Below are 511980 nucleotides of genomic sequence, written 5' to 3'. Positions count from 1 at the left end.
GTATCCTGTGAGACAGGTGTGATTTCTGCCATTGAAAGAATTCAGTCCAGGGTAGAAATGGTTTATTTAGGCAATGCTTTAGCAGCATGAAGTGATGTTTTAGTTTTGCATATACATTTCAGAAACAATATAGATTATTGAAGATTTGAAGTGATTTACAAGAGAATGCATCAGGCACTAATAGCCATTTATACTCATTTCAGAGTGAATTATTTGAAACACACAATTCTCCTAGTGATCAAATATTAATTCCAGTGTGTTTTAGAACATTTCCACAATATTTCTCAGCTGTTGAGCTGAAGAAAATCTATTGCCACTTTTACTCAGCCTTATGCACAGATTCTTGCATTAGGAGACCTCGGCATATCTGTAAGCTGCTACAGTGATGTGCCAGTGAGGGAGAGAAAGAAAATCTCTCATTAGGACAGATTCCTGCATGCATTTCTAATGGAAAGCACATTAAAGTTTACAGTTATTTCCATAGCTCTTTTGTGTTGTCAACGACCTCTTGTTAATGGTGCTTGTGGAGGCAGTGACCTCTGAATATTGCCACACAACCCTGTCAGAAGTGACGTATCTTGGGGAGGCACAGAAACGCCATAACAAAAGGAAAAGCTGAACTACAGCCAGCAACAGGATGCACATGCATGGCCTGCTGTTTTATGGTTTAACAGAGGTCAAAAACACCAGAAACAAATGCTTTAGAGTTTTCTGGGGAGGTTTGTTCCAAAGATTTGGCAACAGTCCCACCTCTTGCGTGAGCAGGAGAGAGCAAGGACAACAAAGAGGATCTGGGGAGAAAAGAGGATGGTATGGCCAGAAAAAAAAAAAAAAAAAGAGAGATTCAAAGGATGACAAAGGGAGTGTTTGCTGAGTTCATCGTATTGCATGGGGGCTTTTTTAAAAGCAGATTTCACTAGGGAAAAGGCACTTTCACCCCAAGCTGGAGAAGAAAACTCCTTATCTACTTTGGGAGGGCATCCTCTGCCATGACTTTGAATTATAAGGATAACTTCATTAAAAAGATGAGGGTGGCGGTGGGAAATGCAGTGAAGTCCATTCTGCGTGTGCAGCTGCTCCTGTTGAGGGGCTGGGGAAAAACTGAATTAGAATAGCACCCTTAAGGGATACATTATTTTTAATTTTAAATTTGCAACACACACACTTCCAAGAAGTAAGTGCTGCAAGTATTATTTAGCAGGAAATGAGTGTGCGGAAGGACAATTTTATGCTCATTTGACCATAAAAAAGAAGGAGTTTTTGTAAATCTCTCAAACGACTTCATAATAGCCTGAAGAGCCACATTTTCATGCGAGAATCACCCTTAATTGTACAGCAAGATGCTGCTGCTCCAGAGCATGTCTGGGGAGTCCAGACCCACTATAGACTTCGATTTATACGGCAATTTTGAGCTTACCTGTGTGCTTTGCACACTGAATTACTTGTTTTCCTCCCCAAAAGCCTGTCTTATCTCATCCCGCAGAACTTTCTTCCAAAGGCAAGTGTCCAGATCTTGCTCTTTTCAAACCTGTGGAGGCCAACGGGCCAGGTCTGCCTCACTCACACCCCTATAAGGTGAATGTATACCTCCTAGAGGGGTTTTTTATGTGCTCTTTGCAGAGGTTTACTGGGAGCAATGGCCTTAAACTGGCATAAATCAGACTGAAACAAGAAGGGTATCAGGCTACTTGTGTTAAAGACACACCAGTAAGGCTCCTCCTGCATATTCTTTGTGCACGGATATCCCTTTCTGGCTGAGTAAGTTTCAGATATGAAATGTAAACGTTTTACAGAAATACGGCTCAGCGAATATAACCCTTAACATTGTATCTATACATGCCTTTTGTCAGAGTTGGTTCTGAAAAATTAAATAAATAACAAAACAAAAAAAAAAAAAAAAGGAGAGACATCCTTGGACTGAACAGATTATATTATGGGGTAATTATATCAGGGGTAAAAGATAGAGGGAGAGAAAAGGAGGAGGAAGAGGATGAGGATGAGAAGGATGAGGAGGAGAAGGAGGAGGACAAAGAGGAGAAGAAGAGAAGGGAGGAAGAGGAGAAGGAAAATGAGGAGGAGAAACAACTCTTCATGCAAACAACAAACCCAGCAGAAGTGGGGGTCCTGATGCTGTGCCAGGACCTTTCCATGGGGGGTTTGCAGGGCAGAAAGGGGTCAGCCCTGTGTTGGTGGAGGAGGCATCGCTCCAAGCGATTGTTCCACATAGAAGAGCTGGGGGAAAGAAAATTGGGCAAGGAAAAGACTGAGGTCCTCCGACAGAGCCTGGTCTTCACATGTACATCCCTCCCACATCGCATACATCTGTGGAAGCAGCGTCAGTACTGTGCCTTTAAATCATACCTAGAAAAATACTCTTGCCGCTCCGTTAATTACAACAGCAAACTAAACAAATGCACTTACAGCTCAGTTGCTGTCGCCATTTCTGCATCGGCGTAATTCATGCTTGCAACCCATGATAGGATTTTTAATGTCATTACACAGTAGGGCAAAGTCTTCATTTTTAATAAAAATACAAATGCTAAAATGAAATGGATTAATATCTAATTTTACATCTTCATTTACATGATGTGCGAAATTATCTTAAATATTTGTTATGGATGGAGTGGCTTTCCACCAATTTAGGTTTTTTTCGAACTGGAGAATGTTAACATAAATTGTAGCATAAATCATTGCCTTGTAGAGTACCAGAAGGCGCATATAAAAACCCATATCTTTACTGCACATATTTCCCATTAACCATAATCTATTAGTAATTGAAGTTCATTACAAATTCTTGTAGACTTTATTGCTATCATGCTGCATGACATAGTGAACCTGGCTTGCATAACAAGAAGTCCTTGCTGGGAAATATCCTATTAACAATGACAGTGCATTTGTCATTGCGATAATAAATCCAAGAGCTGCCTGTAGATTATAAATTATTGCGGCGCCATTTCCACTGTTGTAGTTTAAAAGTTTTGTCAGCACTTCCATTTTAAACCCCTGCTTTTCAGGGAGTTATAAGTTGACCATAAAAATCTGCAGTGAGCTGAAACTCAGCTTACAAGGTCTCAGCCCGAGAGCACGTTTCGTCCCTCAGCACCATTCCTATTTCATCCACGTGAAAATCTTAAAAGCCGGAGCCGTGTTTCTGGAAGATTTTGTCTACTGCATTTGCTCAGCTTCTAATTGGAAAAACAGGCAATCTGACAAGCAATTTGTCCATAATCTTTCTTAAGATTTTGGTGTAATTTAAAAATATAGCGAGACAAAAAGATGGGAGCTCACTGAGTTTAGCGGCTGAAAAAGCCTCAGACTTTCTCTGCAGGACTTTGGGGGGACACTGGGCAAGCCTTGCTTCTCTTCAAAGGAGAAACTGAAGAGGAATGATGTTACCCATATGCCTTGCAAAGGGGTTTTAAGGATTAATTACTAAAGTTGAAGTTCTGGCATCCACTCAAGCCATCCTTCATCATGTCTATGCAATTCTTTGAGCTCTATATAGGTTTTAAGTGTTATTAAAAGAAAATTGCCATAGAGTTGAACTTCAAGTGTTAATTATGACTCAAGATATAAATGACATCAGGTCAAACCTTTCCCAATTTAACTCCGTAATTGACTTCAGCTCGCTACACCAAGGGAGATCTAGCTAGCTGAATGCATCTGTCTATCATATTTCTCTAGTGCCTATAGCAATACATCTAATTAGCTGGACGTAACCATTATGCCTCAATGGCTCCAAAATAGAGTAGGATTAAGCCTTTGCCTCCCTGAAAACACCAGGAAAACCTTCCCTCCCACCAACAGGGCCAGGTTTTCACATCAACCTTCAATTCATGCTCTATCTTGCAGTACTGCTTGTGTTTTCATGGGGTTGATAACAGATTTTGCAGAAAATATAGTGATCACCTTTCCACATCCATAGCATCTTTCACCTCAAAATGCCCCAGATTGCTTTAAAATCTTGATATGCAAACCCAATTCACTTACTACTGAGGTGCAGCAGCCTCCTGGGTGAGATTCAGCAGCTGTTGACTGGATCACGGCCCCATTTCACAGCAGTTTACAGCAGGATGAGGAAGAGGCAGCTGTCAGCAGGGGAAGCAGCAGATCCAAGGAGCAGAAAGCAACTGCTGGGGCTGGCACCCCACCAGGGCGTGGGCATTAACACATCTCCTCCAGACAACATTGCTGTCAGCTTGATGCTCTTCCTTGGAGGTGGAGCAGAGGGATGTGGGGCTGGTCCACAGGGACTTCTCAGGATGACCCAGCAGGTTTCACAGATCACACCAGGTATTAGAACAAGGTCTTGAGACCAGCTTTAGAGGTGCAGTCTTACCTGTGTCCTAGTGCCCCATCATGCTGGGTAGTGCCCCATCATGCTGGGTAGTTCTGCAACCCATAAAGTCAGCCTTCATTGGTTTGTATCTCCCAAGACCTCATGTTCAAGTCTTCAGAATGTCTTTGCACATCAAAAGACACTTCACCACAGGCCTTCACTACCCACCAGTCTGTATGACAGGCAGATCTGATGGGTGAAAGGGAAAAGAAGGTATCTTCCTTCTTTGCTTTCATGCCTCTTTCCACTCCCAGGTGAATGAGGATGGTGGCTAATGGAGATGCACGGATCTGTTGCTCCAGGGTGGTCCTGGTGTGACTCAGGATGGTGCTGTTGTTCAAGAGTGGAGGACTGCTGTAAATGAGCATGGCGAGTCATAGATTTCTTAGTTGGGTGTATTCTGCCTGAATTATCAAGCCTCTAGCCAAAAAAAAAAACAAACACCAAACAAATGCAAAAATAATCAAATAATGACTTGTTGAATTCCCTAAACCATATCATCCTTTGGTGATGTCATTCCTGTGTTGAAATCCCTAAACCTCAATTGTATCATGATTTCCCTCTCTAATAGAATAAGACCTAATATTTGAGACTCTTAATGCCGTAAATACTTTTTGATGTTTTATACCAGAGTGATTTTGCAAAAGTGTCAGCGAGATATTTCTTTTGGTGAAGATAAATAGAATATTTTCCAACAGATATAATTTCTTTGTTCTCTTAAAGAAAATTAAATGACGTTTTTTGGAGGCTGTTCTAAGGATCTGGTATGTTACTGTGGATCCTGGCAGAGATGAATTAGTGGCTGGAGTATAGGTGATCTTGCCAAAAATGAATAGCAATGCAATTTATCATATGCTTCTGTAATTTATCTCATGACTATATATTAGATTAGATAAAGACAGAAAGACACATGAACTGGATGGACTGGACTAACACTGAAAGCTTACAACTGCTTTTATTAAGGCTGACAGGAAGATTTCTGTTGCCCACATTGCAATCAGCGTTTGGCCTCACATTTTTAATTTGCTTTGATGTCTGATCTTGTCCAGCAACAGGAAAAAGCTAACTCATCATTAAAGAGTTTGCTAACCACGTCTGCTAGTTCATATCCAATACAAATGTGTTCAACATATATTTTGTATTTGTTTAAAAATTGTAAATATATATTAAAAATTGTAGAAGCTTAAAAAATAACTGCAATAAGCAGCCGTGAAACAGCTACACTCATTACATGCTACACCATTTTCAACGTAACAAAACAACGGTTTATTTTGTCCCTTTCCAACAAAATCCGTGTTTCAAAATCCACTTTTCATACCCAATCAGTCTGTCTGTAAGACAAACAGTCTGCAGCCCAGAGTATTTACCTACACACAGCAAAAAGATGTGCTACACTGCCTACAAATTCTGTAATACCACCAGCTACCTTCTTTGGGCTCGTTGCAAACCAGTGATTGATATCTGTTCTTTTGCATTGCTTCCCTCTCATATCTCTTTGTCCTGCTGCTATAATCGATCACAGATTTTTCCATCAGGCTTCATGTCAGATTAGGACAGTGAACATGACTTGCTTAGAACAAACTGCTTCAAAGCACACCAAGCCAAGCTCAAGAGCCGAACTGCTTTAAAAGTTTTTGGGGCATGTCCATGAGTACCATGCACTGTCAGGAAGTCAGTAGCACCCTTTGATGGTAGGTGTTTGGGATCGCTCCTCTATGAGCCTGCTGCAGTCATCTCTGCCACCCCAGAATTGGTATTGTAAATAATGAGCCTTGCCCAGGTCGTCATTTTCCTGATTCAGAAAGAAATGACTGCTCAGGAGTCGATGTCTGGATGTGGCAGGATTTGCACGCATATTCTGTCTGGGATAAAGTTACACAGTCACGCCCAGCTTTTGTGTTTGGCACTTTGTGCTCGCTATCAGGAACAAAGAGGAATGAAAGCAGGAACAACTTTCTCTGCTCTGCATAGAAAATCTGTATTTGAAAGATTCACTGTGCCTAGTCTTCATAGGATATCAATTTCTGACTTTAAAAACTCTTTGGGGGTTGCTGCTTGTTTTCATATTACCTTGCACAATTGAGTCCTCAGCTTGGTTGGTGGTTTTTGGGTGCACTTGTAGTAAAAATAGCAAATAATAATAAGCTGGAGTCTGCTGGGAGGTGAAGATCCATGGCCAAAGAAATCTGAGGTTTCTTGTCTTGCAGGTGGGCCTCACCTCCCCTAGCTGAACAGTTGTTTTAAAGCTTGGTGAGCTGGCCCAAATGGTAGAAGAGGGTAACCCAAATTACTCAGGGAAACCTCATTCTGGCTTGATTTATTGGAGAGGGTACAACTGCCCTGTAGCAAGACAAGGGGCACAGATGTCCTGGTGTACCGTTCAAACGGTTTATTGATGTGTAGGGTCATCCATCACACGTTGCTGTAGGTCCCAGGCCAACACGTATAAAAGGCTGCCTCACAGCAAGCGCAGCCTCCTCAGCTCCCATCTGCCCAATCCAGCCCTTCTAACATTGCTAATTACATCCCTGCTCATTACCAGCTTGGCTACAGCTCACCTCAGAGCTGTGCCCATATGATGTGCCCAGGGGTGGCTTGTGCTAACGAACAAAAGAGACACGGGGTCTCTGTCTCAGAGCCTGTTTCAAAGCCCGGGAGTTATTGCTGGCTAAGCTCAACCTCTGGACGATTGCACTTCCATTTGGAAGGCAGACATGCTCTACGACTGTGTTACTTGTTTCTATTTTTATGTATTTTTTAGTTAAAATGAGAGGTGCTGCAGTTCAGTTTCTCGTGTCTATATGGCTACAGGCGAGCATTGTTCTGGTTATCCCCCTGCAACACACAGCTCTGCATCCCTCGGAGGAGCCCCAGGGCTGCAGCTCAGGGCAGGAAGGTGGCCTGGGCCATGCCAGGAGGCCGAGGACATCAGGATGAACTGCTCACATCTGTGTGTGGCTAGGGTTGAGCAGGGGAGTTGAACCCTGATGGTTTTAGGACCTAGGTGTGTGTTTGATCCTTAGGCATCTTCACGCTCAGGGGACTTACAAGACTTCTGCTGGAAGTGGGTGAGCAGGGCAGGGCAGTGTGGTCTGATATTCACTCAGAGAGTGCAGGAGGGGATGGACTGGAGGGAGAATTCGCCTTCCCTGGGGGAAACACAGTCCTCAGAGGAGGCTTGGGAGGCCAAACCTCCCACAGCAATGTCCCCTCTGCCGACATGGGTGGTTTGTACAAAACACAGCTGTGCTTAGGAAACATGTAGCAAGAGACGCACAGTGCCAGTCTCACCAGTATCTCCATGCCAAGCAGCCTGATTTTAAATTACTTTTTGGGAAGAAATGGGCAATTCCAGTTTTAGATATAAGATGTCAATGGTGTAATGCCTTTCAGTTGTGAACCTCACACTGAGAGCAGCACTGTGGGAGCTCTGGCAATGCACGCTCACTTGCAAAGCAGAGAAAATAGATGTGGTGTCATCGTGTGGCTTTTGGAGAGAGCTGGCGCTGGTCACCATTGTGGTTTAATGGAAATAGCAGGTAAGTCAGTGGGCAAGGAGTGTGCATAGGAGGGAAGGGGGAGAAGTCTCAGTGTTTTGGTCTGTTGGACCATGACACCTGGCCAGTGGCGTGTAGTGACACTCATCCAAACCCTCCAAAAAGGAAGGCAAAACCACCAAAGGCAATCCTAACCTTAGAGCAGCTGGTAGATATAAAGCGATGGCTGTGATTTGTATAAGAAATAGCAGCTTTTGCCTACCAACTGCCACGCCAATGCTGAAGGCTTCGGAGGCTCACAGCCATGGTGAATACTGGGGATGGGGATGAAGGACAGGAAGGTGACAAATGTTCAAAACTCAGTTTAGGACACCTGATAAAAAGCCTTTGTGAGTGCTCTTTTAAAAATAACAGTGTGTTTCTGGTTGTATCAACATAAATGGAGTAACTGTGTAACAGAGTTTTAATTGTGATTCCTCTTTTACTTTCCTAGAAACCATTAAAAATTCATGATGTGATCAAATGACTCAAGCTTACAAAATACTTTCAATTTTATTTTTATACTCATTGTGTCTCTTTCTTAATTTATAGCTACTGAGATAATAGACAAAGCCAATCTTATCATTTACCTCCATCTGATATTATGAAAGTGCTAATTTAAAAAAGGTTACCTAGAATCAGTAGGAAACTTTGATTTCTGTCATTAGCATATTGAAGTCGAGCTTAGAAAAGGTTTCTTCCCTGAAACGCGCATTTTCTTAAAAGCTGCTCAGTGCCCATAACCATTCTGCTGATCTCGAAATATGGTCCCCTCACAGGCCGGAGCTAACCTGTGCATATGAAATGAGCTCAGCTTAATGTTGTGTTAAAAGAGTTTGGTCTCTGGAGCAGTTGCTCTTCTTAATAACATGTAATCATATGCCATCTATTTAGTTTTCATTTAACTTGCCCCATGCAAGCAATGAATCCAGTTTAATTAAATGTTCTTTTAAACAGTGAAATGACACTGGTTTGTAGTTTAAAAAATCTATACGCCACAGGGCACCCTCAAGACACAAAATCCTAATAAAGAGGATGTAAGACGTACAGCTAATAATACAGAGCAAGTTTGACATTTGCAGGGTAATTTAGTGAAACAAGTGCTTCCTTACAGGCTTTGTGCAGGATCGTGGTGACTGCAGGACCATTTAATAGAAGATGAAGAGCCATGTTTGTAATAACGCTAATAAACTAGTCCGAAAATTAGCCTACCATGCAGTAAAGGGATGCTGTGCGTGTATGAAAATACTGTTTGGTAACAGCATGAAAGGTTGTCAAGAAGTGCAAGAAGTGGAGAAATGCACATGAAAAGTAAGGGATGGCAAATGGGGTGCAGGAAATGGGCACCGTGGGCACCTCAAGAGAGCTTAGAGTAGCCCTGAGCTCCTGACAACCAGGGGAATGGTTTTTAGCTCAGTGAGTGCTTAGCTGGGTATCCCAGCAAGGGGGGAGGACAGGCAATGAGCCCCTTGCCTGCAGCCCATTGCAGTGTTGCCTTTCTCAGTTAAGCTGAATCTGGTCTAACCCTGGCCAGGAATTCAGCTCTTCTTATTTCAAGAGCAGCATAAGGTGGAAGAAAAAAATGAGGCAGAAATGAGTGAGAAGCGTTCGTTTTTCTCCTTTAGAAGAATTAGGACCTTCAATAAAGTAAGTATTAGGGCAATGAAGAAATAAACACTAAAAGCATCTCACTCGGTAAAACAAAAGTGCTTGCTAATATATGCAGTGCACCTGGAAATGCCCATTCGAATAATTACAAAAGGGAAAAACACCGGGGAAACAAGCAAGCATGAAGACAATAGCCATTAGAAACAATATTAAATTAAGCACGCCTTTTGAGATCCACAAATTCACTGATTAAATTGTGCATTACAAACCCTGCCTTGACTTCACTTAGCTGGAGTCCTGGAGCGAACCTGCAAAAACGTGAAAGCAGCCGCTTGATTTGTGTTGAGCAGCAGGAAGGGCTGCTCCCAACTTTGCTCAGTTATAGGCTTTTTCAAGATGTAAAAACAAACAAACAACAACAAAAACCACACTTGTCTGTTTATTTATTTATTTATTCATCGGATTACAGCTGGCAGAAGGTACCACGCTCCAAACAAGGGCGGAATAAGGGCACTTCATGCCACACAGCGTTAAGCTTGGCATGTGGCACGCAGCCTCCCAAAATCAGCAGGCGTGTTCTCATTGACCGAGCAGCCTGGGAGCGTGGCCTGGCACCAGCTTCTTACCCTGCATTTATCAAAAAGCAAAGAATTTTTTGCTATAGGACTTTTTTTTTTTTCTTTAGTCTATAGGAAAGGGAATTACCTGCTGTGATTTCTGCCCCTCGGATGTTCCCACCCCACGGACAGCAGCCAGGAGCTGTGCTCCAGGGCTGGCTCTATGAAAGCAATCCAAAGCACACACACGTCTGTGTGTCTGTTCAAAGGAAGGGCGGAACAGAGATCGAGAGATACCCTTACTGTGACAGAACAGCATCCTCTCAGAGACATGAGAAATGAGTGGCAACAGGGTTATTGTTATTAAGTGTTTATTGGATTGCAGGGCTGTTTATAACCATTTTCCTATCTTTGATGAGGTTTCCAGGGATTATGGAAACTCTCCCGGTTTCTCCCGTTCTCTCAGAGATCTTCTTAGGTTGACCGTGGGAGCCAGCAGGCTCTTCCAACTGCTTTTGTGTCATTACAGACTGAGAGCAGCACGCAGCCTCCACACACTTCTCCATCCTAGGAAGGGGCTCTCATTCACCAGAGAGCCCAGGTAGATGCTGAGAGGTGAAAGTGTCGGAGAGCTCTTTTCTAGCTAAGACCCTCTTGTAGCAGCCCACCCTGCTCACAGCCTGTGCCCCTTGCTCTCCCCAAACCTGGGAGATGCTGCATGCGCTGCCCAGGGTCACTGCCATTTGAGGCAGCTTTATTTCAGCTTTTATCTTCATTTAGTGGGAAGAGAAGACCTGAATCATGATCACTCATCACTGCTTCTGTCCTCTCAGCCCCTCTCTGCTAGGTAGAGTGAGGAAATTCCTGTGCTGTGCTTGCTGCTAGGGAACTGCCTGACATCCTTCCTCCCCAGAGCACTGGCAGGCTGCATGGTTCGGTGACAAAAAAGGAACAAACACCTCAAAAAGAGAAGAGCATCAGCTGCTTTGCTCAGATGTCCTGGATGCCACTGGAAACATGCTCTGAGTGAGGGACACAGCCTCCTGCTCCTGCAGGGAGCGCATTCAATAGGACAGCTTCTGTGCTCCACGTCAGGCTTCGTAATTAAGACTGGCATAGCCCATAAAGTGACACATAACATATTAAACACCTTCTGCGCCTTCAGAAGAGCAGGCTGGGTTTATGGATGGAGACTCGTGTGGCCCAGCTGCCCCAGGCCATATGGTCACTGCGCTCCTCGCTGTGCTGCCGCGGGTTGGGTAGCGCAGCAGGGTGGTGGCTGGGACATTGGTATAGGCAGGGAGCAGAAGCACATGGGAGGGAGAAAACGATGCTGGCCGGACAGAGCGACGTGCTTTCCCTGGCAGCGGTGATGGACTTGGTTCAGCTCCTCAATTTGTGACAGGCAGAGCAGCCAAAATAACTCTATGCAAAATAAACAGCTGAGAGCAGATGAAAATAGAGCTAATAATATAGTCATTAGGAAGAGAGCCAAAGCACAAATAGCAGTGCCTAGTGTGAAAGGAGAAGTCAGAGAAGGGAAATGACTGCATTCACCCTGTGCTGCAGGAGGGACACCAACACTGCCCTGTACAGCATCGCCCTGCCTACAGAGGCTACAGCCCTGCAAGCACAACTTAACCTTGGTGCAACCAAGGAGGGGGTTAGCAACAGCAGAGAGGTCGGGGATGTTTTCTTGCTTGGTAGCCAGTGTTTCTGCTCCATCTGAGGTCAGGCAGCATATTGCTTTTTACCCTCAGGTGGGAGCTAAGAGTAATGCAGCTTCTCAGCTTGCCATTCCCAGCACCTATTTGAGCTGTGCTCGTGCACACCCTTAGAGAGAAACCTCCACGTGCCTTTTTGTGCGGACTGCTCCTGTGTCTGCACCAACTGGAAATGGGAGGAAAGGCCATCCAGAGAGCCAGTGCTGTACACTTGTTTATACAATAGCCTCCCATCCGAAACAGTGAAAGCTGTTCTCATTTACAGGAGCATTTCTGCTGGGGTAAAAAAGCTGTAGAGCAAACAATGCACACTCACAGAGGTATCAATGGGGATGGTTTCTCCCCACTCCTCTGGCCTTTGGGTGGTCAAATCCTGTCTGCTGCATCCTTAAAATGAACCAAAGTATATATCTTGATTCCTTAATCACATGTTATGGAATGATTGTGATTTCCCTCAATATCCCCCTGTGCCTCTAGGGAAATATAGTCTAGGCCGATTTCTGGCATCTGTCTTTCCTAATCTCTTGTGCACAGCAAGGCAGAGGGTTTATTTAATGGTGTGGGAATGTCCACCTCTTCGGTGTTTTTTCACCAGCTTTTTTCTCTCTTTGCTGGAGGAAAAATGTTAGAGGATTTTTTTTTTTTCTTTTTTAAGTAACACCATGAACCTTAAAATCAAGCTTTGTGATGAACAATTTTTATTTACAATAAGAGCTAAAATTAAAGGACCAAAGGAATATGAAACATGCTTACTGCTTTTATTTGTCCCCTTAAAGTTATCAGAATTTCAATGTATATAATTAATTTTCTTATTTAGCTGAGGCACTTTTATGGTCTCTGTCAGAAGTTTGTTAGCTCCTCAGAAAAGGTCACACCAAAGAAATAATTTTCTCTCCATGATATAAGTGGGCAACCAAGATGCAGAGGCTCAAACAAGATTTTACAAATTGCTATGGTGTCTGAAGCTGAGTGTAAAAACTAAATGGCAATTTCAGGAGCTCTCATTGTGTGAAACCAAGAGGAGTTAACAGCCATTTTTTTCATCTTTCAACCCCTGAATGTCTTCAAGCTCTGTCCCTCACCAATGTGCCTGGGTTCACCCATAGAGCTTGTGCAAGTTGAGCCTGCACTTCCAGCTCCAGCCCAAAGTGCCAACGGAGCCCTCATCAATGGCAGACTTGGTTAAACAGAGAGAAATAATTGCCAGAAAAGCACAAAGCAGTGATGAGTGTAATTAAATCAATTTTGCAAGGATGGTGTCATGGTGCTAGCTGGTGCCTGCCCATCCTGATGTGAACAGTTCACCTCTGCCAAGGCGGTGAGAGTGGCTCCTCTAGACAATGCTCTGAGAGAGCTGAATCAAGGAGAAAGATTTCCCCCTTTCCTCTTCACTCTTTGCGTGGTGCAAAGCAGAAGATACCCATGCCAAAGCGTTTCATTTCTTCCTGCTTTATTGCCAGCCTTCGGGCTGTCTCATTCTGGACCTGCTGCAATCCAATCTGCTCTTGCTAATACTTCTAATATAATATTTATAACTGCCCAGGTTGAACCAAAGGCTACTCGCACTGACAGATGCCACAAGCTATATCTTTCCTTTCCATTTTATTGGCTGGTAGCTTCTGGCAAAGAGGCAGAGGATCTGGTAATGAAATGCTCCTCTGCTTTGTACACACAGGAACATTTTGCCCATTATTCATGGGGGAGTTATCAAGGGACTGTTGGTTGGATGATAATGCCTCATGGAAGAGCAGAATACGTACTGTGATAAGATATGTTTCTGGTTTAATTATCAAGCTGCAAAGACATACCAGCTTTCAAACTTGGGGCTGCAGGGTCGTGTTGCTTGACAAACTTGGCTGCAGCACTGTGGATGGAGAGACCTTATTCTGTAACAAGGCTGTGAAGTCATTTCCCCATAACTAAATGTCCACAATGAATTCTGCAGGACTATAAATAGGTATGGAGCTGTGCTGCAGATAAAGCATCTCTTTACTACTTTGTGCCAGCAGAGCACTGGGGAAAATCCTACAGGGAACAATCTTCTCCTGGCAGATGGTTGGACCAGGAGACCAGCCTGACATTTTCCATGTCTACTTTTCATGATTTATACAGCATCACCCCTTGGAAAAGCAATTCTGAGAGGACATTATGATTCTATAATAATCCAGTGTACTTGGAAGAGACAAAAAAAAAAAAAAAAAAAAGGCACATATAAATATGAGTAGCTGTGTGGTTGGAGCTGACCAACTTCTTCAGCTCCAGCCCTTTCTCAGTTTTTTGACTTACTTGGACAGATTTTTTTGTTATTATCATTTTCATTTATTTATTTATTTATTTATATATAGAGGATTAAGCAAAATAACAAACTTCCACAGGTACACTAGTGATCTGGGGGGTGAGGTGAGAATAGTCTAAAGGAAAGAAGAAGGGAGATGGAGGCAAACAGGCACCCTGGTTTCACACTGCAGGGCTGTTCTGTCCTCTGCAAGAGATGGGGTATTTTTTATCTGGACACTGGGCTATTTATTACCTCTCTCTAGGGCAGAAGGAAATCTGTTTCCCACCAAATCTTGTTTTCATCCAATCCTAGAGCAAGAAAAATGATGAAATATCAAAAACAATTACTGGAAGTAAAACTGCTTCCCCCCAAGTTCTTTTCAAAGGCTCTAGGGGAAATTCCCCCTTTTGGTCTTCATTAGCAAGAGAAAGGTGAATCAAGGGGAATATAAGACTTAAGGAGAGTAAAAGGCTCCAGAAAAATCTTATTTTTACCCCATAGAACCCAGCGTAATGTCACTGACAACTGGACTCTATTACAGGCCTTTGCTCCCCGTGGCAAAGCTGTCGGCACCACTGCTGCCATAGAGCAGAGTTCTCCAGGAGTAAAGGCTGAGACTTCTGAATTCATAAGCATGACAAAGACCAGAATCAATAATATTTCAAACCAGGAGAATATCAATTGGCCAAACTGGGTGGATAAAAAAATTGTACAGACCAAAGACAGCATGATGGGAAGTGGTTGGAGACTGGTGGTTTTGACATTAGTAACTAGTTTTAAATTAAACTAGAAGTCCATTTAAAGCCAGTCTAAACAGAGGAGGACAAGTCCATAAATACAGAAAAGCTGTGGGAAAAAAAAAATTGTGTTTACAGCAGTACACTGTCCCCCATCCTTGATATCTCTATATAAACACAGCATGGAAAAAGGGCTCAGAGCTCTTCAAGTGCTGTGTAAAAACTGAGTGCAGAAATTTGGCAATTTGTTGTTTTTAGCCTCTCTTAATTTATGTGTGTGGCTATGGTACAGCATCCATTGATAGCTCCTACTTTGTGCTGTTCCTCTTTCTTGTAAATGAGCTATGCTCTTCTGAACACAGAGTTGCCCTTAAGACAAACACCACCCAGAGAACTGGATGCCTCCACTTTGTGCAGATTTAATCTAGAACCAGAGAAAAATATGTATATTTTGAATGTAAAGCAAATAGTGATTGCGCTGACATTTCTTTACTTCAGAAGTGAGCTGCAACTGTATTTGCTCTTGGGCAGGGGAACTGTTTTCCCTTAAACTATGGGGAGCAGAGGCAATGAAGTTCAGAATTTCGCTGCCTGGAGGAATCCCCACCTTTGGGTGTGAATTGTTCGAGTCCTCTACAGGGAAGAACCCTCACCTTACTCTTGCTGCTCTTGGACACAGCCATCCAGGACATTTCACATTGCCTGGAAAACAGGAAACCAAGCTTGCATCCAACTGATTTTGCTCAATTATTATTTTTGAAAAGACCCAGTCTCAGCAGTCCCAGTGAGGTCTCTTTCACTCCTTTCATTTCTTAATACGTGTAAAATCAAAAGGAAGAAAAACAGGGCAGAAGGTTCATGCAGTTAAGCTCTAGATTGACTTCATCCAACTTAATACTTTTTAATCACTCTTTGAACAAAAGATTTAGTCTTCATAATCCTCCTTTTGCTCAATTTGCTGTTCCTTACTTTACAAAATCTACCATTTGTTTAGTTTCACTGATTCCCACCCCCGAGCAAGTTTGCTTGCAAAAACGGCTAATATCAAAAGGAAAATGACTTTTGGGAGTAAAATAAATTCCAAATTACAGTGCCAGCTTTTCTTTTATTGGCTCTTCCTTGAAAAGGCACACCCAAAACCAAATAATGTCCTTTTCACTGGGTAATGGGCTGAGCTACTAACAAAAACTCCTTGTGTATCTCCAGGAACAAGAATGCCATTAGACCTGCTGATTTCAAGGCTGGTGCAGCACTATTTTTGGAAGACTAAGATTTTTTTTAGTATTAGAGATGTTTTCAAAGAAATTCCTGATTCAGTCTCTGCATCTTGTTACCAAACCCAGCCAGGATGGTGGGCTGGGCATTGCCACACTCTGTGTCAGCTGCTGTGACACAGAGCTATGAGGCTCCGGGCTCTGTACCCCCACTGGTATCGGGAGAGCCAGACCCAAAGATCACTGTTTCCCATTGCCCAAATCCTGCTCTACCCTTGATTTCAATTAGTGTGTTGTGAATATAATCCTCTAGCCCTGTTTGCAATTCGCAAACCTATCCAGGCTCACACCTCTCCTCACTTTCACAGTATATGTCTCATATGCTCTGGAGACCTTGTTATATGAGAACATTTGCAAAATAAAATAAAATAAAAAGCACTTTATCCTTCTTAATGGTCTGTAAAGCTAAAAATATATCTCATCTTCCATTAGCTCCTCACTTAAAATAAATCAAATCAATTAAATTTCACTTTTAAGATATTAAAAACTATTATATACTTGAAAGCATATTTATTCTCCAAGTTGGTCATAAATAAATATAAGTATATATTCATCTGAAGTACTCTGAAATTTTATCCTGCAATTAAACAATTTCACTGAAGGTCCTTAAGAAAACTTATTACTATGCTTCCTCCTGTTCCATAAGGTCAGACAGATGTGATCAAACATATGTAACATGTCAGAAAAATGCAAAATCCTCTAGCAATCATTTTTCTTTATGAAAAGCAAAGAATATGCCCTTAAACCATGTGAAGGAGAAAAGCCCATACACCTAGATTCAAACCACATCTAGATTCATTTGGAAAACTGGAACATGGTTTTCTCTGAATAACAGACACAAAGCCCCAGGCACTTTGTATGTTCAAAAATTAAACTTACAACTGGCATACATCTGGCAGTGATCCTGTACACTAAATCCATTTGGTTGGCCAGATGGCCTGAGACTTGCAGCTTTTTAATCTCACACACAAAGCACTTTAGGCTGGAAAAATAATAAATACAACATAATACAGCATCATGACGAAATGCCTCTTTTATTGGTTTTGGAGCTATAGGTAGAGGAAAATATGGTCCAAGCAAGTATTGTTTTCACAGCTTACTTCCCAAAATGTGTCAGTTTTGCAACTCCATCTTCTTTTCCTCTGTTTCTCTTACCTTTTTCATCAGCCTCAACTCCTCTCTGGTCAGGAAGAGCAGGACTGTGAGATTTAAGACCTCTTATTTATTCTCTCTTCATGACAACCATCCCACAGTGCCTTTCTGTATTCAAAATAGAGGCAACTTTAAAATGTGAATTTTTCTACTGTCAATATTGTTATAGCCAAGGGCTATAAAAAAAAAAAAGAACACTTCATTAGCTTTACTCTGAATGTGTTTCTTTTTCTGAAATTCTTTTCTGTATGTTATTAGTGAAGTCTCTTCCACTGATGTGAGCAGGAGCTGCAGTGTTTTTCCTATGTGCTACTGAGCAGTTCCTGTGCCTATACCTGTTTTTGCTTTGTTTGTTTGTGACGGAGGCAGAAATTCAACCTTCCAGCTTTATACCCCTCTTCTGCTACTAAAAAAGGCTCCATGCTACCTCCAGCTCACTGCTTGCCACATATATCCCTTTCCTGCTCTCTTTCTGGAAAGGTTAATGGAGCATCTCTTTGGCTTAGGCTTCTGTTATACACCGTGCAAATAATTCAGCCAGAACTGTGGGGTTTAGGGCAAGCAGATGACTTTACTCACTGGCTTGTTTCATCTTTCCAGTGATGCCTTTTTTTGCTGGCAGCTTCAAAGGCATCTTAGTGGATAAACTGTCTGACCTACAAAAAGAAGTACAAAGAGAATCCCCTTCTCAATTAATTCTTGTGCTCCAAATTCATACTCAGATTTGTTTCTGAGCAGCTTTCATTTCTGTTAATCAGCTAAGACAGTTTTAGTTCCCTTGAGTTGCTGCTTGGCTGCAGATCTCCTCCCAAACTGTGTTTCTTCCTGTCATTTTAGGAAGCGTTGCTGCCGAAAAGGCAGAGGCCCGGACTTCAGCTGAACTGAATCAATATACCTCCACCAAAGGAAATTATTTCAAATTCCAGTTAAGGCAAATTTGTGCCACCCAAAACTCTTGTTCCTCAATGTTGCAGAGACAGCAAGCATGTACATTACTGCCTAAAGACCTGGTCCAAATGCTGTTTCACTCTCTTAAATTCCTCAGCATTTTACAATTACGACTACACCGAGGAAGAAAACTTCTCTATGCCTTCATACCAAAGATCCTATGGTAAGTTTGTGCTTCGGGGAAAGTAGCTGAATGTAATCAGCGATGTTCACAGCATGTGTGGAAGATAAGCATCGCTGCTGCTGTCTTACAGATGAGAAAGCAGAGGCTGAGAGAAGTTTCACCCAAGGCCATGAGGGGAGTTGAAAGCAGAGCTGGGAGAAGATCTGTATCTGCTCAGAGCACTGGGCTGTGTCTGTATTTCTGATGGGTGAAAAGGAAGGTGTGGGGTTCACAGACAAGATCTGTGTATGTGTTAGAAAAAACACCAATGCTCAAAACTACAATCATTGGACCACAACCTGCAGTGCTTACCCAGAGCATCTGAAACCAGTAGATAGAGATTTGAACCGAGAAGCAAAGCCATGAAACAAACTCTTCCCTTTGTGCTGGGACCCCCAGAACCCCCATGCCTTTGGGTCACTCCCTGGGGCTTCTTCAGCCGCAACAGCAGCTGCAGCACATCTGGAGGCAAAAGACTTCAATTTGGAGGCCCAATTTATGAGTCTAACTTTAGCCAAGCAGTCTTGACAGACCTGGCCTCTGCCTTTAATGTTATTAGTATTCTGGAGGGTCTATTGACGATTTCATGCCAAATCAATTTTGGCACATTACAGTGATTTGTCTGAAATCCAGCAAAAGAGCTCTCCTAATAATTCAGCTCTCAGACTATGCGATGCTGCTGGGAAGGTAATGTGTGTCTGCATAGGTGCCCTCAATCTGCTCTAAAACATTTCAGAAAGATTTTACTGGAATTTAAAGCATTTTAACACTTACACTTTCTTTTAAGGCTTTGACATTCATTTTAACTCTGAGTACTTTGTAGTTTGCTTCAAGGTAATTTTTAAAATAAATTAATTAATTAAATTTAAAAAAAAAAAAGAAAAAAGGAAAATTACCTATAAGAAAAAGGTGTTTCATCTTGAACTTAAAATTTTCAAGCTATGTCCTTTAGATGTAGCTCTAGTTGTGTGTACAACACAACAAATGCACATTACACTGTCAAAAAGTACATTAGCAAAGTAGACTTGAACCATTTGGTGTTAGCAAGGCAAAACATTTATCTTTCCACCAGAGCAATGATGGTGCACAGATAAGACAGGGATGATGTAGCTTATCTACATAGTTACATGTAACTCTTTTGTGGAGTATGTATCATCTCCTTCCAAAATATTCTAACCTTTTACCCTAAATCTGGATTTATATGTGACAACCCAAACCTCTTTCATTAGTAAATTATACATCTCTGAGATGAAGGATAATATTAACCTTTTTCAAGGCTGTGAAAAGAAGAAATATAGTTTCTCCCACCTTTGTGCTTTGGGTGAGGTGGGTTCACAGGTCTAGTAAAAACTGACAGTTGGGAATACTAAAAAGCATAAAGTTTAGCTGCTGTCTGGGTTTGATGCATATATTCTTAGCAGTCACTGATTTTATTTGTTGAAGGATATCAGATACTTCAGTTAGCAAAGAAACAGCCAGTGATGCTAAATAGCTCGAAACAGGAACCAACCATCACCCGAACTGCCAGCTCATTTAAATGAGCATAAATTGCAGTGTGGGGACAGAGCTGTCCAGGGTCCATCCAAAACAGTGCCACCCAAAGCTAGCCATAAAGCAAAAAGGGAAATAAGCATTTCTGCCTCTTTGCATGATTCATCCCCACCATGGGGTTTACCATCCATCCCTCTCTACAGGTGTGAGGGCCCCAGGTCCAGCTGATGGCCTTGGGTCTGTCAAACCCCAGCCAGCTGCACAAGATATCCACCAGGTGCAGGGGAAGCCACCTGCCTCCCTCGCCTCGCTGGGTGCTGGGCATGCACCAGGCAGCAGAAACACCTCACCAAGGAACATAGAATTTAACCCCCAGAGCCTCCAGCACGGTGTGAGGCTCTTCTGGTAACAGATCCTGAATGTAAACGTGTGTTACAGAAATAAATGCTGTATAGGGGTAAAAATAAATATCTTTCACCCAGCTTTATGTTATGCAGGATGGTCAAGGAGACCTTTGCAAGAGGACTAAAGATAATGTCCCAGAAATGAAAAACACATTTTTCTTGCCCTAGGTAAATATTACTGATATGCATGGTCGACTTTTACACTTCTGGCATATTGCTTCGATCTTTTCTTTCCCACCATGTGAACAAATGTTTGTTTGCTTCAAGTTCAGGACAGGCTTTCCAGGGCAAAATCCATCCAGATGGTCACCAGACAAAAGGAGGACTTGCAGATTTCTCCAAACACTTTTTTTTAAACCAAATAAATTGTTTTCTACAGTGCTCTTCACTGATGATGCCTTCTCTGCTTTTGCTCACGACGTTGATGGAATAAGCTGCTTTTGTTGATTAAAGCTCTTGAATCCTATAGGCAGTTTAAATCCTATCAAAAGGTTCATCTTTTCAGATGTTCTTTTTAAGTTCTTTAACTATATTTTCTGAATTCTCCTTACTATTTCAATCCCCATAGCTAAGCCTTTCACACTATCTTTATTAGTTCCTGGAAATGACACAAGCGCCATACACAGTACATATTCAAATTAATATCTGTTATTGTTATACATGTATCGCACATGGTTACCCAAAATCACACTCTTTATGTACTGCACTTGTACTAGATGTGTAGATAGATGTTTGATGAATGTTACATAAATTATTCCCAGTTTTATTTCTTAAAAAAAAAAAAAATCACCCAAGCCTTTAACCCCAAAATTTCAGCTTCCATGCTCTATATTGTTTAAAATACTGCATTTTTGTCAAGCCTGATGTTATTTCCTCTTGTTACACAAAGAATCACTTCCATGGATACTGGTGATGCTCAATTTGCTGCAGGCTTACTTCTCTTGGAAACTACACACTGCTTTTATTCAGAAGCAAAACATACAGGTGAGATCTACCACGCAGTGCACGAGCAAAGTATTGATCCCTCTAAAAAAGGGAAATTCTCAGCTGTTATTAGCCCAAATTTACTGTTTAAAAAAGGAGGGTCTTCATCACAACCCACTTCTGTGTTCTCAATCGTTATGCACAGCACCCTGTTGTAGGGAGCTTTGTAACCCACACCAGGGTGTTGCAGAGCAGAGGATGGGCTGAGGGATGATGGAGGAGTTTTGCCTTCTGTAGCATCCCCATAGTATCTTCCATAGCTGTTTGTACAGGGATGGAGCTGTGAACGTGCCCAGGAGGGCAAACAGCAAGCACAGCATCCCACAAATGGCAGAGCATCATGGATGGGACAAGTGTGAGGGTGGAGGTGGGCTGTCAGTGTACAAGAGTTGATGTATGCTGAAATGTGCAGAAAGAGAAACTCCATCCCTGGGGACATCCTTGGAGAAAACAAGAGCAAGCCAGCACAGCAATGTGGTAGGTGGATCAAAGAAGCTGAAGCTGATGGATGTGGTGTGCTTGTGGCAGTGAAACAGGGGCAGGAAATATCAGATAGATGTTCTTAAAGTTCTGCTGCTAATTATTGCATGGGTCATGTTATTTATGACTAGAAAAGCCTCTTTGACAATGGTTTTCTCTTCACACCCTATTCAGTAATTAGCATGCATTACTATATCAAACATCAAGCACGGCATCGCTAGTTGGTCAAGGGAAGTGATTGTCCTGCTCTACTCTGCACTGGTGCAGCCTCACCTCGAGTACTGTGTGCAGTTCTGGGCACCACAATACAAAAAGGATGTAAAACTGTTGGAGAGTGTCCAGAGGAGGGCTACAAAGATGGTGAAGGGCCTAGAAGGGAAGACACACAAGGAGTGGCTGAGGGCACTGGGCTGGTTCAGCCTGGAAAAAAGAAGACTGAGGGGAGACCTCTTCGTGGTCTACAGCTTCCTCATGAACCTCTGTGGTGCCAGGAGTTGGACTCAATGATCCTTATGGGACCCTTCCAACTCAGGATATTCTATGATTCTCTAATATCATACCTATAGTCTGCTGCAGGCTCAAAAGTATCCTATGCCTCAGGTGCTGTTTTCTGCCTTTGCTTTTGTTACTACACCCTTGTAAGTCTTCAAAAGGGAAACGAAGTTATCCTATTCAGAAAAAAACACCATCCAGAAGAAACTTTGGTTGTTTTTAGGGCCTGAATTCTCATTGAAACCAAAGGTGGGTATAGAATCATAGATTATCCTGAGTTGGAATGGTCCCCTAAGGATCACTGAGTCCAACTCCTGGCACCACACAGGTCTACCCAAAAATTCAGACCTTGTACACATGTGTACAGAAGCTCCCCCAGCCAGCCAATCTTCTTCCCATGACCTGCCAGGAAACAGCAACGTGGGCATGTAACCAAATCACAGCCCAGACCTTCAGCCCAGTCCTTGACCTGAATCGTGAGTGAGGATCCGGATCCTGGCATTTATACGTGATAGCTTATATGCAGTGGAAGTAAATAGTGTGGTCAGAGGTCGTGGGACCAGATTTTGAAAAGTCCTACATAAGGAAGACATCTCAGAAAAGCAGATTTAAATAACATTAATGCCAAGAAAAGTAATTCTGATTGCTATATTCTTTATCTGTCGTGACTAGACAGATGAAAATCTATGATAGCAATTTTGCCTTTAAGGTCATTTTCTTTTCTTTCATTTATTTATCTATCTATTTATTTATTTATTTTAACAGGCTCTGTACTAACTTTCCTCACAGAATGACTAACAGAAATATGACCCTTGTGCACCTTTTGTAGTTAATTCATTAGGTCAACTCTAACCACTAAGCCCCTTGTCAGGTTATTTCTAGTAGTGATAAGGAGCAATTGACCTTAAAATACCAAAGCCAGGTAGAGGAGCTATTTCCACAAGGTCTCTTGGCTCCACCATTGTTAAGTGAAATCTGCCAGGTGTGGATCATTTGATCTTTGCTATATAGGAAGCTTTGCTATGAGGAGTTAGGGGGAGTTTGCTCCCTAGGGGAGTCTGAGTCTTGGATTATCTAGGATTTTTTTAATTATTATTATTTTTTTTAAGTCTACCTCTTCCTCACAAAGGGGAGTAGAGGGGAAAGCACTGATCTGTTCTATTTAGTCATCAGCGGTAGGACCCAGGGGAATGGTGTCAGCCTGAGGCAGGGGAGGCTTAGGCTAGACATCAAGAAGAGGTTCTTCACTGAGAGGGTTGTCATACACTGGAACAGAGCTGAGGTGGGGGAGGTTTAGGCTAGGTTTAAATTGCTGAAGTTTAAGAGGTGGTTGGGCTGTGCACTTAGTCACATGGTATGAATTTTTGGGTAGACCTGTGTGATGCCAGGAGTTGGTCTCAATGATCCTTATGGGTCCCTTCCAACTTGGGATATTCTATGATTCTATGGTTTTTTTTAGTTAGCTATAGAAAAATCACGTTTCTTTTGGTATGATTAATACTGTCTTTGTAATTTCTTGAGATTATCTTCCTCAGAGCCAGACTTTAATGTGCTGAAAAATGTGAAATATTTACATAGCTATTATATTTCACTTGGCTGACATGCTTGGTACAATATGCTACATATGGCTTATATGTAAGTAAGAAGCAGCAGGTGCCCATGAGGATGAGCTGGATCCAGAACCCATTCAGCTGGGGACTGGTCAGCATCAAGGCAACTAAAGTACTTGAAACACACAGCTTCAAATTCCTGCTCCATCACTGCGTGTAACCTTGAGGAGCAAAAAAAGCCTTTCTCTGCTACAATTAAATGGGGCAAATATGCTTTCCCACTTTATGTAGTCCTGAGAAGGGATTCCTGAAAGCTGCTGAGGTGCTCAGATCCTATGGTAACAGAGGCAGTATAGGTACAAAAGATTGATAGTCTTTCCATTAACTTTGGATGAGACCTTATAGGCATTGTGCATTTTTTGCGATGTTCAAAGTAAGCAATTATCATTACTTCCATCTGTTCTTCCTCTGCCTGTGTCCTTTAAGAGTTATGGCAAAGGCTGACAAGGCAGAAAGGCTGTATGACTCCGAAATAAAGAAAATGAACCCTCCTACCAAAGTATGTCTGGAAGAGTATAACATGTTCCCAGAACTGTGTTACCCGGTGAGCAAAAAATATATATAGATAGTATCCAGCCTGAATTTTCTTGCATATTATTTTGTGAACCATCATGATGAGTATATTTGGGACTTAATGGCACCTCCCTACTAGAATGTTTAGCCAGCAGCATGAATAATTTTTAAAAAAATTAAACTACTATTGACTAGTGGCATGTTTTAGTTTGCAAAACTTTTATTTTACAGTCTTCCAGGCCTCGGTCAGAAACAGACAGTGTCATTGTCTGTTTGGGAAGAATTATACAAAAGACTTGCTACAGTATATATACTGTATACAGTATAGAAAGCTAATATACATGTATACTGTTGTATATACAGTATATATAACTATAGAAAGTTATATATATGTGTATATATATGTATATACAGAATCACAGAATTTCTAGGTTGGAAGATATATGTATATACATATGTATATATATATGTATATACAGTATAGAAAGTTAATCTCACAGAACGATCATTTCTGACTAGAGAAATATTGCAATGCCTGGAGATGTGGTAAAGAGCTTATGGACTCACCTGAGAGTGGACGCCTAGCTGTGGGCTTTGTATGAGCTCAGCTGCAGCAGAACCTGGAGTAGCATCCTTACATGAGAAGAGGTAAGGCGGATTGATAATAAGATACTGGCATAATCTCTGAAAAGATTAAAAAAAAAATTGATAACTTTAAAATTTGTCTTAATCATCAGAATTCACATAAACATTGCCCCTTCCTTAAATTCTGTTTAGTTGGTGCCAAATATCCTGCTAAACCTTCTTCCTAAATCTATAGTCATAAGTGCTGAAGAAAATAAAGGTTGTTGCCTATATTAGTTGTTCTGCTTGCAAGAAGGTTTATAAAATGTTTTGGCATGTTTTAAATGCAGACCCATTGGTAACACTACAGTCAGAGTCTTGGAAATATGGTTGATACTTAGAAATAAATTCACATTCACTGCTTATGAACCTAGACAATGATTATCTTTATACTGCATTCTCAGCAAGCTTTGGGATCACTTGGGTTTCAGAGGAAAACACCTCCAGAAAGTGTCCTGGGAAGGCTGTCAAAGCAGCACTTGCAGCTGGTGCAAAGGAGGTAGTGAGATGATGACAGAGGAGTTACTCATTCTTTGTCAGAGGTTCCATGGCTCCTTTTGGGAAGTGGACAGCTGCTTTTCCAGATCTACACAGCAGAAAATCATTGCTGGTGTAAAGGCAGGTGAGAGGCAGGGGCCTCAGGAGAGCTTTGTAAACCTGGAGCAGCACTGGTTGGGCACTTCAGTGGTCTTCTGTTGTGAAAGCAGGTGAGATCAGAGAGAAATGGTTCATATTGCTTCCAGAGCAATATAAATTCAGTGAATTCAGGGGTCTGTGAGATGGTCCTTCCTGTTCTTAACCTGGCAGTGAGGAGGAACAAGGTCAGGCACCCAATGCTTCCAAAGGACCAGGTACCCCCATGGTTGGCTTTCAAATTGTTTTCAGTCTTGCAGGCCCTAGCCTTTGAGGGACAGTGCTGCTGGCTGCCTGGATCATTATCAGGAGAGAAACAAATAGAAATTTGCACCTGATCATGTAAGGCTGCTCTTAAGTCCCTGGTGCTCTCTTTGCTCAACAAGTGTGTGCACAACACACTGGTGCTCATGGGAGGACAGATTTCTTGGGGGAGACCTTTATTTCTGTTGCAAATGTTCAGTTTTAGCTTCCCAATGCACCCGTTGGCAGCCAAAGTGTTAAAACTCTATATTCAGTACTAGCAAATGTGGTTAAGAGAGAAATGTCCATTTGAAAATGTATTTCCACTATGTGGGATAGGGCCGTGTGTCTAGAATGTTATTGAGGTTAATTAGAAAAATTATCTCATCAGAACAAAAAAATCAGGTGAGCGGAGTCTTTCTGCCTGAGACACTCTAATCTCTCCCAGCTCAGTTTCAAGAGCAACCATGATCCATCAAAGTCATTCCCCCATGCAGTCCCTTGAGGATATCTGAAGTTTAGCCAAGTGTGGCAGGACTTGCATCGCACCTGCAGTATTCATGAGAAGGGGTGTATAAACAGCTTCCTCCAGTGGTGTGCAACAGAAAACATAAATCCGTGTGCTTACATACTGTTGTCCCTATTTGAGAAGATCCTTATATATTCTTTTTCTCTGTTTGTGAACACCTCCCCTGAGTTAAAAAGAAGTAATGGCCATTCTCTGTCTCATTTGCCATTCGATTGTTCACGCTCAATATTTGCTTGCATTCTTTTTAAATATTTTTCCTCTAATAAAATAAGACCCATAGACAGGCAATACAGTCGATAACAGGTGCATGTCTGTCAGAGTGGCTTTCAAAAGGAAAGCATAATGATAGCACGGCATCTCTTGCCTGTGTTTCACCCCACCAGATTTTGTTTGCTTTTCTCAAGGTGGTGGTCACTGACACACACACATTGCCAGTTGTTCTGGCCATTGATTTTGAAATGTTTATCATCTCTTTCAGCAATTTTTTTTTTTTTTTTTTTTGTCAAAAAGCATGATTCATTGCTCAGCTCTCATGCAAATAGGGTGCTATTCAGGAAAGGCTGTAACAGAAGCCAGATGCTGCTGTTTCCATCTATAATGATATTTCTCACATTTTCCTTCAGGGGGACTTTGCTGTCTCCAGTTCCCAGTCCTCTCTCTCACCATTCACAGGGCTCGTCCCTTTGACTTCAGCATTAGGAGGGAGAGCAAGATTTAGCTCAAGGCTTCTCCTCCACTAGAAATAAGCTGTAAATTGTTGGCTGTTTTGTTCTCACCTTTGCTTTCTTGAGAGTTGCCCTGTGCAGCAGGTCCAGCCCTGCGCCCACCCCTGTGTTTGGGGTGCATGTACAGCTCCCCGTGCCAGCCTAGCAGTGAGAAGCAACAAAGCTGTCAGCTCTGAGATCTATTTTTATATGTATCACCATAAATAAAATGGAAAATCACTGCTGCAGCTCTCTCTCTTCCTCCCTTTATCAGTCGTTGTCCTTTCTGCTGCTGCAATACAAAACAAGCAGGAAAGAAAACAAATTAAATTACTCTGCGGTGCGTGGAAAGAAAATGCCATTTAGCCCAGAATCCCCACTGGAGCTGCCAGGCTGCAACAGGGAGAAGAAAAGTCTCATGTTGCCACTGCTGTTAGGTGGTTGCTGCCTCTCCTGGTCAGGCAGGGTGGGAGGCATGACCTCGGCCCACTGCTCTAGGGCATGAGCTGCTAGTGCAGGGAGCTGCATTTTTTCAGTACATCCCTGCAAATCACTGCACTCATCCGCCTGTGGCTAGGAAGAATCACCCACGGCTCCATTGAAGGGTTGGGCTCTGCCCCAGGTGTAGGGAGAGAGGACCTAGGGACCTCTCAGAGGGGGTGAAGTGTTGGGTGTCTGCGTGCTATGTCACTGCTGGCTTCCGCCCTCAGCACTGCTACCTCTGTAAGGCAGGCACTTTATATATTAGATATAAACACTGCATGTAGAGGAGGAATATTTACATGCAGCTTTGCAGCGGAGTCTTCATCACTAGGACAAGGATATTGCACGGCTTAACCTGAACTCTTATCCACATGTAAACCAGAGCAGTCAGAGGTCCATATAAATTGACCAAGAAATTCACTGGAGTAATACATCAATTACTTCAATCAATAAGCTTGCATACCTGTCTAAGATTACTTTCCTGTGTGTGTGCATGCTTCTTGCTCTTCAGATCACCAGCTGGACACAACACACGGGCTGGAACCCATCAGGGCTGGGGCAGCAGCACAGGCAGCTGCAGGTGCTCTCGGGCAGCACTTCACCAAGTTCTTTGGCATCTTACCTCACACGCTGCACAGATTGACTCCTGAAATATGTTTTAAAACCCCATTTTCTTCCCAGTTCACAATTAGAAGCCCTCTTCTCTGTTGTAATGTGTTTATTTGGTTCTGTGCTGATTTGCAGCGTCCCTAATGAGCAGTTAATAAGATGTCAATTAATCATACAAATGGGGAGAAGTAGATATTCTGCTGATTGCGCTACCTGGAGCTAAGATTTGAGACTTCACACAGTTAGCAGTCTCTTATTTGGTTATTTTTTCTTTTCTAATGATTTCCATGAGTTTCTGCTTATGGTATTAAAGATAAATGGATGCTCAGGCTCTTCACTGCATCATAGTCCTACCGGTCCCAAAGCGACTCATGTCTGACAAGAAGTATTTCACATTAGGTACAAAGAAATATGCCCATGTGTAATGGGTTCATTTCCCTTAGAAATTAGGAGCCCATCTGCACAAATGCTGCCCAGATGGCTGCATGTGTCTGCAAACCCAGCTTTCCTAAGAAACACCGGGCTTCGTGGGGCTGCACAAAATGGTTCAAAAGGGATCATTTTGGGTCAGATATTACGCTGACAGACACGAGGTTTTTGCAGAGTCCATCCCCCAGGTACAGTCCTGCTTAGCCAAGCCATGAAGTTAGTTTAGGAACATGTTTAAGATTTCTGGACAAGACTCCCAGACTCAATACTCACATGGCCAATGGTGCTTGGCAAGAAATGAGCCTAGGCTAGGAGCAGTGCTGTGGTTTCTGTTCAGGTCATCACCAAATAATCACAAGAAATATTATGCCTGTTAAACCCCAGTATTCCTTCATCCTCAGGCAGAGGGGATGTCTGTAATGAGGAGGTCCCTGGGCAGGCACCGGGCAGGGCTCCTGCACCACCGGATCCCTCAGCATGGGGACCATGCAGCCTGTGTACGTCCTTTCCCTTCTTCTCCATTGGGAACTTCCCCTCACCTAATTTGATTTTGCTGTTCTGTGTTTTCATGAATATACTCATTGATTTTTTATTTTACTTTTTTTTTTCCTGGCAAATAAAACCCAGTGATTATTTGAAAGGCTGCAAAGGCATCTGGGGAGTTTCTCTTGCGCTGTTATGATTTAGGCTTGAAATTGCTTAATTGCTGTTTCCTGTACTACTCATTTTCAGCTCCCTAATGACTGTAACAATTCGTTGCCTATTATTCCCAATGACAGGGCAGTGTTTTGTGTGCAAGCTTCAACAAGACATTTTAAAATCTCTTTCCTATAAGCGGCAGAGGGATCCAGCCTTTCGTCCTGCCTCACTCCTTGGTCCTGCTGTCCATGAACAATTCCCACTTAGGATGTGAACGGTCCCTGGCATGAATTCATTTGGATAACATCCAAATACCACTAAGGATGCTCAAAGTTTTCCTGTCACGTATTTCTTTTAATTTAAATGATTAATTATTGATGGAATTTTATTGGCTTTCTGAGAGGAATTATAGCAATTATAATATCATAGAATATCTTGAGTTGGAAGGGACACGTAAGGATCATCAAGTCCAACTCCTGGCACCACACATATAACTAATATATAACAATCTTGAGTTAAAAATGTATAGATAGCAAAACAAGGACAACAGATATGGAAATGCAGTGTATTATTGATGTGAATAAGTGAGAGCAGAGGAAAAATATAACAGGCATGAATTAACTCATGCTTACTCTGGGCTAAATTAGAAGGTAGTCCCCAGAAGTTAATGCTGACTGAGCTGAAGAACCAAATCCAGGCTGTGTTCTTACCTTTTAAGCAGTACTTAACCTTGGGACAAATGCCCTCCCACATGATACAGATAAAGCAAGGTCTGTCTTCAAGTCCAATTAGTGCTGCAGATTTGGGAGTATTTATTAGTGTAATGAGAAAGTAACTCATGGATCACCTAAATATTAAATAATTTTAATAAGCATTAAATAATTTTCCTAGTGGAGGCAAACATATGTTTTCTCCATCCATTTTCTTCTGCCTTAGCTTTCAAATACCCAGTTCTGTATTTTAACATTGAAAGATGAGGAAAAATAGCCTGTTGTGGACCCCTCTTTGCTATCTTGAGTTTCCAAATGCATAAATGTTGATCTACTACACACAAACTAGTTTTATTTTAGGAAGGATTCAAAGCTATCTCTTCTGGCTATGGAGCTTCTAGAGTTGGTTGGGATTCCTCATGATTCTTAGCTCTTTTGTATTGGTAGGCACTTTAAAATAACATCAATCAAATGCAAGTTAAACTTTTACAATCAAGTCGGTTTGATGAATTTATTTGCAAATGTGAATAATAATAATTTTTAACTGAATTTCTAATACTGGTTATTTGGGAGAAGCAGCATTTGAAAGAAGTTATTATTACAACAAACCAAGCTTATGAATGGAGTGATGCTTGATGTGGTATGAGCTCTCTGGAAGCATATGGCACCCTTTCTGTAAGACGACAGGCGGTAGTCAGTGTTGAGGAGGAGACTCCTCTCAGTTGCAAGTGCTAACGGAGGGCTCTCGGCATATGTTCCTGCAAGGAATTTGCATGTCGTTTAAAAAGCCAAATGCTAATGATGCCTTCATAAATTCTCTTTTTTCCTGCCTCTAATGGAGTCATTTCAAGCTTCTGACACCTGAGATTATTGCTTGATCACAGTACCTTCCAGGAGCTGATGACAGTAATGGTCACTGATGTTTCTTCATCATATGAAGACAAAGCAGGGTTTGATATATCTGGTGTGCAACAAGCACAGCTTCAGTGAGGATTCAAGGCTTCCTTCAGAGGTCTGACCTCTGGCTGATTTTCAATGAGCAACAAATATTCTGTTATTTAGTACTTCATTTACTATGTTTATTAATTTTGCCTATTTAAACTCATTTTTGAAAATCATCTGCATGATCCTGCTTTTCAGGACTAAAAGTCTGAATCTACTGGGCAAAGTCCCAGTGACTTGAACCCAGAGGGCTCTGAGCTTGTTCATAGTAGGTGCGTGGTCTCAAAGGTCCCATCCCATGTAGGTGATCCCATATCAGCTCTCCTGAAAGCCTATGGGCTATCTGAGAGGGTCAGGTACTAGTTCCAGCCCTCATCTCAGATCTGAGGGTATGCCTCTGGGGCACTGCTGTAAATTTTACCCCTTACCTATGACTTGAGCACCCAGCTGTTGTACAGGTTGCTCAGCATTTTGCTCTGCATTCATGCAAAGGTGGTGATTAAACCTTGAACAACTAATGGTAAAAACATGGCTGGGAAAAATGCCTATTTTTGTCCAAGTTTATTCGGAACATTTACAGTTTACTCACTTACTTTGATGTAGTGCATTTGGTCAAAATACCCACCAAGCACTTTTTGTTGTGTTTGAGGCATGTTTTTAGAATTAGCTTAGACAAGGTGCATTACCCTTGAATTATCTGTGTGAGCTAAAGCAAAGCAGATGCAGGAAGAATGTGATTATCTTGGTAATGTTTGTGAAACAGATGCGAGCGCTAGCAGTAGAATAAAGCACCCTTCTATGTTATTAATGTTGTTGCCACTAGGTTAATAATACACTGCACATCCACCACCTCTGTACTCAGTCTACTGGGCAGATATATGAAAAAATACTGTTAGGAAAAGGTCATATCAGAAATGTCTGTTTAAAATAAGGTTTACCCCTTGAAACACTGAACAGATTTTGCTTTCTGACTCCTAAAGCATCACATCACACAGGTGGGAAAAAATTGACAATCACATTTCTGATCACCTCCCCTTCTTTTTCTATTTATTTTCCCTCAATGTGACATATTCTAAATGGACAAAAATAAGCATGCACTGCATGACAAGACCAGAAATGATATAGGCTCCTTTTTCTACAAGACTTTAGCTATTTTTCACAAGTTCCCCACAGTTTTGGTGATGGTTGTGCCCACATGAAGGGAGAGGAGGCACATGGATGCTCACACTTGCCTGGGGGCAGCTGGGATGGATGAGAGTGGCTAAATTGTCTCTGTGGTGGGTAACTTGTTCTGCCTGAGGGTGGTGAGGAGGTAGGTGCTTTCTAATGCCAATTGAAACCCACACATTTTTCTGCAAAGGGTCTGGAAGTGGCCAGTGGATGCTCTAGGCTGGTGTTAGCACATCCTTCTTCCTCTCCTCAACAGGGATAGCTCACTCTGTCCAGCTCAGGGACTGTTGCTCCATCACAAGTAGCCTATAGGAGAAAACCCCCAAATAACCTGCTGCAGTACATCATCTGCCCCAGGATTTGGCTCATTCAGATAGGGCCAAATCTCCTCTTAGCAGCCCTTGCTTTTGTCCTTCATTATGGTGCCATGCTATGGAGCACTGCCACCGTCATTTGTGAATATGTAAGTGAAGGAAAAAAACCTTCTTCCTTTTCTGCCACTGGAAATAATCAAAATGGATGGGGAATCCATAGCTGTGCAAGACACTCAGTCATATCTGACACAAAGTTACGTGAGATGAACCAGGAAAGTAAGGACTCAGGCACCTTCACACTTGGCCCTAAATAGGCTGGCATCTGTGGGTGTCATTTTCTAGGCATGACTCCTTCACAGATTTAAATCCCTGGTTAAAAAAAAAAAAAAAAAGAATCCATAAAGACGTCACGCATTTGCCTACTAAAGAAAACTGGCAAAGGAAAGATAAAAAGCATATATATTCCTTTCACTAGGCTTCTAGGGAATAAGTACAGAACTCTATCTTCCTCTTCAGCACTGCGTAAAAAACAGAATGCAAAATTTTCTCCTTGAAATACTTTGGCACAAACAACTAGTCTGCACTATTTGTTTAGAAATCCAGTGGGGCTTCACAAAATAAAAGCTAGTATCTTCTTACTGGTAGTTGAAATACGAACTAATTTCATGCACAATTGGCATCGCATAAGGAACTTCCTTGATATCCAAAGAGCAAAAGATTTTATGAGGCTGCATATGTATTTATGATTATTTAAGATTCTTGTTATAATGAGGATCCTTTAAGGAGAGGAATTTTGTATTTTAATTTGCATAAAGACAATAAAAACTCTTTGAGAAGCAATTTCTCTCCATATAAAAAGTGAGAACATAGCACCTTAGTGGCACAGACATCTGTTACTTAAGCAGATGCCACCATGTAAACCCCATCAAGCAACACTATTCGCCAATCCGAAACCACCCAAACGATATCCAGAGCCAAAATTCGGTGGGTGGCTGGGAGCCTCCAAACAGGTTGAGAAATGATGGGCTTTTCTTCAATGTCCTCATTAAGCATGCGGTGACATTTATTTGTTCATCGTTACCAAACACTGCTGTATCATGTGGCTCTGTGTCTGCTCTTCGGTGTGAAGTTAAACCCCGTGATCTACAACCTGCAATTCTCCCTCGTGAGATTCATATCAAAGGAGGCTAGCCCTTCGACACGTGAGATGAATAACCTCTTCTTTGTTTCTCATTATGACTGCAGTTTAATGTCCTCATTCTGGAGCTGATGTATCAATATCTCTGAAGGAGATTAAATATTGCTTGCTCAAGTGCTACATGCAGCGATACAAACTCAAGGGACTGTGCTCCACGGCGGAGCAGCGCTGACGAAGTCTGGGGCTGATAAGCCCTTTCTGAAGTTCGCTTACACTTTAAATCAGCAGTTCATGAAAGGCACTAAGAAAAACTATTATATTACTAGAATGGATGGCAGTAGAGTTTATATGTTACACCTTGAAGTAAGCAGTAGGATTTTCAATCACTTGATAACCTTGAAACTGCTAAGGTATCAAATTGCTATCATGAATATTGTGCAAGAACAGAAATAACTCAGAAAGCTGCCTTTGTGAATAATAATGTGGGAGAGAGCAATGTTCTTCTGGGCTGGACTTACAATAGCACCAACAAGCAAATATACATGAAGGCAAGGCATGTACTTAAACAAGCGTATTTGCATTTGACTATACATCAATCAGTCACCAGCACTGCTACGTCTTACCTGCTTCACAGAGAAAATGAAAAGCCTGCTAGATATTTTTGCCACGGAGGAAAAGGAAACTGAAAGAAACTCATTTTTATCTATACAACCAAAACTATTAGGATAAAACACCTTATGCATTGATAAGAATTACATCTTGAACAGAGTATTTTAATAAATGCACACAGTACGGGTTCTTCCATGCAGGAATTTAATTTAAAAGCCTAAACAACACATCCTCACATTTTGCATGCAAGACATTTTAATAAATCTTGTGATTTCCTTCACACCGGAAAAAAACAGAGATCTCCTGAATAAGAGGAACCCAAGCCAGCCCTCCAGACTCCCCTGTTTATGTCCTGAATCAGTGGAGTTTGTCCCAAACTCTGGTTTTGTTCTGAAGCACAGCACAATTTGAGTCTTGTGGCATTTTCAGGTGACGCAGCCTACTGAGATCCTCTGACAGCCGAGTGAAAACTCAATGTCGGGAGTGATTCATCATTGTGTCAGATCGTCCTGCACTTTGTCACAATGACTGACAATAGGGGAAACTTGGAAATAATACAAAGATTCGACGCTCACTGATAATGCCTGCATTGTGATTAGAGAAGGCGGCAGGCATGTGAGGAGAATGCTAATTCTGGCCCTCCGCCCCCCGTTTCATACTGCTTTCGCTTCCAACAGCTGGGAGCCTGTATTTACTTGCTTCATCTTCACTCCTGTGGCATTTTTAAGTGCAGAACCTTTTTTTCCAGTGTGTTGCAGTGCCATACTATTGCAAATGCCAGAAGACACAATGTCAGGCAGAAAGTTAAATTCTGTCGGTGACACGAGGCACTGCATGGTCATGAGCATCTGGGTGGACGAGCCCTTCCCTCCTAAGCACTGAAGTTATCAGGGTATCTCCCCAGCACCTGAAATACCACTAAAAACGTTATGTGTAGTAATTCCAGGAATGCCATAAAACCCAGCAAGCACACGTGAATTTGCATGTGGAGCGGGGATGTTGTGGAAGGGTCTTATAAAAAATGATTACTGAGAAATTTCTCCTTTCTTTTGCACTGCCTTGCAATAAGGGTTTAGGATAATTGCTGACTCGATATTGGCACACAAACAACAAGAAAAACTGTCTGCGGCAACTTCCATGCTCTAAAGCTCCTCAAGTTTTATCAGTGTTCACAGCAGCCACATCAAAGACCAGGGACTCAGCCGCGTAATTAACTGGGGGGGAAGGAGAGGCCCTTTCTGAGCACTCCAGCTATCTGAGCTGTTTTGCTGGGTAAGGAGTACCAGCACAGCAAGAACCAGCAAACCCAACGTCATAGCCTCTGCCCAGGGCAATATGAGGGCAGCAGAGCCGATGACCCTGGGTGCATCGCTGGGTGCAAGATGTGTGGGGCAGGAGGTGGACATGGCAAGTTGGTGGACCAGCACTTTTGCTTTGTCTCTCTTTCAATTCTGTTTTTATTTTATTTTATTTTATTTTATTTTATTTTATTTTATTTTATTTTATTTTATTTTATTTTATTTTATTTTTTATTTATTTTTATTTTATTTTAATTATTTATTTTTTCCTGCTTCTCCCTGGAAAAAGCTCAGGCAATTCTGCAAAAAGCAGGTTTAGAAGAGGAAGGGCAGAATAGGCTCTGAGCTTGGCAGATGAAAGAAAACCCATTTTGTCTCCACTTTAGAGATGGAGGAGCGCAAATTTCTCTGAAGAAAATTCCTTGCCTACAGAATCAGAGGGTATTTATAATTTCAGAGCTCAGTCTAGCAAATAGCCTACTTTATTCGATATGCACTATTATGCACATAGCTGGGCCGTTAGAAGCGAAAATAAAAGAAAAAGAAATTTCAAATGGAACAAAAAGAATGACCCAGTTGTTTAATTGGCACAAGCAATATGCTCTTCCTTATTCAAATACCAGGCTTAAATACATTCTGAAGAAAAGATGGGAATACCTCCCGCAGCTTGGTAGACTCCCGTGAGCCCCAACCACAGATGCTCAGACTGGTTCAGGGCACTGGGAGAAACCAGGGCCTGATTCTGGTCTCACTTGTACTGACATGTCGGCTGAATATGAGCCAGCAGTGTGCTCAGGTGGCCAAGAAGGCCAACGGCATCCTGGCTTGTATCAGAAACACTGTGACCAGCAGGGCTAGGGAGGTGATCGTCCCCCTGTACTCGGCTCTGGTGAGGCCGCACCTCGAGTACTGTGTTCAGTTTTGGGCCCCTCGCTACAAGAAGGACATCGAGGTGCTTGAGCGGGTCCAAAGAAGGGCGACGAAGCTGGTGAGGGGCCTGGAGAGCAAGTCCTATGAGGAGCGGCTGAAGGAGCTGGGCTTGTTCAGCCTGGAGAAGAGGAGGCTCAGGGGTGACCTTATTGCTCTGTATAAGTACATTAAAGGAGGCTGTAGCGAGGTGGGGGTTGGCCTGTTCTCCCATGTGCCTGGTGACAGGACGAGGGGGAATGGGCTAAAGTTACGCCAGGGGAGTTTTAGGTTAGATGTTAGGAAGAATTTCTTTACTGAAAGGGTTGTGAGGCACTGGAACGGGCTGCCCAGGGAGGTGGTGGAGTCACCATCCCTGGAAGTCTTCAAAAGACGTTTAGATGTAGAGCTTAGGGATATGGTTTAGTGGGGACTGTTAGTGTTAGGTTAGAGGTTGGACTCGATGATCTTGAGGTCTCTTCCAACCTAGAAATTCTGTGATTCTGTGATTCTGTGACATAAAGCTGGAAAACCACAGACCTAGTGGAGTGACTCTGAGCTGGTCCTGGTGCACCTGGGAGGAGAAACGTGGTGGGGTAATAGGCATGTCCTGCCACGGGGTATACGTGTATGGAGGGAGGTCCCCTTGGGAAAATGTTTCATCCCAAACACCTTTTCTAACAGCTCCCATTTCTTCTCCTTGCTCCTGTAAATCCTTCAGACAGGGCAAGCTGGAACCTGAGGTGGCTTAGATGTGCTTATATGGGAACATAAAAGGCTTTGTACTGCAATCAGTTACCATTTTGTTTCCAACAAATACAGGCACATAGCTTGAAAACGTCTAATGGATTGGTGCATTAATTTAAGCTCAATAACACATTTCCATCCCTAACTGCAATATTGTTCTGTGAACAAGTATATGGTTTATTTGCTGAACATGGTTTATTTCAGGATAGCGAGTGAGGATACTGGATGTTAAAATACATCTACAAAATAAATGATCCATACATTAGAAAGATGTCAGAAGTTATCCACTAAATAAAGCACCACAAACATTGTAAGCTGAGGGAAAGAATGACTTTATTGACATTGAAAAATCTCATCATTCACTTCATTTTCTTTAAAATGACCAGTACAAATAACAGATATATTTTTTCACTCTGTTGCTTTGGCAAAATGAGTTTGAACCATCAGCTTAAGGTCTCTGAACCTTTAGCTTGTGACAATGCTGATAGAAAGAGTGTTTCCCAAAATGTCTTAACAACCACAGCAGCATCTCTCCATGTAGATATTAAAGATATAGTCAGTAAATGCAATAGAAATCCACAATGGGATTGCTATCTAAACAGCTGAAAAACAATTGCTATGTTCAATCATTCGAGTTAAATCATTGCTGGCCTTTGGACTACCCATTACTTTTTTTTTTTTTTTTTTTTTTTTTTTTCTTCCTAGTTGTTTCTTTTTGATAATTAACATGTAGTATTGAGTAAAAACTTTTTTTTTTTTTTTTAAAAAAGCACCTTCCATGTGGATTGCAATTATCTTTGAAATATTTTATATTAAGAAAACAGCATAAAATAAAAAGCAGTTTCATTTTTAGTGTTCCAGTTTAATTAAGAAAGTGTTCAAGTAATTTAAAAATGTAGGCATTAAAATACCAATTAAGCTTAAGGCAAGTTTTCCTATTAATTTTGATGACACCAATACAGGGGTGTCACATAGAGGTGACCCCTTAGAAACAGGTTATTTCAAGTATTACATTTGGTTGTACTAATACTGAGAGAAAATTAATTAATTTATATTAAAAAAAAAACAGCACTTCACCTATTTGGCAAATCCCAAAAGGCTGAGCCCTGAGAACTATGATGCAGTTCTCATAACAAATAATGTAGCGAACATAACATCCTTTCAAGGTTTTAATTACAATTTTTATTTCTCAGCCCTCGACTTTGGCTGGCCATCTTGTTGAAAATTGAAAATATTTTAACAGTTTTAATTGTGCACTAGAAACACCATTGAAATCTACAGTTTGAAATAAAGGCTATTCTAATCCACACTAATTATTTTAGAAATGTGTTTATTGTTCTAATTCTCTGTTGGTGACTAATTGTTAAAAGTAGCATTTCAATACATTAAAATTGAATTAATGCCTGAATCTATAACGCAGGAAGACTGCAAGTTGTCATGGGTGCCAGTAACATTCACAAAGCAGAAGTCCATATATCTGATTTGAGTATTTATAATTAAAATTTTGTGGCTAGCTGGGCCCATTATAAAAAAGATCTCAGAATAGATTACTTTCCAGGAACAGCTACAGGAAGTATCCTTATGGACACGGAGTAGCTAATTCTTACAGCCAGCCCGGTTATGATGGATTTAGGTTAAATTTATCTCATTTCATTTTAGCTCTTAAATTGGTTAATGAGGCTGAAATATGCTTTATTTCAGGGAAGTCGCGCTGCTCTGCACGAGGAGCAGAATTTATGCCGACGTTCGAGTCAAGTGCAAATACCACCATCGCTCCTTCATTACCGCTTTAACTGGTGAGATCTGTTCTGCTCGGCAGAACTCGCACAAAATGTCAGGTTCCTAAATGAAGAAGCTCCTGTCTTTGTGTGAGAAACCGGCGGATTGGCTAAAAGTACTTCAACCTTTATTTAATTCATGCCTTATGAGTGCTCTTTGGCAGAAGCTCTTGGGATCTGATCTTATGTCACACTTACTGAAACTCATTTAATTATTTGCAGCTGAGGAGGGCAGAAGGATGGTTATCTCACAGTGAAAATCTCATCTGCTTCTTTTTCAGCTTAAACCCCAAACCGGGGAGGTCAGTTAGGATTTTACTTCTATCCACCCCATGGTGACTTGTCTTTTGGTGCACAACCCTGTCCTTGTGGCCGCTTTTTGGAGGTCTGGTTTATTCCAGAGGTTTAGAGGGTTTTGCAAACACGTGGTTTTGATGGAAAGTACATGCAGAATATGGGATTCAGCCTAAGGCTAAAGACAGAGAATTGGTGATTTTTATGGCTTTAAAAATCAGCTTTATGACTATCATTAAATTAAAGTATCTCTGCTCATGGGGGACTTCTGTTTCATGAGGGGTTGCATATCCCTTAGCAGTTAGTCACCTCCAAAGCACTGTCATCACAAAACTTTTTATTTTAAATATGAAAATCAGAATGAAATCCTTCTGAATGAGGATGTTCTGTGCTTTAGGCCAGGCTGGTTAGATTTACGATAAATTCTTACGTATGTGATTTTCTTTTCATAAATTCCAACCTGAACAACATATAAAATATATGGTATAAATGTTTCCTTTGGAAACTTCTGTATGCTTCACGATTACATAGCTTAAGAAGTTTAGAAGCCTTGGGCAAGCAACCGAAAGTACAAGAGGAATGCTTAAGAATTGTTTGTATGCTTGATTTGTTTTACAGTGCATTTGGTCTTTAGTTTTGATTGGATTGTCTTACTGAAACATGAAGGGCATTTAGAAAGTAAGAAAGTGAATAGGATACATTTGCAACTATATGCCCAAAAGCAAGATCTTAATGTCAGAAGTAAATTATAACAACTTACATTACTGATGACATACATTATAATTCAAAGCTTGGCAAACCACATCAAGGTTGTTCTTACCATGATCTGACAAATATGTCTTTAAAGCCTTGTGGTTTTTAGGTTTACAGTAACCAGACTTTATTTATGCTAGGAATTTTATAAATAAAGAGCAAGCTTTATCAAAAATAAAACATTCTTTTTCTAAATGATGCTGAATCTTTCTTTTTTTTAAAAAAAAAAAATATTTATGCCAATAATCGTAAAAGTAGGATGGTCTCAGTGGGTAAGAGATGTCAGCTGTCATCTACTATGGCACATTGGGGTGACCTTGAAGAGTTTCCTAGTTCTGGATGCAGGAAAGGATCTAAGTAGTCAAGGCTCAACTTGTCCCCTCTCGATGAAGGTTTCCCAGGTTTGTAAACACTTCTGCTGTTGTTATGGACTCCTGCTCTGCTAAATACTCTACCACGTTAGTCTGATTATTCAGAGGCTCGGGCACTTTTCACTACGATGAACGAGAGCCTGGTTTAGCTGCTGGGTGAATGATGATGAGCAGCAAGGTGATTGCTCCCTGTATACTCTGGTGCAAATGGTACCACTTTGGAATCAGGCCCACTGAAAAAAAAAAAGAGAGAAAATAATAATAAAATAAAAATATTCACATCCCTTAAACATAATAAGCCTGATTTTCTGCCATTCAGCTGCAATCAGTGAGAAACAGCCCCACTGAAGTAAGCCTGAATGAAACATGAGGTTGTATATTTAGGCGAACAATGGCTGAATTTAGGTTTAGATTCTAGTGCAGGGTTTTAGTAAAAAGGGATGCACACTGTCAATGCGTCAAGACGCTCAAACTGTGAGCTCCTGACACAAGTGCCGTAACATCATCACACCAACCCCAATCAGAGAGCTGCCACAGAATGGGTGCTGGGACTGGGGCTCCCCAGCCAGGGTCCAGGCTGCAGCTTGCTCTGATCATCAGCTGCCAGGGCTGATGTAGTTTTTTGTTTTGTGTTGTTGTTGTTTTTCTTTTTCTTTTTACAAGTGTACAATATTTTTATCGGTTATTTTCTGGAAGCCCTAGACGTGCCTGAGGAAAGCCCACTAAACATAAATAAGTAACTAAAATCCATTAGAGAAACACACTATCTACCTTTAAAACTGATATCATTTTTTGTATGGCATTGTCTGCCCACTATGTTAACTGTGATGTAGAGCTCAGTTTCCTCCCTATGAATGTATGGAGTGAGTTATATGTTTGCAGAGCCTGCCCATGGCATGTACACAACACCTCTGCACCAGGCTCTGCTGGTGTGAATGAGAAATTAAAAGAGAGTTGTCATATGGAAAATTAAAAAGTGGCTACTGTTACAAAAATCTATGCTTCAATTCATGCTGCTTATAACCCCCTGAAAAGAAAGTAATGAAAATGCTTGAGAAATCTTACGATGGCTCAGAACACCCATTGGCACCATAATGATTTGCTGTGTGATTTACATGTGCTTAAACATCTAGAAGCAAAGCCTGGACACAATATTTCAAGGCACTGAGCTCTTAGTGACTAATGCAAAATGTCCTTATCACTCACTATCTGCTTTTTTTTTTTTCCTTTTTTCTTTCTTTTTTTTTTTTTTTCTTAATTATTTTTTACTGCTTCCCTTTCTATGAGGTGGCCACCCATCAGTCCTCTGTTTATCGGAATTATCAGAATTGTACCCATTTTTTAAGATTGAGATGTCCTGTCCCTCTTCTCTTCTTTGTTAAGGTGTTAAGGTGTTTAAGGTAGTGTTTTACTCATGTATTTATTTAATTTATTGATCAGCAACAACCAGTTTCTGTGCTCCATCATTCTTTCTGCACTCAGAAATGTATGCTGAAAGAAGACAGTTTCCTATTCATACCATTTCATCTGAAACAACTGAAAAAAATCAGCCACTCTTAGAGTATCCATCTCTGAGATCCACAGAGGCAATAACAAGGTAATGGGAACAGCTGCAAGGAGGACAAGAAACTCTGTAAATATGTAGCTTGAAAATCCTAACTTCTTTTCTGCCACTGCATCTGAATATATCAAGTGTATGTTTCTTAATCTAGACTGTGTCTTCACATGTCTTGTGAGGCTGCACTTGACCTTTTATTGGAGAAAAGTCTTAATACATAACTTAATGGAAGAGCTACGCTTCCTTCAGGGAAATGTACTGAAAAACACCTCAAACTCACTTTTTCCAAGGAACCTAGGCAGTCTATCAGCCTACTTTTTACATTCTAAAATGTTTGCTCAAACAACCAAATACGTCTGCACATTTCTTTTTATTATTTTTTTTCTTTTAAATCAGTCCCAGAGAAATGTTCACAGAGTTCAAGCAACGGGCAGATGGAGCCTCCCTCAGTTCTCCAAGCTCCATGAAAATGGTACTGCAGAGAGAAGGAGCATGCACCTAGCGAGGTGGATACCACCACCTGCTCTCCTAGAAGGTGGAAATTCGGTAAATTGGCTTCAGCTTGTCTTGTCCAAGACCTCCAGCAGCAATTGCTAACAGGAAGGAAATAATGTCTGGTGCTGCTATATAATTATATATATTATCAGTGATTTACTACTATATGATAGTTCTAATAAATGTAAATTAGGCATTGCTGGTAGTAACTTTGATTATTATTGATGTTATTAGAACAAGAATTTTCTGGTAAAATCTTCTTTTTTAGTATCCATTCTAGCAGGGAAATAAGAGCAGACAAATATTCCAATGTATTATCAAGCAGCTGAACAACTCCCGAAACACAGTTATCCTAACGATGTGACAAGCATCAACTATCCTCTCAAGAAGGTTCCCATAAATCAAAGAAGTAACCTGTGTGACATGTGACAAGTTTGTGATTAGGAGAAAATTAACGTATTCAAACTCTGTTGTGCAGGCATGACCTGGCTCCAAAATACCTAGGGCTCCCTCTTTCATAGTGAGCCAAAATGGATCCGAGCGCTTCCCTAGCTTAAGGGCTCCAAATTTCAGAGAAATTTACACTGATAACAGAGACTACCTACCAGCCTTGAGAGCCAAAGCATGGCAGTTCAGCACACTAGGATTTTTATCCCTTGTGACGTGTTTCAGTTAACAGAAGAAAACATCTGTCCCACGGAGACTATGTTTACTTTTCCATATTGGGAAGGAGTTTGATAAAAAGCACAGACATCTGCAAAAATCTAGTAATGACAAGAAGGTCCATTTGTAAGACATTATGTCCATATCCTTTCTGTCCAGTATGGCATTTTCCTCAGGATCCTGAACATCTCTGTCACTGCCACACAAGAAACTCACTTGCAAAGCACTCAGTTCCCAAATTACTTTACACAAACATTGAATTCTTAGGACAAGAGCATATCTTAGCTATGCCAATTTAAAACAGAAACCATGGAAGTCAGTGGGTTTGAAACTGAATGAAATTGTTATGAGATCTGAGCTTGGCCAACTGGGATCTGCGAGCATTTCTGCAATATCACCTGACTGCTGCAAGAGATAATAATTCCAGTTCCAACTGGAGCAAGTCTGAGAACCCCTTGGAGCCTTGTCACTTTTATTTCTATAAACGTTTTCAATCTATCACTAGTATGGATATGTTTAATAAGTGCATTGAAGGCACTTATCAGATCAAAACTACACATAGTTTATTTCCCCCAGTCACAGTCTGCCGCAAAACAACTGAAAACTATGACATTTCTCTGGATTTAAGCAAAACCAACTGAAAGCAGACTCAAGTCTTCTGCAGAGGATCAAAATCCATTGATCAAATTTTCCAGGAATCCAAAACATAACACATGCTTACTGAATCAGACTTATCAGTCACTTACTAAGTTGTATATTTATTATATTATAAACCTCAGGGTTCACTGATTCAACATTTAAGAGACACTCAGAGTAGGTGCTACTTCCACGTTAATGCAAGTAAACAGAATTATGGACAGGGAGATGCCAGACAGAAATAGGTAACTCAGCATGTGCCCTTCCTAACAGAACTTGGGCCAGCCCAAACTTTCTTCCACAGGGTTTGATGTCTGCCTTAACTGACAAAGTTGTGAAGGCTTCCTAATCCCAGGACTTGAAATTCAAAACATTCTTTATAGCAGTTATTGAAAGTACATCATCTTCTCTATTCCAAACAGCAAAGGTTATCCTACAAAAACTAAGTTTTCCAAAGTACCGTATGTTGATATCTGAGGAAACAATGGTCATTTCCCTCTTCCAAATACTCAGAAATACTGCAGTGTTTCAGAAACCCAAATGCAAAACCAAGGGCAACTACAGGTATTTAAGCACTACTGCAGTATCCAATGCACAGCTAATGGCATTTATTATCAGACAATGGGGAAAAAGTAAAATGAAGTTTTGAGGCTACGGTAAAACACCAAAATTCAAAAAAAAAAAGATACTTTTATTTGCATATTTTGTTAAATCTAAAATACATTTCTACTTGTTCTGTGAAAGCAGAAAATCAAATGGAAGGAAACTAATCTGGGTATCTTACTATGGGAAAACCTGCAGTGTGAACTCAACCAAGCTATTAGACACTAGAGAAACCACATGGGAGGGAGCTGCAGGAAGCGAAGCTTCATAAGTTCCACTGGTCACAGAATGACTTGTTTCTTAGTTAGGATTAGCCTTTATTCGAGTGAATGGAAAAGCTGTGAGAAACTCCAGCAGGTAACTAATTACACAATGCAAAATTAAACACAGCCCATCAGATATGTTATCTACCTCTCTTTGAGTGGGAAAGTGTACTCCAGTGCCACAAACAAACAAACAAATAAATAAATAAATATCTTCATGTTTCCTTTTTTTTTTTTTGAAAATACTCCTTTTAAGATAATGTGGCAAAACCAGACATTTTTGCAACTACATTAATTTCTTTTACTGAACTGCAAATTCCACTTGCACAGGGAGGAAAGAAAGCATGAGCCAGATGCAGAAAATTGCTCCATTTGCTGGTAGCATAGCTATTTGTATGTTGACAAACAGTTGTGCCAAGAGCAGATGGATATTTTCTAGTATTAAAGAACTGCTAATTGTTTGCTGCTGTTCCTCTCAAGTTCATGGGGGAAAACCATTGGTGTTCTGCAGAGCAAGGCATGAAGAAACCCGTTCAAACCGTGCAGTTGGCAAAGTGGCCAGCACCTCCTATGACGGCATGGAGGATGCCCTGAAGCAAGAAGATGCTCAGCCAGATGTCAGCTTAGCAACTCTCAGTAAAGCATGACCACAAGGAGTAGTACTTTCCAAATCTTCTGCAAGTCCTTCAGAAAGCTGTACATCTCAGGCAGAAGAAGTATTCAGTGCAGAGTGTGATAAACCGCATGTGTCTATAAAGATTTTACAAAGCCATTTTGGCTACTCATGTCTCACCCATATTTTAATTATGTGAAAATATAAATGTGCTTATCCTAACATACTGGAATGATATATAATTAATCTGACAAGGCAAAGGCATCTTTAAATAAATCTGTAGAAGTTATCTTACCACTGCTTGTTTATGAGGCTTGAGGCATGCACTGTATGCTCATGACATATTCAATCACATTAGAGACAAGTGTAAAACGAGTGAAGGCAGATAAAGAGCAGGAACTGCTTTTCACTGACTGAATTGCTTTTATCCAGCTTTTGCAAAACAGAAAGAAAGAGAGACAGAGCAAAAGAAGAAAAAAAAAAAAGGAGAAAGAAATTAAAAGGGGGAAAGAAAAACAGAGAGAGAAAGAGGAAAAGAAAATTCAGTAGCCCGTGTCTTGATATCCTTATACATATCACTACTAAAGTACAATTTAGTTAGCTTAAAAAAGTCTCAAATCTGATTTATCTATGAGACACACTTCACAACACAAACCAATTTTGCTGTAGTAATACCATGTCAATATTTCCTGACAGAAGACAAATGTTGTTATTATTTTGCCATTTCTTACCTTTGTAAAAGTTTAGAATTTTACAAAATGACTCTTCTTTACATGTCAAAATGGTAAGTTGTTGGAAACAAAAAAAAAGAATTGAAAGCATTCTTGTATCTATTGACAGTGATGGATTCTACAGTGAGGTTAAAAATGATTCTGGCACAATATCGACATTTAAAAAAATAAAAAGAAAACCATTTTTTTAATGGATATGTGCATTTTTCCTATATAAACTGAGGAAGATAAAAAAGGGAAAAAAAATAACAGAACTAGTTTTTGTTGTATCCTGTGGTATTAAAAATGATTTATGTATATGCTGTCTGCTGGAGCTATTTGTGCAAATCTGTGCAGACACACATTCCTCTCCATAGTGGTGATCTTCAGAAAAAGCAGTCTTTCTTACCTTTGTATTCAACCTCTCCCTTTCCCTCCACTATGTTACAAGGAGAAATATAATATATGATCTCTGCTTTACATTCAGTTTAAGAGAAGACTTTTAAAACTAAACTTCCCAAAATAAAATCTTTTACAATTTTTGCTCTGTCACATTTGTGGTGTAAATGCCTGAAGTAACTAGGAAAATAAAACTAACATTCACACTTTTAAGGAAAAGGTACAGCATTGAAGAGGCTTTCAGGGTAGGGCATAACTGCATTATCTGAGCATTCCCTAGGCTCCCAACCTTAGATGCTATCGCGCTGGGGAAACTTGGTGTGCTAGCTCTAAGGAACACCACGGAGCGTGGAGTGGAGTGGAGACACCACGGCTAGGCTCTGTAATCAGGTGGGGCCTCGATTGTTCTTGTGCACAAAGCTGCACTTTTTGCCACCCTAAGCCAAAGACCTGTCATGTTTTGACAAATGCTGTACCCTAGTGTACTTTTTGCTCATTATAATATCATTATAATACCAAAACACACCTCCATCCCAAAAGCTACCCGCCTCCAAGGTGCGACCACCCCTCACTGAGCATGCGCTCTGAATTTCTCGGAGCCTATTACTTTAAACGGAGACGGGAAAACTTTACACCAATCATAACTAAGATATGCTTGACTAGAGCCACTCAAGCTCCACCTAAAAGATAGAAAATAATATAAATTGCCCCAAGAGAGAGGGGATGTTAGGGAAGATACCATCGTCAGGGGAGATACCATCCCGAGGACATACAGCATCCTTAGGACCTCCTGACTCCTGGGATCAGTCGACGGGCTGAGCCTCTCTTCCCCCCCCATTGGGACGCCTTTGGGTGAGATCTGAATATTTGCTTATAAATCTCTATATAGAGTCTTTGATCCTTTCAACGCATTTATTTCTAGGCTGTGCACCCATAACACCTATAACACCTATAACACCTGTAACATCTATAACATCTATAACATCTGTAACACCTATAACACCTATAACATCTGCAACACCTATAACACCTGTCACATCTATAACACCTATAACGCCTGTGTATTTCATGCATATTAGCTTGCTTTTGCAGACAGTCACTATCGCCGGCAATCCAAAAGAACCTGATTATCTGTTGCTGTAATAAACCATACTTGATTGCATTGTGATAGCTTTCATTAATGCGACTTGGGTGAGGGTGATTATCCGTGATAATTCAGTGTTCTGAATCTAACCAGACCCCCAGACGGTTAATGCATTGTTGGTGAATGTCTGAACGGACCCCCAGGTGGTTAATACGTTTTTGGTGAATGTCTGAGTGGACCCCCAGGCGGTTATTACGTTTTTGGTGAATGTCCGAACGGACCCCCAGTTTTGGTGAATGTCCGACTGGTTCAGTACTCTGAATCCAAACGGGCCTGTGACGGTTAATCAGCTACACCCCTTTAACGCGACAGTAAAATTGGCGTAGTCGGCAGGATTGCTATGGATAAACTACTGCAAAAATATAAATGTGCCCCTTCCCAGGCAGGGAAGGAGTTTTCCCAAAAGTTTTGGAAAGATGAGGAGAAAGTGGTAGAGCACATTGAGCCGTGTCAGGCTTCACGAAAGATTGGTCAAAGAAAGGGTAAAGGTGCGATTTATGCTGTGTTAGGAGATTGTTTGTCTTGTGCTCGGCAAAAAGCTAAGGAAACTCCTGCTCCCAAATTGATCTCTGATGCGGAACATACAGCTTTGAAATCAGAGAATGAAATATTGAAGTCATCATTGGCCTTTGAAAGGGAGACGGGAAAAACATTAGGAATCAGAGTGGATAAACTTTTGGATGAAAATAATAAACTTTCCATTGAGAATGACAAACTTGTGACTGAAAATGATAAACTTGTGAGTGAGAATAATCATCTTAAACAAATGCTGGAGAGGGTTAGTCATCTGTTAAATAAAGTACAGCCTTGTGCTCCGGTCAAGCAGATTCGTGGAGTGCTGCATAGTGCAGAACCTGAAAGCTGGGACAGTGATTTCTGGTCTGACAGTGATGATGGCGTTGAAGAGATTTCTGATTCTGAACCCCAATCCATTTCCTTGAGACCTTTGGTTAAGACTGAGACTACTGTTGATGATAATGATGAAATTCGCACTACTGTGCGAACGATTCCATTGCCACCAGCAGAGTTGGTTAAAATACAGGAGAAGTTCTCAAGGCGATCAGGGGAATCAGAAGTTGAGTATGTGTGTCGAGTTTCTCTTAAAGGAGGAGATCGAATGATGTTGAGTGAGGAAGAGGTAGGAGGCTTTTGGAGACCTGGAGTATCTTTAACCACCACACCAGGAGCTGACCTGGCTGTAGCAGTACAGAAAGCAGCCTGCATTCAGGCGATATATGAAAGAGATGAATTTAGGAAATCCCCGATGTTAGCTCCTATTGATTCAATTCGGTTAACCCCTCTCATCCGTGGACTCCCTGATTGTCTTAAGATGTTTGTAGCAAACACCCAAGATCATATACTAGCTGCTTGTAGGGATGATGATAGTGGTTGTAGGCAAAATCCTAACTCCCCTATTCCCACCTGGAGTGAATTGGTACAAGACATAGATAAGTACGGACACCGAATGGGCTGGATTAATTCATCCAGTATTAAATCCCAAGACCACTCTCGGCGAGTCCGCCAAATCCACACTAAAAATCCCAGATATCCCAAATTCAAAGAGAGATTGAAACCTAATAGGGAACGAGGCGAGTTGTGTCAGCAAAAAAACTCTTATCCCCGGGGAGGGCAATGAGCCACCCTGCTCGGCAGGTATTAGCAATTCAATGGCTCTCTAATGAACATATTGACCCTATCATTGCCATTCCTGTTGAACCCCCAAAAATATTGGTAAATTTTCTTATTGAAACCAGGACCCAAATGTCAGTAATTACACATGCAACAGCACAAACCCTGAGCATAACACCTGGTCAACGCAGGGTTAAATTCACGGGAATCAATGGTGTGGAAAAACAATGCCCCACTGCAAAAATTTCACTCTGGTTGCCAGAGGAACAAAAATTAACCAGGGTAGAAGTATTAGTTGGTGCTGCATATACTAATATTTTAGGATTTGACATACTGCATGGTTGTATGTGGAAACTCCCTGATGGAACAGTGTGGAGTTTCGCGACATATCAAAGGGATTCGGACACAGTAAAATTGAGCCTGCTACAAACATCTATACCCTTACCTCCCTCTAAAATTACTAATGTTCGGCAATATCCGTTGCCAGCAGCAGCACTTATGGGGATTGACGGGGTGGTAACAGAATTGGAAAAAAGAGACATTATTAAAAGGACCAATTCACCTTACAATTCACCAGTGTGGCCGGTAAAGAAACCAACCAGGCAATGGCATTTTACAGTGGATTACAGACAGCTGAACGCTAACACTACACCTTTGACTGCCGCAGTTCCAAACATGGCAGAGATAGTGAAAGCCCTCTGTGTTTCTAACAGTAGCAATAGTGCTAACTACTCCCAAATATTTCTACGCATGGGAAATCAAAGATTGCTATTTCACCCTCTTTCTAACCCTGCCGGTTGAATACAACCGAGCATATTTTATTTTCTTTTGTGTTCACAGGAACCCTGAGCGAACTGTATATGGACAGCTGGAAGATGACGAATCAACAGTTTGGATTAATGATGCTATGCTTTACCCTGACCTTGATGCAATTACAGACCTTAAAGGAAACTTAGCTACTGTGGCTGTGCATGGAGCTGAGGTGTTTCACCGTGGCATTTAACCATGTATTGTCACAGTATAGCACAGTCACTGGAACATCTCAAAACAGAAAGGACCTAAATCTCTCTACTTTAGTTCTACATGGAAACAAAATATTTTCAAAAGATGAATGGAGTTGTAATGATTCTCTAAGAATGGCTGAACTTTAAGCCATGTCTGGACAAACAATACAAATTGGTTGCCAAATAACTAAAATAACTGAACCAAATTTTGATTGCTGGTACAATTTTACTTTCACCAAACTTATAATTGTGTGCTGTCTTTGGGGTTACAGAGGCACAGAATTACTATTTGAATTCATGGTCAAAGGATAAGAAGCCTCTGCCCCTGCAGATATTTGAAAATGAACCGACTCAGCCTCCCATTGGTCTAACTCCTTCCATCTTCAACACAGGTCCTTACATAATTAAAATTGTGGGACAACAACAAATTCTCTTTAACCCTAGTTGGTCCCTAAAAAAGGGCCACAGGATGCAACTAGGTTATTGGGAACAGGATTAGGTATATTAAAAAACATTGATGCTGAGGTCTTAATGAGTAGAATAACTGCTACTACAGATGACCTAAGGAAATTGGAACAACCAATAAAATTATCCTTATTGGCTTTAGGAGCAAATCAATGGCTTCTATCAGATGTTTTGCCCCATTGGGAACAAATTGAGGAAAATGATCATCAATTAATTGTAAATGCCCTTGGAAAAGCCCAAGGCAATACCTCCCTTGCCTTGAGCTGTATCCAAGCACAGTTATGGATACAATCTGTAGCAGCAGCTATTATTAGAGAGGGAGAAGGAAAAACTTTGCCCACTGAAATTCGAAAACTGATTTGGGATAATGCTTCAGAATTTGAAAAAGAATTTCAAGCTTGGTGGCAATTAGTCAACTTTACCCATTATGCAGAAAATGATAAAATTGTTGCCTTTATACTTACTATAAGTAATGCCACCGTATACAATGTATATCCAATCATTGCATTAGGACTCAATCATAATGGAACTATACTTTATCCTAAAGAGCATAAAGTATGGGCCCATCAAGAGGGAGGAAAGTGGCAAACAATTGATGTAAATGCATGCATTGTGCGTGAACAAAAAGGTTTCATCTGTGAAAGTAACACGCTGGAATCTCAAGACATTTGTCTTGACACTGAGCAAAATATTTGCCACTTTGAGATACATCCTAATGAAACCCTTAAAACTGTACTTGTATATATTGGGAAAGGTTGTGTTTGTATGAGAACTCATTGTGATTCTATAGTTGTAGATACCAGTAATCACTCTAATGTTTGTGTTTGCAATTTTACCAAAATTCTAGGATGTGATTTTAAATACTCAGTTCCAGTCACTTCTTATCAACTTATTGCATCTAATTATATTCTGCTTCATGAACTGCTGCCTACTCCTATTGGAATGAACCTCACCTTGGTGAAGAAATTGCTGGTACATGAGGACCTGAAGCAGCTGATGACACAAGTCTGAGAAAATGGACAAAAGACTCTGATTACTGTCCATCATGATGCACAAGAAATACATCGAGTGATGGAAAGAGTGCAGAGAGATGAGAGACACCGTTGGTGGGACACTTTGTTTGGATGATCGCCAGCTGCCAAGGGAATCTTCAACAAGATGCTTCACCCTGTTATTGTTCTGCTAATACTGTATTATGTTTTATACTGACAATTAGTTTGTATGCTAAACTCTGGTTTATGATGAAACGTTTAGCATCACTACACAATGTACATACACTCGGTAAACCTCAATCCGAGAATGTATGTGATGTCCCTGACATATTCCAACTGTCGTGAAGCTTGAGTGACTATAGTCACGGGGTGGATTATGTGGTGTAAATGCCTGAAGTAACTAGGAAAATAAAACTAACATTCACACTTTTAAGGAAAAGGTACAGCATTGAAGAGGCTTTCAGGGTAGGGCATAACTGCATTATCTGAGCATTCCCTAGGCTCCCAACCTTAGATGCTATCGCGCTGGGGAAACTTGGTGTGCTAGCTCTAAGGAACACCACGGAGCGTGGAGTGGAGTGGAGACACCACGGCTAGGCTCTGTAATCAGGTGGGGCCTCGATTGTTCTTGTGCACAAAGCTGCACTTTTTGCCACCCTAAGCCAAAGACCTGTCATGTTTTGACAAATGCTGTACCCTAGTGTACTTTTTGCTCATTATAATATCATTATAATACCAAAACACACCTCCATCCCAAAAGCTACCCGCCTCCAAGGTGCGACCACCCCTCACTGAGCATGCGCTCTGAATTTCTCGGAGCCTATTACTTTAAACGGAGACGGGAAAACTTTACACCAATCATAACTAAGATATGCTTGACTAGAGCCACTCAAGCTCCACCTAAAAGATAGAAAATAATATAAATTGCCCCAAGAGAGAGGGGATGTTAGGGAAGATACCATCGTCAGGGGAGATACCATCCCGAGGACATACAGCATCCTTAGGACCTCCTGACTCCTGGGATCAGTCGACGGGCTGAGCCTCTCTTCCCCCCCCATTGGGACGCCTTTGGGTGAGATCTGAATATTTGCTTATAAATCTCTATATAGAGTCTTTGATCCTTTCAACGCATTTATTTCTAGGCTGTGCACCCATAACACCTATAACACCTATAACACCTGTAACACCTATAACACCTGTCACATCTATAACACCTATAACGCCTGTGTATTTCATGCATATTAGCTTGCTTTTGCAGACAGTCACTATCGCCGGCAATCCAAAAGAACCTGATTATCTGTTGCTGTAATAAACCATACTTGATTGCATTGTGATAGCTTTCATTAATGCGACTTGGGTGAGGGTGATTATCCGTGATAATTCAGTGTTCTGAATCTAACCAGACCCCCAGACGGTTAATGCATTGTTGGTGAATGTCTGAACGGACCCCCAGGTGGTTAATACGTTTTTGGTGAATGTCTGAGTGGACCCCCAGGCGGTTATTACGTTTTTGGTGAATGTCCGAACGGACCCCCAGTTTTGGTGAATGTCCGACTGGTTCAGTACTCTGAATCCAAACGGGCCTGTGACGGTTAATCAGCTACACCCCTTTAACGCGACAACATTTTTTAAATCCGTTCCGCCATGCTTACCAAATATCATTTTGAGGAACTATGTCTCGCACTTTCATACAGATCTCACACTTGTGCTAATGTATTCTTAATGTATTCTTGTTTCTGTCTACAGTTACATCTTGTGCTAACATATAAGCACAAAAAGACACGAAACAACTTCTTATCTCTGCTTTAAGTTGAGAAAGAAAAGGAGGTTGTCTTCAGCAACCACAGAGATTGTTGAGGTGTAATCTACCATAAAATATTACAAGAAACACATTTTATAGTTAGTCCTGGCTTGCCAAAGGATGAAAAGAAGAAGGTAAAGTATAGAGTATTTGTGGAGAGAAAACCACATGACTTATTTCACCAAGTTAGTCCCAATAGTCAATCAGTACTTTCCTCTAGAATAAAACATGGGCAATTTTGGCCTTTACAGAAAACATATGAGTCATTCCAACTACTTTTCTATCTAGCCAGTTTTCAAAAATATTCATTGCAATATCAGAAATGAGTAAGTAGCAGTTTATAGATTTCCTATGTAAAATCTGACACTGGAGTTCAGTATTTAAGCCTCAACAGTTACTAGTGAGCTGAATGCAAGGACATAACTTCAAAAATATATGCTGAATAAAAAATATAAATATCCAGCTATATGGTATCTATATTTGACTGAATTATGCAGACCAGCTTCAAAAAGCTTTCAGTTTGTGAAACAGAAAGACCTCAAAGGCCTTTATGATCAAATTTAACAAAAGTTACATTATTTATATAAACATTCACACTCTTTTTTCTTTAGCACTCTACTGACTTATTTTTAACTACAAAAAAAAAAATCAAAGGCCAGAAAAACACTGTGTATTTTATTTCAAACTAAAGACCTCAGATCAGAAGCCTAAACATTTTCACTTATCTAAGAACCAGCTGCACTAAAATCAGTGAAATTTTCTTTGTTTTTATTTGTATAACAATAGCTATATTAGCCTAAAACTGACATAAAGGAAGAATTAGGTCATATGTTTAAGTCCAATATATTCTACAGTTCACTTTCATGCTGATTGTTTTAATATGTTTCCCAAATCCATGCTGTGCAAATAATTGTGGATTATTATTTTACATCGCAGCAGTTATACAAATGATCTACCAACTCTTGTATAAAAGTAAATGTAATCTGTCTTCTGAACTGTAAGGTTTTCTTCATTTTACCTTAATACTATGCATTCTATAAGCTGAACACAAAAGCAGCTACATTAAAAAAATAAATTACCTGAAACTTAATCTGAAAATTGTACAATAACCCAAAATTACAGTATTTCAAAGAATTTAGAATTATTATTTTTTTGTTTCTCTTCTTTGTTTCATTCCTTGTATTGTCAAAATGTCCCACAGAGTATATTGCATACTTTCTCAGGTAGGAGCAGGGGATACAGCAGGGTCAGTGAAAAGCAGTGCATTCTTCAGTGCATATTCCTGTAAAATTACTGTGTTTCTTTCCTTCTTCATTTTCCACCAGAGACGCTAAGCAGATGATTTTGCAAAGACTTATGGATCCATTTAGTCTGAACCATGCCACATGTTCCTCCAGCTTCAACAAAATTGGTCACATGAAGTTAAGCGCATGCATAACTGTTTTCTCTGTTAACCCTCTGAATTCTGTGTTGAATTCATTGGCAATTTTTCTTGCATTCACTTGGTTTTAAAAACAACCAGGTAGAACTGAAATACTCATTTTTATATAAAACAAAATAAAATCAGGAAAAAAAGACTCATGCTGCTGTAATATATAAGACCTTTCTCTTTTGCTGAAGAGAATTTGATTAGATTTCAAGGAGTGAGGGGGTGTGCATTGAACCTCTAAGACTTTTCTGTATTATAATTACTTTCACATACAATTTTGAAGTACATAGAACCACACTACAAGAGAATTTTTGTTATTTCCTTGGGACTTTTAAAGGATGTCTAACATTTAAAAAAATAGCATTAATTTATAGTGCATCTAAATATGAAAATGTTGCCTTTTCCATGCACAGATTCCTGGAAATCAATGCAGTGTGACTGATTCCTTTCTCAGACATATAAAAAATTAGGTAGAGAAATTAATTTATATTGCAACCTGCTTAACTGAATGCAAAATCAGATTTGTGCACAGAAAATTATATAGAAATTAGACAATAATACCCAACAATTCTGAGTCATTTTTGATATGTGATGAGCATATGTCATGTACGATCATTTTCTTATTGTTAAGGTTCCTACCAATTACACTTTATAAAACATCTGGGATTTTTTCCATGTTTTATTTACTTGAAAATGTTTCTTTAAAAGCTATCTGAGAAAAAAAGGGGCTTAAATTCACATCTTCAGGTCAGAAATATGGTTGTGCTCCACGTTTGTTTTCCTAACAATCACAAACCCACACAATCAGATTATTAAATGTTTTCTAGAGTTTGATCTCCACATATACAAAATACCAATTTATTCCTCAACATCAGAATTCCATACAATACAAACCTTCCTGTATACTTGTAATTTTAGTAAACTAATAAGTATTTCTAAAGCCTTCAAGTTAATGTTCTTCACTCCCCACCAATCTTAGCCTATTGCTACATAGAAACCATTTCTCTCTGACACATGGAGCAATTAATTCACACTGCTAAACACAAGAGGGATGTAATGCTTTTTTCAAATATCAAATCAGTCCAATTTCATTTAGACTTAAATGATTTTTCTGGTCCCTCTTCATGTAGATACCTCTGCAGTCAATTAGCATTGTCACTTTTAATCTGTAGTGCTCAGATACTGGTCATTTCCCATTAGAGTCTTATTAAATAGATTCTCATGGTCAGATAGAGCCTTCTGCAGTGTAATATCTGACGAGAAAAAACTGACAGTCATTATGCAGCTGGCATTTACTAAAAGGTTAGATATTGCAGATAACCTTAATCACAAATTACACTGCATGTCAGTGAATTAGCTCACAACTTTACAATTCCAAATAAACAGTTATGTTTTCCATCCAAACAGTCTTAAGACTATTACTCAGTTGAACTTAATCATAAAAATATTTCCTAATTAAAATGTTTTTTAAGCTTTAAAGCAGCAGACTTTGCCTCAGTCTTTCATGTCACATGCTAAACAGGAAAACCTGTCTCAGAGCTTTGGCTTCTGCTCCTTGTAAAACCAAATTCCCTTCTGCTGCAGACACATCCTCTACTAAACCCAACTGTGCTCCCCCACCTGCTTGATGAGAATCCATTATTATTTAAGCTGCCCACACTAAGTGATTCATTTGGAGAAATCTCACAAGCAGCTCAGCCAGCAGGCTGATGGGGAGAGAACTTCTGGCAAGCAGAGGCACTACAAGCAGCTGGCTGGTGACTTGCTACTTTTCATGGTACAAAGCTCAGAAGGAACTACTGTTTCTCAGAGGTGTCTTTTCTATATGTGAAAACAACAGAGCTGAGAAGTCCAGTTTCATGGGATTCCTCCCTGTCATCTTGAAAGGAGAGGAGCAAACTCACTGACTTAATTATTTATTTTACAGTGTTGCTCCTACTAACTTCAGACTGCATGGGGTCATTGACACACTGAGGATTCAGCCTTCCCACTACTGCCAATGCAATACATTTTAACCTGAGTAGAGGACAATGATATTTTTTTTGAGAAAACTTGAATTTTGGTGAGATTTTTTTGTGGCAAATGATATTAAAAAAAGGGTTCTGTAAGGCAGCTGAGAACTCATATGAGCATAAATAAATCCAAGGAAACCATGTGATGGACAAGATGTAGTTAAACACAGAAAATAACATATCTCAACCTGTGGCTTTAAACAATGACATTTAAACCAAGACACAGCAAAACAAGAGCATGCCAACTTTGTGATCAAATGTCCATTTCAGTGTCCTTCAGAGACAATAAAATTTCATTGACTTAACAACAGAGCAGGTCTGAGTGACCAAAGGGTCTGAATCACTACTGGATTAATGGTATGAGATCATGACAGATAAGGACACCCTAGCCCACAGGAGGTGTACCTTGCAAGATAGGGAGAAGTTACAGGGTTAGTGGGGTACGGCCTGTGCCTGGTGAAGTGTTCAGGATTTGCTTTCAGACCTAGATTGTGCTTTTAAAGAGATATCAGTAGTGTCTTGAGGCCAAGACAAGCACTTTTTTAGCAACTGGGGTAAAATATATTACTACCACAACTCTACTATTATTGTTTCTCATGGGCAGTACTACATCTGTAGACTTTTGTAACCTTATGTCATTTTATTTATTATGAGGGCCCCAACAACCATAGTACTTAAAAAGTACTTTCTAAATGGAGTTACATTCAAAGTATCCCAACATTTCAGGATGAAGTTGTTTTGCACCTTTTTTTTTTTTTTTTGTTGTTGTTGTTGTTCTGAAATGGGTAGTGGGGATGCTAGAGGGAGGAGAAACTAAATGACTGAAGGCCAAATTTGTTGCAAAATGGGGGAGCTGACCATGGATCCCAATGTTCTGATCCCTAGGCTTGCCTCCTCTAGAAAATTATTTTTTAATGCAAAAATAACTCTCTATTAATTTAGTGACTGGTAGTACCAGTCACTATATTCATACATCACACATTTTCATTATATAACTTTATCAAAATATCTATTTCATCTTCAGCAGTGTATGTGTATATTTTTTTTCTACTCAGATTTGTTTAACTGATTGCCTGCCTGATCAATCCTACTGATTGTTTATCTCTGGTGGCATACAGCATCCACAGAGCTATGCTACAAGCTGACAGGCATCTCACTTTATGGAATAATTCAATGCCTCATTATAAAATAGAATTAGATGTGGCTTCAGAGATTAGTGCCAAGAGAGTTTTGCAATTTTACATTCCTGTTGATGCAAACTGTAGAGACATATAGCATTGATCAGCAGGACACCAATGAAGACACCACAGAGGTCAATGTAAACTAGCCTATGTAGGCTTTCTCATGGGTCACAAAAATATGTGTGGGTTTGTTAAGTGCTGAAATTCCTTCCAAAACACTCATGTTTATACAGCATTAGGGCCAAGGAATCAGCCACTCAGGAGAGAAAAAGTGGAATGAAAGTTGAAAGTTCATCGTTAATTCTGGTTCTCATGCTTACACATCAGAATAATTTCTGTTAATCTCTATCATTCAAAAATTATACCAATTATTTATTATAAATTATTATATATTATTTATTATAAAATTATACAAAAAATGAATGCAATTTGATATAGTCTTATTTCAGTACACTCTGCAGCTAAGTATAATACACGTGAAATCTGGCTAGATTTTATGTTCAAAGGGGATATACAAAATAAATCAAGGGGAAAAAGTCAAGAGAGCTGGATTTTATTTACGTTACCCTAAGTAAATTGCTGAATGACTTTAGGCAACCTCCAGTTATCTTCTGTCATGTGTTTTTCTCGTAGCTTCCTTTCAGGGATGAGTAATAGTAGCTCATTTGCACTATGAAGAAGTTATTGAATTAGCTCATTCATATTTTGAGGCTATAAGATGGAAAATGTTATAGTACAATGTCTTCCCTGAATCCTTACAAAATCTCCAGACCTAGAATTGAAAGACAGCAAAATGCCTAATATCCTGCCAGCTTTCCTTTTTGGGTACACCTGAGGATGGGGAAGGGAACAGAAAATCACCCTGTGCAATAAACCAGGACTTCCACTGTATTATCGTGTAGAAAAAAGACAAATCTCTGCCTGACTCCCTGCAGCCCACACGATAACCAGAATGCATCTCTTTGTGTACAAGTCATACAAATATTACAGAGCTCACTATTGGGAATGAGAATAAGAGACTAAGCTCCAATACCCATTAACAAATAACCACTGTTTCATTAAGTTGTGCGGCAAGGACTGTGCAGAACAGAAAATTGTGGTAATTTAATATAGATTTCTACTTGGAACGTTATGATACCTGTAGAATATTTTAGTAAATTACTGATGTCAGTTGTATTTCTCTTTGAGACTAGGGAAATAGGTTATTGGCACAATAAAACATCTAGAGGCATTTAAAATGTCAGTCTAATAGCAAGAACCAGTAAGGCTTTTAATTACCTTCTGTGCAATTTTTTTAATTGCTTCAGTGGCTGCAGTGCTTAGTGAATTCCTGACAGAGCAGCTGCAACTGACTTAATTTAAAACGCTTTTGAAGCTCTAGGAGGAAGTGTTAAGGAATATAACAGAGATCCAGGGAACTATGTGGGATATTTTATGTGATACATGTGAGGAAATCTTGAGCTTACTCTGCAACACGGATAAAGATGTTTTAGATAGTTTGAATGGGTATCCATGTTGGCATTCTCCTGGTCTGAGAAGAAGGAGCTGTCGGCTGCCTTCTGTAGGAGTCACACTACGGCACTTCACTTCAAAGAAAGCAAAACCCATCCCTGATGGCCTTGGCAGCTGTGGGGAAAACAGCAGAGGCTCATGGAAAGACTGAATGCTAGGAGTAATCCCTGGACTCTGACAGATCAACCAAAACTTAATTTTATCTTGCAGATTCACTTGCAGCTCTTGAGATCAAATTCTGTCAGCTTTTTTGTTGTCTTTTCCTTTCAAGAGAGAAATCGGTTTTATTAATGGGGAAGAAAGCACGTTAAAATATCCCCTTATAAAATTTAATTTACAAATAACTGGCACATCCCACCCAAGGACTATCCACAGTAACCCCAGAGAGGGTCCTGAAGAAGGGGAGCTTACTGCCCTTCATCCTGCAAAGATACAAGCCCACAAAAAAACATGTGGCACCACCTCTGAAGCTCTTCCACTCTCATCCTCTCCAGCCTTGGATAAAGAGCTTGGCTCAGACACTCTGGCACCACTGTTCCATCCAGTTCACTGCCACTTCTGTAACCTCAAAAAATCAGGAGCATTGAGGTCCAGCTGTTAGCCCAATGCTGCTGAGTCTTGGCAGAGGGAAGCTGGGAGTGGGAAAAATCACAAGAACATCAACCTATGGTTCTCTGGCAGGGCAAAACCATATGCTTTCAGGTTTATTTCATACTACACTGCACTCTGTTAATAAAATGGACTTTAAAACCATTTGAAAAACCACACGGGGCACAGATCCATCTCACAAACCTCTCCTTCCCTCCTGGGGTTTATCTTGATTAGGCTGTAAAAATGCATCACTGAAAAGGATTAGCTAATACATTCTAACATTTTTTCCAGAGGTTGTTTCTACCCTACAAAAGCACGGCACTATCATATTCTGACTAACATATGGTTAAAGAAAACTTTTTTCCTAATAAAATCACAGGGAAGGTTTTCTACTCTACAAGGAAGTGTAGACCTCAATCACACAATGGGTACACACACCAGCAGTATTTAGTTAACTCTAACAAACACAGTCAGGACAAATTTTCACACACATAATTATTATGAGGACACATCATGGAAATGAGAAAGAATAAAATAGTGCCTAATCCAATGCACTGGATCATATCATCATTTAAATCACAAAATAGGACTATTCATTTTAAAATTATTGGAATTCCCATTGCCAACTCTAAGTAGAAAAGGTGTATTCCTTACATATTAATTTTTGTCTTTTGTTGAAACTGTGAGGAAAACAACAGGTAGAAACGTGCTAGGCAACCTTTCAAAACTGAAGTTTTAGTTAAATATACAGAGAAGTCCTTAGAGTGAATATTTAATAGCAAATTTGAAGGTCAGATACAGTCAGTAAACAGTTCTATAAATTATGTTGAAAAATTCTTTTGATGATCCTTGCGATAAATCCTTTTTGTGTAAACTACAACATATTCTACCGGGTCCTCTCTGATTTCATTTATATTCACATAAATCAACAGAAAACCCATGGAAGTCAATGGTGTTACACAAAACAGAAACTTTCAGTTTGATTTTTCTAGGAAGCATAAATTCATTGCATCAGTTTTTCAGGACTAGTACAGATTTAGAAGAACATGTGTTGGTGATAAAATCTACCAGAAAATCTTAAGCTCCAGTAGTCTAAAAATCCATCTTTAGCAAATGTTTTTCATAATTCAAAATCATCTACTTAAGGGACAAGTGTGTGTGATTTTAAAGATGTTAAAGAAACTGGAGCAATATCTTTACTTTAAATCGAAGTGAGATCGTGTGAGGTAAAGAGGGGTTTGTTGTTATTTTTATTTCAGAACTTGGAAAATAAATTTTAGATGACTGTTTTACAGGACAGAATTTATCTTGCCTAGCATGCCACTAAGATTGCATATTTTTAGATATGCGTACAAATAAATGCAAAACAAACAAACAAACAAAACAGTACAATACTTTATATAAATGAAATACATCATCATAATCAGAACTAAGAAGTCTGTCTGTGTGTGGATTTTCATTTCATATTTATTCAGAAACTCTTCTTATACCTGGAACATTATATGATCCCACATAAGCATTTCAATATCCCACAGACAAATGCCTTTTCAGACTGGAAATGCCTTTCCTTTACTTCACCACTTATTTTAAGTAAAACATCTAGGACTAATCACTGATTCCTTTGTCAAATTTGGTTGGCCAATGTGTTTAAAAGCTGTTTTTGATTTGCACAGGAACAGTATGACTGCATATGCCTTGTTTCCAGAAGATCAGATGACAATATTATTGTCTAATAGAGGGATACATGGAAACTCACCTAGATCAAAGTCTAAGGACACACGCATACAATTCTTAGCATATTAACATCAAAGTCTGTTCCACAGCTTGAGAAAATGCAGTTGGCTTGAAAGTTTTTCTGGAAAACAAACACCAATCTGAAAGTAGTTTTATGTGTTTTCAAACAGAAACATTCTTGTTTCTTGTTGCAATTCCCTTTTCATTAAAATTTAAAGCACTTTTTAAATTGGGCAAACAAAAAATTGCTAGATGTTCCCCCCAAAAAAACCTCCAGCTAACAGTATGTCAGTTTATATGAAATGAAAATACCCAAGGAGAATAGGCATAAAAATAAATAAATAAATAAATAAAAAGAGGTACATGAGAAGAAGTAGTAGTGGACAGTAAAACCAATGAGAAATAACATTTAAGATAATAATTTGGGTTATGTTGTACTGCAAAAAATAAAACCTTTAAGAACTGTAGGAAAGAATTCACATACTTCTGGCAGATGTATGGTCCATTATTTTAATTAGGAGTTCCCTCTCATGTCAGAAAACAAAGGTATAGATCCATTCAATTTTTAAGTACTGTGTTATAAATTTATATCATAAAATCTCAGGGGACTCTTAAAATAAGATAACAAGAGTAATTTTTCATACTTAAATTCTGAAACCCATCCAAATTCCATAAGCAGTGTATTGGAAGGCTATGTTTTTTATGTTATCACAGTTTTCATTCATCTATCATTTTTTGCTTATTACTGTCTTCATATTATCCAATCTTATTGGATCATTGAATAATGTTTTCAGTTTTCCTCCTTCTGATTAATGTGTTTATTGATGCAAAAAACAACAGATATTAGTGTTGGGAATACAAAGCACTACGCTGAATTGAGCTTTAACTTTGTAGGTGTTTTTTTTTTTTTTTTTTTTTTTGTTTGATGTTTGGTTGGTTGGTTTGATTTGGTTGTTTTCATTTCTTTGTTTATTTGTTTTTACCAAAGTGTCTACAAATAAGGAATAAAAATATTTACTTCCATTTTTCATTTCACCTTCAGAAGTTCCAGCGTCCTATAGGACACTGTAATAGGTCTCATGCAATAGGTTTCATGCTTTAAACAGAAGTTTAATTATCAGGTCACTGATATAACTGTAATATGTGCTCAGGTAGCTACATTACCCATGATCTCCTAGCAGCATTCCAATGTTTTAATTTTAGCCAACAAGAAGACACTTTATTTTCCATCACCAGAACATTGTTAAATATGCTGAAGAACAACAATTTTTAATTGAATTTAATGGAGGTGTTTGATGTTAATTTCTTTTCACTCCTACATCCTCCTTCATTTATTTTATTCCATGCAGTCTTTAGTCTAGCATAGAACTATACAGTTCAAGTCTCTAATAAGTTTAATTATGCTCAGCAGAAACATGTTTAATATTCCTTCTAGCTCTAACAGACTTGTGTAAGCCAAGTGCTTCTATAGGAGAGAAAACTCAGTATCTGGAAACTCCATACATTTCAATTCGCTCCATGTAGTGGAAAGGGAAGGTAATCTCTTTCCCATCTACATACTTTGATGAGCTATTTCAGTGCACGAGTTCCTAAATCTGTGGCTATAACTTTAAAATAGGCAAACTCAGCAATCCTGAGGCAGTTGCAATCAGCAAACTATATCAGCAAGCCCTCCCTAGGGCACAAAGGCAAAGCAGGACAAACCGAAACAGTGGATGCCTGATGAGTTTTTAAAGGAAGAAGCCAAGCAGCAGTTTAAAAGTGGAAAGGTGAATGGGACTTAAAGTGCTCTGTAACATTTACTGCGTGACCCCAGCACAAAGACAACAGTGGTGCCTACAAAGATAGGTGTACCAAAGCACGCAGCAGAACAATCATGCTGCAAGGCCTTATAAATCAGTCTGTAGCCTTAATCTTATTCCTTTTCAGCTTCATCTGATCTCACAGGCCAGCACCTTTCTACCAAGAGGACTTGGGATAATGAGACCTGATGGTGGTACTGACAGGGTCTCTGCATACCTGGCTGACCTTGCGAGGGAGCACCAGTTCCCTTTCTGCTGCTTCTTTGTTGACTCTGTAAGGTCTTTAACCAGCTCAACAGCTGCAATTAACCTCTCCAGCAGCTACGCCGGTCTGTCCCTACCCTATGATATTTAGCAGAATGACTTGGTCCTTAAACCTTTCTGTATTGGCCTCTTCTTCTATTTACTGAGTTGCTTCTTTTTTTTTGCTAGAGGCCCAGTGACCTCCAGAGTTATGATCAAGCAAACTTGCAGAAGGGAACAGATCCAGCTCAAGATCCACTGGTCTTCTGGGCAGAATCAAGCTCAATCACTCAATCACCTCCAATTTCTAGGACTGTGCAAGTGTATGGTGTGAAGTTATGTAAGGCTATGGGGAAATCCAAGAAGTAGAAGACGAATTTCATATTAAAGACATAATCAGCATTATGTTCAAAAATTACCCTGTCCAAATTTCATTTATTCATACCTCTTGCAGTAGAACCATTGGTGTTTGAAATTTAAAGAGTATTAGCTCTTTAAAAACAGTCATGTTGGAGACAAAGCTGTATTCATGCACTGGTGCCTTGCATCCGGCTCACAAGTTCATTCGGCCAGTATGCCCATCTCTGGTATGCTTCAGGCATGTGTGAGAACTGCAGGTAATGCCACCTCCCTTTGCTTACCACTGTCTGGAACAACACATATAAGTAAATGTGTAATTTGTTTCAATATGAAGCTTTGTTGAAACTTTCTCTTGCTTTTCCATTTTCTTTGTCTGTGTTCAACTTTAATTATTTTTTCTACTCACCAGAAGATCCAGATTGATAAATTCAATTATTTCTTTTCTCTTTCCCTGTAGGTAACTTGAATGGTCATTCTATTTTTCTCTGTTAATGAAGATTAGATTAACACTTTTCTTGTTCTGGGTTGTTTTGTAATTTGCCTTGTCTAGCAATTATAACTTTTCTACTTTGATGTGAGTAGTATTATAAACAGTACTCTAGATAATGGCTAACTCTACCATATGCTGCAATAAAAATGCCTGGATCTCCTTTTGATTTATACTGCAGAGGACAAGTAATTCAATTCACTCCACTACTTGATTTGTTTTTCATTGCCAGTACACATTGGGATGAATACTTTGGGGATTATTTTAATGCAGAAATACCCAGATTGCTTTATTTGTCTAGATATCAGCACATTTTCCAGTTTATGAATAGCTTTTGTTTTCATTGTTTATTCATTTACCTGGACTGAATTTCATTTGTCACTGGTAGGTCCCATAATCTAGATGTCTTCCCAAATGAGCTATACTGTACACAAGGGATTTTTTTTTCTTTATGCACTCAGTTGATGTTAGCATTACTACTTGGAGATTCAGTCTATAATTAAGGGGCATATTCTGCTGATGCCAACTACAACCTACCTCTGCACAGGTCTATTATTTCAATCTGTCACAATCTGACACTAACGTAACATTTGTGCTTCAGCATAAGCCTCTCCCCAATGTTTTTATAAAGACTGAATTTGTGACACTAAAGCTGAATTTGTGACATGTAAGCAGTAAAACTACTTCAGATGACTTTAGTTTTTACCTTTGACTTCAAAATCCCTTTTGGACTATTATGAAATGTCTTCTAAGAATCTAAATATGATTACCTCTATGCCTCCCTTAATGACCAGGAAGCAACAGTTTACTTTTCTTATTGAATTACTAGACCAGCAGTCAGTTATCCCCAGGTGTTTGGACTTACTGAGAGACCCTCACAAGTATTTCATGGACAAGTATATGTACAAAATTGTTTCTAACCATACTTCATTTTTTGTCAGTACATTACAGTAAGTGAACCTGTAACAGCCATCCAATTTCCTTCGAACAAATAAAAATAGAACTGAATACTTTAAAAAATACTTCCAACCAAATAATACAGTAAGCCTGAACAATAAACTACTTTTTTAACATGATCTAGAATTCTTATTACCTATGCTGGAAATACTGATTCCTCAGATTAAATGTATGGTCTTTGTCGCTTACCATCCTTTCATTTTGGCCTTGCCCTGAGTCACTGGAAATGAGAACTTGCCCCAAGTGAGGTGCATTACGTTTTAAGACCCTCATATTTTCCAAAAGGGCTTATGGGAAGAGTTATAACATCAAAGTCAAGCCTAGCAGATTTAGAATATAAGTAATTCTGTGGCCTTCTAAACCAAAATTTAAGGAAATTACTAACAACTAGTAAAAAAAAAAAAAAAAAAGCTGAGGTATAAAAAGGGGGAAAAAAAATAATGTCACACATGCACACATGAACACTGAGATCTAGTAACACGTTATTGTTTAGTATAAATATTTCTATTTGTTTTCATACTGTTCAAAGGATACATTTAGGTAACAGTCAGGTTTTCACAGACTTCTGAACAAAGCTTTAGAAAAAAAAATGACAAAGTTTTGATACTTCTTCCCTAATTTTATGCTAAGCAACCAAAAACATTGATAAATTGTAAGGATAATACAAATAACAAACCTCCAAAATAACCTCAGAATTTCGGGGTATTCAGGGTATTCTTCTACCGTTCATGCATTTCTCTACTGTTGGAAGGCAACAACAGTTTTTACTGCTTGGGTTGTGCCTTTTAATGGCTTTGTCTGTGTTTTGCTACTATCTGAATCATTTCACACATGAGGTACTTATGCTCATTTAACAATGCATCTGCTAGTGTTGTGAGCAGCAATGTTTGCTAAGGCAACTGTGTCCACACAGGAAAGAAAGTGATTTTCACATCCCTTGACATGTTAAAGTGAGTAAATAATATTTGTCTCATGGAATGGTGTTATATATAAGAGGATTGTTGAAGAAGAATATAGGGTTGTGTTAAATAAATATGTGAAATAATACATGCAAGCAAACTCATACAAGTAATTCCACAGACCCGAAGCAAGACGTGTCTACCTAAATTGGATTTAGCTTTCAGGTTCACAAGCCTCATAAAACAAGAAGAACCAGAGCACAGGATACAAAAAAAAAAAAAAAAAAGTTTCTGCCACCAGTTTCTGAACCAAATATGCAACATGAAAAGCTAGGGGATGTAATATTTAAAATATGCAAAGAAACGCAAATGGAAAATGGTAAACAGGACAGATCACAGTAAGCTGTGTTGCTTATTTTTGACACTTTTTTTTTTTTAAATAGCCACTCTCCTTTATGTCTTCCCTCCATTCCTACCTTCTGTACATTTTTATGCTTTTTATTATTATTTCCAACACAATTTGCAGCTTCTAGGAGCTGAGCTTGGAATAGCCACTGATGCTTTTTTGGTGCAAAACAAACTACATGAAGAATCAGCACTGTATTATCTCTGCAAACATGTACTCTTCCTCAGTCATTTTGCAGTTCTCAATCTAGTGGATGTCAGGGTATTTAATATGGCCCATTCTTCATGGAGAATAGTCGTCCCATTTGCTGCTGTGAGATTGATAGTGCTGCGTGCTATCAATCCCAAAAGCTCTGATGCAGGCCATGGACCTCAACCAAAAGATTCCTTTCTGTGCTATCAATCTCACAGCTCTGTACTCTCTCCAAGTCTTAAATCAGGCTGGTTGATATCTTTCCAGTTTCTGTATTCCTGCATCAGCAGTCTGGCTAAACATGGTCATCACTCACTACCTCTGTTTCAGCAGTGGTTACAAACACACTATCACTTTCTGCAGCGTTACACTATTACTGTTGCAATTACTATTTATTTATATTACAGGAGCACCCATGATGTGATCAGTGCTTTCTAAACCTAGACAAAGCCACAGGCTCCAACCCCTAAAATGAACGAGCCGTATGGGGACTTTTTGTAATAGTAAGACTTTCAATCTTAGATTGCACTGATAAATATCAAACACATCAGTTTTGTGTTGAACAATAGCAATGTTTGCTCTGTTATGGATGTTGCCGTCTTTAACACAGTGAGCTCTGAGGCACCTCAAAGAGTCTCTGTATGTCAGAGTGGAAAGGCAGAGGGTCTCCCTTTCAAGCCCCCTAGCCTGTAGGTAGATGCTCTTTCCTGCTCTGATGGGATTATTGCTGCTTACTTTGCCTAATGGCCATTTAGTGGCCTCCTTAAATACTCTCAAAACCCTTAAATGTCATATGTTCCTGGAAGACATATTGTGTAAACGTGAACATTAAAAAAAAAGAAAAAAAACTTAAACTGGGATTTTCACCTTCTTTTTACATGGCTAGGTTCAGTTGTTTTTTGTTGGTTGTGACTTGGTTTTGTTGTTGTTGTTTGTAGACTAAGTGCATCTATAAGGTGTATTTTTTACAAGCAGCAGGCACCCAATAAAAAGACATCTAGAATTTGTATCTTTGGAGGTAGGCAAATCTTCAGTCAAAGGCTTATGGCTCACATAAAGAAGAGTGGAAATGCCCCTTGTGTATTCAAGTCTTAATATAAGCTGATAATTAAACTCTCTACCATTATTGTTGAATTTGGATTTTAAATCCTTAAAATATGGGAATGTCAAGTCACCTTTCCCACTGAGACAATTTAACAATTGAAATTTATGAGCCATACCCTTCATTATGACTTCCATTATGTAAGGGGATCTTAATTTTAAGCCCATTCCATCTTTCAGTAGAAGGCTGATGAAGTAGTACAAACCATAGCTTTTATAGAGCTTCTTCTGCAAGAATGATCAGATAATATCCTACATGAGTATCTGGGTCTGCACAGTGTCACTTCTGTGAATCAATGCGTGAAGTCAAAACTAGGTACTTACTAACTCACTCTGTACCCTGTTCCCCGCCTTGGTAGTAGAGGAAATAAGAGTACAAGGACTCAGCGTAAAGCCAAGAAAACTGCCAAAAATGTACAAGTGGCAGTAAGAACAGATGTAACAACACTATTCCTTCCTCTGTGTCTCAGCCAGCTGAAGTGAGAAGCCAGCTGTGCACACCCCGTTTTAGGGGTCAGAATACAGAAACAACAGAGCTGTCAGTTCATCCAGCTCAACCAAGCCAGATAATAGGTAAGATAAAAAGAAGTACTGAAGTGAAGGATCTTTCAGTTTTCATTTTCATTCAGCCTTTCCTAATTAATATGCACAATAAATATTTCTGGATAAGCACCCTGCTTGGAGTGCCAAGATGAGAATCTGTAATGAGAATCTATAATTTAGTGAAGTCTATTTACTATTCTATTTTTGTTACCTATAAACACTGTCTCAAAGACTGAAACCCCACCATGCCAACACACTGGGCAAAACACCTCCATCTGAAAGGTTTAGTGTCTGCAAATACAGCAGACTATGAACAGAAAAGGAAACAGCAGAAAAGGAAAATAATGCAGATGACCAACTCAGTGAAGAGCTGGAAATGATACTCAGAACTCCTAAAAAGTAATCCACTTATTTGACTGGGAGATATGCTCTGCAATATTGGGATTACAGAGTTATTTGAAAATATGTACAATTTTGCTTTTAAAAAATCTAGGGTGTATCCAAGGCAAAGCAAAGCAGCAGTCTGATAACGTAAAAGGAGAAAAGACATAAGCAAGACAAGTGAAACAGTGAAACCCAAGAAAAACTTCTATCTGAGAAAGTTTTGAGAAGGTTTTACATGAATTTATCAGTTTTGATGAAAACACACGTATGAAATTAAAATGCAATATTTCAATTTCCCCAAGGAGTTGGGCCTAATAGCCTAAGACAGAGATATTTTTAATTACTAACAAAAGGTCGCTTTTTAGATTCTAAATTATGTTTTTATTTTCTCTGATTAAATAATGCAAAATCTATGGTCTACTTACAATGCAAAAGATTGTAGGCTTTATCTGCTGCAAATACTCATTTATATTTCAAGGGCAGACTTCTTTATTTTAAACTAAATTTCTTCTCATTCTTGAAAAGATCTCTTCTAGTCTCAACTTCAGTTTATAATGAATGTACTTAGCGAACTAATTTATTCCTTTATCAAAAGTATAATTACTTATTTTTTATACCGACAAACAATGTTTTATGCAAAAAGAACTGATTTAACTTTCACTGCTTATAGTAAGACTATAAAGACTCTTGTACGAATCTTACAGTAATATCTTTACAGAGGACAGAAATGAGGATATAAAAACTTGAAATACAGTTCACTTAGATTGCAGTTTAGTAGAAGTGCATGACACTTTATCAGTTGTATAAGTCCTTCTAACTAAATTATGTTACAATGATGATGCTATTAATCATACCTACAGTATTCTCCCCATCTTAGATCTTTCAAATCTATTCAGTCTCTACTAAAGAAAAACACCAAATGCTCATTTATCCTCTATTAAAGAAAAAAAAATTGGATGCAAAGTAATTGCTAGTAACAGTGATGTGAAATGCAAAACATGAACATATGCCAAAAACAATTGGGAAAAAAATGAACAGTAAATTCTACCAGTAAAACTGTTCTGTTTTTCAGCAATAAAGCAAACCATAAAGTAACTCTATAAACCTGTTAATGTAATGTAAATCAAGGCCTCTAGAACCAAGGTCATGCAAAATTGGAACTTTCTTAAGACAGGAAAGCAAAGTAAGGAAAAAAGTCATTCTATATAGTATACGCTATGCTATCTATTGAATAATGGTGGTCAAGATGAGGGGAGAGAGCATATAAAACACCATACCATATTTGAATGGAGTAGACCACTCATCAATATGCAAAAAATAAAAGTCTATTTAAGGGAGGGATAATTTAAAGGTTATTTCAACAAAAGCAAATTAACTGCACAGAGTTCAATGTCAGCTTCAGCATTACAATCCAGGCTAAATATTAAGATATGCAGAGGGCAAATAGCCAGTATTTCTTCCCCCTTTATAATATGTGATGCCGGATCACAGAGAGAAGAGTCATCTAAAATGAGTTACTAAACACACTCTGAAAGAAAAATATTTATTGTTGCTTATTGGCTTCATTTTAGGGGGATGGTAGTTCTGCTGCATTGAAAAGAACAACCTCAATGTGATATTTTAGACCTGAGTCCCCACAGCTATCAATAAACCTTCATTTATTATAAAACTCTGACTTTGCAGTGACTCAAACATCTCTACATAAAAATTGAAATCACTGAGGCATCGCTCCTGGAAGCCGGTACACGTGCTCTGGAGAGATGGAAGCTCTGGATGTATAGCTCTGGATGTGTATGCATAGTGTTGAGCAGGCCAAGGGAGTGCACATCAGCCCCGCACAGCACAACACGGCACGCTGCGTATTGCGGTGTCCTGCCTTCCCAGGGGACCCCAGGCTCCTGCCCACAGCCATGTGAGCTTACTGCCTGTGGAAAGCATTACAGTGGTGCCATCTGCAACTGAACCACTCTACATGTAAGCCAGAGGTGGGATGCTCTATCAGGAAAGAAATCCTGCTTCCCTCTGCTTTCTTGTATGCTTTTCTCCCTTTTTGGCTACCACTCCTTACACTGCTTTAGACTGTTAGACATCTCAGAGGCTCTCTAACTAGCTTAATTCATTGCAGAATTTGTTCATATTTAACATATTTGCTGTATGTTAACATATTATATGCCTAAAATATTTACAGAAGCCAACACTGTTGTAACAGGAAGCTAAGGAGAAGCCAAATGAAAGCATATGCCACACCAGTTTATAGTCAATTTACATTCCTTCGGCATTTGCCTAAAATCACCTTTGAAATGAATCCCTTTTTCATTGATTTAAACTGTTTGAGTAGAAGAAATGTTCATCATGTGTCTACAGTTTCTGTTAACATGTGACAGTGTTTTTATACACTGTCGCACAGAGCGGCTGAAATTATTTCAGTAAACAAAATTATTTATTTTCCCATATATCATCACTACATTAGGCTGAAAGCTCATCATGTTTTTCAAAGCAAAAGAAATGCCAAGAAAGGCACACAGAGGCTTCATTTTCCAAGCCTGCAATTGTCAAAGGAAATATATATTTTTGGCTTTTACACAATTTACCCTGCTGCACACACTTAAACATCAGTGCCTGATAACTGCTTCTGTGTATGTGCTGAAATACTTGCACGCAGAAGCTAGATATGTGAAGGAAGAAATGCATCATTAGCTTCTGCATGCACATTACTGAAAATTGGAACAAAATGCCTAAGGAAAGGATCTCATGAATTTACAGTTGAAATGGTCAAAGACCAATGGCTTAAGAGCACCATTTAACCATTTAGCAGCATATTGTGGCTGTTGTTTGCTTTAGGCTTCTTTTGCATGGAATTTGACATATGTGTGGGTGTATGCATCTTCTGAACAGAATGCGAATTAGATCAGATAAAATATATATCAGCTCAACAGGGTGCCCCAAAATATCCACCAACCGACCCATCTATTGCTGCATTTGCCATCTTAAGCAAATTCAATTTCTTTCTTTGTGATAAAATAAGCCAGTTCAAAGTGGATAACATCTCACAATAATGAGTCCCAAAGCTGTAATTTAACACAAACCTAGCAATTCCATTATACAACACATCCAGTTCATTAAAAACAACAAGCCAGCTTGTATATGATCTCTATCACCACAAATCAAATATCAGCAAACTAAGCTGCAGGGAAATGCATGGTCCAGCTGAAGAAAAAAAAAAAAAAAAGTAGAAATCTAAGCAACATAATCACCTCAGAAGACAGTTAATTTAGATCAAATGTTCAGATAAAAATATGTTTGAGTCATTAATACTGAGATAAAAGCATTTCTTATCTAGCAAACTTAAAAAGATCTTAAGTCTATCCTATATAAATTATAGCATATTCATAGTAAATATAGTCATATTTAATGTATTATTCAAAGTATTTTTGAGTTTATTCAGGCAAATGGCTGATAGTGTCAGTGGTCTGGTTAACAAGTATTAGAAGTATTAGTTTATTTACTGAAAATCTGTGTAAAAGACAACACAAATCCATTTACAAGATATAACTGAAATAATTTGGACTCAGTCCTTCATTTCATGAGCTGCTGGGCACTGGCAACTCTCATTATCTTTAATGAGAAGCTTCAAAACATTTTCAGATTATGAATACCTGGCACAATGGGACCCCAGCTGAAACACCTTCTATATTTTAGCATCTACAGCACTGCAATGCTACTAGCTGTGTGGCATTATACTTGCTTCGCTTTGCTTAATGGAAAGAATCTATCAGGTTTAATGCTAATGAAATATTTTTTAAATTCCTCTAGGCTCAATAAAAGGCAAGAGATGTGGCCAACACACACTGTTCCAAGTGGTCAATTCTATTTTAAAAGCAACAATGCATAACTCTTCTCCTAAAGGTTTACCCTTTTAAATGCTCTCTCCAAGCTCATTTTACATCTAATAGGCCATTCAGAATGCTTTGAAAATAGTATATATATATATATTACTGCAGCTATCTGGTTACTGCTTTGCCATTCACCTACTGAGGTACAATGTGTTTACTGCAACAGCAACTGAATAACTTGCAGGACAAGGCAGAGGGAACAGGGTGGTGTAGCATGGCTAGGGTCTGAGTTCAGATCCATTTTGGGATTCACATAAACCACACTGAGAGCAGCAGAAACACATATGGAGGCACAAAATGAGGTGGATTAGGAAGGGAATGCCCCATCAACACCAACCAAGTTCTGTGCCTCTATAGTAAACGTGTGCAAAAAACAGGTTTCTGGCTACTGAGATGTGCAGTCTCCATGGCCATTCTTCAATTTATGCAAATAAAAAGCAATAGCTGAGTTATTTTGCTTTTATCCCATAGGAAACCCAGGTTCCAATTCAATTCTCTTAATGCTATGGGCTGTAGGTTTGCATGGAACCATTACATCACAGAAAGTGCAAAGCATGAGTAGTACAAATCATTGCCAGTGACAGAAAAGGCCTTTTCCCACCCCAAAATGAATCTTGGTCTTAACTGCACCATCAAAAAATAAGATATTTCTTGCATCAAGCAAGGCCATGTTACACCAGCTTAATAGAGAAGCGAAGGGGACAGTATTACAGTGACCACAACAAACTGCTGGCACACCAAATGGAGCAAAGCTGTGCATATTACAAATTTAGTTCATCCTTACAAGCAAAGCTACTTTAAATGACCCTCTCATGTTTCTGTAATGACTGAAGAGGGACCGGTGCTCCTTCTGGGCATCGGGATGTTTGTAACACTCTGTCTATCCCATGTGACTTTTGCTGTTGTGTGGCAATATTTGAGAGCAAATCAGGAGAGTTATGTGTCCTGCTGACAGCACAAAGCTCACCAAAGGAGACCATAAGAGCTACCAAAATCCTGGGAGACGGAGCCAAGTCATTTCTAAGTAGCTAAAGACACCCTGCCACAGACATAGAATAAATAAGTGTTCATTAAGCAGTTTTCATAATGAGATCTATGGTATTTCTAAAGCTGAAACCACTAAGCAATAGGTTACTTCAAAGATCTGTTCCCTTTTCATGAAAAAATAAAAAAATAAAAATAAAGTTTATATTCATACCCATCTACACCCGGAAGAGAGATAGCATTAAGGCAAAAATTATTTGATAAAGGCAAGGCTTAAGACATGGTTTCCAAGTTCATGTCTCTCAGTTTTAATGGCTCTTAATGACTCTGTCCTCTTTCAGCAATGACTACAGCACAGAAAGCCATATTTTTTTATTTTTTTTAATGTACAATTTTTCATATCTGAGCTTGAACAACCGCTTCAAAGCGTTAAAGGTATAATGATACAAGTTAACTTATCTACATAAAACAAGTAGAGGAACAATCACAGTAAAGACTAAAGATAGCCAGAGAATGCAAATGTTGAGTAGTACTTTTGATTTGAACTTGGAAAAAAATATACAAGAAATAAAAATCCTGAAATTTCATTTTGCAACCATGAAAGCCTCACTCTGTTTTAGTGTTTCCAAATGCCTTCAAATTCTCTGAAACCCCAGCAGCGAACCAGAAATTTGAGGCTTCCTAAAATACTCCAGGGTCAGGGAACATTTTTGTCCTAGGTCAATCCCCAGGGCCCTGGTAACAAAACATTTGCCTGACAGACTGTGATGATGCCAAGAAGTCAGGAAGGCTACATGTGTGGCAGTCCAACATGGAGGATGGGTAGGGAGCAAACTCCATTACATTTTCAGACGGGATATTTTAATTTTATGCATGTGAATCTTCCCCTTGAAAATGATTGTGATGGCAAGTTCCCAGACCTCAGTCCTGCTCTTATCCAAAATGTGTCCTTGAACAGGATGAACAATATGCAAAACCCTGGGGGCTTGGATCACTCAGGCTCATAAGGTCACATTCTGCAGTAAGAGCTGGGTTTCTATATATGTATATATATATATTATTTATTTTTTCTGGAAAAGAGTAAGTCACAGCTCCTTTGGCAAACCTACAAAACAAGGTGGCCAGGAACTACACAATTATTTTGGAAATATAATGATATAATGTATTTGCCTCACTTGAGAGAAGAGGACATAGAAGCAGGACAAGCTTTTAGATATGAAGGCTTCCCACTTCCCACCTTCAAGAGAAGTTGACAGCACTATTCCTTCAGCATAGTAAATTATGCTGGAAAAAAAAAAAAGAGAGAAATAACTAGTTTTCCAGATTCTATACATTGAGTAGTGATATACAGTATGAAATACTGCTCCTCAGGTAAAGTAGCAGCCCTCACCTCCAACTCTATACTGCAACAGTCACCAATGAAATATAATTGCTGGCAAGAGAGGACTAAAAAAAATGAAGGAGAGGATTAAGCAGGAAACTGCCAGTAGGCAAGCTGGCAGGAACCAAGGGGAAGCAGTTTTTTCATGTGGATTAGCTTGTTTCTCTCTGCTAACTTACCACAATTAACAAGATATACACCAAAAACCTGTAATGTAATAAAGAGAAGTCAAATTGTTTTGGTAGACCACTGGCTTTAATTGCAGCAAGATGTGTTATATCAATGCCAGGATCATATACTGTAATTCAAGTAAACACTGAGTTCCTTATATTCATTATGTTTGTAATATATATATATATATATTTTTTTTTATTATTATTATTTTTTTTTTTCATAACTTCTGTTTCTGAAAAAGGTCATAGCATTAGAAGACAACACTCAATTATTTTATATTTTCACTGTGAATTCACAGAATATGATTAGTTCTGTTTCCTGAGGAGTTCCTTTGTGCTTTCTTGGTTTTGAGACACCAATAGCTTAGAAATTCTGGCAGATATCTGTGGCTGCAAACAGGTGACACTGCCGCACTGCCGTGGCCAGCCTGGACTCGTGCCAACACAAAGCTTTTGCCCTCCTCACCCATTCAGGGCTGTAATTTCCACTTTCCCTCCCTACCCTGCTCTGGGACAGGAAAGCTAAATGCCAGTTGCAAATCTGGTCAAGATAAGAAGACGAGATGACACTGTCCATCTCAGGTCATTTCTCTCAGCATCCCAGACTGCTCCACAGAATTACCCTGTACCTTGTGGGGGGTTGTGTATGGCTTGGGATAGGCTTGACCAGGAGACGTTGGTTAGAATTTATATTTTTTTAAGTAAGAAATACGTTTATCAAATATTTTCCTGAAAAAGTATTAAGCCCAATTAAGATATGTTTTGTTGTTGTTGTTATTGTTTTAATGAAATCAGCCGCTCTCCTCCTATCTCTTCAATGCAATGGTACTGCTAGAGAGAGAGGTAATTATTGAAGAGAGTCAAAATGTTTCCAAAGTGTTTTCTCTTCACTATATAATCATGATTATATTAATGTAGTGTTTTATTAAATGAAAATCAAGCCAACCTAGGCCTGTAAATATTACTTCACAGGCAAAGAAACCCTTATTAGCATTCTCTAGCTGCTGCTGCAATTCTTTCAGAGAAGTTTTATTGCTGCAATATATATTCTCTGCCTGCTACTAGATTTCTGTCTTGTTTATGGAATTTAAATGGTGTATTAAACTAAATTCTTCACCCTGTCTGTTTGCAGAAAGAGAGATCCTAGACAGATGAGTTGATGAAAGGAAAACCAAATAGAAACAAAACCCCTTACACCTTCCAATTAGAATTCAGCAAACAGCCATGTTTCTATCAGATATCAAATTCTCTGCTGACCTCTGCTGAAGCTGTCATGGAAGCAAGAGCAAAGAAGAAGCAGTCTGCAGTTGCAAGAACCGCTTGTTATCCTGGGTCCTGGGCTGCACCACCTTTATGCTGTGAAGATGAAACGCCAGAAGTTCAGCTCTGCAGACTTAGTTTGGGCACCTTTCCCCCTGCCATGTGAGGGATGAGCCCTGAACCTTCATGCACCCCAGGGCAGGTGCTGCAGTTTGCATTCCCCTGGCCACCACGTAAGGTGCCCTCCACAGGCAGTGTAACCTCACTCAAACACAAGACCACGTATGAAACAGGGAAAAATATGTTTAACAGATGAGGAAAAATCTGCTCTGGCAGACATAGTAAAACTACATCTATATGAATAAAAATCAGTGCTTTAAGGAGCATGTTAGCCACATGCTGACCTCTTAAACTGGCAATATCCAGTGGGTGACCATCCTTTCCTCCTCCCTCCCTCCCTCGTCTGCTGACTCCCAGGGCAGGGGCCGGTGCACCTCTCAGACTCTGCTCCCTAATGAAGCTGAAATCTCAAACGATTTCAATGTATGGGTAGCTAAGGGCAGGGCCTAATGCTGCTGGTTCTCTTTCCATCAAGTCCTAGTGAAGAAGGGTCCTCAACGCAGAGCCAGCAGTGCATGGCTGCACTGAGTAAAAGCCATGTCGAGTGGGTTTGGTCCATCTGGTCTGAAATACCATTCTCCTCTTAGGCAGTTTAGTCCCACTAAGCAAGTCTGAAATGCATATAGTGACTCCTAGGGTGCCGCAGGAAGAAATTAGGTAGTCACTTTGATCAGACGGAGCCTTCTCCCAAACCCTGAATATCAGGAGGGATGGGGGCAGGGAGTGCCTGCCTTTCCCCAGGGTTTCCTTCCATCTGGTAGACAGTTTATGTAAACAAAGTCATGCTGTGGCCTTCCTCTTGTTGAAATGGGAGCAGACAGCTTCTTTCCCTGTAGCATTTTGGACCCCAGGGCTTACGTTTAAAGCCAGAAAAACTCTACTGAGCTCAGCGAAGTCACAGCTACCTTAAAATGGAGAAGTCAGAATCTTTGACTCCTTAGCACTCCAGCCTTGCCGGCATTATTTTATTTATTCAGCTTGTCTTTCCAGAAAACATCCAATTTAGATAATAGCAAGTGGGAGAAGCAAACCCCTTTAGGGATCAGCAGTGGTTGTTATATGATTTCTTAACAACTATTTTCTCAGCAGCAAACAAGTCTGCTACTGAAATGGTACCTTTGTAGCACGTGAGAGCACAGCTTGCAGAATTACTTGGGTCTATTGGAACTGAGAAAACAAAACAAAATGGGAACAAAAATTTGTAAAGCAAGATTAAATCATTTATAGCAAACACATAGTTTATCAGGCCTCTTTTTCTCTTGGTTAGATTGTGCTTTTTGGTCACAAAAGGCCAGGAGATGTAGTGCACAAACCCACAAACCTACCCCCATATCCAAAGAGGGGCTGAACAAAGCTTTGTATGTAATACATATATTATTACACTTTTTTTTTTTTTTTTTTTTTTTTTTGGTGGGCCTAAATTGAAGCTTAATTTTTGTCAGCAATCAGGAAAGCTTAGAAAGGTGCAAGGAATCTGTAGACCCAGCTGTCCAGCCACACAAGAACAGTTTGGAGGGTCCACCTGGAGGCTAGCCACCCTTACAGACACAACACTTACCCAGAACCTCATCTGAAGACCAGCTCTGGCTGCTCCCCACATTTCACTCCACAACAAAAACATTTCAAGCAAAGAAGTAATGAATCATAGTTTTGACTCAGCATTTAAACAAGAACCTTAAGCTTGGAGGCTGCCAAGTGCAGATAATAAATCTATTTCCCCACATCTATTCGTTCTGTTTGTTGTGTACAGTATCGATGGCCTCCCCTTTTTAGGAGTCTGTTTTAAATCACTGTCAAATACTCCTTAAGAGTCTTCATTGTGTTTTATTTTCTGATTTCACAAACAAAACAATTTTTTACAGACAGCTAATAAAATTTCCACCCGCCTTAGCTGCTCATACCAGTGCTGCATATCACAACTCTTGACCCAGTTGCACAGGACAGCAGCAATGATATGTTGTAATTGACAGCAAGGGAAGCGGGTTCCTCTGTGTATTGTAGTCATTGCTACACAGATGAGAACAAAAAATATCTTCTGCAGATTACTCTCAGAACTCCCTAGTTGTTCAGCTCTTACGGAGCAAAGGAAATTTACCCTTTACAGTTAGTACTTGGCTATTTATTCTCTCCCTTGTCCTAAAGTCACACTGTCATTTCTTATCCTTAAAACTGGCATAGCCCACACAGACTAGGACACACTGTCTAACAAATTCTAATACAAAGAAGGCTTTTCTCCTGAAGAGCGTATAGTCCAAAAGAAGGAGGTTATTTTTAATTAAAAATAAATCTGTTGTTCAAAAAGTGCTACATTACATTGGATTTTCTGTTGTCTTTTTTAGGTTTGTGGAAGAGATAAAGGTAGCTATGCCTGCATTACTCCAACTTAATTTTTTCAGATTTTCCTGAAGCACGTTGTTAAAGAGTGCCTATTGCTCCTGAATCAACTTATTGTATCTCCTACTCTACCACAGGTTTCATATAGCTGAAAGTTTGGATCAGAATTACTCCAGTGCCAAACAAAGATAAGGATGGGACTTCAGACCTCTTAAACCTCATACAATTTTAGTTAGCCCATCTGTAAAATGGAAATAATAGCACTTTCCTCTCTTATACAAATACTCTGAGATGTTGCAGAGATAAGATCCAAACAGCTACTCTTGTAATAGGGAAGCCACATAATTACCTTGGCCAAGATTAAGGTATTTTGCTCTCAGGATATTTATGCCTACATGAGCACAAGTGGAAGAAATGTTCAGAGTTTGCAAAATGTTAATTAGATTGCATGAGGGAAATTTTAAGGGTAAAAAGCAACAACAGTGTAGCCACCCTACTCCTGCAATTAACTTCTCTCTTCAGAAGGCATGAAAGTATGGCTGGAATTTAGCAGTAACCTGGAATTACAGCTCATGTACACAGTCTCTAAAATGCTCTAAAAGTAAACATAACTGAGCACACTGGTCTAACCCCAGAGCTGACCTTGCTCTGAGCAGGAGTTTGGAATGGAGACCTCTTGAGGTGCCTTCCAACTTGAATTACTCTGAATTACTCTTGTGAAATGCAGAAACAAAGAAAACCTAGCCAGCAACTTGTTATCTATTCATAGAGTCTCCTTGGCCTGGCACAATACCATCGAACCCATAACCGCTGGAGGATATCAACCTGGGGAATGTCTCAGAGCCCGCTGATAATTCAAGCCATCACACTGAATGTATATGCAATAGAGTCAGGGTACCTTATACCTTCAGTTACACATTAACTCATGCATATCACGTCCGTATCTGCAGTATCATGAAAGTAACAATGGTTTTATAAACACCTTTGGACTCACAGGGATACTATTAGCAATCTTATCAAATTCCTTGGCATTAACACAGCCCAACCTTACAACTATCTTGACTTGCCTGCTAGTAAAACCTCCTCAGGCATTAGTCCAGGTGCCTTCTCTGAAAAACTTTAAAAACAACTGCAGGAACTTTGTGCAGATTTTAAATTTTTCAAATTACTGGAATAGTATCAGCAGAGAGTTGTTTCTGAGCAATAGCAGACACATGGGGGTCATCCTTATGCTCCAGAACTTTAGGATAAAGCTGACTTTAGGGAAAAATTGATAACTTACACTGACTTGTTCCACTGTCTTGCAGTTGGGGGGCATATACAGCCTCACAGGAGACTTGTGTAGGTGAAGGGCAGCATTCTCTGTGCTGCTACTCTGATTGCAGAAGAAGTAGTTACCATTTTAGTGTTTTTCTTAGTAGGAAAGGTTGAGCTAATTTGAAGAGAGGGCAGGTTTGTTGCTATTCAACAGACAGAACCTTTTTTCCCTTGCATCTACGCAATATTTGTCCCAATCACACTCTCAATAAGAAAGACCTATGCTGTCACAGAAGTCACCATTAAACATCGAGCAACTCTACCTTGTTCAGTTGTAGCATCAGATACACACAAAAAAATCAAATGCTATTTGCATGATATCCTTCATTAGCAAAGGTTAGTTTCACCTCTTGCACTTCTAAGGTTCCTGGCTCTTATCTCTAATTATGTGCTAGCTTGCCCAGCTGCACAGGGAAATTGCACTGATAAAATCTTTAGAACTCACTTAAACCTGCAAGAACAGGTTTGATTTAAATTACACAGATATCACTGACTCTACCTCAGGAACTCTGAGATCAGAATTTGCTGTCTATTATTAATAATAGAAGGATTCAGAATGGATTTGTCATGGAATGTGAAGCAGGGCAAACTTTGCCCCTTGGGATGTGATCTCTGAGTAACAGATTTACTCCAGCATATTATCTGAATAAAGGCCTCAAATGAAACCCACAGAAGTCAATGGAAAGATGCACAGGGGAGCAGGCTGGCAGATCCAGAGTTAGAGTGCTACATATAGCTTTAGCTCCCATACAGCTGCACCTTTCCTGGAGCACAGCTCCCAAGCAAGAAATTTGTAGAGCTTAGGCAAATGGCTGAGAGCAGAGAGCTCCCGAGGCTTTGGGGCTAGACTGGGGAAATAAATGGACACAAATTAGAGCCAGATACCTCACTTATTATTCTGAGGGGTCCTAAAAATAGGTAGCAGTGCGGCTCGTAGACATAGCAAGGTGTACATAGAGCAACTACTAGTAGCCACTAGTACATACAACTAGTCACAGCTAGGTGCAGCATGGAAGTTGGTGTCATGGAGCTGCAGGTTGAGCAGGCAGGAGGATGGTGAGTTGAGGTGATAGGAACATCACTTGCTTCTTGGGGCACCGCTCCCCCCTGGAGCTGGGACCCTTCTGAGGGCAGTAATCAAGCTCTCCTTCACCTTTACTGGGCAAGGCTCTGGTGAAGGAATTGGGGCACGTGAGAAGAATATCAAAATGCTTCTCCAACTTCTCTAACCACCACCTGCCAGGCCATCTGCTGCTGCTTCCAGGGCCACCTGGGCAAATCACTGCTTGGATGGAGCAGCAGGAATAGCAACCATGGGAAGGGCAAAAATGACATCCCATCAGCCTGAAGCCACAGTGGCCTCTAGAAACTGCATGCAGAGCTGTTCCCACTCTGACCAGGTGTACTGCAGCCAACACACCGCAGTCACCAGAGAAGAGGGACATTTGACAGAGTTGACATATGTTATATCTCTGTATAATTTTATTTTTAATATGCCAGGTGAGGTGGTATGAATTCACATATTGACTTTGATTCTCTGGCTATTGAAAAATGTATTTTCATGTAGCTGTTATAGTTCATGTAACTGTCTGAATACTGGGAATACTTTTAATTCATCAAAAAATACTGAATACCAAAGTTCTCTGAACTGATTGGCTCTTCTACACTTCTTCTTCACTTACACCAAAGATTTCACCAATTTCAATGTTAAGTCTACCATAAAAATATGTTATTAACCACAAACAACTGTTAATCATCTGTATTTCCAAATAAGTTTAGATTACATTTCAAAATTAATGTAATTAATAGATTGTTCAATATTATCTGACATTTATAGAATCAACTTGGGTCATCTCACAGGGAAATTGACATGTCTTTCGCCCTTAACCTGGACACAATTTGACTTTGCAGAAGCACAAAATGAAATTATACCACTTCCTAATATCCAAATGTGTTAGTGGAAACTAGAAAACGGTTGGTTGAGTGCTTTGCAGCAGAACAGCCAGACCTTAAATTTAGCAGATTTAGCTGTGGCTAGATGTTTGTACTCTTTGTATGTATGCAGCAGATGAGATAAAAGTGCAACCTCACTTCAAGATGCTGTTTTGATTTACAGTACACGCAGCTTGGATGACTCCAGCAATAATGTAGCTTGGTTATCACGTGTATTGTCAAGTTGCAGTGGTTCTCAGTAAAGTACCCTGAACTTTAAAGTACCCTGAACTTGTAGAGGGGGGAAGAGTCTCTGAGGTAGCTCTATAAAGCCTGAGGAGCTCAATCTCACAGCAGAAATATACTACGAGGCCCAGCTATCCCTTGTTTCCAGACAACTCACTCAAAGTGAGATACCTTCTGCCATATTATGATTTATGGTCTGGTAAAAGAGTAAAAAATGTTTTGGCTTCATATATGTCAAGAGATCTGATTTGTAAACAGGAACTAAAAACTTCAAGTTGCTCTAAAAGATAAAATAAAAATGGCCTAAATGCTTTCAGTACTGTTGGTGAAAAGTCAAAGTTTTGGAATAAGAAAAATTGTAGACGCTAACCTCAGTAAGAGCAAGGTTGTTCTTAGCAGTATTAAATATTAACAGTCAAAAACAACAATGACAACAACAAAAACCCCTTACAATTACCTAAGTGTTATCGTGGCTTTTTGAACAGGGCTGTGTAACAATCCCTCCCTGAAAAACAGACAGAGCCTTTTGGTTTCCTGCAGGCTCAACACTTGCAGATTTGCCAGGTTACAACATGAAAAAACAGTTAATTAAACCTAAAACTGAAAAGAAACCAAGCCAAATGCCATATGGACAAACTGCCAGTTCAAATGCTTTTGCAAGTTTTGGTGTCCCTTTGAATGTCTGGGTTGAGTGAATTCTTCCTGACCAAATAATATGTCAGGTATCTACAAGGTCAAACCTTGGAAATGCTTCTTAAGTTAGAGAGAATGTCTTTGACCCTAATTCCTTATTTATTTTATTTTATTAGTATAACAGTCCAGTGATTATTGGAATTACATCAGGCATACTCCACTATTAAATTTTTGTGATACAGTAGCCCCGAGGGAAACAAGGAAAAGGTAAATAATGTAAGAGATGTCATGCAATGAAAACACATTGGCCTACAAGACTAGAAGCATGGTGACTTACATAGCTTGATACCAAGAGGTACTTCTGGGCACCCTTCCAAAAGGCAATATTAATTAACAAGTACATCTAGGTCCCAATTTCACAGTCCTCCAGTAATCTTCAGACTTTCAAGAGATTGCAGCATCCCTGGCAGCTATTGTGAAAGATTCGTATTTCACAAAGAAAGCTATCTGTCATGTTTCCCAGCTGAAATAAATAGTAAACTAAAAGAACTTCCTCTTCCTGTCTTATTTCATTAGTTTTGACTTTCAGTGATCACTCCCACAAGATTTCACTATGCACCGAACAATGGCGGCATGGACTCTCTAGCCAGTATTGAGTAATACATATCTGGCAGAGAGTCCAGATTAGAAGGCATTGTATGTATCAACGTTTCTGTATTAATAGTAATTTAATAATAATCTAATAGTAATTTAATCCAACTGTTTCTTTTTTCTCTTTCGTACCTTATTAAACAGATCTAATACTGTATATCTTGAAAATGCTCTGTTCCATTGTGGGTTCTTTACAAATATGTTTCTATTTCAGTGAGGTTACAGAGCACATAAAATTTTCATATAACTGAAATGAGCTGTGTAGGGTAAAAGTAAATGCCAGCAGGCATCTAAATATTGTAGCATCTGTTATATTTTACACTCTGTGATCACAAACCTTATAAAGCTTCACTGCATTTTAGCAGTATTCTTCACAAACTATTGAAGATTGATGGGTAGTGTAATTGCCGTATCTGATATGCTATCATTTTTAATATACTGAACTACAGCAACTGCCCCTTTCTTTGTACTATCAACCTATGTCTGCTTTATGTTTCCATAAAGCACATATTGTACCAATGACCAGTTATACTACTACCAACTAATATTTTTACACATTATAGTGCTATCTTATTTTTTCACTGTGATACATTCTGTTATATGTAAGTACAGAGAAGACATGATTACATAATATGCAGCAAGATAAAGTATGACACATGGGTTAATTTTACATATTTTAAGGGTATTAAATATACTTTCTCTTTCTTGTTGGTTATTGTCTGTACTTGCAAGATAAAAGTGTGTCAAAGTGGGTAAAACTGATGAAAACAGACTTTTGAATTTCATATACATTTTCATTTTAAATTAAACAGCAAGAATAGCACTATCTATGAATAAACAAATTTCTAACCAGACTGGAAGTGGCTAAAGTAAAAAACACAAACTGGAGTTAGGAGATCAAGAATCCCCAAAAAGTACAGCTACATGCATAATGAATACCTACTTAGAAGCACAAACAACTACCTCACCACCTTTCCATTTATCCTGTTGACTAACGATGTGCATGATTTGAAGAAGAAATTAGTCTTAATGAGTAACACTAGCACCTTGTTGATCAATTCAGCAGAAAGCACTCCAAAGAGAAGCAGATAAGGCACGTTTCCCTGGCTAATCTATTGGAGTACTCTGTCATCCCCAGCCAGGCCCATTACTCCAAACTGCACTTCAAGTAAGTACAACTGTCTTTGCTTTCATTTCTAAATAAATACAGCATTTCTGCTAGTGATGAGAGCACAGTGACAGTAAGAAACTGTTGACTTCAGTACTAAGAGACAGATTTCCATTTACAACAGCATCTCGTTTGCCATTCAGTTAGGAGTTCTGCCTCAAAGATACCAGAGGTTTAAACCAAAAAACATAGCCTGCCCTTTCATTACTTGTCTGCAGATACATGGTATGCTAACTTTGGTAAACACCTACAGTAATTTAAGTTAAAAGCTGGCAGAGGGAGCCCGCATGTGAACCCTTCTTCACACAAAAAGTACAGCTGGCTACGGCTGAATTCCCCATGGGACTAATGATTTCTTGGTTTGCAAGAACATGCTCACAGGGCTCTCCTGAGAGCAGAAATTTCTATAGATTGTTTCAGCTCACTCATCTTTCTCTTGGAGGGCTTGTAAATGTGAATTAGCACTTATGGGTATAATATATTCAGAGGAAAGGTGTCAGTCTTTTGAGTAACAAGACTGCCTCCTTTGCATCTTTAATAAATGACACTGTGAACAGTATACAGTCACACATTCCTCATTAGCTGAAAAAATGAGAACGCTTCAAAAGAGCTAAAGAAACATTTAAACACTGAACATCTGCAGAGATATGGTTTAATGAACAAAGACTATTGAAGGCACTCACTGTCCTAATTTCCACTAAGTTGACAGACAATGCCCCAAAACTGCCTTTCAGATCCAACATTAACTAATAAGCTAATCAGAGCAGAACAAACCATTTGTGTATGACTTTAAAATAAAGAATGGTAAGTATAGTTCTGCAACATATGTAGTGTTTTGTTTTTGTTTTTAAACAAAAGAATTATTTGTTTTGCTAAAAATGCACACACATGCTGAATAGTCTGTTCAGCATAAAAATGCCCATATTTGTCTAAAATTACTGTACATTTTTTATGAGCTGCAATAAACTCCACAGTTGTGAACTCTGGCCAAAATTCCTTTCAAAGCTCATAAGATGCAGCTTGGGCCATATAGCTCTGCCATTTGGCCACTGAGCTTATTTTGTATGGTGAACCTCAGCACACCCACCAGTCTAACATCAATAGGTGCCTTGTAAAAATGCCCTTTTAAAATGCTCCACAGGCCTATTCAGTACATTTTCTGTAGTGGCTAGGTTTTACTTGATAGAAAATTTCTGTATCAGGTTAAAATGCCTATTGCATGGCTCGGTAGAAATATTTTATGAGAATCAGATGGCCATAATAGAGAAGTAAGAAAGAAGGTTTACTCTGAGCTTATTTTTACCCAGGATGGAATTGGCAGATGTGACATTTCATGCCCTGTATGGCTTATAAGTTGTAAAGTGATCTGAAAATGTGTTTGAAGAGAAATTTTGAAGTTTCTTTTCTGTGGTCATTTGCTTGAAGACTTTTTAGTTCCCATCTCTTTCAAAATACCAGCTACCTGGGGCAAAGGCTGTCATCTTCTTGGTGCTGCATAGATCTTGCACTATGAATCCCAATGATCTATATAGATTTGGTACTTCATTGATAGCATGATTTAGTACAAATTATACACTTACAATTTAAACAGAAACAAATTTAAATTATAACAATTATTTCAGTAATTAATTTTTAGTAAGAACCATCCATGAAGATGGTATGCACGAGTACGCCTTTAACTTTTATGTGAAATCACCACGTTTTTTTTCTAGGCACTGAAATTATAGAAGGATAAAGATAAAGAATTCAAGATTAGTTTGATGGCAACTGAAATGTACCCAGATATATTAAAATAGAACTTGTATAATACTAATAATAGCAATATTAACAATAAAGCTAAAGCATTGAACATTCCAGACAAACACGTTTTTAAACATAGAGCTGAATCATGTATTCCGAGGTAAGCAGGCTACAGGACTTTTGAATCAAATACACTGGATTCTCCTAAATGATCTGGGTTGCCCAGACTGATAACATACTGGGAAAGTGAACCATGACCATTTACCTCACAGAAAAACTGCCGTTTATCATAAGAAATATAGTTTAATCAGGAAGTTCTGCTTAACGATAAGGTGACCATTAGACACTGAAATAAATTATTGTGGATCTCTAGAAAGTGGCTGGGATTATGAATAATTTATGCAGAGATCTTGGTGGCTTTTTTGTTCTTTATTTTTTCTTGTTGTTTTTATAAAAATTTCCCAATCCAGTTCACTGTGGAGCTGCAAAAACCAGCCATGCTGAACCAGGGGAAGGGCTATATTTGTTTTAGCAGCAATACTGGTTTACTTGTGAAACTACTACTCTGGACAAAAAAGCCAAATTTACCCCAGAAGGAAAGATACTGAGGTGAACAAGTTAACCTCTGAGATAAATTTAAATAATGGTGCCACCTCTTAACAGCTGGTTCAGAGGCCCAGAGATGTAAACATGATGGCTAATCTTATCAAGCTGTGGCATTTATGGGAGAAACTGAAAAATTTGTATTTGCATTGCTGACTCCATAGTTATAAAGTAAGCATAAATGCTGATCTTTGTACTGTTTGTTTTATGCAGTGGAGATGGAAATACACTACTGTTCCAGTGAAAAGGAAGTCGGTTGTGCAGATAAAAAAAAATATATTGTACAACTTATGGCCCATCATTTGTTGTTGTTTGAACAGGTCGAAGCAAGTCTGCTGATCAGTGAGAAGACAGATGAAAAAATGTCCCTCTGGCCACTGAAGGATAACACCCCACAGTGGAGGAAGGGAGCACAAGGGGCTAAACACAAACCTTGTGTTCCTGATGTATTCCTGAGTCAACACGGACACAAATTCCATTGAAACATGAATGTAGCATCCCAGCATGCCAGTACATAGAAAGACCTGAGGTCTCAGGCCAGACACTTAAATTCACTCTGGTCTCTCTCTATATTTCCTCTCCTATATCATGGAATGAATAATGTCATTAGCTTTCTCCAGAATGGAATGACAAGAATTATTGAATTAGTGTTTGCAAGGTGTTTCAACAACAGGAAGCACTGTGTGAGCACTTGCGGTGCTCTTGCAGTTATTGTAAGCCTCCAAATCTGCACAGATGGTAGGCTCAGCATCTCAAGAGCTGGGAGTGTTTTTAAAAAGACATAGATCTTGTTAGGGTTTATTGGGAAAACAAAGCAGTGCATGTAAAGGTCTTATCTGCACTTTATGTCATGAAGACTTTATTTACACAATCCCAACATCCTGCTGACTGATTCAGCAGCTGCAGTAGCTTAATGAAAGACTAATATGATCCTTCACGTATTTATCAGCAATGACACTCCATGACCTTGGAGACCAAAGCAGGAAGAGTGCTAAGAAACCATGTTAAAAAGAAAAAAACGTGGAGAGAAAAAGTGGAGGTGGAGGTTCTTCATAAGACAGGAGGAGAGGCACTGTAATTGTCCCATTGGGAACAGTGTGCATCTGACCACTTGATGTCAGACTTGACCCACATTTCAGTCAGCTTCTAGGGCAATGGAAGCTCCAGGTGAATTTGATACAAATGCTACTCTGCTCAAAAGATGTAGTTTGAAGAACATTTCCTTGGAAAAAAAAAAAAAAGTATAAGGTCAAATATATGAACTAACATGAAAAGCTGTATTTAAATCTTGACCTACTCAAACAAATTGAACAAACCTTCTCACAGAAAGAAAGGTCACATGGTGCTCAGATCATGATTACATTAAGATCCCTAGATCCAAACACATCTTCTGTTTGTAGGAAAGCTTTCAAAGGCCACATCTCAGGCCTGTGGCCATCACAGCTCTCTGGAAATAACCAGACACAAATCTGTGATCCAGCAGTCCTCTGAACACTTGGAAATGCAAAATATAGATCCACTTTCAGTTCCAAAAATACTGTCCATCACTATCAGTCAATATTAAAGCATTTTATTACTTTTTGCAAGGCAGAGCACTCTGAGGTTATGATACCCTCCCCAAGGTGCAATGCTGCTTACAGTCACCTCCCTGTCAGAGGTAGTCACCTTCCAAGCTTCTTGCTTGAAGATGAACATGAATGACATGTTCAAGCAATGAACACCTATGCTGTTGCAGAAACACAGTTAAAAACACACACACACACACACACACAAACAAAACAAAACAAACAAACAAACAAAAAAAGACAAAAACAAACAAACAAACAAACAAACAAAAAAACAGAAGAGAACTATCAGCTTCTAATTTGGGCAATGTAAACCAATTTCTCATTACAAATACATTTAACCATTTTAAAAGGTTTTCCTGCCTTAATTTCAACCAAAGCATGTGAATTAATTCAAGCTGTCTAATAAAATCATGTTCCTTGGACTTAAACTAGGTCTAGGAAATGCCCACACACATTCACCTGAAGGGTGGTAGTAAACAGCAGCAGAGGGGATGGTAGGCTGCCTGGCACCAGAAGTGGTAAGTGAAGAAAAGAACTCCCAGAAGACATGTACTCATAACCTAGACCTCCAGTTAAAAAAAGTATGAACCAAAATTACTTAATTTGTTGGCTTAAAGTTGCACTGAGTTCAATCAGATGGAAGCACTTGATAAAAATTACCCTAAATTTAAATGATTGTTGAAAGAATAAACTAAAACCTGTGTCAAAATACCTCCCTGAATGTTGTCTAGGTCTTCACAGAGGCTTAGATATCAAGAAATTTAGAGGAGGTCACGTGAAGAACTAATAATAGCATAGAATGTGTAAGACAGCAAGATGAAAATGTACATCATCAAGTGTAAATTTAAGCATCTTCTGTTGTCTTCTGTCATACTTTATTCACAAACTCTGAGGAAATATTTATGTCCCTAAGTTATGCATGTGTTTATATTTCAGTGGCTTTAATAGAGTTTAAAGCCTTTGTTTTAATGGTGTCAAGATTTTAGACATCTAAAGCAACATTGCTTTTAAGTTTGGGAATATCTCTACTTTTCTAAACAAAAGAGAAAGAGGGAGAGGAAGGATAGGGAGAGAGTGAAAGAGAAGAGTGTCTGCTGTATTTCTGCCACTACATGGGAATACGTGATGATGTGTGTATCCTGGAGAAGTGATACTATCTTTATCAGAGCATTCAAATCTCCAACTTTCATTACCATAGCCTCAGTGACTAAAATTACTGTTTTGAAATATGCAGTGCCATTTTCTACTCTGTATACCGATTTTCAGCAATCATAAAAGACAGACCTTTCTAGAATCCAATGAAGCAATTTAATAATCTATATTCCCTGTACAGAGGTAGAAAACAAACAAACAAACAAACAAGAAAAGAACCACAATTGAAACAATATAGTATCAGCACAGTGTAACACAGCATGCATTAAAAATAGAGTGAATGATAGATAACTAATAACAACTGTGGGATCACTAATGTCTAAACAATTCAATTTCAAACTTAAATGATTTTTTAAAAAACAAGCATAGGAACAGGTGGCTGAGAAGGTAAAAACTGGAGTGAAGTGATTTTTGAATTATTAATTGCTATCTGTATTTTTTTTCAAAGCAATCTTTTATCTTGTTAGAAATAACAGGGGAAGATAAATATGTCATTAACCAGCTTCCTCATTTCCTCATGAAATTTATCGAGGCAGAAAGCATTATTTTTTCAAATCTCCTAAAAAGGACTCATCACATCTCTCTGAATTTAGATGACCAGTTTATACTGAAACTGTATTTATCCTTGCATCTCTCAGCCCTGCTTTCAACCATATTTCCTTTACATTTTAAAGGAAGATGTAAAACTATTATACAGTTTTTAGTGCCTTATTAAACATTAAATAATCAGTGGAAGCAAAAGTATGTTTTTCCCCCTAACTCCTCTCATGAGCCAGGTTTTACTTTGAAGGATGAAGATGAAAAAGATCCACGCTAGAACTGCAGTCCTCCTAAGGTACTTATTCTGGTAAGTAACAGCCTTTGGAAATTCATGATGGAAACCAATTGGTGGTAGCAGTGGCTACATAAGACATGCAAATTCTTCTCATTCCCTTGCAAGTATATTCCTTACAGACTCCGACAGATTTCTTAATAATCAGGACCCATGCTGGCGGATCTGCAGATGTCATTGCAAACCCATAACCATCTGCAAGCAACAGGAAAAGATACTTCCTGAATAGCTTTCCAGGTGAACCTTACACAGATGTATTGTCTAAGAACTGCCTTATTTCTCAGTCTGCACATTGGCTGGAACGAATTTCCTGCCTACAAGCCTTCAGCCTGGCAGAACTAAATCAGAGTCTGGCTGCAGGAGTTCATTTTGGCACATGGCTCCACTGCCACACTGCTCAGTCTGACCTTGCCTGCACCCAGGGCCTGTGCATAAAGTCATTTCTCCAAAACTTCAACTTGAGATGTACTCGGCTCTTGCTTAACTGTGGTAAAACAGTGTGCATTTACTTCCGAACTAAAAGAAAAAGCATGAAAGAGGGCCCACAGTAACTGGTTGGACCGCTGCTAACCAATGCAGGCATTCTCCAAAAGCTGTTGACAGCAGGCCTGTTTCTTTTGACTGCAGATGTTTGACTTTAGGTAAAGACAATTTAGTAACTGCTACACTAGCATGATTCAGAGTGATCATGTAGCTATCCGTACAGCACAGGAATTAATTAGTGTTGGTACGCTAGTTTCTAACAGAGCAGTTTGCTGCCAGAAGGCTGAAGGTATTCCCCTTCACTGTGTGGGAGGCTGAGCTATTTTATTTTTTTTTCACAATTGATACCTCATGTAAGGATTTTCATACTGGATAGTACAAGCTTCTCTCTTGAATGTCCAATGTGTAGATGTCAGATGGTGCATTTTGGCCATGGAAGTAAAAATTATACTTGATCCGAGCTACTGCCAGACATGCTTGGAATGGTTTTCCATATGAGACAATGGAAAATCTCACAGTGTGTGAGGCCAATAATCAAAAATGCGTGCAGAATCTGGATCAGTGGAAATATTTTCTTAGCAGGGCTGAAGTATTTTTGTCTGGGATCAGCTTATGACTCTTTGGTGCATGAGGCACTACTGATGCATTTCATGATTCCTCATAGTTTTCAAATTCATTCTTGTGCCTGAGTGGAAAAAGTACTGAACAGACCAGAGAGTGATCAGGTCATAATTTGTTTTGCTTAGATTTGTTTCTCAGAGTTTCTGACAATAAATGAAGTGCAGGCTTGCATGAAGGTGGCCTGGGGTCAGTGGGATGGGGAGGGAGGAGATTCTTTCAGGAATACTAATAAATGTTACTGACTGGAACAATGAATCATTTGTAGGTTGTGTGGGCTCTATGAGGTTGAATTCATAGCTCTTTTATACAGGTGGCTGAACAGATTAGAAGCAAGATAACTCATTCCTTGAGAAGGTCAGAATAATCACAAAACTTAATCCCTTCACAGCAAAACATAAACCCATTTTTTCAGCCAAGTTTTCCCATACTGAAAGGAGGGCAAGTATCTATCCACATAGGAGTAAGAATCTGAGGGAGTTACTAGCATGTTTAGAGTTTGGCATATGCTAAAAACCCTTTTTTGAATTAAAATAGAGAACTGAGTCACCTTTGCAGTCAGTAGGATTAGGAGCATAAACCCAGTGTGAAAAAAGAGAGTTAGACCCACCAGGTTCTGCTCCAGAAGAAAGGAGACAAAAACAGGGCAGTTCCAACTGAGAAAGGAATGGCTGTTGTGTGTGTCCTCCAGTGCAAGATATCAGTAGGCATCAGACTGAGACAACCAAAGATGCTGCCAAAGTCAGACACCAAAGTCACTGTAGCTGATTTATTGTCTAACTGACTTCTTTTCTTGGGATAACAGTTAACATGGTGTAACCAATCAGAAGACTTCAAATACATAATTTTGGAAGCACAAGGATCTGTGCTGAAAATCTGAGAACCTGAGGATGAAGTAACATGAGGATGAAGTAACATATTTTGGGTCTTGGTGTAAACTGTTCTAACATTTGCCTACACTGTGTTCATGTGCACCGATGAACAGCAAATCCAGAAGGCATACAAACTGGTTCTTCTTTCCAATTAAAATAAGTTAAAACAACTATCCTTTGCAGAATCTTTTATGTAAATGATAATTTAGATCAAGAACGCAAGTGGTATACTAGCTATTTTTAACAGCATGAAATTTTTTGTAACCTTTGACTCAGAACCTCCTACTCAAAGCCTCCTTTCAAAAGCATGAAATACCTGAAGATCTGTCTATCTTATTTAAACCAGCAATTAGTAGCAGATGTTACTGCAATTTATATTTAGACACCAAATTTCAATATCTTAAACAGAAAGAACACTCTTGAAGGACAGAGGGAATAATTTCCAAATGTAATTACAGCATATTGTTTTGATTCTCTCTCATTAATTTACCTGATTGCAAAGTAAAATTAAATGAAGTTATATTTAAATTTAAAATTGGACCTGTGAGTAATGTAACAACTTATTACTTTACTGTGTGGGAAAAAATAGTTTTAGAGTATATTTCACGTTTCTTTAGGCAACCCCCATTCTGCATAAAGCTGCTAGAAGACATGAAAGTATAAAAATGTTTTAATGTTAAGAGTACAACATATATCACAGGTATTTTGTAACAGAATCCTCCAGAACATCAAATATTTTTAATATAAATCTCTGAACAAAAAAATGTGCTTAAGAAAAAGCATGTAAGTAGTTGTCACTACATGCATTTGGTAGATAATCACACTGAAAAGTTCCCTTAACTTGCCCTATGACACAAAGACTATATTCAGATCCCAACCCAAGAAGAAAGCAAAGAGCAATGGTCTAGTCCGTGTAAGCCTCAGGAACAATGTCCCCATTGTTTCCCATTCAGGGAATGCCTGATTCAGTGGTAGGTCTTTGGGGACACAGAGGATGTGTGGTGTGCACTTCGAAGCTACCTCCAGACAAAACGCCTGCCAAAGAGGTAAGGAAGCTTGACTAAATAGCAGGAGTCTAACTTGTTTGCTTGTTGGCTGGGAATAGAACCACTTCAAGCAAACAAAAGCATCAGTGTAAATGGTCCAATTCTTGGCAGTGTCAGCAAAGAAGAGAAGATAAGAAGGCAGCCCTTCAGGGCTGAGTGGAAGCTAAATGCTAGAGTACCGTATTTCACCTGAAAATAAGCATTTGCAAAAGACTTTAGTCTCCACAGCCACCAACAGCAGTACAGGGGGTTTATAGCTTTAAGTACATACATATATATATGTATATATGTATATATTTATGTTGGTGTTTCCATACATTAGAATATATGCTACAAAAATATTTGGATATCTGTATTTTCAAATTCACATTTTGTGGATATGATTAGAGAATTCCCTCTTGGTAGGTCATCTATTCTTTTTCTGTGGATGTTACTATTCAAATCCAGACAAACAGACCAAAAACAATAGTGTTTTTTTTTTTTTTTTTCCTCTTCATCTGCCCTCAGTAGGACATCTCAATATCACTTTTAAACTTTAACAACCCACCCCTTTTTCAGGACAAATTGTCTTTCATAATGCCAGCAAAATAAATGGCAACACATGTACAAATGTATGAGACTGCTGTAAAGACATTTTCTGTGCAAATTTATCATCGCTGTATATCTGTAAAAATGCTGACTGTATGTGGTACTGTCCAATGTTTTAATGACCATGGTCTGAATAATAATAGCGCATTTCACCGTGATTCTAATACAAGTGCAAAAATCTGTTTCTTTAGTTGCATCTAAACTAATAGGCTAAATATTGTCATCAGTAATTCAAACAGAGTGTTCAGCAACTTGAGAGAAAAAGCTTGAGAGAAAAAACACATCACCACCTCTACCATTCTTACCATTCTTCTATACTTTTTCATACCATCTTCTTCTTTCCACCACTAAATTCACATAATTAGGAGAAAATAAAAAATAAAAAAGCTTGGAGTTGGACCAGGATAAGAGGTAGAGCAGAGATACTGATGGAGCTACATCGTTCTCATCATTCTATGGAAGAGGTGCCCAGATTCCCTCCTTTTGTTGTTGTGGGAAGGTACACAGACTTACTGTAAATCACCAGAAAAGGTAAACTGAGCAAAGTACAGGTCTGGAGACAAAGAAAATCCAATAGTCCAAAAAAACAGTCCTCTAGTAAGCTGAAGGTATTTGTACAAGCGCAGTATCAGCTGAGGGACTAAACTGAAGAAATGTCATCTGGGTGATAGAAGTGCCATGTATATTTAAATTGATTTTGGTTTTCAGATTCAGTATTGTGGACAGGTTTCCCTATTACCTCTTAGAATAAAAGCTCCAGGCTGGTTTATTTTTAAAAGATTACTCCACACAAGGAAGTCCAGCTGCTTATACTGGGAATCCTCATAGCTGTCAGGTATTTAGAACCTGAAAATTTGTTATAGATTATATATATATATATATATATATATATATATATACATATTATTGTCTCCTTTGAAAGACAGACCAAATTCTCTTTCAGGTAGCTCCAGGCAGTTACAGTCTTAAGCGTTCAGCTAATGGAGATCTTCAGCCTGGAGAAGAGGAGGCTGAGGGGAGACCTCATCGCAGTCTACAACTTCCTCGTAAGGGGGTGTCAAGAGGCAGGAGACCTCTTCTCCATTAACACCAGTGACAGGACCCGCGGGAACGGGGTTAAGCTGAGGCAGGGGAAGTTTAGGCTTGACATCAGGAGGGGGTTCTTCACAGAGAGAGTGGTTGCACACTGGAACAGGCTCCCCAGGGAAGTGGTCACTGCACCGAGCCTGACTGAATTTAAGAAGAGATTGGACTGTGCGCTTAGTCACATGGTCTGAACTTTTGGGTAGACCTGTGCGGTGTCAAGAGTTGGACTTGATGATCCTTAAGGGTCCCTTCCAACTCAGGATATTCTATGATTCTATGATCTGTTTGTATTTGTCTGTCGCGTGGGGACTTCTTTATCAATATGTAGCAGATTTAATAACTAAAACTTGGTTCATGATTTATTCCTTTAAAAAATAAAACAAAGAATTTTATTAATCTCTTCTGCACATTTATAGTTAGTTCTTTGACAATTTCTAGTTCCCAGGTGAGCTCATACAAAGTTATTTCCATTTCCAACATCAGTATAAATTTGTCCTCTCTTGCTTGAAAAACTGCATAAATTTTCTTCCTTAACATTAATTCAAAATCGCTCATTTTAACTTTTCACATGACATAACAATTGTATTTTAACATTGATCCTTTCCCATTTGTTCAGGATCTTGCATGTTTGCATAAGAATACTCTTTTAATCTCCGTTTCCTTAGCTATAGAGGAAACTTTCTTCATAAATCATGTCTAGGTTACTAAAACATCTTGGGCAGCCCCCTGCTGCACCTTCTCAGTGTCTTCCTGTAATGAAGTGGCTGAACCTGAGTGCTGTTTTCTAGAGACTAGTAGCATACCAGAATAATTTCTGCAGCTTTATATGCCACGCTGCCAGAGCTATATTTCAGAAACTTGTTTGCTCTTTTTCATTTTTGTTATTGTTACCAGGAATAGTGCTAATGGTCTACTCTATTATCTGCAGTCCCTTCTAGGTTCTTTTCTTAATATGAATTCCATGTTGTGTTCCTATTTAGACTGTAATCTTCATGCTTATTCTTTTAGTAATTGGCTACATTATTTCACATTATGCTGCACTGAATTTTATGAACCACTTATCTACCCAAAGGCCAATATGCTTGTGTTATAAATACTACATTTCTGCTTATTCCAATCAATGCTGCTATCACCTGTGTTTAAATCCTTAATCTATTCCACTCTCAAAACACCTCAGAAGGGTGAGCAGCTGCAGTTAAAGGGACTAGCTGATATGTAGTCTCTCATAAATAAATAAAATTAGAAAGAGAGAGAGAAAAAGAGAACTCACAGAGAATAAAAGACAACAAAAAATAACACACAACATCTGTGCCAGACCAAGTTCTCAGGTTCTCCCAGTGGAGCCATTTAACCATTAAGGGAGTATATTGACTTCTGCAAGGTAAGTTACCACATTTCATGAAATCTTGTCCTCCAACAACACCCGTCACTGTCTTCTGTTCACCTAGTGTGTCCTTTAAAGGGTCCTTCTTCTCAGGCCTTCAGCTTCTTCAAAAGGTTTCCCTAACAACTGGCCTTGGTCATGTTTTCCTTTTCTCTGTGTGATTGTATTTGTGATCAAAATTCATCACGAATAATCACAAATTCATTGTGATCTCTTTACATGGACTGCCATCCAAGTAGCATAGAAATCTTTGTCCGTTACACAACAAATATTGTATTTTCTCTCTGTCATTTCCTCACAAATGTTTAGCTATTATGTTACACTAAACATGACTAAAATCCTGCTGATAGCCTCCTTCATCCAATAGATGTAACCCTGCTACTCCTTTTCTTGACCTTTGTGGTGTTTTTTCTCTGTCACTCAAAGCAAGAAAGGAGAGCCTTGGATTTGTTAAAACCTTGCTGATTCTTTCTATACAAAAAATGAAACTGTATTTCTAATAACATGCTAAAACTCATTCAGATTTTTAGCTTTCAGCAGGTATTTCAATATATTTTGTCTTGAAAGTGTGAGTCTTACCTCATTTATATCTACACAGTAAGTCTTCATGCTTCTTGCACTGACCCTTATCATCCCTTCACAGATCCCACTTCTTGGCAAGATTAAATATAACTTACCTGTTCTCATTTTCATGCTTTCACAGCCTGTCTCTCACTGGAAATGACAACTCCTGCCTCCACTGGATGTTAGCAGACTTTTGAGATAAGCCATTCCCTGCTGCCATCACCGCTTGGGACAGCTTTTCCCTAAGCATCCACAGAGCTATCCCATTATCCTTCAAAACTATTCTTACACCATTCCTTGGCTTGACACCTATAAAGGACAAATGTTAGGCAGCTGGTGAGCTGATACCATTTGCCTTCACGCTTATCAACTATTTAGTAGTTTCTTTGCACTTCACCATCTGTCCATCTCCATCTGTTGTCTCCTGCCTTACACTTTGGATGTAGGCTCTGGTAGCAATGACCGTCTTCTAAACATTTTTCCTTTTGTTAACAGAGCAGAAAGCACAGAGTGTTCTGGTCCATGAGTGCTGTTTGCTAGGTACTGTGTAAAGCAAATTATTTGGTCAGCACGTCGGTGGATTATTTCCTCTACAAGGAGCAAGTATGCAACTGAGAGTGTTCATAGACATCACATCTCAAAACTGTAGCTAACAGTCATTCCCTTCCCTTGTCACTTCTTATTTCTCTGTTAGTGTGCAAGAAGATGAAGAGGATAAAACACAGACAAAGCCTCCCAATATTTATCAGTTGGCTTACTCCTTTCCTTCCTCTGCTTTCTAAAGAATCTCTAGGAAAGCAAGCTCAGAAATTATTTCTTCAATTCCTTGTGAAAGAAATGGGAGGAGAGGAATTTGAACCGAGCAAGAGCAATGACCTCAAAAACTGTCCCTAAGAAAATATTCTTGGTACCGATGAGGGATAGGCAGTTTTGGAAGACATGAAATGATTATCACTAGCACAATGGTCAGATCATTGTGATAAGAGGCATCCAGATATGAAAGTACAGGAAGAAGGGCAGTGAAGAAGTATGGTGTTCAAAATTAGAAGCATGATTGCAAGAACCAGTGGTCTGTGCAGCACAGAAGGTAGTGGCCTCAGGTACACGGGCAAAAGACCAAAGTGAAGAAGGTCTAAGTAGGCCAGGAGTACGAAGACAACACTTCAAGTTATGAGAGCACAGAAAGAAACATTTTCCTTCCTAGACCTCTGAAATTCTTCAAGAACAACATTACTGTTTTGCAGTAAAAATCTTCCATATATCCTCAACATCTTCTTCAAATTCATATCACAAACAAATAGAATAATAATAATAATAAAAAAATGCTTATGACTGTGAACACAGTTATACTTTTATTCATACAGTGTAAAGAACCTGAGAAATGGCAAGCATCTGCTTTGAGGTACCAGGCATTCTATAACACCTCTAAAAGAGGTCACAATTTTACTTAGCTCCTCTGATAAAGGGTTCAGTTCCCTGCAGAATGGGCCCTTCATTGCCTTCTTTTAAGCCGGGAGGTAGGAAAGAATCCTAAAAACAATACCAGATGTGATTCTAGCAAGTCAGTTTTACCCTCCGATAACTTTAGACACTTCAGATAGTGTATTTGTTTTATTTATTTATTTATTTTTAGACAAACAAGCAACAAAATGAAAAATGGTATCATCCTACCTTTTTAATGAAGTGTTTATCTAAGTTTGTCTTTTCAAATACTATTTATTTTCCCACAATTTATGAGCTTGTATGAAAAGTTAAAGAAGATTCAAGATGAATGTATTTTAAGCCAATACAGGAAATTCAGCTGAATGGTGTTTAGGAAAGATTTATGATATACCTCATATATTGATCATCACTGATAATTTAAATGCATTCTGTCTGATGGCTTAGTATTTTAAAAGACAGATCAAAAGCTACCACTTAAAATAGCAGATGCTGGAAGGCTTGGGGACAGTCCTCAGCCTGTATAAATCATCACAGTTCTGCCAATTTGAATGTATCTACCCTGATTTACGCTGCAGAGAATCTAGGGCTCTACTTTCACAGAAGCCTTTAAAATGCATGCAGTAGATTGACCATGGCTTAATACTGCTAATCCAGCTGCCCTTGGTCTCTCTATTTTCTCTACTTAGACTTTGGAGATACTGTGTATGTAGGTAAGCAGCATTAAACTAAGAGTTCTTCAAAGAAACGGACAGTATTGATTGGCAGATGTTTTAATGCCATTCCTCTAAGCACTGTGCTCTGTTAGCAATCATTTCAGTGTAATACACTAGCCCAAACTCAGCACAGTGATCCTGACACTAGTGAAATTGTGGGGCTGTACAGCAGGAGGAGGCTGGCTATCTTCCTGTAAGCATTGGAGCTACATTTCCGGAATCAAGGCCCACCTTTTTTTCAGTCTGTTTCTCATGAGGTAGTTCACAAGAGGCAACATAGCAAATAAAAACTTCCAGAATTATTTTGTTTTGTGGGATTCACTGGAGGCAGATGTCAGATCTTGTTCATAATTTAGTACCAAAACTCATATCCATACAATGAAAAGCTGTCAGTTCCAGGCTATATTAAAAGCAGAACCTAATGTGTTTTTTTTTGTTTGTTTGCTGTTTTTTTTTTTTTTTCTTTTTCTTCTTTTTTTCTCCCCCCCCCCCCCCCCAACATTCTGCCTCTGCTACCATTATACATGAAAATAAAAGATACAGAGTCTTGCAAAGTAGGCTCTCAGGGGCAGGGATTGCTGCTTCCTGAACTATCACCTAGCACAACGGGACTTTCCAAAGACTAAAATAATTCCTAAGGATTTTTGCTTTTTTAAAGTCAGAGATCTTGGTGGACGGCATTGAGAATTTTTCCCCCTCTGCCCCCAATGTGATAAATTGTGATTTTTTATCTGAGACTAAAGCCCCTGAGAAACCAGGAGTACCAAAAGAACAAGACATACGGAAACAAACACACTTCAAAATCATTCTGTTTTCCTTCAAAGACCTTTCTTGCCCCTGCTGATATCTGTGGGGTAGTGAGTATGGAAGGAGACCTGAGAAGTGTCTTACTGTTTGAGAATGTTCCAAGCATGCCTCTTTTCACCATGTGATGCAGAAGGTTTCCTAAGGAGCAACATATATATGTTAAAAAAAAAGTGTACTGTGGCATGTGGGGGAGTGATCACAGCATCCTACTGCTGGCTTAGCTCTAAGTCCTGGAAAAGTAATGGTTCTCTTCTGGAGAAAAACGACCTATTGCGTTAAGAATATTAGAGCTTGCTACTTGTCTCAGCTCTTGATTAGGAAATTAGTGCTGCCCCCTCCCTTCTCCTTCCCAAATTACAGCAATTGTACCTGTGAACAGGTGCTATAAGAAACCAGCATCCATTAGTGTATTTTCTGGTTTCGTGATTAGCTGATACAAAACTGAGATGTAATCAAGTAAGGATTCATTCGTTTGATTAGCCATTGAAATTATTCTGTGCCTAATCAGATGCCTGGCTAGTTTGTCAGCCTTCTTTGTGGAGTCTTTTTCTCTAATGGATGGTCCAAATCTACTCACAACAGTGGATCTGATTTAAGTGTATGTGTGGGTGTCCTCTGACTCATCTTTAAGAGTCAAAACAGACAGATGAAAGAACAGCTTTGATGTGAGCTTATTACATTTCTCACCTGAAAAAAAAAAAAAAAAAAAAAAAAGGAAAAAAGATTCTGAAGACTTCTACAACAGAACAAGTCTAGAGACGGTAATAGAGAGAAATGATCTATTGGAACAAGTTGTCTGTGCAAGCCTAGCTGTACAAGTTACAATATGCAACAAAACAGATCCAGACTAGAAATCCTTATCCTAAATCATTGCAGATAGACTTCTCAGCCATATATACCAAGATTTTTGCATTCTCAAAACTCATGTTGCTTAACTTCACTAAGTTTTTCACATGGGATGACGGAAGAGATTCCTTAAGACTGAACAATAGTTAAAAGGGGCATTTCTTTCATGCATTTCTTACTAGAACAGATGCTCTGACTATTAAGTGACAAGAAAGGAGGTACAGTATGAAGTTTGTTTTGGAAAAAGACTGAGTTCCCCGGTTTGTAACTTCTCTAAGTCAGTGTACTATGGGTAGGTTCAAAATCAATCAACAAGATAGTCTTTGGGAGGTATTTACTCTCTGCAATTCCTAGAAGAGTAGGTGGAAATGAATGACTGCTCCTGCTCCAGGGTTCCTTCCTTTCCCAGCCTTCCTTCAGGAGGAGACTACTGCAGAGAGATTTAGTCGTGGTAGCACATTGACTGATTTGGAGACCAAAGAGATTATTCATTTTTGGTATCCAGAGCTAGTTAGGAGGGAATAAAAACAGAGGACCAGCACCATTGTTGATTCAATCCAAATCAAGCCTACAGCAAAAACCATTTCCTCAGCTTAAAGCAAGAGATTTTCTGCCCAGAAAATCTCTTTTCTGTCTACTTTATCTATGTGCTATCTACTTTATCTGTCCCATAGGCAGGGACACCTCCCACCAGACCAGGTTGCTCAAAGCCCCATCCAACCTGTCCTTGAACACTTCCAGGGATGGGGTATCCAGAAGTGACAGACTTTTTTTTGCTCTTCTGATTGTTGATATTTTCTCAACAGTTGTTGCTACCTAAAGCTAAGAAAAAGCAAAATGCCACTACAATATCTCAAATAATTTCTGAACTATTTGGGCTTTCAAATTCATAAATAGATAAATGTTATAAATATAACAAATATCAATTCTAGATATTGGAATATACTGAATACTTCTGAATGCAAAAATATAAAAAATATAAGTATATAAAATATTCTTATGCAAGGATATGACAATATATAATAGTATAAAATTCAGCCTTTTAAACAGACACTCGGCTTAAAAATTAAACTTGAATACCATACGCATTAAAGTCAAAATGCTAGAGGAAGAGTACATGTATATCAACTATTTCAGCAGTCACTCTGTTTATAAAAAGGAGTGGTTTTCCAGCCTCTGGTAGTTAAACAGGTTCTCCACCAGGTGTAAAACTGTTATCACAATCTCAGCGTGGAAGGAAAGAATACATGTACAGGAGTACTCTCAGGCTAAGAAAGCCTGTCAATGAAAAATTTATAACTAGATCTGCTTTTAGAGTGTGATCTATTCAACTCCAATTCTTTCACTCAAACAGCAGTTTGTTTTAAGAACAAGTCCTCACAAGTGGCAGCTCTCCCTCCTACGCCCCAACAAAATCCAGCTGACTTGAGTAGTAGTTTAGAAAGGATTATATGGCTTCTATTTTAAATTAAGCAGGAATCAGTGTTAAGATATTTCTTAAAAAAGAATGCATTATCCAAGATGGACAGAATAAAAGTTAGGTTTGGTGTAGTAGATCTTTTACTACTTAATCAGTTTAACTTTGCAGGAAGTTAGCAATTAGCATTGCAAGAAGTTCTCAATGCCACAAGCCTCTCATTTGCACTTCACTCATTGTGGAAGGTTTCAGCCCTCCATGTTTAGAACAGTCCCATGCAAACACTGTCAGAAGGGACCTTCTGAAATAGATCTGAAGGAAAAGAAGCTTGGCAGAAACAGATAAACCACAGGAATTTCCCACCATTATCACTTAGCTCTCTTCAATTCTTCCATTTGTGTCAACTCATATGGCCACCTTTAATTGAGAAGAATAGGAAAAGAGTCAACAGCATCAAAAGAGTCAAGAATCTTTCTCTGGAATCAATCATTAATGCAATATAAAACAAGGGATCCTGCTTAGAATGCCAATTAACACTATGTGTATGAAGGCTGAGTTAGCTTTTTCACCTCCGCAAGCTAAATACCAACCACATTGATTCAATAACTCTAAAATGAATGAATGAATGATCTGTTACTGATATCAGTAGCCTCATTCTTAACCTTAGAGACTGATTACATGATATTAGTTACTGAATGAGTAATAACCATCCTCAAACACTGCTTAAGGAGTTCTTATATTGAGTCTGAGATCCAGTGTAGGTGATGCACTGTTAAATAAGAAGGTGGAGGCCTTCTGTGTTTTTCTAAAGGGAGCTAGAACTTCCTCTGCTGCTATATGGTACTTGTAGGTTGTCTCTCATGTATTGCTGCCTCAGTTAAGCACAGGGTGAACATTTAGGTGTAACTATGGATGTAATGGGAGAAAAAGAAGTACATGATTGCTGAATTAGGGTAGAATAAGATAATAGGTTCACAAAAGTCATGTCAAGCCCAGAGGAACAGTCTCTGGAAAGCAAGTGGAAACCTAAAGGTCATAAGAAAAAGCTATAGATCACTTGCATGACCATGACATATTTCGGCAGAGGAAAGTGAAACATCTGAATGCAACATCTGCTTTAGAAATTCTTTGGCATGACTTGTCAAACGTGGGCTGCAGAGTTACTTCCTTTTGGACCCCTTTGCCTTCCATTTAAGCACATCAGTTATTCTGGAGTGGAAAGCTCCCATGCAGTCATGGGTACTGAGAACTATGCAACTGCCCACCCTCTACCAGATGATTATAAGGAGTGCAGAGACAACCTGAAGGAGTACAGAGACCTCATCCTGCTCCCTTATGCAAACTCTGACGCCGTATCCATGAGGACAGGGGGAGTAAAAGTAATGATCACGTGATCATTTCTGAAGTCATTCATAAGTTACTGATCACATACAACATAATCCAACACGTTCAGTCATTTATTTCAATAGCCTACCTTATAATATCCCAAACTACTACAGGATTTCTCTGCCTTGGAGGAGTGATAGGAGGATAGCCCTTCAATCTTTATGTGGAAGATTATAAGCTATACAGAAATACTAAATGAATAAAGAGACACAGAGAGAAAGGTAGCTGTCAAGATACTTAAAAAAAAAAAAAAGGCAAAACAAAACAGCAACAACAAAAACCTGAAATGAAGTCAGTGACATTTAAAAAGAAAACTAGAGAATCTACTCAGCTTGGCTTTGCAGACCAGCAGCTTGGAAATGACGGCTCGTGAGATGTTCCGTAACATAAACAAATGTACCCTCTGGGCACCATATGCATTATTGATCCTCAAATATAAAGAGAGAACACACACAAAAAAAACACATTAGAAAAAAAAAATCTAAGAAAACCTCAATTTCGAGTGTTATAGTAAATGCAATTTCAGATTTATGCTTGGGAGAAATGTTTCGGATCTTCTGTCACGGCACCTTCAGGATTGTTGCAGTTCAACAGGATGTTGTAATTCACAGACAACTCTTACCAGCGCCAGCTGATGTGGACACTAATTGGAAATTTCAGTGAACAACGGAAAGTATAGAAGTTTCTTTCATATAACTAAGAAGTTATTCTTCAACACGCAAAATAGTGTTCTCAGAAAAAAAAAAAAACATCTCCTGTAGAACTGTACAATGCAAAGACTTCAACATTCCTACTACCCTGCAAGGAAACTGCAGGGAATTCATGTACAATGTTAAGCAGACATTACTGGTTTGAGGTCTGAAACAAAATGAATCTAACAGTATAGCTACCAAAGCCGCTGCTGGCCTCTCAGTAATTAGCAAAAGCCAGAAGACAGCAAAAAACTTAAGGAAACAAATTCTGAAATTATTATTACAAGACTGAAAAAAAAAAAAAAAATAATTACAAAATCTCCACACACACCATTTCCCCTCCCCCCAAACAAACCCACAGCTTTGATAATTCATCTCTAGCTTAGTATTGCTCTCAGAAAATACTGGTTAGGTTAGAAAATATTAAAAACAAATAGTTTAGGCATGTAAACATCCATGTTTTTTCAATACTAAATTGCTTAACTCTTCCACCAACTTCATTCTATGTATTTGAAATTACATCCTATGTAATTTAGAAATTAAAAAACAAAATCTCAATTTTTTAATCAAATGTTAGAATTTGCCATGAAATTCTTGTCTTACCTGGATATTCACTGCCCCTTTAATATATCTCTGCTGTAGAAATCCCTGCCTAGGATCTAGGACCTATTCTCCAAAACAAACCATTTTATTTTTTATGCATGTCTTCTGTGGTTGTGGGGAACAGAAACTAAAAATAGCCTTCTACTCACAATTAATAGCATTCATGACTTTTCATTGTCTTTCTATTAATGATTTCAGAGGTAGTCTAAATGGAGTTACATTTAAATTAAAAATTAAACGTACTTAACACACATTATGTAAATTCATTATGATTGCTTAGTTACAGAATTGTTTATTTAAGAACCTTTTAAACAATATTGTTACAATAGGCTATCAAGTTGCAAATGCTAAAGCTATGAATAATTATCGTCAAACTGCACAGTGAATTACCACTTATTACACGTCTTACACCATAGAGACATTGGTTCTGGAAATACTGCCAGAATAGATGCTAACCAGAAAATTGATGAGATTTCAGAAAACAGAGTAATAAACAAGGTAACCAAACAGACATTTTAAATAATTGTATGGATTAAGTCCAATTTTTCAAACATGAATACAACTACAATTAGAGCTCTGCATTCACATTTGGGAACCTAATTAGAAGTCAGCTGACCTGAATAGATACTGGCAATGTACTGGTAGGAAATGATATTTTCCAGTATTATCAAAACCCCGTCCTGCTTTGTTTATAAGCTTACCATTAACATTCCCCTTTTGCAAAGTCTGAAAGCCTGCCTACAGGTTCTTTTTCAGCACCTTCTAGTGAACTTCATTGCCTCTTTATGGAACCTGATAATGTTTGCCATTTTGTTTTTCAAAGCTTCCTTTCTTTATAAGTTTTTAGATTGAAGATATTTCCTGCTTCAAGAAATTTTCATCTTGTATTTTCTACACTGACAGCACAGTGACTGGGCTCTAGCAATCAGCTGTATTATTAAATGATTATTTATGTATGAGGTCATGATAATTACCATTTCTAATGCCTTGCATACCCTAATACCTTCAGGCTGCTAATCTTTAGCATGTCTTCTTCCAGCAAATGTTAAGAAGCTTATGCTTGAGAGTTTCAAACAACTTGGAGTACAAGACACAATCCTGTTGCATTTTCAGCCTCCCTTTAAACCCGTGTGCCTTTCAGCTTCAGTTCTCACATGTTATCATTCTTTCATATATATCCAGTCTTTATAGTGAGTCTGCAGGGTTCCATCAATTCTCAGACACCATCTTTCCATACTGAGTAATTCACTTGTTTAAATTCCAAAAAGACCCTACCAACCTACCATTTCCATTCTCCCAGCCCTATTTGTTTATTCGTCTCAGCAAGATCAACTGAAAAGCACAAGCATCCTCTTCTGAAGCCAGATACACTTTCCTGCAGCTTGTAAGAGCTGTAAGAGTACCCAGGAGGCATATTGAATAGATTAATGCTCTTTGAATACATACACAGATTTCTGCTCCCCTTTTTGAGCAGCAAGAGAATTGCTACTACTTCACTTGTCTCTCCTTGTTATAGGTACATTTGATTTGTCTATGTTACTTATCGGCATTATATTAAGTAATGCCACTTCATATACCTCCATACATATGATTTTAACTAATATTTATCACTTTTTTTCACTTATTCTCTGTAGTTCCACACCATTCTTAGCCTCATACTCTCCTAGAATAGTTCTTTTTAGCTTATTATCAAAACCTAATGGTTTCAGTCTATCTGCCACAAAACCCCCTTCAGCCCCAAACCAAATCTGGACCCTTTCGCAGGTTTCCAGCTCACCTCAGTAACTTGCCATTCTAAACCAAGGGTTTTCAGCATTCGCTCACCCTTCTCAGTCCTGAAAAATCACACTGAGCTATGCAAGCAAGTCATTCACAGAAGCATTGCTTCCAGCCCAACAACCAAGAAAAATACAGCTTCTTTCAGGGAGACCTTTTTACTCTGAAATTATATCAATTCCTGAAGGCACCTAAATATCAAGGCAAACAGATAAGGGTCAGGAAGCTTTGCACACGCTTCCTGCTACAAGCACAACACCTCCAACACACCCTCCCCTCCTGAACATCACTACCAGCAGCTGTGATTACAGGGAAGTTGACAGCAAGCATTTTTAATCTTTCTGAGCCATGCAAACTGCATTTTTAAGCAGACAGTTTGTAACTGCGGATTGCAACGTGTTTATGCAGTGATTGCCCAGCCATGGCCTCATGCTGCATCTGCACCTGTCTGCAGCCGAGCAATGCCCCTGGCACTTGCAGCCTGCCAGGAGAAGCCCCTGGGCAAAGCAAGACAAACAGTGCCCGTGCAGGTAAGCACAGCAGCTGCTCCTTCTGCTGGTGTGTGCTGCATCTCCACCAGGAGGCTCTGCTGACACAGCTATGGAGGAAGAGGCTTTGTGCCATGCAAACAGCAGTTCGTGCCTTTATTAATGATAAATTAGCACCAGCTCGGTGTCCTCCCTCATTATCCACCAGGACGAGGCCACTCTGGACCATGCGTAGGCACATTGGTCTACTTCTGCCCGACTGATACGTGTCAGAGTTTGTTAGCTTTCACGCCAGCTTCATACAGTGTCAGGGAAGAGAGATGACATCTGATCTAGCCTGAAGCCTGCCAGTAGAGAGTTGACTGGTCAACATTTTCTTTAAGTAATTTGTAAGAGCAGAGCAAGTTCACACTGGAGCAGTGATTGAGAATATATGAGGTGTGAGAATGGGGCAATTTGGATCCAAGGAAATGGTCCACCGATTTTTTCATCAGACTGCAGTTTCAGCAGTATCAACAGTGTTTTGAGCAAACAAGTTTGCTCAGTGCATACTTACGTGCTAATAAAGCAGCATATCCATCACACCTTAACCTCTTTTTTGCCATAAGAAATTTTGGAAGAATCAGCTTCCCATGCATCACTGCTGGCACAAAGTGGCAAGAATAAACAGGTGAGAGAGCATGTCCTGGGACCAACAAATTCAAGTTGATGTGGATCGGCATCCTTACTGTTTCTCTGTAGCCAATTAAAGGATGTTTCTAATCTCCCCCACCCCAATTCCTTCTTTCACTTTTTGTTGTTACAACTGTGTAGGTTCAGTCTCAGAAGGAAATTAGAGAGGACAAGGAGCCTAAGTATGCCCTAAACCAGTTTTGCCTCCAAAGAATGCATTTTCTTTAAGTATGCATTCAAAATGCTTTGCAAAAACAAATAGAGCATGGTGTTAAGTATAGGGCTTTGACAACTGCACATCTCACCTCTAATTCTAATTTCCAATCTAAACGTGGAAAACCTAGCCTGACAGTGCGGAATATTTTCAATGCTCAAGATTCATGGTCAGCAAACATTACATACAAATATTTTTTTATTGCCCCAAAGACTATCAGCATTTCCTATACTCTTCAGCCTCAGTCTTCCTTAGCAAAAGATTAGCCTTATCTGACTAAGTTTTGTAAAATTGTTAGCATTTCCATCTTACTTCAGATTTCTCTAGAAGCCTGCCTCTACTCCTATTAAATCTCAGTATTAAAAACTCATTTACTTCAGTGGGATTAAGTACAAATCTATCCTCCACAATTGTAATCCCTTTATTTGCAGTGTCGCAGGAAAAGTGGGTTGTGTGATCAAACAGTTACTATTCTCAAACAAAAACAAACAAACAAACCGACCCAAGAAATTGTTTTTTTTTTTTTATTTGTTTGTTCGTTTTTTTTGTTTGTTTGTTTGTTTGTCAGCCTACCATCATTGTCTGTTCAGGTTCAAGCCCCCAGCCAGAAGAGGCTCTTCAGCTGTTCTGAAACAGAAGGTGGGAGTTTCCCCTGTAAAAGTAGCTACGCACATGTACTTCACCCTTTCAGGACAACTGGGAGCACATCCTCACATGAAGTATGGGCTTGTTCGGTTCTCTTCTCTCAGTCAGGTCTCAGCACCACGTTTTCACGAGGTCCAGCACCTTACTCCCAAGGAGGGAAGGGTGCATTAGTTGAATGGCAAGAGTTTACCCCCTCAAGGGCCAAAGTGCCAATGCAAACTAATCATTCAATAGCTACAACAACCTGCTGACAGAAGGGCTGGAGATGGCACTGAGAGCCTTGGACACTTTGTTCCTCCAGCTTTTGGTCCCACCCTTTCTGCAGAAGATGTCACTGGGGTTGTGTTGCAGACCCAGACACCTGAATAGGCCTGTCTGACAACTCGCCCACGGGAAGGCTGATACCCTCCTCCTCCTTCTTCCTCTGCCTCTCACTTGCTCTCCAGCCACTGAACTCATTGGTGGTTTGGCAGAAACACTGGTAATTTCCTTCCTGGTAAATGTCAGATGTGTTCCCAAAGGCTGGTGGAAGGAAGAAACCAATGATGAAACCAAGAGGCGGGGCAGGAGTAGGACTTCCCCTCTGAGATCAGCAGGTTCTCAGAGCTGCAGCATCACCCAACAGGTCACGTCCATGCTTGTGCCTCAATGCCAGGTCTAGATACAAGTTACAACCTAAAGGCAACACAGAGGAAGGAAGGAAGGAAGGAAGGAAGGAAGGAAGGAAGGAAGGAAGGAAGGAAGGAAGGAAGGAAGGAAGGAAGGAAGGAAGGAAGGAAGGAAGGAAGGAAGGAAGGAAGGAAGGAAGGAAGGAAGGAAGGAAGGAAGGAAGGAAGGAAGGAAGGAAGGGGAAGAAAGAGAAAGAAAGAAAAGAGAGAAAGAGAAAGAGAGAAAGAAAGATAGAGAAGAAAGAAAGAAAGATAGAGAAGAAAAGAAAGAAAGAGAAAGAAAGAAAGAAAGAAAGAAAGAAAGAAAGAAAGAAAGAAAGAAAGAAAGAAAGAAAGAAAGAAAGAAAGAAAGAAAGAAAGAAAGAAAGAAAGAAAGAAAGAAAGAAAGAAAGAAAGAAAGAAAGAAAGAAAGAAAGAAAGAAAGAAAGAAAGAAAGAAAGAGAAAGAAAGTCTTTCTTGGTACTGAGGCCAGTTTTTCTGCTGCCAGCAGGAGCTGTAGCCTCCACCAGATGGGCAAAATGAGCAACTAGAGGAAAAAGTGACAACATATTTTGAAATGCCATGAGTAGATGAGCTTGAACTCATTTCATCATGCTGCCAGGACACTCAGAGCACTCTTCTGGTCTTACTTCATGAAGAGCACAACAAATTACACTACTGAATCTGTCAGCTGAAACCAACCACATCAATCATATCTCCATAAAACCACCCAAGAAATCAGAACAATGCATTTCTATGGGGATGACAGCTAAAGCTTCACTTGGACCAATTTCACTATGTCAGCATTGTACTGTTCTGAAGTTACTATGAACACATGGGTGTCTGGATTTGTAAGCGGAGAGGACCCCACACTGCAGATGTGTGTGCAGTTTACAGCCTCCTTATCTTACGGTAACCCAAAATTGGTGCCAAGCTCCTGCTACCTCGTCAGCCTACATCTTCATCTTCATCTTCAGCTGTGACATCTTCAGCTGTGACTTCTTCTGGAGGTGTCCCTGCCAAGCTGCCCCTGTATGGGACAGCAAAACAACCATCCCGGTGCAATTCTGTAATTCCACACGTAATTTTGGGTACCGTAGGCTGATGCAGTCTCCATATTCTCCAAATTTTTAGCTTTCCATTTTTGCTTTGCATTGCCATCTGTCCTGGGGGTCACAGTGTGAAGCAGAGGAGGAACTGAAAAAAAACTTTTAAATTTGGCTGCAGAGAATCTGTTTTTTGACAAACAACTGCACAGATGCTTGTGCTGTCACTACTTTCTCCCTTAAAGAAGCTGATAGAACTACTCAGCAAATATCCCTGGTCATGTATTAACAGCCTGCAGGTTACTTGCAACCTGGGGTTTAATGTCTGTAATAAACAATAGGGCAGTTCATACATTTACTAGGTTACTTCAGAAACTTGTTTGGGAATTTAAAACAAGGAGCCCAGTTTAAGTTTCAAAGAAATGAGGCAAATTTTATTTGCTTTGGCATTCCTTCCTGAAGGTTTCCCCATGCCTCTCCAGCTCACAGTTGTATTAAAAGTTATTTTTAGACTAAAGAGTCACACTCCTAGTCAGATGAAAAACTGTCTTTCAATGTTCAAAAAGGCTAAATATTCATTCATTTTAAATAAAAAAGGGCATTTTAGGCATTTATAATCCCTATAGGTATTTATAATCCTTGATGTTAACATGCAACTCTACACAATATGTAATTTTGTAATTCTGTGACTATATTTTCATATTTATGCAAATGAGCTCTTCAGTGTACTGCAGCTGTTTCCTCAACCACATAAAGTGTTTGCTTGTTGCAGGAAAACATACATAATTACATTAGGTTGGCTGCCAAGAAATAATAGTCCTAGAAGTAAAACCTATCGATCAGACAACTGGTACATCACTCTGTGTCGCAGCACAGCTGCTGTTGCTAGAAGCTGTAGGATCATTCCTTTGTAAACTTCCCAGTTTCCAATAGATTCGTGCCATGTTTCTTTCCCTCCTTAGAGCGGGATAGCTTAATGTTGTAAAATCAGCACCCCTCAATTTTTCCTGAATAATGGGAACTGTTTTTAAAAAGGCAAATCTTAGAACTTTCTCTCTAAATAATAAAAGTCTTTCAGGTGCACACATGCACATCCATATGTATGTAAGCACACTTTGCAGTATCAATTGTGTTTTTTTGTGTGGTTTTTTTTTTTTTTTTTTTTTTTTTTTTTTTCTGGAGGTTGTGCAGCAGAGAGTCTCTGTGTTCAATTTTGGACTCTGGAAATCACCATAGATATTTAAGTGTAGGGACAGACAGGTTTCAGACATTGCAAGCTTGGCTGTTCGTCTGGGGAGAGAAGCTGATCTATCTTCTCTGGGACAATCTTGCACAGTCAGCCACCGAAAATTTCAGACACCAGCAGCTCAATGGAATATGCAGCCAGGTGAACAGATCTACCTGCTTCTTGCTGAAAATCATGCTCCACTGTGACAGCTTATGAATGAGTTAAATGTGGTTTCTTAAACTGTGAGCGGTGGTATGTTTAAAGCTTTACTGTATTATTGCAATCTCCTCTTAATGCCATCAGGTTAAAAAGCAGAGCCAGATAACAACTTACACTGGTCACTTTGCATCACTAGAACAATTCTGGAGTGGAGTGACAAGCAAAAAAACTTTGTGCTTTTGCCAACTGTGAGATCGTGAGGTTGATGTTTTTGGCAAGGACAAGCAGAGACTGCAAATCAAAGATGAGGGAGAAGATAACAACCCATTAGGAACTACAGCTCTGTGTCATCTGGAAAGCTTTGAGACACGCTTCTAGCGGTTCCACACCAACAGCCCTCTTCTTTCTCATACAAAATGTCCAGGCGAGCATGTAAGGATTGTCAGAATGAGAAAAAAACTCATTACTGCTACCATCAGCCATACCTTTTATGTACATATGTTTCCATGACCTGCACTGCAGCTTCTACTTGCTCTTTTATGCACTTTGAATGTTTTTTGTTTGTTTGTTTGTTTGTTTGTTTTTAATCTGCTACACTGTCTTATGATCTTTGAATTAAGGAAAGGAAAATGTTCTTGCAGAAACAAAACTCAGCTGTGAATTATTTACCTGCACTCGCAACACACTACCCTTGCTAACCTCCTGCTGGCTTCTGCTTTTGTGTGACCATGATGGCTCAGGATGTCATTGCCTTTGGCCAGTATCCCAAAATCATAGCCAAACTGTAACATAGCAATTTAAAGAATCAATACACAAACCCCATTATGTTTCTCTAGGTAATTTAGAATGCCTCACTGCCACTGTGAGATCTAAGTTTTATCCATTGCTCCATAGAAATGAACAATATCTTTATTATCCCATCAATTTTTGGGGAAAAAAAAAAAAAAAAAAAAGGAAAAAGGAAAAAGAAAACCAATTAATATGCACCAAGCCAATGACAAACAACAACAATAACAAAAAACACTGGATCTGACTCTGTGGACTTACATGGCCAAGTTTTAGCAGCTGCAGTGACCCATTCTCATGTTAATTTTGGTATGTTACAGATTGAACATGAGTTTATTTTTATAAGTTGAAATAAAAAGCTTTGTCAACAACAGCATCTATTTAGTAAAAATACTATCTATTTGTATGCCCATCTCTGAATTTCTTCTTATAGGAAAGATCACAAATGAAGAGCAGTGAAGAGCAACACTTGTTACAATGAAATACATTTTGCCTTCTATTTTCAATTACTGTACCTCAAAACCTGTCTCCCCTGCCCCTCTCAAAAAAAAAAAAAAAGGATTCCTCTTTTTTTTTTTTTTTTCTCACAGCCTTGGACTTCCCCTTTCATCACATCCCACAAAGCTCTCAGACTGAATCATCAACCCAGTCACGGGAAGTAGGATGCACCTCACAACGAAGAACAGCTGAGATACGGTGAAAAGAGACACGTTTTGCACCAGCTGAATATGTTGCCTTATCAGCACTCCTCACCCCTGCCAGCCTGAAAATGAAAGATCGAACTTGAATTGGTGATTCATTTCAGTGCAGCTGAGCCACCGGCTCTCTTCCCACATTGTATTCATATTTCCTCTGCGGGCTCTGTTGTCAAAGCTTTGCCACCCACTCATGAGCATGGGCTGCAGGCGCCTGGCTTGGATGCGTACAGCAGCGTGCAGCCCGTGGAACAAACGCAGCCGGCTCAGATCTGCCGAGTGATCTGTGCTGCCCGACAGCCATGGGATAGCTTTGGCAATCGGCAAGTCAAAGCCTGCATGCCTCTGCTGAGATGCTCACAGGCGCACCGCGACGAAATGCATCAAGCTGAGACTTGCTGCGGTTGCTCTGGTCACAAAGGGCCTTGGCCCACGCTCTGCCCCATTTCAGTACGGTTCCTGTCATCAGAACACATTCAGCTTTAATTAATTGCAATTGTCTGCATCTAAGTAGCTAAAACACAGTCTTCCAGGAAATGCCATTTCTTATGAAAAACAAGTCAGAAATCACACATAAAAAAAGAGCACTTTGGATTACTAAAAGAAAGGTAACTGCACAGGCACCAATTTCATCTTTTAAAGAGTATCTAATACACAAGTTTAACATGAACACCAGGATTGTGGCAAAGAGCTTGACGGGGAGCAGAGGATCAGCTGAATTTATCCCAAGCATTTCACAACCCCAGAGAGGCGTCCCACAGCGCACTGTAAGCGAACTCCCACTCAACCCCTGTACAGGAGGAAACAAAACAGTTGTTTACAACCCTGCATGACATCTGCAGGTAGAACCAGTCTTAGTGAGGACTCTCTGAACCAAAAGCAGATGAGTTACAGAAGATCTTTTAGAAGCTCTTATGCAAGAGTGTTACCAGCTGAAGCCACCCAGTTCAGGCTAGGCCTAAGGTAATGGCAGTAACATAGAGGGGAATGGTAACACAAACTAGTCCCTAAGATATTGGTCATTATCAGTAGTCCTTGCCTATTTCAGAATAAATAGACTGAGGAGAAGTTGGCAATTAATATTCTCTAATTAAGACAAATCATGACTACTGTCATCCGAGTAAAGCTATAGACCTACTAACTTGCCACTTAACAACAGCAACATATTCTTTTGATGGAGCCTGGACTGGATGTGTCCTATCAAGCTTAGCAAATGTATACAACATTACTTTAAGTTGGAGATCAATTTACTTTAATCTGAACAAAAAAGCCAGCTAATGCATGCTGAGAGCTGATTTCTCTCCTATATGCAATGGGAAGCCAAGGGGAGATATGTTGTAATCATCAGCTTTACCCCAAAGACCTTCTTGCTACCTCTTTACTCCTATTCTAGCCCTAATGTGGAAATTTCATCAACTTCACTGGAAATTATCTTGAGTCTTGAGTCAAATTTGTTCATTTTTCATTGCATTCCAAATAATCCATTCCAAATAAAAGCTAAGCACATGCCGAATTATTTCCTTATGTGGAATCTGTCCCCAAACCAGCCCCAAGCAGCTTACCAATATGCACTGTTACTGCACTTGAAAGTTTTTCACATTTGACTTCAGCCACCTTTTCCTAGTAAGAGAACTGTCCCTTCAAAAACAAAGTTATTTAACAAGAAGAGAGATGATTGCTAATAGAGAAAGATGTGTTAATCCTATACATATCCACATAAATAAGAAAGAGGAAGTAAGAGCCCAAATATATCAATTTTACTTTCAAGGACTTACTGAAAACCATAAATTAAAGCAGCTTATTTTCTTGGAGAAGATTTTTGGTACAGCATTATCTGACATCGATGTAAGGCCATCTAAACTTCCTCAGTATGCAATGGAGGGCCTAAGGTACTGTACTAATGACATGTTTGGCAGTAGGTAAACTCCTCTGCATTTGTGAACAGCCTGTTAATCACTGCGTAAAATGTAAAGGGCACAGATCAATAAGCAAGCTCAAATAACACATGAAAAATAGGAAGAAGAAAAAAAAAAAGGAAAAAAAAAATAAAAGAAGGAAGGAAGGAGTCTCTATAGTATCAATGGCAGAGTGATCTGATCCCTCTGCATGTGGTAGAATAAAATCTGCGCAAGAGCCAAATCCCTTCTCTAAACTCTCATCTATCTTGAAGCCCTGAATACACTGTTAATGTAAATTTTGTCAGGCACCCGACCATTATTTAAAAAAAGAAACATTTCTCTAAGAAGCACCTTCCGCAGGTCTCCCAGCACAGTTTGTGCTGTCTATTGTTAGACTGTACACTCCTTGGGCCAGGAAGTGTCACTCTTACCGCCTCTTACACTGCTAAGCACATTATTACAGCTTAGCATCCATAACTATGAGAAGCACAGCCAAGAAAAATCCCACAAGTTTACTTTGATGTGGGTTGCAGATCTCAGTCCTGTTTTGACATCAGGAAACTGGACTCATGAAGTATTTGTCAAAGCTGTTAGAAAAAATAAAAAGTGAAAATATCTAGGGCTCACCTACAGGGAGACAAATGGAAAAATTAATGTGGTTTATTCAGATTTATTTAACTTCATGAAACTCTCCAGAAACAGACATTCATACTTACAGTGGCTTTAACTGAGTAGAGTAGGGTCTGTCTACTTTAGGAAGCTAGTGTACAATAAGCTGGGCAAATATTTCTGTATCTCTGGCTGCTCTCCACTCACTCCCCTTGCAGCGATGATAGCCAAGACCGTATACGCACATATACATAAACACACACGCAAATCATGCCCACGCAAGGAGTTAGCATAAGAAGGAGTAAACAGCATGTCACAGATTCACACTCTGCTGCACAGCACTCTGAAGTGCCAGATGACAGCGATACGAGTCAGATCTTCAGGGCATGTATGTGTACCTTTGTCATGAAACTTTAATTCCAGCATCCTCTGTTCCTTCTGTGCCCTCAGTTACTTCAGATAGCTTTTCCTCCATGCAGCGTGGGGAATACAGGCCGACACAGACTTTTTAATCTCTGGTTTCTACAGGGTTACAGTGCTGTACCACCTAGGAACAGAGGTAAAATCACCATGCCTAGTGAATCTATAATGCCATTGTGAGAAAGTCTGTCTCATCCTCTGCTGCTGAATATTTATACTGAGGGAGTGACCAGATTCCCCAGTGAAGTTGGGGGATCCATTGGGTTTGTAACTTTGTGCATGTCTGCAATAAGTCAGTCCCAGCCCTAGCACGTTTATCTGATCCAGAGGTGACAAAACTCCAGGGAATACTTACTTCTCGTGAGACAAAACCCAGGTGCCAGCACTCTTAGAAAGACTGGGTATTTCTCTTATATACAAGTTTTACAACAAGCCATGATTTTCATTTCAACTTTAACTCTTCCCAGAATACCTAAACTGCACTCCTTTCTGTCTGTATACATTTTCAGTGCAGTTGGAAATGTTATTATTGGAAGAGCTAGGACTTAAAAGACAACAAACCATCATCAATCATCAACAAAACATTGGTACCAAGGTATAACTGGTGATATGGACTCTGGCTCTGGCCATCAGATTAGGACTTAGTATTCACCTTCCTGAACAGGACATGATGAACGAAGTTTGTTCAGTTTGGGCAAGAGGAAACATAGACGATCTTTTTATCTGGACTAAATTCACGGAAGTCCTATTAAAAAGCAAAGAGACCAAACACTTTTATCACATTACATTACATATTCAAGCCATCTATTAGAAGACTGATTGGATGTACTCTGCCAATTCAATCCAATTCTCCAGCAATACTCTCCTTCCTTGCTATTAAGCATCTCAGCCTCCCAATCTATAATAACTGGAATTGGAATCCTCTGTCTTTTACCACAGCATTTCCCACTGATTTAATCATTCTATTCATATTTCTTGCTGACCTGATTTTTCTCCCCTTTCACTTTTAAATCCTCTATTGACTTGAATTAATCTTGCAGAGGGCTTGTACGACTGGGAACTCACTGAGTTTTGAAAGCAAGCTCTGCTAGCTCAGAAAAGGTCTTCTCACACATCTATTTTCAAAAAAGGTTAAATGCCTAGTGACAGATGTAGCCAAGTGTCATTAAAAAGAAATGCAGCCCACCACATACACAAGAACAGAATGAAAGTGATGGTTAGAGCAAATCTGTACCTGAGAAACCCTTTCAAGTTTAAACTCATTTGGGGGAACCTGCACGTTCTTGCATAGGAAAAGTTATGACAAAATTGCTACTGAAATAAAGGATGAGACAGTTTCTTGTGTATAATACTTAGATCCTGCAATAAGTTCTCTTACTTAAGGCTGTGCCACACACAAAATACAAATTATGCATTCTGTCCATCAAAATATATAACTAGCTACATTCCTGATGGCTTAAATAGCAGCAGGGAGCCATTTAACATGATTTGATCCTTGGTTTATACTTTTCTCCCTGATTTGACACCAAAGAGTATTTACACAACAGCTATCTTTACTAACAAGGGGTCTCCAGCATGATTCATTCTGTGCAGCCAGTACAACCTTTGGAGCTAACTGAATTAAAATACACTTTTGTTATGAGGTTGTGAACAGAGGGCATTTCAGGCTGCTGCAGTTCCTTGTGAAACTCACATTTATTTCCTCATCTTAATTGCTTCTTTTTAGCTGCATTAAAGTGAGGAGAGAAAGAGGCTGAGATTTCATGACACATACTGAACCTCAGTCAGGAACATAAAGTCAAAGATATTTTGTTATAATCAGATACAAGCTCGTATGTTGTAGGAAATAATCATTTCCCTGCAGTGAAAAGTATGGAAAGTAACATCCAATGGTGCTCAGAAAAATAAGAAATAGCTTTTCTCAATATATAGAAATAGTTTTTCTCAGTTTAACAGTCATGGTGTGGAGTAAAATACTAATTTCAGATACAGTGGATTACTCACTGTTTCAACCATTATTTTACAGATAAGTAAATTCTTTTAATTTGGGATACAGAAACAGCATGATACTACACTATTGAACAATTTAATACAGTTGAAATAGAAATTCCTACTAAATATGTTTACATTTGATACAGTTTTATGGTTTCAGGTAGTTGTTCGTGAAGTGTAGTTTATGGATCTCTGATAGTCAGGTAAGTCATATTATTAGACCTACTGAACACACTCTATAGACTTACTGACCACAACTCTTTTTTTTCAGTAAAGAGTTTGATAGAAGTGAACGTAACCCTGAGAAATGTAGGGGCCTAATACTGATCCACAATTACACATTCAACAATCAACTCCCCCATCTCAATTACAGGGGAATATTAACAGAAAGCAGAATTCTCCATGTAGAGAACAAGGATTCATATATCAGCTGAAAATAGAAAGTTATAAATGGCCACAAGCTAAACTTTCAACCAGGGGAAGATACTCTTATCCAATTACACGAAAACTTCTTTTCCCTTCCTGAGATTAAACCATTTGGCTGCACTATTAATACAACCATAGCAGTATTTTCTAGCTAGAAAGAAGAGGCAAAGGCAAGCGCATGCAAACAGAGCAGTCATTTGGCAAGGAAAATAGTGCCAGTTGAAAGGCACAGAAGGCATCACATCATAGCAAAAACATTATTAACAGGTTTTTATCCCATGCTTTTTGCTGAATTTTCCTCTCTTTGGACAGAGTTCCTGTTTTGTTGTTGTTTGTTTGTTTTTTAATAAATTACTAAGAACCTTGGGAGTTTTTGACATGAAAAATATTGTGCAGCTATTGTGCTAAGACAGAAACAAACAAACAAAAAATCATTTTTTCTAAGCTGCTTAGATATATAAGGTAGATAAAAGAGAAAATCATTTCAGCTGGAGTAACTATTACACTTAACAAATGTGCATGTAAAAATATTTATGAAGCTTGATTTCAGATAACAAAAAATGGCACAATCTTTTTGCCTATTTTGACAATTCTCCTTATCATAAATGCAGAACTGTTCATAGCAGTCTTAAGAAATTAGGTATTACAGAAACTAAGTACATTACCTCTCATTTTCCTTTTTTTTTTTTTTTTTTTTTTATGCTAGTACATGCACCTTTGAAAACTCATATAGATTCCTGAAGTGATTTTACAGCTGTTTGCAAGTTTAAGCCCAGTATTTGCAAATTTTAAATAAATTATTTCCACCTTTAATTGCAGTAGCAAACTATTCTTACTACTATTCTTACTCACCATGAAACTGCAAAGATTTTGTGGGCAAATTATCCCTCTTGCTGCTAGATAAAAAACTGAGAATGAAGATGCTGAAATAATCTTGAAGTATGGGCATTTAAAAAGAAGAACTAAAACGTTATTCAGAGGTTCAGAGGAGGAGCAATAACGAACACTTAGTGGTTTTACAGCTACCTGGTGATTTAGCTCATGCAATTTCTTCTACAAAACTATCCCATTGTTTTAAACAGCTCTCAGAGTTCATTGCCACTAGTTGTGAACTTGGCAAAACGAAATGGTGTTTTCCATCAATATGTGCATTAAACCCAGTACATATTTTCCTTTAAGAAGTTTGTGTCAATCAATATGGGATCTGTACATTTCCCACTATTTTCTCTACTGTACCAAATTGAAATGAAACATTTCACAATCAGAACAAGACATGAATACTTTGTTTGCAAGGACTCAACAAAGAACCATCAGCTGCATGTTGTCCCAGTTTTCACAAATTTGGGATTACAGGAGTAAGGAGAACAAGAAGTTAAGGACAACAGCAATAAGGAGAGGAAAAATGTATGCTAGATTTAAGATTTAACAAGGCATAAGAGCTCTTAGACACTAATACCTCCAGCAAACTATCCTTCAAAAGTATGAGTACAAACTCCTGGACCAGAGTGGGAATGGCTCTAAGCTAGGAGGATCTCTTTGCAGTCACCACTTTCTTAAATTTTATAGCAATGTAAATAATATTGATAATCTAACATGACAATTCCAGTTTCTGGTACAGCTTTGTTCCACGTCTTATCCACCTGTCTGTCATGCAATGCCTTGCCCTTGAGATAGAGAAAAAACCATAAGGTCAGAACCATTAGTTGACCTGCTGGCCAGAGGCAAAATCTGGCTAGACATAGAGTGTTAGGACCTAGTCCTGTGAGAAAAGGGAGTGAAGAGGAGTCGTAATTTCTGGTCAAGCAGGTTTGCCACATCACATGCCTATAATTATTTTAAAGTTAGCCCAATGTGGTCTAAACAGAAGTGATAGTTAGAAAAAGCTGGAAATTGAATCTAAAAGTGCAAGGACGAGACCACCTTTTGAACAATGATATTTTCATTGTACTAAACTGGTTGATTTATTGTTTGTATTAAATTACAGCAGTTGTAGTTAAATGAAGGGAAGGGCTCTTGGTTTCTGAAGATACAAGTTCGGTTCAGATAAAAAGGATATAATTAATTCTCCCATTCATTTAGTACCAAATTGTCAAAAACTCTTCTATCTTAAAAGAAAAAGGAAAAAAATAATAATAATAATAATAAAAATGTATGATTCCTCCAATTTCTGTTTCTGTTTGAAATGTCTAACCTGTTTGGTCCATACTCTGTGTCAAGTCAAAACAAAGATTCAGAAGAACAAGAGATAATAAACTTGCTAAGTACTCAGATATTATAATTCTTCCTGTTCAGTTTGGCCTGTATTAAAAAAAAAAAAAAAAAGTACTAAGCCTGCGGCCACAAAGGTCTCAGGTCCTTCAGGTTTTTAATCACCATCACAATTTAATGCAGACCACAGACATGACACCAGGAAAAATCAAACAGCTTAGTCTCCTTATAAGTAGCACAGAATTATATACTCAGGGATGCAGTTTCAGTATTACATTTACTTGGTACTGCCGAAGTATATCAATTTACAGTCCCATGTGATTAAAATCCCTTAGGAGCACTTTAATACAACGTTCCAAGAGTCTGCGCAAGAGTCCTGACCACTGCAGTGATGCTACAAGAAAGCAATACTTGCTGTTGTAATTATAATCTCTGGAGAACTCGTCTTGCTAAAATGTAAAGATCGCATTATGAGAATTTTGCTTGACACCTGTGTTTCAAAGTGAAAACTGAGCTACTGGTATATTGAAAAAAAGGAAAGAACCTTGGCTATTTTTCAGTTTTAGATCCCCATAAGCATTCAGACATAATTCACTTTCATATGTTAAATTGGAAAGGAGAAGATTTGAAGTTTCAAAGGCCTATTTATCTTCGTCCTAACCTAGCAGGCTCGTTCCCTTTGCAATGGAACTTTTCCTGTTATCTGCTCCTGTCTATCATCACATCATCCAGCTCCTCTCCGGTGCTTCTGACCTTCACCTGCACTTGCTGCTTCTCTCATTCCAGGCTCCATCAGGGGATCCCAGCTCTGGGCTGAAACATATGGTTGCTTTTCCGCAAAATCCTTTCTAAAAACCCACATCTACTGTGACACGTGCAAGCTAGGAAGTGACTAATAACGGGTCTACCAAAGGGAATTTGGGGTATATTGTACAGTAAAAATAGTGATGGCTTCTTTTAAGTTTTATTCTTCTTTTCTGCACTTTATTGATTAGTTTCTTAGGGCACACCTGCACTGTACAATACTACCTGCCACAGAGATACCTGAGCTACTACTGAATGAGTGAGCTCTGCAGGACAGAGCTAATTAGCCCAAGCACAGTGCCTTGCTAACAGCACTGCATTGCTTTAAAGAAAGAAGGCAGTGCATCTTCACAGTGCCACACTCTACCCTAGCACTGTATCAGCTTGCTCAGTGGTAGCTTGATGATTTCTGGGTCTATCAGAGTAGAGACTTTCACTAGCAATTGTGCAAATGCTACTCCATTAAAGTTAGCAAAACTCATATGAAGACTTTTTTGTAGTTCTTTGTAGTTCTTTTTTTTTTTTTTATTTTCTTAAGGTGTCTGTTGTGTGCAAATGTATTCTTTATCTTGTAAAAAAATAAAATAAAATAAAATAAAATAAAATAAAATAAAATAAAATAAAATAAAATAAAATAAAATAAATAATAAAATAAAATTCAATTTCCAACCATTATATACACACACATATAAAAAAAAAAAAAAAAAGGTTTGCTTGTATATGAAAAGAAAATATATTCAATGCTGAAGAAAATCAGAAAATCAAGGGCATAAGTCACCCAGAAGTGTGTGACTTCCAGTGCTTGCATATTACCCAGCCACTTAGCAGACATGCAAAATGATTTCTTAAAATTTCTTGAAACAGCTTCTACAATGCAAACTATTCTCTTTTTATTCTCATTAAACACTAAAGAAATCTTTATAACTACAAAGTCTCATCTACATTAAAAACAAATAGCAAAAAAAGTATTTCTATACCCTGCAGGATTACTCTACCCTATGAAAACTTTGCTTTACACTCATAAATGGGATTCCGCATTATGGCTTTGTACAAATATAATGTAGACAAATCCACAGAAATCATCTTAGGAACACATATCTTAGCCAGTAAGTATTGCTGGTCAGAATCTTAAATTAGAAAATGATCCTCAAAAAGCAGAATAAAACAGCAGAAGAAATACACATAATAAGATGAAGGCAGACATTAAAACTTCCAAAATGCAGGAGGTGAATAAGGTTTTTAGGCCCATCTTAGAGACCACTATAATTGACTAATTAGAAGTATCTACAGTCCAGAAAGGAAACAAGTAAACTAGACTAAAACAATATGATTAGTAAGGTCTGTATTAAAAGTGATTTGAAAATAGGTATTCTTCAGAATATAGAAATCTCCACCATGATCAAGTCAGCCATATAGGACACACTACAGCTGGTAAAGTTGGACCTGGGAAACCTAAAAATCTGAAGTCAAAATGGCAAGACTTCTGAATAACAGTGTTTTGAAGTAGGTCTTTCCTTCTTTCAAGGAAGGAATAATGATCTATGCGTGACCAACTTCCAGCCCTGTCACTGAGGTCACTAGCACAGGCCCCTCTGTAGAGCTCTGCAGTATCACTATTTTAGAAAATGAAAACCTCTTAAAGTAAAGGGTTTTTCTGTAATGCAGTATAGTGAAAATCAAAAAAAAAATGAATTCTGATTAACAATGTCTTGAATTTTTTTTCCAGGCTAGCCAGTTCCGTAAAATACATTTTTATGCTGTGCTCATCCTTGACATTTTGGGCTTCTATTTTTCCCAGTGTGTGTTGCTTAAGAACCAATTTTCCACATGCTCCGAAGTGACTCAGGCATCATTCCGCACTTGTGTGATGGCCCTGTCACAAGTTCTCGCTCACACATCTCTACACCTGCCTCCTGTATCAGACTGGGAGCCATACACATGAACAGCAAGAAAGCATTAACAGTAATTACAGAAATGTTTTTCCTCTGCTCTAATTACAGTGACATCAGCATTCTATTAACCTTTAAATTACCGGTATTTTTCCAGAAGAGAACTGTAATGAATAGCAGTTACGAGAAAGCTCCCCGATTTCTGTGCAGAGAAAATGAACAAGAAACAACGCAGAGGCAGTGGAGCTGGTACCAGTACAAATGACTCCTGACAGTGCTCTTGTATTGATGGACACCATTGCCTCTTTCAGACCAGACCCTTACCCAGTATCTATAAAGCACAGTTTTTATTTTCAGTCTTTGGGTCTCTACAGAAAAAAAAAAAAAAAAAAAAAAGACTGGGAACTCAAACTGCTAATAGTGAGAAACTGATGCAGTGCATATGCTGCTTGACAGGCAGCAATAAGCACTGCTCAGGGTTCACCTTAATCACAGTATACAACAAAACGTTGAAGAACATGAAAGAGAATTTATTTTCTTCCTTTTGTGATAGCCTATTTTCATCTGTTACAAAGCTGATTATTTTTATTCCATCGATGGGGTTCCTTGCTTTTTCTGTATCTGACCTCACAGTGTAAATACGTTTTTCAGAGAAGCTAAAGGAAGAACTGGTTGGCAGAAACAATACTTTATGGAATGAGTCAAATGAAGTAGTGGGCATTTTCGCGCATTCTGAAAATGGTGTTTAATCATTTAGGGATGCTTAGTCAGAGGAAGTTGTTTCTGTCCCTCCAGGTTGACCAAGCACTTCATTCCTTTCAAGGAAGTCTACAAAAATACTTCCCATGAGAAAAAGAATATCCAGGAAAAATACAGACCCATTTAAGCTGATGAATATTTTTCACTTTGTTGTTTCTGGCAAATGTGCCTGTTCCCCAAACACACCTAAGTAAGATATACAATCAGTGCAAACACTCTACAATGATGTCTCTAAAAAAAATATGTTTACAGTGACATATGCAGAGGGTTGGCATGGCAAGAGCACAGGGGAACCCATGATAGAATAAAAGAACCTTATTTTCCTTATTTACTTTATATCCACAGCTCAAATGAACATATTCTAGATGATTTTTCATGAAAACAGAATTATTTTCTACTTCCAATGCCAAGAATGGCCTTTCTAGTTTGTGTAATTTGTAATTATAAAAGAAAGTGGACCACCAGGTGAAGTGAATGCTATGACAAGAGTCTCAACTGAGACTCAAATCTTTGAACCACGGAGAGAATGAACTTGAACCAGCTTTCTGCCCTCACTGTGTGGCAGAGCCACCATGCCAGGGACAATACTGGATTGATTTTCTCTGTCTGGGTTTGAAATTTCAGCTGGGATTTCAGGTTAACCAAGCACAACTGAAACTGCCTTGCCCAAATGAAAAGTTTCAGCATTTCCTCAAAACAGTTTTGCCAAGGGAACAAAATATCATGACCACCTGAACAGTACCATTTTCTAAAACAGCCGAGAGGCTGCAGAAGCCTTTAGAAGCCTTAATCTCACTTAATTTTCTTGAGAGTGAGAAGAGTCAGTACGCATTTACCACAGGTCAGATGAAGATTATATGAAGCCAAAGGCATCCTGGAGCACGTCACAGCAGTATAACTCCGGTGGCATTAGGAACATCGGGCTTTCTGAGCCTTGGCAGAGGTGAGTGGCTCCAATACAGGAGCTCTTAAATCAGCATGCACATTTATTGAAAACGCACCTACATAGAATTCAGTTCTAATGAAGCAAGTAAAAGGAACTGAAATTGCTTAGTTTGTACCTTTAGAAAATCTTATTCATCTTAATATATCGACACTGCTACAATTAATAGTCTATTTGAATTTCCCTTACAGTTTCTATTACGGGAGGTTTATAATTCATGCATAAAAATCTAACTCTGGGCTGAAACTTGTTATTTAATGTCTTAGCTCATTTCAAGCAGCTTTTCTGTACAACCCAGCTCACCTCCCTCCCCCAAACACTAACAGAGACTGCTGCGTGGGGTTCATCAACCTAACACGCTGATAAGGGGTCGGCAAGCTCTGCATGATAAGGATGTGAAGACTGCAGGAGCATATTTCTAAAAGAAACACCTAGACCTGCCCAGGAGCAGATGGGGTAAAAGCTCTTCTAATTAAAACTTTAAACACACTCAGAGAACATCCCCAGCAATTTTACTGGCTTCTTATTTGCCTGTTTCCAGTATGAGGTTCTTCTTATCATCTTGAATAAGGATCCTCCTACTGGCCTACAGATTTGGAGATGAAATGATCTTATGACAGAAAGAACAAGTACAGCACATCCATTGAGAGTGAGATTGAGAACAGAGGAGCAAGAACAGACCAACAACCGGGAAGAGTCCAAGTGTCAGCCACCTAGGCAGGCTAAGAGAGAACCTAGGGACATACTCAAAAAACTGCTCAGAGATGGGTCAAAGGAATGAGCCAGAAAAGGTATGGAAGCAGAACCATGTCTGGATGACACTTGAGCCATGACTCCACAAGCATTAACACCCTAGCTGTACACTAGCAAAACATTTTGCCATGTGTTTGGTCTAGATCAGTCATGGATGCAAACTGCACTTCTGCTGAATTATCCAGAGCCATGATAATGTTTATGGTGGCTTTCTACTGGCTACGTGCAGACCAACAGCATCTTAACTAGCATATTCAGTTTATGCAAGACTGATAGCTTGCAGCTGGAACAAAAGTCTTTTTCTGATCTGGTGTTAGGAGATCAAAATCCTAATTGACCACACTTTCAAATTATGAACCCAAAGGAAGAGCGTTGTGTTACATACCTTCATAACAACTCCACCACACATTTCCTTTCCCTCAGGTCCCATCAAGTCTCTCCCCTCTCACTTCACTAAAAATGTAATATTTTTGATAATCTGATGAATTATATATATGTCAATTTTTTGTAGATTCTTGTAACTGGAAAATACTAAAGAAACTGCACTAAGATGTATACTTCTAAATTTTCTCCAAAACACTTCTGAAGTATTATCTTCTACTATTTTGCCATAAAGTTACAAGAACATACTGTAAGTGACTCAATGTATTGCCTGTTGTACTATCTGTTCAAAACCACAAGGATAGTGATTTGAAAATAAAACTCAGTAAGTTACTGAAAAACAAGGAAAGGTAGGGAAAGGTTTTGACCCTGCGTCAGCAAGAGCTTGTAAACAAATCTATTTGGATGTTCTACAGCTAGTCTGAATGGGCTGTAGCTCTTTGGGATAAGATAGGCTCTTGCAGCTGAACTGGAATCGGGCAGTGATACACAACTTTGTGCCTGTGCAAAAAGAAGGTGCTCTACACTGACTAGGGTTGGGGTAAAAACAGAGTGGTTGGAAAGATACAGATCACCTATAGACTGAAACTGGAAGTTACATAAGCATCCTTCGTTTGTCATTTCATCTTTTAATGCCCGATTTTGGTCTGCTGAGGTTGTTGTTATGTAGGTCTGTGTAGGGACGTGTTCCCCCCATGGAACAGCAGTCTCCATCAGCTACAGTGGAACTGGCAGTAATGACCTTAGGTTTCTATTCCCAGCCCTGCCACTGACCGTGCCACTTACTCTCACAGTCACTTTCCTTCACCATTCTTCAGCTTCCACATTTATAGAACACGAGTGTCATTATTCACTTACATCATGAAAAGCCTTAGTGATTCAGTTAATCAAAATGCTTAACTGAAAATAATATAAACTGTCCTCAAGGAAAGAGAAAATAAAAACTGCAGTTAGTACTGTTCCTGATGAGAAATTACAATGAGAATAAAATGAGTGGTAAAATAATTGCTTTTAAGAACTTTGCCAAACTTCAAAGGCTGTCACCTGTGAGATTATGTTAGAACAGATTTCATACGAAAATACAGCCCTACCCTACAGATAATCACAGATGAGTACTGAATAAGCATCCACCAAAGAAGTTATGTTTGTGCTGCATCATTAGATCAGAAAACATTATGCTCTTTCAGAAGTTTCTGTGCATCATGCCAGAGCGTGACTAGATTCTATCATCCTTGTGCACTGAGGCAGATTTCTCCTAAGCAGAGAAAACTTTAAGGTTAAATTCACATATTTCAAGTCAGTGGTCAGCAGCGTTTTCATAAATCTTCAAACTAACCTATTGTGTAGGGTCTTATACATATTCTTTCTTCTGAAGAGAGAGACAATGACCTCTCAACTGTACTTTAGTTTTATACTGTAATGACTTTGGCTGGGATAATAGAGTTAATTTTCTTTGTAGAGTCTCGTGCAATGCTGTGTTCTGGATTTTTGATGAAAATAGCAGTGATAACGCAGCAATGTTTCAGTTGCTACAGAACAGGGCTCACCCAGAGCCAAGGACTGCTCAGCTCCTCGTGCTGCCCTCGTGCTGCTGTGCTGCCCTGCAGGGGGGACACAGCCAGGACAGCTGGCCCAGGCTGCCCAAAGGGACATCCCACACCATGGGGCGTCATGCTCAGCAATAACACTGGGGTAAAGAAGGGGGGACATTCAGAGTGATGGCATCTGTCTTCCCAAAAAACTGTTCCACATGATGAGCCCTGCCTTCCTGGATGCAGCTGAACACCTGCCTGCTAACGGGAAGCAGCAAATGGATTCCTTGCTTTGCTTTGCTTGTGCGCACAGCTTTTGCTTTAACTGGTAAGCTGTCCTTATCTCACCCCATGAGTTCTTGCACTTTTGCCTTTCTGATTCTCTTCCCCTTTCCATCTGGGGAGAGTGAGCAAGTGGCTGGGTGGTGCTCAGCTGCCTGCCTGGGCTAAGCCACAACAGAAGCTAGCGAGATCCACTGAGCCTGGACTCCAGCTCCACAAAGGCCATCATGTTCCCATCCTGGTGTTCCCATTAAAGAATAGATGCTTCTTCCCTTTGCTCTATCATGACATTTTAATTCTGAAGGGAGAGCTAGGATAAGAGCATATATAAAATTCAATGAATGGAATGCTCCAACACTTGGTTTGGATTTGTATGGCTGTTTTGGTAGCATGTACTGGATTAGAGCTGGATGGTGTGTTTCTGATATTCAAAGAGAGAAAAAAAAGCTAACTGAAAGAGAAAGGTTTATAAATTCTCACATAAAATGATATATGATTCATTTGAAAGCATCTACAGCTCAGAAGCTGTCCTCTACTGTGACAGATTGAAAAACCCCAGTACAATTTGTCTTCTCAAGCTGTCCGTGAAAGAAGATTCTGGGGGAAGTTTTTCAAGTGCAGAAACATGTGCCATCCTCTTTGCTTCTAGTTTATATCCAAGCTACAGAACTGAGAACACTTTATATCCTGTCAGTTTTAATGTTTGTCAGTGTACTTTTATAATTGTGCCACTTGTGAGATTTTGTTAGCACAGAGACTGAGGTTTGTAAGACTGTGAGGTGTGAAAGTAGCACATTAATTCAGAGCTTTGTTTTCATAAACATTGACAAGCAGAGGACTTGCAAACTCCCTGGTTCTCTTAGACAGCCTTGACAACACAAGCTTTGTGCTGTCTCTCTCATGTGGAAATCTTTTCCTTACTCCAGAGCAGTCATTTCTGCCCACTACTCACTATCAAGGCATGTTTTTTTTTTTTTTTTCATTATTGTGGCACATTTCCTGATTCTCTTGGCCAAACACTCACGTATCTACCAAAATGTTGAACAGATTTAAAAATTATTTGTGATTTCAAGTCAAATTTTGTCTAGGCATGTCTAAAAAATGTCAGGTAATGTCAGAAGTCAACACATTTTGGAATAGTGTAAGCATCCTGCTTCTATGTTATACAATTGTTTTGGTTTGGCTTTTCATTAAGAAACATTTTAGAACTAACTTTAAAATAAATAAATAAATAAATAGAAGAAAATGAAATCATATTATTTTATTTAGAAAAAAAAAAAAAGTGAAACACTTCTATTGAGGGTCAACCTGAGATTGTTTACTCAGCTGTTTAGGGAGTTGTTAAAAAAAAAAAATCAAGCAACCATACATCTTCTTGGAAAGAATTTTTTTAATAGTCAGTAATTATCCACTGACCTCAAAATGGTAAATTTCTCTTCTCATAGTCACATATCTCCTTTCTAAAACAGTTGCTTATCAGTGTTGCTAGAATAAAATCGCAGCTCTGCCAGCTAGCCAGAACCAAGCTGGTCACTGGTTTAAGAGCAGAGTGGCGAAAAAAAAGCAGACAGCTTCTTCTAGAAAATAAAAGTGGAGACAAAACACTGGAGAGGTTCTTATCACACAACATCAGTTCTTTTTTCATTTATAGCCTCTCTACATGTTCACATGTGCTTCAACTTTCATCTCCTTTAGGGAACAAGCAGTGGGATACTTTCTTTGTCCAAGCAACTCTCAATAATATTTTCAGGCTAAATATTGTTCTTCCTGGTTTCTCTTGCAGACACATTGAACCACAATGTCTGCTTTCTCTTATGGTGTCAGCCTGTTCTGCTTCCCTGTTCCTTTACCTTGAACATTTGTATTTGTTCTGCACTAATGGCTATTAATGTTTTGATCCTTTCCACTCCACAGCCTCAGGCAGAAGTCTCAGATCATAGTTCTCATCAGACACTTATTACTCATTCCAGTATTTCAGGAGTTATTCCTAGTAATAGTGTCAATCATTTTGTTTCCTTGCTTCCCAATGGGAAAGTACAGAAAAATAAAAGAATATTACGACTTCATCTTCATTTTCTCATCATAGTTTTCATGATCAGGCCAGTTTATTGTAAGATTTAATTCTTATTTTTTATATTGTGCAAGTTCTTTTTGGTCTGGATATCCAATTGAGCAGATGCCCTACCTGTAGGTGCTGCATTATTGTCTTGTTAATCACTTTTTTTTTCCTCCCATGTTGTAGGTATTATGATTCTACTCACCGACATCAAAGTTCAGCTAGGAGCGCCGAATAGTAACAGCTCAAGCTTTATAATCAAACTGTTCTTTATCTGTTACTTACAAGAATCCTACAACTCCGGCAAATGGCTGAGTCCTACACATATACATTTGTGGCATTTCATCTACATACTTCTCTCTTGCAGCTTGTGCTTCTCATCCAAGTTCTACCCTACTTGGTACTTCCTTGAAAGACTCGTTTCAAATTTCAAAAGCCACAAGTGTTGAAGCTCTTCAGTTATTATTACTGCTCAGCCCAAGCCTCGTCTTCACTGCGAGCATTAATGTCATTCTTAATTTCCTTTATTTCAGGTAAGTCACAAAGATCTGCAATAGCACACAAAATGGCACACAGTACACTTCTAAGATTGCCCTGGGTCTAAGATGAGGTAATTGAGGCCTTATTAACCAGCATGCCATATCATGTAATTGCCATTTTGGTTATGAACTGAAATGTTGTACTAACAGGAGCACAGAATTTTTGCTTTCAGCATGGTCCCTAACTGCTCCCAGAAACCATTCTGGCAGCTCTGTACTCTGAAGCTCTGGGGCCAAGTCCTCTGGGGCATCCCTTATCTGTACAAATGTGTTTGCTCAAACCTCTGCTCTTGTGTACTTTTTCTGACGGTCTTGTAGTATATCTGTACTCCATTACTCAGGGCAGATAGAAGAACAAGTAGTAATGACCATTAAATAATTGAAATACTCTGATAAAGAGACTAATTGAATGCAAAACACTTGTCAATATTTATTTCAAAGAAAAACATTGATAGCCTTATCTTTTAAATAAGCCAACAGAAACACCTCTCAGCTGTCACAAGTAAATATATTTGACACTGATGAGGAGCTCTCATGAATTAGTTGCTTTTTAAGTTCCTCTTGTGATTGTTCATTTAAGTGGAGAAAAGCCAAATTCCCAAGCTCCGGTAAAAGCATTTGAGACAAGGTGCACCTAGTTATGAGATAAGGCCTATTCACCTCTAAGTAGATGAGCAGTAGAGGAATTATGGGATGCAAGTGAAAGGCAATATTAACTGAGATAAACAGCTGGCACTTACAAGGGAATTATTTCCCTTTACTGGAAAAGAGATCACATTGTTAATAGCTAGGATTAGCTAATGAAGACTAGTCTTGGAAAGGATAATTGTCTAAAGTTTGCCTAGAATGAGCTTTCAAGTTAGATATTTCAAAAGTCAATTTACCAGAAGCAGACAGCACCAATGGAGTAAAAGCACAGTTAACTCTCTGTTAACTTCAGGGCAGAGGAAGGAAGGCAGTTCCGAGCTCACAAGGGTAAAAGCTAATGATGCCATACCATGAGTTTAGAAATTACCTCATGTCTTGAAAACCAGTAGTTAGAACTATTCAGAAGTGATGTTTCATGTTAGATTGTAAACTGTTTTCATCATAGCTGACTAGCATGTTTGCTTTAAAATTGCAGATATCAAGCTTTTATCCAGCGTTTTGACTTTTTTTTTTTTTTTTCCCTGTTGATGCAAACTAACTACTTACATGCAGGTGTTCAAAAGAGATTTCAGAGAAGCTAGACTGATGATAATATGTAGCAAAAATTAATCTCAGTAATGGTTGATAAAGCGTACTTTGTCAACACAGACTGATCAAAGTACTAAAACTAATCATTCTCTATCCAGACATGGAACTGATAGACTCCTTCATAGAGTACTGGATGAAAAATTAAAACAAATTTCAAGAACAACAGAATACCAAAGCTACAAATCAAAAGTATTTCAAAAGGCATTTTGATTAACTGAGCTCGAGTTATGTATTGTGCCAATTGATCTCTGTTTCTTTCTTGCCAGGTATTGCTTCTGATTTATTTCCTGCCTCTCAAAATAAACTGATCATATTCAGCAGTGACCTTAAAATTATCATTAGGGAAATATGACTCAGAGAACCCTGGATAGCCTCAAGCTATTCTATATTTATGAGATCATGGCTTCCTTTGTATCTCTTCAGTGTGAGGAGATGATGCTGTCATCTTCTGTTACCTTAAAACTCACAGGACCGAACAGATGTTTTAGATGACAAATCCAATCTTTGACTGTGTTCTTAGAAGATATTTTTTAGAATTTCGTTTATGATTGTCAGTGACTTTGAGGTAATATACTTCATCTTCAAGTCTGGGTTGGCACTCAAAGGCAATTCAAGGTAGTCATCCAGGAAGAACATCTCTCCTGCTTTTTTATTTTTATTTTTTTTAGCTACTTTGTATGCTTGTAAAAACACCTTGAAATACTGAAACTCAAAAGATACATAACATGCTGTTTAACATCTTTGTTGGTGACACGGACAGTGAAATTGAGTGCACTCTCAGCAGGTTTGCTGATGAGACCGAGCTTTGTGGTGCAGTCAACACACTAGAGGGAAGGGATGGCATCCAGAGGGACCTGGGCAGGCTGAGAGCTGGGCCTGTGTGAACCTCTTGAGGTTCAACAAGGCCAAGTGCGAGGTCCTGCATCTGGGCTGGGGCAATCCTAAGCACAAACACAGGCTGGGCAGAGAATGGACTGAGAGCAGCCCTGAGGAGAAGCCCTGAGGCCCTTATGAGGCCCCACTTGGAGCCCTTCATTCAGCTCTGGGGACCCCAGCACCAGGCATAGGAAAAGCTCAGACTTTAAGCTTCAAGTATTTCGGATAAAATGGTGAAGGTATAAAACAAGAAGGAGTCAAAAGAAAATAAGCAACTTAACCCTGAGTTGCAAGAAAATTGGACTTTTAATATACACAGGGGAATACTCTTTAAAATTGTTTTTATTTAATACAAATAGACATAGAATGACATCTGCATGCAAATATACTGTCATGATGAGTAATTACTGAAAATCTCACATTTTCCAAATCAATGGTGTCAACAGACTGTTTTTAAAAAAATGCAACTCACCTTTTGATAAAAAAGTGGAATTTTGAACTTCTCTGAACATAATGTGAATGAGAGCTTACTGTATAATTTTCTTCACCAATTAGCATTTGTGCTATGGAAATTTGGCAAAGCAGTTGAAAGCTAAAATCTTAAATGAAGGTTGTGTCCAATTACAGTACTGCAAAATGATTCCAACGCTGTTTTATCACTATATATTTCTTATGCCAGACAAAATCTGACTCAGAAGACCATTATCTGCCTTAATCTACCTTTTTCTGACTAGCACTTTTAAGCTATCTGCACTAACAGAGTATCTCCCTCTCTGACTGATACACTCTACTCATTCTACATTATTCATCTGAGCTTTTGCTGTAGGAATAGGATGCTCCTGAGCTGGTCTATCAAATCCCAGAGCAAAAGGAGGCTATTCAGCTTATGAATCATGACATGTCTTGAGACACAAAATGCTTGTCAGCAAGGAGGACTGAACTAGATAAAATCACCAACAGTGCAAAATCTGTGCTAATGAGAACTACAGAACTTAAAGTGACCACTGACATGTAAAAAGGTGTTAAATTTAAACAGCCACAAAGACAAATAAAAATGGATAACAAAACTATGTATTGTCTTAATATGAAAAAGGTTGCTACTTCTAAAATTCACATATCAAGTAAAACTATTAGAAATCACAATGTTTTGTTTTTTCAACTTTACGTTTAGCATTTGTATTGGTATCTTTCAGATAATCCTGAAAGGTGTGTGATTTTTTTTTTTTTTTTTTTTTGTATTCAGGATAGGCTATATAGCCCTACTTTTATCCATAATGAAGTGATTCACTTATTGTACAAATCTTCAGTATTTCTGGCAGATGCAGATACCTGTCCTGTATGTTTGGCAGGCATAGAAATAGATATTTACCAAAATGGCAGTCCAGGTTTATTTTAGTCATTATTAAAAGTTAGATTTTTACTGCTCGAAACTCCACACTAAAAATGTTTGTTTTGCAAAATATGACAGAATAGATCAACCCTATAAAATGCTAAATTAAAAGAAGGATCAGGCTTTTATGACAAGAGACAAATGAGCCAAGCCATGGCATGAAGCATGAAGCTTTGGGGAATACTGATGTTTAAAAGTACTCTTGTGAGCACTACAATTAAGGATTTTGTTTATCAGTTTGGAAGCAAGAGGCCATTTCAAGAGGCAACACCATAGAAATCTCAAAAACAAAAAGGGTAAGAGAGTTCAAAACAACTTGTCTTCCTTACATTCTGAATTCAGGTGTGGTTTTTCCCCTCTAAATGTGACTTAGCAATGTGATCTTTCAGTGAAGAATGTATTGACTCTTCTGTGAATCTATTTGTACTCTCTCAGAGCCAACTGAATTCTTTTCAGATGTTGGTTTTATATGAATTTATAAATGAAAAAGTTTGGGCCCATATAAAATTCAGAACTTTATGCTTCTGCTTCTCTCTTTGAAAGTGACTTTTAAAGGCATTTTAATAGTTGGTATTGAAATGAAGACAAAGACTACACATTTGGATTCATTATCAAATACATGACTATAAGCCACAAAGCAAAATGTACTCTTTATGATTGTTTTCTGGTATAAAAAGAAGCTCCATACTCAATGAAACAGAAAGTGTGTAGAAACTTATGCCTCTTTTGTTTGTTTATTGGAGAGCAGAAGAGAGTAGAGGAGGAAGGATTCAGTATTACATTTCAAAATACAGGTTTCAATTGTACTTTTCTTTGGGAGAGGAGAGGAATGCTGATCTGAAAAAAAATAATAACAAAAATAAAAAGGCTTTCTCATCCTTTAACAAGTCTTCTATAAAATTCACAAAAAAATCACCATCATCTTTCCCACTTGGGAATATTGTAAAAAATCTATGACATCCAGGGATGTATTTAGTTTCCAAGATACAGCCTGGGAAACTGTATTTCTAAAGAAAACTAAACAAAGCAAAAGGGCTTTAGGAGTTCTTAATTGCATATGCAGCTAACAGTAATTATTCCTGTATTTAGACTGCCTATCAGTTCTCATTATGAAAAAAGGTCTCATTGTACATGTGTGTGGGGGAAAAGGCTTGCTTATTGCAAAAAGAGCTGCAAATATTTCATGCTTCGCAGCAGGGAACGTGAACTTGGAAGCAAAAGTGTCTGCAAGGGATGTGTCTTATCGAGCATATAAAATAATACCACAGGTTTGCCATCTTATTTGTGATCACCTCAGTGACACTGCAATAGCCCTGAGAGACTGCAGTGATGAGAGATTAAAGTAGAAAGAACCTGGGACACAGCACACAGTTATACAAACACAGCTGCGGAGTTCTAGCAAATATGAATGAATTCAATGGTGTGTATGTATATGAAGGAAAGATAAGGAAAAGGTAGATTTGTAGGGGCGGATGACTGAAAAGAATATGAGATTTTTTTTTGGACAAGAAAATGGTGATAATGTGTTAGAGAATTCTGAGGAGGAACTAACCAAAGGTGGTCAGTGATTTGCAGTAGGCTATTCTGCAGAAAAAATAATGGCACTTAAAAAATAATGGTACTGCTGCAACCACTTTTCAATGAGTTCTCTTCCACAATGCATTAAGTAAATATCCATAGAAAGATATGATACCTGCTTTGAAGTCCTTACTATTTAGTTTAAGATGTTCTAGTGAATACAGCGAACACAAAAAGAGAAACTGAGGATGAAGAGCATGACAATATAAAGCAGATTCTAAATAACTTCCCGTTTTAACACATCAGGCTTCTGCTGAGGGAGAGTAAGTACAGCTGCTATTAACATATAAGCTTCCCTTGAAAAAAATGTGTTGTAAAGCTGACTAAAACTTTGTGGGAAACATTTGTCCATCTTGTGGAAGTTAGAAAACTCAAATGTTTTCCTAATTCACCTTTTGGATGAAATTTTTGATGTGTTTCTTTGTTTTTAATGAAAGAAGAAGGGGAAGCTCAGACAGAACAGCTGCAGAGCTCAGGAAAAAAGTGGAAATCCCAAGTTCAAGTCTCTGCTAATATCAAAGCTTATTTATACAAAGTATAAGCAGAGAAGAACAGAGAATATTCCTATTGCATATCAGCCAGTAGCTTGGTGGCTCAGGTCTTATCTGTAATGTAAAAGACAGGAGATCAAAATTCTCACCTAAATGGTGAAAAACAGAGATTGAATCTGACCCACCCAGCCCTAGTAGGCTCTTCATGATAGCCACTGGAATAGTAGCGGTTTATTCACAATCTCCTTTGGAATAAACTGAATGCTTGCTAAAGCCTTTCTGCCAAACCTAGCATATATTTTCCAGTGAAGAGTGCTGGTTTCAATACACAGACTTTTCAAGTGAAGAACCATTCTCTTGAAACATTACTGATTAATTTAAAACTGTATCACTAACTTGTAAGAAATTATTAGTTTATTGCAGCTTACCAGGTTTTGGTATTTTTCTTTTAAGGAAGAAAACGTAAAAGCAATATACATATATATATATATATGTATATATATATATATGTATATATATAAAATAAATTAAGGTGGCAAGTCAATCTAAGTTGGGCAATGCATTAATACCCTAGAATTTCATATTCCAAAAAGCAATTGAATTTTGTAAGCCACTACATTATAAAAAGACTAAAAAACTTATTTGATGAAAATTTATACACTGTCCATAAAACTTAAAACTGTCCATAATACAGGACTCATATCAACTAAATCAGGCCTTGAATTTACTTAATGTAAAATCAACCATACAACTTGGCAGCATGTTTGAAACGTTGCTCTTTTACAACTAAATAGGGTAGGAAAAAACAAAAACAAAAAAAAAAACAAAAAAAAAAACAGTTATTACAGATTTATCATGATTCTTTCAGAAGGTACTCTCATTTGGATGTGGGAGGAAAGGAAAACAGAAAGCATGTGACACTAACAGTCTTGGCTTGTTTGCCATTGATTTTTCTAGCATCAGTTATAAAAGTGATTAACTTGCTTAAGAAATGAGTTGAAATTACTATTCAAGTCTGGGCTTTCATTCGAAAAGATTATCTTAATCTAGTTTTCAGTCTCAGAAACGTATCGCAGCAATGCATTTGCATGTGTGTAAAATGCTTCCTTACACCAAAAAGATCTCAAAGAGGTTTATAATGAATCAGAAATTAGGATATATAATTTCACAACTGAGATGTGGTTACCTATTGGGTAGAGAATTACTTTCACTTGTAACTTCCACTTGCAAATCATGTAAGTGTGTGTTTACATATGCTACTCTTTCCCTTAAATCTGTGGGACTGCTCAGACACCTAATACTGAAACCAATCTACTTTAAACATTCTGAGAGTTAACATCAACGTGTGCAGAAGCTGAATTCATAACGTCCACCTCTTATCACACAAGGGTGAGGAAATCCGGTCAGTAACCTGGATTACTTTCTCTGTTTCAAATAGTAGCACAGGAAATCTGACGTTTAATATAGGGCAGACGAGTTTTATGCTGAAGGATTTATCTAAGGTGAAAATCCTGACAGCCTGAAACTTGATCACCCTGGAAAAACAAAAGCTTGTATTGTCTACCCAGATTAGAGCACTCCAAATACTAATCCTTTTATAACCGTGTGTTCTTATGCTTTCAATGAGCATTCTTTAATGAATTTATTCTATAAAGAAACCCCTAATAATTGTTAGTTATGCTGATAAAAAAAGTCTACCCTCAAGAAGGTATCCCTAGAGGAATATGAGGACTTCCAGGGAAGGAAGGCAGCGCTGCAGTGCAGTGGAACCATTGCTCTATCCCAGTGGAAGATGAGAAGAAAGAACATCTACAGAGGCATTTTTTTGGCTTGGACCTCTTTATAGGCAGCAATGTAACATGTCACCTTTCCCTAAAAAGCTTTCAAGAATATGATAGTAGTTAAAAAACAAAACAAAACAAACAAAAAAACTGCCATAAAGAAGCTTAAATTGTATATGCATATTCCTGTGGGCCCTCTGCCCGAGTACAGAAAGTATGACCTTGGGCATTCACTCTGGATTCAGGAAAGCTTGGTTCCCTGCTCTCTGCTACAATCTTTGCGCTGTAAGCATAGTTAAATCATTTCACTCTTGTTTTTCTCTACCATCTTCTGTCTTTTCTAATTAGATTACAAACTCTTTGGGTTTTTTTTGCATGCTTTGTAAAACGTCTGGTATAAAAGGTCACTTATCTCAGTTGACCTGCTAAGTGCTGCTATAATGCAAACAATATTGATGCATCCTGACTTGATAGTATTTCACCTTCATGTGATGCAAGAGGCTGGTGCTGTGTGGCACGCTGTAATTTGGCACCGAGAGGAGAAACAAACTCAGGATATGAAAATGGGAATAGCAGAGAATGAGACTGAGCAGTTGTTGAAAAAAGTACAGGAAAATATATTCAGTTTCTGCGAAAACCAGCTGGAGTCCCAGATCTGGAAAGTGCTTGTTGCTTTACTTGGCAACCATTTGCACGCCCGTCTGTGGCATTTGCCCACACATCAGAATATTACATCTCTGAGGGAAAGCAAAAGATCTGAAACCAAGAAATGCATGCATTGGTGGCAGCCTAAAAACTTCTGAGCTGTACTCTCTCTCACCTTTTGTCTGTTGACAAATATGCATGTGTTTTTCACAGCTGCTGTTAATGACCCATCATTGCAGACTTCCTCTAAAGTGGGATTTAAAGGAGGTGGTAGTTACTGTATGAAATGATCTTAGCCTACTGCTTTCCCTATGTGCTAAATTACTCCGTTTAAATCATAAGATTCCCATATGGCCTTTTCAGTTAGAAGCAGGAACGCACCCTTGATTTCTAGTAAGGGAGAGTTAGTTCTGTCTTGTGAAAGAGGGGACCTTTTTAACTTCCTTCCCCTTTGTTAACAGCTACTCCAAGCACCAGAACTGTTCAGCTCACAATACCAAAATTCCTGACAGTCTGTCCTACTTGTGTCTCACAGAAACAACAAAGGTACAATGTATTTTCTTCTAAGTAGCCGGCTTTACAAAAGGCAATGGCCTAGTCCTCCTCCAAGTGTTCTCTTCAGCTAAATGGCATAAACACTTGCTGTGGCTCTCAAGCTATTTCCTTCAAGGGCTGGTACGAAGCGAAATAAACCAACCAAACAAAAAATGCTGAGCCGTCCAAAAGCACAGAGCCACGTTGGACAAGTACCTGAAATAATCCTGAGTGAACAAGTACTACCCAAAGCAGCACGGCCCCATCAGTGCACTTTTTCTCTGCAGGATGAATGATCCAGGGCAACGTGCCTCCCTAATGCAGCTGTATTGATTTTGAGACCTTGCCTGGGTATCCTTACCTAGCACAGTGCTGTGTGTATGGATTATTAGTGCTTGTTCTCGAGGGAAGGAATTGAAGTGTCAGTGAGCCCTTAATTGTGTCTCAGTGAGTCTTAATTGTGCCCATAGCTAATATTGTCCATACGGTTATAGCTCTCAGAAAAAAAAAAAATGAAAGAAAAAAAAGCATTTTACACAAGTTTTATTTACAATCCTCCACAAAGAAGACTGCAGTATTGTATGTGGAATTTAGAATTGCAATTTCCTTTATTTTTACAAGCAGTATGTCAATTCTGAGCCATTTATTCCACTTGGACTATAGGAAACCGATGAGTCCAGCTATTCTCACACCTGCTGGGTGCTGCGCGTTACGTGGGAGGCAATGGAAGCGGGCCGGTTCTCCTCAGGTCCCAGGAGAAACACTCTGCAGCCAGTAACACAGGCTCAGGCGAGGATCTCAGCGAAGCAGTTTTGTGACTGAAACGGTGGCTGTTCTGCAAGCAGGAGTGCCCAGCGAAAGCGTATCATAACCTTACATCCCCTATTACCCGACGCCTGATTCCTCCCCGGTTTCCTCATTGGCGGAGGTTCGCGTTACCACATTCACCTCATTACCACAGGTTCACAAACCACGCAGTGCTTGCTACTATACCATATGCATACAGTTTTATTTGGCTGTCAATTTCCTTGTTTTTCCCTTCTCTCCTGATTAGAGGGTTTTTACTTATTTCTCACTGTTTCTCTCAGCTATTCCCCTTATTTCGGGACAGCGGGACCTGCCCCTTATCTACTTAACATGCTGTGCCTGCACAAGCACTGGTGAATGTGTGAGGTTAGAGAAATTTTCCACACAACTTTTATTCCTCACAGTCCTAACAAGCGCCTGGCGGGAGACGGAGTGGGTGAGGGACAATTTTCAGGTTAAACCGTCTGAAAACAGACAAAAAAAAATAATAAACAAATAATAAAATAAAAAGGTGAGAGAAGCTCTGAGAGGACCCTGAAGCAGTCGATAATAAAGGGGGGGGGGGGGGGGCACAATGAGGAACCTTTGGGTTCCAACACCCCGGGGGCTCCTCAACCGCCACCACCTCAGCGCCAACGGCCGCCCTCGCCCCGCCCCGCGCGGTGTGGGCGCGGCCCCGCGGAGTGCCCGGATGGGCTCTGCCCGGCGCGGCGCGGCGCTCTCCGCCCCCTCCGTGCCCGGAAGTGTCGGCGGCGGCTCTCGGCGGCGGCTCCTCCGGCGGGGCCGTACGGGAGCCGCGAGGGGCCGCGATCGCGATGCGGCTCCGCCACCGCCCGGCCTCGCCGCTTCCGCCTCCCGCCGCTGCCCGCCGGCCGCCCGCCCCCGGCCCGGCGCTATGAGAGCCGCCGCGCCCCGGTACGTAGAGCACGGACTGGGGAGGGGGGGTGCTCCGAGGGACCGGGGAGGCGGGAGGGCTTTGTCGTGCCCCCCTCCGGTGTCCTCGGGGCTTTTCTGGAGGGCCCGGCCCGCTGCGAGCCCCTCCCCCCGTGTGTGTGTGTGGTTTGGGGACGCCGCGGGGGCTGTGGGTGGCCCCGCGAGGCCGCGGCCGGGCTCCATTTTGTGGCTGGGCTGACGCTGTTTTTCAGCCGGTGATGTCATCGGCAGGTATTGCGTCACGGGAGACGTCATCGGGGGAGGCGGAGGAGGCGAAGCCGTCCCGAAATCCCAGCGGGGCCGCCCCGGTGCGGGGTTACCCCCTCCTCCCCCCCCCCCCCTCCAGGGCCGCCAGGTCAACCCAGCAGGTAGCGCCGCGCCGGGAAGGCGCTGCGGGAGGCAGCGGCCGGGCCCCGGACACAAAGGGAGGAAGCTCCGAGCTCGGCAGCCGGGCCCGGCCCTCCCTCGGCCTCCCCAGCGCTGCTCTGATGGGGATCGCAGGCGCTGGTGCCGCGGGGGGGCCGCAGCCGAGCCCTGCGTGCGGCTGCCGAGGTGTGTGTGTGTGTGTTTGGTGTGTTTGTTTCGCTGCTCCGGGAGAAAAATAAAAAGTTTTGGTCCTTCTCCGTTTTTTACGGGACTCTTTGTTATTTCTGGAAGCAAAAATTTGTTTTTAATTGGATACGGTTACCTTAGCAGGCCTTAAGTATTTCTTCTGTGCTTCTAGCATAAAGATTTTGGAGAAACACCGATGCTTGTGTGTGCCTACTCCTTAGTATTCCCCCTGCAATCCTTGTAAGCAGGTATTCTATCACCAAAAATCACTTTTAAGCAATATATCTTTTGTACGTAAAGCTACAAACACGGCAGGGTTTGATACATCACCAGAAGCTACTTTTAACTCTCTTCTGGAAACCTGAGATTTTAAATATCCAGAAATATCCTCGGTGTTGTATTGCCCTGAAACAGCTTTCTGCCAGACTTTTAAATTCGGCTTGCTTTTAGACTGTCAGTGAAAATAAGAGTTATGGTTTGAACTGTAAACTACTTGTTGCTGTCAAAAACTTGTAGATACTGTAGAACAAATATAAAAGGGATTTTTAAAAACACATTTTTTTTCTGTCACCTGGACAAATCATCTTGGGCAGTCAGTTGAAATTACATATTATAAAAACTACTTTTCTCCTTTTCCCAATACATTGTGTTTCTCTGTTAATCTTTATGTATTTGAAAACACTTAATAAGCATAGAGGAGAGAAAAAACGGTTGTTATTAACAGCACAAGTTAAAGTAGAAAGGAATTGGCTGTGGGTAGTAATAGATAATCTAGTTAAGACTTGCACATAGATCTCATCGACTTCCTTTTTCATTTATTCTTTATTCGTTTTGTGTCTGCATTTGTGGTTTTCCCACTCTGTCATGTGCACACTCTTCACCATCTACCATAACTGTTTTCTTTGTCTTGTGCCCCTGTAGAGGAGGTGACCGTAATTAGAAATTTCAAGATTGTTTACAGGTCGTGGGGCATGCTCAGAAGGAGATTTCCATGTGTCTTGTTTTACAAACCCACCCCATCTCATTCTCTTTCTGTCTGCTGGTGATAAGTAGATGTTTGTGTTGTTTTTTCTCTGGCAATATTTTGTAGCAGGCTCATTTGTTTATTACAGGCATTTCTGTCACTTTGAAAAAAGTCTACAACATGCCCCTTTTGCATTTTGTGTACTTGACAAAATGTGGTTAAGAGTAAGGAAATCTTCATGAGGTTGTTACTCTAATTGAGAGCAAGAACTTGATACTTGTAATCGTAAAATCCTGTGATCTTCACAATACTCTGCCCTGATCAAAGCACGAGTGCTTTGAAAAGCGTTGGTGTCGTGTCACTTCTCTTCCTGCCTTTTTTTTTTTAGGTCCTCCCTCACTGCTTATGCTAAAGCACTTTGGCTTCTTCGGAGTCACACAGATGGTGCTTCCTTAACTGTCTACCATCAAATCAGCTCAGAAGCTACACAGTCAAGTAATGATAGGGTAGCAAAGCAATGCACCGGGGATGCGTTAACCTGTGCGAATTACCTGGTTTCAGAAGCCTATTAGCATAGCAAACATGGAGGGACATGCAGCCTTCTCCCAGCTCTGTGGAGCTCATTGGACTGGAGAGGAAGAAAAACCCAATAACTCAATGCTCTGTTTCATCACAGGGGCATTTCTGGGATGAAATAGGAGATGCTCTTGCATCAGTGGTTGCCTAATGTGGTGCGTGTGAGGCCGTGATGAAGCTCAGCTCCATCGCTTTGGAGATGGCCTCCTTGAGGCGTTCATAGCTCTGCTCTTCATACTTCAAAATTCCTGCATATTCACAGCAGATTTCTTTCCTGCTTTCATTCCTTGAGAAACTTCCCTGTTTATTTCTTTACAGCAGCTTATTTCTATTTTTCCTTGTCCTACCTATACCAAAAGCATGCTTACCGGCATCCTTGCCTCAAACAAAAGGAGGAGGCCTCTCCTTTAGTTTGTGCTTAATTAAATGAGAGACCTGGTGCAACTGTGTGAGGGGTGGAGGTATGGTCGTAATGACAATTTTGTAGTAGTAGTTGTTACTGAGAGAGGATGGCCACATGCCATAGCTCCGTGGCTTTCTTAAGTAGTGTATATACTGCATTAGATAGCGTGTGTGTTGTGCTGTTCAACGTGCGTGGTGTGGTTGAATTTTGGCAGGAGGGTGATCAGTATTGGAGTAAACTTAAACAGAAATCCCCTCAACTTTCACAATTCCGCTTTACCCAAGTTAATAGTTTTCTTGCGTGGCTTTTCGTAACCTGGTTTAAAACCATTCTTTGTGGGCTATAAAGTTGTTTGTTTTTTTTTAATGGTCTTTGCCTGTGTGCTCGCAAAACGGTTCATTGTGTCTGCCAACCTTCTTGTGATCAGTGTTTGCATTTAGTGTTTAGGAAATGTAGTGCAAAGCGAGATGCTCCTTCTGCTGATTCAGAAACTCATTGACATGGAATGATTTGGAGAGGTAACACCTTCAAATTCCCTGAATTAGATCACTCACCCATGATGCTACCTTGTATCACCTTAAAGCCCTTTAATTTTTGTGGCAAATGTTACACTTGCCAATTTTCATTGGTTACCAGTCTTTTTTGGGGGGAAATCATAAACCAATTGTAATATATTGTCCCACTTCATGGTGTGAGAATTGGACAGTTTCTTTAGTGGAAAATAATCTAGCTTCTTTTCCATGCTGTTTGCTCAGAGATTAAAGACGGGCAAAACAATTTCAAGTGAACTTCATGTCAAGTTGAATGCTAGGTGAACAGAGAAAAGTATTTGTGTTCAGTTCTTACCTCTATTATAGTAGCTCCTTGTGTGTACTTCGCTTTTAACCACTTCTTTTTAGCATTAGAAATGTCTTAATGTGCTCTTGATTTCATTGCTAAATTTATGGAGTGAAGCAGGCAGGTTTTATGAGCACTTACAAAATGGTAATTTACATCTTGTGTGTGTGTGAATATTTCGTAAAGGAAATTATATCTCTTAAAAAAAACCCAACAACTTGAGCTCACTTAGCAGCTTAGCAGTATTTGAAGCTCTAGTTTGCTCTGTGCTCATGCTATATGATTGCTTTAGGATGGACAGCTGCTTAGGTTTTAATTAGTACCTAATCGAATACTGAACAGTGTCAGTCCCATCCACCTTCATGCGTGCAATGTTTGCTCTTTGCCCTATATTGGGACTTAATTTCTGTAGTTCAAAGGTGAATTAACACTTGACATGTAATTTAGCTTGGGGCTTTAGAGAAAGACCAAGTAATGGTGTGCCAGGGAGAATGCCACCGAGTAGCTCTTGGCCAGGGCCTGGTTGGTGTTGGGGTGCGTGTCTGCAGCAGCTGCCCAAGTTCTTGGGCTGGGAAGGATTTGCTGCTGTACCTGCTTATGCCATGCTGTGGGGAGGATTGATGGGTGAAACTTGGGAGCCAGGCTTTCCCTTGTCCTTCTTCCTGCTTGCTGTTTTAATGCTCATCCCCTCTCAGGTGCCTGCTCACGCTTGGTCGAGTCACTTGCAAAATCAATCCCGAAGCAGGGCTACAAATGGAGGTGAAGGGAAGGAGGGGGAGCGATGACTCGCACTTGATTTATTTGCAATGCCGTGTTTTGTTGTGTATTAAATGCTTGGGAAATTAATTAGGCTTGGGTGTCAGTAAAAAGGTTTGAGGTTATTTGCATCAGCTGTTCCTTCCTGAACAACTGAAATTGCGTGTAGATGCAGAGCTCCTTCTGGCTGGAGGAGCAGCTGGTGTAACTTTCTCCTCTGGTGTCATACTTTCTAGTTCTCTGTTCCATGTTGACTTTTTCTTTGGAAAACTCCTTTCCCCAAAGTTTTAATTTTCCTGGCTTTCTTTATTCAGTTTCTAATTGATGAATCTGTTTTCTCCATTAGCATTGCCTGTAGCCTGTGAAGCATAACCATCTTCAATGTTTAAGTCAAAACAAACAGAATAAAACAAACACCCACCCACTACCTGAACTTGAAATGAATTCGAAGTAGAAGTCACTTTTTGCTTTGAGCGCTTAGTGCAGGGGTATAATGATTTGTGTTAGTTAGCTAATAATTTCTTAAAATGCTTTGGTGCAGGGACTTGTTGACTGTCTACAGAATTTAACACAATAGGGCTCTGAATTACCTAATCTGTAGACATTACCTCAGCAACACAACAAGTAGTCTTTGATGATTTTTTTAATTTTAAAACAGATGGATTCTTTGCTAACCGGGTTTATTTTCAGAATCATTTGTTTGTAATCAAAACTCTTGAAGATAAAATCAGTAGAACAGTTTTGTAATGAATTTAGCAAGCAAGTGCTTAATATAGTTTCAGCTTCTGGGATGGAGCAACATTTTATGATAACATTAAGCTTCTTTAACTGCTTTTAATGAGCCTTGTATTCGCTGGTCACACTGATATTTACGTATTAAATTGAATAACTGTTGTTGTGAAAGATGACAGAATACCGTCCTTTCAACTCGTGTCATGTCTCTGCTGTGTGTGAAGATAAATGCAGCAGTTATTTGTGTACAACCAGATTTGTACCTATTTTTAGGTGTTTTTTTCCATGCCTTCAGTTCTTCTTACACTCTGCATGAACTCGCTTACAGACTTGAGTCATACTACTTCAGTTCTGGAAATGTTGTACTAGAAACCAAATGGTCTGAAATCTCTAGTTAGCTTCTTTGGGTAATTGTAGGTTGATGTACGGCACGTTGCTGAGCCAGCCACTGAAGTTGACGTGAGCTTGCAGTTAGGGCTGGTGTGTGTGGTTTCAGAGGAGCAGAAGGGATGCGATCTTGTTTTGATGCTTTTCATCTCTGTACAGAATCTGCTGAGCTAGATTTTGCTTGTTACTTCTGTGCATGTAGGAAACGAATTTTAAAATCAAAAATGGAAAAATATTTGTGTTGAAGTGAAGATGTCATTTGCGTAATTGTACTTTAAACATTTTTGGAAAACAAACACTTGACATGTGGTTGGCCTGAGAAAAGAGATGCAGCCAGTGTTTGGAAGAATGGATTTGCCCTGTTATGTCCCATGAGAGGCTTCTGCATCTGGGGGCACCTGTGATTCCTCTCCAAAAAATAAACAAAAATCATAATATATGTAGAAATAGGAGAATAGAAATAGGAGAAAAGCTTCCATAGATGATAGTCTTCTTAAGTTTTGAATGTGGCATGCTTTCTACAGTTAGCTGCTGTGGTTAGTTGCAGTAATAATCTTATCAAGCCAGATCACATTTTATTCAGTAGTCAGTAGTTTTGAATATTTCTTACAGATACCATTTTTAAGAATGTGAAGATACCATCTTTAAGAATTTAAATATTAGTTGGTTTTGGAAATATGCTGTACCCTCTGACAGTTGAGACCTCTCCCCGAGTGGGGAGAGGAAAAATACACGGCAATACCATCATCAGCTGTGTTTTATCTGTGTATCAGATAAATTTTAGCCTCACACCCTTCACAGAAACGTTGTGTTGCTTGCAAAGATGGGCTTGCTGCTTGGCGTGAGCTGGCTTCTTCCTTTCCTGATAGTAGATTGTATTTTTTTTTTTTTTTCCCCCTCCTGTTTCTTTTCTGTGAAGGCAACTTGGTAGAGTGGCACTGCAGGCGTTGCGCTGCTCCTCAGTGTAGGGGTGAATCACATTGGGTCTGCCCCTGATGTGGCGGAGGCGAGAAGCAGCAGGCCAGCTCCGGCTTTCTGCCTGCCTCCCTGACATCAGGGAAGATGAAGCAAACCTCCAGCTGTAGCTCATGGAGACCTTCACAGGCCCGGCAGCACCGGGAGGGATTTGATTTACCTATGCAAGCAGTGAGGGCAGCAGCAGGTGCTCTGGAGGCATGGCTTGTGATGGAGGGCAGCTGGCTGTCGTGGTGGCTGTGTGCGGTGGTTTGTGGGGTGTACTGCCAGCAACAGCCTCCGAAAGGCAGCTGAAGAAGTGTCCTACAAACGAGCAAGCTCTATCTGATTAAATCAGCAGCCTTTTATCAGCCCCAGTTGCTTTAGTCAAGCTGTGATCTGTTTAACCATGCTCGGATTAGCCAGGCTGCCCCAAGGGGCCTATGCCTGCCCCCTCGTGCTGTTTGCCTTACTGCTGCGTTTAAACTTCAGTAAAGCAGCCTACACATAGAGGAACAAACTGGTGGTGTAAGTAGGTGAAAAAAGTGAGCAAGCATCCTGCATAACAAGATGTAAGATTTCAGGTATTCACACCTCGGTAGCTAGTGCTTTTTGCAAGACACCATTTTTTCTTGTTGCTTAGAATGTACTCCTAGGCTTCAGTTCCAATCCTCAAAAACTTGCACAGATTTTTGTTGCATGAATAGATGTTAGCCTTTTGGGGGAGTTCCCCAGCAGGGCATCCTGAGGTGGACCATCCCCTCTTCCTTGCTCTCGCAGCCCCAGGTGAGCAGCCTGGAGCTGAAAGCAAGAGCAGCGAGGTCTGACCTCCCCAGCTGGAGAAGCAGTGGGGCTTAGTGCCTAAAGCCAGAGTGCTCATTGCTAAGCAGTCTCTTGTGAGGTGCTCATCACCATGGTCCAATGGAAAGTGAAAGCCATAGGAGTCTTTTAGCAATTGTTTCTTTAAAAAGAGTTTAACCTTTGTGAGGAAAACAATTTTAATATTACTTTTGTACTATTTTTTTAATGTTACTTATGCTCAGCCCTTACTCTGCTTTAATCTATAGTTTTAAAAGTTTATTGCTGCTGAGTTAGTTTAACCTGTCTATAAACAGGTAAGACATGCTTTGAAAATTTCTTGTCTTGAGCAAAAAAGACTGCTGGAAGTAGGAGAAATAGTAGGAAACAGCAAAGGTTTGAATGGCTTTTGTTGTGGAAAAATGCACCTTAAGCAGATTAGTTTTGAGTTGTTCTGAAATCTAAAAGTAGAAGTAAACTAATATCTGGTTGGTTTTGAAACAACAGAGTAGGAAAAATTGTGTACCTGTATTGGAGCTTTAGAAACCAGTTTCTGTAGGATAAGAACGTTATTTAGTTTTTTTAACCCTGTGCACGTGTGTGAACTTGATGTCTTTCTAGGACTGTTTCTGCTTGTCTTGATGACTTTTATGAGGTGTTCATATTATAACACTTCCAGAGATTTCTACTTCATATTCAGCAAAGGGAGTGAATGTGCAGCTCTACCTCTTCACCTGCCTGCCTTTCCTAGGATGCTGCTGTGGGTGACCTTTAATACCCAGTTCACTGAAATTAATTGTTCCGAGACTGTTCAGGTGAACTAGCATCAAGTGCAGTCTGGTTCTCTAACAGAGTTTGCTTTGGTGTTTTTGCTTAGTTTCCTAGCATATAAACGTAAGCTGCTTTTTGCACAGGATGTAGTATTTTTTGTGACTGTTTTGCTACGAGTCACTGACTAGGTGTGAGATGAGCTGTACCTCTTACAAAATTTCCACGAAGATGCAGCTGTGTATGCAAATTTGTTCACTGTTTGCCATGATAGGTAACAGGGAAGTGAATGATCAAAAAAAAACATCTGATAACATTTGTGAGTATAAGCTTTTGGCTGCTGAAAGCAATTGTTATCGCTTCAGTATGAATTTTCCAGGTAATAACAATCTGCAAAGGTTAGTAAGCAGAACATTATGCTGCTGTTGCTCTGTACAACTTCTCTGTAGCAAATAAGCACCTGTCTCTAGGGCATGTGGTCCAATGCTTTACACTAATCCCATGATTTTTTTTAAAAAGACCCCCACCCAACTAACTAAATCTTTCAAAGAAGTTTTTTATGCAAAAAGAATAACAAGGTTCTTATTTTCAATTTGGTAAACTTCTGATTGTGTGTAACTGAAGTATTTGGAAAAAATAATTCTTCATTTGTTATACTTCCACATGCCAGTGATTTGTTTGAGTGAGAGTAATGGAGTGAAACTAAGGAGAGAGAAAGATCACTTTGGCTGTATAGCATGGGAAAAAAAGAAGACAGCAGTTGACTATTAAAACAGAATAGCTTCCCAAGAGGAATAGTGGTGGAAATGCCCATCTTTTGGGTCCCATAAAGCTAGACTAAAATGAAATTGAAATGCTCTAAGAAATAATTTTGCATTTCTTCTCTGGGGAAATGGATAGATGACTCCTGTAGGGAATAGTCTAGGTTATCTACTGTGGAGTTTCCTATATTATAGCACAATAATGCAAGGCTAAAGCTGAGGCATTTTTATTAACAAGCTTGGCTGATGTAGACTAGACAGTTGCAGTTCAGACTCTGCTAGAAACTGGGTTTTCTCTTGTCTGAGGTAAAAATCAGCTTTTTTTTTTTTTTGAGGGTTAAGATGGGAAAGAAAATTCAGAGAAAAGCACAAAAAATGGCGTACTTGATTGTAGTTCTTACAATGAATAGTATAATCTTGCTAATTTTGAGCTGCTGACTTCAGTGTTATTGGTTACAGCTGCTACCCCATCCCCTTGAGGAGCTGTGCATTTTGCATGTGCCTGGTTTTGCCTTGCTGGGGTCTTCTGCTGGAGCACCTCAGGATGTGCTTATAAACTCCGTGTCCTAGCTGCAGCTATTTTAAGCTGTGCCTGCCCCAGCTGTCTGCCCCATCTCTTCCCTGGAGTTCACTGTCCCTGGAGCAGGGGTGACAGGGGGATGTAAACTCAGCTGTCACAGTCCAGGGTAGTATTTTTTTTGTCTCTGGAGTTAGGATTTGGCTTGCAGTGTGGGTGCTGAGGGGTGTTTGTGCCTGCTGGTGGGTGGCATGGGTGAGACCTTGTGCTGAAGCAGCTAAGAGCGCCTAGATCTTGTGATCTAAGCCTCAAAACTGGTGTAGGTTTGTGCGTTTCCAGTGAAACGTATGCTTAAGTAAGCATTTTTGGTATGATGTTCAAAAAACCCTTCCTTTTACCTATTATGGGCCTTGCACTTCTCCAATAAGTCTTTATAGGGTATTTTCTGTGTGTAACTCAACTGCCGTTCCCTTCTACTTGCCCTGAAAAGGAAACTTGCACATTAGAAGTGCTGCAAATGAAGTTAGATGTAGTATGTGCTCAGTCTACAGTTTTTCTAACTTTGGGGTGGCAGAGGTGTGGAAAAACTGTGTATGTGTGTGTACATAAAAAAAAAAAAAAAAAAAAACCACCTGCAATTAAGTATTAGTAATTCTGTGCACTCAAATGTTGCAGTGTTAGGTAGGGATTAAATTCAATAAATATTGAGCACAGTATTTAAATAATTCTTTGGGTATACCCCGAGTCCGTTCTCAGAGAAGATGCTGCTGCTGAATAAATTGGAAAGCTGCCTAAGCTTAATAGACCTTTCACATGTCTGTTATTGCGCTGTGTATCATCCAGCAGAAAATTTGGTTTAATACAGTTAGCTAATAGGAAATGTGCAGCAATTCTTTCATAAAGATCAATTGTGGAGAGATGCAAATCCTGCCAATTAAGAAACAATTCTATCTTTTACAAAGTTTTCTTTCTACTAGTAATGTCTTATGAATTTTTGTAAGCGTAATCGGCTTAAAAGACCAACTCTTAAACAGGAAAAAAAAAAAAAAAACGTGGTAAACTTCTCTCTTCAGCTGGATGATATTTTTTAAGTCTCTAGGGTTTGGAGAGAAAGATAATGTGCCTTGTGTGGATTTGAGCAGCATTGAAGCCTGTTTAATCAGCTGCAGGAGTTCCGTGCTGGTGGATAAGCCGGACCTGGCTGGCAGGAGGTGTTGTGCAAAAACTGCTACCAAGCAGAAAGGAGCGTGGCTTTCATGGGGTTTAACCCTGAAATACCTGGTGGGTGGCCGCCTGCTTTGGCCTTTATAAGTTGATGTTATGTAAAACTGTGAGTATGAACGGGAGGGTCATGTCAGGAGGGATGCAGATGTGACCAGATGTGTGCAGATGTGGGATCTGTTGGCATGGCCATTTATTAGGCTTTCTTTAGACACTACTAAACGATGTTAGTGTCGGTCACTCTGGGTAAGTTGCTCTAGTTCTTGTTAGCTGATGAATGCCTGAAGTAATTTGGTTAGAGACATGTGATGTTTGAGGCAGGGCAGGTTCCCTGGACTCTTTCTGGGGTGTTTTGGAAGCTCGGTCCAGTAATGGTTTGGGAGCACACTGGACTTCCCTGTTAAGTGTTGCGTTGCTCCTCGGATGCTGGACAGGTCTTGAGTCAGCCCACACCGTGCCTCTTGTTCAGTTATATCATGTGGTGAGTGCTGAAGTCCTGTGGTGTGCCAAAACACATCCTGGGAGGGGATGCTCACGCCTGTGCAAGAAGGGTCAGCAGGGACTGGCCTTCCAGTTCCCAACGTGCTTCATCCTCACTCTTGAGGGAGCGGGATGGGGTCACTGACTTGGTGAATCGATCCATGGCTAGGTTCTGGCAGGCTGGGTTGAACTTTCAGGGTCTCTTGGATACTGTACAGAAGGCAGTTTGTCCAATTCTGCCAGTAATTTGCTGACTGTTACACCATACTGAAATAGAGGAGGCATTGCAGTGGTCACTTCTTAGTATGCATGCATGCACCTCTTACATTACTGCTGCTCTGATGAAAAAAATACTAGGTTATAGGAGTTGTACTGAGCTTCCACTCTTCCCTGTGAGAGCTCACAAAAGATGATGCTATCGCTTAAGGAAATTCTTGAAATAAGTTTTGAAGTGTTTTGCAGGTTTATTATTGAGGGATTAGAGGATTTCTCTCTGTGGTATTTTCTTTGTGCATACAAGTGCATTGATTCCAGCACAGCATGTAAGACTCAATGTGTTTTTCTATAGCTATGAGGTTGAAAAGTAACTTTTTCTAGAATAATCTTGATAAATATTCAATTTATGGGAATAATTTCTGTGAAGGGAAACGAGATAATGTTTGGAACTCAATATAAAACTGGTGTATAAAGTACTTTTGAAGATCTCTTTTAAAAAGTAACAGGAAAAAAGTTAGAGCTTATACAGCTTTTGATAAAATTTAGTGTATATAAATGTTATGGATGATAGTCTATTTTCTTTACGCTCCTTTTGTGAGTAATTAGAGGGAATTAACTTCAGATAGCTTGAAGCTTAATACAAGTAATTCTTTGAACAGGAAACTACTTCAACTGCTAAAGAAAATGGGCTTTGAGAAGCTGCATTTCATTTTATTTCTCTTCCCACTACTGCTCTGCCAGTAGTGCTGAGCTCTGCAAAGATGCTGATTTTAGAGACCGGTCTGTTGGGCATGATGGTTAGCAGGTGCCATCGATACCTTACGAGACCAGAAGTGGTAAGCCCGTCACGTTGGGGATCTGAAAGTACAGGTTAAGTAACATAGTTTGGGGCTTTTCCCCTCTTTTGAAGTATGACAATGAAAGTGGATTCTCAGAGTAAGTCATCGATGATTGCATTGCAGTATTGGGTACAGCACTTTGCTAAGGAAAAAATCAGGTTACTTGACACACTTTAAAGATATCTGTAATTTCCGTTTTGTAAAGCTGGAAATTACTTCTCATTCACTAAAACTTCTTTTAGTGTTCCCAAGTGAGTGGAGACGTGCAAGTTCCCTCCAGCAGTCGGACGTCTTCCCAGGGAAATGTTTGCACAGGCTGCTTTGTTGAGCCCTGTCCAGGCAGGCGTGGCGTTGCCTGAAAAATCATCGGTGCTGTGACATGATAATGTCCCGTCACCTCCGATGCTTTGTGTGCAATAGCGGGCAGAGGAGTAAGTGCAGGTTCTAGCATGAAAATTGTCCCTGTGAGTAAGTAGCTTCATCCTGCTGATAACAAGCCCTCCTTCCTGCACTTTGTTGGTTTAATTCCACCCCGTCCTTCTCTAACAGGGGTCGTCAGCTGTAGCTCCATCTGCTCCTGGCCGCTTCACCTAATAGGCTCTGAGGAGGGTTTGGTACTTGAAGACCTTTTTTTTTGTGCGAGCTGATGACAGTGGCTAATCAATGATTCACAAACACTTTCTTCAAAGTAGTATTTAGCCTTTTCCCCACGCAAAGCTCAGAACAAGGGGTAAATGTGTAGGTGCATCCTTCTGCCTGCTTGCAGTCTGTCCCCTCAAGGCCCGCTTGGTGCTGGCAACCCTCAAATTATTGAATCCATGCCCAAAAATACAGTAAGATACAAATCTGTTCCTCAAAGACATGTCAGGAGCTCTGGAAAGTCAGTTTTCCGCTCCTAATGCGGCAATTGGAAACTTTACCAAAAGTTGAAGCCACTCTGAAGGATGTGAAAAGCGTGCTTGGTCACAGCTCCTGCCAGCAACTAGTAAATAATAAAAGCCACGCAGCAGGTTGAAGCAGTCTCTGAAGCACAGATGCCTTGGGTAGAACCAGGTACAGAGACAGACTGACGGGGAAATAATGGAGGGGCAGGTAGTAACCACCTTCACTTAGACCCAGTCTCGTTTGTCGGGCTCGTTTAGCTGTGAGACAGGAGGGAGCAGGTAGCTGCCAGTAGCTGGCCTCAGGTCACGGGGTGCTTCGTAAAGGGGATGCTGTACAGAGCTTACTTTAAGCCTCTTTCAGTTTGGTGACCCCTTCGGGGCAACCTTGTCTCTTCTGTAATTACTGGACTTCTAGGAGCTGGCTGGTCTAAGGTACTGAAAGAGCTCAGGAACATGACAGAAAACAATAAAATGGGGCAAGCGAGTTCCACTTTCTGAATTTAACACTTGACTGTCCCCAGTTACCATCTACAGAAAATCCTAATTAAATACTGAAGACTTCCAGAAGTAAACATAAGTTTTATGTGGAAGGAAAAGCTTTATTTCTTATGGGAAGCAGCTGAATTGTATTTTTGATTAAACTTGAATTGTCTCAGTGATCCACATCTTGCATGAGACTTATCCAATGATTTTTTTTTTTTTTTTTTTGCCTTGTAGTTGATACCTTTGCAGAGAACTTTAGCTGATGGTGTAGCATCTTCTTTATTTGACAACAACTGGGAATGGTTTTTCTCCCCAAGGCTTTACACATTCATCATCCAGAGTGTTTTCCATGTCAACAGGCTTTAATGTACAAGGGCTAATTAATATTGCAAGTGGGTGAGAAGAGGTCCCAGAAGGGCATGAAGGAAAGCATCCAGGGAGGATCATTGTGATTCACAGAGAAGTTTTCTCCCCCATAGAAAGGGAATTATTCTCCATTCATTGTGACTGAATTGTGCATATTCTTTCAGGGTGTTCTTACCTACATTTATATAAAACCTTGCTTCTAAGTGTATTGCCCATCTCTGAAAAGTTCCAGCATGATTAGTGATGTGCAACCACCTCTTTCCAGTAATGCAAATAACACATTTTTGCAAGTAAAACGATGAAGCTAGCGTTCCAGGAAGGTTGTAGGCTTCTGATCTTCTTTAATGGTAGCAGGATACGATTTAAAAAAACTTACTGTACTGAGGGAAAATGTTTAATTGTGACTTTCATCCAGCTTGACCAGGGTTTGCTTCACTTCTCTTTAGCAACTTCTTGGAGCTGCTTAAGTGAGAAACAACACGTCTGGCAGGTATCTGTTGAAAGATGACAGCAAAGCCTCTAAAGGAGGGTCACCAGTAACCCTGAGCCACTCTAACATGTCTATATTCTTTTATTAATTATGTAAAAGGCTAGTGCAAGTAGACTGACTAATTACATGTCTAGTTAGATGTCATGAATCTGGGCATGTGACTCAATTTCTGATGGGAAGGAGAAATTGCAGTGCTTGGTGGTAACCTGTAACAAGATCGCTCTGTTATTGGAAAATTCTTCAGATTTGGCAAGTTAGCTTCAAATGTTTCAGTTCAGTGCTTCAGCAGGCAGCCAGCAAGTGGTTGTGATTATTATTGTGATTATTTCCAATAAAATCTATTGGCATTAAAGATACAAGGCAACTGTGAAAGATGTGAATAAAATACTTTAAAAGTAACTTTATTTTCTCACCTTCCCTTGAAAAATAAGAGAATTATTTGAATCTATTCCACTCCCAGAAGGCTTAGGTGCTGTTCCAAAGCCATGTCTGTGGAAAGCTAATGCAGCGCTACTGATAACTAATGCTCCCAAGGCCCTAGGTAGCCTCCAAATCAAAGGAAAAGATCCCGAGGAAAGTTATAACATGACTGGAGTGACCAACGTGTAATAATTTTGAAAGGAGATGTTGAAGCAAAGTTGTTAGTGGCACTGTATACTGCATAGACACTTGTTTTTATAAAGTACAGCATGAGGGTTCAGCTTGCAGATTTGGCGTACAAGTGGTCATCAATGAATATTTGACACCTAGTTTGTCTAAATAGCAAAACAATTTTAACATTCAGGTTTTATTTTCAGTTACATCATTCCGTAAACACAGGAATATGGATATTGAAACATAGATTCTTCCATGCTTACAGAGGGTGACCAAAGAAAAATATATGAATTTCTTCAATTTTCAATTACTTTTTTTTAGGAGAATTACTGAAGTCTGGATTGCTATTTTGATACTATAACCTGCAATAAGTGGCAATGTCAAGGGTTCCCACCCCACCTCCTCCTGGGGAGATGTCCAGTGGACCTGTGGCTGAAAGCTGGTGTTACACACAGGTAAAATTGCATGAATTCCAATGGCTTTATTTTCCTTTATTTTCTAGTCATAATAACCATATAAAAACAATTCGTAAAAATATTGAGTTGTGCTGATAATCTTAATTCTCATAATTAATGCTTGATATACAAACTAAATTTTATTGAAAATTTTCTACATCTTTTGTTCAGGTTAAAGTAGTAAAATTTTCCTACATGTGGACCATTAATAACTTCAGTTTCTGCCGAGAAGAAATGGGTGAAGTTTTAAAGAGTTCTACCTTTTCATCAGGGCCAAATGACAAAATGAAGTGGTAAGGTCGTTATTCTTGCAACTGCTTTTTTTCCTATTTTTTCTCCCACTAGCAAAAGTTGCAAAATCCAGTTGTGAATAAATAATAAAATTAACATGTTTCTTGAAGTTTCGTTGTAGGTACAGATTGCTGCTGGTTTCGTAGTCTCAATAATCATGAGGGAAACACTTGTTTTAGTAGCACATGTAGTATCTTAAATTAATACAGATTTGAATTTATTCTGTGTATGACTTTAAAAATGTGAATTTTCTGTATTTCTTTCAGGTGCCTGAGAGTGAATCCAAAGGGATTAGATGATGAAAGCAAAGACTACCTGTCATTATATTTGCTTTTAGTCAGTTGTCCAAAAAGTGAAGTCAGAGCAAAATTCAAGTTTTCCCTGCTGAATGCTAAAAGAGAAGAAACTAAAGCAATGGGTAAGGGAGTCTTAATGTAGTGCCTGCAGATCTATAAGAGCATTCCAAAGAAAGTTAGCTTTGTACTTTTTTCAATTAAAACAGAGTTTAACACTGAGAGAAACTTGAAAATATCTTTTTAAATATCCTTTTAGAAAGTTAATTAAAAATCTTTTCACACATTTCTGATCACTGAGCTATGTTAATTTCTCCTGAGCAGTATAAATTACAATGCACTGCTAAGTGCCATCGCTTCAGATTCTTGTCACCTAACTTTTCTAGCAGATCACTCTTGCTTCCTGTCAGTAGAGTTGTTTGCTTGTTTCTAACTTCAGTGAAAGTGTTTGATTTCCATAGTTAATTAGGCTAAACAAGCAGTGTTTTTTGTTTTTACACACACTTTTATGATGTTTTCATCTACTTCATCTGATTTACACTGTAATCAGTTTAAAGACATGAGTCATGTACCCATGGAACTAGAAGACTTTGAAGTAATTTATTGGATTTAATTGCCTCTTGATATGAAAAATGTTTGGCTCTTTTTTCAAACTTGAAAGCACAACTTTGACTGGAAACACTTTTTGGGAAACTTTGGGACAGCTGGAATTCTCATGAAAACATGTGCTTTCAAGAGCTGGACTCTTTTTTTTTTACACTAAATACGGAAAGGTATCTGAAGAAGTGAAACATGCTAGAAGGATTTAGTCTAAGATTCAAATGAAATATGTTAATACATGTTTAGAAAAAGTATATACCTGTATGGTAGCGTGACTTCTGTAGGGTTCAGACAAATATGAAAAAGGTTCAGCATTCACTGTTTTATTCCTTTTTCCATAGAATTAAGTTATTTAAATGTACTTTTTTTATTGAGCCCTTATGAAATGAAAGTATAAATCCCTAGTCACCTTTCAGTTGTTTGTGTATCTCTGGGAAAATAGTTTAAATGCCTGTTTCCCAAAGCACAATCATGTCATTACCTGAAACTAGCAGAATGTATGCTGTTGGGGCATTAACTAGTAGCTGAAAGTAGAAGTGTCTTTTAGTCTGCTTGCCAAAATACAAGGTAATGCTCTGTGTAATACTAAACTCTACCATCTCCAGTCTGACCTATGAATCTGATTTAGCACAACAGTCAAATGCTGGCTTAATGCAAGCAGGTTTGTGCTGTTGCTAATCCTGTGTGTGAAAAATCAGTCTGCTTTTTTTTTCCCCTTTCCTACTTCAGATGCTGCAAGGTCTCTTAAGTCCTGTTATGTTGCAAGTTCTGATTTTTTTTTTTTTTTTTGGAAAATCTGTAGTTCTCCAGTACTTATGTTCAAAGTCTTCTGGAGGGTTTGCTTTGTTCTTTGAATAGCTCTGTAGTTTCTTCATCCACTAGTTTACCTTTTCTCTCTCTGCAAACTGGGTCTTAACATTTTGGTTCAAGGTAGCAATTCCATGCCACTTTTTCCTTATATGACTGGACCCACTTGTAATATCTAATGTAAATCCACAAAGCTGAGTGCAAATCCAAAAACATAAAATAGTTGGATTCTTTGGAGTTAAGTATGTACATTTATTTCTTTTCCATATTCATCCTCTTCCAAAATGCTGCCCTAAATGAGGGCCATACAATGTAGGGCGGGAGGGATCTGAAGATATTTGTCAGGCGGTCCTTGAAATGCTAAAAATCACAAGGTGTTAGAAAAGAACCTAAAGAATATGTCTTAAGTTTCTTCAATAGTAGCTGTCCTGTATTTGCACTGCAGGAATTAAACATCTTTTCATTTTGGGAAATTACCAACAGAAATCTTATTTCTTGGACTTTGCAGCCATTTACCATCTGCTCCTGGAGAGGCTCTGTTTTTATTTATACCGTGTAATGATGCCCAACTTTTGATGTCCTTTGTTAATTGATAATTCATGCACAGACTGCCACTTCAAGTGATGATGCTTGTCAGTTCTTGAGTTGTTCTTCCTTTTTTTTTTTTAATGTAAGCCGCCAGTAAGACATTTTCATCTACTTTTGGTGAAAGAGCTGTTGTGAATCTTATTTATCCAGCTGTTGAAAGTGAGAACAATCAGCTTGATATGTTTGTTCTTTAACACAAACTTGACCATCTAACATACTATGTATTTCAGTGATGCTATTAAGTTAACTGTCGAGAAGCTAGACTTTCCTCATGTCTTTATTTTGGAATTTGTAGAAGTGCTTTTTTAACTTGATTCTGTCTTGAAAGATACTTTATGTCCATAACAAGCTTCAGACTTCAGTCTTCCGTGAAGAACTTATAAATTTAAATATCTGTTCATAAAGCAGATGAAATGATTAAATGATTCTTGTCCAGCATTTTTTGGAATTAAAGAAAAATCCCTCTTTATGGAGAAGTGGGGGTGATTGTGTTTTTTTTTTTTTTTTTTTTTAATTCTTTGGTATTATTTCAGAAATGCTCTTTTTCTTTTCTGTTTCAACAGTCTTTCTAAATATAACTTGCCGTGCTTTACTTGCAAATAAAAGTATTCTGCGTTCTTTCCTGTAATTCATTTAGTGGAACAAGTGAGCAACTTAGGGCAGACAAGCAGTACAGAATAAGTTTACTCAGTGCATGTATTCGCATTAATATGACCCTAGGGACCATTTTATAGACTGCGGACATTAGAACTGGATAAAAAAAAAGGTGATCACAGCAACCTGATAGATTAAAAAAATATATCTCACAGCATATGGCTAAAATGTATATTTTCACGACCAGAGAAATAGTTGGTTGGAAGCTTTTATTTCTGTTTTGCTTATTTTATGCTTTTGCTGTATTCCAAAATAATATGAACTTGTGAAACAGGATTTTCCATTTCAGGAAGAAGTCTGTTTTGACTTAAAACAAATGCAGAAGTGTTGTCAGAATGCATTTGTGATGACAAGCTCATTGTAATTGTACTTCTCCATGAACTGTTTGTTTTGATGTGTTGGCTTTTATAAACTTCAACTAAAAACTCTCTTGTTGGATGACGCGTCAGGAGGAGATGCTATGGTTTGAATTGCAGATCATGCTCTTCTAAGAGATGCTCTTCTAAGAGCTATCAAATTTTTGATATCATAACACCCCACAAAAAAACAAAACCAAAAACTTTAATCAGTTGTTTCCTAAAAATGTGACAGACACGATCCAAATGTGTTAAATTATTTTTTGTCTTAAGACTTACCCTTCGTATAGACTTTTTAGGTGTTACTGTTTTTTTTTTATATTGTTAACTTGCTTTATTTGTACATAACTTTATTTTATCAGAAAGCCAAAGAGCGTATCGGTTTGTGCAAGGCAAGGACTGGGGTTTTAAGAAATTTATCCGAAGAGATTTTTTACTAGATGAAGCTAATGGTCTTTTACCAGATGACAAGCTTACGTTATTTTGTGAGGTAGGTATAAGCTTTTAAGTTATTAGTTTTTAAAAAGGAAAGAAAATGCTGTTTTGTATGTTTTTATGTTCATTTTAACACTAATGTAAATGTTTTGTTCCAAAAATAAGTATGGTAAGAAACGCATTAGTTGCATTGTCTGCATTGTATTGTTTCATTTTTTGATACGTTTTGAAATGTAGGTTCAGGCAATCAGTTCAGACTTACTCTGCAACTCCCAAGAATTTGCCAGGATTATGTTAAAGTCAGCTGTAAAATTACTTATAAAAAGGTGGCCGATAAGTGATGTGTAAAGACTCATTTAACTGACGTCACCTTCAAATAGGTTGTGTTTGAAATTACAGGATTGTTCTTCACTAGTTAAGCAAAAAGGAAATGTCTGCTGGTTTGCATTATTAAAAAAAACAAAAGCATAGCTAATAGTTGGAATCTATATTACTGTAATATTATTCATGGCTATAGCCAGTTAGGAGTTTTTTCATGTAAATTAAATACTTTATTTTTATAGTAACTGTTATATGTTGTTTTTGAACAAATACAAGTATCCTGCAGAAAGATGTTCCTTAGTGTACTGATAATTAATATTGAGAGCTATGGTATAAGTTCATGGTATATTATAGGTCACTTTTATGATATTGTTTTTTGTTGGTAACCTATGTTGATGTATTAATATTGAGTAAAATGCTTATTATATGTTAAAAATGGAAGCTAGAGAAAGTCGTAATGTAAGTACTGTGTGTTAAATATACATTGGCTGGCTATCTCTGCTGCCATGAAGTGATTAGTGGCTTAGGAGGATGATGGATGTTTTAACTGCTAATAAGTTTGCTTTGATCTGTGTATTTACAGGAAATGTGTAAAATTGTCTTGGCAAGATTACAATTTAATTATATGTCATTATGCTATGTAGGAAGAATAATTGAAATGTGGCCCCTGAGACTAGATATTGCAAATATAGTGCATCTTATTTTCACTTAGACAAGTTAAATTAGCTGCATGATAAATTTGTTATGAATACAATTATTTGGGTGATAAAAGCAGATGTAACAAGTGTTTTATGGTTCTGCAAAGATACTCTTGAGTATTTTGTCATTTTAAGTTTTCCTTGTTGTAAGTGGTTTGTAAATAAACAGCTCTTACTGTTTGTTTTTGGAATTAGGTCACTACATAATTTTAGAGAGAGCTTGTTTTATAACAAATTATAAAACAATAAATTATCTGCAGAGATGTTTTTCCTACAGAGTGCTTAGATAATGAGGTCTTAGACTGCTTCCTTAACTTGTTTCCTAAAGTATCACACCTTATTTACTGTTGGACCACCACAGATTCAAAACCACAAAAGATGTGCATTTTCCATGTCTGTCACCTCACACACTAAACTTGTTCAAGTCATAATTTGTACATTCTTGTACACCCTCATACAGGAGGGTATGCAATGTAAAAAAGAAACATTAATCCTAATCCGTAGATGCGGTGCAAACGCTGCATCTTGCATAGCTTCCTAAGAAGTAAAGTGAATTTGATCTTGTGGAGGAAGAACTTGGATGTCCTGCCCAGATTCCAGGACCCAGAAGATTGGCTGTTCACTATTTGTTTTTAGCATTTCCTCATCATTTTGGAGTTTAGGGGATAAATACCTTTGTTCTTGTGAGTGGTCTCGCAAACACAACTCTGAAATCTCTGGAGTAAGGATCATGTGTTTGAAAAAAGGACATGTTTTATGATTGGTAGCTTAAGATGAGTTTTCAAAAGTTCTGTGGCTTTAATGAGATTGGATTTCAGCTCAATCTAAAGTGATTCATTTAAAAACAAAACAATGCTTTGATTCTAAGCCTACTGTCTGGATGGGTGATATATGAAATACTAGATCACCAGAGACCAGCTTGAGTAAATATAAAGATGTAGCCAGCCTTTCTAGGCAGTGTCTGTAGCTAACAGGGAAAAGTTCCTGCATGGACAACTTGGAGCAGGCACTTAAAGTGAGGTCTCTGGAGAAGCAAAACTTTCCTTTTAAAACAAAGGACAAGTGTTGCTAGGCTGAAACTCCCTTTTGTGCATACGTGTACTTCCTGAAATTGTGCTGTGAAAACTGAAGTAGAGTACACCATAGACCTACAGAGCTTTGAATGCTGGAAACGTATAGTCTTAGTGTGAAAGTGAAGGTTTTGAGTACTTTGGGATACTTTTCTTTTTAAAAAGTGGAAGAATATAAGGGAATTTCTTCTCACAAGGGGATATAGGATGAGAGAGGGAATTAGTCAATGATTCAAATCCTCAAACTGCTGTTTTAATTGGATCATCATCCTCTTCTGATCTGGTATTTCTTTTGCACTCCTATGACTTTCTGTGAAGCTTAGCTATGCTATTTTTGCTTTATGCCAGATTTATTCCAGATGCTGTGCCTCTGGATATCAAACATAGCACTGATCTTAACAGTGTCACCATTTTCTTAATATATTATCCTAATTTTCTGTATTTTGAGAGATGCAGTGATTGAGATTCTGTAGTATGGCTCTATCCTTTAGGAAGGTTTTATTCTCAGGCGTGTGCTCTCAGACAACAGAAGTAAGACCTGCTGAGCTCTTCTATTTTCCCAACAGACTGATTAAAAGGACTTATGTAATTTTTTTCCAAAAAAAAAAAAAAAACAAGTAAGAATGCTACTGTCCTGTTAATTTACTATGTGAAAGATTTAAACCTGGAGGATAATGACAATGTATTCACTTCAGATGCACATTTTTAAATTTAACCAGTTCTGTACAAGCATTACAACCTGTGAGTATTCATTTATTATTTTAGTTATTTCCTCCTAGATCTTATATTCTGTTGACTTCTAAAATAATGGCTTTTAATCTTGTTCGGAAAAACAATCGCCTGCAACAAAGCAAAACAGGATAATGAAGGAGCTATGTTATTTGCACTCAGATTGTGTTATCAGTTTGCAAGTTAGGTATGAACTCACTAATTAGGATATCATACTGTTGAGAATTTCTGTGGATTGTTTTTACAGAACTTTTGTGCTCTTGTGATCTTAATGACCTGTTTACAATTTTATTTTGTATATATTTACTTAAATGTGTGAGGAGTGAACAGTTAATTTATCTCTGAAATAGTATTAACATTTACTTATGGTGTCATGTGTCTTCTTGACTCACTGTTGCTAATTTTATTACATGATATTTTGTTTTGGTTGGATAAATGCACAATGTTAGTCTAAGTAAAACTGTATTTGTTTTATGTTACTTAAACTGTAGAACGGTTTTGGCCTAATGCCAAAAACACCACTGTTTTGTGCTTTGCTTTGGAATTGCTGAACTTGTAGCAATAGGTGCTGTAACTTAATTATTATTGGCATTCAGTTATGAAAGAGTTGTCTTGCTGTGATTTTCTGTTAGGTAAGCGTGGTCCAAGACTCAGTAAATATATCAGGACAGTCTAATACAAACACTTTGAAGGTACCTGAATGTCGACTAGCAGAAGATTTAGGGAATCTCTGGGAAACAACAAGATTTACAGATTGCAGTTTTTATGTAGGAGGACAAGAATTCAAAGCTCATAAATCTGTCCTTGCAGGTACTTTCTACTTTTGTATTGCTATTATTTTGCTATTAAAATTGCTAAAAGCTTAAAAACTGATTAATATCATACGTCTCTTGCTATAGCACGATCTCCAGTTTTTAATGCAATGTTTGAACATGAAATGGAGGAAAGCAAAAAGGTAAGCCTTACTGAAGACTTTGCACATAAATATTTGTACGTTGTAAAAAAGGGAAAATGTGCAGAACATTTGACTGAGGAAGGTGAGTACTGCGTGATAGTGCGTGAGTGGAGGGGGGGGGTACTACTCCTGAATGCTTTTGCAATGAGTTCTGGGGGAATTTCTCTGTGTAGAAAGATTCTGATGGATTTGTTCTTATTTACATCTGCACTAGGCTGTTTTGTTTTGCTTTTTAATGTTAGCTACTAATGCAATTGATCTAGCAGTGTCTGCCCTATTTTTTTTCTTTAGCTTCTACTTCACGTAAGCCAATTGACTTGATTAATACATTATGGCAAAACTTGGAAGTTTTGTGTGGTCACTAGGGACGTGAAGGAACAACAAGTGAATTATAACTCGCGTTAAGCCCTGAAGCAGTGAAGTGCTTTTCATTCACAGTTTCTGCAAGCACTTGACCTCCATGAGTGTTTTGGATGGATAGTTATTTAATCAGCACAGAGAGCTGCTTCTGCTTTTATGCTCTTGATATCTCCTACAGCAAAGAGTTGTTCATCTCTTTCATGAAAAACGAATATCTAAAAGGGGTTGGTTATAGGTAGAATACATGAAGAGGCAAGGAGAACTGATCAACTCACTAAAGGCTTATAACAAATGATTTCATATTGCAGGCTGCAACAGTAGCACTTGCATATGAATCCATCAGGTGACTGTGGTGCTGCAATACAACTAAGTTTTCACGAATGTGACTTTTTTTCCTCCCTGCAGTTCACCAGCATGGAAACTTTCTCAGGCAGAATTAGAATATTGGAAGCATTTGCTTAGGATTTAAAGATTTCTAGATTTTTTTTTCTAGACTTAAAGAAATTCAGACTTGAGCAGAAAGTGGCTCTTTGTTCTGTCTGCTACTCTGATTTTTAATGTTCCAAACATACCGCTGTCAGGCTGGAAACTCAGCAATAGTTGTAAATGTTCCTGAAACTGCCACAGGTACAGCCTGTGCAATAGAGTCTACACAGACATTTCTAGAAGGAAAATGCAATTACTTCTTTTTGTAAGCTTTCCCAATTGATTTCTGCTCAACTAAGAGCTACTGTTTATTTACTTTCTGCTTAATATTGTAGAATAATTAGTTTAAAATTGTAAGGTTCTTGTATGATGGAAATGAATGAAATGAAAATATAGCCTGCAACAGGTATTTGACATGTTTGTTTTAAATATGTTGTTGAATTCCAGTGGTTTTTGATGATAATTCTTCTTTACCATTTACCAGAACCGTGTAGAAATAAATGATGTAGACCCTGAAGTTTTTAAAGAAATGATGAGATTCATTTACACAGGAAAAGCACCAAACCTTGAAAAAATGGCTGACAATTTGTTGGCAGCTGCAGACAAAGTAAGTAACCCTAAGGTCTCAAAACTAATGTTTGTCTGTGGAATGTTCCTCTTAAATATTTTTTTTAATTTGATATTCATCTCACTTTTTTAAATACCATAAGAAGGATCTCATCAGAAATGCAGAAAGATGGAAGGGTAGACTTTTTTTAATCAGTATAAGGCTTAGAAACTGTTCGGTAAATCTTTGCTGTTCAGAAGAGTTTCAGATGTTAATTGTATTTACTCTCTGTTAAAATAAATAAATAAAAAATCAGGGACTATTAATATGATTTGGAAAAATCAGTCTTGAATAAAATTTATCCTCGATCTTTATATTCCTTAAGAGGATTTATACAAGTGTTTGAACAAATTCAAGTGTTTGAATTGTTTCCTAAAGTTACTGTTGTTTCAGAGCTTTCATCTTTTTGTCTTTCCTACAAACTTTATAGTTCTAATCTTTCATCTCTTCTGTATTGGGATTTCGTCTATTCTTTAAATTGTCACTCAGCAAAATGCTTTTTCTCCTGTGTTTTTTGAGATTAGAGGACTTAAAACAGCACAACAATTAAAGTGAGGTTATTCACTTTCATGTTATTTAATTTTCTAACTATTTTAAACTTGACCCAATACCTTGTTTATTCTTTTCACTGCTTTACAGCTTGGGTTGAGATTTTAGGTAGCTGTCCTCAGACAACATGCAGTTGTTTTTCCCTGAGGAGTTTTAAGTAGCTCAGAACTCAGAAAATGCTCCTTTCATTTGTGTAATCTGAAACTCTCGGCTGAGATTGTGGCAATTTATTAAACTACCTAGGTGATTTCTAAATTAGTTGTGTAATTACGTCATTAGTGGTGAAGCTGCCTGTTCTCATAGTCAACCTTATCACAACAATGTAAGTCAGCCCAGTAGTAAATTTCAAGGAACAATTACAGCGTTGTTTTTGGCAATTTGTTTTCAATTTTCTTCAAGAACTGTTGAATGGGCACTGCCCTGGATTTGGTGACTTACCAGTTGCATTGACTTCAAATCTCATTGCCAGCATCTCATCTCTGTTTTTAAGCTCATTGTGTTTTGTCAAGGTCTAGTACACCCAAGTGGGAAGGTGAAATGGTGTTTTTTATCAATGCCAGCTTGTATTGAAGACATTGATAAACGTAGAGAATGTTTTAAGATGCAGTTATATAATTGTCTGTGATAGCAGGGCATAAAGATAGTGAGCTAGAAGGTCCCTTTAGCTTTTTATAGCAGTCTAAAATTTGCTATAAACTTTTCTATTCTTTCTGAATGTGGAATAATCTAAAAATGAGTATTCTGCATATTCCCTGTTATAGTACCTATTAGGTATAGTCTTGTCATAATTGTTATTTATGCACTCTAAATAGAAGTATTCTAAAGAGTAGTATAATGATAAAATGGATGTAAAAATGCATAGGTCTAGAAACAGAAGCTAGCCCAAGAATTTGACATTTCTTCAATGGTATTTCTTTGTTGCATGGTACAGTTGCTAATACAAAGGTATGAGTGGCAACTTGACTTATATATACACACATACATATATATGTGCCACTTAAGCATCTAAAATTCCTTTCATACTTGAAAACTGAGTGCTAAATTAAATGGGATGGAGAAGATTTCAGTAGAAGTGTATACAGCTGACTGAAAACCGTTCGATGTATGACATCCTTCAAAATCAAAGCACAGTTCGTTCATGCAGAATGTAATAAGGGAATGTAATTATTTTGCATCAATTTTCTGGTAGGCTTTGTCAAAGTTATGAGAAGCTTAAAAAAAAAAAGAGGGGAGTGGGAAACCTCAGAACAAGCCAGTTTCAAGCAGCCCAATGTATTTTTGCTTTGATCAGTTTCATGAAACTTTCCATTGTATAATTTCTTGCTGTCTGCTTTGAGATGTAAACCTATCTGATGATGATTTTGATAAAGTGCCTTCGTATCTTCCTTGCTCTTCCTCCCACACTAAACTGAAGGAAAACAAACTTCTAAATGACTTACTTTTGTAGTTTTAATAAAAAGTTCTTCCAGTAAAGCATTTATCAATTTGTGTCTAATGTCTTATAATTTGAGGACTCTTAATTACTGCATATTGAATTCTAAATTACCTGTTTGGAAGCAGTGTGATCTTAAGCTTGAGAGGCAGTAAACGTATTCGTGGTGGCTGAACCTGTATTAAACTGTCTGTAGAAATAATGGTAGAAAGAATAAGTTTGAAGAATGATTAGTGTAGTTTTTTCTTTTATCAGTATGCACTGGAACGGCTGAAGGTCATGTGTGAGGAAGCACTCTGTAGTAACCTCTCGGTAGAAAATGTTGCTGACATTCTTATCCTCGCAGATTTGCACAGCGCTGAACAGTTAAAAGCACAAGCAATAGACTTTATTAACAGGCAAGTAATATTTATGAAACTCCAAATATATTAGTACTTATGTTTTGTGTACCCTCTCAATATTAGCACCGTTCTCTCTTCCAGGTGCAGTGTTCTTAGACAACTTGGGTGTAAAGATGGGAAAAACTGGAATAGCAAGTAAGTTTCCCTTCCCGATCTTCTGTACAAACACTGCCAAATAGACTGCAGATCTAAGGACTCTTACTTCATTTCCATGCTATTGAGGCCAGTCATGCACCGTAGGTAAAGTAGGATTCAGTAGATTTTATCACAGTTAGGAATGTGACTTCCACTTCAGATGATAAGAGGAGTTAACTGCCCTCCAGTGTGAGGTCACAACAGCAGTTAGTTTTGATTCCTCTCCTAGGGATGTATCAGCTTTGTGGGGAAAGTGGCAGCAGCCTTCAAGTGGCAACCTGGGTGTGATTCCAAGGCTTAGATCAATCTGAGCCTCCAGCATTGTCAAAGCCAGAAGAGTAGTCACTCTTCTTGCCTTCAGCAACATGTTTGTGCACCTTCCCACGTGCCAGCACTAGTGCACTTGAGGTCAAGACAATTGGTCAGCCAGGTCCCTCTCATATGGCTGAGTCTGTAAGTCCTCATGCCTGCTCAAGAAATAGGTTGAAACTAGATGGCTCAGACTGTAGCACCGATTGCAGTATGTGCTTAGACCAGCTCAAGTGAATCATGGAATAGAAGATAGCTTCAAAATGGCCAGTAGTGGGCTTAAGCATAGTGAAACAGCAGCAGGGGATTTAGTTATTGCCATCAGAATCTCTAGAACAGTTAAAGGCTTGTGCTATACCATTTACTTTAAATCTAGTGTTTTTCCTGAAGAACTTGAGCTCTTCACAGATGTCATGAATGAGTGTGATATGAAAGAGAAGTGAATGGTAGAAGGAAAACCATTAAATACTAGTAAAAAAAAAACAAAAACAAAAAACAATAACAACAAAAAATAAACACTATTAAACACTAATAAATGTAAATCAATTATATAGGCAGTGTAGATTAGTTGATGTGTTCGTCTTTGTGTGACTTGGAGCTTTCTAGTTTACTTCTGTCTTGGTAATTGCTAGTAAAGATGCTGGTCATCTTTATTTCCCCGACTTATGGATGCTTTAGGTGAAGTAATTTTAGAGGGCCTGGCTTAACTGACCCTGAGTGCTAGGGAATCTAAACTTTTGGTGTTGTTGCTCAAGGCACTTACCTTTACTGACTTGCAGCAGAAGATTAAAGTCTTGCATTATAATCTGCAAAAGCTTTTTTGAGAGTTTGTACTGTGCAGAGGTCAAATGCTAACTTTATTTCAGGAACCCTGTCAGGCATAATATGAAGGTGCTTATGGAAACGCAGGGCAACAGAAACTTGGGATCAATGCACAAACTGTTCATTCCAAATTACAAATGTGTCTGTGGTCAATGTGTCATGCCTCAATCAGTGTAGTATTCTCCATGTACAGAATAAAATCTTATATCTTATATTATTTCAAAATACTGCATTTACCTTTTAAATGTAATATATATATATATATATATATATTTATATATATATAAAATGTTTTTTTATTTCCTGGATAGCAATGTGATACTGGCTGATACCTGTTGTTGCTGTTGTGTCAGTTAAAAATTGGCAATAACTATTGAAAGCCATTCTGAATGTAGCCTGTAATATTGTACCGAAGCAAGAGTGAATATCCAAGTATCATCTGCTGGTACTCAGACTGCGATCTCCCAGTGAAGGGTTCTGCAGTCAGCCAGCTAATCTGTCTCCATGACTTCTCTAGTACATGAACTATATCATTCTTGCTGCAGTTTAAACTGATGCATCTTGTCATCCTTCCCTCTCCTACAAATTGATCATTTCTTCTATGTAATGAGATTATCATGTCTTTCCCTGGTTTTCTCTTCTATATGCTAAACCTCATTTTTCCTACCTATCCTCTTATCATTTTTATTGTTTTTTCATGGGCAATTTCAAGGTGATTGTCTTACACTCTGCTCTGTATAGGACACAATTCTCTGTCTGAGGTCTAGCTGATATTGACTAGAGCAGGATAAGTAGCCCGTGTCCTACCCATGGTGATATTAGTATACCCAAATTTGGTGCTCCTTCCCAAAGGCATTGTTATTGGCATTTGTAAACTTTGTCTGTCATGTTCAGTTGCTCTTCTGCAGTAATCCTGCCTTCCCTGCTCTTCTCCACTGTGTGTTTGTGCATTTGCTTTGTAAAATTGTGTGACTATTCTTAATACTTCTGTTTTCAGCCAAGCAACAGACATAATGGAAACAGCAGGCTGGAAGTCCATGATCCACTCCCACCCTCACTTAGTAGCAGAGGCCTTTCGCGCACTAGCATCTGCACAGTGTCCACAGTTTGGCATTCCACGCAAACGGCTAAAACAGTCATGAAATCTTCCATGAACTTAAAGAAATTGAATTGACTCTACTCCTCCATGTCCAGAGGTGTTTTCACAAACCATAACAAGAGTTTTTGTTATCCTTGTACACAGAACAGAAGCTGAAAAAGCCTATTGTTTGCTTTTCAGATGGATAATTTATGGTTTAATCCTCAGCTTTAAATTAGACTGATTACTCTAATTCACTGAAAGGCCTTAAATTATCTTCAATGACTCTAGTCCATATAGTTTAATGTATCTTGATTTTTTTATTATTATTATTTTTTAATGTGCCTTGTCTTTTTGACTAGGCTCTGCAGGATTGCACTAGCTCCATAATGCAGTAAAGTTGATAACTGAAGATTAATTTTTGAAAGGGATCTTCCATTATTTTCAGAAGAAAAGATTATTATAGTTTGGTCCTGTGCTAACTGGAAGGTTTTAACTAGCCTCTCATTGAAAGCACTTGAACCAGAGGTGCGTAATGTACCCTAGGCAAGTGCTAAGTATAGGGAGAGCCTGTTTACCTTCAGCGAATGCCTACAGGCTATTTATGGCAATATACTGCTTTGAACATAATTTATTTTTCATTGTGGGGCAAATATGCAATGGTTTGGCCCAAAAATGTATTTTCATTACAGTTTGTAATGCTTATTGTGTGTGTGTCAAAGCTGTCCAGACGGTGAAAAGAAACACAGAATAAACCTCTTACTTGTGTTTCTTTACGGTCCATCACTAGTTTACATTTAATGCAGAACTGAATGAGAGGCAAGGAGTTCAATGTGAAAACGGAATAGTATTGTGTATGGAAAAATATATCCCACATGTACGGTTACATAGCAAAGTAAAGGATGCATAGAATGACCAAATGTAAATTGAAGAAATGGGCCAAATGGATTATATGCACTTTTAACGTGTAACTTTTGTATGTTGTGTGGTACATATATATTTTGCTTTTGATGAATTAATGAGGTACAGGTAATTGTGGCTTAACTTTTTAGATACATTTTCAGATGCCCACAGCCACATGGGATTTAGTTTTGTTAGAAGAGAAAGGCATGTCTTTTTGAGACTCGGTTGAAGGTGACTATTGCAAGCTTTTGTATTTAAGTAACAGAATATTTTTCTCTTATTTGAAAAAGGCATGTGAAAGATAAAATTCTGGAGGAGGGATTTTTCCCATCTCGATGTGTGTGCACAGTTTCTGCTGACACCTGGAGAGGCTGCATACACATCACGAGGAATATTTCCCTGAAATGTCAGATGGTGTTTGCAAGCAGAGACTTGCTCAGTCTTGCATTTCAGTTATTGTGCTAGCATTGTGGATGATACTGAAATTCTGCATAATGTGAAAAAGAAGAAGCATTTGTAAACTGCTTGTCATGGGCCAGTTCTTTATTATATGAACCTTAGCTTTAATACCAACATCCTCAGTGTTTGATAGCTTTGTTTACAATTGGGAGGAAAAGTCTGCAGTAGTGCACACTCTAAATGTTTCCTGAGTTATTACATTAAGTTTACTGTAATAGTGATAATGCATTGTATTTTTTCTTTGGGAAGACTTTGGTTTAGTGGTGGAGAATGGGAGGAGATCTCACCTAATTTATAATCGTGTTCAGATAAAGGTTTTACTTTGCCTAGTTTAAAAAAAAAAAAAAGTTATGCAGGGAGGAGAGAGGAGGAATTTCACATTGTTTACTATCTTAAAATCTATCTGCATCCTCATTTCATTAAGATTCATCTGAATTGCTCTAAATGAAATTTTTAGAGGAAAGAGTATATAGTTTTATACTTTGGTGTCTAGTGAACCATTAGCAAAGACAAATTGGAAAAAATGCCCGGGCCAATTTCTAAATAAAATAACCTCTAAACATGCGTTTTCTTACCTTCTAACTAAATCTTTATGATGGATAAAGTGTAAAATCAAAAACTTTAATAGTACATAAGGCATCAAATTATATATTTACAGAGATTTATCCTTTTATCAATTTTTAAATATTTATCTAAGGTCTCATAAGCATTCTTCACAATAAGACGTAAAGGTAATTGTTCCCTCCAAAAAGTGATGTTTTTGCTGCACTGTGTAATGTGTTAGAACTAAATATCCTCATACCCATCACTGGTAAAACTTGCAGCTCTAACGTACCAAGTGACTTGAATATTTAATACTGTAATGATTGTCCAGTTCAGCTTGTTCTAAAGTAACAGCATACAGTAATTTAATGGAACGCTTAAGGATTTTATGAAGACTTTTTTCAGAAGCTTAATAGCACACTTTGTACCAAAAAGTCAGACACTGTGCTGTGATATTATCTACGTTGTGAAGTGTCCACTTTTCAAGTTAGGCAGTGTATACCATACGTTACACTAACAGGGAGAAAAAAACACAAAAATCATGGTTGATCTGTTTGAGATTTGGTTTTATTTATTATGTATATTAAGTTTTATCAGCTCTTAAGGAAAAGGTAAAACAGTTGCTGTATTCTTAAGTGAGTGCACTAACTATTCACCCCTTTTATTCTCTAACTACATGCAGTGTTCTCACTGGAGCAGGACAGCTGATAACTGCAGCGTTCGTCAGATTCAGTAGCTTGTTTTCATTCCCCGCATCTCAAGAGCTTGCCCTTCAAAACCTCAGTTGTCAGTTCTAAGTGCAGCAGATGTAAAACTATCTATTAAAACGGACAGGTTTTTTTCAGGCTGAAGTCTTTAGGGTTTTTTCTTAGTTTTGTATACAGATTAGGAATATATTGTATGAAGGTGCCATGTTTTGGCTTGCCAACACTACTCCCTTGGATATATGTGAACCACCGCTTCCATACTTTTCTGGGGAGAACCCTGCATGTGTCCTGTGTGTGTGTGCGTGTGTGTGTGTATGACTGTGCGGTGTTTTTTGTCAAGAATGACTTTCTAAAAATAAGGACTCAATTTGCTGTTAAAATGCTATTATGTATTATATATTTTTTTTCCATTTGGACCTCTCCTAAGGAGATGCTTTGGGTGGAAGAGGCTTCAATAAACAATCCTTATTTTCTAGTCCATTTACTGCATGCAGAAGTATAAACACATTGTGCCTTTTTTAGGAAACTGTTGCAATGAAGGGAAGATTTAACAGGATACAAGATCTTTTAAAATGGTATTTTTAAAGGTGAAGGAGAATATTTGACAGGTGGTTGAGTAAAAGTTACAGATTATACCTTTGAACTCTGTTGCATGTTGACTCTTGCTTCCACAATTAAGTTTCCCTGAGAAACTACGCTAGTTTCACTGTGGAAACGGCAAAAATGTGGAATTACAGATACAAGTTGAGTAATGGTATATTTTGTGAAAATGTGAACATATTTGCTGTTACAAGCTGAGTGTATGTCAAAATATGGTAATCATGGATACAGAGTTAGTTTTACAAGTTACTCTAGTTTTGATGTTTTTCTAAACATTGAGTGTTTAGCGTAAAATTCACCTTTGCACAGGTCAGTAGAAGACCTACATGGAGATGATGTTCCTTTTAAATCCTCATGGTAAGGTTTCTCCCTTGGGAGATTAAAATAATGTGCAGTACTTGAAACTGTGTTTCATAAGACAGTGAATTGCAAATGTGAGGTATTGCTGCCTGAAGTTGTTGAATTACGTTGACTTTTGCAGTTGGTTAAAATTCCTTATCTTAATTGATTTTTTTGTATTTGACAAATGGAATGTTCTTTATCTGGTGTTGATAGCATATTTAGTACAGAGCTTAGCTCATCAGCTAGCAAGACACTGACTTAGTCTCATAACTTGGCTTCTGCTTACAGTAAATGGACTGTTTGTAAAGGGAATTCACTATTTCAAGTGTTTTGCAAGGAACTTCGCTGTATTTGTAACCTGGTTTTTGAAGGCTTGAGATACATGAGTCCTATTTTAGAAATTAAGCCAGTGAAATGACTTAGACCTGTTTTGGGGTGGAAATGACTAAGAATTCAGATATGTAAACAGTTGTATCAAACCATCCAGCCTTTTTTTATCAGCTGATGTTAATGGTGAAATACTTTTTGTACCTTGTTGCTGAAAATATTTTTGCGTTTCAGCACATCAAGTTACAATAAAGTTGTTACTTATACAGAACGTGTCTGTGTGGCTTGTATTTTTTTTCTCCTGTATATGATCATAGTGTCTCCTGTTGTTTCTGTGCTTTGAGAAAAATATTTTACCAGCACTGTAAAACAGTTTGGTGTAAAATATACTGCTGTCCTTCTGGAAATCTTTTTGGGGTAGGTTTGTATTGTAGTCTTGCTCTGATCTCCACTATATTTCAAGTTTGATACTTTAACATAATTAAAATAACAGAGCTCTGAATAGCTTATGGGTTGCTTTCCTGAGAAACAACTGCCTTTGCATGGACTGTGTAAGAATAGGTGCTCAGTGGGAAGGAGAATTGCTCCTCGGGTAATGAAGGATGTGGAGATGAAGATGAGTTTCATGGTTTCTAAGAGGTTGGCTTTTTTTTTTTTTTTTTTAAATCACCTACCATGGCAAACAGTCCCTTTTTCCTGCCAGTGACTATAGGTTTATAATGACCATGTGTAACAGAAGACTACTACCATTTCAATGGGAAGAGTAGTGCATAAAAGTAATCCTTAGGGATAGGTCATGGGTTTTCATCGTTTTATAGGTTTTTGCAAAAATATGTGGAATGGTTGGTATGCTGCTCTACAGATTTGAATTTGGACACTGAGCTGAGGGAGCAGGTAATGTGAAGGTAAGTTACTTTTTGTACAGTTACAGGCCATTTGAACTCAGTTACCTGACTTGTTACCTAGACTGCTCTATGAGTTAGCACAGCTGGCAATATATTGCTATAAAACTATGCTACTACAGGAATTCCTAAAATTATAGCTTAAAGTATAGCTATGGGGATGTTTTTGGGGGTCTCAGCATAGAACGCCATGTTTGTCTGTAGGTACATGTAAAATTCTCCACATCTGCCTGAAATTAACATCCTTTAGTGGTTGTTCCACAATGATTCAGCTTAAAGTTCCTCTTGGGGTTTATAGCAAAAGAGTGGCATAACTTACACGGTTACAGGCAGTTTCAGTAATAGCCGTAGTAAACTTGACTGGTTAGCACAGTGAATCGTAATCAAATTTAACTGTGCAAGTTCCAGTTTATAAATGAGCTCCTACATTTAGGTAAAGGACGTTAAAGCGTTTAAGAAAGCTTAAGAGGCTTTTTAAAGGCAGCTGTATTTTTATCCTTAGTCTTTATTTAGTTCAGTATTCACTAAGGTTTAGTTTATTATTCACCAATCATTTTTTTAAAAATGCACCTATTTGCCTTCTAGGCTCAATTCTAATAGTCCTTTGTGTGGAAACTGTGTACAAGAGTACTTCACACTGCCAATCTTGATTTAATTTAAATATTAGTAAGTTTTTCTTTAGCAGCTTTCTTAGAATTCTCATTTGAAGTCTTATGTGTCATCTTTCTTTAAAACAGAAATGAAGGTTGATGGGAATTGATAAGATGTATAGTGAGATGCTTTTTATTCTAATAGCACAAAATTGCCAGCTCTGCCATATGCTGAAGGCATAGTTTGTCCTGAGGAGTGCCAGCTTCAGCAGTCCCTGTTACTGACATGAAAGTATTTCAAAGTGCAGCTTAAGCAGTCGCAGGTGAGAAATGGCAGTTAGTGTCTGCCACTTCTCCAAACTTTATTTGTAAATTGTCAAATTATTCAATTTAATTTTACTGTAAGAAATTCAGTAAAATTTATTCTAGGATCTTGCCTGTTTGACTTAGCTAAACTAATGAATGCTTTATTACATTCTATATGGAAGAATATAACCCTTAATATCAGTGTTTTTTCCATGTTTTAAATGAATCCTGTTACTGTATTGTAATAGAAGAAATAGTAGTAATTGCTGTTGAAACTACAGCATTTCTGAACAGTTTTTCTGCAAATATTTTGCTAATTTTCCACTAGAGTAATACTTTTCTTCTTGCATCATCTATTGTGAAGATTCCATGTTTGTTCTCTCAGACAAAAATGGAAGAAATGCAAATGCAGAAGTCGAGTGTAGTATTTCAGATCTGTGATGATGTCCTGCTAGAACCACAGAATCTAGGCAAAACAAAAACAAAGAAGACAACCCCCCCAAAACTAAACAAAAAAGCAGCTGTGAGAAATCATGAATGCTTGGGAATAGAGATGGCATTCCAGTGTTTTTTCAGATAATGTGTGTTTTAAATAGTACGAGATTGTTTTAAGTGTAAAATTGGGTTTCCTGTAGGTCAGCTATAAACGTCAGAAATGAACTTGTGATTCCAGACGCAGATAAGGAGGGAGAAATCATTTTGCAGAGTTTGCTTGGTCATGGCTTATAGAGAAAACAAGTGCTCTGAGTTCTCAGTTAAAGTATTTTGAAGGAGCCTTATACCAGTAGCAACATGTGGTAATCATCTTGTAAAGCAGAGAGAGGATTTGCCTTGCTTTGAAAGCATGACTTGACGTTAACACTTCTGTCCTGCATTCTTAGAGTTTGGAGTGTAGCAACATTTTCGTGCAGGTACTGTATTTCAATCAAGGGCATGTATATAATGAGTGTAAATCTGTGCTTTGCCAAACTTATGCATGTTTCATGTATTGGCAGTGATAGTCATGTAGAAAATAAATTGCGCTACGTCAGACTTTGTGCCGCTGATCAGAGCAGAGGCAATTTGTGCTGAATTTTAAGCAGTTATGGGTTTTGACTTCCCAGATTTCACTGCATAGTTGACTAAACCTTTTCCTTTAATAAAGGTAAACTTTGAAGTATATGCAAAAAATTCTAATAGCATGACTTCTTAAATGATAGAAGTTTTAATTGCAGGCAAATGTCCTATTTTAACCTTAATTGCCGAGTAAACTATTAAAACTTTTTTGTTTTTAAGTTGATAACTTTCTGTAAGCTTTAAAATTAATTGCATGCATTATGTACACATAATTTCAAAACCAGCTTTGTTAAGTTTATCAAGTCTTGAAATTTTAAAGCAAACCACCTACCTGCTACTGAAGCATGCAACTGAAATGTCTGCCCACTGTGCTCAGCAAAGACTTGGTGGGGTGCTTGTGCCACCCTCAAATTAAGAGCTGTGATGTTCTCCATAGAGCCCACACCATATGTTGTAAAAGAAACAAAGTCTAATAAGTTTTGCATCTTGTCCCTGTCAGATCTTGCAGATGTCTTTTAGACACATATGTGGGAATTCTCACAGCACTAAGACTTCATTTCCCCCCTATAACAGGACTGTTTTATTATGCTGGATTAATAGATTGCATACTAGCACAACTTGAGGAGGATTATCTAAAGGCAACAAATGGATAGATATAAAATTTCATTGCCCTTTTTCTCTGTAACTGTTGGGCTAAGGCACAGTTTGAATACTAAAAAGTGCAGCTGAAGTTAACGAGAGCTGTTTGATATTGATTGTTGGTGCAGTGATGTCTTTCTAGATGCAGACAAGCTTCTAAGCTACTTCTTTGCCTTCATAAATATCCAAATGCTTTTGGCTGTTAGTGTTATGACAACTAATGCCCAGAACATCTTGCATATTTTTATATTTTCTGGCTAATGTGAGTTTATGAAGGCTCGATATGGAAGCATATGGATACCCTTTTATGAAAGTACCTGTCTATTCAAAAGTCTTGTTGTTTTTTGCTGTCTTTTTTCCTTTTTTTTTTTTTCCAGAATGGGGGCTGTCACCTTTGAAATAATACAAATAAAATACCTCATCTAAGGACCCTGAAAATGCTTTGCAAGAATTTCAGCAAGTTCATTTTCCTCAGTTGAAAGACACAGAGATAAGTTTTATCACATTTTGACAGTGCCTTTCATAGTAAATGTATCATGTCAAATCTGGTTGATCTCAGAGCAAACTACAAGAAGGGTTAAATTGTATACAAGGTTAGGAAAACAGTGTTTTGCCAGTAATGCCTAAATAGCAGACATCTACTTCTGACAAGCTGACAGACCAGAGAATTGAAACTTAATGAATCTTAATGCTTTCTGTCATGTACTTCAATTTTCTCAAATTATTTCTCCAATTAGTTCTAGTCTTTGTGAAGGAATGACTAATGATAATTAATACATTCTTATAATTTGCATATTCAGGCTCCAGTGTTTCTAAAAAATGTAGATTTGTGTGTGAGGGTAAGCCATGTTAGTACGTTATCTCTTTGAGATGTTGAGGTTTTTCAGGTGTATATTTTCAACTGAGCAGGGAGAATATGGTAGATGCATCAAATAGTTTAATGTGCTTTTGCCATAATAAATAATTTGGGCATAACCCAGGTTTCAAATCTAGAAAACAAGTTCTTCTCAGCTACTCTTTAAGGGGTAGGTAGGTAGGGAATGTAGTGATGCTGAGCTCTCAGGAGGCTCAACTCATGAGTCTAAATCTGCTTTGGGAAACTTTTACATCTGCAAGATGACAAAAGATAAGCCCTGATGTTGGGCATCTCTTCAGATTTTTTTTCAGAATATTTAGGATATCTGTACCTCTTTGTCATTCAGTTTTGTCCTACTCAATGCGCTGACATTGAGAGATTTCTCTTAAGTCCATCATATGTATTCTGCATTTAAAATCAGTAGCATATTTTAGCTATTTCTTTTACTTTATTTTGCCTGCATGGGAGCTCAAGATTTCCATGCTGCTCTGCAGGTACTTAGCCTTTGACTCTCAAAAAACAACTTTGGTTTCTGCTTAATTAATCTTGCCTCTTCTGATGCAAAAGCTCATTCAAAGGAAAGAACCGCGATCAAACAAGTATTTTCTCATTAAAAAGGGCAGCAGGATAAAAAATTGTAATAGATTGGCAGGATATAAAGAATCAGCTTGAAGAAATAGAATGCAGTATTTGGCAGAATAATCATCTGAAACTGGATTTCTGCAATGGAGATGCTTTCAAATTGCTAATGCAGAAAAATAACTCAAGACTATAATGAACGCCATGCAAGCTGGGAACTTGCAAAACCAAGCAAGACAGCAAGGAGATAGTTCACCATAAACTTTGGGCAGTCTGCTCCTTTGCTTGGTGCTGCCCCATCATCACAAGTTGAGGCTAAAACTGCAAAAAAATGCATTTCCTTCTCATAAGAGGCTTGCCCCTTCTCCACAGCTTTCAGGCCTGCAGCCTGGAGAGCAGCAGGTATTGCAGGTGTTTATTAGGATGACTTGTGGCTGGTAGGCCCTCTGACAGCTTTCAGGTGTATACAAGGCCTGGTTCTGCCTGTACCTGGCTCACAACTCTTAAACTGGTGATTTCAGTGCTGCTGATTAAAGTTACCACAGGAACTGGCAGGAACAGAGGAATGAGATTGTAACAGCTCTGGAGGTCTGCAAGAGCTGCAGAGTCTGCGTGCCTGAAATTAGTGTCTCTGGATAGCCACAAAAAGGCTATTTATTCAGATGTACTTCATCAAAGAAACGGAGTGCTTGCATTCTGAGCTGCTTTATTGACAAATATTTCATACTAGTCTTGTCACTTGTTTAGTTAAATATGCGATGTTTACTGGGGCAGTGTGCCCTGGTCACATTCATCTCTGTGAATATCCTGTACGAATTTTAATCAAAGTACTCAAGCAGAATACTGGCTTTCAAAAAGAATTATCCTGAAAAAAAAATGCTAGTATGGATGTTCAGGAAGCTTTTTCTTATGATTTCCCTTTGCATTAGAAGCTATTTAAAATGTCTTGGGATAAAAATATCCTTTAGTCTTAAATAGCATAGTCAATGTGAGAACTGAAAGTATAGTTCCAGGTAAGGTCTCTGATACGTAGCTTAATCCGATTCTTCTAAGACACTGACTGTCCTGGGCTGGCTGCTACGTGTTATTCTGGACAGTTAGAGGAAAAAAAAAAAAAAGAGCTAAAAATTAAGAGGATTTTGACAGGTTTATGTTAAGTTGAGGTTACTATTTAATGTTGAGGAATGTTAAGTCTGTTTTTTTAAATATAACACTCAAATCAGCTGTTGAGAATACTCCATTTGGTATAAAACCCAAGTGCATTTTGTCGTTGGGCTTCTGTGTAAATCAAAAAAACAAAAAATAATCTCTGCACTCTTAGCCATTCTATGAACAGTCGTTGTGTTTATAGTCTTTAAGTCAGTGCTATCAGCAAATCCATAACCTTCCCTCTTTGCTTGTTTACAGAGAGCAAACTCAATATTTGTTCCTGGTTCTTCCAAATAAAGGCACGTAGAGGTAGGGAGGCTGCTGTTGCACTGAGATGGTCTTTAACAATAATCTGTGTTTGTATTTTAACACGAAGCACAAAGACAGGAAGAAATTTTTCCTGACGCGAATGTTTTTCCTCATTTCATCCTTTAAAAACAAACACAAAACATGGGGCTGGCTCAGCAGCACTGAGCGGTGCTGAGGTCGATGAGTGGTAAAACATAAGCAGCTTGTACAGCTGTGTGTGGAGATTCCTGTCAGAACCATCAATACTGCTGGCATCATTTAGTAACTTTTATTTGGCTCTTACAAGTCTACAAGTGTCAGAATTGGCTTCTTTTCCTGCTGATAAAAAGGATTTAAGTGCTTGTAATGGAGATGCCAATTTCCCCAGAGCTGCCTGCAACATGCTGCCTTGGAGGAAAGGAAAAAGGAAAGGCCATGGCTGGCTTGGTAGGGCTGAGGCTTCAGTTACTTACACCTGCTTACAGTTAGTGTCTTTGTAAGTGCTTGTCAAAGCCATTTGGTCACCAATTTATGCCAAAAGAGTGAGGTTGAGGGTGAAGGAGGACGTTCATGTATTGTCCACACCAGGGCTCTCCCACAGGGTGGAAGGGTTGTTGGTGAGGCAGTAAAACTTGTACTGAAGCCCTGATCACTGTCTGCCTTCATGGTGAGTGTCTTACATCTAGCCTTCAGCTTCTTCAGCTGTCGCATCAACACCTTTCTCCACCAGTTGAAATACCTGTGGTTTTTTTCCTAGCCAGTTCTCTAAATGTGTAATATTCTTTGAGCATGATACATTATTAGAGTTTGCAGCTGAACTTGCTCCTGGTTTGATCACGACCTCCCTGTATTTAGGATTAATTTCCCTGTAGTACGCTTAGCTCTGCATGCATGTGTGCACAGACATGCACAGAGCAAAAATGCCTGGCTAGGATTTGCTAAGAAGTTGTTTGCTTAATTCTTGTGCATGAGCAGTCATAGGAATGTCTTTTGCAAACCAGAATGAGAAAGGTACCATTGCAGATTTCTTAAACTGTGGATTTTTCTTCTGTGCCTTAAGTAAATACCACCTACTGTTATCAAGTAAATGATAAGCAGAATGTGCACAGGGGATGAGGGCTTTTATTTCCAGTGAGTTTGAGCTGGAAGGACTTGACACCTTCACACTGCAGGCCAAGTACTCATCCTTCCCATTTGCACCTAGCAAAATTTTTTTTGCTCCCACTCTCCTGGGTTGACAGCTGCTTGGGGAATAGGTGAGGAGAAATGACACTGAAAAATAGATCCTGGCTCTGTTGTGAGCACTGTGCTCAATAGCCTGTTTCTGAGTAGGTGGATGGCAGAGTTATCATAACTGCGCTTGGAAGATCTGCAGGAAGAATAACTCAGAGGGGAACGGTGATCTTTCTTTGGTCCTTGCCCAGGAACTGCGTTAGCGCGATGCGTGTCCTTCTGGGGCCCTGTAATGGGATTTGAACAAAAACGTGTGCCAGAGCCTGCAGGTTGTAAATGATACTTGTCAGGCTGGCTGGGAAATGCTTTTTCGATTGGTTAAAGAGAGATTACCTCTTGTTCTTTAGATGTGCTGCTACATTAACATGCCAGGCATGAATATTACTGTCTTAATAGCCTTCAAAAGTGACAAAGTTATAGGATCTGTTCATTAGCTTTGCCTTTGCTTGAAAAATCATTAAAAAAAGAAGCGTTTTTCCTTAAAAATATGTAGTACATATTTGAAAATGTCCCTACAAGTGAGGGAAATTCTAAAAATCAATGAGCTGGAGGGTTTTATATTTAATAACACAAGTAGGTATGTGCAAAATGAAGAAAAACAGCGCTTAAAGCAGATCTTGGTACTTCCCTCTTACAGCTGTTGTTACCAATTCTTCATTTGTCACACCCATTAAAGCTTTGCCAAACACTTCATTCCATTCTCTTGCATGTAAGCAAATGTTAGTTTGAACTAAGTCAAGTTTTGAGGGTATGACCAATTTAAGGTGCATCAAACTGGTCAGGCTTCCAAAGAATGGCTACTTTGAGGGTGTTTCAACAGTTTTGAAAGGCCAGTTGTAGTTTTTAGCAATTGTAGTCCTTCAGAAAATGTTATATTATGTATCATTAAATACGTATATTGAAGTGTACAGAGCAGAGGTTTTTTAGACAACACATTAACTTTGGTATCTGCAGTTCTAAAGGGTCTCCATGCTTCTTGTAGGTTTTTGAATATTGCTGCAATGGAAAGGTAAAGAACTTCAGATTTTGCAGATTGCAGTGCTTGAAGTGTTTCCCTATCATAAAGTACATATTTGAGTCCTGGCATACAAAATGTATTCATTATATTGTTTTTAATTTGACCACAAAACTCAAGGCAATCCTGTGTTCTGTAAGAGCAAGCTAACCTACAAGCTCCGATATTTGCAATGTGAAGTCAGGGAAGCCATGGGAAGTCAGAGCTAAAGAAAAGTATTGCAGATCTGAAACTTTATCCATTGAGGTCTCATTGTATGAATCAAAACATTGCAGTGAAATCCCATCAGTGTTGACAAAACTGCCCCAGGATCTCTCTTTACCACCCATCCCCTATTATCTGCTGCCTTCCATCAAAAGTTAGACTGACAGCCAAAATTACTGATGTAATTTCAACCCTATCCCTTTTGGCCTTTGTCTGCCTGTTTTTGTAGGTAGTGCAGAATATATTCCTGTGAGCTATATATCCCTGTCATCAGGAGTCATCTTGTAACCTGTGATCATCTAAAGATCCCCCTTTTTTTTTTTTTTTTTTTTGTAGAGAACTCTACAGATTTATAGGGAATCATCTCAAAATTGATAGTTACAAAGGTTTTAAACAGTTAAAATAAGGCACTGCGGGTCCGATGTACTGAATTATCGCTGTGTACATAAGTCAGGATTCAGGGAGAAAAGGCAGACGTGATGACGGTACAATTTGTTTTCTGAAATGTTAGTTGAGTGGAATATTTCCCTTATTACAAAAATGCATTAACCAAATACACATGCATATTTTGAGCATCAATATTATGTTTTCATATCCTGCGCTAGATTAAAATGTCAATCATAGTATCCATATTTCATGGTCCTCGAGAAGCCTCGGGGAAGGTGCACATGTCTGGTGTTACTCGTGTTCCGCCAATAAAACAACACTCGAGAAGGAAATCTGTACAGGCCATATCGCAAGATGTCAAATTAATTGTACCAAAATAATGAGTTAGCACCAAATGCTAATTAAATATTGATGGAAGTCATACTTTCAATTATCTTCATTATGGTGCAATGTTTTATGTAGACATGAAAAGCTTGGAATGTGGGCATATATTTTAATTAGTCTTGTCATATAAAAACACTCGAGTTATTTCTCTTCTGTAAAATCCATTTTTAATGCGCTGGAGGTCCACAATCAACTATCTTTTTGATACAGTGGAATTCATTAAGTGTTTGTGTTCATCCCCTTTTCTTCCTTCTTCCTTTACAAAAACTCAGAGAAACAACCATCCTTAACAGGGATGCTCTGTAAATATGGGCTCTGTTGCTGCTAGCCTCGTTGGACATGCTCTGCCTCCATGCCTTTTCTCCCGATCAGGGCACTAAAACTTGGGACTCTGCTTTGAGCCTTCATAGGATTTCTAGTGATGGTATGAACTTGCTACCTGAAGTCCTTTGGTTCTCCTGGAAGTAGGGATCAGTTTCACTTTTCTGAGACATTTCTGAGCATTTGCTCTAATTTACGCTCCTCCTGTCTCCTCTCCTCCTTCACAAGGCTTTCTTTGCTCGGCTGAACTGAGATGGTGGCAGGTAATTGCTGCAGTTAGGCCACAGGAGCAGAAGAGGAAGGGTCAACAGCAGCATCTCAGTGTCAAACAGGATGGCAGCTCTAGAGGGGCTTAGCAGAAAGAAATCCAAAAGCAGGAGTGTTGCAGCAGAAAGCTGAGCTGACGTAGAGAGGTGTAAAGTAAGCAAGGTGTAAACCAGGAGAACCTCTGCAGTGAGGAAAAGGCTTTTAAGCTGAAAAAGAACTAAACAACAGCTTTTCGGGAAGGGCTTAATTACTCAAAAAAGATGCGGGACTGTGTTGCTAGGACTTCATTCCCTAGAGGCTAATAAGATGGCAAGAATCTTGCCATGATATTTCCGTATGTGAAATTCTCGTTGAGAAAAATGGGCAAATTTACCCCAAAATTGACATTTCAAATGCATGTAGTGTGCAACCTAGTTGCACTTAAGATCCTTGAGCTCTCATAGAAACACACACAAAAAGACTTCCAAGGTTAAAAGTCCTGTAAAGTGCTGTCCTAGAACTTTAAGGAGGGAAAAAAGTAAACATTTATCTTTAATAAACAGAGGGTGGAAATAAATGGGTGAAAATTGATCCTATCTTCAGACTTTGTGGAAAAGAAAATTTCATGTTGACCTACTGCTTGGATGGACCTTCCCAAGCTGGGCTGGATAAGAGGTGTGCTGGCTGTCTGGGAATAAGGCAACATTGAGGTTGTGCTGCTATGGGGAGAGGGTACGAGGTGGGGAATAATGCTCTTCTTCTGTCTCTTGGCCCTAATTAGCTGTCTTTGTGGTGAATGCTTACAGCAAAGCCTGTGTTCTGCACTGGTGTGTCTGCGCCTCCATCTGCAGGATGGGTGAAAGAAGCCCAGACCCCACGAGCATTGATACTGTCATTTCTGAGAGCACTGAAAACTTGAGTAGGTGCTGGTAGGTGAGATATAATTAGAAAGGGGGACGTAGGGTTTTTCCTTGTGGAAGGTGCAACCTTAGTGTTGTTATCTGAGCATAAATTGTTCCTAAAAGGTGAGCCTGATATTATTCACTGTGGAATACACATGAACCCTGTGAGAGGCATCTGAAAATTACCAGCGGTGAAGCATGGCAGAGCAAAAGAAGCACTTCAGCTGAAGAATAGATAATGCCCAGCAGAGCATAACTGCGGTACCAGCTGCTGAGAGGGTAATTCAATGCTCATAATGATTTTCAACTTCATTCTAAAACTATCACTTTGGAAGTATTCCTCATCTAAAGTACAAAGTTTCCCCAGACCATCAGAATAGAATCTCTCCACATCCTCAACATGTGAAATTAATGACTGGATATTATGCTGAGAGCCATTTAATTAAAAACACTTCCATTAATAATGCAGTTGGAGACTGTATGTGTATTATGTAATTAAAGATAGTACATCAGTAAATGATACTATGCAAAACCAATTCAAAAAATTCAAATGAAGCAGTGTAACATAAGGAACTTAATTCAACTGGGAATAAAAGTCAATGTGAAATAAGCTCAGTTTTTCCTGGAAGCTGCAATTAATCTGCTTCTGGCAATGCTATTCAATACTTATGTTTTAAATACGGGGTTCTGCTTGTTTTAAAGGTAACTGGTGTAATGTATCAAATACGTTTCCCTCTCCACTTCCTTTACCAAATAAAATTACAACCAGTCCTTCTATCTCAATGCACTGAGTGTGGATGATTTAATGGGTCTGGACTACCTTGCATGCTATTCATCCATGGTACCATTTTACTTTGAGCAGTGAGGTTGTGCTTGGCTGTCACAAAATGCTGTGGGTCTCGTAAATATAAATACTTTACAACTGGCATAAGAAAGTTGGAAGAGAGGGTGCTCCCTTGGGACAGAGCATTGCCTCCAGGAAGCTTGGGTTCCTTGGTTTCCCAAGATTTCTTTGGCTAATCCAGATCTTCAGTGATTGAAGCCAGAAATGCTGCAGTTAAATACAATTGACATAAGGCTACTTAATTCCAATCCACTTCTCAAGTACTAGATAATGTTAAATAGGCTTGCTTTATCATCTTAAATGTGGCATCTTGAAGTATTTTTAATCCTTTGGTTTACCTCCCCAGAAATCTGTGTTAAGTATTCTGCACTGGGCTGCCAGGTTTGTGGTGTAAGTCAGCTCAGCATCACCTGCCATTGTGGTGTGTGCTTCAAAAACACCTAAAAATGTGGAAGAGCCTAAGTAGTATTGACATAAAATAGACTCAGGGTTCCTTAATACTCAGTTCTCTTACCAAGCTGAAATGCAAATGCTCAAATTTTGAAGTCCTTCAGTTAAAATTGGCTTGACAAATTTTGAAACCTGGACTTTTTTAGAGCAGTCCACACAAAAATAGATGTGAATTGTTACACAAGTGGCTGCAGTTAGTAATGCTGGTGTTGCCATGTCCCCAGGAACACACCCAGAGCTTGGCGCTATGGAGCTGATGCTGCCCCCGGGGTGGGACCATGGGGTCCCTGTGTCCTGCTGCCACCTTCTCCAGGTCCCTGTGAGATGCAGCTGCCCAGCATCCATCCTGCCAGGTGGGCAGCGGTGTTGTGTCTGGGCTGGAGAGCCCCATGTCCTCCCTCACCCAAGAGCTAAAAGAGCTCAGTGTGAGTTGTTTCATCAGGGACTTCCAAAAATATGGGTAGGGGAGGGATGCAATCACTGCCCATCCCTCTGGAAAGCTCACAGCTGGGACATTTATCAGAACTTCGCTCTCAGGGCTGCTGAGGTGTTTATCACCTTCATCAGGAATATCTGTGTGATGTTCTGAGTCCCAGCTGGAAGGAATTGAGTTACCTGCTTTGAGCTTGCCTGCAACTGTACAAGCTGTAGGCTGGAACGTGGTTAAGGTTTTACAGGTACACTCAGAGTTTGGGCAGCTGAAGCGTGCTGTGCCAGCCTTGTGTAACCTTCACCCTTTCCCCAATGTGGCTTGGTGCTGGTGAGTGCAGCGGATCTATCCCATGGCATGCATGTGGGTGCTGGCAGCATCAGTGCTACCTACAGGACCTGTAGACCAAAAGATCCCAAGTCTTGTTTCTTGGGAAGTAATGTTGGCTGTAGCAGATAATATAAATTTGACCAGTGCTATGAGATCCAGGCAAACACACTGATAACTTCAGTTGCTTTATTTTATTTTATTTTATTTTATTTTATTTTATTTTATTTTATTATTTTATTTTTTCCATTTTAAACTTTAGGGCTAATTCATATAGCCTCACTGTCTCATATTCCACTCTTCACTTTCTTGCCAATTTGGAACCAATTATAATGTATCACCTTTCAGGAAGATCACCAGCGTATTTGGAGCTGTTAAGATAAGGTAGCCAAAGCTTAATTGACTGCATAATGATAGCTGAGCCACATACTGTCTGGGAATGAGGCAAGAGACTAGGGAACCTGAATTTGCATCTGAAGTGGCTAAAATGTAAAGCAGCCAAGGGCAGGTGTACAGAATAATTGGAACGTGAGATGCTAGGATCAGGGTGACAATAAAACTGTTTTCTTTACTAACGATAGTCAAAGGAAGAGGTGCAAGGTGAGTAGTGGGACATCAGAGGAAACATTGCAGAAGCAGCTTTTGCTTCTCTCCTGGGACTGTGCCCACTGCTATGGCCAGGCTGTGTTCTGCAGGGTCCTGTGTGCTGCTCCCATGACCCAGGTCTGGATGAAATCCCAAACCTGGCCTGGAGATCCTGCAGCTGGAAGCTGCCTTCTGGCTGAAAACCTACGGGTGCTCCGGGCTGGTGAGCTGAGCAATTTGGTGGGCAGCGGCAGTCTGCAGGGTGATGTTGCTGCACCATGAGGCTGGCAACACACAGTGGATTTCATCCAAGTTGCATCACTACTAAACGTAGATCTGAGCAGGCTGTGCTGCTGGCATGTGGCTTAACTTCTTTTTTCTAGCTTTTGAGACCTGAACCCACCTGGGACATGATATCGACTTGTGACCCTGATTCTGGAAACCTGTGAGGGGGTTATGCTAATTCCTAGTTTTTAGTCAGTGACCGATACAGTACAGGTAAAATTCTCTGTATACACTTCAATTTGAGTTGCCCATGTGTTAGAAACTTCATTTTATTTTATTCATTTTAAAATACAAGAAGTAAACTGCTTCTGGTGGATGCATCTAAGAGATGTTCACAAGAGGCAGAGATGGGAATGGCATAGTCTAGCTTTTCAAATGAGACAGCCTACAGCTAAAAATGTATTTGATTGATGTGTGTTTCCTTGAGCTGCTTAGTTTGCGACTTGTTATTGTCTTTTCTACTGTGCATATTTGAATAGGAACAGTGGTAATGACGAATCATTATTATACTATAAATAAAACATTATCCAGATTATGCTGGTCAACGGAGCATAAAACAAATAGCAAATTCTAATGTCCTTGAATTACCCATGATTTTGGGGGAGGGAGGTAGCAGCTCAGGATTTGCACCGAACACCTTCATATCCGAGTGATGGGGAGAACAGCAGCCAGCATATTTAGTGAGGAGTTTAAATTCTTATTTGCATTGATATAAATACATGCAAAACTCCACTGTTGAGATTTGGATTGATTTATAACTCAATATATTAAACTTTTTTGAATTAGATGAGAAACATTGGTTCTTCAGTCATAAGTCATTCCTGCTCACTTGGGACATTTTCTAAAAAATGGTGTATTTTCTTTGCTTCCAAGCAATTATTTTAAGGTGCATGACATTTAATCTACTAAATTCTTATTTCAAAATTCTCTGGATAAGGGTCATGAGTGACAATTATTGAAATTTGAAACTTGTATAAAAAGTCATCTGTTTATACAGAAAATTCTTTTTAAAGTAGTGCCTGTTCTGTGTAAAATTAAATTTTGTTCTGTTTACACAGGTAGTGAAACTCCAGTTAATAAAGTCTGTCACTGTTAGGTTCATTGGAGCATATTTTGCTTAACTTGCTAGGCTGAAACACTTTCTTTTTAATCTGATTTTTGACTGCAAGTCCTTTCTTGGAGTGATTTTCTCAAAAATGATATTAAAAAGTGCGCTGTAATCATTTGGGGCTGATTTTTAAGGTACTGATCAGAAACAACGCAGTGGGTAGGGGTGAGTTTTGTGACATAATGAATTTTGGTACCAGGGCTCCATCCCTCACAGGGTCGAGCACAGAGCCAGGCTGCCCCAGTGCACTGGGGCTGGAGGAGGAGGAAGAGGAGGGTGGTGGTATAGGGCTGCCATTGCTAAGCAGGCCAGAGCTCCACATGGGTGATCCTCTCCCTCAGCCAATGTTTGGCCTGCTGTAAGGCAAACCCTGAGCCTTCAGGGGCAGCTTCTCCTAGGTGTGTGGGGCCCTCTGGGCCAGGGCCTTTAACTTGGTGGAAAATGTTCAGCTCTCCCTGGCATATGTTGTGTTCACTGGTGCGGCAGGAGAGGAGCAGGGCTGGCAGTGGTCACTCCTCAGCCCTTAAGGGGAAGGAAAGCTCCTTGGGGGGATTTATGGGTGGGCCTGAGACTTGATTCAAGTCATCTGCTGCTGCCTGGGCACCTGTCTTCTAGGTGTGTGAGCTCATTTTGCTACCTGGCGCTTGGCTCACAACAAATGGAGGCTTGAGGCCTTTCCCTAGCCCTGCTTGCCTGCCACAGGCCCTGGACCCTGTGGTGTGGGATGCCCAGCACAGGCCTTGGCTCTGCAGCTGCAGGTGGAGAACCAAGCTCCTACCCCAGAAACTCCCCGAGCACGGACGGATCAAGCAGCAGGCCCTGCATCTCCACAGAGCCTCTGCTGGACAGGAACCCAGCAGACATGAGCCCAACCCCTCTACTTTTAATGCCCTGGTTCAGGGGCCTTATGTAATAATTAAGCAGTCCATGACCATGTTCATCAAACCATCCACTTCTCAGCTGCCATAAACACTATCAAACCTATTCAGCCCAGGCTTCTAGCGCAGTCAGGTGCAGGCCAGACTTAAATATCTCATCAAAGAACAAATTCCAGCTGGGAAAAATACTCAGTGATGTGTAGCAATATCTGAGTTTTTGTGCATAAGGACACAAAGTGATATTGGGGGAAAAAAATCCAATTTACCACAAGTGAGTGACAGATTTAGCAAACTCTCTTTATTTACATACAAATACATGTACACATATATTCTGTATATGTACACATATTCAAGTGTATATACATATATGGTTTCCACGTACTCTACAATAAATAGCATGTAGGGTTTTCTTTTAATTGCCTACAGTGCTGAGTAAAAATACATGGCAATAAAATCATGGCTTACAGCTAAGTTACAAAAGCACCAAACACCGAACCCATAGCAATAAATCCAAGCTTATATACAGCTAGAACGAGGACACGCTATACAGAATACAAAGTAGAACATCTTGTAGGAATCAACAATAATTGACAAACTAAAAACATCATTTAGAACAGGAGAGACTCTATAAAATGGAGGAAAACATTCAGATTTGTGATGAAACAAAACCACACACTTAAGTTTGTCACCTAAAGAGAAAAGCAAATTAACCATTACCTTTATTTTTTTGACAGAATAAATTCATGTGTGTGACTTTACCATGGAAATCAGAATTAATCTCATGAGTGAGTCCTTCTGAGCTGCCAGTCATTTGTCTGGGTGCATAAAACTTGAGCAAAGTATTTTAACAGTACTTCATTTAAGCTGCGTGTAGCTTCTTGGGCCCTGCGTGTTAGTTTGATTATAGGTAATGAAAAACACTTCCTCAGCCAGCTTTTTGCACGGGACCTGTAATATCAGGCTGTCACAGGGGTCTGCGATAGCAAACCAGCAGCAGTGGTAAAATCAATACTGAAAGAAAGCCTGGGGAATTTGTGCTTGGCGCCGCACCGCTGGAGCTAGCTGCTACTGACTTCAGAGGGAGCAACAGCTTTGCTTCTGAAGCAAATTCCTAGCCAGACCCTTGGGTTTTACAACTACAAGATGTTTTCTGTACAAGGTGTGAGTCTGGCTGAGTGTTTTCATATCGATAGCAATTGTTTGAAATCTGCTTTATGAGGTGAAGATGCATAGATTTTTGTTGTCCTCTGTTTTTCATTGCCTATGTACTGACCTTCAATATGCAATGCAATGCTAAGGAAGACAACTGGGTGCTGTTAAGCAGAAAGCTCGTGTTACTCAGGCATCATCCTTACACTGTGATACATTTTCTTTGCCACAGTATAGTGGTAGCAAGACAATTGCTTCCTTTGAGGGGAAACCAGCCCCTGTTACCATTTTCAGACTTAAACAGAGATTATCTTTTTCCAGGGTATGTATACTCTCACCATGAAACTAGTACAAGTGTGCAAACACTTAAGAATGATCAAAACCAGTGATGACCACAGAAGGAAGAAATGTACACCAAACCTGCACACCTGGTGGGTCTAATAAACTAAAACTCATCAGTGTTTAAGTACATCATTGCATATCCATGGGTAAAAGTCTGAAGGAAGAACTACTCACTCTTCACTTCAACGAATACGTACAACTACTACAACTCATAGAAATGCAGCTTCCTTTTCTTTTTCCTAGAAATAACACTTTCAATATTTAGACTTGATCCTTTGAGCCCTGTGTGTATAACATTCTTTGTGAAATTAGTGGGAGAGCTGTTTATTTGGGTTTCCATATAAGCAGCTGAGAATCACTTGTTCTTTATATTGTCACCTCCTAAAGTTCCCAATGAGAAACAGGATCGTTTCCTGCTAAGTGTTGTCCAATTCAAGTAAAAGATAACCTCTCTGCTGTTGAGTCTTCTTTAAAAAAGAATTATTTTCATGATCGATGCTCATTACAGACAAAATTTGCTTTGATTTCTTTTTTTTTTTTTCATCATGTGTCTGCCTGGTGGTTCCCTTGTGAATGATGAGAGCGCTAAAGTGCAATGGTCTCAAATGAAAATGATTGTTACATGAACAGTTTGATTATTTACGATACAGCACAAACACAGCTACAGTTTTAAAAGACTTTTTAACCTGCTAGGAAAACATATTTCTCCAGAAGGTTAATGGGAATGCTGATTTGTATGACTGATGCTGGATCTTTACCGTTACTGGCGGCTGTCTCAGCCAGAGGACAGGTACGGAGTCTCGCTATGGTAGTTGTAATCAGGACAGACCTTCTGCACCAGTTTGTAATCTACGCTGTAAAAAGCAATGTAAATGCAGATAACTTTAAAGGGTTTAGAACACAACCAGGAGACATGGCTTTGAGTCTGCTCTTGATAGCAGATCTTGGAGGGGTCGAAATTGCACAAGGCAGTTTTTTTAGCGCGATCTGTTTTTTCGTACTCGATCCGGCAATTGAAGGACTTGGATTCCTTGGTCTCCAGCGTTGACTGCGGAGACGACTCAAACTCAACCACCTTGGAAGGTGGCACCAGGCTTACAGAAACGTTCCCGAGACCTGTGGAGTTATGTCGGAAATAAACGCTGAAGGTGCCGTTGCCATGATCAACGATTTTCCCTGTGATCAGGAGGTTCAGTTTAACAGTTTTGATGTTAGAGTGGAAGTCGCCCCATCCAAACATCTTCTTGAATTTCCCAGTTTTTACTATAGGTCTGCGTTTAGTTCGTGCGAGAGATTCCTGAACCTCCGTGATGTTGGACAACCAATCCCAAAAGTTTTCTGTGCTGTCTGAGTAGGACACCTGGCCGTGTTTCAGTACTGGAGATGGCTTAACAAACAGGCGTAAGGGATTGATGATCCTGGAGTGGACCACGTTGTCGACCAATGTCTCTGCAGCATCCTTGTCTTCCCAGTCCAGCACGTCCGTGGCTTGTACGACTTGATTAGCATCACAAAATACCTGTTTCAAAACAGAAAAAGAATGGCATGAAGTATGAATATAAAAACGTCAAGATCCGAAAGGAGCTATTAATATTTCTTTTTATATCAGTGGGGACTGAACCACATCTGTGCCAGTCCAGTCACGCGGACTTCTGTAATGAGTAATTTCTACTGCCCCATGAAAGCTCAAGGATTTTATTCACAATAGCTTACGGCAGATGCAAAAAGCTCAATGGGAGCCATCCAGGGGAACAAATGCATAAATCTCTGGACAGGTCGAGGACTGTCACGTGTCAAGCAAGGCAAGCACACACTGCTCTCAGATGTGTTAGATAAAACCATGCCTAAGGACACAAGAAAACCCGAACAGCAAAGCAGTACCTCTGCTAAAAGATGGGGTGACAGACAAAAGCAGATTTTTTTTCCCATTCTGTTTTCTTTTTCTGCTTAGTTAACCTGCCAAATGCTTAAAATCCTCCTATCTGCACAATAAAATGTTTATTATACATTTGTATTTTTGGTCTTGTCTCTTCCATAGGCATACCTAACTTGGTATGCCCACTCGTGCTCTCAGTTTGAGTCAGACTGTGAACACAATCATAGCTTTTGGTGCGTTGATTGCAGGTGCTAAGCTGCCTGTATTTTGCAAGGCCTAACCTGCATGAGGAGCTGAGCAACTCCACTTGTAGAGCACGTCTCATCATTTTTCAGTAACATGACTAGGCCAAGCTAAGTCTAATGCAAAATAGTTTGAAGTCAGAGAGCAAATAACAATTCGTAGCAGTGACAGTGTTAGCTTTCTGACCCACGTGTCTCAGTAAATATCAGGTTCCCAATTCAGTGCACATAGATACTGCCCAGGTACATTCTTCCTGCACACCCTGAGAGGGGAGTCCTGTTGAAAAGACAGAAGTTGAGCATATAGTCAGGAAGTCAGAGGTAGGACCTGTGTTTTGACAGGCTAGAAGTGGACATTTGACTTGTTTTAAGGCCCTTGAAGTCTTAAACATAAAATTTGTAAAACGTATTTGCAAGGTAGTCCTCCTCAGGGCTATCCTACATCAGCATCCTCACGTACAAAGAGAAGCTTTTCAGCTGCATTATCATTCACCAACACGCTACCCATTGCATGAACGGCATGAAAAGCAGCTAAATAGGGAAAGAACTGAATTGTAGCGTGTTCCACCCCCAAAGAAAAGCTCCTTCCTCCTCCTCCTGGCAAAATGCTGCCCCGAATTTGTCATGGATCTTGCAGGGCTAGGCACTGGATGGTGGGCTGGGGAGGAAGGAGCACCCCTCCATAGGAAAATTATTTTCTTCTTTAGATTGGAAAGGGGGGAAAAAGACACCAGCGATCATTCTCAGCCTGAGACCTTGTATGTCAAGTCTCTGCCTCCATGCTACGTTTTTTATGGCTGAGCTACGAACTCGGGAAAATAGGAGATCCTAATGGAAGCAGAGACGGATGCTTATCTGCACCACCACGAATACTGCTGTCATAGCGATGCTGGGGGAAGCTGTCACGGTGATGGAAAGCTCCCGGTGCAGCACCGCATGTTTATGCATGGGTCCTCAGCCACTGCTAAGCCAGCCCAAGGGCTGAAGGTGAGCCAGGTGGCACTGGGAGCAGCTGGGAGCTCCCTGCTGCAGGCTGGGGCTGGCACCAAGGATGCAGAGGTGATGAAGGTGGGATGCCATCCTGTGGCAGCCCCAGGCTCCAGTGGGGATAGGGCTGAAAGTCCAGAAGCTTTTTTTCCTATTCGAAGTGCTAACACCCACTTGGAGGCACAGGCACCCAGAGCTGGTACCCGGCTGAGGACTGCAGGGGGTGAGGTGAAGGAGCTCTGCTGGCCCCAAAGCCTCTTGGTGCGCAGGAGGACCTGGCTTTGTGTCCACACACAGCTCTGCCTGTCCTTTGGCAAGGGCACAGGGACGCACACAGCCGTCCTTCTGGGCTGCTTTCCTTCCGCAGTGCTTATTGGTATGTGTGCAGCGGCTCTTTGGCTTTCCTCCCCTTCCTTTTAGGAAGAGATCTAGAGGGCATTGAGCCATGTGTTAGCGGTAATGCTCGGCGTATGGCTCTTCTGGGGGCGCTCACTCCAAATGAGATAGCAGAGCATTGCTTTCGGAAGTGCTTCTTTCCGCAGGCTCCGCCATAAAAAGAAGAAATATGTAGGATAAGGTTCGGGGGAGCTAAGGAATGGGAAACATTACCGCATGATAAAACAAGTCAGGATTGTCACATCGGGAAGTTATTAGGGCACAGTTATTTCACAGCCATGGTGGTGGAATTGCGGAGTTGTGCCATGCCAAGGCACTGCCACGACGTTTAATTGTGTATGTGTTGCAGTGAAGGAGCAGCTGGTACGCTCACAGTGAGACCTGCCGCTGGAGATGCAGTGACATGGGCTGGTTCATGTGGCAATGAACTGGCTTTCATAACACAGGAATACAAAACCATTCATGTGTTGAATCATGAGGATGCAATATTCCTGTTTAGGGCACTTACAGCACCCAGTAAGCGCTGCTGCTTCCTTAAAATGAGTATTTTTTTCCTCCTCTCTCAAACAGGTTGAAGACTACAGGACTTGGGCAGCCTTAACTCTTGACTCTGCCTCCTCCTGCTGCTGCCCTCTTCCCTCATCTTGCTGTAGGAATGAGGCTCGGGGGCTGAAAAAGTCATCGGCTCATTCAGTCACAGGAAAGGGGACTTTGCAAGCCCTGGATGGTACATTTGTGGTGTTCTGCAAACGTTCAATAAACAGTGCCTAACAAAGAACAGCCTGGTTCTGCTCGGTGCCCAGCGCAGGAGCACTCGTGAGGGCACCTTGTTCAGAAACATGGATAATATTTGTACAAAACCCTTTGTGTGTGTGCACAGACTTTGCTATTTTAAATAAAGCTTTCTGCAACACGAGAGAACCAAACCCTAACCCATCATTTGCTGCTACGCATTGCACAGACCCCTCACGTGATGACAGCCTTTTGCTATTAGCAGGGATGGGCCGATGCGTTTTGTTCAGCCGGTTATTCACTTTGGTTAGCAATTTCCAGGAAATAAAAAAATCCGTATTAAAAGAATGCAGAGCGTGCTGGAAAAAATGACCTCCTCAGCATCTTCCCATCTCACTACGATGCTTCTCTATAGTGGAAAATATTGCTAGGAAGGTATTTGAAAAAAATACTAGCTTAGGGAAGTTTGTATATACATTTAAATAGATGGCTGTGGCTGTAGTTCTCCTCTGCTGCACCTGCATTTTCCCATTCCCTCCAACCCATCAATTCCCAAGCAGAGGAAATCGCCTCATCTATTTTCTGTATTACAGAGGCTGTAAACTGTCACCTGGTTACCCCCAAATTTCCATCAGACCACAGATACTTTCCTGTACCGGGCATTATCTTGGACCTGTCACGCTGTGCAGAACCCACAACACGCCTCGCTCTTTTGGTGGGGTACGCTACCCACAGAAGCAGTTCAAACCAAAACATAACATCGTGTTTATTTGTGTGGTTTTCACTCAAACCACTGGCTCTTCCTGCATGCTTCTTTGAACGATTGTGATTTCTCTTCAAGGCCTTTCCCTTCCATGAATGATTCAGACCATGGCAGAGAGGCACGGGGTTGAATGAGGTCCCTGTGAACTATTTTTAAGAAATTAGTCTGTGCTGAAGCAACGCCAGTATCGGTAAATGCTGTATTTTTTGTATTTGCCCCGTTAAATTTGTGCTCGCTCACCTGGAACCTGCTCCCACACCTTCCTCCATGGGCAAGGCACTAAATAAAGGAGGAGCAGCCATGCAAGAGTTAACAGTCCTGATGCTTTGGGGACTTGATCCAGGTTAGTCATCAATCACCAGCAATCATTTCTGTAGCTTCTGCCCTGCCAGGAATCATTTAAAAACCGCCGGCAATTAGCTGAAATAAATAGGTCTGGTGGGATAAACTGCTCTGAAGCACCAGTCTGCCACTCGCCGGTGCTGCGGTGAGCGTTTTTATCCCGCAGACAAGAGAAAAACTCATCCTGGGGGAGCTTCCAGTGGGCTCCGAGCTCTCTTCTGGTCCCAGCCCTGCCGCTGCATCGCGAGGGTTTGTATTCATCTCACTGCTGTAGCTGCAGAGGATGCTGCCCTGGCTGCCTCGTGCTAATCTCAGCATCTTGCAAGCCACGCGCTGCAAGAATAAAGCAGAATCATTGAGCGGCCTCACGAAAACCTTGCTGTGAATGGGGGGGGTAGAAGGAAGAGAAATAGCTCTGCTTTATCTGTTTGAAAATTCAATGATTTCAACACATTTATCAAATTTTAAATAATTTATGTCTTGACAGGCCTTATCAATTTTGCAAAGCACACACATTAACCAGATACAATGATCTCATATTAGCTTTTTCAGCATCTTACACCAGAGCCCAGGAAGATTAATAAAAACTCAGACCGTCATCAATTAAATGGAAAAACATAAAATTGTGTTCCATTATAACCTTTTTTTTTTGCAAGAAAATGATGACGGCTCCTAATAATTCATCACAACAAGCTGAGTTTGAACTTTACCGATTATTAAATACGTTTTTCTCAAAGGCAGAGGCTGCGATGGGTTTTATGGCAGCAGATGCGACTGCTGTCAGGAATGCTTCAAGGAATTTAGGAATTAAGCTACGTCTTTTAGCAGGACTGTTGAAGAACCACATTTGTCTCACCCAGTCACAGCCTCATTTTGCAGGATGTTATAAGCACATGAGCTGCAATTGTAAGGTGGTTTAACTCTCATTTACTGCTGCAGCTTCTGCTAGGAATGAAAGCTTTGAATTAACAACTGGGGTTGTTAAAGGCAAAATTCTTTTGGATACTCGGATCTTCAGCAGCCCAAACTTATGTTCAGGTTTTTGCTTCAAAAACTTTGATTTTGCTTCCCTTCTCCCAGAAATGCTGCTGGGAGATGTTTGGATTTCCCTTGAGAAGACAAAATAAGAGATCGTGCAGGTCAGCCTGCACCAAGGAACGAGTCGCTGCTGGCTCAGAGTTGAAGAGGTTTCAGTGCCAGGCAGGTCCAAGGTTTTGCACCGATTCCTCCTCCACTGGACTTTGCAGTCAGCTGAGGGCCCTGGTCCTGATGCGCCGAGCCACGGACACGCGGCTGCAGCTACAGCAGGTGGGGGCTGAGCTCATTGCAGGAAGCACTGAGCATCCTGCCGTGATCTGGGGCTTGTGTCTTTTCCCAGGAGCTGTTTTAAATCAGATAGAGGAGTTGAGATAAGCTACTTTATTAGAAATTATTAAGTTCAAAAGTGTCTGTAAATACCTGAGGGCCTGGCAGCAGGGAATGTGGCTCACATACCGGGAAAATATCGAGAGCTGCAAAGGAGCGCAGCTAACTTCTGCCTTTCGCTTCAGCTGTGAGGAAAGTACAAAATGACTTGGAGATGAAGCGAAGCTAACACAAGGCTCTGTATTGGACTGCTGGCTTTACTTCCCGAGCTGAATTCTTCTGCTGTGGTGACGGAGGAGGTGCTGGGTGACCTGAGGGTGCTTGGGGTGGCCGCGGCGTGCCCTAGCCAGAGCCGGGGGTGTCCCTGGACCAGCCCCACAGCGTGGCAGCCCTTAAGCTGGTGGACAGGAGCAGACTGAGGAAGGAAGTACATTTTTCACAACTTCCAAAAATTAAAGGAATGACAGAAGGCATCGCAAGTGGAGGCAAAGATCAGGCACAACTGAACCTTACAGCCCATTAAACTTCCTGCCTGTAAAGGAATCCTGCAAGAAGATGCCTCTCACAGAGGGACGCTGTGCTTGGGGCCGTGCTGCGTGCTGCTGCCAGCCATGGGCAGTGAGATGCCCTCCTGCACTGAACCCCCCCAGCAGCTGTGGGAAAGTGTCAGAGCAGTGAAATGGGGATGTCACAGGAAGAAAATGAGGAATGAATCAATGGGACTCTGTATATTAATTGTGAATATTTGTATTTTCTGACACTGCATAACATTGCCTGAAATTCAACGAATCCTGATAAACATGAATATAAACTTAAATACCTGAAGGAGACACGACAGTAACAGCCAGCCCGAAGCTTTCTTTAACTGCTTAGCCTTTTGCCTTTCAGGAGTTTCAGACTGTCACGGAAGGTAAGGCAGAAAACATAAATTGGAAACATAAAAGCAAATGTGCAGACTCAGCACCATTTCCCCCACTACAATACGGCAAGTTCCTCTTTTATTCTCACGGCAGAAATACGGGAATTGAATAAAGTGGGTTCGCTGAGAGCCACTGAAAGGCGCTTTGCCATTTTTCTGCTAAAGATCTGAGAGAGAAAACCTCTATCTACATCTATGTACCCCTGAAGGCTAGGGAAGGTAACAGGTAGAAATCTTTGCTTTAACGAGAATATAGCTAACATTCAAATAACCTACAGACAAACATATCAGTCTAAAACAAATGGGCATGCTGAGAGAAGTTCCAATTCAGACCATGATTTCATTGCATATTTTTCAACAAAATGTATCCTTGATATCATATTTTAGAGAAAAATAAATAAAATAAAATTATCCACTTTTTGTGAGAAAGCAAAATAGTACTTTACTAAAACAGCACTTCAGTAAGGAAAGAAATCTGGGGGGGAGAAAGAAGCAAAAGAATAGAGAGGGAAAATTAAAAAAAAAAATAAAAGCCTGTAATTAATTCTTTTTCCAGAAAGGTATCTGTGGAAAGCATTTGCCATTTTACCCATAACCCCTACTAGTAGTTTCAGCTTAACTGTTCCCTCCAGCTTCAATTGGATAAATTGCATAGATGGCTTTTAAATGATATCCGTGTATTGCATTGATCTACCTTTTTGCTGAAACAACAGAAAATTCACTCTGAGAAATGCTACTTGCCAAAAAAAAATGCACACAACTCGGCTGTTGAAGACTTCACCTTATTCTACTTGAATCCATTAAAGATTCCCTTAAAGCTAAAATAGAGTCTTTGAGATAAAAAATAGGTATCTTATTTGTTTATAGAAAAAAAAAAAAAAGGTTCCTAATTTTGTCTGACATAGATTAGATATAAATATTGGTATTACTAAGTAGTTTTTCTCTTTGCCACTTGTGAGGCATCCGGCTCTTTTTGAAGGGTGGAGAAGTAATAGAGATGTAAACTATTCCGTGACTGATCTGAAAAGCAGTGTCATAACAGAACACCTAGATCAGTCACGATAGATAAAGAAATCTTAGTTGGGATCTGTACTTATGCAAGTACCTAAAATATTCGAGAAGCGTGTGTAGTTGATGAGAGGCCAGGAAAGGGAATGCTGCGGTGGGGGGGCTCAGCGGGGCAGCGTCTCTGGTAGAGATGAGCTGCCCTTCAGCAAGTGAAATAAAAAGGTCATCAAGTCTATGAAATACTAATGGCATAATCTGCCTAGATGGGACTTCTGAAGGACTTCCAAAGTCAGATGGCTAAAAGCTGAAAATCTGACTTTAAAAGTGGGAGTGCGCTTTTCTCAAGGCCAGTTTCTGGTCCTGGTAAGGGAAGGGGGAAGCTGAAACCTGACCTGAGCGTGCAGGTTCCTTGCTGCAGTGGGCTGGGGGCTCTGGCCATTTGCCTGGGCACCCAGGATGTTGCTTCTGGTGGGTGCCTTCTGGCCCCATTTGCTCCTGCCCTCCTCACAGCCTCTCCGTGACCACCCTGCTTGTTGCCAGCGGGGCCAGGGCACCAGTCCAGCTTTCAGAAGGAAACACCTCAACAACTGGGAAGGCTGCACCGAGCCCCCTGAGGTCTCTGGCCGTGCTCCCTGGGCACCTGCAAAGAGCTTCAGGTGCTCTTTGAATCACCGTGTTCAGCTGCTGGAAGTTCAAGCTGTGCTCATGAAACCTATTTTGTATGGAGCTTAGCTGGTGCTATGGACATGTATCAGCTCATGGGACTGAGACTTGTCCTTTAAGATGAATCTGGCCTCCCAACCAATATTTAAGTATTTTTAGAAGACATTTCTTTTGCCCGGTAAGCCTGTGAGATGTCCCAGGTGCTTTCAACCTCCACCATGCCACTTGCAGATGCTGCTCAGCGGCTTGCAGGACTAATACCTAAAAAAGCTTCCTCCGAGAGCAAATTGAAATGGAACCACTTCAAGTCCTTTGCCAAGACAGCACCTGCTGACCTGCTGTCTGTTGAACTTTACAGTTAATAATTCTCCCTCCTGCTTATTTCTTTAATGCCTGGGAGACTTCGCTTTACATTTGTGGAGATCAGTTCATTAAAATACTAATTTCAAAGTGTAATTATCTGTTGGTGAGCACTGCTGTTTGAACCAGCAGTAGCACTGATAGGCTCTGAACAGCAGGAGAGTTCATGGCTGCCCCAGTCCCACAAAGCTCCGAGCAGGAGTCACCAGGGCACTCGGACGGAGGTGGGCATGAAAAGATTTAGGGGGAGAGAGGTTTTAAGAGCCACAGTAAACCATTAAGATGATTTTATGTGTCAGGGAAACCGCATTAATGTAAAACTGCTGTACCTGTTAGAAATCAACTTGATTTTACTCAAGTTGTCATCTAGGTTTTGTATGCCTTATAAATTTTAAATTAAAAATCAATTACAGAACAGCCCTTAATCTCGTCTTTGGAGTTGATTCATATTTGGATGAGAACTCCGAGACCCAGCTGACCTCCCTCCATGCTAAGCACGACACAGAAAAAGGTGATTTTCTATCTTACCACTCACGTGCCATTATTCAATACTTTAACAGCATTATGAGATAGAGTTTTAATAATCTAGCCAGATTAAATGAATAAAAGTATGCTTCTGACAAGTTAGAAACAGAGAGAAGCTGTACGTTTCTAGCAGATTTCAAACTCTGAATTATTACAGCACGTAAGAGATGATTAACAAAGAAAAATATTACAGTTATCTACTCCCTTTGAGAGTCTAACTAATGAACCTCTAACAGCTGCTGTTGAAAAATCAGTAACACTATCACTATCAATTTCAAGACAAAGCACAGCTGACAGATGTTTGAAGTGATAAATCAGGCTGCACAAGGATTAAAATAACAAGCCCCAAATGGCCTTTAAAAGACAAAGGTGCTGCAGCAAACTATTTTCAGCCACTTTGGATACTGTCAAAAGTTAGATCACTGATACAATTATCTTGCAAAACAGTAATGGCCAAAGTAATATGTTACGCAAAATCTAACAATGGCAATACTGGAGCCAAGTTTTTGAAAAGAACAGGTTTTATATTCATTTGCGCTTTTAATGGCAGGACTGAGAATGCCGTGCTGCCCTGAATATTACTTCTGGGAACGAGTTATGAAAAAAAGCGTGCGCTGGGCTGAAGCATAAAATGTAACTGAATTGCATTCTTGTACATTTTAATTAATCCTATTTTAAAGCGAGGAGTTACATTTTAATAGGCAATGAACACACTTAGTTAAATACAGCATCAGATTTTTCTGTTGCTTCACTGCAGGCTTCATTTCCTAACAACCTGAAGAGATGGAGATAGTTAAATGGGTCCATCCCAGGAAGGCCGTGTGTGTGTGCTTGCGGACTGCTGCCTTCCGAGGGACATGGAGGGGAAAGAGAGACAAAGTCAATGTATCTGGACTTGATTTCAGCTTTCACTGTTGTGTGCCTCTTGCCAGAGGGTGTGTAACTCTGTCGTGTTAGGAAATATCCTGTTTGAGGAATGAAAAGCACAGATATTGTCCTGACACTGGTTTTGGGCTTGCCAGGCCAGGCACGCCACGCAGTGAGGGGCCTGAAAGCAGGGCTTGGTGATCCCTTGTCAGTCTTCCACCCCACCATCTGAAGAGGATGTGTCCAAGAGCTGGGCGAGGATATGGGAAACAATTATAATCACAAGATCAATGCTGGCCTCCAAAAAAACCCATTTCACTGCTTGCTTTCCGCATGGTGACCCTGGAAATCTGACTTCCAGGCTCTGCAGGAGGGTAGGCCGAGGCAGAGAAGGAAGGTGGCTTATGGCTCTGGAAGAGCTGCTGCTTGCAGGGCTGAGCAGCACGGGGCTCCTGAAGGCTGGCAGCAAGCATGAGGGGAGAAAACCAGAGAGAAACCCCCTGCCCGTGGCCTTGGGGTGCCATGGGACCTGGGGTGACAGCCCCCTGCTGTGAGCACAGCCTGGCCCCTTCTCGCTGCCCACCCCAGCGTGGGTGTGATGCGGGGGAGCCCACGTCAGTTTGCTAAATTAAATTTAAAAGTCTTTTTCCTTTTGAAGCCACCTAGCATGAGGGAGCACACGGGGCCACTTCCAGATATTTCATTGCTGCCTACACACAAGCCTGCATGCTGCTTTCTGAAATGAATTACTCTCTTAAAGAGGAGAAAATCATGAACTGATGCTGCCTTATTATTAAGTTTGAAGGCGAAACAATATTACCCTTTGACCAGCAGCAGTCAGCCATGCGTGTAGCTGCTGTGCACTGCTTTGTGGTGTAGTACTGACTTACACTGTAAGGTCCTGTTTAAACTCAAATTTAATCCCTTTTAATTTAGTCAGTCATCTTTTGTGTCCCCAAGAAGAGGAAAAACAGAATTCCTTACAGCTTGAATTTGGTTGTTCTTTGAAGATTTGGGGAGCAGTTAGAGATTAGTTGGTCAAATCCTTTCTAAATTAAAAGCTTCCTAAAATAGAAATATTTTCCTTAGCCATTTTTTAGCTGCTTATCAATCTAAGAACTCAACTTTCTGGATTAATTTTAAAAACAAAGAAAGAATACACAATTACTCCCATTCAAGAGCCCTGCTAGATACACAAGATGTTAATTCTGAAATGAAATGGCAGTTTTGAGATGCTTAAGAATTGATGAGGTCCAAATTTGAAATCCAGTCACCATGTGATTTTTAACAGGGTTTAACTAGAAGTTGTTTAGTCATCTGGCCTGTACCTGGGTGTACTAAAATAATGACTTGGCTTTCAAAAACAGAGAAGGGATGACTGATATCCAGTTCGCCTGGAAGACTGTCACAATACGTTTCTGGCTTGTTCCCGTTCGGTAATTCACAGAGGTGTTTAGTGTCTAGGATCTTTAAACATGCACTCTAAGAACACAGAAAGGATCTGAAGAAAGAAAGGCTTACATCAGACATCAATGTTACATTCTAGCACAATAGGAGTTAATACAAATTGCTGTCATTTGCATATAAAAATATAATTTCAAACCTATTTGCTCTACATATGCTGTATCTGTATCAAACAAAAAGGGAATACATTCAGTGCATCTTTACATCTTTCAATCTTTCTTTTACTGTAAATTACTGTGCACATCACCCCAAGTATTAATTTGATCTCATCACAGGATGCATTTGATGCATTTCAATTAGCATATACAGAATAACGTTTCCAGGTTGTATAAAAGAATGATACTGGCAGGGTGCTTGCAGTTGGTGAAACAAGCACTAAAGGCAGATAAATCACCTGCTGGCAGACCAGGGCTGGGGGAGATGGGACTCTAGCACAGCGCTTTCAAGGCACACACATCTAAAATGTGTAGCCTAGAAAATGTACAACCCTAGAAAAGAGACAGCAGGAAGCATTCTCTTCATATGCATATTAAAGGTGTTTTAGAGGAAAGGCTATGAAAATGCATGACCTTAAAAAGTCTTCCCTGGGTTACCATGAATAATGCAAATAGGAATCCAGATTTCGGTGGATACATGTGTCCTAACAGCCAATGTTTCTGTCTACTCTGTTTCCCAAACCTTTGACTACAAAAACCTCAGAAGGCCTAAATATGATGTCAGTTTGGATAACCATTCAATGAGAAATCTCTGCCCTGTTGGCTTTGTTGACTTAACTCACAGCAGACATTTTTTTCCCAAAAGTTTAGATAATGTCTGTGTTATTCACAGTTCTTTGTCAACAACCCCTGTGATTCTCTTCACTGGCCCCAGCCTTGACCATGCACAATAACAAAAAAGTGCCTCTTCTGTAAATCAGCATTCGTTTAAATTTCTTTTTGAGTTTTGTTTTTCAGTTGATCACAGTCTTGAGCTCTTGTGCAGATAATGAATGTGTTTCCAATCTGCTTTCCAGAATCCATAACAGCAAACAAGCCTTACAGGTCACTGCTTAATTCACTTACTGTCTAAAAGGGTTTAACATGAAATCAAGTCTTTCTCATTAAGTAGCCAAATTCTGAGTCTGTACACAAAACCTAAGCAAAATATACAAGTGGGTTTGGGACTGAGATTAATCATGCTGCTTGTTAACACTCAAAAACTGAACAAACTGGGGTTGGGAGGAACAGCTTTTTAAGCAAGAGAAATGAGATGTGATCTGATAAGCAGAAGGTACAAGAGCTGATGACGTGTAAGTAAAGTCAGGCTTGAAAAGGCACACATTCCTTCTTGTTTTTAATGCGTGTTTTCATGCAGATTGTAGAGATCAAAGGAGACAAATCTAGCTGTAACTGCTGCCTAGGCCAAAGCTGGTAATAAGCATAAGACAGCCAAAAAAGCAACTCCGTTGTAAATGTTTTAAACTGCCTCCTCTGCATACCAATGGTGGTTCTACAGGGACTGCAAGTAATCCCTTGTATTAAAATTGAATGTGCTGCCCTACTCGATCAATTACAAAGATTTTTAAAAGTCTATAAATATGTATGTGCATGACTGAATCAGTAATAAAAATGTGATTTTATAAATCTCCAAGTCTCCGTGCTCGGGTCAATAGACTGTGCTAGATCAAACAACGTTACGAGTCCCGATACCTGAGAAGTGCCGGCTGGTCGTGATGATGAAGACTTCCAGGAATGGCTGGCTTGTCTGTGCCACCTGCCTGCACTGCTGCAGGGGAAGGATGGAGGGAACACAGCGCTGGCACCGGGTGGCACTGGCACAGGACACGTCCAAAGCCTGGGGAGATGTCAGCAGCAGGAGGCAAGCATTAAGTGCAACAAAATTAGCCCAGCCGTTTTTCTGCTGTTGCATTAGTGAGATAACCAGGGAGGCCTTTGCTTCCTTCTTTTCTCTGCCCTTTCTCCAGCAGTCAAAGAAACACAGACTGGGTTTTTGGTGCCCTGAGGCTGTGGCACATTCACCAGTGCCAGTTCCCTGTGTGCCAGGCTCACCCATTGCTACAAACTTAATCTGAATCAGGCTTAACCATCAAATTAGCCAGAATATATGCATGGTTTGGGATTAAAAATTTCTAAATAAATCTGTTTCACCTGTTCCTCCTGTCTGGGGTGGAAGCAGATAACCTTTCAGCTGCTGTTTGAGGTGTAGCAGCTCCTCACTGTCCACCAGTCACGCACCAAGGAGAGCAGGACTGCTGGCCTGGCAGTGAGATACATGTGTTGCTATCACCCATGATAACAAGAGCTTGAATATGTTATTTCACTAAACAGAGACTTCGTATTTCCAAATCATGCTCCAGAAAAAATCTTGGCAGATCTCCTTCCAGTCAGCAAAGGGCGACACCTCATTAGTGTAGATAAGATGTTTGTGGCTTGCGTCTGAGTTTGTTTACAGCTCAGCTGAATTTCAGCCAAAATTCTGATAGCTGAATATGGATCGAAATGTCTAAACAATTTTGATGTGCACTTCATTGCTGCTCAATACCCGGAAGGGGATATTTTCTCCAGGGTGCCAGCAGCATGCTTCGCTTAGCTGCTTTTTCTCCCCTTGTCCTCATGGTCACTACGCATGGCAAACCCAGCCCAGCTGGATGGGGCTGCTGCAGTCCCGGCCTCCAGCTTCTCCCACTGCTGTCCCTGCTCTCAAGGTACAAGAGCTCCTCCTGCTGAAGTTGGGATTGAGGAATGAGCGTCTGCCATGCACCAACAGCTTCCCTGCTCCTTGTGCTCCTGCCCGGTGCCATCCTGCCTGGTGCTGTAGGCTGGCAGCGGCCACCACCAGTGGTCCTCACACTGCTGAGGGTCCTCTTCTGTGTCCTGGAGTGCCCCTGGAGCCCCTCATTCCAGACTGCCGCTGAAAGGGTGTTCAGCCACGTACACAAGAAACTGAGAAAAGTGATTAATTTGGAAGGATGTAGGTACTAAAAAATCAGACAAAATTCACAGCTTTGCATGTAGAGATATATTTCTTTTCCTGTAGATTAAGCCCACGTGTGCTACACCCGGGTCATTTTGTAATAAAAGTCATGCATTTTGCTTGTCTGCATAAAGAAAACATAAGAAGAATATGACCCCTAAGAAGATACAACCTGTGCAGCCATCGATGAGTTTCAGTAAGAAGTGTCTCAAAAGCACGTTGGCTGCAGATTTGCCTTCTTGTGTCTGATAGCTACAGGCTGGTCTCATGCAAATAGCTGATATGTGTGATCGTTTCAGAAGTGAATTATAACATCAGGTAGTGCCGAGAGAACATATTCTGTTGCAGAAGGTCAAGAATGGCTAACCACTGCCCTTGTTTTTAATTATTTATATTATATGATAAATGACTGAACAAGATATATGTGCTTTTATTGCTACACTCACGACTTCAGCCGAGCAGATCTTATTTTTTGCTATGTGGCTAATATTGTAATTAAACCTTGGTATACACTTTGGGAATTATTAAAAAGCCTTCAGAGCTGTGCTGCATAAAACACTTCTTACAGAACCATTCCTTTTCTGATTTCATTCATGTTTATATTATTTATATAACCGAGAGAGGGAATCAAATCACACAACCTACAAAAAAAAAAGAGTGAAAAACAGGGCCTTACTTGCTCCCAGTAGTAAAGAAATGTAGCGTTAAGACTTGAAACTCATTTCCAATTTTCTGTGTTCGTAACGCAGTCTCTAAACAGTGCATTATCTCACATACCAGATGTGCAGCAGTATCTAGGTACAACAGGGTGCGATAAGTATGGAATTTCAGCCTTATTTCTTCTTTTATGCTTTAAGTCAAATCCTTACTCTGATTTTAATTTAGGTTTCTGCCTTGTTTTGGTGTGTTTTAGAGGGTGGGAGAATGGTGGGGAGTTTGGCATTCAATTACAGGCATGGAAAAAGAAATCATTTGGGATTCAGAGTATCTTAAGTTAACAGCACAAGAGAAATCAACATCCAAACCTCTAATTTTATTTAAATTGGTGTAAAACTAGACTATAGAAACAACTTATGCTGATGTGATTAACTCCACTCAAGTGGAATTTGGCCCCAAGACAACAGTCTCTTGGCTGATTGCAGCAAGCTGCATTTGGAACTAAAATAAAGTGGAGGGATCTTGAAAGTTACTTGAATCACTGTCAAATGCTATTCAGAAAATACTATTTGCCTATTAAGTAATTTGAACACATTTAAATAAATAACCCATTTATTTTTGTGTTACTAAGAGGTACACCAATAAAAAATAATAAAAAAAAAACAATTAGTGTTCTCTCTCAGCTGAGATGTGGTAACCTCATAAAGCAATCAAACGGTGTTGCAAGAGCATGTTTTTCATGTATAAGTAGTCACTCTGGAAATAGAGGAAATAAAACTTTGCACCAGGCTGAATATAAAAACTTGGATGCAGCATGCTAATTTTCTGGTATGCTAATAGCATTTGGGAGTTGGAAGGTGGGAGTTTCAGCTCAAGGGAAAAGAGAGACCACAGTGGGGGAAAACCAGCTTTATTCTTCAAGGCACTTTTCGTCCTGCTGTTTCTCAAGGAAGGTTCCTTTGTCTGCAAGGAGTCTTCGAGAGCTCTTTGGATTCAAAGGAAACTTCTTGCTGGTTTCTGTGGGCTTTGACTGGGGCCCGGAGTCTGAACATCAGCATGGTGCTGAGCAACCCCATAAAACACGAAAGTTTCTGTGAACATTGAAAAGGTTCAGTTCCTTGCAGGATCAAACAGCTGCACACCTTTAAAGAAGCTGAACATGATATACAGTGCTTCCAGTCAGCCACAAATGGATGAGCTAATTAAATTATTTTTTTTTTCCTCTGGTATAGTCCAATTAAGTTGCTAAGCCAATCACATTGAAATAAATCAACCATATTGTTACATAATTCTTTTTAATAAACAGAGATATCATTACATGCACTAGGTTCTAAGGGTGCCAGATGCTCCTAAACAGGGAGTCTAATTTATATCATTGATTTCAAGAAGCAACCCATTCATGTGTGATAGGCGTTATCTCAGATTAAAGTATCTCATATATAAATGAGAGCACAGATGAGCGAAATGTGGACCTTACTGAATTCCCCATCACACAATCACACAAAACTGTTGTCCAAAACACTGAATAAATGGCTTTGCTGAGACTGTTCTGCTTAACGCAGTTAATAGGACTGCAACAAAACAGAGAGGCAAAAATACCCTATCGTAATTATTGCACCAAACTTGATGAAAAAACACTTGATCTTCAAAATACCATGCATTTTGCTGAAGTGAGAACCCAAGCTGGAAGGTTGTCTCTCTGTAATGTGAAGGGGGGTTCATGGCCTTGCCCACGGCTGCCAGCCCGCAGTGCTCCCTGGAGCAGAGTGCTCCTTGGCAGCGGGGACTGCCACGGACTTAATGCCTCAGAGAGGGCAGGAAAACCAGTCTCCCCCTGAAAAAAAAAAAAAAAAAAAAAAAAGAGATTATGTGCTTTAGTTTTGATTAAGGCTTCAAGGATACTATTAGAGGAGAGGGGAAGCAGAGGCGTTGCCCTCAAATACTGTCAGTGATGTAGGCTCCCTCAAAGAAGGGCGTAATACGCAGATCTAACCCAGTAATCAAAGGTTGTTTTTATCTTTCATGCCCTTGGTTTAGGCTTTTTTCTCTCTTGGAGGAGATTATGCAAAACAAAAACCGTCTTGGTTTGTTTTTTTTGTCGGCTTCATTGGAGGACTGAGTGAGTCACACAGAAGCCAACGTAGGCCGAGGAAGGTTAGCTGACCCTGCTAGGCCCTCAGCAAGCTTTTCCTGGAGAAACTGCCTCTGAGCAGTAATAACCTGCACCCCTCCGAGATGGATGCCACCAGGACATCATTGAGAGGGAAGAAATGGTGATTACTGAACATTTTTGCTGCTCCCATGCCTACCACCCGAGTTTGTTCCTGTTTATTTTGGACCTCAACAAAACAGCCTCAGCTTTGTGTGTTTACTCGGACAGCGATGATTGAGAGCTACTTCTCTGGAAAAAAGCTGAAGGAAAAACCCCTGTGGTTTCCATTTGGACATTAGAGGCTTGATGTGTTTTGCTGTCACATTCTATTTTTAAATGCATGACACTGCACAGGTGTTCAGACTCTAAATCCTTGGCTAAATCTGTCATCTCTCAGCAGCTTGTCACTATATCAGCTAACAAACTAAGGGAGAACCAAGTTCCCGTATGGTAAAAAACTGCAAGTGCTTGACAACGGTTGACCATAATTTCTTTCCGTCACTGAATTGATCAATTTTCAGGTGTTACATTTGCTTTGAGGTTCATTTGTCTACCTAGAAGTACCCAATTTAGTAATTTATCTACAAGCCCTTAATTTGTAGGACACAAGCTAACAGACAATTAAAAATGCAAATCATTTTTGCAGGAGCAAAAGTTGTTAGTCTGACTCAAAGCACAGGCTGGCAGTTTCACCTCCGAGCTTGCTATCCATAATACACCGGTTGAATTCATAAAGACACGATTTATGGCGAATTGCAAATCATCTTCCTGCTTCTGCCTTAAGCAGACATTATTTCTGTACCTGTGGGTACGGCTGAATGTAATACAGCTAAGAATCTAATAATCAGTACTTTAGGCAAGCTGGTCTTGAGATTCTACTCCAGAAGTTGGTTAACCCACACTAACGTTGTTCTGGAACTTTTTGTTCAATCTTTTGCATTGCTGATGAGGACTTTAGGGAAAAATGTACCATGTTCAAGCTACATAGAAGGAAGGTTGAAGCGGTTCGTACAGGACTACTGCTCTAGGGTGACCAAGAGAGAGCATGTTGCTGCTTCCCCTGGAGCACCCTCATCCTACAGAAACGTTTCCAATGCCCAGAAGCTTATTTGCTTCTGAATCCACATAGCTATTTGCTGCTGCAGCATTGGAAGACCAAACTCAAGACCCACACTTGCAAGTTTTAGATCTCCCTAGAGAGACTTGTAGCAGATCATCATGCCCACCTAGCTCATTTAGAAGGAAAAAAAAAAAAAAAAAAAAAGTGAATGGCAACTATTCCTTTGCAGGAGATTCTTTAAAATTTGGCTTGATGATCGTTTAGCATTCATCACTAAACAAGAACATTGCTGCCTGTTTCAGTGACATACTATTGATTATGTAGTGTGGATTCATTGCAATAGATTAATTTGTACGCCTAAGTGCAACTAATTCAAGTCCTCTGAGATGTTGATTCTATTCCCTATGCAATATTTACTATCAGTAGAAAAGAACTGAGTTGGGGATCCCCTGAGCAATCCCAACACAGACTATGAGAGCGATGGGTATCAACCAAGCATGCTGAGCAAGCTGGCTGATGTTTCTGTAAGGCCATTCTCTATCAGATTTGAAAGGTTTTGTAGACAGGGAGAAGTCCCTGATGACTGGAGAAAAGCAAACGTAGTGACCATTCTCAAAAAAAAAAAAAAAAAGCTAAGAACAATCTGGGGGATTACCAGCTGCTCATATTTCCTTCAGCCCCTTGGGGAAATTATGGAACAAATCCTCTCTGAAGTCACGTCTGGACACATGAAGGGGAAGATGATGACTGGGAATAGACAGTCAGATTTACCATGGATTTACTAAATTTGCCATGCTTGACTAAACCGATTGTCAAACATTTATCAAAAGACTAGATCTGGGGGTTGGGAGATAACAGAAGAATGTCATCTACTTTGGTTAGCCATACTTAACATGGGTTGTTACAGCCTGGATGAGCAGACTACTAGTTGGGTGTAAAAGTGGTGGGACCCCTGCTGAGAGTCAGTAACAGAGTCCCACTCTTCTGCAAGAGTGCAGGCAGAATTCACTAAGGGATTTTCTAGGGTTAAGTTTTCATAATCGTGAGTGTTACTGAAAGGTTTTGAGGTAGTTTGCTATAAAACACAGTGTAAACAAACAAAAAAATCAGAACTACTGCATAAAATGTTTTATACAATGTTGTTTACTTCATATTTCTTTATAAAATTAGTTTCAGAATATTATAACTGAAGTTGTTACTATCAAGACTGAAGAATCTGAAGATCTGACTTAATGCCCACAAACACTGACAGGTGCAAGTATTTAAGTTAACTTCTTCCTCTTCATATTTGCAGTGTGCTTTCATCTCTCAAGGTCCAGAGTTATGCCAGAGGTGCAATAAAACGTGACAGAAGTCCAGCCTTCCACAGGTTAAGCAAGCAAGGCCAGGAGGACAGGTACTGCCACCCCGTCCTCCCACTCGTAGTCTTTCCTTCATCGGAGAAATGCTTGTGCCAAGATGCTGGAAATGATCCATTTAAAAAAATATTTTACTAACAGCTTTATTTTTTAAACATGGTGACTAACAGTTGATTATAAGCTTAGAATGGCAGCATATAAATTAATTTTCACATCCCTTGAAACAAAAAATGTATGTACTCTGTGGTAGACCCAAAGGATAGCTTTTGTCTGCTAACTTCCAAGGACATTGCTTTACATATGTATACACTCTGTGATAGGATGAGATGTTCTTCCTGGCTTGGTAATATAACTAGACACAGATTGCTTCATACTTAAGTTGTCTGGAAGAAAGTGCACTTCTTGAATTATGGTTAGAACCAGTGTTCAAAAGCATTTCGAAGAGAACAGAAGTTGTAGGTGTGTTTTTTTTCTAGCTGATGGATTTCAAAATATCCCAGCACAGACATGATTAGCACTGTGTGGCATAAGGATTTATCTCAAAAGCTAACTTTTGAGAAATGCATTTATATTTCACAAGGCTGGAAAGCGATTAATTGTGATCTACTGGCATAATCTATCATCCTATATATCGAGGCTGCATTGCAGACCCCATCACTTCTAGCATTGGGACACTCTGCAGAGAGGACTCAACCAATTGGTCCTAGAATTGGGACTGCAACCAGAAAGTGAACAACCATATTGGAAAAATAGACATATCTACACACTTAGTAACTCACATCAATCAGTTTGACTTATTTATACTGTTTTTCAGAACAGTAAATTTAGGAAATGCACAAACGATTAATACATTATTATAGTACTGTAATTTATAAGAAGAACAACATTCAGGAAAAGCTATATTGCATCTACTGCTAAACCTTTGCTGAGGGGGAAGAGACTGCTAAAATACCCACCTTGCAAACACTACTTAAACTTGACAAAGTACAGCCTGGAAAGGTTATTCTGTATCTTATCCTCCAGGGTCAATAATTCTATACTTGGAGCCTTCTCTGTACTGATTTGTGTTTCCATGCAGTCTATATTTCAGATAGACATGCACCTTGATGTTCTAACAAAATTGATGAATTTCTCCCACACATTTATTGTTCTTATTTCTGACTACTGCAAGAAAAAATAGCACCTTGTCTAGTTCTTAATGGAAAGTTTATCTATTAAAGATGATCACTTGTATGAGAAACAGGTTGTGGTGCCAGGTAAGAGGACTATTTTACAGACTTCTCCAAACACATTTCTTTCAGGAATAGGAAATGTGAAGTAATGTCGGGTTTATATCAACAACACATCTGATGATTTTCTACAGCCTCTTTCAGCAGAAGCTTTTCTCACATATTGACAGCTACGAAGGTTGCCATTGCTTGCAAAGAAACATGTCCCTCAGGAGTTTGTGGTGTGTTTCTTTAGCCAGAAATTAAGAGACTGAGCAAAATATTCAGGTATACAATCTGTTTACGTGTAACTCCTGCTGTTACTTTTCTTTTCAGCCACCACTGTATTTTCTCTGAGCATTGATGGGTGTTGAGCCCTGTACATGAAGCAGAAGGCACTTTTCAAGAGCTTGCGATGGAAGCAATATGTTAGGGAGATTGGTAAGGATGTTTCTGGTTAGATAGGAGAACATTCTCCCTGAGTGCTAAACTGATCAAAACTGCATAACTGTACTCATCCTACCTTTCAGTGTAGTGCTCATTAGCTTGTAAATAGTGCCAATACAGTCACGTAGCTCACACCTTCAGGATATATGCCTGGTGTACACAGCGTGCCATTCTCACGGGCAGACTGCTGGTGTCCAGAGTAAAGCTGCCTAGATAGAGTGTCCAGAGACGGATAAAAACATACAGTAGTGAACACTTTGCAGTTTGAAGTAGGATAAATACACCATCAATAGAACAGGATTTTTTGACAGTGGGATAAAAGTACAAGGTATTTTATTTCACTGGCTTCAGATGCGCATTTGTGATTTTATTCAAAAGAAGAGTTGGTCAAGAGTATCACTCAGAATATACTGCTTCCTCCTGAATCTAACCCATTTTCTTCATCTGCAAAATTACTGGATTCTCTAACACTTGGATAGTTTCTTGTAACATTAACAAGCTGTCTTACTACTGACTGGGTCAGCCCTGCAGATATCTTTACATTAAGAGGCTCTGGGGGAGTTAATGGGAGTAAGAAACAAAAAAAGTGACAAAAGGCACTCCAAACACACATGGTCAGTAACAGAGATCAACAGAGAGCCAAAACTTGATTTAACTCACAATGCTACTGCTGTGGTTCTTCAAGAAAAAGGTCCCCAGGAACAGGCAAATAATGCAGCCTACAGCAAAGCACATCAATAGTGATAGAAAGAAGAAAGGTAAGCGTAACAGGAAGGAATTAAGAAAACTTTGTGCGTAATATCAGGAAAAGCTTACTAAATAACACAATGCTGTCAGCTCTGAAGCTTCCTAGGGACTACTGTGAGACCTAAAACAAGCTGAGGAAGAGTACTGGGAAGCTTAGGGCAGCAGCAATCCTACATTACAGGAGGATATTGGATACCTTTGCCTGGTGTCTGTCTTCAGAAGTGAAACACAAGAATAGGGAGAGCTCAAGAGACAGCAAACATGTTTTTTCACAGGTTCATAAGGGATGCCTAAGTCCTAAATCTGTAACTTTTAAAATCGCCCTGTAAGACATACAACCCAAGTAGTCCTTATGTTTTAAGGATGAGAACTGCCTTTAGTTGTTTTGGAGCACATCTCGCCAAGGACATCAGCGCTAATCCACCTATGGGCTCTGTTGGGACACGAGTCCAGGTATTCCTGCATCGATTTCTGCTGAAGGATCCAATTCAGGCCATGGTTTTCACACACCTTATACTAAGGTCGAAGGAGAAGGAAAAATAGTTGCAATCCTCCACCACTTTGTGTTCTGCGCATCGCCTGGTAGGTGTGAGAGGAAAGCCACCTTCCTGACCTCACTGAATTTCAGCTCGCATATCCCACTTCTAAATTTGTGTTTGTTCTCTCTTCCTCCAAAAAGTGAATCTAAATAGCTTTGAGGGAAGGGACTGAGCACCCTCATGAAATATACTGTCTACCTTGGTAAATATGATACTGTCTTGAGAGACACGGACTCCCTTTCTCTTCCAGTACTGTAAACTAGGATAACCGCTAATTTATTTGCACATAGGGAATTTATTCATCAGTCCTTAAAAGCTGTTGTATGTTAAGCTAAACAGCTTAATGTAGCAAGGCTGCTGGACTCAAGTGAAAAAGCTCTCCTTGCAACCTAGGGGAAGGCTCTGCAGCTTCTAAAAGGGATGCATTTAAGTCACTGCTCCTTCCTGCCTGGGATCTTACCAGGTACAGCACGTCCTTCTGTGCAGCGAGCTCTCCTGAATCCCCTCTCAGGCACAATATGCAAACTGCAGGTGTTTAATTCAAAGCTGCCATAGGGGTGACTTCTGTGCTATCTTTTCAGAACTTGAAATTTTCCAGAACTGTAGAAAAACGCCTGACTGCTTTTAGTTAAGATGTTATTCTTAAACTGAGGAAGTGAGCAGAACCTCCATATTAGCATAGGTTTTCTTGCCTGACTAAAATTGATTACTTCTTTTCCAGTTGAGCATTTTGAAGAGGAACCCGAACCAGATGAATTATGCAGTAGCCCACGTTTTCATCAAAGCCAAGGAAAGATTAAAATGTCTTGCGGCCTCTACATGCCTGTACAATAACAAGCAAATCCCTGAAATGTGTCTGTCCCAGGATGTCCTAAAGAACTTCTGATCAGGACTCGGGTTTCTTCAATTTTCAGACTTGTTTCTGTTTAGAATACTGTTTTAGCCCATTTCCTATGAAAAAAAAAAACAAACTTCCTATGATGCCGTTACTGCAGCTATACATGTATGTCAGTCCCTCTCTGACAACTGTTCAACCATTCTGTGCACTTCAACTAGATCTAAAAGACCTAGAGATCTCAAAGATAATTACATTTCTACTAAATAATGGTACTAGGAAGACAGAAGTCAGGGTACAGGGCCTGTATTCAAAGTACAGCAGGCTTATTAATGCCTGCTCACAGCCCAGTTTATCTCAGTGCTAACATCCTTCTGTGTCTTCAGAGAATATCACTGGTACAGGACAAATCAGGTACAGTGACTACTGGTTTGCATTATCAGCACTACAGTTCTAATATCTAAATAGGACAACATTGAATTTCCGTTACATTTATCTGCTTTATTGACATGAATTAAAAATAAAGTCTAGTCGTTGATCTGAACAAGACAATGCAATCCATCAAACCCAAAGAAAGATACAAGAACTACTATATTTTAATTTTTTGCCATATTAAGCTTGTTATTCCACCAAAAATAAAGTTTGTTGTTCATTGAAAGAACATTGAAAACCTCACCAGAAAGCAAATTTCTGCAGAATGGTATTCTTGGTCACTGTAACACAAAGTTAGGTATTTTATATTCCTTCCTTCCCCAGTTGTTCAACATTAAGTATTAAAAAACACTGAAACCTTGACTCTAGAGAAAGCAGAGTAACAGATCCCATCCAATATTCACAGAAGTGTTTTGTTAAATAAAATGTGGAGTTTAATTCCCTGGTCCCAGAGTTAACAACTGAGTTGAAAACCACTTAGTTTTAAGTGGAAACATTCTAGAAGTGCATTACACAATCTAAGATTCAAATTGATAAAGCCTTTGGATTGTCCTGCTACCAGGGATTTCAGACAGACAGCTCTCAGCACAGTGTGAACTGATGACCACTAGGAGATCCTGGAAAGGCAGCTGCAACTCCTTAGTTTCCTGTACAGATAGAGTATGTTTTGCTTTAAAAAAAGACAAACAAACAAAAAAGTGCAGTTGGGCAGCAGAAAGGAAGGCACTTTGGATCACGTGGACATCTCCAGGAGGCAGAGAAAGCCTGGTGGGACTTGGTGGCTGGGCTGATGGCTGGACTTCACCATCATGAAGGTCTTTTCCAGCCTAACTGATCCTATGATTTTAACAGAGAAGACTTAAGGGGGATTCAAAACTAAGTCAAATTTCGATGTTTCCATGACGGGAAGACTAATTCCATAGCTATACAACTACAGCCAATTCCAAGCTACACAAGGGATCAGCTTGATCCCTTGTGGAGGGATGAACTTGAGTCTGGCATCCATCTCCAGCAGTACCACAGCACCCATCCCAACCCAACAAGGAGTTTAATGCCAGTCTTTTCCTTGCCTTGAGCGATCATAACATTGAGATTAACCAATGGACAAAACCTCATTCATTTTAAAAGAAAGAAAGGTGCAATTTAGCTAGTGATTGCTGTATATAACTGTTTCAATCATCTAAATTAAAGGGGACCGGGCTAACACACCAGATAACCCTTCAGCGGTGTCACAGCAACAAAGGTAACATTATCTGCTATGAATCTTTCCACAAAGCTGATTAGCATTTTGTTATCTTAATGAGTGGAAAACAGCCTAAGCTTTCGGCTTCTCCCTCACATGCTGTTTGCTCAAGAAACTGAAGGACTGGGTTTCGCTCGTCCCTTGCTTCCCACTGTGTTGCTCTAAAAATGCCCCTGTCTCCAGCCTAAGAGTTAGATTCAGCACCACTCTTCATCTGCTACTGTATTTTCCTCAAAAAACAACCAAACAAATAAGAACACACCACACCTTTTTCTTTCCTCTTTTTTTTTTTTTTACCCTAAGCAGTAAGTCATATGAATCAACACATGGCGATACACTACAGATGCAAACAGACAGGAGACGTCAGCTTCTCCTCTGACAAAGTTCATCCTTGCCCCTGCCGTTGTATTGAGGCAGGCCAGTGGGAGGAGGGACAGCAGTGTGGAACATTTTCCTGGTGCACTGGAGGCAAAAAAAAGTGAGAAACACACCGTGAGGATCTGGTTTACGTTCAGCCAGCCTTTGTTCCTTGGTTTCACAAAAAAGTGAGTGCACACTTCTTGACTATAAAGTGCCATGAAGTCCTGCTAGTGAGTGCTATAAAGCTACCATCACGTACCTGTTCCTGCACTACAATCTCTGAGGACTGCAGTAACCAGCCCGTGGGAACTACAAGAACCCAACTGCTTGAGGTAAGGAGAAAATTTGGGCTGGGAATCCCACGGGTGGTTAAGCTGGCAGTGCTGGAGGAAGACACTCAGCAGTAGCAGCTGCAGCTGGAGGTTGGAGGGAAATCACTGGCCATGAGAACCTCCAGGGGAACAGCAACTCCAACTTTCCAGACCCACGTAATGAACAACAGAAGCAGCCAGCAGATGCTTGCAGGGAGAGAAATAAACAAGAAAAAAAAAAAAAAAAAAAAAAGCTGAGCAGCCAGCTTTAAAGGAAAAAACTTCACGGTCCATGTCTTACCATCCTGGGATGCTCAACTTTGGGGTTCCCACTCCCTTTTCAAGGCAGAAAAACCAGCAACAGTGCCAAAAACTGCTGATGGAAACCACCTGGTTCTTGCACTTGTGCAAGCAAAGACTCAGAACAGGTCAGGGAAACAGACCTTGCTCCTCTTGGTCCCTCTGTCCCTCTCCTCCTGCAGTGACTGCTCAAGTTCACTCCACCTGCCCATCTGGCTTTTTAATTTCCATCATCTTCCTCCCTCTGATATTCACCTCCTACCCCCACAAACAAGTCCCAGTGTTCCTCTTCCTCAGGTCAGCCTCAAGCACAGCCAGCTCCTTCGCCAAAGCCCTTAAATCCACACAATGACAGAACAAATACAGCAGCACATCTATGCACAGTGCTTTGTTTTCCTAGATACTGGCTACAGCACGATGAAATTCAGGTTGAGTTTATACTGGTGATTCATGGTTCTAGAAATACCCGGTCATCACCAAAACCAAGTTCTCTAAAGTCAGGAAATTCTCAAATGGTTATTCATCACAAACATAAGCCAAACATGCTGGATTTGGGGAAGCAGAACTAAAGTGCTCTAAATAACCTTAACTCTTCATTGTAATGGCACAATAACCATAATTGGTCCCAGCGCACACAAAAACTGCTTTTAGAGACACTGGATTTTTAGGTTTGTTTTTTTATTTCTCCCTATTCTTACATTTTCACTTGCCTGCTATTAGTAACTTATATTGCTACCAGCCAGTTGGAACAAATAGAAAACCTGAGCTCGAGAACTCCAGCTCTTAAAGCTCTTTACAAATAATTCCACCTTAAGTTATAGTCAAGTTGCTCAGATTGGGTATTTAGAGCAAGTGCTGCAACCCAGGGAGCCCAGAGCACTGTACCAGCACCAAACTCTGCCTCTAGGACACAACTGTTTGGTCTTCTGTGGACCCATCTTCATAGCTCTTCATGTCCTCTTCCCATCTTAAGATGTTTCTTTTTCCTTCCAGCCCTGAAATAAGCTTTAGCTGCAGCTGAACCGATGGCTGGCCACAACAGCAGCCACAAGAGATCCTCTACAGCAAAGGAGCTACAGTGTTTTCCACGCCCTGACCTGTGAACCTCAGCCTTGGTGAGACATCCATCTCCAAATTCATCCAGCCACCCCTTCCACCTCTTGCTCACCCAGCAGTGTGAGAGCCACAGCGCAACGGCTGATGGATGGGCTGAATTTACAGAGCATCAGGGAAAGCCTGCAAGTGTGGGAAGGGCTAAATTGCAGAAGAGAGGTTCTAAGAGGGTGAAACGTGACTGACGGGGACTTAACACTACTGATGCTCTGCTTCTGTACAGGTCCTCCCATTTTTAACTTTAACTCTGACTGATTCTTCACCTACCCAAGGAAACCTCAAACTACAGCCATAAACAGGGGAGAAAAGGAAGAGAATGAAAATGGGATGGGAACAAGGGATGGGGCGAGGGGAAACATACACAAAGGTATTCAGGCTATTCTGGTGAAAGGTCCAAACCAGAACATTTGGAAATCGAGGTCAGGGTGAATGCATCAGAGTCACGTAAATGGGAACCTCCCCTGTGATGTGGTAAAAATGTCACAGCCAATAGCTCTGCTTTATAACTGGGAATAGCTACGTGGTGAGCTACAGATAGGCAAAAATCAAGACTAGAGACGGACTGACAGAGAAAATGCACTGTCCTCTGAAGTACACCTGCTTTTAGATGCATTCTTCTTTAGATGTGTTTTTAGATGTGTTTTCCTTTTGACACACAACTCTGAGTTCCCTCCTTGCAGAAACCAAGGCTCAGGAAGCAAGCAGAAGGATGTGACTGACCCACTGCATCCCAATTCACCAACTTAGCATTCGGGCTCCACTCACTTCTCAGTTTCACTTCCCTGGCAGTTACACTACGATACAGGTAACAAAAGTGCTTACAGCACATCTCTGGTAGGCAGATCCCAAAGCTCTTTACAGTGGCAGACAAATGCTCTCCATGTCCCAAGTGGATAGATTGAGGCTTGGATTTTGAGTGTCCTGTGCTTGGGAAGCCCGGGGTTTCTTGTGGTCTCACAGACATCACTCAAATTGACTTGCTCAACAGTTTTTAAATAGGATCCACAACCTTTCTGTGCCCCAGTCAAACTGCAAATAAACCATGAAAAACGTCAGGCACCAGCTCCACAGAACCGGGCTAAAAGATGTGATGCTGCTGCAAGCTGAGTTTCGCGTGGCATCTTAACACCCCTCCTAAACTAAACCTGGCCCATCCACCTTGATGCATGCTCCTCATTTGGGATGATGAAAATCCCAAAGTGCTGAAACCAGCATTTCCTGGGCTGTCTTAACTTCACTGCCTTCACTCCTTAGATTACTTCTAGTACCTTATTACACCAGAATAAGATGCAGGTGTACAATGCTTACAGCACCGAGAACACCAAAACAAACCAAAAGGAAAGCTGGGCTGAATGTATTTCATGGCAAATATCTCAGTGAAATTAAAAGGGATGGAATTTCATCCCTGTGCTTCCCAATGACCAGAGGGTAGCATTTACCTTTCACAAACAGAGTTTGGAGTTTTACGTGGTGGCTATTTCTGATTCTCACTGCACTGACTCGTTACACGCTGCAAGTCTGCAAGGTGACGGTGACAAAATTAAAGAAGCCAAGAGAAACACACTTCTGGTTCTACGCCCCACATAATATAAATATTTTAAATGGAAATGCAGCTTTATCTCACTTTTCAAGCTATTTCTGCTGACGAAGCATTGTCTTGTACTACAGCATGTTATGAAATGTTCTTTCCTACTTAAGTTGTTAAGACCTTTTAACTCTGTTTTAAACTCATGCTGTAAAAAATTTGGCTTAACTGTCAGGCAAAATTATATTCATTGTAGGTAAAAATGTCATCCTTTAAAAAGGCCAAAACAAAGCGTCACTGAAATTCACAGCAATGGATGCTATATTCAGCCTAGGTGGAGAAAAAATCTTGAAACAATAACCTTTGTCACTCTATTTTTTTCTCATCTATCCAAACACTATTGGGAAAAACAAAACAAAAACAAAAACGCGGTTTTAAGTGTTTGTAAAATAACTAACTCCCTCGGTTTATAAATGGTGACAGCTCTGCCCACTGCTAACACTAGAAGCGAGTTCCTTGGGAGGACTGCTGACACAACTTTAGCTATGGGCGCTGGAAAACGCTGCTGCAATCCCTTTTTAATTCCAGCCGGCTGAGATCAGGAGCAACCCAACAGCTGAGCTGAATACCCTATGGAACCACGGGTCCCACCTGCGAGTGCTGCTCTGTCCCTGCCCCTCGCCAAAGCAAAGTACTGCTTACACCACCTACCTACAGCAAAAACAGACCTGAGCTGATTCAAACCCTACGTACAGCCCCCTGCTCCCTCCCTTGTAAAGCAAAGGGTGAGTCTTGTACATTTTAAAGACCCCATAAAGTATGTTAAAGAAGGGTATTAAATGTGGCATTTTAACAGTGCAAATTAGGAACATGAAAACACCAAATATATTACAGTATGTACTTTAATAAGATCTCCTTAAAATGAAAATTCCCAATACCTTAGTCTTTTCAATTTCCAATATGTAGAACTCCATTATTCATACAGAGATAATTATGAAGGCATTCAGGAACTATGTGAAAATTAAAAAGCTTACTGATGACTAACGGTAAAGGAAAAGCATCTCCTAGTGACAATACAGCGTATCAATTATTGGGCTTCTTATCAATAACAGCCTGGACATCACTGACCGAGCACTGCAAATTATTTTTTGATCTATACTGACAGCACGAACCAAAATTCACTTTCGAACTGAACGCATTTATCCAGACGCCAGTTAGCACCTCAACCTGACACAGCTGCATGTTCCAGCCTTGCTGCTTTCCATACCCAAATAATGCAAAGTAGTTTAAGAGATGCAGCCGTGCTCACACTGCAGGCATTATTGGCACGCCATCCACTAGTTAAAAATAATAATCCAGGAAAGTGTTACAAAAACGTATCCACACTCCACTGAGAAAATACCAAACATGAACTTCTGATTGAACGGTATTGCATATAACACCATCCCCGAACTAACGCTGTTCAAAAACGCAGTGAGATTTTCTGCCAGCATCTCCTCAAATTTGTGAAGTTTTACCCCATATCTGCACATCTTTATAAAGTGGGCAAACAGATGACACCCTTCTGTGTTCGAAAGCCAAGCAAGAGTTTGAGGTCTAATGAAAAAGTATTTCTGGCTTCATTAAAATGTAGACTGTAGATGCAAAGATGTTTTGCAACCTAACAAGTCTGTTTGCATTTAAAAATTAAGATTGTGCCATCAATAAGGGTTTGATGGCAGCACTTCTGGGTTACTAGAGTGCTGTATTACAAAACTGCAAGCCACATTTTTTTTCTTCATTTGGCTGTAGTGCTGAGCATTCTGCGTTTTATTAATATTAACCGTACTCATTGTTGGTTAAGAAACAGTTGAGAATTAGCATCACCGATGCCTGCCTGCTGAAACTGCTAATTAGATTCCAGGAAGCCACCAGGCACTCCAAGTATTGCACAGAGAGAAGAGGATAGCACAGAGACTTGTATTCTGTGCATCACCACCAGCACCAAACGTATTTGCCTGCAACGTATAATAAGGTGTAGCTTTAACCAGATGTTTACCAGAAATTAACCAGATGTTCTGGAAACGCATGCCAAAGCGTTTTCATATGTATTTTTAGTAATAGCTGGGCTTTAAACGACAAATCTAAAGCACCTCTAAAATCTCAAACATTCTCCCTTTGCGTTAAATTATTACTTACACTAACTTGTGTATGCAATAAAACTAATCGACAACAAAACTTTGCTGGTTTGTACGTGAGGAAAACAGAAAACTGAGCACTCCTGCGTGAGTTCGGTGCCACATCCACCTGGAAACCTGCACCGGCTGCGTGCCAGGCAGCAACTTTGCTTCTTCCAAGCAGGCAGCCTCCCTGCAAAGCCATTTCAGCACCACAGCAAGCAACCTCACGATGCTGTCTGAAACACTATCCACACAACCGAGGGATACAATGAATCCCTCTGCTTTCTGCCTAATAAATAAAGCGGGGCATGTGTGCGAGGGCTCGGAGGTGCGAGGAAGGAGCCTTGTTGTTTAGTCCCCTTCTGCTCAGCAGCTTGGCCGTCCATTTACTGCTCCCCATCCGCACCTCTCACCCCTGCAGAGGTGCTCTCACCCCTGCCTTGCTCAGCTGGGAGCTGCCGTGTGAGTGAAGGATGCCAACAGCCTTTGGTCGTCCGAAAAGGGTGGCGGTGCCTTATCGCAGGGCTGCAGCTCGGGCGCCTCGCTGCTATACGACAAAGTGCGGGAGCGAGAAACGTTACACGACAAGCACAAGCCGGAGAACGGATTAGGATTTGACATAAGCTTCCCCCGAAAACTAATCAATCAATTCACGCTGCAACATTAGGAGCCGGCTCTCGGGGAGGGTGGTTAATCCCTTCAGGGTTTATTACACGCTCCCTGTTGGCTACGGTGACAAACTTTGGAGGTGCGAGGCAGCCGGGGAAGGGAGGCAGAAGTTTGGCAGCACGAAGCGGAGGTGACAGGGGAGCACGCCGGCAGAAATTCCCGAAATAATCATCATAATAATAGTGATGGAAAGGGGGAAAAAAAAAATATAAAGTCTTGAAAATCGCGTTTGGTTCGGCTGCGGCCGCTGGCCCCTAAGGGAAACGTCCCGCTGGAGGCCACCCCGCTCCCCTAGCGCAGGATTTATATTAAAAAAAAAGGGGGAAAAAGGGATAAAAAGGCAGAAGGAAGCCCCTCGGCAGCCAGCGGTCGCTCCGGGGGCCGGCGGCAAACTTCAGGAGAGCGCTGCCGGGCCTCGCCCCCGCGCTCCCCCGGCCCGGAGGGGTGCAATTAATAAAGGCAGATAATTAATAAACAAACAAAGCAGGGTTGGGGGGAGGACGGAAAGGGGTCCGGAGCCTGTAGGGGGGGGAACTTACGAGCTGCAGCAGGACGCCCTGGAGCACGACGAGGGGCCGCAGGGGCACCATGGCGGCTGCCGGTCTAGGCGGCGGCTCCCTCGGCGGGGCCGTGGCGCATCCCCGCGGCGGAGGGGGGGCGGCCGGGGCTCGGGGAGGCGCCGTGCCCCCCTCACAGGGCGCTGCGGGCCGGCGGCGAGCCCCCGGCGCTGCCCCCGGCTCTGCCCCGCCGCTCGGCTCCGCGGGCGGCCATGGCGGGCGGGGGGCGGGCAGGGGGCGGGAGCGCTGCCGGCCCGGAGGGGTCCCCTCGTAGCCCGCTGGTGATGATGATGATGATGATGATGATGGTGGTGGTGGTGGCGGCGGCGGTGGTTGTGGTTGTGGTGGCGTCCCCCGCTGGGGGAGAGCCGTGGTGGGGCTCCCGCTCCCGACGCCCCGGCTTTTGCCGGCAAGTTTAAAGCCGCGCCGCAGCGGCCGCCCCCTCCTCCTCCGCCCGCCCGCCCGCCGCTGCCGGGGCGGGCTCCGTGAGGCCGGCGTGGTGCCGAAGGGGAGGCGGGCGGAGGGCTGCTGCCGCTCGCAGGGAGCCGGACGGGTCCCCTCCTCGTCCCCAGCCCACCCTCAGGGGGGGAGCGGAGCCCTCCGGGGGAATTAAGCCTGCCCACGGGTCGGCCACCGCGGTCTCCGCGCTCCCGTCTGCCCGGCTGAGGCGGGATGCTGTGCCCGGCCGGTCCCTGTGGGTGCTGAGGGGCTCGGCAGGTTCCTCACATGAGTCTGGGCAATGGCATTTGGGCATGAGGGACGTGAGGGGAGGCAGGGAGGGCTGCAGCACTCACCTCCCGCCTGAGGTGCTGTCCTTTTAATGATCAAAGGCAGTGAATCTTAGAGTCTCAGAATCATTAAGGTTGGAAAAGCTGTCCAAGATCATCTGGTCCAACCATCCCACTACCACCAATGTCCCCACTAAGCCATTTCCCTAAGCATCACGTCCAACCTTTCCTTGAACAACCAACCCCAGGGATGGGGCAACCCGTCCCAGTGCCGGACTGCTTTTTCTGAGAAGAAATGTCTCCTCATTTCCAACCTCCCCTGGCATAGCTCTCAGTGAGTGCTCTCTGCACCCACTTTTCAGATATGTGGCCTTAGCAGCAGTGGTAAAACTGTTGTTCCTGGGCTTTCAAGCCGCAACCTCAAAAGGAGAATGAAGTTTGGGGCTTGCTGGCCTGCTGTGGAGGCTGGGGTGCTTGGGGCTGGCAGAAGACCTGGCCATGTTCAGCATGCAAGGCTGTGGTGGGAGTGCTGTTATCCCCCTGAGCATCGCCCTGAGTTTTGCAGTTTGCATGGGGTTCAGCTTCTAAAATATTTGCCACTGGAAGGCGCTTTGGAAGCCCTTTTACTGCGCAGAGTTTACCAGATGGCGGCTGTAGTTATGTGTGTGCTGTGTCCCGTTTGGTCCTTTCCTAGACCTGCTGCTGGGTGTCAAGGCACGTCACGCAGCTGTGAATGAGCCACCGACCGCATTCCTTCATTTGGGTCCAGAAAATATGCTCAGGTGTAGAGAAAGAGACTACATCTAAGCCGAACAAGTCCAAACTGGGTTCACATGCATCAGACTTAAGATTCAGAGAAGTACCCACTGAGGCAATGTATGATAATCCATGTAGTTTGTAGCACTACTTAATATATATACTTCATATAAAATGTTTATTTTATATGTTTATTTTAGTGGTCTTTTACTATAGAATAATCATTGCAAGCTATGTTAGGGCTTCCCTGCCAGAACATAACCCCAAAAACTGTTTTCCCACCCTGACTGTCCAACAAATAAACACCTCCGGATTTAAGAGGTTTTATCCAAAAAGGGTGTTTTCTGTGATGCCGATCCTCTCCCCCTGCACGTGTCGATGCAGGAATTACCTCCTCGGAAGGGGCAGAAGGACGCGGAGCGGGGCAGGCAGCAGCGGTGCCGATCCGTCGCGGCTCCAGCCCGGCCGTCGCGACCCGAAGTGGCTCCGGCGACATTTGGACATGTCGCCAGCGCCCTCTGCTGCCCGACAGCAGCGCCTGCGAGCCCCCCGAGGAGGGTTTCGGTCCCCGCGAGCCGTAATGCCATTATGCAGCGGGGCGAGAAGCCTCATGCAATTAGCCGCAGTTATGAGGGCCGAAGCCGGATGAGGTATTTAGATGGATCTCTCTTAAAATGAAAAGCCGCGCTCTATAAATTCAAGGAGAGCTGAATTTCTGTAATTGGCTTTTAATGGAACAATAGTGGTTAAACTAAAGCGCTGTAGTTCTATCCTATTAAATGCGAGCAGACTCAATTTAAATGACATTAACTTTGTCACACAAGCTATCAGAAGCTGCCCCTAAATCATACTATTTCCAGATTAACTACCCATAAATGTTTGTAAAGCGCTTTGAAGATGAAAAGTATCATGCACAGTAAGTGATAAGTGGCATTGTTATTTGTATTACTTCCCAGAAAAGTCACGGTAGCGGTGGTTAAGAACAGAACGTAAGGCTGAGCTTTGCACCCCCTGGCTTTGGTTGTTAGCATGATCTTCAAATGTCATTTGAATGGGGAAGTGAAAATTTTCTGGCCTAATTTTAAGGCACAGTAACAAATAGTTGGTTCAACTCGGGAAATAAGAGTTGCAGGAAGTAATCCCGCTCTCTCTTTAGAAGTGGATTGGTGATCCAGTTGTGGAAAAACTAAAGTAACATCTTAAGGTCCTATTGAACCATCCCAGCTGTTATGAGATGGTGAAAAATGCCTGATTATCACATGTTTTCTAGTGGTTGTGCACAAAGTCAAGAGTGATTTTTATTCATTTATCAAGTCATTTACAAGCACAAACAATATCTGTAGTTAGGATCAAAGTCATCTGTTGTTCAACCCCAATTAAATTTCCAAGTCCTCCAGGTTAATTTAAAGCACCAGCTCCAACCTTTGCTCTTCTTGGCCCTCCTCACTCCGTTTCTGATATTAGGAATTCTGGACTGGAGAGAGCAGCCCGTGCCATTCGGTCCATCTCCCTGGGCTGCAGACAGTGGGTGTGGGTCCTTTTGGAAAGTGCTTCAAGCTCCATCTTTAAAGTAGTCAGCCAGAAGTGGGGAGAGCCCCGTACTGCATTAGGAAGCGGTTCCAAAAATTCACTCCTCTGGCATTCAAAAACCTGCTTTTTGCTTCTAGTTTCCAGATTCACTGTGCTTGATACCCACTTTTATACATGCTTATCTCTTTGCGGCCATGGGGCTTGTTTTTAACATGTTCTTCTTCATCCCTCTAGTAAGATCTGCCTGCCAAAACCGATAGTGGACAAATTTCCTCTAAAATGCTACTAATTATGTGAGCCAGGCAGTGTCTCTCAGACAACAGCACTCAATTTCCAGTATAATTCTAGTAAACCTTTCCTTCTGTTTCCATTGGAACAAGTTTTTCTTGAAGATGGGTGATCATCCAAATTTAGATGGTAGTAGTCATGTGGAACATCATTAATGCTTAATGTATCACTGTTGGAAATACATTCTGTGATACATGGTGTGAGCGTATTTTCATTTTCAAGAATGTTTCACATAAGTGACGGAAGTCTGTCTCCTCTGCTTTCTTGTAACTAATATATTCAACCCTCCACCAGAATTTTAGTTATTTCATCCTAGACATTGAACATACCCTGTTAAGCCATACCTTACCCTCTCCACAACTTTTTCCCTAATCACCTTCTCCAGCATATCTATTTTTTCCCATCCGACATCCAAAGACATTTTGATTGAGGTCCTGATAGATGACTCTATTTCATTTGTCTAGAAAATTAGCAACCTAATCAAAGACAGGTAATGAAACATTCATCATCCTCTATGATCTACTTTTTGGGAAAAAATAAAATAAAATAAAATAAAATAAAATAAAATAAAATAAAATAAAATAAAATAAAATAAAATAAAAACATCACAATGCAACAAATTGATCCCATTTTCTATTTACCTATGCTTTTATTTATTTATTTTTTTCCCTCCTTCAGTCTGTGTGCGTTTCTAAGCTCATGTTTGCTGTTATTGTATTTCTCTTTTTTTCTGTATTCTCATGCAGAATTACATTTGCTCTTCTACATATTCACCTTCCTGACTGTACAGACCCATTACAGATCTTTCCTACTGACTTGCAGTTTCTCAAGTCTGTTGGTTCAGAATTTCGGGCTGAAGATTGCCTGACACCACTTCTGCATCTCTGCTTGTCTGACCATATTCACTGTGGGACTTTAGTCTTGCTGTTAGAACTTCCATTTCCACTTTTTCCTTTCCTGTCCTTTATTAGTTATATTTGTCTAATAGCCAGAATCTTCATTTGTATTTAAAACTGAAGCAGAAGGCACATCTAGACATTTTAGGGCTCATCTAGACTATCTTCAGTTCTTCATCCTAAAGAAATAGTGCCTTGGGTTTTTTCTTTCCATATACACTTTTATGAGGCTGAAGAATCTTATCTACTTTTTCATTTGAATATACGTTTCTCACTCTATTACACTTTCTGACCCCTAATGAACACATTAGCTTTGATTATCAATCCTTTTTACCATTTTTATGTGCTCTGTGCTTATATTTTATTTTTTGTCCAGTTGGACCCAGCACATTTGACGATGAGACATTAAGAAATTTAATTGCCAGACTATTTTCTTGTTTCTATTCATTTAATTTGAACAATGTGAAGATTCTTTTTTAAACCTTTACAAGTTGATTTTCTCTAAATGTCTTAACTATACACTAAGAAAATAAGCCTGTCAGCAAGCTGACCAGCTCTGCATCTCTGCTTCTGGGTGCAGTATTCATGCATTGTCACCAGAGTGTTTTAGTTCATTCTCTCACCCTATATAGTGTCTTTTGTATAATTTCTAAATCTTAATTTTGTCAGTTTTTCCTTTATGCCTGCATTACCAGCAGCACTTCTTGTCCCCTTGCTTTCCATCCTCATGCCTTCTGTTTTTCTGCATTCATTGTTTCCTCATTTATCTGAGGTGCTCAGTTGTCATTAAGCTGAGCTGTAAGCTTTGCTTGAGACAGAGATTGCCTCTCCACTGGAATTTTGTATCACATCAGTTAACTCTTTTTCTCAGTGCAGCCAGCGTACTGCCTTTCTCTGTTGTGAGTAGTCTAAATAGAGAATAACAGCCTGCTACCGCTCTTTACTAGTGCTGCTTTAACTCAGGTGATGGATCTGTGCTGTAGCACGGACAAATTCTAGCCCAGCTCCTCAGAGGGGGTTGTTACACATTTGGATTTAAAGCTTGGTTTCAGAAGGCTATGAGTGACCACTGTATTAAGCTGTTTTTCCGCTGTGTGCTTAAACATGATTTTTGACCTTGAAAACCATTTGGAAGAAAGCGAGGTGACTCACCAGTGCTCACTGATGTTCTGAATTCCTATAGCTTACATATATTCAAACAATAAAAAGAATTAAGCAAGCGAAGTATCACACACTTTATCACACACATTACCAATGAGGGCATAAATAAAGGGGTGCATCCAGATCAAATGGACAAATGAAACCTTTTAGTAGACATGCTGGCACTCCTGGAAGAGCATTGGTGAGAGCAGATCACTAATTAAAACTGAGAGGCAGGTGGCAACGGTAATCAATACATTTTAAACCTTTTTACGAACATGAAAGAATGAATAAAAAGGGACATCCAGGAAATTAGTAATTGTTACTTAAAGTCAAATGCCCAGCAAAATACCTGAGCAGATATTAAAGGAATTAATACAAATGGACCTAGAAGATGAATCAGTAAGATAGTTAAATTTCCAGAGTTTATAAACTATGGCTAGATGTGTATAAAGCAGGATCATGGGAAATATTTTATGAGATGTCATAATGGGAAAAAGTAATGGTAAAAATTCCATTTTAAAGGAAAGCAAGTTGCCTGTAACTGGATCAGAAGAGCTATTCAATATAATTTGTCTTAGAAGTTATACTATCTGGAGTTGTTGTATAGTACATATACACATACAGCAATGGTAGTGTTTGAGGGCAGAGCATCCCTGCATTAATACTCTCAGATTTTTTTCCACCTTCAGAATTAATACATTTTCCTCATTAGAAATGGATGTATTCTTTCATCAGTTAATTTCTTGCAAAGGAATATTTTATAATTTAGATGGGACACTCACGTGAGATTCATTTATGTTGCAGCTGCTCAATTTCCTTTAGTTATAAGTTATGAAAAGCTTTATTTTTGAATATTATTTTTTTACCATGTTAGAGTTTTAATTTTTTAACTATTGTTTTTTTTTTTCATAGAATATGAATAAACAGTATCATTACAAATGTACCGTGTTGCTTATATTCAAACCAAGAGACAAAACAAGCAAATCTGCATTATGACAAAAATATACGCTGTGTAATTCTGCTAAAAAAAAAAAAAAATCCTGCTTAACATTATGAAAAAAACATCACAGAGCTGTACTAAAATGAAGGCTGTGACTTGAGATTAGAATTTGCTATTGCATTCATCTAGTATTGAAAATATAATGTGATCTTTGGTTCAGTGAACGTTTCCAAATCCACTTCACTTTCACCTTTATTACACTTCTAAGTCATAATCTCTTACATAAAAAGAAGCAATTTTTTTTACTGTCAACTTTCATATGGGGAGTGATTAAAAAAACCTGCACTGAGCACGTGTGATTACTCAGTATCAAGGTGAATCTGGGTAGCTCTGGAAGACAACTGAAATGTAATGTTTTCAGTGTTTTTTAGAGTTTTAGCTGGTCAGAAACATACAAGTATGATAACATGCCCAAGTGAAGTTTTTGAAAGATAGAGAAAAATGTTTCTTTTTGGTTATAAAGAGGCCACACATGGACTTTTAGATCATCATTTTTCTGGCCTATTTGACCAACATGGGTCTTTGTCTATATCATTTCCAATATAAGCAATTATTTTAATCAGTTATTAAGACGTTGTGGTTTACATCTCCTTACATATTATTTACCAGCTATTGTCATGTTTTATCGCCCTGTTCATCCCCTGTATGAGACTCACTGGTAAACTCTACCCAAGCTATATATGAAGTATACATCCAGTGCACATCGCATTGGTACCTGGTGAGATAAATGCCACTTAAAACATCCAGAAGATGCATTACGTTATCAGAATAGTTACAGCAGGCTGATAGATAATGAAGCTACCAAGCTAAGTTCATAATTGGTTGCTTCTGTACATTGGTGCAAATTCTTTATTTTCTTCATCATTTCTTCCACAATGCCAAAGCGATTATTCACAAGACATTTTCATTTCTGAGGTATACCTGGAATCTTTTGGGCTTTCCTCGCATCGTTCCTGGCAGTACGCTATGGGAGGGGTTGTGTTTCCCAGACCCCGGCTCTAAGCTTGCCATTAGGCAGCTGAAGCGACGAGTAAGCACAATACATGTTACTGATTTCCTATACTCAGTGCCACAGCGATGAGATCAAAGAGTTAGAGCCTGTAATGCAAGTCCTGCTGCTGCTAAATTTGGGATAGGTGTCACAGGGCACTGCAGCCTGGAGTTAGTTACTTAGTCAGCTGTGAGCTGAGACTTATAAATGTGTGTTTTTTTTTTCTGCTTCATAACTCAGAAGTTTTCTTTGATGTTCAATATAAAATGTTGCACTTTGAATGATAATGATAATAATAATAATAAAAAACTTCAACTATTTACCCTTAACTTCTAACAACGAAATATTTTTTAATCATAAAGCTGATTGTGATCTTTGGCATCTTACTTTGGGCAGTGGAAACAGCCTCCCTCTCCCTCCCTCATGGTCTCTTTCCCTATGTTACTTTACACATCAACTCCTTTTCCTGTTCTTTCTCAGTTTTGTCATTCTCAGCCCTTTAGCACAAGGCACAGGTGCCCCAGGAACAGGCATCAGCCTCCTGCATCTACTTTTAAATTGCGGCCCAGGTGGGTGTGAAGCTGCTGGGGGAGGAGGGAAATACTTTGTGAGGGTCAGGGCTGGGGAAATAACACAAGCCTCTTGGTTTTGTTTAGAATCCAGACCAAAATTACTGAAGAAATTTGGGTAGAGCAATGCTTTGGCCCTCTGGAAATGTAGTTTCCCTCTGGGTGAAGAGAGGCAGACTTTGTCTTCCAGGACAGTTATTTGGGAGGTCTGGTAAAGCCTGCTGCTGATGTGCCTGGTTCATGCTGAGCAGGAACAGCTTTGGAATGAATCAGAGGGACTAAGGAATCTTCCCTGAAACAAGGTAGGGTTTGCTGTTGCTTTTTATTTTGTATTTACTGGGATTTTATTTGAAAAAAACTGTGACTGCTGGAAATTGAGTGCTTGAAATTTAAGGAAATATGGGAAAGGAAAAAAAAAAAAGCCTGGTTTGGAAAAATTGTTTGTTGAAAAAGATGCCCAGGAGTACAGGCATGGATTTGTAATTAAGTTTGCCATGTATTCCAGTCAATGCTATTTAGTTTTGCCCCTTGTGCTAGAAAACATGCCTCAGCAAGGGCAAGCTTTGCCAGCTGCCTGAAACTGGCATATTGAGGGCAGCTGGCTTAGCTGAGGAGAGCAGCACTTACTGATGGGTGGCCTGCTGCCACTTCCTATGTAGGGCCAGTCTGTGGTTTGCTCTGTGTTGACCTCAGATCTTACTCCTCCATAAAGCTGGTGTGTGAAAAATTGAAGTACAGCGGTGATGGTGTGCTAGCTTTGAAAGGTCTGGAGCAGGCCAGGTAGTAAGTAGCACTTTTCTGCTTGGAAAGTGAAGTAGCACTTAGTCTGTAGTGGCCTTGAGGTTATAGGACTTTAAGATTTCAGCCTGTTTTATACTGTTGGCCTTAATGGGAGATGTGGTCTCTGGTGGTTGGGACTCCATCCCATGAAGTTGGGCTGACTGGGAGCTGAGAAAGAAGCATTGCAGCTGGTGAGTCTAGAGAGGTTTCCTGCCTCTTACAGTGGGAAGAGGCATATGTATATCTTGTTGCTTTCATTTCCATGTGCTGGGTCTTTGAGAAATGTCGCTCATTTTTCTTGCTGGCTGAGTTCTGTCAGCTTTATTTGTAAGACTAAGCTGAAAAGGCCCGTGGAAGCCTCTGCCATCTTTAAAAGTCTCAGAATTAGAGAAAGAAAAACTTGACATTAATTTTTATTCTTTTTTGAGTGAGCAATTGAGAGGGAGGCAGAAAAGCAAGAGTTTGCCCAAGTGGATTAGGAAAGTTAGTTTTCTTGAATCAGAAAAAAATTCCTCAAAATCATTACGTAACATTAAAAATCTTACCAGGCTTCTTTGATCTGATGATTAGTGGAAGCAAGTACTAACTTTTCAATCAGCAAATATCATCAATAAAGTAATGAATCAAGGGAAATATCCTTTGTAGGACTAAATAAATCATGAGAGACAGCCTGGGACTCGGTGCAGCCATGCGGTTCTGTCCTTATTAATCAGATCACATCCGGCATGTTGCAGCCCGAGTGTGAACGGGGAGTGTAGCAAGCAGAAACCTTCCACAATGAGACTGAAGTGTGTGATATTTAAAGGCCTATAGGTCAAAATTCATTTTAGAAGTCAAAACCATTGCTGTAAACAGATAATGCTCCTTGCCCTGCCATTAGTGGTATGCTTCCAGTCATTTCAAAGCAGCAGTGGACATTAATTTGGGATGTACTTTGCAGGTCTCACGCTCCAGAGGAGTTTGATAGGTAAACTCTACACTTTACATCTCGTGCTACAATAACAACACATTCAGGATCAAATTTTATGGCCAGTGATGTGTGTTTTTTTTTTTTTTATTCTAATAACAGAAAAACATATAACTATCAATTTACCAGAGGGACAAAAGGTATTTACACTTGCCTTTCAAGAAGAAACATTTAATCTGACATAGGGACTCCTACAAAGTTACTCCTCAAAGCTCACCAGAAATGTTTGTTTAGCAACTGCAGTTTCCACAGTCCCACAACATTTATAACAGTTTTCTGGAAAATAGTTACCACTATTAATTTTCTAGGACAAGCAATGTACCAGATGAAATCTGTTGATACCAGTGCTCAATGCAATGTGTGTGGCAACACAGACCTTGCTGAAAGGAGCAGAAAGAGGCAGGGACATTCAAAAAAAGAAAAACCATTATAGTGAGGTGGCCTCTCTTTGCTTTGTCACTTGTCCTTCTTTTCACAGCGGTTGAAAGGGCTTTGAAAAACCTCATCTACTTTTACTGGAAGGTGATTTTAGTGGCCATGTGTGAATGCACCAACAGGGAACAGTCCAAGTGCGGAGCTCTGCCTATGCTGAATGGCCTCGAGCTGTGGCTGTTGACCCTTTGTCTTCAGGTCAACATATTTTTATTAAAGGATTGAGGAGAATAACTACAAAATAACATGCTACTTGTAAGTAGGTTGACAATTATGGTATATAAATCTGCTTTTCCACTGGAACATTTTTAAGGGCCTGTCAGCAAAGAGAAGGTGGAAATCATGGATTTATCTCTTCAGTTTAACAAAGCAGTGGTTTTATGCAGTTGGATGTGATTACGCAGTGAGATACAGAAATTATTTCTTCCTTTCAGAAGCAAGACAGTGCCACTTGTATGACTTATATCCATGGTGCCTTTTGGTTCTTTCCTGTGCTTTTCCTGCAGTGCCACATCTGGCAGATGTTGCATAGAGGGGCTGCACACACCACCTTTCCTGTGCTGATGCCTTCTCAGACCGTGCAGGTTCTTATCCACCAGGGCTGGCTGTGTGTTGTCCTGCAGTTATTCCTCAGGGCAGAGACAGCTACTTAGTGCCTCTCCTCCTTCCATTCCTGACTGTCTAATGAGACTCAAAACACGATAAGTCGCTCTGTAGCGTGCATTTTGTATCAAAAGGAAATTGCTGGCTGCAGGCAGGAGGTCATTCAATGTTGCCAGGAACAGCTTCAGGTATTTCTGCATTAAAACCCAAACTGAACATTACAGGCACTGAACCATCTGTGGGCACAAGTAGGCTTATTGTTGCTTAACTTAGCACAAATGAAGAGGTTTGTTATGTACTTCTACCTGCTTTTGTGTTATCCTTGCTCCTAAACAGCAAGAGTCTGCTGCCTGCTGCTCTCACTGTTGTGTCAGAGTTGAAGGAGATGCAAAGAGGTCCTTTTACTTTATTAAGTGTGTGTTGTTGCTCTCTGCTCCCTCCCAGCAATGTGACTTGACAATAACAGAGACAGGTCTTCATAACGTGATGTCAATAGGTTTTTCTTCCCCAGAACAGCCTGACATACCTGTAACCCTACTCCTTGGGGTTCATCTCTCTGTGATCCCAGACCCAGCTTGCGCACAGCATGCCTGTGTAACCGTGGCTCAGACTTCTGAGAAATCTGCCAAACTGATAGCAAAAAGCTGTAATAAAGCACAGGGAGCATAGCCATGCAAAACAGGAGAGGTGAAACTACAGAGATAAGGCAGGTGAGAAGTGCATAGAAGGCAGCTCAAGGACTTCAAGGGAGAATAAACATAAAGCGTTGCACAATCCTATGGAGAGTACAGGGTCGGGGGTGTATATATAGGTGTATATCAGACAACAGCTAATTGGTTTATACTTCTACACGTGTGTCTCCAGCTTCCAGATCTCTTTGTCACTTGAGGTAACATCTAGGGATACAGGGAGAACCAAGAATTTGCCTGCAGAGGGAATCACAGGGAACTGTGCCTTCAGTTTGCCTGAGGGTGGCTTTTATCCTCAGCTGATTATGTGCCCACAAACTTTCTCCTTTCTAATAGCTCCTCCTTTAGGAGTAAGCCAGGTTCTTAAAATCATCTTCAGACCTTTTGTGCTTAAACTCTTGGAAGGACTGAAGTCCAGGTGTAGCCTTATCGGTCATCAGAGCTTCACTCACAGGTCCCAGCTGGCTTCCACAGCTGCACTACCTCTTTGGACTCCTGACCTCTTTTGTTTCAGCTTCATGTCCAAAACATTTGATACATACAAGGAAAGAATGTTGAGGAAAAAATTCTAACACTAATAAAATGCCAACTTATTTAAGAATTTCAGAGAACTCTTCTACAATGTAAGATTGTTTTTGCTGAAGGTCTGAAGCAATGCAGGTGCAGCAGGCCTCCAGAGATTGTTTTGTCCGGATGGGTAGCCAAGATGAGACATAAATCCTTTTCAGATACAGAGTCAATGAAGAAAAGTGGTATGTGTAACAGCCTGGAAAAGCCAAAAGCAAGGGCTTAGAGGGTGCATGTTTTGATGTAGACAGCCAAAATCAAGTATCTAAACCAGATTCTTTGAAACCATACACTTAGTACATTCTCATTTTCATTTGTAGGCCCCATTCTTGATCCCTAATAATGGGGCAGGAAGCAAGAAGTTGGCTCCTCATAAATTTTGATCTGTTTATCTTCTAACTGCACTCAGGTACCAGTTAACCTAAGCAATCTGAAACTGTCAAGATCAGACTGTTAGCTGCAACTCAATGGCTGTTCTATTAGGTGGACACAGCACAGTTGTCTCTTGCCTCTGCTAAGCTGTGGCTTAATTTCTTGTATATTTCTACATCCTAAACTATTTCCCATGTATGACTCAAAGTTAAGCAAGTGTATTTTTTATTTTTTTTGTGATATCATCCGTATATAAAATGTTATTCTCTCTATATATACACATGTATAAAATCAGCTCTGAAGAATCTTGTTATGCAAACCAATCCACTCTTCTTTAACAAACACTATCAAACTTCTGCTGTATTTATCTGTAACACCCCATGTAATCTTTATATTCCAAATGACAGAACAACACTCGTTTCTGTAAGCAGATAAATTAGAGCTCCAGTTCTAATGAAGCAGATTCCATATTTTCTGCCCTAAAATACATTACAACAGTGGTTAAACTGGGCTGTAATGTGAGGAGACAGAAAGCTGGCTTGTACCTTTAGGAACAGCTGGTGGGTTCTGGCATGTCTGCTCATGCAGTATTATCTGTATTTTAAATATAATTACATTAGATCCTGTTGCCCCTGTTTTAACCTCATCTTTGTTAAATACTAATTCAGAGAAGTATTAAGATATGTCAAGCTTACTAGGACATGAAGAAATAGGGGAGGAAATACTAGAAAAGTGAAATCATGGAGGAAATAGAAATTAATGGCAAAGTAAAAAGGAAACAAAGAAAAGAGGATAAGAAGAGTATCAAAGTGAAGAAGAATTGTCATTGGTGGCATTGTTGAATATAAGCTGTGTTCAGGATCTGAGAAGCAGTATTTAAAATTAGGATGTATTAGGGAGAGCTAGAAGCCAGAGAAGTGGAAGTTTGCCTGTGTTTATAGTTGATGCAGACCTTTGGCTGCTGTTCATCGCTGTAACTGTTGCTATTTAAATTGTCATTACCTTGGGGGTCTTTAAATCATTTTACTCCATTAATACTGCTTAGCAGTACAATGTATTTGAGCATCTTTCTTTACAGTTCATCTGTTTCAACTCAAAGCATGCTGAATTTCAAAGGCATGTTGAAATTGGGATTCTTTGAGATAGTCTGTGGCGATAATTGCCTAGTAGTGCTCTCTGCAAGCGAGCAGCTGGTTTCAACTTTTGCTCCTTGGCAGATGGACTCCCAGACTCAATAACTCAAGGAGCAGCAAGGAGGAGCCTTGGGGAGTGGGTACCTGTCCTGGCAGGCACTGGGGAGCAGGAGGCAGGGAGAAGCCCCAGGTCGGGCACCCAGACCTGGCAAGACCTCATGGCACTGGCAAGGGAGTTTGCTCTGGTGTGGGAGCCATACAAACTACCATTACAAGCCCAAACCAAAGGGATTTGCAGTCTTTTATTTATTTGTGAAGTCCTTATGCTTTTACATGTTGGAGGGACCTCTTGAGGCTTTGCTTTATTATGATCTTGTCTGTATGTGGTCTGTTGTAATATTAAAAAAAGGCACTGTATTTGACAGAAGTTCTCCCTCATTACAGTGCTGAAGCAGCTGCTACTTGCTGTGTGGTAAATGTGGAATTCCAGCCGCTTCTGGGGGATAGGAGAAGGCTAAAATGGCCACTTCAAGTGAGAAAGCATGAAGCCTCTGAAAAAAATCCTTTGCTCCTTAACATGTATCTTGAAGTGGCCAAGTCATTCTGGCAACAGCATTGGCATGACATAGGGGATGCCTGAGCTGGTCACTCGATTTTTTTTTTTTTTTTTTTTGTGCTTTTATCAAATGGCCAGCCACATATATATCTATTCTCCTTTACTAGGGTACAAGAGGACATGTTAGAAGGCTGCCAATGCACTGTGAAAACTGTTAAAGATAATCCCTAAACTTCCTAACCTGAAAGATCCATGCCCTACAAATTGCAATAAACCTTGTGTATGATGGAGTGAAAAATGCACTTTTGTTCTACTGGCCACAGCATTTAACACAAATTCTTACTCATAGGAGCAAACTGTAGATTGAAAGCGCAGCTAGCAATGCTCATTCTGTCAGCACATCTTGGTTCTGAGAATGCAGTGAGTTAGGAATTTAGTGATTAAAGTCTGTACTTTTGGTTTTGTTTTTATTAAAATTATCATATGGAAAATATATAACAATAGCAAAATTTTGGAGCCTGTTATTTTAAATTTTTAGGTATATGCTCACAGATATCCTGCTGCTGCCTGTTATACCAGTAGGAAAGGAGGAAAATTGTTATATATGTCTGCATATTGTTTGATAACAGGAAAATATATTGTGTCGTCAAGAATTTTGAAGAGGCAAGGATACAAAAGCTGTTTTTGTTGCTAGAAATGACGTCCAGAACTGCGGATACAGGGCTGAAATTCCCCATTTACAAACCTTCCTGAGTGTCTGTACCAACAGACTTTGTCCAGCTTATCTCTGCTTTCCAGAAATCTTAATTTCTCTGAAACATTATAAACTGATGTTTCAAGAAAAAAAATCAAGGAAAACTTTACTCTTTGCCTCAGCCCCAGAAGGGTTGCAAGCGACACAATGGAAATATTTTGCTGTGAGAGAACGTATAGGAATGTGGATTTGAAAAAATAAAACAAACAAAAACCTTACACAATAGTTTCTGTTAGAAAGTTTCTGCTTTAGGGATTTTACGCAGAGCCTTCACGACTAAGCAGCAGCATGCTGCCATCTACTGGCAAAATGCACAACAGGCACTCACCAGCAAGTACTATCGCATTTATTAAATAACTTTTTATTTAAATTGGAACGCGGTATAAAAACACACAGTTAAAAAAAAAAAAAAGAGAGCAAAAAGCATATTTGATCAGAATAAAAAATTACAATGAAACGGAGTGAAGCAAGTGTTATAAATCACAGCATTACAGAAGTCATCAATATGCAGTATGTAAAAATTGTATTTCGCATTAGGGAGGAAATGTAGGAGGAAATAAACCATTTATTTATGATTTTTTCATCCCTTTGCCAATGTTCTGAAAAGAGGAGAAATATGCAGCGTTTCCCTCCAGGAAGGTACTTGAGATGGAAACGGTCCTACACCTACAAACCTGAAAGGTAACGATTGTGTGAACACATGCACTGAGTGCTACTCAGTGTGGAGGAGATTCAGTGGCAAAAAGACACTTGTAATCCCCTCTGAAGCTGTCTGACTTCACACACCTGAATGAGTAACAGGTCTTGGTGCTTTTAACTCTCTCGTGCAGTCTCTTAGGAGTAGGTCTGTAAGGAATGGGGTCCTGTGTGCACACAGCCAGTGCATCAGCTGGCGGAAAAATGTATAAGCAAAAATCATTCTTCAGTGCTCCTAATGAATCATTCCGGTCCTGTTTTTTCAATGCATGATCTGCTTTGGTTTCCCAGATTGTTATACAACAATGGAAGAAGGGGAAAGAAAAGAAAAATAAATGTTTTCACTGAATTTTGCTGAAAGTTCCCAGCTAAAGATCACTAAATATTCTGTATATGAATGAAGAAATTCATTAATTATTCCTTCATTCACACAAGATAGGAAGCTATATAAAAATCCCAACTACTTGATATGTCTGTAAACTGACCAGAAAATAAAATCATTCTCTTTATGACCCAGCTTACCACCTGCCACTAGTAATCTGATGTATTTTCAAAGAGGTATCCCTCCCAAAGCTGCAGAAATGTCCAAGAGCTTCTTAGCTTTTGGAGACAAGTACTGACTCTCAAGGAGTCAAAAAGAGTAAATCACATGTCTCATGTGAGCCCTCGTTCCCCCTGCTGGCAGTGTTTCTGGCTGAGGGTGCAAACTGTGCCTCTGCTTGTCCCTTCATGTCCCCCAAACACCTCATCCTCTTGCTCCCGAAGTCACCTTCTTCCATTTCTCAGCTTTTCCCAATCCACCTACTTTGTTGTTTCTGGCTGACAAATGGCTCTTAGCAGAAGAAAATGCTTTGTTCACATTCATCCAAAGCAGTTTAAAATCTGCGTTCAGTTAAAACTTTGTCATTGTGAAGTCCACGTTTTTGATCTGTTCCTTGTTGACAGGACATTTGTCTTTAGGGTCTTCTCTTCGCACATCTGTGTGTGTGTTGCATGTTTTTCAGAGAATGCATGTAATGCTGGGATGGGTTTTCTTATTATTTGATATATATATATATGTGTGTGTGTGTGTGTATTTGCTAATACTTAGAGTTCTGACCATAAATGAAGAAAATGCCCACAAGCACTTTCATGCATAATTTCCAGTGTTTATTCCAACTCATACAAAATAATACTAGAGACAATATTTATCTATTAGAAAACAAATAGTTAACATTTGCATTTGGAGAAGAAGTTGTTATTCTGTGATGGAGATAAAAGATTGGCGATGAGGACTTGCAGGCTGACTTTTCTGTGATGTAGTGTTGGCTCCCTATGATTTTTTTGTCTTATTTTACTATGCTGGTAACTGTACGTTTTGATGTTAACCTACAGACGTTAACCAGGTGAAAGCTCAAATGCCTCAAAGCTTATAAGTGCTCAAATGGTGGCTGAGGAAAGGCTGAGCGGGACAAGGAGTAGCATCTATCTCTTTCCCAGGACACATACTGATGGTGTCCTCAGTTTGTTACCATGCTGTCACCCAAATGGTTGAAATTTCAAGTAGCAGCACTGATCTGGGAAAGGTGCTGTTGGTTACAGGGTTGTTTGTCCTCTCCCAGCTCCCTTTGTGCTTTTTTTCCTCTTCCGTACCTCATTGGCTGAAGGACCACAACAACTCCTAAATGCTATTCAGCTACTTAACGCACGCTTCTGTAGAAACTCAAGCCTACTATGATGGGTCAGTCATCCAAGGTTGTGTCTTGGAGGAGTAAAAAGGCACAGGACACATGCAATGGTCAGCTAACTCACCTGGCTACCATCCCTATGGATTTCTTCCTACAGATCTCTGTTTGAAGGTTAAAAAACTTGGCTCAGGTCTGTCCCAATAGTTGTGATGTGCTGTCTTCAGGCAGCACGGATGCTTGGACTTCTGCAGCATAAAAAGACCAAGTAACCAACAGGCACTTTTCCTTGCCTGGCTGCCACTTCAGCTCCTTGCTTTTCATCCTGCTAGAACTTGTTTACTGTTGGTGTGCAGTGTATAAAGCTCCTCTCTTTATTTGGCCCTTTGGGGGAGGGGTGAGTATCGTATGAGGGCGTATGAGTATCTATCCCTCCTGTCTTTATTTTGGGTGAAGTCCAAAACTGGAAGGCACCTGTCTTCTGGCTCTGGAGGGGCAGCAATCCAAGCTGGTGGAAATGTCACGAACAGCTGATCTTGAAGCAAGGGCTGTCAAAACACTTGTGTTTTACAGCCCTAATCCCATTTTAGCACCAAACAAATAATAATGTTCTGGCATAGTGACCTGCGGAAAACCTCCTGTTTTCTTTCTGTTGCTTGCTTTTGAAATCTTGTTGAAACCTTATCAAACATCACTGCTTTCAGAGTCCAGATTTATGTTCTTGTACAGTCATGAAGTCAAGTCTTTGCCCTGAATGTGCCCTACGCCAACATCTAGGTCTGATAGCCTCCTAAGGCTACCTGTAATGAGTAAAAATGGTAGGAGGTGGGATGTGGAAAAAGATAAAAACTTGTACCAAAATAATCTCTAACTGAAGAACATTATGAAAGAATTTAAATACAAAACTTATAAGGATACATGAACATTTTGAGTCTTCTAGAAGCCTTGATCAGCCAGCTATAGAAACACAGATGGTTTCAATGTTGTCCCCGGCCCTAAATAATTTCAACACAACTTTGCCCTGTATTAGAACCTGTGTGCTCTCTCATGCTAAACGTTTCATGAGTTCTTGTATATGGCCTCATGGAAAAATAGAGGAGATTCAGTGATGGTGGAAGCTTTTTTCTAAAAATGTCTCTATCCTGACTGATTTTTATAAGCAGTCTCTTTGCATGCTGGCGTGGTGGGATCTCTCTGGTAACAAAACAAGTTCCTTCTAGCTTTTAATCAGGTTTTAAGCTGAAGGTTTGGCTAAATTTATGTGGCAGAGTATTTTATTGATAGAAGAGCTTGCCAGACCTCTTTGGCAGTGCTCTCTTTTCACTTAAAGACCTTGGTGTAAATCTTTTTAATGGTTCAGCTACAAAAAATTTCAAAGAATCTTTCCCCGCTTCTTTCCATTGCACTATCATCTGTGTAAATCATCTTGCTTACTCATTCTCTTAGCTACTTTAGATTGTTAGTCTTAATGACAGTACTGCAGTAAAAGTGGGGAAAAAAGTATTTTAAACTGTCATTAGTCCATAAAACTTTGATCATTTATAGTAAGTGGGAATTCATCGTGGACTTTTAAGAGAAGGGAGAGGTCAGTCATACCATCCTTACTTAGTTGTGCACCTATATGATAAAGCACACCTCAGGGGAAAAATAGAAGGTGGAAATGTAAGGATTAAATGCGATAAAACTTTGATGTAGCTACTCTTTGAGTTATAAAATATGATGTAATAAGTACCTGGACTCTTCTTTGAACTTTTCTTGTGTTTTACTCTAAAATATGCAACGCTAAGAGTTATTTTAGTGGTGCAAAGTTTGATTGCAGTAAATCATCTGACAGTTATCACTACCATCGTTCAGCAGTTTTTGAAATGTGAATTCCATGCTAATTGTACTGAAAAGGTACTTTTTGTTGTATATAGTGTTGTATATAATGTATATCATATAATGTATATAATGCTTTTATTCATTTTCATTACCTGTAACAACATGCAGGAAATTCTTCCAGGGTAAATGTGGGCCCAGTGCAGAGAAATCTAACGATATCACTAGCATTTTTCTGGTTAAATCTTCAACAAAACTTTTAGTGAATCAGGAGGTCTTCTTCGGGACCTAATGCTGTATTAATATGAACTTCAACCACAGACCCTGTTTGCCAAGCTTCATTAATATTGATACACTGGAAAACATTGACAGATCTTAAATATTCTAAAAACAGACTTTTGCCATGGTCTGTTGGTTGGTTGTTGGTGTTTGTTTCTTTTTAAGATATATTGTTTGGCAGATCGATTCAGTCATCTGAAATGTCAATATATTGAAATATAATTTCTTAATGTCTGAATATTCAGAACGTAGAACTTGGAACTTAAAGGTGAATCTTTGATTACCTGACAAAATGATTGCTTAAGTTTCCAGGTGTCATCCAGAACAATTCCATTCAAAAACATTATGGAATTCAAAGCACTGGATAAGTACTTAGGAACATACCTCGTAAAACAGAGATAGATATGCTGTCCTCATTAATAAAAATAAGTTTTATGTGAGTAAGTATTGGAGTAGCAGTATGTGTGGTTTACATATGTGTAATACACAGACATCTGAAGATTCCTTCCTGCTATCCAGGTAAATGACATCTTAATTCATTCAGAGTCTTCCCCCATCCTCACTGTTCGTAAACTTCCACGAATCTCATTTAGGCTTTTTTTTTGTTGTGCTTAATTTCAATATAAACAGGTAATTGCAGTAATAATTTGATGAAAATCTGACCATTCCTTTGAAATAAGTGGAATATGAAAAATACACTGTATTAAGCTTGCTATGTAGAATAGTCTGATTTTTGGCTGATTTTGGACTATTCTCACACCTTGCTTAATTGTTGGTGTGTTTGCATACTACTTTTTTATGTGAACTTATGCTTTTGGTTTGCTGTACTGCTTGCATAAAAATCAACTGACTTTAGCAGGGGTAACCATCTAGTCAAACAGAGCAGAATAACACATGGATTACCTTGCTGAAAAGTGTACGTCTTTTGACGTGAATGCAAAAATTGTTTTAAGCAGAATCCACGTGGTATGTACTATGCTGTAGAAGTTTGCCATTTTTCTCTTTCTGTAGTAATTTATATAAACACAGGTTGCATAAAAAGAGGTAAACACTGGGCAAATATCTTTATTGAATTTCAACCTGGATTATGAATAATGATTTTTGAAGTCTTCAAACCCAGAAAACAATATATGCATTTCAAAAGGCTCTACTCCTAGCTGGCTTTATTTAGCATTCTTGTGAATAGTTTTTTATTATTGATTGTTGTTGTTTTTTCCTACAAGGTTTACTAGATGTACTGGAGTTGTCCTTTGTACAATTTCATTTTCTTTTATTGGTTCCCTTAGGACATCGTTATCCTTTAAATAAGAATAGAAAACTGTGTTCTCCTTCTCCTGTTTGGTTTTCTCCCATACTCTTTATTTCCATTTGAACAACAAGGTTGGTCAGGGAATTCAGAATTAAGACTCCATTTCACATCCTCTTCCTTACCTATCTGTGTTGCAGCTAATACTGTCCTCAGGGTATTTAATACAGTGAGTCAAGAATGCATCCTGACAAAACAGTAGGGCCGTGTGTAGGGAGATGCAATGCGTAAGGTAGTACTCTTTGAAAATATTCTTAAAATTAAAAGAGCTGGTACAAAAACATTTGTGGACAAAATGACTCTGTGAGTAGGAAGTATGTCAAAATTAGAATATGATATCCGTAAGGTAGTAGAGAAGTCTTCTGAAGTTTATTCTTCTTGTGTTTCTTGTTCTCTTTTTTCTCTGCCCCATCTCTTTCTATAGTCTGACTCCCACTTTTCACTTATTAAGAAAACTACTTTAAAATGAAGTTATAATCCAGTGATGCAAGCAATTTCTCTTCAGTTGTGGCACAGAGAACAAAAGAGTTTTATCTCAGCTTGTTTATCCCAGAAGGATGGATGGTTTCTGCTATGGTTTCAGGAGAAAGAGATACTTAAGTTGCATGTTTTCTACTGACTGTAAGATTTCAAGGATTTTAAAGAAAGAAAGAAAATGGGAGCCAAATGAGAGCATAAATATCTTTAAACTAAAAAGCTAAAGAGTTTTTCATCCTTGTTTTATTTGTTCTCTAAAGCTTTGCTGGAAAGGGGGAAGGGGTGTCCAAATTTCAGCTGGAGTAGGAATGAAAGAGAGAAGTGACAAGTCTTTCCAAAAAAAAAAAAAAACCAAAAAACACCCCAAAGCAAGCTAAAAGGCATCCTTGTACTGCAGGATATAATGGATAAGTTCTGCCTTAATTGCAAGGATCCAAAAACTCAGAAAACTGCAGAGCTGCTTGAAGTTGATGCATTACATAAAAGCAGTCAGACTGTCTTTTACTTGGTTTTCTTCTTATTTTATTATTTCTATCTTAAGTGTAAGCTGGATTTACTTAGACTCAATTTTATGCTGCTACTCCTGGTTCAAACCGTGAATTCTTCACTTTATTGGAAGTGCCCCCAAAAAGGTTTAAGTGAGAAGCACTTTTAGTAAAACCATTCCTGTTCCTCTGCTTTGGTGTCGTGTCAACCCCTTAATGTGTATTTCTTTATTATGTATTTGTGTTTGAACAAGCAGCTTAGCGAGGCTCCATCTGCTTGGTTCTGGTGGAGTCCAGGAGGCTGTGTAGGATTCAATTACGGTGCTTGAAGTGCAGCAGCTAACTCCAGTCCCGTGGCCAACACTCCATTCTCTCACTTCATAGCTCTGCAGATTAACTGGCATTAATGCAAGCATTCACAGCTACAAACGGAGTATTATAGAGAACAGGGTGCCTCCACGTTTGCCTTGCAGATGCTCATTAGCCTACAAATAGGTGTAGTGTCTTGTTTGGGTTCTCTTCATCTCCTTTAGCATCTCCCTTTCTTGTAGAAGTGTACAAGCATGGCAAAATCTATTCTGGTTGCTGTATGGGACCATTACTTTTGTTTCCATTTATTTGTATTAAAATCCTTCAGTGTGTTCTAAAGACTTGAGTATTATTGAGGTCAGATGAATGAATCTATAATTCCCCAGTTATTCTGTCCAACCGTCCAACAAACAGTATATTTTCTTCTTTCAAGCCTTAATTTGATGGAACAATTTGTCCAAAAAAACCCAAACTATCAGGCCTTCCTTATTCAAGAAAGGTGATTGCTGGATGTATTCACTTTGAGAACATCAAGCTTTACTTGGTTTTAGTAACATCCATTCCTCAACCTTATTGCCTTTAGCCATCTCATCCTCACTGCAAGTTTTGAGTACTCCTCTCACTGAGTATTCACAGGGACTTGCATGTCACCTTCTAGAAGGTTTAAACTTGAATCACGGTGTATAATTTAGAGGCAGAAACTAAAAGATTCCCTCTTGAGCTATGTAGGTTGAACACCTAAAACTGGACACTCTAAATATCATCTCTGCAAATTTTAGTCACAGCTAGATCAGCTTTAATTTATTCCTCACCACAGTTTATAGCATCCCTGCTGCTTATTTCCTTGTTCTCTTACACATCACTGAAGAATATTTCTGTTCTAAATTTTGCTGCAGATTCCCATTCTATGTGGTTTTTGATAGTTTTCACCTTTTTCTTTTGGATCTGGAGATGGCATTTGATCCTGAAGAGAAAAGAAAGGAGCTTTCTTTGCTGAACTCTTTTTTCCCCCCTGTTTTTACTCCCTGTAGCCTCTGCATATTTATAACACCATTCTGGTGTGGATTTAGCTCAGTGTGAAACTTTTTTACTAGCTTTTAATCTTTATTTGAAACATAAGCACCAGGTATGTTTAGAATTTAAAGACCTTCTAAACCTAAAAGATGCTTTTGGCCCAGTAATAGCTACTATTTTCAAAAGGTTAAGCTGCATGGAAAATGTGCCAAAATGTATTTATAAAATTAATCAGTAATGATTTGAGTCTGTATATTTTTTTTAATGTACATTTTTAAATATCCAAATCATAGGATTTTAAATTTAAATCAGCCTTCTTTGGCATCTCTGACTGGCACAGATAACGGGCAGCTGCTGAGTCCAGATCTTGTTTGTGGCTCTGCAGCCTTTACAGAAATGTCATGGTTGGGTAGGGTGTTTGGTTGTAGTTACATCGATGTAAAATTTTCAGGGAACCCTTCTTCCACTGAAAGGAGACATAACTATCTTGAAATAGATCTGATTTTACTACTTTGGACTAGATCCAGGTGCTGTGACATCTGCCTAACCTCGGAGTGGTTGGAACAACTATGCAGCATTGTGACCTGTGGTACTGTGGTGTCCTGGCTCCTACCAACCCTACAGTTTGTGCTACTTTTCTCCTATCATTTCAACTCATTTCTTCCTGGATGAGGCAGAATGCAGCCCTCTTTTCTCCCTGGGCGCCCCTGAAGGACAAGGCCAGCAGGCTGGCTGTCAGCAGGGATGAGTGCCCGTGCCCAGACCGTGGGCTTGTCCATAAAGCACTGTGGGTATGTGAACATTGGCTTTAAGGGAGAAGTAGGAACACAAGCTACACTTACCTGATTTCACCCCCTGGGTGTTGTGGCTTTCCCTGATAATACAGGGAGAGCCAGCAAAGTGTAGTTTTGCAGTACGTTGGGGCTCTATCTAATTTTGGATGGGTTCTGTGTGCTGCTGCAGGGAGCTGCTGAATTGTTGTGCTACCACAAGCCCTGTTACTGTGCTTGGGGATGTGCTCATGTTCTCTTTAATCAGTAATTAAATTTCATTTATAAGGGATGACTTAATGTCTGGGAAGACAGACAAAACAATCAAGGAACCCAATTATTCACAAAATCAATGGAAGTTCTAATAATCTTGTAAAGTACCACTTAATTTCTTTCATAAAACTGCTGGCTTCTTCATATTTCATGGTTTCTTCATGCATAGGTCAGTTTAATTTTAGGTAATAAATACACTTGTATTGGCCTTAGAAGGCAACTGTACATCACCTATTTATATAAACTACACTTGCACAGTCTATTTTAAACTTTCCATGCTTCAACAAATTGTCTGGCTGTTGACCTCTGCTGGGTCACACCTGTGTGTGTGACTGAGCAATAGCCAATTTGTTGTTCTAATCTGCTCAGTGCTCTAAATTTTTGACCTACAACCCACATAATTTAAGTTTATTTTATTTAAAGATATAGAAGTATGCTTGCTGGAAGACTAGGGAGGTTTGTGTTGAGAAATTATGAATTTTTGCAATGCCTCACAAGTGCCAGGCAAACTTTAGAGTAAATATTACTGCTCTAATCTTTTGGGCCTTTTTAACATTACACATCATTTCAGACTTGTAAAGCCTCTATCTATATGAAAACCTAAACCAGAGAAGCTCTTAAAGTAGAGATGTTAAACCTCTTAACTTTAATTGTAGTGGAACAGATAAATATTTATCTTTATGCATGTGCTAATGACACCTAATGATCAAATACCTGCTGATATTGTCTTCAATCACTCAGAATGGATGTCTAAATGGATTATATAATATATAGATACTTTCAGGTCATCTGTTCGTCTATGAATGCATTTCTTTCCACAGATTCACTTGCTAGATGGAAACAGAGACAAAAAAAAAAGTTATTTCTACACTTTAATTATGCATTCTTTTATAAAATTCAGCTTTAAACAAGGATGAACATTTACAAATAGATGTACATTTTAAATGAATTATTAACCAGCAGATTATTTAATGAAATGTTAGGGTATGAAGACAAGCAAAACACATACTCTGAATGAGAGGGAAAACTGTAGCACTGCTGTCACTGTCAGTCACAAGTTTAAAATACTCCTGACCACAAGTCTTTCTGTCAGCAACCTTGAATTAAATTCAGCAAAGCTCCTAATTAACACTGAAATGTACAGTAACCTCACGGAATTGGAGGTTTGTTACTGTACAAAGGACTTCTGCTAAATCTTGCATTAATTTCACTTAGAGATGAACACGGAATAATAGCTGAAAGTTAATGCCCACATTATTATTACTCACATTATATAATTAAAACTATTTCTGTTGCCAGTGTTAATAAAAAATAAAAACTAAAAATATGAAGAAGCCCACAAGAAAACCCACAAAAATCAACAGAACTGGAGGCACTTTCTTTTGGGGCTAGATTAATAGCAAGTATCCAAGAGCCATCTGCAGAGGGCTCAGGCACCTCAGAATATTGAATGTTTCAATTTCTTCTCAGTTACTGCATCACAGTGCTCAAGGCCACTTCAGTGCCTATTTGTCATGCTCGTAAGCACCTGAAATCTGATTTTTTTTTTTTTTTTCTTACCCACTGTGCAGCATACACAACACCAATATGGAAAGATCCATAATAGGATTCTAAAGTTTTAGTGAATACAACACTTTATCAGTGCCATGAGATTTGTTTTAGCCATATTTTCACATACAATCAGAACAAGAGCTACTATTTTAATTTTCTAAGGTGATGCACAGTTATTAGAGGCTGAAAGCAATCCTTAAATGTTGAGGCAGAGGGAGCTGTGGGCCTCCTTGCTGCCTGAACAGAGAGCATACTGGAGCACCAACCCAGAAATTAGGACTTGGATGTTTTCTGATGCAATGCTCCAAGTCCGCATGGCAGAATGACTTGTCTGGGATTCACAACAAAGCCCACACCATGTACCATATGCCATCAAGCAGCCATGCAGAAGGGGGTTTTGAGCTCTCGGTTTTTCTTCCAGGCCTGCGTGTCACTCAGCTGCTGACATTTGGTTGTGGAACAGCAGTTGTGTATTCAGGGATCCTCTCATGCTGCCTTTTTTTTTTTTTTTTTTTAAGTTGAATTATTCAAATGTGTGTTTCTATTGTATGTTTTTGGACTCTAAAATGGAGCAAACATCTTGTTTCACCACTCCTGTCTGTGACCCTGGTCAGCGGGGTGGAGTATGCCTCCATCAGTATCTTTCTGGAACTGAGCTGGTAGCAACCGTGCAGAGGTCACTGTTCTTCACTTCTTTGCTGGTGCTCACCCTTATAAGTTACTCTACGTTAACTTTGATTACTTTCTCAGTTTGAAATACGCAGAGACGGTCTCTTGTGCTCCTGTTCATTTCAACGTTCATCAATTTTAGTGCAGTTCAGGTAACCCTGGGTCTACAAATACACACAGGAGTGTGAGTGTGTTCAGATGCATGTAGATGCTGTATGTATGCATTGTAATTTTTATTCAGAAATATACTGGCAGAAATATTCTGCATACTGGCAATTAAAAGACACACAAAACCCCAAAACACCAACAACTTTAAAAATAAATCATTGAAGATATAAGTCTTGTTGAAATTCAAATAGATTTGGGTACTGATGGATGAGTTCTGGTTTTTGAAGCTATTGTCTCAACAATACGTACATGTATGTCCTTTTCCTATGGTAGAGTTTAGTAAGTTGGTAGATAGGAAAAAGTAATTGAATCTTTACCACCACAACTAGCAGTCTCACGTGTCCTTTGAAACCACCGTTGATCTGATATAACATAACTTACTAGTCCAGAAGCAGTGGTACCTCCAAGATTTATCTATTTCTGCTGGTACACACAGGAACTCTCAGCAGAGGGAGGTGGTGAGCAACATTTTTGAAATCACTGTTCTCTTTTTCTTCTTTTAGTCTGTTTTTGAAGAAGACCAGATCTGGAGGGTAATGCAGTGAAACTATTAGCCTTTTAGAACCAGATGATAATTTAAGCCAATGTGACAAGATAAGTAACTGTAAATAACACCACTGAAAATAGCGTTGGTAATTCTTATTTACATTATGGCTACTTTTGGACCCCTTTATACTCTTTGAGGCCATAAGACCTTTAACGTCCATAACATAAATGAGAATGTGCTTTTAAAATAGTTTTAATTAATTAAGAAATTTAACCAGCTTAATTAAAGCATTTCATAAATAGTGCAGTTTTCCTAACAGTACAGATTTGTTAAGTCATGTCTGGTATATGTTTTCCATGTTGGGGAAAACCAGGCCACCGGTAGATGCAAACACACTGAGAAGGCAGTGAGAAATACAGTTTTCTCACAGAAGAGGATTTACCCATTTGTAATACACTACTGACAGCTGAAATATGCCAATCAATGGATTGTCTCATGTAATGAAGCACATTGCAATGTTACAGCATTTGCTGGGATGTAAAGGCACGCCATAACATGCATTTTATTTCTGCTTTGTCTTGTTACAGATGCTCAAATAAGCAGTAACATGTTTTATGTAGCAGAAAAGTAGTCTTTGATTTTCAGCCTGACTCAGCTGCACTCAGCTATATTTTGCACAGCACAAGAATGTTGTGCTTGTTTTTGTTGGTTGTTTTTCTCTCTTACTGGCCTCTACTGGTCCTTCAGTGATCCTAACCTACGCTTGGCTAGTCCACAGAATCACAGAATTTCTAGGTTGGAAGAGACCTCAAGATCATCGAGTCCAACCTCTAACCTAACACTAACAGTCCTCACTAAACCATATCCCTAAGCTCTACATCTAAATGTCTTTTGAAGACTTCCAGGGATGGTGACTCCACCACCTCCCTGGGCAGCCCGTTCCAGTGCCTAACAACCCTTTCAGTAAAGAAGTTCTTCCTAACATCTAACCTAAAACTCCCCTGGTGCAACTTTAGCCCATTCCCCCTCGTCCTGTCACCAGGCACGTGGGAGAACAGGCCAACCCCCACCTCTCTACAGCCTCCTTTAAGGTATCTGTAGAGAGCAATAAGGTCGCCCCTGAGCCTCCTCTTCTCCAGGCTGAACAAGCCCAGCTCCTTCAGCCGCTCCTCGTAGGACTTGTTCTCCAGGCCCCTCACCAGCTTCGTCGTCCAGGGCTGGTGTGTTGCTGGTACAGATATTGAGTGCTCCAGACACTGCTTCTCCCACCAGCCAGAAACTCTTGCTCACTGTTATCTTTCTCCACACCTTTTATTAAAGGCTGTCTTTTCTACTCAGATTTTCCTCGAGCAGTATGGCAAATAAAAATAATCAGTTGCAGTGGTAAGAGAACAGCACACAGTAGGACCTGACTCGCCTGCAGCCTGTATCCTGTTTCTCATGTCTACGTCTTGAATTGAGTTGTTATATCTCTTATCATGATGCTGAAACTTCTGTCATGCATTTCAGATATGGTAATTACTGTATCCATGCATTTAGCACACTCGGTCACTAGCAGCAAGACACGTTCTCTAAGTATCAGACTTGAAAATTTCAGGGCCTCGTAACTTCTTTTTATACTACTCCAGGTGCCTTCAGTAGTCCTTTGTTAGTTAATAACTTACAGATACCCTGTGATTCTGTGTCACTGTGATCTAATTTGGCACTGACCATCACAAGTCCCCCTCCATTGTTTCATTTGCATAGTCACAGTAGCTAAGACTATACATTTCTCTACATGTAGCATTCTTTTAAGTTACTTTTTTTTTTTTTAAACAGATTTTCCACCCAGCCAGACATTTCAGGTAGATCTTGTCAAAATTCTAATAATCATAGAAAATAGCACCCAAAGGGGGCTTCATGAAATATGCATCCACTTTCCTTGGAAAGGTTTGTCATGTTGTTTGTGATATGCAACACCTCAAAAATAATTTTCTGCTTGTCATCCTTCATCATTTATTTGTGCAGTTGATTATCCCTAGTCATGTGAAGCATGGTGTATATTTCCTTATTGAATTGCATCTTTTTAAAAACATTTCTCCTTTATTTTTCCTTTTCAGTTCATCTTGAATTCTAATCCTACTCTCCCAAGTTATCACCTTGAAGTTAAATCTTAACCCATCATCGAAACAAATCATTATTATTTTTTTTGTTAATTCAAGCCCAGAATCGTTCTGAGAGGCCCTACTAATAGAAACAGAGACCTACCTCTTACTGGAAGTCCCTTTTGGAGGCACATTCAGTTCTTTCTTTCTCCAGGAATCTTATTTGCTTTCCTGTTGACATGCATTCCTGGATGCCCCTCATTTTCACTGCCAATCCTGGCACTGCCGAGATGCATAGGAGATTTTTTCCCATGAAGTTATTGCATTTATGAAGTTTCTCTTATGATTCTGGTCTACAGCTCTCCTTCCCAGTAAACCATAAGCTTATCATTCCATAGGATCATACAAAAACGATCTTAAGAGGACTTCTTGAGGTATTCAGTACTTATTCCATTTTCAGAGTGAGGCTGACTCAGGTCAAGTTCTGAAAATCCCCCAGGGGGAGGCTTCCCCGGCTTCCCATTCCAGTGCTTAACCACGCTCACGGTGAGGAACGTTCTTCCATCAGTCAAACCCAAGCTTCCCTCAATTTTGTGATTATTGTTACTGGCCCTTTCACTGCCCACCTCTTGGAACAGCCTGGCTCCACCTTCCCCTTTAGCTGTTTCGCAACACTGACTGGATTTCTGCCTGGCTTGCTTCCTTGTCTCCGTTGTAGCCACCCTGTTGCCAATCCTAAGAGTTGTGTGTCCCAGCGCTCTTCTTATCCTAGCAGCCTGTTGTTATTGTTGCTGAAGTCGCCTCTTGACTTTGTTTTTACTCTAAAGGATTAATTTGATTGAGAATATGAAGTGAGATGATCTTCCTGCTCCATATTATTCACTGTGGTTCAGATGTTATCCTCCTCTCATTCTATTTTTTTTTTCTCCCAATATAGTGTTGGTATTTTAGATAAAAATGAGCTCTGAGACTTCCTGTTTTCTCAATTTATTTGCTTGGAGACTTCATTACATTTTGCTGCTTTTCATACCAAAGACATTATTTCCCTAGGAAAACTTAGCTTCACAATACCCTTTCAGGATAGAGCACAGCTGTCTGATCTTATCTGGGCCTGACAGATGCCTACCCTTTCCACCAAGCACAATTCTCTTCTTAAAAGAATTACCTTTTTCTGTAATCTCTGCGTTTAAAAATGATCTGCATACATATGTTTGGAAAGTAGACTTTATTTTAATAATATGAAGGAAAGACAATCAGATGTTAGAGTTTCTGTAACAAATAGAATTACTTCTGTCACTTACTTATTTCATCACCCATTTTAGTGTAATTGTCTTATTTATACTGGCTTCTCTCTTGGAAGAATCCATAGCAATTTCCAAATGTTTAATTAAAACCTGACAATACTAGTGTAGTGTGAACACACTACACAAATGAGAAGATAAGGCCCTTTTATGGTAATTGGTATCTGTGTTTTGTTACAGGAAAGTTTCATCTGGCACCAAAGCAGGGGACACTTCCTCTTTGTTGCATTATGTTTCACATTCATTGGGATGTCAAATTCTTCTGAGATCTAGATTAGTTATTTCTTTAGGACATAAGTTATGATTTATCTCATTTGGTTTTTAGACAGGGTCTGCAAAAAGTTCCAGTTGATGCAACTGAGGGGTCAGGAAAGTGAAGCTGGAAGAACAACTGCCTTAAATTGGCCTTTTTGCTGGGGGAAAAAAACTGCACACATCCATCTGAATTTTCAAATAGGCATAACTGAGGTACCTCAAAGGAGCACAAGCACCTCTTCTACTTGCTTAAATGACCACAAACATCTAAATTTCCATTAGAACCACCACCACCACTACAAAAACCCTCTGACTAGCTCATACCCAGTTGCACAACAGCCCTTGCAGAGCCCAATATCTAGATACCTGCCTCTCACCGGGGGCTGCCTGGGAGCCTCAAAATAGACACCAAATTTGCCTCGTATGCACTCCTGGCAGGAGAATGAGGGGGAGGTGCAACCCTGCGATGATTAGAGCATTTGTTAGGGTAGCTGTTGACCTGGACTGGAGCTGGGATTTCTCTGGGCACCACGGAGAATATCCTACTCAGCAGGCAACTCTTCATCTATGCCCTCTTTTTCTCCTCCTCCTTCCTCTCCTGAGGAAGCCTGTATTCATTACTGTGCAACTTCAAAAATGGTAAGAATCTTCAAGGTGCTGAAACTCTGTATTATAACCGTTAAAGGATTTCTTTTGAAATAAGATACCTGGCTGTCTGGCTACGTACGTATACCCAAATTTTGAAAAAGTCTTTTTGAAGAAATAGGTTCAGAGCAGCCAGTTTGGTGCTTGTCAGCATTAAGTCATGTTTTTTTGTTAGCTTTCACAAAACTCAATGGTATTCTTTTCCCCCACTAATAACTTTCTCTTCCTCCCCCACAATCCCCATGCTGATTCTTCAGAAATACATACCAGGAATCTTTTGAAGGTTAACGAAATAATATATCCTCCACATCTTTTGCCTTGGCAGCATGCTGTCTGTTTTAGCTAATTTTGTATAAATTCTTTCTCTTAGCCTTCTATTAACCACTAGCTCAAACTCCCAATGAAGACCTTACTCCTCTCTTTCAAAAAGTGGTATTTAGATAGCTGGCTTAGGTTTTGTCTCTTTTTGCAACATTCTCTCAACATATTACATCGTGTCTCAGAGCACAGTAGACTAAGCCCACAGAAACCTTTTTTTTTTTTTTTTGGAGGCAGGAAGCTAAGGGCCTATCTTGAAAGCATCGCCTACCTTCCTATGAATCTGGGAGATCTGGAAGCCTGTAACATCAAAGTTTTTGTGTCCCATATTTGCAGTGGACGCTTCTTTGCAGTTTTCTTCTGTGAAATGGCTCATACAGGCTCATGTGGTATATACAGAAAGAGGGAATATGTGATGACATAAGATTAAGTATGACAATTAAAGATTTACTATTTGGATATCAGAAAGGGCCACAGAAGTTCATGGCTGTGTTTGTGAGAATAATTTTGACTAGTTTCAAAGGGTAAACTTGGCAGAGTTTTAATACTGTCACTTGACTGAGAAGCCTTACCACTTGCAATGATGTCCTATGGGTCCCTCAATAACCACAAATCCTTTTGGTTACCAACATGTAACATTCAAAGAGAACTGCTTGTGGCAACACGGCCTTCAGTACATCCCAGGTGCTCACACTATGGGCTCTTTAGCTTAAATGCTGACTGTTGCTTAGCCTAAAGCTGGATACTTTACTGAATTCCATGGGCGAATCAACCTCTTCCCCTCTCAGCTCCTTCTGTCCTTCCTCCAGTACTTTCCCTCCTTCCTCTCCCTCCCTCAAACTCCCCCAGTGTCTGGCACTTACAATGTTGTGCAGTCCCTGAGCTTTTTCGTTTTTCCAAACTTTCTACCTGCCTTCCTTCTCTACTGCCAGCAAGCCTGGAAGGAAAGATGCAGTGTTGCAGATCAATCCCTACAATTCAACGAAAGCACTGAGGATGCATCTTTAATGCCATGTTAGGAATCTGAGGCACAATGTGTTGAGCTTTTGTAGGGGGAGTAGATACAGAAGGGTAAGTGGCTTGTGTGTTAGGGGGATAGCTCAGCCTTAAGTATCAGCATAGACGCTCTGTTTGGCCTCCTTTGTGCTAAACAAGCAGATAACAGCATCAGAATGCTGTCTCCAACTAATAGCTGGTACATGGTTAATGGTTTAAAAGCAGCCTTGCTAGAAGTTTTAGTAGCCTGTTTGTATGTACACATACATGCACGCACATAGATATATGTTTCTGAAATATCCTACAGATAAATTTGAAAAAGGTAAAGAAAATAAATACTTGTACCTTTTACTGGATGATTATAAAAGAGAGCTACTGCTCAAGTATTACAGCAACGTTCATAGTTTATTGTTTAAATCAGTAACAAAAATATTGTTTATTTTAGCAAACATAAGAAGCACATCTTGCAAACCAATATAGATTTTGTTTTGTAAAGAAGCTGATTTTCCAAGAAGATATTAAAAAGGAAACTTCAGTTTTGAACAAGACTGAAAACAGTAGCAAACATAACTTTGACTTACATCATGATTAATCCATAAGTAACCAAGTATTAGGTTCAAATACTTCTTTAAACTTAGCCAGTAAAATCAAACAAAATGATTTATTTGTTTTGCTTGATGCTGCTGTTACATTGTGATGCAGCTGGCTAAGTACAAGGATTTATACAAAGCACTATACTTGGAATATTTTAACAGTCTTTTAATAGGATCTAAGATCAAATGATGTATATCTCACCGCTTCTGCTTTACTCATGCATCACATAAATTGAACAGCCAAGTGTATACAGGAAAACAGAGATGGGATTGACATTAGGCATGCTTCTGTTCATACATATAGATCAGAATGCACTTACAAATACATGGAAAAAACAATCTCTTTAGTAAAACAAGAGGGTGCTCAGCACCTCTGGAATAGTTCTTATCATTCCAGTGCCTGACCATTTGGTAAAATACTCCTTTATAGACACCCAAGTTTCAAAATTTTGGCTTATAAATACATATTTGTGCATGCTGTGCACAATGTCTCTCTAGCAAATGATTAAAAGAATAGAATTGAAAAGATACACAAACTCATATAGTAAAAACTCAATATGAAATTTAATGATGAGTGAGCTAGTGTTTGCACTCTTTAGAGGTGAAATCTGAGCGCTCAATTCATTTAAGAATCTAGAAATTAAATTCTTTTTCCCTAGCTTTATAGAAAAACCATTACACATAACAGCTCACTCCTGTATCTCCTCTTGCTCCTGGGGGCAGAGAAGTTTTAAATTATAAATAAATTTCAGCAAAAGTAAGGATCTGTCCCCATTTATGTTCAAATACATAATGTTACATCTGTATATATGCAGGCTTGGGGTCTGCTCCTCAGAGAAATTACAATCATAATTGTTTTGGATAGATATTATCTGTCTATACCATGAATATTTGGGCCATAGTGCTCTGGGGCCCAATTTCTGCCACACTCAATCAGTGTTACTGAAATTCCAATATTATTTAGTAATTGAAACCCTGAGCATAATACTGAAATCTTCAAGCTCAGTTGAATTCAACAGTTTATCCTGAGTAAAGATAGAAGAATTTAATGCTACGCTGATCTGCATTAAGCAGGAGATATGGCCAAGTCATACCAGCCTGCTCCTGCTTTTGTTATTGAAAAACATTTTGTATAAATCTTATACAAAACTAGGGAGATGAAATCCCATTTACAGTGAGAAAGCCAAGTTCCTGTAGAATTGTGCAAATTATTCATGAGAGTTTCAAGTAATGAGCTTCCAGCAAATACTATGGTAAAAAAAAAAAAAAGTAGACCCCACTTTTTTATGCTCATTTCTTTTAATAGCTAATTATAGAGACAGCGTACTAAGTCCAAATACATTGCATTTGCCAAGAACTACTCTTAAAACTGCAGTGATGTCACAACGTTTCAAAATTCAGAGCATATTCAATAAAAAAAAATTACCCCAAATTGATCGAAACTGCATTACTTCTTTCATTTCAGTGTATCATATTGAATGATACAGCTAAATGAATATATTAGTACTAATTGTCTGTAAACCAGCTCAGATGCTTTGGTTTAATGGGTGTAGAAATCACTGTAAGATCAGCTTCAATTATAAACTGAATAAGTTTTTAAAAGACAAACTTTTTTTAAAGCTATAAAAAAAGCCATCTTTGGAAGGCACGTTTGCAGAAATCCATACCCCCCACACACTGACACAATACAAAAATGAGAAAGCACTCTGTATAAATGGTGAAGAGTTCTAGTTTAAAGAATCAATGCCAAAACAAAACAAAGATCATAATCTGGCAGCAATTTAAAATTCCCTATTGAAAGAAAACTAATGACAGAAACCTGAAAACAAACAAAGCCCCTTTTCTGAATCCAGGAAAATACAGCATGTAGCCTTCAATAAGTGAGTAGGATGCGGGAGCACTGGAACTTTGCTTCGGTATTTTTCTTGAGTAGGATGTTAAAGGAGAAGGTTATTGCAGGTGCAATGCATTTTTTCTCAATGTGATAAAGGTAAGACGAGATGGAAAACCAAAAACTGTAAAGTTCCATGTGCAATAAACTGAGCTGTCATTCTTGCTAAGTAAAAGTTCTTCCTAATAAATGCATAATAATAACTTAGTGCTGATTTAGGGGAGGAGGAGGAAAACTCTGTACACCAGGTAGGGTGACGAGCACAGCAGCACTTCTTCAGCCCTCGTGTTTGGCCAAGGCAAGGCTGGACAGGGGAACTGCACAGATGGCAGAAGGGGTGGAGAGCCAGGCAAGCACTCCGCAGCACTACTCACAGCAGTGTACTTAGCAAGCTTTTAAAGAACACAGAGTGCCTCATAAAGCAAAAAGTTAAGGATTATTAAGGACTAATTAAATATATGTATCATGTATATAACCACAAAAGACACAGTAAAATTCAAGTAGCTATATATATATATTTAAACCCACCATTACTGGGGTTTTAAGAGTCTAGCCTGCTGCCTCATTAATGTCCAAAACAGGAACCATCACATGCATGTTTGATCTTTAGACTTACTTCCAAAAAAACCAACCCCAAACAACTATGTAAGTTAACAAACTCCAGGGAGGTAAGTGACATCAGTGATGTACAGGCACAACGTGGGAAAGGCCTGGATGATGGCTAAATTTAGAGATCCCTGGGGAAATCCCCTCTACTCCCGGTTTGCTGACAGACCTAGGAATACCCCATGCTATTTAGAGGACTGGCACAACTCGTCCTCGTAAGAAGAAAAAAGCAGCTTTTGCACAGCACATCCCCACTTTCCTCTGCTGCCTACGTCCCTTGGCAAAGTGCTGCAGTGCCAGTGCCTACTGGCTTCCTGCACGCATCGAAACACCCTTGCAGAACCATGCACACCAAAGCACCCTCACAGCACCATGCTCACCAAAATGCCCTCACAGCACTGCATGCACATCCCGAACACGGCGGGCAGCGGGTGGCATCACCATGTGGCCGTGGCCCAGACCTGGGCCCAGCAGCTTTTCCACATCTTCATCTCCCCTGGGGAAGAGCCGATGATGCCTTGTAGAAGCTCAAGTTCCATCATGTGGTGCAGGGTCGGGAGGCCACAGGGTCAGGCCTCGGCCGCTCAGGTTTAGCAGTCCTGGAGCTAAAACAGCTGCTGCACCAGGTGCAGCTGTCTGCGCAGGGTTCGGTTTCATCCACGAGACGCCCCGAGCAGACCTGGCATGACCACAGCACCCAGCCTTCGGATGCGATGCTCTCAGGGCGCCGTCACCTCGCAGCGGCGGAGCTCCCTGGGCACCAGCGGCTTCTCTGCTCCCCGGCGCTGCTGGAGGGAGAGGAGCAGGGCTCAGGGCTGGATGAAGCCATGAGGTGACCCCCATGCTGGAGCAGCGGAGAACGGCTCCCTTCTGGCTCCTCACCGCCCATTCCCTCCCCTCTCCCACCGCCCTTCACCCGCTTGCGCTGCTCGCTGAGGCAGAAGGTGCAGATGGGCCGCGGCGAGGTGGCGGCGGGGTGCTGCAGGCAGGGTGTCGTGGTGGGGGTCCCCTCATCCCGTGCCTGCTGCAGCAGCAGCACGTTGGCCAGGTGCGAGATGTAGCTGGAGGCCAGGCGCAGCGTCTCCACCTTGGACAGCTTGCGGTCGGCCGGCTGGGTAGGGATGAGGGTGCGCAGGGCGCTGAAGGCCGTGTTGACGCTCTGCGTGCGGTCCCGCTCCCGGGCGTTGGCTGCCGCCCGCTGCCGCCCTCCGCCACCCGCAGCCACCCTCCGACGCCTCCTCTGCCTGCTGCCTGCTGCAGGGGGCTGCCCGGAGCCCACCGCCGCTGCCCCCCCGTCGGCCTTCATGGAGCCTCCCCCTGCCCTGCTGCACCATGACTTTTATGCGCGCTCCCTGCTCGCCGCAGCCCTCAGCCGGGGGCCGCTGCACCTGTTGCTGCCGGGGGCCTCGGCTCGGCTCCCAAGGAGGGAACCCGTGCCTCTGTCCTGCCCTGGGGAAAGGGAGACCCTGGTCTCACCCGGACCGGCACCAGGACCCCACCACTGGGACCTGGCCACTGGGATGCAGCCGGCTCTGACCCTGACAGGACTGTGAGCATTTGGCTCTGGGTCTGCCCTCAGGGCACTGCTCCAGCACTTGCAGTCAGATAGTAGCAATAATAGTAGTAGTAGTAATAATAATAATAATAATAATATAAGCAGCAGGGTGGATCTCATCACCTTCCCCAGCAAGCACCCAGGCATACATACAAATCCAATTTCTTGCTCTGTTCAAAATGCACGCCTACCTCAACCATTTACTTATTAAAAGGTCATTGTCAGCACTGGTTTATTACACCTCTCTTTTTCCACACAACTTGGACAGGCTGTCTGTGCTCAGAAACTCGGGAAAGGTCATGGTGCAGGTTTTTTCGAATGTATAATCTCTGCCTGATTAAGCATCCTCACCACACGGTTTAACACAGTCCACAAAGCTTATTTGTGGTGGTGGTGTCTAAATATGAATCCTTCCTCCCAAATCGGGGGTGGATTAGCAGAGTTGTACCTCTTCAGTCATGTGTCTTACACTTAGGCTGGACAGCTGGTGTGACATACTTGGCGGGGAGTCATGCCCTCTCAAAATACAGCCATGTCCCAGCATCGGGAGACCACGTGTATGTACTGGGATGCCACAGGGCCAGGTCACATTTGTTGTACCTTCCTTGTGGGCAGAGGTTGCAGGCAAAAACACACGAGCAATGCCATCGATCTGAAGGAATTCCTTTGGGGTGCAGAGCAGGATGAAGCCCTTCACCATCAGGTGCTGGGCAAAGCTGTGCTCAAAATCAAAAAGTGGCAGTTTTCCTTTGAGTACGTGAATATTATATCACACCACCATAGGACTAAAATTTCTATCATAGCCTTTTGCAAAGTAAATGATCTAGAATATTCTGAAGTTGAATTTCAGTACTTACAAGCACCATTTTTACTTTCCTCAGAAAATATGTTCCTGTGTAAGCCTGCATTGCCTTCCATGTGAGTTTCTCCAGTTTAGTCACATACAATATTTCTAGAGTGAAATTCCAGCTCCGTTCAAGTCAATGACAAAACTCCCATTGATTTTAATGGAGGCAGGATTTCACCCTTGATATGTTCTAGTCGCTGAGCTGTGTAGATAATTGATTGTTTGTCAGACTCAGACATTTGCTTACCAGTGTTTTCCTGTCCTTACCATTTTTGTTTCTTCTTCTTTTTGATTTTTTTATTACTGAAAGTAAAACAAAACAAAGCAGAAATCCCTCAACAAAAAATCCCCAGCAGTTTCAGAACCCTGAGACAAAGCTACTGTTGGTATTAACACAACCAGAATTTATGGCTTATTGATAAACTGGCAGAATGGGAATGTAATAAGCAGTGCTCAGAAAGAAAATGCTGCTACATCTGCAGACAGACACAAAATGATTTTCACTGATGTCAAAGCAGGAGCTAACTCAGGGGTTAAGGACTAAGGGGTGGCTGAGTGACTCCTGTTCTGTTTCCAAGGCAGTTTGGAAAAGTAAAGCAAGATGTTTTTTTTTTTTTTTTTTTTTTTTTTAATATATATAATTTATTTTTTTGTTTGTTTTCCCCTCCTTATAAAGAGACTTGTAAAAGGACCAAAATGTTGGTGACTTTAATTGCTAGGTTATTGATTGGGATAACATTTATGCAAGTGCTAGGGGGAGCATGTTCCTCAAGGAAGGAGCAGAGATGCAGGGTTGCTGTTATTTTACAATTTGCTGGGTTGCTACTAACAAGTAAGAATGGTGCTGTAGGAAGCAAAGTGGGCGGTATTTTATGTGCAGTGATAGAATTTTGTCTGCAATCTGCATGAATGTTACACAGAGAAAGATATCTGAGGGTCATTGTAAGGAAGTATTTAACAGTATTCAAAAGACTGGAAATACGAAATAGCTGGTTGATATAATAGTTGTCTAGTGTCTGGTGTTTCATTGATTTGCCTTTACTTTTTTGAACAACAGTGTTAATAGAAAGTACATAAAAGAAAGAATTTGGAAAAAGAGAATTTGGCTTACCTGTGAGAGAATTAAACTTTATCTATGAAGAAAGCAAGTTAATTAGAGGATAACTAAAGAAACAAATCTGAATTAGTGACTAAGAATGTTTGTGGTCACAGTCAAGAAGCCTTCAAAATATATCTCCATTCAACAGAAACTACAGCCCAGAGATGTTACAGTTCTGAAAAAAAAAAAAAAAAGAGAGATAAATTATCTTATTTGTCACGTTTATCTCATTTAGAGATAAAAATGCCTTTAAAAAATAGTACTTGAATATTTTTGGCATCATTCTGCACCTTCAAATCCAACTGAGTTCAGTTAGAGTTCTCTGTTTATTCAAGAGCAGACATACACTATAATTGTATAGAAAAAATCATATTTTGTGGAACAGTGTTTATAATCTTTCACCTAGCACATGGTGGCCCATGGCTCTCCTGTGTTTTTGGAGTAGTATTTACACTTAGAATCATTCAGGTTGACAAAGACTTCTAAGACCATCTAGTCCGACCTTCAACCTAGTACTGATAAGTCCACCACTAAACTATGTTACTAAGTTCTACATCTTGCAAAACTTGCAAACAGCATCACTTATTGGCTCGGCTTTGGCCAGCAGTGGGTCCCATTGGAGCAGGCTGAAACTGGCCATTATTTAACGTGGGGCAGCTGCTGGGCTCTGCTCACAGAGGCCACTCCTGAAGCTCTCAGCTACCAAACCCTTGCCACATAAACCCAATACAAAGACCTACCAGTCTGTATGGCAGCTGTGGCAAGTATGGCCAGAGCAAGCTCTCAGGTCAGCCATCCGTGCATGGGAATGCTTTGAGCGGCTGCTGGCAGAGGGGCTGGCAGGGAAGTTTTGCTGCCACGGGCTTTGGACAGGCTGCATTGCTGTGGGTCCTGGCTCAGCTTTGCTGTGGGACAGCAGGACTGGTGCTACCATCATGTGCGCTCTCCTGGAGCTCCATCAGCTGCTGGCTTTCTTGGGTAAGTGGCATGTGCCCTGTGGGCCTCGGTAGCGCAAGTTGGGCTGGGAGAGGCTCCCAGGGGAGGAACATTGACCAGCCCAGCAATTTGGTAATGCTGTGAGTGCCTGCATAAGCCTTTAGTGGCAGCTGCTTAATTAAACTGCTCTCCCACCTGAAAAAACACTGGCATGTGAGCTCGTATGGAGTAATCCGTGACATTCCTGTCTGCATGAGAATGTCCCGGATATTTTTTACGTGGTACTTGGTAAAACAGGTATGTGAGGTGTTTCAGTTACATTTGACAGATTCAAGGAAGGGTCCAGAGAAATCTAGCAAAGAGAAACAAATAAAGGACACTGATTGCTGGCAGTGTCCACACAGTTGAGAATAACCCGTTTGACAAAACACTATTCATTACATGTCTGCCTCTGTGTGACTTTGGCTGGCTGTGACAACTACTTCGGTCCTTTGCAACAAGCCTGGTTGATTGAGTTGTCATTTCCAGTGCAGTTCTTAATAAATGTGACTTCCAGAAAATTCATGTTGATTGAAGAGTCTTTTAAATGGCATTTCACCCTGCAAAGGTTCTGTAAGAGAATGATTTTAAGGAGAAAAGATAGCAGAGGAGTATAAATACGGAATGGTACATGACATTTTGGGGGGAACGAGGCCTCCTGCAGAGCATGTTAAACGACGCAAGGTTAAACATGAGGTGGATTGGAGTCTTCTAGAGTTTCAGTCATGTCAGGTGGACTGGTGAACTTTGCAAAGCTGGATTTTAATAACTATCCTCTCTACATTTTGTACTATCAGAGGCAGCAGCTTGCTGCCGCAATGTAATTTCCCAGGCAGGGGAGGAGCGGCCCCAGCTTTGCCCTGGATTGCTGGTAGTTGATTAATGTGGGATCTAACCAGTCCCTTCTTGATATTCCATCCAGTCAGGTTTAGCATGACACTTATCTCTTCACTTGCAATCTCTTCACTTACAATCTCTGTTCTTCATCTGAATTGATCGGTGCCGTGATTCTCTGGTGTGTTAATGAGTTTTCTGTGTGGTACTGTGCTAGGGGCCTTGTTAAACTCCAGAGACATTCTGCCTACTGCATTTTATTTATACGCCCACTCTGTTACTCTTGACAAAGAGGAGCTGAGTTGTTTATCTTGAGTTTTTGTCAAAAAATTTGTCTTGCAGTAATTTTCTCTGCTCTGGCTGCCCACGGAGGCAAATCCGAATGTATTATTCACCTGTTATTTCAAAACCATTTAAACTTGCCAAATGTAAGTGGTGTTTTACACGATTCTGCTGATACTCTCAAAGTTGTTATTAACTGCCTCAGAAGTAATTTTTGATTGTGGCTGCATGCAGTGGAACGATGACAAGGCATATTCTTTCTTCTGTCAAACTGAAACAATGTAAGGACGGTATACTTGCCCTCGGAAACAAAATGTTTTGCAAGCAATGTTTGTGCAGACACTTTTTGTTCATTAAAGCTGAATACAGCTGGTGCTGTCCCCAGCTACTCCCTTCTTTCAGTGCAAATTAAATCCACTCTCACCCATCCTGACGGGTGGTCAGGAAGATGATGTCTCTATCTGGGTGTCAAGATCCTTTGCCAATACAGATGAAAAACCAAATGTTGGTCAGAATCTGTATTCTTTGACATTCAAAACATTTTCCAATGTTTTGTAAGATGGAGAATCCAGATTTTTTAGCTTCCTGGAGTTTTCTAAGTCACTGGGAGCTGTAGAAGTAGAATGCATATTATTGAATAAGCATGAAGTTGTAGGGTGTTTTGTGTTGTTGTTGTTCTGTCCTCTCCCCGTGATTGCTAGATCTTAGAAAGAAAGCTTTTTCTTCATACTTTAGGTTTTACAATCTCCTTTTATAAAGAACACTATATTGCACAAGAATTTGTAGATACTTTAATGAATGTATTTTCAACATTTTCTTTCAAGTACTTAGAGCTGACAAATACAGAGATAGCCAAAAAAAAAAGCCGTGAAAGAATATAATTTAGTGTATAATTACTGGAGCTTCTGTAATATAACCGCAACTGAAGTTGTTTGTACGGTTTCTTTCCCTCCTCTTAGCTTCTTGAGTGTCCTCCTAAGAAGATACTCAAAATCTGACATTCTTTAGATACTTCACTTTTTCTCCTTAGTGCTTCAATTGAACACTTATGCTTCTGTTAACGAAGAAGCCTGTGATCATGATTCCATAGTTCAAATTAGATTAGAGGACAAATTCAATTTTAGTCACTCAGGTTCGAGTCAGAGCTGACTTCATTGTCGCCAGTTGAGTTAATCTGTCTCTGCACAAGTGTAACTGATAGCATAAACAGAATGATAATCAACTGCTGAACTGTAGGCACAATTTCAAAGTTATTCCATAATTGCTCAGTGTTACAAAGCAGGCTACAACCAGTGCGTTGGTCCTCACTGGTTAGTAATCACTTTGGTTCTGAATTGGCGTCCCTGGGAGCCTGCTGTTGGAAATATTACAGTGATATTAGAGAGGGCATGAAGGTAAATGCCTTGACATTCTCCATTCTTGTAACAGAAGTTGAAGCAGAGTATGTGTGTGTTTTTTTTGTGTGAAGCTATTTCTATTTTGAACGTGTTTTGTAAAGAAAAGAGTCCAGCATTTCTGTGCCAAGCAGAGAAATGAGAGAGAAATGCCGGGCATGGCACCGCTGACCAAGCAGCAGCGTCAGCATCCCGCAATGCCAGTCCTGCCTCTGGCCTCTCTCCTCTGCTCTGGTGAAAGCAGTAGCCATGGATGTGCTGGAAGTCTTCTGTGGAGTGGCTTCTGATTACTGGGCACCCTTCGGTTAAGACAAGAGCACCCTGATGTGAAAGTGCTGTGTCAGATTCAAACTGAACTTCTGAGACCTACTTAAATCCAGCTCAAGGTCTGTAAAAAGCCTAAAAATTTTAAAAGAGATTTAAACAGGTGTTTGCAAGCTGTGTCAGTAATGATGAGGATGCAGGAGGTGTTTTGTAGCATCTGGCAAGACAGAGTGTTCACCTGTCTTTGGCTGGAGAGGACCATTATGGGGCTATTTCACTTTGAACAAATTAAGTCAGCCCCTAAGTATCTCTGAGGTGTTTTAGGATCTCCTTTGGTCCTGGCAGCAGAAGTGTGGGAAAGGCAGTTTAGAATAAATTCATCTCATCCCTAAGCTTCTACGCACGTTTGAGGAAGTGGGACTTTCAGATGTACACTACTTTTATCTTTCTTGAGATAGGGATATAGAGAGTTTTCTAAAAAGTTCTTTCCTCAGTTGCTAATTAAACCTAAACAGGAAGGCAGAAAAAAATCACAAATTGGAAAAAAAATAAATGAAAAACAAACAAACAGTGATCTACTTAAAATACAGCTTTCTGTAAAAACCATGTCCTTCAATTCAAAAGAGTGTTTCAGGATCCTGAAGTCACAGCTGTTGATGAATGCATCTGTTTGGTGGCTCTCTGGAGCTAAAATAATACAGTTTATTGAATAACATGTGAATGATGACAAACTAAGAGCTTACTGTCTGAAAGCTTTCAAGAGTATGCTACAATGCCAAAACAAGCATGGAATGATGCCAGCATTATGCTTTTGGTATGAACTTTTCACTTTATCAGGGCAGATAACATCATGTAAAATAAATCTGACTAAGCTATCCAGACAGGGGTCTGCGCAGAGTGGAACGATCCCAGGGACACTTACAAGTGTAAGGATGAGTGACAGGTTTTGTGGGTTTATACCGATAGATGTTTCTCCTTTATTCTGTTACGCGGTAAGTCTTTCACACGTGTTACAGACTGCACACCAAAGATCAAGCTTTCAGTCACAGAGAGCCCTCTGCAAAGATTATTTGACCTTCCATTGGGTGCCTGTGGGGATATCACTCCGAAAGAAGTCGTTCTCATTAAGGTTCCTGCTGACAGTTGGCAGACCAGGTGGTCCTGCATAACACGAGTGCAGGGTCTCACATCTGAGTCTTTAAAGATTGTGCAGGTAGGAAGAGTGGCTTGCTGGTGCTCCGAGTTAAGCCAAACTGGTTGGTGTTAGCTTAAAAACGCGCTGTTTATCTTGTGTTTTCTCAATATACCCTGCAAGATCGGTGTCTTTGTTGTGTACTTGGTGTCATGCTTGAAGAAACCAACACTGCTATGAAATGTTTCGGGATGGTATATTTTGGGAACTCACTGTCACAATATTTTACAGCGCACCGGTTGCTACATGAGTTGGTCTGAACAGGGCAATAAATTCAGCAACTTGAGCAGTGGTTTGTATTTCCTTCTTTTCTGGCTTTTCTACAACTTGCAGCTATCGCTGTTTCCCTCCCCAAATGTGCCCAATATCTATATGTCTATCTTAGAGCACACTTTGGAGGCCTTTGGAGCTCCTCTTTCCTGCTTCTCTTTCTTTTAAAATGCCTACGGCTTCCAAGCTGCCTCATATCTCAGGGTGGATGCTGCTGAATGTTTCCTAGAGAGATACAACCTTTTTTTAAAAAAAAAAAATTAAAAAAAAGACAACTGCTGATTAGTGTGACAGCTTTTTTGTTCTTGCTTCAGACTGTTGCTCACCAGTCTCTGTCCAAGATTTCTAGTTCATTTTGGGCCAGCATACGCTATCATGGCATTCCAGACACCAGTCCAGAGCTACCAGTTCGTGCCCAACCTCAGCTTTCATGTAAGAAGTGAACGTGCAGATAGTGCTGTAATGAAGAAAACCTGAAATCCTGAACTGAGCATACCTGAGGGAGAGCTGTTGGAATCAAAAATACATTGAAACCATGCCTCTCTTATATACAAAGTAAGCTCTTCATCTTTATTAAAAAGCAGTCTAGTCAAGTGATTAAAGTTATGGTTTTGCTGAAGTCCTTGCTGACTGGAGATTTTAAAAATTTTAAATCCTTTTAATATGAATGATATTTAAAGTTCATTTCATTGCTTTTGCCAATTCTATCTAAGCCTCCCTTGCAGATATTGCTGCTAGTTACATCGGTGTGAGGGAAAACAGTGTGCCAACACCCGTGTTTATATGGATAGAGTACATCGAGTTTCTTCATATGCCTCCTGTCAGCTTTCCTTTTTCCAGTTGTACCTGACTGTTCTTTTGCTCTCTGTAGTAACCTGCTGCCAAATTTTATAAAACAACATTTCCTTTTATATTAAGAATACTACCAGACCCTTGTAAAGAGGAATTCTGCTCTTGTATCTGGTATTAAGAATGTGTCGTTAAAGAAACAGCAGCCTGCCACATCCAGCAACCGTACTGGAAATGATTTCTTGCAGGAAATAATGGCTTTCTGCTGAAATCATTAAAATGAAATTCTTAACTTGTCTCGAGATCTTTGAAGGCACGGGGAGGCAGGCTTGCACAGTTCGGTGCCTGTTAGGCACATCTGCATGCTGACCTGCCTTCTAGGCAGACCTCAGTAAGCTGCCTGCCTGAAAGGTGCTGTACAAAGGCTTGTAACTCACTTTCCAGGCAGACAAGAACCGGTACCTGTCTAGGAGACATCCCCTTGCTGATGACCTGCCTCCAAGGCAGATCTCTCTAGTTATCTTTTCCGTCTTTGAAGCAGCTCCATGCAGAGTTGTGTCCTTAGCTGACTGAACTGCTGCTTGCCTGGGAGGTGCTTGGGTTGATAAGCTTCCTTCTAGAAAATCCCAAGCAATTATTTACCCAAAACATCATATTTCTGAAAGGAACATGTAGAATTTGAATCCATAAAATATGTTTTTAGTTCTGACTGATTACTGTGTCTGATATTCACTGTTAACTGCAGGTGTGTAGGAAATATAACAAGCATCCCTCTCCCACGTTAAGAAAAATAAAGAAGCCTGTCAAAAAATTTTGCTAATATGGCACAGAGCACGCATATGCTCATGCTCACGTCTGTGGCAGTAATTTAGCTGCCAAACTTGCTGTATAGGAGGGAGGGAAGTAGGATGACTTTTTATGAAATCCAAAATTACTATTCTGTGGAGAACTAGGAGGAAGGCAGACACTGGATGTTTCAGTATACAGTCTTAAAAATTGCGCATGATTACCGTGAGTCAGGCAACCAGTTTACTCATACAACCTTGTAAGCACCAGTTGCTCATTTTTATACAAAAAAAAAAAGTTTTAATTTTACTTGAACAAAACCAAACAAGACCAAAACAAAATTCCATTTACTAGTTAATGGAAAAATACAATTTAGTTCCTCTTGCTTTCCTAGAGAAATTCAGATTGCAGATCAGACATTAGACTTGAAAAAAAAGTGGCATATACATCCTCAAGGCCATAAACCTGCAGCAGTGAAGTCACCAGATAAAGGATAGATCTGCTATCAAGTATTCTTATGCTCAGGGCAATATTATCGTGCAAGTGTATTGGTGTGATTCTGCAGCAGCCTGCTGGCAGTCAGCGTAGAGTCACTCTGATGGACATGGAATGAGTGCAGAATTTGGTCTTATTAGCTCTGCTTGTGTTTCGCAGAAGCAGCAAGAGTCTCCGTTAGGTGCGTTTGTACTTGATACAGTCTGACATGTCCCACGTGTTTGGACAAACATTACACTAACACAATACTCAGCAGTTAACAGTAGGTATTGCAGAATCTGTTGGTCCTCCTCTGTTTCTTCCCGTTGGCTGACCCACTCCACTGGTGACTAGTATCTCCTGTCACGGATAATTTTCCCTTGTTTCAGTGACATTAAAGCTGGGGCACTGTGGATGGAGAGCTCTGAGGGTGGAAGACTCCATCTGGGTGAAGCTGTGAGCATCTCCAGGCCAGGACATGGGTGTGCCTTGCTACAGCACAGCTGGATGTCTGCTGTGAGCTGCTCCCAGCTCGTGGCTGCCCCAGGACACCTTCACATCTGCATCACATGCTGGGATGCTGCAGGGGCAGGTGGGCACCCAGGACCTCATGTGAGCATGGGGTAGGAGCATGTATAGGTGGTGTGGTTTTCTCTGGAGCATTCTGTATCTGGAACAGGTGCTGAGAGGGACCTTCCACCTCTCCTTACAGGTACTCTGGTCCCTCTGTATGATATAAAAACGTAATTAAGGAAGACAAATTTGTGCTTGGAATGGAAGGTGCTCAGATATATAAAAGTTTTCAGTTCTGATCTAAGCTAGTTTCAGAGTCTGGAAAAACCTTTTCTCTCTCTTCTGTCTAAATTAATTTCATCCACTGGATGTGAGAAATAGCAATTAGGAACACAAAATCATGCTATGTGATCCAGAAATGCAGGTAGGATCCCTGTTCTTTTTTGACTCTTCTTTCTCCCTCTCAACCTCTTCCACCCTATCTTTACTCTAGCATATTTTGACTAATGATTATGGTTGAAGAAATTGAAATCTGCTCACGGGTATTTCTCAAGCAGACTAAGTTTGTCAGCTAAATTATTCATTGTGAATTAGCTTCTGGGAGGCAGTGCCTGTACTTAGTGTGATGGTGACCGGGCTGCACCTCTGGGTATCGCTGTGACACTCGGATGTAGTGTTGACAAAATTCACAGCTTCCAATGGCCACAAATGACAAAGTAGGTTTCTCCTGCATACGTTAGCTGCTTGAAGCTATAAGGCATGACCTGCTCAACAGAGGGGAGTTGGGTGCTGACAGAGAGCAAACGTACACTTACAAATAAAAGGTTGCATATGCTAAAACGTAGCAAAGCTTCATATAATATTTTGGTGTAAGAGATTCATTAAAATAACAAATTTTGGGGAAATAGTTGAGTCCACCCACTTCCCAAGCATGTGCAGACAGGTTAGGTTGCTGTTCATAAACTAGTCCGAGACTCCTGCAAGTCACCAGATGGCCCGGTTCTATGAATCACTAGCCGGGCTAGCTTTTGATCTGCAGAGCTGAAGCCATGCTTATTTGAATCCAAGTTTTACTTTCTGCAAACCCTGGAAATGTTTTTAATAAGATGATGTGCTGTTACATATGTATCAGTTGATAATATGTGGAAAGTTATTACTTCAAATATGTTGAAATCATTTCTGAGAAGTGATTGGAATAGTGCATTTGAAAAATCAAAGTATATTGAAGGAAATGCGCTAACCTCATGTTTTCATCAAAGGCTTTATAAGGATTTTGTTTTTCATTGGTGTAGTGTCCTTTTCTAATCTCAGCATTGTAGAGCTTACCAAACGTGTTGCAGAAAAATCCTCTGATGCTCATCCATGTGTATTTTGAGGAACAGCGGGCACCAAAGAGAAGACTTTAATGGATATGAACAGAAGAAAAGAGTTACTGAAATCCAGTGATTGTGTTAGAGAACTGAATCTGTAGCAAGCATGGGCAAAACTGCTCTGCTTCTGAACCCTTCCAGCTTTAGTGAATTTGATAAAGAGCAACACAGATCTCAGCTCACCATAACTTTTGAGTTTTGTGACACTAAAGCCCCTGCCAAGCTTTTGCCAGTATTGCCTAAGTTTTTCATCTCTATCCTGTGTAACAAAATACATCCTCATGCAGAATGCTGTGGTCTCCTATGTACGCTAAGAGTAATGAATGCAATTAGCATCTGGGAGCAAGGTGGAAAATCCTTTGCTCCTTTCAGAACCCTTCACTGGATGGCATCCCACACTTGTGCCTGCATTGTGCCTGGGCTCTGGTTCATGCTGCAGCTTTCTTCTTGCTGGGGGTGCCAAGAGGATCATTGCATGGGGTTTTTCAGCTTGCTGCCCCTCTGCCAGACCTGGTTAAACCACCTGAAAGATGAAAAAGTTGGCGTGGACTGACAGACACGTGCACTCAAACAGGATGCTCGTATGCACTTGTTGCCCTGAAAATTCACACAAAAGCCTAATGAATCGTATCCCACCTGAACTGCGTGGTCCTGACACTATAGAGAGGCGTTTGCTTCATCTTCTCCCTGTCTGGATCTGCTTCTGAGCCCTCACGATGCCTTTCCCCCACACAGAGCAGCCCAGCGCCTTCTGGCCGTGACCCCCAGCCCTCAGGCAGCCCCAGATATCCCGGTCCCGGCTCACAGGACCCGCTGAAGAAGCCACAGCAGAGCGGAGCCCCCGAGCGGGCAGGGCCCGATCCCCCCCCTCCGCCACCCGCCCGGCGCTGCTGGCCCGGGGCCGCCAGGTGGCGGCGTCAGCCCGCGGAGCTGCGCTCACGGCTCGGGGCCGGCCGCGCCCGCGGGGGGAGACAGCGTTTACCCGTGCCTCTCACCCTTTTCCCTTCCACTTTTCCCTTTCTTTTCCCCTTCCCTTTTTCCCTTTCCTTTTTCCCTTCTCCATTTCTTGCCCCTTTTCCTTTTTCCTTTTTGCTTTTTAATTACTCTTCCCTTTCCCTTATCCCTTCCCTTCCATTTCTTGTTCCCTCCTTCCCTTTCCCTTTCCCTTTCCCTTTCCCTTTCCCTTTCCCTTTCCCTTTCCCTTTCCCTTTCCCTTTCCCTTTCCCTTTCCCTTTCCCTTTCCCTTTCCCTTTCCCTTTCCCTTTCCCTTTCCCTTTCCCTTTCCCTTTTTTTTCCCTTGCCTTTCCCCTTCCCCCTCTCTTTCTTTCCTACTTTATTTTAAATATGTTTACCTCTTATTTTATTTATATTTATATTATTATTTATGTCTCTCTCTCTATTATTTTATCTTTTTTATCTTTTATTATTTTCATTTTTATTTCCAGTTCGGAAATCCCCAGGTGACATAGTGAAGCCACTGATTGAGACCGGGGAGGACTGGGGGGCATAACAGAGTCAATTTTTCTCTTGTGCTATCAGCTGAAGAACACCTTGGAAAGTCTGCAGTTAGATTGTTTTATAAATATTGTATTACAAGACCATAAACACTAAGAAATCACTTTGCAAATACTTGTTTGTAAGAACTGCACTTTTAATTCCTTCAGCTGAGAGACTCTGAGGATGATGCAAGAGTGAATTTGGAGGAGGATAAACTACCTATGCCATCAGTTTCCTCCGGTAGTTAATATTGCATTTAAACCGATAATGATTGAAATGATTTTTGAATAACTCGCCATCTGAGATATTTGTAATGTTAAAAAATCGCATTTTAATGTAATCTCTGCTGCCTTAAATGAGCTTACATTATGCATGTTGTTATGCAAAGAAAAATGAGAGAGGAGAAAAAAACTCCTTGCAAACACTTTGTGTGAGGCTGACAAGTAGGTAAAAACTTAATTTCCTTTGCAAGCATTGCTCGGGACTCAGAGGGGAATAGCCACATGACGGCAGCCACGCAGTGCAGGGCAGGGCTGCAGATAGCTGTGACTTTCAGTCCTTGCTGCCTTGATTCTGTACACAACTGCGTAGGAAATGCTTCTTTATTTCCAAACTGAATTCAAGTCAGAGATAGGCTAAAAGCACCATTCATTTAGATTAAAGATCCTGAAACTATCATGTTTGCAACCATTTGTCACAGTTTAAGTAGCAGTGCATAAATGTCGTGCTGTTGGTACACAATTTAATCTCTGCTGACAACAGCTCCATTTCCAAAGTTTCTGCAGCATTTTTTTTTAATGTTTACATTTTTTACAAGCAGACTCTTCTGCTCGTGCAGAAGTGGGATGGTTCTTTAGGTGAGCAGGCCTGAATGCCCTCAGCACTGGGAAAAAATGATAAAGCATGGAGATTAGTGTGTATGTGAGCACCGATCAAACAGTGTTTGCACTTGACAGCATTTACATCTAGCTGAATGTGTGGATTTTGTTGTTGCTTCAGGTCAGAATAAAGTGGGTAGGCTTTGTTCTGGCTGAGGGTGAAAGACACACTGCTAACTTTTGACCTCCCCTTGTCCTTACTCCCTCTCCTGTTACCTCCACCACCAAAAGCAGGGGAAAAACTAATCATATGATGAGATTTTTTTGTTATCTTTCCAATTGTTCTGTTGAAATATACAAGCAATGATTACCAGTTTATCAAACATGAATGCTTAGCTTCTAGTGGATGTCAGTCTTTTGGTATTCTTGGCACAATGTTCATAGCTTTAGGCCTTTCCTTGTAATAAAGCATTGGCTCAGAGTGTATAGATTATAAATCACCATGTCTCTTTCCAGTGATAATGCCCTTTATAGACCTCATTGCTTTGTCTTCTGAATCTGTCTGTGTTTGAGCATATGCCCAACCTGGAGCAGGTGGAGGAAAAAATGGTGAATTTCCTGCCACAAGGAACTTTTCCAAACTGTTTCGTTGCAGCTACCAGGAGAAAAAAGTCTTTGTGGTAATTCTTCTAAACCAGAGAAAATAAAGATGTTGCCACATGGAAGACTGCACTGATCCTGAGTTGCAGAAACCTCATTGCTTCACTCTATGAAACAGAGGTAGAGCGATGTCTACAGTCCTCTAAGTGTATTTTTTCCTAACCCCAAATGAGAAGAGTGTACATCTGGGTTGAGGATGTCCTGGAGGAACTGGAGGTCTGTTGCAGTGGGATGCTTTTGATGTAGCTGAACATGGTTTCTGAAGCTTGGGGTTAATGTGCTGCTTACAGAGTTACTCATGAGAGTGGTTCAGAGCAGTGCTTCAGGAAACCTCTCCAGTCAGTGCTGCCAGGTCTTTGTAGTTCTCATCCTTAGCTTCTAAAATACCTGCAGTTGTTTACACAGGACAAAACAGATGTGCTTGGCTAACCCACAGAACAAAAGCTGAAGAAAGTGGGAACAGGATCAGTCCCAGCTGACATGTTTTAGCCATAGCAGCGCTAAAAAACATTGCAGCCTCCCGAGTCCACCCAAAAGTGCCATCTCTTGAGCAAAGATCAGTTTAACTGAAATAACCTATGAATAAGTAGTGGCATCAGATTCAGATAAAGGAAGAGGACTGACACATACAGATTGAGACGGGCGTTTGGTGGTAGGAACGAGGAACCAGGCAGCAAGAAAAAGCAGAGATCAGAAGTTATTCTGTGCAAATACCTTATCCACAATGCGATGAACTTTAATTTCCAGAAGCAAATATTATATGTAAGTCTTGATAATGGAAACATTATCATATCTGAATCCAGCTTGCCACTTTCTAAAATACACTTCATGCAAGACAGCTGTCTGTCCTGTCAGATTATAAGAAGTCTGTGTTTTGCTCTGGTGGTTTGAATTCTTTCTGGCTCGTTTGGCTATTCAGCTTACTTTACAGTGCTCGTTTTCATGGTATTACAATTCTTATCCTACACTGTCTCTGCCACATGACTAGAAGTGCTGAAGCTTCTCAAGACCCATGGCATAAATAGAATTTCTGTTTTCCTGTCTTCATTCCCATCGTAGATCTTCTTTGCTGGGCACCAAAGTCCTCTTTGCACTTGCCTTTGTGCAGCTGAGAGCCACACCGTCCCTCTTCCCCTCCTCAACCTTCTGGGCAAGCTTCCACTGCCTCCTCAGCTCCACCAGTGCTGGGACAAGTCCTGTTCTACCTCTCACCATGCCCAAACAGGTCTTGCAGTCCTCCTCGCCTTTCTGATCCCCTTTGCCACAGCCTGATGGGGTCACTCCCTTCACTGGAAGCCAGTGCCTGAATTTTTTTTTTTTCTTACTGCAAATGAAGTAAGAATCCAGAATGAAGCCAGAACCCTCTTTCTGTAAAGGGTTTGGGAGCAATGAGACAAGACAGGTGTTGATGGGAGATGTTAAAATCACACAAATTGGAAGTACTTTGAAAGAAAATGGCTAGAGAACATCCTGGGCCCAAATGTTCTGGATTTCAGATACAGATAGAGCAAACTAAGTGGGAAGAGCTAAAATGTTATGTAGAGCCCATAGTGAACACACTGTGAAACTCAGTATACTTTAATTTTCCCTTCAAAAACTTATCCTTTCTAAAATTTGAAACTTTGCTTCTTCCAAGGTCACTTTAGATTTAATTTACCAATATGATATATGCAAAGAGTTAATTTAATAATCTAATATGGAATTTTTTTAAATTGCCTGACAAATACATTGTAAGTATGATCACATCTCTCTGAAATGAAAATCAAGACCACTCAGTGTCCTTTTGTCAAACTGATTGCATCTAATTAAAACAGAAAGAAATCCCTGTGATGCAGCGTTTCTTCCCATTAACATGCGCTGCACAGGTTACTACCTAATTTAATACAGAATGTTGTCTTGCATTTCTCTATCCCTGATAAAACTGCTCTGGGTAGATGAAGTTAAGTGAACTTCTGAGTTATATAAGGAAATAGCAATCCCCACCCTCATGCATGGTGATATATAATTTATTTCCTTTCCTTAGGGCTTGTTTCCAGCTATGGAAGCAGAAGTGCTAGCCCTTGGCCTCACACTGCTGCTAGCTTGATACTGTGATTTCTTGGTAAATAGATAAACACGTCTATAAGATTAGGGGACAAATTTGCTTCAGCACCCAAAGCTCCCTGATCGATACTACTAATCCATTAAAGATTACAACAAATAATCTTATGTTTCTGTCCCTTCATTCTGGTGTTAAATATGAACTGAAAAATAACAGACTAAAATATTTCTAAAATTAAATGAAACAGGGAAATTACCCTTCACACATTTTAAAGATAAAGAATCCTCATTAGTGCATCTGCTGGCCTGGACAGACTTCCTTTGAAAGCAATTTAAGTATAACAAAGTCATTTTCAAATTAAAAAGGAGCAGCAGCTGTATGGAATGAGAATGCAAGAGCAGCAGCCACACAGCCAGCTCCCAAACCCCAGCACCTGAATTGGACAAGAGTTAATTTGACCAAATGGCCACTGCACCTGAAGGTGAGGGGTGATGGCTACATTAAGCCAAGGCAAAGGGCTGGTGGGAACATGGTGGAAGGTTCAAAGCCCATTGAAGCTGGGGGGTATTTTGGCTTTGGAGGAGGCCAAACGCAGCCTTTGTTGTTCTGAATAAATGAGTTTATGATTCAGTTTAGCCTCAGTCCCGGTGGAAGGAGCCCCTGTGAGAAGTTCCATCAGAGTGACTGAATTACAAGCTGATGGGACTTTGCTGTAATTTATTTAAAGTTATTTACATGCACAGGAGTACATTTGTGGAGCCAGGTTCTGTGCTGATGAAATTGGAAAGGACACTTACTAACCTAGTGCTGAGGTGACCCAAGTAAGTGTCCCCAGCTCTCTGTGACCTGTTAAATACTTTGGAAAACCTTCCTGATTGTTGAAAGAGATTTGCTTATTGCTTTTCATTCACTTTTTCCGGGCTTTCCCCAGCTTTATTTTCCTAGTCTGGTCTGTTTTAGTCTTTTGCCTGTAATAATTGAAAGCTGGTAAGAGAAACACAACTTTCTAAGCATTCTCTGTGAAATGCTTTTGAAAATGGAGTACTTGACGAGCCTTTGAGCCAACTACTGGGGTTATTAGATCAAGGTCATAACAAGCCGGTACATTTGCTTACTACAATATATGGGAGTCTAATGGCAACTGCAATCATTTACTTCCCCTCCCTGACTCTTTGCGAGCTATTTGCTTGCTTACACGAGGTGTCAACAATACTGCCAACAGGGATGAAGTCTGAAGAAATTAACATAAATAGTGTCAACGCGCTGTCTTCTGATTTAGTGCCAGTTTCTTCAGGATTTCATTTTATTGCTATCAATATTTTCTCTGATCATCACTACTGTAACATAATCTCGACACTGCAAATTAATTTCGTGTACAGGCTCTGTTCTGTCCCATCAGCGGTGATGGGCTCACCCAGCCACTGCCTCCTCCCCACTTTCCCCCTGCTATTATGCTCTCTGCAGTTTACGGCTTGTTCTCTGCGCTTTCACACCCCCAGCGTTTGCGAAAGACGGAGCGAAGCCATGGTATTTCATTTACTCTATGTTAACTCCGCTCCCCTGGGTTGTGAGAGAGTGAAAATTACTTTGTAAGGGAAGACTTGGCCAACGCAGGAGAAAATATCGCCAAATGCTGAATCTGAGAAGCAAAGTGGAGACAAGGTGCTGCTCAAAACTGTTGAAGTCGTTCCTTTGGTGGTCTTTGGGCATGTCATTTTATGACTCTTAGTTTCTGGGCATCACGGTGCACCTCTGGTTTTTGTTTCTTTCCTTTTTCACTTGTGTTGAACGTTTACAATGTAATTACACATTTCTGTGGGGGAGAGATTGGCACTTTGATGGGGCTCCTCGTGTAGTAGGGAAAGTTATAGTGAGGTGAACGCTGCAGGGGAAAGATGAGATTGATGTCTTCCGCTAAAAGAAACGTTTTGATATGGCTTCAGAGAGGAATCCTGTGTCCTGAAGGGAGACGAGGAGAGCTGTGGATGGGTAAAAGCATGCAGAGCTTCCAGCCTCGGACACTGTGACCCTCAGCACAAGCCTGGGAGCCGGCAAAATGGAAACAGCCTGGGGCTGTGCAGCCAGCAGGGTTTGCTTGTGACCCTCACCTAGCACCAAGTTCCTCTCTGTGCCTGACAAATCCTTTCCTTGGTGCCCAAATTATTCTGCCTGATTATAGCATCTGCCTGGCTCCTTAGATCAAGTTCCGTTGTGAGGAGTCAATTATGTAGCAGGGAGAGAGGGGAATAAAGAGCAGGGAAATGCCAGCAAGAAGCATAACATAAGGAGCTAACAGACACCACCCCACAAATCCTTGCCCAGGTGGGGATATTTAGCAGCAGCAAGGGAGCTGCAGAGAGCATCAGGCTGCAGGGCTGGCCAGGAGCCCTGACCTGGTGCCCAGAGCACCCAGCACCAGGGTTAAACTACACCTGCGAGCAGTAGCAGGGTATGCTTTGGTCTGTGCTACTTTAAGCCCATTTGTCTGAGTGCTGTGTACCTTTTGAGAAAATAAATCATACTTAGTATCGAAGAATTTGCTCTCTGCATCATGAGCTTCTAGTAGTGCCTCCGGTCTTCCACAAGAAAATCTCTGCTGCCATCAAGTCCTGCAGGCCTCCACTCTTCCTACAGACTTTTCATCTTGAAGGACACATTCTGTGTTGTTTTTACTCTCTTTTTAGAGGGCCTGGTAGCAGTTCTTACTATTTCTGATTGATAATGATTCTCAGACTGCTGTTTGGTCATAACCAGGCAAATGGAGATGGTAAATGTGCACACTGCTTGTGGTTGCCTTTGATGTGGTTTTTGCCTATGTGAGCAGGTGACTTTAACATTATGGGTGTGAGCACTTCTCTGCCTGGATCGACTCGCTACAAGGGCAGTCATTATGTTCCCTCCAGACAGATTTGCCTCTGTATCAATTTAGCATACCTTTAATTACAGCCAGGAAGCCTTTAAATTTCATCTATGTTGTAGGGGATTTTCTACGTCCTACTCTGAGTTCCACCCAGTAATGTTAAATTAGTCTAATTTATATACAACTGACCTTGCCCGAGCATATACCTATATTAAAAAAAAAAAAAAAAAAAGTGCTCAAAATAAAAAGTGAAGCACTTACAAGACCCAGGATCAAAGTCACCTATGAAACTTTAAATCATCCTTTTCCTCATTCCAGATAACCTTTGCTTTGTTCATTGAACAGCGTTCTTACTGGGTAAGTAACAGGTCAGTGTTTCTCTTAGTCTGCTGCTGTGTTATTTATGGAGTGCCACTGAAACATTGCATCAACAAGAAAAAAAAAATAATCCAAGTTTTTCCCATGTTGCTTTCAATGCTGATTTGCAATTGTTCATTAATTAATTAGCACAGTACCCCTGCAAGGTGAGGTAGTGTTGGTCCCTGTGTGAGTAAGAAATGGGGCTTAGAATAAAAGTGAGTGCTAATGTTGGAAATCCAGCTGGAAATAGCTACTGTCCAGTTTTGCAGAGTCGTGTGTCCACTGTAGTGTGTTACATGAAAGTGCTAGATAAGACTGTTCGGCACATGTTAGCACACACAAAACATTTTCATCAGACTCCATGCCAAAAAAATAGCTCAACCGCTTTACTCAAGACTTTTAAAAAGTAATAATAAAAAATCAACAAATATACAAAATTCAATATCCCATTTGGAAAATGTAAGTGGTTACAGTGAGACAGATTTATCTGCAAGGAAAAATGGGACCTTAAATAGAAAATGCCAGCTATGCTTAACTACAAGCATCAATAATTATGAAGCCAATGTTAAAACCTTACTCTGGGTAAGATGAGGCCATAGTTGAATACTCCATCAACATACAAAAACTGCAGATATACTAGATTTCCTTCTACCTTTTCTTTCTGCAAATAGAAGACTTTCAGCTATCTGAAAGATAGCCTCTGAGAGATCTATTTCCCCTGGAATTTGGCTCCGATTAAAGCTTCTTGGTGCAGCACTGAATTGTGCTGGGAGTTTTTACTGGGGTGCTTGATCACCTGGTGATTGCGGTGACTTTTTTATTTTCTGGTTTTATTTTATTTTATGGTTTCCTGGGTGTGCAGTCTGGTCCCTCTGGGTCCACAGAGCTGTCCCTGGGTACCTCTGTGCTTGCAGACAACGAGGTGTCTTTGGGCTAAACTCCCTTTCTCTGGAGGGCTGGACTTCCCACTCTGCTCAGAGCTCTGCTGCTGGGTTTTTATAGCCTTTGGCTAGCCAAGGCACTGCTTTAAACCTGTGCTTCTCCAAATGTTTCTCAAGCATCAATATATTCACATGTGACCTTTTCCTTGTCTTTTTGCTCTGATCCTGAACGACTGTTTCCCAGCCATCCAAAATCTGCTTTCTTTGTATGTCGCACTTAAGGTGATTTGCTTTCATTGCCCACCTACATCTCCAGAATATAATATAAATTAATGTTAATTTTACTTATTGTGTACTCTCCCCGCATGTCACTCTTCTCATGTTTCTTCCCTTTTGGTTGGAAATGTGGTAGGTAGGGCTAATTCTGCACCATCTTTGATTTCACAGCTCATTCATTTTGGGGGATAGAGAACTCTTTGCAGGACCTTCACTCAGGTTTGGATTCAGCCATTAGGTTGCTGAATATGCTTCAAAAGATAACTGTGAAAATCTCATTACTTCAAACCCTTTTGAATGAGGCAGTAGAAAGTGTGCCGCACGAAGTAATCATGCATTATTATTTAAATGGCCTAAGATATATCCTCTTTTTCTTTAATAGCATCTTTGACCTCCCTTCTTCCTGTAGTCAAGCCACGGAAAAATTACATTTTGTAGTGTACATTTTACATGGCACTGTCATTTGGTTATTTCTTTTCCAAGGGAAAGCCACTTTCCTCCTCTTCCCCCCAACACCTTCTAAAAGAAAATTGAGCTTCTAGGAACTTAATGTGCAAACTTCACTGTTACATCCTGCAAAATTGAGATTGCTTAATGGAACTGGAAAATAAAGATTATTATTTTTTTTTTCTCCTGTTATGAGCAAACTTAAGCAATTTTAGATAGTCATTTGTGGTCTGGTGAATGCAGGGAACTAAATCCTGAGTGACTGCCAGAAGCGACAATTTCAGTCGCGTTTTTTTTCCTAATTGAATTCTTTGATAGTTTCAAATACAGAAGCCCAAGTACTCAGTCTCCAAAATTCAGATACTTGTGACATTAAAGTAATGAACTTGCATAAATATTAGAAGGATATTTAGGATGTTCACACCAACTGAGTAGCATGACATGCTATATAGTTGATTTTTTTCCCTTATAAAAAAATCCCAGCAATAGATTTTTTTTTTACTTTTCTCTTTTTCTTTTTTTTTTTTTTTTTTTATCCTCAAATTTGTGAATAGTAAACATTTTCCTTTTAGAGAAAAGAATGACAAGTTTAGGTTATTTTAGAGGGTTTTTAGAAAACTATGTGTGAATGGGAAATTTCTCATTGCGTTGAAAATATTTCTGCAATCTTACACATAGTGGCAGTTTTAATCCACCTTCACTAGGTCTGAAATAATTAGTTCATAGAAAAATGCGCAGTGGAAAAAAAATTGAAAATAGATGATTGCTGTTTGGCTACAAACAGAAAATTAAACTTCAGTAACTCATGGAAAGCTCCTGCATGCATTGCTGAGATTAAGGGGAGCACTGCTATGTGTACAGCATAACTGAAGGGTGTTTTTTGGCTGATTTGTAGTGGAAGGCTGCAGCGTGTAGCTACTGAAGCCTGATATAAATGCACTCTGTGCTGCCAGCACCAGGAACGCTTTGGCGTGATGATGCCAGCCTGCCTGCTCTGCGTGCTACAGGTGGGTGTCTGCAGCTATGCTAAGGAAGCAGCCTGGGCAGTCTGCCTTGCCTGCTGGTCCTGATTAGCCACTCACCTTGCTCCTTTCTCATGCAAGATTTTCATCCTTCAAATACACTTTAAAAAATTCATAATGTTTACTGCTTGTTCAGATTGCAGGCCGTTTGGTGCTTTTATCATACATTTGTGTAGTCTTGCTGGAAAAAAATGATGGTCTGTCTTAAATCCCTTACTGCCTTGGTCTTTCTTAGTCCAAGTTGCTTGGTCATTTGTTATAAATGTCATGAGAGGTCACATATCCTTTGTAGAATTTTCCTTCTGAATTCCCTTTAGAACTTTCTTTAACGCCTCAAAGAGTTTGCTTCTTTATTTCTTTTTAAAGAATGTCAGCTTTATTTCGCTACTAAATCACAAGGATACTCAATCCATTGAATAACTTGTTTTTCCTGTGTTATGCCATCTCTATTTCTATAAATCCTTTGTATAAAAAAAGTGGCAGTTCAGGTTTGTTAATATGAAAAAATAAGAATTTTTCTGCTAAAATTCCTTCAAAATTGAAAAGACTGAGCCATATGTTGACAATTCTCTTTCACATTTAAAAATCTGTCTCTATAATCATAGTGAAATCATGCTAGGATTTGTGCTTTTAGCATATATTCCCTGGTGGCAAATAGTTTTAAATGCATATGTAGAATTTTCTATTTTTCTTTTCTTTTGAGGTTCTACATTAGCTGTTGCTGCTCATTGACTTATGCTTGACTTTTTTTCACCTCTCTCAAGGTACATGGATAGCTATTTAATGACGATTATAATTCCTTAGCCATTTTGTTCAAATTTCTGGGCAGACCGTGTTACATCTGTATGTGTATTGTATGCGTGCCCACACGTGCAAGGTGTGTGTTTTCATAGGTATCTGGAAGATGATTTTGTGTTACTGAGCCCTTCTCCCATTGCAGTATTTTGAGGCATGACAAAACTTTTGTTCCTTCAGCTGTAGGAACTGTTACTGTGTGAAGAAATAACTAGCAGACCAAGGCTGAGAGTGAGCCTGCACGGTGCTAGATGCTGCATAATCCAAGAGTTAGTTATTTTAGGTTGCAAATTCATTGAGATTAAAAAGTCAGATACAGAAGAGGCTCTATTTAATGGAATATTATCATCCTCATTTTGTGAATGAGAGGAGTTGAAGCATTCAGACAAGTGAATGACTTGCCCAAGGTCAGAAAGGAAACTAGAGCTGAAGCCTTATCTCCCTAGCTGCAGTTTCAGCCAACTAAATGCACACTCATTCTTCATGTGAGTTTTCAAGTGTGGTTCTTTTGTGCTTCAGGCATTCTTCCTAAGTCAAAATTTTGTGGAGTCCCTCTTTTTTATTTTTATTTTTCTATTATTCCTCAGTTTGTTTAGAGAAAATACATAGTAAAATTAAACAAAAAAAATAGAAGACACCATGAAAATGTTTTTTCATAAACTGAGTGTGGTAGAAGCAGATGGAAATATAAAACCAGCTCTGATTTAATGATGACCTGCACCCTCTTCCTTTAAGAGTTTTAGACAATTATGAAATTCAACCACAGAAAAAAAGATTATCAAATTCTATAGTTAGAAAGGACTGAAGTTTTAGCTAATTGTAGGAGAAATATTTGAAGGGATGGACTTGGTTAAGGAAAAAAAGAATATCTGGATATGTGTTTTAAAAATAAACTGCCATTTCACAACATTTTTTTCCATGATCATGTGATATTTGTGAAGTGGGTGAAATGGATCTGGTGTAGCATTTCCTTTTTGATGTGCAATGCAAATAAGAATTTTACTGAGTTGGTGACCCTCATCCTTCAGTCTGACTTTTTTTCTATTTCTACTTCCCCCCCCTTTTTTTTTTTTTAATCCTAAGCTTTTTCACATTTATGAAAAGAAAAATCTGCCTGACATAATTTTAAAGCTTCAGTTTGTAATCCTCTGTTACAGAACACTGGGCTGAGGGTTGTAATGAATGCTTTGTAAATGAATAACAACGCTATTTTAGTACTAATATAAGGAATCAGCTCTATAATTGAACTATCAGTAAATTCATCATCAGATAGACTATTAACAAAGTAATTACATTCATTTTGCCAGTTTATTGTTATTAATTTGAGATACACAAGGTCGTAGTGGAAGTCATCAGTCCTTGCTTGTGGAAATCCAGGGTAAGATCCAGCTGGCGTGATTATACAGCAGATGATATATTCCTGTAGGTGTAGTATGTGAGACGTGGGACACTGAAGCTAGCTCAGCTTCTTAATTGTTCCCAAAGATCTATTAAGTCTGTGATTTATTTATTTTGTGTGTATTTGCATAGAGGTGCCTGAAAAGGAGGTGCTGGCATTGCTATAACATAAAAATTGCAGAGGAGTGTATGGTGAGTGTGGAGTGATGCTGGTTCCTTGCATTTCACTGCTGGTTTGGACAAGAGCAATGACAGACCTGCTGATGGCCTGCCCAGCTGTTCCCGTTACAGGAGAACAGGGAAGTCTGCACTGTTTTCTAGAGGACTTAGTGAATCTTGAACCAGTAAAGCACACCAATTCCCATGTTACGACTCCTAAGCATGAGCAAAATTACAGCAATCTGGAAATTACGCCATGTGATCAGGCCCTTTACTCAGAACTAATACAGGCGGGGTCTGTGGATTACCCTGTGGTATTTAAGTGCTTGTGATCAAATTCTGGGTGCTCTTTTTTAGCCTTTCCATGCTATAACTTCATTTAGGATTCCCTGTTAGTAAGAAATCAGTCTACAAACTCTTCCTTTTAATCTTTTTTTTTTTTTTTTTTTCCCTCTATCCCAATTAGTTTTGTAAATTGAAGTCTCTTGTTACTGCTAATGTGTTCATTTAATCTTTTTAATTTCTTTTATAATTTCTGTGTATTTTGGGGGAATCAGGCAATTTACAGTAATTCATACTAGCAGCAGGATCTACTTATTCACCTGAAAAGATGAAACTTAAAATAATTTACCTTTCTGAAAGATATTTAAAAGTGTAACTGAGATAAGTGTTTGATTGTGCTTCAGTTAAATTCAATAAACAGGTATTTATGCAAATTCAGTTAGCCTTACCAGTCAGATGTTCAGTTAATAATAAGATTGATATGTGAATAATTCACTTACATAATCGTTAGATTTCAAAACACCTTACAGAGAGGGGTAGTAACAAATCTTCCTGGAGAACAGGGAATATTAGAGTTAGGTGATTTACTGATTAAGTGAACCCATGAGCTGCTGGCAGGACTGGGAGTGGGCACGTATTGAGCCTCACCAAGCCCCATCTGCAGCTAAAACCTTACCTCAAATACCTACATATGTAATTTTGTGAGTGCTCTTGATAGTTATGTGTAATGGAGATCACACATGTATACATGCAATGGGTATTTAAGAGATGGAATTACACATACATTATGAATTTGTATATGTGACATGAGTAATAATTAAGATTTAAAAAAAAAAATTAAATCAGTCCATCAACTGACTGAATGCACTTAGAAGATATGAGGATACTAACACATCTACTTTAATAATTTATATAATTTGATTTTAATCATTATAGTTTATTTTTTTCCTGGGGCACATCCTTCATAGGAAAAACACTCATAAGAACTCTTTATCTCAAATCTCTTGGCAGAGTCATGAAACTTTGTTAGCTTGTGGAACTGGTTCGGGTGTCAGAGGAGCAATATCAAACTACAACTTCCCATAAATTATAGGGAAACTGGAAGTGTGGTATAAATGAAATTAGAATTGGGTGAGAAAATATAGTTTCAACATAAATCAAGTAATGTTTCAGGTGAAACAAAAAAAATGAATGTACAGGTAGAATCTTACAATTGAGGCACATTTAAAAATATTAAAAAGCATCAAAGTGAATAATTGTTTCCTCTTGAGAGTTCCTTTCGAGCATTAGTAGAACATGTCTAATGTTAATGGATCTTGCCCGTCGTCTGGCATGCTTCTTCCTGCTGGAATAAACAGAGTCACTTTCATATTTCTGAAGGTTTCTGTACATTGTAAGAAGCATCATGGGAGCTTATTAAGTTCATTAGAATACCGAAGAAATGTTAACAGCAGTTCTAAGTGCTTCTTTCCTTCAAAGTTTTGTTATTTTGAGAGGAAAAATATAGGGAGTGAGCAGTGGAAAGAGACTCATGCTGGATGAAATGAGGAGTTGAAAAAGGCACTACTATTGCTGTTTACAGTTGTGGAATCTTTTGGGAAGCTTCAGAGCTTGGGGAATATATGTGTTTTCACTCTTAGAACTTCATTTTTTCACATCGTATGAAGAAATATCTAGCAAGAGATAAAACACTAGCAAATAAAGTTCTGGTAGCAAGATGCAGCTTTCAAATATCTCAGCAGAGAAAACGTCACGGCATCTGGGGCATTGGTTGATCTGACAAGCTGTATTATATACAAACAAAATGTATACCTTAAAGAACTGCGTGTCTCTCTTCCACAAAGAGCACAGTCTGACGCTGATGCTTCTTGTCTTCTGACAATGGTAATGTGAAGAGTTATACTGGTCCAGAGCATCATCTTATTTTATTCAGCAGTTGGGACCCAAGATGAAAGCCTAATTGTGTGGATGCACAAGAAAGCTTTCACATAAGAGAAGAGACCTCCTGGAATCAGCCAGGATGTGAGAAGCCAGAGTAAGCTTTGAGTGAAAGTTGATGCGCATGTGAGGATGTACTTGTATTGATGGTCAGGATCCAGTGAGACTGATTTGAAAGTGTCTTGGTCTTTGGCTGACTGCTTGGCACATAGAGGATGCCAGAGAGGGAATGGGAATGCTTAGCTTAATCTGTCTAAGCAGAGAGGTAGAACACTATATGTGAACATTATATATGAAACATTAGCCTGAAGGTTGTTACCTAGTTTATATTTTTGGATGGGATTGTCCAAATAGATAGTGAACTAGGAGCACGAATGGTGATGATAGATGCAACTTCATGGAAACACATAGGGAGCTGGAAGAAGGATAAATAGGCTTATTTAAAAAGTGAAGGAGAAGGAAGGAAAATCAGGAGATGACAGGGTCACAGGGAAATCAAAGGAAGACAAAAATTCAAGTGAAAGGCTGATTGCTTGAGGGGGTAACTCATTCACAATTTGAGCAATGGAAGAATGGAAACAGATTGAAATTTTAGCAGCTACACTGACACTGAGTTAATGCTAGCTGCAAGCTGGATTGAAACAGAACTAGTTTGAGACTTGAAAAAACAAAACCCTGGTTCATTACAGACAGGTTCAAAGAGCTTAGGACAAAAACAAACAAGCAACTATGAAGTAAAAATGAAACTCACACATTTCTACTGAGACAGAGGAACAGATATATAGTAAGGGTTTGAGGAAAAGAATATGTAGGAGAATGCAGAAGCATGAGGGGGATTGGAAGGTGGGATGTGCAGACAGATGAGTTGGAAGAGAAAAGTAGCAGAGAAACTTACACTCCTCAACATGGAAAGAGAAGAGGCTTGAGCCTGGTTCTGCAATGTGAAACACTGTGCCAGCAGGCTTGTAAGAATACTTCCTTGTCCCGGTTCCTTCTGTCTGTCAAGGGACATTTTAAACTTACTGTAGTTGATAGGGAGACCCAAAGGTGAGAAATACTGTTAAAACATGAAAGGATCAAACTGTTACACTGAATATAGTATAAGAAGAATAGTAGAGTTGAGGTAAATTTAGTGGCATGGTATTGTGGTGTTAGAAACTAATAATGTTGGAACTCTTCTGTTAGAAAACATCTATTACAAAGAAAGACTAAGGTCATGGGTGGTAGATGAGCTTCTAGAGTCAGTGAAGACATGGGAGTACCTCCAGGATGTAATTCATTGCATCTAGCTCAAACATCTATTTTAAGATGAGATAAATTGCTGCCTGGAGCTGCCTTTCTTTCTACCTGGAAGCCTGCACAACTCCTGAGATTGAATATCTAACCTGTAGATGGATGAGTCCTGCCCAAGTTGAGTATGCATCATTGGTATGCTCTATCCACAAAAAAGGCATCTGCAGTCAGAGGAGGTGTATTGTAAGACATTTCTCACTGAGGAAGAAACATATTAATACAATGATGGAATGGGCTGGTGAGAATGTCTAAAACACTATAAAATCTGTGTCACTCCAATTGCTCCTGCTTTAAATAGATTTAGACTAGAATAGCAGCAGAGGGGAAATGGAGAGTCCATCAGGAGAGGGTAGAGATTGGTCTAGTGCCTAGAGGAGAAAGGGCAAAGAGGGGCTGTGATTACACCTGGAGGGCTTAGTCCCCCAAAGTCTGTGAGCCATATAAGTTAAGGAACAGTTTGCCTTACAGAATAAAGGGTAAAATGGTGCCATTAAAATGTAAACAGCAAACTTGTCAAGAAATGTGAACAAGAAAGGTTTCTGAAGGTGAGTTCACTGAGTTTCTGCAACAAGCCTTCCACCAGCAGTAGGAGCATGACCAGTTTGTGATGGAGGGTACATATAGTTGCCTACAACAGCAGAGCATAAGATATGGACCCTCCAATATTTTCTTTAGCTCATTCCGAATTTCTGAGCTGCTATTCTGGCTCTTAGAGCAGTTGTGGAGCCCAGAAGTGACTTGTTAGGAATTTCCCAGTAGCTAATTACACAGACTTTTTTTTTTTTTTTTTTGATTTTGGGCCTTTTTTTTTCTCTCACGTTCTGCCTCTTGCCAGGAGATATGAAGCAGACTAAGATGTCCTGTTGTGCCTAACTAGAAAGGAAATCATTCTCATCTAGTCATCTTTTACATAAGTGTTTTGAGTCCTTGTCGGAATGATGTATTCCCAAATGGCACCAGTACTAATGTAGATATTGAATTCTGAATAGATTTTTATGACACATATATCAGAGTTTTGAAGATCGCTAGGGAAAGTATTTCTACTGACTGCAATTTGATGAAAAGCATACAATGCCCAAAATAGCTGTTGATTTCAGATGTTGTTGCCATTGCAGGTAATAGGAAAAAAAAAAGTAGAACAAAATGTTTTCTTCATTTTATGCATATATGCCAGTTACACTGTGAAATGTAAATAGTAATGATTGTCCCTCAAAGTAAAGAGTTTTCAGAATGGAAAAAAAATCCTTTGGAAACCCCTTAAGATAATCATTGATTTTGGCTGACTGTATAAAATTTTTTGGAACAGTTATGACAGTAGATTTATGTCCATGTGATGTGGGCTTGAAACAAAGCCCTACTGATAGTGCAGAATGTTTTATTTCTTTGCCTGCAATTGGCACAGGACAAATTGAAAGATGCCTTTGCAGTACGGCATTTTGGTCTTTGATTTCAGTTTTGATTATCTTTAAACATGCAGGTTTAGCACCTTCATTTAGACGTTCTCAGTATGAACAGAAAATAGATGAATTCAGAGGGGTCCTGTGAAAGAAGATAGTGTCAGGTGGGAGAAAGATGTTTTGGTTATTTTGTGTTATTTTGTCTTTCTGAACAGTGAAATGCTAGTGGACATGAAGAACAAGTTCTTCTAGTGGAAATTAATATAAAAATGTCAATGCAGTAATTACTAATGGAACATAGTCTGATGAAGCATTAATGGAAGAAGTTTCTGTTTGCAAAAGGTAGTAATTATTCTGGGTGGACTCGTTCTTTTTTGCATCTGTGTCTGTCATGGCTTTCTTATCTGTAAAATGGGAATCCCAGACGTTAGCTGTTTTTTGAAGTTCTTGAGTAATGTGCTATAAAAATGCAACTTTTTTTTTTTTTCAGTTATGGGTTTAAAATTCCTGAAAGCAGTCATAAAGATAACCATTTTAATTTCCCTTTAACTTTTAATTCAAAGCAAAATAGTCATTCAAAAGATGGTAATATATTAGGTCAAAGTTCCTTTATAGTCTGCATAATTTGTTTCTAGAATAGCTGAGTCAACTGCTTATAATAGTCTTCAGAGTTCTCAGGAATAAGCCAGAAAGCCAGTCTTCTGAAAGGTTGGGGAGCCCAAAACACCATCTTCCTCTGAGTTGTAGCTGCTCTCAATAAATCTCTGTTTATTCATAATTTGTTTATGCTCTTCATGCCTCTACAATTCCGAGGCTTCTCACATGTTCAGAATAAGTTGTCCTAAGTTTAGCCTAGCAGCCCAGGTGCCAATGTTATGTTCTCTTTGTTTATTACAAGCAAACAGAATTCACCAATGCAAGTTTTGTGCTACAGGGAACCAGTTGTTATCTCATTGCTGCATCTATGGGCCGAGCTTTCTGTGAAGGCATGTCTTAACTAGGGGTTCACTCAATGGGGAAGAGGTTTCCCTCCCTAAGAGACTGCTCCACAACATCTGAATCCCCTAAATTGCATTGTAGGCTGTTGCAGCTCAGCTAGGAGATGGAATCCTTTCTATCCTTCACAAGGTGACTGAGTCTCTGCCAATCCTTCTGGACACTCTAGGACACTGAGACTTTAAAGCATTTACTATAGTAAATAATTAAGCAATGTTTGTTGATTACCTTTGAAATAAAAAGGAATTACTTCATTTCATAAACTGGAGACTATATAACCACTGTGAAATACATTTGAGTAATATAGGAAGTGGGACAGCTTGGTGTGATCACAGGAATCACATGAATATCTGCAGAACAAGTAATAAAAACGATCTGTAGTGATAACTAAGTGACAGACAGTATCACCTACCTATGATTACTACGTGTGGGATACTGGCTTTGACAGCCCAGCAGCCCAGCATGGCACGTGTAATGTTCCACTGTCAAAGCTACATATGCTGCCAGTTGCATGCACAGATTTAAGAAAACGTAGCAGAATCTACATGGTGCCTCTCTGCTGTGTAGTAGAATTACACAGTGGAGCTCTTGTTTATGTCATATATTGTATTTGATGTTATGTTTACGTGGCACACTGATAGCACATAACAAATAATAGGAAAGTAATACCTGAGGAGATATTATTTTTATTAGTATAAATAAATACATTCAATCAGGCATAATAGTTTCATTTACTTGAGAGACTAAGATTTATTACTTTATTTTTTGGTCACTTAAGTAAATAAATAATATTCTGTATGGCTCATAATCTTCTATGAAACACTTCTTTATTTTCATTCATTCTAGCAATTCATGAATGCATTAAGTAAAGCTCCATATTTAAATAATATTAAAATGGTGACACAAATTGAAGTCATAGAAGCAAGAAGAAAGTACAGCCTGCCAAGATAAATTTCAGTGTTCTAATTTTGATTATTTATGTTGCAATCTAAATGCTGAATGTATTTTTGTATTGAATATGTTTTAAAATTTCCAGTGGGATTTTTTTTTAATATGAAGTTGCTGGGAAAAGAAAATATACTATGACTATAATTTTCTTGCTCTGCTGCTGACAAACAGCTGCAGAAACTTTAAAACTATGTTATTTTATCAGAATACATTTAAGCAATGAAACACAATGGGTGGTGTTGTTACGGTAAGATAATCACCCCCTGAGGTGTACTGAGACACAGTGTGGCTGATTACCTCTAATCCTGTTGGGATGTAATTATTTCATGGTAACGATATTCTTGGAGCTGCATTATTGCTGTTATCAAATTTCTTTTAGCTTTGTATCTAAACACATTAAACAATGACTTTGTCAACTTTGAGGTCCGTTGAGATTAATCTATCTTTTCACAATGCTTAACTGGCAGTTAAAATATTTTTTTCAAGTCTGGTTTCAATTTCCTCCTAAAATCCCAGCACAACTGCAAGAAGATCAATAGAAGACTTTGATCCATCCAAATGCAGCTGAAAAGAGTTTTATAAAATGGATTAAAATTAGAGAAGGAGTCTGGTTGGCTATCAGGGGTTCCAAGAACCTATAAGAACAGGTTTGCACTGAAGTCACATTGGGTCTGTGAGCCTTCTGCTTTCAGAACTACTTTCAGAACACATGAATGAGTCTGACATATGAATGAGTCTGAACTATGGGAGCTCATAAGGAAAGGCAGCCCTGAGCTCCTAGCAAGGCCATCTTGTGGTGTTCAAGAGAAAACAGAGCTCCATGCAGGTTTGTTTATCTTGCTGCTTTAGTGGATTTTCCAATCTGGACTGAGCTTCTTGCTACTGGAGAAGCCAACAATGGTTTACAAGACAACTAGATGAAAGGCTTGTGTGCCTTGAATGCAAGATGGGCATGCCATTGGTTCCTGTTCATATAAACACTCATTAGCTGTTCAAACATATTTGCCTGATCAAAGTCTAAGATATCCAAGATTTTTCACCTGCCTTCAGATCTATATCCCAGCTCAGCATGGCAAAACACAAAGTGCAAGAGGATGGGAAAACATTACAGTCTGAATTCTGCTGTCCAGTTCTGCAGTTTTATTTTTTTCTGGCTCATGAAGGCAATTCTGATCTCTGGCCAAACTTAAGGGAAGCTGCTCAGAGGGTATGTCAAGACCAGTTTCCTAGTTCCCTAACTTTTAACTGGGAGAAGTGACACACAATGTAAAGTCTTCATCTATCATCAATTTGAGATATTAATTCAAGGAATAATTGATGTTTTATCTAATTTATGTGGTCTGAGGGTATGCTTTGACCACAGGGTAGACCACAGATGCATGCTGCAGCAATTTTCACAGGCTGGCTCTCTTGCTTATCCACCTTGAAGGCTGGAGTGCCATGGATCTCCCTCCTCCAGTGCGTGTACCTGGCTGTCCTGCCCACAGAAACCAAGACACAAGAAGAGGAGAGCTCTAACCCCAACGTTGAATTGAAGAGATGGACTGCAGAGATGGAAGCACTCCCTATGTTGCATCTCACCCAAAGCCGATACAACTCTGAAGTCGTCTTTGGTAGTTTGTAAAACCGAAACATGGATCTAGGAGTTAAAATGGATTGAGCTGAATTTTACATTTGGGTGTAAGAGAGTGAGAATGTTGTCAGTGGATAAAGGCATATTTTTAGTTATTACACTTTGAAATCATTGAGTTCTTCCTGGAGACAAAGAATTATCCTGCTGAATCCTCTGAGACCTATTAGTAAGGATAAAGAGCTGAAGTGTCCCTTTGGGGCAGAAGACACTACAGAATGGAACAGAAAGATCCTGAAGCAAAAAAGCCTGGAAACAGTTATGGGGGAAAAGCTTAAGGAAAGAAAGATCACGCTTTTGTGTTGCATCAGTTTATGAGAGTCTACAAGAAAACAGAAATTGGACCAGTGTATATGTGTTGTGTCCAAAGCAGAGTAGCATTTTTGCAGCACAGAAACAAAAACTCAGATGTTTTGTTTTTATTTATAATTAGTATATGCACGAATGCTGGCTTTTAGGGATGATCTCATTATGAAAAAAGGAGGAGAAGAGAAATGTAATGCTTTCTGGACTTCTGCCCATTCCGCAAATCACATTCTCCTCCAGGCTTCCTCAGCAGAACATCTCTGTTTTCTACAGAATGATGTACTCAAAGATGAGTTGCATTCATTTATTTTCTAAAGTAGGGTTTGTTTGCACTCTATTTGGAATAGATTTCTGTCTAATTATACTAATGCACGTTCAGTCCTAATCTAATAATCTGATCTGGATTACTAAGTGCTAACAGAGCTGTTATCTATCATGGATGAGTTTATCTCAGTGAAGGCAATGATTTCCAAAGGGAATGAACAAGATTTCAGAGTACGTATGTGAATAATAAATTAAGATACAGATAGCACATTTTAGTAATGAGAAGGTAAAATGATAATTGAGTGGCTCTGAACTGCTATGATTTAAAGTAGATTTTAATTGGTAGAGATTTGCAAGGTACATGACCATTGTGCAAGTTAACAGTGTTGAACTAAGAGGACAGGATACTTTTTTAAAATTATTTTTGCAAGAGAGTTGTCAACTCAGATGAATTCAATTCAAGTTCCATCTGGTGGGGTTACATTCTGCCAGTCTGAATTCTATTTGGAGTTTAACAGCAGTATTAGTTTATCAATTCTTACGTACAACTTTTACATAGAGTTGTTGAAATACTGAACTTTTTCATTGTAAAGGGGTCTTAAGACATGTTCTGACCTTTACAGAAAAAAAGCAATTTTCATGATAAAATTGAATATGAATTATTCAAAGGAATATGCATCAAGTCCAAAGTCACAACGTCTGATGAGAGTGATAGGAGTTCTACAGACGAAAATGTTGATGTTTTGTTTTGGAGGTGGGTTTTGGTTTGTATTAGTAAGATAGCAGGTCTTCTGTGACCAAATCTTGGAATTCAGCTTTGATCTGGGAAGTTTTATTTAATATTGACCTTAATCTAATATTTAAGTTTTACATTAGTGAGTCTGATTTACTGAAGGAATAGACTGATCAAGTTTAAATGCTGCGACAGCAAACATTTGAGTAATAAATTTAGAATAGTTAACAGAAAGTTCCTGTTGGGAATTTAAGTTCCAGTAAGCAAATTTCTGTGTCAATGATTGGAAAGGAAAAGAAGATTAGTTATTGTGGCCACTACACGGTATGGCATGTTGTGATATGCACGTCTACTGTCTGCCTGGAAGGGAGAGAAGATTTTGGTAGCCTAAAATGCAAACTGGTACTTATAATGGAGGGGGTGACTTGTGCAGCAGAGGAATAGGTGACTGTCTTTCAAAGCATCAAAGTGATCAAGGATTTCTCGGATCCACAGAGGTAATCCATCTAAAGGCAGGTCCTATGGAAGTGGATGGGGGGTAATGAAATCAAGGAGATAAACAAATCACAAGGGAACAAAATAAATGTGATTATGGAAAAAGCACCAGTGTCAGAAGCAGAAGAACCTATAGGCTATCTTCGTAGCTGAAAATACCAAATTGCTACAAGACAGCATTCTGTTAGGCAGAGCATGTGCAGAAATCAGTCTGAAAGAATGAACCAAAAAAAAAAGAGAGGCTCTAATGCACTGAACAAAACAGAGCCATCCTCTAAAGAAATCAGATGGATGCCAGAGCAGACCAAGACTAGATAAAAAAATGGACAATCTCAGTGGATTCCTGGGTTTAGAAGAAAGGATGGGGATTCTGCTCATCCTTTAGATGAGAAAGAAAGCACAGAAAGTAAGCACAACAGTTACATGCAAGGAACAAGGTGAAGGAAAATAATTTCAGTTATCATATCACAGTTAAACAAGAGAACAGGACAGCAGAAGACACTTTCAGTAGGGATTTGACTGATTTCAAATTGTGCTTCACCAAACATGATTTCTAAAACTCTGGGATCTGGGTGGAAATACCTATCTATCCTGCTGATTTTCTCAAAAATCCTTTCCGCCCCTTCAGTTGCAGAGGAGAGACAGCTGGAATCACTGCAGGTGAACACTGCTTATCAAGACCTGCTACTTGAGTTTTGGGTTGTATTTTATGCTATTAGTAGTGATCTAGCAGATACTATATTAGTTTGCCTAGTTAAATTTGCATATGCATTTTGATGGGGGTAGTAAATAACGAAAAAGACAGGAAAATAAGCTAAAGAGCAATATACTTATGAGGAAAAAATGTTATAAACCATCAGCTGTAGTTTGATACAGCCATATGGAAGGAGAGATGAGACAATGACCCTAAGAAGGGATCACTGGAGATACAGTTCCTGAACATGTTTTCTTTGTCATACTGCAGCAAAAAATAAAGGCAAATAGGGTGCTGTGATGTATAGAATGAGTACATTAATGAGCCATCATTTGCAGCATATGTTGTTAGTACATTTCTGTAGCATGTATGTTGCAAGCAGAAGTTAGTGAAACATGTCGTGATGTGATATGGGGACAAACTGACACTTTCCAGATACGCTGCAACTTTAGCATCAGTGTGGGAAGTGGTGGAAAGGTATTAGTGGTTGGGCACCTTTTTGTCCTCTGTTGTTGCAAGTAGGGAACATCTTCACCTCTGGAAGAACTCAGGAAATTCCAGCTCTCCAACTCTGTCTTTTGATCATGAACAGGAGGGAAATAGGGCTCAAGAAAGTATTTGTGATCTCTCTGAATTTTAAAAGGCTGAAAGAAGATTGTACCTATTGCAAGTAAAGAGGAAAATAATATAAATTACTAAAAAAAAATATATATATCTGTTTTCTTCAGAAGTTATGAGCACAAACGTTTAGATGCACAAGATAAAAAGTTACTCACTCCTCAGGTTCCCAACACTGGAGTCTGGGATTTTGCTGGCCACCCTGATGATTGCTGTTTAAGCCAGTACCTCATCACAGCCAAGCGTTTTCATTTCTAATTGTTATTGATGATAAGGATATCCAACTGAAATCTTGGTCTTAGTAGGTTAAAATCCTTTTTATACAAAAATGCAGTTTTACTTACAAAATGGACAAAATCTAATGACAGAATGATTTAATATAGATCGTTAATAAATGCTTTTTTAGTAGTAGATAATCCCTGAGATGTATTGTTCCTAACACAAAAAGACAGAGTTCCTGCTTTGGACAGTTTATTATCTCTGAGCAAGAATGTTCTGTGATTTAAACCCTATCAGGGGCTGGAGGAGTCCCTGTTCAAACCCTGCCTCTACAACCTTCCTATTAAATTTATAACATAGTTTATATAACTATCAAAGCTTTGGATTTCTTCTAAAAATAGAAATAATTGCCTGTTTTACAAGTTGATGCATACAGGGTACAAGGTGGTACATGTGCCTTCAAGACCAATGAGTGTTTTTTCTGGGAGCAGTACCTGAGCTGCTTGGGAAGGATGCTGTGTGGTTCCTGCAGGGTGTGATGGCTCCTGAGCAGCCTGCATCAGTGGAGGAAGGAGGTGAGCTGCCAGGAGATGCTGGACTTACCGTGAATTGCCCACCCTTGGATGTAGCAACACAGCGATCTTCATTGTAGGCCAGCCCACAGTGGAGTAATAGATCTCTTGGAGAACTCTTGTCATCTCCTACCTGTAACCCATTGCCATGTCACTTCTCCCCTCACCTTTCACTTTGTGATCCATATGGCAGGCATGTCGTGATTCTCATCCTATGAAAATTCTAGTAATACCAGGGAAACCTCCAAGGTGGAGGGCGTTACGCAAGTTGTCTTCTGCAGAGCTAAGCAGGCAAGGCTAATTAAGAGTTGGATAACTGAAGTAGAATGCCTGGATGCCCTATTCATTTCATAGAAATCTTATAAAGGACCTCATTAACTGTAACTGGTTAGTTCTGTTAGCAACTTTTTTAGTTTATTAACGAACGAGATGAGGATTCATTATTTCCCTCTTCTTCTTCTTAATCTCTTTCTCTCTTCAAAGCAAAAATGCCCCAAAACAGAAGCGAGAGTGCGGCCTTTACAATGTGCTCATTTGCTAGTGTCTAAGGCCCTCTAATTATTTTCAAGATAATTTTCACTCTTCTATCTCAGCTGACTCATCACTCTTTGCCCTTTTATATCTTTGTCTGTTCTGTTTTCCCACTTCATTTTCCATTCTTTCATTTCTCCTTTTCTCCTTGTGCTTCTGACATCTTTTCCTCAATGGTTTTTCATGAGACTGGCAGCCAGGACCCTCGACCAGCTGTGCTGTGCCTGACACACAGAGATCAGAAGCAGTGCAAGCTTGGGGCCTGCCTTGAGCTCAACTGGAAAGCTAAATCTGCTTTGCTTTCTTTGGAGGCTGAACCGGATGCTTCTTCCCTTCCTTTTTGCATTGTTCACATCCTGTGGTATTATATTTTTTCTTCTGCTACTAATGCTATTTGCAAGTTATTTCTTCCCATTGAAAATGTGACACAATTGCAGAGGCTCTCTTTGTAGTTAACTGTAGGCAGGATTCTGAATCGTTGTGATTGCATCTCACCTCTTGCCTTATGTTAATTTGAATTACTTTCTCCTAGAAAGCTGATGGTGTATCAGTATGGGTGCTGGCAAGGGAGCAGCAGGCACCACTTGCACCCTTGTATTTCTGCATGCTGGTATTTCCTGGCAGAGAACCTGCGGGGCATTAGGGCAGATTATGGGTCTTCAGCCCCCAGAATCACCATTCACTTCTTCTAGAGCACCATTGTGATCAAAGCAGTACAAAGAGCTGTCTGTCAGACAGCTGACATCAGTGCATTGTTTTGAATTTTCTCAAGTAAAGGAAGTTGTGCCCCGAATATCTGGGACAGTTCTAAAAATGGCTTCTTTGAAAAAATGTCCTGTGAATGCAGGCAGGTATGGTAGCTGGCAATATGTATTTTGTTGTCTTTTGCAATAATGATAGCTGAAAATGTCACCACCATTATACTGCACATTTTATGCTGTTTGTGTAATGCCCTTAAGCATCCTGTCCTGCTAAACAAAACTGCAAATTACTGGACCTGGGTAATCTTCCCTCAGCAGCTTGATATTTGTGTTTTTAATTGTCAAATCAATTATAGGGGCTTTCTGGTAGAGATGCTATTATTGTTGTGTGCTTAGCCAGGGAAAAAAAATGCTAACAATCTTCAAGCAAATCATATTGAAACACAGAAATCTAAAAATACTTATCCAGAAGTCAGGGCAAAATGTATAAATATTGTTTTTTATTTGGGAAGTCTTTATACTTTAATCATAACAATTAATGTTGTTCATTTCTGGAAATCTCAGCTAACATAAGGAATACAAATTGGTAATGGAATGTTGTGAAGGAACTTGTAAAATCGTTGGTAAATATATGAGCCTGTGTTGAAAATCATTCTTGAGTCTCTTATAAACAGGGTCAATGTAGTTTTATGTGATGTCAATGTGAACTCTTTTGTACTGTGCTATGAAGCCTTTTAGCACACTTTCTCTTGCGCTTAAACTCTGATTCTCAAGGCCACGTGCTGTTTTAAAGAGTCACTGGAAATGTGAGAATTTATACTGATAGCAAAGAAGTGCCTCTGATCACAAATCTCACCTCTCCAAGTGACTGTAAGGAAGGGGATTTGAAGGGGCAGAGCTAGGTGAATGTGAGCCAGTTCTTTAAATCAGAGCAATATATATCTATATATATACTTTTTTTTTCATGAGTTTTTAAGAACTTCAGAGGCCAGAAACCTTCTCTGGGAAGTCTTTCTGTATTGTCCTGTGTCTGAAAGGAAACTCATATTCTTTCTGCATTAATGTGTTACTTTTCTGTTAAGGCATGCAGAAATATTTTCTTTATCCATAGGTGTTTTCAAATAGTATATACAGAGGAGAAGTGATGGATTGGATTCTCTTGAAATAAATTAGTTAGCATGAATAATTGTGCCTGTATAATAACGTGTATTCTGACTAGAGAATTAAAAATGATAATTACAAGGAGAAGAAGCATCATAATGGATTCCAGCCATGGTTTGGACAGTTGGAGGTTTTGGGGAGGCAAACTACAATAATCACTGGTACAGGCACGTACTATGAGAGTATGATTGGTATTTTCATGTCTGCTGGGAGTGTATGTGACAGTGACTATGCAAGTACCATCTGTGGTGTAATAGGCTTCTTATCCTGGAAATGTGTCTGTGTGTGTGTGTGTATATGTATATTCACTGGGGAATATATTTACCCCTATTCATCTATACCAAACTGTTTTGCAAAATAATATTTTATCCTACCTGCTCAACACACACATTTTTTCTGGTCAGAAGAGTTTTTTTCAGACACGCAGAGAAGTTCCACACAGCTTTAAAGGAGAGTCTATTTAGTATGTGCTTGTGCACATATGCACACACAATTGTATCTGTGGGTATAATTCTTCATAACTAATTGAGTCAGATGCTGACTATTTGGATGCTTTCCTCAAATACTTTAAATTGTTGATGTGATTGTATGTTTATTGATACATCACCATTTTCTCCTGCTGGTACCTCTCTCCTCAGCTGTTTTATTTGTGATTTTCTTTATCAGCTATTTGCCAGCTGAAGCCTTTTGCAGGGATGCTAAAGGAACATGGTATGTGTAACATCCAGGCCGTACACTTAAATAAGTATTTGTTGTTGTTGTTTGTTTTGTTTTTGTTTTTTCGTATATATATTTTTTTAATTGGAAAAAATTCAAAGATGGGGTTTTGTTTCAGTTTTATTAGGGTCAGTTTCACATTAATTTGCCACATGGGAGAAGGAGAAGATCAAGCAATTGGTAGAAAGGTTCTGTGAGAGAGTGCAGAGGAAATGTGCATGTGCTGGCATGGAAGCCCATACAAGTACGATATATGTCAAAACAGAAGAAAATCTAACACTAAATGATCCCAAATACTGCGGTGACAGAGTTTTGCCCATGTTTGCAATGTTAATTGTAGGATGTCGTGCTTTTTTATGCCCTTGTGGTGAAATGTAATTAGAGAATGATACAATGTGGATAGAGCATATATGGCTGAACATTATTTTTAATCTCATTGGAGTGTAGAAGTTTTAAGAACAGCTTGCAAACTCATTAGTTTTAAATCCCTTAGTGTGAATAGTTTCTGTATTAAAACAGAAACCCACCAGGTGGAAAAGATATTGCTAGGGAAATCCACCAGGAATGGGGGCTGCTTCTTCACAGGAATACTTCAGTGATCAGACCCATTACGAATATTGTCCTCTTGAAGTATTTTGAAGTGTTGGGAAATGCAACAAAGCTTTCTGTTTTTACTTGATTTTTGTTTTTATTGACACGTCCTACTAAGTGAACGTTCTAAAGTGGAGCATGTACATTAACTGAACTGCGCAACAAACTTTGGCCTACCTGAGGTAGCAAGAAGGTTGCTCTCTTCTCTGATCTTCCAGCCACAGTACGTTTCTGACAGGGCAGTGGTCCACGTTCATCTCTGGTGAAGGTCTGCTGCCAGTGGTAGAGCTGCAGAACAAGTTTGGCTCTATGTGAAAAATTCCATGTGCTTTTGATGTAGGAAATGGCATCAGGTCTGCAGGCCCCAGCAGGTGCTGTGCTGTGCTTGTTTTCCAGCTCCTCACCCAGCCAGTGGCATGTGCTTGGCAGGAGCAATGTAGTGCCCAGTCCTGCATTTTTCCCTCAGCTTTAAATACCAGGAGTACAGTATTGGCCATCTGGGGCAAACCCTGTTGGGATTTTGCTTCAAGTGAGAGGTTTTTGATATAGCAAGTGCATGACTGAAAGAAATACCACTGTGGTTGTTTCTGTACTTGCTACTTCTGCTATGTGGGAGGTACTAATTTACACTCCACGGTGCTATGGGTGGTATGGTCTTTCTCTCTCCTTCACCCACGCATATATTTTGACCTTTTCTTATTTTCAAAACCTTAAGAATTTAGCTCTAGCCTTTTTCATTATTTCACACATGAAGGGATTTGTTCAACTGGTGTCTCTAAAACTGGTGCTCTGAAGTCAGAGGGGACCAGCAGCCAGGATTCTTTATCTTTCCTCCTTGGTCTTTTTCTCTTTCTCTTTCCCTTTTTAAAACTTCTTTTTCTTTTCTTTATGAATGCAAACATATTTTCAAATGAATATTTTGCTTCTGGTTGTGGTGCAGAATGTCAGATCTTTCTAGTCTACCATATAATAATTTATTTAACTAATAATAATTTATTTATATAAGCAAATACCCCAGTGAAGATTACTTTAAGTGCCAAGCTCTGTTCTTGTATTTACTTTTGCAGCTCTCCTAGAATTTATGCATCATCTTTTAAAAAGAGGATTCTAGTAAAACTGAAAACCTTCCAGAAATCCCAATATTTCTTCAAATTATATCAAGTGATATTTTGTTTCTTAATTTCAATGTCTGTGTTCCCTGAGGAAGACAAGCCATCTTCATAAAAAAAACTTTTTGAGTTTCTCACTGCTCTACCTTGTTAGTAATAGGTAATAAGTTTTATCTGTCCCCTATACTGAGCCTGTTTTGTCCATGGCAGTAATTGTTGAGTGATCTCCCTGTCCTTATCTCAACCCATGAGCCCTTTTTATTGTATTTTCTCCCCATTTCCCTTTGAGGAGGGGGACTGAGAGCAGCTGTGGTGGAGCTCAGCTGCCCAGCTGGGTAAAACCATCACAGCTCTCCAGTTTTCACTTGACTGGTTCAACAGGACATGGTAAGAAATCCTTACTCCTCCTTTCAAAGCTCCTTTTCACATATCAGAAATTTTAAAACCTGCCCAATACTTTTCTTTATATCATTTTTTTTAAGAATCATGTCAAATTGTCATGAAGCGTGAATGCACAACTGTACCTGTAAGCTCCAGTGAGGATTAAGATGCTATTGTGCGAGGTGGCATACACGTACATTCCCTGTAATCTGTCCCTCCAGAAATTCCTACACCTTTGGCTTTTTGGCATGTCTATTACTAGTCTTAATCCTAATGGTACATATGATAATAATAGCATGATCTTTTCAACTTTTCTCCATTTTCATTGCTGTCGGGTGTCAGGAACTTGAAATTTATGCAGCTACTTTTATAACTGTAGCCAAAAAAAGGAGACCTTACCTACTTTTTATTCTGTTTTCCTCATTCCCCAGCTGGAGGAAAGCCAGGTCACGTTACTGTGGGCCCACAGCTTTATGTATATCAAAGGAGCAAGGTTTCAATCTCATCACCTTTATTTCCTTACCCAATACTAAAATGCCCAAAAGACCCTGGCAACAGTAGATGACTTTGAAACACCACATGACTTGAAAAGCTGTACAGAAGTCAGGGCAGATGCCCAAGTGCAGCCATCATCATACACCAGTAAGATCAAAGAAGCTCATTCCTTATATATATAATATATAAAATATAACCTTGCATGAAGACCACCATGAAAAAAAACAAGTGTGTGTTCAATTCTCATCTCCGTGAGAAATGTCTTGATGATGAGTTTGCATGAAAATTATGAGTGCAACTCAAGAATACAGCGGACATGCATAATTTCCTCTGCACGGAGAGGCTGGGGCTGACAGCAGAGAGCCCTGGCCCTACATAGTCTGAACTCCAGCTTAGAGCCAAACAGCTGGAATTTTGAATCAGCCCAAGGATGTGTGCAGCACATATTAATTAGACAAACAAAAAACATTTATTGATGCAGTGAACTTTATCTTGCTTGAGTTACCTGCTTCTAGGTAATACTCTTTACTGAATGGTCATCCATAAAGCAATTTAGCCACAACCCTGTTCCCATTACTCACTGGCTTGAGGATCTTGGCATGTGGAGAGGGAAAGGACAGTTCCTGTGTGTCGCTGCCTCCTGGCCTCCCAATGTGACAAAGAGAGAGAACAAACACGGAGCATGCTTGTTAGAGAGATGCAGAAATAGAGTAAGAACAAAGTGAAAATTTGCATGTCTCCCAGTCTGCAAGTCAGTATGAATCATGTAAAATGGTCATGATTATCAAACAACACCTGCATTTACAAATTCATCAGAGACATAAAGTAAACATATCTGCAGGCATAAATAGCTGAAAAACTCGCTTTTCCCCCACATAATGTACTTCCAATTACATTTTTGATAAAATACTAGGAGGCAATAATTCATGTATAATGTTCTGCAGTATTTAACTATCAGATATGTCTTCCTAATTAGGAATTCAGGAAGCAGTAAAAATCATTACAGAAATAGCTGGGTGAATGCAACTGATCCTTTTTGCCATGAATGTCATTTTGAATTTGTAAATAAATTCACTTTGACAATACTTCTTAGAGGCTTTTCCCTGCAAACATCTGAGCAACTGAATTTTAGTATTATGAACAACAACAGCAAATAAGCCTGAGTGCTTAAATCATCATGGATTGGCAGCCTGCATGAGTTCAGGGTTTACAAACTCCGTTGCCAGCCATGTGCCACAGTCATTAAAATGAGCAAGATAGGGATCTTGTCACATGCTCTGTAACTTGTGATTAAAAGCAGATGAGTATTGAGCAATAAATTGGATCTCATTCAGGATTTGAGCTTTTCAGGGCATCATTGTGTATGTGCGAGCATAGTCCTTGCAGCTTGTCCCAGAAAGGCCTGATTCCCTCCTACAATGTTGTAGCAGTTTTGGGGAGTGCTTTTGGGGATGCTGCTTCTCTGAAATGTTTAGTTTTACTTAACAGGTGAAAACTCATGAAACTTTTTATCACAGCATGATGTAAGTTTGCAGTCACTTCTGTTATTCTAGTAAATGTCAGCCTGACTTTTGTCCCTGTTCACTGAAGTCTGAATGGCTCTAGGCCTGATTTGACTTATTCTTACCAAGGACACTCACCTAATTCTCTAGCTGTGGTTTAGATTAAGTTACCACTGATTTTTGTGGTCTAAACTTTTGTTTCTGTTTGTAGAAGACAGTTTTTGGAACAAACAAGTAAATTCCACTTCCAGGTTTATCGTAATGATATCTTGAGTTCAGGAGATAATTATTTCACTGCCATGTGCGAAAATGCCATGAATTCCAATAAACATACATTTATTTAATTTATTCTCTGCCTGGAGTTCAATTAACCTCATTGAAACCAAAGGGAATATGTGGAGCCAGAGAAAGCATGGAGTGAAAATGGAAAAAACAATCAAAACAAACCAAAACAACCTATAATTCCGCTCAAGTGGGCGATGCAGCAAAAATGAAGCATCATTCACTTCTCCAAAATGTGACTCACCAGAACCTCTGTTCTTGCTTTGTAATTTCTCAGATCTCCTTTCCTCTTCATCAGTGCTCCCAGATACCTTCTTTCATCTTTTCTGTTAAGAGTTTAACCCTCTCTGCATTGGCAGGGTGTGAGATTTCTCAGGAAGGGAATGCCATCCAAGAAAGCTTTTATTAATATGTAGTCGTGGAAACAGATCTCTGAGAAAAACAGCATGTGTTGCATCTTCTTCTATGTTATAGGATATTGTGATGTAGAAAAGGATAATGTCAATAGGAGAGTTTTTATTTGAAGAGAAAAAGGTCATTTTGCCTGCAAGGTAGTATTAGAAAGCTACATGCCTACAGCTGTCAATGCACTTGTTAGCATTCAGTGCAATTGTAGTAATAAAGATGGAATTTAAAGATGAACATTGGAAGGAAAAGTGAAATTGTTTGGAAAGAAAAAAAAAAAGACTGCAATTAGTATCCCCTAGAAAAAGAACAGTACTTTAAATTTAGTGCAGTAAAAAGCCTTATAAAAGTAGATGGAAAATTAAACTAAGTGAGATTTAAATTATTTTGACTAAAAGGTAAAAATGAGTGGAGGAAATGATTCAATATTATTTTTGTAATATTCTGTAAACTTCTAAAAAATTTGGAATATCTATATAGCATTAAGAAATGAGCTCCTAACAGACACAAAAGCAATTTAGCAGAAATCAGTGTAAAATAATGTAAATAAATGGCATTTTGGCAGTTTAAATAAATGCATGGACTATGTTGTACATGTTGTCTATTTTCATTTTAATCTATGAATTAATCTGTCAAGAGGTTGTGTGCAGTTTGGTTGTGAATTTATGTCACCAGTGAAATGTGATGTTTCTCAGAAAATGTGCCATTCTGTGTGGATGCCCAGTGTCACTGCCTGGCCACAAGAGCAAACAGAGGTAACCTCTAAAACCTTTTTAGCCCAATTAATTTTATGAAGAGAAGTGGAAAGGTCGAGCTGTCTGGTGTCCAATCTGTTTCACGCCTGTGGATTATCTCCAAGGTCATATGGATATATGTAAAAATTATTGTATTTTTATGTGTATATATGTAAAGATACTAATATGTATATACCTAAAGCTACTAGTAGTTCAACATTTTTGTTCAGAACAGTTAAGATTCATTTTAATTTTTATTTGCTGTTGTATTGTAGTTCTTTTTGATGTACACTAGAAGTTATTTTTGATGGTGGAAAAAAAAAAAGCCTTGCACAACCTGGTAGCATCGTGGAGGTGCCTGCCCCATAGTCTGATAGACATTGCCTCTCTCTTCTTCCAAATGTCCTTTGCCTGTGGGAGCAAAAGCTCGGGACAAGCTGGCACTGGTGTGATCTGTGGGAAGCCAGGGTTACCAGCAGGGTTGTAACTACAGCATGCAACATCCTGATCTGACCTGCTCTGTGCAAATGAATCAATGACTGTCCTGCGAGAATTCAGGACAGGAAAGGTTCATCAGGAAAGGTTCTTCTGTCTGGATATTGCTGCTCTTGAGTCCAGTAGGTTTCTGGCCTTCTCTGCAGAAGGTTGGAAGTTTGTTCTGAGGTGAAATATGGCTTGAATTTATTGCAGTGGATGGATATACTGCAAGTGGATTTAATTGGTCAATACTTACATTGCACCTCAGTACAGGCTACCAATACCTCTTGCTGGTTGAAAGACAGAGAATGATACAAATTTCACAGGTTATGACACCCCTTTTTATCACCTTCTCCTCTTGTCTTAAGGGCCAGCAACCCGAAGTGAGCACGAGATAAGCTGCTGGTGAAGGATAGGTCGAGGAAGGATTAAAATTCATCTTCCCTGCCATAACTCAGACAGATGGTATCACACAGGGTCCATCTAATTGCCTGATTGTAATGATCCCTTCTGGAGAGGGTGTGCAATCTATATTTAAACCTCAAGACAGTGTTCCTGCAGAGCTGCTAAAGACATGTCCGTGCCTGATGCTCCCATGTCTCTGAAGCATTCAAGCTGCAAGCTCTCTTTCCACAGGGCTTCATCAGACACTGCCAGTGAGTCTGAACACAGCTGGGAACCTCAAATGGCAGCAACAAGCTGTAGGGGTGGGAGAAGAAGTGAACATAGCAAAGTTCAGGATGATTTGGCACAGGTAGCTCCTTGTGTTGTGAATGCCATTGTCAGTAAGTCATATGAACAGGGCCAACTATCCCTTAAATAATTCCAGGCCTGATGAAGGACAATGGTTTTTCTTTTCGTTTAAAGTTTCTAATGAGCTTCTTGTACATCACAGTTCTTGGAAAACACCCAAAAGCTGTCTTGTCAAAGTGAAAATGGTATTTTATCTTTGAAATTAGGGTTAGAGAATTTCATTGCCATGAATATTCAGCGCTTTGCACATCACAGTTCTGCTCATTGATCATGCATGTAAAACATTAGTGGCATCCTGGGTACTGAATTAAATTCAGTCCTTGCCATTTGCAATTCTGCTCACTTTGGAGGTCACTGAATGTGGCAAGGCTGCCTTTTAGTTTTAAAAGCCATGTAAACACATCCCTAACCTGCTGCTAGCTATCAGCCCAGGGAACAGCATTATACTTCTGCTGGGAATGAAATGCTGTCCACAGCAAATTATCTGGCCTTGAAAAAGCCTCCGTGAATCCTTTGAACCCAATGTGCCAGCTTGATTAGCAATAGGAAAGAGCAATGTGAAATTCCATGTGGCTGCCCCAGCGACCAGGGGAAGAGGAAGAGCAAGGCTTTCAGTGCCTGCCTGCGTATGTTCCTAACTCTCTTGCTTTCAGATTTACCTCACTAATGGTTTTCTTCCCTTTATCAACACCAGTTCTTCTTGCCCTTATAGTGGTGAGACGCAAAAATAATTTCCTGGAGATTACAATCTTTTAGACTTTGAACTTTTAATGTTTTCAATTACATTCTCGACTAAAATCTCAATTATGAGGGTTATAAATAGCAATTGTTATTAATATGCAGTTATATCTACACCTGAAGCACCGTTTGACCTATAGAATAGCGAGATAATTTAATAAAAGATTTCCTTTGCCTAGGAACATATACCTTCATTGCTATTTTTGATTATTTCTTTTCATCAGTGATAGAAAATGACCAAGAAAACTGAACCCTCCCAGTATTTCTTAAAGATTAAGCTTCCTTAAATGTAATAAATTGCTCATACTGTCATGTTTGTAAGAGACTGTGTTTCCTCTGAGCTGTCTCCATCTAGTTCAATGCCAACCACAAAAATCCTTTTTTTCTAAGTAAGCCTTCCATTGAAACTGAATGGGATGTCATAAAAATAATTGGAGATATGCCTGGGAAAAACCTATGGGCTCAGCATTCAAAAAACTATCCAGACAAGTCAACCCTGTAAGTCCTGGAGCTTCAAATCAGGCCAATATTCATGTTATTCACAATAGGGTAGCACATAAATATATGTAAAAAGACTGATAAGCAAACGTTCATAGGCATGTGGCAACAGGTGTGGGCAATGCATTTTGTATAGTAGCAAATTACATTTAATTGGCAGCACATGGTAATATATGCATAGAGTGACATGCTTCTTAGAGGACTTTAAGATCCTCAGAATATTTTAGAATACCTTTATTTTATTACCAGGATATTTTACAGGATTTTTTTTTCCCTTCTTCACAGAGAAAGTATAAAATGAAACTCCTCATTCCTCGAACCCCAAATCCCACAGCAGGTTAAAGATGCGCTTCATTTTAATCATGCTTAAATCTCACCGAGGTCAAAGAGGGATTCTCAAGTGCTTAAAACTAAGCATGAGTTAAGTGCTTTGCTGGAGGAGTCTGAATGAACAACACTTGGCTGGATCAAGGCCTTACAGCATCACGGTGGGATTAGTTGTGTGATTACAAGTAGCTTTTTGTGTTTTAAGTGTTTATTAAGTGTGAAGCCAGGGACAATGGTGCAGAACCTCTCCAAAACGAGCTTTGGATATTCTTCTATAAAGATTTATTAGTATTTTTTTCTTATTTTAAATTAAGAAATCCTTATAATTATGCATTCTTTTATGCACTTTCTTATGATTGCTCTTTGCCCTTTATGCCTGTTTATTGTTGTTTTTCTCCCTTTATGCATACTAGAATGTTAAATAGTAAAACAGGAGAAACAAGCAGGTATTATGTGATAATTGAACTCTTAATGTTGGTGTTATGATGCAAGTAATGCAACTCAAGGTCTCTTATACTTCAGTAGCTAGACAGTAATTGCCTGATGATAATCATGATAACTACACTCCCTGGAGTTACTCCACTGCTGCTAAGAAATATCTTCTGGATCTCTCACATGAGCATGATGAAAACCCCCACATTCATTTATTCTACTGGAAGTTGAATGGTTATGATGCATGTTCCCTCACACGGTGATTTACACAAATAGAAGTTTTATTCTGCAAGGAGGGATAATATTTTAAAGTAGAAATAATTAAAGCCAGTGTGGAAAGTTCATTCATTGCTGGATGCAGGGTCTTCTTGTTTGCAGAGCAAGCATTTTATTACCTGTATATTACCTCCATTACATCCCTCAGCAAGTGGGGATGTTACAATAACTAATTATATTAAAAGCTTATTTTTGAAAAAATGTGGTTGCAAGGAGTAATCAGTAATTTTGGCAGGAGGAGTGAATGGAGATTACACCCTGATAATTGTTTTGGCAAGTTTGTCACTCCTGTATGAGCGATGATGCCTTGTTACCCAGGGCAGCTGTGGCTGCTCTGCAGCTCCTGCACAGCCTGAGGTGGACTTCATTGGTTTGTGGCTGTTTTGCTTACAGTGCCATTGTTTAGACCACCTAAATAGGTAGTTGGTTGTGCTTTTTGAGTTTTATTTAGTATGGTAAACAACGTTTTCACAAAGAATAGCACGGTCCATTTTGTATAATAACAAAATTTGTTTTGCTGTGCAAATTATCTGAAAGATTTGAATCTTGGAACTGGGCAGAAATATGCCAGGATATTTCTAAGCAATTCTTTTTATTGCTTTCTTAGGAGGTGAGAAATGTTGAAATACAGATTTTGGAAGGTCAAATTAAAGCTGTCTTTTGCAAAAGACAGAGACTTTTGTGGCTCTTGCCTGGCTGTTACTGCAATATATGGGGCAAACATTTGGGATGATATGCTGGATGCAGTGATGGGACAGGCAGAATACCTGCCGACTTTGGGGACAGGGTATCACTTGTCCTCTCCTGATAACAATATAACAACTGCTGAACTGTAGTGGACCACTTCAGGTCTAGTACTTTGTCTCCAGCAATTTCCAGTAACAGACGCTAAATAAAGGAAACAGGAGGAGTGTGAAGTAAACATACTCTCGGCATATTTATTCAGCTAAGGAAAGTAATATAGGATGTTACGGAGGACTGGTTACATTTGGATTGTGCCTGGCAGCCTTTCAAGATCCATTTATCCTTTTGGTTTCCAATAAATTCTTTGGCAATGAGTTCCTCAATTAAAATGCATTATATAAAAAAATACCATATGTTTCAGTGTACCGTCTGTAGGTTACCTCCATTCAAAGGAAAACATCTTATTCATCTATAATAAAAGTATGTATGTGCATCAGGACGACTGTGGCCTCTTCTTCCCAACACTTCTCCCTGCTTCTGATCTTCATCACAGTTCCTCTGCTGCTTTCCTAGGTGCAGGTATAGACAAAGACTTATTTTCCTGCTTATCTTTTAAAGGGCTGCAAGTGACTTATGTACCTAAAACTACACTATTTCCTCTTACTTTTAAAACTATTTCCCTGTTTATTTTTTTTAAGTCTCTCCCAGTCACTGTATTGTGAAAAGTAATATATAATTATTCTTTTCTGTCCTCTTCATATTTTTATAGTTGCCGTCTTTCCCAGTCCACGAGCTCTTGTCCGTTCAGTCTCTCCTGATGTGGGAGCTCCTCCACATCCCGGATCAGTGCAGCCACGTGTAAATTAGGGGTGATAAGTTGTTTGCATTAAAGGTGGTAATGAGACTGAAAGCTCTTTGAAATCATTGGATAGACTTATTTTCTATTTATCGGTCCTTTCCTTTCTGTCTTAGATTAATGCAGGAACTTATATAAATATGCAAAACAGTTATTTCCTCAGGATGTCAGAATTGTCTGATTTGAATTTTCAGTTGAGTTTGACTCTTATTTTCTTCTGAAGCACCTCATCCAACACTAACAATTACCTCGGCAAAAATGTTACCGAGCCATTTAATTTAATTAGATAATCCATTCCCCAAGAATGCAAAAATCCACCAGAACCAGGGGAATTTTTGTTACCAACTGGCAGCGGCTTCCTGCAGGTCTTGGAACATGCATGAAGTGTTGCAAACCATGATTCCCCTTCGTGTTATCATCTGATTGTGAGCCGATTGTGAGTTGCATCAGTTATTTTTGCTTGTGTTTTCATTAATCAGAAAGGTTAACACCTGTGTGTATTTGTACCCATCACAAGATAAAAAAATATTTACATTCTAAAGCTTATTAAAACAGTAACTAAAGAGAACACATATTTGAGAATTTTAAAATTTATTCAGCTTTTTGGGAAGCCCTCATCCTCTTTGAAGAGATGAAAGATCCAAAGGACAACTGGTCAGATATAAATCTCCTCTGAAGTGCTCACATCTTATCAAGTCTGACGCAGCCTCAAAGATTTGAGTCCACATCTTTCTTAATGAAAACAGAAAATGTTCTTTTAAAGCACAACAATGAAGATGTCCTACAGCTGGATATGAAAAATGACTCCTTTGAGTCGTCACTGGTTTCTCCCTGTCTCTTTTATTTAAAAAGCCATTTGTACAGAACTATGCAAATTATTTTAAACAGACCTCAGGCTAACACCACTGTTTTAAATGTGTAACAGCAGTGTGAAAGATGTGAGCATGCTGTTTAATTTATTTCCAACTTGAGATCAGTGTTTCTGATATTTACTTTATTATGATTATTATTTTATTAATGAAGAATTAATCCATGAGAGAGCAGCAGACCTGGAATTGTGCTCAAGGACCATGTGGAGCATGGGGAGGACAAGGAACACACTCCTGATATTTTTCTACCGTAACCACCTCCATTTTCTTCTTCTAACGCTTTGCTTCCTGCACTAATATTCTAGTTCTCTTGACATAATGAATGAGCTTAGGGACTTGCAGGAGTTTCAGTACCATTTGTTTTTTATCCTAAAGGAAAATACAAACCCCTCTGTCAGACAGGACTCTGCATAAAAATAAGTGCTTTCTGTAACACAGAAGTTGAAGGTGACCTATGGTAATAATGGATGTAAACTTTTTCAAGCTGAAAACATTCCTCCTTACGTTTTTATTTGTTCTGGCAAACATTTTTTTCTAATGATTAAGACATTGCATAGTTTTTAAAGCATACAATATTTAAATGGTAATAGATAACTGAGCATCGTAATAACCTTTCTTTCATCTAGCAAGTATTGTTTACTGATGTACTTGGTGAGAAAATTAAATCGAATAAAAAATGATAGTTTGACTTTTTAAATTTGAGAATGAAACCAGATATTTTGCCAGATCAAAAACTGGAAAAATATTTGGTTAGGTAAAAAAAAAGATGGTGTTTGCAGTCTATTAGTGAAAAGCATGGGAAAATAAATATTAAAGAAATCATTTCAAATGAGAACAGAATCAAGAGGTTTTATTTAAAAGGTAAGAAGCTTGCTTGTTTCTGCTTTTTCTTGCCTTTTTTCTTCTGTTTCCAATTTCCATGCTAGGTATCACCGAATTTATATTTTTTTCTTTAAAAGTTGTGTGTAAAATTTCTTTGCTTAGCTGTACCTCTGTATAAGAAAGAACATTCATTGTAATATTACTCCGTGCTCTTGATCAATATTTATGCTATTAACCAAGCAGTTGTATAACAACCTGTCTGTTCTAATACCGAAATAGAATATTTCTTCATTCTTTCTGCAAATTGCTCCTTTGCATCTCCTGTTTATTGAGAGAATGAGTTACTTTATTTCTTCAGTAATAAAAGCCAGTAGCCACAACTGAAAATCTTTGGGGAGTCAATAGCAGCTGGGGCTCAGAGAAGTGATTGAAATGCTCTGAGCAGAGATGAGAAAGGAAAATTGTATTCTCCTTCCCATCCGGAGATGTTGCAGTGGGACTAGGGGCTGTCTGGTCCCTTGAATTGGAATTTACCTGAAGGTATCTGTAAAGGCAGGACTGAGGCCCATATATTCACAAAGCTCTTAACAAACTAATTAATATTCAGAAATGGAGCCAGGAATTGGAAGGGTAAACTAATGAGAAATGATTAAGAGTTAAATATGCATAGAACGGCTTAGCAACTATTAAAGCAAAGGACACAGTAGTTGCCTGCAAATACAGAATGTAAATAAAAAGGGCAGAGGAATTAGTGAGGTTGGTTCTGGAACTAATGAAATAATATACAGCAAAGTTGTTGTCTTTTTGCTTATTAAATTTTCTCTTAAGCTGTAATGCAATAGGCAATACTGGAAAGACAAATGAAAAGAAAATTTCAGGATAATACGATAAAATAGGAAGTAAAAAGTGCAAACTGTAGGCAAAATGTCAGATTTTAATGACACTTTGTGCATATGAAATTTTTCAAAAAGGCTAAAGGGAGGTCCAGGGGCCTGTCAGCCTCACCCCAGTGCGTGAGGAAATGACGGAGCAAGTCTTCATGGATGTGATGCTACTTCCAGACACATGAAGGATGAGAAGAGGTTGCTGGAGCAGCCAACACTGGTTTGCAAAGGGCAAATCGTACTTGATGAATTCCTTCCCTAACAAAGGGGTTCCCTCTGTGGACCAGGTGGCAGCTGTGAGTGCCATTTAGCTCAGTATTAGCACAGCTCTCAAGACAGGCCCCACCAAGTCCTCACAGCCAAGCTGAAGCACTTGGAGAGGGTCCATCTACAATACTATGTGTGGTTTGGGGAGACAGAAACAAAAAGCAGAGTTTTCTGTGGAGGGTTGCTAGGATGGTTGGTGTCAAGAACACCTCAGCTCTGAGGAGAGGCTGGGGAGGATGACTTTGCCCAGACTGGCAAAAGAAATGTGGGATGGGGCAGAATGAACCTAGTAGCAATTTTCCCCAACTCTTGTCAGAGAAGCACAAATGAAGGAGAAGAAGTGAAAATCATGAATGGAATTTCGAATTGGGTATAAAGAAAAATATTGGCATGGTGAGGAACCCAGAAAGCCTGTGGTTTCCAAAATTCAACTGGACTTGGTATTAGACACCCTGGGAAGCTGGCTGTGCTTCTAGCAGGACGTTGCACTAGGTGTTTTTCTATAATTTTTATGCAACAGTCCAAGTAGCTGGTGACACTGGGCCTGTACTGGAAGGTGTGTGTTCAGAGAGGTAAGGGCGAGGAGGAAACAATCAGAGGAATTCAGCAAACACAAGGAGGATTTCTGAGTGAAATTGACTCGAAGCTTGTGGTCAAAGACTAGACTATTGTGACCACACTCCAGTTTAGCCAAACAGAGGTTTGGGGACTCTATAGAAGATGTGTGGTAACCAGGATGACCCTAGAGGGGATCCAGGGCCCTGCCTGAGCATGGGAGAGCTTTATCATCCCATCCAGCCTTGTGATCACAAGCCATTTATGAGAGTTTTTACACTGGTAATTGTTTTCTATATTGTTTAAACCTGATTTAAAATGCAAGTCTATTGCCAGAGTTTTTTTGATATTTATTGTTCTAATTTAGTTGACAAATTGATGCTACTATAAAGGCAATGTTCTGTTAAATCTAGTTTGCTTGAGACAATACTTTACAGGTGAAACACTTGAATAATTGAAGTGTGCATGCTTGTTATGCTTTTTCAAGTGATTCACCTGCCTTTGATTGCATTCAGCAAGATTTACTTTAATACCAAGCATCATACAATAGAACATTTCAGAACAATCTGCATATTTAAAATGCTGCAATTCTGTTTGGCAAGTCAACTAGAGGAAGCACCAGCTAACAGAACTACAGTGCCCTGAGCTTTCAAAGCCTAATATCTGTAAAACTGTTCTGCTGGGCAGTTTGTGGGTGTGTGTGGGGGTCACAGCCCAGCTGTGGCTCCATGGGTGGACATCTCTAGGGACACCCAGCAAGGTTCAGAGCTACAAGATCCTGAAATTCATTACTGAAAACATTTAGAAAATACCCTTGAAAGTATGTTTAAAATCCTGATTTGGCTTATATGATGTAATAGGCTACTGTCTTTTGTCTATATTTTGTTTTCAAATTAATTGCACTACACACTCCAAATAGCTGTACTTGTGATGACGTGAAGGAAATGCTGTATGAAAAATGGAAGATTTAAGTCTAGCTATAGATTGAATATTGGTGATTTATATTGGCTTTGGTGATTTCTGTGCTTGAAAGAGTAAGAGTTATTTTAAATCTATATCTTACAGTAACAATACCAGGTCAGATAGCAACAAACTCAACTAACATTAAAAAACAAAACACCACCCTTTTTGCCTTTCTTACAAGAAATAGCATTATTGCAAACTTGAAGTATGGAGAAAAACCATCATTGCCTCCAAGGTTGTATGCCATCTTAATAAGACTTATCTTCAAGACAAGAAAAAATGTACTTCTCAAATCCCACATGCATTACAAAACACCACTTACAAAACCTTTGTTTTAAAGTGCCGGCAATTTTACCTAGGGCAGACATTTTACAGCATTTAAAAGGTCTCCACAGGATACTAGTAAATCTAAGGTGAAATATAAGGACCTATGGATACAATGAAATTTAAAGTTTTTATTTTTCCAAGTTTTTGTAATTTTTCTTTTATTTTCAGTACAGAAAGCTAACTTCCATCTTGCTAATCTAGCCTTCACAAACACTTAAGATTAAATTTTAAGATAAAAATGGCTAGTAAAGAGAATACATTCATGGTTTTATTTTGTTTTATTTTGTTTTATTTATTTTGTTTTATTTTGTTTTATTTTATTTTTTTCGAGAAACGTCACTAGAAAACATAGTACTTTGACAATGAAAAAGAAAAGACGTTTAAAATAAACTAACATAACCAGAGATCTATTTGGGTCATGAGCCAGAAAAGGCCATCTGGCATTCCCAGTGATAGCATGAGCAAGAGCTGCCACCTTTTATTGGGTATTGATAAGGTCTGGTAACTGCTGCGTTGCTCCAGCTGAATACAAAATTTCAGACATAATGGGTAATGCTGCATCACAAGTGGTAATTAATGCAACAGAAGAATAACATTAGTGGACATGCGGTCTTTCCAGCTAGAATCGATCTACTTGGAAATTGAAATTCTGAGACCAAAGTACTTACTTGAGATAAACAAGAATTTAAGGGGCTGTCTATCCAAAAATAGATTCAGTTCCTTGGATATATGTCTGGCCCTTGGGCCTAGCCTGCAAACTATCCCTATGCAGCAATGTGGCAATGGTCTTTCACTATGAGCATCTCCAGGGGTTTCACTCAAAGTGAAATCTCACTCAAAACAGGCATAAGCATGGGAATGCTTTCAATGCACCATTAACAAAGTAGTTCACAAGCTGTACCCAACATCTTCAGCAAATTGGATGTTAAATTGTACAAAGTTTGGGATTTTTTTTTGAGCACGCTGGCATTTGAAGGCAGTGCCTGCAAAGTGATGTTTTACAGATGGGTTCTTCTTCAACGTGTCTTACAAACTCATGCTAGGATGACATTTTTTTGACTTTACTCGAACTTTACATGGAATTAGCAAATATATGGTACTAGCAAATAATTAGATTTTTCTTTGTGAAGGCCTGACTCATTCATTATGATCCCACAATTAACATTACACCTGTCACTCTTATTTCTGTTAGAAACACCCATATAATTTTGGTAGGGTTGAGAGCTTTCTGTATAGTAACTGGAAGAGCTAAGTTTAATAACAGAGTTAAGAAAAAAGATGATGCCAATAAGGTTTCCTCTTCATCCTTGCTAGTCATTTTCCTGGCATGTATTTGAATGCCTCTCAGCCTTTTATACCTAGGAGCAGAGGTTATAATAATGGCTTTAAATGTGTAATCTTGTGCAATAAAACCCCTACCATTAATGCAAGGTTAAGTATCTGATTTTTAAACCCATCAAGGTCAGGAAAGTAAGAAGATAAAATTGCCAATGTAATTTAGCTGGGAAATTCAATGTATTAAACAGTTTACAATGCATACTGTAATGGAAGAGCATCTGTCCCAATAGTATGAAAACATGTTTATAATGACTGAACTGGTTCTCTGACTGATCAGTAGGTGGAAAAATCAATATAAATTGCAAGCAGGACCCAAAGAACTTGCAGCTCCCTGGGGCTAGACATTGACAACTCTGCTCCCTCAAAACTCCCCTTCCCAGAAGTATGAGTTTATAAGACTCCACTGCAAAGTGGAATATGTGGCTTGACAATGACTACATATCTAGACAGGGAAGAAAAAGACCTCTTTGATGTTTGTTTTAGTCTTTAGGTTGTTACTTTCTGGTGGGATTTCTTATACCATTATACATAAAAGTCTGAAATAGCATCTGGAGAATGCTTGCACAATAGGGACCGGTCATTTTTAGAAGGTGACAACCTATTTAATCCAATGTTTTTACAGAATCTGTAAAAAGTGTAGGAAGAAAATTGCCTACTTTTACTGTCCTCCCTGTTTCTCTGGACCTGTATAAAGTCCAATTAAATTCTTCAGTCACAAAATCATCCCTGGCAATTTGTCCATATTGAATTTGTTGTTTTTTTGAACTTGATCTGTGTAAGCAGCATGATTCCTGCCTGATATTCTCTTTCTTCTGTGATGTGTTTTGTCTATAATTGGCTGTGAAACTTTCATGCGGTCGTACAAAATAAGTTTTGCAAAAAGTTTGATAGTTTGTTTGCAGTGAGTCCTGCTGCATTAGTATTTAAAAACAGAGAACTAGGTGAAAATGTCTCTGAGGATTCAGTGTGGTGATTTTAGTTTGCTTTTAATTAAGCTTTCTTCTTCCTCCCTTGAAGCTTAGTCTCCTCTGAGGTTTGGCATGTACTGCAAAAATTTCTCACCAGAATTCACATCAGCCCAGTGAAAACTGCAGCAAGACCCAAATTGTAGCCTTTCTTCCAGGAACTGAGGCACTGGGATCGCTCATCCATGATGGGCACAAATTGCTTGAAATGAGTCAAAACTGAGTGCAAATTTAGCCTCAGTCAGACCTAAATTTTAGCTACTAAGCTAATTTCCCTAAAAAAAAAAAAAAAAGCATGAGTAATGGTGTGCTAATTTGATGTGTACCAATTTGAGGTGAGCTTTTGAGGAAGCTCACACCAGCCCATCAGAGGAGAGAAGCTGCAATTATGCAGTAATTATTTTGTGCCTCTTGGGTGACCTTTGCAATTGTTGCTTTTCTGTGTTTTTTTCTTCCCTCCTTCCTTCCCATCCCGACATCTCAAAAATGAACTGGTCCTTACGCATCTCCTTGATTGGTCCCTTCCCCTTCCATTCCCTTCCCCTCTGATGTTGTGTGTCTACCTCCTTCATCCCTCATTTAAAAGGTTGGGAGATGGACTGCAGCAGTAAGGAACGACTGGGTGCTTCCTGCACACATCACATTCAGGCTAGAGCTTTCACCAGTTACCTCATGGCAGCTCACATATTGGTAGACAGTAATTTGGACAATCTCAAAAAGTTTATTCCAGGCTACAGATGTTAGTTGTTTTGCTGGAAGATTGTCAAAAATTGCAAGGGAAGAGGACTGCTGCCAAGCTGAATTATGATGTGCCAAGGATGATTTTCACTCACAGCAAAGCTCAGGATCAGATCAAATCCAGGATGCTGCTGTGTTTGGGGTCTAAAAGCAAAGGGATTCATAGTAATTCAATTCATGAGGCACAACGCCTCACTGAAACATGGATGATTTAAATACTGTTGTGGTGAGGAATGCATAAGAAAGTAGGGAAGTAGAGGGAGGCAGATGTGCTCATACTGACTTGGTTTGCTGCTAATCCTTTTGTGTGCCTGATGCTTCTGGAGGTACTCTTGCAGTGGGTAACCGTGAGACCTGCCTAGAGGAGTGGTGGACCAAAAGGGATTCCTTCTCCATTAATCCTTTTCATGAGGTTATCCTTTTAAAGGAAAGATTTTCAAAGCAAGGAAAGCTCTTTATACATCTTAATAATGGATGTTATTGAACTGTAGAACGTTTTAATGCCTGTGCTGAATTTGCAAACGCCTTTGCAAATTTGTGGCAGACTTAAGATTAAAATATTCATGTTTTCTTTCCTTCAGTCCTAAACTCAGTCTGCACAGACCTAAGGCAGCCTGTCTGAATGAGCTCTGTAAGAATGGGGGGCTGCCAGCGTTTTCCAAGATACTACGCAATATTGAGTCGTTCCTATAACGTGTTCTGTTCCCTTCTATGGTACAAATGGTTGGACTAGAAGATTTTGAGGGTCTTTCCCAACCTCAGTGATTCTATGGTTTATGAAATGAGACTTAGCTGTCTATATTGGGAAATAGAAGTCAGAATGGGTGCTCATCTTCAAAACAACAAAAAAAGAGAACAACCTATGCCAATTGACCGACCACCTTCTGTTCCTTGGTGCAAGCAAGGTGTCAGGAGATTACTATTGCAGAAAAATCTCTTTATAGATAAGGCCAAGAAGAATTCATTACGCTTAAAAGGGTATTTCCCAGGAGGTAGTTTCCTTCAGCTGAGCTTGATCTCTCAACAGTAAATAAATGCTTAGCTACACGTAATATTACTTAGCTTGTTGAATATGAATACTGAAATGATGTTATTGGTAAAGTTAGTGAAGGCTCTAAGGACAAAATTAATATAATAGCCAGAATGATATGATAGCTTGTGGAAAATCCATTTATAATCTTGAGGGGCTTGTTCATAATTGTTACTGCTTTCCCCAGAACGGTTGTAGAATGTGCCATAACCTACATTAAAAAAAAAATAATACAGCAGTTATAGTATATTTTTATAGTCAGCTTATCTGTATAAAAGACTGATTTCATAATCTACTAAATGAACCTTAGTAAAGTTAAGTTTATTTCCATTTGTCTATTTCTATATTTAAGGTCACAACATATTAAAATCAGAAGGAGGCAGGGATAAATATGCCTTACAGCTGCGAAGTGTGTTAGTTATGGAGGTAGTAGCAGATTTCATAAGGCTTTTAACGCATTTTTGCCTGAATTCTTCAGCATAGGCCTGAACCTGTGTTTAGTGTGTATCTGTTCTGTATGATGAAGACGTAGCTGTGGAGTTGGGTGATATATGTTTAAGTCCTAGACGATAATGGACAGAGAGCTTCAGAAAGGGAGAAACTGAACATTATGCGTTTTATTGGAGCTTTGTGAAATTGCAGACTTCAATTTGCTACAAACCGGTGGAGCTAAACCAATGTTCGCAAAGATGGGATATTTTAGAGAAATAAACCTATAGCTTTTTTTCTTCTGCCTTTTGCTGTCTTAGAGGTGAAAACTCTATAATACTTTGTGATAACAGTAAGGTTTATTACGCAGGCTTTGCAGTATTTCAGACCATCCCTGCCTTATGCTGTTTTATTTTAGCATTAATGCCTTCAACTTACAGGTGAAGAATTTCTGTAGGGGCAGTGAATTTTACACCTCAGTGATATCTTCTTTTTCTGCTAATAGGCAGTATTAAACATAAAACCACGCTAAGCTAAAATAGAGTCAAGGTTTGTTAGTAAGTTCTTCCTTCAGCTCAGGTAGAAGACAAGTGTGTTAACCTCTGTAACCAGTTGGAAAAAATGTATTGTCTCCCTCTCTTTGTAAATGCCACCTTAAGGAGAACTTAAAATGCCATAAATGTCTTTCATTTCAAAATAAAATTCTGAGATTATGACATCCAAAAATAAAAAAAAACATTTTTTGGTTGGCCACCACCCACAATATCAAATATTTACTCAACTCTTCTTAACATTAACTACTTGCTTTTAAAGATGAAAGAAAATGTTTGTTAGAGATGAGTTTTGCATTTATTAAGATAAATCTGTAAAATAAATTGTATAACTTAAACAATTTAGAAATAAGAGGAAGTATTTTAATGTGAACATAATAAAAGAGAACAATTACTCTTTAGTGTGACATGCATGTCATGCAAGATGAATACTGAGTTTTATTCTACCCTGTAAACAGTGATAATAGAGTTTATCTTCAATATAATAGTCTACTTTTAAAATAATATGGTTGTTTGTCTACTGGAAAATAATCAGTTTTTAAGTAGCATAGCTCTGTATATTAAATTCAATAAGTTTTCTATCTATCTATGACTGTTTTATTTCAGATAATGTAATACATGAAGTTAATGAAATTGACAAAAATGGTAAAATGCCACCTTGCTTTTAAAGCTTTTAAAGTGTTTCTTTGCCATCAGGAATTCATTATTTTGCTTGTAAAATTGTCTTTTTTTAAAAAAAAAAAAAGAAAAGAAAAAGAAAAAAAATCTATCAAGTATCCCAGCTAATTGGAAAACTCTATTTGTGATATAACATGATAGAAAGTAGTCAAGACGGAAGCAGGTCTCCAAGGGACATTAAAAGGTAACAAGCCCTGCTTGTGCAGAGCCGACAGCTACACTTAAAATTCAAAAGATTAGTAGGTAACAGTGTATTACTCTGTTCTGATTATCATAACTACATTTTATTTATATATTTTTAAAAGAAAGCTGCAGGCTATGATGTTTGTAGTAATCCCCACCTCTTCCTTACTGTTTTTATCTACATCCTTCTCTCCTTCTCATCCCTTGGTATTTCCAGCAGAGGTTATTTGCAAAATCTTATCTAACCAGCAGAGGTAGTACCGTTGGTTTTACCTATCAGACCTCAGGGCTGTAGGAACATGCTGCTGCATGGCTCGGGGGCCATATTTTGGCAATCTGGAGATCAACCCAAAGGCATTTTTGCTCCTTCAAGCCCTGATTCCCGTGCTGCGAGGCTCTCCTCCATCTGCTCCCCACACCCCATTTCCCTTCAGGAGTTTGTGATTAGACCTCCAATAGCACGTTAGCACAAACCAGAGTACCCATGGAAAATAATGTCCTACAACCAAATGAAGTTGAGCTGTATTGACGTAATGAACCTGCATTGTTAAATACTCCCTGCTCATTTTTTTTTTCCCTCTGTATGCACTGTGCTGTATAGAAACACCAACAAAACAGACTTCCCTGCTCAAAATGAGGCTTGACAGTTTTGAAAGGGCCAATGTTGGGTAGGATATCAAAAAATTGCCCATGCAGCTCATCAACAGCTGGGTTTTGTGTGAACATTTCTGTCTGTGGCACTCGGTACCCATGAAAATGAGACTATTCAGTCTCCTCATAAATATCCAATGAGCTATAATGTCATCAGTCTTCCTAGAAATAAAATATTAAACACTGTAAATGGTATTTGACCTCTATTACAGTGTATAGAGGATTAAAAATGTTCCAATTTCAACCGGCGTGCTGTCACACATGCCCCAAACCCACACTGCATGTTTGCTGGAGGCAGGGGACAAGTGGAAGGAGGGCAGCCCAAGGGAGTGCTGTCTTTTGTCCAACACCTACCATTAACATTGTGAGCACTGTGCTCTGCTGTGATTTCACTTGTGTTTTAGACACTGTAGTGGAAATATGCAAAATGTGCCACTGCGACATTTTCAGGCATTGTCAACAATATGCTATCAAGCTATTCCAGCAGCTTCACTTTCAGTTTTTCAGAGATAATATTTTTAAAATCTGTACTTACAGTTCCCTTCTCAGCACTCCCGGCGTATGTTTTAAAACAAGGATGAATTCACCGTGGAAAGCTGCCATATTTTTCTTTAACAGCCAATAAATAATGTTTTGTGTTGCTGAATGAATGAAGCTGAACCAATGCCGTAAGTTAGATGAGAACCCAGCATTATTATGGGCTAATGTGTCTATTCTCATTGGTATCCTGGTATCCGTCATACTTCCATTTTGTAATCAAGGATAAAGAACAATCAGTATTGTCTGGCTCTAAGGCTTTGTTTTGCAATTGGATATGCTTGAAGAAAGAAAACTAAAAAGGAGGAGGTGATGGATTATAGAGGATCTTGCTTATATACATCTCCATGTCTAGCTGTGTCCTTCTATGTCTCTCTATGTATATGCCTATAAGATATTAGGAAGAAAATGTGCTCAGAGGGTGGTGAGGCACTGGAACTTGCTACCCAGAGAAGCTGTGGATACCCCATCCCTGGGGGGGCCAGGCTGGATGGGGCCTTGGCCAACCTGGTGTGGTGGGAGGTGTCCCTGCCCATTGTAGGGGGTTGGACCTGGATGGGCTTTAAGGTCCCTTCCAGTCCAAACCATTCTATGATTCTATGATATGTTTTCTTCACTAGAAGTTGCTACATGCTTGGAAGGTTAAATTTTTCTTGGTGGTAAATTTGTAAAATAAGCATATAGAGTAATATTAAAATAATTTTTGGAAAACATAAATGCCAGTGTCTATAATGTGTCTATTATAGTTATACATTATTTTACCTATACACTTGTAATTAAAAAGTAAGTGCATTGTGCCCAATAAATGTTCAGTTGGATTTGTGTTCTGCTATAGTTACTTCTGTCAAAGAGAAGTAAACAATCATTTAATACTTTTTAATGGAAGTGTATTATTTAATAATGCTTTAGCTTTTGTCTTAGATAACTCTTGTAATTATGTTAAGGTAAAGTAATCTCTGCTTAGTTTGTATGGCATATTCAATAATGACACGATGCTTTTCAATAAAATCTGCTCAATGCCAGCCTCAAATCCCAGTACCTACCAACCATCTTTCTAATTTGCAAATAATTTTTTTTTTTTTTGATATTAGGGACTGATAAATCCTCAGACAGGAACTCACTTACAAGCTCATCTATTCTTCAAACTTCATCTCTGTTGCTTTGTATATAAATATAACCTTTTGAAATTAAAGACATCCTCTCTTTCATGAAGGTTCACTTGTTTGTTAGATTGCACAAGTTCGTGTTGTGGTATACTGAACAGTTCCCGTTCCCTACATGCTTTCTCTCTGTGGGGCTCAAGGAGGAAATGCATATGGTTTTTAGGTAGGTAAGCTGACGCATGCTGAATGTTTGCTTGATGTGATGCACCTTGGCTATGTGATACAAGGGCAAGAACATCTGCAACTGAAGCTCCAGAATAGATAAGGTGGTGTTGAAAAGCAAGTGGAATGGCTACAGGGAGCTGTGGGAAGCCAGGAGCTGGAAGGACTTTTGGCCTGGCTTCAGTAGGGCAGGCAACGCTTTGTACTGCTCACTACAGCTGCAGAGTCAGAGGGGATTCTCTTTTCCTTCAGGCACCTTCTTTTGTGTGGGTGAGGGCTGTGAGACTCTTTGATCTTGAGAAAGCTTGAGCTCAAAATTAGCCAGAAAACTTTCTGAACTCCTGATTAATTTGCTTTGCTGTTGTTTTTAAGATTTTTTTTCCCCCCAACTTTCTGTTAATAATTTTGTACAAGCTTTGCTCAGATAACAGCTACTATAGCAGCGCATGAACAATCTGTGAGCACACCTAACTTGCATAAAATTGGCTGTATTGCAGGTGCACGCTCTTAACTAGGAAAATTTAAAGCTACTGACTCCAAATCCAAGCATGAAATGATCCAAAGTGGAACTCTGTATTTCATGTGGCCTTTTCTCCTCCATTTAGATTCAGCACTCAAATGTACAGATGCATCTTGCTGTGCCCTTGTGCCCAAGGACAGAGCTCAACCTACAGCACTTAGGCAAAGCCCTCTCCTGCATGCTCAGGCAGTAAGAGATTACAGTACTGTAGTCGTCAGTACAGTGTTAAATTGCAGATTAAGATTTGTTATGGACACAAAGTGCCACACAAACATTAGGCTGGATTTGTAATGCCAGTTTGTCTGCCTTGGTCCCTTGAAGGATTGCAATCGGATCATGGTCTTTGTCAGGGACGAGATGGTCGGCTTCGGCAGAAGTGTCTTATCGGACTTGTGGAAGGTCTCTTGTCTTGCTGTATGTGATTTCTTCATTTCATAGTTTCATGTGTCCAGTTCTTGTATATAGATTGAAAGAAATTGTGTTTTTATATAATATGCAGCTCAGGACTAGGCCTTCAGAAAGGTTCTTCCTGGCTTGGGTTCAAGTCCCTGCCCAAAGCCAGATCTTTCTGTTGTAGGGATGTCTGTCAGAGCTCATCAGAAAATTCATTTTCCTTATTCCAGTACATTCTGCTTTGTGAATATTTTCAGGAATATTTGAGGTGGAAGAACAAATTTAACATTCCCTCAAGGCTCTTTTCAGTACTAGTTGATTTTTCTGTTGAAGCCTTAGTTAATACACGTGCAGTTTTCTTCTTAACCCATAAAATTTCCTAAAGCAAATACAAGAACAGCAGATTCATGCACTTTCTGCAAAACCATGTGTTTAGCATCTACAGATCAATTATATCAAGTTAACTCATTGGATTTGAGTTTGATTCTCTCAATTATTTAAGAACACAAGAACCATGATTATACAGATTTTATAATCATTCCTGGTGATAGATTCCCTCGGTTTAAGACCAGCATTTATGCAGCCCCTCCGTGATCAATGTTTTAGCCTTTTAAAGGGATTCCCATTCACACATTCCACCTTACAGGTCTATAATTATTTCCAATTACCTTATGTAAACCTTCTTTATCCTTCTGTTTTAATCCAAGCAGTCTCTAGTGTAATAGCTACTATATTAGATCCTAACTGTCCCCCATCCCCAGCTCTTTTCTGCTGCATCTGTAACCTTGCTCAGGTTCTTTCCTGGCTTTTTTTTTTTTTTCCCAAGACATTATGACTTAAACTTTTTTTTTTTTTTTTTTTTTTTCCAGGAACTGATGGCTTTCCACCTTGATTTTCGTAGCTATGGTCTTTACCCCAGGGGAGGTTCAGACTGGATATCAGGAAGAGGTTCTTCACTGTCTTCACTGAGAGGACTGAGAGGATTGTCACACACTGGAACAGGCTGCCCAGGGACATAGTCCCTGGCAGACATATCTAATCTAAATCTACCGGTTTTTAGTTTAAAGCCATTACTCTCTGTCCTATCACTATGCTCCCTGACAAAGAGTCCCTCCCCAGATTTCCTGTAGGCCCCTTTAGGTACTGGAAGGCCACCATAAACTCTTCCTGGGGCCTTCTCTTCTCCAGGCTAAATAACCCCAGTTCTCTCAGTCTCTCTTAGTAGCAGAGGTGCTCCAGCCCCTTGATCGACTCCACCTACTCGTGGCCTTGGTCTGGACTTGTTCTCACAGGTCCCTGTCTTTTTTGTGCTGGGGGCCCCAGAACTGAACGCAGGGCTCCAGCTGGGGCCTCAGGAGAGCAAAGAGGCACAATCCCCTCCCTGGCCCTGCTGGCCGCACTGCTTTAGGTGCAGCCCAGGAGCAGTTGGCTTTCTGGGCTGCAAGTGCACACTGCTTGCTCCTGTCACGCTTTTTGTCCTCTGTTTCCTCCAAGTCCTTCTCTGCAGGGCAGCTCACAATCCACTCATCACCCAGTCTGTACTGACATCTGAAGTTGTCTCTTCATTCTCAGATGTTTCCAAATAGAAGTTGCAAAAATAGTTTTCGTAAAGAAGGATTTTTTTTTTTTTTCCTCCTCTTTTCATTTTTTATTTTCTTCTAATTTTCTTGTTATGGATGAAGAAATAGAGAATAAAGCCAGTTTTGAATTTCCTTTTGCATGTAAATAGTATTTTGGTCATTTTTAGCTCTTGCAGTTTCTTCTTGCCACTTCCCTTCATGAACCTCCAGCCTTTTTCAGCAATTTGGTCTGGTAAAGAGATGGCAGGTCATAGCTGTTGAGGGGAAAATGATTGCTTGCTGTATAAGGGCATAAGCTTTTAAAAGTGTATTAATAGCAGGAGAAAGATTTTGAAATGGTCCCTGTATTAAAGGGTGAATGAAAGTGTAAGGTTGATAGTGGCTAGTGGTATTAAACATACAGACTACTTCATTTTGTGCCAGCAAATAACCAGGCTTGGTGATCACAATGGCTTGCCTGTACTCTCTTGGACACGTGTGCGTTGATGTTTGTGATAACCTCTGGTGGCTTGGTACATCAAGAGTATCAGGATGGCATGCAGCTTTTGAATCGGGTAATGTAGTTTTGCAACCCCATTAGGACAAATCTTTTACACCTGACACAGACCCTCAGACAACACCAGTAGTCTTATAAATCAATCATGGGTAATGCATGCCCAAGTCTGCTTTGGGAGAAAAAAGAAAGGAAAAAAGGAGACCTCAGTGCAGACCTGAAGTGTTTCCTTCTTCTCTCTCTAAAGCAAACTGATTAAAAACATCTGTATTCTCTCATTAAGCTTTTCACAACAGTAATTCCTACCTCCCAGTGACAGTAACAATGCCAGCAAGTTACATGTTGAAACTGAAACTGAAACCCTACACACAAAAAGTCTTCCAGGCATCAAAGAAATCAGTTGGAAAATTGGCTGATCCCATTGGGAACGCTATCATGACAGAAGTGTAAAATTCAGAGAGTAGTTAGTGCAAATATTTTTGACAAAATTATGATCATTAGGATAAAAATTGTTGCTGGTTCAGACTGAGTATTTGTCTGGTGAGGGTTTTTCCTCGGAAGCACCTTCTGTCTTTTCTTTGAGTTGCTGGAGGGGCCTGGGAGGTGGGGATGGAGAAGCTTCAGCACCAGGGCGAAGGGAAGACATGGTCCTTCCAAGACTGAAGAGCCTAGAGTCTAATTCAGAACTGAGTCAGACAGTGGAAGAAAAGGAGATTTAGGAGGGCAGAGGCAGAACGAACCTAGGCACAAGACTTAGGTCAGGAAGAGCCTGCCGGTCTCTCTGCAGGAGGAGCTCCTGTGTGCTTGCCTACCTGCATCTGCTCTCAACCCAAGTCTTATAGCCTGCTTAAATAAATCACAAGCTGAATCTGTGCCGTGCTTTACTCTTCCTAAGGGAAACTGGCCTAACATCAAGTCTCCCAGATGCCAGCTGTTAGAAATATGGGAGCAAGAGTGACATTAGCTCATGGCCTGTAAGGCTGAAACCACCTTCTTGTTCTTAGCCTGCCTCACCAGTGCCTGAGGATCAGATCCAGAGCTCTAGTTTTCACGTGCTGTGACAATGAAAGCTTGTTCTTAATAACAAACATTAATTTTGGATGTGACAGCTCATCCTCAGAGCTTCTGAGTATGAATTACTTTGCAGAAGTATAAACTGTAATCTTAGAGGTACATATTGTTACGCATACCATGTATAATCATGTTTGCCTACTCCTTCTCCAAATGATATTAATATTAAAAATTTAATTGAGCATAAAGATGTCGTATTATGCCCACAGAGCATGTCATGCTCTACAGCTTTTGTAGTTAAATTATTTAAAGTGAAAATAATTTTTCTGAATAATTCTGTTTGTTTATTTATGTATGTGGAGTATTGTAAAGTCTTTTTTTTTATCTGGGACATGATATATAGGTTGGCAGGCCCTCCCGGTATGTCACCAGCTTGAATCGAGCCCAAAAATGTACTCCTCTCAATCCATCATCTGCTATTTTCTTAGTGATCCATGTGGAATGGGGTTTTCTGGCAGGGGGATGAAGCATTAAATACACATAGAGACCAGGCCATGCTTCCCTCCCTTCTGGGTGGGCTCTCTAGGACAGGATTAGTGGCTTCTGTTGTTTAGCCACTGCTGTACTTGTTTATGGATAGACCAAGGAATTACATCTGCAGGCCCCTGAAAGTGGCACATTTCTGGAGCAAAACTCACTCTAAAAGGAATTAAGATGCAGTATCCACTACCATCCTGCAGGGAGTAGATTCACTTCTTTCAACTCCACTTCCTAATGTGAGCAAAAAAGCCCTTTTAAATGAGGAGAAGAATATAATATTTTTCTGCTGAAATGCCAGCTAGCATGGATATTTTCTCTTTAAAAGTGTTTTCTTTGCTTCATAGCAATTTCTAGGAGGTTTTCAGCTGATAAATTACAGATATACGTATATATGTGCATGCATACATATATGCAGTGATGCATATAGCCCCTCTCCCCCATCTTTTTTATTTTATTTTAATAATGATGACTAGGTACAAAAATTCCTACTTGTTGCAGTCTCCTGCTTTCTGGGCAGAAAAAGCATTAGTGACATGTTCTATTTTGAAATCAAAGCCAATGAAAATTCAAAAACAATATAGCCATGTCTTTAATGTTTAAACATCTACGTGAATATTATAAGGCATGAATGAGTTAAATCTGCCAACGATTGTGCTCTTAAAAATGTTTACATTTAGCAAAAATGAAACAAAGCAAACAAAACACTCCCCCTTCTGCCTAATGCTTCTGTTTGTTATTCCCATAACAAGAGATCATGATTTATGGTGCTCAATTTATTTCAATTTATTTGAGGGTTTAACAGGATTTTGAAATAAGTCTTTAGCAAACAGAGTGCATTAGAAGTCATGATGATAATTAGGAGCTAGAAGTAAATAACTTAGAACTTTAAGTAACAAGGCCTGGTACCTTTTGTTGGTAGAGTACAATTAATAAGACTGACTCCTGCCTTAAACTTCTTGCAGTCCTTGTGGACACATAACAGTTGGAAGAATGGCTTATAAGGGAAAGTTTAGAAAAAAAAATAAGACCATATATTTGCAAGAAATATCCTGATTGTTTATTTTCCAATACATTGTAAAACACCTGTATAATTCTACAAAATTTTACTTTTTTTTTTTTTTTTTCCATTTATAATCTTTATATTTACATCTCTTACATTATTCTATATCATGCTTAAAGCTCAAGTTAAGAAAGAATGCAGCCATTGCCATATCTGGTGGCTTCTTAGCAAAGCATAATGAGCAGTCAGGGGAAGAAAAACAGTTAAGTGCTGAAGTGTCTAAGAGAAAAGGAGCAGTCTTAAAATTCATCCTTGGAAAGGAGAGTTATACTGATGTGATCTGTGAAACTATGGTATGTACATTACCTGCAGTCTAATGTCAGAGAGTGATCTGAGTGTTGCTGCCTATCAGCAATTGCTTCTGTTTTAAAAGCATGCATAAGCTATCCTCAAGGATGCAAAAGAACTTGCTAATTTTCTAAAAATAGATGAGATGTACATTGTCCTAAATAGTCACTCCTAGAAATACAGTATGAAGCTGTACGGCACTGAAAGCTGTTCTAGGCTTTCAAATCCAATCTTGGCAAGGGATTTTGTTCATTAGCACTGTCTCTTGTAGACATTATGGAGGCAAGGTAATAGAAATCTTTTTTATTGATTGGATCTGTACTTCAAGAAAACCGTAATTGCCACGCTAAATTTAATCTTGTAGATACTTATCTGGTGCCAACGTTCTGTTCTAGTATTAATGTCTTCCTGGAACTGTTAATGTGAATGCTAAAAACTTAAATTCATATTAGCATTACTAATTGTGGTCTAGATCTGTATGGAATTAAGACATTAAGACTTTTTTTTTTTTTCCGTTAATGTAGCACATATATTTGAAGACTGGTCCTTCAACTAAATGGTGATTTAGTAAGAAACTTGCAAAGACTGGGGCAAGTGTAATTTTATATATATATACACACATATATATGCATGTATATATATATTTGCATTTGGGAAACTACTTATATTGGATTTACTCCTACCATAAAATGAAAAGCAAGACTTCAGAAACAAATAATAGAAAAACCATTTATTGGAAATTAGAATGGATACATTGAAAAGCATTTTGCTATATACAAAGTTAGACATGGAGAAAAAAAAAAAAGTCACTATTATGAGCTGGGCAAAAGAGAGGAGGAATGTTTCTGTGAGTTAGTACTGGCAATTTTCTTAGCTTTTTCATCACTTAATTTGCAGTCCTTCTAAGGTCTTAGAGTCAGTATTTTTTATTCTTATAAATTGACAGCAAGGGTCAGATCAAATCTTACATCTAGTTACTGTTGCAGCCCTGAAGGTTCAATCAAAAAATCCTTACTTGTGTGATTGTTCACTTTAAGTTACTTCTGGAAGAGTGAGGGAATGTCAGAACTCCTGTATTCCTGCATAAAGGCACATAGGTTTTGATCTACAGTTGCTCTGAATCTTCCAGTAAGAGAAATGTAAAGATAACATGAATGCCCAGAAGATCGTTTGGGTTTTACCTTACTGAACTTGAAAGTTGTCTGTGGTGGCAGTTTAAAACCCTTTTTTTCCAAGTTAACTTACAATCAGTTTCCTTATTCCCCACCTTGCACTCCTTCCATCTCTTCTCTGGGTTTTCTGCCACCTCTCCATCACATCCCATGGCAGTGCCACATGGTGTGATGAAGCACCCAGATCTAAAAAGCTGCTCATCTTTTAGCCACTGTAAGGTGAGACAAAAAAAAATCTAAAAATAATCATCTGAATTTTCAGATTAGAATGTGTCTTTTCGAGAGCATCTAGATTTCCCGGCATTTCAGTAAGCATCTATTGTATGATTCAAAAACTAGTTTTGTAAAACGTTTTGAGGGATTAAGGTAAGATGACTACGTGGGTGCTCATGTACCTTTAGCATGTCAACAGTTGACTTGCTCAGGAGCAATGTATAGCTGTGACTGAGGGCAAAGGAGGACTCAGGTGCAGATGCAAGTAATGCCAGCATTTCAACAGGCACTGTATTGATACCTCCTTAATTAAATGCTGGCACACTAGCAACCTAGAAAACTAAAGCATTTAGCTTTAGCAGTTACTCAGCGGAATGATGAATTAAAATAACTGGAGTTAGTGTTAGTTAAATGTTATTGAGGTCTTTCCCTTGGTAGTCTCTGAAATTTCTCAGTAGAAGCAGTATCTTTTTTATTTATTTTTCTCTGGGCTGTGAGTAAACAAACCTGTTTAAAAAATGGGAAGAAATGAGGAAGTTTATAAATGTCTTCTGATTTTCATGAAAGCAGAACGACAGGGCACTAAAAGTCTTTGTAAATGTTCTGTATCATTTAAAAATGACATTGTGGTCAGGAGCAGTCACTGTGATGGTGACATTACAGCTGCAGTTCATGAATTTGAGCCTAGCCATAGATGGTTTTGAAAATAAAGTTAGTTCTATTGACGTGTGGCTAAGTGTTTTTTATTCTTCTGTGTGATTATATGAGGGCAGAAGGGAGAAAACTAGCAATTTCTTCACACTATATCTTCCCAAACAAAAAATGCAGTCAGTGCCAGATTATCAATACCCAAATGATTGTCTTCATTGTCCTGCTGTTATGTTATCTTCATCCTATTGGTAGCTGCAAAAAAAGAAATGAGTATTCAGCTGCTTAAGGGAATATAGAAGAAACAGCCTTATGCGTGTGGTGTCATGTAAGAAATATTATGTGCAAGGTTCAAATGATTTATTGTAGTTACTGTATTTTCCTTGGAATTTTTAAGTAATTATGGCCAAATTACAATCCACTTTTTTTTTTTTTTTTTTTTTTTTTTTTTCAATTTTGACTCAGGTAACCAAAGTTTTTATTAACCAGGGAATGAAGAACATGTTTTTGAAAGGGTTTAAGCAGTGAAATGATGAATGGAACTGTTTCCAAAGCATGCACATGAAGTGATATCATCTAGCTAAAGCTGATTTCTGCTCCATCGCTTCAACAGGAAAATAGCTATATTGCTGAAATGATTCGGCTTAGGCTCTATTATTTGCGGTGGCGCTTGACAGTTATGGAGTTGGAATTCAATTTCTTTCATCTAAAGCAGGTGTGCCTTAAAAAAATCACTCTGCCACTTCTGCATAACGCATGGAGATTGTTGGCTTCTTGCCTGAAAACGTTTCAGTGCACTTATCCCATTTTCATACAGCAGAAGTTGCCCATGAATATCATCTTGGTTTAAATACATGAGTGAATTTTCTTTATCCCAAAACAAGATAATAGATGATATGAAAAGCTTTATTTTATGCTAGCATATAGATTTAAGAACCCATTTTGAAGGGCAGTTTTATAGAAAGCTGTATTAGAAAGCACATAAAAATGTTGATATTAATTTATTATTCAGGGCAAGAAGAAAGGTGCTCCTTAATCTTGATATATCTGTATTTGATATGACAAGTTATCCTTGATATTAGCATCATGTATCCAAATGTTACTTCCCTCTTTGACTCTAAAATACTTTACCTTAGTTTTTGATAGTGATTTATCTGGGAAGCAGTTGTTTATTTGTGTATAGTACATGGCACATTTATTTTATATGAAAAGAGAGGGTACTTCTACAAGTGCCTGCTGGGGTTTAGACAGGTTTAGTTAGAGTAAAGATTTATTTTACATGGAAAAAACTGTGTGTAATATCTGGAAGAGTAATACATATTTTTGAGGTCAAATAAAAATGTTTGGGTTCATGCTTGTCTCATACTGCACATTTCCATATGTCTGTATACATAATTATACTAAAATACATATTTTTACTTTAGATATATATATATTTGTGTGTGTAAATGTATATACATATACATATGTATGTATATATATAAGATAGGAAGTGTAATGAAACATGAAATGCTGCAAATTTCCCATACTGCTTCCTTTTGGTAAAAATGTGAAAAACATTGGAACATATATATAGTACAAAACAGGACAGAAATTTCTAAGTATTCTTGCTACACAGACGTGTCTGCAATCGCCCAGAAGCCCCATCATGAAGGAGTATGTCAGATGAAGTCAAAACATATCAGAGAGGACTTTTTGGTTTCTTGTGGTCATGAAACTCTTAAAAGAGCTAGAGAAGAACACTGTAATTTCCAAATCAGTTATTCTCTTAAGTCCTGTTTACTTATAGAGAAGATATTGAGATATACAGATATACAGATATACAGAGAAGATATATCATATAGATATATGAGCAAAGTAATTGTGATGTTAAAGTCAGTAACTGTAGCAAAGTGTTGCATAATATGAGAAATTGTTTATTAAAAAAAATATTGTGTTTTCAGGCTGTTCTGAAATCAATAGTATGTTATATATTTGGAAGTCAGTCACTGGATTCATTCACAGGGAATGCATGACCTGTTGCAGTTCAATTCACTGGTAAATTCCAGTGTTAAAAATGTCTGCTGTAAGGTTTGTCTTTTTAATTATCATTTTCTGATAGGAGCTAGAGTTCTCACTACCTTTATGCCTTAGAATAAACATTCAACAGACAGGCAAGCCTACTGCATTAATTTTTAAACTGTTTTGGGGAAAATACAGCACCATGTTAGCTCATAGTGTAATATTATGTACCGTTTATATCTAACCAGATAACATTGTTTAGCTTAAATTAATTTTGTCGGCTTAATTAATGCTGTTACTTTAATCCATTTAGAAAGAAAAGATAAACAACAAGGAAAACATGATGGTATCAGATAAGACAACTGTTGCAATATACCTTTCATCTTTCTGGAAAGCTCCCCATTGTACAAATGATGCAGTGATTATATTAGTTGCTTTTGGGACACAGGTCAACGTTTTTGGTAGCTGTGGTTCCACTGGAGGAGAGGCCTGTTTAGTCTGGGTTTTTACTGGGTCACCCCTTCCAGCCATGAACAAATGGGCTGTAATGACTCTTTTGAAAGTAAAAGTCAGCAGGAGCATTTGTCTTCATGTCTGCCATGAAACTTGCTAAATTATCTGAATCTCTCAAGGAGTCAATACAAATTAAAAATACGCAAAAGGTTTCTAAGAGAGTGATTGCTATTCTAGCAAGTTCATTAGCCTTCTGAGGAATGCTTTTGGCAGGCTTTGTTTAGCAGAACTCCAAAACAAAGTAAACCAAAAATGTCAGAAAATGAATTGCAAATCACTTGGCAATATAGATGTGAGAACTAGGAGGTAGATGATGAATAATTTGGGAAAATGTATATTGTTCCTCCAGGAATTGTAACTGCACAAAAGGGAACTATACCAAAGATTACAGCAGAGAAAGGGGAATAACTTTATTAAACAAATATGGGCAGCCCAGCTTTTCCAAATGTACTGGCAAAACCAGACTCCAGACACTGTTTAGTTTGTAGAAAAAAGGAGTTCTGCAGTGAAGCTTTTTATTTCCAGCTCCCTGTATCTATCTTCTTAGTGTGTTCAGCCTATACTCTGAAAAATATATTACCAAAATGAATCTTTCACTCTAATTTTGTGAGACTAAGTTAAGACCAGAAATGAAGTTCAAAGGAGGAAATCACTCTTCTGAACTGGAAAAAGGGCAATTACATTGCATCTCTTTCCCCAGGAAAGGGAGGCTGGCAAGACTGAGTGAGCCACAGGTGAGGTCACCTAGAGCATCCCTTGTCAGCTGCTGCTGGGGGAAGGGAAGAGGCTGTCCAGCTCCAATTTAATCCACATTTCTTGACAAATTTTGCAGGCCACTACTACTGTATTTTTCCCACTATTTGAAGATTCATTACAGAAGCAGAGCAAAGCAAGAGTTTTAACTCCCATAGAAAAATATGGTGGTAAATCTAAGAAGAGAGGATTACAGATGACACAGGCAAGGCTAACGTGTTCAGTGCCTTTTCTGCAGTCTTCTCAGAAAGGTTAAATGTGACAAAAGGCTTAACGTGTTAGGAATTAGCAAGGGAACAGGAATTCAAGGGAAAAGAGGGAAGGAAGTGAGTATTTAGATTCAGGAAAGTCAGATTTAGGGCCTGTTTACAAGGTTAAATGACTGGGCAATAAACTGGGATTTAAATTGATGGTATTCCAGCTACTGTGCATTAACTCACCATATGGAAACTCTTAGCATGTAAGAGGAGCTTTACATGAAACAGCTTATCCAGGTCAGCGGGGCCTCGTAAGGTTTACCCCAGTGTACTTAAAGATGTAGACAGAAATAGTCCCAATAAACATAATATATATCTTTAGATGAGAAAAACAGGAGAAGCAAGGGAATAAAAGCTAAAGATTCAGACTAAGTTGGCATCTGGAAAGACACTAAGAAAAATTAATAAATAATCAGCTTATAAGCCCCTTAAGCAAAATATGGTTAGCAGCCACTCTAGCCACCATAAACAGATACATTTTTATTTTGTGGGGGCTTCTGGCTAGGTGCAGAGAATTATGCCAATAAGTCTGGGTCAGATGAACAAAGTAAGGGGGTAGGCCTGTCTGAGAAGCATTATCAATGAATAATTTTATCAATAGTTTGTTGTCAATGTGAGTACCCATAGGCCCTGATTTTTCTACTATTCACTACTTTCATTAATGTCTTAGGCAATGAGATGTCACATTTTTGAACAATATCACATTTGGAGACAGTGCAAGCAGGCTTAGAATGAATTTTTTTTTTTTTTTTTTGATAAATGGGTGAAACAGTTGGAAATCCATAAGACAAAATTGAGTAAAGACAATAAATACTGCACTTACAAAGGAAAAGTCAACCACACAGATGCCAAATGGGAAACGAGTGATAAGGTATCAACAGTGTGGAACAGCTGAGCTGGTTGCAGTGCTGTAGCAGAAAAAGGTAAATCTCCTGCTATAAAAGTATTAATGAGAGGCTTAGAGCCCCACAGGGAGGCAGTTACTGGGTGCTCAGCAGTGCTGGGACCCAGCTGCAGTGCTTCAGCAAGGATGGAGAGAAACGTGTGCGAGTTTGGACAGGAGCAACAGAGAAATAAGTTCCATGTTTGGTTGGTTGAGTTTAGGAAAATGAGAGAAAATTTGGTAGGGAAAATTACAGTTTCTTCAAACCTGTAAATGTTGTTCGTAAAAGAACTGTGATGACTTTTCCCTATATCCACCAAGGTTACTCCAAGGAGTATCAGTTTTGCTTGTAACAGAGTGGGTTGATGTCCAGTATTAGGAAAAACAAAGTTTTGGTCTAATAATGTAGTTAAATACTTCAACAAATTACTTAGATAAACTATGAAATTTCCACAGTTGACAGGTTTGGAGAAGAAACTGATTAAAGCCTGATCAAATTGTTCACTTATACCTGATCCAGTCCAATAAATTAACTCTTGGAAGGCCTATTATCCTAATATCTCTACAGTAATATGCATTAAAAACCCTTATGTTCACAATTTAATATAATCCATGCTAGTAAATAAGCTTTTGTATTTTAATATCTCTTATAATTTTGATTTTTTTGGAGGTGTAGCTTATTTGGATGCATATAGCCATGTAATTTAAACTAGATGCCATTAAATCCATCAATTTTATTACTAACTTTGATTCTAGCTCTAAGCAATGCTCGCAGATTGAAGGAAACCTGTTAATTCTTTTTTATTCAGAATGGTTTCTTCCTCACATCAAAGCAATGCATGTTCACATCAGTGCAACCAATCAGTATTTCTGCAGAATAAGCCATGAAACTGAAGGAGTGCTTCAAACAGTCCTAAAAAATGTGAGATGAATTATTGCTAGTGAGACCCATGTGTTTACATGTTTCATTGATGGCTTGGCATTTTGGGCCTACATAATATGCAAAGTCTTTTGCCACCTTCTTTTTCTTTCAGGACTGATTTACTGTGTAATAGGTTATTCATGTGTAAAAGGAAGCCTGGTATTTGATTTAATATTTTCTGTGAAGTGCAACAGAGTTCCACTTCATTTGTGAACTGACAAATATCATACTTCACACATTCACACCTAGAATAATGCTCTAAAACAATCCTGCTAATTCTCCTCTGGTTTATCAAAAAGGGCAACTCTTGACCTCCCTTGGATATAAACACCTGCAGACAACAACTCCAGTTTATCTAGGAGTTATTCTTGCATCCTTACTCCTTATTCCTACATCCATTCTACTTTTGTTAATTATTTGATAAAAAGCTCACCATGCTTTCCTATTCTACAGCCAACCCATTTGATAGATTTTATAAATATATATAGAAAATTGAAACACTTATTCATCTTATCTACATCAGCTGCATTTCACTATTGATATAGGGGCTGTAATTTAGTGTGGAGATGTACTTGTTAAGGAAATCCATACAGAGCTTTAATTATGATATTAAAATCTAATTATCATTAGCAGAATAAAGTGACTATCTGAAGAGATTTTCATGCTATATCTACTGCATAATGTAATTGAAATGAAAATATGTTGATTTTTTTTTCCTCTAGCCTTTGTGTACAGGTAAATGAGAGGGCAGGCTGCCCTTCTGAAAGCTGGAGACTGGGAAAGTTGGGCCACTGGAGTGGGATAGGGCTGCATTTGCAGGAAGTGACTGTGGCCTGAAAATGTGGCCCCTGACAGTGGCAATCATATGAAATATTTTGGATGTTTGTGACTGTGGAAGGGAGAAGGTTCACTGGGGAAAAGGGTGTGCAGATTAGGAAAAAAAGTGTCACTTAAGTGTCTGTCATTCCTGTTGAAAGGGTACAGGGATTTAGCACCCATGGCTCTGTCTGAGCATGTCTGGGTGCACCCGTTTGGTGGTGGAGCAGCAGGCACCAAAAAAGGCTCATGTGGATAAGAGCCTCTAAGGAAGTTACTTGGAGGAGAGAGGCAGATCCCACCTTGGCCAGGAGAACTGTTTACTGTTCAGATGCTTAGTGGCTTTGGACAGGAGAACTGTATTAAGAATGACCCTCACTATCAAAATAGACACGGCTTTTGTATGTTTATATTTGAGGTATTAAACTATTACATGCAGAACTTGTGTATGGGGTTAGTTTGGCAGCTTAGCAGTCATTAAACTTCCTTTAAACTCCTTTATAACCTTATTTACATCTTTCACAAGGTTATCAAGAACTTTTCCTGTAAACTATTTCAGTTACATTCAGCCATTCAGCTATTTTTTTCCTCCTTACTATAAGAATCCAATGGTTTTGGCTGATACCTTACCTTCTTTTCACATGCTGAGCCAGTGTAGCCACTTCTGCAAGCACAGACATTTGGTCTTATGCATCTGCTTCCAAACAGACATTTTTGCTCACAAATTGCTACAAGTGAAAGATAAAATTGTTTAGAAATACACTTACTCTAAACGTTGTAATCAGAAAGGAAATACTCAGATGCTTTAAAAACTGATATGACAATGATATGACAAAATATATCATGGTTCTGTAGTTTCATATGATGGAGAAAAGGACAAAAAATACGTAGGCATTAAAAATGTTTGCCACAGGATTTTTCATGCTTATGTGTCTGTTACATTTACAGTTTTCTTTCTTTATCTCTTCTCCACAATGATGGGGAAAGAGAAGAGTGCCAAAATAATCACCTTAGCTCAGCAGGAAACGGATCAGAGCAAGTCCTGATCTGGAAAGCCAGGATACATTCTGGGCATCAATGGTTGGGTCAGATTCGTGTCAAAATCGATTTGCTTTTGTTCCAATTGAAATATAATAACAGCTGTTAAAAGATCCTTTCTTGTCTTGAGATGCAAAGATAGGTTAAATATTTACTCCCCAAAGTGATATTATTACAATAAATAAAAGGGAGAATTTTGTGAGTTGCATACTTCACATCTCTGGAAACAAGGGCATGTAATTTCACGGTCTCAAAGAATCAATAAAGGAATCAGAATAAAAGTTTTTAATCTTATCTAGAGTACTTATAGAGTACATTTATTTGATGTAAATCATTTATTCATTTAAAGATATTCTGTTAATAAAAGAATCATTGCTTTTATTTTTATTTTTATTTTTTAGAAGATAAAAAGATTATCAACTGAATTACTCAAATTTCAACCATTTTTTCATGCTCAGTTCATATAGTTTATGTTCTTATGACATTGTTTTGGCATAGAGGAAAGACAACAGCCAATTCATAGGGCACCAATTCAAGCAGAACACACACCCCTTAGTATTTTAATTAGATCTCATGAGTTAAGACTTCTATAAATATTGCCAAATAAATATCAACAAGTGGATTATTATATTTTCTTGTCAGAGAGAGCCATATAGGAAAGCAGGTAGCCATGCACCATTAAGATCTGAATATAAAGTATATGCCATTATATGTCAATAAAGCATAAGCCATAAAGTATGTCTATGCTCCAATACCATCTCCTTCACTACTGAGCCAAGTATTTGGTCAGATCTGAAAAAGTTTAATGTATCCCTACAAGGGGCTTTTTACAGAAAATCAACTTCAACAAATTCTGGGGATAAAAGAATGAATTCCAGGATTTGTTGGTCTTAGAATCTGATTTTGACACAAATTTAAGCTCATGCAAATTCTTTGTGGTTTAAGCGAGGGTTCGTGCTTTTGTCAAAACTGCTGACCCATACCATGTATAGAAGAGGAACGTGCTGGGGACCTGCAGGTGATCCTTTTCAAAAGCCAGCTGTGCCAGGTGGTTTTCTGTTGTAGGACTCCAGTGACCTGCAGCTAGCAGCTTGACTTCGTACTGTAAGAGCTAGTTGAAATACTTCTGCTATTTTAGAATTATAGAATCATAAAGTGGTTTGAGTTGGAAGGGAGCTTAAAGATCAACTAGTTTTGAAAAGCTAGTTTTGAAAAGCTATCTATTTTGGAAAGCTAGAAAGTGTCATTTTTGTTGAAACAAGAAGCAAACTTGGTTTTGTTATTTGCAGCTGGTTTATCTGTTGTAAAACAATCCCCAAGACCCACAATGGGCAGCTGCAAACTCTGAATTACTTTTGAGAGGGGGAAGCCCAAGTGTGATCCCAGCTGTGGATGGGGCAGAGGAGAAATGAAATCACACTGGATGTATAACAGCATACTGTTCACCTTCCAACTGCTTCCTCAGCTTCTCCATAGGCTGAAAGAACTCATTTATAACCAGAAAAATCTCAAATTTCATTCATTGGAGAAAAAAAAATAAAGAAAGAAAAAAGAGAAAATAAAACAACAAAACACTTTCCACCTTCTGCTAGTGTGTGCATTGACAGCAGAAGGGGCTCCTTGTGCTCACACCAGTTTTGTTCCACTGTATAGTAAGCTTTTGTTCTAGAAGAGAGAGAACTGTGTCTGATATTAGTACATATAATTTGATATGAACTTGGGCACAGGTAAAATGGAAATTAATTCTCCTTTCTTCTTTGTAGTGGATAAAATGAAGCCAGGTAAGGAAAAGAGAGGTAGACTTTTCTGGAGATCTCTAACTCTGCTAGGGGTGTTCTGGTCTGCACTGGCAGAAAAACAGATGTTAGATAAGGTACCAGGCTTTTTTTTTTTTTTTTTCTTTTAATCTCTAGTTACTTTGATTCTCAGATAATGCAAACAAAGAAAAAAAAAAAAAAGGAAAAGACTCTCTACTTCTTTATCCTTTGCTACCTGCTTGTCTTTCCCTCTCCACCCACTGCTTCCTGCTGTAGTGCTCAGAAAAAAACAAAAGCTCAGTTTGGAGAAAAGTTAAAAACATTTTGGAAGAAAATTGGAATTGAAATCACAGAGGATAATAACATAGCTGAAGTTCAAATGAATATTTCATAAATGTATTTACAAGGGATGCTAAGCCTCTAAACACTGAAAATGACACAGGCTATGTGTGCATTATCCTGTACAGATTCAGCACAGAAAGTCATTTAATAAGCTAAGCTTATGACAAAATTATAATCAATAAATGCCCATTACAGAAAGAGATTTATCCCTGGATGTTAAAAGAACAGAACTATAATTTGCATGCAAATGGCAATCGTTTTTACGATTTTTCTTTTTTTAAGGATTGAAAGGGTTACACAGGAAAGCTAGAAGCAAGCCTGTCTGACATGTTGTTCAAGACAGAGAGAGAGAGAAGGAGCAAGAATGTTGAGGAAATTATAAGGCTATAAGCTTGACACTTATAACATGCAAATAAAGAGAAGATATTCTGAAGGGCAAATGAGAAGGCAGTATGGGTTCAATAATATTAGAACAGAAGATAGCAGCATGAATTTTAATGACGAAGATCCTTCACAACTATAACCTTCTTATACTTTATAATTAATTATTAGAGTTATACCTTGATCCTGCACTCTGATCCTTAAACAACTGCTTCATATCTCTGGCCAGAAGCCTTATGACTTTGCTGGGTTGTATTTTGGCTAAATCTACCAGGGTAGTCAGATTGTACCATTAGGTCTTCACTGCCTTGGTCTAATATTTCTTTTTGAGCTCAAGAAAAAGGGAGATGTGAGCTAACAGTGAAGGATGCAGGGGGAACCCACAGGCATGGAGCTTTAGAATGGGTGTCTGAGCTCAGATGGGAAGGAGATAATTTTTTGGGAAAACATGGAGATCCTGCGATACTGTTCCTGTGTTTTCCAAGAAGGAATTTTTAGAACATTTGTGCTGCTGTTATGAGAGCTAACGAGGGAGTCAAAGAGAAAAAATCTTGTAATGGAGGGAGCCTAATCTGTGGAGCTGCTACTTTCTCTGGGTAAGGCACGTTGAATATTTCAAATGACATTTTTTTTAACCTGTCTTCCTGAAAGGTAATTTCCTTACATTTGCAATACTGTCTGAGACTTGACCATTATTCCTTGTTCTATGACCGTCTATGGCCATAAAGTCATAGGTATTTATCAAAGATAATGTGTGTATTCCACCGTACACCGTATTTGTTGGGACAAATGACCTATTTTATTGATTCTCTTTCAGAAGCTATTCTGTGCAGTTACAGATGAGTGGGGAAGAAAACTATTCTCTCGACTGACCTCTTTATTTACAGTCTGATAAAAGAGAACTATTGCATTTTATCCATTACTGCTGAAACAATGTCTCCTGAAAGTCTCTTAACCTACTCTTACTCTTGCCAAATTCTGCAGTGCAGCGGTTGCCAGAGACTGGTAAAACTGTAAGAAAAACAACCTGCACAGGCATCTCTGCAATGTCACTGCAAGTTTGACTGATCATGACATTGAGAAATTTGTAGTTCACCACATTAAATGGAAATGTAATTTCATTGCACATCATTGCAAAAGAGGCAAAGTTTTTGCTTGCATGATTGCTCCTCCAACATGCAGCAGACTCATTCCAAATCAGATACAAGCTCCACAACTTGTGTTGCTACACCTGACAACAAAGTTCAATCTTGATCTCTGAAGCATTTTCAAAATACTTGAGATAATTTTTTTTCTGACTTGGACAGTGGCAATCTTCATTGCAAAAGAACTGAAAAAAAACCAAGATCAATTCTCAGTATTTATCCATTGTCTCTTTTGCTGGCCTAATGGCCCGCTCTGGATATCTATCTTGGTACAGAGGACTGAAACACTTTTTTTTTTTCTTTTTTTTCTTTCTGAGAAATGTCTAGAAAATAGTAATGGGAGTTCCTATAGATCCTTTGGTTTGGTCACCCTACCAGATATGTGATAGGAAGTTAGTGAGGAAAAATGGTGTTCAGTGTGGGGATGCAACCTACATCTACATTCCCATCTCTGCCATCTTGATAAGGGCAGTTGCACGAGAGCATGGGCTGAAAACAAAGAATGAAGCTGGGGTTATCTACCTTCCTCCTACACCTGAACAAGTCCCAGAGTCACAAACCAGCCCAAATTGCTTCTGAACAAGGGTGGCACTGCGAGGACTCATTGAGTTCAGATAGATAAATACATTTTTTTTGTCAAAGTACAAAACCAGACATGCTTTTAGGGGTTATACTTTCATGCAAAACTTTGTATGTAACATCTGTGAGGATGAAGACTTTCTGGTTCTCCTGGTTCCTCCCTGCCTCATTGTGAATACCCTGGAGCAACATTATAAGACCTAGCCATCTGCTCTCTGACAATAGTTGTCTCTCTTTCTGTTTAAAAAATAGTGAAATTCCAACCACTTGGTGATTATTTGGGTTTGCTGTGAGACCTAGGAGTTTCAGGCAGCTCCTTTTGGACAGAGAGCTGATTTAATTGCCCACTCCAGTGGCATGGGAAGAAATAGTAAAAACAGAGTGGCTATCAACTGAACAGATCTGAAGGAAAGTTTCAAAGGAGCTGATTATATAGATTAAAAAAATGCCCAGGCTTGTGTGTCTGCATAGTACAGCAGAAATTGGTAATGATAGTAAGTCTTACTTGCCTTGCACAGGAGCAAGCACGATTTGCTTATTTATTTAATAAACTGAACCAGGGATATGTTATCAACTAATAAATAACTTTAAACATTACAATGTTTGAACTAGAAGACAGCTGGTGCAAAGAAACAATTACACAACCATTGGGATTTAACTGACAAAAGATTTCCATAAGTAATTACGCTTTGTGAGTGTGAGAGGAAAGGAAGATTACCCTTTAAAGGGTATAATGTCTTGATATTTTCTTCATGCTCTTTTACCGTAAAGCTAATAACATGCACACACTGAAGTGACCCTGTATAATGGCCAATAATGGGGCTCTTCCAGCTTTTTCAGTCCCTGCATGTATAAAGCCACCTCAATGGTCACATCGAATGTGTAGGGCTTGCAGGATTGGGCTCCTAGGTTAACAGGTACCTGGTGTCTTCCTGTGCTAATGCCATCTGGGTATGCTGAAGAGGACACTCCATTTCCTTTTGTCCCTGACCCCTCTTTTTTATTTAGTCTTTCAAATCATTGAGTTTAAAACCTATTAATATTGTCTGGCAAATCGAGCTCAGCATTTGCGTAAGTAAAGGTTGTCAGTTCTCTTCCTCACACGGATGTTGAGTCCAGAAATGTCTTTGAAAATAATAGTTTTACTGACAGCATACGACAGTTCTGACAAATAAGAGGCAGATTTTAGGTGCTAATCATCTTATGGTTGACTTTTACATGTAGTGTAAACACAGTAGAAGAGTTAATGTGTAAAGATCTCTGGTGCAACATGTGTCGCTACAAGACTGTCATAATTAGAGCAGCACTTACGGGTCTGGCACAGCATTCCTACCCATCCTTCAGAGCACTCACAGATGTTTGGACCTATACATTCACCACCGTTCAGGCATTTCTGCAGGCAAACAGCTGAACAGATTGACATGAAACAAGTGAGAAGATGTAAACAACATATCCAGACGTTCAAAATATGCCTGAAAGAGTGACCTGCTCAGTTTCTTTTCAAATGGCTAATTTCCAAAGGAATGCATGTGCTCTATTCATCAGATAATTTGTGTGTAGGATTCTTTGATATTTACTTCTTTCTTAAGATATCTTTGATGACTGCCTACTGGTAGCTTGGCTATTTCTAACATTCAGCTCACTATCAGTTAAGAATACTCCCCATATGATATGTTCATATGGTATATTCCTATGTGTTACATGCATATAATGTGTTCCACATTATAAGTAAATTGAATTGCATAGTATGTTTTCGTACGTTCAGTGTATATATTATTTATTCAGAGTTTCCAAAAAAGTGAGAGACATAGACTTCCTGCAGAATTTCTGAAGAAATTGTTAATATTATAATTTCAAACCACTGGTTCCGAAATCATATTTACTACCAGGACCCAAAGGGTAAAAATCCAATATTTTAATCTGGTTTGCATACAGTATATCATCTGGATTATAAATTTATTCAGTTTATCTGTCAACATCATGGTAATGAATAACCACATAAGGAATAATACTCCTTGAAAATATTTTAGGGTGAGAGGTTTTCTTTTTTTAATGATAGTTTTATGTAAGAGTAGTCAGATATGGTAGAGTTACAGAGTGAGAGCACATCTTTCTTGAAATTATGCACCAAAATGTATCTGGTGACCTTGAGAGTATATCAGTTTGGAAGGCTTTATAGCAGGCTTTAAATAGTTCTGTATTTTGAAATATATGGCATTTCTCTGTAAAATATAACAAAATATGTGAAGCTGTTAAAACATAAAATAAATGCTTCAAGTTTAATACTATAAAAATGAATTTCCATAACAAGATGTGTAACAGACAGCTGAATGAAGCAGAACCAGGGTTCCCCTACACGGCTTTTTTCCTTTGCATGCATCAAATGTTTATAGCATTTTGTATTGCTTGTGCTTAAAATTGTTTTTCTTCAAACTGCTGAAGGAGCAAAATGAATTCTATGCACTATATTGTTTTTTAATATTAAAAGAAGATTACAATTGATGTTGACTGGCCTAAGTAATAAGCAATGATCTGTTTGATGGGCAGTAGAAATGCTTACGTTTATTACAGTGTTTCCCTCTCCAACCAGATGGGCAGTCACAGACATTTGGGCTTACACACTTCCCTCCGTTCACGCACATGGGATCGCAGACACCTGCAGATACATATCAAATGAAGAACATGGCAGCTGGGAAAAAAAGGAAGATTTTACTAGAGACTTATAAACATCTTTTCATAAGGTTTGATTGGTCATAATAAAAAAAACCAACAAAAACAGGAAAGTAATTTGGATTTGAGAATCTAAAACTCAGAGGCTTGGTATCTCCCATACATCTTTCTGGAATATGTTGAGCTCTGTGTAGAAGGTCTTGGTTAATCTCCAGTAAAAGCTGCCTCATCAGAAACATGAGAGACGAGTTACTTACAAGGACCCTCAGATAAACAAGTAAGATTTTTTTTTTTAAATTTTTTATTTTATTTTATTTTATTTTATTTTGTGGCAGCTATGGACAGACCAAATGCTAGTTAAAGCATTCCCTTCCTGGTTGGAAAACATATTCTCAGATGTATATTTGGATAACAATGGGCTTAATGGGATAGATCGGCTTCAGAAAATTTGTGTAACATCTTTGTGCTCAATTAAACTTAAAGACTAAGTAGACTTTTTTGCACTTGTAGTTGTTAAGGCACTTACCTTTTTATAATACTGATTCATATGAGTAATATGCTAAAGCTGAGTTGTTCCTTCAACCAGAAGAAACCAGACAACTTTCTGTTAGATTTCATTGAAAATCCTATTGCTAATTTTTGCATCTGACATCAGGCCCTGTATTTATCAACACCCAACAGTAAGATCTCACTGTTTTGGCAAATCAAACATCTGCAGTCTGAACACAACAAATGCTGTGACTGCAATGCTTTGAGATAGGAAAATGTGGTAGATGCCACATGCATATACCCAAAGTTCTCGCCTGCTTTTTCTCCTTGTCTGTCACAGTAACTTGGGGAAGGACCCATAAGAGGTGCTGCAATTTAGAGACATGACAGCGCTGTTGTGATGGAATGATTTGCCTCTTACATGGAAGAAGGTGTTTGTATTTGATAATTGAGTGGAAGAAAAGGAAGCTGTGTTAACTAGCAATGGTTGGATTAGAGAATGAGAGTCAGGAGTCTGGCTGAGGCTTGGAGAATGTTTGTGTGGAATAGCTTCTGCCATTTTCAAGCTTTGTGGGCACAATGGGATTTTCCAGTGTCCCGTTGCTGTTAGCAGCAATCATCATCTCCCTGTGTGGAGCACCAAGAGAACTTGCTGAGCACCAAGCTCTTCTATAGGGAGCAGGCTACATGTTCTGCAGGTACTGAGGGGGCTGGCAGCTAAAATGTAGCACTACAGTACCTTTAGGCTTTTTTTAGCCTTAAGGTTGTGCTGACTTTTGGCACATCAGCGGTAAGATGACAACTTGAATAGTGATGCTGTAGTAATTCCAGCTTTCAAGACATTTCTACTTACAGGGCTCTGAAAGTATCAGAACCCACCCCACAGCCACAAAATAGGAGTTATGTTCAAAAAATGGTGTGCAAAAAAACATCAACTGTTATCTGAAGGGAGAATAACCTTCTGTTCCTCACTTAGGTATATGATCAGACATCTTTAGATAAGCAGATTTAGATACCTTAATTATTTCCCTGAATAATTATGAATATGAATAATATGATGCACAGAATTATTGCTTTTGTAGGTCTTTGTGTCCTGGTCACTTGCTCTATTCCTTTGGCGCAGATACTGCTGCACTGGCAGCTTTTAGAGCCACATGGCTGCTCTTGTTTGGCTGCTACATTTGTGGTTTGCTCTGTGCCAACACTCACAGATCTCAACACGGTGACCTGCCCTCAGGCAGGTCAGATTTACCCATGCTTCTTGAAGGCTGCTAGGATTCAAGCCCTTAAACTGTCACCCTCTTTGCCCTTTTTTCTCCACCTCTTCTGATCCATGCTATAATCTTTGCTTCTGCTTACTAAGGCTAACAGGGATCTAGAGTTCTTGCTGAACCATCAAAAAGTCTTGCAACACTCATCAAAACCTAGATGAGTTCAAAGAGTTATGGCAACCATAACTCTGAATTCATCTTCTTCCCCCCCCGCCCCTTTCTTTTTCTCCCCCTTTTTATCTCACATCATCAATAAGGCTTCTGTCCCCCAGCTGTATATTGGGTATATGTGTATATTGTATATCACCCCAAATCATAAAATTTGGATCTAGATTTCAGATGACCCTAAGCTTTGTGACATTCAAAGACCATAACGTACTCATGGCTAATCTGCTGTCCCAAGACCATCATGTTGAAACCCAAGAATTTCATCTGGAGATCAGAAGAGACTGTCTTCCTCTCTTCACCAATATAAAATGAAGCCAAGAAAAAATAACTAGAAGCAACTTAATACTCAAACAGGGATTTCTATTTTTTTTGTCCCTTAAATTTTTTATGTGCTTTTCACCTTATACAAAAAATTGCACTTTTAGATAATGCTAGTGGTTTTGTTCTGATATCAGACTTAAAAAAATTCTGTGACAACAGATGCTTCCTTCAATTACAGGGAATGAAACTGTTGTTCTTTTTGATTCAGTTTTGGTTTTCAGTTTATGCATAACTGAGCTTGTTCCAGCTCAATTTGCATTGTAATTCAGTAAAGCTTTACGTAACGTGGGAGGTCCAGTCTTGGCCTGAGTAAAACATGAGAGTTCAAACTGATTTTCAACTTGGGATCTGTTTTTGTCTTTGTTCAACTGCCTTACAAATGAACAAGTAACCATGAAAGTATAGCACTAACTTCTTTTACATTGCTTATCGCTTACGGCATCTCTCACTTAGGCAATAAATCCAAGGGAGTTCAATTCCAAGTTAACTGAGGGAAGTGCTTAAGTGGGAAATTGAGGATCAGGGCCAAGCTTGCTCTGCATTGGAGGGGGCAGTTTTGGCTCTTTGCCCTGCTGGGCAGACACTTTCTTGTCTTTTCAAGGAATTCAGAAGGCACCTTTATGTAAACGTATGCCATGTTGTCTCTTCCCCTTTTTCTGTCTGACATCTCTACCTTGTTCTACCTTTCTTTCACTTTCTGAAATACACTCCCATCTCAATACCCATCAGGCAGACTTCAACATTTGTTGATTATAACTAGTTCTGATCCTTTCTAGTCCCACTCCTTGGCCTCCGTGGAGGAGCTCCAATTTCAAAATAGCAAACAAAAATGTTACAGCCTCTCATAGGAAAACTAAATAAATTATCAGACACTAGGAGAGCAAATCAAATTATCGTAAACCTCCCAGGCACTGGCATGACTTTGTAAAGACTTACCTTTCTTTATTCTCCCCTCCCCTTGAAAAATGCCTAGCATCTTGACCCAAAGACAACAGTGGTTTGATAGGTTTTCAACCTGCCTTGGGAACGAGCCTTAATGGAACTCATGTAAACACGTTTGTGTCTTCCCTTTGTTACAGTTTGATAGGGCATATCACTGCGGTTGGAGGGGGCCTTCCTCTACCTAAATATCCTGGGTGCAAGCTTACTGGCAGTCAGCAGGCATCACTAAAGCCTTAATCCCATTCCCCACGGTGTTAACGTCAGCATTTCCGTGCTCTTCAGTAAGAACTGAAGCACCGAATTTCATATGCAGCAGTGTTACTCAATGCTGTAAAGGGTGTGAAGGCCACAGTTTAAAACTAGAAAGGATTTCCATGACATTATGCTTTCTGAAACTGGGAAGTTAGATAAAGTAAGCCTGTGTTGAAGTTGATAATGCAGGTTAAAGAAAAAGCATGATTACACGCTATATTTCAGGTGAGGGTTGATTTTGATAAGGTAACTAGGAGCTGCAGGTTTCAAGATAAAACACGGGTGTTGCACAGAACATCATACAAAATGTACACAATTCTTCTATGTACTGAAAGGGACTCACAAGTTGCTAAATTCTCTGTTTTATTTAACAGCTATTTCCCTTTGATGGCTTTAATGCATTTTGACCTTACAATAACTTAATATTTCCTGTGACCCTTTTAATAGCTTATCCCTTCTAGGCTGACTTTACCCCATTAAGTGCTTCTTGCAACTCTTTTTATCAGCCTCCACAGAACTCCATAGCTAGCAGTTCAGCCCTAATGTCCTTACAGTAACCAGACCTCCCACTTTGTCAGCCAAAGGCAATAATTTTTCTGCAAAATATATAATTCCAGAGATTACTAAAATTCTAAGGAAAACTAAAAGCAAAAGTTAAATATTGCCTCTAAAGTCTAGTAGGTCCTCCTGGTGTAAGTAGCATCAGCAATGGACACCTACAATTCCAGTGTCTTCCTTTGTCTGCACTTCTTGCAATAAATTTACAATAAGCTTTCCCTTAACACATGCATGATATTAAGCAAAATATCCCCGCTATGCAAAAAGGGGCCAGTGGTGAAGCTAAGCAGTGGGCATGCTTTGCTTCACAGCATATACTACAAGCAAATGGGAGTAATCTCTTGGTCTAACAATCACAGTATTAGCCAGCAGTAGCTGCTGATCAGTTTACAGTGATTAAAAGAAGGCAGACGTTTCCTTCAGACTCCCATTGCCTCTGTGGATTAGCAGACGAAAAACTTTTGTGGTTGAACCTTAGCCACCTTTTGATGCATATACCCCATTGCACCTTTCCTAGCTAGAAGTGGATGATAATAAGGAGTGAAAGCCTTGTAATTTTGTTGAAACTGGAGAATCTTCATCACCACCCTTATAACGTCAAAGCAGAGGGAATATTAAATCAGGCTTCTGAAATCTTGGCAGAAAGGGATTTTATGCAATGTTTCAGTAATATGCTGTGTTGCAGCTGAACATCCATGTCCTTCTCTGACAATGAGAGTGCACTGACGATTTCTTTCTGAATCAAGAATTACCTGTCATCATGCATCCCAAGTCATGCTGCTCATGAGGAGACAGTGTGTCACACTGCAGTAATGATTAGAAGATGTAGTTTTCAAGACAACTTCTCTCTTTCTCTCTTTTTTTTTTTTTAATATTATTTTTATATATATATTTTATTATTTATTTTTCCTTTCCCCTTGCTTGTAGAAGCTGATAAAATTGACCTGCTTCTGGGTGCATTCTGCCTTTGGATGGAAGAGAGAAAATAGCCTCAAGCAGTAACATCTGTGTGGGCCAGCTAAGGTAATGCATCAGGCTACAGCTTCACTGACAAAGAACACAGAAATGTAGCCAAAAGAACACCTACTGGTAGATATATACTTCAATGTACCCTTTGTCACCATCCCTATGCTGTCATTTGTACGTGATTCATAGGCACTGCTTTTATTTCTGGCTGGGGTTGGTTTTGGACTGACTACTCCGTGGCTCTAGCGCATATTTGTACTTGCTCTCTCAATTGCTCTTTTGAGGAGTAGGAAGCTTGATCAGTCACAGTTTTGGCTTTTGTGTGTGTACATGTTGTTTTAATGTTCGTTTTCTGCTTTCTGCTCGGTGGTTATCTTGATGTGGTGTGACATTCTCAAAAACAAAGAGCTGTAGCTGGGGAGATACAACACAGGAAGGATACAGAGCAAGGGACAGATTTAAAAATAACACCAACTGGTCTTGTCAGGAAAACACAGATGACAGAAGTCAAGCTGAGAACAAAAATGAAACCAGTAGATGTGAAAGCAGTTGGTTTCTGTGTTAAAACTGGCACTTCTAGTCCTTTTCTAAAGTTTATAGGTAATATACATCACCTATTGATAAAACACCAGAGGGGGGACAAGCTCAGTGCCAGGAATGCGACAAGCTTGCAAATGTAGCCTTGTAGTGGAGGGATGTTGAACTTCTTCATAGGAGGAGAACTGGAGGGCCAGGTCAGCAGTTTCACAAAATAACACAGTTCAACTGATCGGCTGGAAGAAAGGCTCCACTTCTCTCTGGATGCATCATGCAGCTCAGCAGCACCGCTCAAATGAAACATTATCCTGAGTGCAGTAAGGAAAGGATTGGCTGGATGCTTCCAGGCTCTGAATAAAGATTTGATCTCGCTGAATGATCTTTAGTCCTTTGAAGAAATGAATCACAAAACCAGTGTGTTCTGGCCAAAGAGGGGATTTCTAACCCAGGGCACCATTACATGGATTCTACTGCCCTGACAGTAGCCAGAAACTAGTCAAGGTAAAATATGTCATTCTGCACTTTAGAGGGTATAACTGATGCTCAACAGATCATTAGTGAGATGGATGTAACAATATATCTGCTGCTGTGAAGGTCCCGAATGCACATAGCTCTGAAAAACATGTTATAGATTTGGGACACTAGCAATTTCTAGTCCCTTTTTGTCTGTTCCAAGGGCAGTCAGGATCTAGTTTTGCATGTGTTAAGTTTTAGGGATGTATGTTTTTCCAGTGCTTGCTTTTCTCTGAAATTTCCCATTTGTGTTGATTTGGATTTGTAAATCATGAGCTTTCTGTCCAAGCTCTGCCAAAGTGACTTCAGATATGTGATCAAATGAGTATCAGTAATTATAGCCTTAGATTAAATTTTAAGAAGTAACTTTTGTCATGTAATAAAAGTTTGCAATTTTTGTGCAAGATGCTTCTAAAATTTGGATCCTTAGCCTTATAAAGCCACCAATCATTCTGAGGTTTGTTCATCCCCATTTCTTGCTTCACGTATCTCTGACAGAGATGCAAAGCACTTCTTCAATAAATTACCTTTCTGAATAGTAAAAATAATCTGGTAGAAACCTCAGAGGGATGCAGTGCAGGAGAACAAATTACTACAAGACACAGAGGGAGCTGTAAATGTAATTGTGATGGGTGTCGTGACAGTTTGCATTTATAATATATTCACATTACCACACAGCTCTAGCAATATGAGTTAGTTTGCATGACCTAGCACACATTTCAGAAGAAAAAATTGGTCTGAAAAATTATAGGCCGTATAGACAGCAGTATGACGCCAGTGCTTTGCCTAATTGCGTCTGGTCTTTGTTCTGATGTGTACGCTGATATACCTGTGGGGTTTTTTAGAGTTATTAAAGCAGGAAATAAATCTAATTCAGGTATTAAATCAGAAAATAAAATGGGAAAAATAATGGATACTGGATGGCCAAACTGCTGAGATGCTATACTAAGCTGTGAGTGTCGGTACACAGTGTACTGGGGTCCTGTCTGCACTGCTATGTTGCTCCCATCAGATGACACAATTTTCTACCAGTAACAGAGGATCCTGGTCTCTCTGTCTTTATTTTCAAATGATTCCCTGCCAGTGTGTGGTGGGCAAGACTCTTAAAGCTCAGGACATTGTGGAAACTAATAAAGAATTGCCACTCTGATTCAGAGAGGGGACTCTCCACTCTAATTGGGCTGAAATATTTCTCCCTCTGGGTGCCCCAATCGTCACTTTTCCTATTGTCTCTTAGCAGGAGAAACTCCTAGAAGTACAATGGTAAGATGGTTGAATATGTGCAAAGTATTTCAGCATCTTTCAGAATGAAAGCCACCATAAACAAAATAAGCATCTGCAGCTGTGCATGAAGTTTATTTGGGGAATATACTGCTAGGAAATGTCAGGTTTTGAGAATATTAGCAAAACCTTCTTTTTCATTTACCAATTGGTTTTAGTCTGATTGCAATACTATTAATTTGAAAAAGAGTCTAGCTATACTTTATCCTCATCTTTGTGACTGTTAGTATATAATTAACGTGGGGAATTGTGAAGTATACTCTCAGCACAACTTATATTCCCATCTTGTTAGGGTCTCGGGTTTGGCAACATTTTCTCTTCATTGAAGAATGCTCTGTGTTTTATTAGGTCAGTGAACCATTACAGTGTGTGTATAAATTGTTCTGTAGAGCCGCTTCGTTGTCATGCCTGAATAAGAAGTGAAAGAGGATTCTCATATACATTGTTTTCCTCTGTTGATTGTTTTTGCTGCTTCTGTGCTTGCATTATGACCTGCCATTTAGGCGTTTTCATTGTTCTGAGTGGGCTAAGCCACTGCCTGTGCTTGATGCAATTTGGTGTATTTCCATCTGTACAAAGAAAAAAGGGAGATTTGGGCAGGGGAATCCAAGAGCACTGCAGTGAAATGGGTGACACGGTTTCAAGCTAAGAAGTGGAACAGCAGCACATCACTGTGGCCTGGCTGGTAGCATGGCCGAGGAGCAAGGATCTCTTCCACAGAAGGCACCTGCCTTGGGTGAGAGCCCTGGCAGGAGCTGCAGTAAAGGATTGCTCTCTGCTTTGGCACTGCACTAATCTGTTTTTCATCGTGTTATTATCTGTCTTAGGAAGTAGGCTGAGGCTTACTTGGGAATCGATGTTGGAGAGGATTGTGTCGCCAAGGTCTTTTTGTGGATAAGCAGACAATGTAATCGCCAGCATTTCCCACTCCCTGTGCTTTTCCAGCAGTAGATCTTACACCCCTTTTTTTAAGAGAAGACTTAAAAATATATATTTTACTTAAAAATAGACCCCTTCCTCCCCGCCTAGTATTGTTACTTAAATCAATTAGTGGAAAAAAAAATAATTTCTTTTGCCACTGCAAAGAGAAATGCAGCAATTCAAGAATCCCTGCTATTTTAGTTTAAGTATGCGTTTACATACAGCAGCAGATCAGACACATTTCTTTAGTGCATTTAAGACACAAGTGAAGAAATATTGGCCCAAACCCCAGATTCTCTACTTCGGCAAAAATCATTCTGTAGTCTGTGAATGTTTTTCTTATGGAAGGAATAAAAATTTAATAAGGTTTCTTTGCTTCTTATTTAGGATATATATTCACTTCTTACCCAGATACATTCTTGTTCTCTTACTGATAAATAAAGTTAGAGACAACTGCATGTGCTCGAAGCCCCTATTAAAATAAATGCACCATCTGTATGCATACAAACAAAACGTAGCTTTGACGAAAGACCAGCTGATGGCTTTGTCACGCATCCTTACTCAGAGTGAGCTGAGAGGAGCAATGCTCTGAGTGCAGACCCCAGACTGCCCCCTGAGCTGCTGCCTCCCTTCTGGCTCTGTCCCTGTCTCTGGGAAGTCAGAGCTGTCCCCATTCCCCCAGGCAGGATGCACAGATCAGTTGGTGTTCAGCTGAATGAGAAAGACAGTGGTAGCCCTGAATATTTTTTTTTTTTCTTCGTCTTCTGTTGTATATCCTGCCCAAGGAAGGAGGATGACACCTAATACCCTTGTATTCTGTTATGTGGGCTTCAGCATCAAGTAGGAAATGAGAGCAGTGTTTCCTTTTCCCACGTCCCCAGACTACACATCAACCAGTCAACAAGCAACGATGCCAATCTTCTTACTCTGTCAGCAGAACTAATGCTTTTAGCAGCAAGTTATGAACCTCTCTGCTTGAGCAGCTGTTTACTTATTTCCAAACACCCACTTTCTGAGGATACTGGCCATCCAGCAATCTTGGTCAATTAGCTGTTGCTTCCGAGCACGTCCCTGACATATGAAAAGCAGGTCTCACGCTAAAGATGACTCCATCCATTTGGATTAGGTACGTGGATTGTGCCCTCCTCAGTTGTGTGGGAGGGGATCCTGGAGCTCGTTTGCAAACTAGCTGGTTTCAGATGGCTTGAGTCAATCTGCATACTCTGTGAAGATATTCCAGAGAATATATTACCAGTTGTCAAGATGATAACTCAGTGGAAGTGTAATTCGTTGAGCAGTAAAACTTCCTGCGTGTGCAGCTCGCAAGGCAGTAATCTACAGAAACACAGCATGGAGGGCTGGAATGCAGGAAATCAGTGACTTTCACAATATGACATTGCTTAGCAAGAAGTTGTCATTGAAACCCAGTGTTCACATTTCCAATTTAGTTTGCCTCTAGCTCTGATGCCAGCAAAGTCCTCACGGTACTGGGAAGGAAAGAGAGAAGGGGAGGGAAAGGAAGGAAGCAGAGCTTGAAGAATGAGTGTGAGTTATATTGCATGCTGTGTATTGCCTATAAATCCTGCCCGCAGCATTTACAGAAATGGAGAAATAATTATCTACTAACTTCGAGGCGCAATCTGCAAAGTCCTGGTGTCAGTGTGGTGCTTTTTGTGATGCTCGGCCTGCAGGATTGGGCCTGATGCTGTAAAACAGCTGTGTGCAGAAATGCAGCCTCTGCTTTAAACCACACGTATAATCCACCCGGCTGGCTGCAGGGCGAGGGGCAGGGGGCCTGAGGGTCCGCAGGGCAGGCTGCAGCTAGCTTGGTATGCTGCAGGAGGGAGGAGAAGGATGTTCAGCCTTGTTCTCCTGTGACCTTTGCTTGCTCGTGAGCTCCAGAGGGAGCTGTGGCTTGCCTTTTTGCTCAGAGATGATCTTGCCAGAAGTAGAGAGCAGCAGAGGAGGGATAAACGTGTGGTCCTGTGAATCCCTCTTTTCCTCCCTTTCTCTTCACTGCAATCCTTTGTAAGAAAAGTGAGCTCAGCTTTTGTTAGCTTTCTTCATCTTTTATTAGCTTTCCCTTTTTAAAAGTTGTTTATAAAGCAGTCTGATGAAAATGTGTGTAAATACATAAAATTTAATCTATTTTCTTTGCTTTTAATGTTTGTGAGGATATAATAGAAATCGGTGTGAATACCGAAGTCTCATGAAAAGGAGTGAAATTCCAGGACTGCTACAGCTGTGCTTTTTCTTCAAAAGGGAATTCAAAACCACACACAAATAGCTTTTCTTTATTATTAAAGCAGAGTGTGCTTCTTTGATGCAAAGTTGATCTGGAAAAATATTTCATTTTGAGATACTGTCAGCGTTTGCCTCTTTACGCTCAACAAGACTGATTACACTGAAAACAATGCGTAGCAAACGAGGATGCAAGGTTGTACAATCGGTGATGCATAGCCGCACATTTCATTGTCAGCTCTGACACCCTCTTGTTCTGGGTGTGGGTGGCTGGTTTGCATAATCAGCAGGCGGTTATTTATCAGTAAACACACCAGGCAAAGCCTTATATTTCCGCTGGCAGCCAATCAGACCTGGTTGATTTACACCTTTTTTGAGGCAACAGTGTGTTTACATGCAGAACGAGCATGAATTTTTGGGCTGAAAGGCTTTCTCCTCATGCCAAGGAAGCATAGGCGACTAAGGCTGAATGGCGAAGGCATGGTGCTCTCACTCTGCCCTGCTAGTTCACAGGCCAAAAGCGTTAGAAATGCTAAACCATACAGAGATGGACATGAAAATCCCAAGGCACGTTGCTCTATATGTAAAGCAAACCGATAGCAAATTTGGGCTCGGTTTAGGGATAACCCATCTCTGGTTGGCTGCTGTGGCGTTTAATTTTACTTACCTCCTTCAGTTGAGAATGTGAAGCTGCCAAAACCAAACAGAAACTTTTGTTTCTCTGTCCAGAGATTTTATGAAGGAAAGAGAAATGTTTAAAAGCAGTGGAAACACTGCCAAAATATCTGAGGGGTAAGTGCTCAAAAAAATGATTGGACTTATTCTTATGTTGCCACTATGCTTCATCACTGCTTGATAACTGTGAAAATGTATAAATACGTGTACAGCTAGTGATAGTGCTAATGATCTACATAAAATGAGTATTGTGGTACTTTTTCCCATTGTGTTAAAGAAAACAGGGCTGTGTTGCAGAGTGTATTCATTCTAGGAATTTATTTTCTGCTTTTTAATTTGTCTGGGTGAATAACTTTGTCATGCATGACTATGCCTATAATTCCTTAAATGTGCCCCAAGTACACCAGCTGACCAATTATGTCAATGCCTAAATGGTATCTAAAACCTCACAGGAAAAAAAGGCACAAAATGCTTCGGTCATCTGAATTTTGAAATGTGACTGAAGGCTACCTCTGACCAGTGTGACCATTTGTTTTCCCACAATGATTGTGGGGAGTGTTTCCAGAGGTGAGCTGAGACTCAATCCTGGACGTGGCCTCCAGTCCTTCATGGGAATGGGAGAGGATCCTCTGGTAGAGGAGAGAGAAACCAGTTCCTGTGCCAGCAGTGCTAAGACATATAGCTCTAACAAAAACTGCTTGCTATGAAGAGCTTGCAAACAACCTATTTGTTTCTATGGAGCATGAAACCAGTCCCACGTGTCATTGATTGTAAACAGGAAAAAAAAATAAAACATTACACAGCAGTTTTTACCTACCAAGCCAGTGGGCAGTAAGAGGAAGCAAATATTAACCTTTGCCTCCCACTTAATCATGTTTCTCTTCATTCATCACAGATGCAGGTCCTTTTTAAAAGTTTTTATAGCATTAAGCTAAATAAAGCAGACTATATCCCAGACTATATAGTAGTGGGAATGGAACAGAGGTTCAGATTAATCAGAAAAAACATATTTTCATCCTCTTTGGAAGACCTGTTGCAAAAGGTTATCCAAGATGGGCTACAAAACTTCATAAACTCTGGAAGGGGGGAGAAGCATGCCATGGGTTGGTAGCAGCTGGAACATTCAGGGGAGAGCTTTGCTAGACTCCAGTCATGGTCAACTCTTTTTCTTTGATCTGTCTTGAGATGTGGTAGTATGTTTAAAGCTGGAAACAGCACTTTTCTAATGTTCTCTAACCTCAAAAACAAGATGCCAAACATGAGGTGTTCTTTTTTTTTTTTTCTTTTTTCTTTTTTCTTTTTTTCCTCCTTTCTTCCCTCCAGCTTGTTCCTGCCAGAACAGACTATTCAATCGTGTGTTTTGCAGCCAGGCAGAACTGTGCATCGTGATTCCCTCCACTGAAGGAGAGGAGAGCTGCAGTATGGGGATTGAGAGGGCTTTTGTTGCTGGAAGGAATTTTTTTACTAGCTTTTTTCTCTGTGTGCGAGAAACATAAAGTGCTCTGGAAATGTACAGATTCTTCCTGCCAAGAATGGTTGTTTTCACAGCTCCCCTTTTGCCAATTTCAAACCAGTTAAGAAATAATAATAATAAAAAAAAACTTTTCACATACATATCCTAAACTCCCTGGGTGACAGATATTGTTGAGCAATAGAATCGGTAAAAGTGCCAAAAAAACCTATTTCCCCATAAGAATAGAAGAATCGAATATGAATACTGATGCTAAGGTGAAGAGGGAGTTTTCAGTAACAAAAACAAAGGCAAGGCTTTGACATTATTAGCCAACTGTCTTAATTAAGCTAGAAGTATGATATTCTGATATTTCTAAGGATCTTGATCAGCTCCTCTGCCTTTAGCTTTAGTTTTTTCTCCGCAAAATATTTCATGCAAAATAATTAATTTATGTCCAAATGCAATGAACATCACTCATTCTGAATGCATGTAACATTTAAGGAGGACTTCAGCAAAACATTCCACTCCCCATGTTGATCTGACATAATGCTATTCTAATTGACAGGCTGGTTCTAGACCCAACATAGTCCTCTATGTGCTGTGATAGAGATGTAGATGAACAGGGCATGAATCAATACTAAATATTCCATTGAACTTGCACAAAAGGGATAAAAACTGTTTATGAGTCAGATTGGAAAGCAAAGGGAAGTTTGTAACTTACTTTTCTGACACCTTCTTCCAGTGTAGCCCTCGGTACAGGAGCACACGTTGGTTCGAACACAGTGCCCACCATTCTTACAAGGAGGAATGCAAACAGCTAGAGGAAGGAAAGGAAAAGCTTAGTGCACTGAAACCATGCCAGGTATCAGTGTTACATACATATAGCCTCTATTTGAGTGTCTGTGCTGGGAGAAACACCTGCAGAGGTTTTTTGTTCAGTCAGAGTATATAAGGTGTTTCTCCAAAGGGTGATTCGGTCAGACACCAAGCTGAAAAACTTGATTCTCCCTTGTTTCTGGAAGGACTGTGGGACGCGACTCCTCGCACCTGAGGGTCTTTTTTAGATACCTGCAGTTAAGTGGTAGGAATATCGCAGAGAATCTCTGGTTTTTAACTCTAGCTAAAGGGCTTTTCCAAGGTCTGCTGCCCTTGAAATATAGAACAGTGTTTGATATTTGATAACTTTGTTTTGATACCGTTTCTTCCCCCTTTCTCAATGAAAGTGGAGGAAGGATTTTGCTGTTCTCTAGCACCCATCCACTCTCTCCCCGTACCACTTCCATATTCCACAAATGTAGAGATTTATTTTCAAATTTTAGTTTTGTTTAAACCAGAACTCTTCAGGATAAAAATTCCAAATCACCTAGACGTTGAAAACCACCTTTTATGTGGAATGCCAAGAGAAAGATCATCAAGCTACAGAGTCTGGATAATTTTCACTCTTTCCTTCCCCCCTCAGCATCACAAAGAGCTTCCAGCAAGCTCTATTTGCAATTAGATTTTTGTTCATGAATCATTCACTTGCAAAAATATTTCCAGGGAAACGAGAGAGAGAGAAAGAGAAATAAACTTCTAATATTGAAATAGGTCTGTTTTGGTAATGATAGTGTATTTATATTCCCAGATTAGGAGAAGTTTTTAGAGCCATTCTTAACACAAGTGTCTGTCAGCTTTTTGAGCTCTAAACTTAAGTTCCTATCTCACATCTGTTCTGCTTGGTCTAATAGGTAGTTAAAGGATTCATTAGTTTGATTTTTGCAGCACAAATGAGTTGAGCCAGAAGCCCAAGGCACTATTAGCCTCAGTTTAGAGCTCTCTCCTTTAGGAGATGGATTCAAAATAAGGTCCTATCACTGGAAGGAGAGATATTTGATCAAATATTTGAGCAGGGACCTAAGGAAGTCCTATATAAGTCTCTCACCCACTACACACTAGGATGGTCAAGCAGGTGTTATGGTGAGGCCCATGTGAAGACAAAAAATCATCAGGCTCTGAAATGCAGTGTAGTACACACTATAGGCTCTGCAAAATGAACGAAGTTGACCCATGCTTTAAAGAGTAATTGAATAGATGTGAATTGGTGATATCACTGACTCCAAACTGTTTTAAATTAATTGTTTAGTTGTCATTAATGCCATCATAAACAAGTGCTTACTCCGTCACAGTACCATTAAGAACAATTTAATGCAGATTTATGACAGATCATAATATCCAAAGAGCGCACAGGGAGTTATGACAAGGAAAATCTCTGGATATACTGCATGTACGGGTAGGTAATGATATATTTATATTTTCAGCCTGGATCTTTTATCAACATGATAAATAGGACTTCCTTACCTCTCTGGCACTGTGGCCCATAGAATCCATAAGGACACGCACACGTGTTTGGCCGTACACAGATTCCTCCATTTAAGCACAGGGGATTGCACACAGCTGTATGTGAAGGTAAGATAAATGTATTAATCTGTTATCAGTCTGATTTTTTTTTTACATTACATACTCTTTTGCTACTGCACATGTCATTAGAATAAATATTTCTAGTAATATTGTGATAAATTTCACACAATCCTTGCTGGTCAGTTGTGCAGGGGCATTTATTCATTGTCATCACGGTGTAAGCATTTCAGTGATGTTTTAGCATAGCTCAAAGGATGAAATAAAATATAATGTAATAGTTTGTTTCTGATATCTTTCTTTGATTTGCACAGCTCATTTGCTTTCACTTTGGTAACCTGACCAAACCTGGTCCCAGGGCAGCAAAATGCAGTCATGTTGCATACAGCGTGGGTAACCTGGGGATGGGATGTTAACCATTTGCTACTTTGTCTGAGTGCAGCAGAGCATAGTGGCATTTGGGTGAAGTTGAATAGGTATGCACCACAAAACCTTTGTTTGTTCTGCCTCATTTAAATGCCAGCTACCATGACATATTGGCTTATGCATCATCAACAAAATCACTGACTTTGCCTGTTTATTTATCCGTTATTACTGTAGACAATATAACAGGCATTAGGAATTAAAAGCTGTCTTGCATATTTCTATGTGGCAAGTACCTGACAGTTGAAAAAAAAAAGTATTAAAAGTATTTGAATTGTGATCTACTTTAATTGGGAAATTACTGTGTGAAGAATAAAGATGCTCATAGAGTTTTCATTATAGAGTGACACTTTAAAGCAGTCTTTTTCCTTCCATCTCTTTCGTCTTTCATTGTCTTACAGAATAGCCCATTAAATAAATTAAATAAATGTAAGCTTAAATAAATTAAGGGTCACTAGAATATTTCAGAAGAACTAAAGGAGAAATAAAATGTCAATTTGGAAAGAGAAAAAAGCAAAATTGCAGTCTAGATGAGAGGCTTTTCTGACTAAGCAGCAATCACTTATGAACTCAAAATGGACTTCATTCATTGCTAATGGTAGATTTGGATTAGTTCCCTCATTGTCCCAGCTAGTTCACAGATGTCCGCGCTCTGTCAGTGATTATATTTCCATCGATAAAGTACCCTAAGTTTCTTTTTTTTTTCCTTTTTTTTTTTTTTTTCCTTTTTTTTTTCTTTGATATCTACATATATCCAGATATTCCTCTAACATCAATTTAGGAAGGAAACCCCAACAGTCTCCACAAAATCCTCTGTCTAGCACACACAAAACAGTGCTGGAGAACTGAGGCTGATATTCTTTCACCCATGGTATTGTCAGACAAACAAATCCTGCATCTGCTGTTCTGGGTTGGAAATTACTGTCTCTGTTAGAATAATCCCGTTCAAATCTCCCACCAAAATAAAATTGCAAAACTCAAGGAGAGTAATCTCTGGCTGGAAAAGGAGATAGGGGGAACCAGAATAGGGAGCAGTAGTCTCAGTCATTTATGCTGGATCTTAGCTAGGTTAATTTATGTGTCCTCAGTAGGTCTGTCATTTACAGCAGTCTCAGGGAGGAGGTTAAAATGACATCGCTCACCTTCCAGGAGAGGTAATGTAGGCTGAAGGTGTCTGAGTCATTTAATATTTGCCATGGCAGAGGCAGACTGCCTCTGTAGCCTTGAGGTCTGGAACTGATTAAGGTACTCCTCATGCTTGCTCCTTTTCATATTTCACTGTTTTGCATGTCTTGTCCCAGGTGAGTGCTATAGTTGTGCCTTGAGAGGAAAGAGTCTGCATTCCATCTTTTGCACTTCAGCCCTGAGAGGAAAGTCTGAGCTATAGCTATTCAAATAGGGTTCAAAACCATGAGTCCTGACTAGAAATAGGTACCTAATTCCAGTCCCCACCTCACTCTCACTGACTGATGGAGGTGTTTTTTCCCTGAGCACAGCTTTCGTAGGTACTCTGCCATTATTAAGTGCAGCCGGGAATAGCTAAATATCCTATAGTTAACAGCAGGGGGAGAAAAGTTCTTCTGAACCTACTTTTGTCCTGTCTTATACAGTTAAAAGCCATCTTCTGGAATGGCAAGACAGTCCAAAGATGGACCAAAACAACTCAGTAGTTAATAGGTAAGCTTTTGATAACTTACATTTTTTGGTTTATTTTTCTGCCTTCGACTACGTATTAGAACTGCATGTGTAGTTGCTAACTTAGCAGCAGAAGCCACATTTAATTTCTTGCATTCCTTTCCTAGTTTAACCAGCCCTTCTTCTGTTCTTGTCCCATAATGTTTAAGTTCTGATTTGACTGTATATTGGTAAAAATCACCAAAAGCCAAACCATTTTTCTTTCTCTCCCACCTTGAGACAAATGTATAGGGTTAAAAGGAACAAAGCATGGAAATTGCACAGATCATGAGCAATGCATTGCCTTCATCTCCACCACAGAGACAGTAGGGCTGCAGGGCAGGGCTCCTTTGAGCTCTTCGTGGAAAAGGCCAACAAAGAGTGATTTTATATCTGTGGCCATGGCAATTTTTGAGCATTTCCACTGAGACTGTAAATCAACATAACTCCAAAATCTCCAGTGAGGACCATTCTCATTGGCAGAAGCTAACAAGCACCTCCCGAGGTTGTAACTGCTGATGTGGTGAATAACTTTATTTTCATTTCTGTGCACACTAAGAATAAACTCCAGAATCGCGTGAGCTTATAAAAGCTGTAAAAAGATTCTGCTTGTGGGTTTCCTGTAAGTGACCCTGAGATTCACATAAACAGCTAAACTTATGAATACTTATACAATCTCAAAGCCTTCTGAGGTTTTGCCCTTTACTAGGTCTCCTGCTCTTCTTACATTTTAATTTTTCAAGCAATTCCCGCTCTGACTGCTGAATTGCACAAACCATGTGGATTTCAGGCAGCAAAAGAAATGAGGGACCAGTTATTTCTAACCACTTACCGATTTCGCAAGACGGGCTGCTCCATCCACTTTTGCATTTGCACTCATCTGGTGACACACAGACCCCACCATTATGGCAGTGTCTGTTACACACCACTAGGAAAAGCACAAAGGATCTAAATCTGTTATCAGTAATACCAGTGTGGATCTCAGAGATGCTCTATTACAGCAAATAAATTATGGTTTTAGTCCAAGAGGTAAACTGAGGAATGAATCTGTCTCTTCCCATGCTTTTCTTTCTCTTTTCGACCCACTATTTCCATCAGAAATCTTGCATCTAAAATTCTTTGGTCTTTAAGTATTCAAGCTACCCTGTTTCACAGATAAAATTATATTCCTGTCAAGGGCAGCCTGATACTTAAATCAGCAGCAAGGACTGTAATAATGCAAGTGCATATATTTCGCCATTCAGCTAATATAGAAGGGTTTGAAGGCTGATTTTTTTCCCAGATGTTCTATATATTGAGCCTCTTTTGCAACTTGTTTTGCACAGTAACACGAAGCCTAATAGGCATAGCCTTTTTGTGTTCTCAAAATTAGTGTTACTGCATTCACTCACACTACCTTGAATTTCATAAATGTTACTATAAATAACATGGAGGTTTTTGCTTTGTTTTTTTTTTTTTTTTTTTTTCCAGAAGCACTTTTGTGTAGAATATGTTGATATAGATGTGCATATTTTTACATAATACAACTATGTTGCTAGTGAATATATGCACTGAAATAGTTCAGCTACTGTGTTACTTCTATATAGTATACTTTGATTTCCTTGTTATATTCAGTCATAATTTTAAGGAGAAATAGAGAAAATTAAAGTGTTTGTTTTTTTTTTTTTTTTTTTTTTTATCGTTTCTGCAAATTCAAATGTGTAATGGGGAAAAATGTACATACTTGTTTCACATCGAGGACCAACAAATCCATAGGCACAAGAACACGTATTTTGAGCTACACAAGTGCCTCCGTTCTCACATGGTGGATCACACTGCACTGAAAGAAACACAGGCAGAATAAAGCATGAGAAGAAGAAAACACCTCAAGTACTACATTCTGTGAGGCTATGAGCACAGTACTTGTTAATACTTTTCACCATTTTATTAATCCAACAAGAAATTTGGTTACTGGGAAAAACTGCAGGATAAAAACAGGTATCACATTTGTAATGTGGTGGTGCTAACATAGTCGTGCTTAACTTCTGTGCATGCTCATCTGTAAGTACATATTTTTGAAGTCTAAAATGGACTGAATACAAATGTAGCTCACAATACGAAACACCTTGCCCTTCCCTCTGTACAAATTAGCCTCATGGATATTCAGTAAACCTTAACGGGTGTCAAAAGTTACCCCAGAGCAGAGGTGAAGTGTTTCCTCTGGACAGAAGAGTTATAAGGAGATTTGTCAGCAAAATGACAAACATTTAAGCAACATTTTAAATGTTTAATGGGTTGTTTGAGGTCTGCAGACAAAGCAGAAAGTTAGATAATGATTTCTTGATGTATTGCAGTATGCAGTGTCATTCTGTGGAAGGGAGCGTGTGCAGGTGTATGGCATAACGCTGGAGATTATTGCAGCTCTGAAAACAGGTTATTTGCTGAAGACACTTGTTTGTTTTTTAAATGCTGGTCATTATGAGTCAAGCAATGAACTCATTGATTCCAGAAAAGATCTGAATGTCAGGGACTGTTGAGGGGATTTCACATTGCTTATCTTATCTGCCTAATGAGCTGCTTATTCTGAGCTTTTCATATACACAGTGGAGAGACAAAAGCTAATTCCCAGCTAGAGTCTGATTTAGGCACATTCCTAATGCCTTTAATTGTTCATGGGCAAGAAAAGTTTACCTTCCTAATCCTAATGACAAAGGTAATCACCTAACATTTGGTATCATGAATACTTGTGTTTGTAACCCTCTAACAAGAGGTACTCTGGTACACCAGCTTCCAGAGAGGGAGGGAGAAGGCACTGCTGTAGGAAATGCACTGAAAATTATCCTAAGGAGCCCAGGGTGCGGGAGCAGAGCAAGGTGTGTTTGTCTGCTGGCTCTCACTTATGCCTTCAGAAAAAATACCACACTGCATAACAGAATGAAAAATATCTATCCACGGGCTTGGGAAATGAACACAGAGAAAAATGTTGTACTTTGGCACACTTTACTGGCAGGGTTGTATCTTCTATAATGGGTGTGAAGCTAAGCAAGGTTATTCCAAGGAAAAATGCGTGGTAGTGAAAGAAGCTACAGAGATCTGAAAGAAAGCATCTTTCATTTTAAGTATTGATACAAAAAAAAAAAAAAAAGAAAAAAAAGTTCTTACAAATGTAAAATTGACTGTGTAATTGGAACACTAAAGGACAAATACTTGTGGCACAACAGAATTTAAATGAAGCTCATGTTGTGAAGCCCTCACCTCTTGGGCTATCACCAAGCCTTCACAGAAAGCCATTGCATCTGAACTTTGCCATCCAAAACATTATGAAAGCCACTACACATATTTTAATTGCAGTTATAAAGACAAACTCCAAGAAAGTACCTTTAAATAAATCCTTTCACACAAATAACATTAAAGAAATATATTTGTTATTAGATCTGCTCTTCAGGTACTTCAGTATTTACATTTCCTGTTACCATTCAGTTATAAGGGTGAAATTTTCAGCGCTATATTAATATAACTTCAGGATTTGACATGCTTGAGCAGAGGCAACTTGATATAGTTTAGATCCATACTACTCATGCTGGGAATGTCATTAAGCTAAATTTAGTTTTGATTTGATGGGCTATAAGGTTTAGACATTTCCAATTCAGCATGTGTTTAGCTGAAATTTGAAGTGTACATCAGGGGAAAAAAATAATTTAAAAAATCGACATTTTCTGGACAGCTAAATAGATTTGGTTTAGACCCACTAAAGCAGTTAGCATCACACTTCTCCAAAGTTCTTCTGATCCAGCCACTGGCAGCAGCTCAGAGCAGGTCAGAGGCTCGGGCAGCTCAGGGTCTCATGCCCTTAGGGCAAACAGCAGGCAGTGGTCCGTGATGAAATGGCAAGGGGAAGAAAGGCGAAAGAAATGGAAGCTGTTTTCAAAGAAATTTGTTAAACTTTTTAAATTGCAGCTCTATATTTGTAAGCCACCTCTCGTGTTCAGGGGCTTGCCATAGATCTCGCTGAAGTCAATGACACCTTCTTGCTTTGAAAAAGGGGTGCCAGCCTGACCTGTGTGCACTTGAAACATCTTAATTCCTGCGTGCTTGGGTAAGCACAGGACTTGCTTACAAGAGATTGCTGTGCAGGTAGAAATTACAGCAAGCTGAACTGAATAACTTTCTATGCATAGAGACTGGGAAACACAAAACCTGGGAAAAATGTACTTTTTGAAGTACATGAAATATGTTTCCTTTCCTGTAGCATGATGGTTGCATAAAGCCTCCAGGTCTCTAAGTGCTATGCCAAGCGCAGTGACATTCAAATGTATTATGCTTTATTTCAGCGTGTTTTGTGTATAGCACTTAAAGCAAATGCGTCCATTTGAATAGACTGCTTTCCATATGGCCTTTACACATTTTGAGATGCATCTGAACTGTCAGAAAAGAACATAGTATTTTATATATTCAAATAATTAGATCTTATTGTGACGCTTAATAGTAAAACATTTAAAACTATTCTATTCTTGGTGAATAGCAGAAGATAAAAACTGAACACTGGCTGCAATGGCAGTGGGAGAGCAACATTCACCTAAAAAAAACATTTTCCTCAGTAATAGAAATATACTGTTTATGTCAAATTCTTTTCCAAGACTTTTATCTTTCATCTTCTGGAATGAACATTTTTTTTTTCCATAACATTTGCTAAATTGTACAAAGGTATTGCAGTGTTTTTATACTAAACATTTTTGGATGGTATAAGATAACAGTAAAGAGAAAAACATTGTTGCAAATGGTCAATCTTGCTGTCAAATGTGTATGTTTTTGTTCATAATTTAAAGTCTGGAGGTGAAAATGGAGAAGTCCATTATTGTTTTATTTGAAAGGGCTTTTTGGAAAATATCCTCAAACTATTTTTTTTTTTCCATTAAAATGAGATCATGCACTTTTTATGGGTTTCTCTATGATAACTTTGGGGAAACTCAGAAATACTAGATGATGTGTTGGTTCCTCCATTTCTGATACCCTAATCAGCAAATGGCTTCCAGGGCAGAGTTATTGCTTGACATCTCAGCAGCAAATTACTGCCTGTGCAGCCCAGCCTGGCAGGTCCTGGACTTGCTCTACTTAGGCAAGGCTCAGAGGTGTGAGGTTACCTGCAGTTTCAGTTTAAAATGTGAAAAACAATCAGGTCAGGAGTGTAGACTACCCAGTTTCCTGTAATTACTGAGCTACAATTATTTTCTTTCAAAGATGTGCTAACCTACTTTCCTAGATGTGCAGATGAAGTTTTAATATGTGCAGCACAAAGGAGGGAAATAAATAAATTGTAAGCTATCTAGATTATTGATTTTGCTCTTTAACAGACATGGAGTAAAGCCTCTCTTTTGCATGACTTTAACAGAGAAAGGCAATAAAGCGTAGGGTTAAATCATGTATTAGTCCAATTAAAATAACTCATATGCATACTTAAATAGTCCAGCAGCCCAGAGTCCATTTATGAAATAAATACCCATCATAGCAAATAGAAAATTAACAAGATTAACTTGACTGACTAAATTGGGAGTACAAATGCAGACAACAGTTCTGGTTAGGCTGTACTAATGGATTTTGTTTTGTGAAATGTCAGCTGAGTGCTCATCTGCAGTCAAAAAAGCAAATAAAATGTTAGGAATTGTTAGGAAATGAGCAGAGCACAAAATGCCAGACTTTATTATGGCCTGTATCCATGGTGAGCTGCATCTTAAATACCATGTGCTGTTCTGATCCCCCTGGCTTGGAAAAGCTATAGTAAAAGTGGAAAAGATACAGAAACAAGGTGACGAGGATAACCAGAGTTACAGAAGAGCTTTTGTACAAAAAACAGTAGATTAAGTCTTTGGGAAAAACAAAGCTTAGAGGGAATAGGGTGTAAAACTACAAAATTATGTGGGGGCTGGAAAGGTTGAACAGGATATGGTTGCTTACTGTTTCTTGCTGTGCAAGACAGACAGATGTAAAGCTAGCAGGCAGCTAGTTTGAAGGGAGCTCACAGTTCCTCTTTGAAGCTCATCGGTAGGACTGTGGACAGCAACTTTGTAGGGTTTCTAAAAGCATTTGGGTAAATTCACAGAAGTATATACTGGGAGATACTAATTACAAAGACATCACCTTTGTTTTTTTAAACACATCCATAACTTGCTGGGAGACTGTTCTGGACAGTATTCCTATGTTTTTTTATTTTTTTTATTTTTATTTTTCCCAAATAATTCTGGACATCTGCTGTTAGCAGCTGTTGGAGACAGAGGAAGGACTTTTGGTTTGATATGGTAGAGCTTTTTGGGTGTAAAAATGTCAGACCAAACAAATGTCAGCTAACTGATGTTTTAGCCTAAGGTTGTTTCCTGAGGTTGGAATACATTCCCAACTACTTTGTCTTTCCCATTATTGTGAAAATTATTTGGTTTTGTAATGTCAAGGCAATGTTGTATTTTTAACTCCTGAGCAGAAAGTGTGACTGCTGCTGTTCAAAAATTCCCCTTCCCTCTGAAAATACTGAGCAATGCTTGTAAAATAACCCAAGAGTTTTACTGATTTAACATTTTTCAGAAATCACTTTGTTTCTAAAGTAGCACGACTTTATTCTCCACAGGAAGTCTGAGGAACTTTTATGACTACTAAAAACTAGAAATATAATAGTCCTTAACTATCACCTAATCTTAAATGGTTTTAAGTTATTGACTTTATTTTACAGAACTGTCTGATTTTTTAGCTGTAGTTTTAGTAACCAGACACTCCCTATTGAACAAAGTTGGGGTTAGAAAACAAGGATGACCAGGAAAGTGGCATAAATTCGTGTTTTTCTTCAGCGTTCAGGTTTAGGTCGCTCAGAAAGAAGCACAACAAAAACGCCCTGAGCAGAATTTTTTGTTTGCTTCAACCCTGTTATCGAGTGGAAAGGACATGTTCCACCTTAGGGCACCCTAAGGAGCTCAAGAAACATAACAGCTGCTCTCAGACAGTGCCATATGCACAGACCCTGGTGAATAAAATGAGCCCAGGGAAAAGCCAGCATTTGTTTCCTTGTCTAGTGGATACGGTGTCTTTGGAAGTGCAGGCCTGTGTCACTGCTGTGGGGAAAACAGAGGCAGACCGGCCAGTAATGGCTCTCGTGTGGCTAACACTAACAAATATTTTAGAGCATTAGCCTCTAATGTCACAGTGAGGTGTTCAAAACAATGTTTGAACTAGTTACGCATTAGTAAAGGACTATTTTGTTTAGTTACTGCTATAGTGAACTGAAATGTCCAAAGCTCTGTAGGTGTTAGGACACTTCTGCAGTGCACTTTGGCTGGTGATAGGGATTGTCCTGTAACACTGCTAAGAGTGTACCATAATAGTGTGTTGGGGCTTTGGTACGTATCTTTGAAAAGAACATGTAGAGTGGGAATTACCTATTTCAAAACCTCCCTCATCACCAGAGGAGCTCTTGGCTAAGTTTACTCCACAAAGAAAAGCAAGCGTGTTCTGCAAGTGAATATGCAGAGGAATGCAGTGGACAACTGTAGGCCTTATTTCTCCTGCTTATTTTTTTATTATAACATAGGTGATGTCAGCTTTCTCCAAAATGCTCCTCTGAAATGATGTGTGTCAAGGCCTTGCCTATTTAGCAGGCTCGCCTTGACATTAGGCTGCAGATAAATCATAATGCTGCCTTTGTGCAGGAAGATGAAAAAGCTCTGCAAGCTGAGAACCTGGCCAGCTGTAGGAAGGGGTATAGGAGTAGGGATTAGATCCTCGAGGAACTATTTCACTTTGGCTCATCCTCGGAGTAATTAGCTGCTGACAGAAGTAAGAGAATTCAGTCCCGACTGCTTTTTATGTCAAAGCAAGCTGGGTAAAAGCAAGGTCCTACTTCTTACAGATGACAAAGTTGTTGGTACTGAAGGGAGTGATCGAAACAGACAGTGCTAAGAGCGTGTGAAAATATCTCATTTTAGTTTTAGATACTTGAGGGTAAGCCAAACGCACTGAGATCTAGTTCTGCTCCTGCAAAATAAGGCAGAAGATTGGGCCTAGTGATCCCCATGGGGTCTCCTTCAGCCTGGACTCTTGTGGCCCAAAGCAGGAAAATGAAATGGGGGGAGAGGACGTATGACTAAAACAGGGCAGCGTGAGGAGCTTGTCCAAAGGGATAAAAATGTTAAAGAATCAAAATCTTGCATGATTTATTTTAGAAGACAAATTCATTTTCAGGATGCTGCTTATTTTTTCTCTACCAGTCCCTCCAAGCTTAATTTTGAATCCACACAACTGAAATAATTAAATAGATAAATAAATATACATTCTGTCACAAGATAAATACCACTCAGTAAAGCATTTATCCTCTCAGAGTATTTTCAGGAACTCTTATTAAACAAAGGTCACATCCCCTCAAGCTCCACAGGTATTAAACCTTGCTAGCGATGGGCTGTTCCTTTTATCTCGGTGAATTTCGGCATCAAATGAGGTGGTGACAGTTCTCAATAGTATCTAAGGCTGGGCATTTTTGCTCGCTTGCCATGCATGCTGCATCAAAGTCTGAAGATTTCACAAAGTTTTGTCTCATCTAAGCTTTGATCACTTGCTCATTTTTGCCTCTGCCTGCTCTAAGAGGGTACTGCTGTTTTGTGGGAAATCAGTACGATCGTGGCTGCATCGTCAGGTGCTGATAGCAGACATTTTGGCAAGGCCTTAATGCAAGGAACTGTTGTCATCTTTCTCCTTCATCTGTCATGATCAGCCAGCTGCATCTGACATGCAAAGAGACACCAGCAGCTGGAGGTACAATGGATGCTCTTCACACAGAGCTGGCGGCAGAGGCATTCCTGGCCCTACTCCAGGACAGCAGTCGCAGGTGCGCATAGCAGCTCAGGGTGAAGCAGACAGGCTTATTATTGAGTCAGGTGATGTGGTCAGTGACAGGAGACAAATAAAGGATGTTTGTGTACCATGTCATCAAGCCCCAAGACGGAGAATGATGTTGGCAATAAGCTATTTCAACTTAAGGACTCTCCAGAGAGGTTTTCTGTAATTCCAGTAATTGAAGAAAACATCTCGTCTTGTGAGACAGTAAAAGGGACAGGTAGATTTATGTTTTAAGGACTGTACTGATGGGCATACTAAATTTATTTATACACTGGCAGCTGAATATCTGTATTTGTAAATATTCATCTGTACCTAGGCCTTGTCTTTGAAGGGAGGCCATCCTGCACTCCAGCTTGCTTTGAGCTTCCCATGGTGTGTTTCCAGCTCCAGGCATAAAAGATGGGGTCTTTCTTGATGGACTAAAAAAACCTTCAGCCCTTTATAAGGGTCATTTCAGAAATGTGCAAATAGGTGAAAATTACAGCATGCAGGATTATAGTAATTTTTCCTTATACATTTTGCAGCATGTCTCCAGGACTGCTTTAAGCTCAGAGGGCTGCAATGCTGCTAGGGGCTTTACACTCCCAAAAAGACTTGGGAGCAGCAGGGAACCCCAGGGGTGCTGAGCCCTGCTGAGACCCTGCCACGCCTGTCTGCTGCGGGCACAGGATGTGAGAAACCACTGGCAAAAGAAAATTAAATAGATTACTACAAATTGAATAGACTCACTACGTTTTTGCTTTGTGTAATGAAAGGCCAATTAAGACATCAACTTATCAGAAGGATTTCAACAAAAGGTATAATTAATGAGAGCCAAGTCAGAGAACTCATTGTTTTAGAAATGTGTGTAATGCTATTGCTTTACCGAGGTATTCTAAAATGCCTAATAAATAAGTCAATATATTGTGAAAACTCTTCTGGTGCTATACATTTCAGATGACAGGTTCAGTTTTGTATTTAGGGTATCAGATAGATATTTAAAAATAATTTTTAAGATAGCAGAACAATTAGTTTTTCATAGAATATGTGTTCTATAGACAAATAGAGTCAATTTTACTCTTTCCCACAAAGTTTTATGTGTTTTCCAATGTAATGATTTCAGTAAAATGAATCTGGCCTTAAGCAAGGGCAAGCAAGATCACAATCTAGTCCTGGTTTCAGTAGATTAGATGTTATCAAGTAAATATGTCATTTTTGTAAACAGAAAGAACTTCTGAGTAATAGAATAAGTTTTTTCTATTATTTTAAAACATAATTGGCTTTGAAAACCAGTGTGATCTCAGTTGGCAACATCTGTAAATTTATAATCAAAACTATTTATAATTTTTTAGAATGAATTTATTTATACTTATAAATATATTTAAAGGCACAAAGGAATTTGGAAGAGGATTTTCCCCCTTACCTTCACACGTAATTCCATTACCGCTGTATCCCATGGGACAAGACCCACATTTAAACCCTCCATCTTCATCTGGCTCACACTGCACACCACTGAAGCACGGCATGTTAGCACAGATGACAACCTGACGTGTCCTACTGATGGTTTTTGGCAGTTCCACATAGTCCATCGCTGCCTTGTATGCCTGCCTGAGTGCTGCAGTCTGTGCTGGGAGCCTTGCTGGGGGAACAGGTGGGATGCTAGCACCCTGGGGGGCTGTGTCAAGGGAATGACCTAATGAATGAAAAGAGGGTGTGAGGTGTGTTTCCAAAGAAGATGCTCTTTGCTGCTCTGTCGGGAAATTTGGGGAGGGTTTGGTCTTTGAGACTGTGACTCGACTGGGCCATTTCCTGGGAAAATAGCTGTATCTGGAACAAGCTTGCTGAGCAGCATGTTGCCTTGCAAAGAATGAGCTTTCATTTGTGTTGCGATGAGAAGGAGCCGTCCGTGTTGGACCTGGTTTGTACTGCTTAAAATGCACAGCAGTAGGAGTTGTCACACTGACAGCTGCTGTTCTGGGGTCTGGTTCCTCGTGCAGAAGGAAAGTGTGTGCATCACTTCTTTTGTCAAGAAAAGTCTGTTTCTCAGGTGCTGTGGACTCCATAGCATATTTTTTTTCTGACAATGTCTGAGCCTCGGAAATCTTCCTTTTCATTGTAAGAAATGGAGTGTTAATGACTGTGTGGTTTCGTTCCATAAAGTACGTAGTTTGTTGTCTTGGAATTTGGGTTTGGGAAAGAAGGGAATATATGTTTCTTAATGTCTTGCCTTCATGGTGAGAGCCTCTAGCATCTTCGTTATTTCTCTCAGCAACATCCACACGGCTTTGGGAAGATCTTGAATCTAGGGCAGAAGGAAGATAAATACCAGTCAAATTTGCCGGTTTAGTGTTTAAAGAAACTACTATGACCATTTAGATTATGAGCAAACAACAGAATATCAATTCTAGAAGTAAATGCAATAATCTGCCATCTGTGCTAAGGACTTATCTATGCTGGCTGGTGTAGAAATGTCACAGTATTGTCTCCTATAGGTAATGATAGCACTGGATTCATGGGGAACTACAATACAGAAACTTACAGAATCAGTTTATGAGCCAGATGAAATATAATTATGCTGGTTTAATATTAAGACTAAGCTAGTAACTCTCAGTGGTAGCCAGGCATTATTTTTTAAGGATCAGCACTGATCTTACAGGGGATAATTGCAGCCAAGCAAAAACACTTGCCATGCTGTTTTACTAGTTTCAACCTGTGCTAGTCCATGAGGTTTTGGCACTGTGTGCCATTCTCTCATGCTCCCTACAGTTGTTGACCACCTGATCTAGCATTTATTTCTGACTAACTGTATATTTTGCACTAGTGTGCTGGGAAATGTTCTGCTATACAGTACCTTGTGCAAAGATTTTCAAGTTCTTGCAGTCTAGGAGTAAGACGAGACATTGCAGTTTGGGACAGATAGATATCAGAGATGGAGAAATAAAGAAATGATAAGACCGTACTTGGCAAGATAACTTGTTAGCCAGATTCTAGTCCAATCACATCAGAGTATAACGATGCAATGCTTTTGTAGTCCTTATGGCAAAGGAAAGTTTGAGGAAAACATGTAAAGGAGACAAATGGAAAACCTTTGTTAGTACTGTGTACAGCTCCCTCCAGACGTGAGGGGCAGTATGTAAGAAAGGCTGCTGGTTTGTACCTGTCACCCACTTGTTACAAAGCCAGCCACCTTTTCAGTAGTGTAAGGAGAGATGATAGATGGGGAGAGGCTAGTCTGTGAAGGGCCTTGAAAGTGGAGACAAGTAGTTTGAATCAATACTTTCAGGAAGATTAATGGCTATCTGCTGACTCTAATGAATGGAAGAAGCTATTTTTAACCACTTCTGGCATACTCACTCCATAGGAAATGGAATGTATTGGATCCTGAACAAAAAAAAATCACTTGGTTCTAGGGTTAACCCCACGTGGGATGTAGCTCTACTTTTTAAATATAAATATTAATCACTTTCATAAAACTCCTACTGATGTAGAAATTAGTCATAGTTAGCAAGAAAAGAGATAAAGACACTTGGCAAAGGTCAAAAATAAATTTAGAGCATTGACTAGATCAAAGGAAAACCTGGCATCCAAAGCTGTGCTTATTTGGCTGGTGAACAGTGTCATTCTTCTGGCTGATGAGTTTTTGTTGCCCTGAAGCATCACGTTTTGTAGTGGTGTGTGGTAGTAGATCAAGTTATGGGCATCAATAGTAGGTAAATACATGGATTTTACTGTCCAAGGCAAGGCTGATGAATGATGAGATGCACAGAATGGAAGAAAGGAGATGGTGAGGAGGAGAGGACATCAGTGATGAGCATAAGAAGATAGGAGAAGTCAAACAATTTTTTAAAATGAACCTAAGAAAGAAAGATGAAAGAAACATCTCCACAGAAAGTTATCAGCAACAGGTGATTATTGCTGCCTTTAGAAAGTTTGATTCAGGGACCAGAAATCAACAGGAATGACAATGAAGGGCCAAATGACCTTTCTAACAAATTTCTTAAATGAGCACTGATTATAGCTTTGAGCTCCTTCCACTGTATTGTAATCAAATGTAATCCTCCTAGCTGAATTTTAGTGACTGCTGAGGGGGTCAGGCTGGCTATCTGAGTAATGAAAGTCTTATTTCCTTATTAGATGATAACTGATATGCCCATCCTGCAAATAAGCTTCTGTCTTCCCATTTTTATGGGAAGCATGATGTTTTTGGAGTGTACCTATAGCAATGCTTTTTCTTTTTTTTTTTTCTTTTTTTTTTTTTTTTTTTCCACCTCAAATAAAACTACCAATGAAGAGTAAATATGTTGGTATTTTGTTCATCGCATGTATGGATTAAGGTCCCTCATCCACTTTGCACAGGCCACCAAACTTCATAAGATACTGTTACAGGAACTTTGGTATTGGTCAAATGTGGCTACATCAGTGTCCTTTCAGCTTGCATTTTATCATATTTTTACTTAAAAAGATACTGTGCAATTTAATTAGGATTAGAATCTGACAATATTTTTCTGGAATTCCTGAAAATTTATTTCTGTAGTTTTCCAGATATCTAAATACACCAAAACAAAGAAATATAGCAAAAGATTGCAGACCTAGTTGTCTGTAGTCAGCAACTTTCTCAAATTCTGTATTACTTCAATTTATTTTCCTCACAGTCGATCAATATTTTCAAATGTATAACCCATTATCAATGCAGAAGTGTGATTGTGTGAATCTGGTTTTCTCTGTGATGCCACAGTATGATTACATATTGGACTGGATGAAAATAACACAAAAAATGACAAGGCAAAGTGCTCAAGGTTATGTGACAGTACAGAAATACATTTTCACTACCCTTGGTATTTCTGCCTATACTAACAGGGAAATGTGCAGCAGTGGGAACAACTGAGTTTATTTTCCATGGACTTGGAAAAGAGACTGAGAATTTGATGCTTTGTTCCAGCTGTGCATAGAAGAGGCTCCACTCCTATCAAGAATTACACCACTTAAAGCACAATGTAACACCAGGAAGGATCAGGCCCTGCAAAGATAGATGCCTTTGTTTTTTCCCGTCTGTGGAAGATTAGAACAAGGGTGACAGAGACCAGATTTCAGAGACAGAAGTTTAAATACCTAATCCAGCTCAACACCAGGACGCTTTCCGTCTGTTTAGGAGTTCCCCTACGTGAGAACCCCTCAGCCATTGGTTTGTCTGGTGTTTGAAGTACCTTGTACTGCTTGTGCTAAGATTATAAATCAGAATCGTCATAACCAGTATCTGGCTCGTGCTTGCCAATGCCATAATGGCATTGTTAAGGCACAGCAAATTATGATTTCTTCTTTCGCCTGAATTGCATTTTGTAGTGACCTACTAGATTACTGTATATGAAGAGGATTATGTTCATTCTGGAGATAATAAAACAGCTATATAACCTAGTGAAAATAGCAGTTCATAAACAGAGCAGACACTCGACAGTATCTTAAACCCAGAGTGAGTTATCACCACTGAAACACAGTAAAGAAATCTAATGTATTTTCTCTCTTTTGAGTTTCTGTCTCTTCCTTTTTTTTGCATTTTCAAGCTTTCAGAAACAGGCTACATCTAGACTTGGATTAAGAGAAATCACATCCCCTCCTGATACCAATCATTTCTGTTTCCAGAGAGCCAGCATTACATACTTTGCCTGGGACATGGTGGACTAAGTCAGTGACCCAAGTGTCTTTCAGTCAAGCCTTCACTTAGCCTCAAGCACCTCCGTACCTTCCTTCCCAAGCAATTTGCCTTGGAGACAGCCCCACCCTGAGCCACAACTAGCAGCTGACACCTCAAGCTCTTGCTGTAAATTTCTTGTAGACATGACTAGTTGCTTCCTCTTCATTGCTGTGCTTCTCTTCTACAGCTATTAGAGTAAGAAATTTAAATTTATTTATTTTGTTTTTAAATGTAAGTGTAACTTTTTCATTCATTCACAAGTAGCAGACACTATCAGCATATGCAATCTCTGTGTTGTAATCCAGGTGTTGCTCTGTCCTTATTTTCTACTAAAAAGTCCCCAAACAGCCTACTCTTCATCTGGAGACTGGTTCCCTCTCCTTAACAAGATCATCTGTTGATGTTTTTTTCCCCCTCTCAGTTCGGAGTGTTATGGGCACCTTTAATTCTGATCAGGTTGCAACTCTTTCAGAATTCTGTGAGTAGTTTAAGAATTCATCTCATTATTAACACAATTCAATAAATTTACAATTTGTGTAGTTTTAGAGCTATTAACATTTAGTAGTACATGCTGTGTAGCACATTTCTCATTCAGAAGAATGTCGACGCAGAAATGCTCTTCTGACATATTGCGCTATGTGGGTCATCATTTAAAATTTGAAACATCTACCAGCACATATATCTTATTTAAAATGTCAAGATAGAACAGAAAAATTACACTGGTCTAAGAAGCCTTGTTACCAGAGTATTAGGGATCATCCCATTTATCTCTCTATTTTTTTTCATTAATATTTTTTTTCTCTGTATTTACTTGGTGAGAAAGGGAAAACAGAGCAGCTGTCAATAGGAAGCTCTAGGGAAATTCTGTTTTTCCATCAACTCTTAATCTGCTGTTTTATTTGATTAAGTTCTGGCATAACTTCTTTCTCTATTCTGAATACATTTAATTCCTACATCTTCTCTTTAGCCATCCAAGCATACCCTAAAATCTTCCCTCTCACAACTATTCAGAAATGAAACTTTGATTCTTCCGTCCTTGTTTTGAAGCATCCTTAATTTCCCTATGCTTAGATGCTGGTTGAATTTCCCCAATCACTGAAGTCCCTTCACTTACAATCACGAACAGTAACTCCCAGAATACCCAACTGGAAATATCCCTCAACTCCCTTAACAGAGGTAGAGCTTTGATGTCCCAAATTTTACAGAAGTTGTAATCCCAGGATTATTTTTGTAGGAACAAAAGAGCTTTAAAGGCTAAGACTGGAATATTATTATAAATTTTGACAGTATCTTCAGTTTAGAAATCATGATGCTTTACCTATTTTTTATGCAAAAATTGAAAAGTCAGAGGTGTTGTAAAAGATTTTAGGAACACACATCACACACAAAATAAGCACAGAGAAAAGTTAATCCCCTCTTTGAAAAATGTGGAAGTAGAGGATACCAGTAATAACTTTTCTGTAAGAAATGTCCAGATCTCGAATTCACAAATCAGAAACATGTGAAGCTCTGTGTGTGAGCCACTAGCTGTGCATAGGCAGACAGAATAAACCAGCCAGGCTATTTGGCTCATGCTGGGCTAATGCAGCTCGACAGCTTGTGGACCTAATGTGCCCTACATCCAGACAGGTCAACACATGAGCAAAGCAATTGCACTGCTCTGCATCCATCTGTACAGGCATATTCAGCCTCAGTAAAATCCATGTTCTCAAAGCATCATTTCTGTGCCAGGTTAATTCATTCACTCATTGCTTTAATAATAAAATTAAAAGGTGAACATCTAGTTCACTGTCCCTGAGCTATGTTTCAGCCTGGTTGAAAATGAGGCTGTGTTGCTGGTGTTTCTACCTGAGCAATTCTCTTCCCCTTCACCTACCCGTGCCATGAGCAGTAGGGAATATTCTATGGAGCTGGCATAAAAGCAATTCCTTCCTCTGTTGCAGACTCTTTTGTTTGTCAAATGTGGCTGCAGCTGTACGTACACAATTCTGTAAAACCATTCATAATTTAGAAATCTGCAATGCAAATTTGCTTTGTGTGTATAAAACACAAAATTGTACTACTCTATCATAATGCTTTTTGTGGAGAAAACCTGGGATCTGAAGCCAGTTCACCCACCAAACTTTCTTTAAGAATCTCCCTTTTTTTGGAGTAAATAATACCCACAAATGTTAGCAAATGAATCTATGGCTGCGTCTGCTGCTTTGTAAGTATTTAATTGATTATAATTTACATATACTTGGAAGCACACATATTCAAATTTCCTAAATAGTGAACTTTAAACTGATGTTTGTTTTAACATTGCTGCATTTTAAGTAAATTCAAAGGATTCTGCTTACCTCAATATAGAGGCTACATTATGAGGCTACGTTATTAATAATTATTATTACAGTACAGAGAGGACCAGAAGGGCTTAGAGAACTTCACACAGCAGGGAAGTTTGGCAGATAGTCTCAGATTTCTTGAAGTAGTGCAACCTGACAAAGTTAATTCTTAAAATGTCTTCAGCATGGATAGGAAGTGAAACTCTTATTCAACTGTTTTGAGATATTTTTTACAATTTTGATGTCACCCAGAACTTCTAAAACTGCAATCAAGAGACCCGATGCAACTACCTGATGTGTAGTTAGTACAATTCTGGAGACAAGGGATCACATGTAGGCAAAGTGCCAGGACGTTGCAAGACATCAATGACTACAAAGCTGTATGGAAAAAGTGAAGAAAATAAAGTAGTCTGTTCCTTTGTTTGTAAACTCTGTTTGTTTGGGGCTGATTTTGTTTCTTTGCTTGTTGCTGGTTGGTTTTGTTTGTTTGGTTGGTTTGGTTTGGTTTGATTTCCTTTTGTTATGTTTTCTATACATTTTCAATAGAATTTTTAAAGTCAGTGTCACCAGAAATTGTGTTTTTAAAAAATAGTGTGAGCATTATTGAATGCAGAAATATGAGCATGCTCCCCAAACAGGATTTTTTTTTTTTTTTGTCTTTATCAAAATATTTATTTTTTATAAATATAATTTTCAGATTGTACATGTATATGATAAACTAGTTTTTGTTTGTTTGTTTGTCTTTTACAAACAAGCTGTGTTTTCTCAAACACCTCTCCTACCTGGCAGTTTATTTCAGGGTTTAATTGAAAAGTTCTCTCCTAGGGGTGGGTAATCTCAACATGTTCCATGTGCTCTTACCCCTTGCATGGGAGACCTGCTGCTCTCTGTTCCTTTGTTATTCTGTCTCCTTCACTGCTCCTTCCATTCATTGGCTCTAAACCATTCCCTTCTGCAGTTTTTAGAAGTGTTCTTCCTGTATTTTTCTCTGAATATCCAGCTAACAAAACAGGAAGCAAAGAAGAATAGTTGTGTTTGAAAACACCATGGATCACCCTCTTAACCCCCTCATAACCATTTTATTGCTCATTCTTTTGTTATCCCTTGTCCACTTCTCAGACCTAAGACTGAAAAACCAGAGACTTTTACCTCTCATCTTTGTGTTCTACCTTCTCCAATTATTTCAGTCTACAACTGCATTATTTCAGCAGCTATAAAGAGAAAATTAAGATAGATTCCATAAAACTAAATTATATTTTCTATTCAGGAATTGGCAGTATATTTTACTTTAGCTCAGCACTGAGAAAGATGGAAAAATTAATAAAAACTCTTATCTTATCTGATGATGCCTTGTGGGCCTTCAGACTCTCTCATGACTTGAACAGGTTGGTAGATATACACAAAATAGACAAAATCAAGACAGATCTTCAATGAAGCATCCCTGCCTAGTTCTCTGAAACATCTATGCAGAATCCTTTAGAACTGTAATAATAGCTTATAAAGAAAGTTCGTAACATTTCTTCAAAAGAAAATCCATAATATTTCTTCAAAGAAAAAGTAGCTTAAATTTGAATATTTTACAGAAATTCTCTTTTTATTTGATTCAAGAAATAAATGCTGTAAAATTATAATTATGTTGTTTGGGGCTGTAAACACATAAAAATGAGCTACTTTACATATGAAAGCCAAGAAACAATCTGAACTATACTTTGCTGGAGACCAATAATGAATCTATTTTAATACCATAAAAGCACATATAAATACTCATGCTTTTATAAGTTCTCCACAGCTACAACTGATTTGGTTGAAAATTATATATAGTGTTATTTTTTTCCTAATATATATTTTAAAAAGGCAAAAAGAAGGAATTTTGATAATAAATTTTCAGATTGTGTGCTGCAGAATTCCCGTGGCAGTTCTGCTAATCAGCATCTAGTCTAACCAAATTCCCTAGGCCATGTAGGTATTTAACACTCTGACATACATAGCCATCAAGAAGATGAAAGGTCTCCTCTTTGTATTCAGACACCTGCAAAGAGGCAGTTATGAGCTGACCAGAGGCACCTGGGGGACAACAAAAGAAAGAGGTTTAAGGACTATCTATCCTGTGAGGCATTAACTGAAGAAGACTTTAAAATATCATGATCCAACAATATAATAACAATTATAACAATTCAAATCTAAGATTTTTAAGACAACATTCTATAAATACTGTAAGCAGCATGTGCTAGCATGGAGAAACTCTTGTTGAGAGCTGTTATTTTTCAGTAAGATATAAGATTTATCAGCTGTTCCACCATTTATAAAACTAGGGAGCTTTGCTGATACTCTTTGCTTTGCAGTTGTACCTCTCTGTGTCCTATAGAACTTAAAACAAGACAAACAAATAATCAAACAAATGTATTTTGTATTTTTGTCATATGAGATAAACTCTCACTGTGACAAATTATTGGTATGAAAGATTATTCTGTCCTGAATTCTAGAGGATCAACAATGCTGTTTTAGCTACAGACTGTTGTTGTGTCCCTTCAGAAATGATCTAGCTCTATACATGTGATGTGTAATTATTTGGGCAAAATTGATATGGATTGGCAATGAACATCCTGCAAATAAATTCAGTGAAGTGAGTGTCCTACCTGTGTAGGTCCCTGCTTACCGACAACAGCAAGATGATGAGAATCCCAAATTTGGCATGGGCAATAATGAATCTATGAATTTCACACCATCTTTTCACACATGGTACTGTACTCTGCCTTGTATTGTTTATGAATCCTTTTGCTCCATCTTTTGCTCTGCTTTTGTGTTTAGTGGCAAAACTGTTGTGCCACTTGTTTTTTAACAAAACAACATTATCAGATTTATGGAAATAGGGTTGGCTCACTTTAGCTATGTGCTATTAGAGCTAGATGATAAAATGGGCTTGGAAAGTTTAAGAGGAGATGATCTTACTCTGTTCTGTTAACTTAAAACAAACAAACAAAAAAAACAAAGAAGCCTACTGGGTCTATATCTTCCATAGATTATTTGTTGCAGACTGAGCTGTTGTTATCACTTAAAAGTCATGATGGCATAGTGATTGCTTAAGCAAAAAGTGGCACATTCTTGGTAGGAGAGAAATGTAATCTGTACTTGATGCTCTGATTGAATGTAAATATTATTCATGGCATACAGCTTAGTCCTCTTTCCTACTGGTTTTATGGCTTGGGCTTCATTGGGCTTCTATTGCTGAGCGACATCATTTCCTAAATATATCATCTGGATTGGAAGCACTTAACAAATTCAGGATTGACAGAGTATAAGGATCAGTGAAGCTGGAAACCATTTATCTTTTAAATTATCTAAACATATTATTCTTACCATGCCTTCTTTATTTATTATGTTTGGGTCATAGCACATACTGTGCAGGCCACTGTTGAGGTTTCTCTGAAAATACTTAATATTTTATTAGGTATCCCTACGGAGGCAAGAACCATCAGAAAGGCTCTCTGATTCCCTTTCTAGCCTGACAAGTACAGGAGTGGGGTTTTGGAGGGAATTACATACTCAGAGGGCAGGGAAGGGTCATAGATTATGTCCAAAATGCCTGGGTGATCCTGGCCTTGTGAAGATTACTGGCATACCATTTGCAAAAATATGTTTTTCATGAATCCAGATTTGTATGAAATGTCTTTGTGTGTCATTTCTAACCACACTTCAGCTGCCTTTTCATCAAATGCCCTTGAAGGAGATGTCATCACAACATAACTGGTCAGTTTGCAAAAATGTACATTTTGGCCTGAAATACTAAAAAATAGAAATGCTGAAACATAGTTTAGGAAAGGGATCAGCAACTTCCAACACAAATTCCAAAGATGAATTGTGGCCAGTTTCAATGGCCTGAGTCAGCACTAGGAGCTGGAAGCCCTGGCCTTGGGAAGCAATGCTTCCCAGTTTCTGAGCCCACAAGATTCAGCCACTGAGAGCTGTTACCACACAGAGACAGACCAAAGTAATATTTACCACTTATTTTGTATTTCTGTTATGTCTTCTCTGCAAGGACCTCAGTTAACTTTGCAGCTAATGACTGCAGCATCAAAGATTCCTGCCTTCAATTGAGCCTCGTAACTCATTGCATAAACAGTGTCATGGCTGGTTGGTTCCTCATCACAAAGCATCCTCTGAGTGCTGGGAAGTGTGTGTGTTCTGTCTATACCTGCCAATACATACAGATTTTGTAGCTGAAGTTTCAGCCTGTGATGTGCCTACTTTTCAATACTTTTCAGCCTGCCTTCCAGGAACAATGCTCAGCTCACACTGTTAGGGCAGTGCTCTTCATTTAATGGCATCGCTTCTGATTTACACTGGTGTAAATGAGACTGGAATCTGGGCCTTGATCTTTTTAATGCAAATTCATCAATTCTGTTTGATGAAAGGGTTCAACTATGTTCACCAGTCACTTTTTGAAGAAAAATCATTTAATTGGTTCCAGGCAGCAAGAGGTCCCCACTTCTGGAGTTAGCTCCAAAGCTGAAACCTTGGGTTGGTGACTGAAGCACTTACTGCCTTGTTTTTCAGGAGTTATTTATTCTTCATGGACAGTGATCGATGATGAGTGCTAATAATAACGGCAGTAATCTCAAGGTCAAAAGTTAATATAAAAGTTGATAATAATATCTTCTTCTGGCGTTAGTGCTCTTCAGGAACACTATGTATTCAAACACACCATCCTTGTAATTCAAAATATTTTATGTAGTTTTTAAATCCACACCTTGATGTAGATCTGACAGTAGTGCAAATGAGAAGGTCACAGAGGTCTCTCTGATGTGAAATCAAAGTGAGTTCAGAAGCATGCTGCAGGTACTGGAATAGTGTAAAATGCAGTACATAAACATAACAAATGGCAAATCCACACGTATATCAAGTGCCAAATGTCTACTGTACTGCAAATTAACTGCTAGGGCAGGAGTGCTAGCAGTTCAGAATGGAAAGAGCAGAACTCGATTACAGAGATCATAAAATAATCCTCTCCCCTGATCTTCAGTTCCCTAAACCAGAAGAGGCAGAACAAGCTGGCTCTTAACAATCTTTTATTGGTGATGGATGTGGCACTGCTTTGTCCAGTAAAATTGCTGGTTTACTAATAGGAAAAAAAAATAAATCTTTTGTGATGACACCTACCTCTATAACCTGCAAAAGAAAGTGCAAACAGATGGGTATCTCTGAGACCGTGAGTGATGAAACCAGCCTAGAGAAATACCAGTAGCATATGATAACTAATATTGCAATGTGCAGTCACATCACCAGCATCCCCCATTAAGATATATTCATTATCTTTATGCCAAGAATATAACCTATGATACTGCATGGTTTGATTTAGTAGATGTGGCTCTTCCAACAAAAAGGTAACAGATATTTTATACAAATATGAAGCATGACCAGTGAAGCTTGAGCAGATTTGAGTTGCTTAGACTTTCTTCCTTATTGTCTACTAGAAAAATTAAGGCACTGTTGATGCTACTTTTTTTTTTTAATTATTATTTTTTTTTAAGTGTAGGCTACCTGCTTTATGGACTTTGAAGGGAGAGAAATGCTTACTTTATTTGGCTTACCTGAAAACAGTATATATGAGAATGCATTTTTAAAATTAGACATTTCCCTTTATGTATGAAAGTCCACACAGGCTTTGGTACTGGTGATGTTTCCAGTAACATCACCTTAAGACTAATCAGATGTACCTCACAAATAATTTCAATGAAGTCTGGTTGATTTAAACTGATACAGAAACCTGATATAAAGTAGGTAAAACATGTAAGTGAGAAGAAAATGAGGCCCTGCACTATTGGCAGAGCAGGCAAATGGAGCTTAGAAACTTATTTCTGGAATTTATATAATTTGCAGTATGCCAAGTATATCAAAAGATTAAAACCTATCACATATCAAGGACTTTTGGTGCATATTCTCATCAAACAGGGACTTAGGAAAGAAATTTCTTATGGCATTTTTTTTTCTCGTCTGTAGTCTACAAAGGGCAGTTGGGTAATTTTTATGATTTCTGTATGAAAACACACATACCTTAATCATTAAATAGTAACAACTGAGTACAACTTCATGTCAAAAACAGCCAATAAAGTACAAAAAGGGAATTAACAAGAGAATTTTTACATTGAAGTTAGTATGTAATCTCAATGCCTTAACAAGCACTGTAACAAGCTGAAGAGGATTTGTTCTGTTTTGTTTGAAGACTGATAGCATAAGTTACAAGGGAGAGAAGCTATTATTCTAACAGGGAGGATTTCACAATATTCATAATCCAGAACTGTACATAAAATTAATTGAAAGTTCATTCCTTTTTGTCTGATATCTTTTAATCATCAATGTTATACAATATTTCTGCTTGAACTAGCAAAGCACACGTGAAAGAGAGTTAAACCGATCATTTTGGTTATAAATTAGGACTCTCATACAGCTGCAGCAATTACTTTCATTTCTAAATATGAAAATGAATGACTATTCTCATTTAACCTTGAGGCGCATGATTATTTTAAAGGCTGATCTTGCCCATACAGACATCTTGCATAAGGCAAGAAAGATAGAAAATAAGGCAATTACAGTTCCTGAAGTCCTGACAAATGACAACTATTTTTAAGACTGAGAAGAGAGATAAAGATTATCATTGTTTATATTATGATATAATTCACATGAGTGAATATAAGGCTCTTATGGAACAAAAAAAAATCCTTTTCACCCCTCCACAGGTTGCATGGCTGTATTAGTAGCACGAAGTCCTTGATTTAGTTTACATATTCAAGAGGAAAAAGAGGAACTTCACAGCCTCTGATATCCAGCTCCCTTTTGAAAGAAGTGTGTATTTGTTTCAGATCATTGTACTTGGGGTATTTCTTAAGTCTTGCCTGGAGCTGTATATGACAGGAATAAATCACAGTAAATGGCAACTACTGACTGTGTTTCCTTTTTAGAACATGCACAAATTTATTGGTTAATGTTTATATAAGTACCGTGTGTGTCTGATTTACTATACCAATATCTATATCTGTAGAATATCTGTTCTACTCAACAACATTTAAATGACCTTTGGGTATACAATGTATATCCCGTTATCCCATTAATGACAAGGTGCAGCTTTGGGCAATAACAGAAATGTTCATTTATTTATATGCACTGTGATTTATATTTTTTTGCTCAACTGCTTTTACAGCTTACCAAGTTATAGAACAGTCAATAGCTGACTTTGTGACTCTGACAAACTAATACATTGTACATACTCATTGCTAGTCAGAGGAAGAAAAATGTTAGTTTTATTTTTTGTGACCTTTAGATTTTGAGAACAAGCTCAAATCAATTTGTAGTTCAAAAAGTCTGGACAATACCTACTCTAACCAGTGAAATCAGTTCTGCTTTAATAGTGTGCATTAAAATATAACACTAAGGCAACAGCCATTGATTTGGATACAGAATGGGTAATGAAGGTAGGTTCGTCAGTGTAGGAAGCTGGGGAACAATTTGATGGGTTTTCAGTGAGTCTGTCTTGAATGCTTAAGAAAAAGATTTAGAGGGAAACCAGGGAACCTGACCTAATAACTACTCTTATTAAGGAGTAAACATCAGTTCTCTTGGCAAATCGCTCTGTGCAGTGAAAATGGGACAACCATCCAGACTGTCCCTAGAGAACTATGCATTGAATTATGAGAATTTCACTGAGAGAATGCAAGATTGGATGACTGATGAGTGGTTGCTATGCTATTGCCATTTTCTGCCTGAGGTCAGGACCCAGCCTTTCTTTTATCGCAGCAGAAGACCTCTTCTAATGATCAGTCCTCAGAGATTAATGGGACCGTCTGAGTTTCAGAACTCCCGAAGGAAGAATGCTGCTTAGGCTACGAAGGATACTATTTAAATGTTTTAATTATCCGTTGTGTTCAGTTGTTGGTAGAGTTGTTCGTACATGGCACTTTGTTTATCGTCATCTTCACAGGTCACCTTGGAGAACAGATGCCTTGCAGCAAAAGAATTAGGAGACAAGGAAAACAGAGTGGTACTGTCATGTGTCATGTTCCCATCTTACTGAAGAGGAAACATGTTTTGAAATCATATGCCAGTGCTGTGGCAGAAACACAGATGTGGTGATTCATACCATCTAGTAAGTTCCGTAGCGAAGAATTCTCCCTAGTGGCAAATGAGAAGGTGAATCTCATTCTTGAGAGACAGAGATTCCTGAAATAAGACCTGCTAGCTGCTTGTCAGGTAAGAGTGTTCACAGTCAGAAAAAAGGCTTCAGGGTTTGACTATAAAGCACATTGTAGTGTAATGACATACTAGTTCATATCTGCTTACAGCCTTTGTGTGCAAAACTTTTTTTAAAAATTCCAAAAATGAGTAAGTACCTGGTCTGGGGACCTTGCTACAGATTCGACCATTTCCAAAAAATCCTGGTGGACATCGGCCACAGACATATCCAATGTAAGGGGGTTTCCGATCAAAACACAATACTCCAGGAAAACACGGCCTATTGGCACAGGTAGTAACATGGGACAGAGGCGCTGCATGACCTAGGGCAAAAGGAAGTTCAAGCACATTTATTTATAATTTCTCAAATGAAATGAATATATAAAATTAAGTGTGACCGTCAAAGCCTGGCTAAAGTTTTATAACTGCTTTTATTCTTTTGAAGAATAATTGATGCAGAATGTTCCCAAATCTTGTGCCAAACATGAGAATGTCCTGTAGGCATGGCATAACAGAACAGCTGTTTCTCATTAAAGTAAGATTTATTAGTCCTCTAATTACATGTTTTCAAGTTTATTACTCAAGGTTCTTTGGCATTTTTCAAAGATAATATAGAAACTGTAATTTTCAGCATAAGCGAGAGATTATCTGAGTAAGAAATAGTATTATTCTGACATCCTTCTGGTCTTCTATAATTGGAAAGTAATCATCAAACCTTTCAGCACATATACTTTTAAAAATTCACAGTCAAGTGCATATGTTTCTGATCTAGAAATCCTCAACTTGTTGAACCTTGTATGACAAGAGACTATTTTAATTATCTTAGAATATATGAAAAATTAAACACTCTGGTACTATATAGTATTTTATCACTTATGATGTCACTGAATAATGAACTCCCTGTGAAGTGTTTAATAGTGTCGACAGAGAACAGATGATGAATAAAATCTAAATGATGGTTGTAGATCTTTTTTAATTGCCTCCAGTGAGGTCTCTATCATGATTCTCAAGTATTTCAGCATTATCTTTGCACCTTGCCTATGACATTATGACAAATCACCTGTTTGAGGTACGTTCTGGTTAGCTGTTGGATGGCCTAGTACAGATATACAAAAGTATAAAAACCTTTGTATATCTGTATAGTATTTGTATGGTGTCTGTACAAAAACTTCAGTACAAAACTGAAAAAAATCCAACAACTTCAGTACAAAACTGAAATACTGATTAGAAGTGGGTCAACAAGCAATGTGCAGATACACACACCTCTGAGAGGTTGCTGCAGTGCTCAGGGTCCTGTTGCACTGAATGCAGGCACAAATATTCTGGGGAAAGCACCTGCTGAAGTTGTGTCAATACTTCATTTATGCTCAAAGCTTGGTCTTAATGCACTGACTGTCAGTCAAAAGCAGGAATAAAATTCAGCATCGCTTGGCTATGGCAAGTTTGTGTAAGTTGTCATTCTTATTGTCTTGCTTTCCATTGATCACTAAGATTTTGAATGATTTCGTTCTATCTCAAAAGTGACGTGAATTCTACTTAAGCTTGACCACTCTGATTGCTAAGGGCTCTTTCCCCTTGCAAAATCGATTAGCAGCAACCTGCAGTCTGATTTATTGAGGGGATTTTGATTTTTAACTCCATCTTTCTGTGATGCATTATAAACAGTTTATGTTTGCTATTAAAATGGTAAAATGCATGATTTCTGAATATGCAACACCCCAGAAATATTTCATATCCTTGTATACCTACCATGTGTATCACTTCTGTTAAAATTCTTAATTACAGGAGAGTTCTTTGCCTCTAAGGGTTGCAGTGGCCACTCGACCTTAGTCTTGTTCAAGTCACCTTTGCCATTGCTGTTGTCAATGACTAAAACCTGTGTAATGTCAGCAGCAAGCACAGCTGTAAAAAGAAAGCATGGAGATGAGGAAACAAGGTTTTAAGAGCTTAACTGTGATTGATGATAAAAAGCAGCAGTAACAACAAATCAGATAACTTGACAGAAGTTTGTTCTGGGAGCCAACCATCAAGCAAATAAAGGCAAATCAGGTGAGTCAGCTGCTGACATACAGTAAAGCTTCTGTATGAGCATAGGAAAAATTACAGTACACAAATTCACTAAACCTTGCTTATCTGAGAGATATACTTATTATGCACAGTGATCTTTTATTGAGCTAAGGGCAGTAAGGAGGCCTCAGGTCCCTATGCATTATGCAGCGTTGTTACTTGGATGAAGATGCTATGCTAATCCCTGGGACCTGAGGTCGGCCTGACTATCCTCAAAAGCTTCTGCCTGAAACTATATTGTGTGTGTTTGTTAGCTTTGGTTAGTTCAGCTGCAAACTTTTTACTCTTCAAGATATTTGTACTAATTATATATGGATGTAAATAGAAAGCTGAATGCTGAAAAATTTTGAAAATACTAATTTCTACATAATTTATAGCACTGTAGCAGTTATAAAATTACTTCAGTTTTCTTTTCCTTCCTCTGGCAAGCCTTTACACTTGCTTCAGCAAGGGAAGCATGCGTGGACATATTGGAGTCTGTATGTTACACACATGAAGGATGATTTCTATCCTGTTTTGGGTAGGCAAGGAAGACCTCATGTTTACTTGTTCTAATAAATGTGCATTTTAGAAATATCTTTGTAATTAAAAATGCATAGGAAGAAATTATGATTCTGATGTATTTGGAAAAAGTGCATCATTTTGTATATGCTCATTAGTCATTGATTCATTAGTCAAATTACCTACACATTGGTGAGACAGACATAAAATCACGTTGAAGTGATCATTATGGCCAAACAATACATTAAAGAAAACATTTATATACAGACATTAGGCAATATCATTAAAGGTATATTTGGTAAACCCACCAAGAGCAATCCTGCTGATGCCAGGATCCTGCAATTACAGCTTTTTTTTAATCTTTTTTTTTTTTTTTTTTTTTTTTTCTATTTTACCCTAACAAATAAATGCAAAATACATCAAATGTTGAGTTTTCTCCTCCTTGCCCACCAAATGTTATTTCTGGAGAAGACCTGTGTGTGTGTGACTGAAAAAAAGCAGACTAGGTCACATCCCATTGTGATGGAAAGGTCTCAGCATGGTACAAAGTCAGTGCAGCCCCCTACTAAAGAATTTGCTGAGGACTGCCCCAACAACAAATACTGAGCAGGTATAAAATTGTTCCTGGACTTTTGCTAGTTGGGAACTGTGGCATGACTTTATGCCAAATGTGAGCTCAGCAGCTATGGACTCCTTCGTGTCATGAAACTATCTGAAACCTTCTTTCTCCTACTTTATATCCTTCCTGCATTCACTCAGAACAGGAGTAATCCTGGAGGTGCTCCCTGAGTACTTGTTAGTAGATGATATATTTAGGAGTGAAACAGTGGAGAACTTGGGGAATGTCCTTGGCAAACTATCTAGCTGGCATCTTGAAAATCCTTTTTTTTTTTTTTTCTTTTTTTTTTTTCTTTTGTATGCTATGGTGTTCGTTCTAATCAAAATGAAACTAAACTGCAGTGAAAAATTGCAAACTGAGACCAATTTGCAATTATCCATATTAATAGAACATGACAATAGTCTGGTTTATATATTTAGAGGTCTGTCCTTGAAGCAAGTGGCAAAGTACTTGATTAAGGATAATCGTAGTAGAAGTGGACTCATATTTACCCTTCTATTAAAACAAATCAAGCACTTACGTTTGCAAGTTTTACCATTTCCCTCCATCCCACTGGGGCAAATTCCACATATATATGATCCAAAGGTATTCATACAAGACACTCCAGGAAAACAAAGACTCTCTTCACATTCATTCCTGTCCTCCTGACAAGTAAGCCCTGTGGCAAAACAAAGTGGAGGTTAATAATTGGGAAAGATTCCCTGTTTATTCCTCAGCTCAAATGTTCAAGCAGACTAAGGCTTACTTCTCAGCTGTAAACTCATTACAAGGTACATGACTCACATAGTGCCAAATTCCCCACTGTCTCACTTAAACCTGCTTTTATCACACTGTTTATTACTGTTGTTATTGGCACCAGAAGTGCTGAACCTGAGACTACTGCTCCTAGAAAAGTATGCATATTAAATAAATGATTGCCCCTACATTTCACACCTTTGCTGCTGCTTTTGTTGTCATGTTTATGTGAGATCTTTGTCATACACTGAAGAAGCCAGTCTCACCACTTTGACTTTAGGATATGCCATGTACTGACATATTACACTCTTCATTTCTATGTGAACCTCACACTATTAACAGCTTATTGTACAACAGCACAGTTTGGCTAAAGGTAAATCAGACAAAATGATGAAATTCTTAAAAAATATATATATACAACAAACAAAAAAAAACAAAAAACCTAGAGGTTTTTCTATTTAAAATTTGAAGAAACTCTCTGAAATTGTCTCTAAGCCACAGTGCTGGTGTTCAGAAGATAAGCTGCTGTACGATCTGAATCCAAAACAATGGATCTTGGCTATTGCTGATTTTGGAAATAGGCATTTAAAAAATCCCTTGATGTAACTGATATTCAAATTCACAACACTGAATGATTTAATGGGTACCTGCAGGGGAAGCTGACCCAAAAGCTAAAATGAGTGTCTGAACATTAAATGATACAGAATAAGCGTATACAGTGCTGTTTAAAAACTCCCTCCGGCTTCAGATATGCATGATGCTCTCTGCGTACTTGAGAAAACTTGCTTGGCTATTGTTGGTTACCAGAATATTCAGTCCTGACAGTCCAGTCTTAAACTATCCGATATAATTTCTGTTAAGGCATGCCCTTTGTTAACTGTAGGAATACCCAAGCAGACTGGGATGCTGTCTGAATAGTCCAAGTACCTGTTTCATGACATACCATAAGGTACAGAATGGCAAATTCCATATTAGCTGTTCAGCTCTATCATGGCAGAAGATTTAAGGATAAAAGAATATTTTTTCTTCAAAAGAGAATTTTGTCACAGAGGAATGAATTACAGAATGATAAGAACAGAACATCATTATTCATCTTCTACAACATAATCTCTCATTGCTTCAGCATTTCAGATAGCTTCCACAGCTCCTTTCAAGTTAAAATAGTATCTTCATGTAAGAAAATCTAATTGAAGTCTCTCTTGATTGAGCTGTCTCAAGATGCTACTGACTCATGGTTGCTTTGTCTTGGGGGGGAGGGAAGAGAGAAAAAAAAAAAAAAAAAGGAAAAGCAGAACAAAAGGCATGTCCCTTTTCTGGTGCCATTTGAATCTAGATTGTTCTGGTTTTGCATGTTTCTTGCTCTAGGAAAGCTTTCCTTGTTTCATTTAAATTGGACATCACCTGGTGTTGCAGGTATTAATTTACTTTTTTCCCTCCATTGTTATATTTTGGATTACTGATTAGACTAGTGATTATTTTCTTTCACTGGGTAAAGTTTAAAGACTAAACATGATACTACAGACAATCAAAATAGGAATGAATTTCACAGTTTTGAGAAACAAAAACTTCTTCCTGCTCAGTCCCTTCTCCTCCCTCCTATATAGTCTGTTTTGCAAATTCTGACTTAAAAATCTCAAAGATGAGAGAATTACAAAAACAGAATCACAGAATCTCTAGGTTGGAAGAGACCTCAAGATCATCGAGTCCAACCTCTGACCTAACACTAACAGTCCCCACTAAACCATATCCCTAAGTTCTACATCTAAACGTCTTTTGAAGACTTCCAGGGATGGTGACTCAACCACCTCCCTGGGCAGCCTGTTCCAATGTCTAACAACCCTTTCAGTAAAGAAATTCTTCCTAACATCTAACCTAAAACTCCCCTGGCGCAACTTTAGCCCATTCCCCCTCGTCCTGTCACCAGGCACATGGGAGAACAGGCCAACCCCCATCTCGCTAGAGCCTCCTTTAATATACTTATACAGAGTGATAAGGTCAAAAAGCCAAGGAAAAACATAAATAGCAAGCTTAATTTTAAAACCCACTTGACTGAATTTCGTAACTTAAAGGTGGAACTATGCAAGCACTTTGACTCAAACAGATTTGATTTTAAACAATATCTGATCAATCTTGGCATAATGTTAATCCCACAGAGTCTGATGACAAATATTTAGAAAGTCTGAATTTTGACTGAAGGTTGCTAAAGAATCAGTAGAAATGGACAGAAAACTGTCTGCAACAAGAAATGTCAGTTATTATGCTTGCATGACCTCCAGTGCACTGCAACACAAGAGAGTCTCAATTCTGTTGGCACTGTTACCATACAAATAAAAATATTAGGAATAAAAGATCCTCAGGTTGCAAGGTTGAAACATCTGTTTCCATGCCACCTCTATTTCTCCATCTCTGCATGAGATATTGGTTGAGAAGATGAAGTCCTTTTATACCCCGAGAAGAGCAGACCACCTACAGATGCAGAGAGAGTCTTTTTGACTGTGTTCATGTTATGTTGATTCTAAATGACGAAGCAATCTCATTGATGAATTCTATGGTTATTATACAACACGAACAATTTTTTTTTCAGATGCCTGAAAAATAAAATGAAATTATAGCTTCTTCCATCCCCCCTCCCTCCCCTTTATATATTAATAACTGGATACATAAGGAAAAAATGGTTTTCTGATTTAGAGATTTAGATACTTTTTTTTTTTTTTAATTTTTCCAAGCAGGGTTTCTGTTCTCAAGCAGATGATATTCTTGCTTTCAGTAGCCCAGGGAAGAAACAATAGGAATTATTTTTACCACCGGTGAAGGGTGAAGGTAAATGAATGTGCTTTGAACACACAACGAGATAAGCATGTATAAGTCTCTGCAGAAATTCAAAGTATTAATAATTCTGGAGTTATCCTCCTCTCAGATTTTCCTTTGGCTTCTCTCCTGCCTTGTTATCATTCTTAAATTATGCACTTACTTTGCCTGAGATACACAGATGCACTTTAATTGCTACCATTTAGCAAGGCACTTCGTTCCTTATCCTTCGTCTCTTGCAGTGATGTTTGGGAAGCTCTCAAAAGAGTTAAACATTTTCTTTCTACTACCTGTTCCCTATCATTTGTAAAGATTTGATGGTGAAATGGTGCTGTCACTTGAGCAGTATAGCATTGCCTTCTCATTAGATTATTGATGGTTTTCTGGGGAATTGAGACATAAACACAGCATCAAGGATGAGCTTTTATTGTTGTCACAGAACCTGCCCTGAAGTAAAATCATCTATTTCCCAGCTGGCTTTCAGCTCCACTTGCATATAATTTCTTACCTGCTATTAAAATTTTGAGTTGTATTCCTGTTTCACTCAATTATATTTGTATTTTGCTATTGCTTCTGTTTTAGCTTTTTGGGCCAGGGAAGTACAACAAAAGCAACACATTCATTTCAACTGACAGGACTTAAGGGTTCCAGAAAACCGAGTGTTTCTCTGGCCATCAAGGTGTCCTGTGTCCTTGTTTTCAGAGCTGCCTGTATGTTATTTTCAAACATGCTATTTTGAAGTGTTGGATATTTCACTATAGAAATAAAAGAATGAAAACCACTTTTCAGAATACAATTCATGTGAATTTATAAACAATGCATTGCAATTATGGCAGACTATTTTAAGTGGAATAATAGAGCTCGATTTCACTCCGTTTATGTGCAATACCACATAAAGTGAGTAAAGGCAGTGGTGTGAAACTGGTGGAGAAGATCAAACAATGGGAGCAGATACACTGACATCATTAACTCATGGAATTATATTGCATTTATTCAGTTAATCCACCTCATTGAAGGCAATGAAGAATTGGTCCTCATGGTATTTTTAAGGTGTTTAGCCAAATCTAGCCAAAAATGATCCTAAATTTCCCTGTGCTCATAGTAACATTTACAGCAGAATTCAGCACCATGCCATTCTACATGTGCTAATTTGTTTGGGGACTTTTATATTTTGATCAAAATTTCATTTTTTAATGTTGTTCTTAGGTCTGTGTCCCCCTCTACGAGTAGTCTTTTCCAGCATAAACCCTTCAGAGAGCAGCAGGCTTTGGCTGTGCTATAGCATTACCTGGAGTCGCTACCAGATTGACTAGATCAACAAGATCAACCATCTAGGTATTATGTGGATCTTTCAGGCCATTTTCTGAACTCTCAACTCTGAATTATTATTATTTTTTATTTCCAGTGGAATTTTATAGGTAACGAAATCTGTACTTGCAATCCCACATGACTAAAACAGTGAAAGTGCCATGACCTGCTGAAAGAGAAGGGGTACCTTTCTGCCTGTATAAGCCCACTGAGGCAAATCTATCTGTTTTTGTTTAAAATAGAAGTTTTTGATTATAGACTCTGTGCCTTTGATGTTACCTTTGCTTGGTATTTTCAAAGCTATGGCACTATACAGCAGCCAACATTATAGGTATCATGAATCTGTTCATGCTTTCATATGTGAGCAGAGTATTTTTTTTTTTTTTTGACACATTCGAGTACTGAAAGCTGAGTTCAGCTTAAGGTTGACTTTTTTTTTTTTTTTCATTTCTTTTGAAACAGTGCTGATCCAAGAGACATTTTAACACAGTTTCAGTTAGTACCCTTCACTTTTGAGAGGCTAATTTCACACAGACATGACTGGATAGTAACAAAAAGTATTCACATTCCCATGACTGCTTAGTGACACAGGTGAGTGACTGGCTGTTTTAAACAGCACCCATGTTAGCAGCCCTTTGTCTGCAAAGTTAAGCAAGGGCCAAGTTTAAAAATGCTGGCCAAAACCTGTATGTTCAGTATTGCCTTGTACCTCCAGAAAGGCTACACTGCAAATGAAAAGGCCACAATTTCAGTGAAATTACAGGAGAAGGCATGCTTGGGCCAAATGAAAATCTGTTGTGTTGGCAGTGAGTCATGCTCTGAGCAGCTGGAGTGTGGGTCCTGGCTTGGAGGAGGTGCTGGATGCTCTATGAGACCCAGCAGTGACTCAGCACAGCCAAACGCCAGAAGCTTCAAGCAGCAGAACCTCGAGTGGCTGGCTCCAGCCTGCAGAGCACAGGGGAGTCATCCCCACGTGCTGTCACAAGTGTTTTCTACTGCGTAGGAATCATTCACAGATGTCCCAAATGCACCAAAGCTGACAATATAAATGGCATGACAGGTACCAACATGTTCTCTCCTCACCTCCATCATCTATTAGATGCCTCTCTTCCTCCTGACATGTCAGGTTTTTACTCTCTCTATTCCTGTTTGTACCATATGTCTTGCATCCACCTCTTTTGTCTTCACTGCATTTAATTCTTCCATTTCTCCTCTTCATGCTTTACATTCTGCCTTTCTAAGATTTTTCTTTTGGGGGGTACTGATCATTGCTCTTCCCTGCATCTCTTAAAAACCTATTTTGTTCAGCCCTGAACAGCTTAAAAGATTAGCTTTTGTTCCACCTGTCTGACAACCCAATGGGCTTGCAGTTTTCTAAGGCTTAAACTTGAGGAAATTTCAGCTAGGACTAAATGAATTTATTTCTGCATGTTTTGCATACCTACTTCTTCATAGACCTAATAAATAAATAAATTCATTCAGAGTTCTTTCATTGGTTTCATTTACTATAATCCTTAGGAGTGTGAGAGGGTCCTGGATCCTCACCTTTTCCCTCTTCCACTCAGTCTTCCTCTGGCTCTTCTCACAGACGGACAGCTGGGAAATAAGCCAGTGGAAGCTGAGATCAGAGTGATTCGCAGCCTCCTTGAATGGTCATTTCATAACTACAGACCTTTAGGTCTTTTCTCTTTCCTTGAGCATGGGTAATTAGACAGCTGCCTTTACACACTTTCTATCTGTCTACAGCTGAGTCATGGGAGCAGAAGAGGAAGCAAATGCAGTCCATTTGACAGATTGTTGTGGTTGTGCATGCAACCACAAAATACCCTGAAATGCAACATGTCTCTAGTTAAATCAGAGATGGGAACAGTGACGCCTTACCTCCCAAACCAGGGGGACATTTACAGATGTAGCGGTCCACGCTGTCCACACACGTTCCGCTGCCGCATGGGTTTGACTTGCATTCATTAATATCTTCCTGGCAAAACTCCCCATCAAAACCATTTGGACATAAGCAGAGATATTCGCCAAGGCCTGGAGGGAATTTAATATTGGTAACACACGTTCCACCATTGAGGCAGCTGCAGGGCTTCACTCGAACCTGAGGAAGGCAAAAGGGAATTGTGATAATGATCTTCCAAATAATCACCACTGAGAGGTGTATTGGTACCCTTCAGGAAGGGATGGATTTGCAGTGCAAACACATTTTCTGGTTTTATGGGGACTTATTTCTAACCAATTTCCTTTGTCTGGATAGATGGTCTCATACTCAGCATACTTATTTATTTGGCTGAAAGCATGACATTAAAGGGATTTTTCTTCATCACTTAAGGGCACATTCTAATTTCTTACAAGAAAAAAAAGTCCTATTTGCTATAACAGCAGTTTTTACATGATATCTGAGGGCAGGATTTGTTCCTCATTCTTCAAAGAAGAACTGAAAAAAAAATCTTTTCTCTTTGCCTGCCCACGTACCTTCCTTACTGTTTTACATTACAAATGTCTCTCAGGCAGGAACAGGATTGTGGCATTCTTTAGCCAGTCTCTATTGCAAGGAAGAGAGGTCCAGGTCATGTTATATATTGATGAGAACAGCATTTCAATAGATTTGAACCTTTGCACTATCTCATCTAGTTAAGCACAGATCTAGTTTGAAATGTTTCCCCTTTGCTGTGTGTGTTCGGCAGACTGGTATTTTTGATGACAGTGGTTTGAATGAGTAAAAATTGGAATCTTTAGGAAAAAATCCTTTTCTTCACAAAACTGCTCTTGTGGCAAGAGTCTGCATCCCACTTTATTAGCTCATCCTATCATGGGATTAATGCTAGGCTACACAATAAAGACAAAGCAATGCACAAGCCCTGCCAAGAAACTTAAAGTGTGGAGTAATGACATAAGAGCAAGACACCCTCTAAAAATATCATTGAGAGTGAGTTATAATCTCCCTTTTATAGCTAAAACTTGGTCTTTTATGTTATATGCCTTTTTTTTTTTTTTTTGTTCTTCTGCAATCCAAATGCAGAATGTGAATTTTAAAGCAGATTAATGAACCATTAACAGGCTCTGCAAGAGAGTTCTTTCAAACAGCAATCAATAGCACTCTCTCTTGTTCATTGTATATGTAGTTTCTATGTTCTCAGATATATTTATTCCATTAATTGATCATTATTGCTATGCTGGATAATATACCCTTATGAGGAAATAGCTGAAGTCTGAGTTTTTAAGACAGTAACAAATTATTAGCTATAATGACAATTGCACCAAAGTGATGACATGATAAACAAGTTTGTTTTGTTTTCCTTTTAAAGCATTCATTTCCTTACCTCAATAGAGTATCTGCTCTGTGCATTGCATTCATCCGACACTGTGAATTCAAAGGTCTGCCTGTCTTCTGAATCCACTTTCCAGATAAGAAGGCCAGCAGGAGAGAGCCTGGCATCCTGCGGCCCAGCCTCTAGGATGAATAGCACAGCTGACCCTTCCAGATCCACTGCTATTAACTGGTAAACAAAATTCTCACCAATAAATGTCAGCAGCTGGCTGGAGGGGGCCTGGAACACAGGAGGCAGGTTGTCTAAACAGCAAAAAATGAAACCACGATTACATAAATTCCTGTTTCTCCCATGTGAAGATTCAGACTGTGGGTCTTCTTAGGGGTGCTCTCAGTCACGAGGGCGGAGAAAGCATCCTGAGACTGATGGAGGAAACAATGTGGATGTTAGAGGCAGCAAATGGCTTTGCCAAATAGTATACTTTTTTACTTCTTTCTCACATCCCATACTGAACTTTGATTACTTTTGATGTCTATCTGATACATGGGAGGAGATTGGACAAGACTTTTATAACCTCCCACTGATCCAACTCCCTCAGTTCTTACTAAAACAATTTTATCTCTAATACATGTATATATTATTTATTCTATCTATCTATTTATCTATCTATCAACCTACCTAAATATAAGCAAACTAATTCTCAAAATGATGAATGAAAAATAGGGTGTACAACTTCGGGAGGATGGGGCAGGGGTGAGGAAGTTGTGTAACTCTTCTGTTGAGTAGATTCTTTCTACTGACTTTACACATGAGTGGTAATTAAGCCTGAGCAATGTGATTGAATTCAGTTGGACATTTCTGGAATAAAGATCTTCTCGGTGCTGGGAGAGACACATCAGTGATACTGAAATTCTCTATCCCTAGAGACAGTAGTGCATATCATGTCATCATTGGCATTGTTATTTTTAGTGATGTTTACGTTCAGTCTTTCCTTAATGAAGATAAAAGCCTAATTATACTGGGCTATTTTAAAGTAAAAGACAAATGCTGCCTGAAGATATGTCCAATATAAATATGTAAGGAAGACAAGGTAGAGAAAAGTATTATATTTTAATATTGGAAACCAAGGAAAAGGAAGATCAGATGAATACCCTGAGGTGACAGCAGCACTGTGCAGGGCTGGGAATTTTGTCTCAGTGTCCTAAACCTCCTGAGTCTCAAGCCATCTTTTCTTTCTAACCAGCAGTACAAATTGATGTATATTGATATTTAAAGGAATCTTCTCACAATGCAGCTTGTGCATAGTTGTTTTTAACTTAGAGAACATCTCTAATACTGAGGATTAATTTCAAGTCACACTCTAAAACTATGAGCTATACGTGTGTTCTCATAACGACAGCATGTGTCTTTGCATAATGCTTGTGGGAAGTCATCATCAGGGATTCTTTGTGTGTGCATATCCTTTTATCAAGTTCTGCTTTCTGTAGCATGTCTCACATTATGCAATTATTTAAATGCCTCTGCACTCACTGCTGCTGTGCTATCAGAGCTTTCTAAACTGCTTGGCCAGCAGATTGTCCTGGCAAAACTGTTGAAAGCTTCCATCCATTAATTTAACTTTTACTTCAGAAACACTCAAACCATGGAGCCCATAAAAGTTGTGCCCAAAGTAATGACTGAAATATTGATGCTGGTATGCATTTAGAGATAAACACAAAGGTGTTAACTGGATGGAGGGTTACAAGATGTTGTAGACCATGAAATAAGATAATATCAGATATTCTGAAGGCAGTCTGTTAACAAGAGTGTTTTTAATTCCACAGAGGCCTCCTTGCTATCCAGTGAACATATATACACTCCTAGTTATTGCAGTGCTTTTTAAAATGTACTCATATATTTGAAAACAAGTTTGAGAAGTACCTTCTCAATATTTTTAGACTTTTAAATTATTGAAAAGTGAACCAAGATCTGTTTCAGATTTCATATATCACTCCTAGTTTTATAAATTCCAACATAAATGATTTTTTTTCCTTTTAAGCCATTTCCTAAATTTTAATATTAAAATGTCTTAGTACCAGTAATGAGAATTTTATATGACAGTCATAATCTGCTTACCCCTGAAGACAGAATAGCTGTGGCCAATACAGTGGAAGGACAGAATGGAGGCACAAGATTTGTGTGTCATAGTTAACGCCTCTCATTAAACTAAATTGTATCTTTTGAGGAAAAAAGGCTTTCTTTCAGGCACACAAGATTTTCTTCAGGCCTGGCTTACCATTAGGCATTCTAACTACTCTTTCAAGTAACATGTAATGGGATTCTTCATTGGACAACACTTGAGATGGATCTCCCTATGCCTTTTATTGACAGGAAATTATAGAAACCAGATTTTTTTAGGACATAAACAAGAGCTCTGTGTTTCTAAATAGAGAAATTTCAAAGTGGCTAGTCTGGAACAGAAATTCCAAGGGCTCATGAATAGCTCCTTCCCTTCCAATTGTGTTCCTGCTTCTAAGCTTGGTTTTGGACAACTTATTGTTGTCTTGTATTGCTGGAACATGTTGAATCCTTCTCAAGTGCCTTTCTATCACCTCTGAGAAGGGAGTACCAACTCACTTCTCTCCCTGGTTATTGAGCTGTGGACTCTGGCCACCGTGTTGCACTTTGTTGTTTCTGCTGCCATGCCTTGCACTCTGTAGAAGCCTCTGTCCATGAACATCCCCAGTTTCTCCCCAAGGAAAAGATCAATCTTTTTCTTTCCAGAAGAAATAGAGGAAGGAATTCCTTCAGTCACTTCAGGAATATAAAACTGTGAACAAGCAAATCAAACATGTCCTCTCATTTACATACCTCTCTGTAATTGCTTCTCCTTACTGAACCTAAAATTACAGAGAAACTCTAGAAGCAACACATGAATCTACACAAAAGTGTTATTATAATCTTTATATCGAGCAGATGTAGATATGTAAGTGTGAAGATGCACCAAGAGACCAACGTTTCTAGAATTATGGATTATCTGCAAAGCAAACATTAAGCAGTGGTGGTTTTTTACACTGGAGATGCAGTCATGAAAAAGCTGTGATTAAATCCTTAGCATTCAGGAGGTGCTTCAAAAGGCAGCCTTCTCCATGATCCCTGCCATGAAGGGCTGAAGAACGAGCCATTAGGTTTCGTGGCAGTGTAGGCAATGAGTGGCTGTTCCCTACCACTTAGACTCCCTGCCAGGCCAAGGTCTTTTGTGTGGCATATCATAGCATTTGGCTCAGGGAAAGATACCAAAAATATACATTAGTGTTTTAAAAACAGTGTTTTCCTCAAATTGTTCCCTTAAAGATTTGTACCTGTGAGATGATCACAGGGATTTTTAGGGTCAATCACTTTTAGCTGACAGACTTGGGCCCTGCATTGGGCATGTCAAAATTTCTTTTTTTTTTTTTTTTTTTTTCAGGTGTTACATTGGTTTTATTAATTACTAATTTATCAGGTTTCACCCAGAACAAGATAAGTGTCCAGATGCCTAGTGCACACAGAGGATTTCTTCCTGCTGCTGATCAGCCTGGACTTCCTGTGCACCCAGTTATTCCCACCACATAAAGTCCTATTCAGGATAGGCCCATGTTAGCTAAATGAACTGTGCATTTCATAGACAGTATTAAATTCCCAGCTAAGCGCTTCTAAATCTTAAAAAAAATGGTCTTACTTTCATTAATAGACCAGGTGAACTTAGAAATATCAGGTTCACAGAGAAGACAAGGACTGGTAGGGCTTGACTCTCCTTCACCATAGCAAAGTCCATCTATATTACAAGTATTTTCCTGCCAAAAAAGGAAATAAAAATGGGTGGGAGGTGGAGGCAAGGAAAAAAGAAGTAAGAAAGAGTAAGAAAGATAAAAAAAATTAGCAGTTTAAGTTAATATTTTCTGGAGATAAGCAGGAGCTTGCTTATCTTTTGAAGGAATAAATTATCAATTTAAATGCTAGTACTTTCTACTGACACGAAGAAAACAAGACATGGAGGTTTTCCAGTTTCCATGTGAGATCCTTGTAGCTGTAAATCCTTTATCTTAGGCAGCATGTGATGCTGCTTGCCATAGATGAACGCGAGTGATTTTTATTTTTATTTTTATTTATTTATTTATTTTTCATTTTATCAGTATGTACTGTATGTGATCATTATTCCTAGCTGTGACTACTAACATGATGACTATTTGATAACACTCAGAAGAGAGTTGCATGAGATCAACAAAAAATACTTGAAAAAAATTTGAAATTTTGGAATCCTTTTCTGGTATATGAATTATTTCTGGAGGTTCTTCATAAAAATATGGAAAAGCAATGATGTAAAAACAAAATAAAGATCTTTATTAGAGTTTCAGCTTCTGCAAGATGATTGTAAAGAAATGGCTGAACACAGCGACGGGGCCAAAGTTGGCAGAATGCCGTGGCTATAGCAGGAGGGAAAAGCTACCAGTGCCCAAAGATATTTTTCCTTTTCCCTCCCTTGAATACACATTGCTCTGAAAAGAAATCCCATGACCATAAGGGGGTTTGCACAGCCCCTTAGAAAGATCAGATTGCTTGGCTTTCTCTAGCACTGGTAGGTAAAAGAAGTAAACTCAAAGCAGCAGAAATCTACCTGTCTGTGCTGTAATCAAGCATCTGACTTCAGAGTGTACATATTCATGGGCTCCTGGCCTTCCACCTGCCTGGCACAGCACATGGTCCCACCAGCCCCAAAAGATGGGGCTGAGACTGGTGTGTGCCCTGTTACTGGCCTTGTGTTTGCTATTTACTGCTTTTCTTCTTTCTCAACTTGTATTTTAAAATAATAGTTACGAATAATGAGTAAGTTAAAAAAAAAAAAAAAAAAAAAAGCTCATAATTGCCCCAACATGACAAATCTCCAACATTAAAATTTGGGTGTTAATTAGATTTTATTACATTGTTGTTTTCAAAGGCTTGAAGTTCAGATGAAAAAGCTGCTTTTTCTGATGTGATAATGTGTTAGAGAATGGGCTCCATAAAAGTGGAACACAAAATGTGAAATGGCCTGACATAAACTGTCCCCTAATTGAAACACCTTTTCTGAAAGCAATTTAGGTATTACAAAGTAATGTTGTAATAGGGGTAATTAGAATGTGGTTTGATGCAATTGGAAGCCTAGTTCAAATAGTCCCTTGAAGCATCGTAGGATAGAAATTATTATAATAGAAAGAGAACACCAGCATATTTAAAAATGTATATACTTCTGAATTCCTAAAATGTAAGAATGAGGAAAGCCCTTGAAAAAAAAACAAACAAACAACACAAAACAAAACAAAAACAACAACAAAAAACAACAAATCAGCAAACCACCTAGCTTTAATTGAAATGGTTCTGACATAATTATTTTAATCTGAAATTTAAGTGACTTTGCCCTCATTGGGGCATATTCAATAGTTTCTATTCACTGATTTATTTGAAAAATGTGAACTTTCATTTTATTTTGGTAACTGGTTCTTTATTGCAATCAGTGCAACTTTGAAAACTGTATTTTCCCATTAGCGTTAATGAGAACAGTGAGGCAAATGGGTTAAGATATACCTGATTAATCTTCATTTTATAGGAATGAAGACTGGTGGTCTCCTATTCATTTGTGCTTGCCTCAGGGTAGTAGGAAAGCAGGATTAGCACACTTAAATATTCCTTACCCAACACCCTCCCAAAGTATCTTTTAAAGTCCCTCTGAAAAACAGAAAAGGTGTCTCATGCAGTCCTCTAAAAATAAGAGCAAGAAGGTTCTTTTCTAAGGGACGGGAGATGCTACACTAATAATAATCAGAGGGATGTAGCATTCTCCAGGCAGTTCCTAGCATTCTGGCAGTTTAAAACGTAGCACTAGGTTTTTGATTACGATTTTAAAACTGTCAAAGCACTATATGTTTGTACTTAGCGGTATTTAATGTAAGCAAGAATGTTTTATGTTCTCTCACGGGTGTTTTCACACAACAAAAACCGTGTAACATGTATCATAGTATACCTCTTGCAACAGCAGAAAATGGGTATAGAAATGATATACGTTACAGTTACAGTACCCCTGCCAAGCAGCATGGGAGAGGTAAAAGAACTTCCTAGGAGAGGCACTTCAACAGTGAAGGCAAGCTGCCTGGCAGGGGAGACTGCACAGTTATTTACTTCCATTAAAAATTATAGCAAAAAAGTATGTGTGTTGTCAGCCATGCTCTTTGGTAAGAACCATCCTGAGAAAGGCCCACCATAAAGCATTCTCTATCAGGTATTCATACCATACATTTCTAATATATATATATATATATATATATATATATATATATATATATACGTGTGGTTTAAAGAAAACACACATGGACAAGAGGTTGTGAAAGACAGAAAAGTATCAGACTGTGCAACTGACCTGTGAAATAGATTTTCCTCTTCTAAAACAGTTATTACACACAGTACATCAAAAGGAGGGAGAGGGCCAGGGAGGAGATGAATGATCCATATTAAACCTTTATGCTCTTTAAATTACCTTTAATTTACAAAGTCCGGTTGGATGGGATTCACAGGCCTGGCAGACTGTGTCATACAGGGTCAGCACTCTGGAATTACTGTACTGGAAGCCATCATTAGTGATCTAAATGATACAAAAATCATCCTTATAAGTAATAATGTTCCATATGGAGACTGTCTGCTCATTTTGGAGCATATACTGTTGCACCCTGGAACTGGATGCCTGCCAGCAAGATAAATTAAAGCACTTGTGAGTTGCTCTACTGTAAGCGAACAAATTGCTTAATGTTCCAAAATGGAAACTATTCATTAATAACCAAAAGATATTTTGGCTCTGCTGGCATTCAACCTTTCTGATTGCTGTGGTTTTTGTTTGTTTGTTTGTTTTTCTTTTTCTTTTTCTTTTTTTTTTTTCTGAGCACTTTTTTTTTTTTCAATACCTTTATGGAGACTGCATATGTACTAAAGTACAACAAGGATGCCTTTCAAGGAGTTGTGAAATAAAATTAAGATATTTGGCTGAAATTTTGGACCATTTTCTTACTATATGGTAAATTAGTAAGTAATCTTGAGGAAAACAAAACAAACCAAAGGAATACGTATTCTTTAGGTGGCTCTATATTAACCTCTAAAAAGTGCTAGGGTGGTTAATACCAGACAGCAACAGTCCTATTTCCATAGGAAGGTACGTTAGAAGGACATTCCTGTACATGTGGGTAGCTTAGAAAGCCTTAATGTAGAATGGCAGTTTTCATATGACTGCATAAAAAAGAGTGATGCGAGTTTACATTTTAATTTAATTTTTTCCACGATAAAAATGAAAAGATGCCAGACTAATGTGGAGAGCTAACTTTTGACAAACCGTTGTAATACCTCTTGAGACACGTGAATATTAAAGAGTACTTGAATGCGAAAATGCTTGTGTAAGCCTTGCAGAAAACACTGATAAACACCAGCAGGAAAGCAAAGCCCTCTCTGTCAGGTATTTTACAGTTTTTACTTCTTGCACCTCAGCCAAGCACTGACCATCCTGCTCGTGTGCATTCCCCAGGCAGAGAAGGGCTGCTGTTTCCCACTGTGCAGACACTACAAGCCTCTTTGCACTTCTGCTTGTTTTGATTTTCATGACATTTGTGAGAAATGAATATCTTTGTGACCTCTGTCTCCCTCAGTGACTCAAAGCAGGCAGAGCAGAGGAACCGCAGCCACAGGGGAGAAAGCGGATACAGAGCACTTCAGAAGCTCACTCAGACCAAAGGGCTGGTTGGCACAGCCTGAGCTCCACATCCCCTCATCAGTAACAGGGCCAAGAGTACAAAGTTGATCGGTTAACAAATTATTTCGGTTTGCAATGTATGTTAAATCGAACAAAGATGACTGGAGGTGCAGAGAATAAAAAATTACTTTAATAAATTCCATAAAAAGCATCAATGATTATAAATTCACTAAGGATAATCTGCATGCTCATGGAACATAACACAGTTGATACTCCCACAATGTCACACATGATTGTTCTCAGCTCAAAATGCACTGCTAGCTAAGAGCATTTGTTTCTGCAGAATGCAGTACAAGTAGGTAAACCGACAGTATTCATAGATACTCAGAGTATGAAATTCTGGAAGAGAGACAACTACTTTGGGCTAACTTAAATTAAAATAAAATTAATTGGTATAGCTTAAGGAAGAAAATAAAATTCTTTTCTTAGCGTCATACTCAGTCAAGCTGTGTCATACTCACACTAGAGTATGGTGTGTTATACTAAACGTAAACCCCCTTCCTGAAGAAGTAAAGAACTTATTCTCCAGAGGGAAATGAGGAACTAAAAAACAGGCAACCCCAAAGACCTGCTCTTCACAAACCAGCAGTGATCATTGGCAGCAGGACTTCCATTAAGAATATATTATTCTTAATGCAGTTTACATTTCATTTCATCCTTTAACCAAAGCATCTAGTCTTGTCTCAGTACTAATGTAGTAATAATGGGTGAAATGGATAGACAGGGAAAATATAAAGAGCTCTAAAATTGCACTAATTCCTCTGTCTGAAGTGACCATTGTGAATGAAATGTAACTCTTTCCTATTGGTTTTATTTTATCTACAGATTATTATGAACTTCCATCTTGGTGTCTTTTTGGAATTGGGTTCTTTTATAGTTATTTCAATTGCTTTTCCATTAGTCACCTTAGTGACGTGAAACAAATGCTCCAAAAGCACTGATGAGACCTAAGCTGGGCAAACCTCCATTCAGATTCAGTTGGCCCTTAAAAGCCAGAGACTCGCTGAGAGCTGTGCCTTGGCTGTTTTTATGTCTGTGTCATCTGGAAGGGAAGAGCCTCTACTTCTGGACAAGTGCATTTCATTCATCGTAGCTATTTGTGCCCCTCATCATTGAAATAAAATTTGACCCTCATGAATGTTTTATAAATGAAAAATGAAAGCTGTGAGACTTGCTGAATTCAAATTCAGTTCCTGCCTCACTGACTTCCAAGCAAATATTTTCGCTACTTTTGACATATACAGACAATGATAACAAATTGAAGATAAACCAGAGACCTGCTTCCCAAATTAGATAAGTGCCTGCCAAGCTCTGCCACCTCTTCACCCAGACATCTGCGTGGACAACCTAAGTCATCTGCTGTCCAAGTAGATGGAGCTTGTACTTTGATATCTAAATGAACTATCCCAAACACCCTGCTGAAGCCTGTGTACTTTATTAACATGCAGCAGCATGTCATGGAAGGAAAGAGCAAAATCTGAAACAAGAATACAGGAACAGATAACAGGAAAAGGCCCTGAGAAGAGCTCAGGAGGCACCCACTTCCCCAGCCTTGGTAATGAAAAAAGCTTAAGTGAAACCTTGCTGATTCCCCTAAAATTTGATTTCAGGGCAGGTGAGATTCTGAAAGTGTTGGGCACTGATGTTTCCAGAAAGAACTGTTTTGGGGTTTTGGAAAAGCTTGCATCTCCATTTTAAAAGGTATATATTAATATAACCATGAAGATCAATGTTGAAGTCTTACCAGGAATTTTCTGGAGTGCAAAATTTTGAGTACTCGTGGAAATCATTTCAAATCATTTTTTATCTTGAAAAGTTCCATCATTTTGTTCTCTGTGCTGCCACATAGGGCTCACTGCCTTTGAAACCGAGCTTTGAGCTCTGCCTTCGCAATTTATTCAGCAAAAAGATCCACAGGAGAGCCGGGATTAGCATGCCAGTGGCTGGATCGGGCTGAGGCAATTTAATTGTGTGCTCACTGCTTAGCCATGAAGCTGTTTTGTTTTTTTTGGTTTTGTTTTGTTTTTTTCCCTGCAAGATTCAGAGGAAAGGGAAAGGGCAGCAGGCTCACAGGTGTGGAGATTTCCTTGAACTCAAATGCAAAGACATATTTTGGGAGGAAAAAAATCGAAAAATGACACAGACCTTCTCATGGATGGAAGGCAGCAATTGAAAGCAAACTGAATCATGATATGTCTGAGGTGCATGGCAGCTAACCTGATTATGCTGCAGGAATGGCCCCATGCCCATGCAAACATGTAAGCAGTCCTTCTGGGCTACATCCCAGTCCTTCCATCACATTTCATTTCACAACTGGGAGAGTTCAGCATCCACTGTGAGAAATTTAGGAATCCTAAGCTCAAGAACTGCCCTCGGAGTCTGAATGGCACCTTCTCCTGAAGGTGCAGGATCTGCCCCGGCTGATGGTCAGACTCTGTTCATCCAGAAATTTTACACACATCTCTTAATCACAGATCCCCACATTTTAAAAATAACTTACTGGATAGAAAATATGTTCTAGCAAACATCTTTCCCTTGCCCTTAACTCCATGGCCACATGTGTCCCCAGTCTGATCCACATTAGAGACAGCTATAAGGCACAGGACAGGCAGTGACAACACAGTGAAGAGACTGTTTCACGTGTTTCATTTTTACATGTGGCAATTTTCAAACCACATCTGCAGTCTTTCTACAATTGCAACATATTTTTTCTCAGCTATGGTGCATTTAAATGAGCTCAGTCTTAGCAAAGCAACCAGTCTGCAGAAAATAACCAGCCAGACTGAGCGCAAGACCAAGGTTAGCATGCACAAGGTCAACAAGACACTGGTTTCCTGTAAATGTTTATAATTTAAGTAACACCTTGGGAACAAAAGGGGCTAAAACTACAGCAGAGCTGATCCAGCGTGTGTGGGTACTGGTGGCTGCAATTCAAGTCCATGGCTGTCCCATCCCTGCTCACTCCTGTGCTGTGCAAGTGTCTGCCTTGAAACCTGGGGGTCAGAACTGCCTTGCATTTGCTTCCTAATCACGAGTTTGAGCTTGGGTTTCCAGAAATGAAATACTAATGATTAACAATTGATTAGTACAACTGCTTCAATCTCAGGTGATTACGTGGAGAAGTGATTGCAATTTGCACTTTTGGATTGCTTACGAAGACACCTGTTTTTAACTCCCATTGTTTTGGTTGTGTCATGACGTTCCCCCTGCCCCCCTCAATACTAATGTGAGAATTTCTACAGGCGTCTTTGGTTCTGAAGGGATGCAAATTGCACTTTGCATTTTAATTTACCAAGACAACTGATTTCCTTCTTCTAAATCATTTCTTAGAAACATGTGAAATTCCTACTTTCACTTGCCATCTTGCGAACGGCTCGTCACCGGCCACAAAGTGCACAGCCTCTGTCTCTGTGATGTTCAGGAGAGGAATTTGGCAGTCAACAGCCTCAGAGCTGAGAAAATCTGCTCGTGTTGTTTCTTGCTCTCTTGATATCCATTCGCCATTGAGATGCTACAGTAAAACAGAAGGAGAGTGCAGAAACTGAAGGCTCATATAAAGCAATTCCAGTTGTCAACATATGTCTATATTTCTAATTATTAATATAAGGAATTTACAGATGGTTTATTAAAAGAAGTGATGTTCCTGTAACCACAGTAAAAAGCAAGCCATGCTCCTCTATGCATGCAAGTGGCCTGTTGATTTAGGAAGGACTGCAGCTTGTGTTTTGGATGAGCAGCTGGGACGAGACAGGTGAATGTCCTGGAGCAGCACTGTCTTTGCTCCTAGGGCTCTGCAGCCAGCTTGTGCACCTTCTGGCTCCTTCAGGTAATGTCTGCCACTTAGCAAGGTTGGCCACATAAAGCATCACTGCTTGTTTAGAGCCTACACAGTCATAAGTGGGCAAGGTAGGCAAATCTCAGCTGTGTCTTGTTAGTAATGAATGGCAATCTGGCTGAATGTCTTTTATGAGGTGGATTTATGAGATGAATCCAACATCTTATGTCTGTGTGTGTGGATACTCCAAATAATTCGGTCCAAGAATTGCCTGTGTGTAGTTGTTTATAACAAAATTATAGTATGAACAGAAGAGATGGGTTTAGTAGTTATTAGAACTTCTGACTTGGTATTGAACTATGAATAAGAAAATTCACTTAGGAACCTCTAACTGTATTGAGGAAGCCTTGTATTTAACCGCAACACTTAGCATTCAGATGAGTTTAGGGAAACAACCAAGCATACCCATTGCAGATGCACAAAATGAGAAATAATATTGTGATTTCAAGCTTCACTGGACTACAGTGCAGCTGAACCAAACAAGAGTTAAACAAAACCCCACGGAGCAAATTGACAGGAAGACACAGCTTTGAATTTCCGAGGAATCAGTCCTGGAAAGGGCAGAACTGCTTCATCTCCCCCCAGCTCATGGCAAACACATTGGCGATGGGATCTCCAGGTATTCACACCCTGCTGCGGCAGTGACTGGCACTCAGCACCATTCAGGGTTTAATATAAACATGTCAAAGTCTGACCATAGCACCAGTAATTGATGAGTCCATGGGAAGATGCTTACAATTAGCCTGGTAACCTCACAGTGCAGGTTGGGGGAATCTGTGAAGCCAAAGCCAAATACCCGGGTCCTGGTGCAGTCCAAGGTACGGATGTCGCAGAGGCCCCCATTCTCCAAGCCCGTGATTTCCAAAGCTTGCTCTGAAAAGGGGAGATAGATATAATGCTTTAGAGACTAACACATGCTATTCCCTTCTGGTTTATCAGAGATGGCATGGTTGTCACTGTTCCTGGGTTTGTTTCAATTCTTTTTGTTGGGTTGTTCTCCTGCAAATTTCTCTTGGGAAGAGGAACAGCAGTTGTCAAACTGGAAAGCAGCAAACCTCCATTAAGCAATTGCACCGTGCACCCAGTACTGCAAGCTGGGCATTATACAGCTTGTGGGATAAATTACAAAGCTGTGGCTTCATGATAAAATGCCTTCAGTGGTAATGCTTTTGCTAACAGGCGAGCTGGAGGAGCGCAGCTGGGAGGACAGGGTGTCATGACATAGGTTGGAAGAACATGAAGGTGGGCAGTGGAAGTGTCTGAAGACGGCCGTGCCACCAGACTCCTCATAAAGTGGAAGAGCTGTGTAAAAGACATTCCTTTTTTCAAAAGCTGTGGATGTAATAAAATTAATGGTCCTCAAAGGAATGCTTGCTTTGAGGGTTAAGTCTTTAATGTGTGACACTCAGCTCTGTGCAGTGTCAGCACAAGGATTGTGCACCACCTAAGTTTCACTTAGATCCTATTTTTGAGGCTTTAAGTAGGCCTTAAGTGATGTACAGCCTGCGCTGTCCCCCTTACAAGGCTGAATCTCACCCATTACTGTTTTTAAAATGTTTTATTTTAAAATGTTTTATGATTCTCAGGTAAATTTTCATTTCTGTTCTGTTGTGCTTTGGGTATTCATCATTTAAAATTGCTCATTGCTTTCATGTTGGGGTAATTTTTGCAGAGTCAAAATGTAAGTTAATTGAATGGCAGAATTCACATCTTCAGCAAAAATGTGATTGGGCAGATGTTTGCATCAGCACAGATACTTGGATAGCACAACACTCAGAAGGTCTCTAACATCCTCCAATAGCCAGTCAGGATCATGGTTTCATATTGTCCGTGGTAATGTTTGTAGCTGTAACGGTCAGGAGAAGCCACTATGGTGAAAAATAATGCAAAACAGAACATTTCCTCTTTCTTTCCTGAAAATACTTAATAGCAAGGACATAACCAGGAGCCTTGGGAGGCATGTTATGCATCAGCACTGTGTACTGCAATCTATTTTCTCTACTCCACAATGAGGAGAAGCTGCAAAGTTTTTCCAGTTCCCTGTCCCATCACCACTGCTCTGGAAAAGCAATAGCACCCATCAATTTTTTCTGAGCTTTAGCTTATCTAAACCAGAAGCTCTGTGTCGCCTATTATTTTAATGGTACATTGGCTCAATTCTGATTCAAGGGGCAAAGTGCCCTTAGCTGAGTTGAAAACCTTCCCCAGTACCTCGCTGTTCCTTTAGGGCTCTGCCATTTAAGCTGTAACTAGGATGAATGCTGTTTAAACATTGCCAGATTGCAACCCATAACAACATCGCTGCATGACTCTCATTTTTCCAGAGAAAGGAAGAAAAGCAACATAAATGTGAAAAATAGTAAAAATATTTTTTTCTGTATGTCTGTAATGTTGAATTGCTTTTTTTTTTTTTTTTTTTTGGTTAAAGATTTTACTGCAGCAGTATTAGCAGCACTGTTGAACACTTTGCAATATTTACAAGAAGAGAAATGGTTTACAGCTTACCAGCATTCATCAGTTAGTTGTGGATTCCTGTAATGTACAAAAATATTAGTCAGATGTAGTGAATAGTTTTGATAAATTGCCTTCTTCTGTGGTTAGTGCATAAAAATAATAATAAAAAAAGCTTCATTATGTTTTTCATGAGATTTTAATAGCTCCCCCCACTAGTACTGAGGTAGCTCAGATTGCATTAACATTTTCATTATCATTGCAGATTTTCAAGCTTCCGTGGGTGAAGTAAAATCCCGTAACTTGGGAGCAAGCGAGGTGCAGGAGCAGCTTCCTGCAGCCATTCCTCTTCCAGGGCCATGCTTTCAGGCTGGTTTCTCCTTGATGAGCCCTGCATACTTCCCACAGGGTTTCTTACATCTTTATGTGCATCCTGGCACTACTGTGACACTGCTGTGTTGGGGCTAAGGCAAAATTACCCAACTTCAATGACTTACATTATCAGCACATTTCATATTTTCTTCACTCAAACCGTGCCGTACACACTTGTGTGCAGCATCTTTAAATTGATCTAAATCTGGACGAAATACATTCCCTTATATGCTGTGGGTATCTTCTCTCAAGATTGGCTGTATTGTGGGTCAATCGGGATGAAAACTAGATTTTTATTTTTTTTTTCTGGTGGAAGGGGTGAGAAGTTCATGGAAGAAAAAACATACTGTGTATTTCTGTGGTTTGATAAAGGTGATCTTTTCTTTGAGTGGACTTTTTTCTGTTCCCCCAGCCATCTGTTTCCAGCCATCTTCATCTGCGAGTGCTCTAAAAGGGGTAATAAGCAGCGTGGTGGTGTAGGAGACCACATTTATGCTAATTCTATATTTCTTTATTTCTGATGTGGTGGTGAGAAGCTGGTGGAGTCCCCATGGGGATTTTTACAACGGGTTTGTGCAGAGAGTGCTGGAAAAAGAGGAAGGAGAGGGAGAAAATCTGACGGAAAGGGAAATTTTATGGCTCATTTTAAAACAAATGGATACTAAAGTTCAGACTTCAGACCTTGGTATAGGCAGCACTCCACCTTTAAAAAAATGTTCATTAGTTTTAATCTAAATCTTTTTTGAAAATGAGATAACATTTAATGGATGTAGGGATTTTAAGCATTTATTTTAACATAGTTTTCTGTCTGTCTTTCACTCTTTTATCTGTTTTTGGCATATATGAACCCATTTTATCCACATGTGAAACATCAATGGCATTAACTTTGGAAAACTCTGGCAGTTGGTTGCTGGGTACTCACCCATATATTCCTGCTCTTGCTGGGGGAAACACAGCCAGAGCTCTGCTGCTGCTCCTTGCTTCCAGTGTTAGGGAGGGGAAACTATTAAGCTTATGCATGACATATGCTTGAGGGAAACAGAGGTAGGCATGTGAAAGGAAATATTAGAGAACCTAAAAAAAAAAAAAAAAAAAAAAGTAGAAAAAGAGCTGCAAGTAGTTCAGAAAAAAATGATGAGGAGGAAGACGGAAGCAGAGGAGAGAGCTGGGAGAACTCACAAAGGTGAGAGTAAGGGCAAAAGTGCAGGTGCTCAGAGAAACTGGAGGTCATGGAGACATGGGAACTGATGTGTGATTTCTGTGGTGGGGCAAGCTAAAGAGGTAGGAGACAGATCTGCAGGAAATCAGGTGGTGTACAGAGCAAGTTAGTGCAAAGTATGACCTGTTTGAACATTAATAATTTATCTTTAGAGGTATGAATGCTGAAATATAATCTGGAAGGGATACTCCTCCTTGTTTTCTCTGTATGGCCTATAGGCCAAAAATGTGCTTTAAATATTACTGCTAAATAAAGAAACAAAGCTAAGGGTAGCACTGGGACTGGGATGGGTTGCAAAGTGCAGTCATGTTACGAAGGAGATTTTAAAAAGCTGTGTGTTCACATCCACTAGCTCAGACATGGGTACCTTGAAACATTTCTAATGCCTGGTGTGCACACACGGAGTAACCACCCCTGAAATGCAGCTCTTGCCTGGTAGAGACATTAGGACACTGTGAAAAACAGCTGGAGATGTTGGAGAAATGTAAAAGAAAATACCAGTTTTTAATTAAACTGCCATGGAACAAGAAGGAGAGAGGACTTTGGGCTTAAATGTTTCATCTAATAGGTCTCCGACATCTTGGGTAATTAAAGAGAGGTACAGGTTCAATGCCAGTTGGTCTGTAATGTTTGCTGCATGCCTCCCTCATGAAGCAGGGAGCCCACCCTGTCCCACTGCTTCACCCACAGAAGGAGTTTGCAGGAAGTTCAGTAAGTTCAGAGCTGCTGACACTGCTGACAAAGCACATTCTTTCTGGAAGCATTTACATGAGTCAAACTTGACAAGGAGCACAGGCTACATAATAGACTTTAAAAAAAAAACAAAAAAAAAACAATGCATAAATACACAATTTGTTTTATAGGTATTTGTTATAGCGTCTTATATCAATAATATGTATGCACAAGCATGGAAGCGAAATGTAGACATCTGACACAAAATCGAGAATTTTATAAAACTACACTTACTGAAGTCTTAGTGATGGATAGATATAGTTTATATCTGGTTTCCACTTTTGAATAGAAATATATCCTAGCACAAATAAACATTCTTCTGCAGTGTTTGTGTAACTTTGGGCTGGACCAGCAGAACTGAAATGAAAACTGGCAAGAAGTTTGTTCAGATAAAGAGAAAGGAATGGACTGCCCTGCTTTTCTTGGTTGGGGTGGTAAATAAGCAACTGAGGTCATGAAAAGCAAATCAAGCACCAGATCATAATAAGCACTTGGTATGGCTGTGTGAAAAAAATAAAAATAAAAATCGTCTGTGTTAATAGTCCAATACAATATTTATAAAGCAGAATATGGTTTCTAGAAACAGGTGAGTGCAGACAGACCAAGCTCACTTTGCTTGGTCCTGATGCGGCTGGTTGCAAGCCAGCCCTGTGCTAGAAATCATCTTGCTGTCTGAGCAGGCTCTGTGCCAGAGATTGCTGGAATGGCTGTGGACACCTGGCTATTGCAGCCCTGAGGGTTCTGGGTCAGGGCTGACTGATGTTCAGTTATCTCGCAGCTTGGACAGAGTCTGAATCTGCTTCCTTTCAAATACATGAACAAATATTACATTTATTTAGTGTGTAGGGTTATTATAGCAATCATATCCACAACTACTGAATGCATTACTCTGGAATTCATGGTGTTCCTAAACCAAAGCTCATTTGAAATGTCTCCCTAAGAAAAAAGGTCTAGCAATTTTATGCTTTTTTTGAAGGCTGTTAGCACATCAGTGACCTCTCTGGCTTCCAGATGAGGTGTTTGTCCCTGCTTCCAAAACCAGTTCTCAAAGAACTCAACTTTGTCTGAGTAGCAAGCTATAGACCTATGATCTTTAGCTGACATGAAGATCTGGTGTTCTGCTCTGGAGGTCTGTAGTATCTAGGATGGATTGCAGAAATGTATGTTTGCTATGCATGAATCATGCTTTGCAGTGAGGGTGCATTTTGGGTCATGCTGGATGGCAGTGAAAGGTAGCCAAGACCTGCATTCTGAAAAGAAAAGTGAGTCCATTCTGAAAGTCATTCTCTTGTAAATGTAACATTTGACTAAATCTCCATTTACCTGCCTATCTTTCAACTAACCAAGCTAACCTTAAAATCTTCTGGTTTTCCCATGTCAAATCAGCAATCGGTGTCAAGACACCTCAGTGAGAGCAAGAGTAAACCCTGGCAGAGTATGGCAAAGGTGTTTTGCAAGTACTTTAACTCACTGCTTGCAAGAAATGGACAGGCTCAATTTCACACTGAAAGCATCACTGTGCTGCAACAATATGGTAGATTATTTTTGCTTTAGAAAGCTCACTATGACATTTTATCTCTATTTGATCTCTTCTGTTTTTAAAAGGCTTACTAGCAATTTACTTCAGCAATAGAAGGGGAAGAGAAGTGTGCTGTTAACTATAGAATATTGCCTCTTTTCTAGATAGCCCTGACGGGTGGTAAAATATAAGATTGGGTTGCACATTCACAGTGCTTACTGTTCTACCTAAAGCAGATCTCATTGTCAGTCACTTGAAGACACTTCAGAGCAGGACCCTGGGCAGCAGTGCTCCATGTAATAGCTGCAGTGATGGAACTCCAAGGGATTTGGGTAGGACAGCTTCTGGCTGTCATCATGGTCCTTATGCCCATGCTAGCACCCAACTGGTTGTTTTTAGTAATTTGTCCATCTTTACATTTACTGAATCAGAGGGAGAGCAGGTTGTTATGAACAGTTTTTTATCCATGGTTGCTTGAATATTCTGCGCTGGTAGATTGTGGGTTGTTTATACAAAATAAAGCACAGTATAAAGAAGTTTCTACTGAATTTTTGCTTTAGGTCAATTTAAATCATACCTTTTAACATTTAGTAGGTTTTACCTCTATAGCTCATAAACAACCTTAAATTTGCTATTCATTTTATGTACATGTGTGTGAGTATTTGAAGAAAGAGGTTGTTTGTTCAGAGCTTTTTGTTTTGTTTTGGATTTAACAAGATTTAAGGCTGAAATTTCCTGCAGTGCCTGAAAACAGCATGGTGTAAAGAAGTTATACACATGCATCTGGATTGCCTGGCTTTGGTCAGTTTAAATTAAACCTATAATTTTGTAAACTTTTCTAGCATTTAATTCTATATATTTCAGAAAATGGTTTTGTTTTGCTACATGTTTCACTGAACTGCTCTCACTGCTTTGCATTAAAGCAAATAAACTAATCACCAGAAAAGACTAATCTTCTTGATCTGATTTGCAGGAAATGGTATGGATCACTGAGCATGCAACCTTCCATGTCCCTTATCATGAGGATTTGGTATCCTTTTAAAATGCTGTTTCTATTGACTTTGTAGCTATCAAGCTAATAGCACTCTTCCAGCTCAGCCAGGTCTGTGCTTTGAATGGAAAGAACTAGGAGCTAAACCAGTAGATTAAGGCTGATATTGATGTTTGTTTTTTTTTTTTTTCAGATGTGTTCATCACATCTGCACTATCAAAAATCAACTAAAATGGCTATGAAAAGAAGAAAAGCTTCAAAACTATCATGAAGCTTGTCAATTCCTGAGAATTACCCACAAAACTCTAGGCAGAAATATGTTTTATGTGACAGGAAAAGTCTGTCTCCATCCATATAAAATAGAGTACAAAGGTGTCAATCAGGGGATATCAATGATAGGTTGGGCTAGGTTCAAATCTTTTTTTCTTTCAGTTTTTAATTATGCTTCTTTTATAAAGCTTGTATTTTTTAAACAGCAACCCTTTATATTATTACGTCGTACCAAAACATGTTGTTCAGAGATTCATAAAATATGTTCTCAAAATACATCAATGGTCTTAAAATACGTCAATGGTATTTTCAAACACAGGTAAGTCCTACATTCAAAATATTATGTTTGAAAATTTCATAGTGAGTCACTTCACAACTTTGTTGTTTATTCATTTTGCCTTTATAATTATGCCCAGTAATGCTACCTTTGTTTCCAGCCTGAAGAGAGTTAATTTTTAGAGTCCAAATATACAGGAACTAGTCGTTTAAAGAACTTTATATAATATGCTATTATTAGCAGTAGTTCATAGCTTGTTCGTAATTAACTTAGTAATTTACGTAGTGGTTAAAAGATGAGGATCATGCCTCTGTAGATGTCTGGGAGAAAGAAATGGTGTGTTTTCTAAATAAACATTTTAAATGTATTTTTTTTTGTTGTTTCCCTCATCGCCAGGTTCACCTAGGAAAAAGCTGAATAACTGAAGCCAATTATATTTTGAATTATTTAATATGTGTTTTCATATTTATTTTTTTATCTATTTTCCAAGATGATCAGGCAATCTGAGGAAAAAATGATACTATGTGGAGATAATAACTCTCAAAATCATGGTTTCAATTTTCAAGTTATATAGAAACTTTTTTTTTTTTTTGCAAAGCATTGACATCTCAGTGAAAATTCCTTCACTTTTTTAATGTCATCTTGAAGGAAGTAAGAATTTATTCATAATGTCCCTAATATCTAGGTAAAGAATTCAATCCCAGTGACATGGAAGCACTGTTTCATGTGATAGATCTGCATGAAGTGTTCCCTGCTTTACAGAAATTATTACTGAAGAAAAGTGTATTTGACAGAAACAGTCGTGTCAACTTCTAAACTAGAATCTAAAACCACTGCCTCACATACTGTCCAGCTGTTACCAAATTAACAAGTACATATTCAAGGGAAAATGGTAGGCATGGACACAGGAAATTTTCAGACCTCCTCCTTCAGTTGGTTAGATAAGAAAACTCAGAATTGTGGAACAGATAAGGCAATAACCAATATGAGCAAAAAGAGACACATTTATGAAAAGAGACCTTTTTCCTTTATATCTTTTTCTTGATAATATAAGTAATCAAAAGTAATAGTAATGGTGACTTTGCCAACACTTCATCCATAAAAGTCAATGGAATTATTATAATTAATTAAGATATTTAGATAATTAAGGACTACAACTTAAGCCCTGTGATTTAAGAGCCCCCTTCCCCCCTTTTCTTATTATTTGAAAAGAAAAAAGCTTTTAAAAGAATAATAACCTTTTAAAATTTCCATCTTTTTGTAGTAAAAGTACTTTCTTTTGGCCAGAAAAGTTTAATAGTAGTAACTATAGTGTTCACTTCTCTTACAAGCATGTTTGACGCATCTTTTGAAATCTAATTTTGAAAAATTGACACAATTAGTTGTTAAAACATACATGTATTGCATTCTCACTGCCATATAACGTGATTTGCCAAATCAGCCAAGAGCTTGGTTGTGCATATTTGCTTATTTACTAATCTAAAGACAAATTTAGGAAAACAACAATACAAACAAACAAAACTAATCATTCAATGCCTGTAAAGAGGATCAGATAGAAATTCCATAGTTTCAGGTATGTTTCTATTTCTGAGGTGCATATGGTGATATCAATTGCTGTAGTTCTTCCCTGAAGAACTCATGCCAGCACTGCAGGCTGGTGAGTAGAGACAGAGGCTACCACCTCTACATACACCAAGTAGTATGTTACTCTGTAGCTATCTTAGTGATTTAAGAAATTAACTGCTTTGAAAAGTCTAGTATGCATTTTATTCTATGTATAGTCTAATTTATGCATGGAAAACTTCTATTGACCCAAAACATCCTAATGGCTCCTTCTGCACTGTTGTGATGTATCATGCTGACAAAGCACATATTACATGTGCTGAGAAGTAACCATTTACCTGACAGACTAACAGCCCTTAAATAATCATTATGGCACCATGATCTGGAGTCTAAAGACTGCTGAACTGATAGAAGTGGAAGAAACATATTTATTACAGTCAATATGTTCCCATGCAAAACCTCAAAAGCAGATGTTTGACTTAGAGGACTCAAATCCTCTGTCCCCTTTCATCTGAGGATCTCAAAACAATTTAAATCCTATCTTTAAATGGTTCCCGCATATTTCATCCTCAAAAAATAGGAATTATTCTTAGAAATCAAGCACAATTGTATAAACATCAAGATTTCTACATGTATAGTACTTATCTCATGAAGTCCCTGTCTTAGGACAGTAATAGCAGACCTTGTGTTTCTACTCAATATAATTTTATTTTAAAGTATTTTGTGCTTTAATTACAACATATGAAGAAACCCAGACAGGTCTATACAATCATCTTAAAAATAACAGGATAAAAAATTCATGTATCGGCTGTTTTGGATAGGTATAAGGCACCTGCTTGGTTGTGGTTCACAGCTCTGAAAATGCTCTTGGATTCACAGAACATCCTAGTAAAAATACCCTAATAGGTAGATACCTATTTTGATATGACAGTGGTATATCCGTAAGCATGATAGGTAAGCTTTAACTTCCCATCTTAAACTATTCTTTTTGCTCACTTTTTCTTTGCTGAACTTTTCACATAGAAATTTAAACTTCAAGTGTCATTACTTCACTGAAACTAATTTGTCCTTATTATTCCTCATTACCTTTTATCTTGTAATTGCTCTTTAGAGCTTCATACAATCTGCATATTACATTCCTCTATGTGTGCTTTACTAGTCCTGATTTATTTTTTTTTTATAATCAACATGGTCAATATATACAAATGGTAAGCACCAACCTGATTTGCTATCCACAGTAATTGGATTCTGCATTTAATTACAGGTGGTAATGACATTTTAAGCACCTTATACAGGTGTTGGGGGGTTTTATGAAATGTTAAGCAACATTAAGAAAGTCTAAGCTTCTGGAGCATTGCCAAATTTCAGAGGTGCCTTTCAACTCCAAATTGCAGTTTTCATGGGAGGATAATTATAGCTCTGGCCACCTGGACCGCTCCTGCTGGAGGCAGGCAGAGAGGGGGAGTACAGCTCTCTTCTCTCTTTCTCCATTTTTTCCTTGTAAAATATTCCAAATGTGCTGTGGGTTGTATTCTGATCCTTAAACATACTGCATTGCCATGTTTTCTGTGTATGCGTGTGTGAGCTTGTCAAAACCAGTGGTAGAACACATTGTTATGTATTGGCAGCGTAGCTGAGATTGGGTGACCTTGGAAAAGATACTTGAATTATATTGATGGCCTCCTTGATCTTGGGGGAGGTTTAATTCGTGTATAAAAATCCAGCCTAAGAACATTAGATGAAGATTTGTTTTGGAGCTAATGGGAAAATATATGGCCAGAAAAGGGAGTTGCCTTCTCATTCATTATTCATGTAGCTTTTCCTGGATAGTAACTTTTCCTAATAGTGGAATTCGAATATTAACATTCCAAAATCAATATTCTTTTTTTTTTTTTTTCTGTTTCTTAGGTCCTGTCTTTTAAAAGAAATCAAGAGAGGCAGCAGTTTTATATGTCCTGCAGAAACCTAATTCGGGTCTTAATTTCTACTCCTTTTCGTCCCTTCCTACAGAATGTGTGCTTATTAGCAAAAAAGCCTAAAGGCTTATCCTGCTTGTGCTTGCACAGTGATGACTGCCTGCACACTGCCGGACAGGTCAGGATGCCCGAGCTGTCAGTTAGGAAGCTCAAGCTGTTCCTGTTAGAAGATGCGGCTTTATTTCCGAGATTAATCTTAATTCTTTATCTCTAATAGCATTTTCTGGTGTGAAATCCTGGCTTTAGTGATGCCAGCAGGACTTCAGCTCTGAGGACATCCAGGCTTTTGAACTGTTGTTTAAGAAACACATCATTATTCTATGATACCATAATACTTTTGCTTACAAATTGGTGTTACATCACACGCTGTCTGTGGAGGACATTTCTGTCAGTGAAATGTAAAAACAAGCAGATATCTTAAAAGATTGTTGCTGATAAAACTCTAAAATCAAGAACAGCTAAAGGTGAAGCTCACACTTATGTGTTTCTTGTCTATACTGAATTAGCTAGCTGACCTTTCCTAAGTATTATAAAGTCCAAGTGATTGGAGTGCCAGAGCTAAGATTTTATTTTTCCTTGTAGGGCATCTGAACTCTGTCTGGATGCATTGCTTTGCATTGTATTTCTAAGATCAGGTACTTTTATAGATACACAGCTTCTGTATTGTTGCATAGAGAAAATGAAAATATATATTCTACATCACTCAGAAATGAAATCATAAATAGACTGTAATACATGAAGCTCAGTACAGTTCATCACACTGACTCACTCTAGAACACGGCAGTACTTTTCCCTCTCCATTGTTAATGCTGAAACCAACTTCTTTTGCAGAGTCCCCTCTCTAGAGATTTGCATTTCCCTAAGCCAAAGACAAAGGAGAAAGTTCTGCAAATCCAGTTTGCCAGCTGTTACCTAGTTTTCTTTTAATTTTCTGGGAATATTTTTCTCCCCAGTTTTGCTCAAAGAGTACCAAAAGACACATCCTGTTCTTAATTTCTTCTTTATCAAATATGCTTTTGGAATCTAGTATAAAGAATTAAAACTAAATTATCTAAATTAAATTATTGACCCTTCTGTAAGGAAATAACAGCATTTCAAATGTTTGTCCCAGGGACAAGCTGGAGAAGGTCACTTCAGGGGGCTGAATTCTGACTCTGTGTTTTGGACCTCCCTGCAGATCACTGATTTCCAAAAACATTGCAGCCAGCTCAGTTTCCAGGGTCCAAAGCTCTGACTTAGGGTTGTCATAAGGTAAGCATAAAACTTCTGAGGTAAATGAGAAGCTGTGGAGTAATTTGGACTCAGACATTTTTAATGGGCCTCTGCCATTACTTTTGTGAGGAGATGTTCTCTAACATTGAAGTCACAAATACATGCAATATATGCAGAAATAACATTCAAAGATTGTTGCACAGACACAAGATCAAATACTCAGAAGTCAGTAAAAGAGAAAAGATAGTTTTAATCACTGGTATTCACTAAAATCTTGGTGAGCATCCACTGAACATCCTAAGATAATTTTCAGAGCTCTGTTCCCCAGATGAAGGCAACCTCTTTAAACAGGATGACAATCTCCAAACTGTTACTACCGACATTAGGGGAAATTTGCACTGCCTCCTACACATCCATCATTTGGAAGAGCTGAGAACTGCTTGGGCTACATGCTTTGGGAAGAGTGGAGCAAGAGCAATTTACAGGTTCAAAGGTAAATATTTTTCAAAGTGTTTTCTATTTGTGGAAGCCACGTTACAGAAGATATTTGCAACTCTCTTGATCACTGCTGCTCCCGTTTGTAAATATTGTGATATCTTAGGTAAATTTGGTCAGGAAATGATCTTCGTCATTTCTAGTGTCTTCATTTTGTGGGAAAATAACAACAAACCCAGTGAAATCCAGCCAAACAAAGACCCAGATTTTTTTACTAAAGAGGATCCCTTCTTTACCAAACAAACTGTCAAAAATGTTGCCAACTGTTTTCCAGATGTTGATGTATTTTTTTCAGTGGTCTGTGGGCAAAAAAAGAAAAACTTTAAAGCTGTATTTACTTAAACAGCTGATTTTTAATCCCAACTTTCCCATTTTAATGAGAAACAGATTGCAAAGTATTTTGAATAAATATTTTCTTTACGAAGTGGAGCACACAGTGAATTGTTAAGTAAATTTATTGTCTGCATGAACATTTGGGAAACAGCAGCTCCTCTTGAACACCCTTATTTTCATACCTAAAGCAGCTCAGAGTTTTCCACAGGTTATAGGGTATATCCCATGGACTGTGCTGCATGTTCAGGGCTTTACCCAGTACAAGTTGGTAGAGAGATTACAAACAAAAAAAACATATATCTGTATTTGGCAGAGAGGATTTTAGCAATTGAAGTGAATTTATAGAAAATTTCACTTTATAAAAGTCTGTTGTGACATTTTGATTTTTGGTTTTGCTTTTCTTCTGTACAAGTGTGTAACTTCCCCATGTATAACCAGGATGTGGAATACAGCATGAGTGATTGTTGTTGTCTCTCTGGAGGTGGACTGCTGTTGATGAGAAGGCAGCATATAATCTCACTAGTATGGTAGGAGGAGAAAAGAAAAATGAATGGTAAATATGCACCAAGTCAGGTGCACCCTTGGGAAGACATGTCTGTGCATCAGAGTTATCCCACTGCCTGTTCCTCCAGAGCAAAATGAATACTGGTGGCTCAATGTGGTGATTTCTACTGCATTTTGAATTCATGGTTTCTCTTCTGAGCTCTCTTTACTTATCTAGAAAGCTTTATTTTCCTCTTGGGTACTAATTATTAATTTGTTTCATTGGTTTTATTGAATACAAAATAATATTTGTACTTTAAGTCGGTACAAAATGTTTCACAAGTTTTAGTTAAAAAAAAATAAAAATAAAAATAAAAATTCTTAGTTGCAGCTAGAAAATGTTCACTGCAGCTCACAGAGGGCTTTGGGAAGGTGACTTTAAGCCACAATATAGAAAATTATAATAAGCTATAATACACAACAGACATGGATCATTTTACCCATTTGAGTCTACTTTTTGACTTGGTAAATGGTTTGGGTGAAGTGCCCTCTGCAAAGTCAGCGTTATATAATATATATATATATATATATATATATATATATAATATATATATATAATCCCATGCCTATTGGACATGGACCCAAAGTGAAGCAGTTGTCAGGTTATGGATGCAGACAGCATTAAAGTTGGTGTAAAATGAGGTCTATAGAGTGTGCGAGAGAGCACAGTGGTCTGTTGATTTTTACATTAAATATTGCCTTGAAATGTTGGGAAAAGTGTGTGGTAATTTTGGAAAAGGGTCTCCTGTATTTTGTTAAGAAAACTGCAGCAGCAGGGAATGCTAATTTTATTGAAACACTAACAAAGGCATACCCAGCAAATACTTTATGAATTGATGTGACGTGGCTCTTCTTGGTCCAAAGCCAAGATCACTTCCCTGGGGACCAGGCTAAGCCTGAGGTTGCTGTGGCAGGTAGCATGCAACGAAAAATCTCAACATCCTCATGGCAGCTCTCACTCTGTGGAAACCAAATTGAAGGCCAGGAGAAGTGGAGAATAAATCTTTCCAGGGAAGTAGTGCTGGAGAGGGGAGGAGGCTGCTGGGACTCTGTCTCTTGACCAAGGCAGAACTAGGAACTCTTTGGAAAACTGGAGTCAATAGTTAGATTTATTTTGAACTCCAATAAACCATACTCCCAAGAGAGAAGTGTTTTGAAGCAAAGACCAACCACGTCATTGTCTTCAATGGGAGAAAAGTGAAGCAAAAGCAGTGAGAGACATGAAGCAGTCAGACCAGTGAGCAGCAACTGGTCATTTTCCAAAGCTGATGTATTATTTCCCATTCCTCACTCACCATGCAGTGTCAGGCCATGTTCTGGGCTCTGGCCCTGTTTATAGTTTATGTAACAGCAAAAAGACAAGGTGCCATTACCTTTTAGTTGAAAGGTCATACTGAAGCTATTTTCCACTAATCTTAGGGACTTCAGCCTTAGAAAAGCAAAATAAAATTTAAACATTTGGTCTAAGCAACTCCTCTACCCTGACTTGACATTTTTCACAGAGAAATGAAGTTAAACATTGAGTTATATATTGAACAAATACTGCAGAATTGCTCAAACTGCTTCTCAGTCCCTGATGTCAGTTGTTCTCTGTGTGAATGAGAATGAATTTTTCAAAAATTTAGGAAATGTAGAAAATGATCCTATAAATTTTAGCCTGCTATTAAAAAGAAGCAAATGTCAGGATATATTTTACCACTTCAAATCAGTGCACTGACAACATGTTTATTGTGAAGAATGTGGATAATCCTGTCCCAGCTAGTAAATGCCTTGGATGTATCAGACGTACTGCTGAGCTCCAGGGCTGTCTGAGATTTGGGTGCCTCAGCTAAGCCATAAGAGACTGACCCTGGATAGAAGCTTTGCCTGTCCTAAATACAGGATATTGTCCAGTAGCCTAAGCATTGTAGCAAGAGGCTTTCCCCCACATTTGGGATGGATGAAGGAGCACTCCTTGTTATTTCAGCTTAGCTGAAATGTTGCTTCTTAAGCTGCAGGAACCCAACTGTGTGGCTGAGCCTTAAGTACCTTTTTGTATCTTTGAGTTTAAGCTTATGTGGTTTGCTGAGGCAGGGCTTACGTTTTGAAATTAATGCGAACATTTATGTGTGTGCTTAGTTTCAAGCACTGTGAGTACTCACACTGGACTTGGATTTATCCACTGAGGGGCTGAACTGTAAAGAAGAAACAAATCTAGTAGGATAGTCACCTGTGTAAACGTAAGGCAATTCAGAAATATTTGCAGAATCAGGTCTGCAGGTTAAAGTATATTCTGTAACTATTTTATGGCTTTGACAATGTTATCTGTTCATTTTGTCATACATATATATATATAATATGGAGTTTGAAATACATTTTAAATTTTATTCTCTGTTGATGAGGGAGAAAAATAAAAGAAGTATCTATACAGTGGTAACATGAATATTGACCACAAGGTGAGCAGGACCCTCTTTTTTGTCAGAAGCTTGCTTGTCAGCATGCTGGTGATAGATCAGATGTAAAGAAAATCACTTCTGCAAAACCAATTTGCTAAGGGGCTTGTAAAATCCATTTTTAAAAAGTTACTGAGGCAAAAAAAAGTGAAGGACCAGCCAACCAGACATTTTGATCAGCTCTTCAAGGTCAAAAACTGATTACTAATTCATCAAATATCTTACTGGTAGCACTGTTTGAAGAGCAAACAACTCTGTGCAGATGTTCTACCTAATAACTTTAATACCATGGAAAGATGGGTAGGGTAGGAACAAACAGAATTTTTTACTTACTCTTGGCAATGCTACAATCATAGGAGCTGTGGTCTTCAAAGCACTGGCAGCCCAAGTTCGTGCATTGTCCATTGCCGTTACAGAAAGCAGGACACCGGAGAATGGTGAGGATTTCCTCCTGGGTAGCAGATGTCTGGTTTCTGACATGAAACACTTTACCTCTGTTTCTTAGCACTAGTCTTTCACATTCATTTTCCAAAAGTGCTATCAGTGCCCTCACCCAGGCCATGTCATCCTTGAGCTGCAGATCTAAAACACATATATCAATGGCCTCATCTATTAGCTCTCCAAGGAGAGCCTTACACACCAAGCCAATGGTGGAATTTGCAAGAATTCGGTGGCAAATCTCATGAGCTTTGGCAGAGGTTAGACCGTTGGGAGTAGGCCATCCCAGTGGAAGTTTTGTCCGAATCCCTTCAAAATAATCCTCTGGGAAAAAATAGGCAAAGCTGTCTGAGTCTGTCTGGCTTGGGCTATGCAGTGGGTAAAAGAATGAGTACTCATAGTAGTCTTCTTGCCTTTTTGCTCTCTGTAGTTGTTCTGTTGGCTTGGTAAAGTTAAGGAAACCGTTGTTTTTCATGGAAACATTATGTGCAAGGGCTTTTAATCGCTCCTCGGGGCTACCTCGCTTTTTGACTGATTTAGGCAGATATCTTTGATCAAAAGACTTGGCTGACAGTTTCCCATCATTTCTTAAAGCAGACTCTTTGCCTGAGTGAGTGACAAACTCTGATGTAACATCTAGATACGGGATTGCAGAAGTGTAATCCACATTATCATAATGGCAACCAGGAGATTGAGTCTGAAAGGCATTCGGCGTGTTTACCAAGGACACAGACTTAGTGCTCTCCTTCTGACATCCGCAGTAATTTTTCCTTTGCTTCCCCTCAGAAGGTGCTGGAGTCTTGTCAAATAAACTCTTTCCCGGAGGTATTCTGGTTTAAAAATAGAGGGAGATTAGAGAGAGGAAACTTTCAACAAATTGGTCTACACTGCTAAGTAAACTTTCTTTCCCTCAGGCTGGGGGATGTATAAATTCCCAGTCTAACAATGTACTTAAGAAAATGCTTAAGTTTAATCTCTATTTTCTTTAGTCATTTCTATGCTGCCCTTCTTGAGTTGTCCTGTAGGTTTTTTAGCACTATATTGGGACTTTTTGGTAACAGATGCTTAAGTGCTTTGCTGGAGCGGTGCCTAAGTGTGGGATGTCACTTTGCAGAACTTTTTCTTAGGTGCAGGTTGCCCTTTGCATATTACACACGAAATAAGGCCTTGGATTTGTCCCTGGTGTGACTCAGATACAGCTTGGAGAATTACAAAAAAGATATATCTGTTTCAAATACTTCATTATGAAAATCATCTTTATCCATTTGCCTGGATTTTCTACCAGCTGTTTCCTCTAAGACTTGGATCACACTCTTTTTTTTTTTTTTTTTTTTTTTTTTTTAGTTTTTCCTTTTTTAAATACATACTTAATTTAATTTTTGGCCTTTAATGGATAATGGAGCTTTCTTGGAGCTTTTCTTTGGACACAAAGCAGTTTTCTAATGATCATGGGGTTAGGCTATCATGTAAGGTATGATGATTTTTTGTCTCCCTTTTCAATTTACTCCAACTTTAATGATAGATGAACTTCAGTTTGAATAAACAGCAATGACTGAAGTTTCCCTGGAAATTTCATGAGCACAAGATCTCTTATTGATCTTATATGTGCAGTGCAAGAGGCCTGGAGTTTCACAGAAAATGATGCCTCTTGTGTCAATAGCTGGCAACTCTTTATTTCCAGACAAATATGAAATACCACCAAAAATTTAAATTATTTTGGCACCAGTTTTGTCTTGCAGCCAGAGGGTTCAGGAAGGTGAAAGCATTTGTCAACATTTCAGAGCCAAACACTACTGTGGAAAGAAGAATTGACTTTATCCAATTTTTCCAATGTGCGGACACAGCAGAATACAGTGTGGTACAACAGGATGCCTTTTGTGCTCACAGAAATGCACAAGCTGTTCCGTGCTCAGCACTGGCTTTCCTTCAGTCTTGGTCAATAAAACATGTTTTGCTGATTGAGGAAGTATTGAAGTGACTTCTTGTCCTTTGGACAACACAGCTTTAATTTCTAGTGGGCATCCTGCACACAGTGTTTATCCAGCCCTGACTGGTGGTGCTACCTGAAACAGAGGTGGCTCAGACTTGCATCACAAATTAAAAATAACACTAAGGCAGCAAAAGTATTTTTTTTTTCTTTAAGGGGACACCAGATAAACTGAAGACTAGGTAAATATTAGATAATAAATAAATAAAAATCATATAAAGTAATCCCAAATTGGGACAGAAACTTAAAACACAAATGAAAATTTCAACAAAATGAAACACTTTTACCTTGGTATTTTATTGAAATGAATTGTTTCACTACTTCTATGTGAATCATTTGGAAACCACTGGAAAACCCTGTTCTACCTCACGGGCATGTACCTTGGTGAGCAAGGAAAGGCCTCCTGTCCTTTGCACAAGATAACCAGATTACCACTCCTCTTGGTTGCCCATTACAACCAAGGAAAAGCTAAAAACAAGTATTTCAGACTGAGTTGACTACTATTACGGAGAGACCAAAAGGAATAGCCATGCTCCTGATTTCTCAATAATTGCAAAAGGTACAGAAAACTTCTTTTAGCTACTTAAAATACATGTTTTAGAATTCATCTCTGCCTTGTCCAGATGCTATTTAAGGACTGGGAGGATCTGATTTTGTTTAAAAGATACATTGGAAACCTGATGTTTTAAACAGATCTGTTTTCAGCTGCTTGAGAGTAGAGGGAGCCAGGGACAGAGCTGAACTGCCAGATGGTGAGCACTCAGACTAGCTTCAGGTGCTGCAGAAAGCATAGCATGCTTTAAGTGTTATTTAAAATGAAATTAAAAGCTGTGGCTGTAAAATCATTCTCCAGGTTGTGTTTTTTGTTGCACCATTTCTCCGTTAGTGGATCAGAGACTGATCCAGTGTCTTCTGGAGGTAACATTAGTCTTTCCATTGGCATTGCTGGTTTTTGAATCAGGCTTCTGAAGAGTGCTTGAGACTCCATCCTTGTGAGTACTTTGAAGTTGAACGTGTCACCCATCTTGCTCTTCTCACACAGCACGAACTTTCCATTCTTTTCCTCAAGTAGCTCCATCATATGTGACAAGTACTAGAAAACTCTTTACTGTTTTATAAGTAAATTCCTGTATGTTCTGCCTTGGCTTCTGATCTTTCAACAAACATGTCTGACCATCTGCTCCCAATGTTCTTGTTAGCCTCTCTTTGGGTAGGCAGAAGTTGGTTGTTGCACCAAACTATTTCTCTAGTTGCCTTCCCAGAAGCAAGTTCTGACTCAACCTCACAATTTTAAGATGTTAGAGAAGGCTGTTGACTTCTAAATAGCACAATTTGTAGCTACAGGTCAAAATTGCCATTAGATAGCCATTATGTAGGCTGGTTGAATATAACTAGAATATGGGAGAAGTGTTTGTTTATCTTCTAAAATGCACTAGGTCTAAAAAGTATTGCATTTATTGTGTACTAAGCTTCCATGTACAGATTAGGTGATAAATTAAGCTGCGTGTTGACCCATCTAACTGTGGTTTGGGCTTGATCCAGCTGTGCTAAACTTTCATGCACTTGCTCTTCACACATTAAAGAAGAAAATATCATGGCATGAGCTGATCTTGAGAAATCTGCACAGCAGTGTTCACCTTATTTTCTCCCTATCTGTAAGACATAATTCACAAGCAAACCTACACAGTAAAAACAGCCCAGTTCACTTTTGGGAATGCCTTTTAGGTATGTTTAGAGAACATAGAATTAAAATGTGAGCTGCTGCTAGGGACAGGGACAGGGACAGGGACAGGGACAGGGACAGAGACAGGGACAGGGACAGGGACAGGGACAGGGACAGGGACATGTCAGAGTGCCAGGCTCCTGGCTTTAGTTCCAGACCATGGAGTTTTTTTTTGAGCTCACCATCATCATTAACAGAGTAGATATTAACTTTTAGCATGGTACATATATTACCACACTTTGTCAAAATGTAACATTTAATCTATACTCACATATTGCAATTAGTGTTCAGGAATAAAAGAACAAGGGAAATACCAAACCCTTAATTAATCTCTATTGTCAGTTATCTACATTTTCCAGTGCGGGTGAGAACTGCATCTTTTTTTAACAGCTGAGTGGGATCTTAACACAGCTGTTAAGTTGACATCACTTGTGAATATAAACTTCTCCTCAGTAACTGCTTATGTGCATTGTGCTGACTGAAAAATAAGCCACCATGCTGCTTGGATGGTAATGGGCCTCCAGGCTTCCTTTGCTTGATGAAGCAGATCTCTCTGCCAGGTCATTAGGGGAGTACATAATGAAATTAACGTATCAACATCCCTGGATTTAGTGCTAGAGAAACATCTCCCAGTCTGGGATCCTCTCTCACTTTGTACCTCCACTCTTCTACGAAGTCTTCCTCGGGCGCATTGTTCAAGTCGTTATGACTGATCCCATCAAAGAGGCCACACAAACCCCTGGTGCTGTTGAAGTCACTGCTCGGCGTCCTTACCGTCAAGCCCATTCCCCACTCGCTCACATCAGCTCGAACAAATGCTCCTGAAGGGAACAAGATCTGAAGAGGCAGAAAAAAAATCAGTGAATTGAAGCCATTATAAGGCTTTTTATGCAATAAAAAATGTCCCTTTTTATAAACAAAGATATCAAGGTAAGACATTGGCAATGTCAGTGGTAATTTAAGATCACTTAGATGCACCATAAATATTTATATATGCTATTATTTAGCTTGCTTTCAAATTTTACGGTGCTACTGTCTGACAATGTTACATAAATATAAAACTGCACGAGTACTTTCTTTTTAAATTAATAATTACATTCATTGAAGTTTTCCCACTGGTAAGTTACCAGCTAATTTTTGAAGCAACTTCCATGACAATAAGACTACCCTTGTGTCTTTGCCTGGGAAATCATTTCTTTTAGATAAACTGCCAAGTCTGAAAAACAGCTTTCTTCCCTCTGAAAAATCGTTTCATTTTCCAAGGCTGGATTACCCGGAAAATGATTGTGTTTTAAAGTGGATAAAGCAATTTTCTCATTAAAGTACTTCTGGTAGGCTTACACTGACCTTTAAAAGAAAAAAAATCTTGAGGGTAAGACAAAGAACTAGCTGTGTGGATAATGGATTTTTCAGATTGGTGGTCCAACCAAAAAAAAAAAAAAAAAAAAAAAAGAATAAATCTGTTCAACTGAAATGTATTTTTGTTTGTTTGTTTTATTTTTCTAGGTAAAAAGAAAATGATTGTGAAACTGATCCGTGCCAAGAGTGGGAGCGAGAGCACTCTATCCTGATAAGTAATCTTACTATTTTGTTTGATCCAAAATTAAACGTTTTCTGATATTTTTAAAAAGTACATTAAATAGTTGGAAACTTCTCATTACAGTAATTTCAAAATAATTATCTTACTTTTTTTAAGTCACCCCTGGCTGAGAATAATTGATTCAACCTACTAATGCCCATTGCTTTCTTTCTCATTGTTTTTTAGGTCCCTTATAATCTCTTCCAAACCAAATCTATTCATGCTTGTGAGAAGTGTTTAACTTAAATTTGTATTTCTGTTTTGGAATCCAACCTTTGTATTTTGCAATAAATAACACTCTTCTCCATTTTAGCTTCACAGTCCTCATTTCAACAAGGAGAATACTTTTTGTGTAAGCCTGTGCATGCCCTCCTGGTCCAGTTGAGACAAGCAGCAGAGTTCTGCTGACAAAAAGAGCTGCGGACACTGTACAGTCAACACAAGCCCTCTGTGTTTTGACTGGGGCAATCAAAGCATGCTTTAAAAAAAAAAAAAAAAAAAAAAAAAAAAAAAAAAAGCATTAGCTTTGGTGAATAATGAAAATCATCAGGTAAAACCAGCTCTCAGAGTACATCAGAAGGTCTTGGTTGTACCTCCACCTTGGCTATAAGTTTCATTTATAATTAACATTTTTTTTTATTTTTTTAAGGGGATGAGGAGAAAACTCCAATGACTTGATGATTTGATTACTTTTATTTATTTATTTATTGTGGTTGTTTAATAAATAGATCAGGAGGACTGCAGTTGCCATAGTGGTGGGTAGCATTTGGTTTCCTCCTTCAGATAAACATGTGCCTTCTAATTAAATGCTTTACTACCAGGAGGAGCATCTCCCACAAGGCTGTCTATAAAATCCTTGCTGTCAGGACTGAATGAGCTGTTTCAGCCTTCTGTACTGCATGGATGGATATTTCCAGGTGTGGATTTCTTTTCAGAGGGCTGTAACCCTTCCTTTCCTGCTGCTCCTGGGCAAGGCAAGCCATCTGCCACAAAGGACCTACCATCAGCCCAGGTTTTCCTAAATCACGTGGATGTAACATTGCTGACTGGGACTGTGAAGAAGATTTTTTTGAGACCTAAGCTTAGAGCGATAGGTAGTGACAGGCTGCTGAAAGCTGCTACAGAAAGGTGTAACAGCCTCATTCCAAGCAGCAGCCTTGAATGATGCAGGAGAACCAGCTCCTATCCTGTGCAAGGCTGATGAAGGACAAATGCTGAGCAAATTGAGGTGCACTGCTCACAGTGGTGCCATCAGGGACCATATTCATTGCCTACAATTCCTACAGATTCCCATTCAGATCAGGTAAGGATTCTTATTCACGGCCTGGAGGTGTCCTATTTTATTTTAAACACAAAGGAAATCAGTGAAATTTACACAAGGTGTAAATGAGGATAGGGATTCCTTGCTACAATTATGCTAGTAATAAAACAGTAATTATATTGCATTCAGTTGCAAAATGAAATGACAGCTTGCTTCCTGCTTTTTCTCTATTCTATAATTAACAGATTTTCAATTACTACCTCATCAAGATCTTTTCCAAGTGAGATCACAAGGACAGCCAAACACAGGCACTCCCTGGCATTGTTCTGGCTCTGCTGTGGACCTATCTTCACCCAAAATGTCTCCTGGCAATAAATCTCGATGACAAAAGTTTAGGATAATATTATCTTCTTGGACGTAATTTGTGCCTCTTCTTCTCTCCAACCCCACTGGTGCAGCCTGCTCTTATTCTTCCAGTGATTTCACTGGATTAGTGTGGATAAATGATATCTATGCAAAATTTGTAATGGCCATATAATTTTTTAGGCAAATACTTTAAATTACAGCAAATGTTGCACATTTGGAGCCCATTTCCATGGCTTCTGGGGGCTATCTGTATCTGGCTAACATTGTCTTTTTCTTACACTGTAAAACTACATTATTCTGCTATCTGTGATCTTTCTTTGAATATTTATATCAGAAAGATCTGCAAAGAAATTTGCTTTATGTGATGTGGTTAGGTAGTACCCAGCACAAGTGAGCTGAGAGTGGCTCGCCAATAAGTAAGCAACAATATTGGCACTTGGATATGTCTCTAAGAAATTTCCAGAGATATTTGTTTTGTTTTCTCTCGCAGTTGGTTAAACCAACACTTCAACCCGCTTCTTCCCTGCATCTCATTTTTTCTGGTACATTTTGCTGCAGGCACTTCTCATGCCTTCAGATAGATACTTTTGCAGCAACTTCATTAATAATTCAGAAATATTAAACTGGCATTTTTAAGAACAGCAACAAGAGTACTCAAACATCCACGTACTGTGATTTTTCTCCCTCCGTAGGCCTTTAGGATTTTGACCTGTGGCGATGCCCCAGTGCTGCGGATGGCGAGCTGTGGCCTAGTTTCCTGAGAATGGCCATTGCAGGAGTCCAGCATGACGACGTCGTCCCCCTCTCGCGCAGCCACCCCACAGTTGCAGGCCATGGCGGAGCGGAGGCCTCCACAGTCCCACTGCCGAACGTGCACTTCGAACGCCCGCGATGTGCTCTGGCACAAAAGGAAGGTGCCGATTTTGTAATTATCGTAACGCCTAAATGATGACAAACAAAACCAGGATTTAGAGACCCAATGCATCCACCCAGAATGACTGTCTGTGCCCCTCCGGCATCGTGGCTGGCTTGGAAGAAGGGGAAGATCCAGGTGCGGGGAAGCATTTCTCCAGCACCATAAGCAAGCTGTAGCTGTCACCATTATTAGCTGGGAGTGCAAAAGAATTCATGTGAAAACCTGGTCGCTGTCTGCGAGCTGCTGCTATGGCAACGGGCATGGATAAAAAGGATAAACATTTGATAAAAGCAAACGGGAAGAAGTCCCTGCCTCCAGGCCTTAATAAATATGTTTTGGTTCTAACTGGATGCTTTACAGCATGATATTCTTCAAAGCAAAATCAGTGCTCAGATAACCTCTTCTGTGACTAATCACCAACTTTTACAAGTCTGACTGTGGCTAGGCAAATATTTCATGTGAAAAACTGGGCTTCTACTGAAAACCCATTAAAACAAAGTTGGTTCCTCCCCAACAACTTCATAGTAAGCATAACTTCTGCTCTAAATGGATCGTCAATCAGAGCACTGCTGTGTGTGGAACAATTTGGAACTCCCATTCTTCTCTGTACAAAAAATCCTTGCTCCATATGAGGCCATGGGCAAAATAATTTTGGATGTGTTTCCCCTGGCCAAGGCCAGATCCAAATCCTCATGACCACAGAAAGCGCTAGTAGGTTTTCCAAACTAGGGACCTGCAAAATCCTCCTCCTCTACTTGTTCAGGTCTTTCTCCTCATACCAGAGCAGATTTAATTTTATTTATTTATTTATTTATTTATACTCTAGTTTATTTCCTGATGTATAAAGTTAAAGAAAGCAGTAGCTGCATATTTTATATATGTTGCTGGAGATTTCTGCATACAAGCCAGCAGCTAACATCTTTAAAAGCAGCGGATTCTTCTTCCTTTACAGGCACTGCATTTATTTTTAAACATGATTTTTAGGAAATTAAGCATAATGGAAACTAAGCCATAAGCTTATAATAATAAGCATTATTGTTTTCTACAGTAAAAAGGAAAATGCAAAAAGGAACATACAAAAAAATAAAATCAACCACTAAACTAAGTAACAGGATTATTTTTAAGCAGTGTCATAAAAACATCGATGTTTTTGCAGTCTGTTAATGTGTTCTATACAGATGAGAAAATAATTTGTTTCATTTTGGCTCAAGAACAAAGAAATTTTAATATGTATATATCTGCATTTTATTTCTCTACAGAATAAAATCCATAGAAAAATATGTAGCTTAAAACACAGCAAGAATTTAAACTCCAACTGCTTTTCTCTGCAAGAAACCACATTTGACATTATACTTCATCTTAAAAAAACTTAGTGAAGTTGGCCATAAAACGATATGATTTTGAATGCTTTTGTCTCATCTTATTTTCTAATCAGGTACATAAATCCTAAGTGTGCTGTGCAGATGCTGCTGCTCAGACTGATTAGAACTAAGGACAACAGAAAAAAAAAAAAGTTGGTCTCTTAACTAACTCTGTTTGGACCTTTACACAGGGAAGACTGAGGAGCCAGGAAATTTAATGAGTCACCTTCCACAGTTCCCTTCAAGAGACCTTTCAACAGGAAGAGCCTAGCAGGAAAGGTTTTTAGAGAGGCTGATGGAACATAATGCCTCAAAATGGCTGTATCCAGACTAATCAGGTGTGTCTGGTAAATAAGACTGTATTAGCATGCACATATAAATATCATTCCAGCAATGGGAGTTTAATAAGCACTGCTTAATAAGCGTTGACAGTGGACTGAATCCAGCTCTCTTGGAAGTCACTTAGCGTCCTTCAATTAAGTCATGACATAGATTGCATGGCATATAACAAACAGTAACGTGTCTAAATTGAAGCTTTCAGCTGCCTTTGAATTACACGAATGGGTAATTGAATGTAATCAGGTAAATTTTTGTGATGTTTATACAACTGTAATTGTGATAATGATTCTTTGGACAACATTTGAGAAATCAGATTGCAGCCTTGTGAAACTAAAAGCACAAAGGAATGTTACTGGGGCTCTTGCAAGAGGGAGCTCTGCATATTGTTTGTGAACAGAAACTACAAACTGTGTCAGAATTGCTCTCCATTGTAAATTACCCCATTCTGCTTCCCTGTCTATGGCAATGAGTGTAGTGGATGTAAAGTATGTACTCTCCCCATGTATGTATTTGGGTTGTTTTTCAAGGACTGCATCAAATTCTTGTCCCAGCATGAAGTCATAGCTCAAGTTGTGCTCTAAATGTGAGAATTATAAAATGCTCATAAGTCTTTTGATACGACAATAAGATGCTATAGGAATCATTTCTCTTGGTTCACAATAAATGAGGGACAGAAGGAAATAGAAAAATCCTCACTTCCAGTAACGTTAAAATAACTAATGCAATGTGTTTAATATTCACCAAGCTACCTTTTTATTAATTTTTATTATTCACTAATTATTGTGACTGTTCCTACAGTTCTTCTATCACAGTTATGTCACCAAATCATTTATTTTTCTTGTGTTCCTCTGAGCTCCCTCCTTCCTTATGAGTAAAAACTCTTTTATACTAGTTGTGACCCTAGGAAGAAGCGGGTGATGCTGAAGGATGTCCTCTGGTTTCAGAGTACTCATTACTAAGGAGCAGCTCTGTTATTCTCAAAGAGTAGAGCTGCTGGGTTATGTTCAGCAGACAGTGTATGCTTGGGGATGTGTAAATTTCTACAGACTATCAAGAAAGAACAGCCCTCTGGGAGGGCTGCTCATGCCCAGGACTTAGTTGTGGGCTGCCGTGATGAATGCCATTAAAACCAACCACAAGCATGAAGTTTTGCAAGCTGGGGATTTTGTCACTCTGCAGGAAATAGTGCCATTCCCCCTGCAATAATATTGATGGATGGATTGAAGTAAATTTTTGAGAAAGCTCAAAAAAAAAAAAAAAGTAAAATTGAAAATAACGTGAATGATATATATAGTTCACCAATCAAGAAGTATTTCCCTTTTTATATTTTACCTTAAAAGGATATTCTCCACATTTAGTTTTAAGCTAATACTTCATGTTTAAGAACCTACAATTTATGTCATGAAAAGCTTTTATATTTAAAATGTGCCATAACTAATAATGAGGGGTATACTTTTGCTTTACCAGGCTTTCACATTTGTTTAATTTAGAAGCTACTTTGCTATAAAAGGAAGAGCTCTCTCTGGATTATAGCTAGTATAATTAATGCCGTTTTACATCGATGCAACAATATACATAAATTGATTGTGCTTACGCTGTAAAATACAACACATTCTTCTTTGATTTTCAGTCACTTCTTTTGGTCAAAAGACTAGAATGATTACAAGATAAATATTTCTACAGAAACATTAGCCAGAGGCATAGCAAAGGGGAGTGCTATCATTAGAAGTGTGTTAGGTATTTCAGTTATATAAAGAACAATGAGCTACCTCAGACATAATGGGAGTTCACTATGTCAAATTAAACAAACAAACAAATTAATTAATTAATAAAAACACATTGAAATTGAAAATATATCTATAGAAGTTACAAAAGGAAGTATTATTGTGAAATCTCACAAAATAACTTACAATTTAGAAGTGACCATAGGAAAATTTTGCTGCCAAAAAGCACATCAATATCTTCTGGTCTTTTGTTTTTCATACCATTTTTCATTTTTTTCCACTTTAAAGCTGCTAAATAAACTATTTATATATTTTTTTTAAGTTAAGCTTTACTTAACTTAAAAAGTTAAACTAAATTTTAATTAGCATTGTTTTTCATTTAAGTTTTCTATTTTTGTGTCTGCTTTTATGCTTGTTTGTCTCCATTGTGTATTTTTTCTTCTTTTCACCATTTTTAGTAGGAAAGTGAAAAAAGGTAAGCAAATCTAAGAAAGGTAGGAGTGTGTTTACGTGCATGCCTATTTGCATAGAAAACACTCCTACTGTTTTGCTCTTGGCAATGCTCCCCATCTTCAGACTTTCTTTTGCTTTCCTTGTGACAGTTCTTTATACAGCCATCCGCAGGACTCCACGGAGAGAGGATGGAAAATGCACCACAGGGACAATTGACTACTACCTGTCCACGGCAGCTCTGCCTACAACATTTTGACCTTAGAGTCTGCTGTATCCTGGTAAGCTGACCTACAGGATTCTAGATAAAGTGGTGGAACAAATTGATTTCTTTGAGTTATATTGCTTAATGGATGCTCTTCTGTTGATCTCAGAGGTAGTTTTGGTAGTTTCTTTATTAAGCTTTGTTTGCTGCCATCTTTGTAGCCATGCAGAGATGAGAAAAGGGTGTTTTCAATGTTTCCTCTCTCCCCTGTGTACTGTTCTTACCTGACCTGTGTCTACTGATCACTTAGAGGTGATATAGCTCCTGATGCTGAAAAGCATCCATTCATCCTATTTACCTATTGCTTCCTAGTCCCTAGGAGAAGTTTCTTTCTCTCTCTCTTTCTCTTTTTTTTTTTCTTTTTTTTTTTTTAATTATTATTTTATTTTATTTTGTCTTTGTTCAACGGTTGACAATCTGCAGATGGGTCTGAAACATTTTTTTTTTTTTTTTTAATTTTTATTGCAGAACTCCCGTATGGCATCTTGTGTCCACAGTTTGTGCAATTATTCCATATTCACAGTACCAAATGCACCCCACATTTCAAATACAGTTTCCCACCACATACCCTTTCATGAAACAGGGAAGTGCTTCTATTCCATAACTCTCTGTCTACATCTGTGTCTACCTTTATCTATAGGCTGTAGGTTTGTATCAATAGACACACAGGACCTGCATTCCCCACTCCTTATATGCAGAGCTTTAAAATCATTTGATAATATGTTAAAGTTTTTTTGGATAGGCAGACAGAGAAGTTGCCTAACTGACATCTAATAGTGTAGCATAATCATTACAATAATTGAAAGAGAAATTATTTACAATAATAAATGGGAATATAAGTAGGAGTAATGGGACTGTGAAATGATGGGTAAGAAACTTGGCTGAATATCAAATGATATATCTTAGTGAAATAACCTGGTTATTGAGATGGCAAAAGCCCCATCACTTGGCTCATTTAAAGCTATACTGGACAGAGCAGTAATGAATGCCCACAGCAAAGAAACGTGAGGTTATCAAGGGGCAAGGTATTCCTGGGACTTTTCTGTTTCAGAGTTGTGTGACTCAGAGGCATGGTGCCACAGAAGGACAGGCATTTCCAAACTGCTTGTGTTTAAATGGAATTGTAAATTGCTTAGAATTAGAAGTATTTCCATGTGCTGTAAGTAACAGAGCTCCAAAATGAGTTACTGAAATAAAATTTCTCTGTTTTATTTTAGACCTTTTTCCCATGGAAGCTATGTAAAATTGTTCTACATGGCTGATAGTATTCCCCCATTCCAAAAAGCCATTTTCAGTAATTTATGACTTCCTAAATACAACAAGCTGTCAGGTCCCTGTCCAGCCTTGGCCCTAAATCAGAACAGAATATTTTAAAACATAAATGTACAAAGAGTTTTTAAATAATATTCTGATCTCATGTAATATACAGAGTTGAAATAATGGTGAATACCAAGAGGCACATAAATGTCCGTGTACCACTTGTTCTTCCCCATTTTCTTTATACTGAGAAGCCAAACTTGCACGAAATAAGCGCTTGAACGCATTGGAGATGGCATACAGCAAAAGGAGGAGGGAAACTAGAAAGTCCCAGGTGTGCAGAGCTAAACTCCTAGCTCAGACTACCCAGTTTATGCAACATCTTTATTTGAGGCAGATGTGTAGCTTTTAACAGAGCCACTGCCTTTCTCACTTATTTCATCGAGAGATTTCTGCAGTTTTGACGTCATTTCAGAGTTCATGTTCTGACAAATATATGCTTCTGCCTCCAGAGCATGCTGGATTGAAATTGGGACATTAGGATATCGAAATTAGAATATCACGCCTGCCGAGCCCCTGTGGACGCTATGCTCATAAAGTCATTATCTGTGCCATTAGGAGGTTAACGGCGGAATGACAAAACTGGAATGTGATCTGAAATATTAGTAACTTTACTTCAAACATGTCAAATGTAAACTTTAAACACTGTCTGTTGTGTTTCATAGCTAGGGTAGAGTGCAGGTTTTCAAACATAAAGATACCATGTTTGGATCACTAAGTTTTTAAGCAACTTATGTAGGAGGACATCTGGACACTAGAGGAGGATGAACAACTTCAGTTTTGCAATATTTTTGCATACTTTCCCTTACATTTGCCACTCATAATTTCTGGACTTCTTTTGCCTGAGACAGCAGAACCATTTTTATCATGTTTAGGTTGTGATTATGACTGTCAGCTCCATTCAGATATATAGCCATGAGTAAACCAGATCTGGAAGTAGATAGGAGAATGCAAGAGCATATTTGGGCTGAATGAATTTGTGTCAGGTATTACTAAATTGTCAGGAACAACACGGGCTATTTGCACAAGATGTGCTTCCACAGGGACAAGACGGCTCACCTGGGTGGAACTGGGGTGTCTCTAACACCACGCCACATGACATAGAAACCCTCTCAAAGTCATTAACGATGGTTTTGTTTGAAGAAAATTTTGGAGTTTGACCTTGAGCTTGTAAAAATAATTCCCTCTCAAAACCATTGCAGGTTCAAAATCAATTCTTTTCCCATCCTTTTGTTAAAATGAATATAAACAGCTGGAAGGAAAACATGTATGTTACTGAGGCACTACATTAATCATTATAAGCAAACTAGTACAATGCTTTTTTGGTATTCTAATGTAAAGCCAAATGCATGCTATATCCAGAAACTGAAAACTGCAGTAATCGAGCCAAATTATTTCAAAGTAGAATACTCACCATCCATCAAATGTGATAATGTGTGGATCAGTGAAAGAGTAGCAGTTCCCTGTTGGGAGGTCTCGAACTGTGACCTAGTTAAAATGAAATGCGTAATGAATACAGTCTACACAGCAGTTTTTCTTCATTACCGCTCCTCACAAAACATTAGGGGCAGGATTCATGTGTCAAGTACAAACTAAAATCTGACTTCTAAAACATAATTGTGGATGGGTACAAAATAGGCTTTGCTTTCAAACAACTGAGTTTAATCCCATGCAATATGGGAGTTCAAAGTGCTTCTATTCTACCAGATGTAATGCACTGTCTAGCTGGTAAAAAGCAAACCTTTTGTATTAAACTTCTTTGCTAAGAAGTAGATCATTCACTGAAATTATCAAGAGAGTAGAGTGCTCATTAAATTGTACTAATTTTAATGCCTTAAGGATTGTATAAGGTATGCTGTAATTAAGTAGCATTAGCATATTTTAGCAGTAGTCACTGTCTGTCCCCTAGCTTGACCTTAAATTTCCTGATACAGCATGTGACTGTCTGATTTGTAAATTTTATGTGAACATTATCAATTGGGTACTGGTGACAAGGACACAAATTAAGCTGGTGGAGCTGTCTGCTTTTGGCACATGAATGAAAGAGGAAAGGATTTACTAGAGCAACAAGGATCATCAGCTTTGGCTCTTGGTTACTTGGAAATAAACCAGGTCACAGACAAGGTCTAAGACTTCGGTGACCTGCAAGGAGCGGATATACCTGTGAAAGCCAGAAGTCATGAAACCCCCTTGGAAGTTGCAAGAACTGAATCTCAGGCCCTGCTGGGCCTGTACTTCCTCTGCCTCTCAAGATAGCTCCTTGTCATGGCTGTGTACTCTGCTATCCAACCCTCAGAAATGCAAGACTGGGGTGTGCAGCGATTTGCAATACAAAGGGCTCCCAGTCACACTGGTGGGCATGATGAAGTATTATGATTTTCCCATATCCAGCCTGCAGGGCTGATTTCTTGGCCAGGGCTGTTAATTCCTTGCGTGCTTTTTGCCCATGAGAAATCCAAAGGTGCAATTCAGTTAGTTCTGCCACCATCTGCAGAGCAGGGAAGAAGAATGACCACTATATCCTTGTGCAGTCTTTCAGCGACAAAGCAGAATTTAGCTTTTAGGAACAGTGGAGAAATTAAATAAATGAATAAGAGGGTGAAGATAAAACCACAGTACTTGATAAAATTCCTCACCCGAGGCAATACATCATCTGTATTTCAAAATGTCCCTCAACCATCACACAGAGACATTGCTTAGACACCCACAGGTGTCTGGCATCCCAGACTATTAAAGTGATTGTCTGGAGGAATGAAGAACTTAACACCTCTTTGAACAGCTTTTTGATCTGAGGTCAATTGTATCATTTGTGTTTACCAGAGTGATGTAAAGAAGTATCTCTGAATTTTCCCATTTTCTCCATGGCCACAACCTTTTCTGCTCTGCTGTTTTCTTGCATGGTGCTGGCAAAGGATGCAAGTCTCAGTTATAGGCAGCCCTAGTGTACTGAAGAAATCAATTTTTTCAGGTGTCTGAATTTGTCAGAATGTTCTGCCCACCATTTCTGTTCAATTTTCAGATAAATCAAAAATATTTGAGCAAGTCTGAAGAACTATAGACTATGCGGATTTTAATGTATGGATTTCTCCTTGATATGTTGCAGGAGCAGTTTTACATTAATGCCTCTAATTAACTGCAAAGCAGCAATGGGGAAATGGGGGGAATAGAAGGTAATGTCTATTATGTTTTCATAGATCAAGTTTTAACTGAGATAGATTGAATTTATTATTAAAATTGATTAATTCCATTTCACATTTGATACATTTTCATATTTTAATGGAAGCATTCATAGCTTCCAAGAAAAAAATATGAATATGTGTGTGCACTACATTGAATTATCTGCAATTTCTGATTTAAGAATCTTAAAAAGTGTAAGGGAAGCCTGTGCTGGAGAAGGAAGGAAATAAACACATGCTAGACATTTTGCATTTGAAGGCAAAAATTCTTTTGGTCCAATTTAATCTTATCCTACCATGAGTAAATCCACCAGAATCAGGACAGTGAACTTACAGATTTAGCCGGGAGCTTGTTTTCAGTTACTTTAAATGCTCCAGCTTGGATGTTCCAACTGCTCTGAGAGTTTTAGCTGAGTCAAATCTGTCTTCTTGCTTATTCCCCCAGGTGGTGGGATTTTGGCTTTCAGACCTCCCAGCTGAAGCTCTGAACCAGCTCCACAGCCAGCAGGCCAGCTCCTGCTCACCACGCTGCCTTGGCCAGGCTTCCTGCAGGGACAGTGTGGCTAGCCTCCCTGATTGATTCCCATTATCTTTACTTTGGATGCTCTGTACTACGATAAATGAAGAGACAGAGCATCTGTGTTGTCAGAGGCGTCCTAGAGATTCCTGGAACAGTCACATATTGAACACGGTGATGCTGAACCCTCCTTTTTCATTAGCAAGGTACAGCCTTTCCTCTGCTTTTCTCCAAACCGCTGGCTGGTTACACGTATAATCCATCTGTTGGCCTTACCGATGGACTAACTGAGAATGAAACTTAAATCTGTTAAAGCAAAAAGCTTCACTTAGTTTTCAGAGAGGCTGTTTTAGGTTACTGTGCGAACAGTGGTCCACAGGTTTCTATAAGATTAAGGTTTATCATTGCCTCATTTTCTCTGATGCTATACCTCCCATTTTAAATTGTCACATTTTCCATTTTAGGACCTAACCTTCACATCCTTTGGTGTGTGAGCCCTCCAAAGTGAATCTCTCCATCCGACTGGCTCAGCTCTGATGCGGCTGATGCGGTTCCCATCCTGAGCAAAGTCTGTCACGGCTGTCACCATCAGCGTGGCTGCTGCACAGCTGCCCTCTGAGCAGGGCATTGGCACCAGGTCCACCTGGCACGCTGAAAGGGCGATGTCTGGCAGCCCTGGTAATTGCCTGTCTAAAATGAACAGGAACACTGAGTCTAACAGGAAATATCCAAACAGTTATCAATCCCATCCAACACAAATACTTTACATTCCAGGACACACACCTGTTGAATTCAGAGAGGTTTTGCATGAAGATGGTTGCAACTGACTCAGTCTGCCATCCTTTAGCACATATTTTTTTTTTCCCCTACAGTAGACAACTTACTGAAACTCATTGGTGCTTTTCTGTCCATGGGTGCTAATATTTCTGGAATGACAGTCTTATCTTTATGGGTCCGTGCCCAGGAAATGAAGATGAGTTGTTTTTGTGACAAAAAGAGATGAAACTGTGTTTCTGGAAAACATTTGTCTTTCACTAGCTTTATTATAACAAGGTATCTGCTGGGAGTTATTTAATTTAAAGCATAGAGAATTTTTGATCTGGAAAGGGAATGTTCTCCAGTCAGTTTTTAGTGAACTTTGGATCCATCATAGGAAGATAAATGCAGCAGGTTTGGAGAGCTTTCTCTGTTAGTTACTTTTGGTTATACTGTGATGCTGTGCTTTACTTTCTAATCTGTAAAATAATGGGGTTGTGAGATAAATTCACTAAAAGATTGTGGAAAAGTAACAAGTTAATGATGATACTGGCTATGTAGGTATCTGTGATGGGTCGGGAAGTTAAGGATGGTGAATAAAATCAGTATGGCAATGGCAACCCAAGTTATTCATGAAGCTTTGCACATCATATATTTCCAAAAGAAACCTTTTCTAGTAGGTCTACTAGTGTCCATTTCCCTTGAGGATTAGCCCTCCATGCTTAAATCCCAGGTAAAGGACAAACCAATCTGCTTGATTTCTCTTACATTGACATTTACTATCATTTTTCATTTATGAACAACGAATAATAATAGCATTTGGTTCTGATACAGATGGTCTGCATTTCAGATAGTGTCTATCTGCTCCTCAGGAGCAGACTAACCCTTCATGAATCCTTTGTTAGGTAAAGAATGAAGTCATGGCCCTACCAGGCCATCAGAATCCTGCTGCTGATTTCAGGGCTGCTGGCATTTGTACTAAATGTTTAGCTTTCTGTCCCAGACCAATATTATCAGCTGATAAGAACAGTGTTATAGAAATGACGGCAATAGAATTAATCAGATATGAAAATAAGTGATTTCCATATAATTTTTCCCGTCTGTAGAATTGCTTAATAATTTATAGTAGATGACATTCAGGTATTTTACAATGGTATTTCTAATACAATCACATAATCAACATTTTATTCCTTATGGAAAAGACTCATAAAATGTAATTGAAATTAACCCTGTAGAGTTCTGTAAGAATGGAACTAAAAAACCTACAACTGTTAATAGCACATCATCACTCATTCCAAATCCTTAAAGGATGCCTTACATCTTATAGAAAAGTCCTGGTTTATTTTCAAGGTTTTTGATTCAATTAAATTGGAGGCTTCCATGAAGAATAGTTATTGCTATTACAGTCCCATGAGCTCTGCTCACAACCCAGAACAAAAGTTTAAAATCAAAGAAAATCATCTTGTCAAAATAGCAATGATAAACTTAACAGAAGCTGAACTCCAGTGGCTTTGCTGTGTCTTGGCATTCATTATGATATTGTCTGAACTTAGAGAGATATTTCTGTGCTTGTAATTAGCTTTCTTATCACTTATTCCCTACATAATTAACACAACAGCGTTGTCAGATGGACTCAGTCAGACAAGGAGCTTGTCGGTTAATTTGCTTGGTATAAATGAATCTCAGCTAAAATAGTTTTCATTTTCAATTTATAGCACTGTGACTGACACTATGTTTTTCAGAAGCCCTCAGCATTCCTTCAGATAAAAAAAAAATGGACCCTACTGACAATAAAGGCTGAAAACAAACCTATGGTTGTACAAACACCCAGCAGTAGGTACTCAGCCTTAAGTACATATAGATATCTCAATTGATCAATACTAGTTCAACTGCCATCTAAGGGAACAGCCTCAGGGTGGAGTAATCAAAGGTTAGAGTTGGTTATTAGTTTAAGGAAGGGAACCAGTAAAACCACTGTATTGGACTTCCGGAGGGCTGACTTTGGGCTGCTCAGGACACTGGTTGGTGGAGTCCCATGGGAGGCGGTTCTGAAGGGCAGAGGGGTTCAGGAAGGCTGGGTGCTATTCAAGAGGCAAATCCTAATGGCGCAGGAGCGGTCTATTCCCATGCGCCCAAAGATGAGCCAGCGGGGAAGAAGACCAGCCTGGCTCAACAGAGAATTGTGGCTTGAGCTAAGGAGAAAAAAGAGGGTTTATAATCTTTGGAAAATTGGGCAGGCCACTAAGGAGGACTATAAGGATGTAGCGAGGCTGTGCAGGGACAAGATTAGGAAGGCCAAAGCTCATCTGGAGCTCAATCTGGCTACTGCTGTTAAAGATAACAAAAAACGCTTTTATAAATACATCAACACCAAAAGGAGGAGTAGGGAGAATCTCCATCCTTTACTGGATGCGGGGGGAAACTTAGTTACAAGAGATGAGGAAAAGGCGGAGGTGCTTAATGCCTTCTTTGCCTCAGTCTTTAGCGGCAAAACCAGTTGCTCTCTGGATACCCAGTACCCAGAACTGGTGGAAGGGGACGGGGAGCAGGATGTGGCCCTCACCATCCACGAAGAACTGGTTGGTGACCTGCTACGGCACTTGGATGTGCACAAATCGATGGGGCCGGATGGGATCCACCCGAGGGTACTGAGAGAACTGGCAGAGGAGCTGGCCAAGCCCCTATCCATCATTTATCAGCAGTCCTGGCTATCGGGGGAGGTCCCAGCTGACTGGCGACTAGCAAATGTGACGCCCATCTACAAGAAGGGCCGGAGGGCAGACCCGGGGAACTACAGGCCGGTCAGTTTGACCTCAGTACCAGGGAAGCTCATGGAGCAGATCCTCTTGGGAGTCATCATGCGGCACTTGAAGGGCAAGCAGGCGATCAGGCCCAGCCAGCATGGGTTTATGGAAGGCAGGTCCTGCTTGACGAACCTGATCTCCTTCTACGACAAAGTGACGCGCTGGGTGGACGAGGGAAAGGCTGTGGATGTGGTCTACCTTGACTTCAGCAAGGCTTTTGACACCGTCTCCCACAGCATTCTCCTCAAGAAACTGGCTGCTCTTGGCTTGGACTGGCGCACGCTTCGTTGGGTTAGAAACTGGCTGGATAGCCGGGCCCAAAGAGTTGTGGTAAATGGAGCCAAGTCCAGTTGGAGGCCAGTCACTAGTGGCGTCCCCCAGGGCTCGGTGCTGGGGCCGGTCCTCTTTAACATCTTCATCAATGATCTGGATGACGGCATTGAGTGCACCCTCAGTAAGTTCGCAGATGACACCAAGCTAGGTGCGTGTGTCGATCTGCTCGAGGGTAGGAAGGCTCTGCAGGAGGATCTGGATAGGCTGCACCGATGGGCTGAGGTCAACTGTATGAAGTTCAACAAGGCCAAGTGCCGGGTCCTGCACCTGGGGCGCAATAACCCCAAGCAGAACTACAGGCTGGGAGAGGAATGGTTGGAGAGCTGCCAGGCAGAGAAGGACCTGGGAGTGATGGTGGACAGTCGGCTGAATATGAGCCAGCAGTGTGCTCAGGTGGCCAAGAAGGCCAACGGCATCCTGGCTTGTATCAGAAACACTGTGACCAGCAGGGCTAGGGAGGTGATCGTCCCCCTGTACTCGGCTCTGGTGAGGCCGCACCTCGAGTACTGTGTTCAGTTTTGGGCCCCTCGCTACAAGAAGGACATCGAGGTGCTTGAGCGGGTCCAAAGAAGGGCGACGAAGCTGGTGAGGGGCCTGGAGAGCAAGTCCTATGAGGAGCGGCTGAAGGAGCTGGGCTTGTTCAGCCTAAAGAAGAGGAGGCTCAGGGGTGACCTTATTGCTATGTATAAGTACATTAAAGGAGGCTGTAGAGAGGTGGGGGTTGGCCTGTTCTCCCATGTGCCTGGTGACAGGACGAGGGGGAATGGGCTAAAGTTACGCCAGGGGAGTTTTAGGTTAGATGTTAGGAAGAATTTCTTTACTGAAAGGGTTGTGAGGCACTGGAACGGGCTGCCCAGGGAGGTGGTGGAGTCACCATCCCTGGAAGTCTTCAAAAGACGTTTAGATGTAGAGCTTAGGGATATGGTTTAGTGGGGACTGTTAGTGTTAGGTTAGAGGTTGGACTCGATGATCTTGAGGTCTCTTCCAACCTAGAAATTCTGTGATTCTGTGATTCTGTTAAGCTACAGATATGTGTTGATTAAAACTGTTGATTAAAAATGCCTCTGTAACAGCAAACTATTTCAAAGATTAGTTAATTGGTCAAATTTTGACTCCATCCTGGCAAATCTTGCCACCAACACATCATGCCCATTGACAAATTGAAAATAAATCTACTTCTGCAGATCTTGCCTCATCTTTTTCTTCCAGTAAAATGCATGTTGTGGTACTGGAGAAGACCATGGCAATGGGTCAACCTCATTCCAATCTATCAAACTCAAAAATTACCTTGATAGGTTATATGCCTTATTCTCATTTGATCCCTGTCAGCTGTAGGTTTGCAGGTTGCTTGGAGGTTTAGGGGATATTCCACCACACATGAGCCTGCATTCTTAGCTACCTCAATATCTAAGAAAATCTGTTCCCATGAGCTCAGCAAATGTTTGCCTGATGGACTAGCAGAGACTGTAAGCCAAGAGCAATATGTAGAAGGGAACAGCACTGAGCCATGAAGAAATGCAAAGTACTCCATGTACAAGAGCCAACACAGCTGCTGGAACCATAAGGTGCCGTTCAGTTTAAGATCATTGTGTTATGATATCATTTGAATGACTTTTTTTTCTTCTGTCTGTGCACTTGGCTGAGGATGGAGAGGGAAAGGAGATGAATTCAGAAAGGGAAAAATATCAGGAACTATCTGGGCTTTGGCAGCTTTTTTTTTAATATTATTTTTATTTGACCTCTCTTTTTGTGCATTAATCCTATCTGTAAACATTTTTCTCACTGAATCACCCATGGAAGAAAAATAAACCCCTTGTTAGAAAAATGGTTGGATGTTTTATTTAGTGCAAATGGTAAGTAAAACTCCATATAGGGCCCTTGATTAAGCATGATATTCCACCAGATTAAACTAGGAAAGCATACACTGTTTAAAAGAGCAAGAGGATTTTCTAAGTGACATTGTCAGTGTTTCCAAGTTAAAAAAATAACTTTAGAAAGAGAATAATACATAATCATAAGAATGTTTTTTTTCTTCTTTATTAAGACAGACAATAACTGTAAGGCAGAAAAGAGAAACATTTACTGAATAATTAATATGCAGGTGAGTTTCTTACAGAAAATTGATAAAATTATTCTAGGTAAGGCCATTTCTGCTACAAAAAAAAAAAAAAAAAAAAAAAAAACCAACAAGCAAGCAAACAAACAAACAAACAAACAAAACTTTAAATAGAATATTATGCTCCTGGAATTTAAAAAAAAATCTGCTCACAGGTATTTCACCCATAAATCTTCATGGACTATAGGACTATAGTTCAGGTTAAGACTAGTCAGATGTTTTTTGGTGTCAAATACCCGAGTGATATCATCATATATTTTATTTTACAAAGAAATATATGGCTAAGTTTGTTGAGCTTATAGGCTCTGCCCTCTTTAGTTATTTGAGGCTTATAATTTCACCTAGAATTCATTGTAATGAAAGTGCAGGAAAAAGTAATCACATTGATTTGATGCCAATATGTAAAACTCACCCAAATCCTCAGTACTTAGCTGTAACGTGATTTTACAGGAATCATCGTGCCCAGAACAGGTAATGGGCACAGTGCTCAGAATGGTCAAAACGTGTTCCTTGCCATCTTCTGCAATTTGTAACGATTCTGGTAAAAACTGGAAATAAAATAATACCTTTTACATCATTTTGATAGATTAATAAGGCAATACTGATATTTCTGACATTTTGAGTGTTTTTAATTGATTATGAATCAATATAACTGCTTGTAAAATAATAATAATCTTTATAATAATAATTTCATAGAAATTATCTGCAACTTTCCAAAGGTAATTTTTTGTTAAAATATTTTAATGCTCTTCATAATTAAAAAAAATATGTTTGCAGTTGTCATAGTGTCTAATTAATTCTCATCTCCTCATCTAAAAATAAGTTGTTATTAAGCTGGAAAATAGTATACCACCATAGAATTTGTTCATTTTTAATATCCCTTGTTCCCATTCCAATGCACTGAGAGAAATACCAGTAGTATTTATAACCTAAAGTACGGCATTACCTCATGATCATGGACTTTATATTTGTACTCTGCCCCAGGTGCAAAGCTAGTGCAATTTTCACCCGATTCCTCTTCCCTGCTATGGCAGGAAGAAAGATTTCTCTATACATAATATATTGCAGCTTCAGTGCACGGGGAAGAGGATCTGGGGCTGGGCGGTCTCTGCATGGCTGTTCTGCTGGGGCAAGAGCAGAAACAGCACCCAGGGGCAGTCAGAAATAGGAATTTCCATTCCCTGGGAAATTTGGACATTGCCAAAAAAAATGTAACTGTTTTTCCAATGTCACACAGAACAGGCTTCCAAGTTTTTCAAAGCCTATTCTTCTAGCCATGAAACTTAGATGCTTAGAAGATCTCAAATTATCCCGGATGACAGTCACATCCTTGGGTAGGATTAAACCCAGGCTTTACACTCAGTGTGACTTACCCTCAGCAACTTAATTTTTGTAGGGCCTGACCATAAGGAGGAGATGGATAAAAATTCATACCAGTTTTCATTTTGTTCTGGTTTAGTTAGAAAAAAAATTCTGCATCTTTGTAGGTGTGGCTGCCATTTATACATAACCACCAGAGTACTTTGGGGCGTATTTACTGGCAGATGTAGTTTCGCACATTCTTTATGCTGCATTAGTGTCAACACCTGCACACTCTGCTGATGGGTGCTTTAGGGCATTTTGCAAACAGACTGAAAGCCATATAATTTATTAAGACATTTTCACAAAGTGAGCATAAAAGCAGTGCTGGTTATGATGATCAAGGCCTATGTGTCTGTGCCTTGTTTGTCAGAGCGTGTCAGATAATATATAAATATTCCCCAAGGAGACGCTGGAGAAGTCAGGAAATCAGGCCCACTGGCATTACCTTAATCCCAGCGTAGAAACCTTTGCTCTCCTCAGGCAACGATTGCTGCTCAGGAGTGTCCCTTGCAAATGCAGTGACAGTGCAAAAGACCTGCAGTAAATAAACAGTGTAAACAGTGTGTGCTGTAGCTTTTCTTGAACAAAAACCAAATAATAATACATCTTCCTGTTTCTCTGCATTGCTGTGCTTTTTTTTTTTTTTTTTTGTTTGTTTGTTTTTCTTTTTTAAACCATTGAAACGTATGGGGGGAGAGGGGTTAGGTATTAAGAAAGTTTACGCACAAACCTCAAGATCTGAAAGAATTTTTGATGCATATAACAAGCAAAGAAACATGGCTTCTATCTAAACAATTACTAACACTGAATGCTTACAGTGCATTTCCTTTTTTATTCTTCCAAACAACTTGTAAGGGTTAGTAATATTAACTCATTTTAATTAGGGAGAATTACACCATTTATAGACATTGCTGTCAAGTTCAGGACATTGGCCCTTGGGATCCCAGACTTCAGAGTGCCTGATGGATTGAATACCATGTTTTTAAGTTGTTTTTTAATTTAAATTAGTTTGACAGTCATCCAGCCTCAGAAAAAGTGTCAGCAATATAAGAAGCTCCATTTTTCTTATTGCATTATAAAAGATGATGCAGATGTGCCTGAAAGGTTTATAGTATAAAAAAAAATATAATAAAAAAAATACCCCCAAACAAAAAAAAACACCAGACATAATGTACCATGCCATTTATGTTTTATTCCTAGCACAGTCACGCAACCTTTATCTCTGCTGAGCCCGCACACCATCTGCCATCTTAATGTTTCATTGCTTTCACAAAACCCAAACTGCTAACATCATTTCTAGGATCATAAGATTAAACTACAGAATTTTTCCTTAAAGCAAACTACAGCCAGCTCTGAAACTGCAGCTCTCATTTTTTTGGGGGCCTTTTTCTCGGAAATGGAGTAACAGCTTGTGCCATAGTAAATCAATTCCAATCGGTCAGATGGCATATTTATAGCTGCTGCCTTTTTGAAGCCTCAAGTGACCCATGAAGAGGAAGCAGACCGATCTGATTTACTTTTCGTGGTGAGGAGCTTCTCCAGACAGATTCTATGGCTCCCAGTGTCTCTCACTGGCCGGCTCAAGTACTACTCTCATTGCCAGTGCCAGCAAAACCAGCTCAAAGAAACAGGGTATTTTTAGATTCATGTGGTCCTGTAGACATGAGCTGCCTACTGCTCTGGAGTATTTCCTTCACGACCCAAAAAAGCCCTGTTCATTACCACCTTATGGTTTTCCAAGCTGGAGGAAAAGCAACATGGGCCTCAGAGATCTCTCAAGGTTAAAATCCCTCAGAAACATTGTTAGCTAATTTGCCTCCAAAGGAGAGAAATTTGTGTTCTCCAGGTAATGATAAAAAATATAAAATAGTAAGAAAAATAATAAAAACAAATCCCATACAGAGCTCAGTAAGCAAATCCACTGCACCTGCACTGCAGATATTATATTTATGCTTGGTGGGCTGTTTGCACTTTTCTGCTTCAATGATTTTTACCCAAATCATTCAGACGGAGCAGCAGGGCTGCTCACAAGGATGTGTCCCATCTCCCAGGGATCTGCCCCAAAATAACACCCTGAAGCACATGGGGACCCAGCTCCATTCCCTGCACACACTGTGTTTTCTCCTGTTGTAGAAAAGAGGCATATTTTATTGATAACACCAAAATGGAAAATTACTCTGTAAAGACATGCTGAGAAGATTTTCAGTCCATTACAGTTCTACCTCCAGCATGTATGGAGATTAGCACAAGCTTTCCCAAGTCTCGGTGTACAGGCACCCGTCACAAGTTACATTTCACTCCTGTCTTTCCTATCGCTCCTCTCCTTGTAGTGCCTTTACCTTGTTAGGTGCACACTTCGCTTCACAACCAGCCGACGTGTTCATCGGCTACCGAGCTACAGGTTGACAGTTTGTCACATCATTATTATCATAGTCACTGCAAGGAGATATTTATTTATTTATTTATTTGCCTTCAACTAAATACTTGCTCTTTTTCTCTAGTTCAGTAGTCAACAATTCTTTCTCTTCTTTCCCTCCCCCTTCTACAGATGCTGCCTTTTTAAAGCAAAGAGATAAAAGCAATACTGACAGCAGTGTGCTGTCAGTTATTTGCAGAAATGTCTCCTTTCCTGTGTTTTGGAGCAGGTTTATGCCTTTAAGTGGACTCTATCAGATTTCTTCCCACTTCACTGTGAACCCAGGGAGCAGCACATTGAGTGAAAAGCAGAATTCAGTCATTGATTTGGTGGAGGTCGGGCAACATAGGAAGTGATTTGGGAGAGTATTTTAATTCTGGAACATGTCACCATCTTTGGCAAATTCTCCCCAAATGACTTGCACATCAAAATACTTTTTTGAGAGTTCCCAGAGACTAAATCTGTCGTGTCCGTCCCCCTCTCCCCCCCCCCCCCCCCAAATGCATTATTTGTACTCATTTTCAAACAGAAAAGAAAAAAGAAAACCCTCCAGTTTCACTGTTTTCCACACCCCTAATTACTTCTGAATGCAGCATGGAGATCATTTGCGATAGCTTGAGCATGTGGTGAGAGACACGGGAATGAGGGCAGGGACAGAAAAGCTCAAATAAAGCTGCATTCATGCATGTTTCCACCTTCAAAGGCAGCAAGCAGGGGGGGCAGGGGGGGGCATTTCCCAGCACATCCAGAAGCATACCCTTCATCTGCATCATCCATCAGAACTGCTTACCTACCTCACCTAAAGACACACCAGGGAAAATAAACAATGTTCATGGCAGCTCCTGGCTGCAGTTCTGCCTCCTACCCTTCTGCAGCTTGTGCCCCAGGAATTGGGACACCCCTTGGGAAGGGCAGGACATGCATCTGGTGCATAAGGTAGCACTTTGGGATGCCTGCTCTTGCCTATTCGCTGGGCAGGGAAGTCTGTGTGCTTCCAGTAAGGTGCAGGAGCCTAACTGTGACTGATTCACTCTATTAACTCCAAGACTTGGAGCTGCCAGAAGGCAGGAAGGGGCTGCAAGGGTAAGAGTCACTTGGGCACACTGATGGCTTTCAGGTGAAGGGTTTGGCAGGGAATCAATCATGCTAGGTGAAAGGGTATCTTGTGACGGCTGGGAAGGCCTCCCCTGCTGTATCCTCCTCAATTAAACACTAATGGGCTGGGGTTAGAGAAGCCTGGAGGAGGGATCCTGCTGGGAAACGTGCGCAGGAGGAGTTGTGGTGCACAACCTGGGTGAGAAGAGCAAGGGAAGAGCAGAGCTGAAGGCAGGTGCTCCTAGGAAATCTGGAGAAGTGGGGAGTTTAGCTCCCAGAAATGACCTGGCTGTACTTATTTGCAGAAAGTTGAAGGAACAAAGTCTGTGGACGTGGTCTCCAAAAGGGTTAGTGGGAAGGGACAAGTAGGGAGAACCTAACATCGAGTTAATTAATAAAGTAGCCCTTAAGGCTTTTGGACACAAATTGTACCCTTAAGAGGGCTGTTGCTGTAGAAGGGAAGGAGAACAGTGAGACCTGACCCATGGGAGGTCCCGCTTGAGTCGTAGAGCTGTGGGCTATCCATAATCAGGCAGCTCTTTCCAGTGGGAAATGACCAAACAGTATGTGGAGGCTAACTGCAGATCCTTCATCTACTAAGGAAATAAATCTTCCCGGGGTAGGAGTGAGGCATCTTATCAGCTGCAGAGCTTTGCTCATCACTGTCTGCCCCTTTCTGCATTAAAAACTCATTTCGAGTCCACCTGGAGCTCTGTGTTCTGCAGGGATGCTCCTCATTCTCTGTCTGAAGTTTCAGAAAGAAATTTTAAACTTAGGTATAACCTACAAATAGGCATTTCTTCCTATTTCTGTTGTTTCCCATGTCAAGTCCAATGGCTGGGATAGAATTGATGTTTAAGCAGTAGGAAGTTTCACTCCTCTTCCCTTGAGAGTGAAAATTAGCTCTTTTATATATTGAAGCACTCATTTTCAGTCTTTTTGGCTGGGCTTATTCTTGTGGTGTTTCAGAGTGCCTCACAAAATGGCCACTTTTAGCAGGCAGCTTAGAAAGGCCAGTTTTACTTACACATTTTTATTTTACAATGTGCATCATAGTTTATGTATGGTGACAATTGCTCCTCACCATATGAACTTTGGGATTGCTGTGCAGAGCAAAATCTCCACGGTTTTCTTCTGAACACCTTTCTTAGCATAACTCATTACTCACAGTGTGCTGCTATAATTTATAGATGGCTGTGCCTCGAGGAATGAAATGACCTCTGTCACCATCGCATAAATAAGGCTTAGGAATGCCAGGATTTTCATATCAGATGGAGTAGGCTTCTTTCAGTGTTCATATAGAAATAGCAACATATTATAGATTTATTTAAGGCTGCAATAGTTTCACGAACATTATGCTGCCAACATTACTGTCTGAAATAACAAAATTGGAACCCAAAGATGTAGGAGAAAAGCACACATGATAGCTATTAAAAAATAACTGGCTGTTTAGTCAATATGAGTTCAGAAATGTTGGCCAGTAAATCTCTACTCTTCTCTAAGGTTTGACTGCATATTAGAATATATTGATAGGTATAATATTATGTGACTAACCTATTACTTGGGGACTTTCTGATGGATAAAAAAAATAGAGTAGATATCAATCACCTAAACAGTGATTAAAAGAAAATAAGTTTGCTTGGCTGTAGTGTTTTATCAAGAAATGAACAGAGAAGATGCCGATTTCAGGTGAGGTTTAAAAATAATACAGCTCCCAGTATTCACCTACAAAAATGTTGAAGTCACATTCGGACTATGCACAGGTAGGTGAAAGGCAGGTTAAATGAAAGTAGTTTGGTAAATGCTGCAACTTCTGCATCCTGGGGGAGCAATTCGTCCCTGAATCACACCCACACACCCGGTGGTGTGCAGCCACAGGAATGGAGATGGGGAAAGAGAGCTGGGACTCTCTCTTTCTTGTTCGTTGTCTACTCTCCAATATGCCTCTGTCACTACAGATCTGGTCTCCATTTAAAGCTGCTTGTGAAAAACTCCTTGCACTTGCATCTTGCTTGGGTCCAGGAGGTTGAGAAGTATGTCTGCACAGCTGAGTTTGGTCCTCAGGGTCTGCTTCCGCTTTTAATAGCAACCCCTTCCCTTTGTGTTAGTCCTGTTTATTGTCATGTTTATTGAGTTGCTTCAGGTTTACACCTCTGGGAGCGAAAGGAGTGTTCCCTGCTTTGTGACTGTTATCAGAAACCCAGATTGGGATGGCAAGCACAGTACTATGCTTTTTTAATCCTTATTCTGTAGAAATGAATTCCCAGCTACATCTGAGGCTTTGTAGCTTGGGTTTCACCAGTGATGATTTATGGATAATTATAATTAGTCAAATAGGCTGTGAAGACCTTTAAAAAAATCTAGCAAGGAAAAGAACATTTTAGTCTCACTAAACCTGTTAAATTAAACATGTGGGTTTCAGTAGAGGACAAAGAAAGGCTTACTGAAAACTTAATATAATAAAAATGGTCTTATAAAGATTTGGTGGTGTGACTAGTTAACAGAACTGTGTTTTCTCTGAATCCCTCAGGATTGTTAAATCTAGATTTGAAGTGATTACAAGTGAAATTATTTTGATGAAAATATCTCTTTGTAACACAAACTTGTCTTGAAAGCTGGCAGAATTGTCTGCTTCATGTTATGTTATAAATGAGGGCAGCATCAGTCAGATTCTGAACTCAGGAGGCATAATTATGAGGAGAAATGAGAAAAAAAATACTATCTAGATTGTGCTACTGTTATAGATGACTCATCTTTTCAAGAACTTGAAAAAGCTTATTCGTGTTTCTTAAATATCTCAAAGAGAAGCTGCAAAATGCCAAGACTATTTCCAACCTACTTTTAAAACAAGGCCATTATCCCTGTTTATTCTTTCAGTTCGTTGTAGCATCACTAATGGCTCTCTGCCTATAAAAGTTATGAACCTAATTTAACTTTAAAAGTCTTGTTTCTGTACCATGAAAGGCCATGAATTCATACACAAGTCAATTTTTTTCACATCTTGTATTGGCTTCTGTTTTGTTGTTGTTGTTGAAGCTAGATCTGTGTTGCTGTGTAAGCCATCAAATACACTTCTTAAAGATTGTTTTGTAATGAACTCTATCTTTCAGTATGCTATTGAACCAAGAATTTGGAATCAGAGAGGCAGAACACCATGAAAAGGACCATAAAATAAACCTCCCTCTATTTTAAAATGTACCATCTTTCTCTTCTGTGAAAAGATGTTATTGTATCTCTGGTCCATGAGTATAAAAATTACTGAGTGCATATAGCTGAATCTGCCTCTACTGCAAATTCTCACTGCTGCAAGGTACGAAACGTACTACTCAAAAGCTGGCTCAGGCACATGTACCTACTACTCATACCAACTTTATGGCACTGAAGCTGTAATGGAAGTGTAAATATTCAAGTTGCCTTTAGAAAATAGTAAAATGGACAGCTTCCAGGAACACTGTGCAATCCAAAGAAATGTTACAGGTCCTGAATCTGGTAAATGCTATTTAATCCTGTTTCAAAACAGGCCCCAGTTTCAGTATTTTTTTCTACATTAGATGTTAAGTGTAACAAGTGAGGAGCAGCACTAGGGAAAAAAATAAATAAAAGCCAACCAAACAAAAATAAAACCAGTGATTTCAGAAGGGATTTGACCCCCCTAGGGTCCTGACCACATGTTGCTCTGGGTGGGCTGGCATTACCGTGTCTCCCAGTCGGACATTTTCACCTCTCATCTCCAAGAAAGAAAAAGCCTGCGGGGTGGTGTCATGCCGGATCTGCTCTCGTGTACTGGGGGTGACCAGGCGTGACCAGACCACCGTGTACTGCATCAACGGCCTGGAGCCGGGGGGAGCCCAGGTGCATTTCAAATGGGCATGACCTTGCACGAGCTCGGGAGTTATCGCTGGCTGCAAAGTCAAGCTTGGGAGGTTTTCTGAAAGACAAAAAACAGAAGAAGGATGTAGCACAAAATGCTATTTTTAATGCTACAATCATTCTCTCAACGGGAAGATTTCAATATAACTAAACCTGGGAGAAATACCACATTTTCTGTTCTTGTGATTTGATTATTAACTATGTAAGCAAGGAATTATATTTCATATGAAGTGTGAAAATAGCTAATTTGGTACTGACTACCCATTGCTATAATATTAGACCTGGGATTTTTTATTTTGCAGTCAGAGAAATGTTATTGAAATGAAGTGCATGGATTAATACAAATTAATTACGCTGGCAAAGGCTGCCAGCTTTGCATTCCCCAGAAGCAAAGCCTTCTGATCTGAGTTCTGCAGTTAAGTATGGAAGAGATATGAGAATGAATGATGCTGCAGAGGTAAATGCAAATAGCACCCAGCCCATATCACCATGCTGTGAAAATCCTTCCCAGGCTGTGCTGGGACGTTCCTAGGATGACCCTGCTACATATAGTCCTGCTCTGCCCAGAATAATACCACTGCTCTAAAAATACAACCTGCTTTCTGTAGGCTTCAACAAGTAATGAAGTCCAAAACTTTTCTTCCTCTTAAATTCACTTGGAAAGGAGAAACAAAAAGATGTATAATACTGTAGGGCGATGTTCTTTCATCTCTAGAGACCCAGGCTCAAACAGAACAAGAAGCTGGTTCAGATGCTTTGAAAGGATATATTAAGAAACTTTTTTCAGGAGTGTAGAAAATATTATGGAAGCTCAAGAGAGTAAGGTCTGAGGCTATTCTGGCAGAATGAAGAACCAATATGTTAACATCTGTCCAGGGCAAATAACAAGAGGTAAGAAAAAGAAACAAGTTACTTAAAATATGAATAAGTGCTGGTTGTTTATATCCTTTACTCTTTTGTTTCTAGGGGAAGCTGCCTCAAACTATGACTCACATCAGGACTTTTTGCAGGAAATTCTTCCAGAAGGACAAAGTTTAGTGATCAGCTTGCAGGAGGACATGAGCAGAATTGCAAGCACGTACGCTGCTCGTCCCAGTGACATCCTTTCTGCCAAACTGTGAGGCATGCAATCTGTTTTGTTCTGAAGCTAGGAAGTGCCGACAGGTGTCGTGCTCCCCAGCCTCCCTGTGGATGGGATGGGGCCACAGGTCATCAAGTCCTACCAAGGGAGACCCTACGGTTCCTGCTGGACCCGTCCCTGAGGCTGCATAGAGGCTGCTGTGGTCCAGTGTTCACAGCTGGATTTCAGACAGTGAGTTAATATGCCCCAAGGAAAAAACAAAACAAAACAAACAAACAAAAAAACACCCCTCATCTTTAAGTGTTTTCCATCCAAAGAATAATACCGCTAAAACCTCCCAAAATCAAGAAGGTGAGGACTAAACAGAGGTGAACCTCGCTTAAATGCCTGGAAAAAAAAAAAAAAAAAAAAGGAGAAAGCTTCAACAGCACTAGTAAGTAAAAGGAAGAAGGTCATTGGTTTGGGATAGATGCGAATGGATAAACTTTCTTTTATGAAAAATACAAGTGGATTTACATTATTGAATAGGTATGGATCAACAGAAAGAACAAAATTAATCACCCAAAAGGTATTGGAAAAAAAATCCTTCAAACAAAGGTGGAAGAAAGCTGTAAATTAAGAAAGCCAAGCTTACTGAAAATGATGGTATTCAGATAAAAAATCCTTTCTGAGAAAGAATTGTGGAAATTAAAGAGCAGTTTCATTTACTTTCATGCATATTTCTTATTTCAAAATAATAAATTAATCCCACTTTCTTTGAGCCTTTTTTTCCTCTATCTTCTCTTCTTCATGTGGGAATGCTAAAATATTGATAAAGATAAGAAAATAGATCACTCTCTCTTTAGAATTTATTTAAACTTGAATTTTGTCTGATTGAAAGGTGATAACCCCAGTTTCTCAGTGTGTCACGTCTCTGTCCAAAAACGCTGAAAGGAAGGTATAAAGACAATTTCTTCCCTTTGAGAAAGAACTGTCTTTTCTGACTAAATCCATACGCACCTGAACATGCTCTGAAGTTCAGAAGGTTTAACAGAATGAGCAATTGCTTTCTGCTATTTCCTTTGTTTCCTAGCTACCAAACAGAGGTTAGATCTCTTGTAGTAGGCTGAAAATTATTTCTGATGAGAGTAATTATATAAATGTCATGGTAAAGATGTTATCAGATTTTTTTTTCCTTCCAGAGTTTCTGAATTATCTTTTTTTTTTTTTTTTTTTTTTTTGGGGGGGGGGGGTTGGGGGGAGATACTGGATTATTTAAGATAAGAACAAACCTTAGACACAGTATCCTGGATACAGCACCTCACTATAACTGAGATGCCTCCGCTCACTGGCTGTGCAACTTCAAGCCAAAGCAGAGCCAAAGACAGTATGAAAGGCTACATGTGAACTGTAACCAAACAAATTCTTCAGTAGTATACATCAGCTTTTATTGTGCACTGGTAATAATAGCTATTCCTCAGGAACACCTTGGAGAGCTGCTGATTTATTTTCTACATGGTCTGCATCTTACCGGGAGCGACGCTTGACTCGCAAGGTCACCAAGATGTGTATTGCAGTACCAGGACCTTTGAACATGAGGCGAGAGAGGCATATACAATCTTATTGATAAATACTTTACCCATCCTCACCTTCTGCACAGTAGCCCATGCATCCTTGAGTAGGCTGCAGGAGATAAACAAAGAACTCGCCACAGTTCCTGACGGCAACAGGTATCCGAAACAAGCAGCAGTCCTTGGTGCCCCCAAAAACCTGCCAGGTAGCACAGGCTGTCAGGTGCTTGATCTCACCAGGAGCTGGTAGGGATTCAGACCTCAGCGACAGCCACACCGGAGCTTGTGTCCCACATTTGTTCATCTGAGGATGCACACAAAAGAAACAGTTTGTGGCAAGTGCAGTAGGACTCCATGGAGAGCCACTGGAAGACAAGACTTTGATTGTAGGGAGCTTAGAGGGTCAGTGAAAGAGAGGTATGGGTGGAGATGAAAAATGTCTTGCTTGGTTTAGAGATGCTTATTTACAAAGATAAAGAAATACATACATATTAACAGATTATCCAAATCCATGGACTAGAGCCCCAATGCCACTGAGCACAGCAAATCCCCACAACAACCAGCTCATGTATGAGAAAGGGTTGGTTCTAAAACGGTTGGGACTATAGCATTTTGAGTCACAGCTGGGAGAGGTTCCACCAAATTTACCTTTCCCAACTTACAAAGGGATGTTCAGGCATCTCAGATCTAATTTGCCCTCTGTAGGTGCTAGGCTCTTTCCATGGACTAATGAGGCATGATTACCCAAAGCTGTCTTTAATTTAAGTACCTCAACAGGGAGATTAGGAAAAAAATCTGAACCTAATAAAATATTCATAGTCAGTCACAATGGTTACTTGTTACTCTGTGCTGTTACCTATCATTTGCCGATATGCAAAGCATAGTGATATTTAAGTTAAGGTTTGCAAATTAATACCAAACACTGGCGATAATCAACTCTCATATATCAGTTATATTCCGCAGAGAGTGTCTGCTGCTGCTGCTTTGCATTTCCTCAGCTAGCCACAGGGAACACTATTTCTAATAGTCCAGCTCCGGCAGCACACTCCCTCCAGGCGCGAACATTTGGCTATACATCACATAGGAAACAACAACAACAACAAATTCCCAATTGCCCAGGTTTGTAGCTTCACTTTTTACGATCAGAAGTTTCTTGTGACAGCAGCAGAAGCAGCTAAACCAAAGGATAAATCTGTTACGTCACACACCAGTGTTGTCCCGGTGCTTGAGTTTTATCCCCTTGAGTTTTACACCAGCTGGAAGCAAGTGTAGAGGATGGGGCATAGGGTCTGTGCACCCAATGGAAGTAAAGTATTTGAAGAAAATAAAGCAAATGGTATGACAAGGTCTGATTTCCACTTGGAGCTAGTTACTGTCAGGCTTCTAAAAAAAAAAAAAAAAAAGAGGATTATAGAGAGTCAATATAAAAATCTTATTTTCCCCCAGAAATGCAGAAAGGCAGAGCCTCTGTCAATAGGGACTCAGCACGGGATGCCCCAAAGGAATGACATGCAGACCTTTATCTGGTGAAGAAGTGAAGAAGATGAGCAAAAAAAAATATTTTTACTTGGAATTTTAGAGGAATCATTTAGTTTCCTCTATTTAAAAGATATGTTGCATGTAGGTCTTTAGGAGATTTGTTCTGTTGATTTATTTACAGCTTTCGGGGACACCAGTGCTTTCTGTGCAGGGAGAAAGGCAGATAATGGGTATTTCTAGTATCCTGCTGAACTCCTGACCTACAGAGTGGGATTTGATATGAAATAACGTGTTTCCAAAACACATTTAAGAGCATATACTTGTAAAGACACAGAAGAGTGGAGCAAGCATCACCCAGAGACATGCCATATGCAGAGAAAGAAAGAAGGGCACAGGGAGAAGGATGGTAACTGGAGATCAGCAGCCTGTATTTCATGCTTGCTTGTTGAAACACTTATACCCTGAATTTGGAAAACAATTTGGTAAGGCATCACAGCACAGTCTTCCCATCCCTCTGGTCATGGCCCCATGAAGCTAGTGGCTGTCCACATGCTCCGCACTCACCTGATGTGAGGATGGGGAGTGCTGATGCTGCTCCTCCTGTAGGAAGCATTCCCTGTGCTACTAGCACTGACTGCAAAGGGCCGTTGCCCCTATTTCCTGACATTTGGTTGCCAAAAAATTACCTTTTTGAGGAAATTTGATAATTTAACCCATGTAAATATAAACACTTGTCTCGTGGAATGTTTGCACCCATGTGAAAAAGAACTGAAAAAATCCTCTAGCAGTTTCTGTAGAGGACTTTTCACTATTTAAAACAAGGTGTCATGTGTTTTCATTTCTCTTTTGCCCTGTGTAAGTGGCTCCAACACGTGCTGGCTGCCCCAGCCAAGCAGGAGCAGTGGCTCAGTTTCCCTCTCTGCTGCCTGACCTTGAGCAAACCCATCACTGCTGGTGCGTCTTTGTGCCTTATCTCTAACACAGAGGTAAAAGAGGTGGCTGAGGTGGTAATAGTACTTCCTGGCCTTGCAGCATTACAGAAAAGACAAATTCATTAATGAGACTCTCATATATCTGCTGTGCTGTGGGCCACATAGATAAATAGACAGATGTGAGTGCATTCTGGCTGCAAAACGCGGTCTGTACCTAAAAGAGGGTCTGTATCCTCTTTTAACACACAAAGAGGAAAATAAACCACTGAAATAAGAAGGCAGTGATTTTCTCCCTCTTTGTATTTATCTTTGCCAGAAGTCTGTGAGCTGTTTCAGCGCTTGAGGAAGTATGGATTAGTCCCGCTGGCGGCAGCCCCCAGCATTGTATGCAAGCTCTCCGATAAACCCCTGCTGTGATCTGCAGCACTCTGGATTTGTTCTGGCAAATCTTGCACTGAAACCATTTGAGCAAAATCATTTATTATGTAATGTGTACAAATTACAAGCAGTGATGAACCCTTTTGACTGACTTTGTGACCAGGAAATGCAGACTGTGAGAAAACGGTTATTGTAACAAACTGTGATGCAGTATTATACAGTGGCCAAGGAAAAAAAATAGGTATAAATCAAGAAGCTGGGTTTTCCTAGCAGCTTTATGGGGCACACATGTTTATTTTCTGCTTTGAGCTACATCTTTTCCATTATATTCAGGCAAGTTGCACCACACTAGCCAAAAGGAACTGCTGTGTGAGGCCTCTTTGTGTTACAGAGAGGGGGAGGCAAGGACAATTGTATATTCAGGTATTTGACCAGCAGTACAGACAAGAACAGAAAAAGACTGAGAAAAAAATCAAAATATTCTAAGAGGAGATATTTCAAAGTGCCAAAATGTTCAGGTCCCAGCTGTGGCATAATTAGCATTAAATGTTGAAGCAGTCATTTGGGAGAGTAACTAGAAAATTGAATACAGAGGTAGCAAAAGATTGGCATTTAAGATATAGCATTTACCTGCAATAACTGTAGTCATTGCTGCTCTAAGAATAGCAAAAAGCTGTGGGAATCTTGTACTGTAATTCAGCAGCACTTCCAAAATGAAGAACAAGAGTTATACAGCTGCCTCCACACAAGAGCAAACTCTGAATGTCTCTTGCAGGCAGGATTTCTTTTATCGAGGATCCAGTGGTGGGAATCGAACCACAGATTTGCTGGGGTTATCCAGGCAATCTACATAATGTACAGCACATGGCAGCACTAGTGCTGTGGCATGGAAAATATCAGCATTTCTCACTTGAAATGGAGCTATGCAGCAGGAAGAAAAATAAGGTACAATAGCTACAACACTGGAAACCATCTGTGTGCCCAAAGTTTGTCCTTTTATTTCTGGGGGTATTGGTAGGTCTACCAATAAATAGCCCTACAAATTCTATCCCAGTTATATAGTTTTGAGGATGGTGAGCCTCAATGAATGCTCAATTAAAACTCCATATAATGGATAACATTATATGGATTGCTTCCTTTAACATGTTTGCACTTTGTCAACTTAATGGCAAGTTAGTGAAGTAAACTGTGTTGGTGTAAATCCTAAATCTAGCAAATTCAGTGCATCTGTGCAAGGTACTTGGTGACACAGCTTGCACAAAAGAGCTTTTCTATGACACACACACACACACACACACACACACACACACACACTTTTTAGGTTGTTTCCAGGCTTTTTGAGTACTTTCATACTTTATTCAATAGTAGTTAAGTGGTGTTTGTGATCTTCAAAGCATTTTATAAGCCTTCCCTAATTAATCTTCACAACACCTTTATGTGGCAGGTAAACCTTCATTAAGTATTTGTGATTCATAATTAGGCACCAGCTAATCTTTTAAATAATTTGGTTCATAAAACCTAAACAAAAAAAATTAAACTTGTTCCAGTAACTATGGGATAGACCATTATTGTTTAATCCAATGATGTCTCCTTCCACTTAGCTGGGGTTTGGACAATCAACTAGTTTGATTGATTGAACACTCTAAGGTTCTTTATAATTGTACAAAGAAATCAAGCTGGATTGTTCTTGTCACTTGGGTATTGCACTGAAATTATGTTGTTAAAAATAAGTAGCACCATATGTGAGAAATGCATTGTTTCAGTTAAATGGAGATAGAAGGCTTTTTGGTATATTGTTGGTTGGCATTTAAAGCATTGTGATTTTGCATCTGTTATCTACTCAAAACTTTACTTTGTCTTAGTTTTTTTTTTTTTTTTTTTGCATTTCTTCGGAGTAAGATAAAATAAATAAGATTTTTTTTTTAATTTAAATCTGGGGCTGAACTCCACAGAAATCAGTTTACGTCAGGAATATCTGTAGTGGCAATTAAACCAGTGCCTGTCTTGTGTTTCTTTTAAGTACATGCTTCTGAACAATAGAGACTGTAATTGTAATTTCTACAGAAGGCTTTTTGTATGTCTGAAAAACAAACAAGAAAAATAAAACCTCTTCATACCTACTATTATAATGTTGAAGTATTCTTGTATACATACGAGAAGGGGAATTGCAGATGAAAACATGAAATAATACCCTGGAAGTGTCACTTGCTTTTAAGTTCTTAAAAAAAAAAAAAAAAAAAAAAAAGAAAAGAAAAAAAGGTTTGGATTCAGAGCAAAATAAAAACTGAAACAAAATAAAAAAATAATAGCATGCAGTTGAGCATGCTATTTTGCAGTTGAGCATGAGTATTTTGATTGTGATTATAAAATGTTCTACAGCAGGTTAAGTGGAAGAGGAAGTTAAACCAAACATGGGAAAAGTAAATCTTCTCCAGGGACTACAAAATCAAGCATCATAGGCAGGTTAGATTTAAATTTGACAAGCTTGAGCATGACCTTGTTTGATACACCAAAGATTAGTGTCTGAGTCTATGTTAAAGCCTAGTCGATATGTATATAAAGGTAAATATATATTGTTAAAAATGCAGTTGTTGAGAAAACACAAGCCTTGATTACACAACACGTCCTTCCTTTGCCACATATACTGCTGTACATGAATTTATAGCACAGGCAAATTTAGAGATGATTTTGCTCATTTACAGAATTAAATTTCTGAAAGAGGATGCTTGAAGTAATCTTGGTATACAGTAGGGACAGGTATTGTTGGGCATTTTGAAAACATTGTCATCTGTAGTTCAGCTGTAGAAATTCTTGCTGCAGGATCATGGCTGTTAAAAAAAAAATACAGTGGCTGCACAGACTCATAGGAGAGAAATGTCTTTAAAGTCTTATCTGAGCTATGTCAGACTCCAAAATTTCCTGTACCAGGGGCAGCTGGAGGCTAGCAACCTGCAGAGCTGGAGCTATCATCCTTCCCTCCCACCCTTCCCTCCAGACAAGTGCATCTAGCAGCCAGGATGAGAACCGGGTGCACCTCTGGTCCAGAGTATGAGGATGCTCAGAGGCTCCAGTGCAGGCCAGCTCCTGCCATGCATACCAGCATGTCTGCAGGAAATAAATTGAGCCAAGGTGAAGAGCTGTCTTCAGAGTGAGAGGAAACCAGGAGTTAAGCAGTGGCTGATCTGAGGGTTTGAATCTGAGCTGACAGGATGCGGTGCAGTGCACATACATACCTATATGAGTGTGGGCATGTGTATACTTGTAAGGGTACGCACCTGGTATGTGCCCATCAGGCCAGGTAACATGCATATGTCTACATGCAAATGCTGAACCATACACATGGTCTACCTGCAGCCTAACCTTGGCAGTGAGTGCACAGTGATTGCTGTGGTCAGCAGGGTAAAAATCTGTTCTTCTCTCCCTGCTTACAGAATACAGCCCCACCAGTCCTCCATTCCAGAGGACAAGTGCATGGTAGTAACAATTGTTCTAGTAGATAGCCTGGGTTTAATCCCTTTCTTTTTAGCTTATCATTTGTTATTTGCAATTGACTACCCAAAGCTGAAAATATTAGCATTGCTTTGAGAAATAAAGAATCTGACTCGTGCGTATGGTATCAAGAGTGTTATTGCTGGCTCCAGAACCAATTGCTATTTGCATAATCAAATTCTTAATTGATGTTTTTTCCTTAAGGTTGCAGTGTAATCTATGCTTTTTTCCCCTTTTGTAAACAAGAAGAAGGAATGAAGCAGCATGTTTCCAGAGATATTTCTGGCTTCACCATGAGTTGTGAGGCAGCCTTGGAAGGCCTGCCTGTCATTAGCATGGCATTTGGATTTGCATTACGGTTAGCAGCAAGCACTGCTCTTCTGTTATGCACAGATTGATCTGTTATCTGACTGTAGTGCAGATCTTCAATAACACTAGCAGGTTGTGTTCTCTCTCCTTGCTTTTCAGTATTCATTCCTTTCCTGGGGCTTGCCCATATGTGGATGTAAGTCTACAGATGTATGTGCACACCCTATATTATTTTAATTCAGAAACCTGTTTTTGTAACTGATGTCTGTTTCTCCCCTATTGACAGGTAAATACATCTCTATTTTTTAATAGATTTTCTGCAGAGCTTTAATTTTTATGTCACTTTTTCTCTTCCTCTGAAGGTCGTTTTGCTACTAGGTCTGGCTATGTTAGTGCATTGCATCTTGCTCTGAGTTTTAGCCCTTAATCTCACTAAAGGTTTGCCTACCCTTTCTTCCTTTAGTGTATTTTTTTCCCTTTCACAGTGAATTTGGCAGTTCTGGAAGAACAAGCTGTCTGTGATCTGTAGGCAGCAGTTTTGATACCTGGGGATACAAAATTTGCAAGTTTGTGTTGCTTTCCACTACAATTTTTTGTTGGATTGGGAAGAAGCTGTAGCCAAAAGCACATGCCCAGGACCCAGTAATTGCTCTGCCTCCTCTGGGAGCACAGGGAGAAAGGCGAGGAAGAAATCAAGGGAGGAAGGTCAGGATCATTTGCTAACCACCAGGGAAATTCAGCAGGCAATACCTAAATTGGAAAGCTGTTTCAATCAAAAGTATTTTGCCACTTGAGAAAAAAGTTTATGGACAGCAGTTGGATTCAAGGGATGGAGAATTCAGGAATACAATTCACTTTTTCACTTTCTGACAAACAAAACAAAACAAACAAAAAACTTTTTGTGTGTGTGTGTGTGTTCTGCCTTTTCCCTTTGTCTTTTATTAGTTTGATTAATTAGTGGGTGAGAACCAGCTTCTTAAGAGTTGTTGTTATTTGTTTTTTTCTTGCAAATGTTGCTGTGCCTCTTTTTGATGTAGCTGTAGACAAGCTCTCAGCTTCTGTTTGTGACTTGGTTCTGTTTTCTGTTGAACACATTGCTATGCAACAATACTCAGACAGGGCTTTTTTATTGTTATTATTTATTGTGGAGCTTCTTTGTGGTAAGATTCAGATTATGTGGCAGTGCCTTCCCAAATGTCTGTCTATCATGAGCTGTTTCTCCTGCCACAACTTTCTCTGGGCAAGACCTCTAAATCTCTGTTATGGTTTAAATCCCCTTGAGCTCAGTTGGGTGACAAGAATCCTTACCTACCATTACTTTGAATTAAGAAGTTAATCTTATCCACTGATAAGCAGCTAATTGCATCCAGCCAGTATCAACAGGATATCACCAGGCAGATATTTTACAAGATTTTGGAGTAATGTACTTTTTAACTCCCCAGCTGTATTGTCAGGCTTTATTTGGTCTCTTTTCTCTTCTATCTGCTCAGGATTTTGTCTTTGACTTGTTTAATTAAAATCAGCTCACTTCAGCCAGAGACTGGAATGTCCAATAATAACTGCTTATTAGGGAGTGGAAGCTGTGCAGTTATTAATTTAAATTATTTTGTTCCAGAGGTTTTGCTCAAATTAAATGGAAAACCAAATTAAACAATGATTTAATTAAGTGGAAGAGATGGAACGTAGAGGCAGATTTAGAAGGTGAAGATCTGAAAGAAGTGTATTCTTCCAGTCCTGACATCTAACAGATGTAATCCTTCAGCAGCATGGTGAAACAGAGATTTACTGTCATTCAGAGGATAATGAAGAAACCAATGGCAAGAATTATGTTACAAGATAAGGAACTAAACTAATGAATATAACTCTACAAACCTGAATAAAAAACTCCATAGAACAGATTTGAAGAAACAAAGCATGTATTGTTTGGTGGAAATCTCAGACAGTCGAGTAGTACTACATACTTGAAAATGCTGAAATGCAATGACAAATTAAAATTTGTAGACTATATACACACTCATATAGCAATCTGTAAAAATAAACCACATAATGCATTGGGATATTCATTCAAGGATGACCTGCCATGAAATGAATATTTCAATAATAATCATGCCAATTTGTTCACATTAATTAGATTTATGGATTGTGTATGCAGAGAGTTAGAAATCCCACACAAGTGACAATTATCTCTTAACATTTCATTTAACTTTAGATTATGAAGATATACTTCTGTTGTGACAAGTTCCCAGTTCCTTTTTGTATGGATACATGTTGTTTGCTAATTTCATGAAGGTTCTCCAGAAGGTTAGCATCACCTAATATTAAGGATCCTGACACTCTAGTTTGAATACTTCATCTTTAAAGTAATTTACAGCAATTGATTTATTATTTTCTGAATAATTTTGTTGAATACTTTGCTTGAAATTATTCTTATCTCATGTGCTGGGTTATTCAAAGCGGCAACACTTTACTTAGAGTCTCAGGTTGCTGTAGAAGCAACGATTGTCAGTTAAAAATTACTGCCATACATATTAAACACACATGAAGGAACTTTTTTGCTCTATAAAGTATCTAACAATCTTATGAAACTAAATAATACAAAAATAAAAACAAACAACTCAGTATCAGTAAAGGACTCAGATTTAGCTTTTCCTTCTGTAACACTAAAGAGCTTCTTATCATGTTGACTTTTCTGATTTTTTCCCTTCTGATTTCATAATGAGAAGATATTTATAACAATTTATATGGCAAAAGAGTCAGCTTCCAGAATCTGTTCCTGAAACACCAGAATTGGTTGAAAAAGTATAATTTACAGTGACATAAATAGGTTAACAATTATATCTCTTTACAGTTTGAAAACACCTTGCTTTGTATTTGATTACTACCCATCCACCGGGATCCTGGCCTCTGACTACGACCCTTGGATATAAAAGTATTGTTATTATTATGGGAAAAATTTCCCATTACTTCTCACCCAGTCCCATTGCACTCTACTGGTTATGAGGGTATAGAGGTGACTGGAAAGGAAAATCACATTACAGGATTTATTCACATTCACTAGGGTTATTACATAGTTTTTACTGACTTCGACACATCTTGTTGGCATTTCTGCAGGCCTCTTGTTGATCATGAACCGGTACCATGCCGGTGGCAGCGAGTGGTCACACACCATGTCCTGAGCAGCTGTTCGCTGCAGCTCCAATGAGTCGTACCTGGTGCTGCGGTAGGGATTGCGCAGGATGCGGTGTCCTGCTGGGGAGCACTCAGGAGCTGAAAAGTGAGAAAAGACAAGGATTAAAGAAGCTGGTTCAGTGGAATTCTGGTAATAAACACTCAAAGATGGGTGCGCCTGCTTATATGTTCAGTTTCAGTTTAGCAGTGGGTTAAATTTCAAGGCAGACACTGGGAAAAGATGAAATTTAGAATTTAAACATAGAAAATTTAAAGCAAGGTAGTATTTAGTTATCTAGATTTTCATCAAATCTGAACCAGAACCAGAAACCATAACTCTGTAAATGTGATCTGGATCTATTTCTAGAGATTAGTATCTGAATTTCTTCTGCTCAAAAATCAAGTAATATTTTGAGGTTCTAAAGTCTTGTGATCTTTAAAAATAAGTTTGTTTCTATGTTTTTATTTACTATCTGCATGAGTATTTTAGTCATGATATTATTTGATGCTCAAGAATAAAGTGCACCTCACATACTTTTAAATACATACTTATAAAAATAATGAAAACGAATTCTAAAAAGAGAGAAGCCAAAATTACCACATGTTTTTTAGAGATAAATTCAAGTTAGGCTTGCAGCTATTGGAACCACAGGTCAGCTATACCTTGCCTGAAGCAGGTACCCATAAAGCTGGACACACGAGAGCTCCTGTGTGTGGATCACACACAAAGTTTGAATCTGAACTGCTGCCCAGCTGTCCTTGTTTGTTTACATGCCTGCCTTTTTTATTTCCATGTGTGTGTTGTTTCTTTGCAGAATATTCAGTATTTTCTTATCACCTAATAAGAGGAAGCCTTCAGTGATTCTTTTAGAAGTTGTTTATTAACAGAAAGCTTATCATGAAGGGAGAAAAAAAGACCTTTTCTTGGTTAACTTTTGCTTCCATTTGCTTCCATTTAACTTTTGCTTAACCATTTGCTCCCTTTCTGCAAAATGGGACACAGGAGGAGGATGAGGTGGAGTTGGGCTGCTCTGCACATCAGCAACAGAAGTTTCAGCTCATTTCTTGCTGCAGTAATTTGTAATTGTTAATGGTGATGGAGCAGGCAGAGAACACATCACAGGAACCACACGACCTGGTTTGGGGAGCAGGCCTGGCAGTTAGCAAAATTACCCCTTTGCACTGTAAATAGAGCATATTTATGTGACACCATTGACAGAGAATGAGACCCCCTCCCCATAATCTCATTTTTCAAATGTCACTTTTTGGATAATAACTCTGCTTTAATGTTACACCAGTGGCACTTTGAAACAGATTTATCATTTTTATTTTATTGACAAGATACTCAGAAGGTCAAAGTCAATCCATTTATAGCACTATTTTTAAAGATTATTTTTATTGTGCCAAAGGCAAGGCAATGGTATACAAGACAAATGGGGACAAAATGTAGCGTAACAGAGCCTTCATTGCAAATTTCACAGAATTTAACTGTCAAAACTACAATGAAATTCCAGTGCAAAATTCCGTTGAATTAATACAATCACCTTTTCAAATAAAAAAGCAGTACTAAAAGCTTTTCTTCTCTGCAGTTAAGAGACATTTTACAGAGGAAACTCTAGGAAATATTGGACCAATTAAATCTGGGATCTGATCCCCTCTGTTAGATGTCCTTTTTGGGCATCTGTGCCAAGCACTAGAGACCACTTGGAGACCTCTGCCAAGTTCCAACCCAAGGGACTAAGTGACATTTCAGCAGACTGACTATTTCACTCAAATGAAAAGTTTTCCCTATATTTAAAAACTGTTAAAAAATGCAGGTCCTCACAGACCTATTCAATGTCACTCAGAGCTTCAGGTGTGTTTGAGGGAACAGGGCTTCAGCTCATGGTGATATCTGCTTGCTCTAAGTTCCTCGATTCTGAACAAGAGACAAAAGCATCTAAAAGTAAATGGGATTTAAATATGGCTCTGTATACAGTATTGGCACAGGGATCCTGTGAGACCCTTGTGATATAATTAATAACATTCAGTTTCTCCATAACAATAGTATCAAATAATTCATTTAAATGTAATTAATAACCTTCTGCTCGATGTGTATTAGTAATAATCCAAATTCACACAGTATTCTGTGGTCTTACCAATGATTAAGTACTCTGTCTAAACAATGCAAATATATTAGACATTGAGACATGGCTAATTATTTTTCATCCTTCCTATTGTTTTGTTTGCAGTAGTTTAGAAAATGCTGCCTTGCATGTTAACATTGGAGCTGTTTAATGCGGTGGATGGGACATGCAAAGGGCATGAAGGGACTCATAGTAACAAGGGGAGGCAGGATATGTCAGTGAGGAGATGGGTGTTCACCCACTAACCAGCAGTATTTGGGACAACAGCCATGCAAACAAGTCCTGCAAGGCATGTTTGTGAAGCCCTGTGAGCAGGAGCAAGCTTGAACCAAAGCTCACCCAGGTTTTGCAGCAAGCCATCAGCAGCCCAACCCCTCAATTACCGAGCTCCTATTGTATAATGCTGATTATAGCCATATATCAGAACCAGGGTAAACTTTAACATGTAAATTGCAGGCCATGATACAAGTTAATTAGTACTGCCTTTCCCACAAGAAATAATAAAAGCAGTGCTGTAATTAAACTATATCATGAAAATGTTATTTGAAGATGATACAGTAGGGCCCTGCTGGTGGATCATGGGCAGCAGGATGCCCACCCATACCTCCTGGTGATTGCAGTTACACAACAACTAGAAGAAGGCCCCTGGTAATTTTTATTTCATGTAAAAATCAGGTAGATATGTCAGCTTTGTGTTCACTGATAAGAGCTCAATATCCCAAGTGTCCCTCCTGCTGTGGGGGTCACAGCCCCCCACAAATCCATGTCTTGTATGGAGTTGCTGTGTGCAGGATAAATTGCATTTAAAATGATATAATTATTTCTTTACATATGAGAAATCTGTACAGTTAGCTTGCTTTAGTCTCCTGCAAAGAGCTGCTTCTTGTGCCACCACCACCCTCCGTGTGGGCCAGCAGCTGTTGCTCAGACATCCAGATTTGCTCGCTTCACCAGACTCCAAGCACTTGGTTTAAACCCAGCAAATCTGCGGCAGCAACGTGCTGCAAAGAGGCACCAAATGGCTCCTTTCTGACACATTCAGAGCAAACAACACCAGTACCTGCTGCAGCTGCTAAGTGAAAACAGCAGTAGTGTATCTGTGGTGGAACGGTACAGCAAGTCTTGCGAGGGAAATCTGTCTGCCTTGAAGCCGTAAGGAAAGCTGCCATCAGTGCCACAGAGGTCAAGATCCACATGATGTGAACGTGGGGGAAGTTGTTATGTGTAAATGAAATATCAGAGGGCTGTGGGCTGGCCAGGGAGAGGAGAGCTGGCTGTGGAAGGCACAAACATCTGGAAATGTCACATGGAAAACGAGCAGAATGTGATTATCTGATGTGGCGTTTTGTGCATGACATGCTGCTGGGGAACTAGGGTTTGGCTGGCGGCTGAAGGAAGCGCTGATGTGTCCACGGCTGGGGGAAGACAGGCACGTGGGGAGACGCTTGGGGTGACAGCCCAGAAGCCCATCTGCGGGGGGTCACCCAACAGTACCCTCTTGGGCAGTGACACTGGTGGAACAAATGCTGCTGTGGGGACTCTCACTCAGGCAGCCACAATGGACACGTGTCCCTTCCATCTGATGCCCACGGTGGGGAGGGACACCAGGAATTGGAACAGCAGGCTGAAGACTTGAAAGGAAATCATTCACTAAACATTTGCTTTTATTCCTGAGGGAAGGCAAGAGCGGGTGTGACACAGCTCTGCCTGTCACTCTCGCTCCCAGCAAATATCAGTGGCTTACGCAGAGAAAGGTTTACGAAGCTCTGAGATTTTGTTTGTTTGCTTTGAATAGCAGCAGCAAATCAAATAATATCAATAGGTGATTGCAGCTCGAAAACCCTGAAAGAAATATAGTCCACAAGCCTGAGGTGCATGTTTGTCTTGGGTAAAGCGGTGCCAGGCACACAATATATTTAAAGGGCATCCTAAAGCTCCAGGAAATAGCTGGCAGAATGCAAAATAATTTTTGTGTGGAGGGTGAATGAAAGCCCAGTGATTGATCCAGATAATAGGAACCAACAGCAGGATTTGGTGATATGTTGTTGATTGCCCTGTGGCTGGGAAAGAGAAATTCCCAGCCCAGCCTGGCCCCAGGGATCCAAGTGGTTTCACACCCCACCAGGAAGAAGAGGGTCTGGGGAGCTTCTGAAGCGGGGCATCTGAAATGCACACACATATGTGTATGTAGGTATGCATGTATGTATATGAATGTGGAGATTTTTATATATATTTAAAATTATGGATAAAAATCCTCTTGTTTTTGACATTTGTATGATGTATGGTTATTTTGTGAAATCCCTCCCTGGCAGATGTTCAGATTTTCTGTTTTTTTTTTTTAAATTTATTATTATTATTATTCTAAAATCCATAGTGTAACGATATGTTATCTTGAGTGTTTGAATTTCTCCTCACAGGAAAATTATGACATATTTTCATTTTGAAAAGTTATTTCAAAATGCCTAGGGTATTAAGCTGTACCTCCAAATCTGTGGCAGATCAAGACTGTGTTGGCTTTCTTCTCTTCTTGTCTCAGAGACAGAAGGAAAACTTTTTGTCGTTGGCCACTTCCATGCCTGGTAGCTGTATTTCGCTGATGTAGCAGAGCTCAGGTGAAAGTTTCTGAAGTGCCGTCTGCTTCCCAATAGGATGATTTACCATATGTTGAAAGAGAGTTTGGACAGAAAAGGAAGGCAGATACTGGGAAAGGGAAATTCTTTCCAAGCTGCTAATGGATGTATTCAAAATAACAGGAGAAGGCTCTGATCTGATAACATCTAAAAGTTTCTTTTGATGGTTGCAAGCTACAGATGTACAATTAATATATAAGGCAGTTGTAGCTAAGAAACATCTGACAGTTTATTAGAGACAGAAATCATTGCCTTATTTCACTAATATTTGCTACCATTTTAATACCATTATTCTACATGGTGATGAGAGAAAATTTATTTCTAAAATTGTTCAGAGACAGGAATTTGTTGTGAATATGAATGTGACCACTATAAAAAATGCTTGAAACATTCATGCTCCTCTGGTAGGTAAAACATAATAATTTTATAAAAACTATGGTAAGCAATAAATAAAGCTATTTTCAGATAATTCAGAAGCAGAAGAACCTCCTACTGAACTGAAATAATAATGAACTTCATTGGATAAACACCACATACTCATAATGGCTAGTTCTTGAACAAGTCATATTTTGTTCATAGAATGAAATTGATAGAGATAAATGAACCTTTGTGTAAAATGAATGTAATTATAGAAAATTTGACCTAGGAAGAGACTGAGCACCCGCTGAAAAGAAGACAACATTTTTCATACATATTATTTGAACTCAATAACAGACAGAATTAAGAAAAAAAAACAAAACAGGCCAAGCAGGAATGTGATTTTCTAGGCATCTGCTGCTTAACATTTCCCCTTAAATACTACGCTGTTTGAAAATAAGGTGTCTTCTGGTAACCGGGGCAACTCAGCACACAATTAAAGACAGTTTCACATGTATGTGTAAACACTCTTTTAAGGCAGGCTTTAGCTTGTTCAACTATAGGGACCTGATATGTTTTGAAACAAGAGTTTGTAGTATTTCTTCCTGCAGAGTTGTCCAAGCACAAATGACAGAGGTAGTGAAGTGGGAACACATCCCATTCTTTCTCCTCTCAGTCCTATGGATGCTTTATGCTTTACCCTTGAAATTTTCTACTTACAGCATGTGCAACTGAAACTCTTACTACATATTACTTCCACCAGGCAGAATTAGTGAGTATATCGCTTAATTCTTAGGGAATTGTTATTATTTTATTTATTATTTTTTTTCAGCACAAAAGAGTTAGCCCTGAAAGTGCAATTGAAAAAAAAAGTCCTCCTACGATCTAAAGATGCTGTCTGTATGAAGTACCCAAATTTCATTTGCCTGGGAACAAAGTCACTTATCATTCTGGTCTCCTACGAAGTAAAGCAATATACTATTGACAAACTGGGGGCCAACATTCAATTGCAGGGAAAACAATTATTTATTCATACTAGTATCTCTTATCTGGGCTTGCATTTCTATTTTTAATTTGTGGTTTAGAAAAGAAGAATTGATTACATGCAACCTCTCCTCTGTCCTGTGTTTCCCCTGAATGCTTCGCAGAGTAATGAGCTATGAGCTCCACAGGAGTACGCAGACAGAGATGGACAAGCAACTTACACAGGAACAGAAGTGTCAAGAAAGGCCAACAAAGTAAGTGACAACAAGAGATCCCTGAATGAAAGGTGAGCGAATTCTGAGGAACTTCTGGGCAGCTTAACATGGAGTTTGGAGCACTGTGACAGAAGATGTTCAGCTGTTCAGCAAAGAGATTTGTTCTGCACTCCATAAATAGGAAGGATGAAGGAACCACATATTTCCTTTTGGGGACAACAACACAGTAATGACCAAATGACCCGGGTGAGCAAAGATGTTTCCAGAAGATGTGCTGTCTTTTGAAATATTTTTCTTTCCTGGACTCTCTATCTGGCATTTCTCACCAAGAGGCAATTTCATGACAGGGAGAACACATGATAAAAAATTATCAGGAGGCTAGACAAGACAGGAAATCTGTAGTGTCATTGCTTGGTGAAATGTAGCCTCATCTATTGAATGTGCCAATTAGAAAAAACAACAAAGTCAAATTGTGTCAATTACTCTATTAAATTTTACCAAATTTCATCCCCACTAATTCTGGCTTGGCTTCAGAGCCAGAATATAGAGCCAGAATATAGAAATCACTTACTATTGCTATGTCAGAAGAGAATTAAAAACCTCATAAATTTCCTCAAGTTATCTTTAAGTTAATGGTGATGTCTTTAAGGACTTCTGAGCAGTCAACAAAAAGAAAATTATAATTATTGTTATTGATTGGTCTATTTTGCTCTCATTCCTCATAATGAAAAAATGAAACAATATGAAAAGGTTTGTTCTCACCTCCTAATCTCAGCCGAACATACACTTGCAAATGTAGCTTTCCTAAATAGCAGTAGCAAAAACAAACTCATGTTTTGATTTTAGAACCCACTGGGCTCTATTCAGATGGAAATTTGATTTCCATGGGTTACCCCTTTGAGAGTCGGAGTTGTTTCCATGCCTAAACTGTGATGTGGGCTAATTACAATTTGAGAGCCACACATTTTTCCAGACTGCTCCCTTGGTAAATGCTGAATTTTGGACACATTTCCCCCACTTCTTCAGCTTAATTCTGCATGTGGATGATATAGTGTTGGAGAACATGTCACTTCTAACTTATTGTCAGTGAATCCAGGATGCCGCAAAGACTGGCAGAAAGATAAGGGAACTCCAGCTGAAGGCAGCTGAGCGCTGCCAAATGCCAGATTCCTGCATACGTCCTGGGTGTGATTTAGTTCCTAATGTATGCAGGGTGACGAGGCAATTTTTCCTGTTATTGTTTTGCTATTATTCATTGCTATTATTCATTCCATTCACCAGCACAATAGTGTTTTCGGCAGCCACACGCTCCTCACACGTTTATAATGGGCTTTTCTGTCAGGGCTTTGACATTTAGGAAGAATGGTTGGGTTTGCTCTTGCCTTCTCAGTAAGGTTTTATTCATTACTGTTCTGTGGCAATGTTCTCCTTGCTTGTACCTGGACACGCTCCAGTTCCCAACTAAAGCACAGCCCTAGAAGGATCTCACCACCTCCTGACCGAGATCCACTTCCTATTGACCCCATCCATTCATCCGCTCATAAGCTGCCCACTCCTTGAAACTTGGAGAGTCAGCACAGAATGGGCTGGAGCACACAGCACAGAGAATGCAGAAACCCTCCACAGGCATTATTGCACTTTGGACGGATTTAAAAATATTAAAATAAAAGGTCATGAGCTAGAAATAGTCAGAGGTCTGCCTGGCCAGCGTGATAAGATAAAGCTGTGTACTCCCAACAGTGCAAATGTGACATTAAGTGTAATAGATTTACAGAAACCAAGTTTATCAGTGATCCTCAGTGTTTGTTTCTTCAGTGTTTGGAAGATACAGCTTCTGTACATACAGCTGTAATTAACTTTAATATTAAAATTAAATAGCTCCTTCCTGCTATAGAAACAGGATGGTCACAGCTTTAGCCTACGGTTTCCTTTAACCATGGCGATATTTCGAGGAAATCTTGCACATCTCGATGATGTCCATTGTGCACCTAGTACTTAAACAAGACCTATTGGCACCAGTTGGTACCATGAAAGAGCAAGGCTTTCAGCACCTATACATGAAAACCTCTCCAGAAATACATTTACTCATTTTATTTAGTGGAATTCAGTCCTCACGCACTGTTCTAGTGGGTACAAATTTTAATTTTTCACAGAATCACAGGTTTCTCTTGTTTTGGTTGCTCCATAGATCTGTGCTAACTCACCAGGCGTAACAGAAGCATTCATAAATATAGCAGGCTTCCAGGAATCTATAAGGACTTCAGTCATAAGTCACTTTGTGATATAAAAGAATCTAGTTCAGCTGGTATCAACTGAGCCTTCATTACATTTACAGCTGCTACCTGTGCAGTCTTTTAGGATATAATTACCATAATAAGAAAAACATCTCCATAATTATATGTGCGTAAAGCAAGATGCCTTTCTCTGGGCATCTAGCTAGAGCTGCAGATACAGATATGCACGCTTGCAGAGGACACAGGGGATTAGGGAGGCAGAGGAATAAATACAAGACAATTGTTGCCCCATATGGTGCATATTATAGGCAGATGTGTTTTGATCAGGATCAGCCGTGCAGAAGGTAAACCGACTGATTTTTTCTCGTTTACACTGAACTAACTCTAATCACAGTGTAGTTTTGTATAGTTTAAAATGTATGCTCTCTTAAAAACAATTCAGAATTTACAGGGGAGAGTTATGTCCTCCGAAAAAGGCCTTCAGATCTGGGAAACCAGCTTTATCTCCTGTTGGTCAGCCAGGCTTTGTGGGGGTTTTGCACATGGGGATGGGATGGGATGGGATGGGATGGGATGGGACGGGACGGGACGGGACGGGACGGGACGGGACGGGACGGGACGGGATGGGACGGGACGGGATGGGACGGGACAGGATGGGATGAGCTTCCCCCCACCACAGCTTATACGTTGTCAGTGCTTTTTGTGGGAGGTGCAGCACTGGCACTTTGTAGTTTTTAGAAAATAAATAAAAGAAAATCAGATTGCTGGATGAAGTATTCTTGATGGGAACCACTCTTTTTTTCTTAGACACTGATAACCCAGTACCAGACAAGATGAATCTTAGTAATTTTTTGTTTCTATGGAGCCATTTCCATGCTGAGCTTTCAATTCTAACTCCTCCACCTCCTTCTTGCCTGATAACAGTGAGCATAGACTTTTAGCTTATAAAATAGAGCTATACCTTTTATTGAAAAAGATGGTTCTAAATGCATTATTACTGAAGGAAGAAGTAGACAGAGCTTAATGTTTCTGCTAATTGATAATTCAACTAAAATATTATCTGTGTATCACCATCCATAAGTAAAACAAGGTATTTATAGACACACATGTACTATATCAGATTTTCTTCCATCTATCTATCAAAAGATTATCAAAAAACAGACTTCATTTTGCATTCTTACTCAGTAATTGACTAATAACTGTAATTTTCATCTTAAGAAGATAGGCTAGAAACCACTGTTTAGAAAAGCCCTACAACATAACAATTGATCAATTCTTCATTACAATTGATGCATTCAGTTTACCACAGTAATTTCATTTGCAATTTGAGATTAAAAAAAAAAAAAGAAAAAAGTCAACAAACAACAAAAATCTACTCAAGCAATTTCAGATTGGAAAGCCATAACACAAATTAGTACACAAAGAAACAGCAGGCAATCAATTTATCATTTGCTACTTTATTCTTTAACAATTTGCAGTCATTGTTGAGTTGCTTTTGAAACCTGTTAAATTTGATTATGTGTAACCTGGTGAATTTCAGGCTTTGGTCATTTATCTGTTTTATGAGTTGTCCAGAGAAGAGAGGTTTTGTGCAGGTAGGTCTGTCTGGCACCTGCCAAAATCTGACACAAACACACACAGCTAAAACTTAGCATGAAAGACCTGGCACTTCATTTTAATTTATTTATTTATTTTTAGTATTAATTCAGTTCAGAGAAGGTTTAGCTCCCACTGAATCAGTTACAGTGTCACACTGTGGACCTATACCTCCAAACCACCATGTAAGTCAGCTGTAGTCCCATGTGTGCTATTGATTATCATGTCTTCTACAGCATTAAATTTGTGGGTGGGACATTACAGGAATGTGATGATGTTCTTAACACCACGGTTTGAATAACACACCTGTGCACCCATTAATAAAGAGGGTTTTGCCTGTGATAGACTGTGAGAAGTGGTGCTGTCGCATACTGCTCTGCAGACCTTACACCTGTTCACATTTATTCATAGGTGACCTCAAGAGGGCTTTCCATTTTTTATTCTCCACAATGTTTGTTTTTCTACATTTGGAAATGAGGATCCCATTAACCTTTTTAGCCTTGATGTCAAACTGAGTTGTATGAATATTGTTTGCAGGCACATGATATGCTCAGAGAGGCACTGGATGTGCTCAGAGCACAGAGTGCTGAACAGACCTGGTGGAAGAGCTGCAAAAGGCAAACAAACAGATGAGAGGAAGGGGTTTCACTTGTGGACATTGTCTACTGGATTTAGGCTCTGCATTTAGAGCTGGCTGCTTTTACCTGACCTGAAACCAGTTCTGCCATGTATTGAGCAGTGCTCAAACAACTGGTTATACCTTGGCAGATCCCTCTCCCACTGAAACTGCTCTCTTTTATATAGTCTATAAACAAGAGCAAGCTGACTTATCTAGCTTTCAAAACTATTTCCCTTCCTTTTCTTTTATTTTTCTTTCTCTGCACCAATACATATTCAATTGTTTTTTATAAGATGCATAATTTCAGCAAAAGCTACAGTTCTGACACCAAATATTCTGCTGCCTCATGATTGCCCTGCAGAGCAGAAATCAGGGCTCATTTCCCCACTCCAAAGCATATTAAAACCAGTTTGTGCTTTGCCCCAACTACTGCACATTGGCTATAATAAAACAGAAGATTTTTTATTTTTATTTTTTAAATATAAGGAAGAGGAAGAGAATGTCAGGCAGAGGCACTTAACTGTAGGAGAAGTTTTCACAGAGCAGACTTCTGAAGGGATGGAGGTAGGTGCAAACTCCCTCCAAGGAAGGGCAAGGTTTGCCTTGCCCATCACAATGCTCCAGTCACAATGGGGGAATTTAGGCATTTCTCTGCCTTCCTGCCTTCCTTGCCCGCAAGCTCTGCATCATGGAAAATGGCTGCTCATAGACCATTCAAGCTGAACTGCTCTGGATAAGTGTATTCTCTCATCTTAGAGGTGAGCCAGGTATTTTATTCTGCACTGTAGTATGAGCAAATAATCATACTTTACCCTCACTCTTGCCTGATGCCATTCAAGCAACTGTCACTCTTCAAATTTCATTTGCTGTGAATAAAGTTCAAAGTTATCTACTGATTGAGACAAAGGATAGTTAAAAATGGCATCATGATGTGCCTCAAAGATTTTCCCTACATATTAAAAAATTAATGTTGAATTAAATTTTTTTTTTTTTTGGGGGGTGGGGGGGATTTTAAGTGTTTGGTTGTTTTTTATTTTTGTGTTCTATTTTTGTTTGTTTGTTTGTTTTTGACTCTTGCATTGGCTACACTGATTGTGCAGCTGATCGTGTTTGGCGTGTTTCAGTCTCAGCAGTCCAAAATGAAGCTTTTCATCAATAGAAGTATGCAGTACAAGCCTTGTTGTCTCTCACTCAAAGCATGTTGAGGACAGATCTGTGTTTTTGTTTGACGAACACCAGAACACCCAGCCCTCATGCCCAGGGTCTCAGGACTGAGATAACTTCACTTTTCCTTTTATGATTTCAGCCCCCACAATTTGCTCACCTACCCTCAACCTTCTGGCAGGCACTACAATTCTCACTTTTACTCACATATTACTTTCAAATGTGGTGTGAAAGAAAAGCCAGGGTCTGAACTTATTGCGAAGGTCTTTGGTAGCTATTTTTAACCTCTCGTGCCTTCCCTGACACGCCACAGTAAAATTCTAGGCTAAGGATGAATTTCATTGCATCCTTTCTATTATTTGCTGAAATAAGTGTAAAAGAAAGCACTAAAATCTAGGTTATTTCCTCACAGAACATGTAGATTCAGCAATATGGCTCAGTATTAATAACAACTGAATGGCTAAATCCCTGCAAACTGGGATAAAAGTTTGCCCCTAGGGATCCAGCAAACACACTTAAACCATCGAATTATCTTAATTCTAAAATAGCCTCCCAGCAGCACTGCGGGGCCCAGCTACGTTTAGGGTTATTTAGCCATATCTGGAATTTTGAGGCTATTCCAGATGCAGACAGGCACAATGCAAAGCAGAGTTGGCCAAACATGTGAAGACTTGAGGTATAAAAGGATTAACAGATGCTAATGTTCTACATTTTTCTGTTGCAATAACATGAGCACAGACAACACCCAGAGCAACACAGAGAGGAGAAGATTGCATGTAGGAGGGACAGAAAGACACTGCTATAATACTATGCTGTAGTAAATTTTGGAAAAGGCAACTGTTGAACAGATGTTACAGGCACTAGGAAAATTTACTAATTAGATGATTTGCAATTCACTGGTCTAGTGAGGAAAAGTGGTTTTCTTCAATCTAAACTAAAACCTTTCATTTTTTACAGAGAAATAGAATTTCTAAAATCAGAAAGAAAGACTGATAATAACTGTATGTCACACTAAACTCCTGTTCAGCCTGAAATTAAATATCTTGGAAACAGGAAGGATTGACTCATTTAATTTTCAAAGATTTTGAAAGGACGTATTTAATTTTTTATTTTATTTTTTTAAATGTGCTTCTTCTCTAGTCCAAACAGTTTGTCACATTCAAGATGAAGCTACAGTAGATCCTGATGATATAAGGAAAATGTCAGCAATGCCATTTTTGCCAGCTTTGTTCACTGGAAACTCTCTGCTGAGGGAGCTCGTATCAGCTGGGTTTGCTCCAAGGTGCACAGTCTTTGTCTTTTCATTTTCTCTATCTTGATTGCCTTCCTTCACATTAACTGCTCTCTATGATGAGCCGTTACTCTTTATTCTTTCATATTCCTTGCCCTGACTGCAGGACAGCCAGATCCAAGTACAGGCCTGTTGCAAGACCCCCGTCACTCTACAAGCTGGATGTTACACAGCTCCTACTGCTCTGGTGTTGGGAAAGCAATGCGTACACACAGCACCACATAAACATATTGGAGAATGAAGTGCATCTTGGCATGGCATTTATCCTAACCCTGATTACCCAGTGTAAAAAGCACAGAGACATTTTTGGCATGACAAGTGCTGAAAGGAGGGACAGCCTGCTGCTCTTCATGATAATCCTTCTTATCTATAATTTTTTGCTACAGTGCTTGCATGGGAACATGAGGCAAGGAGACCACTCTGCTCCCTTGATGGTCCTTCTATAATAGATGGATTCCCCTGTCCTCTTCCTCAAGCAAGGATGTCTAATTCTGATTTATCTCCCACACTGTAGTGATCAGCCCCATAAATATGACTCCTCTAGCTATGAATCCAAAATGCTCTGGATCTGTATGTGACCTGAAAACATTTTTACATACTCCTTCAGCAGCAAAACACAGACTTCATCAGTCTGGAAAGACAACTGCTTTTCCTGCATTCTTGCATCAGTAAAAGGGATCCTTAAAAGGTATGCAAGAGTACCTAAGGATGCAAGGGTCATAGATCTTCTTAGCCATGACACAGATTCAGTCATGTTGCCAGTATGTCTGGCCTGCCATTAGAATCTCCATCACTGGAAAACACTAATATACATAATAAAGTAGCTCTGATTTGTAATGGCCACCTGAACCATCTGTATTTCTCTGTATTTCTTTCAAACTCATTTCTTAATATTTGTTACTAATTCATTATGACTCCTTGACTACAAAGAGTACATCAAACCTGAATATTTCTCTTTAATCAGGGACCCAAAACATTATCACTCTGATCATGGGATTGCAGCTTTCAAATATTCTTCTCAGTCCTATTCTTGGAATACATTGCATCATTTAAAATCCTCTTCTAAATTAGGAAAAATGACCTTTTCTCTTTCAAGGCAAACTTTTACTGAGGATCATCCATGGACTTTGTGGGTGTATGCCAAGAATTAAATAAAGTTTTATACAGATTTCATCTTATTTGCAATAATAATTTGCAGTAATTTTGAATAATCTATATCTTTTCAAAGTTTTCTTCCAACAGAAGGTTATTTTGGCTATGATTGCACGAGAAATGACACTCCATCTCTGCAAAAGGCTCTGCAGTAGTCATTAAATGACATGAGAACAGGACGTAACTCATTTGTGATCATATTTTGTGATCATATTGTGATCATATTCATGTGTGCGTATGGTATATGTTGATACAGTAAAAGAGTCTGCTTTTCATTTTTATTTTTATTTTTATTTTTTTCCCCATAAGGTGGCTATATCTATGTATAATAGCTAAAATAAAGGTTGATTTTTTTTCTTCCAGATCAAGTAGGAGTTGGAACTGCTAACAGACAGCATTAAGATTAAAGAGAATAAACAAAATAATTAATCATTTCTTCTGGCCTAAGTAAAATAAACACTATAGCTGAGCTAGCCCCGCCAACACTGTCAGTGCGAATTTAGGGAAAAAATCCTTGTCTAGGAGACAAAACCTTGGTAGAAGGAGAAGGTGAGAAATACAGACTGCCTGTCCCTGTTGTCCTAAGGTCTAGTCTGAGCCAGCAGCATGAAACTACAAGACATTTGGGCAACACAATAGAAGGTCCAAGAAAATAGGGCAGGAAAGGACTGGGGAAGGTCGCATAATCCATCCGTGTTTAACACCATGCACCATGGATTATACAGAATCCCATTTTCCACACGTGGGATAATATATGTGGATTTTAGAGATGTTACCATTGTTAGTCTGTGCTCTGTGTAGAGTGTATTGGTTTGATGCAGAACTTATCTTTCTGAGCAGCTCTCAGAAATTCCCTATGAACCTTGCAAATTCCTTTACTCAGGCCCTCAGGTGCTGCCCCAAAGGTCTATCTGCACAGTCCCTCTGAGGAGAGTACTCTGAACAGTCCCCGCTGCTCACCAACAAGGGGGAGCTTGTTCATACCCTTATCTGCTTAGGGCTTGGCATGGATGTTGCATGCCTGTTTTACTTTCTGTCTGCTAACAACTTGCCCCTGAGTATTTGGAATTGGTATAAAGTGAATAGAGTGAGATACCATATGTTAATTCCAATATGCTTTTTGGCTGATAAAAGTGAAAAGTATAAGCTCTTTGTGAGATTATTGCATATAAATGCATCAAGGCAATTGCATGGATAGGCTGAAAAGCATTAGCTTTACCCATTAAGATTTTATCTAAATAATCCAAATGTTATGAAGGAGGAAAAAATAAGTAGAAAGTCGGGTAGCAAGATCAAACTACCTAAAAAATCCAATCTCTGATCATGTGTATATTTTGAAAGTTAAACTTTTTAAAGCAGCTAAGAGATGTTTTGTATTGGACTGGGGCATCAGAACTTTTTCTGACTGTCTTGCTGGGATGGAGGTGAATATTCTGCCACCACACATATTTCTCTGACAAGCAAATATAAGTAGCAAGGGAAAGGATGCCGTTCCTTCATACAGTTGTTCTCTTGATGCTTGATAATATCAAATAACCTCCAGTTTTGCCAATAGAAAGAGACTTAATTTATGAAGAGTAAGATTGACTGAAACAGATGACAGCGTTTAAAAACGTTAGCTAATATTGATGTTTCAAAGCAAAAAAAGACTCTAAGAAAGCTGCCCTGAGGAGCTGATTGATATGGCTGCCATGGGGCCTATGTCACACCGGATAAGTCACTCCAGCCATGTCAGAGGTGATCATTACTTCTGTGCTCCTTGTTCCTGATTGACAACCCTGATATGCAGAGACTTAAAGCTTAGCTGCTGCTGTGATCTTGATATTGGAGCTGGCTGCAAGCTTTCTGATGAACAATTTTTCTATTGGAAAATGTTGACTTGGTGCAGCTGAGATTTTCACAGAAGTGTATTTTTCCACTGAAGTTGTGGTTGTGTGATTTTTAGGATGGAGTTACTGGAGGAAAATAAAAGGGGGAGGAAAGAAAGGGGAGGAAGCTCTTCACTTTGGAATGATCAAAGCACATGAGAGACTGTAAAATGAGAGGTTCAGTCTCCACTCTGAGTCAACCCCAGCAAAATTTCCCAAATTAATGCCGTTATCTCCCAGGCTGACGGCTATTAGGGGATCAGCAAGGGGAGAGGGACACTAGAGGAGCTTTGTCCCTTTACTTCTCTAAGTGCTGGTACTAAAGATTTCAAAGGGTTTGGGTTTCATTCCAGAGTAAAAGAGTGAAAAGTCTATATTTTTCATGAAAGGGGAGAGCAGGTTTCTGCTCAACTCCCCGTTGGGATATTCAGTATTCAGATGTCAGACATCTCCGTGGATGGAACAATTTTAGCCCCATTTCCCTGTCCCTAAAATGATTCGCATGTTGGCCTGAAGATGGTAGCAAAACCAGGGTACATCCCACCTCACACCTGCCCTTTATTCACTAGACCAGCAGCACTCTCAGAGAAGCCAGTCAGTTCATACGGTACAATCTGTTCTTAATCATCCACGCTGGCTTTCCCCATCTCCTGACTTTCCCCTGTGCTGAGGCAGGATTTAGCATTGCTCATCCACCCACCGCAGGGGTTTGCCTATCCCCTTCTCAGCTGCAGGAGAATACAATTTTGTGGATGAGGTGTCCCAATGCTTACCTCTCTTCATGGTTAGAAAAGATCTACCCTGTATCTGTGTCAAGATCAGGTTGGTCTCTCTCTTCCTCTGCTGTCTACAGACATAGCAAGTAACCCACGACTACCTTCTCTCCTCCACATATTGTAAAACTAAATGCTGCCTTTTTTCTGTGCTGTCTTCCCTAAGATAAACAAGCCTATTTCTTTTAACTGTCTTTGTAGGTCACATTTTCAGGCCTCTTGTTAGCTTTGTTGCTCCTTTTCTGAACTGAACCCAATTTTTCCAGCTTTATTTGATGATCAGAATTAGACATAGATCTCCAGCTGTGGCCTCTCAAGTCCAAGTGCACAGGTCTAATGAGTTGGTGTGCTTTATGTGCACTACCCTCAGTAACAAATTTTATTCTTGTTAATTTTGCCTAATAACTCTGCAAGTTGTGAGTCATTAGGAACCTGCATTGAAGGTAGACTGCCTGGTTTTTAAGTTCCTCATCATCCTTTCTTCACTTTTTGTTATTAAGTACTGAATTTGTGCTTCTGTCTTTGTCCTTCTTTGGATCTCAGAGGTACTCCATAAATTTTTGAAGGCAATTTTTAATGATTCAGATAGATTTGACTATTACTCAGGGTAGATTCATCAGTTACTGCCAACCTGGTTATACCCATTTTTAGCTGTTTTTCCTTTTTCTGTCTTATACTCCTATTAACTTCTTAAAATTAACTGTACTAGATATCTGATCAAAATTATTTTTTATATATATATATATATTTTTATAAGAAAACTGACACAACTTTGAATGTGTTGACTTTGAATGCATTGGTATTCCCTACGTTATTTTATTTACTCTCCTTTCCTGTTAATAGACCTCCACTACTTCTTTTTGCTTTGATAACATTAATAGTATTTGCCCTTCACCCCACACCAGCTGTGAAGGTAAATTAATGACAGTGCATTAAGCACCCAGTTACTATAATAAAGAAGGAAAAAGCCTATCAGGAAATGAATGGCACTTCCAAGATGGGTTTTGCTATTTTGTGGCATACACGCATTAGAGCCACATGCTCACAAATAAGAAAGACACGAACTACTGACTCAGTAATTGAGCACCATCTATCCTGGGCACTGAAGGAAGCACAAGTCCTTGAGCAACTCAGTGCATGATCATTCTGCAGAGACTGAATTGTAATTTCCAAGCACAAGGAGCAAATTAAGGTGGCACAAACAACCTTGGCTCTGGGGTTTCCTGTTTTGTGAGTGTTTCCCATCACAACTTTGTGTGCCAATGGAAAGAAGGTAAAATATTTGCTTCAGCTCAACTGCTGGACAGTGTCCCGTCAGCTTCTCCAAGGCACAGAGTGCTTCCTTGCCTTGGAAGAAATTAGATCCCTCCTCCCTGAGATGGTAACCAGCAGCCTGTTACTCTTCTCTGTTTTTGTGGTTCCTTACCCACAGACAGAGAATCATGTGCTCTTAGTAACTACATAAATTTATAGGAATTCCTATCACCTCCTTCTGTAGTGTCTGGTGACTACATGAGTGTCTGGTGACTACCAAGTGGTCTTGCTGTCTTCAGGAAACATTAGGGTTAATAATCATGTATTGCACAGCTCTTAGTGAGTGTACACAATGATGCAAACTATCGGTGAAATTATTTTGAATTGAACCAAGGCCTTAAGCTGAAACAGCACCAAGAAAAGATGAAACAGTGCCATGAAGTTGGCTGCCAAAAGTCATGTCTGCAAGCTCTCTGTTTTCCCAGCTCATTTGCTTGAGATTACTGGGGACCCAATGCCAGCCTGACATGATGTGACCCACTGCAACCTTTGCTCCAAACTGCAGAAGTTTCTAATGACTTTTTATGGATCATTTCTTCCTTAGAGAGCACTGCAGTGCTGACACCCTGGTTGCCCTATGGATCGTATCACTGGTTGTTCCACAACTTGTATCTAGCATCGTCCTGCCCAGAGGGAACAATTTAGGCTATGCTGGCTTTGTAACATCCGAGATTTCCTACAGTAATGAAACTCTTACCTGGTGGCTTCTAGCAAAATTAAGACTTCATTTTCTGCTGAAGAAGTGTGAATAATCTCCAGAGCGGGTCCAGAGCTGACCCTGCTTTTCTCCCAAATCTTCTTTTTTTTTTTTTTTTTTCCTCCTGTTGTCCAATCTGACTGCTGAGGATTTTACTCATGGGTTGTTTTCTGACCTGTCTACCCAAGACTGCAAAATTAATTAAACATGTCTGTCTCTATGCGTGTTCACTAAGGAGATTGTCCATTCCAGCACAAGTTAATACTGCATCTGTATCAATATTAACAAGAAATATCTAAAAAACAGGGCATGAAAATTTTGCACTCTGCCTGCTATACAAATCAGCTCATTGCACACCCTATCCTTGTCCTATATGTGTAGCCTTTTGTCTCCTGTGTCCTTTCGACTTAATTTTAGTTTGCCCTCTACTTTCACCTCCATTACTGTGTTATACATGGGCAGTTGGCTATGTGACTTAATCATATCAGCCTCCTCCTGCTGTTTTACTTCAATCATCTCCAACCTTTCTCCACTGAGCTGACAAAGATACTTTCTCCTGAGCCATGGAAAACACGATCTAAAACAATAAGATAGTGTTAACATTCTGCATGCATGATTTCAATAACATCCCATGTAACCAGTCATGTAGCTTTTTTTTTTTTTTTTTTTTGCCTTTTTTTTTAATGAAATTGCCCTTGTTATCAGTCTGTTTTCATTCAGTTCTCACAAAAGGATTGCTCACAGCATGAGTCATGCCAGACATTTCAGCATCTCTGTCAGGAAGTCAGTAAAGATAATAAAAAGGGGTATATCCAGACAAATCTTTGGAAATATAACATTTAAGATCAGTGATGCTTCTGATGGTTTTCAGTCATTTTGCAGAACATGAAGAACAAACAAACGAAATACCCTAACAACAACAGCAGCAACAAAAACCAAACTCTCTTGTTTATTTATATTTTTGTATTGTTCCCCATGGCGTTTGCCTGCATCTATCATATAAATCTTAGTTTTCCCAACTTTATTTTCATTTTAAGGTCGTCTACTCTCAGAACTTTCTGCCTGGTAAGAGCAGCAGATTTAACAGCAAGCAAAGTTAGTCTGGAGTCAAGCTGACCTGCAGAGGAGCACTCTCCTGCTCTCACCTCTGTCCCTGGGTACTAGGGTGAGTGCTGCTGCCTCTGAAAGTGGAGGTGCTTCCTAGTCTCAGTCCCCACCCCTCTCAATAAGAAAGGAATCACTGCCCCATGCACGCAAGTATGCTTTGAGACTGGCTTTTTGTTTGTTTGTTTGTTGTTTTTCTTCCTTCCGTGTTTCTCTCCTGAAAGGAATATTTTTTGTAATGTCAATTGGCAATATCTGCATAGTTATGAAGCTTTCCTGGCACTGCATCTGCTGATTGATGGCCGTGAAAATGCAGCATATTTCATTTTCTTTTTCTAGACGTGAAGCCAGCTGCTAATGGTTTTCACAGGGTGAAGCTGGCAGCTGCAGGATCAGGTCTCAAGGCTCTAAAATGTGCATTTTCAGGAGTGCCACCTGGGTTTTTGGCTGCTTCATTACTGGTCATTACTGCTCATAAGAAATAATCTAAGCAAAATGGGTGCTGTGTCTGGCTGTAAATTCTGTGGTCTGATATGGGAAACTGAAGTCATCAGTATCAGATGGACGTGATCTCAGTGATCTTGAAATCTTTCTGTATGCAATTAAAACTTCCCTTGCCTGTTTCCATAAACATATTAAGTTCCACATTTTAACAGTTGACATGTATTTAGTTTTATTCATCTGCTTCCCTAAGTCAAATAAAGAAACTAATGCATAAATATTACTCTCTTTATGTTAATTGTGAGAGCTTGCTGAAGACTGAAATAAAGCATGAACATCAGTGCATCATTAGTGAGTGAGAGCAACACTGACTCTCTGCAGACACCAAACAGCAATAAATAATTTTAATCTCTTCTTACAGGGCTTGGATAAAATAAGTATCTATGTACTTGTTCCTTCCACTCATGAAAATGGCCACTTGATTCAAACATGTGTCTATCTTGCACAACTTTTCTGTATCATGCACAACAAGGGACTGAATCCATCAGGGCTATGGAATTGCCACATTTCTTCTTCAAGGCCCATGCATCTCTATTTAGAAAATCCTTCTGTAACTATGAAGAATGGAATAGGATTTGGTCCCACCAAGATATGTAGACTGCACATTCTTCTGGGAGGAGGAGGCAGGAAAAACAGATGGGCTTTGGCAGTGTTGCATGTTATTCACCATCAGCTTTGTAAGCTGCTGTGAGGCAGGAATCAGCCTGGTCTGCATTTGCATTTACAGTGTTAAGGTATTTCACAAGGACTTAAATGGGAAGGAGCAAGGCAAAAATATTTGTCTGTGTGGGAATTCCTGAAAGTAGCTAGAGAATTTCATAATCACACTGAAATCACACAAGAGCAAATTTTGCAACGTTGGCCATTTTATCCTTGGAGCAAATTGACCTCAACACACAATTGAACAAATTTAAACAGGAGTAATAGGTTCTATAAGCAGAAATACCATAAAACAGAACCTTTCTTCAGGGTAGGAAAGTCCTGTTAGCTTAATTTCTAATCTAGATGATCAGCAGAAAGCATTCATAACTGGAGACTGAAAAGCAGACCTACAGCATACCTGGCTTTCTCCTATGAGGCTCTGCAGGTCAAATTCTCTCTCATAAATGTGTGCCACAGAGGTTTTAAATAAGGAACTGGTGAAGAATAGTTGAACAGTGAAAGCCATTATCTCAAAAGACTGATATTTACTGGATTCTTCCTTTTTACCTTTCTAGCTGAGTTACAGAATTTTCCTTTTTGCTGCACATTCATTTGCCTCCTTTCTTTAACAAATACCATTGAGCTGAGTATGCAAAGATCTTATATTCTGTTATCTAGAATTATCACCGAAGACCCTTTCAACTCCTGTTCACATACAAATGAGACTTGCATACTTTCAGGGCAGAGCAGTACATTAGCAATCAGGAGAAATAACAATAGAAAAGGGTCAGTAAGCGAAGGAGAAAGACCAGGATGTACTGTCTGATTGCAAGAAAACTGTTTTCACTCTAGTGTGAAAAGGTACTCTGAGTGCTAAGAATACAGTAGAGCAACAGTTACATTAATGCCACAGTATAGACCTCTTTTGGATCCCTGCATACTTGTTCAGATTTGCACAAGCAGAGGGAATGGCTATTAGGGTAATCAGGGGAATGAAGAGCTTGCTTTGTAAGTAGAGATTAAAATTAATTTGCTGAGAGTAGCAAAAGGGACACTGAGGAGGCATTTTATGTTGCTGTTATCAGGGGGAAGGGAACTCTGGAGGCTAAAGAACAATGTTGTGAGAGCATCCACTATTGCAGCAACATCTCTGAACACGTTTAGGGTGGCAAATAGGGAATTTCTACCTACAGAAACATACAGATCTAGATGGCTTGAACAAAAATCCTTGTTCTCAAAGAGTTTTCGTGGTGGCCTCTAATAGTTGAAAACAGTTTTCATGCTGGTCTTAGACTGAGCAAGAGCAATGGTTCACACAGAAGAGGCCTTTATAATGTAACTAACGGACACCCACAGGGTGGCTTTTGCCACATCCTTTTTCCAGTATACCTTGTGGGTGGGACCAAAACACATCCTCTTCCCATGAACCTGAAGGAAACCAAGATACACCCAATCACATAGAACTGACACCACTAGCAGATTATACCCTTTCTCTTTCTTTCTATTTTGGATATAACACCTAAAAACCTCCTAGAGAAAAAATAAATAAATAAATAAATAAATAATAAAAATAAAAATAAAAATGAGTGTGTAACCCCCACAGGTTAATGTTTGACAAAAGGAAAATATATGCATATTAGTGCCTCTATTGAAGCAGAGATGTTTAAAGGTTCTGGTTCAGAGGATTAGAGAGATCTGGAAGTTTTGAAATGCTAGCCTTGCCCTCACCCACCACAGATTTGATTTAATGCCTACAAGCCAAATTAATGTTTACAGTATTTCATTTTTTGATGAAAAAAAAAAAAAAAAAAAAGCTATTATCTATTTTGCTATTTTATCATCAATCATTGAATTATTGTTGGGATTTTTTTTAGTACATTCAATATCTTAACATAAATATCATGGAATATAAAAATGTCTGATTTGTAGACTCTCACTATGAATAAATTAAGCTGGATTTATGAGACTTACGGTCTGTTCTTCTTCTGTTCTTTGGAGGGCTTCGTGAATGTGCAATGAGAGCTCTTATTTCTTATTATGGAGTTTTATTGCCACTGTGTAACTGAGTTAATATAAAAAGTATAAATAGGGATATGCGTTTGCCGGTGAGATGTTTTAATATGGGAAAGAACATCTGAAGTTCAAAAAATATGAACTGAAGTACTGGCTGTATATCTTACTGTGTAAATGGAAGGAGAAAGAATTTCAAGAGCTAAAGAAAGAATGGAGTGTGTGGGAATTGTCCCCTAGGAAGGGGACAAAAAAAAATTTCTGAAGGCAGGAATTAGTATCTGGTTTGATTCTTTCCCTCAGTCATCATGTCTTTTTTAAGAAATCTTCTTGTACTCTGCAACTGCATTTTAACAAACATCCTAAACTGCTGTAATTTCTTCATGTTACCTGCTGGTCTCCTGCACAAACTTTCATAAAGTGAAAGAAAACGTACAGAAAGCAAGAGAAGCAGGAAAGGCTTAACAGACAGGATATTTTGCCTTCTAACAGCTCCTCTTTTTTGGTCTGTAAAACTTGGGTGATGTTAGTCCACGTAGACTTTGACCCAGGCAGTAATGTTAACTCCCTTCTAAATGAAGAGAGGAAGATGAAATGCTGAGTGAAGAATCCTTCAACAGTATTTTAACAGCATTAAGACCATAAAGACACAGACAACATCCAAGCACACAAATGAAGCAAAGGTTGTTACCAGCAGATGAGAACAGACCCAGCACAGCTGTGCCTAAAGAGATAGCAGCTGGAAAGGACTAAGGAGGCCACCAAAAGGGAGAACAGCTGGTGGAAAACCAAAAAAAAAAAAAAAAAATAGTTTTAAAGCAGGACTACATGAACCAGCTTCACTGAGTGAAGCAGATGTAGGGCTTGGAGAGGAGAGAGTGCCTTCAAGGCTTCAGGGAGCCCTTTCTGGGCTGACCCTGGGTGAAGAGCAGTGATGGGAGAAAGAGGGAAAGATGGGTACCACCTTCTCAGCAGCTCTGCAGCCTTTGGACTCTAGCAGTGAAAAGCCATTTGGGGGAGGTTGGACACAATAAACTTTCTGGGTTTTCCTCTGAAACAGAAAGGACTGTTGCAAAATGGCAGGAGACCACAGTGACCAAGGGACAACTTGCTCTCAGTTCTCCTCGCTGATTCCCCTCCACTCCTGACTACAGGATATACTGTAGGAATGGGATAGGGGCAAGCTCAGCTGACTTGAAAGACCAACATTTTGGAGTCAGGATTCTTTGCTCTCTGCAAGGAGCTATAGCTGATTACATTTGTTATTGTCTTTTTTAGAGTTGACGGAAGATGTCAGATCCAATTTTTTTGGCCCTAAATCTAAGACTATAAGAGGTATTCTGAACTCAATGGACAATTTATTTAAGAGGTTAAACGTCTTTTCTTTTACAACAGAAATTTAATTTCCCATTGTTTATCACTATTGTAATTGTTTATCACTATTGTAAGCATTTTTGTTGCTTTGTGATGTCCGATGGAGAGCCAGTGGGTTATTGCTATATTACGTTTCACTATGAAATCCAGTCAAATTAATGGCTTTGGAGCCACTTGAGATTTACACAATTTATATCAATGACTTTCTACTTAAAGTGTTTTACCAAATCAGGAAATAAATTGTAGGTTTTGTGAAAATACCATAATTAAAAATTGACTTGTATTAACTGTTGGCTTCTGGAATGTGCATGAAGTTCAAGTATGATGGATTGTTTTGCTCAATGAAAACTATAAAAAAAAGCAGGAGAGACTTATGATGATAAAAAAGCCTTTTTTTTTTTTTTTTTTTTTTTTTTTTGGTGGTTACATTATCAATCTTTATATTGAGCCAAATTCTGCTTGCATTTCTTTTGTACATATTTTGACTTCTCTCTGACCAGCTGTGGAAAGAGAACAATATTTTTATTATACTGAAGAAATATTATCACATTTAAAATCAAAACACATGTTCTTCAACCAAGTATAAAACTTCAGAAGCCAGAAATCAAACCCTTGTTTTAGTTATTTCTTTAGCATGACTTAATCACTTCAGAATTTAGCAAATTGTGATAAATCTTTCTGTTATAAAAACAGAAGGGAAGTTTTCTTGCCTCTCACTTTAGCAGTCAAAATGTTCAGATGGTGAATGTTATTTTTCTATGGTTTGTTTTGGAAAAAGCAATGAAGAAACATGCAAAGGGAAGTTGTGATGTAAGACTGGCCTAGATTTTAGGTGTGGTTTTTGTGTGTGTGTGTGGTTTTTTTTGTTTATTTTTTTTTTGTTTTTTAATGAAAATAGGATTCAGGGCATCTCTTAAGGTATAAAAATAAGCCAAACTGTCATCTCTGTGTGACTGCCATATTCCTGGTGAAAATCAGCAGAAATGGATAGGACTATTGACCTTGAATTTAACATGGTACTGCAGAGTTCATAATATGAGATCCGTATGTAAGAAATTAGGCATATTCTTTCATTTTGTTTGTTGCATTCAGTTATTTAAGCAGAATACCGAGACATGTAAAAGGACTGCAAGAAGTGTGAAGTTTTTCCTTGTTGTTACATTTAGAGATGAAACAAGAAATTCTTTCCTGCACCTTCCCCCAGGAAAAAGGGGTACTGAGGGGGACAAAATGTCCAAGCTCCCACGCTGCCCAGGAAAACACTGAGCATGTGCTGAAAATAGAACATGTTGGGATGGGGCAAGCTCTGGGCAGGAGGCAGAAAAAGAATGTCCTGGGATGGTGATGGATGGCATGACAACACCGAAACATTTTACAAAATCTCATCTTATGTATTAAAGCAAGAGGAATGAATCTGGTGGACAAATGTCTCTTATTTTTATGAGAGAGACTGTACAATTGCAGGAGCAGGGCAATGTTAGCTGGAGGCTTGTTCTTTTTAATCCAAGCCTTTCCTATAATGCAGCAGCTCACGCACAGCAAGGGGCACTCTCTCATGATGAAATTACATGTTCAACAAGCTACGCCTCGCAGTCATGTAATATAATGGTTGTGCAACAGGGAGAGAGACATCTTTCTGATGCACCTTCGTGAAACGGGTTTGAAATAAGTTTTGATCTGTATGCCAGATATCTGTGATAATAAAAATGAAATTCCCCTTAATGTCTGTTTTTTCCTGGTGTTGCAGTCCAACCATCATTTGCTTCACTGTCTTACCTCACTGAAAGCCCTAAAAGAAGCGAAAACAGGGTGGAAGTTTCTGTGAATAACAAAACTGTGAGCTTAATGCAAATAGAAACACACAGGAAGGTGTGTGTGAAGCTCCTAGATGATGGCCACACAGTGTAAGTGGTGTGTTAAACCCAACAGAAAGATCTTACACATCAATTGTCCTACAAATGCTATTCTAATGACAGGTGCTGTTACTGCCAACTCACACATTGCTTTGAAGCTTCACTTGGGTTTCAAATGGACAATAGCATGCTGATAACTTTTCTGGGTTTTTATTTCACATTTCCCTGAATTATGGCAAAATCACATTGATAAAATCTTTCAGATGCCTTATCTGAGTTTCAGAAATAAATAAATTGTTGGGTTCACTTTTGAACTCACTACATAGATTGCTAGGTCACCAGAAAGAAAAAAAAACTTTGTATTTAATCTCAAATGCTTAGAAGTTTAGCCAGTGCTTTTCAGCTAATCTTTTATAAGGGATAATTTAGTTTTCCAAAACCAAGACAAATTATTTTTCTACAGACAGCAGGTATTTCCTACTAATGAAAAAGGTATTATAGCATGCCCATGTTAAAAAGAGAAAAAAAGGCTTGTGTGCAATTTCCCTCTCACATAATTGCATGGTGATGCTGAAAAGACACTGTGAGGTGAAATTTTACTCCAAGCTAAAATAAGATGCTAGCTCTTCTGGTTTAGTAACCTGTGTTAGAAGGCTTGCTAATGTGGCACTATGAGTTTTAATTTTTCAGCTGGACTTATACAAAGCAGTGATGATTTGGGGGGTTAAAAATTGACTGCAATATCTTACAGTTTCTAATTACTGAATAATATATTACCTTTTTTTTTTTTTTTTTTTCAGGATTTGTTCTTCTCTGTGCTTGCATATCTTAGAAAATATATTGTGTGAGGTGGCCAGAGATTTTTCCAAAAGGACAGCCTGCTCAGGTAGAAAAAAAAAGAATATTTTGCAATGCTTTGGGGGAAGTGAATAAAGATAGCACAGGTGGAATTCAGCAGCATTACAGGAAGAGTTTCACTCAGCATTATTTTCTTGCTCTCTGTCCTCTTCTATTCCTTCTTAGAGATGTGCAAAGGCAAAGCTTCCCTGTGAATATTCAGCCCGTGGTCAGTTTGACTTAAGTGAAAACAGAGAACAACCCAAGCAACACCTCATTTAACAAAACGCATGTACTTGTGCATTTTTCCAGTAGTTTTATGCCCATCACAGGAGAGGTTGTTGCCTTGTAGGAGCATTTGGAAGTAATAAGAGCAGAGACCTGCTTATGCCCTACAAAAATGCCAGGTTAGCTCTCCTGCCAGTGAAGAGCAATACATATTCTTCCATGCTTTGTCTTGTCTCCTTCGGTGTAAGTAAAACCAACATTGTTCTCTCTCCCTGCCACCCCCCTCTGAATGTATATATTTTATAGCTAATGAAAAAGCTCAGGAAATATAACTGTCCCTCATATTGATTTTGCTTTTATATAGTGCCTTTTCCCCAAATGGATGCCAGAATGCACTCTTAAAATCAAACTATATAAAACTATAATTTCTGCAAGAATGGAAAAGCATGGCAGCAGCTAGCAGAGCACTTTAGCTCTAGACAACACTTTAAGAAATTAAGGTGGTTTTAAGGAGCAGGCCCAAGGCCTTGAAGAGGTTAAATGCAGCAGTTCATGCAACAAAAAGCACAACAGCCTCCAGCCCTTTATACACAGAATTTATTCAAATACCTCACCATTTAGCTGCCTGCTGTACTCTGGTGGGTACCTGCTGCCCCCAGCTCCAGGTTTTAATTGAACTTTCCTAAATTAAGGACTCTTTTGCCTTCAGTGAAATTAGGGTTTTTGTAAAAATAAATTAACTTGTGTTTATCTGAATGTAAAATACCCAGTTTCCCTATGCCCTCTCTTAAACACAAAACAATAGATGTTACAGGGTACTCCATGGCTTTTGTTTTCGAGAAGATGACCTTTGATTAAAAAAAAAAAAAAAAGATTGAAAACCAAAGTGTTAGAACATTGCTTCATAAGCACAAAATGTTATAAAAATTTTCTTTGTGCATTGCAGGGGTCTCATAAACATATATCACTGAAATATGATAATATTGAAATTTAATGTCCCTTCTACTTAGTTTGTTCATTCTTCTAAAAAATGTAAGCATGGGTTTGAGCTGGTCAACAACTTAAAGTGCTGGTTATTTAAAATGCTGTCAGTGAAAGTGTTCATAGAAATGTACACAATTTGAGAAGATCCATACGCTTTTTTTTTTTTTCTTTTCTTTAATAGCAACTATACATAAAAGTATAGTTGTTAGAGAATGAATGAACTTTTGGTCCATTAGAGCTACTTGCACCTTTACAGTAGACAAAGACATAGGTGGCTGGCATCCAAGCCCTCATTCTAAGATGTATTTAATTACTAATAGAAAGTGAAACAGCTTAAGTAAGAGACCTAAAGATATTCTCCCCTGGCATAATCGATAGACCAGTTCTGAGGGCACTTGTCTGTGACAGAAGAGATTGATTCAGCTCTTGTATACTAAAACACAACATCTTTTCTGTTGGAAGTGATTAACAAAACATAAGGCTATCAGTTAACACTTTGGGTTTCTCCCAGTTTTGTCTCAGTGGGAAAGTAAATTTTTAAATTGTTTTCAATTGTTAAAGCAATCAGATAGAAAAAGAAAAAAAAAAAAAAAGAAAAAAAAAATCCAACCTGTTTCTGAGTGAATGAACAGAAGTTACTCAGCCTGAAGAAGTTTATCTTTGGAAGTCCTAGTCTGTACACTGCTATGCAGAAGATCACAGTGTAGAATTGGGCTGTACCAACTGTGAGCCTGGGGTAAAATTCAGAAGCAAAAATCCAGTTTGTGAGGGCTATTTATTGTGACCTTTATCATTCCTTTCAGCATTTCTACAGCACACTGATTTTAGCAATAATCACATGAAGTACTGGTAACAGTGGTGCCCACAACGTTTTCAGTGATTATGTACACACGTAGCCATCTATGTTACCTTTTTGCAGGATTGCCACGTTTTAACTTTATGTTCAGTTTAGCCACACTGAAAGCAATGTAAGTATTAGCATATGTTAAGGTTGTCAAAGGCAAGGCTTATCCTTACATGATGGCCAGTTTTAAACCTGAGAACCTCACTAAGGGTTCTTCAAAAAACTTGTGCACCATTACCAAGCAAAGATTTCTCAGCAAACATGTTTAAAAGAAGCCAGAATAAAGTTGCCTGCTTCAAGGGTCTTAAAGAATATAAAATAAAAATACACCAACAGCATAAAAGCCAGACTTGGGAAGACAGCTTGTTTTCCCGTTAATCTTTGTATATACAAGTACTGTTTAGTGTCCCTGCCATCAACCTTTCTGAGTGCTAAAGGAGCTCCTAACAGAACAGTTTCTGGACCTCATGAGTGTTTATGTGATTCTGTGCCAGATCCTTGGAGCTGAGAGGGTTGAAAAGGGACAAGGCACCAGGTCCTGGTCCCCTCACATCCCAACAGCTCTTAATGAGGGTACTCTGTATTCTCAGGTGGCAACCTTCAGGTTCAGCCCTAAGACAGAAGATGAAGTTGTTTTGAAACAGCAGATGAATAATATTGTCAGCAGTGTATTAATGAGAGAAAGCATCTACACACCCATGCAAGGAGTGCAAGTAATAGGAAACAGAACAAGAAATGTTTGTGGGAAAGAGACATTATGAAACAGCAAGAATAACTGTGGGTGATTTTCCTGACTAGAATATCAGTTATTGGGAAAAAAAAATGCAAAAAATTAAGAAGAAAGAAAGGAGGTGAGTAGTAGATTGATGATTTATGTTAAAGCTATTTGTATTGCAAGGCAGTGATCATGGCAAGAGGAGAAAATAGTTGTAAAATTCCTCTGGGAGATGTATAGCTCGTGCTGGGATTACAGTCTGCAGCTCAGACACAGCTACACTGAAGAACACCTGTATCTTCAGGCTTTATGCCCTTACACAAGCACATGTGAAGGTCAGGGATTAAACTGAAATTCAGCCCTCTACATCCCAGCCTGCTTCCCCAGGGCCATAGTCTTTGATGCCTTCTCTGGAGCCATATCGTAAGGCTGTAACAGACCTTTACCTCTGCAAGATGTGCTTTGGCAGGTCCCACCACTGGAGGATGAACAAAATGCACCTTGGCTCCAGAATGGGAGAGCTCTCCCAGCTCCAGCTCTCCCAGAGTGACTATTCACAGTGCTTTGTTAGGGATTTTCACTACAGGATGAATTGAAATAACTAGTTCAGGAAAATAACTGAAAATTATGTGAAATTGGAAGGTTTCTAAACTAAACAATTGCGAGTGAGACTTTTAAAGGATATGGTAGGAAAAAAAGAGGCTAAATACTTCAGGAATGTAATGACGTATAGGTGCCCACAGGCACTTTGAAGACTTTCCACTGGACAAAAACACAATTTTTGTGGTGGCTGTGTACAACCTAAGCTAGAAGGATAGCTTTCTTTTACTTTTACTTTTATACTGCTTTGTATACAATGAGAAAATGTATTTAGCACTCAAAATTGAGTTGCCACTACATCAGGGTAGGAAATAGACTCAATTTCCTTTGTATTTCTTGCAAAAGAGAAACAAGGAGTTAATTAGATTTCACCCTGTTTATGTCTTTGTTGCCAGCCCTAATCTTAATATCTATTAAAAGAACAGACCAAATGGTTTTGGGAATATTTATTTATTTATTTATTTGTTTGTTTATTTTTCTCTCACCCATTAAGAAAAGAATAGAGCTGACAATAAGGTAGCCTGAGTGAATCAAAGTTTCTACGTTGTGTTATTGAGGGAGGTTGGGTCACAGTCAACTAATTTTATAACATAGTCATAGTTGATTATAAAGCAAATAATTGGCAGAGGAAGACAAAGAAGACTATTAAAAATAATCTCTGAAAGATGTTTTCATGTCTACCTGTTCCAATAGTTGGACCAGATCAAAAATAACGTAGCTGACTAATGCAGTGAGGTCTAATAATGTTACTACTAAAGAAAATTTAAATTAATAAATTACTAATAACAAAATGTTAGCTTAGCTAATGTATGACCTAATGACCAAGTTTTATCTCAACGTTCTCTTCATACAGGTGTCTAGAAAACCAATGAGATAAAATCCCATGAAAAATTTGCATGAGAGTCAAACATCAGTAAAATACTATTTTAAATGAGATGAGAAACAACCAGGAGCTGACATAATACAGGCTCTTTTCTGTAAAGGAATGGTTTAGTTCAGATCCCAAGCTTTTCTCCTCATTTGCCACTAAGTTCATTATTATAATTATTTGGGATTTTCCCTCTCTCATCATTTTGTTGTCTTCTAGGTTTTAGTCATAGACTTCTTGCCTTCTGAGAGTAGTGAACACAAGTGCATTTTGATCAGCTATTTAAAAAACAAAGTGAGACTGTGAGTCCAGGACATGAACAGTTATGCTATATCTTATTAGCATAAGGAAGAAGAAAAGTTGGGGTGTCCAACAGTTCATGGAAAGTGCAAGAGCTACTGAGCTGATGAGGCATTAGAAAGACACTACATGAGGGACCATTTACTGTAACTGTCAACACACAAAGCTGTCAAGGGACAGTTGAGTTGTAAAATGCTTCAGCTACCACACGAGATGCATTACATTGTTGCAGTATGCAGATAAATTGCTATCCAGCTCATGGAATCTGCTTTGTGAACAAAATAGGGGAATAAGATAAACTTGCTCTCAATCGATGAATAATATAAAACCAGCAAAAGGAGCAGAGCAGACTACTACAATCCCTCAACTGTATTAGGCAATCAATTTTTTTGCCTTTCAATACGTAGAATATTCCCTTGTGGCGCTTCGTGGATGCCATGCAGTGTGAATACAGCAATCAAAGTAATAGACTTTGGAATAATCAAAATAATATGTGTCAGAAAGAAGCAAATGAGTACATACATTCATTAAGTAAATCTCCTAAGAGCTTAACACACAAAACTCTTTCCAGAAAAGCTGTACAAACAATTGCATGCACTAACACATGGTTATACTTGTGTTTCAAAGTCAGATGAAAAATATTCCTTGAATTAATCCTTTTTTTTTTGTTGGTTAGGTTTCAACATAAATAACTTCTATTCAGTGCAAAACACATAGTGTAGCTGCCACAATGAAATTAATAAAGGTCATAACTGAAAGCAAACTGCGCTGCTTTGTGAAAACTTAAAAAGCATTGAACAAGCCATGTTGTCAACTAAGCATTAAAGACCATTTATTTTTGTGGCTATCCACTTTTGGGGCATCAACAACAACCAACATTAAACCTCTACCTGTGAAGTGACTCAGGAGCAAAGTAGCCAAAAAGTCAGAATAAACACAAGAATGTCTAAGAAAACAAGCTTGCAGACAAAAATCAGCCAAGTTTGACTGCCTTCAGAACACTTCCCAGCAAATTATTTGAAGGGGTTTGGTACAAACCCACTAAATAGCCCCAAATAGTATCTCACACAATATTCTCAGACTTTTGAAGCTGCAAGTCTGTTACAAAAAAAAATGTAGGAAACCTATTGGAAAGCTTTCGTTCAACAGTGCTTTCCAAAGCTTGCTAATGCAGCCAGAAATGTTTTATTAGGCTACAGATGTGATCTAAAAAAAACTAGAAAAATAAATAAATAAATAAATATGTCTCTAATGAAGTTATTTAGTGCTGGAATTATTTTTGTCTTCAATTATTCTGTATGCTGAAATACATATAGCACTTTGGAAGTTATTGGGTCCTTTCCTGATTGAAATCAAAGGAGATTTGGGAGAAATTTCATGTTATGGTCACCTGAGAAATGCCAAGAACTTTGAATACAACCAGGAATACTTTGTGTCCCTTAGAGTTTGTGTGTGCAGCTGCTTGAGTTTACAAAGAAGATGAAGGAGGGTTCAGCATTTCTATTGTGCTCCTATTTCCTACATTGGCCTTTATTTCAGTTATGAGCTGTACTGCAGTTAACAGGGCTGAGCTGTGACTCTTGAGGCCTTGGTACACATCCCAGCTCTGCCAAAGGATTTTCTGCATGACCTTGAGCCACTTCACATCTCTATCCTATCTGTAAAACAAAATGATGATGCTTCCTCTCTGCAGCAATTTGTCTTGTCAATTTAGGAACAAACACTGATTTGTCTTGACTTCTTGCAGCTCCTATCGATTGCAAAGGAAGCTAGATGTATGCAATACCTCTTAGTATTTGGCATTTGGAGACAAAATAACTTTGAAGAACTGGACCATTAAAGTAAACATTTTGCCCATGAATGTCTTACACTGTTATGAACAGTGTCTAATAAAATGATCCTTGATTTTAGTATAGGGTAGAGTAATAAATAGCTGTTAAGTAGTTTAAAGAGCATACAGATTTGGCAGGTCAATGGGAATTGGCAAATCCTTGAAAGGCAACCCTCTCATACCAAACCTGTTTTGTAAGCCTGTATAACTTTGAAAATAACCATTAATTTTCATCAGCAGATTGGAAGGCAAATGTGTGAGCTAAAAATAGTTTCTCTATCAAATCTCAAAGTCCTAAAATCCAGTGGGGACGTATTGATGTTGTGCAGGAGAGTCACAAACATTTTCATTATAAAGTGGAAAAGGTTCCCTCACCCTCAGAGGGTAGCAGCCATACATTTTTGCCTTCCTTATAAAAGAACTATCCCTGCAGTAAGGATAGCACCATTATTTTTCAAGTAAAAAGGAGAGGAATGTAAATTTATCAGCAAACAGGAATCGCTGTACAACCCCCACTACTAACTCTGCTTTGACTGCATGTAATCAGATTTCACTCTCGAGCTGAACACAAACTGGATTAATTCCAGGCAATAAGGCCAATGAAGTAACCTGATGTTGACAAAAACCTAAATAAGAGAGAAATAAAATATTACCCTGTAAACAGTTTTTGATTATTAAGAATAGTAACAGAAGAAAAACATGCTATAAAGGTTGTTCCTTTCCCTTTGGCTGTTGTTACTGCTTATTTGTCATGGCCATGGTGTCTTGAGTTTACTGCTGTAGGAAAGCATTCGGCAGAATATTTTTTGTTTGCACAGTGCTGTAAAAGTCCTTTGCACAGAGTGAAGACATGGAGCCAGAATAATCCCAGTGTAATTTCTAAAGTTGCTGGAATGTCCCTGACCAAGCCTACTCATGGTTGGAGAGCTTGATCCCAGCAAGCTCTTTCCAAGCCAAATGCCCTGGGGCTTCCCTGGGGGTATTTGCACCTCTCCTGTGCTTGGAGTGCCAGGGGATGACAGGAGCCTGGGAGCACTGGGGGAGTGCTGGGGGTTTGGATGTTGGTGGCAGGGGGTATTTAGGGTCTGAGCAGGGGGCTGACTTCTGCAGCAGGTGTATGAGGCAGGGAAAGCTCCTAAATAGTTTGAAATACTCTATCTGAAATCCTCATGATGAAGTATTTTCTCAGCTCAACTAGGTTTTTGCTTAATTCCCATCTCAAGTAGTTTTTTTGTTTAAAGCACTGAAATTCATGGCACTCAGATTTTACACCAGAAGCTCAAAAGTGAGATCATGGGTTGCTCATGGGTAGTACAGAAAGCAGATTACATACTCTGATTTTCAATTCACTTTTATAGGAAAAGTAGGACTATGGTTTACAACATTACAAGATATACTGAATATATTTTTTTTCAAGTTAGACTATTCTCATTTATTTCCTAATCTCATCATTCAGCTCATTTGAGAATGTAATATCTTTTCCCACCGGCTGTAGGCACCCAGCCATGCTGCCCTCGCCATCCTCTCTCTTCCCCTTTTCCTTCACTTCAGGATACACTCAAATCTTTTCTTATCTGTTTCAGATTTGAGGAAAATCCGCAGGAGTGAAGTTGGAACCAATTAATTGCATCTGATTTTACTATATATGTAACACCCAGCAGTGTAAGTCCAGTAGCTTTTGTGAGCTTTGATGGAAGGTTTGTGCCTTTACATGAAACTCATATCCAAATTCAAAACTTTTCCAATAGCACACTATGCAAAGGCTCCAAAGTGGATGGGGAGCAGTTCCATCTCAATGGTGGTTGCAAGCAGATATCTATTTTAAGATAAATACTTTTGTCTAAAATACCTCCAAAAAAAGCTATTGTCTGTTTCTTTTGATTGACTTATTTACAGAATGTTATCTCAGAAAAGTCTGACAAGCCGTGTTGTGTCAGCCCTCCCACATCTATGAGTCACTGAGTTGCTTTTTCGCCTGATTCTTTACTTAATCTTCTACCACAGAGCAGCTATGGACGTGATTGCTAACCCTTTTATGTTCTTCAGTCACAAGAAAATACGTAAAACCCAAAATAATGTGAATACCTGTAGTCATTGAAGGCTTCATTCACTAACATAAGACTGCAGAAGATGATAAAATTCTTCCTTGGTCTTTAAAAGACTTTATCATCTTTGTCTCCCTCTTAATGAGGCATCTGCAAAAAGCTGTTTGGTCAGACGTTCCTTATTCATAGTTAAATTCTTATGGGATTAGTAGATTTGTTATACTCAGAGTACAAAAGTAAACAGCATATGGCTCTGTTAATATCCTTATAATGTCACAGCACAATCTGTCAGAATGTAAACTTTTTTGAGCAGTTTTCCTTTACTTTGAGTTCATAGTATGGAAAGAAAGAAAGAAAAAAAAATAAGAGAGAAAAAAAAATGAGCAAGTCTTAAGAATTCTTCTGCATCACCTAAGAGACAAGAGACAGGAAGCTATTTTCTAATTCTCGTTCTGTATTCCCCCCTTAATAAGTATGTTTAAGAATAATGCCTTCAGTAACAAAAATACAGTGGAAAAGCAGTTACTTTGTTACTAGGAGTTAAAAGGTCATTTCCCCTTGATGAAAAGCTTGTTCTATCAGATAAGTAGCTGCTACACTCCATAACACTGGCAACCCTTCAAAAGGTTTTAGAAATTAAAGGCATTGTTTGAAGATAAAGGCTATAAGGTCATTTGCCTTGTGTTTAGTCCTGCAAACCTTTCTGTGTAACCCTTTGATATTCAAATGAAGAGTGCTTTAAATTGTGTTATCTTCATATAGCTAATGAGTGCTGGCTGACAATCACTTCTAAAACTAGCTGAAACTCTACTGGAATTAAATGTTGTAAAATATTGCAACATATTTCCTTTAAGGGGGAGTGCCTCCACAGAGTTCGCTGAGGCTATATCCATAATCATTGACAGGACTACACTTTGGTCCTATGCCTTTTCTTGGGTTCTGTTTTTTTGTTTTGTTTTTTTTTTTGTTTTGTTTTTTTTTTTTTTTAACTCCATTTTTAGTAGTTGAATAACATCTAACATGATTTTCAATATATCGTTGCAGTGGATTAATAAAGCTGCATAAAGAAACTACTATATATGTAAAATCTATATCCTCTACGAACCCTATGCTGGAGTGAAACAAGCCTTACAATTAATGTATACAGTAGGAGAAAAATTACTCATGAACTTTTTACTGCCAGAGATAATACGTATAGCTGTGTATTATTATATGTGTAATTAACTAATCTATAATAGTGCTCTGATATACAGTGTATACACTTCTTTCCTTAGAGGAATAGATCCTGATTTTAAAGCTTTTTCTTCTTTTATGATTCATTTCATATATTCCATTTATGGGAAAACATTATGATTCTTCTTTAAATCTCCTGAAAGTTTCTGGTAAGAAGAAGGAATCTTCAGAGGTTTGCAATTTCTCTATTTAAAATAATAATAATAATAACAACAACAACAACAATAACCATAAACCTCCTCTAAAGGACAATAAACATTTTTTTGCTACAAGCATGCCTGGTTATCACTGTGACCTTCTTCATTACCCTAGAAGTTATTTATTTTAACCTTACTTCCATTCTAGTTTGGTGATGCTTTCTAATAATAGCCCTCTCTCTAAGCCACATTCAATAGTGAATGTAAACAAGATCATCTCAGTTTAAAATGCACATGAACTCTGTCCCCCAGATGACTATCAAATAATTAAAAAGTAAAAAATCCTTACCTAATGGAGCTGACTCACTGTTAATGGCCAACAAGGGAATCCAGCAGAGGTAGGCAACAAGTTGGAGATGCTGGTGGAAAGGTAAGGGCTGCTGCATATTGTCCTAGACAGCTTTTATCCACGCATCTGCAGTTGCTTAGAAGTTAACTTTTGAAGTACTAAACTTTGCAGGAAAAGTCATCAGACTGCCTTCCTGTTTCAGATTTCTTTTTTTTTTTCTTTTTTTTTTTTTTTTTCTTTCAATCCACTCTCTTGGAGAGGTCTTAATGTGTCATTAATCCCAGAATTTCCAAGAGGGAAGCCCTCCAGCTATACACAAAGCACACACACACACACACACACACAGAGCAGCTGAGAGCATGTGTCCCTGCAGCTGCTTTCAGTGCAGCTGCTCTGATTTACACACCCCGTAACACACCCGCACACACACGCACGCACAGAGGGTGAGAACAGCGTGTACAGCCAGTATGGGTGGTAGCAGGTGATCTTGGAGAAATCGGGGCTGTAAACCAAACACGCTTGCTCGCCAACAAAGCAGACAACGCTGACTTCAGATTATTGCAGTCATATCTGACATCATGTTTATGTGAGAGGAGTGTAAAAATGTTAAAATAAAAGTATGCAAGTACTTTGCTTCCCACTTCAGGTTCCTGGAGGTTGCATTTATGCAAACCTGTTGCAAAAGTGCTCTGTGCAGCGCCAGCAGCAATCCTGCAGGTTTGTGTCCTGGGTTGATGTATCATTGCCTGGTATTTTAGAAAACAGTTCTTTGCTACTAAAATAAAGTGTGGCAGCATTTGGTCTGTCAACCCGTCATGAGAAATGAGATGTGTGCTTCAGAAGGTTGGCACACCAGCAATAATAACAGAAATGGAAAATAGAAGCAAATGGCAGTGAAAGAATTCAATCATTCATGTTTCTCAATCACGTTTTTTCTCAAGTTTTGTCTCATTTGAAAAGTGCCACGTTACTATAGCATGGCACTT

The 511980-nt window shown here is 39.3% G+C and overlaps 3 protein-coding genes and 6 long non-coding RNA genes across 23 annotated transcripts; 6 read left to right on the top strand and 3 right to left on the bottom strand.

Annotated features, from left to right (window-relative positions):
* The first annotated feature begins 23283 nt into the window (after positions 1–23283).
* LOC140002887 (uncharacterized) lies at positions 23284–25491 on the top strand. Its single transcript, XR_011810511.1, has 3 exons — positions 23284–23360; positions 24810–24938; positions 25319–25491. It is a non-coding gene; the product is annotated as an uncharacterized lncRNA (long non-coding RNA).
* A 20830-nt stretch (positions 25492–46321) lies between these two features.
* LOC140002911 (uncharacterized) lies at positions 46322–52715 on the top strand. The gene is made up of 2 exons (XR_011810551.1): positions 46322–47005; positions 49767–52715. It is a non-coding gene; the product is annotated as an uncharacterized lncRNA (long non-coding RNA).
* Positions 52716–56296: 3581 nt separating this feature from the next.
* On the top strand, positions 56297–56808 carry LOC110353461 (uncharacterized). Its single transcript, XR_002403958.4, has 2 exons — positions 56297–56429; positions 56545–56808. It is a non-coding gene; the product is annotated as an uncharacterized lncRNA (long non-coding RNA).
* An 84635-nt stretch (positions 56809–141443) lies between these two features.
* SPOPL (speckle type BTB/POZ protein like) lies at positions 141444–174775 on the top strand. Of its 2 annotated transcripts, XM_038181954.2 has the most exons (12): positions 141444–141656; positions 141906–142226; positions 156574–156707; positions 156879–157000; positions 157265–157416; positions 160659–160786; positions 164182–164359; positions 164449–164504; positions 165775–165897; positions 168134–168276; positions 168361–168414; positions 170543–174775. In XM_038181954.2, exons 3-12 carry the CDS (start codon positions 156630–156632, stop codon positions 170685–170687), a joined length of 1179 nt encoding a protein of 392 aa, XP_038037882.1. In that variant the 5' UTR covers positions 141444–141656; positions 141906–142226; positions 156574–156629; the 3' UTR covers positions 170688–174775. The 2 variants fall into 2 exon arrangements, with proteins under 2 accessions (XP_038037882.1, XP_027316953.1); XM_027461152.3 differs by lacking the exon at positions 141906–142226.
* A 15965-nt stretch (positions 174776–190740) lies between these two features.
* On the bottom strand, positions 190741–225635 carry NXPH2 (neurexophilin 2). Its single transcript, XM_038181956.2, has 2 exons — positions 225096–225635; positions 190741–193478 (listed from the first exon to the last, which is right to left on the bottom strand). Exons 1-2 carry the CDS (start codon positions 225144–225146, stop codon positions 192735–192737), a joined length of 795 nt encoding a protein of 264 aa, XP_038037884.1. The 5' UTR covers positions 225147–225635; the 3' UTR covers positions 190741–192734.
* Positions 225636–245373: 19738 nt separating this feature from the next.
* LOC119717507 (uncharacterized) lies at positions 245374–250991 on the bottom strand. The gene is made up of 2 exons (XR_011810545.1): positions 249673–250991; positions 245374–247865 (listed from the first exon to the last, which is right to left on the bottom strand). It is a non-coding gene; the product is annotated as an uncharacterized lncRNA (long non-coding RNA).
* Positions 250992–264714: 13723 nt separating this feature from the next.
* Positions 264715–462500, top strand: LOC113844086 (uncharacterized). 7 transcript variants are annotated; one of them, XR_011810471.1, is made up of 8 exons: positions 264715–265001; positions 352431–352526; positions 434617–435992; positions 436196–437943; positions 438785–438931; positions 441259–441387; positions 446310–446587; positions 462100–462500. It is a non-coding gene; the product is annotated as an uncharacterized lncRNA (long non-coding RNA). The 7 variants fall into 7 exon arrangements; XR_011810470.1 differs by lacking the exon at positions 446310–446587 and adding an exon at positions 438492–438667; XR_011810472.1 differs by lacking the exon at positions 446310–446587 and having other exon boundaries at positions 436196–437756.
* LOC106014654 (uncharacterized) lies at positions 278728–284014 on the top strand. The gene is made up of 4 exons (XR_003498572.3): positions 278728–279003; positions 279647–279844; positions 281361–281399; positions 283902–284014. It is a non-coding gene; the product is annotated as an uncharacterized lncRNA (long non-coding RNA).
* On the bottom strand, positions 332128–511383 carry LOC101796734 (von Willebrand factor D and EGF domain-containing protein). Of its 8 annotated transcripts, XR_011810468.1 has the most exons (30): positions 510995–511382; positions 473434–473618; positions 463843–464068; positions 460959–461191; positions 454198–454287; positions 452803–452938; positions 446854–447071; positions 444103–444176; positions 436987–437257; positions 433769–433947; positions 429296–430230; positions 413314–413450; positions 412092–412253; positions 407486–407590; positions 404657–404771; positions 401008–401258; positions 399566–399785; positions 393354–393491; positions 391396–391548; positions 389805–389969; positions 374834–375712; positions 366305–366400; positions 365414–365509; positions 362428–362523; positions 360812–360907; positions 347393–347488; positions 346144–346239; positions 341612–344438; positions 340221–340318; positions 332128–333700 (listed from the first exon to the last, which is right to left on the bottom strand). XR_011810468.1 is itself a non-coding variant. In XM_072040484.1 (29 exons), exons 1-29 carry the CDS (start codon positions 511089–511091, stop codon positions 333686–333688), a joined length of 5658 nt encoding a protein of 1885 aa, XP_071896585.1. In that variant the 5' UTR covers positions 511092–511381; the 3' UTR covers positions 332128–333685. The 8 variants fall into 8 exon arrangements, 7 of the variants coding, with proteins under 7 accessions (XP_071896585.1, XP_071896586.1, XP_071896589.1 ...); XM_072040484.1 differs by lacking the exon at positions 341612–344438 and having other exon boundaries at positions 510995–511381; XM_072040485.1 differs by lacking the exons at positions 341612–344438; positions 510995–511382 and adding an exon at positions 509316–510148.
* Positions 511384–511980: the final 597 nt, after the last annotated feature.

The sequence above is a fragment of the Anas platyrhynchos genome, chromosome 7, assembly GCF_047663525.1.
Source record: "Anas platyrhynchos isolate ZD024472 breed Pekin duck chromosome 7, IASCAAS_PekinDuck_T2T, whole genome shotgun sequence".
In the NCBI taxonomy this organism is placed as follows: domain Eukaryota; kingdom Metazoa; phylum Chordata; class Aves; order Anseriformes; family Anatidae; genus Anas; species Anas platyrhynchos.
This window is presented reverse-complemented; position numbering and strand designations above follow the sequence as displayed.

Coding starts and splice junctions, on each gene's coding strand:
- NXPH2 (XM_038181956.2), bottom strand. CDS start 225,146: ATGGTGCCCCTGCGGCCCCTCGTCGTGCTCCAGGGCGTCCTGCTGCAG. Junction 193,479..225,095: donor AGGGCGTCCTGCTGCAGCTC/GTAAGTTCCCCC, acceptor GTTTTGAAACAG/GTATTTTGTGATGCTAATCA.
- LOC101796734 (XM_072040484.1), bottom strand. CDS start 511,091: ATGCAGCAGCCCTTACCTTTCCACCAGCATCTCCAACTTGTTGCCTAC. Junction 447,072..452,802: donor GCTAAGTACTGAGGATTTGG/GTGAGTTTTACA, acceptor TGTTCATTTTAG/ACAGGCAATTACCAGGGCTG. Junction 347,489..360,811: donor TGGAAGAAGGTGTCAGAAAA/GTAAGTTACAAA, acceptor ATGTATCTGCAG/GTGTCTGCGATCCCATGTGC.
- SPOPL (XM_027461152.3), top strand. CDS start 156,630: ATGTCAAGGGTTCCCACCCCACCTCCTCCTGGGGAGATGTCCAGTGGA. Junction 157,001..157,264: donor CCAAATGACAAAATGAAGTG/GTAAGGTCGTTA, acceptor TATTTCTTTCAG/GTGCCTGAGAGTGAATCCAA. Junction 160,787..164,181: donor AGCTTACGTTATTTTGTGAG/GTAGGTATAAGC, acceptor ATTTTCTGTTAG/GTAAGCGTGGTCCAAGACTC.